Source organism: Athalia rosae, chromosome 4 (assembly GCF_917208135.1).
Source record: "Athalia rosae chromosome 4, iyAthRosa1.1, whole genome shotgun sequence".
In the NCBI taxonomy this organism is placed as follows: domain Eukaryota; kingdom Metazoa; phylum Arthropoda; class Insecta; order Hymenoptera; family Athaliidae; genus Athalia; species Athalia rosae.
In genome coordinates, this window is record NC_064029.1 from 6,700,240 (window position 1) to 7,187,811 (window position 487,572).

The window sequence follows — 487,572 nt, forward strand, 5'->3', positions numbered from 1 at the left end:
TATATACCACGTTTTGCCTATACCTGATTCGCGGTAACTAATTACGATATACACACCGACACACACGGGGGACATGTCCACATCATAATATACATCGGTGGTGTACACGTTATTTTAAACTTATCAAACGTTGATAACCTCTGTACGTGATATTCAGCCGCAGTGTTACATTATTTTCAATGTTCTTCTTTCATTTCATCCTTCGTCTTTCGATTCACATCGAGATTTCATTTTCGAATAATTCACGTTGAACAGTGCCCGCGAGATTACACGTCGTTTGGTTACCGCGTCGATGATTTCGAATTTCACTTCATTCCGTTTCATCTTTTGAATTTAACGATCTAAACTTTATAAAAGTGGTATCAAGTTGTATATGTAAAATGAAAATCAATCACATTCACTCGTACCTGTGCAATTTAACGTCATCGTTGGTTATTACACGGTCGAAATATCATTTTTAAACACCGAAAAGTGCGGTGGGATTAAAAAATTTGTCGCGGGTGTTTTTGGATTAACAGTGCAACGTTATTTTCAATTGATGTTTTAATCATCGTCATTCTATCGTTGTTGTAGGAGTGCGGTCAGAAAACAGTTTTTTTTTTTTTTTTTCTACAAAAATTGAACGAAAACTGGAATAAGTTTTAACGAGTTTTTTGAATACAATATAAATGAGAAAAGTGCCATTGTAATGATGGAAGAAACTTTTAATTCTGCAGTCGAACGAAAACAATAATCATCATATCAATCGACTGCAACGCCGTATTCGTACGTTGAAATACGGGTACAGACGGGACGCTTAAACATTGTATAGTTTACGCGGTTAAATTTTTTATCTTCTTCACGAACTCGGTATAAAAGTATTGCGTGTTTTATGTGTTATTGCTGGATATAATTTGCGGGTCCGCACGATACGCGGTTACCTAAAGTGACAATAAGCGCTACGGAGAGCGTATCAAGAACAACCGCGGAGATGTGATCCAGGAAATAAAAAATTATCGGTAGTTTGTAGTTGTTTGATATCATAATATCATCGATTCGATTAATCTTCTCTGAAAACCTCTAATGCGACCCAAACGAGTAAGTAGATTACCATTGACTCAAAATCGATTATAGATTCAATATGTGCTACATATTTGCGCGAAAGATTGCGATTATCGCAACCCTCTTAATTTCCATCGTCGTATATTTTAATCAGACTGCAATAACGCGCAGATATGTAAATTGAATGTGTGTTTGTATGTGGTGGTCGGTACATAGACAGCCGTGTTCCTATATACGTATATAATACGCTTTGCACGAACATCGAATCACCGGGAATAAGAGAGGGGGATGTAATCCCAAAGACGACTCACGGTCGCTCATATACCCCCGCGCGTTCGTATATATATTTATATTCGGAACTTATGCGGCCGTTGAAGTCTCCGGTTTTTCATATTTTTTTATTTCATCGCGAACACCGATTATCAAATTATTGTCGAGCTGCATTTTTTTTTTTTTCTTTAAAATTATTTAACGAACAAATTAAACAATTGTTAACTTTTTTTTTTTCTTCATTTTCGATCCTTCGGAATATAAATCGAACACGTGTACCGAACGCTTTGCACAATGTTTTCTTTCGTTGTAATTCTTCTACAATGTACGACGGTTTTTATCAACGCATGAAAATAAAACAATTATATCGTAATTGCATAGCAGTAGGTAATTATGTATGCGCATTTATCGCACGTGTATACGATTGTCTTGTGTACCTGTGATCTTTGTTGGAACGTATATTTTGTTTACATATACCGCGATCCTACACCGTGATAAAATTGTAATCTCAACGAGTTCGAATACATGAATACCTATGTATAGAAATTAGGCACGTATGCGATAAAGTGTAATGTACGATGAAAGTATATATATATGGATATTCATAAACAGCGTGGTAATGAATGAGGTATAATTAACGATCAATCACACTTTTACTCGCGAGTATTGTACACACGGTAATTGAATTGCGTGTATCGATAGAATGAATCGTCATCGTATAAGTCGTAGCGACGACGACGATAATGTCTTCCGCACTTGTCGATCGGTTTATCTCTCCTTATCGTTCCGATTATTTTTCCAAACTCTGCGTGAATTCGCCTGAGAGACTGCGGGTAGGCGACGACGACGACTCGATCTCTTGGGTTCGCGATCGCGGTTACTGCAGCAGCAACAGCGACAGCGGCAGCGAGCGAGGGCGTACCACCTCCGGTACCTATACTTGAAATACAAACAGGCGCAAGGCGCAGGTGAACTGGTGGGCCCACAACCAGACGCAGGGTTCCTTTCGGAATCAGGTTAGACCGGCCTAACCTGCTCGGCTTGCTTCCACGCGGCTTTGTATTGCACCTATATACGGTGCAACGCCACCCGCCCCTCGATCTCCTTTTCTTTTTCTTTTTCTTTTTCTTTCATTTTACTTTTCCTTTTTTATTCCGCTTCTTCATCATCCTTCTCAACTTCCTCAATCCCCTTCCGTCCAACGTATATATATATATCTATACAACACACCTTACACTTTGCGAGGATCCTCAAAGATCACCAGGGTATTATGTGTTGTAGGTATACACGTTCCGGAATATCGTTGTCACGCCTTTCGGTTGCAACATCATCCTCCTCCTCGTGTGCAGAATTCGGTTCTCCGCTTGTTTTTTCTTTTTTTTTTTTTTTCTGTCTTCTCTCTGCCCTACATCCATTTCACCATGTATGTATATCGCGAAGTACAGACAGATGAAATTTCGGAGCTTCGACGATCCGTCGGATTGATCGGTTTCGCTTCTCCGCCTCCGCCGTGCGAGATGTATGTTGACCGAGGTGTACATTGGATGAATAAACCTGAAAAACCTGCGGGGGATAAACCTGTTGATTCGAAAAACCTGTGCAGTTGTTTATAGACCAGTTTAGGCGTGTTATATACATATATGGGTTATTAAAAATAAAATCGGAGGTCAATGTTCCTCACTTTTCTATGTATGTGTGTGTACGTTCTTTTATTTACTTATCGATTCGCTAAATTTGACAAAGTTCTTTCTATTTTTTTTGTTGCAGATTTCTTCCTTTTACGTGCCATATATTCAGCAGCCTGTGATACAAGAACCACCAACGCCACCTCCGCTTCACTTCGATAAAGATATAGAAGAGAAAAACCGAAAAATAATCGTCGTACAAGATATCTAATTATCGAAATTCATCACATCCGATACTCGATGATATTTGAAAATCAAAAACGGGGGAGTTATTGATACCGATGCAGCGGATAGTTTTTTTTTTTTTTACAACCTAACAATCATTATACTTAAATATATACAAACCTCTCGTACCTGAAGGAGGAGTCAAGGAGAAAAGAAGACTTTTGAGAATAATAAAAGAAAAGAATAAAAAAAAGGAAAGAAAATTAACAAAAAAAGAAAGGAAATGTCGACGTGCGCCGACGAAACCGATCCGGGATCGATCCACATGCAGGAGGCTTTGTCTCCGGTCAGTTTCTCATCTTGTTTTGAACCTCGCGTACACGCAATTGTTAACGTACTACCCATATTTTCCCGCGGAACAAAAGCCGTAATCACTTGTTTTCGATTTGAATTTTTTTCCTGAAAAGAAATAAAAAGGTTAAATCAGCATCTGCGGAGGCGGAATCCTCAAGTGCACCGGGATGATTCGATTTGCCTTTTCTTAGATCTATACGATTATACGATATCTGCGTGAATATGTAATCTCTCATGATTGATCGACGATAATCGTTGAGGAATTTTAAGTTTTTGATAAACAAATTGCGTACATATATATGCAGAACGTAGTTGTAATTTTTGCATGCATATAATATCGAACGTATATATGCTACATGCATATCATTACGCGACGGGTATCACAAGACGCCTGAAAAGATCAAAGTTCGATAATATATTTTTATCGTGATCTATCTATCATAATATTACCCTCGGCTGCAGATGATGCACATAACGCAATTAACATTTAACGCGGAAATTATCATCGTTAAAGTTTTCATCATATACGTGTACATTGCGCGCGTATACACCTACATTTAATTAAATAGTATGAATATAATAAGTACGCGTACAAATATCAATTATATGTCACGTTTTAGAAAATATAATTACGAAGGAAATAACCGCTGAACGCCTGCACCGTCTGTTGTCTGCAGTCGAGGATTATCGTTGAACTTATCGTAAAGAGAAATAAATGAAAAAAAAATGGAACGATCCGATGATATTTTGTTCGTATTTCTTCCAACAGGTCGAGGGTCCCGTTTCACCGGCATCCTCATCTCTGAGCAATCACAATCAAAACGATAACGAGCAAGTTTTGCTCGCTACAATGCAGCCCGTGAACGTTCTCGATCTCCACGAACCTTCGCAGCACACACTTCACCATAAATTTCACCGCCATCATCACCATCACCAACAGCAACACCACCCACATCACACGCATCACACCCATCACTCCCATCACTCTCATCATCACAACCATCACCATCATCAGGATCAGGAGCAGGACCATTCGCACGCCGACGAGGACGACGATCGCGTCACACCGGAAGCTTCCGGAACAGTCGTTACCACGCCTTCGAATCTCGGGGAGCACAAGATGATCGATTTGATTTACAACGACGGACAAAAGACCGTGATGTACACCCACGACAAGGAGATTATTTACGAGAACGAAGCGGACAGGGTTCAAGTAGTCGAATATCCGCCACCCCCGCCCTCGCCACCGGCGAATTCAAGGTCGAGATCGAGCGCTCTTCACCTCCATCATTACCCGCAACTTCAACTGCAGCAACACGAAGACGCCATCATGTCCCGCGGTACACCTTGCACCTCCGCGACGGCACCGAATTGCGCCACGACGACCACCGTCCTCGTTCTCTCCGAACTCGTTGCCGCCGACCCCGGAGCCACCCAACTTGCCCTAGGCGCCGCGGCATCCCTCAGAGCAGGGTGAGTGAACAATCGTTATCTCCGTTCTATTGTCGTCGTATCGAATGGCATTCTTCTTATTCTTTGCGATCATGCGATGCAGAGCTAGCGACCGAATGCGTACATGCGACGTACGGAATTAACACGTTGCCAAACGCAAATATGTAAAGAGACATTTATAATCCGCTGCAAAATTAATGATGTTTCTTTTTCTACCTCTTTGTTTCTCTCGACCAAACCTTTGTCCGTGGGTGTGTGTGTGTGTTTTTTTTTCCATCTTTTTTGGCATTACACATGTTTCCTTTTATTTTTATTTTTTTTTAGTCTCTCTTTTTCCTTCGTAATTCTCGCACGTCTCCTCGCCTCTGAGAGAGTGTGAGTGAGAGTAAACGGTTTAGTGACTTTGAAATGGCTTGAGATTAATTGGGTGCAAATTAAATTCGGACAGGCACCAAGGTCGCTTGGGGGATTTTGAAAGCAAAAAGTATCGCTCATGTTGGCGTTGGGCATATTCTCGCGGCATATAACTATGATAAAATATAAAGCATATACGTATCACATACGCATTGTCGCGATTATCGATGTTCATTGATTCTATTGCTATGATTTTCTGCGCTCGGTAGGCTGCCCGGTGGTCTCCTTATTCTGAATTTCGTTATAGGACAACTACGTGATTTTTCACTGCTAACCAAGATAATGGGAATCTGGATATCAGTTGGTAGACAAACTTTGAATTCGTGGGCCCGATTCGACGCGGCAACCTCGCTTTTATTTATAAATATAAATAGTTATACATGTGCCGCTGATGCGAATGATATTTTACAATATATTATAATATACATTATAAAATTAACTGCGCTGCGCAATCTTTCGAAATAACTTAGGTATATTATGTATTTTCAGATATATACGTATATATGTATAACGTACGTTATAGACGTGTCCAATCAATCTGACAATATCACACGATCGGACTTCGTCTAACATTTTTGCAAAGGAAAAAAAAAACAAAAGACAAAGAGAAAAAAACCAAGAAAATTGAATCCGTATACCGTAAGAATCTCAGGAAAGTGAACAACATAGGGAACGCATGAGCGCGAGAGAGAGCTTATGGAAGTTCCGTGAGTGCGAGACAGACAGACTGCCTGCCCCTCCGTTGCCTTCGAGTCCCCACCCCGCCAAATTGTAAACAGACCATCGCTAGAGCTGTGATCTAAGTAAGCGCGTTCGGGTTGAGAGTGTTTTTCTCTCACAATTGATAAAACAAAAACCATTAGCATAAATATGATTGACTTTGTTCCTTTAAATATTAAAAAATTTTCAAAGAAGTTCCCAATTCAAAATGAAGGTTTTCTCATGAAAATATAATTTTTTTTTTGTCAATGTAAATGTATTTAAATCTTTGATGATTCTAATTACAATTATTAATACTTATTATTCTTGATATCACAGACTTTTTTTATTGATTTTCTTCAAACAGGCTATCACAGCTCTAGCGATGGTCTGTTTACAATTTGGCGGAGTGGGGACTCAAAGGCAACGGAGGGGCAGGCAGTCTGTCTGTCTCGTACTCACGGAACTTCCATAAGCTCTCTCTCGCGCTCATGCGTTCCCTATGTTGTTCACTTTCCTGAGATTCTTACGGTATATCTACGTATGGTTACATTTTATCTGCGGTAACGATCGATGAACGTTTTATATCATATTTGCTCATAAATTGACAAAGCTGTTCGATCAACCGGAGCAGCTGAGAGTTGCTAAGAATTACGATACATTATACACTCGTATAAGCTTTATAATACACGGTACAAGTACGGCGATAATCATAGGCGGAAAATAGAAAGAAAAAAAAAAAAAAAAACACTTTCAACGCGCGATCAAATTGGGTAGATAAATCTGTCGTATTCTTTCGCACACCCGTTCTAAGTTTCAAAAGTTGAATAACACATTCGATTTACTTAATCGAACGCGGAAATTCTATACGACGTTTGATATAAATGAAAATTTTCTAATTGTTTAATCATTAGTACACGTATGTATGTAAGTACGTACATTGCGGTAGAGGTGAAAAGTAATGGTATGCATACGTACAACCGTTATGAAGATATTTAACGTGATTTACGCAGATGCGGCGTACTACCTTGCTCTTTACATATTTATATTTTATTTCGCATTACATAAAAAATTATGTACCGATAATAATTAATCGGCTTTTAAATGTACGCACGTGTCCCGCGTGTGTAACGTCATGCGATGGTATTCGGATCCGTTGACGTGTTGGTGCGTGTATTTTACTTCGTCTGCTACGTGCGTACACCGATGTATCCGCACGGTGTGCGTTAAAAGTGCCGATGTTTGTATATATCGGTGTAGGGTATAAGCCACGAATGACGAGCAACGTTGTAGTCAACCGCGATTGCCGATTATTGCCGATTGCCGATTATACACCGATCTTCTCGACGAGTCGCGAACGCTACGTTGTGCGACTTCGCTCTCTTGTCACAGTACAAGAGGCCTTGAAGTCTCGAAAACAACTGCATTTTATATCCCTTGTACACCTAGTTGTTGTTTATTCGATCCGTCGTCGTCATAATCATCGTCTTAGCTGCGTTATCGGTTACACTCCGTCATAAATCGCGAAGATCTTCGTCGTCGTCGCCGTTCGTAGATCAAAAAATGAATCGAGACGCGCGTATAATTGTATACCTACCGGTCGTCTTCCGAAGAGGTAAGACACACGTAACACGATCGACTCGCCGCAGCGGCGGATACGAGATCGGGTGCACGGCAAAAGTTTCGTTGAAATGAAAGTGGCGACGAAAAGTTATAATGCAAGGGACGTGTATCTGCTTCTCTCTCGCGCACGCACTCGTATACGTACGCGAAATTCCGTGTAGGTACGTATCGCGTATACGGGTACGAGATTTTTTGCGATTGCTAAATTTGATTTATTTCGTACGCCTCGATCGTTCGATCGTCTCTCGTTTCGGCACGGGGATCGTAACGGGTGGCATAAAATATGAGAAAGAAAAAAAGAGAAAAAAAATAAGAAAAATCGTTACAGTCGAGAACGTAATTCGCGATTAAAAATTTTTGATTCTAGATTCTGTCTTTTTACGCGCAATTCACATATGTTCATGGCGAAGGAATGAAGAGAAATACCGATCCTGGAACCCTTATTTCGCACAGGATATATAGAGTACGAACGCATCGAGCACGTATTGCCTACCTTTGTACCTATATGTCACTCCGGTATATAAGTACGTCTAAAATACATAGGTATATATGCTTCGTGTAGGCCACATCTGCGGCGCGTATATATATATATGTGTTTTTCTTTCCGTCGTCGTCGTCGTCGTCGTCGTCGTCGTCGTAGTCGTCGTGGCAGCTCGGTATGTATTATAAAGCGGGGCAAAGCTGGATGATAAAAACCAGGAGAGCCGTGAATTCATTGGAACGCGGTGCAGTAATGTCGCTGGTACAGGTTGCGATCGTTGAAGAGTCGGCGGTGCCCCGCGCGCGTTATAAGACAACGCGCGACGTTGAAGAGGAGGACGTTGATCAACGTGACATGGGGTAGAGGGGGCGAGAGGGGTGAAGAGGGCGAGAGAGAGAAGAAGAAGAAGAGATATACGAAGATGTCTATACGGATAGATGGAAAGAGATATATATGTGAAGAAAAAAAAAAAAAAAAAAAAAGGAGGCAATGAAAAAGAGATGGAAAATGCGATGAAACGTGTGAGGAGAAATGAGGAAGAAACTATAGCGGTGCTCGCGGGTTATATGGGGTACGTGTGTTGGACCGTGCGCTCGGTTATCGAGGGGTAGGGAGAAGTAGAGGAAGCGGATAATCAATTTGTATTTACCGGGGTATTGGGAAGGCGATCGTCAATTAGACACGTGCGTCGTGAGCCTTTACCTTATATACACCAAGGTCTAGGGCGTACGAAGGCTAGAAAACTCCGCGGCATAGCGCTTCGACGTCGCGGGAAACGGATGCTGCTGCTCTCAGTTAGTCGTTGTACTGCTCCTGGCTACGGTTATAATATAAACGTGTATATATATATATCTGCACACCTATACACCTGTATACATATACGTGCCCATTATGTAACCCGATGTCCCGCGTATATTTTCATATTATATTTATTATCGTCGGGGTACAGCTCCCGCGACACACCTACCCATACACGTGTATACGTTCACCAATTTTCGGTACTTGTGCGCCATCATCGTCGTAACGTACCCGTGTATACCCCGCGTGCATCGCGTACACGCTTAAGAAACGACGACCGATTTTCAACCTCGCATGTACACACGGGTGATACAGATAAACCTGCGCCAGTGTGTTACACGCTTATCACGGTAATCACGCTTTGTAAATTACAAACCAGTAGATATTATCTTCGTAAAACGGACGGATTAAACCCTGACGTCATTACGGAACAATACATGCCTCTGGTATTTCATTCCGTGTATATTTACTCACGCATACCTTTCGATTCGAAATTCTTAACGTGTACATACATATATCTACAGTCCTTGCAACGCGCGCGCTATACCTTCGTGAGATTCAATATATAATAATACCTATAACGTTGTATACGCGAGCGAAGCGAAATTCCGCGATCATATATACATGTGCCGTCTTCAAAAGTTACCTGCCTACGTATTCGCGCGTGTGCGTGGATTTTATTTATAAGCGTAATTTTCGGGGGGGGGGGGGGGGGGGTTGTGTATTCGCGCGCGGAGATACGTGTACGAAAAATTTTTATATATCGCCCGCTGCAGAATCAATGGCGAATATCGTACACGTACAGCCCGTAGGATCGATCGGTCAAGACATCGCGCTGAACGCGAGGCGCGTCGGGCGGAAGGCAAGACAAGATGGCCGTCGAGGATGCTGCACGCTGGACCACGATGGGACGCCCCGTGCGCGTGTACGTGTGTGTCTCCGTATACATAGCTCAGTATATGCGTACATATATAACATATATATATATATACGATCCCACCCGTTCCACACGTCGACGGTGTGTGCGGTGGCCGAGCTGCCATCGGACTCTCCCGTTTCGTAATTTCTATATACCTACTCACGCGTCGACTTTGTACATATACACGTCCTCCTCTACCGATTCTCTTTTATTCTGATTTCTTTATATTATTTCTATATGAAGACGCATGTATATGCGGTATGCTTGGACGATTAGCGGCCAGAAAGGGCGTAATCCAAAAATAAAGGATATCCGACGTTGTACGCTGTCGCGAAGCAGGGCGTACAACGGACCTCCCAAGAAATCGGAGGAATGGAAAGAAAGAAAGAAAGAAAAAAATTATACGAATTATGACAGTCGGGTTGGAAGAGGTTCGGTTTTTTAATTTCGAAAAATTTAAGCCTACCGTTTCGCGCTGGCAGGGGGGTGTGTACGAAAAAAAAACTTAAATAATGTGGAGTACGTTTTTCTGGAATTCGGCGAAGCTGCAGATTATTTTCGGCGAAGCTGAAGAGACGCGTTTCGCTCTTTCTAATTAGCTTCCATATCGTACGTAATATCTGTAGCTGTATACATATAGTTGCAATCCTTTGATTCTGCGGGAACCGGCGGCTACCGCGGTATATAAATTATAGCATAAATTTCCTCGCGGCAAATTTTCTTTATTTTCTCAGCGGGATATTACAGTCATTTATTAGCAAAAGTAGCAACGGGCATCAGCAGCCGTATCGTCCGCACAATATAATCTGCCTTCACCGCATGCGTTCTCCTCTCCTGCATTTCTATACATAAATACATACAACGTACGTACATACCCCATATGTATTTAGTAACTAAAAAACAAATTTACCGTATTATCAGAATACTATATGTACACATCCATATTCTCCCGTCTTATAATAAAAATACTGCACACTGCATCGTGTAAAAATTATTTAAACATGTCAGGGCTTCGCGGATCGATGTGACGATCATTCGTCTAATTATACACGCGAGTTTTTGCCGGTACAAATTAATTCCATTCATACCTAACCAGACGATATACATACCCATATATTAAAACTTGGAGGAATTTCCGCGGCGCGTAATTTTTTTTTTTTTCTCTTTTTTTTTTTCTCCTCTTTTATTCCCATGAACTTTTTTCCCGCCTTCTCTCAACAAGAGGTATACATACGTATATATATATATATATTCGTATGTATCGCGGGATAAGTACATAAAGTTGCTGCTGTCGCTTGGCTGTCGATCGATCGATCCATCGATCAGCTAATACCTACACCATTTCTATATGATACCTTAAAGAATATTTAACCGTATAAATCGAAGTCGCGCGCCTATATACCTATTTGGAAAAAGAAAGTTGATTGCAAATTCCGTTCCGATTTTACAAACCACACAATATTATACAGCACTGATTTTCACTCGATATAATGTGTGCGCGCGCGTGTGTGCGTGTGCGTGTGTGTGTCTACTGAAAATGTACGTATGATCTGTAGAAGAAAAAAAAAGAATTATGATCTTTAGAACACGATCACTCGCGACGTCGCATTGGTATGTGGCTATAATACGAGTATATAACTACGTACAGGTGGATGTATAGGTATGGCACTATGCTGCCCGGGGGTGATGCCTTAATTTATATATACCTAACTCGTCTCATTTAGTAGCGTGTAAACTGCCACGCCTGGTTATCGTCGTTAAATAGAGTATGGAATGAAGAAAGAAAAAAAAACAAAATTTGAATAAAATAAACGAATGTATATGAATTAGAAGAAAAAAAAAAAAAGTCGTGAAATTAGAATTTTATATGCACTCGATGTATAAGTCAACGAATATGTACGATGTGAGCTTGCATAAATTATAGCCGTATATGTGGAGACATTGTACAGAAAATACATAGAAGTATAACCAGATTAAAAATGCGGAAACAGGAAAGCTTGATCCTGGATTTCGCCCTGACTACGTGTGCATCGTGCGCGTATATTAGTTATATATGTATATGTATATACGGTTTTACAGAACTCTAGACGGAAACCAGCTCCGAGAGAAGTTGACCTTGAACTTGAACTTGAATTTGAATTCCGATTTCAATGACACAACAATTGTTGTATTATATGTCGCGCATTTCTTTTTTATGAGGCATATACAGTGGGATTTATTCGTATGCGGGTTCGCCTTGCTAAAATTATTATGCGAGCAAATATATAAATATATACAATATGAAAAGCTGGCACACCCGGTTATACCGGTACAACAATTTCGCACATGGCCAAAAATAAATATAATGACTCCGCAAAATGTAGATTCAGAGCAAACTCCGGAGTCGTGAGAATACCAGCCCCGTATATGGACTGAAAATTCCTGTATACGATCGCCTAACGTTTCGTACTTGTATGCGAATTGAACCGCGAGAACGTTGAAAAAAATCTCTACAAAATTAAAGCTCACTTGTTCGATGCGCGGTTCTTTCATTTTCTCTTTTTGTCATGTCGAAGATAAGAACAAAAAAGAAGAACATTTCATTCATTCAAGTGCGAGCGACGTTCTTTTTTACCCAACGAAAAACTAGTTCCGTTCGTACGATTATGGCAACGATAATTTACAACGTCTCGTTACCTCGGACGAATCATTTGAATGGCTCGCGACGACGATCGTGGTTTTTTCATTTCGGGTATTCCTGCACCGCGTTGTACGACGATATCTACTACAAGTTACGCAAGTCGGTATGAAGTAAAAAAATGAATAAAAGTACAGTTGCGGTGTGTACGGTAGGCTTACGGACGTTATATATACCGTCTGAATCTGTGAAAAGCGCTGTGTCACCTGGAAGTTGTACTCCACTACCTACCCGATGATCGCGTTGGTCTCGCCCGGTCGTCGGTGTTACGCGGTCCGCAGGTATTATATACACGGATATTGTGTACAGTACAGACAGGTCTGGGAAGAGACTTCTTCTTGACGTTTGGACCTGCCTCAACACGTGGCTAAGCCAACTCAACTCGAGTCAACTGAAGCTGAGGAGAGCCGGTATACGTAGTATATAACCAGCCTAACCTACGGTAACTCGGCTACCAGAATTTCGTGTACAAGTCCAACTTATAATATAAGATACTACCCGCATACACGTACAGCCACGTTACATTATACCGCACGTCGGTGATCGCAACTGCCTACACCTTTGGACCTAAAATACACGTTATACATGTCGACCGCTTTTTATTTGTTCGTATTGGTGTACGGACATCGTCCGTGCATTTATATGTATTTATATACATATACCCGTTATATACGTACGCCTATAAAATGATACGATGATGTTCGTGTATGACTTGAAATATACACGTCGAAGATATGACTGTTATGAGACTGGGTCATTCGAGCGTGTTACCCACGCTACTTTTTGTCCCTATAATGTACCTATGTACGTACCGCCTTTCATTAAAGATCCTTATGCACGTTCGGCACGCGGTGTGTTAACTCGATCGCTAATTTATCACCGCGTATAGTGAGCCATTTTTTTTCACTCCGACTTCTTTTTTCATTATATTTTTTATTTCTATTGAAATTTTCATGCTTACCTCGTGACGAATTTCAAACAGTTTATATTCGGACGCTCGGATATATTTTCCTCATCGTTCTGGTAAAGGAAAATATTAACTCATACGTGATGAAAAACAGAAATAATCTTACGGTCGTCAGATTACGAATGCTATAATCTGCATTATGTGTTTGAATCGAATTTTTTTGTTTTTTATTGTACGTGCTAAATGTATGTCTATCTCTGCATGTGTACGTAATGTCAGTTTGTGGGTATAAGTGATTTTTATATTCGGTGATCAGTTGAGTTTATTTTTTATTTTATTTTTTTATAATTAACCATAACGAGAATATAATTCATGGTCACAACTTATGTTTAATGTATACCTATATGAAACGCGTGCGATTAGATCTATCAGGAAGTATATAGGTATTCAACTAGGTGCCCATATTTAAAGGTCAATTATACATGTATTATTTGATTCATCATGTTATAGCCCTACGTCGAATGGTCACATTTTGACCTTCGGACAACCCTGACCCTTCGAATCCTACAAATATGATTAGTCGTTATTTTATATATAGGTAAATTTGAACATTTATAATACGTACCTTTGAATATTTTTGTACGAATTTTAATAACAGTCATTTCGCGTCTCTAAGATACCTGAATCTAATTTCGAATACCTATATTATATACCTACCTACCCTATTTATCAGACGCGTGATTGATAGTTAGAATATTTTTATTTCTTCGTGTAACATGCAAGCGCACCTGCCGTGCAGGCATGATTAGGAGCGTACATCATACGTCCAATTGCGCTCGAGTTCGTGGTCGCCGCGGGTTCAAAATACCCCCTACTATTCAAACAAGGCATATACGTATGTATGGCGAACTTTTGCAGGAGCGCATAACAGTCGAGGTCGAGAATGCTGCAGCGACCGCCTCGACTTCCCAGACTGCACAGGTTGCCCAGATTCCACGGAAGGTCGTTCAAGTAGCTCCCATATTGATATACATGTATATAGTACGTATCGCGGCGCCTGGCTGCAGCATCTAAACCGGGAGACTTCAACGCCCGAATGATCGTCGCGCGCCTAGACACTGCGCGTTTCTTATTCGGGTGTTGAAGTCTCCTCGCCCAGGCGTTGAAATCTCCGCGCTCCGGCGTTGAAGTCTCCTCGCTCAGGCGTTGAAATCTCCGAAATTCGATGAATCGATGAAAAATTTATTCGGTAATAGATGGACGATTATAATGCTTTGCAAATGATATTTCGTACGTATACGTATAATTAGCCAAATTTATAATACTAATTATATGTCAGGTTAAATACTAATGCATATGTATGTGTATTAAGTATGTGTAAATATGTTTATTTTATTAATTCTGCGTAAACGCTAGACTCAGGAATCTGTATATATTATATTGATAGATATATTCCGTCTTATACGTTTTATATATATATCTATTAAATATATGTATGTGCACACAGGCGTGTATAAATGTACGTAGACATAATATACGGTGTAAAGAAAAGAGGAGGCACCTCTGCAGGGCGATCGGGGCGACTATATCCGACTGGTTATCCGCGCGACCCGCGTCTGTAATGCAGAGAAAGCAGCGCCTTCGAATCGTCTCGTCGTCCCATATGTGTTACATATATCTATACATATTTATGTATATTGAACTATCTATATGTACATATGTATCTATGTGTATCTATATACAGGGTGTTCCACGTGATTTGCGTCGCGTACATTATGACGAATTAGTGCCAAATTTATCGCTCTTTCAAATTGAAAGAATGAAAAAAAACCGTTCGACAAACAAAAAATAGTGAAACAATTTTTGTCGGGTGTGAAATGTGCTAATTAGTTATGCGTAATGTTCTTACGATTTGTTAACTGATTCTTTTTTCTTTGAATTTAGGTAGCTTCTATAAATTTGTTAAGATCAAATCAATTTTGAAAATCGTATAAAAATCTTCCCACCGAAAATCCGTATTATAATGAATTTTATAGCGCAGAGTGACCTCAATGCCTGGGGATCAGTATAAATGAAAGTTAAAAAAAGGAAAAGGGAGAAAAAAAATGTATCGAACTTGCGGTTCGTCACGTGCTTATAAATACTACACTTTCGATGCACGAATATAACCGTACGTAATCCGTACAGTTTCTTATTTTATTTATTTCATTCACATGATTTTCGGATGTGCCGATCGCATAACGCGAGACACCCGATAAACATATTGATGTAAGTAAATATCTACCTGTAAAATCCATACAGGTAGGTGTAGACTTATAAATTTCCAGTTGGACTGCACATACGGATAATCGAAGTCTCGACGATGCGCGTTTATTATACGGACACACTGTAGACGAGCTAATGGGACAACTTCGATCTTAAATATATCTTTAATTAATTTAGTCTCCGTTAAAAGAACGAAATAGAAAAAAAATTAAATTTATAATACGTTCGACATGTGTATATAGTTAGCCACCTATACTGGCATACATTATACACATGTTTGCTTAATTCCGATAATCTATGTGCTCGTCAAACATTACAAGACAAACCAACAAAAGAGAGATAAAAAAATAATCGCATAAAAAATCCGTTGCGGCGCCGCGTCGACTACGTAAATTTTTGAAGACTGTATAACGCAGCGCGTACTTGATATACCCGGTGTGTTTCGCATACCCACACTGTGCGAATTACGATTACAGGTGGAAAAAATTACTGCAGGAAAATGATTCAACCTATTACGTGTATACGTAATGGGAAAAGTGATGCCAAAGAGAAAAAAGATACTGGAGGAAAAAGGTGTAACTTATGTGCGAGCGTAACAATATGATATACAGCTAGGTATATAGCGTTGCACTGCGATGCGTGATTCGATTTAAAAATAACACTTAACATGCTTTAAATATTTTTCCTATACGCGATGAATTCATTGAATTGATTAGCTGTATTGGTTATTTACTCGGAAATTTTTTATTCGATCGATTATTGATTTTTTTCATTTTTTCGTTCGGAAATTATCCTTGCCTCTTGCTTATGGTCGAATGAATTATTATTTTGTTGTTCTTTGTTTACTCAATTTACTGCATCGTTATTATCGTTTTTTTTTTTTTATCGTTCGTTTTTTCGTTTTCTCTTATTCGATTTTTTTTCTCATTATTTCTCTCAATTTTTAGTTCGATCGTCTGGAATCACGTCAGGCCCCGAGTGTGTCCTCCAGCGATTGGGTGACGGCGATATAAAAAGAGAGGGAGAAGTTTGCCAGGCACAGCTCTTTGGCCTTTCCTATATCGTATACTCATACACATAAATACCTGTGTACATTATGTACATATGTGCAAGTGGATATTATCATAATACATACAGTCAAAAAGTAGAATCGTTATTTTTAATCGTATATACTAAATTTAATCGTATATTTTGCAATCAAATTTAGGAAAAAAAAAAATACGCTCGACTTTTATCATTGGATAGATACATATGTATAGATATAGTAACGTGTACACAAGAGCAAATATTCGGCACACGTGTCCTAATATTATTTCAAAGCGTAATTTTTTCTAAAATTTGCAAATCAGTCGGAAGGTTGTTAGTCTTCGTTTTTTAATTAATTTCCTTTTTTTTTATTTATTTTTTCGAGACCATGTAGCGTATATGGGCCAATTATTCCGTCGCACCCCGGTATATATGTTTAACATCGATCGCACATACCCACGTATACAACCAACATGTGAAATATGTAAAAAAAACGCAGGATAACGCGAGAAACGGAGCGTAGGTAATACGTATACCTGTGTGTATATAACCCTACGAGAGTGGAACTCGGGAGACAAGAAAGAGAGAGAAATGGAGATAGATACAGATAGAAGAAAAAGGAGAAAAGCAAAAGCAACAGCGACTATTAGATAAAATGAGAAAGAGAACTCCGCAGACGCAGGGCGTGGTCCAGCCTTGCTCTCGGTTGAGTGCCGGTGGCTGCTACGCCTGTTCCTCTTTCTCTCTGTCCCCTACTGCCGCCCGTACTCTCTGTACTCATACATCTGCAGTATATACACACATGTACCGAGCGATACTCCTTTTCCCCGTCTGACTCTCTCTGAATGTGTAGGAGCTCGGAGAGACAGAAGTCCCGAGGTATATAGGTGTAAATATACAGTATATGCACTCGTGTTTTTTGAGTGCATATAAGTATAAACGCGTTTTATATGTATGTATGTTGCATTTACTGTCGTGTGGCTATCGAATATACTTGCGAATTTATATACGTGTCTGCGGTACAGAGGTTTATGTACGACGTACGTACGTACGTACGTATGATTATAAAGGCGAGTGAAATCTGCAGCGCAACATCTGAGTTCATCCGTGCAGACGTTTTCTGTCGTTCGAGATTTCCCGTGGTGAAAAAAAAAAAAAGGAAAAACGCACGAATAAGCGTGAAAGATTATTGGGATTCGAGAATGTTTCACCTCAGAAACGAGTCAGGCCGCTGAATGAAACTATGCGCATAAAATCAATCTAGATATCTGAATTTTTTTCGCTTTCTGAAGCAGAAAATTGGCGATAACTCGATCAATTCGATAGATAGGTCAATTTGACTTCCGGTTTCGGATTCTTGAGGTCGAAATACATAAGAATAGCATGAAAAATAAAATTTTTTTTTTTGGTCCGAAATCGATAAAATTCCAAGGGGTACCCCTTTGGATTTTTTGGATTTTTGGGCCAAAAATGAAGTATTTTTGAAATAGATTGTAGGGCACTTTTCTTACGTATTTTGACCTCAGGAACACGAATCCATCAATTAAATTGGGCTACGAATCTTTCCCATCCAGATATTCTTGATTTTTTACTTTTTGCAGCGAAAAAATTTACGATAACTCGATCAATCTCATGGATAGAGCAATTCAGCTCATGAATTCCGATTTTTCAAATCAAAACACGTAAGAATAGCACAGAAAACTCGATTTTGAACTTGAAGGAACTCTTTCGATGACTCGAGAGGTCTCAGAAACCATAGATAGACCACTTATTAACGCCAAGAATCAAAACTTCCAAAAGCTACGGTTTATAAACAAAATCCATGACCACAAAAACGTCTTGAAAATTTGAGATTTCATCTTCCAGCGGTCTACGCACGAGCGCTCTCGATCTCGTTCGTACTCCTACCGCCGCGCGGCGTAACGCCTCACGCCCTGTGCTCGCCCCACGCTTCGGTTTCTCGCACCAAACGAAGTATCTAAAAAATATTAGGCAAATGCACTCCAAGCGTAAGTCGGTGGTGAGCTCCGGCTCACCAATAAAAGGGAAAACCACGTCACTACTCCCACTACCCAATTTTTGCAAGTGCGTCAGGTATTGTGACGGCCGGCACGCGCAGGTGTTTAAACTTAATTAATTTATGGCTTTTTAATAGATGATGAGGTGTGAAATCACAGTCCTTGTTTATATTTTGCTCCCATTGTGAGCAGGTGTCAGACGTGCTGTCAACACCTGATAAACGTCTTGTTCACACCTCATCAATTACCCTTTTGATCCACCTAGTTGGCGGCATCTCTTTGCAGTGATTTTTCCGCGGATATCGATATAACCGTTTGAGGAGGTAAATATGTACAATTTCAGTACATATTTTGAATGGTTCAGAGTACACCGGGGGAGTTCAATTCTGTCGTATCTCGCCATACGACAGCATAAGCTTTTAGTTAAAAATCAGAGGAACCGAGTGTACAAAAAAAAAAAAGAAAATCCATATAAATGTTGTGTTCCACGCATTGCGTTATTATACATCATAAAAAGGAGTCGACAATTTAATAATTAATTTTCGAGCTCTTGATAATTAACACAATCTTCTTGTCCGACCTGACATTATAGTAATTTAAATTATGTATAAATTATATCAAAACGGTCAGGTTATGGCCAGCTTTTATTTTTCAGAACGAATACCTCAATCCCTAAAATCGTACCCCTTTGGATTTTTTTGATTTCCCGGGCTAATGATCAACATCTCCTTTCGGTTAAGTTTCATATGGGATTCTCACGTATTTTGAGCTCAGAAATCCCCCGCGAATCCGTCAATTCAATTAAGCTACAACGTCAACTCGGACAAAAAATGAAAAACCGAATGATTCCAATGGGTGGGCCAATATTAGTTTCCAGACTCGATAAATTCCTGAGAACATTGTCACTGTCCACATGAATGCTTTTTGGGCGTTCGTGCACTTTGTTATCCCACTGTATGTGGGATGAATTATTTGAATGAAAAATTTTCGCTCGACGTATCGCCACACGGAGGATTCATCATGTGCTATTTGTACGCGCGTACATAGTAGTATGTAAAAGTTTAAACGACGGACGATTATATGCGGTGGAAATTAGCCGCGTTAATACCCCAGGGCTAAGCGCTGTCTTCGACCGGCGCGTGATGCAGGAGATGATGCGTCAAATGTCAAACTCGCGTCGGCGTTCGGATATATATCTTATACTCCGCGTGGGCAGACGTAGGCAGATGAAACTCTTGCACAAGCCCGTCGTATCCGAACGCAATTCTCTATGTGTATGTAAATTATTTTCTACGCGGCGTATATTATACGATAGATAATATTTTACATCAAGCTAAAACATTTTGCAACTCCTGTCTACGATAACTACTTTTCTTGTTCTTTCCTTTTTACTTATTTATTTATTTATTTTTTTTTTGCAAATTTTTGGAAGGGCTTTGCTTTTTTGACAAAAAAAAAAAAAACAAACAAAAGGAATGAGAAGGAAGAGAAAACGTACACAGGCGAGAGCGTCTTCCCATAAAGCTTAGGGGGTCAGACTCACGGCTGCAAAAGAGGGGGCAATCGGTTACGCACATACGTATATATATATTATACGTTCGGCCAAGTGGTCGTCCGATGGCCAAGGGTCAGGGGTTACGGGTCATCCCGGTATATACCCACGACTGCCGCGGGGTCATCTCATCGTCATCATCGTTCTCTTCGTGTGCATTACGTGTACACGGTATACACGTATACATACATACATATATACAGGTTGCAGAGTTTCTCGTCTCGGATGCTCGCGCCCCCCTTTCCTTTTCTTCTCCTCATTTTATCCCCTCTCATTCCACCCTTCTTTTCCTTTTCATCCCCTTTCTCTTTTCGCGCCCGCTCCTCGACGCTCCTTTAGCTTTCTTCAAAATTCTTACCCCCCTATCTCTTTCTCTCTAATAACTTTTAACGAGGGTCAAAAATCTCGGACGTCTTGAACTGACCAAAAAATGTATAGGTATAGGACTACAGTTGGGGAAGGGGTATTGGAAAGGGCCGAAACCCCTCAGAATAAGGGAGCCAAAAGACTGAGACTGACCCCGCGCAATATACCTACCTACCCTAGGTATATTTGTATACACACATGTATGTCCTATGTATATATATATTCAATGAAAAGCATGTACTTGTCGCTTCCAGGTGGTACACAGCCTATACCTATACCTCCTCGCACATATTATAATGCTCACGTAAATTATGCTAATCCTCTCGAATCCTTCGGACCTCGATATTCTCTCGTTGCTCGGACGCTGACGGACAGACAAATGAGAGACAGATATATATTATATCACGTACGATCAGTTCACGTATATCTATACATCATGATAGATACGGTCGATTGCATTATCCCATGCCCGAAGCGACGTTACAACCATTGCATGTTGATAGTATAATCCACCGCGAATTATTGTCTTTTTTCAACTTCCCGTGGTCACGCGGGTTGTGTGTAATACCATTTTTTTTTCTTTCATTTAATATTCTTTTGGTGGGCGCGTCATAATTTTTCTACCGCAATTGGTTCAATCTGATTTTTCCTCACGTAACGTACGAGAGAAGGATAAATTTAGGATAAGGATATAAGGATACGCACAATATTGTAGGATAAAAAAATTATTGTTAGAGGAATACATCGGCGCGACCGCAATCTTCGCAATTATAATATGAGCAGATTCTTCCTTTTTTTAATATCAACGCGCAATAGGTTAGGCAGACGGCGAATAACGACGATGATCATCGAGAGAAGGGATGATGGGCCATGGGATGCGTCTATCTCACAATCGGTCTTACAATCAGCTCCGCTACACACCGCGCGGTGCGCTCTTGCGAGTCTGCTGAGAAGTGAACTGCCACAGAAATCTGTTGGAGGATAGACGGAAATGAATAAAAAAAAAAAAAAGAGAGAGGATGACAGAGAATTCAGGGGGAAGGAGGTTACTGGCAAAGATGTAAAGGGCAAGGTCGTCCGATTGACCTGCCCAGTTATATACGTACGGACGACCAACTGTTATAATATGCCCGGCGTATACATATATACATTCAGCAGCATCTGAGATTTGTATACATGGATATCATTAACGAGATGCTTATTATCTAGCTATAATAGTTGGATCCGTACGATTGCAATTCGAACTAAGGAGAGGAAGTATGAAGAATAAAATAGCAATTCGGGTTCTCAAAAAAACTCTAGAGAATTTTGACTGACTGTACGGTTGAGAGCCAAAAATTCTACATCGATTGAGTGGCGTATTATACATCGATTGGAAACATATGGAGGATTTGAATATGCGATCAGAATAATTTGTAATTAATGAGCAATTATAATTAATCAGCGAATCTCTTTCGCCAATATTCGGAATCTAATATGCGTTCATAGATTTTTTATACCAATATAATATGTGGTACAAAATTAAGTCTATCTCTATATCTCGCAATCACCTGTGTCCCCTTTTCTAAAATTGCGGACTTCAAACCGCGTCCGAACACAGCCATACTACCGAATTTGCCGCTGATTCTGCCGCTGCTGGGTCACGATCGACGTTCGTGATATATCTAGGCGTATGGAATATAATATAAAAAAAAAAAAAAAGAACACCACGTCGAATAAATGATATTTCGAAATTCTCGATTTTTTCGAATATCGTTACACAATTAGCATGCGCGTATATTTAGGTGTATACATGTAACGTATAATTCTATCGGTATTAGATTCACATGTCGTTCACCAGATAAGGACACGCGTATGTAATTACAGCGATAATGAACAAGGGGAAAAAATAGTGGGTAAGAAAGAAAGAAAAAAAAAAAAAACAGAGAGAAAAATGAAAAAATCGTAGAGTCGGGAAGAAAAAACGAACTACCATCTTAACCAACACTTGCCCCAGGCGATATCGAATGCTTAACATATTATACATTACAGATATGTGTAATGGTATTGGTCAGGTGTATATGGCGTACCAAAAACGATTCTTATGCTATACGTAGTACAATGTTTTTATATATTTAAAATATGTACCCGATTACATACACGGACGGGCTTCGACACGTATTTCACATTACGACGAATTATTCATGCACATATTGGTACACGGTGTGCACGTACGATATGAATTATTTCCTTATATATATAATCGATTCGCGCAGTCCACGTGTGCAGATTCGCGTACACACTCACGTAGAGTCGGATAGAGACAAAAGAAAGAAGAAAAAAGCATTAATCATATCGTTTTACGCTAATCGAGGCGCTCCGGCGAGTTCTCGCTTGTGCAGAGACTTCAACGGGCGCGGTGACTTCAACGCGCGCATAAGAGACTACGTCGTCGTATCGTTAAAGTCGCAATTACGCGCGAACGACGGAGGATCATGTGGATCGGACTGAGGACTAATGTGATCGATGAAAGATGGGAGAATGATCGGAATGGATCATAATTGGAGCACCGCGAGGAGGAATCTAAGGGGAGGGGCGAAGGGAGGGGAAAAAGGACCGGACAAGATATCATCGCGCGCTAAAAGCATCGCGTCCGGTTCCCAGGTTGGGAACGGCAATTATAGATAGGCAGGCTTCGTTCGCTACCTATAGTTAATGGGTGTATAACTATTGCACAATCATGAGATATATGCAGCGGCGGTAGCCGCGGCAGCAGCAGCAGCAGCAGCAGCAGCTCCGCGAAGTGACACCCCGCCTAGACTGCGGTGCACTGCAGCGGTCAGGATATAATATGATCTCTATGCGATGCGCCCTCTATCAAAGTACATAGCGCAACGTATCGCACATATGTGTATTCATGCGTTGCACATATGTGCATATGGAGAGGAGATATGTGTACACATGTCAGGTATCCGTACATACGTACACCTCGGATGTATGCGTACAATAGTCGTACAGAAGCAGGGTATATCGTATCGTATATAAGGCACACGTATGTGTACAGGTATATGTACCTTTATGTAGTATATAGAGAGCGCAGGCGCGCGCGCTGACACGTACGGGCGAAAATGTTTGGAGTGGGATATCGTTACCTGTAGGAAACGAAGGGGGGTTGAATGGGGGGGAAAAATGGGCGTGTCCCAGGTGACCGTATGTGGTCTGTACACGCACTTATACACGGGGGCATGTCTCTAATAGGAGCACACGCACCAACACGGTAGGGGGAGTACGAGGGGGGGATAAGCGACGCGACGTCGACGAGTGCGACGACGACTACGACGAAGAGGAACGACGACGAAGAGAACGACGACTACGCGACGACCGACGACCACGAAGCGGCGTATGATGCTCACACTCTTACCTGTGCGTGGACAAGATGTAAGTTCAGAAACTGGAAGGTGCCACTTCTGCACAGTCCAATACAAGACACCGAACCGGAAAGTTCGTCCAAAATTAACTTTGGATATTACATTGAATTTAATAACCGGTGCGCGATATCGTGCGGTGTTATATATTATTATTTTTCTTCGTTACATGTGTTAATATATATATATGTACACTGTTTCAAGGTCTTGTTTTCATATACCTGTATATATGACAAAATACTACGTCATTTGTCATCGACTGTATTTGCAAAACCAACTTTGAATCATACCGATTATTCAAACAATTTTGCACAAACTTTCGTGACAGCTCGAACAATCGATCCAAAGTTGAAAGTTTTTTTTTTCTCTCGATAAATTTTTTTTTCATCGAAGAAAAAAGCCAATCATTATGGAAATATAAAAGAAAAACTAAATCACTAAACAAATAAGTGCTGCTGCAAACGGATCACTTGACATTGGACTTGCTCTGGAAATATACGTATCGCATACTTCTGTGTATATGATGAACACGTGATGTATAAATGAGTTATATATACTCGGTGCACTGACAACGTTTAACAAGTGTGTTAAGTTTCCTCCTTTTCCTTTTTTTTTTTTTCTCATACTTTTTTTCGTTTCCTTTTTTTTTGTCTCGTTGAACAATTTTTCTCCGCTCATATTTACGCGGGAAATAAATCAGCGCTTCACGGCTACCGCGAGTGTGAGACTTGGTGATTATAAATTATTTCTTCCATCGTTTGTTCGTATGAATATAAACGTGTTACGAATATTTAAGAACAAAAAAAAAATGATTTAAACGGACGATCGGAGCAAAAAAAAGGACTAATTACATCGGTGCGTCGATGCTTAATTATTGTTTTACCAATTGAATCGTGCGACGAATAAAAAAGAAAATTTCCAACTACAGTGTGAAATCAAATTTTCCGCCATCGATACGTATCCCGCTGCGTCGATACTCCTCGACAAGTTTAACAAGTTCCTTGTCAAAAGAGGAGAAATCAACGGAAGTTCACATGCATCGAAAAGTGGATCCACATCAAGAAGGAACTTAGGTAAATTTTTCACACATCGATGAACCGAATTATGATAACGAAAAAGGGGAACGAGCCAACGAAATCTAAACTGCGGGAAACTGCGCGTGAGATTCATTCGTGACTTGGAAAATTTTACTCGTTCAATTTTTGGCGCAATTTTCTATCCGTGGTCTCCGTCGTCGTCGTCGTTTCACATATTTCTATAGCATCGCACGGAGTTCTATAGTTCTCGTCGCAGGACAGCGGCGTATTACGAAGTGACCTGAAAAGCGGCGCAAATATTTAACGGGGGTCAAAAAATTCCCATGGGCAGCCCTAATTATAGCCAAAGGGACATTTCGTTCTTTCGTTCTATTATACTGGACTATCTTAGCCGAACAACTACCCTTTATGCTAAGTGAGACTTTGCAGGATGACCCCTTCGGCCACTCAAAATAAAGACTCGCCGGCCGGCCGGCCAGCCGGACGACAGGGGACGACGCAGTCCGATGCGGAAGGTTCCACGACGGACGAACGGACGGACGAAAACTCGCCTAATTCTATCACTGCACCGATTCTCATTCGACCAACCGTTACGACACACGTGAGAATTCGGAAAGAATTTTTTAAAAATCGCTTACGCTAAAAAAACGACGACTCTGATTTTATGCCCCTAACGATAGAAATTTTCAGTCCAAAGTATATTGGAAATGACTGTCAGACTATGAGAAAATTGAACGTATCGCAGGGGGAAAAAATTGTCTCCTTTTTTTTCTAATTGGCCACCGATTAATTGTGTCCTCACATTCGTGACGAATATAACAATGCGCAATTATTCCGAACTTATATAAGGTGTATCGATCGTTTTTAGGGACGTTTTGCACACACTGTGTATATTATTTTCACCGATTGTAAGGGCGTGCATACCTCTGCACGTGTATACATCGTATTTGTAGACGTGTGTTCGAAAGCGGTGTACGTACACCGCGGGGGTTTATTAATTGCGCAAAGTCAAGTATATAATGGAACGTCCAACTGTGCATTGTTCTCATTACACGCACATACGTATGTATCGTACATACCGTGCAGCCACTGCACCGCGCGTTGCACGTGTAAAAAATTTGTGCCCTCCATTCGCCCTCTGATATCATGCACGTAGTTATGTATACGTATTTAATTAAATTGACTTCGCATCGGCTATATAATATGTGTAATATAATAATACATAAAAATTCCTCACGTCTGCAATTCTTAGATTATTATATACGTGTATATAAATGGTACGGCCGTTCGATTCGCCCTGGCATTTACATAGACATAATACCGTACGTATCATGATTATACGAGCAATATCGCTGTTTAAATAATCGAAAAGAAAAAGAAAGAACGAAAAAAAAAACAAAAAATGCAATAAAAATGAAATCCGTATATTATAGTTGCAATTATAAAACCGCGTGCATAGACTGCAACGAATCAATAAATTTGGTAAACACGTTTCAGCGTATTTTATATACAGATAAGGTACAGATGTGTGTAGATGTATGCATATCGGCGAGTCCCGATAATTTTTTACTCTATCATTACAGAATTTCATTATACGTACGTATATACATAAGTTTTGATTCAATGTTAAAAAACTGAGGTTGTCAGCGGTGACGCGATGGCTTTTATATATCAATAAATATATAGTTATTATGTACGTATACCTATGTACCAGTATGCATATGTATGGATACCTATGTATAAATATCTACGAGATTTAATCACGAGCTCTATACGTTTTTTCTTTCTGATTTTTTATCTTTATTTTATTTTTATTTTTTTTTTTTTACCTGTTTTGTTTATTGATTTATGTTATTTATTCCTATTTATTGACCGAAAGATCTATAGCTTTGTACGTATGGGTATACGGCGTATGGGCAGATATACAATATTTTCTTTATAATATTATACGCTCGACGCCGCATGGGTATTAGTCCTCTATAATACGTATACGTTAACCATTCATTTATTAATTATTACCTAAAGTAAAAGGCTAGCTCGGACTGTCACACGGTAAGAAGGCCCCGCGGAATTCGTGAGCACGCTCACCTCTGTCTGTGTCTGTGGTATAGATTTGATAAATAATAAATCCGTACAAGACGCGAAACAGGAAGGAGTACGAATGAAAAAAGGAGGGAAGAAAAAAAATTAAACGAAATACGAAAATCGTAGGAGAAAAAAATAAATAAATAAATAATCGGGCCCCCAATTATATGGTGGTGGTGATAATAATAATTGTTATAGTTTTATTCATGCCCGTAAAAACACTACCGGAAATTATCTAAACGAGTTTTAACGCCGGTTATAACTATCAGGTTGTTATAATATATCCCGTGCGAGGCATGTGTGCGTATGGCGTGTATTCTGATCGTGAGACGATCGACCGCGACGAGAAGAGGGCTCGAAAGATCGGTCCTGTGTGTTGTATCCGTATAGAAACTATCGATCGGTATAAATCGGTGCTGCCGTGGGCGCCTCGAACTTGAAAGTTTAAAAGCAAAGTTAAAATCGAAACGATCGTAGACGATGATCCCCGTTTTATACGTAGAGATGTATTATACATATGATGCCCGTGAGCATACCTGAAATACCTGTGCGAATAACGTGAAACTTCTCTGATATTATAGAATCGGTCATTTCGTGGACACGACTATACACGCTTATAATTTTAAAAAACCGTACGATCGTCAGGGATTGGACAGCCCTAAAATTATGCGCGTGAAATTCGACCGTTTTCACCATCCCGTATATGTATATATATTTATTTTTTATTTTATACTTTTTTTCTGGTCGATTTAAAATTCATATCACCGCCGATTATGCGTCGGAATACCTATCTCTAGTCTGTGGAGATTTTGGAACGGTCGTCGTTTAATTATGACGTAGCTTTTATTTTTTTATCGGAGAAAATCGAAAACGTTCAACTGCGATAGGAGAAGTGTGAAAAAAGGGGTAAAGAAAATGCGATAAAAATGTCATCGAGTTCAGGGGCGAGTCGCGTGATTAGTTCTCGCGATATTGACGATCTGATCGTAGTGTGGAAGAACTAATTACATGCATATATATATATATATATATATATATGTGCGGAAGACGCGTCGCGACGCTCGCGCGTCGTCGTCGAGAGGTGAATTTGCAGGGATCTTGAATCTCGGTATCAGCGTGGATCGTCGTCCGGTCGCGCGGCGGCTACCGGTTTTGAGGCGGCCCCTTGCAGCACACGACTATCGCGCGATTCGAGCTATAAGGTTATAATGTACACGGTATATAACGTACGTGTCCCGTGAGGATATGCCGTTGCAACAGCAAAAGTAGAAGCTCGGAGATACGTACGAGACATCCATGGAAAACCATCATCGCGACGCTTTTATATGTATTATGTATACAGAAATGAGAATCGCAGCGCTAACCGTCGTTCTCCGCCGCCGATATGTCCTGCGGAATACGAGAGAAGCGAGCTGTTAATTTATCCGCTGCATCCAACCGACGTATTTGCTAGGTATATATCGCTTTTATATATATATCCGCGTCTCGATGTCTCGCCGTCCAACAAATCATCGTTGATTTTTTTCTATTTTTTCTTTTTCAATCATTTATTTATTTATTTCTCTCTCCTTTCCTCCTTTCCTCCTTTTCTCCTTTTTCCTTTTTTCTTCTTCTTCTTCTCTTCTGACGCGATATCCTCGTTATCCGTTGCTAACTCATGCAAAATTATGAATTTCTACACATTCCTCGGCGCGCTGTATATGCCGCGGCAACTTTTCTTTTTCATCTCCTTCTCCTCCTACTTCGACTTTTTATTCTTCTTCTTCTTCTTCTTCTTCTTCTTCTTCTTCTTCTGCTTCGTCTTCGTCTTCGACGTCGCGGTCTTCTGCAGCGAAGGTATCACCCGCGGCCTCCGCGATAACCCCTCCGCTCAAAACCCACCGGGCCACCTACACTCCGCGTTTATAACGGCGGGAAAATTTTTTCATTATTCACGCGTGCAAGCTCCGCAGTTTATCCCATTAAAAAAATGTCCCATGCTCGTGTGGTGGTGGTACGCTACGTGTTGGTCGATGCATGTGAAATTACACGTACACCGCGTCCACGGAGAACCGGGAAAATCTCTCGTCATCAATTCCCGTATGGTGATTCGTTATATATATAATTTATATACCGACTCGTTTCACGCTTTTCTGACGCACTCGAGACTTTGTTATTAATAGTGTGTATATTTTTAACATTCTTCTCGATTAAATATTTCTCTACATCATCGCGCATCGTCGAACGATATACATATATACACCAATCGAACCATTATTATACTCGTATCTTTTACGCAGTTGCGGAAAATTCATACGATTCTTTTATTTATCACGTATTCCCACCGCGTCTGAGGAAATATTCTGACGTCGAGCCTCGAGAATTTCGGGGCAACTTCCTCGAATATCCTCGACTCGTGGACGCTTTTTTTTTTTTTCAACGACGGGAAATAAAAATCTGAAAAAATACATCTCGATAAAAAGAGTTTCTCGAAATTTGGTTCGACGTTATCCCGGCCACTCGTTGAGCATAAATCTCAGAAATATCTTGAAAAAACCTACAATCTAGCCACATGTGATAGCCAGAGTTTCGGTAGATACATGGGTGTATAAAACTGTGTATAAATGTACAATAGGTGCGGCGGCGGCGGCGGCGTTGCACAGGTATGAGACTCGCGTTATAAGGTCTGTTTCTATAATGGGTATGCAGTATGTATAAGCAACGAAGCAGGTTCCATTCATTCATGCCGTAGAGTCGCTGGACCGTCTCTCCCGCGTCTCCGCCTGCGGAATAAGCCGAGCCAGTTGAACGAACATAAGTGTGGACGGGGGCCTCTATACCATTTACCACATATTTATACCAGCTGCACCATAGCTGCTGTACGTACCGTACACACGTATAGCTGTGCACCAGCCAACTTCGAACGCACGTGGTTCTTATTCCGTCTCTCCGACTGCTCCGCCACCGACTGAAACTTCTTAATCTCGCGACCTTGCGGAGCCGATCGTTCCTTCGCTCGGGATCGAGATCCGTTCGATTTCATTGAATTTTAGAGGAAAAAATCAAATTATGATTCAGGATTCTTCGACGGCTGAGAAAGTTGGTTAATTAGTCGTGCCGCACCGTTGGTCCGTTCATTGAATTTCAATTTGTATAAAATTGTTTTTGTCGCAAACGCGAATGTGCCTGTACAATAATACAATGGGCGTAGTCGCAGCGCGGCGCGATAATGGGTTTAAATGAAGTTGGGCGTCGGTGAATGAGAGTAGATTGGTTATTATACATATTATATATGGCGCGTTTGTGCACGTTGCGCATGTGGAGTAAGTTCCGTCGTATTAACGGGAACACCGACTGCGCGTTGGAGCAACCAGCAGCCAAAGGGTTACAATGAGACAATGGAGTTTTGTTTATTGTACCAAGGTTTGCGAGGCGTACGATGCTGCATAGAGATGCAAGGAGGTGTGAAAAAGGATAATAATATAGAGTTACTGCGCGCGTCGTCCCGACTACGGAGAGAAGAGTTTATCCTCGTACCGGGGTAGCGCACTCCGCGCACACAACGAACATTTTCATGTATATCGTCGCAAGGGATGCAGGGGAATCCGAGCGTCCTCGTACCCCGTACGTACCCTACGGAAAAGGAGGCTGCGCGGCCAGCATCCCCATCATAGGTACCGCACTGCACCGCAGCAGACGACGACGTCGTCGCATTCTCTCTCCAGCACCCCTTTAACAATTCGACGCTCTGTATGAAACGTTTTTATCGCTTCGGCACCTCCCAATTTTTCTCCCCCTCTCTCTCTTTCTCTCTTTTTTTTCTCGATGGAAAATCTCGGCAGCAACCGTACGCTCCACGGGGGGCAGCCACCTATTGGCTATTATAACCATTGTCGGGGATGGAAACAGTGGAAAAGTCAAAGCAGGTCGATATCATTTGCCAGTCTGATGGGGGGTAGCTATTTTTTCATTTTTTTTTCACAACTTGTACCGTCGAAGTCCGAGAAATGTTGAATGGAGAGGATGAAAGAACAAGTATCGTTAAATAGTTGAATAATATTTCATCACCGGAGATATCAAACATTTCAAGTTAATCATTCGCGAACCGTTATCCATATTTAACGGAGAATATTTTTCTTCACAAATCAATCGGAGAGCGTTTTTGTGATTTCCGTTGAATTAAAAATATTATTTTCATAGTTTAAGTGATTATTTATCTCCAATCAGAAATGCAATCAATCGATAAAAAATTAAGGAACCATTTATCTTGAGAATTCAAGCTGCATAAACAGTATATCTGGGCAACTGGAACACTAAATCATTCCCGATTATATTCCCAATTCAGAAAAATGTTTTTTCATACTCCTCTGTGAGTGAAATTAATTTATTTTTGAACCGTATATCGCAGCTGCGTGAACATTAAAAATCTCCGTGGGTTGAATTACCACGTATCAGTTCGAGTATAACGTACCATACGTCAAATTCAACGACTTATTCAACCGGGTATTCAATAAACTCGAATAAATGACGAGTAAATCTGTCTTGACGCGAACAAAAAAAAAAGAAGAAAAAAAAAAAAGGAAAAGAAAAAAGGGAAACGAAATTTTGAAAGGAGGAAAGTACCGTGTACCTACACTTATTCGTTTTGTGCAGCGTTCCGACAAAGCGATCGTCGAGGATCGTAAACCACGAATAAGTAGCCGTTTAGCATTCGGTCCGAGTATTGTCCACGCGACAAAGCATAAGTTCCTCGCGTTGCCCTACGTGCATACAAATCATAAAGCTGCATATATCTATCTACCGATATCTGCAGTCTGCGACGTTAGTCGCGGCGCGTGTGGCCAGGATATTGTATCCGATGAAATTAATCGGTCGAAAAATTAACGCGAATAAAAAAAATTCCTAAGCTTTTAGCATATTTTATTAGAAACAAAAAAAAAAAAAAAGAGGGGGGAAAACTAACGCATGCACGAACAATAATTACGTAAATATAATTTTCTCGATATGCAGGTGTGATTCGTTCGGTTATTGATTATACGCCTAGTTATAATAATTATTTAACTATACTTGTACACGAAGCGTACACGAGCTGCGCTACGATTTTTCTATCAAGTCGTAAAATACATATTCATCGTGTGTTTGCGCGCGGGTGATATATCTTTATGAAATATACGATATACGTATAATTGTTCTTCGCATTTAATAAAACTTCGATGTACGTACGTTATACGTACGTACGTACGTATAGCTGTACATCGCATGCACCTCGTATTAATTCTACCTCCACGTCGTCGTCGTCGTCATCGCGATGATCGTCGCGGCGATTTCATGCAACTCGAAGATCAAGTTTAATTAATCGGCTCAACCTTAGCGATGATCGTTTCTCGAATAATCAACTTCGCACATATAGAAAATAGTTATTTAATCGAACAATTTTTCACACGCTCGAATATAATTATTCAGTCATCGGATAACGATTCTCGTATACCGCACCGCTCGGATTCGTAATACCTCTTCATTGTAATTTTTCAAACGTTCGAAAGTGCGGAGAAAAATATACATCACCCGGCGTACGAACGTGTATAGCGAGAATAAGAGAAGAGGAAAAAGAAGAAAAGAAAAAATGGGCTCATCTTTCCAACCGGAGGCTCGAGAGCCGCCGCACGTTGCGCGAACTACGTCGATAGGATAATATTCGAGAAAAAAGGGGGGTTGCAATGCGAAAACCGGATGCGCAGGTGAAGTCTCAAAAAGTCTCAAACTCGAAAGCGCTTGGCGCGGCTCAAGTGATCTGGGGAAAAGGGGGGAGGGGGGAAGAAAATGAGGAGAGAAAAAATAACGAAAAAAGAGACCCCCGGTATTTCCTTGGATTTGCATATCTATGGCTTCGCTCGGGCAAAATATACACCCAACTGACGAGCAGGTAACTCCTAGACGCATGAGTCACGTGCAAAAAGAGAAAAAAAGAAGAAAAAAAAAAAAACAGAGAAATTTTATGACGCGAAATAAATAAATTCCGCGACCAATAAAACAGAAATTTTAATTGGAACTTTATCGGGAGATCGCTTATCTCGGTTATACGCGTTCGCGTTGGCGAAGTGGAAAAAAATAGGTGGGTAAGGTCGGCAAATAACTTCCGCCAACTTCTTCTGGTTCTGGTCTCGTTTTAATGGCTGTTGCATGGGTATGGGAAATGCGCGCTGCGCGTAACGTGGATGATCTCGAGCGGGGAATCCCCGGACTATGGTCGGACCTATGCAAACAGGATTGAAGAGAAATATTTGCACGGGGATAACTTTGAAACTCATTATCGAGTTCTCCGCGTTCCCGAGGCACGTTGATGCGGATCGGTGCGACGTATACGCAGAGTCGAGGGCTATGGGCTATCCCGTGGGACGGTTTTATCCCGATTTTGGGGGAGAGGCTATTATACACACACGCCGGGGAAAAGCATACGTAACTAAACTATAAAACGAAAGGAAAATTCGGCGCAGGTAGACAATCCCCGCTCTCGTACACATGCGTAAGCACGTCCCGTGTACACACACGCACACACACACGCACACCGGTAGGCTTACAGACGAAACTCCGAAGGAAGAAGAGATTGATTTGAAATGCATAAATTATCTTGGGACGCGGCTCGATGCACCAAGGACGAGTAACGCGTACGCGTACGTGTGCGTGAACGAGCCAGAGGCGAACAAGAGTATTGATGATTGTAGGCACAAGGGAGGGTCTATAATAATTAATCTTAGCCCGTGGATATATATACCGTGAACGGTATATGCAAACGTACGCGGAATCGTTCTTCTCCACGTACATTTATCCTGAACCCGAACGATGAGCCAACAAAAGTTACCCGCATCTGCCTTAGATATCCAAATAATAAAGGTCTTAAAAAATTCCTCTCGTATGCACCGCGATGTTTACACAGAACGGAGTTATATACGCGGCGACGACGTGTTACTCTCCCAACGTTCATGAATGTCATTAACTTTTTACATCTGTATAATATTATATCGTCACATCCCGATCGGAAAAGAAACAAAAACGAAAAAAAACCTTCGTCGATTTAAAAGTTTCGAACGACTCGTAAGATGTCCGAAACTTTATTCAGAAAAATTGAAATTTGTCCTCTCCGATAATTTTATAGCGTCGTTCAGATTTTGACCTTGGGAATTTTTTTTTCTTCTCTGATTTCATGACGATCGCCGTACATCAGGCGGCGAAGTCGCGCCGAGGAGGATAATTCCGGAGGCGCGGAAGAGGTCCAAGGCCAAGATCAGAGTTTCACAGCTGCCGGAGGACCGGGTAGTCGCGAGGAGGAGGAAGATCTGCAGGGCGAAGAGGAGTCGCAGTCACTTCAGACTGGAGAGGGAGATTCGTCGGAGTCGGACGTCCACAAGAGGGTCGCGGCGGTTCAGGTGCAGGTGCAGGCGATGGAGGGCGACTGGAGAGCCTACTGCGAACATCCCCTGTCCGTAGCGACTGCGGCAATGCTCAACCTGCAGCAGCAACATCAGGTGTCCGCTGTTTCCGGTCATCCCGATGACCCCAGCGCCTCGTACGTTTACGAGTACTACAAAATACCCGACAAAACACAAGACGTCAAACTGCCGCCGACCCACGAACTCTGGTCAACGTGAGTATCATATGATCGTCGTTCTTGTTTTTTTTGTCAAAAAATTTTTGAGGGAAAATTAATTTCTCTGCGGAATTTCCGAATGGCTCCCGGAAAGCTCGGTGGCGTCGACTGTTTCGGTCCGCAGCCGAATGTGCTCTATATATTTTCCTATTTTTTTTTCTCCTCGTCTGGCGAAATTCGTTTCAATGTGTACGCTGTGAATCTTCCGAACGATTTGTCCCGTTTACAAACTTTCGCAGGCGTCGCGAAGATATCCTTTTCTAGGAGCGTACGTGTACGTGCTGCACGTATAATTCGATGCCTTCTTATTTTGGGCCGAAGCCCTTGTATGCCCCCCCCTAAGAAGATACCGAGCGAACTACCCTTATCCCCTATAGGTGGGTCCCACTTTTTGATTTATATCTATCGCTTAGCATATTTTGTAATTTACTGTTGAGAACCTCCAACGTACCGATCCCGGTCGTAATGTAACGTCCCGTCGGTATTGCTCACGATATTTTTCATGCCCGGTAATAAAAAATCGAGGAGGAAAGAAGCGACCTTTCTCCCTCTCTCGACCACCTCCCGATGCAGCTACAGCGGCAGCGGCAGCGGCAGCTACGGACATAATCGAGTAAAATCTACAGCGATAAGATCTCGGTAATTTGTCGCGCGCATAATGCGGCCTAGAATATCGCGTACGTACGTACGCCGTCGTGCATCGGTGCGTAAACGTTACCGTAATCCAATTTCGAGGTTACGACCCTTGTACAGTCGATCCCCGCATCTGGTGCGCGGAGAGATTTTAACAATAACAAAAAAAAAGTACTGTATATCTAGTCCCGGTACCGTGTATAATTCAATTCCACATGGAAACTTAGGCTTCCGAAAGAATCCGAGAGAGAAATAGAAGGAGAGGAAAGAAGTTTGAAAAAAAAGTCGCGTAACCGGTGTCGTTATACATCCCCGCGTCATTGCGCGTCTTTTCTTTTTTTTTTTTCGTATAAAAACCACGCGATTAAACGCGGCCGCTGCGGCTGACCCGACAATTTAGAGTTGTACCGAGGTCATCCTCGAATTAAACGTAACGCGATACAAGTCTCGTTTTTTATTATAACAACCGCATCGCGCGGCACGCCGGCTAAAAACGACATAATTATTCTCCTTTGATTCGGTCTCACGATTAAATCGCGCGGCGGCTGCGGATGGTTACTTGCGGATCCGGAAGCGCGAAATATCGCGCTATTAAGCATCGACGATGAGAAAACGTACCTCGGACCGTTATGGAAAAAGAAGAAGAGAAAAAAACAAAACAACCGTCGTATATTTTCTCTCAATCGCGTCACTTCGTGGCCGGTATATCCGGTCTTTCGCAGATAGATATTTTCACGCGGTACGTGCCACCCCGTTGGTAAGAATTGAGGATAAAACGAAGACGCGGATATAACAATAAGAACGACGATAATGACAATGGTAATCGTAACGTAGGAACGCAGCAGGTAGCAACGTGGATCGTAAGTCGGTCTCGTTGTTTTCCGGTTATCATTGCGCGATGATCTCGTGTGTATACGGTTAGGTAAAAGAGCAGGAGAATTTAACTGCCTACTCCGGTACCCTATGACCTCTAACCGGCGCGCGTTGTTCTTAACGTTATTGTATGTATACATTATATCGCGTCATAAACCTGCGACGAGCACGTATATTCACGACACGTAGTTAAGCCGAGCGAGCCGACGGTCTGGTTTCTTCAAAATTTACGATTACAATAATAACGAGACCGCATACATGGCCCCCCTATCGTAACCCCGCCGACGATGACCCGCGCGCGTCGTTCTCTTCGACTGCGGACGGGAGAAGACAAAAAAAATGAAAAAAACAAAAACAAAAATAACATCATTTTCAAGAGTCACTGGAGGGGTCAAAACCGAAACCCCCCTCATCGTTCCGCGACGGTTTCCGTCGACCGCACTCGACGTACACGAGCGCACACGGGGCGTTATTATGTTATCACGTAACCGCGAACTGCTGTGCAACTTGCCGACGAGCACGTGCTACACAGGTGGTACCTTTTTTTTTCTCTTCCAATTTAGTTGGCGCGTAAAAATAACCATACACGTATCCGCGGTATAGGTAAGTGAATAAAAGAGGGAAAAAAAACCAAAATGGTAAAGAAAAAAAAAAAAAAATAATAGCAGAAGAACGCACATAGTGTGGAGAAGATATGTATTATAATAAAAGAATTGGCCCGCGCGAGCGGCAAACTGCACGTAGTTATTGCGACCGGACCAGTATTTCGAGTTTTACTCAAGTATATTATATACTTTTAAGGACGATGTTGCAGGCGTGGGTATGTACTTCGTATCATACATGCAGGCATATTATGTATATAATACACTTGTTTTAAATATACGCGACGGTAGCTATAGCGTGTGGATGTAACATATTTATGTACACAACCGTATGTGTTCGTACACACGACGAGGTATACGCGTACATACTTATGTATCCGCGGAGTTATATACCTGCAACAATTTCCGGTTTAAGAAATGCCGATTCCGGTTGTGCGAACGGGTCGAGTCGCTGTTTAAGTATACGTATATATTTTCTCGATGTACCGCAAGCCCTATAGCTGGAAAGTCTTGACCTTTAAGAAACTGAGATATGACCTTCGCTTCTCCCCCGCATTAATCCTGCCCGATACGCTGCACCTTCTTCGTCTTCGTCATCCGGTTCGAATCGTGCAACGTCGGAGATTATTAAACGCACGGTTGGAAAACCATCGCGCCACATGAATTCGAAGAGTTCAAGTTCGCGGGCAAAATTACGAGGCAGGGATTAGCATGAAATTAAGAGAAAAAAAAAAAAAAAACATATATATGTAGATCATAAATTTATACGTACACATGCGCGCCAAAAAAGGCCACCCTTTTTCGGAGGATCAATTTCATCTAAGCCGAATTCATGGGACGACACGTTCTTCTACACGCCGCAGGGTGGAGGAGAGGTGCAGGAGGTCCTTGTACTCCAGGATATTTTATACCCCCCTGAAAATTTTCTGTAGCTTCCTGTTGCCGTTTCGTTAAAAGAAAATAAAAAAGAACGAATGAAAAGCAAAAAAGAACAGAAAGAATGAAAATGAAAAAAATTCCCCCCGCATTTCTACCTGCAATGAGGAGATCTCTGTAGGATATACGTACGTATCTGTCTACTCGCTCTCCAGAAGCTTATGCGATGGGCTTTACTCGCGCGTACGTATTCATATGTATATATGTAGATGTGCGTACGAGTGCTCGAGAGAGGCGAAGCACCGTGCTCCTCGCACCGATGTGAGGAAAGGGATAGATCGGGTATCACGAGGTGGAAGAAAAAAAAAAGGTTCCATTGTACGTGAGCATCTGACCGTAGGTAGCACTGCAGCAAAACAGGGGCGCCCATAGCCCGGGTTACGAACGCGTATAGTAAAATACGGCGTAGCTTATAGGTGGAGAAAAGAGTGCGCGCAGCGAAACACGGTGTGTACGTAATACAACGTGTAGAAAGGCTCGCCGGTTCTGCTATATAGGCTGAGGAGAATGAGAGTAGAAAAGAATAGAAAAGAATTGGATATCCAGGCGAAAAGAGCGAGAAATAGACAAGGAGAGAGAGATGGGTAATAGCGGTGGAAACTTACTCGTCTTGTCATGGTAAGAGGGTCTCGTTTTATGAACGCTTTATCATGCTAAATATAACACGTTAACTACATCGAGTACGTTCCGAATTGAAACGACGGGATCGACCCCCCGAACGTACGAACGTATATATCGGAAGGATCGCTCGATGACGTATAAAATTCGTTCCGCTTATTTATCCGGGATCTATTCTATCCTATTACTTTACGTATGAATACAATTACAGATAATCCGAACGGTGTCTTCGGGGGGTTCCGCAAAATTATACATTTTTCACATATACGCGTACGCGCGTTGTACTTTTCTGACCGTATATATAAATTTTCTTTTTTTCTTTCACATACGCTTTCGAACAACCAAGTGGTGTGATGGGCCAGAAGCTGTTGGTTCAGGAACCTCAGGGGTCCGGTTCGTCGAATCGGATGCAAGAGGGTGGCCCAGAGTCGTCGGGTAGCGGCGAACTTCATCATTTCCTTCATCAGTACAATCAGCAGGCCCACAGTCCCGGGGTACAGGGTCTCCAGAGTGGCCTGCCGTTGAGCCCTCAGTCCTTGCAACGCCACGAAGGAGGTTCGAGCGGTGTTTCCGGTGTGAAACGAGAGCCGGAAGATCTCAGTTCGTCCAGGGGACAGCAATCGAGCAAACGTCACAAGTCACAGGAAAGTCCTACACCGCCCGGGGACCACGCCAGCATGTACCACCACCATCAGCATCAGCATCAGTTGCAAGTACAGCAATACGGAAGCCCCTACGATCCCTACTCGTCGTGCAGTCCTCGACTGCAATCGGCCGCTTACTCTTCGGCTTCTTCGGGGGGCGCGACGCTCCAGCAGGAAGGAACCGCCGTTTACGTAACGGGGGACACTCTTCCGCCCTTACCTTCGTCGGGGTCCTCGTCACTTCCCACGACGACCGCATCTTACACGAGATACGAAGTTGTGCCGAGTTCTTACGCCGTGACGCACGCCATAAGATCGTCGTCGAGCAGCAGCAAAGCTCTAACCGTCGATCTTCCGAGTCCGGATTCGGGAATCGGCGCCGACGCCGTTACTCCGAGACAAGATCATCACCCTCCGCCTACCGCGTTGCATCAGGTCAGTCAGTCAGTCGAATGATTTCTGAGTTTTTTTTTTCATTTCATTTCATTTCATTTCATTTCTGCCCTGAACTCTTCAACGGCAGACGAAGCTCGCGTTTATTTACCGCGTAGAAATTTATACGGGACGATGATAATTACGCCGGTAGCGAAGACGCGTTACGCCGTGAAATGGTAATGACGATGGCATAAAATGGCGTCAAGGATCGAGCGGGAGAAAATTGGCTGCTAAAGGTCTCGAGAGCGATCGTAAAGTATTAATGGAGACGCGCAGCGTACGATCCTTTCATGAACAGAAACGTGGCGAGAATTGTCGCCAACTGGAAACCGTGTGTAACGATCGTGCGGTTCCACTTTACGAGACCGCAACGGCCCTATCCTTTACTAACCGCGCTTCTAGCCCTGCGTACATACATATATATATACTGCAACTAAAGACGTCGTCTGTCTGCGCTCGTTTCAATTTATTATTTACGGTCTCGCGTTTTTTTCCCCTCCTTATTTTTTATTTTTTTTTTTTGCCGGTTTCCTCTTCGCGATACATCCTACCCACTAAGGGAATAATATATCCTCCATATTATTTATTCCATTCGTTTTACGAGACTACGTTTCACGAAGCGATCTGACCAAGGAATATACGAGGAACGGGATCGTTGAGAAATAAATTCGACGTTCCCGTAAATTAAACCATGTTCAAAACGGACTCGGTATTGTTTCTCATCTGCGTACAATCTAACGATGAGCTCTTTTTTTATCTGTTCTTGGCAGTCGTCTTTCGATTACACGGAATTGTGTCCCGGAGGTCCGGCGGCAGGGGCGGCGGTCGTTTTAGAAAGTGGTGCGGTCGTACATCATCAACCTCTTCAACTTCAGCTTCAACAGGGACACGGACAGGTGCAAGTTCAACGGGGTGGAAGTGCCGGTTTGGTCGGATCTGGAACGAATAACCAAAACGCAAATCAAAATCCACCAAGATCCAGACCCTGGCACGATTTCGGAAGACAAAATGACGCCGACAAGATCCAGATACCAAAGATGTGAGTTCGTCCCTTCGATCCGAACTATTTTATTTTCCATACTACCCTGTACGGAAAAAGAAGTGTTTCATTCGGAAATTCATTTATTTGTCTAGTTTTTTTTGTTTTTTTTTCACCTACCGGTAATAGGTGCATAGAAATATTCTATGCAATATGTTCCACGATCGGAGTGCAACGGCAGATAATGTATATTATTATATACATTTGAGGGCGTTCAACCCGGTGTGGTTATCGCTTACCGCGCGGTCCCATTAAATATTGAATACGAAAGTGTTCCATTTATACATGTATACATGTAAGCCGTGTATATAAAGGATAGCTGCTATGCAGTATATTATTTACATTATAACCTACGCACATATATACATATACCTACATATATCGGTAACGCGAAGTAACGCGTTATTAAATGTTGGCAGCAGGCTAGACGCGGTACCGATAAGCTAAGTAGAAGCGGTGTTGTGTGTATGCATATATATATGTATATATATATATATATATATATGTGAACTCTACGGTTAAATACGCTTCTTTATACATGGTTTCACTCGGTGACCAGCAGATATCGACTTCCTTTGGATAACAAACGCCCAACACTCCGCGTACCGGCCGCTTTGACTTTCGCTGTTAATTCTTACTCTGCATTTATTCTATCTCTGTATAGTTAAACATTTTTCTAAACGCGTGCTTTTCCTCCAATACCAATACATACTTCGGTATTTTTCATTATTTTATTCCAATATATTTTGAACTACGAAAAGCCATGATCGCTCGATCGATCGATTGATTCGATGAGCTTCGAAGGAACGTTAAATTTTTCGATAAACTCCTCTGTCTCCTCCACTTTCACGAATTCGTCTTATTTATTCCCCGGGTATAATAAATGAAGTCCGCGTAACATACATGTACATGATTCTGAAACTTCCGAAGCATTATTGTAATCGTGAAATTAATTCTCATTTAAGTTTCTTCAAGAACGGTATAATACGTAGCTGCAGATATAATACAGGCAAACAATTTTTTGTACTCGGATCTTCCTTGAAAACCGTTTTTTGCGTCTTCCTTTTTTTTCTAAATCAGCATTGATTGAACCGTCGGAACTTTCTCGAATCGGGCTGCATGTAGCGCGCGGTGCATATTAAAATAATTTAGCGACATTATATACCTGGAGATGTACGTCAGTTTTTTTGTTTTTTTTTCTGATGCCTGTCATTTGTAAAAGTCCGATGCGAGCGAGAGAGAGAGAGAAGCAGAGAAGAATAAGTTGGTTTTAGTTTTGATCGATGGTTCTTTTGTTGCAGCTACTCGTCGTACGGTTTCAAATACCACCTGGAGGCACCGATCAGCACATCGCAACGTCGCGAAGACGACCGCATCACGTATATAAATAAGGGTCAGTTTTACGGCATCGCTTTGGACTACATACCCGACCCGGACAAACCGTTGCTCAAGTCCGGACAGACTGTTAAGGTAGGTGAAAAATTAATAACAATTTACGTACAAAAACTATTGCGCGGACACCGGTGTCCGGTGGTGGTGCGTTTGGTATAGAAAAATTGTGAAACGGCGACGAAATTATATTCGAGCGAAACACACGTACGTCCAAAAGAAAAAGAAACCTACGAATACGCCAGACGGTTTTGATTAAAATTGTTTAACCGAATTCGAATTCTCTCATTAGCGTATACAATATGTATGAATATGGTGGATTTAATATACTTTATATATGTATATATAGTTTAATATAGTGGAATTATACGACACAGTAAAGGCTACGAGGTGAAACGCATAAAAGCGGAGGATCCGAAGATGGACGAGGAAATCAGCCTCGTAATATAACCGCGGGGAATAAATTTGGAAGTTTGAGTAGAAAAAAGAACTCGAAACGAAAAAGAAACGGCGGAATAGTAAAAAAAAAAAAATATTATATTCACAAGAGACGAAAATCGCTGATAATTAATAAAACGCATACGATTAGACCATCTTGGGGTATTCGAACAGCGCGTTGACATTCGAATTTGTTTCAATGTATGAAAATATTCAAGCTTTAACGCAGTAATATAGTCCGTATGTTGTATGATTTATTTATATAGCCACGTAAACTCATGGGAAGATAGTCCATCTTGGCTTGGTCACACATCTCCTCGTGTGTGTGTGTGTGTTTATACGAACGTATAAATGTTCGTTTGTATAAATCGATAAATTATTGAAACAATTTCCATACGCGTCGCATAGAACCGTTGCAAATGGATTCCAACGATATAAGAGAACTGTTAGAACGCTATGTGTCGCGCTGGCTGCTATAAGAATCAACCGTCCGAAGAAATGGGCTTCTCCGTACAGTCGTTGAAGTCTCCGGACGAAAAAATCCTTGAAACAGCCGCGCGCGGTTCCTTCCCTAATCAAGTTAATTTCTACACGCATATCTAAACTCGGCTCAGATTGTATTTGAGTCACGACGTTGAACGCGGCTGTACCTACGCTATACATATACACTGCGTGTCTGTGAGGCGTTATAATGATATTAGTACACGTATATAAAAGGTGTACGAGGTAAAATTTAAAGACAAAGTTAAAGTTGGGTCAGATGCGGTTGGGTTCTCGGTTCATTTTTTTTTTTCCTTCGATTCTTTTTTTTTTCTTCTCTCTTTTAAAAAACCTTCTGGATCACGCATAACTCGGCTCTCCCGACTCTATACGTCGATCGTAAAGCTACAAGGAGAGAAATGCCGCTGCAGCCGCACGCGTTCGTGGATCAGGCACAACGTGCAGTGTCCGTTCGCCCATTCACCCGAATCACGAAAAATCACACCATATATACCCAGCCCATAACCTCCGCGCACATATATATATATACCCGCATATGTACATATTTAAGAGCGTTACACATTCACGAATTATGTGTATCGCATGTATACTCCGTACGTACACGTTACAGCTCTTGCGTGCGTCTCGATATAATATTGAAATCACTGCTCCTGCAGTTCCAGGTACATAATGTGTACATAATACCTATATATCTGTACGTACATGTATGCAGGCGGTACAGACAAGCGTTTCCAATAAATGTGGGGCGTGACCGATTATTTTATTTTTTTTTATTTTCAACCGTATATACGTAAGTTTGTATATTCCGCCGTGTGTATACATATATATCTGTATATGTGTACCTGTACATCGTTTCGTCACTATATAATAATTAGTAGCATGTATCGGGAAGAAAATTTATAAATAATTTTACGCCGCGATACAGCGGAGATAATGATTTTAAAAATTTTTTTTCATCCGCCGCACACGGACGACGGATGGAAAAAACGAAATAATATGTATAACAAAAAATAAGTAAAAGAAGAGCGCGATATTCTCAACGACGTGATGCACGCACGAGATGAAACTCGAACTTCGTTGCAGCTACTTGCAACTCGACGCTTATATTAAAGTTTAAGTTATATATATATATACGTACGTATTACGTGCACATATATGTATCTACTCATCGCACTCTCTTCGGTTTACCTCTCACGCAGACTTGAGCTTCTCATTCCGCGCCCCTCGCGGTCCCGATTCTACCGGGTGTCTTGGAATTTTTTTTTTTTTTTTGTTTGTTTTTTTTTTAATTACAAACACACGTACGCGGTGTCCTTAGTTACCCCAAAAATTGACGGGGTCCCCCGGTCCTTGGTTTTACGAGGGGAATAAAAAATAATATTTAGAGGATGTGAGAATAAGAGAAAAGAAAAGAAAGAGCGAGATGAGAAGAAAAAAAGCCAACGCCTCTCCCGTCAGATCACTTATAATCCGTCATTCCGATGTCTATCATATTCCAAAAAGAGAAATTCCGAAAGCGCTCGATGTAGGCATATATGTATATATAGATATATATATACATAAAATGTAAAGAACGTTTCCACTTTTTATACCAACGCCATACGTACAGACCTACATAATCCGAAATTTATTCTTTTCCCTTCCGCGGGACGGCCCAAGTTTTCCCGCGTTATTTGCAAAATCAAGTATTTATACCCGATATATATTCCTATCCGTCGATCGGATGAAACGCCCTATAAATTACATAGAATCTTGTATCATGTATCTCGGTTCCCCACCGACACAAACTAATACCCGGTGTTATGTACGCCGCCGCGTGTACCAACACAATCGCAAAATCGCGCCACGGGTCTCTTTTGCTGCACTCCAGTTCAACCGACGGCTGTTGTTACATATGTTACCTTTTCACATACCTATTCGATGCATACAATGTAGTGTAATGGAATATAATATAAGGTGATACGCCGGCAAGGATACGTAGGTATATGCAAGCGGGTATACATACGCTAGCTATAAGTATATATTAACCGTGTGTATACAATATCCGCGAGGCGGGATAACATGCATGCGATGAAACTTGAGGTGTTTCGTTACATCGTGTCTCGCGTTTTATATTTTGCACGAATATATCTCGCAGCGGAATTTTCGTTCAAAGTATTACACGGTACGCGACGCTGAATTATCCTCGAAACAGTAGTAAGAATATAAATTCGATTTCCCTTCATTGAAAAGTATCGAAATTCGCTCTACAGAGAATCGTTGATTTATTTTTTAAATAATCACCGTACGTGATATTGAATTACAGAGCGTGGTAATGCTGATGTTCAGAGAGGAGAAAAGCCCCGAGGATGAGATAAAGGCGTGGCAGTTTTGGCACGGGAGGCAGCACTCCGTGAAGCAACGTATACTCGATGCCGGTAAGTGTGTTTGCTCGTTCAAATATACTGTTTACTCAGACTGTGAACTGCACAAAGTACCTATACTCTAAGCGCAGATGAAAGACAGACTATCACGTTCATTGAAAATCCCATGGTGTACATCGATAATATCTATCGGTGCGGTAGCTGCAACTTCCAAAAAATTTTGTACGATTCTATATCATGTTTGTAATATTTGCTCTGCGCAAGCTTTCCGGATCACCGAAACTGTATAGCGATACAAATAGGTGGGTATTCAGGAGACGGTTTTTGAGGAATGAGAAATGATCATTCCTCGTTCTTGCATGGTCTTATTTAGAACACCGTGAAACTCGTTAGTTTTATACGTGTATTAGAAATTCTCTGTTCACAATTTTCAGACACGAAAAACAGCGTTGGTTTGGTAGGGTGCATCGAGGAGGTGGCTCACAACGCGATTGCCGTCTACTGGAATCCCGTCGAGTCATCGGCAAAGGTATATAAAACAGTGAAGAGCAGTATTCCAAGATTATAGACGTCTAATTTTTTTTTTCTCTTCTTTCAATGAATAATTTCACCCGTAGAGCCAGATGTAGTGAATTACCAATGACGTGTTTTTTTCTCTCTCAACAGATAAACGTTGCGGTCCAGTGTCTCAGTACCGATTTTTCGAGCCAAAAGGGCGTGAAAGGTCTTCCTCTTCATATCCAGGTGGATACGTACGAAGAACCACCGCCGCATCCTCACACGCATACACATACGCCTCCTTCGCATCGGGGCTACTGCCAGATCAAAGTATTCTGCGATAAGGTGAGTTCGTGTTCGGAATTTATCTCGGGGGTTGGCCTCGGCGTTGAACAAAAAGAGGAGGAGATTTCATTTTTCTTGTATCGTTGAAACAGGGAGCTGAGAGGAAAACAAGAGACGAAGAGAGGAGAGCAGCCAAACGAAAGATAACGGCAACCGGAAGAAAGAAGCTCGACGAACTTTATCACTCCGTAACCGAACGCAGCGAATTCTACTCAATGGCGGATCTTCACAAACCTCCCGTCCTGTTTTCTCCACCCGCCGAACACACCATCGACAAGGTAATAAGCGTTCACGTTGGAGAATTTTTTTTTTGTCAATACCAGGCAATCTATGCAACAAAAATCTTTAGCCAGAATTGAGCTCGAACGATTATTTATGTCTCGCCAGTTTTCAACGATGGAGCTTTCCGGTTTTTACGGGGGCGGCGGAGGCGGAACGACGGGTGGCGACACGGATACCTCGTCGTTGAGCAACGGTGAAGGTGGTGGAGTGAAAGCCGGGGCGAGTAGCCCTTACCCTACGTGTGGAAGGCCGAGTTTACCGGCGCTGAAATTCCACAATCATTTTCCACCGGACAACCTGGCGTCTTTGCACGACAAAAAGGACTCCCTACTGATGCAAGTTCAAGAGCTCCAGGGATCCGTTCTTCAGGGCGTTCAACAGAGCGGACTGAGCCCGGGCGTCGCGGTCGGAAATCGACTTCATCTCCAACAGCAGCACCTTCGGGGCTCCGAATCCGAGGAAAGAGTGATGCTCTACGTCCGTCAGGAGTCCGAGGACGTCTACACACCTCTTCACGTAGCACCACCGTCCGTACAAGGACTCCTCAATGCTGTAAGAACCCTCCCACCCTTGAGTCCTTGTCTTGCGATATCGTCGCATCACTTTTACTAACAGTTTTTAACCGTTTAACCCGCATAATATTCTAACCGTCGTTGCTGCTGTTGTTGCTGCCGCTGCTGTTGCTGACTTTATCGTTGTTCTTGTTGTTGTTGTTGTTGTTGTTGAAGTGGCTGGTGTTTATTGTTGATGCAGTGTTTCGTGTCTCGTCGTCGTATAAATTCGATAAATCTTACACGCGATCAGCGCTACAAGATTGTTACAAAAAGTATATATATACTACGAGCTCAATCGTCGTCAAAAACTGGGCACAGTACACTCAACTTTTTGAGAAGAAAAAATAACATACATATGTATACCGCTATACTGTCATGAAAAAATCAAAAGTCCTTGTGAACCTAATGAAACGGCGGAGAGTCGCATAAAAATAATCTGACTGGAGGAATCTCAATAAAATCTCTGTTTTATGTTACGTTTCGCTGATTACTGAATAAAGAACAGTGTACACTAGATCATAATTATGAAACAAGAGGAATTTATTAATGAGGGTATAAATAATTATTGTAAATTTGAAGACAATTATTTCTATAGTTGAATAAAAACTTGACAAATATTTGCTCTCTCGCATTATTATTATCATTATTAATATTATTATCAGTACCGTTTCATTGGGTTCAACAATTACGGATCTTTCTTTCCTGTTTTTGTTTATTTTTATTTTTTTTTTTTTTGTTCTCATTCCTTCCATCTTTAATCTTGAAGAACGATGTCAACCGACATACGACGTCGAGCTGGAAGTTATTGTGGAATTCTTGAATGTCTCCATTCTTTTTTTTTTTCTTTTGCTTCACACAAATTTTATACTTGTTTCAGTTACAATTTATATTTATACGTACATTCGCGTATAATTATTCAAATCTCACTGTAAATTATTGTTACGTAGAATAATATTTATACGCGCAAAAACTCACATTTAAGCATCGCTGATTGTCACATTTACTATATATACGCTAATTAATATAAATATTAAGTTTTTTTTAACTACTATGCATGTGTGCCCTGCCAAAGCCTCGAATGTGTGCAATACTATATCCGAATAACCAGCTACATCAGCATTATTTAACACTGCGCCGAAATCATTTTGGGAAACCTATTCGGCCATTATCGTTGTTACATCATTTATTTATTCATTTATTTATTTATTTCTCGCTTACATAATATCGGCGTTGAATACCTCCCTTTGTAGATACACTAGAAAGGGGGATATTCAGAATTCAGTTTCCAAAGAAAAAAGTGGAAGTTATTGAAAAGTTTTTTGAGAATTTTGAGTCCGGCATACCTACGTCTATCTCTTTCTTTCTTTCTTTACATCTATTTCTCTATTTCCTAGATTACTTTACTTTTTATTTTATCTTTGAACGAATAATTAGTCTTCTTCGGCGTGCATTTATTGTAACAGACACAGCTGGTAGATTGTTACCTTCACGATGCATTTATATACACATGTTTTTACACTTACCGATCAGACTTGTAATTAAAAAGAAAAAAAAACAAAAAAAAAAAAAATTAAGAACAGAAGCAAGAAAAAGAATAAGCAAAATAACAAACGTAAAAAGAAAAAGAAAAAAAGAAAGATGAAAACCACTGTCAAAATTCTAATATTCTACTTTTTTCTATTTTGCAGATTGAGTCAAAGTACAAAATTGCATCCTCGAGTATTAATAACCTCTATCGCAAAAACACAAAGGGGTAAGTTTAGTAGAGTGTCATCTTTACTTGCATGTTCAAGTACAACATTTGCATCCACCATGCACGTTTGCACGTATGCACGCACCCTATTTTTTCTCGCTCTAATGACTAACTAAAATTTCCTGAAATAATAAAAAATTGAATGATGTAACACCTGCACGTCTCTCCCTCTGTCTTCACCGACTCTGTCGCTTCGCATTTCCTATCGCTACACTACAGTGATTCGATGATTCCTATTTGTTGTCTATTACGGTTCTGGCAATGGCTTGTGCACGGTTACGCGGTTGTGGTCGTGGTTCACCACTCGTTGCGATTGGAATGCACGCACGCAATTCATACTGCATGTGCAGAAAAAAATTATGTTTACACACGCCCCAAAATACACGGTCACACATTTCGATTCGACCTTTGATTTCTACGTTCTCAGATTTTCACTCCTCCGATTCTTCGTTTTTTTGTATATACCATTTGTCTTTAGGTCACGATGAAATGACGTGCAAAGCAGTCACCCTCCATATATATTTATATACCTTCTATCATCCTGATCCTTGGTGAAAATATTCCGTTCAAATAATTCAACCGAATCAATCGGTATTCTCTATTCTTCCGTTATCGAAGTAATTCTATTCGAAATCTGCTATAGCCATCCCACCTTCCCTTTTTGGTAAAAATAATTCACATTTACCAGGTTGAGACACCCCATTCTTTTTTTTTTTTTTTTTACAACGTTCCCTTACGAAATTCCAGGATCGCATTTCCAGGTGTTCGAGTGCCTCGATCGCTTCGCTGATCTGAAAAAAAAAAAAATTTCTCCTCTCTTTGGTTTCAGAATTACGGCGAAAATTGACGACGATATGATTCGATATTACGTGGACGAGGACCTATTTCTCCTGGAGGTGAGCCATACGCCCGTAACGAATTCGTCCGATCCAAATTCAGAACACGGTCCGCCGTCACCGAGTGACGATCGAAACGGTGCTGGCGGGGGTTACGACGTTACCCTTATCGAGCTTTCGACTCCAGGGGGACAACCACCTATTCCAGTTTCCGTTTCGGGACCACTTTCGCCCCATAATTCCCATTCCCACCAACATCAGCATGGCCATCCGCACGAGAACAACAACACGTGAACAGGAGCCATGAAGAAATTTCCGATTCACAAAATAAAAGAGAGGATATAATCGAATTATATCGCGCATGGATCAGCTAAGGGATCATTTCGTTCAACGCTGCTGAGGAAAAACGGGAGAAAGAGGTATTCGTGCATCAAATTTATACGACATGAGATCTAGAGCATGATTATTTTTTCTTTCTGTATCGTGTCTCGTTCTTTCGTCATCACGCGTTGAAGTCTCCCACGAACGAACGTAATATAATATTGTAAATATATAAGTCACGTTGTTGTTATTATTATTATTATTAATATTATTATTGCTGTACGGTAAATACGTTTAATGAATACTTGTACTAGATTTCCTCTATAAAAACTAATAGGGGAAAATACCCAACGATTTGAAAAGAAAAGGAAGAAAAAAATTGAAATAAAAAAAAAAAAGAAGAAGTACAGTTATACATAGGTGCGGAGAACGACGACGCTTCTACAGATCATGAGAAGAAAGTCAGAGTCATTGATCAAAATAAGGAGTTAAAATTGTATTCCATATAAATATAGTGTATACTTATATAACTATATACATATACGTACACCAATTTACTATAAGTGATTACATTCGTATATAGAAATTCGGAGAACACAATTTGAGCCTTTCAAATAAATGCTTTAAGTGATTCACCGTTTTCCGCATGCAAAGCGTAATTTCGCGCTCCTCTGATGATTATTAATAATATTATCTTTATCATCATATTCGTATATACACGTAGAAGTGACCTTTACGCGGCATGCAGAACACACCCGCGAGCTACCGCGATAAAGTCTGATCAAAAAAGAAAAAAGGTCAGTGAGACGACGGACAAAAGTAAAAGAACAAAATTCTGCAGACACAGTCATGATCAAATGAATATCTTAATGAATTAAAAATATGGAAAAAAGAAGCGGAGCGCGCGTATTCAGGTATACGAGGCGTTATGGATGTACACCAACGAATGAATCACTTTCGCGATTGTACATAAATGATATTGATAATCATAATCACACTAATCTAATATATTACTTTTATCCTGTACACATACACACACGTATATAATGTATTTATAAATTCTATTTCACGGCCACTCGTTCAGTCGCGCATTAAAGTTATTATAAAATTGACGATTCATTTGATCGCGAGCAATTACATTTAGATCTATTACTGATTCGAAAATCAATCTACGAAACTTTAATTTTCCATAGTCTGACGATGTTATTCGATAGTATCGTAGCTCGTGATTTTTTATTTATTTATTTTTATTTTTGGCGCCGAAGATATTTCATCAGCTTGTTAATTTATGTATTCAGATATAATAATGATTATACATCTACATCGGATTGTATCTCATTATGAGAAAGGAAGAAAAAATTTATTTTTGTGGCGCGATAAACGAGTGGTAAATTTTTCGGCATATGATGCTCGAATACGTTGAATGAAAAAAGTTTAAAATAAGAAGAAAGAGACAAAATAATAAAATCGGAATAAAGATTCCTCGTTATATTGGATAAAATATGAAACCATGATGCGACGAAGTTGAAAAGTAAAGAAAAATATATATATTTTTTTTTACTCGTTTTTGTTTCTAGTGTTTAATGGTTATTGGTTAATTATATTGCGGTCGTATAATCATTATATTCGCCGTCGGCTTCAAGCCTAATTTTCTTGTTATTACGAAAACTGCGTAACTTCATATATAATTTTCTGTTATTTAGAACATTAGGTCATAGCCGTATATATCAATATACATATATATTATATTTAGGTTGTGTTATGTAAATTTAATAAGGATATAATTAAATTTTAATCACTAATCTTAAGGTTCAAATATAAATCATAGATATGCGTTACATTATATACTTCTCATTATGGGTATAACAAATATACACGGAGACGATTTTATATAAATGTATAATAATGTATGAATGTTACGTACGTACCTACAATTATATACATATCGTCACCATCGAATACGTATACCTATCACATCAAAGCAACGATCAAAATACGCTTGTAAAATGAATGCTATTAAATAATGCCACTATATTTTGTTACATTATTATTGAAGACAAAGCAAAAATGAAAGAGACAAAAAGAGAATAGATATTATTATTAAATGTATGATCACGAGATGTAATGTGCATGTTTAATTACACCGACATTGTTATTATTATTATTATTATTATTATTATTATTACTATTCGTATGATTAATTTTATAAAATTATATAAATATCGTGTCATTTGATCTTCGGAATACGTACGTATATGATAATAATATCTATTATTAATTTTAAGAGAAATATTTTACACATCAAAGATAATTGGTTAATTAATGACTGTATATTAGATCAATTATCAAATTATTATATAATCACCTTCGTAATTTGGACCATGACATATAAATGTAATGTTACTGCAAGACGTATATACCATGTAACTGAGAAAGTTGACAAGGCGAAGAAACAGAAAAAGAAAAGGAAGTAAACGACTAAATGTAATAATATAGTACAGCCAGCCAGCCGTAGTGACTTGCCGTATTCTATGATATTTTCTACTAGTTTTTTTTGTTAATTTTTGTTTTAAACTTTAGGGTCACAAGACCAAAAAAGAAAAAAAAAGTATAATTAAGTTACAAAATAAATAGATCCATGTTATTTTGTTAAGATATAAGGAGGAAAAAATTCGACCGAGATATATATACCTCTTCCTTTTTTGCAAGGAATATAAAGTATATGAATTTATATTTATGTATATGAACAAGGAATATCGATGATCATATTTGATTGAATGATATTTAAATAATACAGCTACAAAAATGAAAAAAAAAATAAATAAATTGCAAGGAAATATATAAGCTTCGTTGTAGAAAGCGCCGTTATAATATCACGTGTGCTTTTTTCTTTTTGTTATTATTGAAATTGCAAATACGTACTTAAATATCTATGAAATATAGATCTATGAATATATCATGTGTACTTTAAGATTTAAGAACGGGTAGAAAGAAAAAAAGAGAGAAAAAGAAAGAAGGAAAAGGAGAAGGTAAAGAATACAGTAGTTTGACGTTAATATTAGTAAGTGGATTAGATTTTCATTAGATTTGGTTTTTTGATTTTGATTTTGATTTTAATTTAAGTCGAGTGTTCGATTGTCGCGCGACATATTCTTGCCATCGTGAGATTGTGCCAGAGGTGATATTATATATTATTATCATTTATTAGATATAACGTTATAAATATTATATATTAGTACATAACTATATATACATTTTATAAGAAAAGAAAAAACAAAACAGATAAAAAAAATTAATTACCATAATTATTATTGTTATTGACATTTGTTATGTTATATATTACAGGCCTATCTGATCCTATATATTATATATATAATGTATACGTCTATACTCATTTTTTATTCACAATTCCAATACGAAAATTCTTCGATTATAATCTTTATAAGATAAGAAAAAAATATTGATAATGACGATAGTAATAATACAGAAAATATGAACGAATATATAGTAATTAATTCGCTGATAATTTTTTTTTTTTTGATCATTGAAAATTAATCTTTGCGAATTAAAACCATATGTACGAATCATAATTACGATAACATAATTGCAGATTATAAGTCTAGCGTTTTGTGGACCGTTGGATTTTTGCATCAAAATTTTGGCAAACGAAATGATTGTAAATTTAAAATAGGGGACAATCCAACTCACAATCCAAGCGGCTCATTTAACGCATATTACCAGCCATAGAATGCTGGTCTTATCATTGCCTACTCTATGCATACCCTACCTATCTGCTTGCGCCGTGGATATTAACTTAATTAATTAATTAATAATATCTATGGGATTCTGTCTCTGCGAAATTTTTGCAGATTCTCATCTTATTTTTCCTTGGAAGCGCAGCAGACCCTGTAACACGAACAAATTATCAGAATCAGTTTGAATGAACAGACGTTCATTTGAATGAACGGACAACCCAATTGATGGGTGATAAAAATATTCTTTCTGTATAACGAATTGATCTAATACTCGTAAGAATTTTAGGTTTAAGATTTCAATTTTTTTTAACTTTTATACTCCCAAACAAATCTCAAGAGTTATTATCGTGAATCGCATAGATTCACGTACTAAATTTTATTCCCCTCGGTTTCTCTTCATTTGATGAAGTTTTTTTTTCTTTTTAGTTCGTTGATTGAAATTTTTTTCGGACTAACCAACGTACGCCATTGTTGATATTTTTATTTTTCTACATTTACGGATCGTATGAACGGATATATAATAATTTTGGTAGATTATATAGTTGTATGCACGTATATGTGCTGCTTAGTATCGGTAAACGTGGGGGAAATTTGGAATACAAGAAAGAAAAGTTAAAAAATATATGAATGAATAAAAAGATGTGGGCAACCGATTATTCAAAGAAGATAATGATGATTATAATATGTCAGAATAAATAATAGTAGGTAATGTTAAGGGGAGAGCGAAGAATGTTATATCTTATGATATTATATTGTTGATTTGGTTTGTTTCTATGCAAATAAGTACCTGAAATAATCGCTTTATGATAAGTAAGCAAGGATAGGTAGGCACAATGTTAATAGGTATTAAGTGATATTGATATGTAATATACATGGAAATTTCTATACAATAATATTATCTACCTACCTACATACATCACGTCTATTACCTATTATACTTATCAATTATAGCTATAGATAACTAATTGTTCAATTTGGGGAATAGCATAACTTGGCTCATTTTTCACACCCCGGAATCGCAAAAAAACGCTCGGAGAATTCGTGAAGACTATAGTCTGTTGTCTTTCCGCACCCTAAAAACTCGAAGGATCGCTCAGAAATAGTCAATCTGCAAGACTTTTATTTTATTTTTATACGAATCCTTCGTCGAAAAACCCACCTCTGGCATTATCTTGGAAGAATAAATATATCAATGAATTATATGCTCTGGCCGGCGCGGAAGCGATTCTCTTCCAATGAGAAATCAGTCTTATTTGTCTTACAATTGAGTCCGATAGCTCTTGATACTCAACTCAAATTACGATGATTCTCCGAGCTCTATCAGATAAATTGTGGAAATCATATTCCGAAAAATTATATGGATGAGAATTATTACAAAATTTTTGGCAAAGAATCTGAAAAAAAAACTATAATCGATCAAAATTGAAATGATCAACGAATTTTGTTTTCTTCATGAATTGCTCTTGACTATCCATCATTCTCAAAACGAGCCGCTTCAAACATCAGAGTCTCGACCAAAAGTCAATAGAAAATATCACGACTAGGAGCAATCTCAAAACAGTCAATTGCGAAGTGCAATTCGGTATTCGGTCATATCGGAGCATCTCGTACGTAGATCCTTCTTTTCCGAGGCAACGGCAGTATGGCCGCAACAGTCGAAGCGACGGGGTCATCGGGAGCGACATCGATGGTAGCGCCTACAAACTTGGACAGGACAAAAAAGGAGAAAGAGAGGGGAGAGAAAGAAAGAGAAATATCGGGGTAAGGATTAGTACGCACATAGATATAATGGCACGCAGTTACTACTGCGCCATAGTTTTCTTTTTTGTTAAAGTTTTTCCGGTCGCGTTTCGAGCGTACCTGAAAGGCAAATCGCACGAACTATACTTAGTGTTAGTTCATGATACGTTTCTATATTCCTATACTCATATACTAGCTATTGATTAACAATATTCTGATTGATTCCGGAATATTTTTGACGAGTGTTCAAATACTATGAATTCTTTTGTCTAATATTACGGGAGGCATCATTGTGTAGTTTCCAAACAGAATCACCGATATCAGTATACTGTGTTTACGTGACCGGATTAGACTAAGTCCTTTTCCTGGTAGGTGGCGAAGAGTTAGTCTTTGATCCGCGGCCGAGAGGTGTTGACCGATTTAAAACTGTGGTACATAAAATGAATTATCGTTAATGTGTGTGTGGTTTAATTAACTAAAACCCTTACGATTGGGATTTTGATTTGAAATTATGCTCCGTTGCCATTTCATGAGCGAATCTATTATTTATATTTGGGGGTCGGTTTTACAATTTCACTTGGTTTCTGACATAATATTTTCGCATTTCGGATTTATACTTGACAGACGTCCAAGTTGCTTAGTTCTCCGCAATACCCTTCGACTTCCAAATTCTATACCCACGTTGTGCTGAAAAACTCGTATCAAGGTAAGAAATGATTTTTATTGCGTATTCGTTGACTTGTGATGAGACTAGAGACGATTTTTTAAATGTTTCCCACGCTATCTCTCAACGTGAAGCAATCGTCGCGTTTATGATTGCAGACGGTTCTAGTGATCGAACAATTAATATCTATGAATAGTATTTTAAACTGTTTGATATTTCATCCATATTTCTGAAGCATTCATTCATTAATTCGTTCATTCATCCATATATTCAGTCATTGAGTCTTTCATCTATTTATTTATTCATTCATTCATCTATTTATTCAATTATCGAGTCTTTCATTCATTCATTCATTCATCCATTAATTCATTCAATCATTTATTCATTCATTTATGTATTCATTTATTCATTTGATTATTCATTAATTTATTTATTTAGTGAGTCAACTATTGATTTATTTATTGAATTATAAATTCACACATGATGCCTGTATGTATATACTCTCATCGTGAAGCAATCGTCGCGTTTATGATTGCAGACGGTTCTAGTGATCGAACAATTAATTTCTATGATTAGTATTTTGAACTGTTCGATAATTCATCCATATTTCTGGAGCTTTCATTCATTAATTCGTCCATTTATCATTGGGCTTTTCATCTATTTTTGTATTCATTCGTTCATTTATTCAGTCACCGAGTCTCCCATTCATTTATTCAATCGTTAGTTCATTCAGTCATTCATTCATTTATTTAACAACTCATTCATTTATCTATTTATTCAGTCGTTGAAACTTTCATTCATTTATTCACTAATTCATTTATTTATTCATTTATTTATTCATTAATTTATTCATTTATTCTCTTATACATTTATTTATTTGTTTATTGATTCTCTTATCCATTTATCCATTTTTATATTCACCCATTCATTCATTTTCTTCCTACCCTGCTCGAAAGTGCGTGTTTTGTCCCTGCTTCTGGGGACGTAAAGTGCTACTTGTTCTCCCTACTATCGCACCATCACTTAGCAGGGAGCAACTATTAATTTGCCGGGTCGTGTTTTTTAATCTCGCGAAGATAAAAACTCTTTTTCGACCCGGGCTCGAACCTCGGACGTCTGAGTAGAATTCTGCAACGCTACTCGCCAGGCTAGCCGACGCTTATAACCCTTTCAAACAATTTTTTAACATTTCGGGCAACCATAGGAGGAATAACCCATGCGGCTACCTCCTCCAAATCCAATCAATCAAATTCAATATTGCAATGCGATGATTTTGATGATAATTTGGATGAAAACCAAAAAGAGGATTTTGGAAATTCAGAGCCATCTACTTCCAGTAATCGAATCCATTCTCTAAACTTTGTAACGGCCGGTGAAATTGCTCTGAATCGGAAACGGAGTTTCATGGACAAGCTTCCAGTAAAAGTTTTTCAAAATCTGGAAAATTCTGAAACACTAGCGAAGAAAACGAAGACCTTATTGTTAGACCATGACCGACGATCTGAGACTATAACCTCAGAGATTTTCGATAATCTACATTCCAATATTGATCGGATTTCATCTTTTGTAAATTGTACTTTCAGTAATTGTGTTTTTAATATTACACCTTGCTCGTGTAATTAAAATGACCGTTCCTAAATAAAAAAATATAGATTAAAATATCCTGTATTTTCTTGATGATCTGGGAATGCCCGTCATCGGCCAGCAAGACTCGCTTCGCTCGGGTCGCAAATGCCGACGCGCATTCCCGATAGACATGAACATGCGATGACAATAATAACGTGCGAACGCACTTTCGAGCAGGGTAGGAAAAAAAATAGTACATTACACAACTAGGGACGTAAGTCTCACTCACGTCCCTGCTGCTTACGACCCTTCGCTTCGCTCGGGGCAAACACGTAGGGACATAAGTGAGACTTACGTCCCTAGTTGTGTAATGTGCTATCATTCATTCATGAATTTATTTATTCATTCATTCAATTAGTGAGTTAACTATTGATTCATTCGCATTAATTCAGAAACAAAGGGGTGTAATTATAGTAATCGAATGAATTGCAGCCAATCACTATACATCCGATCGGGGGTTTGTAATTTGGTATATGGTTAACAGAGTACATTCATGTCGCAGGTTTTCCGTCTTGGATTCCATGGCAGTTCAGCTTCGGCGACAGAAGCAGCGACATCAGTAGCAAGGCAGGTCCTTCAGAGCGACGATGGAGAGAGAGAACGGTGAGCAATCTTTCTTACAGAATTTAGTTGAATATTGTTTCAATCAGTTGCGCGTCCGTTTCTATATGTATTCTGATTACGCGCTCCCGACTATTCATACTAAAAATAGTCGTCATAAATATATTCGCCCTGGTTCTGAACAATCCTTGATAACTCTGAGATAATTAATTAATCTTTCTGACTGATACAAATTAGATGTAGCTATTATTCTTAATCAACTTTCTGATTTGTTTCGGCTGTGAATGAAATACTTTTAAAATCATTCGAACGTCTGTTTTCCATTGTAGTTTGATTATACGTTTTCTATTATGAACTTCGCTGAAGAACGTATTGCAAATGCACTCAATGCAGCTCCTGAAAAATTCCTCAGGATTCTCGGGATGATTTGACAATGATTCACTCAATTTCTTTTCTTGATGAAATATAAAAAGATTTATTGATCTCATTCGTGAATACAAAAAGAATATAAATATAAGTGATTGTTATATCGTGATTTTGATTGTACATGTGATATCTTTATTTCTTTCTGGTAGATGAGCATTGGGCCATGGAACCAAATCAGGACATCAACGAGTCACTCCGAAGATCGACTCCTCTTCTTATTGTTCCGGTAGAGACATGGATCTGCAACACATGAGACGTACAACTCCTTTTTTTTGCAGAGGTATGTTTCATTTAATCTATCCCTTTCGAGAGTCCCTGGTATAATCTAACATTCAGAGTCTCAGTACATGAATTGCACCCCCTTAGAAAAGATTTTCATTATCCTCCTCATAGAATCAGATCACCCAGTATTACCCCATGGACTTGGTAAATTCATGCGTCCCCTTAAAATAATTCATCAGACACGCCAATAAGGCAAGACATTAATTTATTATCACATACTTGGTACAGTTTATTATAATTCAAACGTCTTATATACTTATATACTGAGTCATAAAATCATTAATCATTAGGTTACATGATAGGTCATACATTAAGTCATGTATTGCGTTAACTAATTATTTATTTGTTATTTGTGTTACAGGTCGCAGTTCCCTCCAACGTCATTGACCGGACTCCCCCTGTTCATCAGGGGGAGTCCAGGGACCCGTCCCCTGGGACTGCGCGGCCTCCCACCGCCCCCGGGGTCCCAGGGGACCCAGTCCCCGAGGACATGTCTTCGGGGATGCGGTATCCCCGCTGGAGGGGATGCCATATCCCGAGGGACATGTCCTCGGGAACTGGTCTTCGGGGACACGTGTCCCCCCAGGGACACGTCCCCGGGGATGCGGTATCCCCGCTGGAGGGGATGCCGTGTCCTTGGGGGCGTGGCCTTGGGGGAATACGAGTCCTCGAAAATCCCGGGAAAAGGAGGTCCCAAGCGGACACTTTGTTTTTCGTTTCTCTAGAGAAATCAAGAAAACGAGTGACCGCTTGGGACCTCCTTTTCCCGGGATTTTCGAGGACTCGTATTCCCCCAAGGCCACGCCCCCAAGGACACGGCATCCCCTCCAGCGGGGATACCGCATCCCCGGGGACGTGTCCCTGGGGGGACACGTGTCCCCGAAGACCAGTTCCCGAGGACATGTCCCTCGGGATATGGCATCCCCTCCAGCGGGGATACCGCATCCCCGAAGACATATCCTCGGGGACTGGGTCCCCTGGGACCCCGGGGGCGGTGGGAGGCCGCGCAGTCCCAGGGGACGGGTCCCTGGACTCCCCCTGATGAACAGGGGAAGTCCAGGGGGTCATAACTGCGGCGACAGCATCTCAGAGTACCTGAAATATACAAAAAGTGCATTAATAATGACGTTATATAAGACTACGTTATCGCCAATATTATATTCCATGTCAATATATTAATTATATGTTATATTATATTATATGTTAATATATTTATACTGCCAATGTGATGTTATAATGTATTGCATTGAATATATTTTCATTTTACACTAACTTATATTATGTCGACTGATGCTTATTGCATACCTGTAAACGAATTGTGCGATGCCATGTAACCTCTGCCTTTCGTGGTTGGAAGTTGTATAAGTACTACGACGAATTAGCGACCATGATGACCAATTGAAAGCCTGAAAAAGATGTCCCGTAAGAAATAAAGTGAAATTGTATATCTGAATCTGAAATATATGAATAAATTTGTTCAAAATATAACAGCGGAGATTATTTCTAAACCTATGATGACTTCCCGAATTCGATAGATAGACGAATTATAGTCGTTGAACACGAGTGTCACCATCCCGCAGTCAACAACGTTACCACTGATGAAGTACTGATGAAAGAGTTCATGAATGTGTAATTGATTATACCTAAATGTTCGAAATTTCAACGAAAAAAGATATCTTTAGCACAAAATTACGGCGTTAACTGTCTCTACTCTGTATATGATTGAATTCGGACACCAGATCCAGATTCCTGAGACGGGAATCTATGAGTCTATGAATATGATTTGAAGGCAGCGTAATCATACCAATTGATTGATCAGTCGACTGAATAATTAATTAATTATTTATCAAATGAACGAGTGAATAGATAAATGACCACTTGAATTTAGAAGCATCGGAATTATACCCATTAATTAATGTTACTATTAACACACGCGACGATTGTTTACAATATGAGACTGGTATAGAAATCGTGTATGAATTTATGATTCAATTAATGGATGAATACATAACTAACTTAATGAATAAATGAACCAATGAATGATCACCTGAATTCGAAAGGATCGAAATTATACCCATTAATTATTATTGATATCAATCGACGCGATAATAGCTTCACATGTGATTTCATAGAAATCATGTATAAATTAATAATTCGATGAATGAATAAATAGATGAAAGACTCAATGACTGAATATATGGATGAATGAACGAATTAATGAATGAATGCTTCAGAAATATGGATGAATTATCAAACAGTTTGAAATACTAGTCATATAAATTAATTGTTCGATCACTAGAACCGTCTGCAATCATAAACGCGACGATTGCTTCACGTTGAGAGTATATACATACAGGCATCATGTGTGAATTTATAATTCAATAAATAAATCAATAGTTAACTCACTAAATAAATAAATTAATGAATAATCAAATGAATAAATGAATACATAAATGAATGAATGAATGACTGAATGAATTAATGGATGAATGAATGAATGAATGAAAGACTCGATAATTGAATAAATAGATGAATGAATAAATAAATAAATAGATGAAAGACTCAATGACTGAATATATGGATGAATGAACGAATTAATGAATGAATGCTTCAGAAATATGGATGAATTATCAAACAGTTAGAAATACTAGTCATATAAATTAATTGTTCGATCACTAGAACCGTCTGCAATCATAAACGCGACGATTGCTTCACGATGAGAGTATATACATACAGGCATGATGTGTGAATTTATAATTCAATAAATAAATCAATAGTTGACTCACTGAATGAATAAATGAATGAATAATCGAATGAATAAATGAATACATAAATGAATGAATGAATGACTGAATGAATTAATGGATGAATGAATGAATGAATGAAAGACTCGATAATTGAATAAATAGATGAATGAATGAATAAATAAATAGATGAAAGACTCAATGACTGAATATATGGATGAATGAACGAATTAATGAATGAATGCTTCAGAAATATGGATGAATTATCAAACAGTTTGAAATACTAGTCATATAAATTAATTGTTCGATCACTAGAACCGTCTGCAATCATAAACGCGACGATTGCTTCACGATGAGAGTATATACATACAGGCATGATGTGTGAATTTATAATTCAATAAATAAATCAATAGTTGACTCACTGAATGAATAAATGAATGAATAATCAAATGAATAAATGAATACATAAATGAATGAATAAATGATTGAATGAATTAATGGATGAATGAATGAATGAATGAAAGACTCGATAATTGAATAAATAGATGAATGAATGAATAAATAAATAGATGAAAGACTCAATGACTGAATATATGGATGAATGAACGAATTAATGAATGAATGCTTCAGAAATATGGATGAAATATCAAACAGTTTAAAATACTATTCATAGATATTAATTGTTCGATCACTAGAACCGTCTGCAATCATAAACGCGACGATTGCTTCACGTTGAGAGATAGCGTGGGAAACATTTAAAAAATCGTCTCTAGTCTCATCACAAGTCAACGAATACGCAATAAAAATCATTTCTTACCTTGATACGAGTTTTTCAGCACAACGTGGGTATAGAATTTGGAAGTCGAAGGGTATTGCGGAGAACTAAGCAACTTGGACGTCTGTCAAGTATAAATCCGAAATGCGAAAATATTATGTCAGAAACCAAGTGAAATTGTAAAACCGACCCCCAAATATAAATAATAGATTCGCTTATGAAATGGCAACGGAGCATAATTTCAAATCAAAATCCCAATTGTAAGGGTTTTAGTTAATTAAACCACACACACATTAACGATAATTCATTTTATGTACCACAGTTTTAAATCGGTCAACACCTCTCGGCCGCGGATCAAAGACTGACTCTTCGTCACCTACCAGGAAAAGGACTTAGTCTAATCCGGTCACGTAAACACAGTATACTGATATCGGTGATTCTGTTTGGAAACTACACAATGATGCCTCCCGTAATATTAGACAAAAGAATTCATAGTATTTGAACACTTGTCACAAATATTCCGGAATCAATCAGAATATTGTTAATCAATAGCTAGTATATGAGTATAGGAATATAGAAACGTATCATGAACTAACACTAAGTATAGTTCGTGCGATTTGCCTTTCAGGTACGCTTGAAACGCGACCGGAAAAACTTTAACAAAAAAGAAAACTATGGCGCAGTAGTAACTGCGTGCCATTATATCTATGTGCGTACTAATCCTTACCCCGATATTTCTCTTTCTTTCTCTCCCCTCTCTTTCTCCTTTTTTGTCCTGTCCAAGTTTGTAGGCGCTACCATCGATGTCGCTCCCGATGACCCCGTCGCTTCGACTGTTGCGGCCATACTGCTGTTGCCTCGGAAAAGAAGGATCTACGTACGAGATGCTCCGGTATGTCCGAATACCGAATTGCACATTCGCAATTCACTGTTTTGAGATTGCTCCTAGTCGTGATATTTTCTATTGACTTTTGGTCGAGACTCTGAAGTTTGAAGCGGCTCGTTTTGAGAATGATGGATAGTCAAGAGCGATTTATCAAGAAAACAAAATTCGTTCATCATTTCAATTTTGATCGATTATAGTTTCTTTTTCAGATTTTTTGCCTGTAAAATTTTGTTACTAAAATTATTCGGCTTATCGTGCGCATGCATTAAATCCTGTGTATTTATTACTACTTCTCCGCCCTATGATCGAGATATTACCTAGTTGATTTCAGGCCTAATCATGCACGATTGAAACATGCTCCATCATAAACTGGAAGTGATAATAAAGCCATAGAATACCTGCACTGAAAATGCAAAGGCAAATTTTAGCCGAAAATGATTTTATTATGAGGAGAACACGACAGGTCAGTAAGTGTTCTGAGACATGATGTGCTTGATCAGGTGCATACATGCATATTTGTGTATCGTATATTATTTTCCCGTTATTGCACCCCGATGTCTTGATGCGTTGCTTATGAGATACGTGAATGAGTGTAGAGGTGCAGGAGTTTGATCAATGTTAATCAGACAATAAATATTGAAAGTGCGTTTTTTTTGTATAAGTTTTTGACTTGGAAAACATATACGTACAATCTTCACTTATTGTTTTACGAAACAATTATTGCCATAATAAAACCGTTACAATATGATTTACAAGTTATGCACGTACGTACCTATCTCAATGTTACAACGGTGCCTCAGTTATTCTTGTAATCTTACGATGTGTTATACAAGTTAATAATCATTTGTTTTACATGTATCATCAATTTTTTTTAAATGGCAAACAACCTGCCGTGGACATACTTTCTGTCGAAGGTAAGGAGATGCTTGACAGCGCGGTGCAGCATCGTATCATTTCAGCACTTGTGGCGGTTGTCGAGTACATGTGGCTGCTGAAACTTTGTGAAAACGTCAGATTCGCCGAGGGTACTAACAATAATGAAATACTTTGATGAACCCTCGTGATAATTCAATTTAATTGACGGATATAAGAAAAGTCTTTCCCAGGTGAAAATACATCAGAAAACACTCGTTTAAACGATATCGCGGAGATTTCCGGCTATTTCGATGAACAAATCTTTGAACATCCAAAGACCATAGGCTCTGACGAATCACTCATGGCTTTAAAATAATTACCGACATAATTAAATAGCATGGGGATTCGAGAATTGGAAAAATCATTTAATGATTCTCCGGTTGGAATTCGCTGACAAAATATTGTCCGTTTCAATTTTGGGCATGTGTTAAAGTGCGCACTTAAAATTAGCTGAGGATTCACTGACCGTTCAATTCCTCTAAAGTTGAATACGAATCGCACCGATGCGACGATTACAAATGTTTATTGGCCACAGCACGTCTCTAAGAAGGAGCATAAAACTACGATTATAATGTCTACGTTATGCGAATAATTGGAGAGGAGAGTATCCAGCTATTATATATCGAGCTACCGGTACACACTGAGCTGATGTAATTATCGCGATAGAATTGAAATCTTTTCTTATCCGATCCTCAAGAGTTCACCGTCAGTCATCATTGAACAAACATGAAACGTTACTTACACCGTTGCTCGTGACACAAATACACCATTCGAAGAATCTGCTCAAATCTAAATAGCGATGTGAAAAACAAACATCGATTCGCGGAATTAATTTAACGCATAGAAAATTTTGTAGACTGTAAGTCTTCTTATGCCGATCCGGAGTTAATATCGAATGCAACAGGCGTACAAGTCGCTACCGATCGATCCTCCGATCGGAGTGACTAATCAAGAAAGGTGTGTATAGCGGGCATGTAATACCTGTTAAAATAAACGTGGAAGGAAGGAGTGCGTGCGTGTTGCAGTATAGTAGCAACGTAGAAAAGAAGACACGCATGTGTTCAACGTCCGTTCTTGGTGGGTGTATCGGCCTTGGGGGGGCCGATGGCCCTACCATAATGTTATGTTATGTTATGTGTTTTAATGTAGTCCGCGTGTTTCGGAGGTGCGTAACATCTCGAAGAGCCGATCGACGTCCTCTGCGACGACGAATTCATACGGGGATCATTGAAAATCGTGCAACTCATCGACTCCGGAGGGAGGGACGCTTAGCACTTAAATGGAATCTATTATTTTTCGAGACAGTAAGATTATCGGAGGCTCGATAAAGAAATGACATGTGTGCAAAAGGTCAGACAGTTACGGATGACTTTGCTTTCAAGATGTAAGAGAATTAAAGATTTATGACATGTTTTAATGGCGTAACGGAGTCTCGAATGTCGTAGATCTTATATCTTACATTAGTCTTTTCGCGTGGGCATTGAGTCGTTCTAATAAATTCGCGATCCTTACTACTGCAAAATTCATCAGTATAGTAATGTCATTTGCTCGAGTTATCGGATTAACTCCGGTTCGAACGGGACTTTAAAAGACGTTCGTGTCTCGCTTTGTTGTCCTCTTCTTTCGACGTATTCCGATCGATGATCCGGTTGATATTACGTATCCTATAATCCATTCGCTCTCGGCTCGTAAAATCTCCCCACATGTCGATCGTTCGACTACCTCTTGGTATAGTTGATTCGAAGATCGCTGATTAAAGAAGAATTGTAAAAGACGAATTATGAATTTTTGCATCGACCTCAGGGTCAACGAACCCGCGAGCTTCGAGATGGGAATCCATCGGCTCCACCGCTCGAGGTCCCTTGGCCCTCGGCTCCCTGGAATCTTATTTCGGGGTTCATTTGCTTACACTGGGCAATTTCGGACGCCCCAGGGTCCGGTTTGACGGGTTGCAGCAGCTCTCCTCTTCACAATTATTATCAAGATATCCCTTCGTCAAGATTTCACGATGCAACCGTAAAGCCGACAATTTGACCGTCCGCAAAATTCCTCCGGATGATGCATCGCGCGCACTTAAATCGCAATTACGAACCACAATACAAGCCTAAGGGTCAAGTTCAGATTTCTGTAAAGACTGTACACGGTGCAATGGAAACGAACAGAGTCCGAGGTGAACGTGCCATCGCCGATCGTCCAGCTCAGTTAAACATGTCAGGCTGTTGTACCCTGGCGATCCAGTTCGCAGGCAACACGAAGGCTAATTGGTGCACCACCGAGTAGAGCTCGGGAACCCGCCCAACGTAGTTGATGGCGTGCGGTATACAAGTTCATGGCCGCTTCAAGGACAGCCGATCAACTCGCGTTCTTTATGCTAATGGAAGAAAGCCTCGTGTTGGGAGCACAACGATCGCCGAATTAAACAGTCCGCGGAATCGACCGTATCCATATACTAAATGGGCTTATTATATTTTAAGTACTGCGGCAACAAAATTTGCATATTATCATCCTCTCCGGTGTCGACTTTTCGTCTAATCCCCGAAGATCGACGGTCATCGGGAGGCCCGCTCTCGCGAAAAGCCCGGACGAAACCGCATCACGATGGAGATTCGGAGGAACCAAAGTTGTTCCGCAGATGTGGGCCGGGAAGCAACTCGCCCCGAGGCCCCCGGGTCCCGTCCTTCGGAGGGAGAAGAGGAGGGCGCGCCTCTTATAAACTCGAGTGTTGGCTCGTTCCCCAGCTTAGTGACCGCTCGCGCATCACCCCGGCCCTAATATTCGCGTCGCGCAATTACTTATCTCAGGTTTAGATGGTACCGAGGACAGCGGCGGTAATCCTGCTGAGTGACCCGGTCGTGCTCCTGCATTGATTTTTTAACGTACACAGAAGTTTTTTCATTCACTTTCCGAGTAATCGAAACTGTCGGCTCAGTTGCGCATAATATAATCCCGGCGAAAAAATGCGGCGGTACGGATTAAACGTGGCATTTGGAACCGTAGGGTGTATTTTCTTTGCCGTTCTTTGTCTGGCTGATATTTCCCCGATCGAGGAAGCCCAGGAGGACGACTCCGTCGTAGTTGAAGGTGAGTTTTAACTCAGGACGGTTCACCGAACTCCTTTTGCCCGCTTGATCCCGTATGCAATCAGCGTACGCGTACGGCTCGCAGAATTTCATATTAGCAAGTCCGAGGCGTGAAACTAAGAATCAACAATAGTTTCCCCTCGAGTATTCGTAGGACTTCAGATTCTTTCGACGATCGTTGTGGACAGTTGACTAGTTTTGTTTTCGTCTTTTGCATTTTCGGAACGAAACAGCCGCCGATATATCAAAATCGCAGGATCGCTTGGGTCGTAATATAGCCTGGCAGACTCCGGGAACCGCGGTGGACTTGAGAAATGGTAGCCCTTGTCTCACGTCAAGAGGCGAAGTCGGCAGATGCGCAACTTTCAGGGAATGTTATCCGTACTTCAAAGTTCCCGATCTCAGCGCGTTCGAGGGATGGATCCTCGGAGTTTACGATACGTGCAGCTACGTCGACGGCAACGGCCACATGACCTTCGGTGTCTGCTGTTCGAATCCACCGATAATTCCCGGATTTCCAGGCGTTACGGATCCCGGAAACATACCCATACCCGAAGAACCCCAGGTACGATATCCCTGCGTGTTCTCGAGTATTCAAATGAGATTCTCTTCGTAAAATACCGCTTTTTTGTTCAGGGGGAGTTGGAGGACGTAGACAAGGAGCATTCTCGCCCGCAAAGGCCCTCCTGGCCTCCTCCACTTCCGACACATTCGCCGGACAACACAATTCCACCGCTTCCGACGCATCCTCCGTCCGTGGGATATCCACCGATCACGCCTAAACCACCATTTTCAACGACAAAGAAACCATCGGGAACAACCTGGCCGACAAAGCAACCGGGCTGGTGGCCCACTACATCGGCACCAGCCAAGCCACCTTCCACCCCGGCGCCTGTCACACAGATCCCTCAAGGAGGTGGAGGTGCTGGAAGTCATGCGGTTTGCGGGGCTAAAAACGGCCCTCAGGATCAGAAACGCATCGTTGGAGGACACAGTACGGAAGTGGGAGAATGGCCATGGATGGCCGCACTTTTTAATAAGGGCCAACAATTCTGCGGTGGTTCGCTTATAGACGATACGCACATTTTGACTGCCGCCCACTGCGTCGCTCAGTGAGTTAACTCTGCCTTAATTAGAGCAATGTTTTTCGTCGCCTGCTCTGAATCATTAACTGAATATTTTCTTCATTCAGAATGAGTTCATGGGACGTTGCGGGACTTACGGTGCGGCTCGGTGATTACAACATAAGAACGAGCACCGAGGTCCGTCATTTGGAAAGACGCGTTCGCCGCATCGTGCGACACAGAGGATTCGACACTCGAACCCTTTACAACGACGTAGCAATATTAACTCTCGACAAGCCAGTACCGTTTACGGAACAAATAAGACCCGTCTGCTTGCCCACCGGATCGCAATTGTACACCGGAAAAACGGCGACGGTAATCGGATGGGGTTCACTGCGAGAAAGTAAGTGAGATTGCCCTCTCTTATTTTTGAGTTCCTCTATTCACCCCTTTCTCTTTTTGCTCGGATCAAAAATTACAGGCGGACCTCAGCCGGCGGTTTTACAGGAAGTCTCGATTCCCGTTTGGACCAATTCCGAATGCAGATCGAAGTATGGAGCAGCGGCACCCGGAGGAATCATTGAAAGTTTCTTATGCGCGGGTCGCGCGGCAATGGATTCGTGTTCGGTAAGTTTAGACAAGAAAAGCGTATCTTTTTTTACTCTTAGTGTTAAGAATGAGAACGAACGCATGAAACGCTGTTTATTATTTGCATAGGGTGATAGCGGGGGACCGCTGATGGTGAACGATGGAAGGTGGACGCAAGTTGGAATAGTTAGCTGGGGAATCGGATGTGGCAAGGGTCAATATCCGGGAGTCTACACCAGAGTGACGCACTTCCTCCCATGGATCAACAAAAATCTCAAACAATAGGAAGACGCGGAGATCGTGGATGTAATAGAAAATTAGTTCGTAGTTTGTCATGAGGTACGGAGGCGACTAATATATTTGAAAATGACAACTCCGTACCAAGTAGAGACAGGCCACACGTGGCTCAGAGGCTTCCTTCTTCTCGATGAATATAACAACTTTGCCTTAATTGTAACAGTGGAAAGAATATAACAACCCTTTCAAGTCGTAACAAAATACTTTATATCATTATCCATACTCACGTACGAAAATAGAAAAAAATAAAATTGTACATCTCAGCTATTATGATTGATCAGAGCAATCCTCTGATATAATTTTTCTCCCTATATTCCCGAGCTGCGACAATCCACACCTCCTATACGTCACAGTTGCTCACATTCAAGTGCTGTAGTATATTCCGAGCTGTAATCGAAAAACTAAATAACTTAAAAAAAAATCCAATAAATAAAATAAAGCAAAATCTTATTGTATGAAAAAACAACCCCACCTTGAAAATAACAAGTATCGTAGTTATCGTCTGGCTGCGGTATGAACGGCGGTGTTGCACTGAGCGGAACGTCCCAAGGAAATTCATTGAAAAGTGTCATGGATCGTACTTCAGTGGCGGTTGGCCTCGCTGAAGGATCGAGGTTCAGAAGAGCATCAACAGCTTCGACAGCTGCGGCTGAGAGAACTTCGGATTCCGTGGGCCACGGAATATCGCGAGCGAGAATATTGGCGAACACTGCCTGCGGTGTCTCATCGTTAAACGGAGGAAGACCCGTACAAAATTCGAAAAGACAAACTCCCAGAGCCCACCAATCAACGGCGGAGCCGTGCCCTTTTTTAAGGAGTAATTCGGGAGCTAAATAATCTGGGGTGCCCAGAATTCGATCGTCAGATCGCGAAATTGATTTACCCCCCCGTCGTACGGACTTCGGTGTTCTATAGGGTGTATGACTTCCTGCGGAACTAGCCCCCGGCGTTTTTATCGGAGATATACCCGGCGGTGATCCATGCTGGTCCTCGGTCCCCATATGGATGTTAGGGGCTGATTTGGACGTAGATTGCGGCAACTCAAACCTGGTTGCCTTGACTAGAATTGGCTTATCGCTTTCACTCGCCTGATGCCGGTCTTCCATCAGGTGATTTCGATTACGATTTTGAAGTGGATGGTGGCTGTGATTTTCACGACTCACATCGTTATCTTCAGGGGTACCGTCTCCGCGACTCCTTCTTTGCTTCATCGATGACACTGGGGTGCTGAATGCGACTCCCCCGCTGCTACCACCACCTTCTTCTCCATTGATCGCCTTAACATCAGCGATCGCGGGGTGGGTGGGACTTGTACACGAGAATGATGTTCCCCTATTCTTCCTTTTCGGAGTCGAATCGACGTCCAATTCCAAAGCGAGGATTTCTGTCGTCAGACCAGATGGGGCGGGCGCCGCATTCCTCTTTCGTTTTGTTCCTCTTGTAAAAGATATTCCACTACTGCTCAAGGGACTGGTGTGATCTAATCGCCGATTCGGCCATTCAGCTTCCAGCGTCGACTCATCTTCGGTCTCCCCTTTGCTGCTGTCAACCCGTGTGACCAAGCTCGAAGCTTCGCAAGTATGAAAACTGCTGCCTGTACTATCCTCCTCGCCATCATCAACGAGTTTTCCGTTAATACCCTTGCTCACTGTATCATTTTCGTCACCGAGTCGTAAGTCCTCTGCAGATTGGAAGGGACTAATTCCGGAAACTTGAGAGTAATCAGCCGATGCTGCATTGGAAGAAACAAATGACGCACCAGAAAGTCCAATGCTTTTTCTGGAGCCCTGACTTAAGATCGACATAAGATTCGTTGGGGCATTATTCCTTGGGCTACCGCATGAAATATTTAAATCCAATGTGGATTTTTGCCCAGATCCAAAAGACAAGTGAGAGGTGAGAGAGAGGAGCTGACCAGGGGTTCTGGAGAGTAGACTTGGAGTGCAATTCACCAGATCGGATATCTCCAAGTCTCTTTGCATTGCAGGTATCCTACTTAGTCCAAAGTCTGTTAGTTTTACATGACCCTGCCGGGAAAGCAGCATATTGTCTGGCTTTAGATCTCTATGGACAATGCCATGAGAATGTAGGTACTCCAGGGCGAGGCAAACTTCAGCTGTGTAAAATGCAGCCATTGATTCTTCCATGTAGCCACAATTGCCTAGGAGACTCTTAAGATCGCCGCCAACCATATATTCCATAACAAGATAAACGCTACTGATAGATTGCAAGGAGTAGAAGAGCTGAACACAGTAAGGGCTGCGGGTCAAAGCTAAGGCATTTCTTTCGATCACTACCTGTGATGCCATATTCTTATTTATCATCTCGTTTTTTTTCATTACTTTAATCGCATACATCTGCTCTGGGTTTGTCTTTTTGTAGCCAAGAAAGACCTTACCAAATGCACCCCTGCTTATTGGTTTCACTATTTTGAAATCCTGTATCTCTGGAACCTGTAGCAAGAGTTTAAATTACTAAATGTGATTTATTCTATGAAATAGAAGGCTTCATTACCAAGATTTCACTCACTTTAGCTGTCCGATTAACGATTTTTCCAATGGTATTAAAAATTGAATTATCTATTTGCTTGAGGTCCGATTGTGGTGTACACCCTCCAACTGGAATTCCCGAATCTTCCAGGATCCCAGAGTTAGAAATTTTAATTTCCTCATTGGACGGTTTATCTGGCATCTCCAGCCTGCTGTTATCCATTCGTTGACTAACCAAATTTCGCCTGGACTGTCTCTTAGGCGTTACTGATTCATACGCGGAATCCTCCAAAGAGATACACTCCACATTTCTATCGGAGGTCATGGACTAATCATAATGGGAATCACGTTATCAAACTATCTAATTTTTCTCTAATAACTTATCTACACCGGACCACGGTGGTTGCAATATACACACACATGTATTACTAACACGTATGAAGGATTTAAAAAGCCTACCACGAAGTAATCTGTCGCGCACAGATGGGACAAATATATTAGTAAAGAAGAAAGTACGTTCTGATACAAACGCGTACCACTAGCTGCCACTACTTTTATCTTCTTAAACTCTACACTTATTCCTTGGGCTGTAATCCGTGTGTACTGCGTGTCAGGCACACCAAGAAGGAATTGTTTGTGTAGTGTTAAAAATTTTCTGCAGCCAGGTTATGAAGTATGAACCGTGATAAAATCGTGTCAAGACGCTGGGTTGACGCTGGGGCTTGACAAAATTCACGGATAATGTGATACATCTTAAATCACAGTTAAGAATTTAAAGACTGTTACAAATTACCGCGGAGGTTAGGGCGTGGTAGTTTGTTAATATTTTTGTAATTAATATGACTACCCTACAACAATTTTCTTGTTACGCTTTGGCGGCTATCATTAGACTACTGTTAATTCACTCTGAATATCAAAAGATTATCGCTGATAGGGTCGAGGTATCTACTGCATTGAATTCCTGGAAAAAAGGTAAACCACTCTTCCAATCATTTCAAAAAGTCCACTTGTCAAATCCTGACTTGGCGCAGTCTGACTTTTTTTCTGTTGTCAACAGTTACAGAAGGCGTATATCTACGTGAAGCTGGCATCGACCCTTACACTGGAGATTTATTCCATGAAAGCCCTATTGGTCTTTATGTCTTTAGTTTCATGCAAAAGTACCTGTCATCATGGGTATTGAGCTGCATATTTGTCCTGACAGATCTGGTAACTGCCTGGATCCTTGGGGCTACTGCTCATCGCTACACGACTGAACTGGTAAGTAGACTAAATGAAGATTGAAACAAGACAAGTTGAATTTTCGTTGAATTATAAATTAACTTTCTTCAGATAGCCAAAGAGAAAAGAGAAGTGGCGACATACCAAGAGGAAACACGGGGTAAAGAAGTATCAGCTTCTTTGCCAGTGCCCATTACTCCAGGCTCCACTGTCAGCACTTCTGCACTTTTGGTTCCTGCAGCTTACTTGATTAACCCATACATAGTCTTCAATTGCGTGGGATTCACTACTACAGTGTTCACGAATTTCCTATTATCAGTAGCGCTCTACTCAATGATAACAAAGTCGAGACTATGGAGCTGCTTGACTATAGCATTGCTAACGTTGCAAGGGCTTTATCCTGTCACCCTTATGGTGCCTGCGATTATTTACTTAGCACGGAACAGTGATGGTGTGACTAAACCCATTCCCTATGGGAACATCGCGAAAACGATTGCAACGTTTATCAGCATTCTTTCAGCGTTGTACTTCGTTTCTTACAAAGTTACTGGGAGCTGGTCATTCCTGCAGAGTACGATAGGATTCATTTTAACAGTACCAGATTTACGACCAAACATTGGTCTCTACTGGTACTTCTTTACCGAAATGTTTGAACACTTCAGATGGCTATTTGTCGCCTCTTTCCAAATAAACGTAGGGCTCCTATATGTTGCCCCCCTTGCACTGAGATTCCGCCGAGATCCGATGCTTCTAGCTTTTTCATATCTGGCGATTGCAGCTATTTTCAAATCATATCCTTGTCTTGGAGAAGTCGGATTTTACATGGCATTGCTACCGATGTGGAAGCACCTATTCCCACGTAAGTAAAGATTTATGTGTTGTTCGATTTTTGAAACGACCGCATCCGACAACTCGTTACTGTACCGAGACATCTTTATGTTTTCAGATATGCAGCAAGGATTCATCGTTAGTTGTTTTCTCCTCTCCTGCACAGTGTTTGCGCCAACGGTTTGGCACCTTTGGATCTACTCGCGATCTGCAAACGCAAATTTCTACTTCGGGGTCACTCTGGCCTTTGCCATTGCTCAAATTTTCTTGGTGACGGACGTTCTATTTGCTAGCGTAAAACGGGAATTTTCACTGCACCACGGTCTCTCGAGGGTAATTCACGGAAACACGGCAAAACTTTTGCTCGAGTAATATCAACAGACTATGAAATACATTCCCATGTCAGATTATAAGAATCTACCGATGTCACAATATAGTTAACAGTTATTGAGCATTCGATGGATTCGCTCGAAAAACCAGCTATCTCACATTTGAAATGCGTCGCGATAGCCAATTTTTCAGGTGAATCCGAAATAGCCGATTTTTTTAGGCGGCCGTCGAAGTTGTTGAAACTTAGGATAGGATAGAATAAATTACAATAACGTAAGACGATGGGCACGTGCCACAGTATCCGTTAGGCTGTTCATATTTTGTAACTATTGAACTTGCTCTTTAATTCTGAGTCTAATTTATTTAGAATAAAACATCCTGCCCGCCTGGATAAAAACGAATTACTATAACTTTATTACTACCATTCCCAACTCCTCAAAGTTTATCTTAGAACATTATTTTATTGGAGCAACTGCGGGCCACTAAATTGCATGGAAGAGGAAGGACAATTAAAATTTGTCTCGTTACCCGCGCAAGGATATAAAAAACAGTATCAATAAATAAGATATTCTGGTCACGCTTTCACGGCGTATCGATCACTCTATACCATGAATATAAAAACTTAGCAGACTCATAATAAATCAAACGCGAATCCTGAAACACGTACGCGTATCACGCGTGAATAAGTTAGGTCTTTATAACTCACCTGCAGCGGGGTGCCGGCCTTTCTGCAGCCTATAGATAGGCAGCAGATTCTTCGGAATCACTTTCTCCAGTCGCATGGTTATACCCAGTATTCGTTTCTTCATCTTGTAAAAGCCATAAAATTTAATTCCTATATGACAAAAATTACCTGTTCAAATCCGAATTACCATGAAGTTTTTTTTCAAAACAATTTCCTTGTCGCTAGCCGAGCAAATGATATCATATCGGGCTGCTTTATAATTGCTGATCTCTGTTTCATTTTTACGTAATATGTTGTCTTTATAATACGTCCTGTATTTTTCACGCGATGCGGCAGATTTCTGATGGCGCAACCAATATGTTGGCGCTAAAGTGTGTCAAAGTAGTCATTCAAATCGCATGCTTTAATTAATTATTAGTTACAATTAGATTTACGTATTTTTACAGTCATATCAATGGGACGATAACCGTTATAGCATAATAATAACTGTAGAATTTGCCATTACGTGACAAGATAGAAAAAAAGGAGAGCGGAAATGATCGAATCGGAAAAAGAAATTTCACTCCTGAGGAATAAGGGACCCGCATTTATTCGCGCGTGCATTGCGTAGAACAAGAAGTAATAATAAGCAGAATAAGTCGGAAGTTTCACGCGATACTAAATCCCTACTAGAATGCAGTTATCTCACGAGAGTTCAGCTGCCGTCTCTACAGCCTCCGAAATAAAGAAAAGGAGAAATACAGGTAAAAACTTTGTTCTGAGAATACAGTACACGAACGGAACTCCGCCGCAACACCTCCTTCTTCGCCTTCGCCGGGGCGTCATTTTATATCGCCGATGCCGGTCTCTTCGTAATATAAAAGGGGGCCCCCGCTAAGGTGTCGCACTCAAGTGCGTTAATTTTGACCGGAACCAGTACAGCGCGCCCACCTCAGGATTTAATGAGTCTTTATTTCATCGAAATTATTTATTCTCAATCGTGATCGGTTTGAGGAAGTGTGAGAAGATTTGCATTTAAAAAAAAAATTACCAAAGCACTGCTATTCCCACGATGAAGGGGTCGCTGATTTTTTTAACTCTACTAGCGGTAGTTCTCGCTGCAAAAATCCCGAATAAATACGACAACGTGGACGTCGACAAGATCCTAGGAAATGATCGCATTCTGAATAATTATATACGATGCTTGATGGACGAGGGGTCTTGTACCGCGGAAGGGCGAGAATTGAAAAGTAAGTATCCAGTGAATAGGATTTTTCTAATAATTCATCATTGATATATAATTTGGAATACCGATAGAAGACGAGAATGCAACAGAGTTCAATATACTCTCACCATTGCGTAAGACTTACTATCAACTTTCACGATTGCCATTGCACTCTCAGCTAACGACTACAACCCACTTGTGCGTATACGCGCTGAAAATTAATATTCACACAAAAAATATCTAATATTATAACTGAAAATTAAATTAATTGCGAAAACTGACTGCAAATACTAAAAATTATGATAATTCAACTGATCGATAATTGAATTAATACTAATATCCAGTTGACCGTAAAATGTTTAACTTTAAATTCAAGTTTCGTTCTGTGTGGTCTCCATATTTAATTGCGACCACCGTATATGATACACAGACAGGATATTTTTGGATTTAAAAATGATCACTGATATATGGATAGACTCGAAATGGTCGGTAATCATTAATGAGAGACTTAGAAGGCTTAGTTAATTGCCACAATACGCGGGGATATGTCGATCGAAAATATCTGCACGCGTACGAGTGCGTAATAATAATCGCGTGCTTGAAATTATAATGATCATTATTGCGAGCTAGCCGTACGTGTTTGAGTTGCAAGGATGTTAAATTTGATTCTCGGGACTTAATTTTCTCGTTATACTTTTAGCTTATCAATTTTTTTAAATGACCCAATGCAACAAATCAAATGCAGAAGAGCCACCAATGACCCGTAAAATTTTATTTTATTCATTACAGAAACCCTGCCTAACGCTCTCTCTTCGGGATGTGACGAGTGCAATGATATACAGAGAAGCACAGCAATAAAAGTAATCGATCATCTGAGAACTAAGAGACCCAGGGACTGGGAAAGACTAACTGCTAAGTACGACGCTCGCGGAGAATATAAAAAACGTTACGAGACGCTACTCGCAACAAAGAGGAGCTAGATTTTTTACTCTACTCAAAATGATCAATTGAACGATGTTATCGTTAATTGTAAATCAATATTGTGATCTAAGGTTTGATAAGTATTCATCGACAATAAAGTATAAGTCCCATAAAAATTAATTCGTCTAAAGGAAGTAAGAATTCTCCGGTCAGATATTATTTGCATTTATTACAAAGTCCAAAAAAATCGGTGCATGATGAAACTGAGACATTGTCAAATCTATTTTACGTACCATGGTCTGCGAAGTGTCAGAAATTTTGGCAGGATCCCGAGTAATGGGTTCACTGACTCCTGTCGAACAGACGTCATGGAAAATCATTGGATTAATCCTGCTTGCTGTTTATTCAACACGTCTTTTTTTAACGAGGGACCCAAGCTGAAACATGAAAGGCAACGACGATATTGTATGAATAATATCCTAATCTTTTGACGGCATTTATTTTTTTCCGAATTATCTTTCATCTGATACTTACAAGGTCTGAAATAGCAGGCAAATTGTTGGTTTGATCGGTAACCGGATTTTCTGGTTCACGGATTTCTTTGGCCGGATTAGACTTTTTCATATTTCTGTGTTGTGGGAATGTGGGCATCAACTTTGGATCACAGGCTATAAGTAAAAATTGAACTACCATGAGTATCCCATACATAGACCAAATTGCTCTCAAACACCACAATCAGTTATTTAAGCAAGAGTAACTAACGTAAGGGAGCTTCTTTGAAATAACTACTCTGCAGACATTCCTCCGCCGTAGCTCTCTTCTTTGGGTCGTACATGAACAAGAAGTTGAGCAGTCTCAGGCCAGCTGCGCTTAGCCACGGAAATCTTTGTTTCAGGTTATTGTATGGTTGCTGCTTCAATGAAAAATTTTGCAAAGCCGGTAGTGAATTAAATTCAGGCCAAATTGCCTCGCTGGGTGTTCCCAACAAGTCTACAATCAATTCCAATTGAGCGATTTCTGACCTCCCAGGCAAGAGCGGCCTATGACCAAGTAGTTCACCTAAATCAAATAAAACGGGATATAGATTACCAGACTTCAGTTAGATTAAACAGTCTTTGATGCCTTTGACGTACCTAGAATACATCCAGCGGCCCACATATCCACCGAGGTTGTCTGGGTTTTGGCTTGAAGAAGTAATTCGGGAGCTCTGTACCATAAAGTTACTACTCTAGGGGTCATTGGAGTTAAAGGTAATCCAAACCATCTAGCCAATCCAAAGTCAGCAATCTTAACACAGCCTTTATCAGTCATTAGGAGATTTGAAACCTTGAGATCTCTATGAACGACGAAATTATGATGAAGATACCTCAGGCCTTTAAGAACTTGCAGCACAATGCATTTCACTTGACTTTCAGAGAATGGGGCTTGCATGTTGTCTAACAAACTGGCCAAATCTTGTTCACAGTATTCCATTGCTAGGAATATACTTTCTAGGCTTCTTCCAACCACAACTTCTTTCAAGTGAACTATATTTTCATGTCTGCAGGATAATAGAACACTGATTTCTCGCAAGCCGCTCACAGGCAGCCCATCTTTCTCATGTTCCATACGCACTTTTTTTAAGGCAACAACTTTATCAGTTTTTGTGTCTCGTGCGCGATATACTATCCCATAAGTTCCTTCGCCAATTCTGTTCACCTTCTCAAATTCAGATACAAATCTGCATTTGCCAAGCTGTGATACAAAACGAAATTTAATCAGTATAGGAGTACATGGAACGATTTGCTGATTTCTATTAAATAGCGCAAAAGTGAAAAATCTTACAATATCTTGCTCAGGAATTTCCATAGGTTTTCCAGTTAAAAATGAAGTTAGCACACCCTTGCGAGTTATCGGTGCTGTGGGATCTGGTCCAGCCTCAGCGGATGACTTTTTATCAGTGTCATTATTCTCTGCAGATTTTTTATCCACACTTTCTTCTATAATCAATCGAATAGGATTATCAGGGTTATTAGAGTATAACCTCTAGTGCCGGCAGAGACGGCATCGTTGCTTATAAAATTACCTTTCGTCATTTTCGATGAATATTTTTCGCGAATCGGCTTGAGAGAGTAATGATACGGTAGTCTTATTCACACTACGTTAAAAATCATCAGGTTTCACAACTTATTGCCACAATCAGTTACTCTTTTTCCTGTACATACAATCAATAAAATCAATGTTTACAATAGTACCATGGGATCGCACGAGGATCGTTTCCATCCACGCATTGAACTCTCGGAAATATCACTGTGCGCCATCTGACAGCTCTGCTGGTGAAGAACGAAGCTAAAGTGCACCAAAATATCGCCTTATTCAAAGGCAATAAACTTTTCTTTAATGAAACACTAATAACATTTAATCAGGCTCTACGAAGCACTATACAATATAATTTTATAAGAAACCTGCTGCTGGATTTGCGATAAAGATCGGATCAGAAGTTGAAATAAATAAATGATTGTGGGCGATGATGGAGATTTTATTATAATAAATAATAGATTTACGCTGATTCAAATCGCCTCCTTATGTTACAGCTAATTTAAAATTCATAAGGATTACAAAATATCGGATTGTATAATAGGAAAATCGGTTCATTCTCACTTTGGGATATTTATGATGTATGACGAACAATAAAGTTCTTCTTTTTCATTTGAATCACATCCAATTTGAATTCAACCCAAGGCAAAACACCCACACACCTATATTTTCAGTTTTAATCAATAAATCGATTTCTTCAACAATTATTCGGGTGACTTGTAGAATCAGATATTGAGATACTCGTAAAAGTAACTGGACATTTCAATCCATTTGCGGTGATATTTGTAATGACAATAATATTTTTACCCCCTCAGAAGCGCCGCGAGCTTAATTCGCAATGAAAATGTCAAGGTTTCTCGCTTGTAGAGCACCGCGGAAACGCTATATATACTAAATTACAGGTATAATAATGGAAAAATTTAACTGAAATAAGGGCATGACTTTTCAGCGTCAGACATTCCCTGGCGTACCGGATCGCATGCACCTGGATGGATATGATATGGACAGGTATTTATGACGGAGACTAGGATGGGCCTAACGTCAGTATAAATATATGATGGAACATGCGAATCATGCCTCAGAATAATCTTTTCAGTGTGTAGGAAGTTGTCGACATTTCTCATATCTGCTTCACACTTCGCGCTAGTATAACTCGACATTCCTTTATTATATTTTATCATGATCTATTGATATCTATTAATCATATTCTCAATAGAATTGAAAATTTCAAACTTGCTGGAATATACCAAAGACCATTATAGATGGATCCGGCATTAGAATTTATATGTTATACTGCATAGCACACTTATTATGAGCATACGTATGCAAATAAGCAAGTGTGAAATTCATACGCGATGCACGCTGACAGTTGTTGAAGTATATAAGTTTCGCAACGAATTATGATTGTCCATTGTTATTCGTTGGTGGATCAGACTCGCCTACTCCTACAATTTCATATCCAATATCTATGTATCTATCATGTATCAAAAGTTTTATCAGAATCTTTAGGCCACTTTTGTTGTAACGTTCAAATATTATAGAACCGCCTTTCGAGGGCCCCCATTATGCCGGTATAAATACACTATATGCCTACAATTCGTGACTCACGAATTCATTTATATTTGAGTTTATTATTTCTAGTTGAAAAAAAATCTTCAAAAAAACTCCAATACGATTATTATCTTACAACCACAAAAAACTACGAGGTATATAATAATGAAACAAAGGGGTGAACAAAAAAAAAACCCAATTGTACATCTTCCGCGTTGTTATAACAGGTACTGTTATAATGGCTCTGTTTTTTTATTTTGTAAAACTAGTCCTCTCCCAACATTGATCTTTTGAAATTTTTCGGCCTAGCTGAGATCATCTAAGATTGATGATCTTCCAAGAGTTGTGATGTAACAATTTTATAACGCGATGGCTGTTTCATGCGTTCGAGAATATTACTTAAAAATATTATTTTGACAGAACTTTAATTCAAGATTTTTTATCAACGAACAATTACTATTCTATGATACGCCTTTCCAAACCAACGAGACACGCACGCATTGTAATTGAAATTTGGAAAGAGAAAAAAATTGCACACCTATTGAATCGATCATATTCAATTAATCCGTAACATGGTATAAAAATGTTACAGCAGACCACGAAACATGATGACGATTATAATAATTTTTTACTTGTTATTTTTAGTTTTATCGCAATATCATCCGATCCTTGAGGCGCGGCCGGCGTAGGTATTCGTTTATAACTTTGAATATTCCCAAAATTATCTATTCGGTAATATAATAATACAAAGAGGTGGAATATAGTCGTATGCTCATGCAAACGGTGGAACCTGATGTAATTTTAACAACTGTCATACATAGTAATGTAATTATTATACAAAAGACGAACATTCGTTTAACCGGAGAACAATCCATCATACGCGCATGTTACTCTAGGTAGTTATGAGTTCACTGAGCTTGATAAAATACCTTGGTCAAGATATAACGCGTAAAAGGAATTATGAGATGTATTTTTTACACGGATGTATAATTTTTCATGCACGCTTCAAAGGTTACGCTTTTCGACCATACTCCGGTACTGGATGAATAGTTATAAATAACTTGGGCATATTCTCCCAGTTTTACTTCACCGCAGATTTCTGGGATCCAGATCCTAATGCTTCGGGTCAACTCGTGGGTTATTCAAGAAACGGGGGAGACATACGTAATAGAAGAAAAGAAAAAGTACCTGCCTATAACCATTGCCATTGAGAATAGATAGGCTGTAACTGCGATCCGAAATCCTCCTTTTTTTTTTATTATTGCATCGGTCAATTTTCAGATCGTCAATTTTCTAAGACTACACAGTTGAAAAGAATACATTCTCGCAAGGTTGAAGGCTATACCCCGAAACTTTTTTACGTGAAGTGCATGTTTTGGGTCAAGACATAGTGGAGATCAAGTACGTACAGAAATATGTAATTAGTCGTAAAATTTTACGGGCAAGAAAGACGCCGAAAAATTTTATGTACAAAAAAAAGAGAGAAGAGTGTTGAGGTAATCGTTTTAATACCACAGGGGTATTTAAAACGAAATGTTGACTAACGCCATGGGGCAAATAGAAGGAATAACTTTGATGCGCGGCTATTGTCGTTTTAACGTGGTCCTAAATATAAGCGTATTGATTTGAAAAAAAAAATTTTCACTACCTTGTGTGTTATACAATTTTTTTCTATCAATTCTAATAAGAAGATAAAGAAGATGGAGAAGAAGAAGAACCGAACCGCATATACATATGTATCTGTCACTAAATCTTTAATTGGCAGGAAACCAGTACAGCTTATTCAAAATAGTTTGTTTCGTAAGATACCGAAGAATGGTATAATTTAATCGTAAAAATCAAAGACCATCACGAACCAAATCACCTCGCGCTCATTGACTCTGATATCGAAGGTATATAGAAAATTATATACCAATATACTTAGCGAAATATGTGTTGTATCGAAGATAATTAAATGCCGAAAAATGAAAAAAGATAACGTGTCCAAATTAAATTAAGCGCAAAATTACATTGTGAGTAAGCACGTACTGCACGCTCCGATGTGTTAAAAAAAAAAAAGCACAGTCACCCACCGCGTGCGGATCGCTCGTATAAAAGGAATTTTGTAAAAACTTCACTTTCGTTCTCATGCTAGTTAAGATAAGAATCAAGGACGCTCGTTATTAAACGCTCATTCCTGATACATACCTACTTGTTCAATATACTCTACACACTTGGATTCATTCTTTTTTTTTGTCTATTTAATAGATAAAGATGTGGAACCGCAGCGCGAAGCATGAAGCATGAACGGGTCCTAGGATCTGCTCATCCCACGGTTGGAATTCCGAGCGAAACGGATTAGTATTGGAACAAAAAAAGGAAGAGAAAAAAAAAAGGAATGAACATTCTGGATACCAACCAATATTCAACTGCTGATATTTGTAGAAGAATCAGGTTTTCTTGATATATTAGTCCTTCTCGCCGATGATCGAGGTCCTCTTTGACCAACGCGTGCCTCGAGGTCGAAGGATTTTAAATAATAATTACGCGTATATATATATTTATTGACCTGTCCATGGGACATCCTATTTCTCCCAAAGGGTAATAAAAACGTTGCTGGATCGACCGATGTGACCGTAGAAGCTGCATGCGAATTTGGTGCGATGTTGGATAATTTCTATCAATATGATGCAATGAGAGGATGCTGCAGATGATGGGCATCACGTGAGAGAACCTGCGCTGCCCACCCTTGCACCTGAAATTTGCAAAACACTTTTTTTTATCAATGTTCGCAAACACGTATTCGTGCGATCGTTAATTTTCTCAATACACCTAGATCAACGCCGACGTTCGAATGGCGAAAAATTGGCAAGTATAGATGCCGATAATCGTCCACCGAATGTTCGAAATCTGTGGCTCGTTGCGATACATATAAATTGGCATCCTAAATTGGCGATCGCTGCCATATAAAATATAATATTGATCGAAAAGGCTGTACGATCATGTAGTCTCACACCTCACAGCGATGCGAGTGACTTGTGCACGTATGGGTAAATAATGACATAGAAGAAATATGTACGCACACACACACACAAACAAACACACACATGGAATTCTGTGGTCATTTTTTTCCCTTTTTTCTTTTTCATATTGCGTGATCAGCGTCCTCTCGTATTACGAATTCATTATCAAAGTATATAAATTAATTAGCTTCAAAAAATATTTGACTTTTAACTAATGCCATGGAGCATCTGTGTATATGTATATTGTATATATGCATATACCTGAAATACATCCGGTTTGATAATTTAAGACATGTATTACATACCAAAAAATCTTACGTGGTATATAAAATATACGCGTGAAAAATAAAATTGTTTTGGCGTTACCGGTTCTTCTTTGTTTCCCGCATGGCATCAGCGTTTTCAATATTTGAACAAAATAGGGAACACTGTGCCATACATAGAGAAATACATGATCAACATATTGCAAAATAATATAAAACTGATGGTAATACAATAAGAACAATTATTGAGGACCTTCCCACCTCCGACGCTTTATTCCGTTTGATTAATTTTGGTTTATTTCTCACGCTATTTAAAAATTTATAACTATAAATAATATCTATCTATGTATGTAATATTACGGTGAAGAGGTTTGCCTTGCAATTTGAAAACTTCACCGGATACATACGGTCACTGTATATATACATACGCCATTTACATAATATATTATCCATAAATAATAAATATTCCATGAATCTTCTGGAATACGTCTTTACGCTACGATTACACTATTACTACAGTTTTCGTCTTCACGTGACCATCTATTTTGAAAAATTAAAAGTGACCAAACAAAACGAGAATTAAATTTATTAAACAACAAAAGAAAAAGATTCAATGAACAACATCGTTTTTCTACGACGTTAAAACGCAATTCCAGATATATTACCACAAGCCATATACTATGCTAAAATCATGTATACCATACATAAACCATCCATGCAGCGGCAACGTGAAAAATGATCAAGTATAAATCCGACCTACATACACGCGAAATATTCACCAACACTTGTCGAATATAAATACACGCCTCCGAATGAAAATAATATAGTGGTAATAATAATAAGGATAATGATAATAATCATGTATACGATATAATTAAACTCGCGAATTATTTTACCCTTCTAACATATAAATTAACGCGGTGGTACTGGTACGGAAAAATTTTTGTCTTATGGTGCAGCTCGGCATGAAAAGCTGACAGGATAAACTCTCGCAGCAAATAACTCCTCAGCAGGCGGTTCTCCGGCTGCAAGTTATCTAGTAATTTTGCATGTAGTCCGGGACATTCGAATATTATAAACGTTTCAAAGTTTTATGAAAGATCGCGGTTGGCACGTGCTCATCAATTTATAATGTTATACACCCATGTAGCTAAATCTCGACTTAATTATGTAATAATCCTAACACGCGGTCCAGTCATCTTAACTGCGGCCACATGAATATCATAAATTATATTACATACGTGCCTACAGAGAGACATGTACCCGTATGCTAATTCAGGCGTATCCACAGAAAAAAGGAAATTATTTATGCAAATAAAGATTCAATAACGCAAAGGTGAGAAGCTTCCTAATTTCACACGAAGGGTCGTCGCGTACGGATTCAATACAATTATTTATAGCTGGGTAAAACCGCACCCTTCTGTTATTCACTCGAGCAATTAAGTTTTTGGAAATTATCATCAAAGTTATCATTGTTACAACGACAATCGTATAAACGAAACCGAAAAAGTGGATTCTCTGGTTTAATATCGCGAGAACTTACGGATTTAAATAATTTATAACTCGATGGATTTCGTAGTAGGTATGGATCCTAGCTAGCACTATGTCTTCTGGGCGTATGCGGTGTGTATGTGTTTCATAAATCGATTTCAGTTTCATGGATTAAAAACGAAAGTGACGCTGCGACGGTGCTGATCTCAGAAGGACGTAACACTTAAAAAGAGAAGATTTTTCTCCTCTTGCTATTTTTACATCGGGTTTTTTCTTTTCGATATCTCGAATACCTAAGTCGGAATTTTGATGGGCGGAGAAATATCCGGTTGGGAAAATTGTGATCAGACATCACGAGGAAACGTAGGCATCGGGTGACGGAATATTCCGGAGAGAAAAAAAAGAATCTTTCTCTCTTAGGCTCGTCGAAAATTTTCAAATAATTTCGGACACGTATATTTCACTTGATTATTATACGGGTTATGATGTTAGGTGCTCCTTACTTTATATTTATATCGAGTTATATAAAGTCACGCGCACTCTACTTTTACACGAGAGAGATGGAAAAAAATGAAAATGAGAGTCTTTTTTGAAACCTTCTGTGTAACGGCTGAAGATATCTATTATGCAATGTATGAAATTTTTTTGAATATAAATATCAGTTATAAATCGTATTCTTTCTTTTTTTTTTTTAAATATATGAACCGAGTACCTTACGTTTTGGCCTCTTTAATCATGAATATTTCATTCGATTCTTGGTCAATTAGCTGCAGATGTTTCATTTTCGATATGATATTACGCATGTGACCTCTTCGAATTTTTCGAACAGTGGCCGTTTCATGAGTAACTTCGTATAGGAATATATGTGTTTGTATGAAAAATTAGCATTTTCACGAGACCCGCACCTTTTCGATGGTTTTTTTCCCTTCGTTTCGTGTTTTTTTTTTTTTTTTCATCATTCACACTTTGCGTAATAAAGAAATTTCGATTCGGCAATTTCCATCTTTCAACGGATCGATCGGATTACATCGACCCGGTGTGCAGAAGCAGTATTTTTACATAAAATGACAATTTGACGATGCGGATCCTGCGTTAATTAGACAAGTGTGTGATGAAAATGTTATTACGGGTCAAAGACAATAAATGTACACTCGTCATTTTAAAGTGATTTAGGCGTTAATTATATGTTTATTGACAAGACTGACATTATCGTCACTTACGAGCCGCGCGTTGTTCATTAATTCTTTTCATAAATTACAAACAGACAACGCGGTTGAATCACGAATGACTGCAACTCCAAGTGTACACGATAATTGATAATTTCCTATACAATTAAATTTCCCAATGATCGCACGCTGTCGTTTTTCATAAATAAAAAAAAAAAACAACAACGTACAACGAGTGAAAAAAGAGAAAATAAGTCTGCAGTTTTCGTGTTATCAGTGTATGTTTCTTTTTGTTTTTTTAATATGTACATATATATATTCAATATGTAATTTATCCAAACATCGTCGTCATCCTGTTATCGTCGCGTGATTCTAATTTTTCATGTTGCTTTCATAGTAAGATCGTCTATTGCACGGGGCCTACGGGATAATATAAATGCGGCTGTTGTTTGGCGTATACGGCATCCCAATACGCTTCTTCTTCCGGATGAGCCGCGTTCCATTCCAAACTACGAAGAACGCTCTCTGGGGTTGGGTGAATGTGCGTACCCTCTGGACGGAATCCATTTTCGTCGGAGACGTAAGTCGTCTTGACTACTTCGCCATTGGGAGCTGTGTATTCCCATCCTCCTTGGACGGCCGGCGCTGGTTCTCCATGGGGGCCAGCTGGCACGGGGATGCTTCTTTCATTGACAGCGATTCCATTTTCGCTCACGTAATTCCAATTGTACGAACCGTCGATATTTTGTTCGTTGACTTGGCTGTGGATACGCGCTAATCCATCCCTGGTCAGTGGGACAACTGGAACTGCGGAGGCGGCGGCCACGAGGGCGAGGGTACAAATCTGCGAGGAGAAGAATTATAGAATTATGGACAACGTTTCAAAAAAATAAAATCCGCTTTTTTATTTCGAATATAAGTTCGGTTTTCTAGTTTTATAACTCCGGATTGGATAACAATCCAATCCAGATCCAATCGTAAGTATGTAGGAGTGAAAATCTTGACTTACGATGAATTTCATTGCTCCAGCTTCCACTGATCTGGTGGAGGATTTGAAAGGAATTGACAAAACTCGGTGACGATGGGGGATATTTATACAAGATCGGTAGCCATCCGTTCATTCCCCACTTGTATATATTTGGATTATAATATATGTATCTTTTAAATTTTCTCTCTATCTTTCTCTTTATGTCCCTCCGCGATCAGATATACCAGAAGTTTCCTATAACGAATTTATCACTTGTCGCCTAGCGTCGCTGACCTTTCACGTCGTCGGCTTTAAATCGATCGATTGGATAATCGAAAAAATATATTCGACTATATTTATGATATAATCCAAAAGTGCAGAATGCCTTATGACACATTACATTCAATGGGTGTTCGACGTTCCGACCAAAGGAATTAGCACCATTGATAGATAATGTCCCGTAGAAATTATGGGTTTTCATTATACTAGAGGTTCGAGGTCTCCCGCGCGGACGTTTTTGTTCTTTTCATTAGATGGACAAGACGTACTCGCGTCTTCATAAAATATATTGGGGGAAAAAAAAATAGCCGGCGCGTTATAATGCGAGAAATAAGAAAAATAAAGAGAAAAAAAAAAAAAAAGGACACCGCGTAAACCGGTACGCCGATTTCATGCAGCAGGCGGTCTTTTTTAATGTCATCGGTTTACCCGTATGGTATGTATAGACGAAGATGGGTGTGTATGATTTCGTGTATAAAGACGATTTGAGGTACCCTATTGAGTTGTCCTTTACGTACAGTAGTTCTGTACACGGTGGTCCAGGACATCACGTCATCGGCTAGAAAGTTTTTGTATAAATAGCCGGAGATGCGCTACAGTCGTTACACAGTGAATCAATCTGTACTTGGATCAACATGAAATTTCTGGTAAGACCCATTGAGTAACACCAGTGAAAAGTTGGGAGAAAAATCTACCGGACGTAACGAACATCGGAAACGTGAACGATAACGCTCAGATATGACCGAGGGATTTACCGAATCAGGATTATACCGCACCACCGTTAGAAATTAGACCGTTTCGACATATGGAGTTCGGACGCTATAATTCGATCATATTTTAACTACCGGATCGTCCTCGGACGTCACGGCGGACCTACGCGTGTTCTTGCGCCGTGAGATCGGGTGTCTAATTTACCGCGTTCCCTTTCATAAATTGCAAAATGAAAATGAGTTAATGAAATTAAAATCGAATTCGGTGCTCCGGCGTGGATCGTTAGCGATGAATTAGAGTCTAATCTCGGTTCGCATGATCTTCGCGATGGCAAATATCTCATTGTGTGCACGGGTTCACGGAGAGTCGCATAATTTTTCATTGAGGATTTTTGTAACCGTGACCTGAAAACTGAAATTATCCCGTGTCTATTGTACGATCATTTTTTTTTCTCATCAAATCCACAATCTAATCAGGATCTTTTCGGCTAATTTTCACAGATCGTATCGTTCGCCCTCGCGGCAATCGCGTCTGCCCAGTACCAGCCTGGTTACACCGAACCCTTGCCAGGAAAGCCACAGATTGCCATCCTGCGTCAACTCAACGACCAGTCCGCCGAAGGGAATTACCAATGGCATTTCGAAACTGAAAACGGTATCAAGGCCGGTGAAACCGGAACCCGAAGCGCCGCCGTAGGTCCGGACGGTGAAGGTGGTTTGGACATTCAGGGAGAATATTCCTACACCTCTCCCGAAGGAGTCGTTATTCATACGACCTACAGGTCCGGTCCATTCGGATACGTTGCCGAAGGAGATCACATCCCTAAAACCCCCGACTACATCCTTCGATCTCTCGAATGGAACGCGGCTCACCCCGAAGAATCCAAGGGCGATTACAACCCCGATTACAACAGGAAAACCAACCCGTACTACCCCGGACAGCCAGGAGTCCACCCTGTTCCCGTCTACAAGCCGGTACAACCCGTGAAACCGATCGCCAAGGATGCGGCAAAGGAAGAAAAGAAGGAAGAAGCTGGAACATCCGGTGCCGTGCCATCGAAGCCATCGGTCCTCCCCGCGAAACCATTCTACCCCGGCGGTTTCGTACCCGGAGTCAACCCAGGATTCCCAGGCCCAGCGCCAGGATACTACGGACCACAACCTGGATTCCCAGGAGCACCTGGATACCCCCAACCCGCCGGATATTACCCGGGACAACCCGGATACCCGCAACCCTTGGCTTACCAACAACCTGGTTTCTATCAACGTCGCCCATAAGTGATGTTATCACGCGTGGGGATTCGATCAAATCCATATAAGATGAACAATTATTATATGTGTGTCCGTTTGCTCAATTTCCAAATTTTAACAATCAATAAATATATATAACCGTTCAAAGTTGATGTATCACGTGTGTCACTGATTCTCTCATTACCCTCGTGTCGTACAATTAATTCAAGCATAAACGATTGCAGAATAATTTGATCCGATTTTTGTTTCAATGATGAAAAATCGTCGGCTATTTTCTCCCAATCGGCGCAAGACCTCTGCCTACATAATACCGCGACGAGTTACAATCGTCGACTGAATTGAATTTTTCTCATCCAAAAAGCGAAAGGTTAAAAAGTAATTTTGGTTTATGGTTAGCCGGTTGGTCGCCAGGTTTAGGTCTTCCCTGACGTCAAATTGACATTACCTTGACCTCCGCCGGTGCTGCAAGTCGCCGGTTTCTTCCGCGCTCTTCGTAGAATTTGTTCAGAGCAATACGTACAGGTATACCACATATTCACTGCATTGTGGATCCTCCAATTAATCTTCTTCCTTGTCTCGCTATCGCGATAGTATCTCTTTCACGTAGACTTAATTCATATACTTACATACCTGTACACGGTTACCCGTACAGGTACAGCGTTATGATCATATGCGCGCGGTTACATCAAGCGATTCGGTTCTCCGGTGCGTGGCGTGTAGAGTTCCATCGTCTGATGACCTTTCTTTTACCACAAATGCCCTGAGGTGACTCGCATACGGTAGCGACCCCCAGAACACTCTGTGAGCTATTCAGAGTCGAATCGGACTGAGGAGTATCCAATTACTTGTTGAAAAAAAAAAAAAAAAAAAACTATGTACACATACTTATATTTTTTTTTAAATGATACTGATCAATCAAACAAGCAAGCGTGTCAAAATTATGTGAAGATGTTACCGTCAACTGACAGCCGACCGTGTCTCATTTATTTGTAACCCGAGGTAATGATCCGCAGGCATGAGGAAAGAATAGTTTTCATCCTCATTTTAATGTCAAGGTGCATCTTTTTTTTTTGTCCGAATCTAGAACGAAGTTAAAAAATTTCTTCTGGAATTGCAGATGTAGGTATTCGATGTGAACTTACGTATGCAGGGAAGGTGGATTTCATTCACGAAACGTCTTGAAATCGGGTCACCATTTTCCCCTCAGAATTTCCTCTGCAAACAACGATGAACGCTTTCATGAATGTGTAATTTTTATGTTTTTTTGGTGATATGGAATAAAAATTTGGATTTATTATTTTGATAATATTTGTGAAAACTTGTGAGCCTTATTTTAAATCTGCGGAATTATTTTCGATGACGCAAAAGTTTCTTATTGACATTTCAAACTGAATATCATACCTAATATATAAAAATAGATTTACCTAATATATATTTGACTTATGTATCGATCGATGCTGGCAATATCTAATAGAATTTTCATTCCAATTGGCCGTAAATTTCGGATGTTCGATTGATTAAAATTGTAATGGTAAGACTTTGAATTAAATAATTCTATGGATAAATTATTCGATGCTGTTTAATTAGGTTCGACCTTTTACTATGCTTGTGTTATACGTGAAATAAAAGTAGACGAAGGAAAGAAAATATATCGGTATAGATATTATCGGAGAGGAGTAAAAGAAAACGATAGGAAGAAGACAGAAATAAAACAAGGTTAATAATTTTAACGATCTTCCGAACAAAGGAATTCTTAGACGACGGTATGTACGAGGGACGTCATTATTATTGCGTGTAGATGTTACATTGGATCCTAAAATAATTGAGTATCTAAAATTGGAAAATGTATAATTAGACGAGTGAATTCGAATTTTGAAAGTGAGGAGTGTACGAAATGATTGAAGAAGATTCCTCACGGATCAATCCGGATAACATAAATCATTAGGTGGATACGAAAAGATATAAATTACCCGAATCCTGCAATTAAGTTTGTAATCCGAGTAACGCAATTTGGTAGATCATAAGCACCCAATCTTATGTAGGTTTAACATCGAACAGTAAATGATTGCGAAACCTGTACGCATATTCATTTCGATATTCAAAATATCGACCGCTGGAGATTATATATATATTAAATTATATGTATATTAATATTTGCACAACAGAATCAACGTTCGACCGTCAATTCAACCTCCGATATGTCATCGATATAAAATACCACCGAATGTGCTCATCATCGTCATTTTTGGAAGAGCCAACTTTCTTTGAATTTCAATTCTATCCTTCACCCGTATTCATCTATTCTATTATATATATTCGTGTGTAATAAAATCCGCAGGATCTGCGAAATTGATCGATTCGACAGAATTGGAAATCCATCAGGATAAAGACGTCGGTTCGAATTACACGCATTTACCGCACACTCCACGTGCACAAACATTTGCAGTTTTCAATCGTGTTCTATCGACTGATCGCTGACGTTTACATATACTATGGGTAATTACTTATGGCTGATAAATGAGCTCACAAGAGTCGTCTGACAGTTACCAACTCCCTGCGTACAATTTATCGCCAATTCCATCGGCAAATCGTATCTATATATATATATATATATTATATGCAGGTGTAACAGTGACAAGATATGCCATTCATCTGTTCGTATTATGTGTGTATATATCTATATAATGTAATAATTAGTAGCTACCTGCAGCACGTGCAGCTATTATATACAAATAGTCACAAATATACGATATTTTATGTGCTTCAGAAACACGCACGACGAATATATCGATACGTATCCTTGTACACATTTAATTATCCCGTGCATATGTATCCGCATTGATTCATATGTTTCCAGCGAAAATATAATACTCCAGCGAGATAAGTATAAGGAGCCGCGACTAAATTGCGGAAACGTATTGTGTGTCGCGTACAGGGTTCCCTATAAATATCCCATTTTATGGACTCAATTATCGCGTTCGATGACGCGATTAATTCAAATATCCGCGGTTCTTCTTCTTTTTTTGGATTTGTTATTTTTTTTTCACTCCGCCGTTGTTATTGAACTCGATAAAAATTATAGCCGAATTATATTTTCGACGAGGTCCAATCAGCAGATTGACCTCATTAAAAGTATCAACTTTGGAATTTTGGCACGTGTCACCATTTTGAAGTTTCTTTTTCGAATTTTTGGTTTGTACATATATTTGACGTACAAAACGTTGCGCTCCTTGAATTTCTGATATTTAAAAAAAGCTTTAGCGTTGTTACATATATAGCCGCGATTATCACGTACGGTTACAACCACACAGAGCGATTGAAAGATCTCGCGAAACTCCGCAGCGCGGGGCGGTGATATGGTGCTTGTGCCGCGGTTATACGCGCGTGCCTTTAGCATAGTTTTATGGCGATCGGGGCAAACGCTTTTAGTTGCATCATCGGGTCAGAGATGAGGGAATGATACATTGCGCGGAGTTCATGCAGTCGTTTAACCAGATTTTACGTTTTTTTACCCGCCTCCTCTACTCTCTCTCGCTCCTTCCTTCGTCCCATTCGTTCCTTTTCTCCTGGCATTAGATAATCAGCGCAGCTCCGTGAATCAGGTCGGCGATTACGCACGTGCTTCAAAAAAATCGCCACGAATTTTTGACACGGTCAACCCCGCGCAGATCACCCGTTTCAGCTCTGCGCCCCGAAAAAAATCAGGGAAGAATATCCCCGTTTCAGAAATTTCTTTTGTCTCGCGGATCACCGCGTTTCGTCACAAGACGATCGATATACTCCAGCTGACAATCGGCGATGGAAAAAAACTTAAAAATTCAACTCCCAGTCCATCCGCGGCAAGGTTCATCCTGCAGGTTGCGGCGGGAGGGCAGAACATACGGTGTTGCAGTGAAAGGAATACGCCCTGCGATGATGATCCGTGTCGGATCAGAATCTGAATCTTCAGGTATGAGTGAATGCCACCACGGATAAACCCATCCGCATGTATATGGATGTATATGCTGTAGATATACCAAGGTATACATGTGTACAGGTGTTTCCAAGTATCGCGAGTATAGGTGAACGCAGACACACAGGTACCGCGAAGTGTGTTGGTGGAGGTTTACCTTTGTGCCTCCCATTGTGCGGAGTTCGCGCGCCGGAGACTTCGATGCTCTTCAAATGATTCTCTTCCCCTTCTCCGAGACCCGGACGGGGCGCGTTACCCACGATACCCCCTTATGATGCCCGGTCTCTGTGGTCCTCAAGTAAGTATAAATTCCCATCGGACTCATCCTTACTTGCATCAGTACCAACGATCGCTTGAACCGAGCTAAGCGAATATCCACATCAGGGACGATTATTCTCCGACGATAATTACACCTCAAATTTTCAACATGAAGATCTTTGTGAGTGATCCGCGACTTGTAACGCTGAATTTACATTTTTTCTCAATTTTTCACCATCCGATTCGTAAATGCTGTAAAATATAATTATCTTTCCAAGTGATCTACCCGTATATGAGGGAGGAAATTTTCATTGCGATTATAATTTTTCGAAAAAGAAAAACAAACATTTTTTTCTTCATCCTCAGATCACGGTACTTGCCTTGGCTACGATAGCCCAAGCACAGTACAACAGATACAACCCTCAGGTGTATCACAGCAACGGAGGGAATTGGGCGATTCTTAGACAAGCTCAGGACAGTTCACCTGACGGTTCCTACGCGTACAGGTATGTGATTGTTCACGAAAAACAAATATCATTTATAGTCGTATAGTTCTATGTACCGGATCGAAAAGACGTCTCTTACGTATCGATGATGATGGCGCGTCGTCTGGACGAAGGCTATATTCTTGCCATAAGGTCCGAAAGACCATATAATATTTCGTCGCGAAGGTCAACCGAACGGTCATAAACTTACTTTATATATACGTGGATACGCTCGTGTCATCCGATATTTATTAATTGACGTTTTCAACGATCGAGCCGGGGGTAAATTATTGTTATTATAGTTTGTATTCAAACATCCGCTTCGCAATGATCGGCATAATTTTATGCACAGATATTATTGAAACATACTTGTACAGCGTTTCAAATTTTTGTTTCATCTTTTTGCCGCTTCAATAATTGATCCTGCGAATAATCGGTATCCTTGCTGGACGTGAAAAAACGAAACGGAATAGACAAAAAAACAAAATTGATGAATAAAAAATAACGACCGCACGCAAGGACGATATTCCTCGGAGATGTTATATATTTTTTGTTCTTCGCAAAATTCACCGATGAATTGAATATATATCGGGTAGCGACGATTCATTAACGAAGTCGTACATCCTTATTCGCGTTATGATTGCCGTTGGTGCGTTATTATTAACAATGGAATACTTGGGAGGGAAACAAGATATAATTAGTTTTGATTATAATCGTAGGCATTATACGCCGCGCGCCCATCAGTTCGCAATTGTTACGTAATTTGACATAATTAACTGCGTGTATAAAAAATATATACATATATATACACAGATATATCGTCGTCTATAAGACAACCGCGCTGCACCTTCCCAATTACTAAGTACTGGGACGTTTCGTGTCCATCTGTCCATCTTATGAACACGAGCCCAAAAACCTTGACCAACGGCAACTCGATCGACTCCGCGTCAAAGACAACGGAGAAGTTTTTTCTTCTCTTTTGATTCAGGATATACGATCTCAATTATTCTGCAACCGTCTTCTCGCCTCCGATTTCCCGTCAACTCGAGAGATAAATGTGATGACTGTAAAATTCATTGACTTTTATTGGTCCCTCAATTAACTATTCGGCGTAAAAGTGTATTCGCGTGATAATTACGAATGGATATTTTATTCGGCGCCGGGAAATGATCGTCAAATTATCAGGCTGTGTAGTAGAAACTTCTCACGAGGGAAAAAAATGAAAATTCGAACGTTGTTCCTAAATTTATTTCAATCAGGGTACAATTCTTGTAGGCAAATGGACGAAAAATTAAATGAATGCAGTTATGTTGCCGCTCCTGCAAACGAGACGCGCAAGGTGCACTACCACCACGCCTCGTGACTTTTTAACATTTCAACCGCAATTCGTCATTGTAATAATAATTCTTCAGCGCGAATTGTATTGCGTCAATCTTTTGTCGGATCCTTGTGCCACATGTAATGCGTGCCTCCTCATCGAATTATCGCATTTTCATCAGCACGATTTTCCGATGTCTTTAATCATAACGTTGTTGTCGTTCGAAACAGCTACGACACGGAGAACGGAATTTCGGTCAAGGAGCAAGGTCAGCCAAAATTGCTTGCAGCGGGTGTCCCGGCTCAGGTTGTTACAGGAGAGTACAGCTACCCGGCACCGGACGGTCGTCAAATAGTCGTGAGATATTACGCCGATGAAACTGGATTCCACGCAACCGGAGATCATCTTCCAGTTCCACCCCCAATTCCAGTAGCGATCCAAAAGTCTTTGGCTTACAACGCAGCGAATCCCCTGCCCCAGAACCCCTACAACAGGAGATATTAGAGACGATCCGTACCTCGCCCGGTGATAACGATATCTTCATTATCAAGGACTACGATTACGATTATCCGATTGAAGAAAACCGCAACGATTACTTCCGGCTTATTACATATCAAAACTGATTCATTCGAAGGTTTTCGATGTACATTTTTTTCTTTTTTTTTTTTATTATCTTTTCTCTTCTATTTTTACCTCTATACGCGTTTTGTGATCTTCATATTATATATACATTTAACAAGACTATATATTGTACCCCAATTGTACTCCGTATCAAATCACCTCTGTAACTGTTTGTAAGAGATTAATATAATAGTTATATAATATTACGTATGATTAATTATATTGTTATATTATACACGAATAAAACGGCATATCATGTGTAATTGAAATATATAATTGTATCTAATCAATTCCTTCTTTATTCGAAACAATTCATGAACGAAAATATCAAGTTTTCATAAAATATCTGAACTCGAAATCCGTGAGGCGGATGAACACGTATTCCGACATTTTATAATAGCACTTTCGATCGGCTGAACGAGCTTTTCTCTGAGCGGCAGCAGGTGTGAAAGGCCGACACAGATTTCAGAAAAAACTGGATCTAGAAAATTCACATTTGGTCGGATGAACGCGACTATTCGACAGACGGTTTGGATTCGATAAAAACTTTTTTCTTCATTTTTCAAGAAGCAACATCTTGTTGAATTATTTCGTAACTAATTTCTGATATCTACCGAACGATCGATCGAAATACACTGTGAAATATTTTGAAGAAATCGATAACGGCGAATCAATTTATACGTGATATCGTTATATCTACTAATTAGGCGTGCGTGTAATAATTTTGCAAGATACAGGCGTTAATACTTATCTATTTCAAAATTGGAATAGAAAAAAATCTTTGAATTTCGATCCGTACGATTAGAGACTCGTATATCTACAGTGTATTATTCAAATTTATATACATATATATTCATATTGTCCAGATGCAGTTTTACGAGGGCAATATAATAAACGAAGTACGATAATTACTTGCGAGCACGCGAATAATTTTTTATATCACATACGTACACACTTTATAAAAATATGTATATATGTATATGATGCGAAATAGGATTCATCGGCAAATTAATATTATACTAATCGTAATACCGCGGTAAAGGTGAGCCAGTGAAAGCAAAACATCATATCTTACAACGGCCATTTATTGCACAACAATGTGTCTAGGACTAAACCAGCTTTTGATAAATTAAAAAGAAAAAAAAAAAAAACGAAATGGATCTAAAAAATGGGTTGGGAATCGCGCCCACTTCGAAATATGTCGATGAGGACGAGCGGTTGCACTATCCTCAGGAATTCATTGATACGTTCGGATTGCAGAAATCAAAATGGAAAATCGCACGCGAATATACATGGGGTGAAACACGATTGTTTTTTCTCTTTATTCACATCGCACGATCGGATAGCGATGATTTTATATCGATGAAAGAAAAAAAAAAAAAAAATGTGAATTGGATCTGCACTGAAAGATCGGCATACCTTGTAGGATTATTTCTAGCATTACGTGTGAATAATGACCGTGGGAATTTACATTTAAAGTTTAGCGAGCGTGCAATGTATTCCGCGCACATCATCTCATATAATATACAGGTATACATACCATGGTTAAAAGATGTAATACAGACTATGGAAAATAGGATACGAGCAAATCATAAAATAAATCAATTTTTTTTTTTTCTCTAGTCTCATCCTCCGAAATTCCCTCTCGAGTATCTGTACGTTGCGAAATTGAAATTTCGGCGATATATCAATCGCACGATCGAGACGATGCATAATTTTCTTAAGTGCTGCAGATAATTCAGATTCCATAGCGTCCGTACGCGTATAATGAGCGTGATTAAAATGCGTCTTCCACCCACGGTAAGGTGTGCAGTAGACGATCCTTACGCAATTTCGAAATATCAGCGAATTTTCGAATAGTGAGAAAAGATAAGAGAAAAAATAAAATAAAATTATGAGATAAAAATGCATTTACATGAGTAGACGGGCGTGCGGCTACTGATTGTGACAACTTGATTTAGAAGCACTATATATCAAGGTATATCCCTGGTCAAGTTGAGTGGGTATTACATAAACTTATGTATGACTTGAAACGGACTTTCGTCGTAGACTCGTCATCGAGATGGAGAAATTGCAAAGTGCAATTGATTTTTCTTCTCCTTTCTTTTCATGTGTTCAGCATTTATTCCTCCGATCAAATTTACTGTGCGGCATGAACAGAGGGTTGAATAAATTAATAATTATAAATTCTCATTAACACTTCGATAAAATTGAATATTTATCAGCGAAGCGTTCGATTCCAGTATCACAATCTTTTAATCCCGATGTATACGATGATCGGATTGCGATATCTACGCGAGTTTAAATTTGTTCGTTTCTGTTTTTTTTCTCTCTTTTCAGTACATACGTACCTTCATTATTTATTTTTTTTTGTTTCGCGTGCGTATGATGATTTGAATCGCGATACTTGTGAAAATTAAAGGATCCGCCTTTCTCAGTTATAAATTCTATTATAATAGGGATCATATTGTATTATATCTGGCCATATATAGTATATAAATACAAAGTTATATACACGAAATGTATATTTTGCATACAATCGGGAAACTGTGCATCACTGTACGTTCGTTCCACTAGAAATATTTCGGCCAAGGTGTTGTTGTATATGATCGTGGTAAGATCATCGTTCGATCTTCACTCCTTACCTGTATGTAACGCCCCGGATTAAGATATAACTAGTTTTTTTTTTTTTTCCTTCTTTATTATCCATCTTGCGCCAGAAATTCAATTTTCTAATCGCGGTGGCTATTAATGCGATCCTTTCGGACGATAATACCATCATCACAATACTCTTCACTTCCGACAATCCTGTAAGCAGTCGTTTGATATTCTTATTATTCTATTAGTTCAACTATTTAGACAGGTAAGTACAATTATACTTGAAAATTATGGCCGCTGCTCATCCGCACGCTATCATGTTATACGTATACGTATACAGTCGTCATGCACGATATGAGAAAAAAAAAAGAACCCGGATAATGTAACAGAAAAAAAGAGGAAGAGTATGAGTAGAAGGTAATTAGACGAATAAGAAATGGAAGACATCTGTGGGCAGCTGATCAAATTTAAGGTTGTAAATGTTAAATAGTGTATAATTTGAATAGTAAAAAAATGATTTACGATATCATAAAATTTACGCGAAACGCTCATCTTTATGACGACCCTCGATGAGAAATATCAAGATCGCGGACGCGGTGCCATTTACAAGTCTGGAACGCTGTGCGGTGATGGCCTTTTTCGTTATACATCGAGTCGAGAGACAAAAAAAAAAATCATTAAACAAAAATAAGTATTTCAGTTCAAATATTTCGCCAATATTAGATATTCGGTAATTAATGTCCGTATGCAAAAGACCGCAAATCAACTTATCGCCCCGAGCTACCTGAGCTGACAGATCTTATGATTTGTGTTTCGGATGTTCTGCTACAGAAGAAAAATGAAGAGAGGAATCCGATAAACTTGGCGGCGCCATGGCGAATTGGAAAGGATCCTTCGATTCCTTGCGCGCATTGATCTCACGTAATTCACCGAGACTCTGCCCTCAACCCCGCTGAATATATATTTGAAATACTGTAGAAGGAGACGGATAAATGGAGAAAAATAAAATGGCTAATTTAGCGTAACCAAGTGATTAGGTAAATGGATAATTTCAACATGCGGAGATCAAACATTTCTATAAAGATGTCGATTGAAACGATTCATACAAAGTAATACATTTGAAAAATGAATACCTACATACCATTTCGTGTACATTTACATGTGTACATATCCATGTAAATACCTATCCACTTGTACTCACCATTTAAATATAATCGGATAAGTCGTAAACTGTGGCAGTGTAGAAGAGCTGCGGTATGGCACGATAATTGGCGGTTACGGCAGGGCGTACTTTTTATATGTACACGGATGACGCGTAATTATACGCACACAACTTTATCGAACGTCGTTCTCCTTGATATATTCCTCCTAGCTCTAGTTACCGCTCGGAATACAGATCTATGTACACCTCCTAATATACCCATGTACTGGTAGACGTACACGTATAGCCTGCGGTTCTGCACCCTGCAAAAGATCCGTATGCACGTAATAAAAATTGACTATATAGGTACAAAATGCAACAGCTTGATCCCCGGATGACCTTTGCAACTTCGTTGGCTCATCACCTCCATCGGTAGGATCAAATAAGCGATGATATTCAGAAAATGCATTGCCATAAATCGTATGAAAAGATCTTGGGATAAAGCATAATATATTCAGCGGTGTTTTAATCGGGGCAGAATGGTTATTGAATCGATACATAATCGATAAGGGATCCTATTATAGGTCCAAGGTCAATAGTCTTCTTTATTGGTGGAATAAAATACTCGTAAACTGGATTTCGGACCAAGACCTTTACGCATCTGATGTAAATTAAATATAAATTACTGATCGAAGACGATAGCGTTCCGCAAATGGTAACACCCACCGAATTTGAATGTCCTATTCAACGATAGACTGGACTACTCGTTCGTAAACTGCGACATCCGTATCTATTTCTCTGTCTGGGTGACGCCCATTAAATACAACTCCAGTATTACGACTTACATGTACATTACTGAATGTGTCCCCATAAATATTTTGACACCTATTAATGTATCCGTAGACAAGTTTTTGGTTTAATTTTTTTTCAGTATGCGTAGATATTAGCACACACCTATATACTGAAAAGGGATGAGCTGGTTGGCAAAGGTGGCCAGGGGATTGGAGGGAACGATTAGTTTGTCCTGATCAGTTTCGTATAAATGGGGCTGGTCCGGACTCCGAAAAGCAGATTCATCTGGAGCTTCATCTCTTCAACGTGTCTACCGTTTAACCATGCAATTAATAGTGAGTGACAATTAATTAAATGGAGTAAAAATCATCTATTAACTTTTTGAGCCCCTTTCGGGAAAGTGATACTCGAATAATATACCTTCGACATAGCAAAGCGAACCAACCGCACTTACTGGCACTCGTCTGAAACGGTGCAAGTGGTTCGGGGGAACATTATTACATCGAATTTACCGAGTGTTTCTGCAATTACAGATTGTGGCTTGTGCTCTCTTGGGCGTGGCTCTCGGCCAATACGGTGCATACCCAGGTTACGCCGGTTGGGGAGGATACAACAGGGCTTACCCCGGATACGCTGGATACAATGGATACCAAGGATACGCTGGATACCCAGGATACGCCGGATACCCAGGATACGCCGGATACACAGGATACCCCGGATACCGTGGCTACCCACAACTCGTTACTCCAGTCAAACCCGCTGAACCCAAAGACAAAGATGTACCCGCGGTCATCAAGGCTGTCGAAGCACCAGTCGTTGCTCCAGTACTCCCAGTTCTCGAACCCGGCGTAGTCCCTCCCGGAGTCTATGGGTACGAATTTTTTTTCCCATAATTACCTTACCAATCGTTCATGCCAGTCTGAAATCTTCGGGCACCAGAAAACCATTCCAATCATCTCGTCGTCGTGAGACTTCCCACGGGAAAAGTCTGCAACGATAGTCTCTTTTTGTATCAATACACTTTGTGAATCGCAATCACGGATTTGTAGATATATTTCGTTGTATCGATGATTTCTATTATTTGATATTTTTATCCCATTTGCAGAGGCCCAGGAATTGCGATCCGTAGCCAAGTCCAACAAGACAGTGCTCCCGATGGCTCCTACAGCTTCGCCTACGAAACTGAGAATGGTATCTCACACGCCGAGAGTGGTGGTTCCAGAATCGGACCAGAAGGCCCCGAAGAGGTTTGTGTTTTAAACTTGTTACACAACCACCCACAGACCAATCGGTGTATTCTGATCTGAATGCGATTTCGAACCCGATCTTTCACGGTCGATTGATAGAACCACTTCGATTTGGATACGAAACTTGTCTCGCATCTGACTGAAAGAATCGTGTCACCCAAAAATGTTGAGATTTACGATGCGGAGAAGAAATTTCTACTCGTCGAAAATTTCGCAAATTTTGGGTGTGGCGAGTCGCGCATCGATTTTAAAATGAAAATTAATGCCATTGAACATGATAACATATCATCTAATTTTCAGGTCAAAGTTGGACAGTACTCTTACACCGCTCCCGATGGAACTCCAATCCTGGTACGATACACCGCCGACAAGAACGGTTTCCACCCCGAAGGATACAACTTCGCACGACTTGGATACGGATACGGGCGTGTTCTTCCCAACGGTCTTCCAGTTCCAGTCCCAGTAGCAGCAGCTATCGCTAAGCGCGAGGACAAACCTGAGGAATCTGAGAAGAAGGAAGAATAGAGACATTTCGTACAATTATTAATAGCTAAAATCACCGTGATATATATTCACCGGGCTTAAAGCTGGTTGAATATATTTCACATACAGACCAAGGCGTTTTAATTCATGTCGAGCAATGCGGTTAACCTGTGATTAATGTCTGATATGCAGTTGACGATGAAAAAATAACGAAAAACGAAAAAAAATTTATATATATGTATTTGCAAAATATAACATTATCTGTAAAAATTTACGACTCATGGTTTTCATATTTTTCCTTTTTTATGGCTCCTATAGTTTTAACCGACAATAATTATGGATCGTTTATAAATTTATTACCGAGGACCAACTTCCGCATTGGTGTATATCGCCGTATACTTGGAATCTAAAATCGTTTAGGCAAATTCCAAGGTCGCGGTGTAGTCAAGACATTTTTTGAGCAATTCCATTAGCTTAGAAAAGTCATAATCGACGGTAGAGGGAAAAAAAAATTCAAGTTTTAAAATTGGCAACATACTATTCACATTAGTCAGTATACAATAATTTAACGAGATTCACGAGGCATGAGTTGCGTACCAAGTGACGAGCGTGGAAAATTCTTTTTTTATTTATTTAATTTCAATTTTTTATTTATCGACACCGAACAACACCCAGTATAGGGCGAGGCAGCGGAGCAAGGTGAAAGTGCTCTACGCATCCAAGTATCTTCTACGATTTTGCATTTTTTAACTCAATACTGGTCAAGGACCATCTAATATATCCGTTCCATAGTGTGGGCGGACGTATCTCCAAAGGTTGAGTAAGAGAAAATAATATTTTAGAACTGAACGCGCGCTCCATTATGAGTTATAAAAATCTCATTACGCCAACGATTTACCAGTTAATTGGGATAATCATGTACAAGTGGACAGTGAGGATATCTACCATTAGAGTGTTACGTTGAATACTTTTATAATATCAAGAATCATTCTACTTCAAATAATCAATTACCAGTGCATTTATAAATGCAATGTGACCTCTTTGTCTTTTTATGTTCAAATTCTGATTTGGAAGATGATTCGAAAATGCAACAATGAGTCTCTAGTTCTTGCCGGGTCCGTAGTAGCGTACCATTGCAAAGCTCAGTCTGTTCAGTAAAGTCAGTAAAGGTCACGAGAGACACCGATTGCAGTGCCGAGGTGCCACCTAGAAATTTTTTCTGACAACTCCACAGATTTTTGCTTGTAATAGCAGTTGCACATAACCTCAGCCTTTAGTGCTTGTCAGTGTTAAGACTTTTAGAAGGTTTTGATATTTGGCTGTTTAAGAACAAAGTATCAACATGCCGGACCACTTAGGAGATGATATGCGAAAAGTGAAACCCGAAAAAGAGAAGGAAGAAAAGGAAATAAAATGTAAGAATTACCTATTTAATAATCAGTAGCTTTTTTTAATTACCGTATGCATTTCGGCACTCCTGCCGCACTTTATGAATCCTAAAATATTTTATCATTTCAGCTCTCGATGAAGGAGATATTGCCCTTCTAAAAACCTATGTAAGTCTATAAAATAAAAGCAAGAGCTCTTACTTGTACTGCTGAATAAGTTCACCCAACTAACACAATGCTTCTGCAATTTCAGGGCCAGGGCCAGTACACAAAGAGCATAAAGGTTGTTGAAGAAGACATCCAGACAATTATTAAACGTGTCAATGAATTGACCGGAATCAAAGAGTCTGATACGGGTCTTGCGCCACCTGCACTATGGGATTTAGCGGCAGATAAACAAACTTTGCAGAATGAGCAGCCCCTTCAAGTAGCACGGTGTACTAAAATCATAAATGCAGATTCCGATGACCCAAAGTACATAATAAATGTCAAGCAGTTTGCTAAGTTCGTCGTAGACCTGGCTGACTCTGTGGCTCCCACTGATATAGAAGAGGGAATGAGAGTCGGGGTCGATCGTAACAAATATCAAATCCACATACCATTACCACCAAAAATTGATCCAACTGTGACTATGATGCAAGTTGAAGAAAAACCTGATGTCACATATAGCGATGTTGGAGGATGCAAAGAGCAGATTGAAAAACTCAGAGAAGTCGTAGAAACTCCCCTTTTACATGTATGATTTCAAGCATTTTTAATCCGTTTTTTTTTCCCTTATTATCATATTTCCCTAAAAATTTTTTAACTATTGTGCACTCACCAGTTTTTGTTCTTCTTATTTCTAGCCGGAAAAATTTGTCAACCTAGGAATCGAGCCCCCAAAAGGTGTCCTTTTATTCGGGCCACCTGGTACAGGAAAAACTCTCTGTGCTCGAGCTGTAGCCAACAGAACAGATGCATGCTTCATCCGTGTTATCGGCTCTGAATTAGTCCAAAAATACGTAGGAGAGGTAAGTTGTCCCAGATGAAAAATAAGAGCCGAGTTGCTTTCATTTCCTAACTAATATCCTATGACAGGGTGCCAGGATGGTCAGAGAGCTATTTGAAATGGCTCGAAGTAAGAAGGCATGCCTTATTTTCTTTGACGAGATTGACGCCATTGGTGGTGCACGGTTTGACGATGGGGCTGGTGGTGATAACGAAGTACAGCGTACTATGTTGGAGTTGATCAATCAGCTTGACGGGTAAATACTTGGATACAATTATCTCTGAAGTGAAAACAGATCGAAATTAACGGAATTCTGACGTTCAATAAAATATTTTCAATTTTTTAGCTTTGACCCACGAGGTAACATCAAAGTTTTGATGGCAACTAACAGGCCTGATACCTTGGACCCAGCTCTGATGCGTCCCGGACGTCTGGATCGTAAAGTGGAATTCGGTTTACCGGATTTGGAGGGCCGAACCCATATATTTAAAATTCACGCGCGATCCATGAGCGTGGAACGGAATATTCGATTTGAATTACTAGCTCGCTTGTGCCCGAATAGTACAGGAGCGGAAATTCGTTCAGTTTGTACAGAGGCAGGCATGTTCGCCATTAGAGCTCGTCGTAAAGTCGCAACTGAAAAGGACTTCCTCGAAGCTATCCATAAAGTAATTAAGTCTTACGCTAAATTCTCAGCTACCCCAAGGTACATGACTTACAACTAAAGTCGATTAGACTAAAAAATGTTTCTACGATATCAACATTTATAAATAATTTTCATTCTCTGTCGTTTGATATTATGAATAACTTCTTTTTAAGTTCACAATTTCATCTGATACGAGTTTGTATTGTGACAGCTTGTCAAATATAGAATTGTATTGAAATAAGAATGTCTAAACTGTGAATCACCCCATTCCCCATAACAAACTAATGCTCAGGCAGTTTCATTCATCGCTTCAAACCCGTACCGTTTCACTCTATTTCTGATAGCTTCCCTTTTCTGAATTTCCATCTGCATGCGCTTGTTATCGAGCAAACATATGTGGGCACAAGGTTTTCGCGCTTTGTAGCGTAGCTCACGTCTCGGATTAAATAGCCGTCGGGCCTTATTGAGTTCTTCGTCTGGACAGCCCCAAAGTCTCGTCGGATGAAACAGCATCGCTACTGTCTGATTTGTTAAGATAATGAGTATGAGCTTTAAAAAAATCAGGGTAATGAAAAGTTTTTGGATACGCACGTGTGTTCGTACATGTATCCCGTATAAAATAACGCTGGTCAAGAGAAGAGGGGTCACAAGGGCGACGCAGGATATTATCAAGAAAGGCTGTAGATTTCTGAGTCCATCATAAAGGGTACTTATTTCGTCCGATAATGACAGGATGTCCGCCAAGTTAGAGAGTGTGTAATACTGCAAATTTACTTAAAATTTACAATCAGGAATTGTCAGATAATATTCGGAATGAATTTTGTACTTCTTGCAATTAAATAATCAAGCAAACTTACTGTCGTAACCAATGGCGTCAAGTAATAAACTGCTTTCATCACGACCGTAGGTTCAAATTTATGCAGGAATTGAATATCATCACAGAGTCGGGTGATGGAATAAGAAAAAAGAATAAGGGATGACATAATTGCCAGAATAAGCAGGGCGACGAAGGTCGCGACAAAATCGAGAAAATGATGAGTGAATATCTCTCCCACCTATGTTTAAATAAAAGTTACATACCTTGAGTCTACGTTTTAATTTCTAATTTTGAAAATATTAACTTCTATCTATACCTTCGTTGTGAAGATGAGGCTCACTGAGAAGCAGCTAACAGTAACCACGCTGACTAAATACGATCTGTACGCTTTCGCCGATGGAAATGCTTCCAGAAATGAGTTCACTGTTGCCGTGAAAATTATAGTCTAAATTGAAAAGATTAATAATCACATAAACATTGTCAAAAAAAAATCATTCGTGTTTTACCATTTCCATGATGCCTTTTACAACAAGCATCAGAAAAACCCCAAGGATCCAGATCCTGGCCATGGGGAAGGGGGAAAATTGGGTCGGAATCAAAGCCATTATAACGATTTCATCTGTAAATAAAAATTGAGCTTTCATATGATTAAATCGCATATGAAATCTATTGACGTTAAAGAATTCACGAACATGGCCAGATGAAACAGCTAATGTCAACGGCATAGTAATCGGACATTGATCCGTACGACGAGTAAACGTAGTAGACTCCCAAAAACTGCAGTGTACTTGCTAAAGAGCCAACCAGAAATGCATCAGTATCAGGCATGGTGTTTTCTGGGCCATAACTTCCTAATTGAATGATAGTTCCTTCGCAAATATGAGACATCAGAATCGCGTGAGTCAGGGCTTTGACCCAAATCTACATGGATGAAATAATCAGTGAAGTTGAAACAAGAATGGTAGAAAAGAAAAAGAAGGAATTAACACATACTTTGTAGTTGAACAATCCACTGAAATCCAACATGAGTAAGGACCCTTTTTGCGAGTGACCTTGGATCGTCCATTGCAAAATTACCACCAGAAAAGACACTAACGTTAGGAAGTACATCATTTTCGCAAACACCTGAGTCAAAAAATATAGATTTGCCGTTTAATCAAATTCTTCCGCAGATGTTCATAAAAAAGAATATTCAACATACTCCTTTGAACGACTTGAAATCGCGGTTGGTCAAGATACAGACGACTATCCATACGATTGCTGAAAGGGCGATCCACTTTTCGTTAATGGGCCCGATTCTATCCGGTTTTTCTTCTGGACGCCAAAGATTCGAGAGGCTGCAGACCAAAGTATCGAAGCTAATTTCTTTATCACCCTCATACTAGGGAGACACGGAATAGATTTAGGAATGTAACAAAAACTGTGGGTAGATTCTTCAGGTTTCTCAACCGGTTTTGCTATTCAATGATAAATTTATCCCAGTCACTCTATCAGAAATGCAGATCATCAAATGCTATCATTTTGTTAATGACTTACCGATAATACTGTGCAGCTCCCGGGTAGTAAGTCTTATTGCAATCTATGGTTCCATGTTTAGAGTTCAGTTCGAAACACGGTGGTAGGTTCTTAGATTCGTAGCTGCAATCTGTCCAGTAATTATCTGGCATGAAGGGCAAATAGCACAACTGAAGAAGCAGCTGACCGATCAACGTACTCGAGATAATGCATGTGTAGAGAGAAAATGCCATCATACTGGCACCGATACCTGCAGAACATGGAAATGCTAATCATTCCAATTTAAATTCAGACGATGTAATCTCACCGATTTTTAGTTCTTTGCTGTAGTTAAAAAACACATTTTGAACCTACCGTATCCGATCGGAAAAATGTTCCATACTTTTATGTATCCAAATTTTGAGTAGTATCCAAGAAAAAGATGCTGGCATTGAAGAGGCACTATTACAAGGTGGTGGATGCTGATGTAGAGTATCAAGAAGGAGACTGGCAAAAATAAAAAGGGAATGATGACGTGCAACAATTTTTTCTTTCTAATTCAGGATTCTAATTACACAACCTACTTCCTTTGTACTGAGCGCAATTAGTGGCTGTCATTATGAAGTTCATATTTCCCGATTGTAGAGTGAGAAAAATTATCAGGTATTCCATACGGCTTTGGAACACAAATTCATCTCCACGTTGACTTTGCTGCTGCGGATCAAAAAAATCAGGGGGACATCACAAGGGTCAAGATTAAAAAGTTAATTCTAGACCATCGAAGTAAATTGTAATATTAACATGAGCTTTTTCTTCGAAGGGTTCCCCGACATTTTTTGTATCCTGTTGGAGATATTCACCAGCTTCCTGACCTCGCTGATTATCCTCAGCAGATCTTGAGGCCATTTATAATCATTAGGTTATTATTACTGGACACTATTTGACAGCAACTTATATTCGCTTTTGTTTATATCACGATTCGAACAACAATATTATCAGAATTTTTATCAACAGCTATTCTCCTGCTTATTTCTGGAACGAAAATTTATTTTTATCGGCGCATCGGGTACGTTGATCAGCAGCGAAACACAATCCAGATCTTTTTCCTTCCAGGTGAATTTCAGATCTCGGCAGATCTGCAGATCAAATATTCGCGATTAATTACTTCCTTTTTGGGAGCTGGGAATTTTATTTGGGGGAAAATTTGTGCTCACTCTTAGCATGACTATCTGCATATTTTGTTCGGCTAAACGTCTCGCGATACAAGATCTCGCGCCGTGACCAAACGGAAGTACCAAAAAAGGATTGTAAGGTGTGGTCGGAGCGGCGTCGCTTCCTCTAATCCACCTTTCAGGTTTAAATTCATTCGGGTCATCGAAATGTTCATCGCGTCTACATATCACTTGGTTCTGCGTTACAATTACAGTCTGAAACAATAAGGGCATTCATCCGCTCTAAAGATTATGCTTCTCGGGTTTTGTGAATAAGCAATGATATTTTAAGCAAACTTACACCCTTGGGAATATGATACCCACTCAAAATTGCATCTGTTTGTAAAATTCTTCCAACTCCAACGGAAATTGGGTTCAACCTGAAAGTTTCTTTGAGCACGGCTTTGGTGTACGACGCTTTATTTAAAATGGCATCCGTAATTTTATCATCACTCGATGACAGTAAGGAAAGAGCTTCTCTGTGTAATTTTTCCTGAGCATCGACAGATTTTCCAAGATGATAGAGAGCGAATGAGGTGCTATTCGTCGTCTGAAATTTTTGTAAACGAGATACAAAACACTGTTAAACTAATTTCAGAGTAATTAATAATAATTATACATTTAATTACGGTATCTATCCCGGCCAGGAGCATGTCACAGGCCATTCCCATTACGTCTTTTTCATTCAACATCGGATTGCTTAAGTACATTTCTAACAGAGAACCTGGATTACTTATCCCCTTCGTTCTCATGGAGTGAATTTTTTGGGTCACCAAGTCTACTGCAACTCTGAAAAGAAAATTGTGTACAGAAAAATTTTGCGATCTCATGACCACGAAGTTGCAAAGACAAAACCTACTCTTCCATGTAGCTCTGCGCGTTGCAGAATTTTTTATACAGAGGTGTGTCGAAATATCTCCATATTCTTGGTCCATTATCAAGTTTCAAAATTGCGCTGTTCGTCGTCTTCGCCGCCTTTATCAATTTTGAGCTTCTCGAATCGCTCCGCATTTCATCCGGGGAAAGACTGTTCAATCTAACGTCAAAGGCTACCAGACAGGTCACTGAAATTCAGGGGAGAAAATCGAACGTGATCAAAAACGAGGCTTCGAATCGACTAATACTCTTGTGTGACGATCGAAAATAAATTGGATTCGTTACACTCTAGATACAATCTTGCCAGTAGAGGAAGAAAGTCGTCGTGATCGGCTTGGACACTAAGTTTGATGAATTCTTTGACCACGTTATCCGTTTCTTCCAAGTAACAACGAACGCTCTGAGGTCGGCTCAAACCTTTTTGAAATTCCTTTCGGATTCGCCACCAGTCTGGTCCGTTCCTAAATATTCAGAGCTCGTTAGCTGACGGGGATATCGAATTAAAATTTGCAATTACTATGAACGTACGTGGGCAGAAGACCACCGGTATTATAAACAGCCGATCTGTCGAGTCTGTACTTTTGTAGAGCGAGGTGACTCCTTCTTTCTGGATGTGACCCTCGCTCCCGACTTTCCATACGGAAAATCTCGGCTATATCCTCGGGGCGAAATACCCATAGTACGTTGACCCCTGGTACGACCTCTTCGCGAACCAAGGAACCGTAACGGGCCATTTTCATTGCCCCATTTACATGGAGTTTCTCGTATTTGTATCTCCCTGAAAAGAAAACAATATATAAAACGAGGTAGTCTTCGAATATGAAACATCGGATATTACGATCGGATATTATGTGTTAATCAGATCGAGTATGACTTGACGATTGCATAAATGTCGTTGAGGCACTTGACTAACTCCGGATACTTATAAATATAACACCGTTCGTTGAAGTAACGAGTGTGTTTACCTTGTACAGCAATCACTCACTTTATAACTATATTTAGACAAGGTCGTGTACAATTTCTATAGCCAACGTCCGATTATAGTTATTCGCTAATAAAATTGTGTATACGGTTTACTCAACTCTCCGCATATTACTTATGTTGCATGTGCATCATTATTCACGTTCACGGTCACAATTTATGGTCAAGGAAAACGCACTACCATTTATGTACACACGTATATCGTAATCGCTAATTGCTGAACAATTAAAACTCCCAACTATGAATAGATTATACATTCATAGTTTCGTCGGATATATCAGCTTGCGGTGATTCGATATAATTACATAACTATTCAAAGTCCACTGACCGATATAAGGTAAGTACTGATACAGAGTCCCGATCACCGGCAATGATTTTGGCCCAGGAATTTCATCGAAGGGTTTTAAATTCCGCAAATCGCTGCTGAAGAATCGTTTCATCTGTCGCACGAGCAGCATCGCAGCGAAAGTTTTATCCGTCGGAGGTTCACTTTCGACGTGCGGGCGGTTGAGTATGGGAGAATGACTGTGAAAACTCTGAGAAAAATAGGATATATTATTTGGATCGAGATCCTTAGTGGCCCAGAATCTGAAGAAAACTAAACGCTTTTGTGTCGTGAGGCGTCCGTTTGCGACCACTTCTTGTAACTATTAAGTATATATCTCGTCTCCTCATCTTCCTTGTTCAACGTATTCAACGATTCTCCTCATAGCTTCACGATAGAATTTCAAATGACGCGCATTAATTTGATCCGAATTCAGATTAGTTGGTGCACCTCGAAGAAAACGAATCTACGAACCAAGATAGCTGCGGTTTAGATTTATCAAAAAATACTCTCGCGCATCTCGCCGTTTATTCACTACAATAAAGCACTCGTCGAGTAGCTAAACCGGTTTTCAAGTCCCGGGCATATCGATTCGAACGATAAAAATCACGAAAAAATCATACAGTAATTCGAAAAATTGGAACTACAATTCGCGGTAACTGGATCATTTCGACAGATAGTTCAATTGAGCTCGCAGATTCGAATTCCTCAGCTCAGAATACATAAGAATAGCGTATTGAATCCAATTAAAAAAATGATGTATTTTTTGCTCAAGAATCGAATTTTTTTTTTGTTGGTTTTTCAAGAGTAATTTCACGTATCATCAGCTCCGAAATCCAAATCTAAAAGCCAAAATCATCTACTGATGCAATCGATCGAGTAATCATCAATTATTCGCTGTTGGGAGCAGAAAAATTATAAGACATATCGAGTGGTTTTAGTCGTAGACCCACTTTGCTTCGTCGCATTTATGCATGGAGCGAAATATTCGAATTTCTCAATTCACCAGCGAGCCCGAGCTTATTGTTAGCTGGAGTCAGGTAGCCACGGGCGCGCGGTTTGTTTTGAGGCGTCACCTTCAGGGCTGAGCAGAGGTGACGTCTCACAACAAAGCGCTACGCTGCTGGCTACGCTGACTCCAGCAAAGCTCGGGTTTGCTGGTAAATCGAGAAATTCGAATATTTCGCTCCATGCATAGATGCGACGAAGCAAAGTGGGTCTACGACTAAAACCACTCTATGTGTCTTATAATTTTTCTGCTATCAACAGCGAATAATTGATGATTACTCGATCGATTGCATGAGAAGATGATTTTGGCTTTCAGATTTGGATTCCTGAGCTGATTGTATGTGAGATTACTCTTAAAGAACCAAAAAAAAATTCGATTTTTGAGCAAAAAATAAATCATTTTTTTGATTGGGTTTAATATGCTTTTTTGACGTATTTTGATCTCAGGAATCCGAATCTAAAAGAAAAATTGATCTATCTCTGGAATTGACCGAGTTATCGCCAATTTTCAGCTTTTTGGGGTCAAAAATAAAAAATTGATTTTTTGGTCTATCTTCATGAAATTTGAGCTTAGGAATCTGAATCCGAAAGAAAAATTAATCCATCTTCGAAAAGGACCGAGTTATCCCCATTTTTTCGCGTTTTTTGGCGTAAATTTGAGGATATCTCAAAGGGAAAAAATCGTAGCTCAATTTTACCAACGGATTCGTGTTCCTGAGGTCAAAATACTTCAGAAAAGTGCCATACGATCAATATTCAAAAATAAAAATTTTTGGCCAAAATTTGGAAAAATCGTAAGGGGTACCCCTTGGAAAAATCTCAAATTTTGGCGAAAAATTTTTATTTTTTAAAATTGATCGTATGGCACTTTTCTTTTGTATTTTGACCTCAGGAACACGAATCCGTTAGCCAAATTGAGCCACGAATTTTTCCTATCGAGATATCTCCATTTTTCGGCTCCAAAAAGTGCAAAATTGGCGATAACTCGATCAATTTGATTGATGCATCAATCTAACTTGTGAATTCGGATTTCTGGGGTCAAAATACATAAGAATGGCATATAAAATGAAATATCTTTTTTCGACCCAAAATCGACAAAATTCCAAGGGGTACCCCTTTGGATTTTTTCGATTTTTAAGCCAAAAATGAAGAATTTTTAAAATCGGTTGTAAGACACTTTTCTTACGTATTTTGACCTCAGAAACACGAATCCGTTGAGTAACTTGAGCCACAAATTAATCGAGTTGTATCAGCATCGAAGTAAATCAGTGGAGAAACAATAAATGTAAGAAAATTCAACTCATACATTTGAACAGCTTAAAAATACATTCTTATAATTCTAATGTGGTAATCATAACGTTATCAATTTGTGGGATGATTGTTCAGTTAATTTTTTTTTTTTGTTAAATCAAATATTTACAGCAATAAAGCCTTGCAGCCTGATGAGTATTTTCAAGAATTGAGATCATCGCGCCATTAAAATTTTTAAGGCGAGTGAAGGGATGATCATTACACATATCATGAGGTTTAAAGGAAACGGCGAATCCAATCAATGTAATGAGATGTTCTCGTATAAATTGTTGGGAATATTTTCGACCCGCACCCCAAGCCTGAGGACACAATTCCTATAACTATGCGCCTCCTTCCTTCCTTCAGTACGATCGGTCCTCCGGAATCTCCCTGAAAATTATCGTTGGTATTTATCACCATATTTCCCAAATATCAATCGAATCGCCGAAATCATATGTATTCCGGTGTATTTCCATAAAAAAATCTCCTCCAATTAAAAGAAGAAGAAGAAGAAGAAGAAGAAGAAGAAGAAGAAAAAAATTAATTCTGTTTTACGACGATGTGTAATACTTTGTGAAAACACGAAAACAGGAATTATTCAAATATATGCGGGTTGACTAATCGTGTTGTGAGCAGTTTTTTTCGTTCAAACTCGTTAAGACAGCTAGCTCGATTGATTTTTATCTGCGTCTCTGCATGCGCAGCTGGTTCATAAAATTTGTGAATAATTTGCATACGTATAATTCCGAAGTGATGTGACCATTGTTCCCTGAATAATGTAAACTTCGCCACATTCATCGCTACAATTTAATACCTGACAAGCATCTCTTCCTCCGTATGCATCTCCGGCGCACAACTGGGAGGAAATTATTCCCTCGGGTAAAGCAGCCACGTTGCTCCTTACGGTTTCAGGATCACCGTACCTCCGATTGCACTCCGCGTTGCTCATAGTTTGTATCTGCACTTCCTGCAGAACGGGACTTCTCTCGCCTCCTGTACATCGACGATGAAATTAGAGCCGTTGAAAATTTGGTGAGAATCGCACTCGCAAGGATATGCAAATGTTGCGCAGAAAACGCTCAAAATAAAGAAAAAAGTTCGTACCGAATTCGACGACACCCCATCCGGTAAGTGTGACTCGGGAGTTCGCGTAGAGATTTCTTTTATTCGAAGGAAGACAAATCGGCCTCACGAACTCTGAATATCTTACCGGAGTCCTCAACCTCACTATAGCTATGTCATGATAATGACGAGGGCTTTCGTAATTCGGGTGAACAACCGATGATTCAATCTCGTAATCCTGTGGCTCTGCCGCATCCATGTCTGAATTTAAATCAAGCTCGCCGACCCTAGCGAAGTCCGCTTTCCTTCAAAGCCGTTCAAAAAATAATTAGTAATGGTAACGATGATGAGAAATAACGAGGAATAAAAGGTATTCGATTACCTTCTTGTAACGCAATGTGCCGCCGTAAGCACGATTTCCCGGCTTATCAAAGAACCACCGCAAAACCATAAGATTTCGTTTTCCTTTTTTTCACCAATGGCGACCTAAGAAAGCCATAAAAATTGTTTGACATGGCGAGTCATTTTTTTCCATCGATATTTCAGCTTCGAATGGGGAAATAATGCTTACCATCCAAGGACTGGACGCTGCTGTTTTCGCGGGTGAACCTCCGACGGCGTGAGCTACTATCCGTCCGCTCGATTCCGTTGCTAAAACCCCGCACTCTGGTTCTGAAGAAAGAGAAATTGACGCGTGAAGACTTTTTTTATCGATAATTCTAATTACTCATTATCATGGTTTCAATCGTCCGTCTCATTAACTTCCGGGTGCCAGTCGACCGGACTTGATCTTCTCACTGGTATTAACAAAGGACTTTTACCGCAATCCATGATAACGTACATTGTTGACGTATGAAAGGTTTCAGAATCTTCATTATCAATCGGATGAATAAGGAAACGGCTTGGTTTTCCTACTTGTTATTTTTCTTTTCAGTCTCAGTTTAAAATTGAAATCATTGAACATTTTTGCTCACCATTCCTTTCCGGAGAGTAGTCGAAATCGTCGTTCGCGTTGAAGGTTTCTACGTCGTCTTTGTAATCGTGGTAATGATGATAATGACGATGATCGCGACGATCGTGATAGTTGTGACCGAATCGGCTCCGGTAACTTTTAGGTTTCGTCCAGGGCTCCTCGTAATCTTCGTTCTCGAACGCCCAGTCGTCGTTCACGCGAATGTATCTTGAAGGAGTATCACAGTCATCATCAAAATATGAACCCCATCTTTTGTATCTTCGTGGGGCAGATTTTTCAGCAGATTTATCTCTACGAGGAGATGAACCGCGACAATGAGATGAATTTAACTAATTCACACGAGCTTTTGCAAGGCCAAGACTTAAATGATATTGCTATAGTCTGCTTACCCCGTTTGCGAACAACACATGTGAGTTGCTTTTCCTGACCATTTGCAAAATTTTCTGCTGCTTCGACGACCCTTCGTTTTACAATCTTCAATTTTTACGCACTGATAATCCAAATCTGGAGCGACGCTGCTACAGTTCACCAAATTGATGGGTGTAATTTCCGACGATTTTTGTGCGAGGGAATTATCCTGACGCGATTCTCCAAGCGAATTCCCAAGGATGACGCTGGCAAGGGCTATCAGGATCATCCCGGTGAATATACAGGAATGATAATCCATCGTGATTAAATTTATGTCCGAAAATTTCGTCGTGGACACTCCGACGTACAATGCGTACTGTAGTTTCTGAGATTCACTCTTTTTGATGTTCGATGATTTTGACCGATGATCTGATCCAACCGATCGTTAAACAAGTTTTTAATTGAAATTCAAGCAACTTCTGTTATCTTACGAGTGAAATACTTTGGTAAATACGTTTTTAAAAAATTCCAGAGTATCCTCAATGACGGGTGAACTACGATAGTTACGATCACGGAATGACTTAGGAAGCGATGGTTTGCTGGTCTTTAAGTAAATTGCTGATGAGGGCGCAGAAGAGTGGAGGATGGATTTTTGCCCGTCAGATGTGTCATCTACCCGACCGTTCCGGGGGTTTCCCGGGTGCCCGCACCACAATCCCGATCCGGCTGCAGGGCAATCCAGATTCGGGATTTTTACCTCAAACTTTCACGACCCCCCCGGAAATTTAATTCCCATAAAAGAACAAAATTACGTCGGATTTTCGAGTCATTATCGAGATGCGAATTTCCACACATGAAATCATGCAGGTGATTTCCGTACGTTTCTATCTTGTATTTTTTTTTAACGTTGGAGTAGAAAGAAAGAGGAAAATTTTGATGAAATCGGCAGAAATCCATTCGATGAACTTAGTTACCAATTTCTTTTCCTTTTTACTTTTTTTTTCCTCTTGATATCTGATCGCGGAATTTGATTTACGTATTCGTACGCGTTTATGTAACGAAGGAAACGCCGATAACAATAAAATTTTGTCGGTCCAATTAATCCGTTCGATTTTCATACCATATCAGGAATCTATTATTAGCATGGACATTATTTGCGTTCCTTTAGAAAGAAAGTGCGGTCTTCAATTTTCCCCAATAACATCAGTCTCGGAACGGTAACTTTTGACGTCACGGAAAGTTGGGCCGAATTTACGAGTTGCCCCGTGCGAAGACCGGCGTGAATGAAATACCACACGAGGAAATGGCAAATTTATAAATAGTTTGGAGATTTTTATCTGGTTCTCGATGCGCCTCGCAGACGTCATCGATTTTCCTCTCTCCAGGTCATGACGTCGCGTCCCGTAATTCAGTATACCTATACAGACGTGTCGGATTCGCCACGTTCAACGCACGCAGGTGCATGTTGACTCGTATTCGAAGGAATCCCATCTCTGATTTTTGACCTTTTGCAGACTCCCCGGTTAAAACTATTGCGCGACACAATAGGGATAAATTCATCCTTTGTATTTATAAACGTATTCATCGTGCTGTAAAACTGACCGCACGATTGCTAAGGAATCTGTAACGAATCGTTGTAGCCAAAATCCCCGATTACAAACGTCAAAGTCGCTAGGACTGACGCTTGTCCTCGTGGTTTCGTCGATTACTAATACATCCGTAGTGTTTTCATTGTCTTTAAAAACCACCGAGTAAACGACGATGATCGTATCATCTACTGTCATCAACGACCGCACCGGGGAGACGTCCAATTACATGACATGTGTCAATCTCACAACTAATCCCTTCACCTCACTACGCGATGTGTGTACGCGCGTACACGCGTTTCGTGTGAAAAAATAAACCAGTGCGTAAGATTCTTTCGAGATTTTATTGACGCAGGTTCTTTAGAAATTCATATTACTTATCCGCCACGGAGTTCCGTTCTTCCGTTATGACTTTCAATTAATTCAACGCGGAATTAATTACTCGACGCATCGGTGCAGTTATAATTACACGATACGTGTATAGATATATCCACTTCTCTACGATAGTATTATGGTTCCACGAATTATAGATAAAACAGTTATTTCTAACTGCGCGTTGTGCATGCTGAATCATTTGCAGATGATAATCGTATCTGTAGTATTTCCCTGATCGACGCGTTATTTGGAATCTTTTGAAAATCAATTTAACGCGAATTCACGAATTCCAGTCCCATTAATCGGAAGAGAATCGAAGATTTTTTTACGGATGATGGAGTATCCGCGTGTTAAGCGACAAGTTTTATACTCGATTCGATCAATTTCAGCTGTGTAGGTCGGTGGCTCGTACAATATCGATAACGACGCCTAAGTAATTAAAAAAAAAAAAAAAAAAAGAACCAAACTTTTTTAGGTCATTTTATTTTTTCTATCTGGTCCAATGCTACCGTGGGCATAGATAAAATTATCTGTCTATATTTATCTCTCCGACAAAACTTCCAGAGTGCAATGACTGCTGAGAATTCGAAATTCGAACGCCGCGAGTTTGGGGATTGACGTTTTACTCTTCGACCACTCGCATTTACATTTGTGTAAATAAATGTGGTCGCACACAAGCCGACCGGTTTTTCTGGCCGGCTCGATCGAAACTTCTATCAAGGTTACTCGGACTCGTGTGCGCGTTCGCGTATCACGTGGTGGTATCTCATAGATATGTGTGCGATAACACACTACGTCGTTTCGTTTGTGGTTTGGTAGTTAACACTGATTGTGAGACAACCGAGCTGCAGACGGTGAAGATTATTGGCCCTTGCTGCTTAAAATCGTCTTGTGATTCGTTCGAAGAAGTAGTAGCTGGGTTCCGCGTTTCGTTATGACGTAGAGAATCCAACGTTTTGAAAGCGAGTTGCCATGGTAGTAGTGGAAGTCGAGTTTTAAGGTACTATACTTGTAACCAACAGTGCTTTGGAGAGAGTCGCGTCTGACGGCGGTCAAATTTGTACCTTGGAAGACGACCTGAATTTTTCGTCTTCAAAATTAAGAAAAAAAAGACCCACAAAGAATCCAGTTATATTCCTCATCGTTCGTCGAAGGCTTCAGAAGCTCCCCACAACAAAAGTTCGTAACGTGCTTTACTCTACTTTTACTCGGTCACAGTAAATGACGCTGGGCTGTAATTTAATAAAGAATAATTATTAGCCGTATCCGGAGTGAAAAATGTGGCCGTTCAGTCGATCCTGTCAAAGCAAAGCCAGACTCGTTGGAAGAACAATTGTTATAACGGGTGCCAATACAGGAATTGGTAAAGAAACTGCGCGGGATTTGTACAGAAGGGGTGAGTGGTTTTTTTGTAAACTTCGATTCAATAAATTCACGAAATAGTTTAACCAGCTTGGCCATGAAACGAATAATCACGATGTTCGATCATTATTTTGCTTGAAATATTTCTAGACGAGTAAAAAATTGTTGACTTTGAATTCGTTAACTAAATTATACTCCTATAGTCGGGCAACAATCTCATCGAACAGGTAGTTTCGTAATAATTATTGTGCAAAGCCGCTGACATCGAGACGGATGCGGTTTCTCGAAGAGATTGAAATACAACAGCAACAGACGCAAAACTCTATACGTTGTGAGTTATTATGGGCACCGTTCAATTTTTAACTCCGAACATGTTTTTCAAAGTAAATAATACGAATCTTTGAAATGATTACACTGATCAGTTTTTCATCTTTGAAAGAAACAACAGTTATATTGGGTACCGAAAGTATCCCCTTCTCTGCAAGTTCGTTCGACCTTGAATCGAAGAAACCGCTAAAACTACTTTCATATCGAATTGTTTTCATGAGATGGAAGCTACGTGTAAAAATACAACGATACCGAAGAGGCGACGCTTCCGGAAGTAGATATTCTTCTCTCGTAATCGTAGTTCCACTGGATTTTAAATGTCACTCTCAAGGTCGCGGTAAAAGAATACGCGGATGTGGTAACGGTTCTATCCTTTGATGGAGTAATTATTGTATATCCAAGATCGATTATGAAATGACACAAATCACCGAATTTTCGTGTTTACCGTCAAGATGATCAGCGAGCATGCATAGCGAGAGTCTTCGAAAGAAAAGCCTTGATTTTCAAATCTCATGAGAAAAGATATCTGGCCACAGTATTTTTGAAATCAGTACACAAAATCGAGTACTGACCTTCCTCAGTTTGAAATCTTTGAAGAACTTAGGGATTCGATGAGCGTTATCTTGGTATTCACACGTTATTTACCTATTTACAGGAGCCAGAGTGGTGTTGGCATGCAGAGATCTTGCCAAGGCGAACGCGGCAGCTGAAGATTTGAAAAAAGTTCCACCATCAAAGTACGCCGCGTATACCTATAATTAGTATTACTGTAATATACATTCGCATAACACACGAATATATTGGAATGCGCTCGTTATACTGACAATGAGCATCGATCGCCGCGAGCCACCCACCGTTTTTATTGTTATTATATTATTTCACTCGGTTGATTATTTTTCACCAGAATTGTAACTGGTTTTTCACGAAAGTATTGAATGCCCAATGACACGGTGCACGCGGTTACCTTGATAACATTGATCCCGGATTCGAGAGTCTGAAAATTTTCAAGCACTCCGTGTAATTTCTATGCTCTTCTGTTTTCTTCATTCTCAGGCCTGACAGAGAACAGTTTATCGGAGAACCCGGTGAAGTCGTTGTCTGCAAATTGGATTTAAACAGCTTAGCTAGTGTTAAAGAATGCGCTAAGCACATATCGACCACTGAATCAGCTGTTCATATCCTGATAAACAATGCAGGGATAATGATGTGCCCCAAAGGCACTACGGAAGATGGATTCGAGACGCAACTTGGAACTAATCACCTCGGTCATTTTCTCTTCACGATGCTTCTCCTTCCGAAAATAATTCAAACACAAAAGGCATCCGAATTTTGTTGTAGAATCGTGAATGTCTCGTCCATGGCTCACGAAGGTGAGAATATGAAACCAAATAAAGAATACGTACGAAATTTGAAACGCAATGACGATTATTCGATCACGTGACAAATTCAGTCCATCATCCAGAGTATACATTAGAACAAATTAGGATGAATTAAAGACGGACGTCGTTGGGATGATTGGATTAATTTGTGACGTAAGTCAAAACTAATTAAAAATGATTAATGATTAAAATTCATTCATGCACAATAGGGGGAGACATACGCTTCGACGATCTTATGGGTGAAAAATCGTACAACGCGATCAGCGCCTACACTCAGAGCAAACTGGCGAACGTTCTGTTCACTCGGGAACTGGCACGCCGATTAAAAGGTGATTATCGTGAAATAGTCGCTGTTGAATCTGTGTGTAAAAAAATATTATGACGATACTAATCATTTTGTCATTTTCAGATGATAATATCGGTGGAATAAATGTCTATTCGCTCCACCCTGGCGTGATAAAATCTGAACTGGGACGTCATTTGAACGAAGGTCTTTTCCGAGGTGCCAGATTCTTCTTCTCGATATTGTCTCCTTTTATAAAAAATGTGGAGCAAGGAGCACAGACGACGTTACATTGCGCGGTTGATGAAGGAGCTGCCAAGGAAACTGGACTTTACTACAGGTGCGTGATAAAATCAAATCTGAAATCGACTAAAATCGCGTGATAATTCACTTTTAACTACAATTCAAATATAACCGATGTAAATTTTAATAATTTCAGAGAGTGTTCGCCTACCAAACCGTCGTCGAATGCGCAGGATGATGCAAAGGCCGCGAGACTTTGGGACGAAAGTGTAAAGCTCGTCGGTCTTCCATCGAATAATTTATCCGAAATTGTTGAAAAAGTTTCGAAGGAATATCTCAAGTGATTGGCGGGGATAGGGGTGAAAAGCTTCGGCTGCTATTGAAATGTTGGAAGATTGGATATGTACACAGTCTTGTCTTGAAAAAGAAAAAAAGTAAACTTCATGGGACTTGAGTGGTATTCAAGTTTCTAAAAAAAAACTCAGAAGTAATTTAATTTAAGAATAATTTAGACAATCGTTAAGTTGGAATTGTAAAAAAAAATTTTGTACCGTATATTTTTCAATCATTTGTCATTGTTCGATATAATAAAAAATTTCATTGATATATATATATACTGTGTCTTAGAAATTAGCGGCATTTATGATTCCACGATGAGATTCCAATCTTTTGTAGCCAAATTCCATGTTTTACTGATAGTATTTATTTTACAAATGTTACTGCATGTCTTGGCAACACGTGAGGTGAGATCGTTCAAACGTACACTACGTACATTCGTGTTGTTACACATATTCGATTAGTCTTTCGAAATTCAGTACAGCTCCTGGGTTTCTAACATCCACATCAACTCTCTCACTACAGTAAAGTTGTCTGGGCTTGCGGGAAGCCAAAGATCAGACAAGTATTATTTAAGTTTTTGGCGATGTACTGATCGTTATTGCAGTTATTTTTGCTTGTCTTCTCATATCGTAGAGTTATAAAATGTTACGAATTATATTTCATAGATGCCTTCCGAAGTTGCAGATCTGTACATATTTACTATGGAGTAATGGTTCTAAGCGTTCCTCTTTTTTAATAAGGACCTCGAGGTAGTGCTGGCGGCAGGGGAAGACGTGCCAAAAAATTTTGGACAGGAACATATTCTTGAATCCTCTTGACCGGCTTGTACGAGGGCTGAATTGCAGGAGCGTAGTGCTGTTTAGGTAGAGATGGAGGTGCCGGTATCAATGGGAGCGTTGGTTTGTAGATTGGCGCAGGTTCTGGTGCCTCAATAATCTCTGGTGCGTAAAAAGGTTCAGGTTCTATGATTTCCTGTACCTGGGCTGGATATAGAGCCTCACGTTCCGGAGTTGGAGTTGGAATAGAGGGAATGTATGGAAGCTTGGGTAGAGAAGGTGGTGGTGGAATAGAGGGTAATATTATTTCATCGACAGGTTCAGGAATCGCAGGTGGATAATAAGCAATCGGAAGTTCATAGATGGGGGCTTGTACTGGTGGGGGAGGGGGTGGTGGTGGTGGTGGCGGTGGTGGCGGTGGTGGCGGTGGTGGCGGGGGTGGAGGAGGAGGTTCATACTTTACAATCGGAGCACTATACACTGGAGGTGGTGGTGGTGGTGGTGGTGGCGGCGGTGGTGGTGGCGGAGGGGGTGGAGGAGGAGGTGGTGGTCCATATACTGGCACTGGGGGTGGGGGTGGTGGTGGTGGTGGTGGCGGCGGCGGAGGTGGCGGAGGTGGCGGAGGAGGTGGGGGAGGTGGAGGAGGAGGTGGCGGTCCATAGACTGGTACTGGAGGAGGTGGGGGAGGAGGTGGTGGTGGTGGAGGAGGTGGTGGCGGTGGTGGAGGTGGAGGTGCTTCATACTTCACAATCGGAGCACTATACACTGGAGGTGGTGGTGGTGGCGGTGGTGGCGGTGGTGGCGGCGGTGGAGGGGGTGGAGGAGGAGGTGGCGGTCCATAGACTGGTACTGGAGCAGGTGGGGGAGGAGGTGGTGGCGGAGGAGGCGGGGGTGGGGGTGGGGGTGGAGGCGGAGGTGGAGGTGGGGGCGGAGGTGCTTCATACTTCACAATCGGAGCACTATACACTGGTGGTGGTGGTGGAGGTGGTGGTGGTGGCGGCGGTGGTGGCGGAGGGGGTGGAGGAGGAGGTGGCGGTCCGTAGACTGGTACTGGAGGAGGTGGTGGTGGTGGTGGTGGAGGAGGTGGAGGAGGTGGTGGTGGCGGCGGTGGTGGTGGCGGTGGAGGTGCTTCATACTTCACAATCGGAGCACTGTACACTGGTGGTGGTGGTGGAGGTGGCGGTGGTGGCGGCGGAGGCGGTGGAGGGGGTGGAGGAGGAGGTGGCGGTCCATAGACTGGTACTGGAGGAGGTGGGGGAGGAGGTGGTGGCGGAGGAGGCGGGGGTGGGGGTGGTGGCGGCGGTGGTGGCGGTGGAGGCGGTGGAGGTGCTTCATACTTCACAATCGGAGCACTATATACTGGTGGTGGAGGTGGTGGCGGGGGTGGTGGGGGTGGCGGCGGTGGCGGGGGTGGAGGAGGAGGTGGCGGTCCATAGACTGGTACTGGAGGAGGTGGGGGAGGAGGTGGTGGCGGAGGAGGCGGGGGTGGGGGTGGTGGCGGCGGTGGTGGCGGTGGAGGCGGTGGAGGTGCTTCATACTTCACAATCGGAGCACTATATACTGGTGGTGGAGGTGGTGGCGGGGGTGGTGGGGGTGGCGGCGGTGGCGGGGGTGGAGGAGGAGGTGGCGGTCCATAGACCGGTACTGGAGCAGGTGGGGGAGGAGGTGGTGGCGGAGGAGGCGGCGGCGGAGGTGGCTGCGGCGGCGGGGGTGGAGGTGGTGCAAATTTCTCAACTGATGCAGGTGGAGTTTGGAGCGGCACACCATATCGAGCGTGAGGAATTACTACCGGTCGTTCAACTCGCTTCTGCGGCGCAGGTGGCGGATACGGATAATTCAATGGACCGTTGGTATTGCGCGTAAGGGTTGAGAAATGAGATTCTGAAGACAGGCGGTCCTGAATATTCGATCGAAAACTTATGTGCGGAGGCGGTGAGGGTGGCGCATTCGGCTTAGGAAATTTTGCAAATCTGACGTCAGCGCTGGCTAAGGCCACTAAGGCCAACAGCAGCAAAAACTTCTGCAATAATAATAAATCTTTTAATCCAGAGCTGATTTGCAGATCAGAAACATGAATGATTTAAAATTTCACTCTCGTTCTAGCTGATTAATAAGTCTCTTGATATATCTCAATGGTCATATACTCACCATGATTGAAGTTTTCGTCAGCTCACGCTGAACAACAACAACTATACTACGATCCCCTTGTCATGGGGTATATATACCGAACGTCGAATCGGAAAATCGCCTAAAGGAAAAATGTGTTTTTCATTTTGGACGAAGGATTTCTCAACCCAAAAGGTGTTATGCCCGAAAACCATTCGAATTCCTATCCATTCGCCGTTTAGGATTACATGATGCACTTTCTGCGTATTTCCCGACACATTTACTGACTTGAAATACGTCAGCACATCACTAAACATGGTAAACACTCATTACCGGATGACAACCGCTTTCCATTTTACTACTGTGAAGTTTTCATCGTCATTCCACATGTTTTCATTCGATAAAATCACCTGCCACTTTTCAAAATTATTCGAAGTGGAAGGGCATCTCAATTCTGGTAATTTGTGAAAAAATCCTCACATCTTCTAAAATAATACCTCGCTACACGGTCAACAATTACTGGGGAACAATAGAATCTTTGTCGAAGGTCGAATGATGTTCGTCCTGCATTTTTATACATTCGAAAAACTAATTACCCAAACAATGAATAACCACACAGGCATATTACAGAAGGTAGTTATTTTAAATAATTCATGTGTCAATTGTTCTCCGGATTATTTTCATTGCCAATGTCGTTTAGTGAATTGCTCAGTGATTCTCAGCCAGAAATCATGTCCTGAAAAATTCCGATTCATTCAAATAACAATCATGACGTTAATGAAGCATTTTCCAAATCCGGGTGCAGTGAAGACTTCTTCAATGGAATTCCGATGATTTTCTTCGCCGCCAGTCTGATTGGCGACACATCGGTGATCGGTTCTACTGGTCGGAAAAAGAACAATCACCAACCCTCTCGCTATGCCTGTATACGAATCATTACCGACACGTAAGTTCAGACCACGTTTAAGATCAACATTTTATATCACATTTATACAATTATGGCTGCGAATTTCTTAACTACTGATTTAACAATTGTTGAAATGAGAGTATCGATGTACGTGGGCTGATGTTCTAATAGTAAAAAATGATCTATGCGGGTCTTAATTGTGCACAATATTTATTTGATTCAATATAAACGATTTGAAATCCGTTAGATCGATAAAAAAAAAAGGACGAATTTTTTGCGAACGACTTCGAAGCAACATACTTAAGTTCAACGCACGCGGAGATTTGCATAGAAGTTTTAAGAACGTTACGAACTCGCCGTAGGAACATAATTGAATATGTAACTGAACTGCGCTTATTTTCTCAGAGTGAACTAGGTGCGTTGTACGTCTCTTCCTTATTTGGATCTTACGTGGGCTACCAGGAAGACAGTTTGTTCTTAAGACTCCGTTGTTCAAATGTTCCGGGGACAAAAACGATGACACGACGGTCTCAAAAATTATCCTAGCGTAGGCCTAAACGTCTGCAAACCAGACGCATCGGAGAGGCTGCCAACCGATCGGTATTTTTAGTAGCTGCGTAAAATTAATTGCTAAATCTATTTCGATAATGAGGTAAGAATTTCAATGATTGACCAGTGGGCGGCCTTGGCGATCCGAGAACAAATTCAACCGTTTTTGGTTCCCTTTTTTTTCTTCCCTCACGATTTGAAAGTCGTTTTTGGAATAGTTTCATATCACGTAGCGAGATGACAGCTACTTTGGCAAATGAGAAAAAATAATTGACAAAAAAAACACAGTTGCATAATCAGACTTATCATAATAAATGTCAACAGGATTGTACTTTTCTTCGAGCTCCACGTCTCGTGAGATCATCGCCGAAAGTCTTCATTTTTTCCCCCGTAACTTTGGCCTGGAATTTTTATGATCAAACGCATCATTTTCGAGTAGATCTTCGAGCCTGAATATGGTGTCCCTAGAAGAAAAAGAAAAAAAAAAAAAAAGAACGGGCAATCTTCCGTTACTTTGAGTAATTTTTCTATACAGGGATTACGGCCAGCGATTATTCGCAATCACCGAGCAATACTGTGAAAAGTGCGTATAAGAATTACGTGGGGGCAACCCGGGGCGAACCGCGGAGGCGTGTGTGGCCTGTTTGCTCGCCCCTCTGCACAGCCTCCGTGGTCCAGCGTCTCTCGTACAGATAATTCCGCGAGTCGCGATCTCCGTTTCGCCGATTCAGAGTCACGCCTCAGTAGCCAAGGGTCCTTACGTCCGTCTCGACGTTCCGTGTCATTGCGATTCCGTTATTACATACGAACTCCTCAATTAAAGTCGGTCATTATCATCGTCACCATCATCACCGCCATCGTCATCTACGACTATAAATCACAACCCGCAGCTTAACTCTACGCGGGTGTCAGGATGACTCGCCACTGGATTTTTCTGGTATTGGTGAGTTTTAAAGACACTTTTTTTAATTATAAGTTATCATTTTTTATTGTTCGATGAATAAGATTAAGAAACTCGTGATTGAAATCAGGTTGCTCTCGTCGCTGTATTACCAGGTAGCAAGTGAGCAGAAAATTAATCTGAATTCGATTCATTCGATCTAATAAAATAGACCACTGTCAATTAAAAGACTTACACAATTGATCTGGGCAAATTCTTCCGTCCTAATTATATTTTTTTCCATGACCCACAGACATTCTATTTTCAAAACGAGCAAGATTAAATATTTTTCATCGGATTAAAGAAAACTGAATAATGCAGAATACAAACAATTACATATTTATCTTTTTTTTCTCTTTGTTACTCGGTGAGGATGGCAATAATTCCCTACCACGATTGTATACTCAAAGACTGTGATTACGATGTTGTCATCTTTCGCATTGTTAGTTAAGAGTCGACTGTAATAATCGCAGTTAAAATTCTCACAACTTTTTTTGTCATTCTACACGCAATTCGTAATTGATAAACGTTATCCTCGTATCGAATGAATGAATGAACGAATGCCGGGTGCAATTACAATACCTATAAGTACAGAGTACGTGACTAACGTTCTCGATTTCAAATAATGCGCTTGATACAAATGACATCAGCGTGCGGCATGTGTATACGTGCATAATACGTATAATCAACAATCAGCTGCTTTATACTGGTGCAAATCAGGTTTTCCCTCTAACTTCTGAATGCTGCGGTTCTTTACACACATCCCCTCCCCCCCCCAGTGATTTAAACATAGGTAGAGGTACGCTCTAAGACAACGTCTCGTAAGAAGAGACAAAGAGAAGTGCAACGGACATTTGATCGTCACAAGGGATAAGAGCTACACGATGTCGGAGGTCAGGACGCGCCGGATACGGCCAATGTCGAACTGTTCCTGCGTTGCGACATACCCCAACTGTACACAAGTACCGAAATATTTCCCAAGGGAAGAAACGAAAGAAATTCATAGGTGCGGTACACCTAAATTCTATGCATTATACCGAGAGACATCAACGAATGTCATCCGCGACTTACTTGACTGTAATTAGCGCCGTGACACTCCGACGTTATCGTTATAATTAACCGTTAAATTATTGAAGTGTTAACAATTAAGCTCCGACGGAGCCGTCCTATGCCCTAGAGGTAAAATTTCAGTCGAGATTACAGGTGCCTCGGTAGAGAGAGAAAAAAAACAAAAAAAAATCCGTGCGACGATGTACAGACGGATCGCACGTATGTTTCAGATGCTTTTCTTCACTCCTAATTATGTGTGAACAACTAATAGTTTACTATTTGTGCGCATGGAATAAATTATAGAAACTATATTGGAAATTGAAATTACAATCACGATGAACATCGTAATAACAACCTCGTACGGTACAAATTATACGTATCTTGCTTTTACACACGCCACACAGTTATGATTGTTTAACGCTGCATTATTTGTTAAGCTCTATAAATAAAGATTGAAAAATATGAAAAATGTGTTCGTCTGTCATAGTGTACAGAGGCATAGGTGTAAAATGTGAATTTTCTAACGCTACACGTACACTTACAATTAGGAGAAAAAAAAGAATTGAAAAAGAAAAAAGAGAAAAAAGAAAAAAAAAAAAAAAGTACGTGGCGCTGAACGAGAAGTGTACGATATTATAGGAGTAACCGCGTGCGGCGGCGGCGTTCCGCCGGTAGTAAAAGTGAAAGTAATTTGGTGTAAGCGTAGTAAACGAACACGTAAATTGACGTACACCTTATACATATAACGCGTTCATTTATAATATAAAATTTTTCAAGTACACAGCCGAGAGTTATTCTTCGGTAGGGAGAATGAGATCCGCGCTTTCTGCATTGCAGCCACAGTAGTAGTGGTGGTGGTTCTTCGGAGCAACGTCTTTTGTATTGTTAAACCTAAAGACAACGCGGGAAAACCGCGACGAAGCGAATTGCGTATTTTTATGTATAGTATACTCGGTTAAATATATAATACGCCCGCCTATATCCCACGCGTATATTATGTAGAAAAGAACGAACTCTTCTCCGCAAACGGGCGTATATTTTATCTTCAGCGCATCAGAAAACTTCACCACTCCGCACAACAAGCTTCGTGCTATAAATTCATCAACCGTATACACGCTGCTACTCAACGAAATACAAAAAATGAGAAACGGATAAATCGAATTTTTCGTTAAAAATGGAAATACACTTGGTCTCAATTCACCTACATGCGGGTAAAACCGTTCTACTCCCACGGGATATTTTATTATGGAAAATTTACGACTCCGTTTGTACCAAAAATTGAACGGTACATCAAACCCAGATTTCTCGGTGACGTTACCAAAGTTCGGGCTATTCGAATGCCTTCCATGGCCGCCCTAAATTCCGCGTCCAATAACGTTTGTTCTTTTTGACATCGAACGCTTCGCGCATTACCTGTTGCACTTTGTGTTAGAAAAAAATACTGGCTTTGAATTCCTGATGACGGTTTGTGCACGATGGCGTCTGTTCGATTTTTTTTTGGGTTACCTCAGTTACCGTTTTCCACCTCAATATCACACCGTGTTTCCGCGTATACCGAGTACATGTCGCGCTCTTCATCTGCAACGTGACAAAAGAAAAAAAAAAAATGAAACAGTCCGAGGATGGATTTTCTGTGGTCGCAAATAAAATATTTACCCAAAGTCATTATCGTCTCCGGAAAATCCTTCTTAGCGACGGATGATTGTTAATTTAGCTCCGGAAAGACCGATGTTTTGTTATCCGATTAATCATATCCTTTGCGACGACTCATTTGGGTACGTACGTAACGCCGAAGACATGATTTTGAAGGTGACCATAATGAGGAGACGAAGCGCGGCTGGGACCGAGGAAAGAAAAAAATGGTAAAAATGGAAAAAAAAAAAAAAGGAAGTTGTGCAGAGAAGAGGAGAGAAGGGTATTCGCTACACCCTGTAATAGACTACACGCCGGAGTCTGCGGCGTCGGAGGAAGTGGCAATATAACCGGGCCCGGAGCCACCAGAAGTGGAGGTAAAGAAGTCAGGAATAAGTATACTTGACGCCTCGCTCGAGGTACGACATCAGTGCGCGATATAGAAGAAGTGGTGCGCGCAGTAGTAGTTCACTAGCTCATTGTCAGTGCCGTCGTCTTCTTGCCTAGTTGATAAAATAACACGTCTTATTTATTGCAGTGTTGCGAAAACTAGTTTATATATCTCATCTACGAGAACAAACAGAGAAAACAAATCAACGATGATTACCCTAAGGATTATTATAGCGCTAAATTGCCTGACGGTACGTAGAAACCGAGTGCGATTGTCATTTGCAATTTTTTGGTAGGGAAAAATTGATTTTTTGTACGACGTTGGGTGGCTGATTTTGCACGAGTCTTTTTGGACGATTTTCACAATTTCCAGAATCGACGAAAAACTGAGTTGCTCAGCTACTCCCGACTTTTGGTTCGTTAGCGAGGGATTTAATTGATCGGTTAATTTGGCAAAAAATCTGCTCATTATCGTCGGTCGAAGAAAAATTGTGCGCCAGATCGTTAGGTGCACAGCGTTTAGGGATATCAAATTCAGAGAATCCTTAAATGAGCAGAGGTTGAGTAGTTTTTAGATTTTAGTTGGCAAAAATGTGGTTGTAAATTTAACGGGCATTGAATACCGTGAATTTTGACGACGTCTCGGACACGCCAATTCTTCAAAGAGACCCGCGCATCGCGGTTTGACAAAGTTGATTTTACACCCTTTATTGTCCTGCTAAAATCTCATTAAAAACTAGCGGATTCCTACCGATCTCTTGGGAGCGAACAAAAGGCATTTCGAATTGATTTTTGACGTGACCATTATTGTTGGGCTATACACCCGCCGAGAGTATCGGTAGGCGAAAATTTATACCGTAAATTAAACAAAGCCTTCAAATACCGTTAGTTTTTAATAACTTCCCTATAGAACCTTCGAAAAACCGTGACCGATCGATCGCTCGATCTCATTTTAATATCAATAACATTTCTCAACTTCATTATCCGAATCAATCAACCTACGTGAATAATGCATCGTAATACAGATTCCGATCTACCGATCCACGATGATGATGATCGGACAAAAATAGATTGATAAAGTGTACGATGAATATCCTGCAGAACGTACACCGTAAACTCGCAGAAAATGTAGAGGATATTCTTGGTCTCGGTATACAACGCGTAATCGCGATAATTAATTAAAATTTAACCACATACCATATACCCGCGCGAACTCCGCAAGGTCGAATTCAACTCTACGTACGATTCAATTTAGCGGAGACGAAAAGAAACGTGTACACATGTCATCGGATCTCGTAGTAACCTTAACATTGGATCGAATTCCTTTTTCGAAATTACAAAGCAGGCCGTACGCATATTTTTCATCAGGTGTACACCGCAGCAATATAGCTGTGCCGAGTAAGATCGTTGGATAAATATAGAAGGTGCACATTTGCATGTCCATTCTATCGTTTCGATTTTTTTTTTTTCATTTCGTACCGTCGTGTTGTTATTTTTTTTTTTTAATTTCATTTAACCAGAAATAACGCGGTATGCTCACGCCTTTCCTATTATGGTCACATCGCGTGTTGCATTGCGGGCGGGCGGACAGACGGGCGCCTATTGCGGATGGCAGAGTAAGTGTTGCCGATGTCGTTCGTGTGTAATAACCGCGATCGGGTCTTCGGGTCCTTCGTCGTTGATATCGGGAGTTACGGTAAATCTCGCGAAACCCACTCCTATTGACAAAAAAAAAAATAAAATAAAATAAAATAAAACCCACTTCACCTTTACCCGCAGAACAGATTACGTTATACATATACGCGTCCTACAAAGCGAACCAATTAACGATCGAATGTAAAAAAAATATACGCCGGTTCCACTACGTCTTATTCAATATAGAGTAGGTTGTGAATAAAATTCAGGTATAATCGATTATAAAACAAATATTAGGTACATATACGCGTGGGAATAAACGACCCGCATGCGTTTAGATCGTGTTCGTCAATTTGTTTGCCCCGCGAAAGACGTTTCTCTCTTCTTCACATATTAGTATAGATCTCTGACGTTGTATGTACGATGAATGGGGAATATCGCTGCGATCGAAATCGATATTCAATAATTAAAAATATACACCACGTAGAAAGTGATTTTACACGTGCAAGTGCAACTGATGGATACGTGAATATAATTGAGAGGTTGAAAAGTTTTTTTTTTTTTTTTCTTCAAAGAATTTATAACCGAGTGTGTAAATGAATGGTATACGCGGTACAGCTACGAGATCGATATGTATCGTGATGAATACATACTATGCAGGAAGTAGGTAAATCTTGGAACCATGACGAAGATGCCGTAAAGAATATAATTATATGCTTTTTCTGTATCCGCTCGTTGATCGTGTCTCACTAGAGCAGACGGTACACATATACACAACATTCGAGTGCGGTACGTATGGTATATGCACGTTTGATAAATCTCAATATTTTATTAATAATGGAAACCTATAGTTCATTAATTATTATGCGAACGCGCGCAATTAAAATATGAAATGATTATTCCCGTTTGCTATACAAACGTCTGCATAAATATGGCGAAGGATTTTCATTTTTGCACGCTTCAATATCATAACCTGACGTCATTGATCGAATACCTGTGATACACATTTGAACGCACCGAGGATATCGTATTGTCGTTGTTACAAATATCGTCAAGGTCAACAGGAGCAACGGACTCGATAGATACACGACCGAAACGGTCAATTATCTAATCGAAATGATGCGGCGGAACCACAATGCATCGTATCAGTGTATATACGGGTGTATACGTATAGGATGGGTGTATAATGATCCATAGGAGGACGTGATGTATTCGAATGCTAATTATCGTCGATGCAGCGCCAACTCTCGCCTTCGAAATTACGACGTGAAAGAACGCCGTGTGCCGACTGCATAAATTTATGTTATATTATATTAGTACATACGACCATATATCGACTATAATAGAATACACAAGCTCGTGCAGAAAACAGAAGCTTATGGTGAACTTGCGCCCGCTGCTCTTGCTGCACGATGCGATGAACTTACGGGTGCGCGTGCTGCACGTATATATGTATAACATGTACTCGTATAGGTATTCTTGTTACCAGAGTGCAACGAGACATGAACAAGTAGGAGATAGCTTCGGAAAAGAAAATCGAGAGGCTAGTACAGCTGCTGCTACGCTATGCACTCTGGTGCTCCATATAGAAGATTTTATGTACAGCGTTTATCGCTCGCCATCGATTTATAAAGTGTAATTTATTGTAGAAATGGGCGCGTATATCATTTACCGGAGAACACACGTGCGGCTTTTCTATCGATTTTGAACTTGTTCTTCGATCTAACAGCGGAACATTCGTTCCACGGATTACTTTGATTCAAGTGATCGAACTCTGATCTGAATTCTTGCAGGACTAAAATTTCACTCTTTGCGGTTAGATAATTGTCGCGGTTTTTCGATTAGTCTAATGAGTCACACTTTTTTTTTTTTCAGTGTGAAAAGTGCGTGACTGGAACCAAAGATAACTAATGAAATTTTCACCAAATAAATCTAAGGAGAAACCCCGATATACCGGCAAGAATTTAAACAAAATTCGATCAAGAGCAAATACTGTAATTCGCCGATCCCTTGTTGAAAATTATTAACCTATAATCGAAGGACAGATATATCAATGCCAGTGGGTCAAAACCGCGCGTTATAAAAGCGCCGTCATTACAAACATTGCTAGTTATAAACCGCGCGTATGTATTAGGGCGAGCGATAAACCACGTGCGACGTATAGCATAGGTGAGCGTGTGTCTTGATCTAGCGTTGAAGTCTCCGCAGGCATTGAAGTCTACGCGTTGCAGGCGTTGAAGTCTCCGCGAGGTATAGAGACTTATGCACCGTGCCACAGTATGTGTAATTCGTTTGAAGCCGCGCGCGCCGATAAAACGATCATCATCGTGATCGTCAAGTGGTAATATAGTGTTAATATATCCCCATATAGTTGATGTATAATATTACATGGTGTATGAGGTAAAAGTTAACGATAAAAAAATCATACAAATAGCGTCACTCGTTAAAAGATTTAATGTTCAGACACCATGTCGCCTGTTAGCTATGGCCAGCTAGCTAGCTGGCTTTTAATCTATAACACCATTTACAGACGCGATATATGTAGGAAGTAATTAACAATTTACATTGATATGGGTATATACCTTAGATAATTAAATGACGCAATCGAAGATAACTTCGTGCCCTGTTCAAGAGGAGAGGTTCCGATATTGCCGCGTCAAAATTATTGTGATTATATCCATGGACAAACAGAAACGTTACTATAAAAAAATAACGCAGCTTCGATAGATGAAATAGAAAAAAGAAATTGTTATTACGCCCGTACGGTTATTGTAACATATTCAAGTATTGTACGCACATGTCCTTATTAGTCCGCTTGATTCGTAAGAATTCATGATTATGTAAAAAATCAGTTGGACAGAAAATGAGAAAGATGAAACATGAGGACGAGGTGATAATACGCGGTGACAGCAATTAGTGGTTACTATTGAAATATATGCACATTGTAAACGTGTCTATACACCTATATTTTATGGACACGTGAATGGAAAGTACAGACGTTAATACGTTCGGCGTTAGAATTGATTTTATTTCTTTTTCTTCCTTCTTTTTTTGTCTTGAAATTTCAGCCCCAGGCAATTTTCGCAGGTTAACGTGGATTATATATAGTGCAAATATAAATATGAAGGTGACCTGCATCGCTCACTGCTGCAGTAATCAAGAGAGAATTATTCGACGATTGGCAATTTCTGTTTGTCGACTTTTAGTTCGTCTGGGCAATTGATTAACCAGCTACTGTTACTGCACAACAGTAATAGTTTTGAGTCATATGTACAAGCGTTGACCACTTTCGGAATAGCAAATATAGCGGTAGGTATAAAAAAATCAAATAAAAAGATAAATCGCATTTCCAAGTTTGGTTAGGATCCCATATTTCAGTAACAAGTATTCGCAACTTTCTTCCTCTTGATAATTCACGAGTACGTGACTTGTGTAATCTCACAATTGAATTGCAAATATTTTTTTTATTTAAGTTCTCAAAAAACAGAATTATTTCTTTTCCCTCTTCTTTCTATATTCAGTTTTCGTTCCCCCAGAGCTTCAATGATTCGAAATTCCTCAAATTTGTTGCATTGTCCTTTTTTTTTTAGTCCAATGAAAGAGAAAAAGCCGTTCATAGGGATGAAAAGAAACAAAGGAATTGAGTTTCCGTTTCTCCGAAAGTGAAAATTTTTGATGACGTATTGTTTAGCATGATTTGAAACAATGAGAAAAAGGCATCAGTCTGCCTACACGTTAAAATAGTTGTTACATGGCTAGCCTAGGTGATATTACATCGCAATTCAGCGCGCTAATTGGAAAAAAGCGTCATCCTGTGTACACACGTATGTATATAAAAATGTCCGGGAATTTTATTTCGCCTCAAGGGCTTAAAAACTCATTGCGGGATTGGGATTAATGCCTCTCTGTAGCAGAGCACGTTCACCTTGTAGTCTTATTTTATACTTTCGCTCGCTAATGCGCCCGGGAGATCCGAGTCTCGATCTTTTCCCAACCACGGCGTGGTCCCAGACTCGAATTAACAAATGACTCGCTCCGCAGAATGAAAAAAAAAACGAACGAACAAATAATGATATAAGGAGGAATAACTTTCTTCCCAAACTTGTCGCAAAACTATCACAACCGATACGATACAATTCCGATGTAACAATTGCGACGCGAACCTTTGACCAGAAAATTCCGGTAGTCGAAAACCGTTTGAACGAATCGTTCCACAACTGCAGATCCGTCGGTCAGAGAGCAAAGATCAAAGAAAGATCACGAATCTTGAATTGTGAAAGTTACTATATACACGTCACGCATCCGATAATTTCGACGAATTCGAAATGCTCACGTCAACCGGTACGATCTATAGCTAAAATCACCGACACACGTCCACGTGTATCCTCAAACGATATCTACACACATAAATCCAGCACGATTCAAACGAACGTTATTACGTAAAATCCAATCGATTTAATTAACCATCTTCAGAAGCATCTCCGCGTTCCTTGCACATAAATTATTATGCCATTGCGGTGCGTCAACTAAATTGCCTGCGCAATCTTATATTTCAAAGTGCAGTGGTACATAGGATGTGGAGGTATACACGTATGACCCAGAATGAGATAATGTATCAACCCGTAATGTATAACAGGAATTGTAGAGTGATATTTAATGGTCGCGGAAATTATAGAACGGTTGTAATGACGACGAGGATGAATCTTCTGATTCATAAATTCCAAAATTGGAATTCGCCAATTTCGTACATTCCTTCTATACGAAGTAAGTCGTGTACTTTTCTTTTCTCTTCAACGGTACCTGCACATACCTCGGTTTTCAACAAAGATTAGATGCTCAATTCCGAAGGCATATATACATTTACAACCCATAAACCACGAGGGCGGCCATATAATATAAAGCTTGAAGTTTACACCTTTCTTTTTGACTTGTTCCCGCCGTTTATTTATAGCGGCTATGTAACGTACAGCTCGGGGTTTCGCGTTGTTGCGAATATAATGCTACATAATACAGCTTTATATATATTATTATATACAGGTATATACCTTTACTTTTACACACCCATGAGATTCTGTCCGCTGCTGAGAGTCCAGACCAGCGGTGATATGGGATCTCTTAATATGGACTGGGGCCGGCTTAAGGCTTTCCCAATCCCACGCACCTACTTCAACCGCCTGTTACTCAACCAGATTCGAAGTGGTCGGAGCTTACTCGATGCCGATATATTTATTGTACGCGTAGTTATAGCTGCCATTTCTTCCCTTTATGAAACGGTGCGTCGAACTATCCCGTTGACATCTATAGATGTGGACGGAGAGATTCGTGATACTCCATTCACTCTGAATTCATGTTATTCTTCTGGACTGGGCTGTATAAGTGCGTTAGAAAAATACGCCTCAACATTTCCATGCGCTGACGTCATTATAAACGTCACAATATCATTTGATGTCATGCAGAACTACGACTATAAATTCAGCTACGATTAAAACCCATGGTATGCCAATGATTTTTTCATTTCTCAGAATGATAAATTGACGATAACTCACAGTTGTTTTAAAAGATAGTATAATTGAGCTTGCAGATTCAGATTCCCCGACTAAAAATACATCAGAATAGCCCCTAGGACCCAATTGAATGAAATCTTGATTTCTGACCTCAAAATCACAACAAAAAAAAACAAGGCGTACCCCTTTGGATTTTTTCGATTTTTGGACCAAAAATGAAGTATTTTAAAAATCAATCGTATGACGTTTTTTTCATGTATTTTGACCTCAGGAACACGAATTCGTTGGTCAAATTGAGCTACGAATTTTTGCCATCGAGATATCTCAATTATTCTGCTCCAAAAAGTAAAAAAAATTAGCAATAGCTCGATCAATTTGAGAGATAGATCAATTTAACTTGTGAATTCGGATTCCTGGGGTCAAAATACATTAGAATACCATAAAAAACTCAATATAGAAAAATGTTCATTTTTGACTCCAAAATCAAAAAAACTCCAAGGGGTACCCCTTTGCATTTTTTCAAATTTTGGGCCAAAAATGAAGTATTTTTAAAATCGATCGTAGGGCACTTTTCTTACGTATTTTGACCCCAGAAACACGAATCCGTTGGCCAAATTGAGCTACGAATTTTTCCCATCTAGATATTCTTGATTTTTTACTTTCTGCACCGAAAAATTTACGATAACTCGATCAATCTTATAGATAGAGCAATATAGCTTATGAATCGGAATTCATGAGATTAAACTACGTAAGATTAGCACAGAAAACTCAATTTTGAACTTGAAGAAACTCTTCTGGTGACTCGAGGGGTCTCAGAAACTCACTCATTAACGCCAAGAATCAAAACTTTCAAAAGCTACGGTTTATAAACAAAATTCATGACCACAAAAACGTCTTGAAAAGTCGAGATTTCATATTCCAGTGCGCCGCGCTCGAGCGCTCTCTATCTCGTTCGTACTCCTACCGCTCCGCGGCGTATCGCCGCACGCCCTGTGCTCGCCCCACGCTCGGCTTTCTCGCACCGAAATCCAGATTTAAAAAACATTAGGCTAATACACTCCGCGCGGAGTTTGGTGGCAAGCTCAGGCTCAACCAATCAAAAGGGATTACAAGTCGCATATTGCAACGCCCTATTTTAACACGTGCGTCGGACATCTCGACCGTCGGCACGTGCCAGAATTCAAACATAATTTATAGCTTTTTAATAGATGATGAGGTGTGAAATCACAGTCCTTAGTTTTTTCTTGCTCCCATTGTGAGCAGGTGTCAGACGAGCTGTCAACACCTGATAAACGTCTTGTTCACACCTCGTAAATCACCCCTCTGATCCACCTAATCGGCGGCATCTCTTTGCAGTGATTTTTCTGCGAAATTCTATATAACCATTTAAGGAAGTAAATATGTTAAAACCCAGTACATGCTTGAATGGTTCAGAGTACACTGGAGGAGTTCAATTCTGTCGTGTTTTGCTATACTAAAGCATAGGCCCAGACTTTCAGAATCAAAGGAACGTACTGTACAAAAAAAAAAAAAAAAAAATTTCCGTGCATTGCGGTATCATACACCATGAAAGGAAGACTGAAAATCTATTAATCAATTTTCGAGCTCTCAATAATTAACACAATATCCCCATCCAACCTGAATTTATAATAATCTAAACCATGTCTTGGCATTAAAATAATCAGGTTACGGCAAACTTTTATTTTGCAGAACGAATACCTGAATCGAGATATCCGGATTGGTTCTAATCCTAGCTTCATTTAGTCGACTGATTCGTGTTTTTGAGATCAAACTACGTGAGACTAGCCGGTAAACCCCTGTGACAAAAAATGTTGATTTTCGACCCCAAAATCGAAGTATTTTTAAAACCGATCGTATGAGGTTTTTCTAACGTACGTCGACCTCAGAAATCCGAATCTGTAAACTGGAATTGATCCATTCATAACATCGATCGAGTCATCGTCAATTTATACAATTCTGCAGGGATTTGCATGACTTCAAATGTATAAAATATAACTCCTAAGAGTAAAATTCCTATATAACTTACATTGAATGAAGTCAAATTAATAGTACAACGCAGCGTAGTTCCCACAAACTGCGTACGTACACTGCTGACACAGAAAAAAAATGATCGAACCGAGAAATCTGATTCCCATGATCGTGTAAATTTTTTACACACGATCATCGGATGAAAAATTGGTCAATTTATTATTGTCAGTTGATTGATTATTCAGTCGATAAATCAAGAAAATTTATAGATGTATCTTCATTACCTCGTCGTAATTGATATAATCCGCGATGATAAAAATTACTGGATCATGATGAGACGCCCACGTCAATTGGATAACAATAACACGCAAGAAATTAAATATCCTGATCTTTTTTTATACTCACGAAACTGGAACCCTGCAAATGGACGACCAGCGTCTCGCACGCACACGCTAATTGCGCAGGAAACTAGGTCCAATTAGGCAGCCAGAAATATCTTCGTTGGGAGAGGATGGCAAATTTTATTAGGCTCACAAAAAACATATACCTGAATAATAACTGCGCTCCAAATATGCGTTCAAGGTCCGATTCCATTGCCTCCAGTCCTCTTCGACACCCTCCCCATCCACGGAACAAAAATCGACGAATTCTTATTCACTATGATCCACCACACAACCAGCACCTTCTAATTCTCACCGAAAACTGAAGAATCGTTTCCGAGTCATGTTTACATTTACGCGAGGAACAAGGGGATCGACCGGAACAATACCGTGTAAACATTAGCTATCTGGATCACCGACGCTCACCTATGCCCAAAGTGTTTACTTGTGCGGCGTATGCCTTATTGCGCCGCCGTATACGATTGAAATTGTCGTTACATTTTCCGCCTCGAAATTAAATCCGACCTGTAAACAGCAGATGAAAACATGATTCCGCGCCTATTGATAAACGACGTAGAGCGAACAATGAATGCTGCATAATATGATTCTTTTCATCTGAGGAAATTTTCCGATTCAATTTTACCAGAAATCGTGTGGTTTTTTTAGCCATTGATCTTCGTGATCCTAATGTTATATCATAGTATATATGTATCGCAAAGTCACCGGCGCTCAGATTTGCAATTTGCATATAAGCTAGTCAACTTCGATCAAGGTTAATCCAAGAAATTCGAGGCTACACAACGCCTACCCGAATGCCATACTGCCCACACTACCTCGCGTATTGTATTGAATATATTGCGAAACGGTCGCATTTTTATGTCATCGATAATATCGCGCATACGTTACAATAATCAATCACATAATCGAATCGGACGCGACACTTTTTTCTCCCGACGCTAAACATTTTTAACGCCTCGATCGGACCATCTCACCATGGATTTTTCATGGCGTAGGTGAAAGTGGCCTTTGAAGTATATTGTTTGTCCGATGTATATTTGCATACCTGTGTTTGTCCGTAAAATATTTACTCAGGCATAATTTGTGGATATAAATGATGCCACAAATATGACGTGAGAAACTAACGACTACCGATTTTTCGTTCACGATCTTCGACCCCCGATCGTGACCAACGATCCGCGTAAGAAGAATGAAAAAAAAATTGATCGTTTTTATTTCGAGCGATTGTTTCTCCGCGATGAATCGCCTCTGGGATTTTTTAACAGTACAGAAATGTTTCTGACGTAATGAAATGTACTTGGGTAACGTACGCTATACTATACGTTTGCGATTGCATGATGCATGAATCGTGAGTCGCGAGTTGATCGCCTCGCCCTAGGAATGAGAGAACTGACTCAATACTAATAATAAGTGTCGCATTGTTTACGAGTCATTAGCAATTGACGACCAAGTTGCATGTCAATGAGATCGGACGTTCCTTAGTTGGCCTCTTGGCATTGAGACTGAATGCGATGAGTCTCTTTGTTTGCTTTAATATTTTTATATTGTACAATAAAAAAAAAATGTCTCGTCCGGATCTCCTTTTACGCGCGGTTGACAGCTGCTGTTATAACCATACGTATACCGCAACTTATCTCTGGATTATTAGCATATTCAAAGCGTCCGCGGATTTGAGTGACGCATTTTTAGTTTTTTTACTTTTTATTTTTATTTTGTTGTTATTCTCTTTTCTCACATCGTTTGTACATCTCATCGTTGTTACGTATCTATTATAATCTATTAAAACGTTTCAGCGAAAATTAGTCCCTGAAGTCAGCAAATGACTTCATTTTTCAAACTGATATACGCGACGTACGCATGGGTGATCGGTTTTTAGTTAAATTTTTTTACGTAACGATAAATCTGTAATTTTTAAATATTTCAAGGCTGCTGCATTATAAAGATTATTCGATTTTAACGAACGCTGCCCTCGAGATATTATTCAATATTTTATTAACTACCTCTAATGACCGTAGTCGAATTTTATTTCCAATTTTGAAATGTTATCCACGCAGAGAATTTCAGAGCGTTTAATTAAACTATCATCAATTATTGAATTTTGTTACATTTTTCCTCTTGTACGCTTAATTTACAATCTCTCTTGAATGTTATTTTAGAAACATCGCCCGCGGCTGTACTATCTTACGGCCATCCCATTCGTTACATTGAATGAAAAAATTCTGACTATGAAAAAGAATGGACTTTTTTTTATCAAATGACGTATATATGTTCAATTTCAGTTTCACCGACATCGAAATACTCAGATTATTATAAATATTCCTCGAGTGTAATCCTGTATACTTTCCTTCCGGTTATAATTCCGTCATCGGGTTGTGTAATATGTTTTTTCGATCAATGAATTTTTTTCCCTCTTACAATTTCTCTCATATCTCAAGTCGATGCAACGTGAATAAATCCCGAGCGCGTAATAACCCGAAAATGATTAAAAAGACGCGCTTTTATTTTTATATTTACAGGTTTCGGTCTTCTGCTTAACCGCAGGGGAAATTGAAGCACAAAAAAGCGGTTGGAATTTAACCCCGAACACCCAGTACCACATCCAAACCGACGAAGGGCCTGAACGTTATTTCCGGTTCCAAACTCTCAATGGACAATACCGGAAGGAAAAAAGACTCGCCGATGGAACCGTCATCGGCACAGAGGGATGGTTGGATCCCTTGGGATACTTACGCATCAAGGACTACATAGCGGACTCCCAAGGATACAGAATATTGCGGTATGAAAAATACCCAATCAATCGTAATTTATGAATTCGTTGCGCGGCATAACAGTGAGCCCGCATAAATCCATGTGCGAATATTATTTAACGGCGCGATAATTGCTTCCACGATGCCATTTAATTCTTCTCCATCTCTAAGTAAGTCAGTTGACCGAGTGATTTATAATTGTTCGTGAATTGAATTACCTTTACGGTTAGGTTTGGAATTTTTTGAGAGTATGTTTCCTTATGGTTCTCATCTGCGTCATTGCACAGGTCCAAAATGGTCTACGTCGGTAAGGAAAGACCGATTCAGGATGCGGTCGCGATTTCCAAGAAGGTACCAGCCCAGAGTGGAGTCCTAGCGAAACCTAGAAGACCGGTCAATCCATTCAGGTAAAAAAAACTATTTCCGAGAAATCTAAAAGGAAAAAGAACCAACCAGATCACCCACGCTAATCACCGTTTTTCTCTTCCTACTTTTTCTCTCCACGCAGGCAACCCGCACTCGCTGATTTGCCGGGCAACAGCATCGTCGAGGCGAATACGGTAGCGCCTTTGAGACCAACCGCTTCATCGGCTGTTCGTAATCCCGTAGGTTTTCAATACCTGCATCCCTCGACACCGTCGCCGGAAATATCTCCGCCGTTGCGCGCTCCAATTGCAGCGACCCCTTCGCCCTTCAGAGAACGAACACCTCTGCAAAATTTGGAAGACGGTTATTCGCAGCCGAACACGAATCACCTACCGAATTACCAGTTCCAAAGCCCCTACCAAAGTCCCTACCAAAGTCCTTATCCTTACCACATACCAGAACCTTCCGTCGTTTACCAAGCCCCTTTGTACGGCGAAAAATATCCCCGACCCGGTGACAGTGTGATTTATCAATCGCCGAGTAATTCAGTTTCCCAGCACTACCAGACGTCGGAGTCGCAAGCTTATCCTCAAGCATCCCAGCCGGGTTACGGTTCAAGTTTGAACAAAAGCTACCCCGAGTCCGGTAGTCGAACCGGAAATATCATCCGGGGCAGTGTTAATTATCCCGCGGGAGAGAAGGGGAAAGTTAATCCAGAATTCCCGGAATACGACGGCACTCATACCGTCAAGGACGGATTTCAGTATTACTTGAAGACACATTACCACGAAGAGGAACAGAAACAGCCTAACGAGGATGAAAAAATTGGATCCTTCGGGTACATCGACCCCTTCGGTATCCGTAGAGTTATTTATTACAAGGCCGATGCACAGCACGGATTTATTCATAAGAAAAATAACCGATACGTCGGGTTTCAGGCGACTCCATACGACCCCCAACTACCGACTCGATCCTAAAATTTTCGATCCGAACGATCGCCGAGCGAATTTCATACTCTCCTTTTCCTTGTTATAATTATTAATCACGTCCGTCACTTTTTGATGGAGAGAGTCGCTGACGCGAATATTCCATTTCATCTCATTCGATCCTTTTTCTTTCCAGTCTTCGAAAGCTCGCGACGATCAGATCAAGGGTTTTTTTTTTTTCATTACGAAATGGTCTGGTTGATTATGCGCAAACTTTTAACGTATAGTTTATGAGCGAATGCTAGCATGTCGAAAAGCGGATTAGCTCTGGTCGATTTTTATACCGAAATAGCGTGGGCATATAAGTCAGCCGGACCTATACCGACTCCCACGCGTCTCCTCATTATTTAATTAGTTCGTTTTTTCGTTTCTTTTTTCTCCCTCTTTTTCTCATACCTCGAGATATTATTATAGTTTATCTATAGTCCTGCCATAAACTAGGGTACATATTTGCCATTCAGTCCAACTACATAGGTATACGTTGAACGTACAATTCACCTTCAGGCCTATGATCGCGTCTTTGATTAGTATAATATACTTTAGTTTATAGAACTCTTGGTATACGTTGAGCTTGAACTAGATTCGCATGATAAAGTGACCACGACGCACCGTATTAACGTTCAACCGGACGATTAGTCACGAAATAAAAGTTACGCAATTACATGGGTGTAATGCGTAATCGTATACAAGTGCGACTGTGTAACGAACGTCGCAAAATTAACGATCGTTGAAATTATTGTTCGTTTCAAACGATAAAACGATCGATTTTCGCGATCTGCAATATTAGATTCTTCCTTTTTAATTTTTACGTTTAATTTAATGACGATATTTAGGGTAGATCGACATAATCTTAGATCTTATGTATAATTTAACGATAGGTATTGTTGCTAATATTATTAATTATTTTTGAACTGTGTCTGCCCTGTAGGTCACTGTGCATTTATATTTATCGAAATTTTTTCTATGTAACGCGAGTATACCGGTTTTAAATTTATAAGTACTAGTTATTTTTCATTTTCTTTTTTTTAAATAAATGCACGCTGGTCACAGGGCTGCCTATAAAAAGTTTGCCTGTAAATACACGAATAAAAATCATTGTCCTAATAATTTGTGTCATTTCTAGTTATTTTTTCCATATTGTCTTCAAAAAATTTGGAGCAAAGAAATCTACGCATCTTAATCAATTGTCAGACGAAAATTTCGATGATCGACCATAGAGATTTTTTTCTTTCTCATCCACACAACGATCATTTCATTTTTCTATTCTCAGGAATCATCATAAGGATCATAGGGATACACATTGGGAATTATTATCTTGTATCATCGGAACGGGTAAAAAAGTAAACGTAATAATGTATATTGAAAAATATATTCAGTAATATGATTATTGTGAAAAATTCAAAAGAAAATGCAAAATGAATTTGAGAGTAAAATTATACCATGTATATTGATAAGGGAACAGGGAACCGGGCGTGTAGTAAAAAAATAGTGGCAGGAGTGCGCGGGGAGTAAAGGAAATGTTACAAGGAAAATAAGGGAGGGGTCAAGGTACCTGAAACTTTTTACTGTCTCTGGTTGTAAAATCTCTCTTTATCATCTCGTCGATCGAGTGCTTGAGCTGGAGCTGGAGGTCCTTGCTTTCCAGAGGCTGCTTCGCGGGCTGCTTCCTCCTGAGAAAGAAACGAGAGGAGACATAAATAACCAACTTCGCGGCTGACTCATGCGAGGAACTACTACTTGGCTACTAGTACTGCCGTTGATCAGGCGCAAAATACTTCTGCCATTTATTTCGTTCGACGGTTTGACTTTACCTCCTGAAGGCGAATTCCTGCGTAGATCAGATCCAAACCCTTTTGAATTTCCTCGCTCACCGGGGGTGGGGTGGGAAGGTGATCTCCGAATACTTGGAATCCGAATTCATTAGCGATGTAACGAGTGTTTATCACCTGACCGTCTGGGCTGTTGTAAGAATAACTTCCTTCCTGGACCAAAGATGGAACAGCCTCTCCATCTTTTCCTTGAAGTGTTTTAATGTAACCACTTTCTTCGGCGATTATGTTGTTGCCCGTTTCGTAGCTGCAATTCGATAAAATCATCGCAATAAAGAATACCATTCAATTTGTCTCGCACTTCCTGTCTAGAAATTTTCATGATTATAATACTTCGTTTTGTAGGTTCCATCGGTATCCTGTTGTTTGTTCCACTGGATTATGGGGATGGGGGTCGTGTAATTTCTCCTGTCATCTGGAGCATATTGCTGTTCCCTTTGCCGAACATCGTCGGAATAAGCGTCGCGTTGGGGCCTCGCAGATGCGACCGCTAAAACCGTTGCTAGTGCCTGAAAAACAATGACGTACAATCGTTCATTAGGACATTTCGTTGATCATAATCGTCTAAGGTTTGTTTGCAACAAAGTATGGTCAATTCATCGATTCCTATTCACGTCGGTTACCCAATACGTGACTCAACAATGGACAATAAAATAGACGAAGTCAGAACCGAGGATAAAATTCAACCTAAGCTGGTTAAGTCAATTTAATTCACCGCAAGCCAACGATTTGTGATCACGTGGATCTATAATCAGAGATGATCGGGCCCGAACGTCGTTATTAGATCGTAACAATAGAATGACACAACTCGCGGGAGGTTTCATTGAATTAGAGTGACTAAAAAAAAATCATTTGAGATGACTCGCTGTGGGAAAATATGAAAATTGAATACTGATATTGTCTCGTGTCTAATTCAGTTACACCGTTATGTAAATAATGTAGTGACGTCGGGCTAGGCCGAGGATATAAATAAAGCGACCGCTGCATCTCTCAGATATCGCGCAATCCGTGGAATGAGACGAACGTTATACGTTACGTATAAAATGTTGTATACGAGCGGAGATGAGCCCTTCCCGTATTCCCAGGGGCCTCGACGTCGATGGCAGATGAGTGAAAGTGTGGTCGAAATGTCAGATACGGTCATTTAACTCCTGACCCATAGCATCGCGTCGCATCTTGCGTTATGCATTACCGCATCTCCAATGCTAATATTAACTCAATTCCCTCCCCTTCTAAGCCTACATGGATATGTCACGTTGTTATTTACGGTACACGAACACCGTAAAATCTCGCCAATTTCAGATACATTAGAAAGAAAGTCCTTAGAAGGATGACATGACCAACTCCCGCACACCCTCCGGCATTCCTTTCACAGAATCCATCTTTCAAACGCTTGAACGACACTTAGAATAATCGTATTCAAATGCTGCCGTTATACGCGAAGATTTTTTTTCCTTTCATCCGATCTTTTCTTTACTCTTTTTGGTCACGAAATTAGAGAGGGGTTCGGTAACTTTTGGCGACGGTATGAGAAAAAAATAAAATGATATTCGCATCATGGTAGCTTTGAAGATGGAAAATTTTTTGGTTTCACAAAAAGCGAAAGTGCATTCTGTAACGTTACTTTTTTTAACTAGGAAAAAATGATGAAATTGAAATTTTGAGAGTGCGAAAAAACGAAAAATCGAAAAACAGGCAAAACGGGACCAAAAATTTTTATAGCTTGTGAAACTTATTTAAATCAGCTCTATAATTTTTTGTTCTTTGCTCTCAATGGAAAATGAATGTGTAAAAATATAAGCACTTACCAGAAGTTTCATTGTGTGTGGGCTTGTAAGAGATATTTTCTTATAAATTGTAAAACGAACAGTTATGGTGATTACTACTAACTCTGATCTCAGGAGAGTAAAGAATCCCCTTTATATAGCGACTCTCACTTTACCCCTCCTCGCAAAAAGAAGATAGTCTGCCGTTGCAAGATGTATGTATACACCGAGAATCCCCCATCTCAAAGATTTGGACTCCTTCTCTGTGTGTCGAGTAATAAATTCATTACGTTACGTTTGGCCGGTGTATAGGTCCGTAAAAAGATGAAAAGATTCATTTTTGACGCCCGCCGAGCCGCCGGTTCTGCCCTCAAGTTTCGCCGCGCCTATAGCTCCAGAATCTCGAGTCGCCCGCTGCGAGAAAGAAATGGAGATCAGATCGCGTAACTGTATCATCTCACTTTCGACTGGCTTACAACCCACGAATTTTAAAGGTCGCTTGTTCTTGGATATTCATTCGTTTCGTTTTTTGGTTTTTCTTCTCTTTTTCTGTTCGAACAACGAAGCCGTAACTCGCGCTGACATATTCAATTAGATACTACATGAACTTTTAGCACGAGCGACGGAATTTTCGTCTCTACCGGACGACTGACACGTATTAATATACGACTTCCGGGATTTTCTGGAAGCTTTTATACTCGCTCTATCGTGTATAATAAATATATCTGTTACGTGTTTTACGTGCTTCTAATTAACCGTGATTTGTTTGAGGTATAGAAAGTTCTCGACGACGAGTTATCTGCATCGGAATTCCAAAATGTATTATAACAAGAATATGCATTCCAAAAATTTCGATATCTCCTATGATGTTACAGAAATGTTCGAGTATGAAATACATTCGAACTGTAAAAGGATGTTCAAGGTTCACCTTTTTTTTGCCTTTAAACAGTATTTCAGAGATATATCTGTATTCCATCAAGTATGGCAGATTTCAAACCGTCTATACGGGAATAACTTCGCAATTATTTTATTACGCAATTGTAATTGCCGACCAGCTGTCGTGTAATGCAGTTTCACAATAATGAGGAGCATATTCAGTTTTTGAATTTCTTATTACAAACTCTGTTGCATGCGACACGGTGTATCCACCCCGATAATATAATTCTTCATTCTCTCTTTTATATCTGGTGCGATAAAACCGATCCTCGTCGAAACGATGTCATAAAAATAATTTTATGTAAAAATTTACTCAACAACTTAACGAGATATATAAGTTGCTGCAAGTCGGCTAATAGTTCGCGAGTAAACGTTACTCAAAATTTCTAAACTTTTAGACAATAATTTTTGCGTATAAAAATAAATGTTCTATCCGATCGTTTTACCGAACGCATTGCGTACAGTTATTCAATCGTTGTGCGTGAAATTCAATTCCTAGATCTTTTTTTTTGCGGCACCGCCCTGTGACTAAAGAAGTTGCACAGCCACTTTCCGTGGGACACGCAAATCGCGGTATGTATAATCACCCACACGAACTTTCACACGGCCTCGTGAAGTGTTCGAGGAATTAGTGTATGAGGATGATGGACCGTTTTGGTGCACATCAGGTACCATCGGCGCTTCGAGGGATTCGTTGAATTATAACAGGACGACAGCGATTTTTAAAAAAAATAAACGGGACGTATTATCAAACAACACTCGGTACAGAACATATACAAAAAAAACGGACAGGACCAACAAATAAAAGACGACGTAAAATTCAAATAACTAAAGACATATAAAAATGATCGGGTATTCTTCTTTCGCTGGAATCACGCAGATCTAATAACTGCAACATTTTCCACAGGCTGCAACAAACGAAAGAAAAAGAAAGAAAAAAAAAATGGAAAACACGTTTAGTTGAGTTTTAATGTTGCGATGACAAACTCCTTATTCGTATTTACTGTGGGCAGAATATCTGGAAAAATTCAAGAAACTCACGAGTACAGGGATTCGAAGGGGGACAAGGTGGAGCGTCTGAAGGCAGAGGTTCCAAAGTACCCGGTGGAATGTAGCTGCAACCACGCAAAATATAAAAGTCAATTATTAACAGATAAAGTAATTAAATGAATTTTTTCTTTATAAATTTCATTAGCTATCCCGACACCTCCCTTAAAACACCGCTACTTATATAATCCGCAGGCGTAAAGTTCGTAGAAATAATAATTATAGAAAGTGAAGGACGCGATCTCTTCGAGGGATAAAATATAATGATCAAGGTCCAAGGCAAGGAGCTGTAAATCGGGAATCGTGACACGAAAGTATGTACGACATACGTATACCTACTGCATGTGGGGTTTGATCTTCAGAGAATCGCACCTCACCAAATACCGATGGGGTAATAATCTTGCGGCGAATAAATACCGTTATACGGGTACACCGATATATCATATGCAAATGGACGCTCTTAACTTAACCGCAGATAAATACAGATGAAAACTTTTTCAATCACCTGAGGTTGTAAGTGGTATTATCTTCCATCGGGGTGGTTGGAGGATGGAAAGATTGTCTAGCACCCCAAGGTTTTTCGACTTTATCAGCAACTTCAACGGGCTGATAGCTGAGTTTCATTACAGTTTCTCCCTCTAATGGGACATCCGATTTCCAGTACCTTCGCTCAGGTGCATATGATTTTATGGGAACCAGAGATTTCTCATTGATCGGCATATAGGATAGCCGGTTAGTTGTGCAGCCTGAAATTATTTCAGTACAGGTTAATAATTAATTCATTCTCCATCTCATAGTTTTGCCTACTTTTACTATTTTACTCCGCGATTACGCGCCTCTGATTATAATCACGCGATCTGCAGCGGCGGTAGCAAATAATCTTTTAATTTATTCGTTGACTAAAAAAAAAAAAAAAATAATCGCTATCAGAGATAGAAACTCACATTCTAATGGGAGTGGTGAAAACTCGAGATTATCAATTGGTCGGAATTTATCTCCGTCTCCACGATTTGAACATTTCCAAGTGTAATCGTGCTTCTGAGTAGTCACTTCTTGCATGGGTCCTTTTCCGAGCAGCTGTCTTCGACACGGGGTTATTGGCTTCTCTGGTTTCACGCACCAATTGCCTAGATAGCTCAACTGCGGGAAGAAGTCTACATTATAGTAAAAGCTTACGTGATTTGCAGATATTACAATATGCTTGAATGAAATATGGATCTAAAAGAACAGGGGAAATATAATATTTACTCGGTTAGTCGTGTAATGAGAAACAGGGCAAGTAGATAAGCTGATATTCTCCGACTGTTTGATGGGCGTTCTCCTAGCGTCGTTTTCACACCCGAAATAGCTTAGTCTATAAGTCGTGTTATCGTCGAAGCAACATTTTGCGTTTAATATATTCTCCGTATCCGGAATTTGGAATGGTTTCCTTGGTTCATTGTCGCAATTTGGCCAGTAACTGAGTTTGTAAGTCGTACATGCGTCCATCGGATCCACTGGGGGGTGGTACTCTAATTTTTTACACCAAGGATATTCCTCCTACAATAAGAATACGCAAGGTAGACTTTTTGGGTTTTTCAATACCACAAATGACAAAAAAAAAGGAAAAGAAAACCACCTTTGCTGGTGGTTCAGTGGGCCAATAGCTGAGCCTATAAGTGGTACACCCTTCCATGGGCACGTCGGATTTAGAATATTCTCTAATTGGGGCGTAAGATTTTATCGGTGACAAACAATTGTAGTTGTAATAGCTTAAACGGTAAGTTGTGTCGTCTGGAAAATTGAAATGTTTGCATAAATGACCGAAGGAAAAAAACATTAGTATAGGCATTAGTGGCCGCAGGTACCAGCCATCGTTGCACAAGGAGAATAGATGTTTGGAACCGCCTTGAAGGGTTCGGCTCTTGGAATTTGTTTCCATGTGTAATCGTGCTTTTGCGTTGTCACATCTTGCATGGGACCTTGCCCAAGAAGTTGACGTTTACAAGGTGTCAGAGGAGCTTCCGGTTTAACGCACCAATTCCCCGGGTAGCTTAACTACAGATTTCAATATTTCATTCTTTCTAGTAATGGAATGGGATAGATATGTGATATTAATTCATATGATGAACAAACTCTGTGCGTTGTATCGTCGGATATTTTTCCACCTCCAACGGTCAAGTTATCCTCTGGATGAAAAGGATCCACCGGGGAATTCGGACCTTCCCAATAAGAAAGACGATACGTTGTGTTGTCCTCCATGGGAACATCCGGTTTATAATAGTACTGAGAAGTTGAATAAAAATTGATAAGAAAAAGGCCGTACACAATTTATTGCGCAAATCTTACCCTGATCGGAGCACAAGATTTTGTCCTCTCTGGTTGAACGTATTTCTGAAATTGAGGCAATTTTACTTTTCACAAACGTTCTCGATTAATCAGAGCAATTGGAAGGAGCAAAGATAAAGAAATTCAGCTTACGAGACATTTTGGCTGCGGTGTACAGCAACAACAGCAATTACAGCATTCGTCATGACCGAGCTAAACGAAGACGAAATGCAATGTTAAACTTTGGCTTGAATATTCATTTGTATATTGGTATACGTATAATAGTATTCGTATTATATTTATATTACTCGTATTTTATTCTTCGCCTCTATGATGGACAGTGGTGGGTTGATGGGTGTTCTAATAAATTAAATATGAATGGAAAATTATTTGTTTTCGGTGAATGTCTATCGCTATTGCACTGTGACTTACGGCTCGGCTGGGCAGATCTGCATGATTCCAGTGATTGAAATTAGTAGAACGTGAGTCGCTGGTGATTTGAAATCTGATTTATAAGAGGAAAAAAAATCTTCACGATTGAAGATCCTAAAAATTTAGTACGTCATGAGGGGAAGCTGTGACAGGACAATCGAATTGAACTATAAACAAAATTGGATGAAAAAAATACGTGCCAATTTACATGGCCTATTGATTTTCGGAATGAAAAAAATATACCTGTAGATGATTGATCTTAATGGAAGGTAGAAGGGAATTAGAAAAAAATTACAGTTATTTATTACATTAAATAATTACACATAATAATAGACCTATCATGTAATACATTGTGACGTAAAGAAGAAAATAAACGATAAATATTTATATCGTCGGTATATCAGGCGTATTAAATTATTATTACAATTATTTTCATCTTTATCATACTTGGCTCTCGGGTATCGGGGTTTGAAACTATATACAGGTGTGGGTGAAATATACAAATTACAATATGACGGAAAGAAAGGTACTGGTCGAGCATAGCGATGGAATATATCGAGGGGACTTTCCTCATCACACGACTAAGCCAAACTTAGCCCAAATCGCCGGGCAACAATCGGAGAATGAGTAGCAGCCACAGCTAAGAGTACAGGTATGTCAGCTGCGTCAAGATCGAGAGCATCAGTCAAGGAATCGACGCTAACGTCCTCCAACTCTGCACCCATCAGCATCTCTGCCAGCGCCTCACTTCGAAGCCACATTTCTCTGAGTTTTCCCTCCAAAACTCCGATGCACTTAAAAAGGAAAAAAAAAAAATTGCACGTAGATTAAAGTCATTCATACGGTTATTAGAAACCTGGGAAACTTATTCCAAGAGACTCACATGCACAGGCGAGTGATATTTCCGCCAAACATACGCAAAGGCCTCAAGCATGTTTGCAACGAGACGAGACATGCCGACCGCTAGAGGAGCTTTAGAGAGCGGCGTATTATTGGAGAGAACGCCAACTTGCCAACTATCTACATCCGCTACGATGCAAAGTGCCTCAGCAATGGGCTGATCAACTACAGAGGAATGAACAGCGGCTTCAACTTCGTCACGAACGCAGCTCAACCATTCATCTTCACTCTCCTTTCCATCATCTGCGCTTTTTTTCCTCCGTTTCTTCTTTTTTCTCTTGGCTAATCCTTGCGCCACGACACCCCACGTATACCCTGTACTACTTGGATCACTTTTTTTCATGGTATCGATGCAACAAACTTCTCCAAATTGAAGGGAGCCGGAAAATCCTGCTCGTGGATCGACTTCTTTACTACTGTTAGGAACGATTTTTTTTGACCTGTGCAAATGAAATGTGTGATTAGAAAAAAAAAAAATTGGCAGAGCAAACGATGGAGATAAAAATAATAGATTTTTCCATTAACCTGGGCATGGGAAGTTCCACAACCCCATTCGCTTCCATCAAATACTCTAAACTATTCCGTCGATTCATTCTGACTCCGCGATTATTGACAGCACTGGCACTACTGCATATTCGAAGAACCTCAGTAGCGTTAGTTGGAGTCTCAAGAAGAAGGCTGTTATTGTCATATGTATGCGGAGAGGTAAAACTCTCACCAAAACAATTTGGACAGAAGCTGGTAGATCTTTCTTTAGCAGAAGAAGTATTTGCTTTGATGCTTTTCGATGACTCAGGAAAGTTTCTTTGAATAATTTTCCGTAAAACTCCTTCTGAAAGTTGTGCAGAAGTGCTGGGTACTCTCGTAAACGAAAACGCGCACTGGCAGTAACACTTTTCTTGGGAACGCAGCTTGGATTCAATTGATTTTTCTTCACCTCCAAGAACGAATGACACATTCTGTTCCTTTTGGCAGTTTTCCTGTTTCACTTCCAATACAGTTGAATCAACACTGTCAATTCCATTGGAACACAATTTGTTTGCATCAAAGTCATTTTTTCGATATCTCTCCAACGACTCCAATTTGGCATCAAGATATGCTTCCTCAAAATCTCCGTAATTAATTTTATTCTCCAATTCTTGAAGAGGTGCGCTTCTCTGCAGATATTCTCTCCTCTTTTGAGGCTCCAGGGGCAAGGTTTCGCTCACAACTATTTTGACTGAATTTGAATTCTGATCCTTCTCCATACAGTCTGCATCTAGAGCAGCCGACTTTTCACACTCGTTATCATAAAAAGATTTGTACTTCACGCTAGAGTCAACACACGTTTTATCAGAACCTAGTGTTATAGCACTAAGATTTTGTAAAGTCGTATCACTTCTTTTTAGTTTTGATGCTTTTGTCTCAATATTTCGACTGAAGTCTGCCATCCGTGGGGTCCGACTAAGAGAGTCATGGCTTGGGGATTCGAATCGTTCTTTAGCAACATTTCGGTACATCGAAGAAGCTGCATTCATTTGCCGTGTGAAATTGGGCTCAGCCGAGTCATTCACATTGTGAATTGATCCACGTTTGCTTCTCAAACTAGCAGGACGCCTTGCTTCTGCTTCTTTTAACAATGTCACAGCCTGCTGCAATTCTCGTTCAGGTGAACTCCGTCGTTCTCTTCTCCGCTCGATATTACTACTGCGTATGAAGTAGGACAAAAATGTCAACACTGTATTTATTAAGTCTGTCTTTTCTGTCTCACCAACAATCACTGTATGAGCAACTCGTAAGGGTGTACCCAGAGCTCCATATAAGTCGCAAAGTTGAGCCCAAAGAGGATTGTACGAATATCGTTTGGCCAATGACTCGACCTGCAAGTCAATATCACAAGAATATTTCTCAATCAACAATGAGACAGTTATAGGAATTAACTTTTCCAGCATATCCATGAATAATAACATTTATAAGTGCTATAAATTACCAATTGACGATCACTAGAGGATAACACAGTGTGTACCCAACCTAGGTGGTGAGTCAACACGGCTGTGACTAGGGTGCTAAGGAAACTGAAAACCGTAAAAACACAGTTGTTTGTATACTTTGTGGAATTGCCCCAACTTGAATAAATAATAGAAACTCACAAATTCGTTGATTTGGTGTCAACGTCATCCAGTAGCCTGCACATCAATTGAAGGCTACGTTGTAACGTATGAACTTTAAGCTCTCCTGAGGTATTGGGTGTCAATAGAATGTTATGCCATAACAGCGGAGTCGGCAGATTTGCAGTATCCATAAATAGCCGCAGTAACCATAGAGTACAATGCAATGATGCTTGGTGCATTCGTACAACAAATCCTCTGCTTTTATTATGACTACCTTTGCTACAGGAACGCCGTAAACGATCTAGCATACCCTCCAGTAATGCTACATGCTCCAACAACCGAGCCTCCATTCGGCTGTGGAGAAATTTTCACTGTAGCTTCGTTGTTATAGTTAATGGATAAGATAGAAAAAAAAAAGTATGATATGGATAAACAGAGATTCATTAATCAGGGAATTTTCTCGCTTTTGACATACCGCTCATGGCCTTCTGTCAATTCCAATAAAACTGCTAGGCCTATTCTAGTTTTTTGTCGCCGTGTCTGATGTTCAGAACTATCATGAGAACCGTCGGTGGAAAAGTATTGAGCCCCATAGAGATCTTCAGATTCGGAACGGTTCAAGGATGTAGAGAGGGTGCGAAGCCATCTCCGTCGGAGACTGGATAAGCTGCCAACCCCTGATGAGCTACTACTACTTTCTAGCAATTGTAAGCCTATTAACAGAGCTTCATGAAATTTGCTGAAAGTTAATGGACCATGATTAATGAGTAAAAGACCCTTATGCTTACTGTCGCGAGCTGGTGGTGCGAATGGAATATCAAGATCCCAGCTACTACCGGTACTGGAACTGGTAGAATTTTTCCTAAGCTCCGGACTTAGCCGATTGCCATAAGAATTCGCAAGATTTGTATGGGATACTGGAATACAGTTATTAAATGTTGACTACAATTCGTACTCAAATAAAATGAATATGAACGAAACAACAATAGACCGTGATTAATCTGAATCTGAGGAACAATCATTGGTTTACCGACGGCCAGCATGCTCCCATTACTGGAATTGCCATCCATCGTCATAGAATTTACCAGTGCCTCCGATGAATGCCTTTCACTGAAAGGTGATAAACTAGTTCAGAATGAGAATTAATTCAAAAGCAGTTGTGCATCGCTATCATAAATTTCATAGCTGACCTATGTTGACGCAAAGATTGCTCTGAGGCAGGGAACACCTTCGTACACATTATACGTCGTGGAGCATCCATTACATGTATCTATAAAAATTGGTGTAATCAACAGGTGTAATGTGAAATGTAATGTGCAACATCTGCCTTAAACAGCAGATGCAGCTATCAGAATATATCTGGATTCAAGTTCATTTTGACAACTTAAACAGGGTACCAGATGTAATTGCATAAATACACATGTCACCTTCAAAACCAAATGTATGAGTACATAGAAAAATACATGCATGTATACTCAGGTGCACACAAACGTTTAATAAGAACGCAGTAAATATTTTCCACAATTTTTGTTTATCTAAAATATTCCTCCCAACTCGGACTTTTTTTTTCTAGACTCAGTAATGATGGCCACTTGATAAATGATATTTAATTTTAGTTTATTTCAAGCTCTGACCGGTCTCACCTTGAAAGAAGGTCCTCTGTAAGTCATGGCAACATTTCCAAATACCATGTCTTTCAACAGTTTTACATCATCTCGTTCAACTCGTTTGTACTGTAATAATTAAACTGGCATATTACATTATATTTGAACTACCGAATGAAAAGTAAATTCACTGCAAAAAAAACCATACAGATATTGAAATAACAGAATAGAGCAATACCAGGGCTGCATAGTTACCTCGTAAATAAATTCGTTATCGATCTCGATGTAAACATCATCTTTCTGCTCTACTACACCCTTCAAATCTTCACATCTAGTTTTGACTGGAAACTTTTCAACAGCTATTGAATCAAACAGGAGTTTACACTCACCTCTGCGTTCACATTCATGAAACAATAATACCCTGATCTGATCAGATTGAAAAGCAACAGCCTTTCTGTAACAATAAATCAATGAACGAAGCATTAATAGCTTGTCGACGCAAGAGTCCTTCATCCCTTGCTCTGAACAGATGATGAAATTCACTTTAAATAATAAAACTCGTCTACCATTTCGCAATAATTGACTGCAACAATATGCGCTTGTGGTATTTTGTTGCCAATTGGCGTACAGGTTAAGACTCTGTTGAATTACACTTGACATTTAGTTGGAATTCACGCTTCATTACTACTCATAAACGTCTAAGGTTGAGGATAATTTAACGAAGCAATACGTCATGTTGTGTAGTCATGAGATAGATGATCGCTGTCAGAGACACCAAAATTTGCATATTATTAAATAAATAACATTGTTATTACCTATCGTTGGCTCCGTTGTTGGGTAGTAGACTAGTTTCCACAGATTTATTAGGTTCGTTTCTAGTAAAAAACAGTTTCTTGAACAAAGGCATTATAGACTAAGGAATGACTAGAGTTCCCACATTGCTCGCAAAATGGAAATTCACGGCTTATCGTCGCACGAAAAACTGCACCATACATATTCGCGAGATCCTAAGCCAACTGTAAATAAAGTCACGTGCTGGAAAGTCATGTGATTGCGTTAGATAATTGACAGGGAATAATCTCAAGATAATTTGTGACATTATCTTGAACTGTCAGTGACGCAGATTAGTGGCGTTACCTGACGGTGCATCTAAAAAACCAATGTTTAAAAAAATAATTTTATAACTTAATAATTGAACAGGATGACCGATGTCGCCACTTGCATTATCTTCTCCAATATCCTCTTAATAAAAAAAGGCATTTTCAAACGGGGTGAAAAACAAGCGTTATGTGAACGCTGTACTTGCTAGGTATCAGATCGATAATTAAAGTTAGAGTTTGAATAATAACTTATCTGCAACACTGAAAAATCGTTATTCTGTAGAGCAATGTTCTCTTTTGCATTCATTCAATCCGTTTCATTAAAAAAAATTTAAATAGATTAATTTAACCCGCGCGATTATCGACATTGGAATTTAAGCCCACGCAAATGGGTGTCCTTCATTTAGTTTTTCATTTTCTATACACCTAATTAAACAAATAATCAAAATGTAATTTCTTATCCAGAACAAATAGTGCACATTCGTGTTCTGTATCAATGTTTCTCTAATTAATCTCGTTCACTTGCTTTGCACTGATCAATGTGCGAGATTATATGCTACGAGTAATGCCGTATAAATATACGACTAGCAGACACACTTAAATTGATTAGAGATTACCCAAAGCATGTTGAATCTACCCAACGAATCTCTCCGCTTATCAAACTTCAACAAAACCCATAAACTTTGCACAGAGAATGATTAATTCTTCCAACATGTATATCCAAAGAATCAAATGAATATAGTCCTTCCACAGAACTAAACGTCATTTATTCAAAAAATTCATTAGGTATGTATTGATTTTTCAGGAAAATGACCCTGAAAATACTTCTTGTTCGGTAAAAATCTATCGAACAGCAAAATTTAGGACACGCGCATGTGGGCGCGGCAGTATTCGAACAGTTCCTTGATATTTTGAACAGGGTGACGGCTGATTGTGCGGGGAGATTATAATCTGCACATAGATTTCAATTGATTTTCTTACTCCCCCGGTTCCCTGCGCATCGGAATATCCGAATCGATATTCCTTCGAATTTTATCCTCCAGAATAAGCCGGTGAATGTATTCAGCGTCGCCCTTTTCACCAGTCGACGATACCCTGAAGGCTTTCTTGATGTAATTTTTACTGGTGTTGGGTAAGTAGGTAGGAAACTCGATTTTGAAACGTATAACCAGGTCGCCTCTTTCCTTCGGATTATCCACCAGCGGCATTCCCTCGTCGATCACGATTTTTTCATAATCCGGCCTTGCTATCAATTAATGCGTCTTACACCCAAAGCCTTTCAGAACCCCCGTGGTTACGCGAAGATATATTTTTTTTCACAATAAAACCGCTCGTAATCTTTTGCTAACGTCGTAATTATATCCGTATAGAAGAGAAAAAGTATGTTGCGGTTCTCTCTTGGGAAGCAGTTTTGTTAGAATATATATTTTTTTTGTTCTCTTTATCATTGACCAACGCGAATATATGTATAGCTCGATTGCAAACAGAAAAGTAGAAAAAAATCAATGTGGACGAAAATAAGGCAAGGCGATAAAAAGGTGTGGCCAAGGCTTACGAGACAACGGAAGTGATGGGGATCCGCAGAATTCTATCGTCTATGGTGTTCACCACGACGTGAAAACCCGTCAGAGCTTCTCGAAGAAATACATTGGCAATCATCACGAGATTTGTACCGTCTCTAACAAATGTTTCGTGCGGCCGATCTTCCGTTACGAAGATGATGTCAGCTGGACGGAAGGGTAAAAAAATGATTGAAATTTTATACAGATTGAGGCAAAATATCCTGAGATAACTGTTACGTGGTAATTGAAAGTGGAAATACGAGGCGTCTGCAGCGAAACGTCGATGAATCGCTGATTAGCCCCCTGCAACCGCAGGCATCGCGCGGGCGGGCATGAGATACGTAACGAATCGATATCACCAATCTACCGGGTATTTTCGTAGGACCTTGGTCACCCTCTTCAGGAAACAGGATCTCGGTTCCCGAGGGAAGTCCCGGCTTTATGGGGATTGTGAGAATTTTTTCTCTCAGTACCGTCGTCGATCCCTCCCCGTCTCCACATAATACAGATCTTTGGATTTTTATTTTTTTCTCGCCCCCGAAAAATACCTTCACAGGATCAAAAAATTATACTGGCTGAGAATAACGGAGAGAAAAACTTGATGGAACAGCGCACTTCGGTTTCACGCTGGTATAATATAAAAAAAAAAAAAAAGGGATTAGAGAAAACCTCGTTCAAAGTTAATAGGAGTGGCTTGATAAGCGGTTCCTCTTTCCTTTTAATTCCTCGTCCTTCCGGTAATTCGTACAACGGCAAAGGCTTTGCCAGGACATCGATAAGATCCGCGTACGGACTAGAAGTCCCGAAAAAATCTCTGCTCGCGCAAAAAAAAAAAAAATACAAATAATATTGGGTGTAAAAAAATCAATACACCGCGGAAGCGAAATGTCCGTCGGTAGTACAAAGGGGATGAGACGGAGGGAAGAAAACAGTAAAAATCTGAGAAAAAAAAAATATCAAACCACGCTTATAATGCGGCGAGAAATTCTACCTGTAAGTCCGTAAAGGTTCTCCGTGAAATACGTAGGGTTCGATGTACAATTCCTCTGGACCAGGAACCCCCCTTTTCAATCCCTCCTCCCCGTACTGATCGTAGATTGCTCTCTTGAGCGGATCCGAAAGTACATCGTAAGCCTCGGCGATCAGACTAAAGACGAATTGAACGCTCTCGTCTTTTTGTCTCTCGGGATTATAATGAATTGCCAATTTTCGAAACCTTCAGATCAATATGATAATTACCATCAGAGAAGGTTGAAAGGAAGTAAGAATGATTCAACTCCGCGTCATGGCTTACGCTTTCTTTATCTCTAAATCGTGAGCATTCTTCCTCACAGACAATACTCCGTAGTAATCTATTCCCTTTTTCGAACATTCGCATTCTCCGGGACAAGCCTGCATTTTTAGGTTTTGATGTTAACTAGACAAACGGTTGGTGAATTTCAAATTATGCATGGACGGAGGAATCAAACCCAATGCATTTCATTGATGCATTCATCGACTGATCGCGGCGTGAGAATCGTTTTTCATAGCCTTCTCAGATTTGATCAATAATGCTTGACAACGAAAATTTGCGACCAAGAAACACATTCAATTATTTTCAACAACTGCCGGGCTCTCCAACAACGAAAATAGTACCGTATAGTTGTACCGCAACATTTTTAATTAATAATAAGGTCGTCGGTTTTATAACGGCACAATTGTTAAACATTTTTTCAACAATATATAACTGAGACGCGATTTTCAATCAGCTTATACAAGTAATTATTCGGTGGCGAAATTTCGGAGCTCCTCAAAAATTGTACGATGGAGAGATACGGCCTCATTACCAGCATCATGGGAAAAGGTGAGTTAGCCAATCCTTACAGCCATCGGTTTTTTTTCTTTCGGAATATTATTTTAGTGGCGTCTCGATCCCCAAATTAAACTTGCTGAGACCTAAAATTGAAAAATGAAAAAACGGGTTGGAAATAGTAGGATCTTGAATTGAGCGACTCGAGAATTTTTTCCACAGCGTCAGACGCCCCGGATTTGCTTGAGGAGGGCGAGGGGGAATTGAGAAGAGCGTCGGTCGAAGTATCGCCTGTTCAACAGAAATGCATTCCAATAATACCAGCGTCTGCGAATCAGTTGATAGAAATTTTGGACGAAAATGTAGCGCCGGAAGGATCAGGATCTAGGAAGTCGATATGCATAGAACCTAAGCCACCGCGTCGTAGACATGGCGGACCCTTGTCGAATATTCTTCAGGTGAATCTGCAACGAGGTAGTTGCGGAGTGAACGTCTCTGGATCAAACGTTGGAAATATCATCGGTACGAAATATGCCGGCAATGGAAGTTCCGCGGGTAAACAGAAAATTCCTAGACCAGCTAACGCTTTCATGCTGTTCGCAAACGAGTGGCGTAAAAAATTAGCCATACAAAATCCGAGGGAATCGAACAAGGACATCAGTGTCAGGTATATTGCAATGTTTCTTTTTTTTTTTTATTTCGTTATAAATTAAAATCCGACCAATAATCGTATCGTCGCTTCATGGCGAATTGAAAAATCGAAATCAGAGGTCAGTCACCCCTTTTGAAATTCAATTGCTCAGACAGATTAGATCGTTTACCCAGCCACTCTGCGAGCTACCGTATACCTGAAAACTTGAGGAGCCCCGTTATACACCTCGAAGCGAATTACAAAATGATCCTGAAAGTCAGTAAACGTTCTTTGTTCCCTTCTTGAAAGGAGAGAAGAAAAGAAATTTCAATTCAACTCCGAATAATTGCTCTCAATTCTTTTATGGAACTTTTGTACACTTTTTATTTTTCATTTTTCATTCGCCACTCATTACAGTTTCTGAGGGAGATTTTTGAAGGAATGTGAATTTGCAATTGTCGGACTTTAAAAGAGTGGAAATGAAGTTCGGTAATTTGGGTAATTTCGATTAGAAACCGAACACGTAATTGCACCCCCTGTATTCGATAATTGCGGTAAATCGGTGACAGATATAACGATACAGTTGTACAGGTCGGTGTCTGCGCGACTGTAATAAAAATCTGGAATACCGGAGAATAAAGAGATGAAAAAAAATTGATCTCTCGCACGCCCTTCTTGCAAAATACACGTGGCTCCTTAATCATTCGCGGTTTCTTGCAAGGGTGGCTGTAGGTGTTCCCGCACACTATAGCAGCAGCAGACCGGGATGAAGTCGTTCACCCGATTCCTGACTCGCAATATAAAGAATCCCAAATTTATCATCTCAGGGATTTCTTTGACCGGTCAAAAAATCTCTTTCTCATTCTCCCCCGAACACGGAGGGCAAATTTTCCCATAATCCCGCAGGGTTACCGTACAAAGGAAGCGGGAAAGAAATAATGACGAAAAATAATACTTTTTTTTTTTTCTTCAACAATTAACACGTGTTACTCTCCCTGTATTAATTCTAGGCTGGGTGTCTTATGGAAGAACATGGCAAAGGGAATAAAAGAGAAGTATTTCGCCCTAGCGAGAGAAGTCGATGCTGAGCACAAGCGGAAGTATCCCGGTGAGAAAATAGCGCCATGCGCATTATAGAAATATATACATACTACATAGGTATACATATGTATATACCTCTATACGTATGTGCGAACGTATAGATATAGAAACTCCTGGTATTTCGTCGTTGCTGCTGCAACGATCGTCAAGCTTTCGCGGCTTGGTCCACACGGTCCGTCTGTCCGTCAATTTTACCTCCGCCCCCCCGACTCGCGGACGGGGGGGATGCTATGGGGATGTTAGCGCGTACATACATGTACCTACACGTGTGTGCACATACCACGTCCGCACATAATCTCACACCACGCGTGTCCTATTCCTATCGATGTGCGACGTCTCGCCTAACGTAACGATGCGATCGGGTCGCGCGCCGCGCCGGAGAGATTTCGGAAGGGTAAAAAGGGATGAGAACGAGCGGCGAGGACGAAGAAGAAGAAGAAGACGACGACGACGACGACGACGAAGACGAAGACGAAGAGGAGGTGGTGAAGGGTGTCGGATCGAAGTGCATGACGGCAGAAAGTAACATAGAGACGTCAGGTCCTCAAATCTCCCCCCGTCGACGTCGTAGGGGTGCAGATTGGGTGGATACCACGTAGCCGCCTTACACCGCGAGTGCGTGTTGAGCGTACGGACACAAAATCCGGATACGTATACTCGCAAAAGTACACGGACACGTTCAAACGATAGGGCGAGAGGACTGCGGCCCGAGGGTCTGGAGGGTCGCGTTGAGCTGCATAGAGGGCAGGTGTATACACGGGTTGTAACGCACACGGAGAAAATTTATGTAAAAGTGTCCCTCCCTCGTCTATGTACGTGTGCGTGTGTGTGTGTGTGTGTGTATATGTGCGAGCGGAACCTCGGAGTAAAGAGAGGTTGAAGAGCGAGAAGGGAAATACGGTCGAAGGTATTGATTACGTCGCGGCGTCCCGGCGTCGCGCGGTTTAAGGCCGCACCATACGTATACCACCAGCGCTGCAGAGCTACGCCGACGGCATCGTCCGACATACATATACAGGGTGGATCCTTAGCCTGATAAAAAAAAAAAAAAAAAAAGAGAAAGACGAACAAAAAAATTACGAAACGTGGGAAAATCGTTACGCGCTTTATCTTTCGCGATTACCGTTAGGTACGACGATCGGAGGGATGAATTTTCGTGGGTGCGAAGAGGAACAACGTCGCGTATACCGTGCATGCAGTTGGAATCAGCTGATATGCACTTGGACCGAGGAAAGCGTTCTTGTTACGGAACACATGCGCACCAGCTTTTGCGGAATATAATCGCGGGGCGGTGTGGGTGGAAGTTATAGATTGTTCAGGTGTATACGTAGATATATGCGCTCGTGATATATATATATATATGTATATATCGTCGAAAGGACAGTCGCGGAGAGAAGCTAGAGGAAAGGCCGCCGGCGCAGTAGTAATCAGTCCTCGCGTCGGTGGTAGCAACGCGGAGTCTCGGGGCCATCCTGGTGCGCGCACCGTCGCCGCTATAATCGGCGGACGACGCAGTCCTAACCGTCATCCCGCACCCCAAACAATATAGTATAAGTCGGAGTCCTCTGACATAGCGGAGGTATATAATATAATACCGCGAAAATGAATCCGCGTGGTACGCAGCTTGATAAACTGCACCGATATTCGAATAACGATTGTAAAGAAATTTACAAAAACGTGACGGTAAACTACTGCTTCCGTTTATCAACCATATCCCCGGTCGTTGTCGCTGATATCTGAAACCTTTTTGTTTGTTTTTTTTTTTTTTTTCTAAGAAATAAGTACAATAGAGAATATAGAGAAAAGAGGGAAATAACGGGACGTCCGACACCCTCCCCGTCAGAATCCAACCGGTCAACGACCAACCTTCGAAAGTACATGTATAAACTCACCCAGTTTGATACACACAAACAAACAATTAACAGGGGGTGATTTGATTCGGTTCGCCGATAGAAGAGGAACCATTCAAGAATATTGAAATACGAGGACACGTTATTTCACCTTAGAATCCAGCTGGGCTGGAATAATAATTTAAAAGAATCGGCGGCGTGCAGTGTGTTTATTGATAAATCCAGGCGGGAAGAGAGAGCAGGTCGGGGAAAATTCTTCTTCCGCATAGTTGCTGCTGCTACTGCTGCCGATCCTATAGACGGAACAGGGTGTACCGGAGCCATCAAGGACGAATGATTTTTTATTTGATTTCTTTTTTTTTTTTTTCATCCCCGAACTCCGTTTTGACGGGACGATAAACACGTAGTGATCATACGAACTGATAATTCAAACGATATATACAATATTATCTTTAGTAAAAAACTGACCAATTTTTGTCAAAAAACAATTAAAAAAAATTAGTATACATATACACCGATGTTATATCGACTCTATAGCGATCTGCGATGACGGGAATATTTGTCAAGTATGAATTTTGTGCTGAACATTTATTATACGGCCAACACCCTGCAGCATTGCTGCCCCTCATTAAAAATATTTTATTTTTAACGTTTGGTCCACGTTTGTACGCCGGTTTACGGTGCTACATTTAATTTCACATATGACCCATGCACGGGCAAATCGCGAGTGAAATTTGGGCTAAAATTATATTTTACCGCCTAAAATCTGTCGTTATATACACGTACGATGTACTCGCGAATGATAGAACAGTCGGTGAATTGACCGGTCTTTTATTTTGGTCTTCCTAATTCGTATAATTTTATCAATCGTAATTTAATATATATATGTACACGTGATAATGAACAACGTGTAATAAAACGGGAAAATAACTTGAAACCAGAAGAGGAGCTTAAAGCCAAAAGATAAAAAGAGAAATTGATCAAAAATTTGCATCGCCTGCAGCCTGTTGTTATACCCTATATACATGATGGATCGTTCAAGATGTAATTAGCTAAAAAAGAGAAAAGGAAAAAACGAGAGCTCGAGAGAAAGATAGAGGAAAAATACACTTTGGTCTTCCCTTACTAAATTACAAAATATACACGACCGATGTAAAAAATAAGAAATTACATAAAAAAAAATATTAAACACGGCTGCAACGAATTGAAAAAAAAAAAAAAAAATTATTAAATAAGTGAGGAAAGTGGCCAACATTATAATTCTTCCATGATTAAAACTTCATATATATCTAAATTAAACCAAAGTAAATCAAAGATAAATATATATATATATATACACACACACATATATATAATAAAAAAAAATTAACAAATGTTTAAAATTAAAAAACAAAACAAGTATATTATAAAGAAATATAAAATCACTTGATTTTCATCGGTTGAAAATTGATTATAAATCGTTAAAATAAAATAAAAAACAAATTAATCAAACGAATAACTATCTATGAATATTAAAACTATGCCATGTTCAAGACTCTGAATGCTAATTAATAAAAGAATACACGAATGAAATGAACTATCAATAAATCGAAGTATACCAATACTTAATAAATATTTGTAAAAATAAATAGATAAATTGCGAAGCAAAGATGGATTGCTGCAACTACGTACAGCCGTACAGCGGGACCGGACACTTCTATCATCAACAGAATTTTTATTATGAAAATATGAACGCCTACGCAGCTTACAGCATGACTCCGTCATCGAATGCAATCGAAAGTAACGTACGATACAATCGGCTGCCACCTGCATATCCGACAGGTAGACGAGCCATTTGTTAAACTTTTATATTATACGCATACGTATAGCATATTATGTACACCTTACTCCACGTTATTCCCGTCACTTTTTCCATGTGTATAAATATTCAGTTAAACGCATACCCCCGCGTATAAGTATACGGTGGATGTTTGTACGTTACATTCACGCATGTAAGTCCACGTGCAACTTCGTGTACGTGTACGACGACGATGTACACATACCCGTGTACGTGTGTCACCACCACCTGTATGTATGTGGCGAACACGGCTTTAAACTGCTCGCGAGTACGTTGCCATACACGATCTATATGCCTTCGATCCATACCCGGACTCCATCCTGACGCCCACAAACCCTTATCTTTGCGGTTGACCTGCAGACGTTCGGAATATATTCTCTCCCGAACGTGGATATCTAATAAAAATAATTTACCGCACTTCATTCAAAATTTTCCGGGGGTGGTTCGAATCACGCGGACAATACTGCGGGGGTTGACGAATTTTTTGGAAAAGAAACGATTGAAATTTTTGAAAAATAATTTGGGAAACTAGTCGAAGGGTGGAAAAATTCGGGGGATGAATTTTCCGAAGAATCGTTGGTAATATTTTTTAGAAGTTGATACACGTCAGACGAAAATACGAACAAGTTTGAAAAATGTTAGAAAACGTGATCACCCCTGACATAGCACGGGTATCCAATTATCGTAATATATCCATTATTGACCCACAGCTGCAGCAATGTCCGACGCGCAAGTAGATATATAACTTGTGTGTATGTGGAGGGAAATAATCGTTCAGGATTCGCACAGCTGATGTTGTTATGCAGAGTATAATACAAGCTGCTTTTTGCGCTAAGTAATTTCCATAAAAAGTAACGCATATCGCGAATTCCCGACATGCCATGCATTCCGATAGTTCCTATACCCGCCTATACCTTATTATTTCTTTCCATGTTATTATAATATCACGTGTTCGCCGGAGAAAATGCCCTCGCGCTGATAAAAATGGACGAAAGGAAAAAAGCAACGAACAAAAATCGTTGAACCCGGAAAAGCTCGAGCTTATTTTGAATTCATTTAGTTTGCGTGCGCGCGGTGACGGTTTTTTTTTTTTTTTCCTTTCTTTTTTCTCTTCTCTATTGAAGATTTATTGTCCGCAATATATACAGGTATACAAAAGCCCGAGATTCCAGATTCGAGCTTCTACACGGTAAATCCCTTTAATTTATTATCAAAGTTTTCCGATAATCTTGTGTATAAATTGTAAGTGTCCTTCCAGATCTTGATATATTACGAAATACCGTGACGTTGAAATCCTTACAACGAAAAGATCTATACGATCAATAAATTCTGCAAAAGAATATTTGGAATATTGCAAATTACGTAATCAGCTAATTATCATTTCAACCCTGCGCCGTATTTTCGCGCCTCTTCTTCAACGGCACGTGCAACTTTCGTTGCTTTGTGATAATATAATAACGAAATATTCTTGCATTATAGGATTCTGATTCTGATTCTCAATAACTTAATGTCTATATATCGAATAGTCCAATAAATTTCGTTACAGACATTCGATATATAACACTTACACGCACAGAAGTTCCCTTACGCCGAAGGACACCGCAAGGTCATCGGAAACTATTTTAGCCCGAAGCCCTAGCCGACGTTCGCCTTTACCATCTTCACTTTTGTACAAACGTTCTCGGATGTGTATAAATATATGTACGGAAATTTTTTCGGCGCGATTTCGTTGCCGATCCACGTCCCTGATCACGTTTGAAATTACCAGAAGAAATGGAAAGATTTTCTCTCGTTTTTTTTTTCAGATTACGTTTACAATCCGAAAGAAGCGAGGCTCCGAAAAGCGATGAGAGAACAAAGCAGGGAATTATCACGTCAGACGATTCTTCAAACGGCGATAGCGTCGGCTGCAGGGTCCCCTGGAAACATATCCGGTGGCGGAGTTGTGACGTCATCGAATTTTCTGAGCCATCCTTTGACGTGTTCTTCTTCGGCGTCTGCCGCACCATCTGGTAATGGGGGAATTTCATCCCTACCGAACAGCCCGTCGATTGTTAATTCGGGCCGGATTATCAACCCCTGGTTCCCCGTCGGTCCTACGTCATCGTCGGCGCATTTAAAACCCATTATCTCACCGAGGGTACGTCATCGATAAAATTATCTGTACGACAACCACCCCCCCGAAATATCCTTTTTTTTTCTTTCATTTTCGATTTTTCTCTCGTCGAATCGTACGGAGAATTGTTTTACAACATCGCATTAGTAGCTCTTCAAATACCGCGGTGAGTATGACAGGGGCATTATAATACCGTGTTGACTTTCACTTGAATTCGATCCTTAAACAACCCCCGTCCTTTCACCCCCTATCGGTGAACCCCTCCGCGCTTACAATCTCTTCGCCTTCTTTTTTTTTTTCTTTTCTTTTTTTTTTTTCGATCGAGTCCTCTTCTTTGTTTTTACATTCTGCAGTAAAACGGTATTCGCAGAACATACATTTCAATTAACTCAATCAAACCCGATGAAATATATTAATTTCCTTTCACCTTTGTACCCGTCCTCCGTCGTATATTAAGATTATATTACTAGCTATTGAAATGAGGATAAATGACAGCTCGAGTCTCGGCGGAGGAGGTGAAAGTTTCGTAACAAAATTACGTGAAGACATCTGTTTGTACAATTTTCATCAATATATCAAGTCTTCGTCTCACCGTCTCGTAATTGTTATGACGTCCATTAATTCAAGCCCATCGGATTCCTCTGCGATATAATATAACAAATTTCTATGTAGGTGATACCCGTAATACGGGGTATCAACTTATAAGATTAATAGCGTACCTTTATCTTCCTATTTTTTTTTTTTTTTAATCCATGGTTTTTTTCTCCCCTCATCAGATAATGGCCGCGCATCAACGGACGATAGAAAAAACTAAAGAAGCCATGAGGAAACAGGTTGAATGTGCAGCGGCTGGTGTATTTTCGTCTAATGCAGGATCTGCACCAAATCCTTCGAGAACAGGCTCATACGCCGGTGATTTTGGTAACCACAATGCTGCCGCCGCTGCTGCTGCAGCTGCGAGTGCAAACGATTATTGCATCATCACCGAATTCGGAGAGGGACAAAAATGGCATCCTTATCAGGTAAGTTTTTTGGAAAATCAAAAAAATATCTACAGATCAAAAAATCCGAACCTCCTTTCCGCTTCGCCCAAACAATGTGGTAATTTTCAACGTCCATCCAGTCATCGAAGAACCTAAATATAAAAAATAATGACGCGAATCGAGGCGATTGGAATTTTTTTTCCACTTTAAATTTTCGCATGAGAATTTTCGTTCGAATCTCCGTACAGTGGAATGATACGAGAAGAGTTATTCGAAGTCCGCTTATGTATACCGTGGCCGTCGGATGTTATTGGTATATAGAATCCGTATAGTTGACTGCACCGCAATAATCCACATTAATTCCAGTGTCATAAATACTACGTGATATTGCCGACAGAAGGAGAGATCGTTCGGTGGATTTTTTATGATGATAGGTGTGTAAACGGTGTGGGTTTATTTCAGAAGCTAATGCCGCGCTTCTTATGGTATAGTTGCGGTAACTAAATTGAATTAGCCGCATATGGTGCACCTCGTGAACTTCAAGAGCAAAAAAAAAAACAAACCAACTGTACATTTAGTTCGCAACGATAATAATATTCCTAAACGTATTCCCACCTTTGGTCTGATGAACTATATACGATGTACATGGATACGAGATGATTCAGCCGCACGTAACGAACGACTCGCTTGGTCAATCGGTTGCATAGCCGTCTGAGGTGTTAATAGCCACCGATAATTTTAGCACGCCTTCCCCCCGTCCTCGTATTTGTGCCAAAGAACGTTTCAAAACATCGGAGATAACTCAAGGCGACGATGAAATATGCGTAATCGGTTGAAAACCGAGTCACAGATTCGTGCGGATGGTTACTGTCGTCGTTATCACGATGATCTGATGAAATTCATCTCTTTTTTTTCTCGAAGAACGGCGGTAATCCTTACCACGGGAGAGGAGCGGCCATGTCCAAAGTCGGCCTTCAGCATCCAAATGCAAACGTTCACGGACCCTGGGCTCAATTCTGCGGACTTCCCCTGCGTGAGTATAGCACAAGAAAACGTTAAATATAAAATAGAGGAACATGAAGGATGTTCATTTTATCAGAACGCAGCTGCGTCCGCTTTGCTGAATCAATGTGAACATTGTGCATTGTAGAATGTTCGTGATGTTTGAATCCCACTTTTTAAACTTTCAGAGAGTCCTGCATCGGCTCAGAACCAAGTGATGCATCAACCGAGGCAGATGCAAGTTTTTCTACAGGAGCAGCAAAGTCAGCATTGCGGTTATTCGGATGAAATGCGAATGTCCTACGTCCAGAACAAAATGGAAGTCAACCCCAGACTCCATCCCGCTTATTCCGGTCAAGGAGATCCTCAGGTAAGCGCGCTGTGATTTTTATTTTCCATCAAAATCGCTGCGAATTTTCAACTCAAGTAAATGAGATCAACGATTGTGTGCCGTTCAAATTTTCCAGGTAAAATCGTCCGTCTCGCCACCCCAAATGCAGCAGCTTCAGGACGATGTAAAATGTAACGGTGGAGGTGTGGAGGTATCCCAAAATTGGGATTCAGGAGGTTCGAACGGAGGAGGAACTGGAAACGGTGTGAGCGCCAGATCGCTTTTGCAGCAGGATCAGCAGGTCCACGAGCAGCAGGATAACGACGAGGAATTACAGGGCGATCGGCAGGATCTCCAGGAGTCTATGAGACAGAAGCCAAATTGCAAGCAGCCTCTTCCAGGTTTCCACCAAGCTTTCGGTTCAACGGAAATCGGTCGTTTCTCCAGATCCGAATTCTTCGCAAACATGGTCGGTGAAAGCAGTAACGTAAGTAGTATATTAAACGAAGGTTCTCAGGGTGAATTAAAAAACAACTGTTCAGCTATAAACAATTCGCGTACATCGGCTGCATCGGAAACCTCAGGATTTTCAAATTTACAACATGTTAGTTCAACTGTGGGTACAACGGGTTCAGGAAACTTTGGTAATTTTAATAATAACGTCGCTCTGGCCGCTTATTACAACGATATCCGAAGTCCCGTTAACAACCCCGTAACAAACGCTCGCAATTGGCACAGTCCATACGTAGGCGTTATAGGTAGCGAAATTTGATTAAATATATTAAATATAGTAAATTATTTCAATTGTTATATGAATATATTATTATTATTATTATTATTATTATCATTATCATTATTATAGGCAACAATTAACAAGTATATTGACGTGATTTATTTCAAACATGTGATCTCCTACTTAAAATTGCTGAATTTATACATATAAACGCGATGACACGATTCTCGCTGTTACATACTTCAGTGATAGACATACAAATGATTTATTTAATAAATATATATATGAATATATATGTATACATATATGGCCACATACAAACACGGACTCACACCCAAACATGCACATATACAATATACATATCATATATGTATACATATATGAAGAAATTATATATGAGAAAATATATATAATCGATAAATTTCAATTAGTTATCAAAATTGTGCCTTTGGATGGACTGGATATATTAAGTATTATTATTGTTACATTAATTAAGATAACAAAGTTAACCATTATCTATGATTATCGCCATCGCTATTATTATAATTACTTGATTACTTTTATTTCGAATTATTCTGATCCCTCGAATCGTCTTCACAAACTCGTTCACGAATCTATATAGGTATCGGCTGAACAATATCTATATACCTATATAAATCTAAAATTTGTATGAATTATTATTGTTAATTATACATTCAAATATAATTAAGTCTACTCCAGTACTTCTTCCGTAGCACGGATTCCATATTTATGATAATTTCATCAGGTGAATCGTCATAGCTGTCGTCTATTAATTATATAGAATATTATTTTTTTCTGGTATTCCAATACCAGAAGAAATGAATAAAACAATTAGGGATATACAAATCAAATCCAACTCGATATCCAATTATAATATCTGATCGTCGATTTATCGAACGTGGACATTGATACATGCATTATTAACAGAAAAAAAAAAAAAGAAAACATGTTCGTAACAATTACTTATACGTTGTTATCACGTAATTATGATTACTCGATTATTTTTTGATTAATATTATTACTATTTCTTCAATTCCTATTATTGTTACTGAATGTTATTATTTACTTATTATTACTCATAAGAAAACCGCGCATAATGCGATATCCGTATCGGTAGGTAGATAGAAAAAAGTACCTATATCTCAACAATTATACACACAATTATACTAGCAGGAATATCGAATCAATTAAATATTATACTGAAAAAATGAAAACTAAAAAAAAAAAAGTAAAATAAAAAATAATGATAATAATAATTCTAATAATAATAATAATAATAATAACAATAATAATAAGTATAACACTAATAATCTTCAAATCAAATTTCAACAGTGCATGTATCTCGTAAATACAGTATAAGATAATCAAAAGTGAAGCATTCTACTAATATATATACATATATATTATATAGATATATATGTGTTAACAATTTATCATTGTTAATGTATAGTGAATACTATTATATGATACTTAATTATAATTATTGAAGAATTAAATATGTGATATTTAGTAGATCTAGGTCCATATGTTACGTAAATGTTATATAGGCAAATACAGGATGATAGATAGATACCCTGTAAAATGAAAAGAAAAGAAAACCAAAAACCAAAAACAAAACCAACAAAATAATAATAATAATAATAATAATAATAATAATAATAATAACAATAACAATAAGAATATCTTTATGAAAGTCCTACCTATATCATAGGAAAATACTTTGAAGAAAATTAAGGAAAAAAAAAACGATAAGACAAAAAATAATCCAAAAGAAAGGAACAAATTACCATTTCATTTGTCACTAACATACATATTATACATATATATATATTATTAACTAAAAAAAATTCACGCTAGATGACCCATCTTGTACCTATAATGGGACCAAAAATTTCATTTACCCCTGCATTATTCCAATACCAGAAAAAAACAACCAAAAAATCGCCACCTCATCATAATTGTATCTTATATTTATTATAGATTGTATAGATGAAAAAAAATGATCGATTAAACAAAAAGAAGTGAAATTCTTATGGCTATCAAAATCAAAAATAAGGAGAAACGAAAATTCGCTCGCTTACTTGCTTCTTCCATACAACCTCGTTTTTTGATTTCTCTTGTGAACAAGATTTCGAACATACAAATCGCTGAAAAAGAGTTTCGTTCATTGTACGTACGAGTGGCGAGTTCTTTATTAATTTTTTCTCATGATTTCCATACGATTTTTGGTTTTTGAATGAATAATTAACATGATCTCTTAGTTTGATCTGAATAAAATGGTATGTGAGTTATATTATTAATTTTAATCATGGGGGTCTTTCGAATACATAGGTCAGATAAATTAAGCAAAAAAAAAAGAGAATAAAGAATAAAAAACCGCGTGGATTCCCTATATGATAATAAGAAAAATCATCCTGGCATGAAAAATGAATTCAAGAGTATAATGTAATAATATAAAGAAAGGCAGAATGAAATAAAACCCCGAGTACCTGTAGATACCAATCCATAATCACATATCTGCTCTATCATCATATTATATTATAATAACTGCTGAGCCTCAGGTGGTTATTGAAATAAATCTTTGTTTGTAAACTTTACCGTTATCAATCCATGTGCATCAGCACATTATGAGAAACACTCGTATAAGTAATTGTTAGGCGAGAAGAATATGAAATGAAAAAAATAAGCTCCGTGTAATTTAGATTACACTCATATCCATATCGGTTGGTATTACTATACATACAACACTGAATAAAACACACTATATAATGCTATCGAACTACTACTACTACTACTACTATTACTACTACTACACTACTACTACTACTATTACTACTATTACTATATTACTACTATTTGTTTTAGAAAATAAGTTTGATTCCGTCTGCCAATTTTTTTATCGGCTTAAAAAAATATTATTGGTGCGAACGATTTATAACGCATTTTACGTATACCTATACTTGTATTTATGTGGTACTCGGGGTTACAGATGATGTAAATGCATAAACATATTAACGCATATAATATGTATATGACAATTTATCTATTTCCCGAAATATGTAATTTATGATAGAATCAAATAGTACAGATTGATATAGAGAGGATGATTACAACTAAAAATAAAAAGGAGAAAATCGAGAAAAACGAATAGAAACTAATTTGAAGAAAAAGAATACCAAAGAACATTAGGAAAACAGCACTTCCAATCAATTATTATTATTATTATTAAATCATCGTTATGTTTCTAAACGATTAAAATATTTCGCATCCGCGCTACGAAATATTATACATCTAAATAATGAATGTTTTATAATATCGCATTGAATCTATTGAATATTATCGTTTTAAAAGGTATAAATTCATATGTCGCGCCGCGTGAAATATTATAATTTTATGCGAGAACAAATCTATCGAACACTAGCTAATTGAAGTATTTTAAAAAATTTAAAGAAAAAAAAAAAAAATTTGGAGAATAATTAAAATTATTGAGGACGTTGGAATGAACATATGTTGAATAAAGCGATGGATTTGTTTTTGCTTAAAAAAGAAAAAGAAAAAGGAAAAGAATAAGGAAAAATCCTGCAATCAACTGAAACTTATACCTACATACATATAATATTAATTACAACTGTGTCGTCGAATCTTCTCCTACATATTATATAAATATATATATATACATATATTATATAATGTTGATGATAAATTCCAATAGAAAAATTATTATTGGGAGATATGCAGGAAATAAACGTTTATATATAGAAGAAAACCAAAGGAAACGAAAGATACCATTTCAATTGAATATTTTCTGCTTACCAGACGACGATCCCAGAAGCCTATCTTCCTGGTCCAGTCTTTCCATTTTCCCCGACCACTCAAAGTATCCTTGGAACTCCTACGATGTCTTCCGCACCTGATGAAGACCTCCTACAAATTATGCCCGAAGAATGCTACTGGCTAGGAGCCACTCCGAGTCAATTCAGCCACAGTCAGAGCATCGAAAGCGCCACGGTATAAACATCGGAAAAAGTTGTTTACCAGTTTTAAAATCCCTCGAACACGGTCCAACGTACAAATAATTTTCACTAACCTTTTGAACGATTGATTCCCAGCAGAACTACGCGGCGTTCTTGGATTACTCCCATCGTTTGAGTCAGGAGTGGCTGCATCCGATCCCGACACCTCAAGAGCTTCAAGCAGCTTTTATCGAGCAACCGAGTCTCTTTTATGACAGTAATGCACTCCTCGGACACGAACATCTGACCTACGGAGGATATCCCTGTCCCGCATATGATCAGAATCGTAGTCAAACCCCGAATACTTGTCCTATCGGCGAAGGGAGCTTGAACCAATTAATGGAAGCTAACGAACAGAAGCAAGCGAACGCGAAACAACAATCGGTTGTCAAACGGAATGATAAAAGCTGCGTCCCGATCGATGAATGTCAGGCGCAGCAGCTAGAAAAAAAGTCATGAAGTCATTTCAGATATAGTTGCGTGTAATTAGAATCTATGAATGCAATTATTTTTATGTTTACTCATCTAGTTTTTTTTCTCTTTCAATTCAACCGCAGCTTCTATCGCATATTCTCATAATGTTGCAGATTAATAATTAAAACGATTTCATAAATATATACGTGAATGTTGTGTACATCGTGACGCGAGTTACTTATCGAACTAGAAATTTTCAAAGATGATGGAGGATATGACCTCAGATAAATACACCTGCAAGAATAGCGGATACATTTAGCGAGCATCTGGTAGGAAAATTTCAAGAAATGCAAAATGAATCGACAACCTGTTGCTTTTTAGATATGTCCGGAAGCAGGTAGGCATGAGAATGAGGACCACCAGAGTGCATAAATTCGTGAGTTGTATAGAACCATCGGTATTAGAGTTATGATTATTACGTTGCATCTCTGCGCGGTCGTACAGGTATAGCTGTAACGTTACTTTGACGGCAAACAAGTGGCGGTATCCCTCAAACATAATAAAATGGAATAAAGAAAAGGTAGAAAAAAAAAAAAAAAAAATTAGTAGAAGAGGGAAAAGGCCGGTGCAGAAGAAACCATCTTACGTACATATAAAATGCTGCTGAAGCTGCAGTCGCCGCCGTCGCCATCGCCCACGCGTTATCCAAGGGTTGCCCCTTGTGCCGCTGGACTTCCAAGAGTTGTAAAATGCTAAAGCGCACCACTAAACAATAAAGATTGATTAACCCAAGAATTTTTATAACACTACCATTATAATATTTTTCAAATAGTAGCTACCATGCAGGACTCTTCTTATTACGCTTTGCGCGGCTGTTTCAAAAGATTCGTTTTATCTTATAAAAATCTTCAACCGAATTTATTACGTCGAAGATTCTCGAAATTTTGAATATTATTTGCATTAAAACAGACTTTTGGAAGTTTCGAATTTTAGTCAGAACCGAACGAACTTCGAATCCTCGTGTTCTACCGCCGTGGAATTTTAAAAACTAAAATAGAAATTCGGTAAAGAAACGCGAGAGAAAAAAAAAAAAAAAGATGTTCAGGATGGCTAGAGCTGGATATACCGTGTAATATAAAGTCGTAGACATTTGGAAATTCTTGTGAATTACTTGAGTAAACTCTAAGGAGCAAACAAGAACCGAACTTAAGGCCGATTGCAAACAAACGATCAAACGAACTCCTCAAATATCGAAGTCCACGGCTTTATAGTTAAAACCTTAGCTCGTACTTATGGGGATTATACCTGCGACTTTATGCACCATGGGATACATACACCCGTACATTATACGTTTACTTTCTAAACCATTAAAAGCTCATTCCCACAAGCGTATACCTCCGTGCAAATGATGCAGTTTGTTGATTTTTCTCATTAGCCGTATCTTTTTTTTTTTTTGGGTCAGCATATATTCCAACGTCTAATTAAAGTTTTTACACATATATGTTACAGTTATGAATTAATAAAACAGAGCAAAATAATTAATATCATTTATTTACCTTTCCCTGAGAATGTGTATCTGATCCCTCTGAATATGTGCGATGAGTGAATTATAAATCTTTAAAGAGCTGGCTGGGAATCTTGAAAAAGGACGTCGAGCCGCACCCGGTTGATCATAAAACGCGTTGCTACCGCAATTCTTATATCCAAGGTGTATACAGGAGCTGATGTACGAATACATTCCGCCATCCTCACGTAAATTTCTCAGCGTTCGGATCTCAGCTACCTGTAATATAATTTAAGCTCCGCCTTCTCGAGTTATATGAGACGAAATTCGCACCATGGGATCAGAGGTGAAATATAAAGTTAATAATTATAGTCGATCCGTATAACGCGTGTACAGTTAAACTAGAAAAACGAAAAATTGAAAAAAATGATACAGCTCCCGTGGATCGAGCTTTGAACGTGGATATAAATATAAAACGACTGCACACGTAATTCTGCTGATGAGATTGAAATAAAATGTGAACGACGTGTGTAATGGGCAGGTAAAAAGCGTCATGCAGGCCATCAACCGCGGTGTGGTGCATTTTAAAATCCAAAGAGAGGCGTCGCTTGGACAGGTATGGAAAAAAAGAGCTGGTAACAGGTAGCTGCATGATGTATGGAGGCGTATACTAAATTTTCAAGAGTCAGGTAGCGGCTTTGAAGTTGGAAAAAGGCCACAGGTAGATCAACATCAGTTTAGCCAATGATCGAGCACCACGAGAAAACGAAGGGCTGGAGAAACGGACGGGAGGAAGGTGTGCCCAGGACACGCTAAACGATCCAACCGGCCAATGGTGGTTCTCGAATAGGTGTTATACGAGGGAAAGAAGAGGAAAAGAGAAGTAATAACGAAGTGGAATAGAAGGGGGGAACGATTTAGAGAGAGGGTACGAGGTAAGGAAAAAACGATAGGAGGGCAGCCATCGCGGATACCCTCGAATAATAATTCTAATTAACTCTAATTAGACGAAGAGGAAGAAGAGGAAGAAGAGGAAGAAGAAGAAGAAAAGGAAGAGAAAAAATGAGGAGGGGTGGGAGAAGGAACGGGACATAGCGGAGATCGGATCGGTAGGCCGGAGGCGAGGAGCTACCGCAAGAAGCAAGACACATAACCAGAGTCCTGGAGCTGTAGCCAGGTTCGCCGAGTAGTGTGAAATATCGCAGTCAAGTGTGACAACCAGGTTCACCCACGAGTCGACGACGTACACGACCCTGCAGCCGTCCCCGCGCGAGCTTAGTAGGACCATCGTAATAATTACTTTGTTTAGTCAAGTGTTAGTGAGGTGGCGTCGGTGATTAAATCGTCTCTAATTGATAAATTCATCAAAAACCTGGAACCAAGTACTCCCGGGTATATATAGATAAATTAATGTCAATGATGCATTCGAGTAGCCTACAGGAGCACCGAACGAATCCTGCCACCGCTTCTGCTGCACCGAACGACAGTCCGCCGAGATCATCCTGCTGCGAAAGAGACTGCGAACTGGTTGACGAAGTCAACAGAAATGACCCGAACGGACAAAATAATTCCGGAGGACAACAATGCTCCACCGGACAACCACTTTCCTTGGCTCTCGAAGACAGGGATCTGTGGACCAGGTTTCAATGCATCACCAACGAGATGATCGTCACCAAAAATGGAAGGTGCTTGGCAATTTTTGGATTACAACTACCCTCGATTTATGTGTTGTTAAGAGTAAAAAGTGCCCAGTGAATTCAATGCTTCGAAGAAACCACTAAGTTTTGTCTTTCTCCATATCCCTTTTTTGCAAATATCGTCTTCCTTCTTAGATGAGTTTCTGATAAAATTTCAGTGATTTTTGTGGTCTTCGAAATACACGCGAGTGCGTTACGTACCTCAAAGCAAAAATTTCATTCGGATAAAAGATCGTGTTCGGAAGATTTTGTGATTTGAAAATTTGATTACCGTTCATTCACTTCCAGGCGGATGTTTCCTGTGGTCAAAGTCGTTGCACGAGGGCTGGAGCCGGCGGCCATGTACACTTTACTTCTGGAGTTCGTCCAGGTCGATCCTCACAGGTAATTATATTCCATCGATATCATTTGAATTCGTGGATTTTTATTTTCTCAAACAATAAAAAAAAAAACTCCGTTATAATTGGGCTACAATAACTCAATTTGTCGCGATTCTCTCTCGCGTTTAAGAGCAATTCAATATACAGCCGTCGGCATGACCATGTTCAACTTATGCAACGCGAATTTCGTTAGAATTGCTACCGAAAGAAAAAAGAAATAAATAACAACATCAACATTAAATAGGATGTTACGAAACCGCCCAAGGCACTAAAATGTTAATCATTGCGCATAAGTAATTTTCGCTGTTGTAAATAGCGACAAGGACGAAAACGCTGAAGGGATTCCCACCATATCTATACACCGTCGTAATATTTTTTTCCGTTGAATTAAGATGTCGGAAATATATTCGTTATTTTTGTTTTTTCTTACTTTTATTTTTTCTTTACTGACTATATGGTCGAAGGTAATATAGTCGTATCTTCCGAATGATCTAAAGCTGCAGGATTGGGACTGCTGCAGCAGTAAGAAATTATCTCTACCCTCGTATTTTACTCCGACACCTCGGTGTGTGTATACAGGCTTATACCTTTTATTGGCACCCCGGAATATAGACAGATAGGTACGCTGCAGTTTTTACAACACGAATTTTTAGTAACGTATAATAATATTTGAATTCAGAACCTGTATACACTGCATGTATATTTTTACAAGACGCTGCATGACGAAAAATAGAATCGCAGGATAGACTGCACCTGCCTTACAAATAATTTTTTCCCCCATAGGATTTTGTCGATAAATTAAGGACAGAAAGTTAGAACCATGTAAAAAGGTGTTCATTTCTGTTCAGATTTTGACAAATTCAGCCTCTGGATTTTTATTAAATTACCACCCCGCGATATACGTCGGCTGTGGGATACTTGTAATATAATACAGTCTCGCGTTTTATCCTATCTTCAATAAATAGAAAACCGTCGGAGAAAGTTCCTCTGGTATGATATGTATCTTTCAAATGCTACGGCATAAGGCAGTGTTCGGTGAAACATAGAAAAGATGGATACTATCGCCCACGCAAAACATCGTTAAAAAACTTAATGGCTCCGCTTTCGTTCGGGATATGAATATGATGTCAGCTTTTCGATTTGGGGAAAAAAAAAAATGTGAATGAGGTAAACTACTTGAGAAAAACGTGCAATATTTGACCACCGTCTAATGAGATTCAATCGTGAAATTCATCAAGTACACGTCAATCGTGCGATTTGTAACGTTTTTATACAACCGTTGTAATATTAAACGCATCAGCGATAAAGGAGATATCATCCGGTGCTCTGGAGTAGAACATGTCGTTTCTAAAATTTGGAAACCAAAGAGAAATCGCAAAATATTGATACACAGGTGGAAATACGTAAACGGGGAATGGGTACCTGGAGGAAAAGCGGAAGTAGCTCCTCCCAATCCGATCTACATTCACCCAGAGAGTCCGAATTTTGGTGCTCACTGGATGAAAGAGGCGGTGTCATTTGCTAAGGTCAAATTAACGAACAAATCGAACGGTAACGGACAGATAATGCTCAACTCTCTTCATAAATATGAGCCCAGGGTTCATTTGGTGAGGGTCGGCGCCGAAGAGCAAAGAACGGTGGGTTTTAAGATGTTTGAATAAAATAATCAGATATGAGAATCGGTCGCGCGAAGGATCGTACAGAAATCGAATGAAAATTATTTTGCCATCCGTCGCAGGTCCTGACCTACAGATTTCCCGAGACACAATTCATCGCGGTAACGGCTTACCAAAATGAGGAAGTAACGAGTCTGAAAATAAAGTACAATCCGTTCGCAAAAGCATTCTTGGACGCAAAAGAGAGACCAAGTGACACGCAATCGTATCCGCAATGTAAGATAAATGGTCTAATCACGGCTATCTATAGAAATAATTATTCATCTAATCATTCGCAACTCGCATCGGCTTACCATTAATTTTTATAGACACTGGTCCTTGGTTTTTACCACAGCCGACAATGGGCTACGAATACAATCCTGCGTCCGCTATTGCCGTAGCTCAAAGTCAGCCTCAGGGAGGGTCACCAAGTCTGTCTACCTCGATGTCGGTCAATCATAAGAACGCCTGCAGACCTGGGCCCTACACTCTCAGGCCAAAGTACATTCAAGATGGTGAGAATGAAATTTCGGAAAATAAAAATAAGAGAACAAACAAGAATGAAACAAACAGCTCTTTATATTCCATCGAGGGTAGTTTCAAGAATCCAACTGTTTTAGCTGATTCTCTACCTCAATTCGGTCATGGTAATTAATTTCGCAGAGCAACACGTCGATCCCTACGGTCCAGTTCTGCTTCATTCAAGCGCAGCCTACGCTGGCTGGGCACCGCGAAGTCCTGAAACATTGTCTGCAGGTCCTCTTCAGGACTGGCCCCCGGCTTCGCCGTCACCCTCGTCGTCGACATCGTCGCCCTATGGTCATTCCTCCTCGGCAACGACGACTACTACGACTTCGTGCACGTTATATGTTCCATCTGCCGCCCCCTGCAGCACTCCGACCCACGGTCACACGCACTGCAGTGAACCGACAGGCTGGTTGCATTCTGCGGCCTCTCCAAGTGACCAGATGCAGCAGCAGTACCTGAATCTCAATCTACATCTTCATCATCAAATCTCACCTTACCCGCCAACCAGTCCTAGTCTCCATCAATCTCTTCATACAACTAATGAAACTGGCCCAGAAAATGACGAATCTCCGCATGATTATCATTCCGAATTTCATCATCCCGCACCCCCTCTGCACCCGCATCAACATCATCATCCTCAACTACATTTACAACATCCACAGGGAACCCCATCCCCTTCTTCAGTTGCCGAGTATGATGCACCGAAGGAGCTTCATAGCAATATCAACTGTGCTGAACAAAATAATCCTGAGGATGATGCGTCGAACGGTGTGGATGCCGGTCGACGATTTTCCAGCATCGTTGATCATCACCATCGACAACATCATCATCAACAACAGCTACAATTACAGCAACAACAACAGCGGCAACAGGACGTACAGGCGACTGCGGAACATCAATCGAGTTGGTCACCCTTGACGCCCACACCACCCCCGCAAACTACCGCTATCTGACCATATGTGCCGTAGGAAAAATACTAGCACAAGACTCGAAATAGATTTTTCAATCTATTCTTTATTCGAGTATGGAAGGATGTAGGAAATTTTGATTTTCCGGTGATATGGGACCCCGTACTTTGTAATAGAAGGCCGAAATTTTTACAAAAGACAATGGCGCGAAACTGAACTCTAACATTATTGTAGTACTACGATTGATCTGTTTAGCTTTATTACGCGTTACATCATTGATAACGTCAATGGAAATCCGTCCAGTTCGATGAGAAAATTTAGTGATGCTAGATCTGATCGTCGTGTCACCTGTAAATAAATTATAGCTGAAAGTAGAATAGGGATTTATAACGATAATAGGAATTAAAAGTCCGCCTCCTAGAACAGCATAATATTTAGCTGTCGTATTGACCTGAAAATGTGTGTGAAAATTGGGTACATTTTTATCAAATTCAAGGAAGAGAATGGTGAGAATATTATCTTGGAAGATAACGTTTCGATGTTACGTTTTCACTCTACATTTGCTATTAATAAAACGATAAGTGTTCCTTGTTGATAATTTTGATTAACATGTAAATACTGTAAAGCCTATTGGCGACTGGAAAGTTCCGGGTGTAGAAGCATAAGGGGTGTATCTAATGATAAAAATAAAGAGAGAATTAAACGAATAACAATTTATTCAACCAATTACTACCTACCGCGATTTTGATTGGCATGAAACAGCCTTTTGGTATGATATCATATGTACATTTATTGAACGCTGTGTGTGGTTTAAAGATATTATCCAAACCAATGACTTCCCATGCAGTCTCTCGTCCACTGAGTCTGACAAACCCAACACCACTGGAAACCGCAGCCTGCTCTTGTACAAACCATATGCATACAGCCGCCTAGTAATGATAGTAATAAATAAACCAATAACGTTATTACTGAATATTTTCAGCAGATGTGTGAGTATACATAATTACCATCTCGTTCGGTCGGCGTTCTACACTTTGGGCAGGGTTTGGTAGATATTTGAATCGTCTTTTTACTTGCTTCATCCCACTTGGCCTGAAAGACATGAGAATGTAGTTGAGCAAAATTGAGAATGACATCAGCAACGGAATAATATCACGCACTTCGCTAGCTCGTAGAGGATCCACAGCGTAACCAGAAGGGCAAGAAGCAGAGGAAGAAGTAGAATAAGATGCTGGCTGCTGTGATTCGCAAGCACCAACGTGAAATCCCTGCAAACATCTTCTGCAGAAGACATACTGTAGAACAGAATTACATTTGTTTAGTGATAAAAAATGAAAACCGATTGAAAATGAATAAAAAATTGACGTGGGCCCACCCCACAGCCGCCGATGCATTGAATTCTACGACAGTCATCATCATCTGGATCTCCCGATAGTTTCTCCTCTGTCTGCGTGGGCGGGATTATACCCATACCACAATCAGGTCTTGGACACAGAAGACCTCCAGCTTTGAGCACATACTCTTCTGCACCAAAACGTTGATACTGCTCATACTAAAATTGAGATCACAGGTACACGTCTCGTAATTTCAGGGTCGTTGAAACTCTGATAATAATTCTAATATTTCATACTTGTGGGGCAGAGAGAAGTCTGAAATGATGGACTTCGTAGATGTGTGAGTTTTGACACCCTGCAGGGCATGGGAGAGTATAGTATCCATGATTATCGTCAAACTCAAATTGGCGCTCTCGCAAACGAGCAACACAATAATCTCGGAAACAATCCAGGCATGTTACATGACCAGCTTCGCATGGGAAAACTAGTACTGTTTCCCTGAAGTAGAGAATGACGTCCTCAGTAAGTAATTGGCGAATTTATTTATATATGTAAAGGAGAGGAGGAGGAAAGGAAATAAAAGGAGGTAAGAGACTTTATTACCTTGTATCAGTACAAGCAAGACAAGGAATGTTTCTCAGATTTGGTTTTATCAAGTATAAGGGTACAGCCTCGTCGTTTTCTCCCAGACTTGCATGACTGGCACATTTGAAGTAAAATTGAGCATATCGTACTTGCGAGCCTTCGTCTTGCTCAGCTGAAGAAGAAAGTAACTTCTGACATTCGTCATTCTCACAATGTACAGTTATTCTACTTGGCTGTTGAACGTCAGGCCAGCATTGAGGGTCTCTATCTACAGTAACAGCCCCACTTCCACAAGTTGCGCACCTCACTCGCAGCTTCCCAGCCTCCACAGATTTACATGGTAGTGAACAGTACACATAAAAATGTGCTTTATTTTTTTGTTGAGCTGCAGCAACAAAGACATTATTGCGTGATAGCAGCTATTAACAATTTTCTTGTTTGGTAAATCAGATGGGAATTTCTGGTAAAGAAGCAAATAGCATTTTCACCTAGATCGTTGGAAACTTCCTGAGGATCGGATTCATCCAATGATAAATCGACTAGAGTTTCATTCATGGGCTTACTCCCACTATCATTAGCCTCGGATCCTTCATCATTAGATTCTTCAATGAGATCACTAGGCTTTCGGTTTCTATAAGGCCGATTTTTGTTAGGGGGCAACTTTATGGCGTGCAATACACTTTGCTGACCAAGATCACACTCCTAGGAAAAAAAAACCATGGTATTATTGTTAGGTTAGCTTCAAAGGTTATGTTTGTGAGAACAAACAATGTAAATTGATGATTCTCTTTTGTGACATCAACAGAATGTACCTCTAGTATCGTAGAATTGTGTAGTTCTTTCCCTGCAAATATGATTTTGATATCTTCGGGTGAAATACCCAGTTGTGGTCCAACAATTTCCTTTACGTTTCTGATGTCCCATTTTGGATCCAAATCTACAGACAGCGTATTCCCTGTATTAGTTTTTACGTATATACTCAGCGAGTTTGATATCTTTTTTTTGCTAAACCATATCAACTGTAACATCCTCACAAAGGCACTTCTTAATAGATCATACAGGAAACTCATAATCAACTTTGAAATGGTATCACCATTGTATCACTTCGTCGGAAAGTCCGAACGAAAGCGAACGTGACCGAATAGAGTGCCTACATTGCGGGCATTGAAATCTCCGGTATTGACCATTTTTCAATAACAGAATTCTCGCAAACTGGCAAGGAATATTACAAATGTTCTTCTGCCATGAAATTGTTTTTAGCATTGTATAATAGTTTTATTTATTGGGTATAATAATGTGATCATGTATATATGTGCATTTATATGGATATATGAAGGTGGAATATATAGGTAATATAAATACAAATACATACATATACACAGACAGATATATACACAATTTGTGATTCGTAGTGTTACAAATGCTTGAGCCTGCCTATGCATATCGCATTGTTTCCATATTGCATATAATGTATATAATAATAATAATAATAATCTGGTATTTTTAATACTTCTTTTATTACTTTTAAAATATATCCTACGACAGATATTATTCAACATCATTCTCTCTTTGTCAGTGAATGAACATTGGTAGTATATTTATATTTATATTTTTATTTATATTTATAATAATAACTCTTCATCATCAGCGTTATCATAATCATCGCGACATTATCATCATCCTCATCATCATCGTCGTCATAAACATAAAAATTTCTTAAAATTATTTACAGTTTGTCCGTAACTAGGGTATGTAATTCCTTTTCATCTGAATTTAATTGTTTGCGTATGTATGTAATAATTACATATTCGTTATATTTCATTTGCTTTAAACTTTTTTTCTTTGTATGTATTTATACGCTTGAGGAACAAGTTTACGTCGTCAACTTTAATTACACTAAATTTAGTTGCAAATTAACTGCACAATTAACAATGGTTACTCTCGACGGCGGTATTAATTAGAGCGTAAAATCATTTCACCCGTGATGTCATTTTTTGTAAGATTGCAGTAGTTAACAAGCTATCTTGTATATAAACAGTTTTCTTGCCTTTTGTTTCACATGTTTTAATGTTCATTTCTCTTTAGAATTTTCACAGAATTCAGCAAAACTTGTCTTGAAAAGATTTCGGTGCTTCTTTCAAAGTCGAAATTCAAGAAGGGTAATAACGTAATACATATTCAGAATACTTTTTTTTTGTTAGTAGAGTAGAGGCAGAAATACTCGTGGTGTATCTTCTTTTTTTCCAACTCGACGAAGTTCAGTTTAAATGCGTCGATAATAGTTCAAGGATAATACGGGTTCAATAAATTCAATTTGAATGATTGAAGATGTATGTACTATTTCATTCTAGTGTAATCATCTATCAATATAAGATCTCTAGAATAATCATCATAATAAACGATTGAAACATAAATTAGACTTTATAAAAATACTATAAACGGCCGTATGTAACGTTTCAATACAATTCCGGGTACATAATCATTAATCAATAATAATCAGGCCATTAGTAGTATATATTAATTATCTTATAATTATGTCCGGATTGCATGGCAAATCCTACGAGTTAAGCGTTTATTTTATATCTGATATTTTATTATGTAATACAATAACAATAAAGTGCAATTATTCAGTTCTAGATTTCATACTTCTTCCAATTCATTTTATATCTCTTTTTTCTATTACTATATATATATTTTTATTCTTCTTCAATACATTTTTTGTTTAGACTTCCGTAGCGCGCCAATCTACGCTGGATTATGTTTATTCTTTGAAAAGCAGCGTTGTTTTATTTTGTACGATTAAGAAAAATTGATTTCTTATATTTCATATGCGAGTTAACAAGCTATCTATAAACAGTTTTCATGTCTTCTTTTTGTTGTCTTTTATACTTACATTATAAATTACGTCTATTTCTCTTCATTATTCTTACAATATTTCAGCTAAACTTATCTTGGAATGATTTGAAAGCCCTCGTTCAAATACCGAGCTCAAGAGCAGTAATTACGTAATAGATATTCAGGTAATAATACTTTTTAGCAGAATAGAGGCAGAAATATACGTCGGTTTTTTCGTTAATTCAATGAAGTTCAATATAACATAGCGAGACTATCGACAATGGTATCGGTGAATGCCTACACAAAGTATATTGATTAACCGATGATAATACGATTTCAACAGATTTAATTGGAATTCAATAACCAAATTTGTATATTTTTCAGAAATATTCTGACTCGAATGGATTTTTATCGATCTTTCAATCATTGCATTTATAATAAACTTGAATCTTTGATTAACGATCCCTCATGTTCTCGATAAACTTCAATACTCACCGAATATCCAGTTCGCATCAGTCCAATCTTAGCGAACCCTATCAATTCCAATTTGAAAATAGACAAGATATACCTAGCTAACGAGTCGCTGAAGTCACGACGAAGAACAGGTTATTGATAGTAGCTGTAATTTATGGAGGAATAAGTATTAGTTGATTAGTTTAACGGAAGGCAAAACATTTGTTGCAAAAGTCCTTTCCTGGGACTTTCGTCGTCCACGTCGTCGTAATCATTTTCATCATAATTGTCGATCGCATTATTATTGCTACTATTTTTGTTATAAGTAATTTCAGCAATACTTCGTCGACGTGTGAATACTGGGTCGTCATACTGAAACGGAAATGGCGGTTCCACCCGATGCTCATAAAAGTTATTGTCGTTATTGGTGTTCTCTTGGGAAAATGGCATCATTATCATATCGTTCTGATTACGATAACGATGACGACAGTCAGAAGTCATGTGAGGGAGGGTTTGGAGCTGAAGCGTTGCCGATCTATCCTGCAGGTCATGTATAAATCGCGGTTGCTGCGGTTCTGTTTGCAGGAAGAAAAGTGGCTCTTGTCACACGCAGTCTTCCAGGGACATCAGTAGCGGGTTCACATACTCAAATCCTTCGAACTCACTTTGATCGATCTTATCGATCACCCTCCTGGAAATGAACAACAAATATGCGCGAACGTGAATATCCTCCATCGCCAAATGCACGAGATCCTTCGCTAGATTTTATAATATGAAAAAATAGACTTACGCGTCATCGGGCGTAAGATGGACGGGTTCGTCGGTAAATTCTGGTGGGAAGTTTGCTAAATCTCTGTCGGAATCTAATCTTGGTTTGTAAGGCGGAGTTACTTGTTTTTGTTCCAACTGTAAATGGGATAGAGTCGTATGAGAATAAAAACCATTAGGCGCGATAGGAATGTATCGCTTTTTTCTTATAATTATCAAGAATTTATGTACCATATCCCAATCGATCGCCTTGAAGAATGAGTGACCAGCTATGTCAAAGAATCCGGAAGAACCGCATCCCAATCGTTCCGCGGGGTCTTTACTTAGGAATCCTTTAAGAACGGAAGCTGCCTTGACAGAGAGTGATCTCGGTATGCGGATCGTTTTTTGTAAAATTACTTGGAAGAGGTAATCTTCTGTATTCTGATCTGGATTTTCGGAAGCCCCAGCTATATCGAACGGACTACGACCGGCCAACATTTCGTAAAGCAATACTCCAAGCGCCCACCAATCGACAGAGAAACTATAATCTTCTCCTCTCAAAATCTCCGGTGCTATGTAATTTGGCGTACCACAGAACGTAGCTGTTGTATCACCTTCCCTCACCCCTTCCTTGCACATTCCATAATCAGTTAATTTTACGTGACCCTCGTGGTCTAACAGCACGTTATCCAGTTTCAGATCTCGGTAAATAATTCCTGATTTAGAATTGGGAATGAAAAAATAATTATTTCACGCCTCACGATCGTTGAAGATGTCTGTAAGTTTGGAACGGCGTTAAATTTAGATTTTCAAAAGCGCTCACCTTTTTGATGCAGAAAATTGAGAGCCAGGCTAATCTCGGCGGCATAAAATCGAGCGTGTTCTTCGGGTAGACGTCGTTGCCTTTGCATGTGGAACATGAGATCACCACCGCGAACAAATTCAATGACGAAAAATAGGCGAGACGGTGTTTGGAAGCAAGAATGAAGACCAACGAGGAACGGGTGATTCGAAGCAGTCTCAAAAACGTGTTTTTCCGTCTGTACCCAGTCGATATCTTCGTCGTCCGTTACCAGTGCTTTTTTAATAACTTTCATCGCGTAAATTCGCCGCGTGCGTTTCAATTCGACCATCAATACTTTCGCGTAAGAACCACGACCGATAACTCGAATCAATTCGAAGTCACTCAACGAATACTGCCTTTGCAATTCGTGCATGTTGTCCGAACCCGTTCCAGCTTCCAGGGGCAATTCTTCGCCTTCATCACCGGGAGCTCCTGGTATTTGAAGATTTTTAGAATTAATGTTATTCGACCAATTGGATCGATCGGCTAAGTAAAACGACAAGCTGACAAAAAGATCTTACGGTTGCGAGAATGGTCATCAACCGTTGCCAATTCCGAAGATTCGTCATCTGGTGGTACCACAGTAGGGCAATGGATTGAATCCGACTGTTGTTGGTCACCGTTTCTATCCGATGCGAGCGGTTCTGCTATTTGCAACGAGTGTAGGCTGAAGCACGGCTTGCCAACTACCTTATGACACTTCTTGTGAACAAGAAGTTTGCACTGAATGCATTTGAAACCTTGCCTTCCCAATCCCCAGATCCGATCTTGGCAGAACGCGCAAAACGCTCGCTAAACCATTAATAAAATATTCAAACTCGAGATTCCCCACATTCGCAACCGATTAATTTCATTGATCCTTGTCTGGAAACAATTTCACTCACCCGGTTAAAACGTTTCGCCTGAAATATATGACCATTGACACGATAGAGTTTTCTCCATCTGCGTGCTCCGCGTCTGTAGATACTCCCTTTAGAAATTGAGGTCGCATTAAAAAATCATTAAAACTAAAAACTTGAAACTAACAAAAAAAAAAATACCCATTAGACTACAGGATACTTACTGTCCTCTCCCTGACATGGCATTCCTGGTGCGGCAGGTACATTTGGAAAAACTGTTAACAGAGAGAGAGAAAAAAAAAGAATTTGATTATTTATTTGCAAGATTAAAGTACGGGTGCGTATAACAGGATGTGGGTGTGAGTCATGTCCATTAGAGGTACCTTCGTACGTGTGTTTAAATCAGCGAAGAGGTGTTTTTACAAAATGAAGGTAAAGAGAGAAGGCAACAACAAATGAACTTGAAAAAAAGTAGATGCATATTTAAAAATATGCGCGAGGAGGTACGAAACTCTGTTGTAAAATTAAAAAAAAGCGAAGTAGAAAAAATTAAACAAGTGTCACAGAGGTAGGTGAAACGAGAGACGGAGAGGGAAAAAACATGGTGAGGTTGATTACAGTTGAACAGAGATAAATAAAAGTAAAAATCATTCGAGGCGACTATTAATAACGTTAGATCGAATAAAAGATTATTCTTCATTTATACGATATCTAACAGCGGTGATATAATACACGGGTATATACAGAAGATTAATCTGCAACATTTTCGGATTTATAAGAGGTCGAGATAAATTCCCTTTTCATTTTAACAGAATTTGAATAACATGGTGACGATCGAGTGAAAGGGTTGAACGATAAAAAGTGATAAATAAAATGTCAGATACGTCAAGTTAAGATCGGAGTAAATCTGTAAATAAAACTTTCATATAAAATTTGGGGTGTGGTCGAGGATGCCGGGTATTACGTGTACACCTATGTGGGTAAGTGTTTAGTTTTAGGAGTATAATCGGGGAGCTGTACAAGAGATGTAACTATGTAATCTATAGAGTAATAAAATCATCGATCCGTAACCCTGACCATACAGCATCCCATTCATCCATCCCTGACCTCTTCGCTAGTTCTCGTTACATTTATTTTGGCTTCATTCCCATTTCCACCCCCATTGCGTCGTTTCTCCACCTAGATGCCAACTCTGTCTGCACTCAACTGCGGCATTTTCTCTCCCCCATGTGAAAAGGTGAGCGTATAATATGTATGTATATGGGTTCACCTTATATATACACAAGCATCACTTATCCAGGGCTTGACCTTTAGCGGGAGCCACGTAAGATTTCGCTTGAAATTACATCGCGAATCTGGTCAGCAGCCTCGTTGGCAATTTGGGAAAGAAGAAAGTAAAAAAAAAAGAAACTAAAAAAAAAAGAAAAGAACACGTTCAACGGGAAGAATATTCCGTCTCCTCTTTTTTTCATATCATCATCGTCAAGATGGTTCTGTGCTTCGCAGTTATTATACCCTGCATAATACATACCGCAAAGCACTGTGAGTATGAGCACTATAGCATATATATATGCGCATCTAATTAGGTCGGTCCTTGGTCATTCTATTAAAAAAACAAAGGAGGCAAACGTAAAAGAGGAAGAGAGGTGCAGCTGGAATTCTTATAGTATAAAAATGAATGAGTGTCGGTATAATAATGAAAGGTATGTTAACCACCGCGGTTCAGCTCCTATCCCGTATATTATAATCACCATTTCGAGAATAACCTTTAACTATACGATCAATTTTTCAACTTTATAAAACAGATGGCAGACGCGGGATTATAATTTATTCGAATTCCGTATGGAAGGACTCGAGGAAACGTGGAACATACGTCCGTACACAAATATTTTTTTAACCCCTCCCAATTTTCCAATATTTCTTTTTCGTTTTTCTCCCCCCCCTCATATACGCATACGTAGCACTGCCGGAAGTCAAACTCGTAACTGTGCTTGAGATAGGAGAAAATATATCTATATTTATTTATCGCATACGTTTTGTTACCTTTGTACCGTTACACCACATTATACCGTACGGATTTCATTTTTATTATTTTATTTATTCCTCTTCAGTCCCATCGATATTTTATATTCCTTTATTTCCAATATATTGGTTATCTTCTAAGTGAAAAGTTTTTTTCTCGCCTCGATACAGGTATGTAGATGAATATGGGTGTGTGTGAGGCGGAGGCTGCGGAAAGGGTAGAACCAAACTTTTATATTCGAGAACGTGAAAACTGCGCAAACTTTTTCACCCTCGTACCTATACTCTCGACGTATATACGGTGTGAATGTAAGTATACAGATCTTCCTTATAAGTGCACCATATCCGACTGCGGATCTTTTTTATTCTTTCTCCTTTTTTCTCTGTGTGCTATACACTGTTCCAAACAAAATCTATATACGAAAATAATAAAAAACGAATGAAAATGGGAGGGTCAGCCTCGAGGGATGCGTGAGATAATTTATATGAACAACCCTTTCACGACTGTTTCTGATCCTATGTCATCTGTGACGTAGCTAGTAACGTGTACCCACCTACCGAAAAAAACGAAGAAAAAAAAAAAAAATGGTTAAGGGTAAAAAATAAAAAAATGCGTACACCGACAGCAGTTGGTCCGTGACATGTGGTTGCAGCGGACACGTGTAATATGTGACAAAGTTCGAGTACGTTGTACCGAAGGTGATATGATGAACGATGTTGTTCGCCACAAATCGACACCGAGCAAAACTCCATATTATAGTATATGATAGATGAAGTTCGAAAACCACAAAACCGCATTCGAAGCGCCGATTAGCGAATGGTTAATTTACACTTTGTAATTATCGCTGATTCCTTTTTCATTATTTTTCCAATCCCGCAATAGGTGTGTACCGCGTGTATCTACCTCGCCGCATAACTCTGCGAAATACGTCGAGTCACCAACACATACGCGCGACCTTTTGAAACGCTTTAATAACTAATTTATCATTCATAATTAATTAACAGCATTATAGTGCAGACACACATGACCGAATGAATGGACGAATGAATGACGCGTTGAAATGAATTGGATCGAAATTGCGTGGCATGTATTCTGAAAATGCTGCTTTAATGTACTACAGGATTCGTTGATATAGGTGTGTTGGTTTCCCGTCTCAAAATTTTCGTAGGTAAATAATATAATTAACCAAATGACCGGCGGAATTGTGACGTATATAAAAAATGATTTGCCAAATCGAATATACCTAGGGGTGTTCGCTTCAAACGTTCATTATGAAATTCTTTCACATCTTCTTCCTCGTTATAATTATACGTCTACATATTTTGCTAATCAATATGTAATTGGCCCGTACAATGAATTTACGAAAACAAATATGTACGGTAAAGCTTCGATAACAAACGACCAGGTATAATTTGAGAGACGAATTTTCCTCTTTCTCTACGTAAATAATTATATTACTTGTAATTGGAGGCTGCGTATGTAATTTCCGATCCTTGTTTCAACCGTGCACACAATTACGATATGGTTATTATTGATGCTATCATCGTTATTATACAGGTGTACATTATACCCGTAGACCCCGACAATTGCAGACAAACTCTCTCGACGCGATAAAACACTTGTTATACAATTGTTAAACAATAATTGTTGGAACAGACTAAGACCCAAAAGTTAAACGGCAAACTTCTCTTCCTTGTTTTTTATTTCCTGGTGTGTAAAAAAAACAAAAATAGATGAAAGAAATGAGAAGGAAAAAAATTAATAAATGAATAAAAATGGACGGAAGTCGGGGGTGTTCAAATTCGCGAGACTCGACACGGTACCTGTATTATTTTATACGTAGATAAGCCGTGTAGTTACAATCACTGTAGCACTCGTACTAAATTTTTATGATTTCATGGGCTCAGGTGTTTTATTCAAATCGACGAGATAAAATATATGAGATACATACTACAGATAATATACCTGAAGTGTTGATGGTAAAGCTGTAGGCGAGTATATCCTGACATAGCATAGGAAAACCGTACATGGCTGTAATTTTGAAGGCGGTATTGAAAATGTTGCGATTCACGGCGGACATGTTGTTTTTTCGTATTACTATTTTTTTGTTTTTTTTTTCGTTGGACAAACTAGACGACGGCGATAATGATAAAATAAATAACGAGAACAGCACCACCGACGAAAACGATGCGAGGTATAATACTGATTGTGAGATAATCACTCTTCACAAAATGGACACGGCTCGGCGGATGGTGTAGTACTTTATAGTGAGATCGGTAAGAACAAAGTGAATCACTATTTTCACATTTTATAACGTCGACGATGTTGTGTCGTTAGTTAAAACCAGTTGAAACCGACGATGTCTCACGTGCTACGGCTACGGCGATTCTTTATTAAACTTAATAAACTCAACTTGACTGATCGAAATTGTTTCATTGACGTTCGGATAATACGATCTAATATACCGCGAAGGATGATGATTCATTTAGTTTTTCTTGTATATACGTATATCGACACTTCTATCATTAATCTTCGACGGATCTTTGAAATTTCGATAGCAAACATGGATTAATAAATAAACGAACAAACGAGTAACAATTAAATAGAAATAATAATTTGTGTATAATAAAAAGGAAAATCTATGAATTCTAATACGTGCGAACGGTATCATATATAATTTCTACTAACTAACGCCACATGCACGTTCATACCTCTACAGATATGCAGACGAATCGTAATATTTTTTTTTTGCAGATAACAAAGCGCGTTATCAACATCGATGTATATATGAGAACGACTATACCTATAGCTCTATCTGTACCGTATACATTTTACTCGCCGCACCTTATCAGTTATCGTTTCTCACCCAAAGAATGATGAGGGTATATATGTGTAAAAGAGATTTCGTTGGACGCGGCTATGTCTCCTAAACAAAATATCGGTTCAGATATCGCGTTCCGGCATCTGTGCGATCATTAGATATAATCGAGGCCTTTCTACATCCATCCAATAGGGGGTACGAGAAGTTGGATTAAAAAAATCGAAATATATCTCCGAAACGAATTCAACTTTAATGATTCGGCTATTTGATGAATTCTAATTTGAACAATCCAGCACTGTACGCGTTCACTGCACCACATGTAGACTTTGAGTTGCATCGATGCAGAGGCCAGGAAATTGAAATAGTTTGTTCTCGCAGATTCTTAGGTACTTTGAAACTAGGAATCTGGATTCGTAAGCTGAATCTATCGGAATGATCGAGTTATCGCCAATTTTATGCTATTCGGAGCAGAAAAATTGAGATATCTCGATGAGTTGTGCTCCCAGCCCAAATTAGTCGACGGATTCGTGTTTCTGAGATCAAAATAGTAGGAATACCCCATGAAACCCGAGAAAAAAAACTTGACTTTTGGGCCAAAAATTAAGTATTTTTAAAATCGATCGTGATTCGAATTTCTCAACTCACCAGCAAACCCGAGCTTAGCTGAAGTCAGGTAGCCACGGGCGCGCGGTTTGTTGTGGTGCGTCACCTCTGCTCAGCCCCGAAGGTGACGACTCACAACAAAGCGCTACGCTGCTGGCTACGCTGACTCCAGCAAAGCTCGGGTTCGCTGGTGAGTTGAGAAATTCGAATATTTCGACCCACGCATAGATTGCGACGAATCCAAGTGGGTCTACGACTAAAACCAATCGATATGTCATAATTTTTCTGCTTCCAACAGCGAATAATTGATGATTACTCGATCGATTGCACGAGTAGATGATTTTGGCTTTCAGATTTGGATACCTGAGTTGATCATATGTGAGATTACTCTTGAAAAACCAAAAAAAAATTCGATTTTTGATCAAAAAATAAATCATTTTTTTAATTGGGTTTAATATGCTTTTCTTACGTATTTCGATCTCAGGAATCCGAATCTGAAAGAAAAATTGATCTATCTCTGAAATTGATCGAGTTATCGCCAATTTTCAGCTTTTGGGGGTCAAAAATAAAAAATTGATTTTTTGGTCTATTTTAATGAAATTTGAGCTCAGGAACCCGAATCCGGAAGAAAAATAGATCTATCTTTAAAAATGACCGAGTTATCCTCATTTTTTCGCATTTTTTGGCATAAATTTGAGGATATCTCGAAAGGAAAAAATCGCAGCTCAATTTGGACAACGGATTCGTGTTCCTGAGGTCAAAATACATAAGAAAAGTTCCATACGATCAATTCTAAAAAATAAAAATTTTCGGCCAAAATTTGAGATTTTTCCAAGGGGTACCCCTTACGATTTTTTCAAATTTTGACCAAAAATTTTTATTTTTTAAAATTGATCGTATGGCACTTTTCCAATGTATTTTGACCTCAGGAACACGAATCTAAAAGCTAAATTGAGCTACGAATTTTTCTCATCGAGATATCTCAATTTTTCTGCTCCGAAAAGTGGAAAATTGGCGAAAACTTGGCTATTTTAATAAATAGATTAATCTGGCTTCCAGATTCGGATTTCTGAAAGCAAAATCGACATGCGAATATGTCATGGAACTCGATAAAGTAAAATGTTGATTTTCTGGCTAAAATCGAGATATTTCAAAGGCTGGGCTTTTCCGCGAGTTTCGAGCAAACACCTTTTTTTTAGGATAGGATATAAGATGAGGAAATAGTCAATGGTCCCACAAAGAAAAATAAAAAGAAATGATAAAACCAACAAGCCAGGGGCTCTAGGTCGTGCAGAAACATCCAATATTCCCATAGGGTAAAACGGCCGGGATAGGTAGTACGGTATGTATGTGTACCTAAGGTCTTTGTATAAACGAAACAAACCGCGACGTGCGGAGGAAGGCAGCACAACGGTAGCGGCAGCAGCAGCAGCAGCGAAGAAGATGGCTCTGTGCCAAATTAAAACGACAGAATGCTTTTGTCAAGGTAAAACTTCCAAACGAACCACCACCGCTATGACAACTACGACCTGGTGACAGTGGCAATGCTGCATATGTGCAGAGAGAAATAGAGAGAAGAGAAGATAAAAAAAACAAAAAGACCAAATTAAAGTAAACATGGGGGTATTTTGTTTCGCTGATAAACTATCAAATTGTCACGTACACATACAACGTCCGTGGAGACTAATTCTCCTAGAATTGCACTTTGAATTAACGCCCGGAATTAATCATTGAATAATTAAACGAGACGAAATGAAGTTAGGACCTACCGCCGCTGCTGATGCAGGCCATTGATTAGGAGGAAAGGAGGAGATAATACACCAGATATAGGAAGCTACCTAGTCCCGAGAGACTAACCCCTTGAAATTTACTATAATAATAGAACAAGGAAGTTAGGAATTCTTGGGAACAAAAAAAGGGATCCACGTCGTCGAACTTCTACATCTGAATTTGGAATATTCGTGAAAAACGTTGTTCGGTTTTCCGGACTTTATAGAAAAACAAAAATATATCGTATGTACTCTGCTTTTTTGTTTGCCTTTCGCTTCTTAATTTCTCGCAATTTTTGTACACCGCAATTAATATTACAGTATATACTTTCGAGAGGGTTATGAATCAATTCGAGTGCAAAAAAGCTGCGGACTTTTTCCGATGTAGAGAGAAAAAGAAAAAGAGAGAGAGAAGAGTCATTACCGTATAAGGGCGATAAAATTGTTTCCCCCCTACCCGTTCTTTGATTTAACCGCGGTATTATACCTGTAAGGTATCCGCGTACTTTACGTGGATATATAGGTATACGAATAATACACGACGGATGAAAAACGCGTTGAAAAGATGTTGAGAATCGTTGAAAATATAAATCAAAGAACTGCAATCAGCACACGATAAATCAAAACCGAGTTTCGTTATACCGCTACGAAAAGCTGATGTGGCCCAAGACCAGACGTTTTTAAGCCCCACAGCAGACGATTTGAGATTGGAAATAAATGACGGGAGGCTTCTGTCACCTTTTGTTGAAATATTCTCATCCCTCAAATACCTCTCAAAGGGAACGTACGTCGTTTTTTTCCCCTCTTCGCTCACTCATTTACTCATATACTGCACGATCATCGTCTACACGGGTGCCCGAAAAGGATTCAATTTAATAATCAAAAACGATTAAATAAAAACTATTTGCACACGCGGTATTCCGCCCAAAAATGTAAGGGTAGGTATATAATGTAATATAAATGGCGAAAACGCGACCAAGTTAAAAAATAAATTAAAAAGAATTACGTTCCTCGTGTAATATATCAGGTATGTACCCTGCTACTAAAAATAGCTGTTGGTAGAGATCTACTTGCAGAGCAACGGAAGTGGAGCTTTTGGGAGTAAAGTTTTCAAAGTTCAGTTCCGCCCCCGTTCCACTATAAAATACATACCCCGTCTCACAGTGACGCATTATTATGAAACAACAATCATCTTTTATGCCTCACAATCAACGTGCGTTAATAATTGAGCAACGAAAAAAAAAAAAGAAACAGATAATTTAAAAATGAGAAAAAAGAAGGAGAGACCGAGATAAATGAAAAAGTTTAAAACTTCAGCGAGTCAGGCTATATTAATCGCGAGACAAATTAAACGATTAAAAAAATAGAAAAAAGAAAAAGAAAACCATCGAGGTCAAGAAGATTTTGATTAACCACATTTAAAATATATGTATACCTTGTACGATACGCCGCACAAATCTATTAATATACATTCACCTTTTCTTAATTGGATTATAATTTACTGAACAGAAGTTTTTCGAGGATTGAATTTCATTCGTTTTCGATTCGATGCGCAAGGGGGGGTGGTTTCTATGCGGCGAGTGAAAAAAAATTCTCCAAATATTTCACATATTTAGAGCTTGAAATATAAAAAGAAGACGACTGTAATAATAAAAAAAAAACGAGAGAAAATGAATAAATAAAATAACGGGGGAACGATAAATTCTGAACGACTGTACAACGTTATGTGTGTAGGTACATAAATTCTTCCGGAGTACAAGATACCTGCGCGATAAAAGAAAAAAAGAATAAAAGAGTAAAAAAGCACATTTTTTAAAAGCCAAAAAAAAAAAAGAAAAAAAAAGAAAAACCGCTCGACAACGAGACGATCGCAAATACACGCGTTGAATACATCCTGAAACTGGACTTTGGAAATAGGCCACGAACCAAACACCACTGCAGTAGTTTGAGTTTGACGCAGAATTAGCCCCAACGGAATCGCCCCCCGATGTATATTTTGTTTTGTATGATCCACGCGCGATTGAAGCTGTTGGCAAAATGTACAAATTATATAGATATACAGGTTGTATAATATCGCTCCGCGTGATTGCCAAATTCAATTTTCAATATTGTATGTACATAAGTTGAATTAAATATTAACACACGATATGCATACTGAAAAAAGGTTGTAAAAATGAATAAATAAAAATACGCTCTGCGGTTAGTTCCCTCGTATATCTCAAGGGATGCGGCGGCAGTCTCTCGTTGTATGTACAGGAAGTATAACTCCCGGAAAATAAGATAATTCATGAATCGCGCCAAAGATAACAAAAATTTTCTTTTCAACTTTTTACATCTTTCTTTTTTTTTTTTTTTGTTAGTAGACCAAGAAAAATGTTTGCTCTGCAGTCTGCGCTTGCAGGTTGCAGCAGCAGCAGCCAGTCTATGGCCGTATAATTGGCCCGATGTTCCCGCGTAGTGCATACATACCGTGTATATGCACATAGGTATGTTACGTTACATACACACACGTAACTACATGTGGACAGATAGATGTTTCACATATGTAACCAGCATCTATAGATTTATGTACGTATACGAACTGGTTTTGCTTGCAGTGGGGCGCGTGGGGTCATATATACATGCTCGAATCGTACTATAGTCGAGATGTAACTATGTATATATGTGTATATACGCGACTTCTCCCGCGGGAGAAAACCGAATAGAAACTAAAATTTTAACCCCGCATTCCATTTTTCCACATACCTATATCAATTTTCCGATACACCGTGCGCTCTCGCAAAAAATGGAAAAAAAAACTACAGCGCGTAATAATCAAAATATACAAAAATAATAATGATCATAATAAACTGAACAAATATATACATCAAATAACGACCATCGCAATCACGGAACTATCTTTTTTTCACCCTCATGATTTTTTTTTTTTTTTTTTTTTTGTCGTCACACGTACTCCGAATTAATCGAATACATTTCCCGGGCACCGAAAGTGCGACCCTTATACGAAAAATGGGCAGAGAGTTGTGATTTTTTCGGATAATCTGACCATATTACTAATAAGGGAAGAGGACTCTTCACGGCCCAGGTGTGCAAATTCAGAAATTCGAATGGGACCATTCGGTATAAGATGCGTATAGCGACCAACCGTGTAGAGGGTGCCAAAATATGAGATACGTTATATTTTTTATGCGAGCCGAGATTGGGTTTTACTAGCAGCCCTCAGCTCCAGAAAAATTCACTTCTTTTTTTGGATTTCCTTTTTTCTTTGTTAAAGCATTTTATATTCTCCATACTTCGCAGGCATTAGAGCTACACGGTTGAATATGACGGCGTGAGAATGAGATACGGTTTTAGAAATCAGAGCAGGGGGGGGAGGGGGGAAAAAAAAATTTTTAATGAATAAATATCAATACGCTACATCTGCTGGTATCCCGATCGATCATCTGTGGCGAAACTGTTGCGAACAAACTTGTATGTTTTAATGAAAAACTCGCGGTGTGTTGTTGCAAAATTGTGAATAATCCAGATTCGCTGTTTGAAATATTCTACCCCAAGGAATTCCGACGATTCTGTGCATTCGTGTTGGGGGAGCGTATTTAGAAATGAAAAAAGGTAGAAGAAGAAAAATCCGAAAATTTTTTTTGATATTCGAGCGCGGCCGTGCAAAGCTACGTTCGTTTCTGAACATGTTGCGACAAAAAAGGTCATCTCGTTTTATTCCAGTCTCTGGTTCGTACAACTGCAGATGGGGAAAAACAAGACTCATATTTCGTCTGGAAAACTGTGTTAAAAACCTTCGCGACCGAGTTCCAATTGTCCTTTGATTAAATACGAAGATTAATGATATCGGGGAAAATGGTCTCCCAGTTTTTTGTCCTATTTTATTTTATTTTTTTTATTATTTTATTGTCTTCTAAAGTCTGCGGGATATCGGAGGAGGAGCGCGTGGTTCCGAGTCTCTGACTTTTCCAATTACTTCAAAAACACCCCTCTTAACTTTTTTCCCCCTCGGCACACGCTCTTGACTTCGATAAGTTCTGAGTTTATTCGAAAATTCGAATACCATCCACAGGGTTAGATTTTTTTCTTTCAGATTTCAAAGTTTATATCAGTTCGATCTAGATCTTATGTAAAAATTTATGTAGTACCATTGTATAACTTGCATTGTGAGTTCTTTCTCGGGTGGAAATTCGGCTGCACGTAAGGCTATGTAAATGTGTGGCGATGATAAATTTTTTAGCCGAAAATTGAATTCGCGGTTCAACACCTTGACCTGATTTTGAGGGTACGGCGTTGACCGGTGGTCAGCGGCAGTAAATGTGGCCAACAATTGATCCGGTAGCTAGTATTACAACTGGGTAGGTTCCAATCACGGTGAATTAACCGGAAACCTAACAGATTTCAAGTCCCGGAGAATTCGAAATCCCTAATTGACTACACGCGAAGATAACAAGGATAGGAATTTTCATTCTCCCCATCTCCCTCTGTCGCTTTCTCTCTTTATAATCACCCCACGCCAGTGACGTCATCGCAATCCACATACAAACATCATTTCCGCTGCACAGCAACACGTGCGACGTATGAAAAAAAAAAAATCAAATCAAATGAGTGGGAAAAAAATAAAATATCAAAGTAACAAAACGCAAAGAAAATAAATAAAATCACAACGCGTGCAGCGTTTGCGGTTCACCGCAATTGACGGAAGTATATAATATCATAATTTATATATATGAATATATTGTATGTATACGTGTGTATATGCATTTCACGATCCGTGTGTATACATAGAAAATCTGTGATTACCGTAGTTCTTGGAGTATTAATAATATATATATTCACGGATGTGTATTTATGAACGTGGTTGAATTTGTGAAGTATGAACTGCAGTGTAATTTGCCGCATTCTCCCAATATATAAAGCAGATATAACTGCAGCAACGGCAGCAGATTTTCACTGGTACAAAACTCTAGAAAAGTAGTAGTTATAGTATATCGGAAGTTGAACGTGTATGTACTTTGAATGTATGTAGCTATTATACCTAGTTTTGTGCATATGTATGTACAGTATATTTCTTTCAGAATTTCGAATGCAGTGCAGACCTATAAGTACCTAACACTGCAGATTGCAGCGAATAGGATGTAGGTATGCGATACTGGATAGTTTTGACTGTGCGATACTATAATTGGAATAATTGCTATTGCAGGATCTGGGTGTAGAAAAGAACGACTTGAGCCGCGGGTCAAGATCAATGTTACAGCGACAAACGTACGAGTAGAAAAAAAAAGAAAAAAAAAAAAATATCAGCGAGTCAATGGGTATTGTAGGAATATAAAATGAGGCCTGACTCAACGCCTCTCGAATTTTGGTAACCAGATTTCAGCGTATCATGTATTTTCAAAAATTCACGGAATCGAAAGTCCCAGCTTTTTTTTTTCTCTCGGTTTCGTTGAGATATTCAAAAGCTGAATTCCAACGAAACCGAAAGGGTCGCATCAGAATTCCGAGCTGACGAGCAAAATAGGAAAGTATAGAAAAAGAAAACAATGCCAATTATTTATAACAGCTGCTCGAAGTTTCTCTGAGAAAGATCTATAACGTTCGCGCGTTCAAGGGGGAAACAAAAAAAATTGGTAGCGCGCTCTTTCGCGACTGATACTACGGCATATACCGTGACACAAAACAATGGTAAACGTGTACGAATAATAAAAATTTTGACTCGAGGCTCATAATAATTGTCGATCGTAAGTTGTATGAACCTACTCCGTGTACCGTTAGACTCTGTCGAGTCTCTGCCTGCAGGCCACGACCTACCCCAGGTGATGTTATTGAACCTGCCGAATTGAGCGGTGCCAGCAGCAACGGCAGCAGCTGAATAATCCCCGATGTGCATAGCGGATCCCGTGCTGGATTGAAGACCGTCCTGGCCAAGAACGGCAGCAGCAGCGCCGCTCGGATTGCAAGGTCCGTGAAGAAGGCAGCCAGCCGCCAGAGCGTTAGACGCGTAAATGAGTTCGACGTCATCCTGATCAGGATCGTCGGATTCGTCGTCGCCTCTCAACGCCGCATTGGCACGTCTTATCTGAACTGTTGACGGATCTTGATGTACGTAAACACCGTGATGTTCGTCTTCGGCCGAATCGCTGCAGGGGGAAGGTGGAAAATTTCCACTGGGTCCTGGGCCGAAACCTCGCTGCTGATGGTGCTGCGAATCTCTCGGTAAGACCGCAGCTTGTAGGGCTGCACCTTCGGCCGCCGATGCCCTTCTTCCAGCAGCTGCCGCAGCGGCGGCGGCAGCCGCTGCGGAATACGAATAAAACGAACCACCCTGTATCATGAACGTGCAGGGTGGGTCTTCCCCGGCGACAACACCTGCGCTCCCGATTACGCCAGGGGCTGATATATCCCCCTGCATTTGCTGTAGCGTCGAAGAACCCTGCAATAATTCTGCTGTCGTTGATGAGGTAGTTTGTTGTTGTTGTTGTTGTGTTTGTTGAGAATTTTGTATAGTTTGTTTATCCTTTTCACGCCTAGGAGACCGTCCCCGGTCACCGACGGAAGTTGCGCTCCAGTAGCCCCACGCCATAATAATACGCACGCACTTCCTGTACCGATTTGATTTTAAAGCATATAAGTTACTGGATTTTATTACAACACGTGTGCTGCAGTATCTCTGATGCCAACTCGGTTCGGTTTCAAATTTTATGCGACCGTTAGCTGTGCGACCGTAGGTATGTTACGTTAGTTTGTTGACGGCGACGTACGGCGCGGAGTTCCGTATGTACAGCTTCGAGCTTACTTCTTCTTATTCTTTGTTTCTTTTTTACAACTGCACTGCGTGTAACGTGTCGATGTGCAGGTGATGTTGAGCCGTTCTCCGCCTTCTCTCTCCGGTACACCTTCTCTCGTTTATATCGGCGAACACGGCGAATCAACGATACGACACACCTAGATTTTCTAATGTATATTTTTCGCCTTCACAGTTATAAACACAGGGTATACCAGGGGATAGACTCGCCCCCAGATCGTATATGCTTTTTCGACTTTTTCCTTTATACTTTGCGTACTTCTTACGTGTGGATAGATATTTATATTTCTTCGGGGTTGGAAATATCGCCCCTCCGAAAAGGCTAGTGTCTATTTTTCACCGCGTATTTTGCGGGGGGTTCTTCGCTCAGCACGCGAAATGGGTAATCAGGGCGAGTAAGATATCGACTGCAGCAGAAGCTCTACTGCCGCCTCCGCCGCCTCCGCCGCCCGGCGTTCCTCTCACCGCGCAAACGCGCACGCAGCTCTCTTCTCATACCTTCGGTACCTACATACCTACACCCACCAAAGTACACCCTATATACATGATCACCATATAAAGCTATACATAAGGGGATTTGCCATGGCGGTTCGAAGCATGCTAAAATTCTTCGAAAGGATCATCGAATGCTTCCACCTATACTCTGTACGAGATCATTTTTACCCCCAAACCCTTGCGATCCTCGGTAAGGACGTGTTCGGAAAAAGAAGACCACGTTGATCGCGAACGTTATCTAAATTAAACCGCGATACGGCTGAACCGGGGATGAATTTTTCAGCGGGTTCGATAAATAATTGTTTTGTTGAGAAACGAATAGCATTGAAGAATGGCGTACGGATATAGGTATACAGGTTCCACGTCGGAGTAATGAGAAATGATTTGCGAATCGATAAAGCGAACCGGGGTCATCGGTTAAATAATTTGAATGAACAATAATCAATATCGTTTCATAGAAATTCTCGAACGAATAAGGATCTCTCGCTTATATTTCCTAATGCATAAATGTATGTACATTATTTGCAGAGATATATATTTTACATAACAGATATATACGTACGATAGTAAGAAAAAAAAAAAAAAAAAAAAAGGAGGCAGATAAGAAATGAATACCGTGATGGTGATCGGTAACGATATTCAATCCGTGCAACTCGACAACAAGAGCTGTTCTATACGAGCACAATAGAACGTCTAATTTTCACACACGATATAATACAAGAACGTATAGAACGTCAACCTCCTCCTCCTCCTCCACTTCCATAGCATAAGTATGCGACTGTCTCGTGTCTATAATCTGTTACACGCCGTCAACTACACCACACGTTTGCTTATTGTTATAGAGAAGAAGCAGACGAAGAAGGAGAAGAAGAAGAAGAAGAAGAAGAAGAACGTTTAGCGAGTGATTTGAATGCTCGCGTCGAATACTTTGCCCCCTCATGTATGATGTATGTACACATATAATCTACGAGCTATTTTTACTTACACTAATCTACATCTAGTGCAAATTTTACTTTCAAACAATTATCACACCGTGCGTCGGTGGGCATGTTGAAAACGGTTTCTCAATCGAAAACACTCGTACCGTTATCCTAAGATGAAAATGAAATCCAAAGCGATATCAATTTGTGGGATAACGAAAAACAAATTAACACTTTGACGACAAATATGATTCACGATATCAACAGATGCTGACTGGAAGAGGATCTGGAATTTTATTTGCATCGTGACGTAATATAAGGTCAACTTCGAGGTACTGTTACAAATATAAAGATGTGAAAATAAAAAAAATACGTATCTTTTCTAGCCCCGCGTTATTTGAGACGGTTAAACAGCAAATTTGAGACAGAGTCTTGCGTAATTCTCCACCAAAATTTAATCCCATGACAATCCGCTTAATTAAATACAAACGAGAACGGGTTTCTGTATACAGTATCTGCATTGTCGGAGACATTTTATAACACTTCAACAAGTACGATGACTATAGTTCACGCGAATTCGAATCCTAAAAGTACGGGAAAATTTTTTTTTTTTTCGAGCTAACAAGTGAAACGAGATAAAAAGAAAGAAAGCAATTTCCGTTGTGTAAAATGTGGTGTATAAGGCAAAGTTAAATAGAAAGGAAATCTGCATGAGGGTGAAGGTGAAGAAAGCATATGCGCAGTACTTCGTTAGATAAAGTGGTTGGGGGTTACCGACAAAAATCTCTAGGGTGTCAAGGCCAATTATACAAGCGTCAAGAAACACGAACCTTTGAGTAGCCCCCCCCCCCCGGAACTTCTCAACCTATTTTACTTTCGAGAAATTTTTTACATTTTTCACTCTGCGTATATCAAGTTTGTTTGTTTTTTTTTTTTTTTTTCACTTCCAACCAGTGATTGCGGTTTTGGTATATTTTTATACCGAGACAACGTATTATCACGCGTCAGATTAGTCTACACTTTACCGCAGAATCATTATAAGCGTGCGTTCGCGCCAACGAAAAATGATACGACAGCACGCAAAAAAAGAGACATAATAAAGTGTAAAAATAATCGTAATCAATGCGACGAGGTTGATTATAATCTGCATGGATCACAGATGTTTGGTCTAAGTCGTTTTTTTTTTTCTTTTAAATAATTTTTTCCCCTTTCATTCTTCAATTAGAAAACATACCGTACTCACAATTTTTATGTTTGTAATTTTTTTTATTCACAACATCCCGCAGCGTAGTCTGCGTAGTCTGCGTAGTCCGAATTAAAACGCGAGTGTATATAGCATACATGTTAGATAAATTAAATTAGCGAAATTGAAGCGCAAGTGAATCGATAATTGATCCATCCGTCAGCAAGAAACTGTCCTAACTGCTGTACACGACGAACGCGATATCGCTAAGAAAACATACCTAGACCTCAAGAAATTAGTTCGAAAAATTGGAAGTTGTACATTTTAAAGAGTACACGTGTAGTTAATAAACACTATGCGTGTGTACGTGTACCCAAGTATACATACATATTCAAAATACGTACGTGCCTACACATATCCATACAGATATATCCGTAAATAAGATCAGCTGCACAAAATGTATACACATGCGTGAAGAGATAACGTTAGGCATACAACGTGTGCAATGGTCCCTCGGCGTAACGTAACGTAAGGAAGCTCGTATTTGACGCGTGTAAAGCTGGGGCGAAGTAGAGAATGAAGATAAGAAGAAAAATGTAAGAAATAGAAGACAGAGCGTTGGAAAGAATGACAGAAATTCCCTTCTCACGCAAGCATACGTTATTACAGTGGCAACGTTATTGGTATTATTCAAAGTTCACGCTAGCGTTTCACAACGGCGGTATCTGCACGTCTGTAAATGTAGATAGATAAATATTACAGATGTACTTTAGTTACACGGTATATCATGAATTCCCATACAGCATTCTCTTCTCTGCTTAATCCCGATTGAAAATTTAAAGCAAAAAGCAAATCAAGGGAGCGAGCGAAAGAGAATGATCTTCACGGTTTCCATTATACAGCAGCAGCAGCAGCAGCAGCAGCAGCAGCAGCAGCTTTGCCTCGCGTTGTACATTAGGTAGGGGTACCGAGAAATATCAAGGTGGGTATAGGTTTACCTATCTATCTATGTATCTAGAACCACAATGCAGGTGATGGCAAATGAGATCCAGACCTTTGTGTATTTACGTGTAAGTCGAATGGTGGTGTAGGTGGTATTATATTCTGCGCATAAATGACGACGAGAATGAAAATCGAATGGTAGAATTGGAGCAACGGATGCGACAAAGGAAGAATCTACATTTCTCTCTCCGGCTCTCACTCTTTTTCTCTACCTCTGACTAATCCTTAACCATTATAATTGACCTATATTATTAATATCATATCTATACGAAACTCCTTGCGTAACTCATAATATATTTCTCCTACATTATGATAACACACGAGCATCTACGCGTCATTGGAACAGATTGTAAAATAAATACTCTGCGCAATTGTTACTAATGAAATTTTCGTTATGATAACACCGCTCGCCGAACGCGAAACAACGGCGTGCCATATAACATTTTTCGATCATTTTCTCCTTCGAAAAATCGCGATGCAGGTTTTCCTCATCTCAGAAATCGGTCTGTAATTACTCCTCCCTTCGGACCTTCGAAATGATTATCCCTGTTCATACAATCCTTTTAACTTCCCTCGGTAATCGTTTTCTATTATCCATTTTGTCAATAAATTTACCGAAGAATTTTATTTTTCACAAAGCGAGGCATCACATAATATAAAGAGATTTGATTCTCTTTATGCACAACCAGCCCATTCATCGTTCAAGCCAAGGTGCGCACTGCCGTATTCTATCCTTGTTTTTTTATTTTCTTTCTTCTCCTTTTTTTTTTTACCACGGAAGGAAAGGCATCAAAAGTAAAAAGGACGAAAAAAACGAACAGGCGCTCCACATTTTGTTTGCTTGAAAATCGATTCTCGCCAACTTAATACTCATATATACATATATACATACCTATTTACCAATGTAGGATATGTAATGGATGTATGCGAAGAGAGTATAAGTTCGAATGAAAACTTATACCGATATAAAAGACGTTGGGTATTCGTTTAAGAGAAATATTTATACAATAGTCAAGCACACTACCACGAGTTCGAACTTTAAAACATTCCGCCACCGCTTTTCGCTATGCGGCACGCGTGCACGCAAGTTGCGTGAATAACGGTTAGAAAAAAAAATGGGGGGAAAAAAACAATTTATGAAACATCCGTACACGTAGAGATACGTCGGGTTTACATCCAATCATACGATTATAGCCCAAAAGATCTTGTCTAAATATTTATTCAGTCGACTATTTGCTTTATATAGAAGTATAGTGTATAATATGTATGTATGCATTAAATACGTAATCGCAATCGCAATCACGTCCCTAGAATCTACATGTGCCTTACCTGCTTCAGCTTAGGTTTATAGTGTGTACGTACTTACGGAGGTCCTATAAACTCGTTGCAATCTTCTCAACGCCATTACGTCAAGAGGGGATCTAAGATCACGTGGTATGAATGACCCGAATCCAATTAACGCCTTCCGTTTGATTACATTTGTTTAACGAAGTACGGTGTTTTTTTTTTTGTGGTAATTATAGTTTTTGCGAAACATTTTTCACATAACGGCGGAGTTTCCTTAGATTTGTCGCGATACGGACAATAATAGATATAGGAAACAATTGATTCGAAGAAAGTTTTATATCGCATAAAATTCTATAGAAATGTAATATAAAACTTTAATAAAAGATTTGATGGGAAATCTATCCCTCGGCTTTGAAGCGATAGTTTGCTCCAATGGGCAGAGTGATTGACCCCTGGGGGTAATCAATGTTGAATAAAATAAGAGCTTGATATACGAAGGAGTGGGACAAAGCACATAGTAGGGGGAACACGAGAAGAAGAAAAACGAACAACGGAGATGAAGATAAAAAATGCGAACGCTGACGCGTGTATACCACTAACCGTGTATCGTAATTTCCGTGTCCTTGTTGAGCTCGTACAAACGTAGGGCCTCATCCAGTTCCGGTTGCGACCCTATAGTACAAGGATCACCTTCCTCGTCTACCCATTTCATTGTAAATTGATCCTGCTGGAGTTGATCTGATCCAGATCCGGTTCCAAATCCGCAAATTCCACGCATTTCTTCGCGAAGAGCATCCACTGACATTCCGGAGCCCGCGGCAACGTACGTAATTTGTACCTCCCTGAAAATGATTAATAATGTCATCCGTTGTTAACCACTTTCTCAAACCATTAATCATTTTACAGCGGACCTAATACACAGGTGAAAAAAGTTATTCAATGTCGTAGAATTTTGTTTATAAAACTCACTATAAGCCAGTATGTTGAAAACAGATTGTATTGTGTTAGGTGTAGAAGGAAAAGGGCTGTGTTAAGTTAATTCGTGTTTTGAAAAAAAAAGTTACCCATTGTAAACAATTTTCACCCGTATCTCGTTGTCGGCGTCGCTTGTCTGCGTTGGCATTCTTGCTATTTTTTGGTCTATGAGGAAGGGCCGAGTTCCGTATTCCTATCTCGCTCTCCTCCCCTCGATTTTTCTTTATCTGAAATATTACAACAGTTCACACGTACCGCACAATTATTAATGATAAAGTTAACGAACATTCCTTGAATCGCTTGGAATCTTACTGTAAATTCAGTAACAAGAAGTAATAATATCTGGTTCAAAGTAAAGCGCGCGCAGCGTGTTTACGAATTTTTGTTGAGACACGCGTTGTGAAGCAGAACGAGGCGTTCTTGACTACCGACAGCGGAGATATGCGAATTTTTGAGGAAGCGTAACTGACGGCAACGACTCCGATGAAGTTATGGTTAATACTGAATAAAATAGGCCAGGAACGGTCTTACACGGTTAGCATTAGAAACACCGCATTCCTAGCTGTTCGTACCGGGGACACGGGCTTTAATTTTCCCCTCTTAATACCAATTAACCTTATTCATTTATATGTGACACCGTGGTGCCTGACTCACCGTATTCGTAAAACAATCCTACAAAACTTGTATATTTACTACTATACTACGAATAAATCTGTTGTATATCGTTCGCCGGATCTTCAATGAAATTGCTGAAAGTTAATTGAAATTTTTCAAACTAAATATAACGGCATCAAACAAAAATTAAAACACTTTATCCGTAAGCGGACGCACTGTCACTTGCCAGTCGCCATTATTGCGAGAAACAATATGGCCGACAAAGCGATCATGACAACCACCGACCAGATGGCGCCTCGATATTCGACTTCTAATTTCTAAGCTCATTGTCAGATCGCGGCGCTATCAGATGGAGCCGTCTTGTCTTTAAAATTTCTACCGCCCCCGCTGGAGTGGAGAACTGGAGGCAGGAATTTCAGCGGCTCTGACCCAGGCGAACGAATGGACGGATATGTGACATAATTTTTATCGCACTGTCCAAATAAAAGCTTATTTTAGTTTTTACAAATATGCATGGACGCGAAATTTTCGTATGCAATTGATCTGACGTACGGACGTACAAATTTCGTCTCAACTTCGAAGGTATAAAGAGACGTTATATTTTATCATTATGTATTAGATAGATATACGATATCGCGGTGTACGTTTATACCATATCGGACAAAGGCAACAGCGTTCTATCAATTTTATAGCAAACGACAGCTGCTATGAACCGAACGATTTATAGGATCGTATCGCGGATAAAGTTTAGAAACATTTTAATGTAATAGCCCCTCGGTTATAACAAAGGTGTTCCTCAGAGTTCAGTCGGACGTTGACTGAAATATTGCCCAGGTGTTGAAAGAAGCGAAAAACGATCGTTTCGCTAAAAATAATATTGTTACATCGTTACACCATCTTTATTGATTTTTATATCGGATACAAGGTTTTGGTATTTCCGAAGCCAATTTTTTCAGATTTACTGCTCGAAGATCTCAATGCTGGTGAACTTCTGAGTTTTGCTTTATTCTATTCAACTGAATGAAACGGCGTGCATACATTACCAGTACATAATAATACACGTGGACGACGTATAAACGCAAATGAAATACGTGTGCGCTAGGCGATATTACATTCACACGAATGCAAAACTTATCTAGTCTCACTTACATGTATTACGTTATCATAAATATGTTGTTTGTCAAAGCTCATATCTTCCCTCGGCTAAATACGTATCCGCGTATTACGTGCACGGTGTGCGTATACATATATACCTACGAAATACCTTGATGTGTACGTACGGCGTCGAAGAAATTTGCACGTCTTACAAAAATATATTTTTTCGAATTTCTTTCGAGTTTTTATTTTTTTTTTTCTAGGTCATCTCGAGCAGAATGAACGAGATTCCAAGTAGCATGTTATAGCTCAGCGGCGTGTCTCATAGCAAAAGGAATTCAGATTTTTAGAACTAAAGAAAACCGCGCTCCAATGTATGTATACACGTATAGTTCCCCTCTGTATAACATCGCATAAATATTAATATCCTGACACTAATTTACAGGAAAATTCGGTAACGGAAACGGGCGACGCACGTCGCACGCGTTATAATAAATCCCATTCGAACTCGCTACGACCACAACGACGCTATACATAACGAAGATATGTGTATATGTATGCATGTATTATGTGCAGAACGTGAGTATTAGAGTATAGAACTCATACCTATATAAACCTAGGCATGTACACCCGTTAAACAGGATACGCGCGATTTTCGATCAATGCGTTCCTCGGTAGTTTTTTGTATTCGTTGTTTTATCTTCGCCTCCTCACACATCTCGGAACTCGCGTTCTTCTGGGTGAAAAAAAAATTTCGTGTACACGTATTACGTACACAGAGAGCGCGATTCTTCGTCGTAGAGACAAAAACCCTAGAGAAGGATAATAAGGTATAAATAAGTATGTGCGTATTTAATACGCGTTCGGCGATGGTGTTGGTATAGGAGGCATAGGACGTTGCATATAGGAGGAGGTGTATAAGGTTGAACGAGTCATGAGAATACGAGAGAAGTGTCGAAAGAGCTCCGGGGCAAGAAGTAAGGAGGCAGAAGAGCTGAACTGAGGGACTGAGGGACCAAGGCAGGGAGGAGGCATGTTGGTCGGTAGCGGTACCGTTGGCGAACGAACTATAGCAAAGCTCGAGGGCCGAAGGCGGGCGAACGGCGAGCGTCGAGGGAACGCGAGGTAAGCCAAGCGAGCGAGCGAGTGAGCAAAAATATGAATCTATATCGCAGACTCCTTCCTGGCTTGGGCTCGGCCAAGTCCGATATGCGACTCGTGGTAACTCGTGAGTCGTGGGTACGCAGGCTATTTTGACGGGAAGGTCACATGACTAGACGCTCCGCCGACTGCCGCCGACTCCCCGATACCAAACCAACCCATTACCAACACATTGACACCGATACCCCAGCGGGACTCTCTGCGCGACAGGGACACCGAGAGGAGTAAAGAAAAAAATATATATATATGTATAAAAAAAAAAAGGATAAAGATGGAAGAACAAAAAGCACGAGAGATGCGCGCGCGCGCGCTCGTTCAGCGGATCGTCGACCACCCCCGACCGTGCGAACCGTCCTATCTTTCTCTCACCTTGCGTACGTATACGCGACGCCCGTAATACCTTTCCATGTGAGAGTACGTGCAGAAGCGAGAGACGCTCTAGACGGTATGTATACGTATAGATTTTCACACAGAGATTTGCGGTGTGCACGTTTATACAGAGCCTAGCCTTTAGAGATCTCAACGCCTGTGTATTCGTTGTTCTAGGTGTAGGTGAAAAGTAAGAAGAAAAGTACGGTACGATATCGTTGTGGAAGATACGGGCGGGCAGGAAAGGGGATGGAGAGACAGACACAAGAGTTTACCGAGATTCCTCTTTTACCGCATACGACTTTCCATCGTTGAGAACTTGGTGTATGCGTCGGGAACGCTGCTCACATACACGCGAAACCGCGACGACGACGGAACCGACACACGTACAAACATTGCGGAGGGACACACGGATGTGCACCAGACGACCTACACATATTTATATTCCTGTAAAAGAGAGGAGTTTCGTTTCGAACGAGGAGCGGGAGGCGCAGACTCACACATCGGCAGACAGGGCCAGTGAGGCTGGTTAACACACGGCGCACACCTAGGCGCGGCGCACAGACGGGGACGCGCGACGGTTCTGTCTGCGTAGCATTCTAGCATTGTATCGTGCGTCAGGCTGGATAGTTCACTTCACTTAACTTTACGCAGAAATATGCGTAGCCCGCGTAGCAGCCCTACGAGCCTGACGAGTCTAGTGTACCGTGCGTGCTCGATCGATACGCCATTGCGGCGTATAAAGTAACCGAGTCGATAAGCGTACCCCGAAGCCGATGGGGACCGCGTGTATTTGTTAATAAATATTGCACGGGTACGTCGACGGTATCGCGTGAATTGTTGGTTAAGTGAAGTACGATATATAGCTAAAATAAACTCACTAAAACATGTTTTTAACCATGGTATCGTCCTCGACGAAAACTACTAACGCCGCTACTACCACGACGAGGAAGACGAGAACGAATACGGTCGCCAGCTATCATCAACTATCGTAACGTACATTATAAAACGTCTTCTACCGCTGCCGTTGCTGCGGCTGGTGCTTCTGTAAAAAGAAAAAAGAAAATCAAGACACGTTAATTTATAGTAAAAATAATCGTCGTCGGTCGTTTACCGATTTAACACAATCACTATAACAATCGACAACAAACGGAGGCAGTCGTTCGTCACCGATGTGTTGCTGCTCTAAAGCCAAAATAATCCCAACGATATAATAAAATACCATGATTATTGTGATGTGTGAACTGTAGGGGAGTTGGTAGACTTAAGACAGACGGAGGAATAGACATATAGACATGTTGTTGTTTCGCCGATGCTGCTACTGCTGGTGGCCCCTGATAACACTCGGACTTGAGCGGCCCGAGGGCCAGGCTAGGCCAGGCCCAGGCCACCGACCCGTAGCCATCTGAATCTGAAGCTGAATCTGAAGCTAGAGCTGAACCGTTGAAGCTGTTCCTCGGTTTGCTCTCGTTGGTTTTGCTGCTGGCTGGTGCGTTGTTGTACGTACGTGCATCTAAGCTGTGCGACAAGAAGGGCTTTGTCGTCGAGAGGAGAACGGAACGTGGTCGTCGTCGTGGAGTGCGAGGATCGTTGTCATCGTCATTGAGCTTGAAAATAAAAGAAAAAGAGGAACGGAGAAAGGAGACGATTGGATAGGATTGGAGAAAAAGAGAAAGACAGCGTGTAAACGAAGGGTGGCTGAGTGTGGTACAACCTTCGTTTTGTCGTCTCTCGTTCTTCGCTGTTCTAATAATTATTCAGAGTTTCAAGTTCTCCTTACTTCTCCATGTTATGCTGTGCTAGAGTGTGTGTTGTGTATTATCGTCGTTATTTTTCTTTTTCCTCTCGGTCGAGAGTTTAGCGAGGACTGAACAGCATCGCGTGTTTGTGTGTTGTGTGCCAGTGTCGTCGTACCGTTGTGTCGTGTCGGTCTAGCTCTGTCGACGTCTTCGTCGTTGTCGCCGTTTCGACGCCTTGCGTCGTCTCGCTTTCCGTCTCTGTGTACGCGCCACTGCGTTATTATTATGTATAGTCACATACCGATCATTTTACGGTGGATGATGGATCATAATAGTAAGTCGGCGCGAACGGTAAGCAGTACCATCATCGTACATAGGGACTACTTCGGATTGTGATTGGTGAATATTTATTGTGTTCGATAAATTTGAGAACTCGGTATTTTAAACGACACCTGATGTGATAGATACTTACAAGTTTATTTAACCTGCCTCTTCGTTCGCTGGAATGCAATAACACAACCATCCTTTGCATCAGAAATACCACTACCCTGCATGTAGTTCTGTCACTCATTATCTGCTGCTGATGCTCACCGTTGTAATATGATCAAAACATCAACGTGATTATTAATAAATACATGAAGAATAATGTCAACGAAGAGAAAACAGATGATAAATTGACGCATAATAAGTGTATGAGATGTGGGTGATTAATTAAAGCTCTAAGCAGTTAACAACAAAAGTGAAAAAAGAAACGTGAAATGTATTAGTTAACCACGTAGATACCTACATAAATTGCAATTGCTAGTGATAAAATTCTGTGTATGCACAATTACAAAAAATTGGACAAGGTTTTTCAATATCTTATGACTTATTGTAATAATATAATGGAGACATTATTGTCTACAAATGCGAGCAGTCAGTCGTACAGTCCGCAATTGAAAAGTGTATTGAAAACGTATCAGCTATCAGCCGTAAAAAGCCTCCAGGGTCCGAGCTCGGCCCTGTTGGGCATGGACTGTAAAGGGCTGTTACAAGAACCCGCCGCTTTTCATTTTTCCTCTCTAAATCGTTCCAGCAATGGGATCTCAGATTCTGAGCCGGAATGCTTGATATCTGTGAAAGAAATTGACAAGATAGAAAAAGATGATGATGTCATATCCTGTAAAGATCCTCAGAGATCCAGTGATACCTTAGAAGACTCTGATTCTGATCCTCAGCCAGAGCGAGTCAAAGTAATCACCGATACAAAACGGGAGCAGGAATTCCAGATACCAATTTTAACTGCACCCGATCAGAATTGCTCAGAGAGATGCGAGACTTCTCTAGAAGGCGAAAGAATATCGTGCTTTGTTGTTGGAGGAGAAAGACGTCTTTGTTTGCCACAAATACTAAACACAGTCTTACAGGATTTTTCGCTCCAACAAATAAATCAAGTATGCGACGAGCTGCAAATATACTGTTCAAGATGCACACGAGATCAGTTAGAGGAGTTAAAGTTGTCTGGTATTCTCCCAAGAAATGCTCCATCTTGCGGTCTTATAACACAGACAGATGCAGAGCGATTAGTTAGCGCTCTTCTACTGAGAACAGAGCCTTGTGATCCACAGGAGATAATAGAGAGCCGGAAGATTATATTAGATGACTCCAAGGATGAGGGAGAGGAAAGTTTGTCCCCAAATAGGTTCAAGGTCTATCACGAATGCTTTGGAAAATGTAAGGGGATTCTTGAGGCTGAGCTCTTCATAACTGAAGATTCTGCCTGCATCGAATGCCTGGAATGCACAGGGAGATTTTCTCCACAACGTTTTGTCAGGCATGCTCATAGATCATTAGAAAATCGTACCTGCCATTGGGGATTTGATTCTGCAAATTGGAGATCTTATCTTCTTCTTGCTAGGGATCAACCCCACTATCATCAAATCGCATCTCTATTTCGAGATCTGAAGCAACGTCACCTACCAAATTCCAAACGAAAGCCTCAGGTAATTATTAAGCCACTCAAAAATGGTTGGATTATGAAATTGATGGTCTGTACATGTATACTGATTGAAAATCCATTTAACTTTGTTACAGGTGCGACATGAGGCAGATAAGTTGACAAAGAGAATTAAAAAAGATTCAAACCAAGAGTGTTCGCCTGGTTTTTACAAAGGAAACGGTATGGGAATATACCATCCTGCATCCCAAGCTGGTGGCGTCAGTGATCCATACCTACAGATGCAATGGGCAGTATTCGAGCTTGCTGCAAGAGGTGCTTCAGCGTTTCGCCCATGGAATGCTGCTGGATCTTGTAAACATAGGGACGGGTATGTATCTCTGAGAAGATTTATGTGTCTTATGTTTTCCTGAATTTTCACCTGTATCATCCGACTGTGTTTTTCTTGACTCTTAATGAATAAATTCAGTTCGTTTCCATACTTGGTCAAGCATATCAGTAATGCTATCTCAATGTTATCAAACTAATTACTACATATTGAATTGAGTGATACCCCAGACCGTTATTGGTAATTTTAAAACTCTCTCGAGCTAGACTGATGATAAGGGCACCTTTTTAAGAGATTGGATTATTAACTGTGATAAGAAAATATATGTTCAATCTTTATCGAGTGTTGTTTCTTATAACAACACTTTGGAGTACCATTTTTTAAAAACTCAATTAATTATTGTCAATATTAATTTTTGTTTCAGTACCTCTCTTGTGCCTGCGTACCTGAGCCGGGGACCTCCAGTACTGCAGCATCCGGAAAGAGTAGTTCCACATTCAGAATGTGAACGTTTTGAGCCCCACTTTCAGCCCAATGTAGCTTTGGCTCCACTGCCTCCACTAAACTTACCACCTGTAGTTCCACCTGGTTCGCATCATCATCATCCAAAACGCCGTCATCATCATCGTCAGCCCAGTCCTGAAGGTAAACAAGAAACACTACCGGTTACCGTAAAATTAGAAAAGCCTTCCTCGCCGAGCCCAGGACCTGGGCCTGGTCAAGCGTCACTTTCTTCGCCCCCTACGTTGTCCTGCACAACAGAAGGAGATGAAGATAGCAGTCGAGGCGTAATATTAAAAGAAAATGAAGAAGAAGAAGAGAGCAGTACAGCTGTTACATCCTCGACGGTAACGGTCGATCCCCCACCTGTGGAAATCGCCACTTCTTCACCAGAGACTGATTCCGACTCAGATACAACGGTGGCAACTGATTTGGAGTCTAGATTAGCGGCACTTGACGTCCCAAAAGAAGTAAGAGAACTTGCGAGGCGTTTGGTCTCCCAAAATGCTAGTTTGAGGCGGAACCGTCGTAGAGATGCCAGAGAGATTTTGAGGCTACGGAGCCAACTTGAACTGCAGCAATTACAGTTTGCAAGTAAAGACAATGGCAAAAATCACACTGGACATCGGAACGGAAACGCTAATGCTGCTGATAGCACTGAAGGTAGTGAAGAAGTAGATGCTGTTCCTCCTTCTAACGATAAGGACATAGATGATCCGAATAATCCTGCAGCTAGTAACGATTAGGTTTAGTAGATCGAGGGTTAGAAAAAAATAGAAAAGAAAACTGCTCACCAATCACTGCGCCGCTTGTATTTTGGCCAAGCAAGCGCGCACTGAAATTATTGTTCAAATTAATAACAATCTAATGATTATTCTAAACTCTAAAGGAATGAAAAATGTCTGGGTTATGTGATATATAAAGAGCCTTTAACGTTATTTCTATTGATTAGAAGTTCTTATTGTAAGTATAAACTTTATGAACGGCTTAACCATACGCGTTTTGACCGAATGTAGATATTGTATGATATGGAAGAAAGTAATTAGGTTTAAAAGAAAAGGTAAAAAAAACGAAAAAAATACAAATCTTATCATGCCAATAACGATTACGTTTAACGATTTATTTAATTGTAATAAAATATAAGGTGAAGAAAAAAAATAGCAAGAAGTAAGCATTTGGGTATATTAAATATACATCATTTGCAAGAAATGATTTTTTATTGATCATATATTGTTTTATCGTTTAGGTAGAACGAAGAATAGGCTGCTTTCCGTTAACTCCTCCTCGTAACCATAAATCATAATCGCATAATGTAAATACATTCTCTTGTCATAGATTTACATGCATATAAATATAGTACATATAAATATATATATTATACATAAATATATATATTATTATATGTTAATCATATTAGTTAATATTATGCGAATTAATTGTGAAAGTACAAAAAACCCTAGGTGCTATGTTGTTACGTTAGCTACGTTTCGAGCAAACGCGGCTCGTTGCAATACTAAAAAAAAAAGAAAAAAAAAACGAAAAAGTAAAACACATTAAAACACGTTCGGTTCCGCATTGTCTTCATTACTATAGTCTCTACTCCTTAGTCTCGATTATATCACCGCGTTTTTCACTCTGTATAGCTAAACCACGGACATTACATTGTTATTCATGTATTTAAAATAAAGAAGCGCAACATCATCTAACTACAAAATTATACACACACACACTCTACTCACACGTACATACATACTTAAAACCAAACAAAGAACGAAAAAAAACATACATGCATATATTCTGACCCAAAAGCGAATTTATAAAAATTATAAGTTTTCTTCGTCAAGTCAAAAACCCGTACTATTCTATTATAATAAATAATATAAATATTAGTAATATAAACTATTACAGTTCGTAAATCGTATGAATATTTCAATTATGTAATAAAATTGACAATTAATAATGCTCGTTTGTACTTGGGGTACATTTATATAAGCGCATATGGACTGCTTTGAAGAATCCAATTTCATAATTCACATTCGGTACTCACCTCGATTACACATATTATAATATTATAAAAACATATACCGAAAATTAAAACGTGATATACGTGACAAACGTTTCCCGTTCTAACATTTCCCGAGTTGATGATTTTTCTGCTTTCGGTTACGTTTTACCGAAAGTGTCGAGAAATCTAATCTGGAAATGTTATGGCCGATTATTTTTTTTTTTCATTTTGGATAACGATAATATATCTAACTGTTTACCGGTGATATTAATAAATAAATAATCATCAACGAAATTATGATGCTACAATAAGAAATAAACGAAAACTCACGTTGTATTAAAGAAAAATATTTGTCCATCTGCAACAAAGGATAACGGGTGAAAAAAAGTGAATAAATTTTCAAAGCTATCCTGTGTCGGCACAGGACATGATATACATATAATATATTATAGGTACCTACATACAATCATTACTCTGTTCTGTATAATGAACATTCATATATGAAGTACGATACTTGATAATATTACGATGTAAGAGTCCCACCTAAACTAAAGAATGTATAATCTACGTTTTTCATACACACTCAGTTATTATACTTACCTGTAATAATATGTATCTTATCTACTACTCAGCTTAGAATGCATTTGAAGCATAGCAGCAGATACCTATATACCTATATAATTATGTACCGATACAGTTCGAACAGAGCCGTAGGAGATCTATGATGCTTTTAATTAAATTATTATCTATCAACGCCCAACCCGACCACTTTATACATAGGCTCGGATCCACAAATTAATAGGTACAAATTTACGCCATAATCTTACAGTCGAATTACCTGAAAGATATATTATTTAAAAGAAAAGAAAAAAAAATAAAGAAAAGAACGAAGTAAAACGTGAAAAATTATGTATTATACGAAGAAACGCGAATTATTAAGTATACTGTAAATTGAAACAACGTTGGAAAAGGCAATATAAAAATCCGGAACTGTTGTATAAAATTGTTAAAATTGATTAAAATATGAAGATTCAGAATGTACTTACTTCAGGGTTCTTTTTTTTCTCTATAGTCATTTACTATTGTATATTAATATTCCGTAATTAAAACGAATTAGCAACATTTACTGTAGCATTTCAGAATAATATATACATGTCGTACTTTTTTTTTTATTCGTTTATTTCCGATGTTCAATTCCCGCAGAGAAAGAATCATCCCTGGCCTGAGCTTATTCTGAAAATTCACCCAAATTCAGTCAATTCTTTGTAAAATATTTCGCGACGTAAATACGGTAGTTTATTTTATGGGTACAATATGTAAATTGATTGTATTTCATTCAATACATTGAACAAATGATATTATTGAGTTCTTCTAAATTTTCTTTACGTTTACAGCTTTATTCAACGCGACTGTTATGGCTTGAAATGTATTTTAAACCCGAATACGAATGTATTACAAATAAATACAATATTTGTGATGTCTGATTTACAAAGTTTATTTTTTGTTTTATTTATTAGTTTTTTCTCGTCAATATTGTAGTATGCACACCTACTATCGTAAATATGGTTTCTAAAATTGCAAATCGAAAGAGCACATATATGTATAGACTAGCATGGCATTATTCAGTGATAAGTTAAGTAGAGCAAAGTCGCAAACACTAGACAGCCGGCACCTTTGACCCCTGGAAATGATTCCGTCATCGCCTAGGGGCCACGGCTAACAAATTCGGATTAGACTGCGTGAAGTATTCGTATACTGAAGTAAATTCTGAATCAAATTTGTTGATGAAAGGTTGGTTGACTTTCATGACTACAGTAGGTGTATCCATCTTGTGTATATTGAGAGATCTTTCAATTTAAATAATTGGATCATTTTGTCCATTTCGTTCATTGAATATTTCCATTATCATGATCATTGCGTATGCAATACATTATACGTTACAGGGTGATCAACAATATTTGCTTTTTTTTCGTAAATCTAAATATAGATTTATGTGGGCAAATCCAATTCCAGTATCTAGGTCTCAACTTTATGTCTTCCTTCATAATTTTGCTATCGCATGAAATGAAAATCGCTCCAAGTGCATACGCATGTATAATATCAACGTTTATTATCTGGAAAGTTGCCTTATACATTATACTCGAGATAATTATGACGCTGGCTGCTGGAGATTCACGATTATGTGAAGATTGCAAAATTTTGGAGCAAGCGTTATCGCTTCGTTTTGTAAGCGGAGGCTTGAAATCGCGGGCACCAGCTCCTGACTTATCTAAGAAAATTCGAGATGTCTTTGCAGAATGGAAACGAAAGGGATCGCCACTGTACAAGGCCCATCCCCCACTCCATAAATAATTCTGGGCCCAAGTATTGGGTCCGTTGCGCCAACTTCCCATTTGGGGACTCAATGCACAACAGGTGTGTGAACTCCATCGCGTCCGAATACATCCTCCGACGTCTGATCGACGATTTCGGGGGGACTTACTGATTTATTCGCGGTTTTGTCTTTTCGTTATCTCAATTTTGGGGTAACGAAGCAAATTTTTTGAGTTTGGATTAAATTTCAAATCGATTATCATCTCATCGTCCAAGAAGACAGTGCAACAAAATGTTCCCAGGCAGTATCTATCGGTAATTAAAGAAAATGTGATCTCGAACCTGGAGGCTGCTCAGGATGGCTTTTTTGTGCCCAGTTCGTATACGTCGAGGAAAAAAAAAGAAACGTAAGTATGTACACCAAAATGTAGGAAGAACGACCGTGTGACCATATTGATAATACTCTGCAATATCACAATATCAAACTTGATTTGCTAAATAGCAGCTGACAATTTAAGAATAACATTTTTATCACCGTTTCCTTCCATCGATTTATTGGGACTTATGCTGATTATTTCTTCAAATATTCTTTAGCTGGAGCCCATAATTTTAGCTTGGAAAAAGATGGGGGTGGCGGTGGTGCTGGGGGTGTTGGATTGGGATCTAGAGTCCCTCTGCCCCCAGGACGCATCACAGGAAGTGCCAGTATCGAGACGTTAGTAAGAGTTGGTATCGAAAAAGAGAACGGATTATCACCGGACAGCAAGATGGTTATCGTCCATGATTTTACACCCTGTGTAGATGACGAATTGCAAGTAAAGAGGGGGCAGGTTAGCGATATCTTGGATTAATCAATTTTTCCTAATGCCTCGAATTTTCGCTCTAGAAAAAGCTCAACATTTGCCATTTTACAGGTGGTGAATATATTGTACAGAGAGAATGATTGGGTTTACGTCATAGCGGCGGATACTCGTATGGAAGGGTTCGTTCCGCACTCGTACTGCGCCCCATACGCATCACAATTGGCTGAGTCGACACTCGCAACTCTGATGAATAATGTTAAAAAAAAGCTTCCACGTTCGAACGAGAACGATCTTGATACATCGAACGTTTCTCGCTCCCAAACGTTGCAGGACATGCAACAGACCGATGCTGGCTCTGCTTCGGATTGCGAGAGCTATGTCAGGCATAATATAACTACAACGGATGCTACCATCAATCGTTCGAACGTTGCCCAATCCCAAAATTCTCTGCAGAGCACATCCTCGCAACCCGATGTGCATCCCTTCTTCAAGGTAAATGAGAAAAAGAAAAATTGGACCGGGTGTCGATGGGCGAACTTTCGTATCGTTATTACATAAATATGTATATAAAACTTAGGATCCGTCAGCAGGAAGATATATAGTGCTATACACATTTGTCGCAAGAGATGAAAACGACGTGAGTGTTGATCGGGGAGAGTTTGTCACCGTTCTGAACAGAGATGATCCTGACTGGTTTTGGGTCCTTCGACATTGCGATGGCAACGAGGGTTTCGTACCGTCTGGTTTCGTTTATCCGGGACACATACTCCATTCCCATACCGCCACGGACCCCCATAGCTTAGGTCTGCTTCATTTTCATTAATTCGCTACAGTATATTTTTACATCGATCGATTTCAGATTAATTTAATCTCTTTCGTTGAAAACTAGGAACAGGAAACGGGAATGTAACAGGAAGCGAATCACTTCAGCAGAAGGATCTTCGGGATTTCCGGGACGAGACTAGCGGAACAGAGCTAGTGGTTCTTTACGATTATAAAGCGCAAGCCCCGGATGATCTCTCGGTGAGAAGAGCTGATTGGATTTACGCAGATCTCGCGAATCAAACAGTAGACGGATGGCTGTGGGCGTATGCCCCGAAGACTCGGAAATACGGTTTTATTCCGAAGGCATACGCTCGCCCCCCAGCAATGACTAGCCTATAACGCTCCGGTAATTAATATAATTAATAATTATCAAATGACTAAAAATATTTAGTGAGAGATTTAATTGGATCAGACCTCACTGAATTAATTATATTACTGTTATGTACTCTTATACTTTTTTTATCAATACCCATACCTACCTATTTCGCTACTATTGTAACGCAAAAATTATTATTATATTATCGATTATTCACAGGATTATTTTCCAAGGCAATCAAGTCTTTTATATTTTCGTATCCGTCCAATCTGTAGCGTGGTGATAACATTACAATCGTAAGGTTAATAATAATGATAAAAATAATATTAATAATAATTATACGAAATGTTTACGTTTTTATCAAACAATTTTAGTATGCCTACGTTGATATTGTTACGATTTCTTACCCTTCGAATTATATGATAATCGTTCGTTGTATGCGGTTCTAGAAATAATTAATCCAGCGCCGTGTGTAAAGATCTACAGATTTTTTTTTATCGCATATATTAATGTACAATTACGTTCACATTCAAGCTCGTAAAACCGGAAGTGATATGATCGATCAGTCCCTGATGTAAAATAACGCAATCACCGGTCATGAAGACTTCGCGAGGGCGTTGCGCCGTTCGTAAAGAATTAACAGGTCCTGTGTACATCAGCGATCGAATTGCCCCGTTCTCATTTCCGTCGGCTGCCTTAAAAAAATAATCAAGTCTTGATTCGTTTATCAAGCGCTCCGATGCACGTAAAAAAAAGAAGGAAAGAATGATAGAAAAGTTTTATTACTTCGATGCTGCAGCGCAGAGCTCCTGTTGTCGCTCCGCCTACGTCAAGTCCAGCAACCCACACAATTACGACGTCCTCTTGACTCTGACCTTGACCTGGGCCATGAGAGTGGTCCTTGTCGTTACAAGGATTTTGACTCGAACAGTGCAGTCGAGCAGCTAGAACTGGAAGTGGTAGCCTATTTCGGTATCTCGGTTTTATCTGACTTCCGTTGAACAGTCTCGCTGCAGCACCCCTTATAATATCAGAGAACAGCTGTGTCACGCATAAATAAATCGGCTAACGAAGTGACGAAATTTTTCGGAAATTTTAGTAACAACTTACGTAAGTTTACCAGAAACTAGAAGCAGGGCGAGACATCGGCTAGAATTGCAGGAAAGAGCTGCGAAGCTAACGATCAAAGTACTTTTCATTCCGGGTTCGACGCTCAGAATTGGAACTTCCGGATGATCGAAGAGGAAGTGATGAGTCAACGCGGAAAATGCGACGTTAACTGCACAATCTAATCTAGGACAGCGTATCGGCCGCCTCGAACATTCGGCCTGCACAAGAGCCGCACTTCCGGATCTATCAGATCTTCCGTAACTGTAAGCAACTTCCGTACCCTCTGGATCAGCGTCGTCGCCTCTCATCATGCTGCAATAACTCGGCCGTCTTTGATGATTATCTCTCATAGAATTAGAACTCGCCTGAATCACGTCTCCGGAATCTCCATCCCATCCCGCTGAACATTGGCTATTGTATCCCGTGGGATAATTGGAATATCCCCCGAAAAATGGCTGTGCAAAATTGTCTCCCCCTTGATTGTAATTTCTGGTTTTATAATTATTCGATATTTGCTGAGTCGCTCTCTGCACATTGCAACGCATTTCCGATTGAACGCCACGAGGAGGGACTTCTGCGGGGGGTGAATTATTTTCACGAGGATGATTCGCGCCCATGCAGTTCGTTACTTGGTAGCAAGTCCTCGACGTTGATGTGTAAAGATCTGCACCACAAACGACGCAACCTTTGTCTGACGATGAAACGAAAATGGTATCAATTGGTCACGCTGAAGCTCGCTTTTATGAAAAAAAGGAGATGAAATTGGAAGGAAATATTTTCTCTACGAACCTGAACAAACAGTATAACGGTGAACGCACTGTTGACAAAGAAGATGCCCTTGAGTACACGTGAGCATTGGTCCAGGGCTAGTCGAGACTCCGGCTACTCCAGTAACGCCCGGTGGTAAGTGGCACATACCGCATACCATTTGTCTACGTGCAGGTTGAGGGCAGGTTGAATCTTTTAATTTAATCGATTCTTCGTCGTTGCATTCGTCCTCATCTTCAGGATCTTCGTCGTCAATATCTGTGGATTCTGCGGTCGTTGGAGAGCCGTTACTCTCAGTATCTTGTTTTTTTCTGTGACAGGGTATTCCGTGTCTTAGCTGAAGACTGAGCCGATTGTGTAAATCACTTTGGATAACATCGGAAGAGGGATTTTCTGGTCTCTGCAGCGTCTCCATAGTTATTTCAACCGCTTATTTGAGTTTCTGGCCTTTTTTCTGATCACGTTTTGCTGAGGGGATATGAAAAATTTCGCGAAGGTTTTCTTCGACCCCAAATCGAATGTCCTTGTAAAAGTAACTCGCTGTATCCGTTCCCAATGGACGTAGTTCGTCAAGCCTCGAACAATGCAGCGGTAGTTCCAAATAAAACATTGTACACTTAATTTCGGGGGTTTTTACGATCGTGCAATTCTCCACGAGTCAGATGGGGTTTTGTGGCGTTGCTTAGTGTAATTAATTCATGAACCTTCGATAGGCTGCCGCGATTAAGCGACTGGGAAAAAATTTATATATCAAAATTTAAGAACAACAAATGTGCTGGGGAACGACCTAATGGTGCAGTTAACCATAGCATTGACATTGCTAGAACTCCATCTTGGTTTCGTACAAAAAAATCAAACAAACACGGGCTTAGTTTAACGACTTTCAAATTTATTCGAATAGTATTCAAATGTATGCGAAAGATTCAGCGGCAACTATCTAACAATAAAGTCAATACCCTCATTCAGATCCGCATTTAATTCAAATCGGCCACAACGATTCTGTTCATCGCCTCTGGGCTACGTATATCTGCATTTCTATCATCCGAAGCGCCTTGCGAATAATATAGCGACAGACAATTTTCTATTTCTAGGAGTTAGAATACAGGATACAAAAAGAAAGTAATTAATTATTCGATAATCTAGGTAGGTCTAAATTCGACCCCTAAAATACTCTTCATATTCCGGTATATTTCCTGAAAAAACACATCATCATCTACAGATTTCAACGTGCTATGCATCGTGTATTTATGTCAATGCGATGTGCGTATATTTCATTGATACAAAATCATGCTTGACACGATACCATTGGAATCGCGTGTTGAACTGACTGAATTTGAGCGCGGAAGCGAAATATATTCGTGTCGCGCGCTTGTCCATAAGTCACACGCAAGCGCGTTAATATCTCCCCCTACACTCGGTGGGGTGAGCTTCGCGTCCGGCGTCCCCAACGATGCAGTAGTTGCTAGGCAGCAGTAATAAGAGTACGTTAGTAGCGTAATTTTTTCATTAGTTTAATCGTTTGCTGTATTTTATCGTATTATTATATTTATTTTTGGAATCTCTGAATTTCCAATTTTCTGAAAAGTGGTTTTTCGGGTGACAGTGGTGACTCAGAATTTGTAGTGGGGAATGGAGAATCTCTTAGAGGTTATGTGCAGCCCACAAAAGTGACCCGGCTTTCAATCATTCCATTACCTTACAGCCGGTTAATTTTTTAGGAATTAATACGAGTGAAGAGTGTGTACATTTTTTCATTCAGAAGTGTATATATTTTTTAAGTTTTTGGTTTGAGAGTGGCCCTGCTGATACAATTACTGACGGATTGTCTAAACACTTTTGGAGCGAACAACCAACAAAGTCCAGGTAATAGAAAGTAGTTGAGTTTTCTTTCAGCCAGCGCATTATATTCATTCTTCCATCTACTAGTAAATTTAAATACCATATCTGTCCTTGATCCAGTCACTCTGTTTGAATCATTGCAATGAACGATTTTTTCAAATTTGATGATAAATAATTATCAAAAGTTCTTAAGTTTGAGCATTTTTCATATTGGTCAATGATAATTATCTTCAGGAATGACGAGCGATGATTCAGATTCAAATGGACGTAGAGATATGTCAAAAGAAGAGTCAAGAAAAAGAAAGAGAAGAATTGAGCGCAAGTGGCTGGAAGAACAGAAATTCTATAGAGAACATGAGGCGAGGAAACAAAGAATTATCGAAAAGTATGATAGAAAAAAAAGACAATTTGAAGAAGGATTGCTAGCCCTTACACGTTCCTTAGTAGACGCATTTGGAGTGTAAGTTATGGATGTCAACTGATGATTTTAATTCACTGATTTACAAATTTATTGACAAGTGTCATAAATTTACATCGATCAAAAACAACACAATCTTACAATCAGGATACCATTTTCTAGGCCTCAGTTAGATGCACAATCATCAGATTTCTCGAGTCATCACCCAGTTTTATCAGCAATGAATCATGTGAGGGATAAGTTGAGATTTGAGAAAGGTAATGACTGTAGCTTTATTATTTTAATTTACTTCATGCAAATTGTAATAAGAAGGTGATCTCTTTGGATAAAGCTGACAGAAAAAGATAGCTGACGTACAGCTGGTTTATTTTTTACAATTCATTGTTGACTTGAATTAATTATTGATATTGCCACATGGCAATGTAATTTTACCACTTGTTCGACACTACAACCGTCAACTGAAGAATTAGTACATCAGCAGCTGGAAGAAACATCTGGGAAGAAGCCACAGGATTACTTTCAACTTAAGTTCCTTTAATAATTTCAGAATATAGGTGCAATAATTTAATTTTCAATTCTTAGGGATAATCTTCTTTTGAAGAGCCATCGTTGGATGAAGAATTTCATCTGATCACGAAAATATGTAAGAGCATTTTTCTTATTGTATGGTGAAATTTGCAACTAACCATTCTTTATGCTTTCTGCTCATTTGATAGTTAAGGCCATTTTCTTAAATGAAATGAAATCTACATTATCTAGAAATTATTTATATAACGCATGAATATTTAGTGTTGTAAATCACATTTTGCTCCAGTTGAGGATCACTGCATAATCCATTAGTCAGTTGTTACAAACAGTTACAACAGTCTATTGGATTCTCATTTTTGTGCTTGTATTATTTGTATGCTTTTATGATCGTAATTTGATATTTTATATATTTAATTCGGAATCAAGTTGCAATTGTAACCACGACCGAAGATTTAAACCTCACATCATCAATTGAAGTGAATAACGCCCAAAGATATTAAAATGAAGACATCATCAGGAAGATTATAAGTCCCTAAACGATAAATTAAAATTTCCACATCGATAAATTATGTGTGGTACCATTCATTCGCGAAAATCACTTTCGTATTCTATTGAAAATAATAAAATCGATAAGCTTAGGTTTTATCATCTGTATCGGTCTTAATATTTTTTTTTATTAAAACCGGGAAATTATTTACGTTACTGTGACATTCAATCAGACATTCGCTCTTGGCTACTGAGAAAACTACACCATCAGCGAGATTGATAAGATTTCGATTCCAAACTCACGTACGTTGATTCAGAATTGACAATTCAGAAAAAACTTCATTTGGGTAGATTTCGTATTTTGAGTACATGTATCCGTCAATACAAAAAATTTGCTGCGATATCGTTGATCTGCTCAATTTTAATCGCGCGCTGGATCATAAATTCCGGGATTCTTACCCCACTTCAAAATCTCAGAATAACTGATCTCTTAAGAAAAAATATACGGGAAAACTAAACATCAGGAAGATTTTGAAAAATTATTCCGCCGAAGAAAAAAGGTCATCATCTCAAGGGGTCAACGGTTCAAGATTTTGTAACGCCCACATCAACAGGAAGATTAAAAATTTGTGATCTAATTTAACACCAAAATCCGCGATTATATCAAGACGTGACTTGAGCTATAAAATAAAATCTGTTTCCGAAAAAAATGTCTTGTCTTATTCTACATAACAATCGTTTTGTAAAATATACGACTAGACAAACTAAATTGAGTGCATGTTTATTCTAGTACAACTAGTTTAGAAAATAATTTTATTCTTTCGCAGGAATTTATTTATTCTGTATTTCTGGTTTTCGATTATTCTCATCAAAAAATTACTGTGAAAATCGATAGGACACATATCTTTTTGGCTCTCGTTTTACGTTGTGTATTTTAGGCCCCTAGTCTCGTAATACCTCCCAATTATTTAACGAACAATTAATAATACTTTTAAAGAACCATTGAAAAAATATTCGGCACAAATAGTTTGTTGTCAGATAGATCTTTTCAGAACAATCACCCGTACTACCCAATAATCATAAATGAAATTTTCATAAATTTTCAAATCGATAACTTTACGTTATCTCCTTTCCTCCTTGAATTAATTGTGATTCGGGTATTCGCCAAGCTCCATAATTATTTAAATACCGGAAATCTAAAAAAAAGTTTCATAAAACTACTACGAATATATATCTAACTAATTTCACGGCCTTATTCTATGAATGGTTTCTGCTTTTTGGCTTAAATATTCCAGTTGGGTTAATTTAAACAATCCCACGATAATAATTAATTTGAATCAATCATCACGTTAGGACGGGAAAGACGGGAATCAGCTGGTCCATCCCACTCCTACGAGTCGTCGCGCCAGGTGTCTTCTACTAGTCGTAGAATAGGTATGCAAATGATCGTTTTGTTTTATCTTTTTAATTATCCTTTCGAAAATGTATGCAATTCTATGAGATTAAATAAATTAAAGAGTCGCATTCAGTGTACATAGACATTGAATGGATTCTATTTTATTGGATTGGCAAATTGAATTATCATATAGGCTGTTTATCTTTTCCGCAATTGGGTATTCGTCACGTAATTTTCACAGAATCAAGAAGGCCAAGAACTCCGACACCACCCTACGCTCGTTTGCACGTCTCGCGAAGAGAAAGAAGTTATGATATCGACAGCAAAAGAAGAGGTATGCAAATCATTTCTTTTCTTCTTTTTTTCTGTATTTGAACGCAGATACATGTGCGTAAAATTTTATGGATTGAAATGAAGTTGAAATGCGTGCATATGATGTGGCTATTTGTACGTCGATTCAAGGGATTGCTTTATTGGAAAATTTCAACAATTATTTACAGACATCATTTTTTTTTTTTTGCGATTCGGTATTTTTTACGTAATTTTATAGATCATCGGCAAGAGACTTCGCCATCATCCTACCGAAGACATTCTAGAATAGAAGGTCGGAGTCGGAGTGGTAGTCGCAGTCATAGATCACATCGTGATTCACCCCCGAGGTGAGTGACTGATTTTTACCATGATTGGTGTATTATTTTTCTTTAGCTAAAAGTATTAAGGAATTAGAAAACACAATTCGTTTGGTAATTGTTAAGTTTGTCGGTTGAATTTCGCACCATAGATTGTGGAGTAGTTATTGAAATTTTTAGAACGGCGAGGGCAAGTTCCGCCTTATAAGGAAATTGCGATTCACAATTATTGTCCCACTCTGATAACAGTTGGTTAAAAATCGTGAAGATTATTATTTTTTTCATCTTGTAAATTGAGAACTTCCCTGCGAAATCCCCATATTAATGCTTAAAACACTAATGCTTCGTTCATTTTATACATTTACTTTAACATGACTAGCGCAAAAGAAAAAAAATCCGCTGGCGGGAAAACTGCCAGCGTAATATAATTCCGGTTGAGGATTAATACAGATAATTATTACTGATATTTTAACGCAATAAATGTTACTTATAGATACACTTGGCAAGTGAAATATTTTGGTCATAATATATAATTTATTTATTTGTTTATTACTACATTCTGTCTTGTTCTAGCTTTATTAACGCTTCACCTGGATGATACGATGATGTGCTTTTACTCTGGAATATGCTATAGCTTGTCGTGAGCATTTCATGTCCCTGCTTACAGTTATTTAGTTGACTGTTACGCTTTGATGGATTTGTCCAATGCTTATTGTACACGCGATTTAGCAACAAAAGACGGATTACGGAACTCTGGTAAATTATTTGCATGTATTAAAACGCACTTTGCAATTCTGCAAAGGGTTCAGGTAAATCATTCCAAGTATAATGGATTCAATTTTTGTCTATGGAATCGAAAGGTATAACAATTTAATAAATATATATGTTCATATACACGTAAGTATGATCACATGTTTGGTTACTTCTAGATTACACCAGAAAACATTTTTTGACCGTACATTAATGCACATTTTTAATTTCCGCCTATTAATGCTTGTACAATTGATCGATTAATTTTCAGCATTGCTTGAGCGGTTTATTTTATGTACGCACATTAGCGGGCATTCGCGTATAAATCCGCGCAAATGCGTGTACAACAATAAGCCGTTCTCGTTTAACGAGCCTGGACTGTGTCGCCTCCTTTTAAAATTATTGCCCCTTGTTAAACGGGGGGCAAACAGCTCGTCGCGATATATCTGTTTGACCCGTGACCTCACAAAAATTTTCCTTCATCTCGATATTACCCGCGGTCACCAGTGCGTGCACGCGCGTACAATATCGAGATGAAGAAATAAATAAAAATTCACCAGCGTACTTATTACACGGTCATCTCGACGGAACGTACTTGTGCGTAATTTTGAAACGTACTATACAACTCGTATTTAATATCACTCAATATTACCCCAGCAAGGTAACTTGTGTTGTATTTTGATACTCTGTTTAACACCAATGAACAAATAAAATATGCGCGCACACCTATTCGTAAGGCGCCCCGGAGTAGTCCCTGGGCGTGATTATAAATAATTTTAGAGACATGTTTAGGCTGAATCCTGTATCACAGTTCTTTCATTCACAGAATACATGCGCATATGTGTATGATTATGTATCTTACAGGTCCATCCACGCTGGTTTTTGCCCCATGTATTCTGTTAGGTAACACAAGACGCTCGTCTTGACTTTGTTTCAGCCCTGAATCCGAACATTTGCGGTGCATACCTGTGTATGTGTATCAGTAATATATGCAACATGAATTTAATTCTCGATCCTCTGCGATGTAAGCATCGCGGGGGTCGAGAACTTTTGGTTGCATATAAAATTGGTCATTTCATTTCAGGCAGCAAAGTATGTGTACATATATGTGTGTAATAAATTGATGCCTATGTTACGAATTTTCTCTTGTAATGGGCTATAATGCTTAACGCCGATTTCTTTACAGCTTGTCTTCGAATTATATCATGAATTCGTTTCGACGAAAAACTGATATGTCTATACCTGCATATTCATCACTATATTGCATGTCATAATGATTATCAAAAAATTAAAATGGTTTAATTTGTAAATCTTAGGAATCGTGATGTGTTGTGTAGGTATAATCGAAATATAGGCCTAGGTAGTTGAATTAAAATCTCCTTAGTAAACCTGATTATTTTCGAATCGCTCATGTCCTTGTTATATGTCGATGATTATATCAAATATTTTCTCTTCGATCCAAAAGAGCGCTTCATGCGCGTACCTGTGCTAGAATAATTGTGTCTGATAGGAATGCTGAACTATTTTAGGTATCGCATATTAATAACATGGATAATGGTATCGCATTTATTAAAATACGAGCAATAAAAAATAGATCGAATATGGATAAAAGTATTGCTATTATTAAATATGGATAATAATATTGCAATTATTAAATGTGGATAAAAATACCGCAAATATTAAATATGGACGATATTAATGGTATTATGAATTACGGATAATGGTATTGCAGACGTGATAAATGTGGATAAAGGTATTGCAAACGTCAAATATGGGTAATGGTATCACGGTATGCAATGCGCGAGCTGAAGTTCGTACACACTGCGAATACCTAAAATGTTGGCATAAATTTAGGAATTCGAAGTAGATCGTGGCAGGTTTATTTTTTCTGATTTTCTAATATTTTTAATCAATTATTCCAGGGTATTTTTTATCAATTGTGAGACTTTGATATCGAAATAGATGTTCCAATCACTATCGCGAAATACGTTTCACTCATTCCTTAAATATTTTTAGAAGAACCAGTTCGACAAGAATTGAAGAAGCTCGTTATCCGCGCCCGACTGATACGAGGTGAGTCGTATGTTAAAATTCATTAAAAAATTCTATACTCGGATGAAAGTTATAAATTGATAAAAGTAAAGCGAGTGGTGTAAAAAAATCTACATTATGTATTGCAAACTTTAGATACAGACCTAGTACTCGTGATAAAGACGCGGCTGATCATGAGAAAAAAAGTCGTCGATCTCATCACAGTTCAGCGCATTATTTGTCACCCGAAAGACCTTCCACGTCCAGACGCCATGATTCTCAAAGGTGCGGTGATATTTTTGTCTTCGAGTTTTATTGAATAATTTTTTAACTTGCTTTTTCTGTTGAATTTGTTTCTCAATGATATTTCTATCGCTAGCCCTGGACCTTCCAGACGTGATCCCGAATATCGGAGACCTCGTTCTAGGGATAGGTGAGCTGTTTTTCGACTTTAGTTATGAATATTTCTTTTCTTCTTCACAATTTGGATTTTCTGCGTGTAAATTCTGTTAGGTGAAGAACTATTCTAAAAATTAAAGGATGTTTCAAACATTTCAGGAGCAGATATCGTGACCCAGAGCCAAGACCGCCGACCAGGTAAGAAACATTTTCTGAAACTTTTGTCATTTTTATCACTTGTTTCGCAAAGCAGATATTTCAGTATTTATGATAAACTTTCGTCCAACATTCTCACTTCTTCTTTCAGACCAGATTCGAGACGTGAATCGGAACATCGACGCCCTTCATCGAGTGATAGGTGACATATTTTACGATTTTTTATCATCTTATCAATTACATTTCAGAATTCTGTCTCAATTATTTTTTGCGGAAATGAGGTGTATTTAAAAATTCAAACATGGGGTAGCGGAGAATCAAACTATGTTTGTTTTCCTAAATTTCAGGTTTGATTTAGTCCCATCGCGGCCTCCCTTCAGAGACAGTGTGCCGTATTATGAGGCTGCAGGAGGCGTTCCCTATCAAGGGTCAGATTTTATTTTTCATATATAGTCTCCAGAAGATTCAGTATTACTAGTTTTCTGACTAACAAATTTTTTTTTATCTTCTAACAGATATTATGCGCCCGCAGGAGCGCCTGGACCTCCGCCTCCATTTATGATGCCCGTGGGTCAGGTTGCTCCATACATATTTCCTCCCGGATGGGTAATGATTCTATCATCACTTTTGGGTTTCAATAACTCCAAAAAGTTAACAATGACGGCAAGCATGACTTGAATTATTTTTTTGTTCCAGCAAAGACCCCCTTTTGTGCCGTTTCCTCCGCACGGTTTTCAACCTCGGCCGTTCATAGGTCAGCCTCCGTATCCCCGATGGCCAAATCCAGGTAATCCAAAGCTGCAATACGAAATTTACTGCTCAATCTATAATGATCTTTCCGTGATTCGTTTCGGGATTTCGCGTATACCAAATAAATTTCTACCTCCCAGGAAACTATTCCGATGATCCATACCATCAAAGTCAAGGCAATCGTTCCTGGCGGAAGAACAATCCGCCGTCTCGTATCAGAAACCAATCGAAGAAGACAACCGTTGCATCGAGTACGATAACTAGCTCACAGGCTGCAAATCCGGACCCACCAGTCACTGAGACAACAACATCAGCCGCTGAGACGACAACATCGCCCGCTGAGATGAATCCAAGTACCGCTGCGGACAAGTCTGCTGATCGAAGATCCTCGCCCGAAAGTTGATCTCGTACATAGTCGATGATTTTCTATTATGCGATTAATAGATCGCATATGTATGAACAATTTTATTTTCATTAGGTAGGGAATGCCAAAATTTTTTTAATTTAGGTAACAAATAATTGGTTTGTTATGAAACCATTAAACGTGTGATACAATTAACTAGGTATGATTTGTATATTCTAGTTAGGATTTGTAATATTTTATTGAAGTAAAAATGAAATGTAGGATGATACATTTGTAAATTTGATATGTTAAACGTAGATGTTTTGTATAATTGATATGTATTTAATACTTCATGAACATCGCATAGTTTAATAACGCCGAATTGTATTGTTAAATAATGATTTTCATCCCTAAACAGTAATTTGATAAATCGAATAAAAAATCAACATGAATATTTTTTCTTTTTTGGTTTTGTTCCCGATCGTTACGTTTTTCACTAATAACTCGGAACAAATTACAGATATAAGACGGTGTGCTGTTACTCGATCGAGGGAAACCCGAGAACCGCCACCGCACCTTTATTTATAACGAGAAATGTACTCGCCAATGAAAACAAGAGAACTTAGAACCATCCCAACGGAATGAAGAACCAAAATTCCTCGTATATGTTCTACAGTAATTTTTGAAAAATTTTCATGGTCGAGTCCCGAAGAACCTGGCTTACGAGTGTAATGTCTCATCCAGTAATTTACAAAACCACTTTGTACCGCCTGCAAAGTGTAACGATGAACTCCTGGTACGAACGGCGAGCCTCGTCGTAGTGAAATTGGCACGTAAAAGGTAAACGTTTTATCTTTCAGTGTTCGAATTTGGTACTCGATGTTACCTGAAAAATGTTTTCATCGTTAGATCAGTCGAGAGTGAGATGGACGTGCATAATTGGCCGCTTAACGCGCTCAATTTTTACCGTACTGATGACTGTTGTACATGTAGGCAGTCGATGACATGATACCGGTGGCACAAGTCGGCGTCCATAGACAAGGTTCGCTCTTGGCTCTGGACCAGATTTGAAAATTATCGTAAATTTTCATCATCAGGGGGTCCGAGGGATCGTAATAATAATCTTTATGGTTTTGGTTGCCACCGAACTCTATACCGTCATCGAGCAACTGTTCAAAGGTGTCGATAACACGCTTCGGTCTTGAAGTGGTTAAGAAGCTGAACAGTTTGGTGTTGTACGCCGCGTTTATCAGGTAAGAATAAATTATCCACATCCCGAACAAATATCTCCTGAAACAGCTCTTTGGCATGGCACGAGAAGTGCCGAGGAAAATGCCGAAGCCATCGAGAAGTCGGGTTTTATCGCGTTGATTTTTTGAGGGGAGAAATCGGTTCGCCAAAATAATCAAACCAAAAAATAACAAGCAAGATACGCCGGTATATGCCCACGATTCGTTAGACAATGGCCACAGTAAATTCTTCCAAGAAATTTCTAAGCCTTTTGTGCTGTAGCCGATACCGAATGATACTTCGTTGTAGGTCGAGCTAAGATCAAAGTGTTCCAAGTAATAAGCTTCTGGCATCATTCCACCCACCATGGCAAACGTCTTGCCTCGTTTGACCTGTAAGGGATAAGAATATCTTTAACTGTTTGTCGTTGGCCAATGTAGAAATCGGGTTTTACATTCGAAAAACAATTCAAATTTAGTCAATGCCTGGTCTATCATCTCCTTCCACGTTTTCGTCGGTCTTGGATCCAACTGCAAAGTTGTATTCATTTTTTCGGCGATAATTGTCAGGAGTCTACCACCGATACCTCCTAGAAAAGCTTCGCCTGTTTCCGAAAATTCTCGTCGCGCTTCCAGTACCATGCCTTCTTCGGTGGTGAACGCGGTGTATCGAACGCACCCTTGACCGTCGAACATCTTTTTGGGGAATAATTTTATTTGTTTTTCGAAGCCTGACTCCTTTCTCCAGGTATCGACGGTTTGCAATTCGCTTACACCGCAGTTGTTGACGAACGGAAAATACGTCATCGCGAAAATATCTGCTCTGCAAGGTACTAGAAAAATAACGCGTACTTTATCCAACTTCCACAATATCGTTGGAATGTCCATAGAAGCTCCGTGGATCGCGTCCAAACTTGCAAAATTTTCGGTCAAGATAACGACGTATTTCGTTCGACTATCCATCGGCTTGACGTTGATCACGTTGATAGTTTCCTTGAAGCTATCGAAGTTGTCTGTGAATAAAATCACGTTGGAAGTTCCTTGCAAGTTCAGCTTCTTCACGGAATATAACTTCCACGCGAAGTACGGATATTTTTCGATTAAATCGTAATCGAAAAAAATATTTTTGCTGCCATAAATAACGACGAAATCTTTGATCCTCCAATCGTTGCCGTTGATTAAATCCACCAAACATTCCAGAACACCGGGATCGTCATTTTCACTAATTTTTCCGAACTGCGGAATTGAACAACCGGAAAACTGAATTGATTGTAAAAAAATTACGGTTCGAATCAAGATTCGCGGCAGCGAATTGCCGCCAAGTATCCTTTGGCTCAACATTTTCTCGGCTGGAAGTAGCCGGAAAGCGCGAAGAGTACCAATGAATGTTATGAGCAAAATCCGACTGAAATTTGAATGTGTAATTAATTGGACGTAAGCCATTCCCCGGATACTTCATTTGTCGAACTATGCGCCATTAATATAATCAGGTAGACCTATAACCCGCTCGTGCCGCCAATAACTATAATGGAGTAAATATACGTATTTAGCACTAGTGTCGATGTTATCTGGCATTGATGGATTTGATTATACGGCGAAACGTAACTTTGTGAAAGTGCATCGCTTCATTACCATCAATTATCTTAATTTCAACCCTTCAAAGAATTCGGTAAAGGATTCATATCTTAATAAGACCATTGTCGTGCTGCACACACAGCGAATGCAAAAATAAAAAATATGCTCCATCCCAACAAAATCCGGTGTATTATCCCATATCTCGTTGTTAAAATTTTCATAACATTTTATGGATAACAAGTTCCCCGATAAATACAACGGAGGCTAACAAATTCCCGATGACATTGAGGCAGAAAATTCCTCGGAGATGTCGTAACGTCATCGCGGATGGAGTTTTCTTGATCAATCTCGTCGGAATCGGTTTTCGGAGGTAATAATTTAACCAGTAATCGTGAAAGCCACTCTGCACGGCTAAAAAAACGTAATGATGTACTCCGACTACGAACGGCGAGCCTCGTCTCAGGGCTATAGCCGCTTGGAAAGTCAGTGCGTTATCATTCAACATTCGAAGTTGTTTCCCGGCCTCTCCTAGAAGGGAATAAAATTTTCTGGCAAAGGCAAGAAAGTATAAATAATTCGTATGAAATAATTTTCAACGTACCAGCGTATTTTGCATTATGTAGAACGAGGGTTGAATACAGAATCCCGGCAGCACCTTTTCCGTTGTACAGAATACAGTTCGTTTCATCGACGGTCCAAAATTTGTAGTTGTCGTAAATTTTCATCATAACGGAATCCGACGGGTCGTAGTAAAAGGATCGATGGAAATCGTTATCACCAAACTGCATACCGTCCTCGCTCAACTCCTCGAGTGTCCGGATAATGTGATTTTCGTTCGGAGTGGTCAAGAAACTGACCAAACCGCTGGTGTACGTAGTATCGATTAAAATCGAGTAGATGATCCACATCCCGCACAAATATCTTCCGATATTATTTTTCGGCATTGTTCTAGACATGCCGAGTAACATGCCGACGGCGTCGAGGACCCGCAATCGATCGATCTTCGCGTTTGACCAGCCGTATCTTCTGGCCAGAATAATCAGACCGCAAAATAGAAGCAAAGAATATCCGACGTACGTCCAAACTTTTTGAGACAACGGCGACGCCAGGTTTTTCCAAGGTATGTCAAAGCCCTGGATCCTGTAAGCGAAACCGAAGGCATCCTGCATATACGTGGATGTCAAGTCGAAATTTTTTAACCGTGCAGCCGATGGAATGATTCCTGAAACTGTGAGTATCGCCTCGCTGCGTTGAACCTGCATCAGGTAAAAGTAATTATGGAATGATTCGTCATTGAAAATAGAATTGTTTAATATTTATATTCACTTTCTCCAATAATTCTCCCCAAGTCGCCGCATCTTCTGGTAGCAATTTGAGAGGCATGTTCATTTTTTCGGAGACAATCGCCAGTAGATGACCAGCGACACCTCCGAGGACCATTTCCCCGTTCTCCTTGACTTCTTTTCTAGCTTCCAGCCTTAGAACTGCCTCAGTTACGACGGTGTGATACTGAACGCAACCTTGACCATCTAGCATTTTCTTCGGGAATAATTTAGCTCCTTTTTCGAAGTTTCTATTCTTCCAGACATCCAGGATTTCCAGGTCGCCCGGTTGACAGTTTTTCGCGAACGGGAAGTAGGTCATTATAAGGACGTCTTGTTTGCAAGGGACCACATAAATCACATCTGTTTTGTCCAACTTCCACATTATTACGGAAGACCCGTTCGAAGCTTTTCGCACGTCGTTCAAATCAGCGAAGTTTTCCCTCAGGATTATAACGAGCTTCGATCTACCGTCCATTGACAGGATGTCGATGACGTTCAAAGTTTCATTCAAGGTAGCGAAGTTTTTAGCGAATAGAATGATATTCGAAAAATTCGTCACGCTGTTATGTTCCCCAGCAATTATCGTCCAGGTAAACTTTGTGTGGTGTTTAAAAAATTCATCGTCCAAATCTGCCATTTTCTCGTCAAGCAACATCAAAAAATCATGAGACGCCCAGGTCGAGGCGTCGAGCAGGGAGTCCAAGAATTCGAGAGAACGATGGTTGCGGTGCTCCATGAGTTTTTTCAGATGTGCCGTCGATGATTCGATCGCGATTAAAACTAAGAAAGCGCAACACACCAGCGACTGCATGTCTGTCGCGTTGTGAATTCGTGAAACAAAGAATACGTCATTCACTTCTGACTCTGCGGTGACTGAAATGTGGACGAGAACGAGGGACGGTAAGGATATTGACTTTTTTTTTAACATTAACCGTCCCTCGAGACGTGATCAATGTCAGTTATCAACATATCGTTAGAGCCAATCTCGTTGTTATCCAATTTCTAATTGATGTATCCCACGGTATGTAGCTGGGAAATAACTGGGTGTAGTTACTACATGTATGTGTGCTTTTCGGCTAGATAGAAGTCCTCTTGTATCGTTGTTACATTTATGTAAACTTACCTATACGGGAATTTTTAAGCGCACACGTTAAAACATATGTTAATATTCATACTGGTGATTGCGACTATCTCGAAAGTAGGATCGTCCTCTGTGCACGTGTACTTATATTACTCCGATAACGTTAATTCCCAGGAGTGCAGGCATTATCGAATTAAAAAATCGCGTGTCTCGCGACGCCTGTGTCATGTATACGTCGGTATAATACATTTTCAAAATCACTGATGAACCTGGCATTTTCTATGAATGAATGAATGCACGCCTGCATAAATAAGGTCGTCGTGCACGAAGCATAAAGCGGATTGCAATGAGATATTATCTGTGCACTCTACAAATCTGGATGGGATTGAATTTTGGATTCGAGAGGGCAATGGGCTTCTCTGAGCTACATATTACCCAGATACCGAATCCGAAAAATGTTTCTTGTGAATGATTTCTCCGAGAAAAACGAAACTACTGAAAATCAGCCCAGCAGCGTGAAGATACGCAAGCCCTCGGTAGTGTTCAACCGTGAGAACGGACGGAGTTTTACGTCGAGTCTTAGGAGGACTTATCTTCGGAGAGTAATGATTGATCCAATAGTCGACTAGTCCGCTCTGGATTCCTAACGAAGCATAATGACGGACCCCAGCTGCCAAGGGTGATCCTCGCCTCATGGTAATGGGAGCATGGTACGTGAAGGCTCTGTCGTTTAGCATGCGAAGTTGATTAGAGATGTTATCTATAATAAAGAATATGATGGATAACATCGATAATTTGATCGATTTGAATTGGAATCCCAAGAAACCGAGAAAAATCAGGAGTTATAGTCGGATATTTTTTTCGATTTTGGGTCAGAAACAATATTTTTCTAGTGGGGTTTGATATGCTGGTACCATGTATTTTAATCTCAGATATCCAAATCTGAATGCCAAACGAATCTGTCTATAAAATTGATCGAGTTATCGCCAATCTTTCACTTTTCGAAGCGGAAAAATGGAGATATCTCGATGAAAAAAATTCGTAGCTCAATTTGGACAACGGATTCGTGTTCCTGAGGTCAAAATACACAAGAAAAGTGCCATACGATCAATTCTAAAAAATAAAATTTTTTGGCCAAAATTTGAGATTTTTCCAAGGGGTACCCCTTACGATTTTTTCAAATTTTGGCCAAATTTTTTTATTTTTTAAAATTGATTGTATGGCACTTTTCTCATGTATTTTGACCCCAGGAATTCGAATCCGTCCATTAAATTAATCTATCTCTTTATTTAGAGAAGTTATCGCTGATTTTCCACTTTTCAGAATTCAGAAATCGAAATTCCTGGGCGTGAAAAATTTGTGGCTCAATGTGCTTAACGGATTTGTGTTACAGGGGTTTACAAGCTAATCTCATGTACTTTGATTTCAGAAACACGACTCAGTAGACCAAGTTAAGCTAGGATTAGAACCGATTCGGATATCTCGATTCAAGTATTCGTTCTGAAAAATAAAAGTTGGTCATAACTTGATCGTTTTAATACAAAGATATAATTTCAGGTTGGACGGAGAAACTGTGATGATTATCGTAAGCTCGAAAATTAATTAACAAATTGTCAGTTTTCCTTTCATGGTGCATGATACCGCAATGCATGAAAAAAAAATTTTTTTTTTTTGTACATTCGGTTCCTCTGATTCTGAACTGAAGCATATATGCTTTAGTATAGCCCAACACGACAGAATTGAACTCGCCTAGTGTACTCTGAACCCTGATGAACTCTGATCTTAGTATGTACTGAATTTCTACATATTTACTTCTATAGACGGTTATGTAGAAATTCGCAGAAAAATCACTGCAAAGGAATGTCGCCGACTAGATGGATCAAAGGGGTGATTTATGAGGTGTGAACAAGATGTTTATGAGGTGCTGACATCTCGTCTGTCACCTGCTCACAAAAGGAGCAGATAAAAATATAGGAGCTGTGATTTCACACTTCATCACCTATTAAAAAGCCATAAATTACGTTGAAATTCTGGCACGTGCCGACGGTCGAAATTTCCGACGCACGTGGTCAAATTGGGTAGTGGGAGAAGTGAATAAACTTCATCCTTTATAATTGGGTGAGCTCGAGCTCAACACCGAACTCCGCGCGGAGTGCATTCGCCTAATGTTTTATAGATGTGGATTTTGGTGCGAGAAAGCTGAGCGCGGTGCGAGCGCAGGGCGTGAGGCGTTACGCCGCGCGGCGGTAGGAGTACGAACGAGATAGAGAGCGCTCGAGCGCGGCGCGCTGGAATATGAAATCTCGACTTTTCAAGACGTTTTTGTGGCCATGGACTTTGTTTAAAAAACGTAGCTTTTGTAAGTTTTGATTCTTGGCGTTAATAAGTGGTCTATCTATGGTTTCTGAGACCCTTCGAGTCTTTGGAAGAGTTTCTTCATGTTAAGAATTAAGTTTTCTATGCTCTTCTTACGTATTTTGATCTCAGGAATCGGAATTCATAAGCCAAATTGCTCTATCTATGAGATTAATCGAGTTATGGCCAATTTATCGATCCAAAATGTGAAAAATCAGAGATATTTAGATGGGAAAAATTCGGAGCTCAATTCAGTTAACGGATTGCTGTTGCTGGAGTCAAAATGAGTTAGAAAAGTGTTCTATGATCGAGATTTCAAGAATACTTCATTTTTGGCCCCAAACTGTAAAATGTTAGCTCAATTCAGTAATCAGATTTGTGTTCCTGTAGCGAAAATACTCGAGGAAATCGTTGTTCAATCGATTTCAATAATACTTAATTGAAAAAATGATAGCAATTCGCACCAGCGTTAAGAGCGTTATGATAGTTCACGGTCGTCGTAAAAAGACCAGTGGCGCAAGGTCCACGTGAGCCATCAATGAGCTTTTTGTATTCCAGAAATGGCCATACTTCGAACTTGTTATAAATTTTCATCATCGTCGGGTCCGATGGGTCGTTATAAAATTCTCTATGGAATGCGTTGCCTCCAAACGGCATGCCATCCTCGAGCAACTCTCCGAAAGTTTTTATGACTTGCTTTTCCATCGGAGTGGTCAGAAAACTGACCAATCCAGTATCGTACGTTACGCTCATCAAGTAGGAATAAATTGCCCACATTCCAATAACGTATCTGCCGAAGAAGCTCGTCGGCAGGACTCTGGCGTTGCCCAAAAAAATACCGATAGCATCGAAAATCCGCAGTCTGTCGGATTTTCCTCGCACCCAATCGAATCGATTCAGCAACATTATCAATCCGCAGAATATCAGCAGAGAGCAGCCGGTCAACGTCCAAACAATCTTTGAAAGTGGCCACAATAAATTTTTCCAAGAAACTTCGTAACCTCTGGTTCTGTAACCAAGACCGAATGAAACTTCCATGAATCCGGATTCCATGGTGAGTGATTCCAGATAACTGGCGATGGGAATTACCCCGGCCACAGCGCAGAATGTTTCGCCCTTAGCAATCTGAGTGATAAATAATGGCGGTTGTAGTCGCGAAAAAAGTTTTTATGTATCAAATTATTACCTGTTCCGCGTGGACGGTCCAGTTTATCGTTTGTTCGGGCAGTAAATTCAATGTAATGTTCATTTTTTCAGCGATAATTTGTATCAGGTTGCCACCGACCCCACCCATCGTAGCCTTTCCCGATGCAGTTTTCGTCAAGTGAGCCTCGAGTCTCATTTCATTAACGAAACTGAGTGAATGATTTTGGACGCAGCCGTTTAGGTTGAACATCTTTTCCGGATACGAATCAACCCCTTTTTCAAAATGATCTCCCCGACAGATGTCCATAATTTCAAGTTCGCTCACGCGGCAATTATCGAAAAATGGATAATACGTCATTGCAAGAACGTCTTTTTTACAAGGTACTAGAAACACAACGTGGACTTTGTCCAAATCCCACATTTTTGCGGGAAATCCTTTCGAAGCTGTCCTGATTTCATTCACACTTGCATAGTTACGTCTAATGCTGATTACGTATTTTCCCCGCGTATCCATCTGCTTGATGTTGACCAATTGCAAAGTTTCATTCAAACTATCAAAATCTTTGGAAAATATTACTCCATTTGAATACTCATTCAGATTTCGCTCTCTTACAGAATACACTCTCCATACGTGATTTGAAAATCGCTCGAACAAATAGCCCTCCAACATGTCCATATCATCGAAAATCACCGTCAATTCATCTATCACCCAATCGGCAGAGCTGATGAAAGTTTCCAAACATTTGAGTTCGTTGGAAATGTCGTTCTGGATCCATTTTCCAATCGACTGATCGGAGAATCGAATCGCGAGTAACAAGAATAATGCGTAACGCGCAAACAATCGCATCTCAAAATCCACATGAAACGACGAGTTATATTTGACTCCGCATACTAATGGCAGAAAAGGTAAGGCAATACTAGTGCGAGTTGACAAATAGATGCAAAAATGTATGCCAACAAAACGCTCCCAGGGGCTTCAATTTAATAACTCATCCAATCAGTCGGTACAAAGTTGACATCCATCATGTTGTATATATTTTCTTTTACCGACGATTCGCCATTTACAAAGTTATTCCATAATGGAAATCAACTAGTCAGGGAAATATTTTTCATACACACTTTATTATTTCCCTACAAATGCCTTTGCTGCATTTTTTCTATCACATCGAAAAATAATTTACACGGACAAACAATTCATCTTATTCGATAAACTGTTTGTGGAAATAAATTTCCCCGAGGAATATCACACCGCTAAGAATCAGCCCGGTGAAATGAATGTAGAGGAGGCCCCGGATGTGACGCGTCGTTAGTACAGACGGCCTTTTACTCCGGGTCCCTACGATCCTTGCGGTAGGACTGTAGAAATTGACCCAATAATCAACCAAACCACTTTGGACCGCTCGCGAAGCGTATCGTTGTATCCCTAATGAGAAAGGCATGCCTCGTCTCAATGCTAGTGGAACTGGAAAAGTGAACGCCCTTTCTTCCAACATGCGAATTTGGTTGCTGGCGTTGTCTGTGGACAATTGATACGTGCACTGCAGGTGAAACGATATTGTATTCATGCTAAACGTAATTCCCTACCGATATTCAGAGCGTTGTGAATTTTGACGTTCGACGAAAAGACACCGGTCGCACCCTCTTTGTCGTCCAGGATACGCTGGGATTCTTCGGTCGGTATGATCTTGAAATTTTCGTAAATTTTCATCATCACTGGGTCCGATGGATCGTAGTAGAAGTTCCTGTGGTCGATACTTCCGCCAAACTTCATTCCGTCGGCCAGTAACTCCTCGAAGGTGGTTATCGGTTCCTTCTCATTCGGAGTGGTCAAGAAACTGACCAGCCCGGAGGTGTAGGCAACGCTCATCAAGTAGGAAAATAGAATCCACATGCCGAATAAATATCGGCCGAACAAGCCGGTCGGCATGACCCGAGAACTGGCTACCAGGACGCCAAATATGTCTAGGATTTTCAATTTGTTAAGCGCATGACTTTCCCGGGTGTAAGGACTATTCGACAACCAGAGCAGCCCGAGATATGTCAGGAATGTACATGCCATGAAAATCCGTACCAATTTCGACAGTGGACACATCAAACTGAGCCACGAGATATCGAAATTTCTGACCTTGTAACCAAGGCCGTAGCTGACTTGCAGGTATCCGGTTTCCAGAGTTAGGTCTTCGAGGTAAGCGGACAAAGGAAATACGCCGGCTACAGCGCAGAACGTTTCACCCCGAATCACCTGAATTTTTGGAAGTAACGAGTTGGGTAGACAAAAATATTTTTCCTGACGATAGATTTTTTGGATAAGTTCTCGCGATTACCTGATCGATATATGCAGGCCAATCCAATGACGGTTTGACCAGTATATTGAGGGTGACGTTCAATTTATCGGCGATCAAACTTATCAGTTTACCCCCGACGCCTCCCATCTTTAAGTTTCCCGACTCAGTCTGCTCCCAGTGCGATTCAAATCTGGTATCGTTGGCTAAAATTTGTGAAATATTTTGAACGCAACCCTTTGCGTCGAGCATCTTTGCCGGAAACAATTCAACGCCCTTAACGAAGCCGTAATTATTTTTCCAAACGTCAAGGATCTCCAGTTCACCGAGTTGGCAGTTATTAACGAAGGGAAAATAAGTCATTACGAGAACATCTTCTTTGCGAGGTAATAAAAAGATGATATTAACTTTATCGAGGCCCCACATTTTCGCGGGAAATCCTAGCGAAGCTTCTCTGATTTCCGTTACGTCTACGAAATAACGTCTCATGACGATTATGTACTTTCCTCTGGGATCCATTTGCTTGATGTTGATTACGTCCAAAGTTTCATTCAAGCTGTCAAAGTCATCGGAAAATATTATTCCGTTGGAATACTCCACCAATTTTATCTCGTTTCTGATGGAATACACTTTCCACACGTAATTTGAAACTCGTTCGAACATATGACCCTTCAACACGTCCATATCGTTGGAAATCACTATCAGATCATCTATCACCCAATCGATTGTTCCTATAATCGTGTCCAAACATTTGAGAGTGTTGAGATTGTCATTCTCAATCAATTTCCCTAACTGTCTTGACTCCGTTGGACCAAAAATTCCAATTGCAAATAATGCGAACATCGTGCAGCAAAGAAATAATCGCATCTCTTCGGTTTCGAAGCGCGCTTAAAACGAACTGAATTGTGATCCCAAACTCCGCTCAGCATAAGAAGTTGTAGCGTAAATGAAAAACTACTGAAATTAAATAAAAAAAAGTATAACAATAATAAATTATGCGTATGCAGGGTACTCGGTCGTAAGAACTCGATTGATCGAGTAATTCAATCAGTCACAATGATATTGAAATTGACCATTCGATATTTTCTCTGTAAGCAATTCGCTATAAGATAAAAATGAAAAATGAAAAATGAAAACGACCATATCGATTCTAGAAATATTTTTTCACTCACGTTATTACTCTACTGCGAAAGCTCACCATACTTTCATATTGGGACTATAAATTTTTAAGCACAGATATTTCAATGTTGCCCAACCGATCGCTTGTGATAAATAATCTCACCGAGAAAAACTATGGAGCTGAAAACTAGCCCGGCAGAATGAAGGACTAAAATGCCTCTTATATGATTTACAGTCAGTACAGAAGGAGTCTTAGTCGTAAAAGTGCTGGCAGGGCGGTAGTAATGTCTCATCCAATAGTCAACGAAACCGCTCTGGATTGCGTGGGAAGCATAGCGATGAATCCCGTGAGTCAGAGGTGATCCTCTTCGCATGTAGATCGGGACATGAAAGGTGAACGCTGTTTCTTCCAGCATACGGAGTTGATTCGAGGCGTTGTCTGTAGAGGGAAAAATTCTGTTTCAGAATAAACGGAGGACTCTAACAGTTTTTAAAGTAGTTAAAAAAAAAAATGATCATTGTTCAAAATGGCCATCAGGATTCTACGGGACTTACGGACCAGAGAAGATAAAAATATCGGTCTCAGAAGAGGTGGGAAACTTTCGGATTCGTGTCAAATTTTCACAAAATTTCTGACTAAACTAAGTTAGCGTGAGTGATTAAACTCCTTACCTCTGTGATCGGTATTGTACACTCTCACAGTCGAGGTGAGCACTCCGGTAGCAATCTTGTGAATTGTCGGGAGACGCAAAGCCTGGTTAATTGGAAAAACCTTGAATCTGTCGTAAATTCTTTTCATATCGGGGTCCGAAGGATCGTTGTAGAACTCTCGATGAAACGTTCCACCGCCGAACTCTAAGCCACCGTCGAGTAAATCCTTGAAGGTCCTCAATATACGTTTCTCGTATGGAGTTGTCAGAAAACTGACCAATCCGCTGTTGTACGCGGTGACTGTCAAGTACGAGTGAAAAATCCACATTCCGAACACATATCTTCCGAAAGAATTTCGCGGCAAGGCTACGGCAATACCAAGGAAGATAGCGAAGCCGTCGAGAAAACTGAGATTGTCCCGAATTATTCCACGCCTGCGGAAATGATGGGCCGCGAAAAGTAGCCCCGAAAATAACAATCCGATGATACCAAGCTGTACCCACACGGTGCTGGACAATGGCCATACCAAGTTTTTCCATGACACTTCAAAATCACCAACCAGGTATCCGAATGCAAGAGACTCTTGCATGTATGTGAGATCCATGTTGAGGACTTCCAATCTTTTAGCCATTGGGATGTTTCCGGAAATCGAGATGAGGGTTTTTCCTTCCGCGAGCTAAAGATGAAGAACGAATGGTATGAAATTTTTCTCGCGATTGCTTTTTTGTACATAAATTAAATGATTACCTCATTATTGACCAACTCCCAGCGAGTAGCTATAGATGTATGTTCTGCCAGTATCCGCAAATCGATATTCATCTTTTCGGCAACAATTGACATCAGTTTGCCTCCGACGCCTCCGACGATTATTTCTCCTTTTTCCGAAAACTCCTTACGCACGTGAAACGTCATACCTTCGTCAAAAATGACGGATTGGTATTGAGGGCAACCGTTGAGGTTCAGTAACTTTTCCGGAAATAATTCGGCATTTTTCTGGAAGTTTCCTTCTCTCCAGATATCCAGGATTTCAAGATCGCCCACTTGACAGTTTTTGGAAAATGCAAAGTAGGTCATCGCGAGGATTTCCGAGCCCCGGGGTACCAGGTAAAGAACTGAAGATTTGTCCAGTTTCCACATTCCTTCCGAACTGCCCATTGAAGATTTTTTTATCGCTTGTAAATCAACGAAATTTTCTGCCACGTTGATCACGAACTTGGTTCGACTGGGCATTAGCTTGACGTTGATCACGCTCAAAGTTTCATTTAAACTATCGAAGTTTTGCGTAAAAATAATAACGTTCGATGGACTTGTTAAGTTTATAGGCCTCGTATTGGAATGCAACTTCCAACTGAAGTCTGGATGACACTTGAAAAAATCAATCTCCACAGCATCGTAGTTTTCAAAGATGACCAAAAACTTGGACGGATCCCAACGGTTTTTTTCGATTACATGTTCTACGACTTTTAGAGCAATTTGCTTCTCACTTTCGTTGCCCTTAGCCAATTGCCGCGACATGAAATTGATCGAACATGATTCAAGTGATAAAGATAAAAGTAAAATGCAGTATGCGAATGAGTGCATATTTTTGTTCGCGTTGCTTTCGAAAGACCGACGAGGACTCGTGCCCTGTAACTCGAAAATAGAAGTGAAACAAATTTGCTACACGGCTTTTGAGTGATTGCATGTTGTCAGAACTCCAAGATCGTTTGAGATTCCACAAATGATCTGAATTTTTGACAGTGAAATTGTTGACTTAATTTTTCCACTTGTCACACGGAATTGTGTATAATATCGAAGCACACGCCACTCACTGCTGCAATTTTTGCAACATCACCTCTTGGAATCGTCGGTTTATTGTTGGGAATAATAAAGAGTCTCGCAAGTTTGACGAGAATCATTGAAAATCGATAGGGACAACCTATATTTATTGACTTGTTATTTAACGCATTGAAACATCGTTTTTTTTTATTCATTCGATACTTATCAGCTATACAATCTTCTCGTCGGACTATTCGCTCAATGCGAAACCTTCGAAATATCTTGGTAAAATTAATTCTAACATAAAAACGATGAAGCTAAGAAGTAGCCCGATGGAATGGAATAAAAATATTCCACGGGTGTGTCGTAGAGCGAGCGACGATGGACGTTTTGGGCCGGTATTCGTCAGGTTTCGCTGGTAGTAATTCACCCAGTAGGTGTTTAAACCACCCTGGATAGCTCGCGAAGCGTAGCGCTGTATTCCAACCGCAATGGGTAATCCTCGTCTCAAGGCCATCGGCGCCAGGTAACTGAACGTCTTGTCTTGTATCATATGAAGACGTTTCTCTACGTTGAGATCTGGAAAAATCAGCGAATTGATCCAGGTGACGAAATTCAGATGGGAACGAACACGGTTCGTTATGACGAGAGTATAGTGACTGAACAACTTTGTACCTGATCGCAAAAAATTGAAAAAGAACACGGCCGTGCTCGTCAAACCAAAGACCTGTTGCTCGTCGAAAAGTTTAGACAAGCCCTTCTCATAGTCCCATAACTGGAAACTATCGTGAATTTTCATCATCACGGGGTCCGAAGGATCGTTGTAGAAATCACGCTGGAAATCGTCGCCGCCGAATTCTAGACCGGAATCAAGTAATTCTCCGAGGGTATTTATCACCCGATTTCCGTTCTGGGTTGTCAAGAAACTAATGAGACTGCAGGTGTACGCAGCCGTGATCCAGAAAGAGAATAGGATCCAAATCCCGAATAGATATCTTTCGAATACATGGCGTGGCATTGGTCGGGTATTGCCCAAAAGAACTCCGAAGATATCGAAACCTCCGTGTCTGTCGAGCACTTGGTTTTGCCGGCGGTACCGAGACGTCAGAAATATAAAACCGCTGAATATCAAAAAAGTGACAGCCGTCAAAGTCCATAATCTGAAGGATAATGGTCGCGTCAAATTCGTCCAAGGTATCACCGCTTCGTTGGATGTGTAGGCAAAACCAAACGATTGTTCCATGTATCCACATTCCACAGTCATAATTGTAAGGATCCCAGTTATAGGAATCATTCCGGCAACTATGACGTCAAAATCCCTGCTGGAAATCTGGAAAAGGAATAGGAGAATTTTTAGCGAGGATGGCTTTGTAATATTCGTAACGAGTGAAAATGATCATCACTAATCACCACATTCCGAAATGCAGATATCGACCAAGTTTGCTTCAACGATGAACGGACATCCATGTTCATTTTTTCAGCTATGATTGCCCAAAGTTTACCTCCAACGCCACCCGGCATCACCTTTCCTGATTCGGACAATTCTTTCTGATAGAGAAGATACAGATGTTCTGTGGGTACTGCCGCATACTTGTGACGACAGCCTTTTACGTCCAACGCTTTTTCTGGGAATAGGATAACGTTATTTTCGAATCTATTTTGTCTCCAGATATCGAGGACTTCGAGTTTCCCCGGTTGACAGTGATCGGAAAATGGGAAATACGTCATTGCCAAAATATCCTCTTCGCAAGGCACCAGGAATACAACGTTCATTTTATCCAACTTCCACATCAATCTGGGAATGACTTCGGAAGCGAATTTGACTTCTTCCAAATCAGCGAAATTATTTCCAACGCTGATAACGTACGTTGCTCGACTATCCATTTTCTTAATGTCTACCACGCTGAGAATGTTTTCCAGATCATCGAAGCTCTTTGTAAAAATGATTACGTTGAAGAGGCCTGTAAGATCATTCGGCGTCCCAGAGTTCAATTCCCATCTGAAGTTTGGGTGTAGACTCACAAGCTGCTCATACCCCGCACTGATATCTTCAGAAATCAGTAAAAAGTCCGACGAAATCCAAGTCGTATTTTTCATCAAATTCTCCAAGCAATTCATGGCATTGCTATTGCTAACGTTATATTGTTTCCATTTCGATGGGACACTCGAATCGCAGGAATAAGTTGTTACCAGTGATAAAAATACCACACAATTCACATGCAATTGCATCTTTGAATGCTCGTACGAACTTACGAGACTGACTCGAATGTTCATTTTCACGAATCAATTAGAGAACATAATTTTCTGTTTTGCGGTCGATAGTTATTTAATTTTATGGCTAACACTCGGATGATTGGTTTTCTGCCAAGGCACGACGTGTATTCGTGATTAGTCTATTATCGCGCAAGATCCGCTCGTGGATAAGAATTTACTTGAGTTCGAATACAGCGATATTGTTCAGTATCCAAGCTTTCCTGACTACTTAGCTTAAAAGCGATTGCCAACTCGATATCGAATATCCTAGAAGAGTCGTGAAAATTATGCGATTGACCAAATAGAAAAAGGAAAAAAAACTAAATTCTGAAAATAGGTGACCCCAGTCCGAAGTATTCAAAGTAACCTCTACTTCGGTGCTCTTGGAAAATTTGGATTCCTTTGGATTTGGAAAGATTCTGAATCATGAGCACAGCTTATAAATTTATTGATTCGTTACTTATGTGAAAAAAATGATGGATCCTCAATTATCCTATTCTTCGTAAAACCCTTGAATATATTCTATCCAAGCAATTCTGGAGAGCAAAATTTTTCAAATACTTCGAAAAAACTATTTCGAGCACGAAAACGACGGAGCTAAATATCAGTCCAATTGAATGAAAAACTAAAATTCCCCGTATATGTCGCAAGGCCAGTGGTGATGGGCCTTTTTGCTCGATCTTCGTTAGATTTCGCTGGTAGTACTCCGACCAGTAGGTGTTGAAACCACCCTGAATGGCTCGAGCCGCGTATCGACGTACTCCGAACGTGAGGGGTGATCCTCGTCTCAGAGCGATGGGGAGGAGAAAATTGAAGGCCCTTTCTTGCAACATCTGTAGTTTGTTCTCACCCGCATCTAAAACCAACGTGGATCAACTTGGCGTCTAGAGTCGCATAAAATCGGAAGTTAGGAGTTCGACAGTCCTGTACCTTTTCGCAGGACGTTCACACCGTTCAGAGTCGACGTTAACGCACCGGTAACCTGTTGTTCGTAAAGTGCTTTGTGCGCAGATTTTTGCCACGTCCATAACTGGAACTTATTGTAGATTTCCATCATCACCGGGTCCGAAGGATCGTTGTAGAACTCATGGTGAAAACTACCACCGCCGAATTCCAGACCAGAATCGAGTAATTCTTGAAGGGTGTTTATCACTCGATTTTGTTTCGGAGTCGTTAAAAAACTTATCAAGCTGCAGGTGTACGTTGCCGTTATCAGGAAAGAGTACAGGATCCATACGGCGAATACGTATCTTCCGAATACACCGCGTGGCATGTTTGTACCGTGGCCCAAAAAGAAACCGAGTACGTCAAGAGCTCCTAATCTGTCGAGCACTTCAGTTTGACGGCGATATCGACGTCTCAATAGATTAAAACCATTGAATATCAGGAATGTTACCACCGTCAGAGCCCACGATTCCATGGACAATGGCCGTGCTAAATTTGTCCAAGATATCTCCGCTTCACTGGCTAAGTAGCACATCCCGTATGATTCTTCCATGTATCCGGAATCTAAGGTGACGTATTTCAGGAATACGGGAACAGGGAACATTCCGGCTACCGCGAAAGTGACCTCACCGGTGATTATCTGTAAAATTGAATGTCATTGCGGTGTGATGTTATTCTAGAACAACTCTGAAGGCGGTATAATTACCCTAGGCAAAAGATCGTTCAACGGCAGCGGTTCTACGATTTTGCAATGTACATCCATGTTCATTTTTTCGGCAAGAATTGTCAACATCTTGCCACCGACGCCACCCGGTATCAGCTTTCCTGATTCGGAGATTTCTGTTTTATATTGAGGAGCGAAGCTATCTGAACCTATTATATCATGTTTTTGAGGGCAGCCGTTGATGTCCAATAACTTCTCTGGAAATAATACAGAATTATTCTCGAATCTATTTTGTCTCCAGATATCGAGGACTTCGAGTTTCCCCGGTTGACAGTGATCGGAAAATGGGAAATACGTCATTGAAAAAATATCCTCTTCGCAGGGCACCAGGAATACAACGTTCATTTTATCCAACTTCCACATCGTTCTGGGAATGACTTCGGAAGCGAATTTGATTTCTTCCAAATCAGCGAAATTATTTCCAACGCTGATAACGTACTTTGCTCGACCATCCATCTTCTTAATGTCTACCACGCTGAGAATGTTTTCCAGATCAATGAAGCTTTTTGTAAAAATGATCACGTTGAAAAGGCCTGTAAGATCACTCGGCGTCCCGGAGTTCAATTCCCATCTGAAGTTTGGGTGTCGACTCACAAGCTGCTCATACCCCGCACTGATATCTTCGGAAATCAGTAAAAAGTCCGACGAAATCCAAGTCGTATTTTTCATCATATTCTCCAAGCAATTCATGGCATTGCTATTGGTATCATTATACTGTTCCCATTCCATTGAAATACTCGACTTGCAGGAATTAGATGTTACCAGTGATAGAATCACCGCGCAATTCACATGCAATCGCATCTTTGAATGCTCGTACGAACTTAAAAGACTGACTCTAATGTTCAATTTCACAAATCAATTAGAGAATATAATTTTCCGTTATGCGATCGATACTTATTCAATTTTATGGCTAACACTTGGATGATTGGTTTTCTGCCAAGGTACGACATGTATTTGTGATTAGTCTATTATTGTGCAAGATCCGTTCGCGGATAAGAATTTACTTGACTTCGAATACAGCGATATTGTTCAGTATCCAAGCTTTCCTGACTACTTAGCTTAAAAGCGATTGCCAACTCGATATCGCATATCCCAGAAGAGTCGTGAAAATTATGCGATTGACCAAATAGAAAAAGAAAAGAAATTTAAATTCTGAAAATAGGCGACCCACTATGTCACTACTCAAATCATCGAAACCCTTCGTAAAAGTAATCATGTTGAAGAGGCCTATCAGATCATTCGGCGTCCCGGAATTTAATTCCCATCTGAAGTTTAAATGCCTACCCAAAAAATCGTCATGGGCCGTACTCATATCTGCAGAAATCATCGAGAAATCCGGCGTCATCCATGTCGTGTTTCTCAATCAACTCTCCAAGCAATCCATGGCATTAATATCATCGATATCGTCATGTTCTTCCCACTTTATCGATGCACTCGAATCACATGAATAAGACATGGCTAGCGACAAAAAAAAAACGCACAGTTCACACGTAGCACAGTTCAGGACTCGCTCCAACGTTCATCCTCACCAATTATATAGCGGAAAAAATGCGTCCTTCGTTGTCCGGTCGATGTCAATTTCATTTAATGAACATTTTTCGGACAATTAACTGTTCACAGAGGTACGAGTGTTCAAAAAGTCGACGGCGAACATCGTTGGAATTATCTGTGAAAATTTACACGTTTAATAAAATGATGATACGAAGTTGGATGATCGTTATCTTGCGATGCTAATATGAACGTGTTTCCTTTTTAAATATAGGTGTCGGAATTCATGTAATTGCCTCGTACATTCAACCACGCAAGTTTTGGCAGCTGATCTACGGCGGGCGATAACGACAACGAGTTGTTGTCCACATTCAATTCCTTTAAATTTTTCAGATCTCTAATCACTGTCGCCGGTAGATCCCGAAGGTTGTTACTGCTCAGTGAAAGTTTTTCCAATTTCGGAAGCGCAGCGAATGTTTCTGGTTCTATCGAGTTTATACGGTTGTCGGACAGGTGGAGGACTTTTAAATTCACCATCCCGTTGAACGTACCACGTTTCAACGAAGTGATTCGATTTTTTTCCAGGTACAACGTCCGCAGAGCGGGTAATCGATCGAAAGCGTTTTCGGAGATCAAAGTGATCTCGTTCTCCTCGAGATGCAAGAATTTCAAGCGAGTCAATCTGGAAAAAGTAGCTTCAGGAATCGCTGGGATTTTATTACCCTCGAGATGAATCGTTTCGAGTTTGGTCAGAGCGTGAAAAGTGCCTCCAGGAAAATTTCGTAAGTTATTGTAACTGAATAACAAAATTTTCAGATTCGGAAGAACGCTGAGAACACCTAAGGGGATTTCATCGAGTCGGTTGTGCTCTAAATTTAGATTTTTCAACGCGCCTAATCCGTCGAACGTTCCGGGGGGTAATCTCTTGATACGGTTCGCGAACAATTCGAGTTCTTCAAGATTACTCAATCCGTTGAATATCCCGGGCGGTAATTCGCTCAGAAGATTGTCGGCCATGGAAAGGTTTCTCAGATTCGTTAAGCCGACGAAAGTACCCTCGGGTAATTCCGGAATTTTATTCCCCCCGAAGTCGAGCACCCTCAAATTTGTCAACCCGTTGAAAAGTCCCGGTTTCAATTGCGCCAGCTCGTTATCCCTCAGGTTGATGCTGCGCACGCTGACCAGGTGATTGAATATTCCGTCGGGCAGCTGGGAAATTTCGTTCCCGTGCAAATCGAGCTCGCGCAATTTCGCGAGTCCGTCAAAAGTACCGGGCAAAATTTGCGATACGCGGTTATCCGCGACCCCGAGATTTCCCAGGTCTTCGAGACCGTTGAAAGCTCCCGCGGGAAACGCGGTTAAATTATTTCCTTTCAAATCCAGTACCACCAACTTCGAGAGTCCCAGAAAAGTCCCGGGAGGAATCTCACCGATCGAATTCGACGACATATCTAGTACACTTATGCTCTTCAGGGGGTTAAAAATACCCGGAGGTAGCTCGGCGATCGCGTTTCCCTGGAGATAGACCTCCGCGAGTTTTTCCATCCCGGAAAAGGAACCAGGTGCGATATTTCTGAGGCCGGTTTGTCTCGCATCTAATTTCTTCAAATTTCTGAGCGCGGCAAACTGCGCGGAATCCAGGGCTAAAATGTTGTTCCATCTCAAAGAAAGTTCGGTCACATCGGGAACGGAATCGAAAGCATGTTCGTCCAGAAAAGTGATATCCATCAACGAGATATCCAGAGAATGACCGGATTCAGCTCTATTTTGAACGGGTTGTACGGACTGTAAAATTCCCGCATCGTCGGAAATACCGACGGAATATTCGCCGCGACGGAATACCATTATCGATTCGCAGTTTGAAAATTCCACAAGAAGAACAATAGCGGCGATAAGAAAGCGCGAAATCATCGTGCGTTGCTAATAAATTAAAACGTATCGGTGCGATAATACGTGGAACGGAAATGTCTATAATACGGTATACGAAGATCAGATCTCCTCGTTCATAATTTTCACGTCACGAAGGCACTTCACTCCTATAATTCCAGTCTCATTGATATCAACTACCGACGATCGATGACAGTTGGTCGTTGTTATGATACAACCAGCTTTGTTGTTATTATTGTTCGTACGATCCGAAAGCTGTTGGATCCACCGCACGAGATTGAATGTCTTTTGTAAAACGGCTCGCGAGTGCGACGTTCAGACAATAATATACTGGTAGGGGATATTCACCATCGGTCCGATGCTGCTGCATGGCATGGGAATAACATCACGACTCGTTTTCTCACACTTGCACGCGACGCTACGTAAATTGTAAGTTGGTGTACATCGGTGTGCGCCATTCAAGAAAATACGTCGCCTCCAGAGTTAAATCTGCTACTTTCCTCCTTTACAGTCGCTCTCAAAAGTTGATACGAGATAACGTTAAATTATCCGCAATCTCGCGTCGCGAACTTTGGGGGGGGGGGGGGATTCAAAGACGTATTCGTCCAATTCGTTACGAGACGATGAATCGAAGAAGGTACAAGCAAAATTTCAACTTCTACGAAACGCGATCGCGATGACCGACTTTTTTCATTATTTCGGACCAACCGCCATTTTCGTTCATCCGTTTTCCCAGCAGCGTTACGATCGTAACGCAATATAACGTGATCCCACGAGCTGACCTTGGCTCCGTTATCAAGTTTATTCAACTGGAGTGATATTCGTGTGTTGAGAAATTTTTCCTTTTTTTTTTCTCACGACCGTGTGACAGTAACGGGTAGAATTTATCGCGGAGTCAAGATTGAAGTACATTTTAATCTCATTACTCCTTATCAATTAATAATAACGCGACGTATGTATACCTCGCAAAGAAATTGCGGACTCTCCCGAGTTCGCTTTTTCGTTCGTGTAATAAATTATGACTCGGCTTTTCTCTTCGATATCATATCGGTGCAGACGTGAGGCGGTATTGACATTTTCGTGGCAAACTTCGTTCCCTCTTTCTCTCTCCCTCTCTCTCTCTCTGGAAATGGAGATCATATACGTGCGGGAAAATCTGTACTCCGTTATTTATAGAAATGTATTTGCGACGTGTAATTATTCGTATGCGCTCTCGGCAACGGTGCAACACGCATTGCCACATCGATATTCGCATATTTCAATTACACGCTGCACGTGCGGAACGACTGATCCTTGAATAAATGAAATTCTCCCCATGCACTTTCCAGGGACACCGTCAGCAGCATCGGATAATCGTATTCATCGCGACTGAAAAATTCAAAGAAATTTCACGTCTCGCTTGTATTACGTTTCGACGTAAATGGATTTTCAGATCACCCCACACTTGTGTCAAGACGCCATTCAGCGTCTCTTCGTTTCACATCGCGGGACGTGGAGGTCCGACTCTAAACTTCGAACCGATTCAACGTCGCCACGTATCGCTGAAATTAAGAATAACGCCCTACGCGCAGAATTCCAATAAAAATTTCTATCTCCGTCGTAAGCATCCAACGAATCGCACCCCTCGAGGACCTACAACCGCGCGCTACCACCTCATCCTACGTCGTAAGATCCGGCGCAACAAAAGGAAAAAGAGGTAAGGAGATCATCGCAGGAGGTGACGGTTTCGAATTCGATTCATCGGTGACCCTTGCGGGTGTAAATCTGAGGAAAAAAAGGGAGCGTCTCGCCGACGTCTGAGGAACAATGGGAAGGATACGGAGCCGGTCGGGTCTCGCGTACAGCAAAGTGTGCTACAGGTAGGCGTGCCATCCCAGCATCCAGGTTGCGGGTCCGCGTCTGGATCTAAGTCTACGGGAGGACGAGGAGCTTGCCTCTTAGGTGCGTGGAAAGCAGGGTAGGGACATCAAAGCCCGGTGTGCCCGTTGGCAAATGAAATACACGCCGGTCTCTCTACGGCACATCTGTGTGTCATGGTAGTAGCAGCCTAGCAGCACCGGTATACTGATGCGTGCTGCCTCTCGCCAGTCGACGCCGTACAGTTGACGGTTCCCTCAAACAAATCGAAGCCTCGAGCCGCTTTGGCTCCGCTTCTGCCTCGTTGTTCGGTTCGGCTCGACGGAAACGTTTATTCTGTGCGGAAAAAAGTGTCCCTTTTCGAATTGTGAATTTGTGTATCGCCGCTCCGCTCCGCTCCACACCTCCTGTCAGTCGGTGGTCGACCCTCTCAGGATTTGGAAGTGAAAATTCTCCCGCCGCCAATTTTCATTCGCTCGTCATCTATATCCTATACCCGGTAAAGACGAAGAAGAACAAGAACAAGAACAAGGAACTAGACGACACCCGAGGGTCACGAGCCTGTTGAATGAGCCAGTTTTTCAAGACAGTGTGGCAACCACGTGAGTCGTCTCCTCGTTATACAAACACACTCGTGCATTTCATTCTCTATGTAGATGTATTCGTACGTACGTACACCGCCCATGCATGACACACAAGTACGCCGAACTTTCGAGGGATTAACGACCGCCCGCAGGACTAACGTCCCCCTCGATCCGAGAGTGCGCCGTCGGCCGTCTCCGCAGTTTCCACGATACGGCTACCAAATTGAATCACCTCTTTAGGTATAAAATACATCCAATAATTTATCGTTATTATTTTCATGATTATTGGTTTATTTTATTCCTTGGTTTCCACAAAGTTTTTATGCTTTCGCTCGAACTCGCGCTAACAAGAGAACGGTTGATTCGATGAATTCAGGATTGAAAGCGAATATTGCCGTACAGTCAAAAAGAATATTCGTTCTTAATTGAACTAATTTGGTGAACGACTTTGAAAAAAGTTGATAAAAATTTTTTACTTTCGGACTCGAGAAACGATACGATTCGATTGGCAAATTTCAACACCGCTTTGTTCGACGATTCAATTTCGAATCAACCTACTTGTGATCTTCGCTTTTTCTAAAATTAAACTTTGACAAGGAAGTTTTTGAGCTTTGTTGACTCTATTATAAGAGAGAAACACGTCTACGGCAGAACGAGTGTAGGTGTTACAGCGATCCGTGTAGCGGATGATCGCGTGTGTGATTTTCTTTGCACATATGTTTCCGAAGAGAGATCCATTATTCGTTTAATTTAAATATTAACACTTATGGGCCCGTGTGATATACCGTAGCTGTACGGTTCGTTGGTCGAAACACATTCGGTTCGCGAGAGTTTTTGTTTGAAAATATAACGCGAACGTTAGTCGCGGTTGTTTATATTTCCACATACTGTGGGGAGAATACGATCAAAGTAAAAACGATCAATCTTCATAAACGCGGTAGTTGCCCGCTCGAAATACTTTGAATTGAAACTGTCCATCGTGCGGTTAACCTTACGGACGATATAATCACAATCATTTCTTCATATATCCTGGTCGCAAACGACAGTTCCTATTGGAAAATGTTTTTATAAAGACCTATATCAAGGCCAATTTCGTGTAACTTGATCGCCGTATTACCGTAACCGTCTGGCTTTCAGTTCAAGTGCCAGTTTACTAAACTCAACTTATAGTGGCCACGTAGGTACCCGATATTATTATCATCATCCTCGTTATCATTATCATTATCATTATCATCTGCCCAAAACTACTTGTGTGTAAAATTAGAATTGTATCGAAAAGACGATTGAAACGAACCATAAGATAATTATACGGTGGTTCAATTCATTCGACAGTATTATTTCGTTCACAAGAATTGACGTAGATATTGTATTATCTCATCGGAATTTTATTCATATTTTAATGGTATGGACGTCATTGCACCCGTGTGCACGGCGTATTGTAGAGGAACCTTGGATAAATTATTCGTGATATTGAAAAGTAAATAAAAAAAAAAGAAAGAAAGAGAGAAATTGACACGTGAGGATTACGTCTGCTGGCGTGTTGTTCACCACGTGAGTAGGCGAACGTCGATGAGAATTTTCGTCCCAGAATTTTCCGGAGCTTTTTCTCCTAAATCTTCTTCGATTTCCGGTTAACAAATCTGAAGAGAGTAACTAACATGGCCGTAAATTGTAACCCAGAATTTATATCCAGGTATAGAGATATCTTCGGAAGGACGAGGTGTTGGAGGGTCATTCTATTCTCTTGTTTTTCCTCTCCGGTCCTTCGAATGGAGGTTCCTTTTATCTATCGTGTGAAGTTAGGCGTGCGAAGAACATATTCGTATACCTACCTGTGGACATAAAAATTTATAGAAAAAGATATATGCCGGATGCCGAAGGTAATTCTTTTTTCGTAAATTGGGTTTATATTGTCCACTTTCTCGAAGTATACAATCCGCCCCGAATTGTATATAGAATTCATACTTACATACAATGAGAATGGAAAGTCCATCGAGTATTCATTTACAGTTTTGTAAAATTATACCAAGGTGGTATTATAAATTGCAGGAATTTTACGACAGCTTATTCGACCTTCTCCAGATCCTTTTCTTTCTCTATACATTCTCACCACTGTTATACCGTCACTCCGCATTACGAGTACAATAGATTATGGTATGTTATAAAATTAGAATTCCGTAGGGAGAAATTCACCGTGAAATAAATTCTCCTCTTGAAAATGCGATCCGCATTTGAAAGTAAATTTTGATTTTCGGTAATTCCAGCACCGAACGCGTATTACCCGTACAGTTAACACACTCCGTTGGTAATAACATAGCTGTATTTAATTACGACGACGACGATTCTGAATCGAAGGGAGTGCCGCCGACCTCGTGCTATAGTCTCTGTCTCTTTCTGATTATATTCATAGTACACGCATGTATGCGATATCTCCATATATCGCTGCATTCATGAATGCATAATTGTCATCGATTTAGTTACATTCATGGCTCCGCAGACGCGACGCAACGCCGTTATACGTGCATGCGAGAGGGACGTGGACGGACGCGTAGCTTATTACAATGGGGTGAAAATACAGGCACGTTAATGCACCCGTGTGTTGACATGTTCACGCGGCTCTGTGTTCCTATTTCGTTTTATATTACATGCTCGATTTAGCGAGTCATTCTCGCTAGTCAAGGTTCAACAAAATGTACATAAATTTCTCACTCGTATAATTTATCTGGAGTCTGAACACACACCGGGGGACTTCAAGGGCCTCAAAAATGTATATTCACCATACGCGAGCGCCGGCATAGACGTCGTATACATTTCTCGTCTATTTACGTTATGAATAGATCACTAAAAAGGCTCATAGAAAATCGGGACCATTTCTTCATATAGTCTGGGACTGATAAAAATCACATCGTAGCTTTCTATTCGTATGGAAGCGTATAATAGGCGGAAAGACCCATTTAAATGTATAATACATATTTTGAATCTGTTCTACTTTTTTCTTTTTTTCTTTTTTTTTTTTTTTCTCTGCCAAAATTCAATTGGCTGCCTCTAAACGGGTGTAAAAAAACTCATACGCTATTCCGCGCCGCGGCGCCCCGATTCCTACCGCGGGCGCCGGATCCGATCGAAAGCATAATTAATTCGTGTGTATCTAAACGCAATTAGGTATTCCGGCCCAATGGCAATGATTGAACCGAATTTTTCGACGCCGTACGTCGGGAGAGAGTGCAAAGAAAAAGTATATTGGGACACGTACATCGACTACCGTATAGAAAGTGAACAACCGCTTCATTTCTTTTGGACCCTCGATCGAAAAGGAGAAAACTGCAGTTACGTTCGGTATTTTAATCTCTTTGATTTTTCCTCAAAGATTTTACTCGCGAACTCTGCTCGTATAATACAGCGTATTAAGCGTGAGTTAGATTAATTTCAATTATTCTTTTTTTGCGATACATGAGACTCCGTTCAACGTTTTGCGGATCTGTATGAAATTCAGTAAATCCTAGTCCCTCTTTCGAGTAGTCCGTCTGCCGTATCTGCAAAGTGCGTCGTTTAATGACAAGCGAATCGTCGTTCCGTCGACTAGAACCGGACGTAGGTAGTCGTCACTCAGTCTGGCATTGGTAGACGGCATGCAGACTAGACTCTCGAAATGCCTGTATTATTTTCACGTATACGTATAATAACTTTTATACTTTATCACCATTCCACCTCCACGTAACGTTGACACGTTACGTCCTCGTCTCCGGCGATTTTGTTCGCTCGCAATATTCTCTCTAGCTCCCCTTTTTTTTTTTTTCTTTTTTAATGTAGTTAATTTTTTTTCCTCTTGTCTTTCGCTTTGTAACATGAGTTGATTGTTCTGGATTACAGATAATCTCGAGCAGCGCGTGATTATACGTCCAGGAACACCCCTTCCGATAAACAAAAGCGACCACTGATTATTCAGCGTCAGAAATCAGAGAACCGTTCCAACGCAGAAGTTGATAAAGAACAAAAAAAAATGACGGCGATAAACGGAGAAATGACCGAATTCGAAGAGAGCGTTTCATTCGACTTGGATGACCCAGACTTTCCCAGCGTCGGTGACCGTGGACTCACTCTCAGCATCACAGCCGGTGAGTTTGATAATTCTCTCTCTCTCTCCCCTGTTCTTGACGCAATGATGCAGTCGCACCTTTATCGAAACATCCGATTTGAATTTTTATTGGAATTTCATACGTGGCGTGTGACGCGAGTCGCCAATGCTGTTAGTTTATTTGATATTTTGATATTAGCGAAGGTGATTTTATCTGTAAGAAAATTTAGTTGCTGCCCGATGAAATGTTCGAAGGCTCCCCAGTGGTCATCGATATCCATATACATACACCTACCTTGAAGATTTCTTGTAATCCGACGAAAGCGTACAACATTTTCCGGCTTGGCTTTCAGGCCATTATGAGGAATAACGAGCGAGCCCTGCGGGGTGCAAATGCGGATCCTCCGAACATTTGTAATATTCGAAAGGCTTTCTTCCCTCCCTCTAGGTATACGGTTAACTATTCATTGTACGCTACGGGTTCATGTTTTGTGCGAAACGGACACAATAAGGGTGCCCATATATCCTAGCTTTTCCCATGTCCCTCGCAAATGTCGCTGTACACCTATATCTGCATGCGGGTTACCGGGAATATTATTTTCCCGGATTTTCGATTCAACTGGGATTACCACCCCCCTGTTACCGTGAAACGTGTTTTTGCCGCCCCCTCTGAGTAAGGGCTCGTGGAAACGTCGACCTGAAAATATATTTGTGAGTCCGAAACTCACCGCAGCTGTCACAATTTCTCGAGAGCTTTTTTTTGTTTCTGTCTTTCTTCCTTTTTCAATTGCGGCGTTTTGTCTCTCCTCCGAAAATTTGGTTATAGTTTCTCAAAGAAGTGAATTTCTTACTTTTTTTTTTCTTTAAACTCTTTCTTCGTAGGTCGCAGAAGAGATTTTGTTTTATCAATTCATCTTCGCGTACGGGTGTAGATTTATATTTAGCCGAACTTGGTTTGAAACTGAATCTCCAGCCGGGCAGAGTGCAGAAGAAAAGAAAAAAAAAAAAAAGAAATGAGAGTAAAACGAGTAAAGGATAAATAGAGTTTGTGCTGATGTAGCGTCTGGAGAAGTAAAGACGATTTTACAATACAAACGAGCTTCGCATTTACGGTTGTGTGTCATATGTGAATAATACATACACACGTGCGGCGCAAGCTCTGGTTTTAGATACACGTACGTACGTAACTACCTCCCCGTGATAACGAAACTCTCGTCGACTAATTGCGGCAGATCGGATCAAATGTCAATCACTCGAACCTTCTTAATAATTCCCTGAAATCCGATTGGGTGGTCGGTGCCGGGTTGACTGGTTTTACCTACCGCACAAATTATTTGTTCTATAGTTCTCGCTATTTTCGAAAATCGTACCGGAAAATTTCAGTTCGGTAGAGAAATTTATCAATCACAATTAGGTGGATCGGTGGATCCCAAATAGTCACAATCAGTTACAGCGGCTTAGATAAATGCCTTCGTAATGTTCGAACTCCTGATTTAATGCCCGTAATTAAAAGGGACAGTAATTTCGGGGATATTTAGCTGATAATGAGTAGAATCTAATTATCGCAATCGTTACGATCGAGTCGAAAGCCTTCTGGTTGCGGGATTAGCTGGCTATCAAGATATTAGAGTAATGATGGACGACTTCCTGGATCACGAGGTGTCTTCTTCTTTTTTCGTAGATGTCGATGATCGTCGGAGCATGTGCCGATGAATTACTCAGTCGTCTTAATTAAACGTCCCGATGAATAATTATCTTGAGTTTTAGAATCTTATTATTCACGTGACTGAAAACCAGTCAACGATCAGACCATAAAACGTTCAATACGTGGACGCTGAAGTTGAATAGAATGATAAAATTCTGGTCGCCAGCCTTTTTTTCTTTTTCTTGTTCTTATTTTGTTTAGATTCGATGTAATAAATAATAGCGGACGTATATGAAGTAGAATATGTGAGATAGCGTGTAATGGGCGGATTCTAAAAATATATTCTAGATTCTAGAGGGTGTGTATACCAACTGTATTGCAAAGTTACACGGTAGATGTGGTGAAAAAAACGTGAACAAAATCGACCTTGGCGGTGTGTTCGATATAAAGCATCAAGATTCGTGGGCGCGGAGATGAGGGATTTATACTTTGTGATTCATCGATAGCTGTGGTGTATCGATTTAGAGTCTATATAGTCCATGTAGCACATAGGAACATAGGTATATAACAACGTATCTGGAAATCGTTGATACCAAAGTAAGACCTTGGAAAAAATCGTTACGCCTTCCGCGATACATTATACATTATACACACGTGGTATTATTACGTAATCTTCTGGATCTTTACTGCCTCATGACCGCGGATTTTCAGACATCCTTCGGATGTGGGAATTGCGAACGAGGGAGAATGAATTAAAGTGGGGAAAAAAAGAGGGAAACGAATACACACAGGTGATATATAGGTGTGGGTGTGCCACGTGTGCGCTTGCACGCATGGTATAAAAATCGTGTGCATGATTTTTTTTAAGTACGAGTGAACCAGGAGTTCCCAGAGCGAGCGAATCCGATCCGTTAACGAACTAAAGAGTCATATATATAATGGGATCAAATCGCTCACCTACGAGATCGTCTTACTTCCAGGCAAATAAAAACGCCTTGGCAAATTTATTCAAGTTTTATTTCATTTCTGTACACATTCACACTCGCTACTGCAGCTGTCCTTATTACCTGTTCGATGAACAATTAGCGGGCGCATATTTGCTCGAATTTCTCTTTTTTCTCGGGGCATATTTTATTCTGTGTAAAAATCAAACTTTACGCGTCTGATTTAAAATTTAAGCGCATCGTAGAGAGATCAACTCGAGTTGAGCTTCGCTGTCTCTGCTTTACCGACTTTTGCGCGAGCTTTTGTGCATTCTTTTTATTGTTTATCGGCTCTTTGTTGTCTCTGCTTTATCGACGGACAAAGCAATGGTTTCAAGTTGAGCAACAATAAGATAGATGTCGGGTAGGTCCGGAAGCGCGGATATCATTCTTTAAAAATTGTTGGTGTATTTCCACACCGCCTGGTCAAATATTCCCGCATTATTTGAATAATGTACGGCTACTTTATACGCTCAACGTAACATAAAATACGTAGAAAATTTGAATTATTCTTATGGGAATCCTTTGCCGATTGCTATAGAATTTACGTCATCATGATTAGCCTTTTTTCTCGTCATTGATTTATTTCGTCGTCAGCATCGCCTAAATATTTCTACACCTATTTCGCAATCAGAAGAGTGGCGCACACGCCGTGTATTATACTTGCGTATTTTATCTTCGTCACAATTATCATATATTCATGCACATTTTTTACGTATACTCGTCGACAAGTATGTACATAATATCGATATGTCACCATTGTTTGTGAACACGGAAGTGGAAAAAATTAAACTCATTCCCGATCATATTGTTTATATGCATACAATATATTATTGCTACGTCATTCCACCATACAATGATATAAATAAATACATAGTGTATACAGTGAGGAAATAAATGACGAGATATGCAATTCGGAGCCACGCGCGCGCTTCTTTCTCTTCTTCCTTTTATTTATTTTTTTTTCCTTTATGCACTTTTGTCGCGTGCGCTTTTTTTATTTGCCAATATTAACGAGGAAAATTTACGTGCAGTAACATTCGCCGTATAAAGTGGTGAAGTACCCTAGGAATTCACAGTAAAGTAAAAAAAAAAAAAAAAAATAACGATGGAATTGCCCGCTTCGTTGTAAAATTATTCAACAGTTGAGGAATTTCCGATTTGAAAATATTCTCAGGTTTCTAAATAAGGTGGAGATAAATTTCAAAATATTTGTAGAACAAATTGTATCACGTAATGCACACGGACAGATACCTGCATTATTACACGTACCGACATCGCGTTGATTAGGGAAACACGAATCTTAATTGAAAGGCGGTAACGCGTTTCGCGTGTTCGGGGTATAATTATATACCCGACTTTATAAATCATCCCGTTTTATAATTAACTGCAACTATTGCCACAGATATTCTATGTATACATCTCGCAAATGTTTACTCGCGTTATATTATTCGCGAAATTTTCCGCGAATAACATAAAATCATAAGGTTATCAGAGACCCCCAGCAGCACGGAATGCGAAACAGTGTCATGATCCCAAAACTCACCATTGATAGGACTGTACGTAATGCGAAAATTGTATATGTATACACATCGACGACGCGATCTTTTAATTACGTACCTTTTAATTATCGTGTACTTTAGTCTAATTATCGCGTTGCGTGCGAAGTGCATGTGTACCGTATCATTAATTGGAACGATATACGTTAATTGCGGTAATCATTTTTAGCAAAAATTTTTTCACACCTCGACATCGTCGGTTGTATATAATTTCAATAGATTCGTGCGAAATTTTCCTTCGCTCCTTTTTTTTTTTTTTTCGGATCCGTCGATTGCTCATACGTAATACATGGAAAAGATGGGAGATAAAAACCTATGAGTTCATCCTTTCTAGTTATGGACCGCTATTCAAATCGAGATTGGTTTTCGTTCGGAAATATATTTAGTATACACCAGACGTAAGGTGGTCGATATAAATTTCCATCTGATTCATCCGAATTAACGAGAAATAGCCGCGTTCATCATGTCCTAGCGAAACGAGGTCAGAACCACATAGATTACATCTTTTATTAGGTATGCAAATTGCAATCTATATGCACACGTTTCACAGCGTATGTAACGCATCCACGAATGCGTCATCGCGTTAATGTGAGGTTCTCAATTCAGCTGTAATTACGATGAAAACCGAAAAAACGTAGTACGTAATTATTACAAAATCAGAGTTCGCTTTTGTGTGTACATCCTCGCGCGTGTATATTTGTTTATTTATTGTTACAATAATCGCGTGAAAATAACTCTCGTTACTCAACGATATTTATTTGTCTGTATACACACCGCGACGAATCGCGGCTGCGAGTGAGGCTCGACTTCGTATGCGTTTGAATAAAGTCTATGTAAATTTTTATCCCCCGCAAAGCCGGATGATTCGATTTGCGGTGATCCCGAAACGACCTCATCTTTCTCAGATAACGTGATTTACAAATATCATTGAATTGTATCGAACGACATGTAGCGGTTCGTATTATTTATTGCGATCTTAAACGTCGCCATGAATATGATTTCTTTCTTCTTCTTCTTCTTCAGTTTTTTTTTTTTCTTTCTTTCTTTCTTTTTTGTTTATAAGAACGTTGCGCCGACGATGCGTGTGTACCATGTATTTGCATATATTCCGAGTTTTGTGATAATAAATAAAGATTATTGACGCCTGGCAAGGGTCGCCGTTGCTGCAGCGGTTAGGAACAGCGTGGGGTTTAAACAGCTGGTTTTATAGGATTTTTCCACATTTAAGTGACGAGCTGTTTCCATGTGTGGTAGATGGAATGTGGGTGTGTTATATTCGCGAATATATGCGGCTGTATAGGTAGATAACTGAAAAAGTCATTTGGTGATGCGACGCGATGCTGGTTGAATTAATTTCGTCACTCCTTCTTTTTTTTTCCCCCATTTTTCTCCGCGCTCTTATCGCGATTTACGGATGGTAAAAAAAGGGTTATTTTAGTTCTCGCTTATCACGGTATCTTAAAATATATAAATTCATATAAATGCAAGTAACGCATCTCTGCGGTTTGCACAAGCGAAACGTTTTGCGAACTCAAACGTACCTCACAGCTATTCTCGTTCTCTCAGAAACTTGGGTTTCTTTTTTTGTCTCATAGTTGAAGTCTGAGTAACGGAAATAGAAATCCCTTTGAACACTTTGCTACCCCCCTAATGCGACGTATTCGCGTCTACATGCGTGCAGGCAAAAACCGCGACTCTCTCGTCGCAAACGTCGCGGATGAAATTTTCGACTTTTGAAGTAGATTCCGGTGAGTAAAGCGGATTAGAAAACCGGGATTCGTTCCCCTCATGGAAATTTTGGTCCTCGAACATGGGACATCGGTGATTACTGTACCCTGAACACACGTACATAGCTGTAATATACTCCTTCGACATTTTTAGCCCGCATTTAAAATAGCGGCGACCTTACCCTTTTGATGTGTGACTGTCAGTTATTTTCGAAGTCTCAAAAACGTTGGATTCTATACACACGCGAGACGACCTCGACAATTATTTCGCGTGTATTACAAAACGTGTGTGTGTGTGTGTATATACGCGACATAATACGAGCATTTCTATGTATTCGTAACGTAACGTACGTAATGCAATTTTTCCGCCTTGAAGCGGAAATATATATACACGGAGACGACGACGAAGAAGATTGGCAAACTTTTAACGCTCCAACGCCGCTGAAAGACAATAAGAAAAAAAGAAAAAAAAAAAAAGAAAAAATGATAAAAGAGTCGAGTGGGTGGATCTGCCGCGGAAAGAAAACAGAACGAGAGCAAATTAAATTACCGGAGAAACAATGAGACGGGTATTTTCGAGTTTAATATCGCGCGGAACACCGTCTGCACCGGAACGAATATTTTTATCAAATAATGGAAATAAAGAATAGAAACAATCGCGAACACGTACATCCATTCCGTACGCGTTATCTGCTAGCTTGCATCTCGCGTAAACAGGCTAAACATCGGCAACAACCGACTGCGTATACGTCGGAGATATTTGCAATGTAATTATACGTATACGGTATGTATCTATATCGTGTCAGGGTTGTCGCAAACCTACGACAACTTTCCTCGGGGAAAGTTAGCGACTTTTTTCCTCCTCTGGTTCGAAACTCGGAAACTCTCTGATGGGGTTACTACAACAACATCGTGGCGCGGCAAAATTTCCTTCAATTTCGTGTAAAAATTTTACTTCCCACCGTATACATCATATTTTGTCATCTCGTTATCTCGGATATCGAGATACCGCGACAATTTTGTGCTCCGCGGTACACATGAATGGATAAATTGAATCCGCGATATCGAATCGCGAGCGGCGTATCGTCGATCTTCGTCCTTTTTTCTAATTCCTATTTCGCAACTTCATTGTTTTTATATTTAGGGTTAACAACAGCGCGTACATTTAATTTATGCGAACTTTAATCGAATCGACATACGAGATCGAGTTTCGTGTGCGTCACGACACATAGATCCGTACAACATACTCGGGTAATCATAATATTATTTATTTAAACAAGACGACAAACTACCGTACACGTCAAACGGACGTCGAATCGACGTATCTGCTTTACAGCGAGTATATCGGGCCTCGTTCGATTTTCAAAAATCTACTCACGATTAGACTCAAGATTATCTTCTTACATGCGTGTGCCGTTGCGTCGATAAAAAATCTTTCTCCTTTTCATGTAATACAAGAACTGCGAAACAAGCGCACTATCTAATGACGCATATCGCGTATTACACGGTGTACGTAAATTGCTGTAAGATAAAATAGGCACCCCTTTCCCTTTCTTCGTTCGCGCTCATCAGCGCCGAGCCCGATAAAGTAAACGATATTTATCAAGTTTCATTCCAATCGATTTCACTTTGCATACAGCAACCGGTGCAGCTATATGCACAGCTGTGTTTCCATTTTGTTTTTTCGCACTACCGAAAAACAAATAAAATAATAATATACTTGTACATTTTATGTAAAATCACGCCGGATGATCGATCGAACGATTAGGTGTACACCTAATCGCTCCATATCTCGGAGATACCGCCGCGGATCTTGTGACAATATGAATTGCACAATTTTCGCGTATCGGGGAACGTAAAAACCCGCGCCGTCTCACGAACGGTACACGTGCAAAATTATTCCGAAATTTATCGACGATCCGTCGTGTTCTTTTTATTTTTTTTTTGATTTCCGTTTTTGATGAACGATACAATAATCCGTAACGTGCGATTATCTTTTCGGAGGCCCGTAGGAATATCGGGAGGTCCGTTGCACATAAAGTTGTACGTATGTTATAATTATACTTACGCAAGTGTGACGTCGGAAGAAAATATTGACGATAAGAAAACAAACTACGTCCAAGTTTAACTTGACGTTCTTTTAACGACGACGCCAGACCAGTGGACTCGAAATAGATTACGCGTATCGATACGTTTTTCGGATTCACGTGATGCAAGGAATCTTATTTTCCTCCAATTTCTTCAAATTTCATCAAATCCCTTGCAGTTTCGGAAAATCATCTCCATTAATTTTTTTATATCGACCGATTTCATCCCACGATTAATTTATCTTTCGGATCTTTTAATCACCTCCAAGTAGCGAAATGTAAACGGAAAATTCCAAAAAAGCATAAACCTCACTGCAAACGGTATAGGCGTATCTAGGAACTCGTTTTCGACCATCGCAATTGCTAGAAGAAAATAGAATAAAATATGGTAAAAACTTTTTGCATGTTTATTCGCACGCCTATAGTGTATTCGCAGAAGACCTTACGGCATCGTTTGATCGAGTACAAATATTTGCTTCGTGCAAGGGGCAAAATTTACCTTCGAGCAGTTCTTCGATTCCGTAATTATAAATGACGAGCTTTTCAACGTACGCGGTAGCTAATTTACGGGCAGGTAATCTACGAAACCAGTTGTATGAACCGCTGCAACGAGCTAATTTATATACATATATATACATTATACACGTGGTATTGAAAAAAAATTTGAGTTTCTTAACCTCTTCGAGCATCTGATATCCTTGGGGAACCTAGAAGAACCAAAAAGAAGTTACGTCTCGAAAGTTTTTACCTGCTCGGCGAACTCGTGTTCTGTTATAACGGGATGGCTAGACGGTCGATATAAAATTTTTTCATTTTTTCTTTCTTAACTAATTTGTATATAAGTTTTCAACAAGTACGATGCACTTGAACAACAACAACAACAACAAAAAAAAGAGGAAAGAAATAGGTGAATAAAAAAGATCGTGAATGATCGAGAGACTGACGTAGAGGAGTGATGTATAAGTATTTCGTTTGAATATCGTATGAAGCCCTCGCGTATGTGGTACAGAAAAATATTTTTGTCCCGAATGCGAAATTCAAATTTGTGTTAAAAAAGCGGAGGTGGGTTAGTATCCTGTTCTATTTTTCCATCGGGCATAATATTAGCATTTCACTCTATACACAAATATACGCGACATGTAAATGCGCATAAATATATATAAATGGTTCCTTTGCGTACATATACATATATATATATATACGTGCAGGAGAATGTAAATTTATATATGTGTACACATGGGAATGATGAACGACGAAAATTTCCCGATTTTTTTTGTTGTACAAAAAATAATTTACAAAATTTATATGTACAAAAAATGTGAAAAAATAAGGAAGGGGGAGAAAAGCGGGAGAAAAAATTTGACGACACCGATAATAATTTTAATTTATGCAGTTATACGACGCGTCTACGTCAACGATTTTTGCAAAGATTCATCCATAACCAATATCGCAGACTTCTTGTCGCTCCCCGAGTTCGGTATACACAACTAATTAAAAATTCTTTAAATTCGGTACGCGTGTAGAATTTTTGTTTCATCTGCTCATCGTAAAAAAAAAACGTTTTTGCTTTTTATTTTTCCGTTTACATAGGCATGTAATAACCCGTGGGTCTTGCAATTTACTCTATTTGTCGCGGGTAATAAACTCGATGACAAAAAAAAATAGTACGAGTTGTGAACTTGAGAACTTTACGCGCATATATAACTGGTATACGATAGCTTTTGATATGAAATACTATAAATTATTCATTGCATATAAATATATGTTTATATATATATATATATATTTTTTTTTTTCCACTGGATTAAGATCGAACTTCGATGAATTATGCATGATAAAATTCACGCCGAATTTTTGTTTTTTTCTATTTAGTTTTTTTCTCACACATTACGATGCGCGTATGCATTACAGACGTAAGAATATAGTATGTACGTACATACATAACACCTACGCGTGTACGAAATTATGGAGATATTATAACTAAATTATAATGCAATGTGTGTAGATGTGTAGAGGCGGTGACATGATATTACGCACCGTGAACACGTGAACATGGATTATTATCCGCGGGGTTCACACCGTTAGCGCGTTTAATTCGATCTCAGTTCGTATCTAAAGTTTTACGTCACGTGAGAATATGTTATAATCGGTTTAACGGGCGCGATTATACCTATACTCTCTATGCTGTGTGTGGCGGCCAGTCGCGACGTCGGGCTGAATATACGAAATATAAATGTGTGTAATAGGCGTACGTACCTACCTACCTATGTACAAGGCTTCTTCAAGAAGCAACAAACAATTTGGGTCGAAGGTCATAGACGCGAAAATTACAATTTCAACGCCCCTGATACTTGTTATGCGTAAAACAAGCGACAACGCCGGCCGCATTATGTGGCTACGTGGACATTAATTTTTCGGATAATTGTAACGGACCGCGATGATGAGATTTCAGAATTTCTTAAGCGTTTAATCGCGTGCGAACGCAGAATTAGGATCGTTATAAAATTGTTCATATTTTCAACAACTGCCGCTGACACGGTCGTTATTTCAGCCCTCGTACCCTTCATTACCAAAAAAAGAAGGACGACAGAAACAGAAATGCAATTCTATTTTCTGGCGAAACTGAATTTCTCAATTATCTACCTTGAATTATCATCCAAGGCGTGGAAGAGTTTTTGATTTTCCTACGCGAAACGGATTGCAATTACACCTATTTTTATTGCACGAGCAAATATTTTTCATTTCCAAAGGTGTATTAACTGATGGAGAAACGCTCGCGATGTTACGGAGAGTGTTCGATGACTCGAAAATTTGTTCTACTTCGAAGGATAACTAATTGAATAATTATGAGGAGCGAGTTTCAACTATAAAATTGAAATCGATGCACTGCATATGGTGGTATGTAATTGAAATGGGTTATTTGCTGAGGCAGAAGACGAACTTGGATGTTTTCTACAAACTTCTAATTAGTCAGGAATTAAAAATGTCTCGCAAACGAGATTAATTACCTGCTCAATAGTACTAATTGAGGCCGATATTCTAAAACTTGATAACTAGCTCAAGCTCATGTGAAGGAAAATTTTGATCAGATAATTATCTGAGATTAGATTAGAGAGAAAATTGTAAATTAGAAATTCGAGACAAAAATCGATTACTGATAAAGCTAAACTGACCGTACACAATGATGAGCAAAATTATAACGAACTCGTAGTATACATTAGCTGCGATTAAATTGCAATTTTATGTCCAGCGAAAATATCTCATGTGTATAATTACGGCAATTCTTCCGTCATCAAATTTCATTTAAATTCAAGAGTTTCCGTGACGTGAAATTGAGCAAAAACGCAAAACCGAAGAAAAAAAAAAAAAAAATGGACAAACGCCTGAATAATTTATATATTGTTGAAATTTTCGCTAGTCAATCAGGCGCGGAAATTATACGATACATTGAGGGAACCCGGATACAACTTTTAGCATTCTAATTTCATCGTCGGACAAAATAATTTGGAAAATTAGATATGCGATAGACGAAACTCTGATCTTCTTAATTTGCGAGAGTCATTATTCATGCCCTCTCCCTTGAGACGTGGATTAAAATTGAAAGAATGTGGGCGCAGGTAAACGACGGAGGGAGTTGGATCGAAGGTGGGGTGAAAATATGCGCGATTAATTATTCTGTATATTTATAACATGCCAGTTTGACATCTGGTAATACCAGAAACGGGATGAAAATTATCTCAACATATTTATTAATCGAACTTTGGACTGATTTTTATCAGATTATACTTTTAATATCTGAATGATTCTCCGTTTGGTTGAGAAAAAAAAAAATTCCAAAGAAGATACGAGATCGTTTCAATTGGTGGCGGCGAAAATTCAGGCCGTAATTAATCAATGAAACAATTCTTATCTGTATGATACCATCAATTATTGATTATAGTAGTGATACAGTATAGTCTATTGAAAAATTACCAATATCACGTTCGTTGTGAAGTTTATTGTAGTCGATAGCGAGATTGACATTGATACCACTATTTTATCGTAGCAGTACTTGCAGATTTTTCAAAGCCGATGGCCATGATTTCTCTCAATTTAAAGGGCAAAAATTAAAAAATGTTTTGCGGAGTTTGATGAGCGGATTCACACGGATTTTTACCGCAGCAACATCAATCCGTAAACTAAATTGAGCTCCGAATTTTTCCCATCTAAATATCTCTGATTTTTGACATTTTGGATCGATAAATTGGCCATAACTCGATCAATCTCATAGATAGAGCAATTTGGCTTATGAATTCCGATTCCTGAGATCAAAATACGTAAGAAGAGCATAGAAAACTTAATTTTTAACATGAAGAAACTCTTCCAAAGACTCGAGGGGTCTCAGAAACCATAGATAGACCACTTATTAACGCCGAGAATCAAAACTTGCGAAAGCTACGTTTTTTAAACAAAATCCATGACTACAAAAACGTCTTGAAAAGTCGAGATTTCATATTCCAGCGCGCCGCGCTCGAGCGCTCTCTACCTCGTTCGTACTCCTACCGCCGCGCGGCGAAACGCCTCGCGCCCTGTGCTCGCCCCACGCTCAGCTTTCTCGCACCAAAATCCACATCTAAAAAACATTAGGCGAATGCACTCCGCGCGGACTTCGGTGGCAAGCGTTGGCTCACCCAATCATGAGAATTTGATCCGCATAATGTTGCGCCCCATTTTTACACATGCGTCGAACATTATATATCTCGGCGCGTGCCAGAGTTTAAACACCATTTATGGCTTTTAAATAGACGATGAGGTGTGAAATCACGGTCCTTATTTATATTTTGCTCTCATTGTATGCAGGTGTCGGACGAGCTGTCAACACCTGATAAACATCTTGTTCACACCTCGTAAATCACCCCTTTGATCCACCCGATCGGCGGCATCTCTCTGCAGTGATTTTTCTGCGAATTTCTATATAACCGTTTAAGGAAGTAAATATATAGAAACTTAGTACATACATAAATCAGGGTTCAGAGTACACTAGGCGAGTTCAATTCTGTCGTGCTCTGCCATACTGAAGCATGGACCTGCAGTTCAGAAGCAGAGGAACCGAGTGTACAAAAAAAAAAAAAAAAAAAAATTTTTTCTGTGCATTGCGGTATCATACAGTATTAAAAGAATCAAAATTAATATTCCAGCTCTCGATAATTAACAAAATTTTTTCGTCTGACCAAATCAACTGTGCAGAATACAAGAAATATTTTCCTTTAATAATCGTTCATCAAAAAAGTTAATTTCGCTTTCGCTTTACGTGAAGGCTCGTAATAATGAAATTAGTATAAGAGTAAAGAAAAAGTCTTAGAGTTTCAAGTCAAAGATGAACCTTGGAATTATCGCGATATGAGTTTATCGCAGATTTAAAACTTGATTTCCGAATCAAAAATGAGGGTTTCCTCTCCTCCAGGTTATTTTGAAAATCAATTCAGTGACCTTTTGCCGAACCTTTTTTTAGTACAGCGATATTTGTCAATCGTCACAATGTACATTAAACTTTGAACCGTTGCTGATATTGTTATTATCATTGCGGCACGAAACTCACGTGTTAATTATCTTTAAGAGTCGACCAATAAGTCACCCAAGTCACCACGTGCTGCTGCTGCTGCTGCTGCATTGTGGCGATGATTTTTTTATCTTCATTTTTTGACGAGTCGCGCATCGTCGTTGCTGGCCCGCTACACTGAGGACCAAGGTTTCTATTTCTAGCATAGTTTGGTTTATTTCGAGCACCTTTCTACCACTGCGCCAACAAAATTCACGCTCGCTAAATGTATTTCTTCGCTGGGTATCGCTTCGATCCTGATTAACACCGGCAGCTGCCTCGGTTCGTTGGGTTTATAAAATGATTAAGATCTATTAACACCGAATAACTCGTTCAACATCTATTCGATAATTTGATTCGTCACGCCCATATTTTCTACACCGTAATTCGTCATCTCCTGTACCGGGTACAACGCAGACTCCCGGCATGCATGCATAGCCGTCTTATTTCTGCTCTGATTTCTTTCAGTTCTTCTTGACTTTTAATCATTTGAGGTCGGAAAAATTTCAACTGGAGAAATTTGTGCGTAGAAAAGCTTCGCTATTTTTTCGATGATTTACGAACAATTTTTGGGGCTGAAAATCTTACTGTTCTTCGAATAATCTGTAGGGTGTAAAGTAAAAGCTCGCTATTACAATTCACTTTCTCGATATTAGTCATGGAAAATGTTATTGTTATCCTACCGGTGATTATTGTTAACTTTATTTTATCATTGCAGACCAAACTCTGGACTAAAAATAGCAGGGTTGTACGAAATTCGCGGATTGGCGATACCTGAATATCTTATTGGTAACGATATTTGATTAACAATCTTTCGTGAAATGTTATTAATAATTAATCGTTTCCCAACGATCGTTCGGTGACGAGCTTCCATGCCCCCTTCCCGCGCTTACGCGAAATTAAAGATAAATATTTCGCTTACGAGTTGCTGTATATGTTGTAAAAACTTTAATTATTATCGCAAAAATTATCGCTAATTCAATCTGCTCTGCTGCGTACGCGTGCAACTGATACCACACCGATCTTTATTATAAAGAAGAAAAAAAAAAACGCACATGAATTATTCTCGGAATACAAATAAAATATCTGCAACTTTTTTATTTTCTTTTGCGTACATCGGCATATTTTCACGTAGTACGATATGTGTAATGTGCCATTCATCCGATCGTCGAACGCACAATTCCGCACCTCCGCCGTCTCATGAATGGGGAAATAAATGGAGTTGAAAAGAATGATTTTTCTTTCTCACCTCAGTCTGGTCGTGGATGAAAATCCCACGTGGGATACGTTCGAATAAAATAACCCTAAATCGTCATTAGATGAATACAGGATGAGTAACAATTACGACCAGTAGTGTATAATATGTTTAAGAATATATGCTGTAAATTATAATCGTCAGTCGAGCGTGTCCGCGAGCTCGCGCCCGCGGATATAGATAAGAAAAACGCACGTGATTTTAGCGTGTTTACTAAATATTGCGCATAATGAAAACGTGATTCATTCATGTCCTCAACATAGTTAGCATATTCTATCGACAATAATGAATCTTTATGGTAATACGAAATGTTGCGGGTACGTAACGTCAGACTGCACTTGAAAAAAAAAAAAAAAAACAAATCAAAATAAAAGTACGAAGCGAAAGAACGGCGAAAAAAGAACGAAGAACTGAAGATCGAAAATCCAAAAGTATCGAGATAATGGCAGCCGACGTAATGATCCCCTAATTATACGTATGCCCGATATAATGAGGGTAAGAGATCGAAAAACAAAATGGAATCCTCGGTCACATGAGACCCGAGTCTCGAGGCTCAAGGACCATTTTTCCAAAGGTCAGGCGACCTCCCCAAGGGCTTTCCGGTGCGGGTCATTGCCACGGTCTTCCACTACGATTCGAAATCTGCGCATCAAGAAATATAAAATACGACTGGAAGATGTTAGGACCAAACGATGCATACGTCCGACACGTGCAGGAATTTTCTTCTCCTTTTTTTTCGTTGTGATGATGATGGGGAGGGGAAATTTTTTCGAGGCTCTTTCCGTCACGCGTGAAATAACCTCTGGCTGCAGAAATGACGAGAGAGAGAGAGAAAGGAATAAAAATGGAACAACTTTACGGTACAAGGAGCCGAGCGAGGCGGGAATTTTCCTGCTGAACTCTGCGATGACACGTTATCGATTGAATTACGAGTGTTTAATATCGAGTACATTGCGACCTTCTCGCGGATCGCTGACCTAATCCACGGTTGGTCAAAGCTGGTGAACTACGCGTGCACAAATGCGATACGTACGTACGTTTCATTTATCGGACAATCGTACGCTCGAACTGGAAATGTTTAGTAGAACTTTTTCCGTTTTTTTTTTTTTTTTTTTTTTGCCACAGTTGCCATTCATATGGAAAATATCGCGCACACATCGTCGCCATCTTTTTGTACCACGTCTCGAATTCCGGATCACACACAGACACATACGTCTGTTATAAGGTATTCTTTTGGCGTGCAAAGTTGAAGAACATCTCTGCGATGCATGTGCTGAAATAAAAAAAAAAAAGGATGAAAGAGAGAAAAAACGGCCTTGACCTCGTCCATCCGAAACGCGAATGGCTCTAAAAACACATTGATCGGCGACGTATCGGCTCATTGCTAATAAATGACGAGAACGCTGTATATACGAAAATTGTTTGAGCAGCTGATATCGAGCCCTGTGTTTTAATTATTTGGTGAAATTTTTTGCGTATAGACTTTTTCTGCATCGATGAATGTTATCGACGCATAAAACGGCGTGAAATGGGCGGTGGTCAGAATCGACGGACGAAAGTTTCACGCAGGTCGTGGGAAAGTTTCGCTGAATTGTATCGTACAGGTAATTGCCAAACGATCAAATGATAATGATGATGATATCGCGAGGTAGAGGTTGGTACCAGGCAAACCAAATATGACAACCCGTCATGGATTTTACGTATATTGTATATTATATATTATGTACATATATACATAGGAGCCATTTACTTCTCTTCAATTTCGTACCAGTCTCGACCCTGGTGTTTTATGATTATGGATATATATATTTGTGCACAAGCTCTATACACATACCCACTTAATATGCTCGGTAATTAATTATTATTAGCAAATTACTGCCGTAAAGGGCGAGTGTACCCGTGCGTCTATTTTAATTCGACCTTTGCCCTATCAAATTTTTCAGAAACTATAATAATACGTATCTGATATAAAATAATTCATTATAACTACCCATATAAGTTTCGTATAACATTTCCATATAAATATCGGTGAAACACAATCTATAACCGATCGTCTCAAAATTATTCATCATCTTTTTTCACCTATTCATAACTTAGGTTTTATCTCCTTTCTTTTTGTCGCTCTTTTTTACCTCGGAATGAATAAAAATTTATTAGTCTCGCTAGCGATATATATCGAGTATACGTCAAATTATTATCTTTCGCGACATTTATTTTCTACGATTTAGATACGAATCGATTTCGAACCGAATTCGAATATATACGCTCTTCTCGATTCGCTCGCCCGATCAATCGCCGAACGAACGGATTATTAATTACCATTATCGTAATTTTTCGCCGCGGTTTTTTTTTTACAGCGACTCGCCATACATAACACACCGTCGTTCCACCCGTTGAATATACTTCACGCCTAATCGCGGTCTCCGTAAACATTTCATGGCCACCACCTGGTTTGCTTGGACGAAAATTATACAGATACCAGCCTCGCACTGTGTAACGAACGAGCTTATTACGGATCTTTGTTTAACCGGCGTGAAGAAGCAGCCTAAACGTTGCCGCAGGTCGTGGTCTTTGTTCGATTTTTTCGTTCTTCTTGATCTTTTTTTTGTTTTTTTTATCTCTCAGAGAATTAACCACCTTCGAGACGGGGACGCGACCGTGTCGGTGACTGACTTCGATTCTTTTTATAAACCGTGCTGGCCACTTTACCGCAGGTCTTCGATCGTTGTCGATATTTCCTTCGATTTTCCGAAGACCTAAAATGTTCGAATAATTTGTTTATTTTATTTTTTTTTTTTCGGTGTACTTTACAATGTGCGAGACATTCAATTTTATTGGCAAAAACAATGAAGATTTGCATTATGTATATCGGTAGACGAAGCATTTTTTTTTTTTTTTCTTTCCACTCTTTCGAAACCTTGAAAAGTTGAAATGTTTTTTTGAAATCGCTACAGTTACTGCACTCTGTTTAACGGAGAAACGTGTATAAATTTGAAAAATGTGCAGCCAGAAGTACGCCGCGTCATGTACCTACCTACTGCATATGTGTACGCAAACGAAAAGTGCAGCACAATTTAGTTGTAAATAACTGAACAGCTGAAGGTAATTTATTCGAAATTTTTTCGAAAATATTTTTGTCTCTGCCATATAGGTATTTTAATAATGGTCCAAATTAACACCTGCGTGATATCACGGGCTCGCGGTTCAGAGTACAAGATTTTTATCTTGATTAAATTTTCGTCGTCAATTATGCACAGCGGGTCTGTGAACTTTATGTTTATATGGATATTTTTTACATCAGGATTGCGGGAATCCCAAAATTAGGCGCCTCAATTATCAATGCGAAATTTCGTGCGTGTGTGCAACGTGATTTTTTGAATTCTTTTCGCGGTGCACGCTTTACGAATACCCAAATTTTGATGTCTGCGACGTTCGCCTGACCTCAAGGGCACTTTACCCCGAATTTAGAAAGTTTCAAATATCTCTCCACAATTTCCGTGACCTCCTCCCTTTCCCGAAGAGTTGAAATGACAAACGACGTAGATGAAACGTTCCAATACGACGCCGCGATTCAGTGTAAGTAATAAACCAGATGTACGCGTAACGTCAATGTAAACCTGCGGATCGATGTGTAATAAAATACATTTGAAAGCGATATCGGAGTAAATATTCATGATTCATGAATCACCATGATCGTCTTAACCCTATATATAGGTGTTTGCGATCTCTTCATCGCGTGACCGTATACGACTTCGATCCGATGGCTTGTAAATCGGGATGAACAGCGTCGTAACTTCCCGCGCAGTATCTTCAATTTTTTTCCCGTTTCGTTTTTTCGAAAGACCACATTTTTCCCGACGTTGAAACGCCGATACGTACGTGTAGCGCGGGGTACGTATTATACATACCTAATTGTTTTCGATGCGATAATTATGCGGTGCACGTGCTCGAGCTGACCTGGGAAAAGAATGACACAAAATAACCTTGTTTCACCGGAGCAGCAGCTCCGCAATCGCGTTACCAAAGCAAAAGAAGTCAAAGTCTCTCTCTTCGCGGCTGCAGTCGCACACCGTGCGCATTCTTCTTCGGGGGGCTACGACCTTCAAAGGTCGCAAAAGCTCGCTCGCTCGCTCGCTCACTTTTATCCGCTCCTCTGTGCTGCGCCGGAGACTAAGAGTCGCGCTCTGTTTCTGGTGCAACGATTCTTTGCCGCTGATATCTTGTTGTTGGCAACGCGGAGAGAAATGAATATATATATTATAAGATGATCCTTACGAAAACTTCGCAATCCTTTGTTACGGTACACCTACTTTTATTTATACTAATTTTATCGCACGCGTATATATGTCCTGCTGCTGCGGTCCGAAAACAGAGGAGACCGAGATGAAACGAAACGGCAAGAGGGGAAGAAAAAAAAATGTCATAACAAGGGGTTAATGGAAATACGAAACCGACGACGGTCGCTATTCGATTCTTGGGAAACCGTTCGAGCTTTATTTTTTAAAGTGAAATCAGACCCTTCTAATCGCGGTTTCTCCAGGTATACAGATCGTTGATTTTTAATTACACTGAATCTCATGACCAATTGCTCTTCCGACGTTGTACTTGAGAATCGGCAATTTTTCACGAGTAAAAAAGTGTAGAAAAAGGAAGATGAAAATATGTGCAACGATCGGGAACGGCGGAGATCGATTGGTTCTGATTATGCAACAGATTGACCGATGTTGATCGCGAGTCGGTATGAATAATAATTAACCAAATATCCCCAAGTGCAGCGAAACTAACAAACAAACAGTTAAACGGTCTCGCAGTTTTGTCAACATCTATTTTTGGGTCATTACAAAAATTTTAGCTTACTGTCCAAACGTGAATTAAAGATTCTAGGAAAGATCTATGAACTCAGTTGTTGTTGACTTATCACTACGATCGACTTTTTTGTTCTCTATTCCTCATTATCTCACGTCTAGCAAAACATTTGTGTAAATTTTTCAACGACGAGTTTCAGTTTCTTCCATTCATGGAATCCTCGGCGAAGTGCGGAATTTTTTCAAAAACCGTTGACGGTGAACTCGACCTCGTGCAACGGCAATCTCAATTCATGGCCATGCAGCGGCGTGCTTTTTTCATTTTTTCGGTCGACATTGCTTCATTTTATTTGCCTTACTGGAAAGAGACGACCAAGAATAAAAAAATAAACGCGCGAGTCTTTCTCTCTCTCGTTTATTTACGGGTATATTGTGTATAAAAGGTAACCTGAAACCCTCGTTTGCCAGAGATTTTCTTTCGTCTGAAAGGATCCTCGATGTTCTCGTTTTCTTTTTGTTTTCTAGATCTAGATCTCATGGGGACGCGAGAGCCACCCAAGTCCTAATTTTTCTCCATACCCCAACTTCGGGATCGCAAGTTCGTTGTCTCGGTGATTTTCAGCTTCGAATCCGCGCTCGTGGTACAACTTGAAATGTATGTGTGTAGCGACGCAAGAGAGATTTCTCCAGCGGATGCTCCTTCTTCTATTTCTTTTTTTCTTCTTTATTTGGCTGCGCTTCGGCAGCAACGAACTCTCGAAGAGGTATATGTATAGTTATAAACTGCACGTTGAGAGGAATGCAGCCGGGAGACTTGCAAAAACTCGCAAAACGACGACTGTGGTCGTAGTCAATCCTCTTCTCTTCCTCCTGCATTCACCTCTAGCTCTCCTTTTTTCCTCCTCTCTCTCGCTTCTTCGTCTTCCTTCTCCCTTCTCCCTTCTTTCCTTCTTTTGGTTTTTTTGGTTTTATCCTCTCTCTGCATCCCTTCTGTTGCTAAGTGTACACCGCGTCTTATTCGCATCTAACGTGGCTTGAAATCTTTTGCGGATCGCCGACGAAACGTTTCGTTGAAAATAATCCTCCCATTATATCGAAAAAAAAAAAAAAGAAACGACGGAATAAAATCCGGACGCAACTAAAAAGGACTAACAAGACGCGCGAGCATTCGATCTTTTTCGACCCCTAAAATACGGTCCCCTTGTGTTTAGGACGAGATAAGTACCAGCTTTATTTTCGGACAGGATACCGGTGGGTTCGTTGCTTTCTGAAAAAATAAAAGATAGTCAGAAATAAAAGTGGGGAAAAAAACGTCCGCAGATTTCAAACGTATCAATTTCTACGCGTGCTATTAAGTGTGCTCCAAGGAATGAAAACTATGGACGTGCTTATTTAGAAAATACATTTTCGTCTATGAATAGAACTATCGTTTCCCTACGTCTTTTCTTCTTGTTTTTTTTTTTAATTTTATCTCCGAGGCAGACGCTTTTAGCGAAACAAAAGGTCATCTTAAACAAAGTAGAGGCGTCGCAGTTTGGGTTGAAATAACGATTGGGAGGATGAAAATTGTCGGAGATGTATTTATAGGTACATCATTTATTTATATGAGATAGAAGCGTATTTTCCGAAACCGCCATATCCTCCTACGTCGCAAGATGGGACTCTGCGATTTGAATAATGTAGTAACTTCGTACTACTTTCTGCGTGTTGTTCTCGTGGAGGTAGATTACAACGCGAGACTGTAATGTGCGTTATCTTCTCTTTTTTTGTTTCTTCCTGCCCAACGAAAGTCCGACAAAACTTTCACTGATTAGCGGCTAATGTTTAATCTATATGCATCCCTCAACTTCCGCGGCGCGTGAATGATAACGCGAATCGTGGTTGCTCGCAATACGCGGTTCTCTCAAAAAAAAAAAGAAAAAAGTTCCTCACGATTCGAAAACCGCATTTCCTTCTCGTTTTCCCTCCGATGTTTTCGTTCAGGAAACAGACCCCGCAAAATTGGCCTATCCACTCAATGAAATGTAAATTTATACGATTACTCATGTGCACGCAGCTTTTCAAATAAATAAAGAAATTTTCGTTCCGCAAATACATCCAGACAGTCTTTCGGAGCACGGCTTCGCCAAAAGTCCAAACGCGAATCCGTCTCCTCCTCGACCCAATGATCATCGGCTTCGTGCACAAATGTGTATTCTATTTTATTTCATAGCCACTTGGCACTCGGTTCAGACTTTGAACTTTTTGTTTAACGTCTATAGAGCAATCCTGAGTTACCGATTAAATTCTTTTGACTCTATATTTTAAAGCTTTGTGGACGTATAGTATACGAAAATAAATTTATCTCTTTCTTCAAATCTCACTCACTATAACTGAAGACGAAACATTTTGTCAGGAGACAAAAGTCCACGACGATCGTCTCGCTTCTTTTTTTGGGTTCAGCCGAGATCGCCGATCGTCGGAGATTTATAACTTATTTAGAACTTATTAATTGTCCGGAGTCATTCACCTACGTAGTATGTGAAAGAAATTGAACTCCTCGAGCCCATTAAGATCAAACGATCTTGATTATCATTCAATCGACTTAAATTACCGATTAAAATTAATCGATTAAAATAGCGCAAACGAAACGTGTCTTAAGAATAAAAAATTGAGGGCTCTGATTCTCACCGCCAAATCTCAGCGGCGAGAAGCTAGTTCCATTTTTTTATACGACAAGTATGTGCGTATTCGTATTATACATTGTACATACGTAAAGTGTGTCAATGTCAGTCATTACCCGCGACACTATACGCGTATGTAATCTACGATGCTATGTATATAAAATAATCATGTTTATACATGCTACATATATACCTATGTAACTAGCATATATATGTATACATCCACAGTAGAACAAACAAGGAAAGTAAATCGCGGAATTGGTCGCGCGTCCACGTGCAACGTATTTTTGCGCAAATCATGCATGCCGGAGATCGGTATGAGCGAATAATACGTCTCGTGCACTTTGAATATATAATGGCGAATAAATAAAACGTCCTTCCTGATGCTATAATTTTTTTTCTTTTTCATATCGCGAACAATAAAAGTCCTGCGCACTTCGTTCAACCTTTAGATTAGAACTTGGATGACCGTCAAGGCCTCCGAGGTCGGATTATCGTCGCGTTTATTCGCGCGAAAAATTCGCGGATCTGCGCGTAAAATTTTTAGACTTCTTTTAAATGAAAAAAAAACTGACTGTTGGCTTGTAAGGTGTCGTGATGTTATACGCCGATTTATAGTTATTTACCTACAATTAGCATGCACAATGTCTCATTTGGATCATTAAACAAACGAATATTTGGATAGAATTGTGCGAATTTTGTCGCCAATTTGTTGATCAAATACGTGAGAAATTTTTATACACCTCACCAGGTATGTAGTATATCGCTGAGAACGAGGAAAATGTTCTCAAGAGATTGTTGCTTCTCAGAAGAAAATTGTCTTCAACCTTCAACCGATTCTGTTGCGACTCTCTTTCCTTACTTTCGAAAGAAATAAAATAAGAAAAAATGAAATATCAGATAGAACAATATGCGTAGTATTTCCGACGTTGTTACCCAATACGTACCTGACTAGAAGGCAGGTGAAACTTATATCATATCGTATTATCATGATCGTGATCTTCAATTTCTGCCGAATATAAGATGAAATTCGAGAGTTTTTCTTTTTCTTTCGACGCAAAAAATGCTTCACTATACGTTACAGAAATATAAAATATCGTACGGCGCATTTCGCATGAATTTAATCAGGTTTTTTGAACCTCGCCGTTCGTAATGTCGTAACGAAATAAAAGAAAAAAATTGTACCGGCCGTGATCCGATCGGATAATTATAAATGTTTCAGGTACGGAGAAAAACTTGAGGAAAATCTTTTCGTGGTTGAGCGGTTGATCCTTTTTTTTTCTTATTTTATAAAAAAAAAATATCAGAATCTGGCACACAGAATTAATTTCTTTCGGAGTTATCTCCACCTCGTTGAATATTAAAAAGTGTATTTTTAAACACTCTTCAAGATTTGAGATTATTTTATAAGAAAATGAAAACTAAAAATTCGGTATTTTCGAAGTCCTGCCCAATAAAACGATTTATAAAAAAATGAAACGCAGAATCGTAACTTCGATGCCATAAATAATACAAGACTCGTAGTTCACTTCGCATGAACTCGAAGGTTTTCAATCAGCGAATCGCGGCCGTCTGCGTGTCTGATTTGGATAAATAATTATTTATTGTTTCTAATCTAAAATTAGAACACCTTCGATTCTCGCTCTTTCAATGAAAGGAACCTTTGATCGGAAAGAAAAAAAAACATTGTACACCAGGTACGCTTTCAATGCGGAAATTGAACAAACTGCCCGGAGGAAGATGAAGAAGACATTTGTCATTCTCAGTTTCGGTTCAGGTTTCAGTTTTTCGTCGTGAATATATTGACGTAAAAATTGCGTTTATGTTGCCCAGGGGTATAATTAACGAGAGGTTTTTGGGGTGGCGCGTAGAACATTTAGAATAAGAAGCCTACCACGTTTATTTTTAACCCAACCTTGGTGTTACAATTATAGAAAGAACAATTGTTGAACTTTTCAGTAAGGATTGAGAGATAAAGAAAGAGCAAAAAAAGAAAGAGAAGAAAAGAAGAAGCTGCAATCAGGATTATAATTGAATATTCTATCGTATACAGCTGCGATAAAACGATCGCATAATTTGAGGAAGAGAAAAAGTCATCAACGCTGCAGAAACTTCCTTGCGAAAAAATCCTTACATTTGCATCATAATCCGTCACGTGCAACTGTTAAATGATAAACCATTTTCAAATTTGCAATGTACATTCGATACACTCTTGACAAATTTTAACATTAATTTATTTGCGATTAAATTACCCGGGCGTAATGATTTTTCGTAAATAAAATTCTCGCATGATTGAACTGAAATGTGAACTGTGACATTCGTTAGTCGCCGTGCAACAAGAAAAGCACACTTTGTAGATAAATTATATGTATACGAGCAAATCACGCGGTCGTACGATGAGCGGACGATCGACGACGAAAAATTTCACGTACCATCTAGTTATCGCCGTGATTATTATTATTTTATTATTGTAAGCTCATTTCGCTAACACTCGTTGATTTTTAAGCAGACTTCCTGACCCCCCTGTGCTAAATATTGTAATTATACGTTATCAAAATTTCTTCTTCTTTTTCTTTTCGTAGTTTTTTACCGGATATCGCCCGGACCTCCACCGTCCGTGACATACTTAGACGATGTGTTACACATATTTGAGTAATTGTAAATTGTTGGTAGTGTATGATCGTGTTTTTGAGAAATTTTTGTTTCTCTTCGTAAAAATAATAATTGCTATTCCGCGGTCCGGTAAAGTTCCGTTGATGGAATAATTGTGGTCAGATGCGCGAATGTCGTCGTTCGCGTTGGAGATGTATCATTTGATTCAACTTATCGATAAATTTTCGCTCTTGGTAAATTCCCTGTTTTTCAAATACGTCGCGGTCGGTTCGAACTTACGCGAGCAATAAAAATTGCTTGACGTCCGATTTTATTGTTATGATAATCGTTTTTTTGACAGATAGTACAACTGCGGGAGGAATATGATAAAGTTCGAGCGAAATTATGTCAATTTTTTATTCAATATTCCGTCAAACTTAATTAACCTTCAGAGTTGAAAGATTCTCACGTTATCCGTAGACGTCGTATACCAGCATATGTAATTACAGGTTAATTCGACGTAAGACTGACCTCGACTATCTTTTTTTATTCGACGTTTACTCAGGTGACAAGTAGTATTAGCACTATGATAAATTTTTTTCATCATGTGCTGAGAATCATTTTGAGATAAGTTTCACGATCGAATATCTTTTTTTTTCTTTTGCTAAGACTGCTTCAACTTAGGATAATTAAAGAAGAAAAAAAAAAAAGATAGCGTCTTTCCGCATCGCATATTTGAATGAGAAAATGGTCCTGCAGAATTCGTAACGACACACGTGCTAAAATCACGTGAATACGCCTATTCTCTTATTCTGAAAAAAAAAGTATTCCATTATTTTCAAAGCTTTTTAAGAAACACTAATTAGACAGAGTGGCTTGGATATTTATAATTGTAAATTTTCATGGTCGAGTTGACGTGGAATGCCCCATATAGATAATATATGTATATTGCACGAAACTCATCAACCGTCGTAATTACATGGGTATACACGTACGAGTTTCTGCAACGAAGATTATTATTGCGGTAGATTAACAAGCGCGTAATACGAACGGTATAAGGTTCGTACCTGTGTGCGTCGAGGTGTTCGAACGTCGAGGTTAATTAGAGAAATCAATCTCAGAATTTAATCATCGTCTCATCGATCAAAATGTAAACGTGATATAATCAAGACTGGACGGATTCTTATTAATTTACCTCCTCTCTGCACCGGCGCGAAATTTTCACCATAAGTTGCACGTTCGTTTTGCATATTCATCGCAGGTATTAAGGGGGCCGTCCGAATTCGATGCTTCGAAAATTAAGTGGAATAGAAAAACGATTTTTGAGGCAAAGTGTTCCTCGCTTTATTCGACGACGTTTAGCTTTTCGAATGGGATCCATTTCGCGAAAATTCTCGTTATTGTTATCGGGACACCCTGTACGTGGCGAGAGACGACCGTTGTCCTGTTTTATTTTCTCGTATAATTATGCTAATACTATAGCCTGCGGACACGGGTAATCCCGATTTCCTCGCTTTTCGACCATTCTTAGAAACCTGCACTCCCGATTCGATCGGTGTCCAGGTACATAACTATAACAAGCACTACCGAGAATACGATTGTCCTTATTATTTAAAACTTTAATGACAAAAGGAACTTGTATTGAATACGCGGCCTCCCGCTGGCCAGGAAATAACGATTGAATTAATTAGAATTCAAACCTCTTACCGCGTAGGCTTAGATTTGCCTATTAAGTACATGCACACGTACACGAACTACAAACTTGACTTCTTAGCATAGGTAAACTATCATCGCTATTTTAAATAGGTATACCTGGGTATATACACAGATATGTACAAGATATTGTATATTTTTCACTATAGATTCAGCGCTCGGTTTCATATTCTTAAAATTGTTGTTCAGAGGAGAAAGACTTATTACCGTACGTTCATTTTTCTATGAATTCGTAGATGTGTCCGAAACGATTACCGAGTACCAATATTTATATGTATTTATAAATCAAACATATCTCAGGTTCCATTTGTCGGTCTGACGTTGGTTTAATATATCCTAGAAATTATCTGTTATTCATGATTCATTATGTACCTCAAGTATAATGTACTTTATTTACTATATTACATTATTCTAGTTTCGCGGAACTGCCAATAAGCATGCCACGTCCAAACGATTATCAACGAACAATTCAATATGCAAATTACGATTTTAGAAAAACAAAAAAAAAGGAATAAATTCTTCAAATAAGCATGCTGGATTACGTCTCCGTACTAATGCCATAGTTTCACATTTTATGGGTGAAATAATTTTCGCACCGTAAATTCCCTGGAAAAAATTGTTTCTGTTAAACGCTTTTACCTAGTGGGTATTACAATATTAATGTACCTACATTACTCGATGTACTCGGTGGTAAACTTAATCTCTCATACCCCAGACGTTCATTTATTTAAAAAGCAATTAACGTGGATAAGCGACCCTGGGTTCAGGGCTATCTAGATAAGCCCGGTTTTTCTATTGTGCAGTAAATGAAAATTGTGGAAAACTGGGCAACAAAAAAAGTATATAATATTCATTATACAGGCCCCTCTTAACGTAGATAGGGAACCTCCACAAATTAATTAACTTTCTTATAATATCCGATCGATCGCGTTTCCGAATTTTCCTCAAACCGCATGCATAAAAATTTGCACATAATTTAATTTTTCTTCGCGAGCCGGGTCGTTAAATTAACATCAATTTCGTTCAGAGATATACCACTACTGTAGTAATACGTATATCAACCCAGCTACATCCGTTTGAAGTGATTGTAAACAGGAAAGTTTTGAGAAATCATTTTTTTATTTCATTCGATTGGTTATTTATTTATTTTTTCATTTCTCGGCTAGCCTGTAATTGGGTAACGGTGCATCGCAAACCGACTAGCATTCTGCGGTTTTTTTTTAAATCATATTCACTAGGATATGACTTTTGTCTCACGGGTTGGATGATCGATAATGAAATGTCCTAATCACTCTTTAATTATAGTTGGCAAGAGCGCGATAATGTTGTGTAATATATTCCAGCTCATAGTTTACAGCGTGAATATAGACGGAATTGAGAAAAAAAGGAAGAAGCGACGATATTCCGATGTATAATTTTCCTATGGATGTTCAAAAGTCTCGTCAGAAATGGCGCTTGAATTGGTGATATCAATTAGCGAGTGACAAAGACGCTCGTCATCGAACTGCCCGGATCAAACTGGAATCATTTAATTCTCGAGGCACGCGGTATGAAAACGGGCGGCGGTCATAAAATGTGCCCGTAATCCCGCCATCCCGACGGCACAAGCGCGACGATTTCTGTTCTTATCTTTTTTTTTTTCCCCACTTTTGTAAGCACAACCAATCGCACGGAAATTTCATTCGCCCCTAACCCGTAATAAAATTATTCCGCGAAAAATTACACGCGGAATAACGATGATCGCTGATTAAATTACAGACTATTTCACAATATATTTATTGTGTAATCTTGATGGTGAAAAAAAAGGAATAAGAGCGCCGAAAGGAAGGGAAAAAAATGTCTGCATGCTGATCGGGAGACGCTTGACGAGCCATTCAAATTTATCGTATACATTTTTGACGAGGGAGAGAAGAAAAAAGTAATTGAAAAATAGAATCGAATCTTCGTATAGCTCATTCGTATCTATAAATAGAAAGATAGATGAGATTTCTGTATTTTTTTTCATCCTTAACAAAATTAGGAATCAATTATTATGCTCTTCGGAATTATACAGTTGGCACGAAAAAAAGGAGCAACAAAGTTTGACGACTTGTTAAAATGAGCAAACGAAATTATCTGGTCGCTCAGGTACACCTAGCCGTACGTATATTCTGAAAAGTTCAACATTCATGTCATCGTTCTAATTGCGTCTGTTTGAGTATGAGGAATGGCGGCCTGTGCAACGAATTGATTAACGCCAAAAACCAAAGCCTCGTTTTTCCCACCCCCTGGAGCGAGGGTGTCGCCATTTTGAACGCCAGATGGAAGTAGAAACTCCTGAGCACGTTGTGCGTGTTCAGATACCTATGATTTAAAAAACAAACATTCGAACGACAGCTGATCACAGCACACGCGGGTGCAATAATACCAATAACAATCACAACGCGACCATCTCAAGTGTCAATTTTGAATCATCGCGTAGGAATTTGTACGCAATTAACGGTGCCCCCCGATCGCAATCACTTATAATTAGCGCTTGTCAATGGAGAATAGTTTGCGAACTTACCGGAAGAATAGCCGTCGAGGAAAGATAACAAAAAAAGAGAAGAAAGAAAAATTTATTCTTAAAAAAAACGTTCATCCTCTCGAAGTCACGAGACTCGCATCAATTGCCTTCTCATGTGACTCCTGTACGTCTACGCGGTTCGCATTAGAAATTTACAAAATTTATGGACATTTAATTGTACCGCATAAATATTACACTTTTATAATTCTTCGTGGACAAGTTTTTTTTTTTTCTTTTTTTCCTCTTCTTCTCTTTATTCCGCTTTTTCTCATACAGACACACCAGACATTCGGCGCGATTTACACCCACGCCGTTTTATAGTTATATACCGTGAGTATTTATGTTGGACTTACTTTTTGTTTGTCACATTCTTACCTATAAATCGTTGGCAACGTACCTCGTGCTCGGCGCTGTAACATCGTCACAGATATCAGCAGCTGGTGTACTCCTTGTCACGTGTAAATCGTGCAAAGTGGTTTTCGAAAGAGCGAAAAAAAGAGAGGGAATTTATTTTTTCCTCCTTTTTGTTTCGAGATTATATGCTTTATTGGCTAGGTGACTGGGTTTGTATGACTGCTCCAATTACATCAAAAAGAGAATAAGACTAGCTAGCCAAATAGCGGGAGCTTCGTATCTCTCATTTTTTTTTTTTTTTTTCTTATTTAATGACGAATCGAGATAAGAACCACATGACTCGTGCACAGATATGATATCGGATCATTAATTTTTTTTTTCTTCTCACAAAGTTTTTCTCGATGATCAATGAACGTGGGCACGATTATCCTCGCTGATTACGGCCGTCGAATTTCGAATAGCAAAGAAATTGCGAATTATCGTGGGATAAAAATTATTGAAGATTTACAATAATTGCGCAGCTTGTATACGTACGATGCTCGTCGATCTGTATATATGTATATGCAACGATTATTATACGGAGGGGCAAAGTTTCGGATTGAAAGTAATCGCGGACGCAGTGGAACGAAGAAACGTTCAGCTGATTCGTGCCTGGTACTGAAATGTGCAGCTGATTGCAGCTCATCGCGAGAACACGCGAACTTCTATCTCCAATTTTCCTGCGTCCTTGCTGCTGCTGCTGCTGCTGCTGCCGCTGCACTTCTGCTCCGTGTGCTTCGATATCACATAATTGAGTCAATTAAATGATACGCTGTAATACACCTAATCGAATTTCGTTATACGACTTCAGAGATTAATCTTCAAAACGAACACGTACGGACACACACGTGATACCGGATATTGTATGTTCAGGTGTACGTCAGACCGAACTCTGCTTTGAGCAGAAACGTCCTAACCAACCAAAAAAAATTAATTTTTCTAACAGACTAGCGTGAGAAAATTTGGTATTCCTTCGGCGATCCACAAAACTGAGCAAGGGAGGAAAAATATAAAAAGCAGAAAAAAGTTAACGCCTGAAATTTTTTTTTATACGCACAGTGATTAATATCAAACATATATACACAATAATATGTAATTATTCTGACTCAATTTAATCTACATATGATGATTGTATGCACCGATGAGGTGGGCGTCGTCGCGACTTTCGACGCATCGTCATCGCGTCTGCAAAATTAACTCGTATCAATCTCTTGTACATTTGAAGAAGAAAAAAAATATATCCTCTTATGGGGTAGGGGAAGGAGAGAATAATTGACGACCACCTAACAGCATATTCTTGGCGGAACAATCCCGATCTCCGAGGTCACGTGCATGACGATAGATCATTATTTTTCGCGGAAAAACGTGACTGATCACGTTATTTCTTTCTTTTTTTTTAGTATTAGATTATGCGGCACACAGGGTGTATATGTATGTAAAAGAAGCCCCTCGCTATCGCGACGCGTTATACGCGACGATTAAACGAACTCTGGATTATACCAGTTTCAGAGTAGAATTGCTACGCTTCCAGCTTCGAAACAATGTTGGTGAACACGTACGTACGTACGTTACGTACAAATATTCTTGTACAATTATTTCGTGTGTAGTATATCATAGTCGGTTGAAACGTTTGCTGAATAATTGTGATATCGTAGAGAGGATGAAAAAGCGCAATTCACGCTCCGTGACATACGGCGCCGGCGATCAATTGGCTTCACATGTAAACGGTGTGAATTACCTAATCAAATCAAATTAAACTGAGGAGGAAAAAAAGGAACTGAACAATGTTGGAATAACTAGGGGGGCGTTTAATGTAGAAAAATGACGGACGTACGTTATACGTCTTGTACTTAACAAATTCGGTGTTCTTTGAACGCGTTAAACTTTTCGTTTCGAGTAAATTTTTATACCACTTCGCTGACGTGTGACGAACATAAGTCCGTTACACGATATCATGGTAAATTTAGAATCCCTCTAACGTCCTGGCGAGAAAAAAAAAAACCTCTCATTTTATGATCCCTAGATATATCGTGTTCGCAAAGTTTGTTAAAAACGGTTGAAAATACTGAGGAATTACAGCTGTTAACGCTAGCTTATATTTTACGACACAGGCGTCAATGGCTGCCTGACAATATCAATGGCAAATGCAAATTTACAACCGACACTCAACACCTGTTTTAGTCATAAGCGAGAGCACAACGATCTCATTTTACTTTTGCACTTCGACGCTGATCCGGTGAGATGTAATATCAATAACAAGTTGTTTTCTGACCGGAGAAAATGCTCCACACCCAACAGATTTGAAAAATGTTCGGCATTCTATCTCAATTTGTTTCGTGGCCGACGCGAATAAATGAAATTATAATCAGAGCGCAGGACTTTGTGATGGAAATTATTAGCATATGGGGCATTCATTTTCAGGAAAAACCCAAAACCACTTTCCAATATAGTTTTCCTTGTTTTGAATCCTGATTCTTTCCATATTTTCAATTTATATAATTCCACACGGCGCGAGCCTTCACACGAAGCTCGATACTCGTTTTCTTCTCTTTATTACGTGCTCACGCTGCATCTACGTTTTGGAACACGCGACTTTTCGTAAAAGTAAGTGGGTAAGATTGATAATTATGAATGTCGGTTTCGCGGGGTCAAGATCAGAATAATATCCGCGTCTCATGAATCGGATTGAAAGAAATAAAAAAGAAGAATGAATGACACGCACACATTTAACCGCTCTTATCCGGGATGAAAATTCGATTCCAGTTATGACGAGTTGTAATCGGAAGAAATAACATCGTACGACCATTATCATATTCTCAACTGCTTTTAATTAAATTGCGCATCTACTGGCGACGTGGGAGGGAGAAATAACGCGACGAATTAGGATCGTATCGTGTAATTAGTTTGACTTATCATTCTATAGTCATGTGTAGGAGATATCTCGTTAATTTGTGTCACAATTATCTGCATGTGATCAGGTGTGGATTATTGATAAAAAAATATACCTGTAGTTCACGGTGCTGGGTATGCGAGTGTATATATTCTATTTTTACAAAATTGAATAACTATCGCTGTGAATTCTTCTCGTTTTGTTCCTCTGGTTTATTGTTAGTTCTATTTTTAAAAGCGTGAATGTACGTTTATTACTTTGATCCACATGCCACACGTCGACGGTTTAATACATGTATATCTATTACATATACCCCGCATAGCACCTCCTATACGAAATTGCGATGATGATTTAATTCTTTTATAATCTTCGCCATATATAGTAACCTTATTAAGTTAAATAGCTCGTGTAAGAAAATTTTTCATCAACAATTTATTACACCTCGAAAGATACTTATTGTTAGGCATTCCACGCGCCATGATTCATTGTGTGGTCACTTGACTTGATTTATTTTTAGTGATTTTACAATGCTTCATTCGCATGTATCGACGAATTTCCTGAATCTGTTCATATAATTGATCCATCTATAAAATTGGTCGAGTTATCCATAATTTTTCACTTTTTGGAGCAGAAAAATGGAGATATTTCGTAGGGAAAAAATCGTAGCTCAATTTGGACAACGGATTCGTGTTCCTGAGGTCAAATTACGTAAGAAAAGTGCCGTACAATCAATTTTGAAAAATAAAAATTTTTGGCCAAAATTTGAGATTTTCCCAAGGGGTACCCCTTACGATTTTTTCAAATTTTGGTCAAAAATTTTTATTTTTCAAAATTGATCGTATGGCACTTTTCTTATGTATTTTGACCTCAGGAACACGAATCCGTTGTCCAAATTGAGCTACGATTTTTTCCCTTCGAGATATCCTCAAATTTGTACCAAAAAATGCGAAAAAATGAGGATAACTCGGTCATTCTTGAAGATAAATCAATTTTTCTTTCGGATTCGGATTTCTGATCTCAAATTACATTAAGATAGACTGAAAAATCAATTTTTCATTTTTGACCCCAAAAAGCTGAAAATTGGCGATAACTCGGTCCATTTTAGAGATAGATCAATTTTTCTTTCAGATTCGGATTCCTGAGGTCAAAATACGTAAGAAAAGTATATTAAATCCAACTGAACCAATGATTTAATTTTTGCTGAAAAATCGAATTTTTTTTTGGTTATTCAAGAGTAATCTAACATGTAATCAGCTCAGCAATCCAAATCTGAAACCCAAAATCATCTACTCATGCAATCGATCGAGTAATCGTCAATTATTCGCTGTTGGGAGCAGAAAAATTAGGACACATCAATTGGTTTTAGTCGTAGACCCACTTTGATTCGTCGCAATCCATGCATGGGTCGAAATATTCGAATTTCTCAATTCACCAGCGAACTTGAGCTTTGCTGGAGTCAGCGTAGCCAGCAGCGTAGCGCTTTGTTGTGAGTCGTCACCTTCAGGGCTGAGCAGAGGTGACGTCCCACAACAAACCGCGCGCCCGTGGCTACCTGACTCCAGCTAAGCTCGGGTTCGCTGGTGAATTGAGAAACTCGAATATTTCGACCCATGCATGGATTGCCAAAAAATGCGAAAAAATAGGGATAACTCGGTCATTCTTGGAGATAGATCAATTTTTCTTTCGGATTCGGATTTCTGAGATCAAAATACGTAAGAAAAGCATATTAAACCCAATTAAAAAAATGATTCATTTTTTATGATTAAAATTGATCGAGTTATCGCCAAATTTTCGCCTTTTGGAACAGAAAAATTGAGATGTCTCGATGGGAAAAAAATTGTAGCTCAATTAGAAAAGTGCCCTCCGATCGATTTTAAAAATACTTAATTTTTGGCCCAAAATTTGAAAAAATTCAAAGGGATACCCCTTGGAGTTCTCTCGATTTTGGGGTCGAAAATGAACATTTTTTTAAATCGAGTCTCTTACGGTATTCATATGTATTTTGAGCTCAGGTATCCAAATCTGTAAGTCAAATTGATTTCCTTCCAAAATTCAACGAGTACAGAGCACCTTCTTTCCGGACAAGATGAAATCCGTCCGAGTACCTCGTATGTTAAAAATGTTATTCAGTCTTCACTCATCGTCTCGTACATGTGCTCCTCGTGTTCTATCGACAATATTGAAAAGCAAGCAACAGACTGTATATTGCTTAGATAACCAACTTTTCACAGCAACACCAGCTGCAGGGTATTGGCAGCTAATAATCGTTTTTGTACACAACATATGAAATTCTGCATGTCGTCTCAACGGACATACCTCCACGGTGATCCGCGCGGTTGCTGCACCGTGAAATTATCTCGACGGTACACGTCTGTCTATCTGAATAATCGTTATTATACGACCATGAAGACTCGTAGCTCAAGAATGTAATATCGTTCAGATTAGGATACGCATATAACCATAATTCTACCTATCAATCTCCGACAAAACAAGAACGACACTCTTGTACATAATATATTACGAAATGCAAAATATTTGCCTCCTTTCCTCGACCGTGACGCAGGCGTGGCGCCTTCAACTTTCAGGGACGTCGTTGCCATGGTCTCCTTCTCCATTTCGTTTCTTAATTTTCTTCTTCGTTTTTTTTTTTTCATCTCGATTTCTTCGAGATTATGATCTGAAAGTACATCTCGATACTTTTGCTCCTCGGGCGAAACGTATGCTGCAATTGATTCCTGGAAACAAGAATCACGGTATTCATTTTCATCGATGAAAGAATTTTTAATTTCGATTTCGAGAGTCGATGAAAAAAAAGTGAAGAATTTACGATTCCTTTCTTTTTCGCGTCTATTTTTGCACGTACCATTATCGCGGCTTCATATCGCTTATCATAATCGCGCGTACCACTTCCGAAAAGCAATTTATATTCGCATACATATATTATCATCATTATCGACCAAGTTTAATGACTTTTTCGTTTCCTCTATTTTTTCGATAAAATTAAAGCAAACCCATAGTGATTCGAATAATTGCTGGTAAATTTTATCCCGCAGATTACGGGGGACGTTTCATTACAGGGTACATATTGGTAAAAGCGGTGATTATTTATAATAAACATTCATTTGACGATTACACATTTTGTAATGAAATCGTAATGATTTTAATTGAATTTACAATCCCACAGTTTGAGCAATAGAACTCTCTCGATTCGTTACCTTTTCTTCGAGTTGCATTATTCTTTGGAAAGTTGAACCCGGAAACTCTGAAATTACAATCCTACATATTCCAGCGTAATTATGAAAGCTCTCGAAATCACTCGAGAATTTTCATTTCGAACGGATGGCTGTCCTCTCGTTACGCGAACTTTTAAAACGCTCGATTTATAATGTCATCCGTATCCCGCGCCATCGTTATCTCGGTTATACGTGTAATTACAAGTATTTTTAAATCTCTGAAACATTCGCGACGCGAATCGGTCGAAAGAACGTAAACGATCATTACCGACTCGTTAATTTTTTCACTTCATATATTCGCCCACACAATTTTACAGCGAATCGTTTTTCGTTACACGTGGAATTTATTCGCGGTGCAGAGCGACGACGCGTTTCCGCGTCGCGTCTTCATTTTGTCGATGGAACGGGTGATTTGAGTGGATAAAAGAAAAACAAGCAATACCGAGGCAAAAATATACAAGACTCCCTCTACTCGTAAGAAAATGACACGTGCAGTGCAGTCTATAATCTATTCATACCGGATATACCTAGGGTACCGGCTGCGAGGGATGGAGTAATAGCAGGGCGTTTTTTTCGTACCGTTTTCCGTTTTTTTCTTTTTCTGCTTTTCACCTTTTTTTCCTCCATTATCTCAACGGAATTCTAATAACACTTCCCTTGACATTCCGACCCCACTCGCTCCGAGGAGGTTCGTGGGAATATCCAAACAAGGGAGAAAATCGTCGACTCATGGGGTAACCTTTTCCACTGTATGTTTTCAACCTTGATAGCTAACACGGAAAATCACTGCCCCAAAAAATATAACCGCACCTACACACATCCGCGGTGCTTTATATGCGTGTGAGGTATATAAAAAAATTTGCGTCGTTTATTATAACGCCATCAAAATATTTCCACACGTTTCCATGGAATTATGATAAAACCGAAAAAAAATATATCGAGGAGCGCGACGACGACGGACGCGGAGAATACCTGATAAAGAACCAGCTACGGATCGATACCGGTATTGATTCTCTCCTCAAGCTGGACTAACTACGTCGAAACGAGATATTCAAGCGTGCGTTGAATGTGTTTTATTGCAAATTAAATCGAATCGGGCTCAACAGCTGAAGAGCGAAGCCTGTTCCGAAATCTAGTTTATCACGCGGACTTCCGTGATCTGGAATCTTGTGATGAACGTTCGACGTGACGATTACGCGATCGTACAGACCGCGGCATGTGATCCAGATTTTTATTCACGCGACACGGATTACAGTGAAATATTACACGTGTGTCATCGAACGGGAAATGAAGTTTTCCACAGATCATCGTACACGTTTATAGGATAATGGGCACCTAATTTCAAATTTAAATTATGAATGGATAAATGAAAAAAAAAAAAAAAAAAAAATGCACTCGGCTGATTTCCGCTCAACGAAATTCCGTCGATGAATAATTCATCGGTGAACAAAAAATTCCTCGTCGATGCGTACGATGTATGGTAAATCAATTTTGGTGCGCGATCGTTAGAACGAAGAAGTGTAACGCGGAGCGTTGATTGATCGATAGTCACACGATTTATTTTCGGTTGAAAATCAATAATATTGGAATAATTAGCCCAGAGTTAATTGACGAAACACTGCAAGGGACTGCGATAACACCGCGTCAATTACCGGTGTAATTACGGAGAGAAAAAATGGTTAAAAAGCGATGAATCGAGCTCAAAACACTGCGTGATATCGACGTACGTAATTCCTGGTATTCGACCACCGCACGAAATGGCCAGACGAAATGCGAAATTAATTTGCCCGGTTGACCCCAACGGTTTCAACGTAAATTCGACCGAAGAACAAAATATTTTTTCGATCCTTATTTTCGATGGAAAATAATTGTAGTCTACGCGGCCGTATTTCTCGCGTGAAAAATTATGAGCTCGCGATACAGACCGCTTCTCCAGTTATTCGCCTATGTACCTCATTCCTGAGCAGAAAATTTTCACAAATTTTGAATCATCTAAATTTGAACGCGATGTGTCATCGGTTATATCAAACGTGAAACACTCCTTGATATAGGTGACTCTGAATAAGTGAGTTGTAAGAGAGATACAATTGCCTTGTAACGCGTTCACGTGACGATATGATTGTTTAATGTTTTCCGGCAACGAAATTCCAAAGCTTCAAACGAACTAGCAACAATGAACAGGATGGCGTTCGTATTCGTTCGACACTTTATGTGTATCGCGTTGTGAAATGTAGAGTATTCCGAGCGATGCAGGCTGGGAATTCGGTGAATGGAATTCACGGGCGATCGGCTATTATCTCTTATCCGGATCGCGCCGATGCCAATCAATCCGATAACCGATGCTCTCACAGGGATCGTATCGATAACTCGCGGCGCGTATGACGAACCGTTTCGAAATTCTTCAATCAAGCGTCTTAATTCGATTTTTCAAGCTCACCTCACCGCGCCTGAGTATCCGCTGATCGAAATTTTTTTCCAAAATACCGGTACACATGTTATTCCGAATTCTCGAAGAGGGGATATTTTCAACGTCTGTCATTCAATAAACTAATCGTGTTTTTTCACTCAAACAACAAGGATCACTCGCAGCTCAACCGCATTACAAGCGTATGAATATTGATGCATTCGACGCCTTCTTTGTCGTGATTGTTGAATGAACAGAAAAAAAAAAGGAATCAGAGTATTTGCAGTAATAAATACAATTGGATATAAAAAAGAAAAAAAATCTTGTTTCCATCGAGCCTTTTTTATTTCTCGAACGGGAAACCGCGGCTCCATTACAGGCAAAGGAGAACTGCAGACGGCTATATAATTTCCCCATGCTGCACGTTACGTGACGTAATTACGCAATCAACGACATGCAGGAGAGCTGATTCATTTTTCTTCATTTTTGTTAATCCCGTGAATCGTCCGGGCAAAACGATAAGGCGATGTTTGTACAGATATGAATTCAAACGTACGTTGGATAAAAATGAAGATACATCCGAAACACGACCGGTTGCTTAGTCATTTGGTTCTCCGAGAAATTAATCATTGTCCTTTTTTTGGGGGCTTGTTTTTGGCTCGATCTTGTACGTCTTTTTCAAATTTCCTGTACACGGCAAATAAATATCAACGGAGGAACGATCGGCTACCTCAACTGCAACTTCGGATGATTTCGACGCAGCAAAGAGACGAATTTTTCGAAAATATGTGCACGTGAAACACACGTATACGTCGTACGCAAAAAAATTGAAAAAAAAAATTGCAAAACGAAGTACGTTTCGAAGCTTCCTTCGGGTTTATCTGTTCGGAAACCGTTCATCGGGAGTTCCCTATCACTTGATCAAGACGCCATCTATGCTCGCGGTTATTTAAGTGCCGCGCCTATCGTCGGAGCGCCAGTCCAGCTCGAAGTTCCGTTGCGTTAGCATCGAATTTTTGTTCAAAGCTGATCAAATTTGAAAACCAATAACAGACGTTCAGTCGCTCTTGTCATACAGAGTAAAAAATTTACTTACGCAGTAAACGCACATTGAAGAGGGATTTAAAAATCCGCTCCCGCAAATTGTTTGAAACGTTCAGACCCAGTGTTTGCCGAAAGTGCGTTTATTTTCTGTTGTGCCCTTGAGGATTACTTCCATGTAAGTAATTACCGATGGTTTTTCCTCTTGTGGAATGGCACACACCATGTCATGCTCATATCTCATGTGATAATGCCCATTTATTTTCCCCACAGTTCCCATTTTCATTTTTTTATCCCCCCCCTCGTTAGAACGAAGAACGATCCTGCGCCTCCTTCCTCAAATCGAAAACCAGGTCGCAGTGTTTTTTTTGGAATTGGAAAATTTTCGACGGTATTCGACGTTCAACGTGGCTATGATAATCCCTCCTCACGTTTTCAAATTCTCAACGGACCGCCGTTGTACACGCTCTGACGTCATAAAATCAATACCGCGTTGTAACGGTGGTGATAAAACACACGGATCTTCCCACCGTCAACGTAGCGTCATTCTCGAATATTGAAAATCGTTTGGAGAAGTGACGTAGGTTTCGGAAAATTATCGTTAGCTACCTTGGAAGTTGCAAATTAGCAGCGCGCTACTTATTGTTAGTCCGAATTATCTGTTAGAAATTTGGAAATTGTTTTATCAAAATTTTTGCTACGCGTCTGGGGCGATAACTTTCGAAATTGTACGCTCTTTTACGTCAGAAATACGCACGTTATTACGACCAGCGTAACTATAAATATAATCGATGAATTGAGAGTGGGGCAGTCGAATAGTATCGGCGAGCGAGTAGCTAGCCGTTCTATCATAACACAAATAATGAGGCCTGCTCGTAACGAGACAGTTCAGAGAAAGATCAATACTCAACCTCATTCCTCGCTATCTGTCGTAAAAAATCGATATTTTATCACAGTACACATCCTCCTCGAAACTAGATCGCAAAGCTCCCAACTTATCCCGAATTTGTTTCGAGCGAAGTAGGCGAAATTTGAAAATTTTTCGAAATTTTCTATCTCCTGCGACGCACAAGATATGCTGACATTCCCGGTTGGAAATTCCCGCTCTCCATTTTTTTCTTACCGACTATAAAAAATCTAGACACCGATGAAAAAACGCCTCTATATCATGTCATCGGTTATCTTTTGTCACTCGAGCTAATTGTAAACTTCAAACTGATAGCGGCGGGTTAATAAAATCTCATTTCTTCTCGCTCCGAATGTCACAACAGGCTTTGCTGTTTCGTTTCATATCTCCAGCATAACGTGATCAAAAGATCTCGACAAACGCCCTTTAACATCCGTCTCACGCGCGATGCGGATGATTCGCGTGTAAAATTTTTGCATATAATAGTTGTATATCATCTAGTCATTTTCACCGTTTCGAGCTTATCTGCAAACTTTGGACGCGTTTTTGCGTCTCTGTTTTTTTTTTTTTGTTTTTTTCGCGAACCTGATCTCAGTTCGGCCTGGACTGCGTTCGCGATACACATACGCTACGAACAAAATTAATTCGGTACGTGTTTAGAAATTTTTTACCCCTCGACCTTTGAATATTGAAAACCTCACCCATTGACGCAATCCAGGTTTTTTTTTCGCTCTTTCTTTTTGTCAGATGTTAAGCGTGTCTGGTTTAAATACCAGCCGACTCGTTCGTCTGTTCAACAAACTTTACCGGTTTATGCAACGGAACTCGATTTTCCTTGTTATTTTAGCGTAGCGTAACTTACTATTTCCAACGACGTAGTTTTCTCCCTCGTATATACACAAAACTAACAGAATTGTAATGGGGTCTTCGCTCTCTCTGTCTCTCTCTCTCTCTCCTCGTCATATAATGCCCGATCAATATCTGGTGCAACGCGTACCTACATATAATCTACGAGCAAAGGAACCGGGTTGTTGACCTGAAAATGCACCGGGTCACCACCCTCCTCCTCTTTCGTCTGCACCAACTTCGTCGTCCGAACGCCAACTGCATCTCAGAACTAGAATTCTCAATCCATGGCTGCTGCTGCTGCTGCTGCTGCTGCTGTTGCTCCTGGGGCCTGCGCCCCCGGGGCTTACGACCCCATTCCGAGGGTAGCTCACAATTGCATCCTGCGTTATATCCAGACTAATACCACCCTGCCACGTCCTCCTTTTTCCCCAGGACCGGGACGGGAGGAACGCCGCTGCAGGCGCCGTTAAAATAGGTCAGATCGTTAGCCCCGCACAGTCTTCTTCTGCATGGCGGAAACTACACTACGGGCTCGCTTATTCGCGGTCTGCCGGATATCGATTTTAGTTTCTTATGGTCGACGACGCCTTTTTTACGGTGGAATAATTCGGACGCTGCACTCGTCGAGATTTAATTTAGGAAAGTTTATTATTCCTTCGGTCGAAAGTTAATCAACGAGAGAAATTTCATTGCCGACTCGAAAAGCTATAAAACTCGTAAGGCGCCTCACCGTTGCCGCGCCAGGTTGATATTTCCCCCGGGCTGAAGTAGAACGGTTTTTGCTTTTCAATTTTCAATTCATTTTACTCCTCCGTGTTTCCGGATTTAGGTACTTCGTACGCAAGTACCTCCCCACACCGTGTTTTGATGATTGAGCACATTCTTTAATTTTACACCACGAGGAACAAAGTGCCCGAAATTATTAACCGAGCGCTTCGGTAATGACCGACGTGAACCGGGTCGTTTAACTCGCGCTTAGTTAAATTTCAATATCACTTACCTGTTAGAAATCTAGATCGTAAAACGACTCCGGACGTTTGCAGCGCCTCGAGTCCTACCTACGTGGGTTTCTTTTACATTATTTTTTTATCTCATTCCCTAAGTGTATTAATTTGAGACTAATCTCTGGTCGCAGACCTTCCGTTCCACATTCGACGATCATCGTATCCTCGAGTTAATTGCAGCTCGGAAGAAGCGCGTCGGTTTTTTTTTTTTTAACTTTTTCATTTCGTAGAGAGAAAAGAAAAAGAAACTGAAGATTACAGTCGACTTAACGGTTTTAAACCAACCATCGTACCATCGACGTTTATCATCGAAAACATGATTTCTGTTCGAAGAGTTGTATATCATTAGTTCGGGTTTTGGCATAGAACCTTGCTCTCGGAATTATGGTGAAATTGGTGACGATGCGGGATTTCTTTTTTTTAGAACTAATGCATCGCGTATACCTCGCTTCTGGATCGTAAAACTGCGTCATTGGTACAAACCGCTACTGATTATACATTTTCCTCGATCCTTGTTCCGATTTTATCGAGGTGAGACGCGCGTTCGGTGTTGCTTAACCAGCATAACCATGTTGAGCAATATACATACATATATACTGTATCGCTACGTGGTTATTTTTAAAGCAACAATCTCGCATAAATATTTATGTTTGTGTGTATGTTTTTATTTATACATAAATATACATGTTAACCCGCATAGGAGGAAACTCTCGAACTTGCACGTTTTCAAATTTCTCCTAACAACCTTGCCTCCTACTCCTGCACCACCAATTCATTCAAAGTTTCCCATTTGCTCACGAACGCTTTCTCGGCGACAACGATAAACAAAATCAATAAAACAAACAAATAATTGAAATGAATCACTGCCTCGAATACGTCATTCATTTTTCCTTCTGTTTTTGTAAGACGAAACTGGCGGCGATTCCGAATCGGTATGTCTGCGCGCCAAAATAGCCCAGATCCTCTCTCGTCACTGATTCGTCGTCATCAACCTGCCGGGCGAATGTATATAAAACGTAGTAGGAAAAAAAAAAAAAAAAAAAAAAAAAAACAGAGGAAAGAAAAAAGTAAAAGAGAATTTACTACCGCGCTTCTAGCTTATACTCCGGTATCGTTTTTGTGTTACGTAAGTTAATGTCACACCCCCGTTTCACATTTGACAGTGTCTAAAAACGTAGTTAGCTTCTCGGTGTGCATGCGCACACGGAGAAGGTCCACGTATATCCCTTGCCACGGGAGCAGCTTGTGACTTTTAGGCTATTTATAAATTATCAGAGTGCAGAACTGACGTCCGCCTATTTCTAATGCAGACTTATAATAGCGGCGAAGCTCTAACAAAAGATTTCGAGGTTGGATTCTCGGGTGATTATGTGAAATCGACTTCGCTATAGTCGCTGATTTTGATGAAAAAAAGCCCCGTCAAATCCTTGGTAGTAAATGAGAACCTTTTTCGAGGGGGGGGGGGGTGGGGCGCATCGGCTTCCGCGATGCAACTTTTAACTGCGTGTGGTGCGTTTCAAAAATAAATGAAACGAGGTTGCTATACTTTTGCCGCTGCCCCACATGTTGACCCACATTTGTATTAAACGAGTCTCCGTACTATCGAGTAAAGTACCTTTCGAGAGAAGGAGAGAGAAAATAATTATTGTCAAAAGAAAGAGCTGAAAGACTTTTGTAGTTGAAATTCTCGCGTCACGTGATATACACCGATAAAGACACCTACGTGTTACCTACGTGTTGGTATGCGTCGGTTGCATTCACTTCGCTCGTGTAATATGAGTTTATTTTACGATATTATATGATGCGATTTTACTTGACGGGGACCCTCCGCCCGACGCGATAAAGAGATCAAAAAATCTGAAATGTTGAGCCGCTATAACTTTCACCTTCGTAATAATTACATGTCATTTTATGTAGAGATTCGATACGAGTACACTCGTGTACGTATCACATGTGTATTTTATTGCATACATACACTAGAGAGTTGAGCAGAGTCTTGGAAAGTTTCTTCAACGATATCTATGATGTAGCTAATATTTTTAAATATATTTCTTCCTTTTTTTTTTTAATAATTTTTTCTGGTAAAAACCCAATACATAGTTAAAAAATTTCAACTAATTTATTTATGCCCAATTATTACTTTTGTTTTCTCTTCGCGCAACTTGGCGCGTGTCAATAATTTATGTAGCCTTAAACCCATTTTTTCTTTTTATTTTTTTTTGTTAATGTTGCATTTGTGGGGGAGAACTTTTCTATATCATTTTATTGTATATATAGCGAGCGAGGTGACGATAAGAAAACTTAACGCGCCTCGTATAATAAGATAAAGTTTCCCCGCGAACACTTCGTACACCGGATATTATACTCGGGTCACTTTTTATACCAAAATGGCGCCATATACTTTGCGCCATTTATAGTCTGCGCATTTGAAATTGACGAGAAGAGATCGTTGAATCGCTTCGTCAGACGTTCGAGTTTTTGAAAAATAGGAGGAAATTTGAAAATTGAAAAATACAAATCCCTGAAGATCGCTAAATATATATCATTGAGCGGATTGCGCAGTTCGCAAACGGCTGCATTTTACGTACAGGATGTATAATGAGAACCGGGCGAAGTAGTTTCACTTCTTGTTTCTAAATTTGCCATACTTTATACCGTCTACCTACCTACGCTATACCGCGATGCATATAGTTCGCCGAAGAGACAGTGCTGACCTATTCAACAGGTTGACCTCGTTTCTAAACACCGGTGCTGCAATTGCACCCCGCGCGCCCACCGTTCGTCGTGCTGCAGACGTTGTAAAAAAGACGAGAATATTGATTGATTTTTTTCTCTCTCTCTCCTTTTTTTTTTCTTCTTCAATCAATTATTATTGCTGTTACCCATTTAATTGTCGGATCGGTACCGTGTGTACGGCGAGCGATAACTGGGCTACGATTCCGCGTACCAATCGATATTAAAGTCGAGTGCACGTACAGGTATAATGGAATAAAAAGAAGAGGATATAAAAAAATGGAGAACGCCCGACACTTTTTTTTTTTGCTTTTTTCTTTTAATCGCGAGGCTATCGAGTTATGTGTGTGAAGAATTTTCAAGAACTCGCGTCGAATGGAAATCAGTTTCAATCGCGAGGTGGAATAAATTTACATCGAAAGAAAAAGGAAAGAGGAAAAAGAAAACCCCTTCTCGATTGGAAGAGAATTTCGTATGCGCCGAAAATTTCGTTTCAAAAGTCGGACATTCCACTTACATGACTCTGGTTTAAATACCCGTTACGCTACTGAATGCGGAGTCCATTTCACCGTTATTTATAAAGTGTCTTATTAATACTCGGGAGTAGACTGTTACGATAATTATAACGATGATTATTAATTCTCATACGAACCTTTACTCGAGACTAAATTAACTCGATCACAACGTGTTTTATAACATACCGTACACACGTGTTCACTATTATACAACGTTTTACCCACACGCATAATAATCCAGTGATAATAATAGTGGAGATTATTATGACGACCGACCGTCTTTACGTCCGACAATTTATTTATCGTATCCAGATTTATCTCATCAATCTCATTTAACGTCCCTCTGGTCGCGCGCTAAAAAAAAAAAATTCATCCACGTCTCGTGTGCTTGGAGCTTTTTTCATCGCCTAAGGAGAAAGCAATTTTCTTCGATTGACAAAGTTGAATGAAAAATGCCAAAATTAGCGAAAAGGAATGACACACGAGATAGGAATTTTACGTCCCCTCCTCAACGTATCCCCCTTCGGCATAAATTTCCTTCTGCTTTTGTCCTCTCGTGGAAAAATACGTATCGATACAGTGATTTGGAGAGACTATTAATGGATCGGAATTTTGGTGAAATTATTTCGACTAATTAGTTGAATTTATTTTTGTTTCAGTACCCAGATCCAAGATGTCTATCACCTCAGTTCAGACTGCCCCAGAAAGTCTTTCTCGCCACGGGTAAGCATCGTTATCTTTGCGTACATACCCTACCCAATTGAGTCGCATAAGATATCGTTGAATTTGAATAACGCACACGGAATTTCGTTCAATTACCACTTGACCCGTTTCACAAAAGATGAAAGGTCTTCCGTATGTGTGGTAATAACCCAACTATAAAACATATACCTATGGGTATACATATAGGTACGGTAAACTCTGTAGTTCGAAGGCAGAGAGCTTTTCCTTTTTTTTTTTCTTCAATGTTAAATGTCACTTCAAAGTCAACGTGGTAAATGGGCTTTCAACTCTTTAGAATTATTATTAGCTCTTTTACAAGATCTGCTTATTACAACAGTGAATGGCATTTGCACATTCGTACATCTGTGCGGACGAAAGGAAAAAAAAAAAAAATTTCGCTGTACACACGAAGTACAATAAGATAATTTATATAATACACACATTGGCACACGCTATCGAATATCATGCACTATATCCGAATGACCTGATCGATTTATTTTAATAACGTGTTCAAATTAATAACAAAGAGAGATGAAAATGATACGAGTTTCCTTTATGCGTCACCCATGGCGTTCAAGTACGCGATGAATAAGACTTCTCTCTTCCATCTTCTCATTGCATATACGCACTTAATAGCTATCGAATGCGGAACGTATTTCTTCTCGGTAAGAGAAAAAAAGAATCCAACAATGGAACAGAAGGTGGCGACATGTCGGCATCCCCCGGTTGTCCGCATGAACGATTTTTATCGCGTACAACGTCGTCGTGTCCCAGGAAAAAGGCGCGTTCGATTCTATTCCGGGGTTCTGCTACGTACCAACGTTATTTCACCGATCGAAAATTTATACATATACACGAATACTTGCACGTTACGTATTACCTGTTTTTATAAATAAAATATAAGCAAGAAAAAGAAGAAAAAACTTGAGAAATATGATTTCAAACTCGCGCGTGAGTCACTTACTTTGCGGTATACATGTATATGCTGTGGAAAGGTTGCATGTGAAACTTTTTCACACTGTGGATGATAAATAAATAAATATATTTGCGAAGTTAATGTGGAATCGCAATATTTATCCGCAGTCAACGATGTTAAATTGTTTGCCTTTTATTTTCCAATTTAAGTAAAGTTTCAACCGTTCTCGTTATACATTTTTCGGTACGGTGAACGCGCGAAGGAAAAAGATTGTTCATCGAAAAACGAAGAACACAAAACAGAATGAAAGATGAGAAAAAAGAATGAACGGGATGTTTCGAACGAGTTTGAAGTCTTAATGACGTATACGCGTATTGACTGAGGTGTTTTATCTTGCGTAACTTTTGAACGGCCTCGTGTGAGGAATTGACGTTTATACACTTCTGATGAATCCAGCTGAACAGAGTCCGAGATAATTCTTTGCCGTGCTCTTAGAATCCGTAGTCCGTCTTTATCTTCCTTTTCTTTTTCTCTCATGCGCACGCGAATGTATACGAACGCACCCGCAACCTACACAGTTTGTGGGGGAGATACGGGTACATGGAATCGTCATCGCGGATGTGGATTCTTTTTCTCCTTTTCAGTAATCATTGGAATACATAACAGTATACGATTTGGACGGTAAAATTATGTACCGAAATTTTTGTAGCCTTTTTTTTTCATCCTAATTTTGCGCATACGAACGTTGCAATTCGTCGAACTTGATGAATTCGCGTACGGTTGATGTGAGAGACGGTGGTAGAAAAATTTTCCAGACGCGGAATTTTTTCTACTTTTTTTTTTTTTCTGTGTTCACGTTACGTACGTACGTGTACCTTATTTTATTATATAAATGATGTATAACTACGCATTCGAGTAACCTTTGCACGCAGATGAAGAGTAATCCCATGTGATGGAGACACGAGATGATCGCGTGCTCTTGACAACTTATTACATACCTGTATGATTAGTATACCTATATTTGCCCAATTTTTGTAACGCGTGACATTTCAACATCGCGTCTACTCAAGAAAAGTAGCGAGGAAAAAAAATTGAGGAAAGGGAAGGAAAAGTAGATCGACAAAAGATAATGAATTAAAACTGAAGTATGTTATACGATGATGAAGGTAATTAATTTTTTTTTATCTTATCATTATTTCAGAAGCAACATTTCGCTGTCCTGTCATAGTTTATGCGGCAGCTTAGACGACGGTCTTCAAGATTCTCATCCGCAATATCAAGACACTATCTTGACCATTGAGGAACTTCGGGCTCAACTCAATTCCTGTTTTACGTAAGTATCGCATTTTCTAAACTCGTTAAAGAGGAAGAAAAAGAGAAAAAAAAAAAAATTAATAACGATAATTATATAACAGACGACAGACGACTCGTGATCATCTCGCGCTACACTTGCTGTATATTTCCACGTTCTAAATTGATACGGTAAATTTCACACAAAAAATTCTTCATCCTGGCTCGATGAGGTCATCGTGTAATATACGTTGTGTCAAATTTTTCACCGCGAAAAATTGAAACGAGCCCAGACACAAAGCGACTCGCACTTTACGAAGTTATGCTCGTTCTACCTTCTAACATTTCTATGACGGTGTGGAATTCGAAAGACCATAAATCAATATACGTATTCGGATAGTATGTGATCCTCATTATAAGTCAGACAATCTTTTATAACGGGACGCGTTTCTTGAATAAAGATGAAAATTTGATTCGCGATGCAAGGCGTTTTTGATTTATCGAAGATCTCCATCTCATTCTGTACAGCTGAAAAGTAATTTCACGTTTTTTAATTTACTTGTACAATAGTAACAGTAAATCGTATATCTTTTTTCCACGTTGCTTTTTCTTTATTACGTTCTATACGACTGTGCCTCGTGTCGAGTAACGGAATTTCGTAGCGGTCGTTGGAATTTGCGCGTGCGAGATCGCGGCTCTACCTATCTGAAAACTGTTTGGATTCAATTGATTCAACGTGAGGTTCGCGATCGACGAGGTAGAAAAGTGGCACTTTTAGAGTCATACCGTAATTTGTTGTACGTACGTACGTATACGTAGTCACATGGGTCAACGACGATGCAAGGAACAGCATCGATGCGAACCATCGAATTACACAACAAGACTGACAATAGAATCCGGTCCGATCCAGACAAACGTAATTGAAAGAATTGCAACAGCTGAAACTACGTATTATACGGATATATTTGTACGACTACGTTGAACTGTAAAAAAATTTGAAATTGCGCAGCGATATGACGTGTGCGGTTCAAGAAATCGGTACTACGCCTCAACATCCTTAGAGCTTTGTTCCCTCTTTTTTTCTCCATTATTATTACGCTCATTCAAAGACCTCGGGCCAAAACAGTGTAATGACGTACGTTCGGCAATCGAATTGATTTTCTATTGGCTTGGTTGTGATTTGAAAGAAAAAAAAACTGTTTCCGTTCCTCCCCACCTCGGAGAGTCTGCAATTAAAACGAATGCTCGTATAGAGCCGATGATGATCGCGGTTGATGATTATTATAAATTCACACCTATCTAATAGCCGTCGTTATTTTCTCCATTGCAGATGCGGTGTTTCATGGAGCGCCCAACACGTTTCTCTCGATTGCAGTGAATGCGGTGGTTATTCGTTGGAGCGTCCATGCCCATTATGCGATGGACGTTGCCACGCCGTTTGGAAACGCGACCTCACAATGGTAATTGAAATTTAATACTTATTCAATTCACTTGTGCACTTGAAAAGAAAAGGAATAAGAAAAATTGAAAGACATGATGATGAATAAATAACATTTAACGTACTTGACCTACTCTATGAGTATTTAGAAATTATTTCACCAGAAAGTGTACAATATATTGAATAAATTATACGCATGTACGTGTTTTATGTATATCGTTCCACGTTAAAACATATAATCATACCGTATATATTTTCAAAGCAAATCGCCATATAGTTGCGCGTCCGCCACGCGCGCGGGCGTTTCGTATATGATAACAATATAGTGAACAGTCGTAAATTATTATTCGCCATTAAAAGTCTATGTATGTATATCATGGTATAGTTATACATACATCGCATTGATTGACGCACGTAGGTGGTTTTGTGTTCTGTGTTCGTTGACATATTTAAGTTTATTCAAACATTTGAACAAAGTCTGCAATATACGCAAGTAACACAGCGTATATGTATATGTATGTGTTCTAATTTGGTCAATATTGATTTTCCACGATGCGTGATCGATCGATGTAAAATTAATTAATTCATTTCTTTATCCAATAATAAATTTTTTTTTCTTCAATTTTGTTGTTACAGTCCCATGCCAGTGGAAAGGCAAGGTGGAGTGGAGAGTGCGCGTTGAGTTGCGGACCATCCCTAGAAGAGTCTTTGGTCCCGGCGTTAGAAAAGCTCAGAGCTACTTCCTGAACGGAAAGTTCTGACGAGGCTGTTAAAGAGCCCTAAAATTTGCACAAGACTTAACCACCACCATTCATATTATAGTGTCATCATTCACAAACCATCGAGAGAATAATTAAGGACGAATGAATGTATGGCTGAAGTTGTCTACGAGTGGTCTAAAAAACTCCACCACCAAACAACCTTCCTCCCTCATCGTGCACAATTATGGTAAAAAAAAAAAAATACTTATTATTGTGTCCGTTATAACAAAAACGAACGCGATGAAAAGAAAATATATAAGAAGATATGGATATTTTTTTTTCTCTGTGCACGATTCACGAAACGCAAACTTTTTCTATTCGTCTCTGTTTTCTGCCTCGTAGAATGTGCGCTATCGGATGAAAATAATAATAACAACAATTATCGTTATTATTGTTAAGAACAATACGTTACCATCGTAAAAACGATATGTTTGAGAAATTGAATCCATGGATATATGGCTCTTTAATATCGGCTGATTAGAAAAATTCAATTTTATTTCTGTTCCATTCATTTTGTAAATTTTTTTTTCTTTTTGGTAACAAAAATTTGGTAGTAAAATTGTGTGTATATGCGTTGAGAGCCGGAAGAAAAATCTACTTTTGAAGCATTTATACACGTACATATGGTAGGAAATACGTTCATGTCCAGATTAATGAGATCTACAATTACAAAGACATTTCTTTTTTTCTTGAGAAACAAGAGAAAAAAGCATAAATGACTGAATCGACGTAATGATAGACATACGTGCGCGAAAGGAGAGAAAAAAAAAAATTTCAATTGACAATGTGCGCTAGGCGTAATTCATATATACCTATCCACTATGTGTGCATACGCGTGTGTGCCAGATAATATGTATTTGTATATTTTCACATAGAAAAAAAGCAAAAAAAGAAAGGAATTATAAAAATATTAAATAAAATGAAATAACGATCAAGATGACAAAGGCGAATCGAGTATTATTATTGAAATCTCATGATTGGAGATGTTGGATTGGAAAATGAAAGGAAATCTATTTCAATCAGAAAAAAAAAGAATGAGCTTAGTGAAAAAGAATTTAAAAGAGAAAATGATCGGAGAAAAATATATATTATATATAAATCGTACGTGATCTTATCTTCTCTTTCGTCTTCTTCCTTGATTGGCTATAAACCCCTTCGTATATTGGAATACGGGGAAAATGCCGCCATGATCTTATCCTAATATAGAAAGTAACGTAAGACACGTTCGTCTGACTGATCGAGAAAGTGCAAGAAAGGTAGATCCTGTCGGTCTGTTAATTATGCAATCATCGTGTCCGTAGTCCTAACAGCTGATGTAAACGAAAAAAAATAATCTAAACCCTGAAAAGGTATGGATATATATGCCTATATATGTATACGTGTATGCATCTACACCACCTTATGGGATTGCCAAATGTATTGAAAATGGCCCCCGTTCACCCTATTCCCCCCAGAAGTCTGGTTGTGTTTGTAATATATGTTACGTGATCATTAGATAAATAGTTAAAATTACTAGGCTGTAAGTGATTAGGACGTAAATTTAGTGAAATTTAACTCCGTTCGGTTGCAGTATAGCTAAATAATAGCCGAAAATTAAAATTGACTGTTTGTGAAAAAAAAATTACTTTGAAGAAAAAAAATGGAAAAAATCAGTTATCATTCGTTAGGAACATCACAACTGTGCGCGGGTTCGAAATTTATTTGATTTTAATTTCGATTTTTTTTCGTTTACGATCATCACCTGCACCTTCGACTTGAGAGGAAAAAAAAAAATTCTTTTCTCGGAATAAATTGCGTTATAATTGTAAACACGGACAAGATATGTATTTGACATTTTGTAAATCGCAAATTATTCATTTCTGTATAAATCCATGCCCATTTTATTTTTCATCTCCATTAGATTAGTAATAATATTAATATGTTAAGAGAATAAGAATTTTCTAAGGTATTGAAATAATAAAAAAAAAACGAGATAACTAAAATGAGTGAATAAAAATCAATCGATCGATCACATCACCTGACGCTAATAACGTCGGTAGAATTGATTCGCTTTAGAAAATGCGTTCGGATTTACTTTCTCATTTAATTATAAAATTATTATTTATGACCATAATGTTAAAAAGTATGGGATTATTGAATAAAAAATGTCAAATCTTATTTACCCTGCTCAAATTATTCCAATACCAATAATCCCCTGAATTGAATGAAAAAAGTAGAACAAAATGCTCCACAGAGAGTTATCGCATGATGGATATTGGACGAATTTTTGCATACTAATTTGGGGCACTAATAAGCTTTAACTAGTTAATTTGTAGTCGGCAAATTTATATACTCGAGTTTCAACTGTGAAATTTATGAGCTCAATAATGAAAACGAAGGTTACATTAAATTGACAGTCGGCGTCTGTCAGTTTAGCGTACGATCATTTCGGTGGATTGATAAGAAGGGACAGCGCTGTATAGTGTAACAATAATTGATAATTTTTTTTTTTTGATAACACATCGCGGAAACTCATGGAGTATTTCTTTGGATAGCATTATAGGAAAGAAACATAATTTCGGCATGTGTAAAATGAGTGGTAACACTTTATTCACAACTTTTATTATGTACAGTATCTATCATCAGGCTTCATAGCACTAACCCTGCATGAATAATATCACGATTGGGTTACTCGGTGAGTTTGTGCCGTAATTTCTTCACACGACTAATGATTAATAGTAAGGACAGTAGTAGAACAATGGTACTGTTATAAATTGCCAATATATCATCCGTTTGAAACGTGTTCTCATACATTTCAATATTCAATCAAACTTGGGACACAAGAAAAAATTCTAGAAATAGGTTGAAAAGAAAATTACTAGATGATTTTGCTAACTGTTAACCAATTCGAATTACCTGTAGATTGGCTGGGTCGTTGTTGGGAAAAAAAAACATAAGTAAAAGCCGCATCTTCCACTAAGATTACCTGTTCGTATTACGTACTCACAAAAATATTTACTCGGTATTGTGACAGGTCACGTCTTGCATTATAAAATTAATAATCATTTACTCTGATTGTTTCGTTGATCTGCGTAAATTTTCATGATGCATTCGAATTCACGACCGTAGGATTTATAAAATATTAATCTCGAAAGGTGTTGGATGGAACCAAAAGAGGGTTGACAGATAATCTTCATTTTAGTTTTTACGTAGATAAAAAAAAAAAATAATCAATAATTTGAACGATTACAGTTACTACGAATACTTCATCGCCGGTATCTTACTTTACTATATATTATTACAAATAATTATAATAAACGTATAGCTTCTGGAAAGAGAATATTATGTCTCTTTCGCTGTAATGTTGAGATTAATAATCTCAGCACCAGCATCCAAGATGGATGCCAAATAATGCTTGTGAAGCGCATAAGCAGTGACAAGATTCGACTTTGGTGCACGATAGGGTTGACGGTAATAAATTAATTCAATGTTACATTATACTGACAATGAGAGAGTGAGACATCAATACTCTGTGAACAATGAATACGTCGGGATGACGTTCAGATATCCGCATTGATTTCGGATATCTCACAAAACAAAGATTCATCTAGTAGAAATGAGTCTCGAGACGGAAAATTAAAATAATTTCTACAGGTAATTTAGTAGGAACGAATTGCAGGTGGTACAGTTGCACATTCCTGAGCATCTAAAGTTTCGTCTATTACTGGTCTATAATCAATTTTTACCTAGAAAAAATATCAAGCCACAATTAGATATCTACCTCAGATTAATTCATAACTAACACAGTTTGTTGCATTATAGTGTACTCACCGCTCCTGAGCTAATGTCAACATTGGTGAGTGTGTGCTTTCTCCAATGCTGTTCGATGGGCTTTGCCTTTTGTCCATCCAAGGGCTTGCTGTAATCATATTCATCAATCCTATCTTTGAAGTCTTCACGAGCGTGTGCTCCTCGGCTTTCCTTTCGATTTTCAGCAGCAACAATGGTTTGCATCGCATTAACCATCAGGTTTTGGAGCTCTAGTGTTTCTACCAAATCTGAGTTCCAGATCAGCGACTTATCCAAAACTTTGAGATCACTCATCTGTTTGTAGAGGCTAGCCATCTTGTTACATCCTAGAAAATGATAAATCAGGCAAGTTATTGAAATTATCTTCAACAAGTGTCCAACTTTGAAACATTTGGTTTCAAAAGGAGTATTATTCTTACCTTCCTGCAAAGTGTCTGCTGTCCTGAACACAGCCGCGTGTGTCTGCATAGTCTTCTGCATGCTCAATCTCAATTCTGCAGTCTTAGTTGAACCATTCGCATTTCTCACCCAGTCTAAATTAGCTACAGATCCTTCCCCAGCATTCTGTGAAACGAGGATTGTAGGAACTGAATATCACCTATCTCAATTATATTTACTATATTTAAAAGTAGAAAAAAAATACTAACGGGACTGAGACTTCCTATTTTTTCACCAGGTTTGTTCTCCTCTGCAATAGTCTTAGCACACGCACGTCCAAAGACGACCAAGTCCAGCAAAGAATTAGCACCAAGTCGATTTGCTCCATGAACTGAGCTGGAAGCTGCTTCACCACAAGCGTAGAGACCTCTTACAACGTGATCTTCATTATTTACCGTTGTCAAAACCTGACCCTTATAATTTGTTGGAATGCCACCTAAATATCAGGAAAGTTCATCATCGCTAATCAATCTCTATTCTATAGAATTTGTTCTAATATGACAACAATTTCACAAGTTTTAGCGTACCCATGTTATAATGCACCGTCGGCAATACAGGGATAGGCTCGCTGTTCACATCAACTCCTGCAAATATCATAGCAGTCTCAGAAATTCCAGGTAGACGAGTAGCCAACTGTTCTGGAGGCAAGTGATGAAGCTGCAGGTAAACATGATCTTTTTCTGGTCCACATCCCCTATTTGACATGATAAATTTTATACACATGATCACTTTCATCACAGATTGAATGCGGAATATTGGGCAGATTATTGTGAGCAAGTTATTCTTACCTGCCCTCTCTGATCTCAATGGTCATAGACCTAGATACTACATCTCGTGAAGCAAGATCTTTTGCAACTGGAGCATAACGTTCCATGAATCTTTCACCCTCACTATTAATCAAGTAACCACCCTCCCCACGGCAACCCTCAGTGATCAAACATCCAGCACCATAAATTCCTAAATTATAATAATGAATTAGGAATTGATTGTTGCAGTTTCAACTACAATGAATCTGATATTTTAATTCGTGGTGTACCTGTTGGATGGAATTGGACGAACTCGAGATCCTGGTTAGGCAGATTTGCTCTAGAAATCATAGCTGTTCCATCACCTGTACATGTATGCGCAGATGTACAAGAGAAATATGCTCTACCATAGCCTCCTGTGGCTAAGACTGTATTTTTGGAGTGAAATCTGTGGAGTGTCCCATCCTCTAGACAGAGGGCAATAACTCCTCGACATTCACCATCTTCCATTAGCAGATCCAAAGCAAAGTATTCGATGAAGTAGTTACAATCATAACTGAGGGATTGACCGTAGAGAGTGTGGAGCAATGAATGTCCTGTACGATCAGCTACGCAGCAGCATCGATGTGCTTGACCCCCTTTCCCAAATTTCAGCGATTGACCTCCGAATGCACGCTGATAGATTTTACCTTAAGAAATAATTGCATCTGGTTTAGATCCTGAAGTTGATTGTGAATCATGAGTTGTGTAGTGATCTAATGGAGAATTGGAGGATGCTGCTAATTTCAAACCATTGAGAATTGACAATAGCAAATCACGTAGCAACGCTGCAATGTTATTTGTCAAATGTCTTTCTAAAATTCAAATTGCTGTTTCAGGTATTTATTTACTCTTGGACAAGCACATTGGTATTTTTTTAGTTGATGCCAATCTGATTAACATTCAACAGAAGGATATTCAGGTTTTAGCAACAACTGTAAATCATGGATTTGAATCAAAGTCATCGACGAGACAATCGATCTGGTGAAGAAAAGGATGAGTCTAATGACAGGCAGAATCAAGAATGTCTTGAATCTCAACACCCTTCAAAAAGACCGGAATCGAGTCATAAAAATTCTTCTAGGTGAGCAGTGACAATCGAAAAAGGCTCTATTAAACCTATGAAAATGTTTAAAATTCAAATATCTTCTGGTCATTAGACCAAACTCAAGAGCAGCATCGACAGGTCAGCAATTGAGGTCCCAATCTAGTCCTCAAATCATCAAGTCATGGAATAGCATTAATCCCTTCATCAATTTCATGTCTGATTTTCGTAAGGTATATTTAATTTTTAACTGCATTATATTCTATGCATAGTTTAATTGCATCAATGACTATTCTGTACACTATACAATCTTAACTCATAGACGCGTCAAAATGGGGAGAAAGGTTCAACTCTTATGCGGCTGGGTGGAGAAGAATGGCGACGTATGACGTCGGATCAAAAGCAGCCGTACATGGATGCAGCAAACCGAAATAAGAAATTAGATAATAATCGTCCAGCCCAAAGGTCTAGGCGAAAACGCCCAGGGCACAATAGCGCGGATCAAGAACAACCAAGAACAAGCACCGACAAGGATAATGTCCCTAACAAAAGTGGTTCTACACGAAAAATGAGAAGCCCGACAAAACGCAAGGTAAAACTAAGAGTCTTCAAATAGCCACGAATGAAATTATTATGTATTTACAGAGGAGTCAACAAAAGAACGAACGACAGTATAAGAAAACTCGTCCTAAGAGTGACAGTGAATCAGATACAGGTACATCTGTATCAATACACACTGCTACAACAGAATGTGCTTCTGAAGATCCAGACTCAAGTTCTTAGAAACCGATAAAACTTGATAAAAATCGAGCCTTGAAACTTCAAGATACAGAAGACACTTGCAGAGGAGCTGTTGCTGTTTGTTGGAACTTACTTGTTCAAAATTCTATTTGTGTTTCACACAGTTGTTTATATATTATATTTGAATTGCGTTGCATGATTCAATAATAGCTTTGTTTTAGTTTTTTGGCATCATTATTAATTATTATATAAGCTTTTTTCTCATGCAATTCATAGCGAACTCACCATCAGTAGTACGACTGAATGGCATGCCGTAATTTTCTAGCTCGATCACAGCTTTAGGAGCTTCTCGGGTCATGTAATGAATAGCATCCTGGTCACCCAACCAATCTGAGCCTTTAACTGTGTCATACATATGCCATTGCCAGTTGTCAGATTCCATGTTACCCAGTGCAGCATTGATGCCACCCTGAGCAGCGACAGTATGTGACCTTGTGGGGAATAGTTTTGTAATGACAGCGGTCTTAAAACCTTCAGCAACCAGACCAAAGGCAGCACGGAGACCAGCACCACCAGCACCCACCACAACAGCATCGTAAGTATGGTCCACTATTGGATACTGCTTGGAAATGGCATCAGATACTTTGGCCGCTTTACCATCAGGTGTATAATGGAATTTGCGGGTCGAAAGCAAAGGCAGGCCAAGCTTATTCTGAAATTATTCTATTCTCAATGACTCTGTAGGGTGAAATATTTACAGAGCTACTATTTTCCAAGACTGAAAATTTGCATTCATCAGACATCTGTTCTAGATATCAATTTTGTTGAAATGTCAAGGAAATCATAACAGTTGAAAGAGAAATGTAATATGAATAAGCAATAAGACAGGAACTTAATTAAATAATATTAAAAGTCTTGGAGACTACAATCATTGGTGGATTGATCGATTGAGTTATAAAACGAGAAAATCAACTTTTGCACATCTCAAGCATCACTACCATAATAATGTGATATGTTGAGATAGTGGCAACAATCACAATTGATTTATTCACGCTTGGCTTGTGATTAGTTTCACAGTTTTATCTCAAGAAATGAAATGATTAATCGTTAATCTACAAATACTTTCACGCAATCCATTAGCATCACGTTTATATAATACTCGAGAGATATTGACGTACAGTTATGTAAATCATGCAAAATAATAAATTTTATAATTGGCTATCCGCCTCATTATCAATTATAGGTGCAATATCAACCACCCACTGTAGTGTGAACTTAAATTGTGTTAGTCAATCGGGGCAACAAAATATTTGCATGCATTTTTAAATGTAACAGATAACAAGTCTAATTCTCTACTAACTAAAGCTCGTAAAAAAAATTAAATAATTAATAACTCAGTAAAATAATTTCCTCTACCTCTAAAGTTTAATTTTCGAATAGGTTATGATTTATTGTAAAAATACACAATTACGAAAATTGACCACATCCTTATACTCTGTTTAACGATCACGAGGTAGCTCATGTCAGAACTGACTATATGAATACGAAAATAACTCTCCTACCAAATTGTTGTTCACATTCTAACGATAATTTGTGAATTCTCCGTTGTTTAAAACTGCACGCTGAGAATCAATCTCATGACTCGAATAATATCGAAGTTAATTAAATGGGTTGGTAAAAAAATTCGAAACTGCTAATGAATAGTAGCCGCATGTTAGAATACGGATTCGAGTTTCATCTAGCAGCTGTCAGGCATTCATGTGTGAGAGTTATCTCATTTTTTGTAATGGGAGTACTGAAGAACCGAAGCTAGAGATAGGAGTAGAATTATCGCGTTATTTTTAAGTATAAATGGGAAAACGACATGGATCGATGGGGTGGTATACAAAGGCCAACACAAAGTGATATAATAATTGATAGATTGCTAAGGAATAATTTTGAGAATTCGTGAAGCTGCAAACTGCAACAGCTGTACCCTTGAAAAAGCTCGATTTTTGGTAAAAACAAATTACGACAGGGTGGTGAACTTACGTAATGGAAAAGTAGATCTCATCGTACGGTAGAGGTGTGATAATGAATTAGCGGTACAGTTTCAAGAAAACTTATATAACTTAAATGAATACTTACAACCGTTTTAGAGGATAAATTCTTTGCCAGAATACCCGGTATTTTCAACATGATGCTCATCTTGGACTTGCCAAGGGATATCAATCACAAATTCGATCAATTTTTCGGTTACAAGGGGAATATTTCAGCACACCAACAGTGCATTCGCGCACTTCTCGTACGGCGACGTGAACACTGAACCTGAGTGGCAGACGTCGCTACGCCCAGTGGGGCCAACCTTACAGGAAAAAAATGCGCATTGGGAGATGGATGTTTGACTAAAATTTTGTAGAATGAAAACGGCGGCCAGAAATCTCTAATCCATTTTAATCTGCTGACTAAGATGGATTAAAACTATTTTTAATGGTCTTCATCCCTTCATTTGAATCCATTTAAGCTGCATGCTCTGTCCACGTATGAAAGATGCGCTAAGCGCTCCGTTGTAGAATTTTTACATTTGAGCTGAAGACTTTCGAAATTTTAGGAGGCGATTGCTTTACATATCATCTTAATCAAAGAATTGTCACCTCCTCTTTCTGACGTCCATTTACATTTGCGCCATTGCGCGTACACCTGACTCAAATCAAGAACAAATATATACTATAAAAGCGTCGACTAAAAAGTCAACACTAGCTATCATGTAACTGGATGCACACGTTTATATTTTGAGGCGAGAGCTCGCTTCGTTACTTGAAATTTTGTTACACAACAGATTGCTATTGCGACTGCTTCTGCATTGAGGAAAGCTTTCATGAGTTTTAAAAATTCGACGAGGCACCGAAGCAAGTATTAAAAATAGCCCATCGCAATCAAACTTGCTGCAACGATTCGGATAAAAAAGAAAGAATAAAAAGACATGCCACGTTATATCATTCCGCTATTATCGCGTCATTTATATTTTTTACACGAGTCATAGAGTGCCCCTGAATATCATTATCGAATTCGAATAAGGATCGGACGAGTATCGAAAACGAAGAAGACTTTACAGTTACCACATTTATATTTATAAACTTTTCGCACAGGATCCGATGCGGTTTAGAAAAAGAATGTATACGCAGCTGAACTATTATGAAAGTAGAACCTGAAGATTTACATCCAAAGTAGACCGACGAAGTCTTATCTTCTAGTATTTACTGACCTTTCAAACTACCAGATTACAATGTAGACATAAATTCATATCGCTGCCTGTATGAATAATTGCATTCAACGCGATCGCCTGTATTTTATACCTTTCAGATAAAGCGATATATCGGTTGACTTACAATTAGATAAATCATGTCGATTCGTTCTGCACCGAGGCATGATCGAACAATGCGCGGACAAACGGGGGGCACATGACTCGTCAAGGAAAATTATTTTATTTTACATTACACCGCGAATTACCTGAAACGTGAACACGATCGAGGAAAAAGTCGTACAGTTGAGTACATCGAGGATAAAGCAACCGACGCTGATAGCTATATAAGTATAACCGGTAATTATGTTCGGTGTATTCTTATACCAGCCATCTGCTATTCCACATTCGTTATCCGAACGATTGTTGTACCTATTTGTTGCTCTTGACGTTTTGTCGGTATCACGATAATTGAACTCGTAACATACTTTAAAGCTACATTCTATATGTTAATAATTGCGTATCGCTGGGGGCACATGTTCAGCTTCGCCCTCGTCAAGCGTTGTGTCGATTACTGGCCGATAAGTAATGCATATCTAAAAAAAAAAGGCAGACAGAATAACATGGTAATTATATAATTTTTGTCGCGTAGATTCCGCGCTGCTCAATCACACTCACGGATCCGTCGTCGTGGGCCCAAGTCAGCGTGTGCTTTCGCCAATGTTGCTCTATCGGAAGCTTTTTCTGGCCATCCAACGGTTTTGAATAATCGTACTCGTCGATTCTTTGCTAAAATCAATCAAATATTTCACAATCAAAATCAATATCGACGGCTGCATATGTTTTCCGATGTCGATATTCATCCTGCACTTTATAAAAATGTCTAACAATAATTTTACCGTTATCGTACAAGCTCGAGCGAGCTGCAATTTTGTTTCGGAACTTATCTGCTGATAAGAAATTATCAAATCAAACGACGAAGGATTCGTATGTACGTTTTAAAAAATATGCAGCCAGGAGCGTTCGGCTTAAGAAAAATTTTCCAAGGGACCGGATGGGCCTACACTAACTCGACTTCGTCACGTTCTGGAACATTCTTACGTAAGAACCGTTTGGAAATCCGAAACACTTTAGATCTCCCAAGATAATAACAGACATTTTGGTACAGTCCGACTAAGAAATCTCGTCGGTTACTACTTCGCATAGCTGAGAGACAAAAATGTTTTGTTCGTCTTTCCCGGAATCTTTTAACCATTCAGTACTAGCAAAGTTATTCAATTTATCGAAGATTTATATTATTTCAACCTTGAAGTCATCTCTCGCGTGAGCACCACGCGATTCTTTTCGGTTTTCCGCGGCGTATATTATGTGCATGCAATTAAGCATCATATTTTGTAATTCCAAGGCCTCTATCAACTCCGTATTCCATATCAACGAAGAGTCTTGTACCTGAATAAGAAAGTAACAAACGTTGGGAAATTTTAAATTCTAATTATTTCCAAATTAACGGTCTCTCGCCTAGGGGTCAATCAATTTTGGTCCACCCGAGAGATCTACGCGTCAAAGCTTTTTTCTACGACTTACACACAAATTGGGTAGATTGCAAGTGTATAGTCTCGTTAATTCCCGACAACCGCGCTGAAGAATATCGCAGGTACGAAAAACCGATGCGTATTTGTGCATAGTCCTTTGCATTTCGTCCCGAAGAACAGCCACCGGGATATCGCCCTGAGCATAACGGGTTGCGTCGAATCTGCATATAGATTGTTGTCCGATATCCTGAAATTTCAAGACTAGAATTCATCCCAAGTAACGCCAAGAAGCAACACGGCTCAAGTTCAGAACAAGCTACTCTGGCGTCACTCCGCCTCTAATTGAGACAATTTGTCGCCCGAGTTAGCTTCAATATATTTTTCTATGCCTAATTTCGGTTTTCAAACCACTCACGGGACTTAGTTTGCCGTGACGTTCGCCGGGACGCATCACGCAGTCTATATTGTCGGCAATGGCCTTTCCAAAAACGAGTGTTTCTATGAGACTGTTGGCCCCCAAACGATTCGCACCGTGAACCGATACGCACGATGTTTCACCTGCGGTCCAAAGCCGGTCCAATATTCTGTCGGTCTCGTTCTCACGGGTAATCACCTCGAATGATTACAATCAAAAAATTCATCAGGTCCGTAGAGCGACCGCAAAAATTATGTCTCGAAACAGCGAGACGAAAATATTCCTAGGTATCCCTACGAGCGAATTTTTCGCGAATCATTGATACTCAATTCAACGTTACGTAACTACGTTACGTCACGCAACACACGGCTATAATTTTCAGTAATCAATGGCCTAATAAAATTGAATGAAAAAAAAGATAATGACGAACACCATTCCGTATTATTCCAGCTATTGAACTCCTCGCATGTTTTGTCTCGATCTTTCCCCCCTTCTCTTTGTCTGTTTAGGGACCATTGGATCAATACCTGTGCCCGGTAGTTACCCGGAATTCCTCCCATGTTGTAGTGTACGGTGGGTATAACGGGTATGGGGTCCTTCGTGACGTCGACACCGGCAAAAACCCATGACAGATGTGAAATACCGGGCAGCTGTTTTTCTATCACGTCGCGCGGGAGATGCGAGAGTTGTAGATGCAGATGATCTTTATTCGGTCCCACGCCTCTGCGGATGGAAGTCATGATAGCCGTGAATTCGAATAATCGGGCGTTCGCCTATTGGCTGAGGTGAGAGGAAAATGTGCGTACACAAAGGATTTCTCTGGTCATGGTACATAACGTGTTTTCGTTGACCGCACTTAAGCTGAAATGATTTTCCTGATTCGATATAACCAGTTTCCGTTACGCTTGACCCGATTCAAATCTTAGACTATACGTATACCTATGTCTACCGGTCTCCGAAGAACCGAGGAACCCGTTCTAAATTGGCCAAGAGAAAACTACACACAAAGTCCGGTCGGCCCGTTAGCTACGCCTAATAGTGAGCCTTATTCAAAGCTTTCATTAAATTTACCTTCCGTCCAGTATCTCCAGCGTCATTGCCCTGGCAACAACATCCCTCGAAGCGAGATCCTTGGCCACCGGAGCATAGTCCGCCATGAAACGACTGCCGGTAGAGTTTATCAGGTATCCACCCTCGCCCCTTACTCCTTCGGTAACCAGGACTCCGCTTCCATAAATTCCTAGATAATCGGAACGCTGTTGAAGATCAATTTTTTTTTTTTCGATAGTATAGAAATTAGGAATGTTGCAGACGCTTAGCGAAGGACAGGATCACGCCCTGAATCCTAAATCATCTTGGCGAGGTCGATCTCGTACTCTTAAAACCATTCAAGGTTGCATCTCAACGGCATTCTACGAGCATGCAATGACCTACCACACGGCAATTTTAAAGCGCAACTAACCGGTTGGATGAAACTGTATAAACTCCATATCTTGGAGAGGTATTCCAGCGCGGGAAACCATCGCCATACCATCACCGGTGCAAGCGTGCGCAGCGGTACAAGAAAAGTAACAACGTTCCGTACCACCGGTAGCGATTATCTGCATTATTGAGGTGTGGGAGAAAAGAACCATTAAGCAAATCATCGAACAGAATCTATCGCCGACGTACTAATTCAACTATTTTCTTTTCACGCACCGTTTGATGACCTCTGAATCGATGCATCTGACCCGTCTCAAGTTCGAAGGCTAAAACTCCCTTGCAGCAGTCGCCGTGCATGAGCAAATCAAGGGCGAAATATTCCACGAAATAGTGGACATCGTAGCGTAGGCTCTGACCGTACAATGTATGAAGGACCGCGTGTCCGGTACGGTCAGCCACAGCACACGTACGACGGGCTTGACCGCCCTTACCAAATTTCAACGACTGACCACCGAAAGCGCGTTGGTAAATCTTACCCTCTTCCGATCGACTAAAAGCACATCCTGTAAGATTCGCGGGAGAAGAAACCAGATGGGGATTTATCGATGACGTTGGTTAGCGATATTCGGTGGAGACGAGCGGAAAATTACCGTAATTCTCAAGCTCGAATACCGCTTTGGGTGCTTCTCGAGCTAGGAAGTGGATGGCATCTTGATCCCCGAGCCAGTCAGAACCTTTGACAGTGTCGTACATGTGCCAGAGCCAGTCGTCTGGTCCGTAATTTCCTAGAGCTGCGTTTATACCACCCTGTGCAGCTACCGTGTGGGAACGCGTGGGAAACAATTTAGTTATTACAGCTACCCGATAACCCTTCGAACCCAGACCGAATGCCGCTCGCAGACCGGCACCCCCCGCACCGATTACGACGCAGTCGTAGCAGTGGTCCACCGTGGGATAACTCTGTTGAAATTTTAGAAATTTGAAGGGTTCGTAGGAGTGGACATTTTGGAAAAAAGGATTATTCTGCTCACGCTGTCTCTTTGGGATACTTCACATTTTCCTTTTTCACCGGGACTCACGTTGACGTGCAGAGAACGGAGATTCCGATTAACTGGCGGACGTCCCTGCGCGATCCAAGGTTAGTCGGTAGAGGTAAAATTCGTTATTAACAGGGTCAGGATCTCACCAAGCTTTTACGAAGATGTTTCAAACCCTGAGCTATGTATCTGCTCATCTCGATCGTGCGATCCGATCGAAAAAAGTCTTATTTTCTCTAATCCAACGTCAGCGAAGTGTAGAAGTTTCGAAAAGCGTCATTTCCTAATCGCATTTTGGACAGAAAAAAATGAAACTGAAGGTCGGAAACCTTGATGATCGCGTCGTGTTTTCAACGAACAAACGAACGTTCTTTTTTCAAAAATGCGGTTCGGGAAACGGAAATTCGAATGGGATTGAAAATTTTGGCGGGCCGCATTCGAGCGCTCTGTAACATCAGACAGAGTTCGTTCAACATTTATGAGTTCTGCATCCCATGAAATTTTTTTCATGCCAATATAATTGTTTCGATAACAATTGTCTGACCAATAAATCGCGTTTTTCTGTATCTTTATCTCGTTATATTTTTAGAATACGTACACTATCTCTTTACAGTGAGTAGTTTTAAGTTGTTATTCTTACGGTTCACTTACTTTGCTTTTTCTATAGGGCCAAAAATAGTTGTAGAATAGCTATCCGTATCACGAGCGTTAACGTACAAACGACGCGAGAATGAAACGCTCTTGAAATGTCTCAAGTAAAATTGAAAAGGTAAACTTATCGTTACAAACGTGGGTGTGGGGCGTATCACATAAACGTATATGTTATAAGCATAATTTTATTGCACTTGCAAAAATACAATTCAAAAGATACGTATTATATGTTATATCTAGAGATAAAATATTAATGTGATCCTTGTCATTTTTGATATCCGAGTTGCTAGGATTCGGACGATCATAGCCCAAAAATTGTTGATTTCTACCTATCGCTTTGCTCGAAATTTTTTTTGAATATTGTACCGCAGGCGCAATCTGATTTTGATATTAATTAATCGGTTTGTTTTACGATGAATTCTATGATATCAGGTATATTATGTGCAGAGTCAGTCTTGTTACGAACTAGGAATGATATAACCAATAATTGCTATGATTCTCGTAAGTCAATTACACGCGATGGCAATGATGAAAATTCCTCTCAATAAATGCATGAAAATATTTTCCCGACGCTAGATCATGGCGTCGTCGATGACGATGATAATAATAGTTAAACGATTAGGGTGATTAGATTTGTGCAAACGAATTACGTATCCATTATTCGTGCTTGATTTCCGCGTCTGGATTCTCAACCCGCAGCGAAATTCTAGTTTACCATCTACAGTAATGACGACAGTGATGCGATTAATTTATTATTAAATGATTATGACGATGATATATGATAGATTAATTTGTACAAGCTATACGCACGGTTATAAATTGTATCGAAGTACAGATGCTAGAAGAAAAAAAAAACAAATAAAACAAAATCAACTATCGAAAATCACACGATTAATTTCAACGAGTCTCACAACGGACGCTTTTTATTTTTTTTTATTAATAGCTAAATAATAAATTACGTATAAAATTTGTGAAAGAAAAAAATTTACATAAAACACGAGACAACGGTAACGACACACATTTTCAACAAAAACCAAAATTGGTTATTACTGTATACATAACAAACTGGTGATCATGAAACGATCCGTATTATCGATCTACTTTAATCGGTCGTATAAAAATACAAATAGAGATTGCGGCGCAACTATGACAAATGTTATAAAATGACACGATGCGTTATGTTGCGCGTTTCACCAGCGTATACGTAGAGCGATGTCCTCTGCATGGAGGCGACGGAGTCCGATGAGAAACCGTTCGAGAGATCTGCGAGTCTTCTCGCGAAGAGAAGAGGATTTCAAAAAATTGCCTCTTGATTTTTCGGAGTGTAGAAGCCGCGCTTAAAGAACGAGTCTTTTTACTCCACATTCGCAGCAGAATTTAGCTGGCTCAGGAAATTTGGATCCGCACTCGTGACAGAACCTCGACATCTTCATCTTCCCCGATCCTAATTCAGCGTCGCGACGCTTCGGCGATGTTTCCTGATCGATGCGGGATCCCACGTCGTTTGTGCTGCGTCCATGGTTTGAACATTTGCGATTTAAACTAAGGGGATAAAGTTTATAGGAATTGTAGACAAACGCAAGATAGTTGCAAAAATTCCGAAGAGTTTGCATGGTCATAGAAAACGGGGCTGGATAAAAATGGAGTAGAGAGAAAATATAACAATCATCAAAAAGTAACCTGCTGTAGGCGGAATCGGCGCTGAGTTTGCTGTGATTCTGTCGCTTGTAGCTGTCCGGTGACGAAAGTTCCTCGTCGCTGATCATCCCGTTGCGTAATCTGCCGTCTGGTACCTGACTGGACATTGAAGTGGACACGGAATCACTTTTTAGGAAGGATTTTAGGGAGGGAAAGGAGGAACCGTCGTCCTCGAAGGAGCTTAGGAGTTCGTCGAATACCGAATTCGATCTTTTGATGTCTGCCTCCGAGGACAGCATGGAACTGAGACTCAAATTGCTGCCGGACAGAGCGGCGTAATTGTTGTTATTCGAAGTGTTTTGCGAAACACCGTAATCGCTTTTCGAGGAGACTGTTTTTTTCAATGAACTTTTTCGTTCCGGTGCCCTAGGCGCGGACGTGGCGCGCACAGAACGAACCGAATGTGACCTGTTCACTGCGGGTCGCGTTACTTTCGGTGAAATTTTTTCTAGAATTTTTCGCGACTTTTCTACGGAGCTAACGAACGTTTTCCCGCGACAGGAGTTCGCGTTAACGTCGTTGCCGGAAACGGCCTTTGACTTGTCAATTACTACACGTCTGGTGCAGTCCTCGGTTGGAATTTTACCGGTGTCGTTCACCTCTCGAGTTTGAGCGTTTAAATTGTTGATGAAAAAATCTTGCGCGGTTGAATTTGTCTCGGTGGAATCGCTCGAGAAATCCGATGTGAAATCGTCGAATTCCGACGGCGGTGCGATAACGGAAGCTCGTTTATTGGACCGCGATGCAGATGGATATTGAACGAAAGCCGAGGAATGGGAAAGCGGAAATTGGGAAACAATTTTGGTATCGCCGGACGGAGAGCGATCGCCGTTCGACGCCGGACTTTCCGTCAAAAATTGATCGCTCGTATCAGCTGCGAACAACTCGTTCATCTGCCTTTCAGCTGCCAGAAACGGATCGTAGTCGTCGTTCGCTCCGCTGAAAACATCAGTCCCTCTCTGTACTCTACAATCCAACGCCCCTTCGTTTGATAAATATTGTTTAACTGTGCGACAAACCATCAATCAAAAGGTGTTGAGGATTAGATTGCACGTTTGCGGGAGCCAAGGTTCAATAATAATTTGCATAACCATTCAAGCGACCTATTCGTGTCACACATGCATGCATTTGCACCGGTGAAATGCAGAAATATATTTCTATACAGAATTAATTAAGGTGCGTCTGTGTAACTTGATTCTAAATTAATAGTGCCAACGACGCTGCGAACCAGGTTACAACTTACATTCTACGTCTAAGCATGAGATTAAAGTTTGGCGGACTTCTCGAATAACTACGATGGACCACCCGAAACGACAGTTCATTCCTATAAATTCGAAGCAGGGTTAGTCGACGCGCGGAAACGGTCAGTCCTACCTTGAGCGTTCCACAAAAACGGGAGGATTTCCGGGAGCCATAGGCGAAAGGAATTGGGTGTTGGGATTTCTTCTCGTCAGTCGAAAATTACTACTAGGAGGATCCAGATTTATCAGTCTGCTCCTGAATACCACCGCAGCCTTTTCCCAGAACGATGACGATTCCGATGCTTTCATTTTTGTCTCACAAATTTTCACGTCACCGGCTGAATTTTTCAAGCTTATTTCCGGTAAAAATTTTACCGAACTTTCCGGCTTAGCGGCTGTCGAAGCGATCGATTCTATCGTGCAAATCTCTTTGTCGTAGCATCCCGTGTTGCCGATCACTTGAACACTTCTCGATCCGGTGTCTGCCATCGATACCAAACTGTCCGTGCTGCCTCTCAAAATATTCATACTCCTGCGAATTCGTCTCTGCATATCAGTAGCGCTCCGTCGACTCGATAGCGAGGTTCGTGATCCTGAAGAAACGACGTCGGGATGCAAAGTGTCTCTCGAGTGGTCAGCAGGGTTCGGAATTTCCTCGGACGTGTTCTTTCCAGTCAGCGAAATTTTTTCATCGCCTAGTTTAAGCTCATTCGAATAGCTACCCGCCACGGTGTTCTCGCTATCGTAGTCAAAATTTTTATTAACGTATTGCTCGTATATTTTTTTCATCTCATCGTCCACGGTGACGTCTTCGACCGTCGTCGTCTCTTTGCGGAAGTCGCGATCCTCGCTCGGAGTTTCGGCTGTATTTTCCGAATCCTGGTGACGAACTGTTTCGGTTTTTCGGTGTTTCTTCATCGGTTTATCGTCGAGCGACTCGTCGGACATGGGATTGTATCCTCTGAGAATATTTGGAACGGATCTTTTCTGTATCACGTAAGTACCGCATCTTCTTCTGTCGCTGAAATCTGGCTTGAGAATACTAGACTGTAAGGACGAGTCGGGACGCGGCGTCATTTTGGAAACGTTCTTTTGATGCAGCTCGCTCTCCTTGGTCGTTGACAAATTTTCAGCGTCGATCGCTTCCGCTTTAAAAGCCGCAACGTCCAATGGTTTGTAGCGGTGTTTATTAGTTTTGTTATCACCGGTGAAATTATTCGAACGTTTCGATCGTTTTCCTTTGATGCCAATTTTTCGCCTACGTCCGGCAAACTTGAACACTCTATTATCGTTCCCACTGGTATTTTCTTGGTGGGAATTCTTTACTGACTTCGGGCTGACATCGTCGATATCAATTTTCGAATCTACGGTACCTTCGAATCCCTTTTCTGATTTCGATGAGTTTTTTATAAGGTCGCTGTCTTCACGAGGAGACTTAATTGTGGGGATCTTAGGGGATTGGATAGAGAGAGGTTTGGGATCAAGCGAAGAATCAACAACAGAAATTTCATCGATAGGTCTATTGTTTCTTCTACGAACAGTTTCAGGTGATCTGACTTTCGGAGATTGCACATTTGAAAGGGATAAATTTCTTGCAACTTCCGGCGAATGATGTTCAATTTTGTTCTTTGGCGAATCCATCTCTTTTCCGAACCGCTGAGAAACTCGTTCTATTTCACCCGGAGATTCGATGAATCCCAACTCCAATCGCATCGAGTTTTCGATAATTTTCATTCCGCCAGACCATCCGGAGTCATCTAAATCTGTACTCCGGATATCCTCACTTATATTCACGCTAGCAGCGTCTGCAACGGGCGAGCTAGTTAAGTTTTCGTAGACCCCAAGGTTCGCAGGTGCGAAGTAGTTCGCAGGCTGCCTTCGAGCGTTACAGGAGTTCTGTTCCAACCCCGAACCCGTCAAGTTCAGGACATCCTTCGTGCAGAACTCGACTCTCGGGCTGTTTTTGACGGGTTTCCATTTTCGGGAGGGGATTGCAGAGTCCGAAGACTCGTCGTCCGAGTGACGTGACTCTGTAATGAGATAAGTCTTATCGAGTTTCTTAATATTCTCAGCCCAAGAGAGTCCATCGGGTGGTTTAGATTCTTCGATTTCTTGAGACGCTAATACTCTTTGACGATGACGTTCGACGGCTTTCTCGTACTCGTCGTCCGATTCGCGATTTTTATCAGAAAAATTCTGAGCTACATCGGCACCGCGTTCCTCTTGGTAGTGTGCTTTCGCCGTAGTCTCGTGATCCTCCATTCTACTTGAATGCGGAGTGGTGAATTCAGCCGATTGCAAATCGCTCTTTTCTTTACTAATTTGTTTCCAACTCGTCATCGAGTGAACGTGGCAAGGTTCAACGGACATGCCTATTACTTCCTGATTAACGTCGGTATCATTTAATTTCGGGTTATCGTATCCTCTGGCAGAAATTAAATTGACTCTGGATTTTCTGATTTCGCTATTCGACGGCTCGCGCGTTCCGAACGAACGTGGAGTCGCACCGGATCTCGTTTCCGACCTTCTGTCTGACTTGGGAGTGGGCGATGTGCTTTTATCGTTAATTTTCACGGGTTTCGAAGAGGAAGCGTTAGACAACAGGGAGCGACGAGGATTCGAGGAAGAGGTTCGGGTGGAAGTTGTTCCTCCGGACTCGCAATCTTCATCAAGCCTGAGGAGGAGGAAATAGGGACAAGGTCATCAGGAGAAGGCAGCAAGCTTTTTTCGTACGGTAACAACTAAATTCTGTACAATTTACACGTGTACGGAAAACAATGTCTCGATCCGCGAAAAGAAAATCGGAACCTCGGAAAGATACCGATTTTCTTTTATTTCGGTGACAAATTAGTACCTCGGCCCTTTCCCTTCTCCTCATGCACCCTTCTACTTCAAGTACCATTCTTTACACTCTACGGTCTTGTTACTTTTTTCTCCATTTTACCACTAATAGTCAATTACACCCGCAAAAAAATTTCTAGACGTAACTATAATTCAAGTTCACTTTAAAGAGATTCAGTCCCTAAATCAGCTCACCTGTTATCTCGATCCGAAAGACGTGACTTCATAGGCCCAGGTATGCTCGACGGTTCTCCTCTGTTTTGTGTCAATCGTCTACTGCAAAAAAAAAGACGTCAATAAAATAGCTGTCGGATGAAACGATCAGCAGCGGAAAATTTGGGAATACTGACACGACCGCAGGTTTCAGTTTTCCAAGGCTATCGTTGGCCTTCGAGCAGATCGGTGCCGAGGCGCTCTCCTTGGGTTTCGGTCCCGGTGGCGACATTTTTCCCGCTGTAAAGACGTTTATCGCCGATCCCGGTGAATATTTTTCCCTGTTCGTTAGACGTCGATTTCTGAGCGCAGGTGCTCGGTAATTAATGCGAGCCTCTAGACGTTCCTTGGCGATATTCGTAGCCGGGCTAACCGGAAGACGAGTAGCCCTTTCTTTGCACCATGCCACATGGCGTTCGTACGCTTTTATACCGAACTGTCGGTTACAAGTTGGGCACGTGCCCTTTTCGTTCGCACGAGTCGGCGCCGCCGTAGGGGCTACGGATGTCGTATATCTGGTCGTCGGTGCATCGTCCTTTTTTTGACAAAACGAAAAAAAAGAAAATCAAAAAAGATGAAAATACAAACGTGTGGCGTTAAAAAATTTTCTGATGGATTTACGGATCGCCGCTCATATGCTACGATTATGTTTGTAGTGAATCGTGACGTTGCGTTTTACACGTGGGCGGTTCTCGAGTGGGCATGGGAAACTGGTTTCTCATAATTTTATACGTGATTTACAAACGTACGAAGCATTGCGTAGGTGATTTCGATCTCAAAACTGCACTCGAGGCCATCTGGACATGAACGGGGTGCAAGGAAGTGGAAGAGCAATAAACAAGCGGATGTAATAAGATGAAAAGTGATCCAGTAATCGCGTTTACGTTGCATAACTCGCGCGCACACAGTTGTTTACCTCGGAGGGTTATATTTTCCCTCCGAGGTCGAACGGAAAGTAATTCAACACGATGAGTCTTTGGGCGAAGGATATTTGAAAAATGGGGCACAACACGTTCTTTCTCCGATCGGTTGTGACGTGGGTGAAACCAGTTTTCAAATTTTGGTGCGAGAAGGCGTAAACGCAAGTTCGCAAAATCCGTGTAATTATATAGCCAACCGAACCCACGACGAACTTCCCGCTAGATGAAACCGTCGAGTTTCTAAAGGTCAGAAGAAAAATAATGCTTCTCGGTGATCGTTGCCCACTCGGAAATGCGGTGAACACAGTTGGTGATCGTGAGTGATAAAAAATGTTTGATTATAGCTAATTAATGAAATTGTAGGTCTTACAACGTCGCCGCGCGCCACTCGAATAGCTCGAAGAAATTCATCGTGCGTTTGTTTCCATGATGTCTTTGGTTTCGATGATCTGTCCTCGTGATGGACTCGCCTCTTTCCCTGCTTCGGCAGAAACTCGGCTAGGTCTGTACCCTGGATACGTTGCTTCGCCGAATCGAATGGTTTCCGTTTTTTCGCTGCCGATTTCTCGCAGATGATCTTGTGCTTTTCCAACGACTGTGGCTTGAATGTCCGCGAGCATATCGCGCACGGTAGAAGGATGGGCGGCACATCTGTTGCCATTTATCAATTAAGTTTTTGTTGTTTTTTTTTTCTGTCTCTTTTTTACTTCTCTAATATATGCGCTTATCCTTACTGATGTCTTACGCTAGAATTACAATTATCACTGGAGATTTAGTGCACCGATATCTTGGGAAAATAATCTACACAAAAATACCACGTGGAGCAACAAATGTAACGAATGTTTCCCGTTTGTTGGACAGATCTGTACTGCCGGGATTTCCAAGCGTTTCTTAAAACCACTGCCCTATGACTTAATTAGAATTGCAAAGGCTCCGCCGGTTTTATTGATCAATAATTCCGTTCATTTGCTATGAGAAGAAAAAAAAAAAAAACGAAATAAAACGCGGAGAGGTGTGTTTTATTCGGTCAGCTGGAAAGTTCACCGTCCGCGGTGTATTAATCTGTGACCATTTATCAATTTTTCATAAGTTTTTTTTCTTCCATCACGCGAAAGGGTTATCGTTGGCTTAGATCTAAGCGGTCTATAGAAACCTCGAGCCCTGCGGTAACAACCTGAACACCTGGAAGAGAGGCGTTCCCGCCTTTAGTTAAACGCCGCGAAATTTTTGCGATACGAACGTCCGATCGATAGCCGTTTTATCTGGAACGGAGTCCAGAGGGGTAGCCGATCAAAGTCGTTCGCGTCGGCTGTATTCGGACGCGACATGATCACGAATGACGAATTTTTACGATCTCACAATCAAAACACCGTAAATGGAACCCGAGGGGAACGCTGAAACGTACAAGAATCGCGTGTGACTAAGCTGAATTCTTTCCGACAATGGTCATGAAAAAGAGCGATCCGCGAGGAGGACAATTTCGAGCGAGCTAATGGGATGGAAGGAAAAAAATAATTCGCACCGAGAAATAAGTATCGTTGCGCGATCTACGAGTTTCAGTTAAGGATTCTGATCGGCCTGTACGTAAGACCGATGCTAAAAATGGAGACACTGGTTAACGTTATTAGCGCGAGCTAATTGTTCGCGTTCAAAAGAAGCGGATAATTACACATAGGTCTTCGATGATAACGGGTGATCGAAGACGCAAAAACTTCACTGTTATATCTTGCTGCGGGATGACTGTAATTTGAAAAGGAGCGAGAGGGTGACACGCGGGTGAATCATCATCGACTAAACAATGAAATTTCGGCTTTAACGGCAGCCGTACGACACTAAGCTGCGTCGCTCCTCCCCAATAATTTTTAACGACGTATCGACGAATACTTGTAAATCACGATCACTTTTAATGACGACGAAAAATTCACTGATTTTTTTTTTTGTTCGATTTTCAGTTAGGATATCGCGTGAGGTATAACGTCGGCTACAAACTGTACAATGCGAAGAACTGCCTGACACCTGTGCAACAGAAATTTTTCAGAGCGCGCGGCGCGTTTCTTGATGCGGAGTATAGTCGCGGCGGCCGCAGATTCATCGGACTCGCGCCGCCCCCGCACCCAGATCGCCTACGCGAACCAACTTTCCATTCAGAGAAGCTATGAGATCCTTGCGGCATAACGCGTTCACGAAGAATAACTATCGCCGAGTTTACGCTATTTCTTTTTGTTTTTTTTTTATTTTCTCATAACTCGAGGTCCCACTTTTCTTAGCTGCACCTGCACGCGAGTAGCTTTCGCTTTCCTTCGGCGCCCTTTGATCGCGTGCCAGTTTCACCCGAGTAGATTTGAAACGTAAGAAAAAAGCGACACGCGTAATGGGATAGAAACACCAGATGCCTATCCGAATACAAACACTTTTGATATCTGTTAGTTTCATACCTTCGTCGCGTGAGATTCGCCGGGGAAAAGTTTCGCTCGAATCTTGGATCTCCGAAGTGGGACTTTGACCCCTCGTTGGCGGCCTACCCTCGTGTTCACGATCGGATTGCGAGTCGACCGTCGGTACGGACTGTTTTGACACGCAGCACAGCATGGAGTAACAATAACTAAAATTTACACAACTGGCTGCCACTTTTTTGAGAGAACTGCGGCAAGCGAGAGATCTAAAGAGTGTCTGGAGTGACTGTAAGAAGTGCGTCCGCCCCACGCTACGATATTGCCCACCGCCTTTCTTTCGGTCTTAAGAGATACGCTCGCGTTAATTCATAAAGCAGTTTATTTTCGGCAACGGGAAGAGACCGCCGTAGGATTTTAACTTTTTATTTAGTTCCACGAGTGTGTCCCGAGCCTACGGAACATCTGCATATATAATTAGAAAATGCTACCGGTGCAGTAACAACAAAAATAAAAGCTAGCTCTTACGCGCGGCAGGTTTGTGCAGAGGGGACTCGCGACTCGAGGGTTTCAAAAAATTTATTAAAAACAAACGTCTAGCCTTCTACGCGGAAATACATTTGGGAAATATGCTATTTGACGTTTATAAACTTACCCTCGATGTCTGCCATGTTAGTTGTTACGGGAAAATAAATGTTTCCATGACAACCCACGTAATGCCAAAGAGAATCACACGGGCATTTTATCATCGGAGTTTTGATAAGGGTTGGCTCTTTTTAGTACACGATACATAGCGCACGGTGCTCGAGCAAAGAACTTGAATGCCCCTCCAAATTCCCTGCTCACAAACTGCTGGTCGGTCTTTCGTTGTCAGTTATCAAACGTCGGTTGTTCAGACCAGACATTGTTCCAGTCTGTTAAAATGTCGGTGGCGTTAAGGCAGCGAATGAAATTGGGCCTTACGGTAGGAAAAACTCCGACGAGTTATCGCCTATTTAATTGGATTTATTTCCACATTTTTTTTTCTAATTTTTCCTCAACGAAATCGATCGCTTTTCGATTCGGTGTTGTGGATAATTTGGTTGACCTTGAAATTGACCCCGAGGTTCCCACGATGAGTCGGCGAGCGCATGCGCCGCGATGTTCGAATGTTATCGAACTCGAATGAAAGAGGAGCGGGATTATTTCAAACGCGTTCCATATTTGAAATCGCTGTTACGTTTTACAGGTGGGACGATCCGTTACAAGGACATTTTCGACGACAAACGAACAACAGAAATACTTGGAAACAACCTACGGCAATGGCGTCAGAACGATAACGCTCAACCACTTGCCGACTAGAAACTCTCTCTCTCTTAATATGATGAAGAGTTTAATAGACAACATTACCAAGGATCAAAATGACTCAACATTGAGATCGATTGTCATTCGAGCTGCACCTGGCAAGGTTTTCTCGGCCGGTTACAATCTCAAAGAACTGGTTAGTATGGATATGAATTATTCTCCTTCTACTCCTCCATGCTAGTTATACAATAGCACAGTAGTAATAGTCTTATCGTTGAAAACACGACTCGAAATGATTCTGCGGAACCCAACCGGAGGCGAAACAATGAACAGCCCACACTCGAATGAATAAATTAGAATACTTTATCATCGTTTTATTCAATGATCATTCTCATTGAAATTTAATCGTCAAGTATGTTACAACGGGTAGAACATTCGTTTCTTTTATTACAGATGTCGAACAATGATGTGAATTACCACAAAGAATTTTTCGCCATTGCTGAGAACCTCATGCAGGCATTGATGCGAAGTCCTGTACCAATAATCGCTGCAGTTGACGGACTGGCAGCTGCTTCTGGATGTCAATTGGTTGCTGCGTGTGACATTGCGGTCTGCACAGAGAACAGCAGCTTCTCTACGTCCGGGTTGGTAGTGGGATAATTATGTAAAGTTAAATATAGGAAACGTCCATATTCCAGACGGATGAAAATGATTTTCTTAGAAGTCTAAAAACGTACGAGAAAACAATCTGAAAATACTGGCGCGAGTGGATCATCAGAGGATAAGTGTTGCAGTAAAATTTTATTTATTTTCTCAGGGTAAACTTTGGGATATTCTGTCACACCCCTGGAGTAGCCGTGGCCCGAAACGTACCCAGGAAAGTTGCTGCCCATATGCTGTTCACTGGAATACCGATTTCCGCTCAGGAAGCACTCCGGGTCGGTCTGGTTAGCAAAGTATTACCTGATGCCGAAAAACTAGGTAATTATGAAATCCTGTCGACTTCTTTCTGGCATATAGTCCTCGCATATTTGAACCAGAATCTATCGTGAACATTGTCTGAATATTTTGGGCCTCATAGAATTTTGTCGAAATTTGTCATTTCAAATTTGATTCGTCATCGAAAAGACCATATTTCATGCGATACTCGTACAAAAAGCTGAATTACATTTAATAAAAATCTAATTTAGAGCACACCGCATTCGCTGTTATCTCAGAAATTATTATCAATGTCCAAGTGCGGTGCGCGTAATACACCGTTATCAAATGTCTGTAGATCTCTTGGCACTGTAAACATTCGTGATTTATTTTAATTGTAGACGCCGAAGTGGAAACAATTGTCGGCGCAGTCAACGCTAAGAGTCACTCGGTAGTAAGTCTCGGAAAAAGCTTCTTCTATCGGCAAATCGACGTCGACACAACGACGGCTTATTCTTTGGGAACAGATGTAATGCTGAAGAATTCGCAGATGAAGGACGGTCAAGAAGGCATGCGAAGTTTTGTGGAAAAACGGAAACCGATATGGTCGCACAGCGACGATAAGAACGACTGAATAATATCATCACCTTGAAAACCCCTACCGCTGTGATAAAATGTAATTTTATAACCATAATTCCTATCGAATTCCAATCTTCAGTCGCGTTCCTATCTACGTCGCACCGAATTACATTAATTAAATATACGCTAATTCAATTTTGAAAACGGTACGATAGAATAGTGGGTATAAAATTATTTTTTACGGTTCGTAATTCAGTTTCAAATTCCAATAATCGAAGCAAAAAAGGCAAATCGAACAAAAATTTTCAATTATCCTGCAATCCTTCATCGTGCCATGTTCGTTGACCCAAACGCAGGTGCCTCGCAAATTGCAATAAATTAGTAACGAGTAAAATTTTCATTGTGTGTGATGCAGGGAAACATTCGTGATTGACCGTTAAAAAATTTCTCGTTTTTACGGTACCGCTCACTAATCTGATTGAATCTTTTTTGATCAGATGAACAAATCACGTCGTTGCAGTGCAGTTTGACACGTGCCAACAAAATTCGTATGACATATCATACAATGATCGGAGATTCGATCAAGTATTTGCGTATCCATTCGGTCGTCTACCGACCATAAGCCGTGCTGATTACATGAAGTTATACAAAAATTGAAAACAACGATATCAGCGATATGTGTATTCGACGCATTCGGGTTCGTGTCATTCATATTGGATGCTATATGATCCCCACAGGTCACGATAACGCTGTACGACCAATTACTTCTCAAATGACTGGCGACGTACTGTGCGATTCACTACTGGACTTTGTTTAAATTGAATAATACATCTTTTACTAATTTTCAGGACATCGATTGCGTCCGTGTATTCGAATCGCGATTCGCGCCGCGCCGCAGGTCTACGCGATTCTTGAGTAATTCCAGCGATGCGACGTAATAATTTTGTGAAACTGCGATAAATTCGATCAAACGCATGTTTTCTTTCCTTTCCCGCGTACGTGACATTCCCGTTATGCTCGTAATATGTAAATCGATATCGTCGAGGTTCCTTAGTGTAAACAGTATGTTTACGAGATTAACACTAATTATTATTCCACCACTTTGATAAGTCTTACTTGAGCGAACTTATCAATATCTCGTCGCTATACTATATTAATTATAAGCTCCCAGTGGGGTATTTCAAACAAAAATATTTCATTTCGCATTCTACACGCGCGTGATTCATTACGGAGATTACAAACATGATAAAATTTAGGAATCACCCTGAACCGGCGAATAATAATTTCGAGAGGCTCTTCACCTCGGCTGTGCGTGCACCAAAACACGTTCACTTATTTGTCACTGCTCGTCACAGCGGCGATAACGATTTTAATTAGAAAAAAAAAACTCCTAATTATTATCTCCCGAGAATAACAGAATCTTAAAAATAGTTTGTGCTGTATCTATTATGGAATCGAACCGGTCAAATCCTCCTTACCTACCCCCGGTCCGGTAGGGGTTGATAAAAACTTCAAACCTGTGGAAAAAGAAATTTCAATTTCGATTGTGATAATATCTTACCGATTCAATTCTGGGATGAGTCAATACGTCCCGCGAATCCAGCTAAGAATTTGGGAAGATTATTCAATACCGTAGAGCGAGTGAGTCGAAATTATATAATTGTAAGACACAAACAACTTCCCGTATAATCAATTTTAATTTCAATTTTAAAAATAGAGCAATTTAACGGCAAAACTTATTTACTACATTCAGATTCAGAGCATACGAAATGACATCGCAGTACTCGTTATATAGTATCTGGTCCTGAAGATAACAGATTTATTGACTTGACTTTCCGTGAACTCCACTGTACGAGTGGTCCAAAAACGAGTTCGACTTTGCTTTTAAATCATAAAGATAAAGAGAGACGTGCGTTGCTGTGACTATTGAAGTTGCTACTAAGTATCCCGCGATCCCAGCTAAATTCAAAAAAAGAAATCCAATATAATATCGATTACGTGTGCTTCGTGCGCTGTAATTACGCGCATTTTATTTATCGATTGCTCCTCGGATTTATATCTCATTTTTTTGCAACAAACTCCCCTGCACTGCAAAAGCTCACTGTCAGTATCGACGTCATGACATATTTTTTTTTTCGAATACTCTCCGATATTTTTGCATTTGAGTATTTTATTTTATTTTTCTAAGTTTTTTATGTTGCAAAAATTCCGCGCTTCTCGTAAATCGATAACGACGGACTGTTGATCCATCGACGTCACGGTCGTATTTCTCCCTCTCCATTTGGATCGCACTTCGGCAAACTTATATAAATCGGTTAGCAACGGCTTGAAAAGCTTCAGTTTGTTTTGTAAAAGCTTCTACAGAGCCAAGGAACCGAGAGTGATAATTTTGCACAGTATTCAATACAGTGACTGTGGAATAAAGAAGATCGTCGTCTGCTTTCATTAAATTTTCATTAACAATACTTTTATCAGCCGGTCGATGCCACGATCGACGCAAGACAAGACATCATTCTGTATGAGTTTAAAAACGATCAAAAAACTAGCCAAAGAATCTGAAAAGATTAAGACTGAAAATATAACAAAAGAAAACAAGATCGCAGAACTGCTTTTCGATTACTGTAACGGTTAGTATAATAATGTTATAGTCAATGTTAATTCATGCGGGGTTCTTGTCCTCTTCCGTTGTTCACTCGAGTTATATACCAATGGCGGAAAATCGAGCACGCTTTCTCGTCGTGAAAAATATTCGCAGACAACGCTCGCAGCGATAGGCCGTTCGAGATAAATCGAGAGAATTATTTCATGTAAATTTGGAAACGTTATATGTTATTGACATTAAATAAGTAGAGTTGATCGATAGGTCGAGTCGCTCGTGGGGAAGACATGCGGTTGCCTTTCGACCTTCTCGTGGGGTCCGGGTCATCCTGATAAATGATTATTACGAACGGCACGCTGCTATCTTTTATATGTACTTATTCATTCGGAGCCTAACATGTTCAGTTTCTGTTGAGTTGAACGAATATTTTTCGTTCCCCTTTCCTTGGGTCTGAATTGAACGAGGATGAGGGATGATATGTGAAATAGGGTTGAAAAAACTGTATTTCATTCGTCATTTAAAATTGTACTTATAATGTTTCAGATTGCAAGACAATGGCAGCTGTACCACAAGGAGTATTCGCCGTGCGAAAAGTGCGGGAAAATCAGAATCGTACCTATCTCATCGCGGAAATGGAGGCCAGAAATGGTGGAAGTTCGAAAAAGGGACATCAGCATTTTTACAACGGCAATAAGCCGATCATGCAAAGTGAGTTTGACGGAAATGTTTTCCCCATTTTTTTTTTTATCCTCAAACTGTTCGCTAGCTAAATTTATTCACACGGGAATTCGTTTTCTCTTTTAGATACGGAGCTTACGCCGCTGAAGTACAACAGCAAGTTGATGAACAGCATCTGGGGACTGTATAATCGATATTCCGTGCATAATTTCAAAAAAAATACCGACTCGAAGGACAGCGGCCTTGTGGCGGGATGGGGAGCATTATTTGCCCCTTCAGCTTCCCAGATTTCCGCCACGGCCGCGCATCTGACAAGCCGCGTGTCCTAATGCCCTAGGACTTCATTACAATTCAGTAGATGTACAGTTAGATTTGGCTCATTGTTAAATTTGCACAGGATTGATGAAAGTCGCGACCTTGGATAGCTACTGAGTTTTACAGTTCTGTATGTAGAAATTTATGAGATGAATATCTGCGCGCGTAAATACTTTGAAGATTTGACGTAAGATCAGAGGTACGATCGTAATCGAGCCTGTGCATTTTGCAACCCATAGTTATATTTCATTAGATTTTTAGAGGGGCTTTGAGTAGAATTTCATTTTCCTGCAGTGCGTGAACAAACAATGTATTTTGAGATTATACCAAATGTGATGATTATTATCCTTATTGAATTAATATATGTACTCCGATATGACACGAAAGATTGTATTCGAAAACACGATAAGAATTAGATGTATGTATTTATTACAAGTTTTTGTACAAAATAAATAAGGAAAATCAAATTTGCGACTGTCTCAATTTCTCGATTTCTCCCCCCTGGACCTGATCCCGCGATCATCGTCAGAGAGTCTTTCCGCACAGTCGGGGTAACTGTTATGTGAAATTAAAAGGAATGAGGTCACAAACATCATTGAGAGATTATTCGTCATGAACGCCTTGTCAGACTGCGTGAAACTCTTATCCTTCGATATTGGTTGAAAACTTTGACGTATCCCATTGACGATTCTGGAACAAAATCTTGTAAAACGAAATCGAGGCGAATCAGGAACTGGAGGCTTTTGGATTTTCATAATTTCTTAGTCAAAGAAGAAGTGTTGTTGAAATCGATTGCACTGAACTTTTCTAACGTATTTCAATCTAAGAAACACGGATCCGCCAAGTGAACAAAGCTGAGCATGAAACAAATCACGGAGTTTCGATTATTCGGTAGCTCTGATTTGGTATTTTCATGCTTTCTCATTTGTCTTCTATTTCTACTTTGCAGATAAAAGATATAGAGCCTGTGAAGCAAGTCGTTCCACAACATAAAAAAACAGGAATCTCTATGGTACATTGGCGTTATGAGTTGTTATGTGAGGTGAACAAATAATTATGCGTGCGTGAATTACATGTATAGATTTTTACTTTTATGGATGAGTATGATTATGATGATAACTAAGTGTAGATTAATTGAAACATAGAAGTATTGTCAAAGATATAATGAAGCACCATTTATGAAAATGTACAGCATTGTATGATCAAATGAGAATGAAATTCATAATGTATGACCATGGATTATTTTATCAATAAAAATTACTATAGCATAAAAAGCTGATTGTAGAATGATAATTAATTATATCCTTGCACCTATCGATCAATTGCGTAGCGTATCATACTGTGTCAGGACCAGGAGCGATGATATGTAGCCCTCGAATACTGGCACTGAAGATGCAGAGGCAGACGTGGACTGAAAATCAATTTTAATATCGGGAGAACAAAAAAACCGAGAAGGTATTCCTAGACCTGGTGCCTTGTTCTATGCATGCCTGCAATCCTGTGTATTCAATCCTAGTATGATAGACAGAGCAAGCAACCGTTTGTTTGCAACACTCAGCATATGCATGCCTGTGCATTCAATCATTCATTCATGCATTCACTCAATCGAGAGGCGATAATGTAGATCTCTAGAATACCGGCCCTGGAAATTGAAAGTTTGCCGAAAAGTAGGTATTTGTATCAGGAGAACAGGAAACCCGAGGAGGTGTTCCGAGTCCGGGTGCCTCATCATGTGCATGCATTCAATCATGTATATTCATTCGTAGTATGATAGTTAGAGCGACTGGTTCCTAGCAGGACTAATTATATGCGTTCCTGTTTATTCTACCATTCAATAATTCTTCGATATAAGTAGGAATAATTAATGACAAGCGCTAGAACGTGGGTCTTAGAAAATAAAAAAGTCCGGCCAAAAATTCATTTTTCTATCAGAAGAACAAAAAAACCGAGAGGGTATTTCCAGACCTGGTGCCTCGTTCTATGCATGCCTGCAATCCTGTGTATTCAACCCTAGTATGATAGACAGAGCAAGCAACCGTTTGTTTGCAACACTCAGCATATGCATGCCTGTGCATTCAATCATTCATTCATGCATTTACTTAATCGAGAGGCGATAATGTAGATCTCTAGAATACCGGCCCTGGAAATTGAAAGTTTGCCGAAAAGTAGGTATTTGTATCAGGAGAACAGGAAACCCGAGGAGGTGTTCCGAGTCCGGGTGCCTCATCATGTGCATGCATTCAATCATGTATATTCATTCGTAGTATGATAGTTAGAGCGACTGGTTCCTAGCAGGACTAGTTATATGCGTTCCTGTTTATTCTACCATTCAATAATTCTTCGATACAAGAAGGAATAAATAATTACAAGCGCTAGAACGTGGGTCTTAGAAAATAAAAAAGTCCGGCCAAAAATTCTTTTTTCTATCAGAAGAACAAAAAAACCGAGAAGGTATTCCCAGACCTGGTGCCTCGTTCTATGCATGCCTGCAATCCTGTGTATTCAATCCTAGTATGATAGACAGAGCAAGCAACCGTTTGTTTGCAACACTCAGCATATGCATGCCTGTGCATTCAATCATTCATTCATGCATTCACTCAATCGAGAGGCGATAATGTAGATCTCTAGAATACCGGCCCTGGAAATTGAAAGTTTGCCGAAAAGTAGGTATTTGTATCAGGAGAACAGGAAACCCGAGGAGGTGTTCCGAGTCCGGGTGCCTCATCATGTGCATGCATTCAATCATGTATATTCATTCGTAGTATGATAGTTAGAGCGACTGGTTCCTAGCAGGACTAATTATATGCGTTCCTGTTTATTCTACCATTCAATAATTCTTCGATACAAGAAGGAATAATTAATTACAAGCGCTAGAACGTAGGTCTTAGAAAATAAAAAAGTCTGGCCAAAAATTCATTTTTCTGTCAGAAGCACAAAAAAACCGAGAAGGTATTCCCAGACCTGGTGCCTCGTTCTATGCATGCCTGCAATCCTGTGTATTCAATCCTAGTATGATAGACAGAGCAAGCAACCGTTTGTTTGCAACACTCAGCATATGCATGCCTGTGCATTCAATCATTCATTCATGCATTCACTCAATCGAGAGGCGATAATGTAGATCTCTAGAATACCGGCCCTGGAAATTAAAAGTTTGCCGAAAAGTAGGTATTTGTATCAGGAGAACAGGAAACCCGAGGAGGTGTTCCAAGTCCGGGTGCCCCATCATGTGCATGCATTCAATCATGTATATTCATTCGTAGTATGATAGTTAGAGCGACTGGTTCCTAGCAGGACTAATTATATGCGTTCCTGTTTATTCTACCATTCAATAATTCTTCGATACAAGAAGGAATAATTAATTACAAGCGCTAGAACGTAGGTCTTAGAAAATCAAAAAGTCCGGCCAAAGATTCATTTTTCTATCAGAAGAACAAAAAAACCGAGAGGGTATTTCCAGACCTGGTGCCTCGTTCTATGCATGCCTGCAATCCTGTGTATTCAACCCTAGTATGATAGACAGAGCAAGCAACCGTTTGTTTGCAACACTCAGCATATGCATGCCTGTGCATTCAATCATTCATTCATGCATTCACTCAATCGAGAGGCGATAATGTAGATCTCTAGAATACCGGCCCTGGAAATTGAAAGTTTGCCGAAAAGTAGGTATTTGTATCAGGAGAACAGGAAACCCGAGGAGGTGTTCCGAGTCCGGGTGCCTCATCATGTGCATGCATTCAATCATGTATATTCATTCGTAGTATGATAGTTAGAGCGACTGGTACCTAGCAGGACTAATTATATGCGTTCCTATTTATTCTACCATTCAATAATTCTTCGATACAAAAAGGAATAATTAATTACAAGCGCTAGAACGTAGGTCTTAGAAAATAAAAAAGTCTGGCCAAAAATTCATTTTTCTGTCAAAAGCACAAAAAAACCGAGAAGGTATTCCCAGACCTGGTGCCTCGTTCTATGCATGCTTGCAATCCTGTGTATTCAACCCTAGTATGATAGACAGAGCAAGCAACCGTTTGTTTGCAACACTCAGCATATGCATGCCTGTGCATTCAATCATTCATTCATGCATTCACTTAATCGAGAGGCGATAATGTAGATCTCTAGAATACCGGCCCTGGAAATTGAAAGTTTGCCGAAAAGTAGGTATTTGTATCAGGAGAACAGGAAACCCGAGGAGGTGTTTCGAGTCCGGGTGCCTCATCATGTGCATGCATTCAATCATGTATATTCATTCGTAGTATGATAGTTAGAGCGACTGGTTCCTAGCAGGACTAGTTATATGCGTTCCTGTTTATTCTACCATTCAATAATTCTTCGATACAAGAAGGAATAAATAATTACAAGCGCTAGAACGTGGGTCTTAGAAAATAAAAAAGTCCGGCCAAAAATTCTTTTTTCTATCAGAAGAACAAAAAAACCGAGAAGGTATTCCCAGACCTGGTGCCTCGTTCTATGCATGCCTGCAATCCTGTGTATTCAATCCTAGTATGATAGACAGAGCAAGCAACCGTTTGTTTGCAACACTCAGCATATGCATGCCTGTGCATTCAATCATTCATTCATGCATTCACTCAATCGAGAGGCGATAATGTAGATCTCTAGAATACCGGCCCTGGAAATTGAAAGTTTGCCGAAAAGTAGGTATTTGTATCAGGAGAACAGGAAACCCGAGGAGGTGTTCCGAGTCCGGGTGCCTCATCATGTGCATGCATTCAATCATGTATATTCATTCGTAGTATGATAGTTAGAGCGACTGGTTCCTAGCAGGACTAATTATATGCGTTCCTGTTTATTCTACCATTCAATAATTCTTCGATACAAGAAGGAATAATTAATTACAAGCGCTAGAACGTAGGTCTTAGAAAATAAAAAAGTCTGGCCAAAAATTCATTTTTCTGTCAGAAGCACAAAAAAACCGAGAAGGTATTCCCAGACCTGGTGCCTCGTTCTATGCATGCCTGCAATCCTGTGTATTCAATCCTAGTATGATAGACAGAGCAAGCAACCGTTTGTTTGCAACACTCAGCATATGCATGCCTGTGCATTCAATCATTCATTCATGCATTCACTCAATCGAGAGGCGATAATGTAGATCTCTAGAATACCGGCCCTGGAAATTGAAAGTTTGCCGAAAAGTAGGTATTTGTATCAGGAGAACAGGAAACCCGAGGAGGTGTTCCAAGTCCGGGTGCCCCATCATGTGCATGCATTCAATCATGTATATTCATTCGTAGTATGATAGTTAGAGCGACTGGTTCCTAGCAGGACTAATTATATGCGTTCCTGTTTATTCTACCATTCAATAATTCTTCGATACAAGAAGGAATAATTAATTACAAGCGCTAGAACGTAGGTCTTAGAAAATCAAAAAGTCCGGCCAAAGATTCATTTTTCTATCAGAAGAACAAAAAAACCGAGAGGGTATTTCCAGACCTGGTGCCTCGTTCTATGCATGCCTGCAATCCTGTGTATTCAACCCTAGTATGATAGACAGAGCAAGCAACCGTTTGTTTGCAACACTCAGCATATGCATGCCTGTGCATTCAATCATTCATTCATGCATTCACTCAATCGAGAGGCGATAATGTAGATCTCTAGAATACCGGCCCTGGAAATTGAAAGTTTGCCGAAAAGTAGGTATTTGTATCAGGAGAACAGGAAACCCGAGGAGGTGTTCCGAGTCCGGGTGCCTCATCATGTGCATGCATTCAATCATGTATATTCATTCGTAGTATGATAGTTAGAGCGACTGGTTCCTAGCAGGACTAATTATATGCGTTCCTATTTATTCTACCATTCAATAATTCTTCGATACAAGAAGGAATAATTAATTACAAGCGCTAGAACGTAGGTCTTAGAAAATAAAAAAGTCTGGCCAAAAATTCATTTTTCTGTCAAAAGCACAAAAAAACCGAGAAGGTATTCCCAGACCTGGTGCCTCGTTCTATGCATGCTTGCAATCCTGTGTATTCAACCCTAGTATGATAGACAGAGCAAGCAACCGTTTGTTTGCAACACTCAGCATATGCATGCCTGTGCATTCAATCATTCATTCATGCATTCACTTAATCGAGAGGCGATAATGTAGATCTCTAGAATACCGGCCCTGGAAATTGAAAGTTTGCCGAAAAGTAGGTATTTGTATCAGGAGAACAGGAAACCCGAGGAGGTGTTTCGAGTCCGGGTGCCTCATCATGTGCATGCATTCAATCATGTATATTTATTCGTAGTATGATAGTTAGAGCGACTGGTTCCTAGCAGGACTAATTATATGCGTTCCTGTTTATTCTACCATTCAATAATTCTTCGATACAAGAAGGAATAGTTAATTACAAGCGCTAGAACGTAGGTCTTAGAAAATAAAAAAGTCTGGCCAAAAATTCATTTCTCTGTCAGAAGCACAAAAAAACCGAGAAGGTATTCCCAGACCTGGTGCCTCGTTCTATGCATGCCTGCAATCCTGTGTATTCAATCCTAGTATGATAGACAGAGCAAGCAACCGTTTGTTTGCAACACTCAGCATATGCATGCCTGTGCATTCAATCATTCATTCATGCATTCACTCAATCGAGAGGCGATAATGTAGATCTCTAGAATACCGGCCCTGGAAATTGAAAGTTTGCCGAAAAGTAGGTATTTGTATCAGGAGAACAGGAAACCCGAGGAGGTGTTCCAAGTCCGGGTGCCCCATCATGTGCATGCATTCAATCATGTATATTCATTCGTAGTATGATAGTTAGAGCGACTGCTTCCTAGCAGGACTAATTATATGCGTTCCTGTTTATTCTACCATTCAATAATTCTTCGATACAAGAAGGAATAATTAATTACAAGCGCTAGAACGTGGGTCTTAGAAAATAAAAAAGTCCGGCCAAAAATTCTTTTTTCTATCAGAAGAACAAAAAAACCGAGGGGGTATTCCTAGACCTGGTGCCTCGTTCTATGCATGCCTGCAATCCTGTGTATTTAATCCTAGTATAATAGACAGAGCAAGCAACCGTTCGTTTGCAACACTCAGCATATGCATGCCTGTGCATTCAATCATTCATTCATGCATTCACTCAATCGAGAGGCGATAATGTAGATCTCTAGAATACCGGCCCTGGAAATTGAAAGTTTGCCGAAAAGTAGGTATTTGTATCAGGAGAACAGGAAACCCGAGGAGGTGTTCCGAGTCCGGGTGCCTCATCATGTGCATGCATTCAATCATGTATATTCATTCGTAGTATGATAGTTAGAGCGACTGGTTCCTAGCAGGACTAGTTATATGCGTTCCTGTTTATTCTACCATTCAATAATTCTTCGATACAAGAAGGAATAAATAATTACAAGCGCTAGAACGTGGGTCTTAGAAAATAAAAAAGTCCGGCCAAAAATTCTTTTTTCTATCAGAAGAACAAAAAAACCGAGAAGGTATTCCCAGACCTGGTGCCTCGTTCTATGCATGCCTGCAATCCTGTGTATTCAATCCTAGTATGATAGACAGAGCAAGCAACCGTTTGTTTGCAACACTCAGCATATGCATGCCTGTGCATTCAATCATTCATTTATGCATTCACTCAATCGAGAGGCGATAATGTAGATCTCTAGAATACCGGCCCTGGAAATTGAAAGTTTGCCGAAAAGTAGGTATTTGTATCAGGAGAACAGGAAACCCGAGGAGGTGTTCCGAGTCCGGGTGCCTCATCATGTGCATGCATTCAATCATGTATATTTATTCGTAGTATGATAGTTAGAGCGACTGGTTCCTAGCAGGACTAATTATATGCGTTTCTGTTTATTCTACCATTCAATAATTCTTCGATACAAGAAGAAATAGTTAATTACAAGCGCTAGAACGTAGGTCTTAGAGAATAAAGAAGTCCGGCCGAAAATTAATTTTTCTATCAGAAGAACAAAAAAACCGAGAGGGTATTCCTAGACCTGGTGCCTCGTTCTATGCATGCCTGCAATCCTGTGTATTCAATCCTAGTATGATAGACAGAGCAAGCAACCGTTTGTTTGCAACACTCAGCATATGCATGCCTGTGCATTCAATCATTCATTCATGCATTCACTCAATCGAGAGGCGATAATGTAGATCTCTAGAATACCGGCCCTGGAAATTGAAAGTTTGCCGAAAAGTAGGTATTTGTATCAGGAGAACAGGAAACCCGAGGAGGTGTTCCGAGTCCGGGTGCCTCATCATGTGCATGCATTCAATCATGTATATTCATTCGTAGTATGATAGTTAGAGCGACTGGTTCCTAGCAGGACTAATTATATGCGTTCCTGTTTATTCTACCATTCAATAATTCTTCGATACAAGAAGGAATAATCAATTACAAGCGCTAGAACGTAGGTCTTAGAAAATAAAAAAGTCCGGCCAAAAATTAATTTTTCTATTAGAAGAACAAAAAAACCGAGAGGGTATTCCTAGACCTGGTGCCTCGTTCTATGCATGCCTGCAATCCTGTGTATTCAATCCCAGTATGATAGACAGAGCAAGCAACCGTTTGTTTGCAACACTCAGCATATGCATGCCTGTGCATTCAATCATTCATTCATGCATTCACTCAATCGAGAGGCGATAATGTAGATCTCTAGAATACCGGCCCTGGAAATTGAAAGTTTGCCGAAAAGTAGGTATTTGTATCAGGAGAACAGGAAACCCGAGGAGGTGTTCCGAGTCCGGGTGCCTCATCATGTGCATGCATTCAATCATGTATATTTATTCGTAGTATGATAGTTAGAGCGACTGGTTCCTAGCAGGACTAATTATATGCGTTCCTGTTTATTCTACCATTCAATAATTCTTCGATACAAGAAGGAATAGTTAATTACAAGCGCTAGAACGTAGGTCTTAGGAAATAAAAAAGTCTGGCCAAAAATTCATTTCTCTGTCAGAAGCACAAAAAAACCGAGAAGGTATTCCCAGACCTGGTGCCTCGTTCTATGCATGCCTGCAATCCTGTGTATTCAATCCTAGTATGATAGACAGAGCAAGCAACCGTTTGTTTGCAACACTCAGCATATGCATGCCTGTGCATTCAATCATTCATTCATGCATTCACTCAATCGAGAGGCGATAATGTAGATCTCTAGAATACCGGCCCTGGAAATTGAAAGTTTGCCGAAAAGTAGGTATTTGTATCAGGAGAACAGGAAACCCGAGGAGGTGTTCCAAGTCCGGGTGCCCCATCATGTGCATGCATTCAATCATGTATATTCATTCGTAGTATGATAGTTAGAGCGACTGCTTCCTAGCAGGACTAATTATATGCGTTCCTGTTTATTCTACCATTCAATAATTCTTCGATACAAGAAGGAATAATTAATTACAAGCGCTAGAACGTGGGTCTTAGAAAATAAAAAAGTCCGGCCAAAAATTCTTTTTTCTATCAGAAGAACAAAAAAACCGAGGGGGTATTCCTAGACCTGGTGCCTCGTTCTATGCATGCCTGCAATCCTGTGTATTTAATCCTAGTATAATAGACAGAGCAAGCAACCGTTCGTTTGCAACACTCAGCATATGCATGCCTGTGCATTCAATCATTCATTCATGCATTCACTCAATCGAGAGGCGATAATGTAGATCTCTAGAATACCGGCCCTGGAAATTGAAAGTTTGCCGAAAAGTAGGTATTTGTATCAGGAGAACAGGAAACCCGAGGAGGTGTTCCGAGTCTGGGTGCCTCATCATGTGCATGCATTCAATCATGTATATTCATTCGTAGTATGATAGTTAGAGCGACTGGTTCCTAGCAGGACTAGTTATATGCGTTCCTGTTTATTCTACCATTCAATAATTCTTCGATACAAGAAGGAATAAATAATTACAAGCGCTAGAACGTGGGTCTTAGAAAATAAAAAAGTCCGGCCAAAAATTCTTTTTTCTATCAGAAGAACAAAAAAACCGAGAAGGTATTCCCAGACCTGGTGCCTCGTTCTATGCATGCCTGCAATCCTGTGTATTCAATCCTAGTATGATAGACAGAGCAAGCAACCGTTTGTTTGCAACACTCAGCATATGCATGCCTGTGCATTCAATCATTCATTCATGCATTCACTCAATCGAGAGGCGATAATGTAGATCTCTAGAATACCGGCCCTGGAAATTGAAAGTTTGCCGAAAAGTAGGTATTTGTATCAGGAGAACAGGAAACCCGAGGAGGTGTTCCGAGTCCGGGTGCCTCATCATGTGCATGCATTCAATCATGTATATTTATTCGTAGTATGATAGTTAGAGCGACTGGTTCCTAGCAGGACTAATTATATGCGTTTCTGTTTATTCTACCATTCAATAATTCTTCGATACAAGAAGAAATAGTTAATTACAAGCGCTAGAACGTAGGTCTCAGAGAATAAAGAAGTCCGGCCGAAAATTAATTTTTCTATCAGAAGAACAAAAAAACCGAGAGGGTATTCCTAGACCTGGTGCCTCGTTCTATGCATGCCTGCAATCCTGTGTATTCAATCCTAGTATGATAGACAGAGCAAGCAACCGTTTGTTTGCAACACTCAGCATATGCATGCCTGTGCATTCAATCATTCATTCATGCATTCACTCAATCGAGAGGCGATAATGTAGATCTCTAGAATACCGGCCCTAGAAATTGAAAGTTTGCCGAAAAGTAGGTATTTGTATCAGGAGAACAGGAAACCCGAGGAGGTGTTCCGAGTCCGGGTGCCTCATCATGTGCATGCATTCAATCATGTATATTCATTCGTAGTATGATAGTTAGAGCGACTGGTTCCTAGCAGGACTAATTATATGCGTTCCTGTTTATTCTACCATTCAATAATCCTTCGATACAAGAAGGAATAATTAATTACAAGCGCTAGAACGTAGGTCTTAGAAAATAAAAAAGTCCGGCTAAAAATTAATTTTTCTATCAGAAGAACAAAAAAACCGAGAGGGTATTCCTAGACCTGGTGCCTCGTTCTATGCATGCCTGCAATCCTGTGTATTCAATCCCAGTATGATAGACAGAGCAAGCAACCGTTTGTTTGCAACACTCAGCATATGCATGCCTGTGCATTCAATCATTCATTCATGCATTCACTCAATCGAGAGGCGATAATGTAGATCTCTAGAATACCGGCCCTGGAAATTGAAAGTTTGCCGAAAAGTAGGTATTTGTATCAGGAGAACAGGAAACCCGAGGAGGTGTTCCGAGTCCGGGTGCCTCATCATGTGCATGCATTCAATCATGTATATTCATTCGTAGTATGATAGTTAGAGCGACTGGTTCCTAGCAGGACTAATTATATGCGTTCCTGTTTATTCTACCATTCAATAATTCTTCGATACAAGAAGGAATAATTAATTACAAGCGCTAGAACGTAGGTCTTAGAAAATAAAAAAGTCCGGCTAAAAATTAATTTTTCTATTAGAAGAACAAAAAAACCGAGAGGGTATTCCTAGACCTGGTGCCTCGTTCTATGCATGCCTGCAATCCTGTGTATTCAATCCCAGTATGATAGACAGAGCAAGCAACCGTTTGTTTGCAACACTCAGCATATGCATGCCTGTGCATTCAATCATTCATTCATGCATTCACTCAATCGAGAGGCGATAATGTAGATCTCTAGAATACCGGCCCTGGAAATTGAAAGTTTGCCGAAAAGTAGGTATTTGTATCAGGAGAACAGGAAACCCGAGGAGGTGTTCCGAGTCCGGGTGCCTCATCATGTGCATGCATTCAATCATGTATATTCATTCGTAGTATGATAGTTAGAGCGACTGGTTCCTAGCAGGACTAATTATATGCGTTCCTGTTTATTCTACCATTCAATAATTCTTCGATACAAGAAGGAATAATCAATTACAAGCGCTAGAACGTAGGTCTTAGAAAATAAAAAAGTCCGGCCAAAAATTAATTTTTCTATTAGAAGAACAAAAAAACCGAGAGGGTATTCCTAGACCTGGTGCCTCGTTCTATGCATGCCTGCAATCCTGTGTATTCAATCCCAGTATGATAGACAGAGCAAGCAACCGTTTGTTTGCAACACTCAGCATATGCATGCCTGTGCATTCAATCATTCATTCATGCATTCACTCAATCGAGAGGCGATAATGTAGATCTCTAGAATACCGGCCCTGGAAATTGAAAGTTTGCCGAAAAGTAGGTATTTGTATCAGGAGAACAGGAAACCCGAGGAGGTGTTCCGAGTCCGGGTGCCTCATCATGTGCATGCATTCAATCATGTATATTCATTCGTAGTATGATAGTTAGAGCGACTGGTTCCTAGCAGGACTAATTATATGCGTTCCTGTTTATTCTACCATTCAATAATTCTTCGATACAAGAAGGAATAATCAATTACAAGCGCTAGAACGTAGGTCTTAGAAAATAAAAAAGTCCGGCCAAAAATTAATTTTTCTATTAGAAGAACAAAAAAACCGAGAGGGTATTCCTAGACCTGGTGCCTCGTTCTATGCATGCCTGCAATCCTGTGTATTCAATCCCAGTATGATAGACAGAGCAAGCAACCGTTTGTTTGCAACACTCAGCATATGCATGCCTGTGCATTCAATCATTCATTCATGCATTCACTCAATCGAGAGGCGATAATGTAGATCTCTAGAATACCGGCCCTGGAAATTGAAAGTTTGCCGAAAAGTAGGTATTTGTATCAGGAGAACAGGAAACCCGAGGAGGTGTTCCGAGTCCGGGTGCCTCATCATGTGCATGCATTCAATCATGTATATTCATTCGTAGTATGATAGTTAGAGCGACTGGTTCCTAGCAGGACTAATTATATGCGTTCCTGTTTATTCTACCATTCAATAATTCTTCGATACAAGAAGGAATAATTAATTACAAGCGCTAGAACGTAGGTCTTAGAAAATAAAAAAGTCCGGCTAAAAATTAATTTTTCTATTAGAAGAACAAAAAAACCGAGAGGGTATTCCTAGACCTGGTGCCTCGTTCTATGCATGCCTGCAATCCTGTGTATTCAATCCCAGTATGATAGACAGAGCAAGCAACCGTTTGTTTGCAACACTCAGCATATGCATGCCTGTGCATTCAATCATTCATTCATGCATTTACTCAATCGAGAGGCGATAATGTAGATCTCTAGAATACCGGCCCTGGAAATTGAAAGTTTGCCGAAAAGTAGGTATTTGTATCAGGAGAACAGGAAACCCGAGGAGGTGTTCCGAGTCCGGGTGCCTCATCATGTGCATGCATTCAATCATGTATATTCATTCGTAGTATGATAGTTAGAGCGACTGGTTCCTAGCAGGACTAATTATATGCGTTCCTGTTTATTCTACCATTCAATAATTCTTCGATACAAGAAGGAATAAATAATTACAAGCGCTAGAACGTAGGTCTTAGAAAATAAAAAAGTTCGGCCAAAATCTATTTTTCTATCACGAGGACAGAAAACCTGAGGAGGTATCTCTAGACCTGGTGCATCTCCGTGGGCATTCTTCCAATCCTGTGTTGTTCATCGTAGTATGATAGTAAGAGCAACTGATGCTTTGCAGGACTCAGTATACGTTTGTCTGTGTATCCAATCAAGCTTTGACACCAACCGGAACTTGTCATGTAGATTTCTAGAATACCGGTCCTGAGAATGCAAACTTTGGCCTAAAATCGATTTTGGTATCAGGAGAACAGGATACCCGAGGAGGTGGTCCGAGATCTCACATGCATGTGTAGTATGATACTGCATCGCATTATCTGTATCGTTGGACTTGCCATTATAGGCTCTCCAGAATTTTCACGGCGTCGGGAGTATTCATTCGTCGCTTGTAAAGGATGCTAACGTGTGACGTTTAGAGGGGTTCAGTTATCATTAATGAAATAATTTGCTCAAGGTAGTTTCTTTTTATTGATAAATCAACGATACAAATTGAATATCAGTCGACCATTGTTTGTTATATTGATGTACTTAGATAGAGAAATGTACTTCCGAATTAATAAGTTACAAGAATATTGACAAAAGTCGTCAATGAATTGAACATTATAATTAGTTAGATTATAACATGTCTTATTGCTCCATAATGAACAACTTATCATGGTACGTTATGTCATTCGATCGATAAGTGTGATGAACAAGTTTCTAGATGCACTGCAGTCATGCAGAACTAGATGCAGTCTGGCGTTCCGAACGCGGGTAGGTGTTGCTTGCCCAATGGACATTCTGTAACAGAAGCAAAAAGAATGAAAAATCATGCACAAATTGATCAGCGATATCATTGAATCAGCTGAATTTCGTGATCAATTCACTCGACAGTTATTCATTTTTGAATTGAAATTACGTTAATAAAGTATGTAACAATCAATTTCAAAGAAACTCGCATTCCTACCCCCAAATTACAAAAATTTCAATTTCATAACATTTGATTTCGCTCAACATTTGGGCTTTTTGGCACCAACTTTTTCATGGGGTAATCCCATGTTACTCTGTTATCCAATGCGAAGTGAATATCATGTTCCCCGTCAAATTCTACACTCTGTCGCAGCGAATGATGCTGCACGAGTGTGATATGTGAATACGCGACGTCGAAGAAAAAGAGGGAGTGCAGGAGAAATGCGTGGGGGAATGTTCACCTAGTTCGCGGAGTATCTTCCGGGTTAGTGGGAGACCTTGAGAGTCGTGGAATCGTTCCGAGTGTTACAATCTGTAAAGCGAACGAAGAGTCCGACTCAAGGCTCTGCAACAGGTGAAAAAAAAATATATTTTACTGTGGTGTCGTCCCTGGATTTTCCATGATATTATACATGAAACTTCGTCGACGTTGTATTCCCCAATAAACTATGAACATCTGGTTTAAAATTTTATTTCTATCGATACTCGATAAAGAAATTAGATCATCCCTCGCCTGGCCAGCTCTTAACTTTTGGCCTCTTGCTCCCAGCCGACAACCTCACGACACATTCGATCTGTCTGACGGAGGCGGTCGCGATCCACGTGGTGAGTACATCATACCTCGTACTTCTAATGGTCACGGTCATCCAGTAGCGCGGCGGGTCGATTAACGGATAAATTTTTTTCCTCTACGTAAACGCTTTAATTCGAACATCACCGTGTACCATACACGTTCCATCGTATCAAACTGGCTCGAATGAATTTTTCCTGATCTGCTTCATTACCTTATCCCATTAACTATGAATTAATTTTTGTTTCAGTTTTAAATTTTTTCCCCGTACCCGTGGAAGAGGAATGTCTGTCGGAAGACAAGCGCAGAGTCGGAATCTGCATGAACACCTACGAATGTCGGATTCAGCAAGGAAAATCTCACGGCCCCTGCGCCCTCGGTTTTGGCGTTTGTTGCATATGTGAGTATGGGCTGAAAAGTGGACGAATTTTCACCGTGTATCGTTCAACCCGAAATCGGCAAGGCCTCGCGAGTCTTCGCTAATTTTAATTCAGAATTAGACCCACTTGAAACGGCGAGAATCAAATGTTGAAAATTAAATCTCAAACAACGGTACAGGTCAATCAAAGGCGAAAGTCACCAAACTTGTTCCGTAAATGAGTCCCGAAACGCAAGTCATCTCATACATGTATAATAACTCGTGTTATTGACCGTTGTTACAAGTGTACAGTTACCTCAGTTGTCCTGTATCTCTCGCCATCGGTTCGTTCGACTTTCCTCATTTCGTTGCTCCGCGAATTCCCGTAATTTTTTATTAGAATAATTTTTATACGAGAGATTCTTTTCGCCGGCGCAAAAATTCACAGACAATACGATGTTGATCCAAGTTCGCGGATACTTCAGCTTTGAATAGACCTGGCCCTCATTTTTGTCTTCCAAAAAGAGCGTAAGAGGAAACTCCTTCATTCGAGGATCGCGGCCTTTTAAAGTGTCATCGATTTTTATTATACTAAACACACTTCGTACGCACCGTATAAATTGCCTCTTTTGTCGAAAGCCTTTTTTCCTATCCTCTTTTTTATTGTTTCAGTTACAACGAGCTGCGGGGAAGAAGTCCAAAATAATTTGACCTACGTCACGAACCCGGGATTTCCCAACTTGGTTGATCAGTCAATGAACTGCTCGTTGACCGTGAAAAAAATCGATCCTCAAGTCAGTCAGCTACGAATAGACTTTCTACACTTCAATATCGTAAGTACAGAAAATGTTTTTTTTCCAAATAAAAGCTCTTGTGTTTCAGAAAACGTAACAAAACCTTGATATTCATTATTTCATTCGTCGAAACGCCTGAAAATCCACAGGGTCAACCGAACAGGAGAACCGGTATCTGTGACACTGACTTAATGGAAATTCGAACCGGAGTTAGGAGTCTAAATCTGTGCGGTTGGAACAGCGGGCAACACGGTTAGCATTTTTTATTACGTCACGCTTTGTGAATTTTTGAATAACGTGTACCATAGATTGCGTAACATGTAAATTTTTTTCTTTTGTCAACAACCTGACAATCGTGCGGAGTGCGTTTCATGAATGAGTCAAAAATATTCTTTCATTTTCATCTTTCAACGGCACGATATCCGAAAGAAAATATTCATCGCTACGGAATTCAGTTGAAGTTGTACGGAGTCCGGTTTCGACTCGGTCACGAAACGAACTCGAATCAAAATTCAATAATATCTCGGTAGCGGTCCGCGAGATGCATTTAGATAAAATCACAAATAATGGGAGTTTTAATAGGACCGGTTTTAATGGTTGATTTTTTCACAGTAAATAAAAAAACAAGGAATTGAAACCTCGGGATTTCCGTAGCGCTACTATGTTTTTTTTTTTTTTATTTTTTATTCACATGCAAAAAAGAGATTTATTCGCGTGAAAATCTCCGAGGAATCTTCATGCCAGGGGATATAAATAAAACTTAGTTTGCGCGGGTTGTATGCAAATTTCCCAGTGGTCTGAAGTTGAATACTAATCAGAAGTGAAATAATACACGACGTATCGGAATATCGGGTGGTGATTTTGAATTTCCGATTCAACGTTCAAATGCATATACCGGAGTTGATCAAGAATTGAAAGCATTGAAATTAGCTCGGGCTCGGATGAAAATTAATGGAGTATGTTCGCATGCAGTAAATTTACTTGTATACATTTAACAAAGGGGGGTTAAATTTAGAGTGAAACGTGTGCCGAGCTCCACCGCCGTACCCGTACTGCCATAACAGCGTTAAATTGAACTTCCGATATTTCCCTTTATTCGATATTGTTACCCGCGTATTGCGTGATGCAGTTGAAACTAGTACCCTAAAGTGCACGTTGACTAACATGCATCTCCACCCGAACCGACGGAGTTCCGGGTTGTGAAAGATTATTAGCTCGCTAATCGAATTCATCGTCGTTAATTATTGACAGCAAATCCGATAGATCCATTCAACCTCTTTCTCATCAGATATTCCGCTGATTGAATAATAGCGCCGCTAATAACGACACTTTTCATGCTGACGAATTATGCGGAAATCGATACTCACCGCAAAATTTTTCTCCGAAGTATACGTCGACGTGGACGACGGTCCGATAACTTTGGATTTCCGGCTCCCGTCATCCCTGGAATCAAAAATGTGGGAAATGCGAATAACTCAAGTCGGCTTCGAGCAAAGGGCACCGGCAGGTTGTCTGCAGTACCACGATAGTCCGAAAGGATTTTTACGTACTTTGAACTACTTGCCGAACGGACGTTACCTCGCCGACCAAGATCATCTACTTTGCGTTCGTCAGGAGCGTGGAATGTGCAGCATCGCTTACGCCCCGTGCTCACCGGAATCATTCCGCATCGGTCCCCCTCGGTTAATCAGACCCACATCAAACGCCGCAGCAGGAAGTCAATCGGCGGGAGAAGACCAACTCCAGGGCGTTCATCAAGAGGGTTCCGGGACGGGTGATCCAATATTCTACGGAACCGCACCCCGCTGCAGAGACAGGGTGCTGATCCCGTGCGATTTTGAAGAATTTATCACGGTTAGATTACTCGATTACCGTCACCGGACACCTACGTGTGTCTCTGTCCCGTTCTCGTTTGAAATAACAATTCACTTTGACCTCTGTTATTTTAGCCCGGAAATGACGGGGCGGGTATATGCGACTTGGAACACTGCGGTAACTCTCTATGCAACCCTGGGGAATTGGATGCCGATGGGAATTGCAGAGTTGAAACGTCGGCGACGCCGTTTCATATTCGTGTAGCTTTCGGTCCGGGCGAAGACAACGGATCGTCGTCAGAAGACAACGTCGGCATGTGTCTCAGCTACGAACAATTGCCTTGCGGACCTTGACTTTATATTATAATTTGTAAATACATTTATTTATTTATTTATTCATCAGCCTATTTATTTATGTACATCGTTTGCGACGAATCGATGAGGAGTGTATTCCCGAATTTTCGCTGTACAAAATCAGAAGTGACGAGATTGTACAGATTCGTTAAAATTATTTCAATATCCGAGTAAAAGCTCGAAGCCGCGTGAAGTGAATCGATAAAAAAATGAGAAAGTAGTCGTCGACATTCGTGACCCGACAGCTTTCGACGATATTTGTTTCTTATTTCAGTCTCGTATTATAACGATTTCGTCGTTGAGAAGCTTGTGATATTTTTCACAGACGCCATAGAACTTTGATAACGTTCGTTACACTGTATGTATGTACAATAATACCAACAAGTTTTCAAGGATATCAACATGCAATAAAATTGAAACACATTATAACATTTTCAAAGAGTCAAATTATTTATTTACAAACCAGCTATAGTTATATTAATAAACGCAGCACGATATGCTGACGGGCGTATAATATAATATATAATTCATTTTATTTATTATATTATTATTATTATTATATATACCTATATAATAATCTTCAATATTATTATTCATTATTTGCATCGTTTTAATTATTTATTTAATTTCATTTGATTTATTTATTTATTTTTGTTTTTCTTCTTTTTTTTTTTTTCAAATTTCTTAATAGATCCGAGACTTAGCAATAAAATAATAATAATGATAATATTAACAACAATATCGGAATGATAATATACTAATGATAATTAGAATCACCAGCACATTAGGTAAATGACGGTCAATGGTGTGTGTGTATAAGAAAGTGAATAACGTGAAGGATTTTTCTTTTTTAAATTTGTTGCTTCTTTTTCTCTTCCTTCTCATGTAAAGGTAATAAGGTATTTTATAATATTTTACAACGTATTTAACTGCACATCGTCGTGTACATTTTATAGAATTTTTTTTTTTTTTTGTTCACGTGTGTTTCGTTTCTATAGCTGCGGTAATAATGATGTACAATTGAGGTTTTTTTTTTTTTTTATACCTGATATCATATATAATTTATGTAATAGATGATTGCGGAATGGGGGACGGCGGGCGAGGAGGGGGGGGGGGGGAAGTTGTGCGATGCATATTATTTTTATATATTTATATAGGTGGGTATCATAGGTTTTTTGGAATTTATATTCGGTGCACGCGTGCAGCCGTATTTTGCTATAGCTATATGATGTATTCATGTAGATTTATATATATACGTATTTATATATGGATATACATAGCTCACCGCGGATATGGTTTTTCAGAAAAATAAGAATCGAGGTACAAGATCGAGAGAAAAGAAAATTAACGATTTTCATCATTGTGCTTGGAAATAGTCGTGTGATTCGTATCGTGTATAGATTAACGATACGTACAAGATGTATATTCGTGCGAACGTGTAATAGGTATGTATTCAATGACGGAAGTAATGAGTCAAAAAATTAACGGAGGTGGTGATGGCGAGCGAATCACGGTTGTGTGCGATGTGCACTCGGAAATCGTGCAGCGCGCAATGGCGTCGTAGGGGTTGTATGAGTTTGAATCTTTCGTTGCGGGGTTGCGGGGAGGAAATCCTATGGAAGAACGGAGTCCTGGCACCGATTGTGTTCTCTGTGAGGAGGTAATAGCGATCGGGGGAGGGGGGAAAAAGAAACGAAACAAAGGAAACATATAGACGCGCGGGAAGGGTTGATTCCTCGTCGATACGTACGTCGTATATTTATCATAGTCATCGCGACGATGCGACGTATAGAAATTTTATACGTTATACACATGCCGTATACACACATACACGGGAATATAACCTCTATATAATACACATATGTACGAGCGTATGATGTGTGTATATATATTATTTTATACACAACAGGCTGTGTTTGTTTATCATCGTTTTTAAAATTGTTATTTACTTCGATCATGGTTTAATTTTACTTTTAATTTTATCTCCTTTCGTGTTCGTTTATCACATGTATTATTTAACATACATATATAGATGTACACATAACGGAGGATATGTTTGATTGGGCGGCAGCTTCGCGTCGCAAATTTAATTTATTATATTTTAACAGGTAATGTCCGCCGATTTTATCGAGGCTCAACACGTATATTATTTAGATATCTCTTTTTTTCTCGTCGTTTATGAACGCTGCACGTGTCACGCGTTCCGTATACTTATTTATTTATCTATGTTTGTATTGCATAATTTCATTCATTTGTTTATTCATTCTTTATTATTTTCTCACGTACGGTAATTCCAGCGAAAACCCCCGCATCGCAGGGCCATCGGATATGACACGTGACCGCGTGATGTTTTTCTCAACGATCAGCCAATATTGAGGTGATCAAAAATTAGTAACGTGATTTTCAATTATTCGCCTGGTACACGGCGTTTATTTTTCACCCCCTTTTCGTCTTCATACAAATATAATTTTTACCTCGATCGAACCTCTCGTGAATAATTAATCACATCGTACATATTCATAAGGCTCGACGGATGTGTTCTAAAAATTTTTTAATTCATTTTTAGTATTAGTTTCAGTTTCCTTTTTCTGGATTTTTTTTTTCTCTTCTTTTTTGTTGATAAAACTTGATAAAAATTTCAAAGTACAACAGATATTATTATATGTATATATTATATTGTATACCCTACATACGTGGCTATAACCATATAGAATCCAATCGGTGCACAGCGCGATTTCTTATCGTTTTATTATTTAACTTTTCGCCATTCTCATATTTTATTCATTCTCGTCTATACGTACACCCGAATTGTTCCCTTTGTTTTTACTTTTTTTTTTTTTTTGTTACATATATTCATTGTTCCCTTATAGTATTTTATTATTATTTATTTATTTTTTTTTTTCATTTTAACGCGCATTCTACCGAGCGATTATTCAATATTTTAATTAATAGTGTAAATACAAATATATAAAAAAAGATCGGTATATACCTACTTATCAGTGCGTCGGTTTATTTCGTCTGCGATATATACAAATTATATACGATTGAACGATACTATAAATTCATTCGCGACAGTTGTATAATATATCAGATAAAACGTCTACCTCCTTTTTGTGCTTTTCTTTCATTCTATCTTCAGATTTTTCGATTTCGATTTCAATATCGTCTCCGAATCGTCTGCGCGATAATATACGTCAGGCACCGAAAGCTACCCTCCGGCGTATCGTCGTAATACGTCATTTATCGTAACATATACCATTGAAAACGATCACGGGAATCCCCGTTCTTCCATAGTGATTTAATTTATGTACCAATTATGGCTACGGCTGAAAAGCTATTGTACCCGAGGTTCGTGTAACATGTAATGAAAATTTTTAATTGCAGGGGACGAGGGTGGGGAGTAGGATTCGAAGATCGTCAGCTGATTGGTCCCGGCGGCATCAGGGTGCGCAAAGTGATATATAAACGCGGCTCCGCTGCAAAAATCGCCCAATAGATTTTACGTTACATACACAATACCTAATTACAGATCGATTGATCGAGTCTCTCTACCTCTGTTAACAAGTCCGACAAAAATTCAATCGATTTTTTGGAACGTAGCCGCTGATAAAAGGCGTTAAAAAAGGGTGATTGCGGGGGAGGGGGGTAGCCAAGTTCAAGGTGGGGGGTGGGGGTCAAGAGGGTGCTACAAACTACGTGGTCGTGATTGATTGATTGATTGGATTTATTGATCGATCGATCGTACGATCGAGTGATTGATATAGATTCATTTATCGATCGAATCATTCGTTATACACAATTGTAACTATCTTTTAAGTACGTCGTGACGTGATAGGCCGCGTGCATCGGAGACGAAAAAGATTGTGATTCTTTTTTTTATTGTTAAGATCGTCCCTCGCCATTTTTTCGCCCCTCACGACGGCTCGTTCTTACTTCTATCTCTTTTACTCCGTTTCCTTTTTTTCCCTCTCATGCGTACGCACAGACGCTCACAGATATACGCAATAAAACGCACGTTCTTTTCCTGTTTTTTTTTTTTCTTGGTTCACGTATGATTTATCATTTTTATTACTCTGCAGAGTCCCATCTTTAAGTAGAAAACTCGCGTTCGAAGTTGCAGCAGCTAGTAGAAGCGACTCGACGAATGTCAACGTTAACCCAAATCTCCTGATGTCTTGGTCCCGTTGGTTCGCAGATTCGAGTTCCTCCGGCCTTCGTCTAAAACCCATCAGATAAATGGGAAAAATGTCTGGAGCAACCCCCTTTCGCCCCTACCCCCACAACCCTTTCCGCAACACCCTCCTCAACGCCATGTACAGATTGGTATAATTGAAGATTAACTTTTTCTCGAACGAATTAAAGTTAAACCGCGGTAGAAATTTTTTCCCGATTAACGTACGCGGAATTTTCGAGTGACGCTCGCGGATTTGACGATATCCTTCGAGCGACCCGATGATTATATAAATTGTAAACCGAGACGACGGAGATTTATTAATTTGCGATCCGGAAAGGGGAAGAGCTGGGATCACTTTAATAATTAATGTGGATCCCGGGTTCGTTTCCTGCGCCCGGTGACAAGGCTAGTCCCGTTTACCTGCTTGACCTTTAATCAGGAATATTTAAATGGGTTCGCTACAACCCATACGGGTGACCTTAGTCAGCTTTGGCTAAACTTTGTGTAAATTTGAGCAAGCGTGTCAAAGTCAACCGGTGAAATCCAACTAATTTTCCTCACTGTCACGCTTTGTCTGCTGCTAATTGTCCCGGGGGATCGGGAATCCCTGATTTTATTACGCCAAGGATACAGGCGAACCAGACTATTCATTTTCGGGGGTTGATCGGTAGGGTAACTGATTTTACCTGCGATTCTTTTTCTTCGCCATCGAAAGAATGAAAATTATCTCATCCTACGGGCTATCATACAAAATTACTTCGATACAATCGGCGACGTCCAAGTAGGACCGCCTCTGATTCACCCCGTGGTAAAATATCATCGAAAAATTCAAGGTACATCGCTCGACGTTCGCGAACGCCGCGAACTCGACGTTATCACCTATTCCTCGAGCATGCTCTTACCTGCTTTGGAGGCGAACGGGTCCTTGGGGTGATTGGTCTTGATGGCGTTCATTCGCCTGTTTTGTGCCCCGGGCGGACCACCGCCCCCGCAACCTCCCGGAGGAAGCAAGGCTACCTGTTGACCGCATCCGGGTACGCCACCCCCTCCAGGACCTCCGGTAGTGGGGACTCCGGGTATCCTGACTCGGGGTTGTTCCACGGGTAGTACGCGACGTCGTTTCTTAGGGAGCTTCGCGCGTGCTTGCGTGTGGCTGTAGTACATGGCGAAGTTACTCACGATTACGGGAACCGGGAGAGCGATCGTCAGTACGCCGGCCAATGCGCATAGCGCGCCGACGAACATCCCGACGTATGTCTTTGGTACCATATCCCCGTAACCTACGGTGGTCATGGTTACCAGGGCCCACCACAACCCGAGCGGTATGCTTTTAAAGTCATTCTTCGGGTTGTACTGAATCCGTTCCGCGTAATAGACGAGACTGGCGAATATCACGATACCGAGAACGAGGAAAAATACGAGTAGAGTGAGTTCCTTGGCGGACGCGCGGAACGTCTGAATTAGGATTTTCAGTCCCGAGGAGTGCCTCGTTAATTTGAACAGTCTCATTATTCTGATAATACTGAAAAACTCCAATATGTCCGCGTTCTCCAAGTGCGAGGCGAACTTCTGCAGGAACAAATCTATGTAGAAGCTCAGCGTCGCTATCATGTCGATCAGATTTACCGAGCTCTTTATGAATTCGCATCGATTCGGACTCGCGACGATCCGTATGACGAACTCCAGTGTGAACCACGCGTTGCATACGCACTCGATGTAAAAAAACGCGTCGTGAGCGTTCGTGTGAGTCTTGTCCAACGCCCATGACGTCGTGTTGTCTCCGTAAACTGTTTTATTTATAATCACAGGCACACGCATGTCCGGGTGCGTCTTCAGGCAGAACGACAGTATCGAGACGCATATGAAGAAGACCGATATCACGCCGATTATCTGCAACACGGGAGACTTCAATTGTATTTCGTTATTACCTCGACAACGGACGTTCTCGATCACTCGACATAAAAAATCAACGAAACAAAACACACACACATAAAACCTCTCCCAAAATCATCGATTCTCGTGCCGAGAGTCGCAAAGCAGCGACATCCCTTGAGCGCAGGGTGCAGAGTCGAAAAAAATTCAAAAGTATCGTTTTCACGCGATTCAAATCCTCGAACGTGACGTGGTTATTTGTTTTCCTCCAGGGGTGCGACGAACCGCGAGATACGCCTCGAACCGTTCGCATCTTTGCCATCGAGTCACAAACGATAAACGTAATCTTTTTTGAGAGATTTTTATTCAAATCACGTATTTTTACATGCAAAGCAGGAGCGACGAGAACGCGAGTCACGAAATATTGGGGTGCAGAAAGTTCTTCGCGAGTGCGCTTTTTTGCGCTCTCTCTCCCGAATCTCCTTTTTTTTTTCGCGCTTTTGTTTCCAAGCCGACAATCGTCAAGGAATATTCGCGAGATTAAGATTCCGCCGTTCGGCAGAAAGAATCGTCTCGAAAAATTATCGGCGATCTTAATCACAAAATGGCGGTAATGACTGGGGTGAACTATGAAGCGAGAAGTTTTGAAAGCGCCCGAGTTCTATTAACAAAGTTTCGAATGTTGTAACAAGAGAGAGAGAGAGAGAGAGTTATTCCGTTCGAATGTGCTTTCATCCGACCCCTTGCTACTCACCTTCGCAGCGTTCGAGGAATACGGCTCGTCAAACAACGACCACATTTTAGGTTTTAGCCTCTGCCACCACGAAAGTGTACCCTCGTAATAATCCTCTTCGAAACCAAATTTCCTCGCGAGTTCTTCGTCGCTCGGTTTGTCCGTGTCGAGGTCCAGTCTGTCCAGGACGGCGAGAGTCTCCTGCGTATCCCGATGCTGAAACCAAAGAAGTAGAAGAATCGTTACCCAAAAGAATATCATTTTCTTCGAATCCGAAAAGTCAGGGATCGAAATCCGACGTAAAAATATTCCACGGAGTCAAAGATGACCCTGAAGTTGGACGGGTTTTGAGAGAAAAATTTCGAACATTGATTCGCCGGGCGCTTTTTTTACACCGTGACGGATTCACCTCCTCGACGGTATGTAAAAATGAGGGGGGGGGGGGGGGGGAGTAAAAATAAAAGCGGAGTATTTTGACGCTGCGAATCGAATGCGCGTTGAGGACGGGGTGGTGTATCCGAATCGAATGTAAAATGGATACGGATATTCGGGACGTGTGCGGAGTTAAAATATACCTATTTGTTGTTAACAACTACTTTGCGTGGTTGTACGGAATAACTTTTTTCTGGTCCCTGATCTATTTTCTTTCTAGCGCGGTCAATCGATACCTGCGACGTTACCAGCCACGCTGCCTATACCTATACCTGTACATATTGCGGTGGTGTGTGCGCCACTGGTGCGGAGGAATAATAATATATAATGTATCTATGTGTAAAATACTTTCGAGTGGATACCTACACGTTGTAATACGTATATTTTTCCCTCTATTTTCAGATGTTTATTGAAAGCGCACCTTGTCTCGGTCGAGATTAGCCGCGCTTTAAAAGAAATAGAACCGTTAAATATATGTACGTGAGAATGTGTAACGGTACACCACACACCGTTGGAAAACCGGACAATTTGTAGATACTATAGTCGTACGTACAACTTCCACTCTTTTTAGCGAACGCGATCGAAGACCTCCCGCAGTAAATCTGCACCTCCGAATACGTGAGTGGACTGAACGGGGGGAAAAAGCAGCAATTCTTCGAGCCCAATAATTACGCGGTTACGAAGGCGTCGAATTGAATTCATTTTTTGCTCCTATCAAAATTGAACTCGGTAAAAGAAACACGTGACTCCGTAGCGTATGTGTCGCGATAAAAGAGAGAAAGAAAGAGAGAGACGCTTAACTACGTATTTTACGTACACTGTGCTGTGAGAAGTTTTTGTTTTTTTTTTCATTTTGTTTGATATGAAAGACACGCGCGCGGTATCGCGGTGGTTGAAATTTTTTTCATTCTTCCTCGCTACTTTGCTCCTTTTTTTTTTTTTTTTTTGTTCGTTTCTCTCTCATTTTTTCGCGCTGTTTTTTTCGTGCGTCAGCAAAATGTAATCGCTAGCTGATGTAGTTAAAAACTTTATAACACGGTGTTCGTTTCACGGTATAGATATAACATATAGCAGGGGAAAAATCGAGTAGGAAAATCGAGAGCTTAGCTGTATCTGGAAATGCGATATTGTCGTACGATCAGATGATACGTGGGACGTGCAATTTATACGGGGTGAAAAAAATTCAACTGTTTTGACGGCGTCGGGTTGAGGAGGAGAATCGTCTTAACGGTGATACAGGCGTCGGGTGTGCGAAAATCGAAGGAAAATTAACCCCTTTGCTGCGTTTTGAGAAAACAATAGGAGAGGGCTCGAATAACACGTAGGAAGCAATTCGGTTAAACGTGTATACTTTACTTTGTTGAAGTTCACTCGAGATTCCGTATTCTCCTTTCCCGGTTCGGTAAAACGTGCGATTAAAATTTCATCGGCAAAGCTTGGAACAATGAGATCGCGGAACTCGTGGTGTTCGCGAAATTGAGCGCGCCTATCGTCGAGTAAGGAAATTTGAATAATTCACCTGGGTGTACGTCATCCAACAACACGGTTCGACCTGGTTGGAATCGAGGCCCCAAAACTCCAACTCCTCTTCGAAAAGAGGACCGCACACGTCGGTAGGGTAGTGCAATTTTCCCGTCCTGTAGTAGTTGAGGACCTGGGCGAAGACACCGGGATGTCGATCGAAGAAGTACTCGTTCAGGATGGGGTCGTAGTTGGCGAGCGCCTCCGTCAACCTCGAGAGTCTCGTTGCTGGTATTTTTTTTAGGGTCGCCTTGTAAGTCTCGTGACGTATACCCCCAACGTTGAGTACCACGCGGTTTTCCGCGTCCATGTTGATCAGATTCATGCTGATCGCGGCTCTGATGGCGCCGATCCCACCTGAAATATTTAATTGCCATTTTTCAATAAATCGCACCCCCCCCCTCCCCCCTCCCCGGCAGACGAAACTTCCGCGCTAACTTCGATTAATATTCACCCGAATCGTCGCCCTAATAACCCCCCCCACACCTCGGACGTTTTATTATACGCGACAGCCATTACCTGTATTTAACTATAATAATGACTTTCGCCACGTTCTCCTGCAACCCTAGCGTTTAAGAACCTCTACGTATATAAGTGCTCGGATACGTGCTGAATAAATTGCAGACTTGTTAAAGCCCTGGGCTCCCGTTGATTGGGCGTGAAATCCGATTGATATTAAGCGACGCACGGAGGCGGAACTTCATCAGCGAAACTTGATGTATAACGACGATAAGCGGGATCGCCGTGCGATAAAGAGACGCGTTGCTCAGGTACCTCATTTTTTCATCTGTTTTTCTTCACCCCTTCGCCGCTTCCATTGTTTCCCTACAGAGGATATCACTTCGCGCAGGGAAATGCGAATCAAAGGATCCGGTAGATGTAAGGGTTACTCGGCGTCGAAAGGGTTACGATTATTGCGGGAGTCTGAGGGTCCCGGATTCAGTTGACTGGAAGGAATATATAATGATCAGGGTTAGCGGAAGCATCACATTTTTCCTTTTTCCTAGGGGCAGCCGAGAGGCGGGAGGGAAAAAAGAAATAATTTGGAAGCGGAAAGGGATTTCGAGGAACCAAATTAATTATATACACCCGAAAGGGGGAAGGGGGGAAGGCGGAGGGAGAGGGAAGCTGGGGTGCTCCGGTTTCCGACTGCACATATATCTCGCTCGAACAGACGCCCAATTCCCGTAGAAGGTCCACCACGTTCCCCATGCGCGCGATTTTCCCTACCCCGCGCGCGTTTCACATCCCCCTATCCCCCGATGCGAGGCCTCGCGCGCCTGACAGCGCGCGATCGAAACCTCCTCCACCCGTGACGTCACTCGTCGTCGTAGAAAGAGAGAGAGAGAGAGAGAGAGGGAGAGAGAGAGAGAAGCCGAGAGAGAGCAGGAGAGAAGGAGAGAGAAGAAATATAGAAGCGCGCGGGGAATCGATATCGTGCGTGCAAAAGCACGCGAGCTAACCGATAACCCCTAATCTCCCTTGGTCGCCCTAATCGCCCCGAGTTGCACGACTCGTCGGCATCAGGTAGGTCAAACTATTCGACGTTCGAGGATACGTTAAACATGGTAAAATGGCGGGCGAAGCCCCGATTACGACAATCCCTTGAAAAAAATACGCTTCTCCTTACGCTCTATTTTCCATCCTCACCCTCGTCTTTCCTCGTTGAAAATAGATAACTTCCGATTCGTACGCACCCTTAGCTTTTTCATGACCAGCATATCCTCCACAACATCTCAGCGGCCCGTCCTTTTCTCATCATTTGCACCTGGCGCCGGTTCGGCACCGGTGCGGTACCGGCAGGGCACTTAGCTCCTGTCGTACCCGATGTCCTGCGATCACAGGAAGCCGTCTGACCGCGTCACTTTTACCTGATTCTCGAAATTTGTCTTTTCCTTATTTTTTGTTTTTTTGTTTCAAATTTTTTCGGACGTTTCAAATTTTTTAGTTCCGTCGCACTGAAAAAAAAAGAAACTCTCGAGACACCTGTACTTCGAGTCTGGTGAGGCGTATCGTCTTCGAGATAGCGGATGAAAAAAAAAAAAAACAACGGAGCGACGTGATTAACCGCGTCCGATTATCACCGCGGATCAAACCGTTCCAGCAACGAGAACGACGCGAGGTTATGCATAGTCGGTATTATCCGACGAACAGCCTCCGCTTGAGCGCAGACTAAACTGACCCCGACGTCGAACGACGGCACTGCGGGGGACAGAGGGTGCGACAGAGGGTGTCTCGACGCGCAAACTCGACGTCGACGACGTTCCCGTTCCCGTTTTCGTTCTCGTTCCCGTTTTACCGTTCCCGTTCCCGTTCCCGTTCCCGTCATCGCTCATACCTCCGCCACTTCCGCCGACGACCGTTTCGCTGACCCACTGTCCCCTGCCACCCCCTTCAACGTCGTTTCTTCACCCTCGCCCGCCCTCCCTCGCCGATTCATGCCGCCATTATGGTCACACACACCCTGCGTATTATAATTTGCATCGTGGAGAATCTGAAACGCACAATAGCGGGGAGGGCTACTGTGTATACGCTACACCGTGTCTGCAACTCGTACCGTGGATATATAATATTGAACGATATATATCTATATTCGTATACCTCATTTGTCCTTTGTCCTTTCGTCGTACATCCCTCGTACAAGTTTAACCAGAACGGAACGCAATGCGGTTTGAAAAAAATGTACGTTCCATTGAAAGTTACATTACATTTATACATGAATAGTTGACGAGAACTTCAGTAGGTACAGCTACATAGTTACAAAGGTGTTACGTGGGATATTAGCTATTTAACGTCAAAAAGAAAAAGAAAAAGAAAAAAAAAAACAAAGAAGCGAAAAAACCACTTGACTTTTTCCGATATATATTCCCTGAACCGTTAAATTACTACGCGCGGTTATTTTCTATTCGGTTTTGAAAATAGTTGAGAGCAATTCCTCGATAGCTTTTTCTCGCGTGTATATATATATATATATATAGCGGTACTGCACGTGGTATATCTGTGTCCGTACGGTATAGGCGGGTGTGTACACATAGCATCCCCGTGGTGGTTCAAGTGGGCAAGCTTTCGACATGAAGATAAATGGGTCGTAACAGCGGGGAGTTTGTTAGGAAAACAACAAACGAGTCCTGCAGCCGTTATTGTACACGGATGTTGCGGGTTTTACGTTTTCACGTGTACAACGGTAACTTCGAAAATGTCGGTACGAAATGACCGAGGTGAAGGGGGTAGTTTTGTATCCCCTTCGTTTCCATACGGAAGAATGGGGCGACGGGGACGAGCCTCGACGCTTGACCCATTTTATAAGATTTTTTACACCCGGCCCTCGTTTTTTTTCAATCTTCTTTTTGCCCCCCCCCCCCCCCCCCCGCAGCCCTTTTTTTATTTATTTTTTTTTTTCGTTTCAGCGGGTTTCCGAACCTCGCCGATTCTAGAAACCTCGCCACAATCGGAACCATATTTATCTGGAACAGGTTTGATTCCGCATACACTTTCGAGGGGCACCCCGGCAATACTTTCCGAGGGTCGGATTCAATCCCTATAAGTATATATAGGGGAGGCTCCTATCTACGCGCCTCGTAGCCGCTGCAGCTTTATCGACTACGGGCTGAGTGTCCTCGCTAAATATTACAGCGATGCTTGATTTCGGTCGCTGCATAAAATATGAATGCGGAATATTCCCACCCCCTGTACGTATAGATGGTTAGACACGTCAGATATCTGCCAGTCAGTGTCTTGCGAATCAGAATCTATTTTATTATGATGCTGATGCTGCCACTAAAACTTTCAGCCGAATACGTCGAGGTATCTCCGTGCAGGGTGTTATCCGCATGTGACGCCGAATTACATCGTTCCTTTCGAGTGGCACCGAAATCTATTTCGATGTTCCTCGTCAAGCGATAATTCCGAATAGCGGCTCGATTCTTTTCCATTTTACCAACGGTCGTGCGTCGCATGAAAATGATAATTGCACACAGAGCGACACGGATAGGAAATCTCTTCGACGTCAAAGCGTGCAAAGTATAGTGAAACATCTGAGATTTCCGAGGTATGTATAGTGGGCAAAGGCGAGAAAAAAACGTTGAAAAAGAAGGAACAAATTCCGTCCAATTGAAGCAAAGTAGCATGAGGAGTGTGTATACGTACGTTAAGGCGAGGAGAAAGGGGGATGAAAGTAAAGGCGATATGAATATACATGAATATACATGATGCCGCTGTACATATGTACATAAATATATACCTATGTATACACACGGAGCGGTGTTGACATATGCCGACTTCGCGGGGGCAGGGGGGCGGGGGTGCTCTTCACGCGTTTCCCGAGTACGGGTACCCGGGTTCGCGTCCTCTCGCGATTTCCCCCCCTCCGCCCTTCGAATTCCACATACTCGGGGATGCCACGCGCCTCGTGACGTCACGGGGACCGTTTCAAAGAAAATTTTGCAAGGCAAGGGTGAGGTCGTCGCTGGATAATGCGGGGTGTAGGCGGCGGTGTGAGTCGGATAGAACGTCGGGGGATGGTCGCCTCGAGCAAATGTTCACCCGGTCGATTCCACGCTTGCGCCTTCGTCCCACCTGGAACCGACTCTGCGTGGCACATATAGGTAGGTACATACGACGCTATGTACCCACCACCACCACCCCCTCCCCCCCTCCGCCCCCCCCACACGGTGTGTGTTACATACTTACGTAGCTTTCAACCGTAGACACGTAGCTATAGATGCAACGAAAAACTCGCGCGCGGTGTATACGTACGTACGTACCTTCGTACTCTACGTATTTTAACAAACTTGCGTCGCATGTACGTCGTACATCGTACATTGTACGTACGTGTTCGTGCGAGTACTCCCAGCGGTTTAATTCCACATATTGCAGCTAATCGAATCCGTTGAATTTCACCGAACTAAACGATTCCAACTTCGTCTATTCCCTCCGTCCCATCTGTCTATCCGAATGTAATTTGTTTTACACATTACCCTGTAATCCTTCAACGATTCGACGCTAGCTGCGGGCTATTACGATATGGAAACGTAACGTCAATTGTACGCAGGTGAATTGATTTGTATTAACGTAGCTGACGTGTGCCCCAGATGTACAGGTGTATACGTATAAATACACAGCGCTCCTCCTACTTTGTGGGACCTTTAATTGATTTGTATTAATTAATAATTTAGTTACTTCGTTTATTTTTGTTTTTTTTTTGTTTTTCAAATCATCGAGAGGCTGCACTGTTTTAATCTCCGTTTAATCATAGTTCATTTCGATCGCACAACAAACACCTAGATTCTCTATGACACGTATAACACCAACCAGCGCGTGTACCGTGTTGATCACTCCGCAACGTGTACGAGGTAGTCGTAAAAGCGATCGAATATTAACGAGTTATAAAGCAATTAATCATTCCGCACGATATATCGCCATTGAACGGCTGATGCTGACATGTAGCCAGATATATATACGTACGCGCATGCAGGGAAATGAGCACCTTTTTCTTTTTTTGTTTTTTTTTGTTGCTTCCGCTCTTTTTTCTTTTTTTTTCAACAAAGTTAATGTAATTTTATTCCCGGCGCAATGACCTGATCGCGAGACTGTTGTTCACGTATTGATGTTAAAGAAGCTAAAAAAAAAAACAGAAAAAACTCGATCATCGGTCCGGAAAGGTACCCCGTGCGGTGTGCGGGTGAAAAAAATGCTTTGAAGCCGAGGAAAATGTTCAGAATTTCGAAATTTATTGATCTATTGGAGCCCCATACGTTTGTACGCATGATAATATCGAAGCAAACTAATTTGCCGCGCTACGAAACGGATGTTTATAGATAGAATCTCGGGCGCGCGCGATTAATTTCTGAGACGTTGATAAAGTAACAAAAGACGTAAATACAGGAGAACGATTTCGGGTGTAAGGTCAAATTGCCGCGTAGAATATGATCGTATAATGTATATATATCTATAGACGAGTCGCGTAAATCATTCGTAATTAGCCTTTGTTGCGAAGTTTCTATACGACGATCGAGCATTTGATTCGTTATAAAGTCGATGGCGATGAATTAGGGTTACAAGGATTGTTCGGGCGCGTGCACCGTAGGTTTACGCAGAACGATAAAACAACAATTTATATCGGCTTCTGGCGGGCCGTGAAACGTCCACGAAAATTTGAACGATCTTCGAAATTGCTTTTGGGAACAGTCAGCTCCCCGATAACGAAGGCTTCCGCCTAGATTAATTGTCTCAAGCGAATATAACGACGGAGTATTTAACAACAATTAGTATCGACTACCGGCTCCCTGATACCTCCTCTTTATACGCACAAATGTAATTACGCATCGTATCACCGCCACCTGCGGGCACCACGACTCTTTGAATATTCATAAGATACGTAATATCATCTATTTGCATATAATCAGTAGGTTGAATTAAAATTGCCCTGATAATCTCGTCGATTATATTCATAACGTAGGATTGCAAGCATCCGAAAACGCGAGGGACGTTAAGGGGTGGGATTTTTGGGGTTCGCCGTCACGTCCCTCGATCGGAATTTGATTTTTTATCGTTTCCAAAACTACTTCAGCCGAGTCTGCTGGGGCAGGAGGAGTGCTTCCGCAATTATTATTCGTAATCTGCCTCGCCTCGCGCTTCTTCTCCTCGGATGTGGGCATGGAATTCGCTCTCGGACGGCGAGGAATCTCCGGCTGAGTGACGAAAATCTGCGGCAGTCAGTTTGAAAAAAAAAAAAGAAGCAAATCATTATTCATTCGCCCTATCGAATTTTCAACGGATCGAGAAATCGGAAGGGAGAAATTTGAGGCATCGCGTTGCGCACCTTTATCTGGGCGACGGTGTCGGTTCCTATTGTGGCAGGACGAGGCGTCAGGGGTGCCGTAAACCTCGGCAACGTACTGACTAAACGTTGATTCTGGAGATGTGTAGTATTTAGTTGGGGCTTATGGTGTCTGTTTCTGTGCGGCACCTCCGCGGGAAGCACCCTGCGTCGTTGCTTGGGTAATTTGCTCCTGGCCTAGAGCGTCAATCGCGCGACGTGGCATAGGATTAAGAGGAGGTGATGATCGTGAGAGAAATCGTTCAATTATTAAGAGTATTCTCAAGGTCGTTGACAATTATTTACCTGCGTGTGGGAATAGAACATCGAAAAATTACTGACGATAACCGGCACGGGCAACGCGATCGTCAACACTCCCGCCAACGCGCAAAGTGCGCCGACAAATTTACCCGGAAACGTTTTTGGCGCCATGTCCCCGTAACCGACCGTGGTCATCGTTACCAAAGCCCACCACAGTCCTTCGGGGATGCTCTCGAAGTTGTTGCCAGGATTGTTCTGCAAATTCAAGTTGAGTAGGTAATTCGGCTTCTCAATTGGTTGCATCCTCGAGGGACAAAAAATTCGGAGAGGGAGTCGATCGATTGGGAATTTTTGCTAGGAAAGATGACGCTCGAAAAATTCGATCGAGGGGTAGGATGAAATGACGAGGAGCTAGTCATGACTTTGAGCAGACGTCGTCTACAGAGTTTCGTCTCGTTTCGTTAAGTTTACGGAGTCAAGGAACGACGCATTGCGGTCTTTACGCACTGTTGAACGTGTGGGCGACCAAGATGTCGGACCGTAGATACGGCGCTAGGTAGAAACAGTTGTCTGCTTGTTCCGTAGGAAAGCTGCAAGCAACTTTTCGACTATTCAGGGCGTAACACAACTCCAAGAGTAAAATGCTCGGATCACACGCGGAATGTAGAGGTAGTTGAATGAAAAGAAGAACGCGGTAGACTGGAAGTTGAAACTAGCACAAGTGGACTCGCAGGAATTACTCTCGGTTAGAATAGCTGGGGAGGTGGCGCACCGTCGGAAAATGAAAAAAAAAAATAAATAAATAACCGAATAAAAGAGAAAAACGATTAGTTTTTGCTTTCAAACTTTCGGCTGAAAACTTCTGTCTTCCGAAACTCCTGCGGGGTGATGAACTTTGATCTAATAATAGCGAGTGAAAGAAGAAGAAAAAAAAAAAAGAAACTCCGAAAATCTCGTTATTTTACTTCACCCAAAAAAAACGAGAACATGCGCGTTTACCGAAGCTCCGTAAATTTTCCAAAACCCCTAACAAACTGGACAAATTGTTTACGTGTACAGCTCCGAACCTCGAACGTCGGGAAAATTTATCTCTCTCGAACGTTCGATTCACGTGACACGATTAGAGGAAAAAAAAAATTTTTCCACGTTATCCGCGCGGAGCTTCGAACGAAAGTTCGTGAGAAATTTTAATCCGTACCGCTCGTCCCGAATCGATTTTCGAACGGATCTTCGACGAACGAACGCTCTGCTCGACTAGTAATAAGGTTGGAACGATGTAAAGGAGCTGAAAATATCGACAGATTTGGCGACGTTATATCCCGATCATATTCCGTGACTCGATTTCGTATCCATTAGCGCTTAATTCTTTTCAAATCTCTTTATCCCCGGCTGAATCTGGTTAAATTTTTCGCTCACAATCGGTTTTTTTTTTTCTTACCTGAAGACGTTCGGCGTAGTACACGAGACTGGCGAACAGTACGATACCTAATAAAAGGAAGAATACCAGGAGGCCGAGTTCTTTCGCGGATGCCTTGAAGGTGTGAATGAGGATGCGAAGACCGGGCGAGTGTCGAGTGAGTTTAAACAGACGGAGAACTCGCACGATGGAGAGTGCTTCCAAAAAGGCGACATGGTGCACTACGAATTCCGTGTAAAAACTCAGAGTAGCTGCCAGGTCGATGAGGTTCACCGGCGACATCGCGAAATGTCTGAGACTCGGACTCACCTGAAATAGAGGCGTGAAAATTACGGAAGATTTCGGGAACGGAGACGAATTTGCCCCGCGGCGAGTGTCGGAAGTGGCGACATCGTAAGACAATTAAGATACAAAAGATCTTCGGGTTCGGGGCCGGGGGGACGGGGGGGACGAGGAGGATTTACACACCAGACAACGCAGCATCATCTCGACCGTGAACCATCCGTTGCAAGCCAACTCGACGTAGAGAAAAGCCCAGTGTGGTTTCGTCGTACCCTCGCCGTCGTCCGTTTCCGCGGGGACACGCGATACTCTCATGTTTTCGTGGGTTTTCAAGCAGAAGGAGATGACGGAGAGGCAGATGAACAGAACGGAGACGCAAGCGATGCCTTTGGCTAACGGGGAGGAATAGGGTTCGTCGAAGATTGCCCAGATACGTGGTCGTAGACATTGCCACTTGGTTAAATTTCCCGAGTAGTAAGCTTCTTCGTAGCCAAATAAACGCGCCACTTCTTCGTCGTTCAAACGATCCGCGTCGATGTCCAGTTTGTCGAGAATGGCCAGCGTGGCTTGCGTGTCCCTGTGGATGCTGTAGGTGCTCCAGCAGCAGGGTTCCACCTGAAAAACGACAGTTTCGTCGAAAAAACGCGGTGATTTATTTGACTTGTCGAGCTTTTTTCTTCCGGTACAAAGTGCTTTTTTGAAACAAAAAAAAAAAAAAAAAAAAAGACTCGAACTCAGACCCCCCGCATCAATGGGATATAAATTTCCCCTGTACGTTTTATCGAGAGCTTTCTCGTGTAACGTAAGTCGCTGAGAAGGTTTCCCGGCGATAGAAATAATTACTCGAAATTGGAACCCTCGCAACTTTGAGGAGGTGTTTCACTGCTGGCCGATGATAGTCCGTAATTAATTGTAACACGAGATTTGAAAGTAAATCGAGCTTAATGGTTTCTGAGAGCGTGTCATCGACCGACTGCTGGAAAGTGGAAAGCTTATCGGACCGGAATAACCTGGATCGGTGAATTCGGGATGATTTTTACACTTTTACAACTTCGGAAAAAAAGGTCTACGTTCAAAAGTTCAGTAATTCACTCTTCTCCACGATCTATTTCTATTCGCGATAAGTGAATCTCGAGGTGATCGGAAACAATCGAGACATGATATACGGTACGATTGTGCGGTACTACGAAAATATTTATCATTCAAACGCCAAACGGGGTATAACGAGGCTTCGGCCTCCGCTTCTCGTTGCACGTCGTAAAACAGAACATGAAAATCCGCGAGTGAAAAACACGCATCGACGACAACCCAACCCGATCCTAGCAAACGCTCGCCATTTACACAAGAATATTTTTTCGGTTTTCGAAAAAGGCAGCGGGTAATGGTCGTACAAATGGCATGTCGACTGACTCTGCAGTATTTATGCAGCATGGGAACAGTGCAGTGGGATTTATGCCAGTTTAAAATACATCTGCGGAGGTACACCGTCACTTTATGATGGCATTAAAATTCGAACCAAGGATTTTAATGGTCTCCATGCTATTGTGCGGTTAAAGTTAGCTTGTGCAAATCTAAATAGACAACGCGCCGTCGCCACGTGCTCCGCAGATCTCGTTATTGTTCTTAAAAGAGAAAAAAAATAATAATGGAGTCGAGAACCTCGAATGATGAAAAATGAATCCAAGAAGGGTTGGACTTTTTCCGAAAAACTTGAAAATCATACGTATCCTCGACGAACCTGGTTCGAATCGAGGCCCCAAAATTCAAGTTCCTCCTCAAAAAGCGGTCCGCAGACGTCGGTGGGGTAGTGAAGTTTTCCAGTTCGATAATAATTGAGAACTTGAGCGAAGACGCCTGGGTGACGGTCGAAAAAATATTCGTTAAGTAGGGGGTCGTAGTTCGCCAGAGCTTCGGTTAACCTGGACAACCGAGTCGCCGGGATTTTCTTTAACGTTGTTTTATAAGTTTCGTGTCGGATTCCCCCGACGTTGAGCACCACTCGGTTCAGCGCATCCATCGCCTCAAATTTGTCCACCGACCATTTAACGGAAAGTTCGCTCCTTTTCGATTTTCAAAAGCCCCGTCCCGACCGCTCGAGCAAAAAATCATCAAAATCTGATTCACATTTTCTCTCACAAACTTAAGAGGGGAACACGGTAATTCTGGTAACACTGATTATCTAACGAACTTGTTTGAATAGAGAAAAAAAGAAGAACCCTGAAGACAAAAATGAACATCGATTGGGAAATACTTTGATAAATAATTCAATCGTTTCGTTACTGTTTATAGAACCGACCGATGTATTATGTTCCGACGTTACATCTGTTCTTGGATAAATAATTCTTTTGCTAGGGATCTGCGGCGAATGCACGGCATAACAGATGCAGGTGGAGTCGCATGTGGTCGTACACGAACACGGAAACCTACCAGCTACTGATTTTTAGAAATTTATTTCTCCTAGAGCGAATGGAAAAAGTTTTTCACTTGTTTACCGTTCCACGGAATGCTGGCAATAAATTTAATACCATTCACTCAAAAACTTGAAGAAAGTTCACAAGCTACTCGCGACGACGACGGAATGAAAAGCACGGGGAGAATCGGGTATCCATATTTTTTTGTCTACTCTGAACGTCGTTTCTTTTTTTCCGCAACTTTCGAACAAATTTTTCCATGCGGTAGGAGCATGCAATCTTTCCGTAAAGTTTATACGGTGGTGGTATCTTTAAAAAAGGGTATAAGATTGCAATAAAAATGATGTTATCGCAGATTAATAAATCTGACGTCTTTCTTTCGCTCAACTCCTAATTGCGAGTCCTCTTTTCGCTTGGATAGTCGTCGGCGATTCGTCGCACGTAATTTTTTCACTCGTACCCGAAATCCACCGTGTTTCTTATAAAATTCGAGGAAGGTGGTGTCTTTTCCACCGTTTTTCGAACGGGTGTTCGATACCACTTGCGTTTGAAAACCGCACTAACAGCGGCTAAGGTGCCGCAAGTGCGGTGAATCTTCATCCCCACCGTCCCAAACTTCTGGCATCTTCTTATTTCAGTTCTATAAATTCGGCCATGTTTATTTGGCCAGCTAAAGCAGATGCTCCGCACGCCGATGGTTTAAGATTAATAATTTTCACAACTAGTGGTCTAATGGGTGATTTTTGAGTTCGCCTTATCGCCAGAGCTTCTGCGAAACCCACCGGTTGCGGTACCTATACCTCGCGATCACGGACGTCATACCTCCTCCGCCGAGACGAGTCCGGACGTCAGACGTCGGAAGCACGTCCCGCCACGAGTTGGATAATATCAAAGAATTTTCAGGCGGATATATCGCGGGTGGTAGAAAAAAATCTGCTCTGTTTAAAAATTCCACCTTACCGTAATCGGATTTCGAAGTTACGATTTCCAACGACTGAACGAGAAAAAAATGAATCACGCTGTCAATCGAACACCGCGTCATCGCGGGATTGACTTTACGCCATTGTCCGCGGAGGGATGTTCTTTCAGGGTACGGTTTACGGCGATACGCGGACGAGGGGAACGAACGGCGACACAACAATTTTAAATCGAATAGACTCGTCGAGTTTGCGAGAAAATTGATGGGAACGGCGGCACCGGAAAACGTCTGTGTCACGTAAAACCGATCATCCGCGTGCGGAACGGTGTTTGGAAGCTTTGTTCTCCGGTCGACGTGGTATTGAAAAGCAGATCGCGTAGGGGAATGTAGGTACACAAAACGTGGCTAGATAAAATATAGGAAAGCAAACATAGAAAACTTTTCCTCGTAAGCGTTATAGGTGTAGGAGCCGATCCCGCTTGTTTGCTGTAAAATTTTTCAAGAACGTTCGAAAAGCGCGGAGTCGAATCAAGATAGCTGAGGCGAGTTCGGTTTGTTTTTTGCGCCGTACGACGTACGGGAAAAAAAAGTCCCGAGGGGTTGTTTCTACGACGGATGTTTTTTTTCGTTTTTCTAATTTTCTTCGGCACCGGTCCACACGACTCGCTGGTAAACTCAACTATTCAAGATAAATAGCGATCTGTTCGGAGGGATTTGCGCTGGTCGCAGTTAGGGGATGATGATTCGATATCCGTCATTATACCATCGCTCGGTGTCGCCTTGGGTGGTAAGTATTAATCCCGTGTGAAAATTTTCCGAGCGTCGAGATAAGGGTGGCAGTCTGCATTGCCGGCTCCGGCGGCGTCGCGACGCCCCAACACAGGTATAGAGCGTCGCGGCCAGGCGCGGTTATCACCTACGATCGCGGCGTACGAGGGGAGGGGTTGCCATGACGACGACTTTGTCCGTCTACCGTCGACAAATTTTTGGTCCAGAGACGCACGCGCCGCGACAGTGGCGCTTTCGGGGTGTTCCGCAGAGCTAAAGACCGCGGCGAGGACGCCGCCCGTCCTCATCGTCATCGCCGTAGCCCGGTGCTCCCGGTGGTCATCTCTCGCGTCGTGGTGTCGCGTGCAGTCCGTCTTTCCGTTATCTCGGGAAAGGAGTGCTCGCGAGTGCTGAGATGCAGGGGAATTTCGCGGGACAGGTAGTAGTGGACCGCGCGACGGGTCGTCGGTGGTGCTGACGCGACGTGCGGATCCTCTTTGGCCGAGGGCTCCACGTAAACTCGATCGATATCATCCCACGGGGCGAGGCAACCACGCGGCATGGCAGGGGCCCCGAGGTCCGGGCCCTACGGGACGCGGGGATACCCTGGTCACCCGGGGCCCGGGACCCGCCACCAGGAGATCGCGATGAACCCCCGCGCCCTGGCTGTCGCGGGGAACGCCGCGGCCCTGCCTCCGACGCTCCAACCGTCCGCGGTACGCTACGGTGATATCCTCCTACCGAGGGCGACTCGTCCCGCTGCCCTTCGTCCCCGGGTCAGCCACCTCGCCGTCCTCCCCCCCGTCCCCCCCGTCTCCCCCGTTACCCGGTTCCCCTTTACTCACTTTTTGCCCACCCCCGCACCCCCGCACCCCCGCACCCCCGCCGCCCCCCGTCTTCCGGTCCTCCGCCCCTCGACGAGCCCTACTTTAATTACGGTCAATTACCCGAGTCACTCGTCTCTGCCGTTCCCCCCGTCTTCACGGTTTTCCCTTCTCTCTCTCCGCTTTCTCATCTCCGGCGAGATCCTCTTGCACACGTACTACACGCGAGAGAACGCTAAAACGAAACTTGCAGCAGCGGCGTAGTAGCTTCCAGCTAAGTTAGTTTGTTAGCGGGAGAAACTGGTTGAGAAAATATCGTTGGACCCGGCTTAATAGAAGACCGTAAACGTTAAGTTACCGCGCCGGTGACGCTCGCTGGATTCGACCCACCGCCAACCCCTAGAAGCAACCGTACTTATTTAAATAATTCCACGCAAATATATTATCTCGTATCCTGAAGGATTTCGCTGCAGCGGTAGGGTGCCTCGGCGGCACGCATTTGTGCGGCTAAAAGCGGGGCAAAACGAAATAGGAAATAAAAATATTAAAAAAAAAACAAGTAAAATAAATAACACCGGAACATTATGATTATAATCTGTATTTTTTTTTTTGTTTTTTCACTTGTTTCCAGCAAAAAACGCTCGAGGGTGACTCGCGAGGTCCGTACAGTGTACCTAGTACTACCCCGCGGGATAGATTTGTTTTTTCCCCGTGAAAAGTGGAGTAAAATAAAGTACGAAGTAAAGTACGCGCTCTTTTCTCGTCAAGTCGGTTGCCTACGGCGCGTACCTTTCATTCGTCTATTATACGGTTGACGGGTTAGCCGCGGGGGCGTTTGCTGATTACTTTAATCCGTAACGCGTGCATCTTCGCGTAATTTCTGAACTGAAAACCTTGGTGGATAATCCCCGCCCGGTTGACGGGCTCTGCGATATTTCCGAAGGATCTTTTTTGTCTCTGTTTTTTTTTTTTTTTTGTTTTTTGTTTTTTCACGTACACGCATAAAAAGAGAATCTCAAGCCATTTTTACCGCAAACGTCAAACCAGATCCTCCCGACACCCTTCAACCTGGAAGTTCTTTTGATTAATACATTTCAATAGAAACGCTCCCACCTCCTCCCCGAGGAATCCGGGACGCCCGATACGGCCGACAATGAAAACAAGATACCTTTGGCTAAAAGCATACTCATGAATTATTGGTTGCTATCATTTGTCCCCCCCATAATACCTCAATAGCTTTTCACTCGAATGCGCTAAGATGAAGGAATTACGGGGCACAATCGACGGGGTAACTTGTCGTCAAAACCTGACTCCTCCAATTTCCTTGAATCATCGTCATTGTAAATTCCTCCACCCCCCCCTCCCGAGCGTGATAAAAATTGGCGCAATACGTCGGGTGAAAAATGGGAGTATAATAAAAATTGTGGTGACGGTATGCTCGTTCGTCAGGTGGACGTCTCGACGCAGGCCGATCTCCACGGTGGTGGAAGTCTCCACGGTGATTTCAGCGACCGTCGGACAACGCCGCTCTATTCGCGCGAGGATTTCAAGGAGCAGTATTGCATAACGAATCGTCAGTTGGACGCCGCCGAGAGATCGGGGGGTGGTATATTCGGTTGTTTGTCCTCGCGTGGTCCCTCGCCGTGCACGTCGGCCAGGGCATCGATACTGTCGGCTTGCGTGCGTGGCGCACCGAGCGAGGAGAATCTATTCGACGCACCTTACCCGAGGACTCTTCACCAACAGCCTTATCCCAGCAACGCCAGAAATCAGGGGAGGTACGACGCCGACGAATATTATTCCAACGATTCCTACGTACGACGTAGACCGACTTCGTTTTGCACCACTCCCGATCCGAAAAGGTAAGCCCGACAGATCGGTAGTCACGAAAGCCCCCCCCCCGGAATTTAACGAGGAGATAAATTCGCCGGACGATCGCCCTGTCGCTCTCGCGGTAATCCGCGACAAAGATGGAAAAAAATTAGGCGTCGCGACCCACGCGGGGTAGCTAAATATCCGCGCGGTTCGGAGAACCCAGACGTCGTGAGTTTAACGTACGTTTGAGTCGGTGCCAAATGGCGATTGAAACGGTCATTATATTGTCTGCAGAACCCCGACGCTTCGTGACTCGGTAAACAACTCGGGAGTCGCATTAGACTCTCCGTGTCTTCCGTTCGTCGATCGATGATCTCTCGCCGTCAAATCTGACGAGTTTGATTGCAGGCGAGGGGGTGGGGGGAGGGGGAGGGGGAGGGGGGAGGAATAAAACATCCCCCGAATTTACCGTAGGAAGTTGTGCGGGATAACTCGGGGCATTTTCTTCGGCGGCGCAGCGAAATAGTTGGTGGGTAATCGTTTTAGAAATACCGCATATCCGATTTTTCATTCAGCAGCTGCACCGGGCCACAGACGTGGTTCGGAATAAACCGCCTCATGAATACGTAATGGGGCAAAGTCGATGTACACGTAAGAAGATCAGAAATAATACTTTATTCTCGCAAACTTTTGGAGAGGGGAAGGCACAATATGCACGAGCTGCGCGAAGTTGGCACGGTACGCGCGTGTAACGTTGCAATTACAACCCAAAGTTGGCAAGCCAGAGCGCGCGGACTTTCGTAGTCCTCGATCCGCGGTATTCGAACGGCCAACGAATGCCCCGTTCTTTTCCATTTACTTTTTCTTCTCTTCTCTTCTCTTCTAGTCTTTTTTTTCTTCTTCTTCGTCTTTTTTTCTCATTGTACGCCCATATTTACGCCGGTTCATATCGCTTCGGGCTCGAACAACTTGTGGCTCGAGAAAAATTATTTGGCTACCGCGACCGGAGCGTTGTCTCCGCTAATTTCGCGGAGTGGAGAATTTATGGGTTTTCTTCTCGGTGTGCCACGGAGGCCCTCGTTTCCCGCCTGCATACCGGATGCTACGAGCGAATGAATTTCGTACGCGCCGTTCATCGAGGCGATCTGGTTCGATAAAGAGGAAAAAGATAGCTCGTCGGAAATTGTCCGAGTAATGCCGAGGTATCCGGACATGCCCGCGAGTCCCCGAAATCGGGGTCACGTAGCGGGTTTGAGAACGGACCGAATCGCGGGCGACGATAGCGAGGAGGAGAAGAGAATGTCCTGGGCGACGCGCGATCACACCGAATCGCTTCGCACGTACCACGCGGCGGTTCTTCGTGTATCAAAAGAGCCCCGCTCTCGTCCACGCACACTCGTCAAATCGCTACGAGTATCACACGCGCACGTGTGTGTGTGTTGGAAGCGATGGGGTTCAAAAGTTGCTCGATACGGCTATTTAATCTAGCCAAGATGTTGTTTACTCTTCCGTGCTTTTGTATATACATCGACGTCGGTGTATAAAAAAGGTTCTCGAGAGAAGAACAGATCAAATTAGACGAAAGCTCGAAGTCTAGTTATCTTCCTTGAAATGAAACTCGTACACGGTAGAGTTCGCATTCTTACAGTACTCGTGGTATATCCCTAACTGCAATTTAACGCCTGCTATACTCCGGGCGTACCTAGCATTGCGCGGAAGGTGGGGGCCGGGTTTCAATAAACTTAACTGAAACGTATCGCTGCCATGTATAGGGATTGGAGTATCGGATGAACCCGAGACGTTACGAGGTCGGGGTAGGATCGTAACCCCTTACAACGGTTGCGAAATGTGTTAATATTAGCGCGCCTAAGTGCGCGCGGACCTTAATACAACCTGTTGGACGAATTGCAGTTCAGCTTTCATTATTAATTACCCCGGGCTCAGGGGGCTCCCTCGTGGGCCCGCGTCGCCTATTTTCCACACTCGGCGGTAGCGGGGGGATATGTAAAAAAAAAAAAAAAAAAATCTGTGGATCAGACGAACCGAATCCTTGTCCATTTATTGAAGGTACACGTGGTTACCGGAGGACGAGGAGTCGACGCGACTGGAGGGTCCTCGACCCGTCTTACCCCCGACTTTTTCTACGCCAAATCCGATCAACCCCGTAAGGCCCGCGCTTCAGCAGCAGCCGCCGCGACCGAAACACGTCAGTTTCGCAAGGTCGCACACCTTGACCTCCTTCGAGGTGCCACGCGCCAGGAGCCCCCCCAGGTCCCACGAGCGACTCATCGACTCTCAACCCACTATGCAAGGATCCCTTTCCGCGGTTCTACCTTCGACGCACGCCTACGTTAACCCTGGAGATCCCCGTGTTCTGGTACTCGGTGAGTTCGACCGGTCAACGGGCTTTTTACAGTCAGTTTTACAACGTGGAAAAAAGGGCCGCGTGTTCGCCTCTCTTTTCTTTCACGTTTCTTTCGGCTCTCCTCTTTTTTTCTATAACTTTTTTTTTTTTTTTTTCTCTTACTCTCTTATCACGAGGGGCTCCACCCCTCGAGTTCCCGAATTGTCTCGAGGCTAATGGTTCAAGAGTGATCTTAATCTGACCGCTTTTGTTGTACACTCAAAGAGAAACCTTTGAAACGCGGAGTGATGAAGACGCAGGCTACCCAGACGGAAGTTCCTCAAGGTCCCCGAGGGCGTGCGGCGCCCATAACACTTAGCCCAAGGACGATCCACCGGGTGAAGATGGTCTCCCAAGGTGCTCAGACTAACGGTATTTTGAATGGTCGTAAATTGACAAAGAGCTACTCGGAAGCCGGACAACTGGGTACACCCTTGGGAGCCACCTCACCGGGAGGGACTCCCGTCAACGGGAACACCGAAAGTGAACACGAACCTCTTCAGAGGACGCAATCCGAAGAACCACCGAGGTCGCCATTTTTGGTAAACACTCCGCCCGATTCGCCGACGTTTACCGCACCTCAACCTCCGATCAACGATCGGGTGAACGGGGAGCCGGATAACGTCGTTGATCAGGTGAGGAACGTCGAAAGATCCCCGCGCGACGCTCGTGCTATTAAAAAAAAAAACAATTTCCATCCCAGGCTGACGACAAGCCGGTCGATTCGGACAACGAAGAGATTTTGATCGACTTCAAACCCGCTCCGGTTTCCCCTTGCGCCCGAACGAATCTCGGTCAGAATTCGCGACCGCACAGACGGATAGTGCCGCTGCAGAAGACCCTGTCGGACGGCGAGATTCAGGTGGAGAGACGGGAATTGATAGGGGAGGCCAGCGAACCGAGTTATCCTCACACGTGCAGGAGAAATCATCACGATCCGTGGAGCAGATCGAGCAGAGCTCCGGTTATTTTTTCCTCGACACCCGACGATCTCGCGCTTCTCAGAGCTACACCGCCGGGAGAAGAGCACAACGAAGAGGTACGTGGGGGCGACCCGAGCGATCCGAAAGCCCCCCTCGGTTCTAGTCGGATCGGATTAATGGGATAATGAAATTTTCAGGAGTTTCACGAAAACTTAGTCCGACGGGGTTTGTTCCGTAAGAGAAGCGTCTCTCTCGAGGACGGTGTCCAGAATCAGGGATGTCCCATGATCGTCGGTGAAACCTTGCTTCACAGATCTCTGCCCACTTCCCCGACCGCACCCACGTCGATATCAGGTATTACGAATGCGGCTATTTTTTGTAGCCCCCGAATTACGAATGTATGTGAAAATTGTTTAAAACCGGAAATCGCATACAAAGCCTATATATAGATTTCCAGAATATTCACGCTATTAGGTAAAACAAACAGAGCTCATGTTCCAGTCCGATGATGAATGGGATTTCGAGTACCACCCACCCCGTACGCAGGGACGTTGAATCGTCCCGAAATTGTAGACGTTTGATTTCGCTTTGTGCATGAATTCTGAATGGTTGTATCAGCGTGTCATTTAATACCCCTGTCGCCCGCGCCCTTCAATTTCACCGGCGAATCGGTATCAGGTTCCCAAAAGGCGGCACCGCAGAGTCCCCAGAGCGTGTCATCGAATCGACATTTACTTCATGCGAAACTATCGGTCGGCGTTACGGGTTCCCCGTTCGCCTCCAGCGATTCTTTGGCGAACGATGTGACGAGAGACCACAGCGACGGTATATGGAACGAGTCCCAGGCTACCGTTCTCCAAGCTGATTCGCTGGCCCTTCTAACGCCTTCCTCGAGAAGAAGGCACCTCCTATTGCTTCAGCATCAGCAACGATCTTCCATGGACACCGAGGCGCTGGACGCCGAAGACGAAATGGAAATCGGTCCTCCGAGTCCGAGGATTCGCCTCGAACCGGCCACCCCGATCAGTCCAGTACCAAGGTGAGTCAAGACCCTCGATTCGAGATGAAGTGGCGGGTAGGGGCTCGAGTCGGAGGAGATGTTGAGTTATTTTTTCATTTCGCCCGCCAGCATCGAAACTCTTCCGTTTTCAATGCGGAACGGCAGACCGCGAAGTGGCCTTCGAAGACGTAGCCCTGTCCCACCGCCTCTGTCGCAGCCACCGTCTCAGTCGTCGAGCGAATTCGGCTTGAGCCTGGTCAGAACTGATTCGGGCCGTACGAACACCGACGTCTCGGAGACCTCGACTACCGAGGATTACGTGACCGCGAATACTTCCACGGGTACGGGTACGACCACAGGGAATTCCGGGACCACTAGTTCTAGATCTCGTCATCCTCACCTTCATAGTTCAAACGCGGTACCATCGGCTCCAGCATCCGCGACGGCGACCGCGGCTGATGGGAGTTCCTTTGAAAGTGCGAGTTCAATTTACAGTCTGGCGCGAAGTGAGGTAAGAGAAACTCTGATAAACTATTCCATCAGGTGTCGAGGTAGTTTTCATGGCGAACGGTAGTCGGTGGAGCGAACCCCCCCACCCCCCCTCCCGATTTTATGGACATTTTATAGGAGTTTTTACTCTACTCATCTGTACGGTGGAGATAGCGATGAGCTAAGATACTTCGCTCGTAAAATCTTAAACCTTATTTACGAACACGTGAGACCAACGGGTGTAGGTTCTTCTTCTTTTAAACATTTTTCATCGATTCTATGATCTTTTTTCTTAAAAAAAGTCGCGTACGATGTTCTTCGTTCTCTTACTAGTTTGGCTTTATTTTTCGTCAGTTATGCGACAATATTTTTGCTGAAATATGTTGAGAAATTTTCCAAAACTGTCAACCAAATTGATTTATCTGTATCAGAACGATCGATTTGACGTCAATTTTTCGCTTTTTAGAGCAGAAAAATTGAGATATCTCGATAGGAAAAATTCGTAGCTTAATTTAGCTTTCAGATTCGTGTTCCTGGGGTCAAAATACATAAGAATAGAGTCATACGATCAATTTTTTAAAATAAAAATTTTTTGCCAAAATTTGAGATTTTTCCAAGGGGTACCCCTTGCGATTTTTTCAAATTTTGGCCAAAAATTTTTATTTTTCAAAATTGATCGTATGGCACATTTCTTATGTATTTTGACCTTAGGAACACGAATCCGTTGTCCAAATTGAGCTACGATTTTTTCCCTTCGAGATATCCTCAAATTTGTACCGAAAAATGCGAAAAAATGAGGATAACTCGGTCATTTTTGCAGATAGATCAATTTTTCTTTCGGATTCGGATTCCTGATCTCAAATTACATTAAGATAGACTGAAAAATCAATTTTTTATTTTTGACCCCAAAAAGCTGAAAATTGGCGATAACTCGGTCAATTTCAGAGATAGAGCAATTTTACTTTCAGATTCGGATTCCTGAAATCAAAATACGTTAGAAAAGCATATTAAACCCAATTAAAAAAATGATTTATCTTTTGCTCAAAAATCGAATTTTTTTCTGGTTCTTCAAGAGTAAGCTCACATATAATTAGCTCAGGAATCCAAATCTGAAAGCCAAAATCATCTACTCATGCAATCGATCGAGTAATCATCTATTATTCGCTGTTGGCAGCAGAAAAATTATGAGACGTATCGATCGGTTTTTAGTCGTAGACCCGCTTTGAGTCGTCTCAATCCATGCATGGGTCGAAATATTCGAATTTTTTCAATTCACCAGCGAACTTGAGCTTTGCTGGAGTCAGCGTAGCCAGCAGCGTAGCGCTTTGTTGTGAGTCGTCACCTTCGGGGCTGAGCAGAGGTGACGCACCAAAACAAACCGCGCGCCCGTGGCTACCTGACTCCAGCTAACAATAAGTTCGGGCTCCCTCGTAGAGATCGAAAAGAATTTTCCAAGGGGTACCGCTCAGAGTTTTTGCAATTCTCAGCTCGAAAATCAACAATGTTTTTCAATAGAGTTTCTACGGTAATCCTATGTATTTTGACTTCAGAAATCCGAATCTGAAAACCAAATTGATCTATCTATAAAACAAAAAAAATTATCGCCAATTTATCACTTCTTGGAGCCGAAAAATTGCGATAACTCGATGGTAACAATTCGTAGTCCCATTTAGTCAACGGGTATTATCTTGTGAATAAAATACTGTAAAAACCGGCAGCTCTAACGTTTCAGAAAATATGAATTCCTCGGCCTCAGAGATCGTAAAATATCAAAGACTACAGCCTTTGATTTTTTTGTACTCCAACCCTCCGTCGTAGGAAGAGAATTTTTCTCGGGGTAAAATCTGTCATTCTGTCGCACACGACGCTGGGGCGACACACGGTAAACTTTTTTCATAAAAAAAAACGTTAACATCACAAAGGATTACTCACCGTTTCACAGGCTGTGATCGAAGAACCTTGTAGTCCACCCGCCATAATCGAAGAGTCAGAAATTTCACCAGGAGTAGAACCGCCCCCATCCCCGGCAAGATCGACGTCGAGCAGTAGCTCCGGTAGTTACGACCTCGAAGACGCTATGCCGGAACCTCTTCAGGATTCCTACCCCACCGCGCCCCTCAGCGGAGCCGCTTCTGAAACCGAACCGGACCACGACGTGAGTTCTCAATGAGGAAAAGACAAAAAAAATTGTTTCAGCGTTCGACCTTGTGACTTTATTTTTTCAGGAGGAGCGCCGTTCGAGTTCGGGGGGCTACGCGGAATCGCCGCCGGATCCGCACCTCTGGTCCGAAGAAGAGAGACGCAGACGCCGGAAAACCATCACCTTAGACTTTCAGCCAGGTACTGAGGTGGAAAACGGACGGATCGAAGTTCACTCGGACAATCGCGAGATCAGTCCGACCCCGAGTCACAGATACAGATCTCGAGTGAAACCGCTGAACGTTCGAAGTCCTCATCGTAACAATAAGAGGAGAGATTCGGCTCAGCAGCAATCGCAGCAGCAGCAACAGCAACAGCTGATAAGAAGCCCGCAGAAAGACGACTGGCGAGAACCGTTCGAAGATGCTACCCACATTCCGACGTCGGACGATTCGAGCTGCAGTCATCACCGGCATTTCCATCATACCAGAGAAAGCGGGGAGGGGGGAAGACACAGGAGAACGCGAGAGAGTCCGAGAAAGAAAATCGGCGGTTACATGACGTCGAGGCGGAAAAGCAACGAGGTAATTTTTCAGCTCGTTTCATCGAGGTGTGCGGGACTTCGACGATTCGAAAGATTTTTTTTTTCCTGTCAAATTTCTGCGATTTCTGCGTTTTACTTGCGCAGGACAAAAACGCAGCTTTGACCGGTAGTTTACCGAGGCGGAGATCGCGACCCGTGGAAATATCCTCGAGTCGACTGAGTCCGGGTGGACATTATCAGCGGAGTCCCGGTCACAACGGGCACACGACGATAATTGTGAAATCACCGAGTCCGGAAGCTCGTTTGAAAGCTTTATCCGCGGAATCGTTGAGGTCCGTAAGCCCGGGGAGTGACAGCGTATTCTACAGCGAAGGGGCGGACCATTCGTCGTGGATCGCCCAGGACGCTCCCCACTGCCACAACTGCGGCAGAGAGGTAATTTTGTATAAAAATATTAAAAAAAAAAAAAAAAACCCGTCAATTTTATTAATTTACGACGCGGAGCGCGCGCTCGCGAGTCTCGACGAGATCGCGACTCACCGCTACCGAGCGAAAGGGAAGGCGGAAAGAAAAAAAAATAAAAAATGAATGAAAAAATATGCGCCAATGGAAGGTTATTCCCTTAATATAACTCGCGATCCCTGGCGCATAACACTTTCGAAATGACTAAACTTTTTCGAAGAAAAATAGCGGCGAACTCTCCGTCACCGTCGTTCCATTATCGACTTCCGCCTTTTTCCCGTAGAGATGAAAGCCCTTTCAAATAATATGTTACATAAACACGAACGGGTCTTTCATATATTTTTTTTTTGCGCCCACGATATACAAGTTTTGTACCTCGCATCCACGTACGTCGTGTATGGGTTAGCAGTGTTATATTGAAATAAATATAATGAATGAATACAAAGCGGGGCCCGAAGCGGTTGCGATGCATCGCGAAAGCTCGGTACGGAGTGAATTAGATTTATAATGAGATTTTCTGGAATCTCTGACGAATAAAAGCGATATAGTAAAATAAAAGGGGTAAAGTGGCTTATTCAAAAATCGTGTATTCACCCATCCCCGGCGCTTCTTTTCTTCTCCTCCGATTCTGAAGAGAGAGAGAGAGAGAGAGAGTTTGGAGCAGCGGAGCGTTTTGTGGTACGTCGACAATTAGAATAGTAAGTTGAGAACGCCAATTAGTCGGTTCGAGTCACCGGGCCGAGCTTGTATACTGCAAAGAGATTTTTTTTAATGAAAACGTATACCGACCTCCTGAATTATTCAAACGGTAACTAGACGCGGTATAAGGTTTCGGCGGTGGTAGCCGCGCATTCCCGCTTTCTTAGGCCTCGCTCGCCGTACCTCAGTCGGAACGAAACTGCAGCTTAATTTATTCGGTCTGTAGTCTCGAATAACTAAACACCATGCCAAGAATAATTTATCGAACTGTTTCCACGCGCGTACGGGGTCTGCGGGTAGCTAGCCGCATATACGATAAACTCACGCCGCCGTACGACGCAACGTGGTCGGGGCTTTGGGGATTTCGTGTAAATCCGCCGGCAAATTATATCGAACTCGAAAAACCAATCTACGATTCTCTACCTCCCGATACCCCCGCCAACGTCCGCTGACGTATACCTATACGCGTACACCAACTGCCGAATTTATTTATTCACCTGTACCCCGATCCCGATCCGCTGCTCCTGCAGGTCCAGGAGGAAATCGTCCAGCCTCCGGCGGGGTTCGCGGATTCCCCCGAGGGCTGCAGGACGACGACGAAGTACTCGGGTCCTCGACTGTACAAAAAGTTCGACAAGAGCGAGAGGAGGCACCTCTGGAGCAACGGTAGCCGTTCGGACGTGAGGGCGAAATCCGAGGAGAGAAACGCGAGGTCCAGCAGCCCCCGCGAAGACTACAGTCGGCGAAGACTTCAGGCACGCAGTACGGACGCCAGTATGGAGGTCCTTTCGGGTAAATTGTAATTTTAGAACTGTCCTGCAGAAGCAAAGGGAAACAAAATCTCCGGAGTAACGGAAAGCTCGATCTTTTTTATCCGCCGGCTTTTTTCTCCGCAACGTGTGTATTTCAGGTAGAGAAAACGACGGGCAAAACCTGGAGGCTTATCCGATCAGCGATTGGATACGAATAGAAGATTCGCGGGGAAACGACGTGTGGCGAAAACCGGAGAGTCGGGGTGACGAGGACGAATGCGTTACAGACGGTGCGACTAGGGAACGTCGCGATTCCCAAGGTTCGACGGAGAGCGAGAAATGCTTCGCTAGGAAATATCACGGCGCCAGACGCAGGATGATACACGCGAAAATTAGCGGGGAGATGTTGAAAAGGATACACATGAAGAGTCTGAGTGAGTAGAGTGCCCCACGTTTATCGCCCTCGCGTTTTATCCGCCTCTCACCCGTACCCGTCCGCAGGGGGTGGAATTTCGCGCCAAGAATCTTGACGCGTTCGAGCTTTGATTCCTGCCTCAATTTTCCTCCCTCCCCCCACCCGCCCCCGATTGTTTGTGTATACATCGCGCGGGACGTCTATTTTTACATGTTGCTAACTCGCGTGTAGATATACCTATACATGTACGTGCAGAGATCGCGTTGGCGCCTCACGGTATCCTGACCACGCCACTTGAACGTAATCGCGTCAACGTCTCGAGAGACAGGCCGAAACGACGCCCGGCGTCGCTTCGGACAGTTGCGTAATACGTCAACCCCCCCAGAGTACGTAAAAAGAAAGAGACCGTCAGAATGGAGCGAGCGAGCGAGCGAGCGAACGGCTTCAACCTGCCATAAACAAAAACGTTGAACGTTAAAAAGATATATACGAAACGGCGGGCTAAACGGCGAACTCGGAAAGACGAAAGTGTCGATGGCGTATTTTATAAATAGCTCATGGTCCAAGAACGTGACATTCCTTCGTTTCATTAGATTTATTTTTTTCTCCTACCTCCGGCACCCCTTGAACCGGCCTCGGTTCTCTCCAGCTCCGTTCATCTCGTTAGTTTCCCCCCCTTGTCTCCAGGTTCATTCTCCTTTTTTCACTCTACCTCCGCAATGCAGCAGCAGCTGTGTTAGGTGTACGAAGCGAGTTCCGTTTTCACCGTCGAGAGTTTATAAGCCAAGCTTTGTATCAAGAGACGCGCGCGGCACACGGCCGGCCCAATGCTCCATTTTTACTTGGCTTTGGAACATCCGACGTTTCACCACGAGATACTCGCTTTACTTTCCGGCGCTGGCTTTATACACACGTTTATACACCGGACGTCCCGCAACTCCCGAGGGAACCATATGGTCACGCCGCCCGTTATATCTTCTTTACCAGTCGAACTCGTTACTCGCCGACCATTTGTCTAATAGATACGTCCGTCGCGGCTTTTGACTACCTCCGTATATACATACCTATGTATAATATAATATTTCTCGCACTCGACATTCCCCCATGGCACATTGTTACCCCACCGGCGAGATACGCGCCACTCGAGTTTACACGTGAAACCGTTCGAAACTTCCCTTCTAATTTCCAATCGGCGATGGTTTACGGGCAAAGCCATAAATTCTGGTAAATTTGTTGCAAATGGAATTTCAAGACGGGATCAAAATAGACAGGATGCGGGCCCGTGGGTTCGACCGGCTATTTTCGGACGTAAAGATGTTCCAAATAATCGCATAAGAAAATAACCGCGAGTGTGAAATTGGTCGGAGGTGTTTTTTTTTTATTTTTTTTTCTCTCCGTTTCGTTCTCCCTCTACGCCCGGAGCGGACGAGCTTGCAGCAGTCGATGCGTGGCAACGTAGAGCGTACAGTTTCGTCATCGATCGTATTCGCATTAGTTCGTCGCAAATTATGAGAACGATCGAAATTACTTACGGATGGGATTGTCATCCGGTTCTTCACAATTCTTTAAATAAGCGTACGCGTAATACACCGAGTGGCTAAATATACACCGGGGCGTCGCGGCGCTGCGGCCGAGCAAAATCTTCGGTAGATGAGCTTGCGACTGTAGCTAGAGAAGGAAAGAGGGAAAAGAAAGAGAGAGACGGGAGCGAGAGAGAGTAGGGGAGATCCGAGAAGAAGAACTTTTGGCTACAGTCAGTGGGTCAGGGCGTCAAGTCGCATTCCACCGGGGTACTACCTAAAATCTCCATCGAACCAAGTAACGTCGCTGCCGGGGCGACCCGTCATTTCGCAATAATTAATCGCGGCGAAGATCGACGCCACCCGATCGCCAACCTTCGAAGGATACCTCGTCGCCCTCGATCGTTCGTTTCACCCAACGATCTTGGTTCGCCAATATTTTTTTTTTTTTTGTTGGACTTTGTTTTTTTTTCCCCTCATGTTTCACGTCGTCGAAGTGGTGCGCGATAAGTAACAACGCTGAGTGAAGGTGTCTTTGGAAGGGGGTAAAGCGGTGTCCGTACAGAAGATGGTGTGCGACGCCGCGGGTTCCGGTTGCCCGTCCGAGATCGTCGAAGAAGACGTCTCTCTGAGACGTGCCCTTGAAGATCTTTTGAAATGCATGCTCAGGGTCTGGTGCAAGGAAGGCCAAGCATTGACCAAGCTAGGCGTCTCGCCACCCGGTATTTCCATATTTTCATCTATCCGCGATAACACGTCGAACCCTACGCGATTCACCGCGTGATTGTTTCATCCACCCCCCCCCCCCCCCCTCCTCTCACCTGCGCTGCTGCAATCCGCCGTCTACGCGACGGTTTTCAAATTATCTGAAACGTCGTTCCTTTTATTTCACACCGATAAAAATAATTACCATGGAAACTTTTGTTTATCGTCAAGAAGCTCGCCGTAAAACTGATGTGTACACATACCTATGTACGGTACGTTTACGATCGTCGCGTCGAGTCGGGTGGCCTTTTATTTTTTTTTTCTTTGATTAATTTTTTTTTTCACCTACACGTTATTAAATCGGCGACACGTATTACGCGGAATATCGCCACCGTATTTTTATATCCGCACGTTTTTAACTGCGTAGCCCGCGTACATCGAAATAGCACAGCGGATAGAGGAAGTCGGTTGAAAATAATCCCGAAGAAATTTTTTTTTATCGCCGCCGTTGACCTAATTGTTAATAACGCGAACAAGCGAATAAAAATTCCTCACCTCGGAGAAATATTGCTACGGCGAGGCTACGACGACGTACGTACGTACCCAATAGTATCCGCTCGTTAAAGATGTAATGTACAACGTATGTATACGTACGTGGAGAACTTGTCATTTTTCAGAACAGCTGAACGTATTTCAGGTATATACGATCTAGCGTAAAAACTGATACCGATCTAAAAATATTTTTACGATCCTCCCGCGACGTCGCGGGTACGGTTGCGAGAGATGCGAACATTAATTTCTAGCCTCTGTTTTTTTTTTTTTTGGCTTCTTTTCATTTTTTACCACCACGATTGCACGAAAACGATACCGTACGGTATCGCGAATGGCGAGATCGGGATGAAAAAAAAATCATTAATATTACAGACGCACGCCGCGGGGTGGTTAATTTGTGATTTTAACGCATGAATGAAAGTTTCGCTCGCGCAAAATGTGGGCCGGTATCAACCGCCAGAGAAAAAACAATCGGGGAAATTATGATTCGGGTGAGATCAATGCCAAGGTTATATTGAACACGCCGAAGGGTAACGTAGCTGCCGTTGATAACGCGATGGAAAATATTCGAGAAATTTTAATCACGCGGCCGTAGCGTGGGAACCGCGAAAAGGGCTGACCCTTCCGAATAAGTTAATTAACCCCGGTCCTCGGGCGCGTACACCCAGAATTCGGTGGAAGGGTCCCGTGGTGCGAATAAGAAGAAGCTCAGCAATTCAGTTCACATCGCACGATAATGCGCTCCGCATAAAACTCGGAGTCCGCTTTTTTTCACAAAACTCTGTGTGGGAAACTTTTCCGTGGGATTCGCCTTCTGGAAACCTCACCCCCGAATTTTATATACCGCGTTGGTCTCTTTGGTGGAAAATTGATCGATGCGCCTTTTTTTCGTTTCAAGTTTCCAAAACGTCGGATGACGTTGGCGGGGATGAAAAATTTTCTCTCGGCTTTTCGCGTCGGGAATGAAGCAAACAAATGTCGGAGGTAGAAAAAAAATAATTCGTTACGTCGCAGCATCCTTTAAAACCTCAAACGTCAAGTGGCACGTATCATTAGATGAATGACCGCGGGGGGTCCTTTTAAAAATAAACGAGCAAAGTTGTGACCTGACGTAACATGGCCGCGCGCTACTTAGTCACAGTTTCTGTATGTACCTGTAACGCGTCTACCGGACTGACGTAACAGCCTGCCATTTCCTTTTTTATTTTCCTTTCTCAATTTCTATTTACAATATGATCTGTTCTCGCGTCTCGCGAAACAAATGTATCCGTCGAAAAGATGACGTAAAAAAAATTTTAAACCTCTCAACGAATCGCCCTCCGTTATGCCACCCTTCGTTACACCATATTTGGGACCACGGCGTGAACACATTTTCAAATACGATTAGGTCTACGGGCGTCGCGTGTCATCCTTCGTCATCGAATCGCGCGAAGTGTCCGTCCGGGTGTCCTTCGGTAACCGGCATCGCGTAGCTTCCGAGCGCATCGGTTTGAAGGGGGGTGGCGGGGGGGAGAAAAGGGGTCGCGCGGATACAGCGACGCGGGGGCCACCAAAAGATCCATCGCAAAGCTAAACGTGACTTATGAATGAGCGCACCACCCGGCCAAGTAATTCGTTTGATAACATCGGTTTTCTCGAATTTAGGTCAAAGCGAGGCTTATTCCATCCCCACGTTGTAGGTATACACGCCGCGTATATCCGGCGTACTTAACCCGTTAACCCCGCGCGATTGACGATCGAAAAAAAGAATGAAACGGCGAACGGAGCGCTTGATTTATTGGCGAATGTGTTTTTTTCTTGTTTTTTTTCCAGAAAGCGACAAGAGGGTGATAGTGAAACGGGAACCGGGTGGCGAATTCGGTTTTCGAATTCACGGATCGAAACCGGTCGTTGTGTCGGTGATCGAGCCGGACAAGCCCGCCGAAAGCTCGGGCCTCGAGGTAGGAGACATCATAATATCGGTGAACGGAAGAAGCGTGGTGGACGCCGTTCATTCGGAGGTCGTGAGACTCGCCCATTCGGGAAGTGACGTACTGGAACTGGAGGTTGTCAGGACGTGCACGATCCTACAGGCACCCCAAGCGTCGAGGGGCGGTTCGAAGGAAGGTTCGGTGGAGCCACCGCTGTACTCGGGTTACCTTTGGAGGAGAGCTACGTCCTCGAATTCCTCGACATCGGATAAATGGGTCAGAAGATGGTTCGCGTTGCGCCGCGACAACTGCCTTTATTGCTACAAGACTGATGCGGTGAGCTGTAAATACATACGTACAAAAGCGAATGTACATATATAATATCTACATATCCTATGTACGCGTACACGTACGCGCATAGTTTCGTTTTACACTCGATTTGCCGCGGACAGTCTGTACCGTCCGTGTATGCGCCGAGGAGGTTGTGAAAAATTCATGAGAACGTATGGTAACGAGTGTGAGGATGAGTACGACCATTTATGCGCAGCCTCTACGAGTTTTGCGGTATTTCGTAGAGAATATATAAATATTATGTATATTAAGATCCTCGTGCCGCTGCCGCTGCAGGGTGTAAAACGACCGCATGACGAACGTGTATAGTTATACAGGTGTGTACGCCGACTGTATGAAAGTAAAAAAAAAGATCAAATAAGAATGAGAAAGAAAGAAAAGAGAAAAAAAAAATCAGCGGCGAGTGAATGTCCTGCGAGTATTACGCGCGCGTGGTGTGCAGCTTCTTCGCGCGTGACATAAATGCTGAAATAGAAAATCGAAAAATAAGCACGTGAAAATGTGGGGAATTTTTATTATCTTCTTGTCTTGACAGTTTTTTTTTTTCTGTTTTTTTTTTTTTCTCTACCCTTTTCCATGGGAACGGTTGAATTCAATTTACTGCAACGTTATAAGGATCGGAGGGTCGTTGATACTTGTGAACGTATACGTTGTAGGTATGTCTGACATTCCACTGATGGCCAATCTTAATTAGTATATGGCCGCAAATTATACGTTGTCGATCGTTACACAGACAGCAAAAAAAAAAGAAAAAACGAAAGAAACCGTAAAAAGAAGAATCAACTATTGATGGAAACGACATTCGTGTGTATTACGCGTACATTTAAATTCACGCGAGAAACGGACACCGAATTTTACGATTTCTTTTTTATTCCCGAAGAAACGCGATCTGCTTTAATTGAGACGCGTTGTCGCGAAAAATGAGAAAAAAATTCATAGACTCTACGGATCTTCGATCGTCCGATTTCGACGAACTGTAATCGGACAGTTTTAGAAATTTCTTTGAACCAAAAATGGAATACAAGATTTTTTTGGCTGATTCTATCCAACTGCGCATTAAAGTGCCAATAAATGAGCGTCCTTGAAATAAATTCAACTGGCAATATTCCACTTTCAGAAACTAGAAAAAAAAATGAAAGAAATTCTGCCAAATATACTAAGAAGAATGAATTCGAATAACCTCGCCATTTCTGTCAAGGGTATTGAGCATTAAAAAAAAATTCTTTGACTATATACCGAAAAGTTGATCGATCCAGACGAATCGAGTGGCAATGATCGGAGGATCGGAAACCTGTCTTAACTTTAACGAGTCTCATGACCGATTCGAACGTATTTAACGATCATTTTTTCGGGTACGTTTTTATGATCCGCAGGATTCACAGCCAGTGGGAGCAGTTATGCTACTAAAATACGCGGTAATGTTAACGCCCGACGTCAGACCCCACAGCTTCGCCATATCAAAACCCGGAGCGCCAACGTTGCACTTGGGAGCGGATACCGAGGACGCTGCCAACCGGTGGGCAACGGTCATAAAAGAAGCTGTCGAAAAGAACAACCAGGTAAGTATCTTCGTGGACTGGTCCCTGGCAAACGGATCGACCAAACGGACTTTGCTTTAATTGGTGATCCTAATCTCGAGACGCATCCTTATATCGGGTTACCGACGTACCTTATCGGAGAGTTGCCCGCAGCACGCCCAGAGTCTCACTGATCCCCCCTTCGGCTATTAGCGTTCGGCGATTCGAAACGCAACGAAATCGGACCAGGAGAATCAATAAATAAACGAATTAACCCCAAACTATGTACATACGCAATGACTTAGAGTGAAAAATATACGAAATCAGATCTCTAAGTAATGCTTCTCGCACGATTCCCCCCAATTTGCGCTTTCTTTTTCTCTTTGAAATTCGAACGTCGAGCGACGGAGATATCGATAAAAACCGCACGAATATGCCCCTGGCTGTACACGACGAAAATGTATACGGCGTCCGATCGGACGTTGGCTGTCGATTATTTTCCAGTGGCGAAGTGTTCATTCGTCCGTGGAACGAGTTTGAATGTTCGTTTCGGAGTGGATGTTTGTCAGGTCGGACGTAGGAGCCGCTGTCAACTGAGATTATATTTGACGTCGATTCCCGCAGGGTGACACCTGGGTGAACGCGTCATTAAGATTGCAGCAGATGCCTCCCTGCACGATCCAGAGACCGGACTGTTTCGGCTACCTCAGTAAACAACAGCAGGCTTTTCAAAGCAGAGAATTCGGGTCCAGTTGGTCCCGCAGATACTGCGTATTGAAGGACGCCGTTCTATATTTCTACGACGACGCTAACGCGGAACGTGCCTTCGGTATCGCCTGCGTTCGCGGTTATTCCGTTCACTGGGGAGCCTCGGGATCCGACGGTAGAAAACACGCCTTCGAACTACAACCGCCGGACTCCGCGCAAAAGAGTCATATTTTCGCCACAGAATCTGAAATGGACAAAAAAAGGTTTGTTCATAAGTATGAAAACAAAAAAAAAAAAAAATCGAAAAAAAAACATATTATACTTATATCTCTACCCGCTTCGTTAAACTCGGTTAATAATATATTCCGTACATTGCCTCATTAAGAGTTTCCAACTAGCGGGATAAAGTAGCAGCTGGTTTGTTAACATCATCGGTATCTTCGATCGCATTGGTAATTGGAAAAAAAAAAAAAAAGATGAATAAAAATAAAAAAAACTGAATAAAAATAAGATTATTAGTCTCATCGCGTACGAAGATTGAAGCAGGATCGGTATGTAAATAATAATTATTAGCGGGTATGTGTGTACACGGTTCGATATCTGTGACAACGAACGTTCATTGCAATTGGTTAATGACTAATGACCTTTTCTCGAATCACCGCAGTGGTAAATAACGGACGTTGAGTTGAGTCGAGTAGTGGGACACCGGTCAAGATGCCTCTCCGTATCTCGGTCCACGAAGAGAGTCGATTTGACTCTAATTAGATTCCAACGATCGAGGTACCACCGCGTCGAAACACGATAATTCTAAAAACCGGGCGACTTTAATTTTTTACTCGACCGTATAATTCCCACCGTCGGTTATCCGAACTAGTATTACAAGTTCACGTGTAGGAAATCAATTTCAAATAGCCAAACGATCGCGTGTTCATCACGCGGTCACGTGGTCATTAGATACCGATGAGGTACCGACCAACTCCGAAAATTTCACCGCGATAAAATAGGAATAATAATAATAATAATAATAATATTCCATTACAATGTCCATTTGTCTGTTGCAGGTGGATAGCGGCGCTCGAATACTCGATTGACCGGTGGATAAAAATAGGTTGACGATACGACTAGTCTGTAATATCCTGGTTCGACTTTATCCTAGCGAGCTGCAGTCGGGCCGATAAAACGATTTAACGAAATCATTGTGATTTTCGTCGCTAATCCCACGGTGCAGAGTTCAATTTTATAACCCACGAAATACCAACTGCAACGATTATCGTCGTCATTATATGCCGAATATGATTTTCATCATTGTTAAAAAATATCATTAATCCCTTTTTTTTCATCAACGCGTTATCACCCATTGACCGTACGACTACCGTTACGTTTGTAATTATTTTTTATCATCACCGGCATTGATTTTTATCAATATTATAATTTTTATTTATTTATAATTTATCACAATTATTATTACGAAAGCGTATAAACATAAATACGATATATTGTATAGAATCCCCCGCGTGTGTAGAAAAAGAGAAAAAAAAGAGATACTTAAAGAAAAAAACCAAAAAGCGCACTCGCCGCGTGTGGGCGAATATTTTATGACGTCAGTATGAAAGCGTGCGCGTGTACCGACATAATTGTGTGAGTCTGATGTCGAAAAGAAAGTGTAAAGAAAGAAAAAAAAAAATACAATACATACATATGCGAGAGAGGTAATTAAATCAAAGAAAGATTGGAAAGAAAAAGACGAAAATGAGTGACGAAACCTGCAGAATATTGTATGTACGATACGCACACCTCTGGAATTGTTTAAATTATCGCAGCATAGGTATACGTACATGCATGGGAATGAATGAGAAGATTGATTTTCTATTTCCGTTTTTTGTCTTGCTTTTTTTTGTTTTTCGTTCTTTTCTTTCAACGTTACGAGAAAATTGAATACACACGAGAATTTGTATACCTCGCGCGCACGCCTACCCCAAACCAATGAGGGCCGCATTTAAAACTAACGTTTATAAAACTTTACCTATAAAAGAGAACACTATAACCACGACAGTTATAAACATATTTACGTATTAAATAGCAAAAAAAATGCAAAAAAAAAACCAAAAAAAAAAATTATATAATACGAAATGAATGCGTCTTTATATAGCCAGGCGTGATATATATATATACATATATATATATACATAAAAATAAAACAATATATATATACCGTTCTGGAAAAGAATTTAAAGAAAAAATAAAAAAATAACAAAAAAAAAAAAAAATGCCAAAAGAAACCTAAGTCACCCGCTCAAATATTGAGATAATAATAAAGACTTTAATACCAGTTATATAACGGCAGATGCCAAAATCACTTTAATCCCCTTACCCACCCCCCCCCCCCCCCCCCCCCCTTCATTCGTATGTTGTAAATTATATTATATATATAACATAGTGTTACCATCGTATGTATAAATATCCTAATCGAGTACCAAACGCACATCCCATTCGTTTGATAGTTGCGGATTCCCGATATAATATTTGCGATTATATTCCTTAATATTCATCTCTCCACCTCTGCAACTAAGATGTATCGATGTCATTGATAGTCTTTCTACTTATACATATGCTTGTGAATTATTCGAAGCTTTATATACCATATATGTACATGGAAAAAGCGCGGCTTAGATTACCTCGCAGAATTTGCTTTACAATTCTTTGTAAATTTTCTAATAAGCGGAAAAGGATATCGGGGAGGAAGGACGCCGGCGGAAGAGAGACGGAGGGTAGAAAAATCGGGAGATCTGATCTCGGGGTTGTGATCAGCGAGGCGTTTTGAACGGAATATTTTGTCCAACCTTACGGGCGTTTGTAGAAACTAGTGGAAGAGGACTGGTAGAGAGGAGGATGTTTTGTGTCCATTTAATGTTCGGATTTGTTCGACGGATTTCGGTTGTCGGATGGCTCAGGGGTCCCCTCGGTCACTGTTTGCTCCGCGGTACCAGTTTCTTCCCGCCCCTCGAAAGTCCTCGGGGTAAAAAAGGATAAAAAAAAAAAAAAAAAAAAAACTTCACGCGCGTAGGCTCGAGGGGATGGAAATTCGTTTTCTTTGCCGAAAGAAGAGCCGATTGTAGATACACGAAAAAAAATTCTTAGAACAAAGATACCCGTGCAAACAATGACCGATTGCGAGATCCTGCCTGGCCAAAAAATTATAAGAACCAATGCAGACAATAAGTTGTTGAAAATTTCAAACTCGAAATTCAGAAATTCCATAATTCATCTCAACCTATACGAAAAGAATGAAATAACAAATAGCGCACGTGTATAATAAATATCAGCGGTCATTATGTCTGTAAATTCAATCACTCGGTATCATGAATTGATTAAAATGAGAGAAAAAGAAACGAACAAAAAAGTAATAATAATAGTATTAAGAGTAACGATAAAACACGTCTAACATATAGATATGTATGATATACGCAGCGAAAACTGAGCTGTCACTATTTGTATCGTTGTTACCGATTTTGAGAAAAAAAAAAAAAAAAAAAAAACTTAATGGATATAGATAAGTTGAATATTGAGCTTTAAATAATAACGTTGTGCACGGTGATCATCGGGCGAGCGTGGATACGCATGAAAAGTAATATCATCAGGTACATACATATATGATATTCATATGAATTCGCAAGATGTGCAAAAACTTAACTATATAATATATCATCTTAGTTCCGAGGCTGAGGTACATAGCGACCAACATTCCTATACATATACATAGATATCCGTGCGTGCATATATACTCATATATACACGTACGGTCCACGATGTTATCATTCCCACAAAAATCCCTTCGACGTATTTTTAGATTGCCAATAGATATTTTGACGCTTATATTGTTCGGTTGCCGTAAAGATTAAACGTCAACTCTGTCGCACCGATAGCGACGTCGACCGAAAAAAGAATAGTAAAAAAAAAAAAAAAAAAAAAAAAGAATCAGAAATAAAAAGACAGCGGGTAAAGAAGTGACCGGTGAGAAATGGCGTAATATACATATGTGTCCGAGAGGGAGAAGATGATTCACGTTTCATTAAAACCGAACTACGAGTTTGCTAATGTTGTACGATTAATTTTACACACCAAGAGTTATTCGACGCCATAAATGAGCGAAAACAACGATCCTCAGATCGGACTTAACGCATTAAAATAGCAAACTCGCGCACGTACAGCTACGAAGTAAGATGCAAATTCAACACACTGCACAGCTTTGATAAATAACTTCGTTTTTTTTTTTTCCTTCGATTCGTTTACGAGTAAAATTCCAAACGGAAACCTCCCTAAAACAAAAGTGACGGTAATCTTTACGGCGAACCGACGATATTCGAGATAATATGGATCTATGTATTCGGTGTAAGCAGAAGTCACTCTATATTGTGTATCGTAATTCGTAAAATTATAGTTAAAGAGAAAAAGCAAACAAAAAAAAAAAAAAAAAAACAACAAAAAACAAAAAAAAAAAAAAGGAAATGGTCCGGAGACTTTAATCTCCGTAAAGATATCTGCGGTACGAAACTATACGTAACTGTATACGTCAGCGAATGGCCAATGGTTCCCGCCTCTTCGTGACTGCTGCTCAGCTCCAAAATTACAAGAGAATCTTCTTCGGTCTACGAGAGGCTGAGAGCCAATGACAAAAAAAAAAACAAAAAAACAAAATCAAACTTCTGTGTTTAGAATAAAAAAAGATGCACAAAAGTTAATGCATCCATTTACTATACACGCCTACAAATATTCAAAAAAGATAGAACAAAAAAAAAACGATAGAAAAATAACCCTTAGACGATCGAACGATCGAAGGCTGACGCGTTATATTCATGAACTGTGTAGAGGGCGACGGACGTGGGGTGAAATATTTTTCGATTCCAAAAGAAGGGGGAGAAAAATTCGCGTGGCTCGCAATGTTCGGTGAACTTTTTGAGGGTTTTCGAAAATTGATTTGATACCCGCAATGTTGTACGCGCGTTATCCGCGCATACTCCTATAGAATAGGCGTCGATTTTTTTATTCCGATAAAATAGAAGAAGAAAAAAAAAAGGAAAAATCGTAGGTTGTCTCGCCTCTGCCGATATCTAGATTTAAAATCGATCGAGGTTGAACATTGTGCGGTGCACTGTAATCTGATTAAAAGTAACAACATTTCTGCAAGTTAATTCGGTGACGGTGGTTCGAGGCTTGGGGCGACTCGTTTCTACTCGCCGTGGAGATAAAACAAATTGAAAAAGAAAACTGGCGAATCTAAACGAAAACGATTACGGTCTACGGAAGACCGGAGTATGGTTATACGCGTACGGGAATAAGCAAGGGACGACGATGCGCCGCATCGCTCTGATATACCAAACTGCAAAAAGCAAAGGCAGAAAGGCAGAAGCGGAGGATTGCTGCTGCCGATGCCGATGCTGATGCTGCTGCCGCTGCTGCCGCTGCTGCTGCTGCTGCCGCTGCAACGGCTGGTCATAATCTCACATACATATTATACACTTGAAGGCGGGCGGTACGGTCAGTTGCGAAGAGCAGCGCTTCTTTGATACGGCAGAGATAGCCGGTACGTTCTCATTACGCGTTGGATGGTATGCGCCTGAAGAGCGGAGAGCGCGTTCTCCGTCTATTCCTCCCGTGTTTTATACACCTATGTATGTTTATACACTACGTGCATGTACGCGACAACGACGACGTACACAGGTAACCGCGGGTAGGTGTGTGTGTACCCAGGGGATAAGAGGCACGTCCATCTGCCCGTCCGTCCAGCCGTCTGTCGGCGGAGCGGAGAGGACGGAGGAAAGGGAACTAGTTCAGTGAACAAAACGACCTCAGAGAGTCGGTTGTACGCCCGGACAGAAATTCCGACGAGATATTCAATAAAATTTACTCACCACTAACCAGAACCGAAACGACCGAGAATCGAGCACGTCGCACTTGTCGCATAGCGTGAAATTTCCTTTCCATCTTCCGCGGAGAATCTTGGTCCACTTTTTCGGGAGATTAGGTCAATTTTTGAAGATCGACTCCGCCAATCCATGGGCTTTTTCAGGGCTGCGAAAAATGCGAAAGTCTTTCGGTTGATTTTTTTTCTTTTCTTTCATCCCATATGACGAGAAGAGGTTGTGGAATGGACCGCGGTGTGAGGGTATCAGGGCGGGTACGCAGACGGTAGGATTTGTCTCTTCCTGGTAAGTTTAGGGGGATATCGGGTTTTCCTGTGTGAGTCTGGCTGGGCGTCGGCGATCGCAGCGAAGACGCGGGGTGCAGCGACCGTCCCCCACTTTCTTGGTGTAGTCATCGTCGTCGTCGTCGTCGTCGTCGTCGTCGTCGTCGTCGTCGTTGTCGAGGGGCCCCCGCCATACATGCAATCTTTACCGAACCTCAGTGCCGGGCCCAAAACAAGCTTCCTACAGGTGCATTTTACAACCTGTCTTTGTATATTTTTGCCACCGGATCTATTGCGCCACGTCACTTGCGAGCCGCGGCAAAGTTATAACAACTCGCGCCGCGGGGAACTCTACTCGTGCGGATAATATTCAAACCGGGCAGAAAGGGTTCCCCTTGTAAGGCGGGCGAACAAAAATTTGACAGCGAAAAAGGCCCGTACGTTATAATGTTGCTTGGAAAAGAATAATGGGAAGCTGTATAACTCAATTTCCGCTACCGCTCGACAATAATTCTTTCACGCATGCGATGCGTATCGTATTGTAAGCGAGCTTCCGCGTACAGGTGCATGGTTTTTACGTGTTACGTTTCCGAGGATTTTTTAGTACCTCGTATACATACACACGGATGGGGTGAATTTTTTTTCCACTCCCCTTTATATCACCTACGGCGATTCGTCGAGGGTTGGAAACGCGCGGGGACTGCGGTTATAGTTCCTTTGTGACGGGAATGGAAATTAAATTAGTGGAACTACATCTGCCACCGTATACACGAGACCGAGTAACTCATCCCCGCCGTTATGTATAGGGATATCGAAAGGACCGTTAAACTTTGAAAAAAATACTGGCGAGATTAAACGAGTTCTTCTAGGTCCGAGCGGTCCGAGCTCCCCGTCTATAATAAATGCTCCCGGTCTAAAATCCCTCCGGTCTCCCAAAAAAACCAAACCCCCGCGAACGCGTTCGAGATCGCAATAATTTCCCGTGGGAAAATTCGTTCGTTCCCGATCGAAATTCGTCATCGGATCGGCTTCGAAACGAAGGACAAATAGACTCGGCTGATCGTAAGAAGCGAACGAGTTCTGCAGGGCGACGACGCGGGGCCCGCGAAGACAATGTTGCGCACCTGTATACCATCCCATACCTTACCTACCAGCTTATAATATACCTCCTGCGTTCAACCTGCGCGGCATCGCTTGTGTTATACCTGAAGCCCCCGCTCCCCCCCTTTACGCCCCCCGACCTCCCCCTGGCTACTCTGCCCCTGCCTGGCCACTTCTACCGTACACCGACGGTGCAGGGCAACTTCATCTCTGTTGCTCCGCCGATCGCGAGAGAAAGGTCAGAGAGAGGTGGAAAGACGCCACAGCATCCAGCAGCAGCGCTACTAGCGGTCGCTGAACGACTCCCCGTACCTTAATTCGTGTCCAATGCGTGAGACCGTGCATGAGAGTTACCTGCGTGGGTGTGCGTAGATGAGCCTACCTGACGGCGTCCGACACGCAGTTGGAGCTCTTCTATCTTCACCGATATATCGGCGCGGCGCGTTAATTTTTTTGTACAGTTTTTAAAGTTGTTGTTGTTTTTTTTTTTTTACGTTTTTGATAAATTTTTCATATTTGAAAAATCTATCGAAGAAAGTTAATCGTCGATAGAACGTTCGTTGATTAAAATTTCGCGGATCCGCGGTGTCTGATATGCGCCAAGTGATAAGGTGTGCGAGCCTCCGTAATATCGGTATAAGAAGTGAATGTGGATTATAGATAGATAGAATGTGCCAGACCGAAAGTCTTGGTGCATTGCTCTTAGCCTGGACCAGTGAACCGATCTTGTGTGAGTGATCTTGATACAGTGGTTTTCGGTAGTGCGTGTTCCGCGTTCTACTGTTTCTTGTAGAATAAGGCGCACCTTGAAACGCCTCGAGAAGAAGAGGAACACGGTGAATTTTTTTCCTAACTTCCGACTGGAAATGTGATCGAACTATAGCGGATAATTAAAAAAAAAAAATCCGCCGAAAAGGTGAGTCCGATTTTATCTGCAACCCTTTTTTGTTTTTTTTACACGGAATTTTTCTCCAAACACTCCGAATTCTACGGGTATATATCGAATCCAATATGGCTGACCAGACCAGCCATGATGTCTGCGGAAGCCATGTTGGCAGGTGTGTTTGTTGAGATAACCGTAGCTAACGTTCTCGGAAATTTCATACCAGATAGACAAACAGAAATTTCCGGTAAACTCTGAACGTGATTACTAAATCACCGCGGATTTGACTAGCTAATTAGCGAGAATTTTCATTCGACGGATATCGGCGTTTCGATCGCGGTGTCCGACACCGAAACATCGTTGAATTATAATTCCAAAAAAAAACTGAACAACGGTATATGTAACCAGAATTACAGACATATTTTCGAAACGATTCACCGTTCGGTCGCGATAAGCCACAGCGGGGGAGGGGGGGGGAGAAGAACGCGGATAACTAATTTTCGGGATCGTAAAACGTTCGGAATATTATTCGAATCGTTATCATAATCCCCCTGAAAGAAATTTCAAACAAGCCGAAAACCGGCGCGCTTTAACGGAGTCTTAAAACCGATCTTTAAAACTCAAAAGGTTCACGCTCGATTAGCGTTTCGCTCGAGGTATATAGCTTATAAGAGATACCGATCTCTGATCCTCGGTAAATATTGTCATTGGATTTCATAAGCCGTACCTGTATACAATCTCCCTTTTGTATATTCGGTGAATCGAATTCACCATTATTTTCTTTGCTTACCTCATTTCAGGAACCTCCAGAATGCCGACTGACCTTGTGGTTACGTCGGTGTCCGAGGACGTCGGTCGGGGTCGCGAGCATCTGGGACCTTCGTCCAGATCGGGCCCGACGTCATCCGGTTCGTCGTCGGGTGCCGGACCTTCGTCCTCCAGAAATTTCGATCCGTCGGGTGCGCTCGCCGCCTATCATCACCATCATCACAACCTGGTAGCGGGTCTGGGTCATCCTCATCATCGAGAGTCGTCAGCCTTCGTACCCGTGGTTCCGTCGCGTCTTCACCTGGCCCCGTATCCCGGCGAGATGCATTCGCATCTCTCCGGCGCCGGTTCCTCGTCGACGACGTCGAGCGGCGACCGCGAAGGTCCCGAAAACACCGCCAGAAAATCATCGTCGAGTTACGAAATAATGGCGATGATGGCCGATAAGAGAAAAGAGTTAGCCGCCAGGGCGCTGCTCCTCCCCCCACCTCCGCTCCTGGAACCACCCCCTGGATACCCCGTTTTCGCTGGTCCTTTTCCGGGAGGATCGACTCTTTATCCGCCCGGAGGACCCCTAGCTCATCAGCACCTGGACAGACGACTCCTCAGGGCTCCGGGACGAGCTTCGAGACCGAAAAAACAATTCATATGCAAGTTTTGTAACCGACAGTTTACCAAATCTTACAATTTACTGATCCACGAAAGGACTCATACGGACGAACGACCGTACTCGTGCGATATATGCGGAAAGGCGTTTCGCCGACAAGATCATCTCAGAGATCATCGGTGAGTTGTAATGATAACCGTTCGCTTTGTTTTTTGCCAATTAACATAGCTCGTTGTACATTCGTTGTAACGCGTAGCTTCTCGCTATAGAATTACTCGGTATAGAAATTAGGACCGATGGCGTTGCGCAACTCGCAACCGGGTTCACTTCGAGTGTCGTTTTACACCAAGACTATATAACATACACACGATACACGTACCTAGTAGCTCACTTCGTATCCTCGTGTAAGATTACCAGATAGAAAAACAAAAAAAAAAAAGAAAAGAAGAAAATCAATACGTGCCTACTGTCTACCGAAATTCACCTGACTCCAAAACGCGTCGCATGCGATCGACGCGATCCCAATACAAAAATGATAAAAATTTCTCTTTACTTTTTACTCGCAGGTATATCCACAGTAAGGAAAAACCCTTCAAGTGCGGGGAGTGCGGCAAGGGCTTCTGCCAGAGTCGGACATTGGCGGTTCACAAGATCCTCCACATGGAAGAGTCGCCCCACAAATGTCCGGTTTGCGCCCGAAGTTTCAACCAGAGAAGCAACCTGAAAACTCACCTACTCACGCACACGGATCACAAGCCATACGAGTGCACGTCGTGCGGGAAGGTCTTCCGCAGGAACTGCGATCTCAGAAGACACGCGCTGACGCACGCCGTGGGCGACGTTCCGCCCGAGGCCCTCGAGGAAGCTATGAGGGACGACGACAGCCCCGAAGAAGATTGCGGCCCCGAATCCGGTCCCTCGTCTTCTTCGAACGCTCCCTCTCTACCCGGACCGTCCTCTTCGACGTCCGCGTCTTCCTCGACGACCGGGAACAACGGCAGCAATAACCCTTCGTCGAGCTACCCCCCTCCACCGCCCCAACCCCCCATGCAAAACAGACCTCAGTTGCAAATAAGACGGGATTTGCTTCAAGTGAAACCCTCGTCAACGATGACGAGCGGGGGTGGACTTTCCTCCCTGCAAAATCCACCTCCTCCGCTTCCCCCTCCGCCACCTTTAATCCTCACTTCTTATCGGCGGCGACTCGGCTCCCCGGGACCTTCCAGAGTCCTTTTGGAACTTCAGGAGCGCGAGCGGGAACGGGAACGCGGAATCGAGAGGGAACTCGAGAGAGACAGACAGAGAGAGCGCGAACGAGAACGGGAACGCGAAAGAGAAAAGGAAAGAGAAAGAGAAAGAGAACGGGAACGGGAACGGGAGAGAGAAAGGGAGAGAGAACGCGACAGGGAGAGAGAGCGAGAAAGGGAACGCGAAGAAGAAAATCGACCTCCCAGAGCTCCGACTCCGCAACCACCTCCGCCACCTCCTAGACCTGCCCCGGCGAGGCAGGGCTTCACTATCGCCGACATAATGCGTCGGTAGGATTTCCCGAAGGATATAATGATAGAGAAGAATCGGTATAAAACCAATCTTCGGAGCAATCGAATCGAAGGAACGGAAAAAAAAAATAAAAAATAAAAACGCTCTGTCGCTTCTCCTACCTGCAGCAACAATACGGCGCGTCGTGAGAGCGTTGAAGAGAAAAAAGTCTTCGGATGCCGATGACCCTGCAAGAAGAGAAAAATGATTTTCAGTTTCGTAGAAAAATTTGCAGCATCTTTTTTACATCGCCGTCGTCGTGAATGATTCTTTGGGGGGACGGGGGAAAAAGAAGAAGAAAAAGAAAAAACGATCACAGAATAGATTTTTCGGTATTGAAAACGTGTCTTCCGCAAACTGGCAGTGTGCTAATTTAGTGTTGAAATTGACGAACAGTCCTGAATTACGGCGAACTAAAAATCGGCACCTGCACATCTAATTTCGGCAGTCCGTCCACGCCACGGGTAAAGTGCTTTATTGTAATTAACGTGTAGCGCAGTATGAACTGCCTAATAGAGACATTTTATATAGACGAAACGAAAAAGAAGAAGAAATTGCGTGTATAATTTTTACATCCCCTCATTTTTTTGGGAGGACGTATACGAGGTGTATTAACATGCGATGTTTCATCGAGAAACGTACTCAAACGCGCAGCTTAAGCTCAACGAAACAACGTATACATAAGAGGAGAAGTATAGAAAAAAGAAAGAATTAATTACACAAATACGTACATACGACCAAGAATAAATCAGAAACCAGCCATTTCTGTGTCATAAAGTTAGAAGTAGAAAAAGAAGAAGAAGAAGAAGAAAAAAAAAACTATTTACACACCTATTTTTGTGTACGAAAACTTAATGAATAATTCCGACGAACCGCGGACGAAATAAGCGTTCGACGGTTCGATATATAAACGCGTTTTTAGTGCTCAAGTAAGTTTGAGGAGGCAATGAATCAGAGATACGGTAATAATAATTCATCGTTTTCGCCAAAGTTAGTACGATACACGTACTGAAATTACGTCGCGACACCTACCCATCGCGCGTCTAGGTAACATTTTTCCTCATCCTCTCGCCGCTTCCAGCTCTCCAGTCTCTTTGTTACATCGTTCCAACCGGAATCGGGAATACATGTATACGTATAAGCGACTTTTTTCGTTTCTGTATTGTGTTTGATGCAAATTTAACGGTCACGTGGTGGAACTACCTGTGCCACCGTAACGGTGGCAACCGGCAGGTGCAATACGTTTGGGTTTTCGGATATACACTCCGCGGTTATATTTTTACCTGCTTCTCCCCGCAGCTTCCCTGGTACCCCGATCCCGCAGCGCTCTTTTTTCCATCGTCTAAAAATAGGTACATCCCGACCCTTTCCGACGATGCCAAAACTTTTTCGGTTTTCAATAATTTTTTTTTTTTCTCCGCTTTTTTTCTATTTTCTTTTTTTTTCTATCCCGATCTACTTCTACGTGAAAAAAAGGGGCGGCTTTCCGTGTTCTTTGTCCGTCGGATACACGTGTTTTATGTCGAGAACGAGGCCGTCTCGAAGCTCCGAATCGAACTATAACTTCCATCTATCGAACTGACGTTAACAATTTATGTGTGCGATCGCGTTAGGCCGGCTATCCTGCCCCCAGGACACAGCTGGTGTGGTGTATCGACTAATAATATTCTCGAACCCGTCGTTATATTCATAAGGGATTCGATCTAGAAAACACATTTCTTCTGCCTCTAAGACGAGAAAGTTTTAGTTTTTATTGCGATCGATTTTTGAAAAAAATTTTGAGCTGCGGTGCAGAGGGACCAGATAATATTTATGAATAAAATTTTTGCGTTGCCATCACAACGCGTCGTGTGATATCTGATGATAGTGTTCGATAGGAATTATCCCTGACCTGGGCAATCGTGCACAAGGAGGCGGGGAAAAGAAAAATTGTAACTACTGTAGGTGACTGAGAATGTTGGAAAAAAAAAGAAAAGAAGAGAACCGAATGAATGAAAAATTGTGAAAATGAAAGAGCAGTGAACGTCATCGAAAATATAGGGACTTTAGAAGCGTATAATATGAATACCTATAGTGATATCTACGTACAAGGGGATAAGGCTGATGAGAAATTGAAAAATTTTCAACCGATTCCCCGATTTCCTGTTATTTCTTAAATCCTAAGTTTTACACTACACTATATATAAGATGATTATGTTATATTTTTAGATTTATCGTTAAGCATAAAATAGATGAATAAAAGAAAAAAAATTGAAATAAATTGAAAATGAATTATAAAATAAAAAAAACAACACAAAATACAAACAAAAAAAAAAAAAAATTACAAAAAAAAACCTTAATCGATTAAGAGAACAAAAAAAAAATAAAAATTTGTAAATTATATTAAGGATAAAGATAAAATAATAAAATAAAATAATTGAATGAGTATAAAATAATATATCTCTACACCAATTTCCCCGTTCTACAGGCGATCGTCTCCGTTGTAGCTGGATCGACACGTCGCAGTATATTGACAAAATCATTTCTCTCCCTTGTAATTAATTTCAGCCGACGGAGACGCCCTCCTCTCGCTTACATAGGAACTTTCTTTTTCAAACCCGTTTCGTGTCTCTTAGTAGATCGGTTGGGCTCGGCTTCGCCGGTTGTGCCTTTACAGATGCCACAGGTTACCGAGGGCTTCTAGATCGGTACTCCTTCTTCAAGGTCCGTAACTATTCGTCCGAAACAGATGAATTATCGAGATTGCGGAGGGTGCGTTTATCCTTTGAAAGAAGAACAGGATCGATGCACCGCTATTACAGCCGCGACCACGATCGCATAACGTTCTATTTGGCCGATCTAATAAAGATCAGATATCTTTCGATACCGCACCTTCTCGTTTTTCCCTTCCCGAAGGGCTCACGATATTCCGCCGAACCGAGCGAAGTGTAACAACGACTTCGCAGAAGCTTGCGTTCATTTCCATCATTTTTCCCCCGAGCAATAATCGCCTTTTCGAAATTCTTAATCACCCTCGTCCCTAAATTGTTTCGAATCCGTTTTTTCGTTCGGGATCGGTATTCTCGTCTACTTTCCAGGGGACCATGAAAAATCCGAGAGACGCGAATCTAATTTAGATTAATTGCAAAAGATCGTTAGACTCTACGATGATAGCCAACTACCGGACTGCTCCTAGGGACTTATGGCAATAGCGTTAGCTCACGATCCGGAGCGCGGCAGGGCGGACCGAAGACCCTTCGGCGTTTCAAATGTCTTCGAAAACAGTCGGACCGACCGATATTTACCTGCCCTTGTTCTCTGCACCGCACCGCTGCATCTCAGGGGTCCGAGGAAGCTGGAGCGCTCTGTATCCTCTACTACCGCATCTATAGTCGACCCTTCGAGTATTTTCCGGACGGTACAGTCCTGCGTTATTTCTCTCCGGAGGTCCGGACTATTCGAAATTTACTAATACCGATAAAAATCGACTGCTATTCCGTAAAATCGTGCGACTCAAAAAATCAAAAGTTATCACCGAATCAGCCGGAACTCGTTCGACAAAATTTTCATACTCGCGTCGACGTTCTCATCGCGCAATTGATCGATCGATCGATTTTATAATTAATTTTTTGCTCTCGATTCGCGGAAAGTAAGGTGACACCGTGATGTACAGAGTGCAAGGATTTCGTGTCTCTCGAACATCGGCATTGAGATATCGATGTGCTGTACGTACGCGTATCGTCTGTACGTACGTACGTAATAAAAATTTTCATATCCTTTTAGAAATGTTGCGGCGCAGGCGACCGATTAAAAATTATAGGTCCGTCACGTACCCGCGGGTGGTGTGGCAAAACGCTATATTACACACTACTGCGCAATGTCGAACACCTTCTCGACGTGTAATTTCAACTCTGATGTAACTGGTCAGTTATTTTCGACACGATTTTTGGTATCCGTTCCCACAAGTGCTCCCGCATTGTTTCTAACCGTTGTCATCGATTTCAAATCAATTACCGATCGGCCCGATCGTTCAACCTGGTTGCCAGATACATTTTGCCGGTCGGAGGCGTGTAACGGAATCGCGTATGCGGATCATGCGAATGACTTTGCAAATCTGATACGGGCCGACTGATTTCTTTTTTTTTTTTTTTTTCCTTTTACTTGGATAGATTTCATTAGAAGCGCAAGATCGGAGGAAGTTGATTAGCAATTCTACGAAGACTAGCGTGAGAATGAGAATAATGAAGATCAAAAATCAGCCGATGCTAGATTTTTAGCTGCACTGAATGGGGAATCAAAAATCACTTGATTGGGCAATGAATGTTTTCGGATGTTCGAATCTTCAGGTCACACCTGGTTTGAATCGAGTGGACTTTTCACTATCATTCACTGGTATTCGGAAGTCAAAATATCGCAGGTGCCTTCGACTTACCCATTGTCAGTCTCGGAGTGGTGATCATCGGTAGAAAACCCGACACTTTTTTCAGCATGCTTGTCGATCGCTGGTACATTCTTCGGATCTGTACCGACCGACGTTAACAACCGCTGAACTCGAGCTTGCACCGCGGTACGATCGAACTTGGAGCGAGTCGAACCTTTCACCAGCCACTGCGAAGAAAACATTTCAATCAACGATTTCAGAATTTTTTTTCCATCCTTCATAAATTCGAACATTTTTTAATAATTTTAGGAGGGACACGAGATCGGTAACAAAAAATTTGAGAACATTGTACACGACTGTTGTTTGATTAAGATTTTTGTGGCGAATGGATTATAGAATTGTGTTCCGATTTTTCAGCTCGCCAAATTCACGATGGCGCAGAATTGACGTTGAATATTTTCTTCGCTGTGCGAAAAAAAATATTCATGAGCGTTAAGGAAGGGTCTTCGGAGAAAGTATGTGTTTACAAAAACTGTAACGACGTCATTTGGATTTTAGTTAAACATCGGCATTTCGTGCATTACGGCCTTTCCCGCGTCGGTCCTTTGGCCGGCATAATATTCGACCCAAATTTGTTATATTGTGCGTGACGGACACGTCAAGGTACTTAACTTTCAGGTAAACAACCCCTAAATCACCAACGCTCGACTTCTCCCGTCACAGTCATTGTCCCCGTCAGTTCGGAGCATTCGGTCAAACTGCCGAGCAAACCATTTGTTTGCAATTCTGGGTCAGTCCAAACCTTCGACTACCGAAGTGCACCCGCAGTAAAATCTGTTTTATTAGATTACCGGGGCTTAATATTGCCACCCCGACTTACGATTTACAGTTAGGTGCATGTTGTGACGCGACTCATAGCTCCGGCTCACCGCCTGCTGCACGATCCCCGGAATACGAGATACGATCTGAAACTCGACTAGAGCGGCTATTTGCATGTACACGTTGCAGGTCGCAGATTGAAATCTCCAGTTTTTTTTTTTTTTTTTTTTCTCGCCATACGCTACCGCGCCGATTACATCTGAACTTGGAGAAAGAAATGAATAAAATAGGCTTCTCTTTTCCTCGATCTCGAAGATCCCTCGCTCATCTCGGGATGCTTTGTCTGTCCGTTTTTTTTTTCTCACACGCTTTTTCCGTTCTTAATTTCCATTTTTCGAGGCTCTGGAATCACAGGCACGTGATCCCGACAGATCGGATAACCGCATCCGTGTCGGGAAAGTGCTGCGAGATTTTTATCGACAACATAAAATAAATCACCGCCCGTAATCAAGTAGAATCCCATATTGCGAAAACTCACCCTATTCTTACCCGGGGGGAGGGGTACGACGCGTCGCTGAGTGGACGTCGAAGTTCAGGTACGATAAACGGTTTCAGCGGGCCCCAAGTTTTCCGCGAATTTTCTTTCGCAGTTCTTCGTTGCGGTGATAGAAAATTTAGTCGTGTCGAACGAGTGAACATCTCCCTGGTATTCGAGAAAAATTTCTGGAAAATGTTATTCTCCTAAATGGGAAAAAAAATTTGAAAAATTTGTCGACGCGGTTCCAGACCGAAGCCGCCCCCGAACGACGCGGGTTGTTTCGCCCCTGAAGTGGATACTGAGCAAACACGGGTCAGTCCTTAATAAGGGCTGATTAAGAAGCGCGCAGTTTACAGTGTTTGCCGAACATGACACCCTCCGCTTCTCAACCCGCGCGCGTCGATCCAACGGGAAACAAGCGTCCCCGCGCCGTATCCAGGATCACGCTTTAGGGGCGGCGCGGCGTCGCGACGCTTAACCCTCGCTGGGCGGGGGCACGTTATCGGAGATCAGAAGTCGGTGATCCGCAGCAGACTTGGACGCGATCTCGATTACCTTTTGCATCGAGACAAATTGGATCAATCGCCAGATGTGCGTTTATCGTTGTACGACAATAGATCGCATCGACTTCCGATCCCCCTGATTACGATCTATGAAGCGAAGATATTTTTTCGACAAACAGCGTCTTCGTCGAGACTTTGAAAAAAGTCGAATCGCGGAGGTTGATGAATAAAGTTTCTCCGGATCTTCGGAGAGACGTGAAACAGAGTAGTATATAAACGAGCGTTGTCGAAGGAGCGTGAATTTGCGTCGAATTTGAGGTAAGTCGAGTCGACGTTGGCTGGTGTATATTGATTGTGTATAAATTGTTGTGAACGTAAAGGTATCTTCCTACCATGAGCGGAAGATAGAAGCGAAGCTTGAGAGAATCGCGGGGGTTTTGGAATGGCCCATCCCCGAAGTACTCCTCCTCCTCCGATGGAGCCATTACCGGCACAAAGCTGCCACCAGATTGCCTTTGGCGTTTCCAGCACCGCCTCGCCCGCGCTCTTCGTTTGTATTCATGATTTAAATTCAATTGGCTTTTATCCGTTCGTCCGTCCCGGTCCTGTCGGCGTATAGTACTCCCGTCTTTCTCGTATCCATCGTCTTTCCCGCGGGTATATCTTCGTCGAACCGTTTGCGTTGCTGATGATGAAATCGCCGAGATCACAGGGACTCTGTTGGGAAAGCAAACTACGCGGAGAGAGAGAGAGATACGGGGCTCTAACGTATATAGAGTAAAAAGGAGAGGCGGAGCGAGGCGTTATTTAAGGATCGATCGAACCTTACTTTACCTCCGAAACTCTTCCACCCCTCCTCTGTATTCCGCGCGTACATCTTCCACGATCAAATCCATCATCTTTCGCTGAAAACTCGCAGGTACACCTCTCCCGGAATCCACCTTACCGGAGAGACGAGGAAAAAACCGCCCTGCCGTGCACGGTAATTTATCGAGGAAAACAAAATGGCGGGAGTAACGTCAACCGAATCCCCAAGGTCACTCGCAGATCATTAAGCCTCGAAGAGATCTTTGAAATTCTATGCCTTGCGACCCTGAAATCCAGAGTGGCGCGTGGCGATGACGGATGCGTTTAGTGCCGTCGTATAATCGCTACCAAGGATGAAGGTACCCCTGCAGAGGAATCGCTTTGTTTCCCCTTGACTTTGTGCGGTCCTTTCGGCTCGCCCGGAATATATGTATAAGCTGATCTTCATTTCGCCAACCCCCGAGCACCGAAGACTCGTCTCCTCACCGGCGCACCAGACTCCGCAGCTCTTTGGCCTCGTTCGATCGCTCTCGAGACTACCGGGCAAGTAGTCGGACGTCTATTACATGCCCTTGAATACCGACTTCGCTGCTGGTGCTGGCACGATGCCAGCAGTTTACGAGGTACCGAGGCTTCTACTATACGCGCGCCACGCGCAACGTTTTACGACCAAATTTACTTTTATTTCCCTCTCTGCGGATCGGTATAGGTTGACTTTTCATCCGAGTATACATACAATTTTTCAAGCGACCGGCTCCCTGCAGGTGAACAACCCGATTCGACGAAGTTTTCGTACCGATTTCACAATTTTTTTTTTTCACCGCGAATCAGGGAAATTCAATAGTCATGTGCAGATATCGCGAGGATAATTTGGCGAAATTTAATTAAACTCGTTAATGATTTTGAAGTAGATTAAAACGATTCTTGAAAGTATACTGCCTGCCTCATACTTGTTTGATTGATTGTTCAGCAATCGAACAAACGATCTGCGGTCGATGGCCTGTAACGATATGTGGGCGATGAGTCAATTATTAATTCTTGAGAAACGCGGTATTACGCTGTACGATGTGTCTTTTAGTTTTCGGTATTGTATAACCGCATGCGTTTGACTGATTCATATTTTTTCATTTCCACCATGCAGCGTTAGTTTTAATCACTTTTCTCGGTAAGTTTCCAACTTTATTACGTAGATTACACCGTACGAGCACACAAGTTTTATACGTCCGTATAGGTACATTATGTACATCAATTATCCTACCTATCTAATCCTTGCAGGATTTTTCAGTAACGTTACTACAAACTTGTTCGTCAAATACAATGTACACATTAACATGTGAGCAAACGAAGAAAAAGTCGACATTTACGTCAACCGGGGATTCCTGTTCACATACACGTGCGTACGTTTTGTAATTTCTCAGGAATCGCAATTCGCACTGAGTTCGCGCTAACGCCGCCATTTTGTGTGCGAGCAATTAGCAAGTGCGAAAATTTGCCACCTGCAAATATTAGCCAATGATTATTGAAGTACACGTAATACCGAGCAATACGTATGACATCAGTGGCTCGTGTATTTTTGGTCATCGGAACAGCGTTCGTTACTGGAATTTAGATAAGATCACCGGTTTATAAGCCCATCGGGGGCAGCTCAATAAATTTCGCCGCGTGACCGATTATTTAATCGTACCTGACCGAATCGTAGGGAAAAATTTTCCCGGTAATCGATGAAACTTAAAAATGTCGCACACGCGACGAAAATTATAAATCGAATTACGAGGGGGCGAAGATAGCCAGGGATTTGGAAAAGGAGAGGCGAAAATTACTCGTCCTTGGGGCCACGCGCCTCGAGCAATGGGAGGTGTTTTATGGGCCCCGTAATGGGGCAGCGATGCCGTTTCCTTGGTACTCCCGTAGGTTATAGCCCGTACCCTCCGCCTATCCGGGTTAAAGGTACGAGGTATGCGTTCGTTAGGTATACGTACGTACTTCATAAATACATGTATATATAATGTTATGTACACTCGGCTATTGCAGTATTCTAAACTGTCGGGGCCCCTCGTGATCTATAGGCTTGAACTTTCATATTTATGACCGCATTGTACGACCGTTTACGATGGTACAATTCCTGTTTTCAAAATTACTTATTTTTAATTAAAACGGTCAGCAGCGGGTGGCTTACGTTCGGCCTTCAAGGAGCGTGCCGTCAAAATACTTGGGACTCGAAGACCCTATCTGCTCATAAGGCCCAAGGACCGCTGCATTCACCCTGTACAATTACTTTTACTTGCGACTAAGCGTAGCGATCACAATTCTGATGCAACTCGCAGAAATTTTGCGATATCAAATCATCTTCATAATACAATTTTCAAAGAAGAAATCCCGTTGTAGAAAAATACAAAATCGAGTCTCGAAGTGTCAAAATTTTCGTGCGAGAAGGTGGCTGCGTTATTTAAACGGTGGAATTTAGAAACGCATATAAAAACCGATCCGATCTGAACGCGTGTAGATAAATAACTGCGGGGACGTCGGCAGCAACTGCACAGCGGTAGAGAAAAGTTTTGGCATTAATTAGTGAAGTCGGGTGTCGTCGTGAGTCGGCTAAAGCGACCAGGTTATTTATTTCCCTATGGCAAAACTGGGAAGATTTTCAACGTGCGGGTGACGGTTGAGGTCTGCGGTACGTCAATCGTCGGTCGGCAACCACATGCGATACGGTTCGTTCTCTCCGTTACGGCAGCGTGTGTAACGCAACGACGTGTATAAACGCCCTGCAGCCCGTCGCTGCTGCGACCGCGGTGACAAATTTTATGCGATTTCAAAGAACGACGAGAAAAAAAAAAATAAAGAAAGAAAATGGGAATTAGAAGGTGGAGTAAAAGCCTTCGAGAAATATACGATGGAAATACAATTATAATTATGCAGAGCCCGGGTACTTCGCGGTGCTCTAAATTATATTCCGCATCAGCTTTTACGATCGTCGCATCTATTTTTAATTCAATGTCCTTATAATACCGCCGTTATTATCAGGCGAACAAAATTGCCGATCGGATCGTCAAACAGAAGCCAGAGATTATATGGGAGTGATGATCGAGCCGTTGGAATTTCGATTATTATACGGTTATCGGAAATCGGATCTTTGAAATGTAGGTACACAACGAACGCGTGTATCGCGCGTTATGCTACAGATAATATACAGAGGTAACCACGTGACTTACCGGATTCCGAGAACCAGGTAGACGTCGTGTATACGCGTCTCTACCTAGTCACGTATTATATTCGCAAACCTTCAAAGCCAGGGGACCGTGCTTTGCACAACGATAAGATTTCCTCAGATCTTTTTCTTTTTCCCTCTCTCTTCGTTCCCTCTTTATTTATTTATTTCTTTCGTTCTTCCTCTTATACATGTATGTACTCCACGGTACCCGTATACCTATATACCCATACAAGTAATATAAATGTTACTGCAGTATATTTCCCCCCCGCGTGTGTCTCCTTCTTGTCAATAGGGCTTAACTTGTGGCTTTCTGCTGCCTGAGCTGGGTCGCGGCGTACGGCGGTCCGACTGATGTGTAGTCTAAAGTCTCACTATCGTTTACTGCCCAAGCCTCTCCAGGTTAAACACGTACTACATTTCTATATTTATACGGACAGAAAATTCTCTACACCATCGGCAATATCGCGTACAATCCCTCTGTTCCCTCGCTGCTTCGTTTCTTTCTCGATCTTACCGCAAACCCGATTTCACCCTCCTGCCCTCCCGCGGATTGACCACCGATTTTTCGCTCTGCGACTCTCGAAATGTGGAAAAAAACCAGATCGTGTAATTTCGAAAATTCTGCCGATCGAGATCGACGGAGGAAATTAATTAGCAAGTAATTAGCGTGATTGGAAATCGAACGCCACGAACAAACACAAATGCGTGACACCTAATCATTGGTGAAAAAAAAATATCGTACGACGTTGTTGTTGTCGTTTTTTTTTTATCTCGTAACGCTAATAAAGTTAATCTATTTTTCAACGATTCGGAATCGCAGCCTTTTTTTTTTTTATTTCGTATAGCGCGGTGCCGAAGGGCATGATTTCTGCCGATGAATATATCTACATAGGTAGAGAAATATACACGTAACAGCGCGACACACGTCAAGGTGTCATCGCGGTGCCTGGAATGGTTCGGCCGTTCGTGCTACCAGGGCAAGTGACGGGGGTCGAGGGGTCGAGGGAAAAAGGAGATCAAAAGCGCCGCTATCACTCGCTTCGTAAGCCGTTTTATATACGCTTCCCATCCTATATGCTCGACTTCTATATGATATATAATGTCGCTTGATATTGGATCGTATAAAACGTGTGAAATACGGAGGATTTTTTGGTGGAAAAGAAAAAAAAAAGAGGAAACGAATCCGCCGAAACCGTGTATACCGGTCGCGCGTGCGATTCCTTCGCTGAAAAATTTAGCGCAGAGACAGTGAGAACTTTGAGGAAATTTTCAGGATCAGATCGACGTCGTCTGGAGTCCACGATTAATCCCTCTCGTACGTTTTCGTCACGGAGAAGAAGAAAGATCGTTATCGGTGTCTACCTATTTATATTGCGAGAATCGCATGCCGATCTGATACGAGACTCGCGATTATAATTTATTTTATTATACCCTCACGTGACTGTACATATCGGGCATTATCGATATTATACACACCTACGTATATGCTTATATACTTAATTAGTTGAAGAAAGTCTGCGGTACCCCACTGAATTTGTTTTGGGAACCTTCACGCGTGCGACTCGACTGGGTCCAGTGGCTGCTCGTGTTTATCGATAATTCACACACGAGTCCCTTGATCGATAAACATATTTCAACGTGCGGTTCATAACCGGTGCGTCGATACCCATGAGAACGAAAAGGAAACAAACTCCTTCGAATGGTTACCGAGCGGTGATTGGTCCTGCCGATGTCGAGCGTTACGAAATAATGTGCATAAAATAAACAGGATCGCATATCTTCGAGAACGACTTTTCGAATATTCCGAGAGGCCGGAGATCGCGTTCTATATACCCGGTATCGTATGCTATAAGAGCTGGTAAAAAGCTTCCAACGCAGGCGACGACACTTTTGGATTCCGGACCTGTTCGGCCCGCAGGAGATTGGACATCTGTTAGAGAGTTGAGAAAAAGCAGAAGTTTAGCCTTCGACGGCGCACGAAGATCCTGGGCTCTACAATACGAATACACTTAGCTCCAAAACTCGCAATAATCTCGACTCGGGTGTTACGCTCCGTACATAGGACTTCGACAACCTCTGAGAGGGATCTTTCAACATTTTTTTTTTTTTCAGGGTATTTGGAAGAGGCGGACCTGACGCAAAATAGCTCTACGCTGTAGGTCGCGCGGTCGCTGCTGTTGCTTCTGCTGCTGTTTCTGCTGCTGCGGGGTGGAGAGAGAAAAAAAAAAAAATAAGAAAGGGAACATCTGTGTAGCGTATAATATTTGGGATGCTCGTCGATAACCTTTTGTAAAAACTGTCTAGGTACGATGTTTGAATCCAGACTGATCTGTGCGAAACTGATTTAGTCCGGGGGACCGTTACCTCGATCTTCTGCGAGGGTGAAGTTCGGAGAAATAAGAAAAACTAAATTGTGCATTCAATCGGTTGAACACAAAAAAATATCCACGAACAAGTGGGGCTCGGATTGTCCCGAAGCAGTAGTGGATTGCGAAGTAGCTTCTGTGGTTCAGTACGGCTCCGAAAATTTATGATCCAGTTTAAACGGATTCAAATTTTGTGCGGATCGGAAAAATCTGACCGTGTCAGAAAAAAAAAATTCTATCGAAATTCGGCCCGATTGTATCGGGCATTGAAATATTTCCCGGTAACCGTGGTTGATCAAGTTTACAATTTTAACTGCACAATGGTTGGGATCGGCTTTATAACTTAATAACCCCCTTATAAAAGAAATTTTGACCGGTTGACCCAATTTCCGTAACTCAGGTACGAGGTGTGTACCGTACCTACGTATAGCTGTTTAAAAGGGAGAGGATTATTTTTCGAAAAATTGAGAAAGTGTGCCAGTAGTACACGTCGCTTTTGAACCATCGGGGGTAGAATTTTAAGGGGACCTCCACAACGCTACCAAAAGTCATATATACTTCGGAGAATTTTCAACCCTTTGACCGTTCCGCGAACATTTTATTGAATGCACATATTTATTCGTCGAGTTATAATTGCCGTTGAATTGTAATTGTTTATAATTTGAATCAGAGCGGCGCGGCGATCGAAAGAAATTGATTTTTAAAAACTGCAGCAACGGTGTGAAGAATCCTCTGCGACGCGAGGGTGGTACCTATAATAATATAAACTAGGCACACCGAAGTTATATTTGCGACACAGTCGACCAGCTATATACAAAAACGTACGGAAGGGGCACTTCGTTCCCCTGCACAATTCGGCCGAGTAAAACGGTGGGACTTAAGGGTCAGTAGGATGGGTTTTTACATCTTAATCCGTGCGACAATACTTTTATGTTTATGCTTTTATGTTTATTGTTTTTACGAGTGTGCAGTAGCGGCTCGACGCGAAATTATATATATTAGGTATATTCGTGCGCCGGACTCAAATTTGGTATCCAACTTTCCACCTTTCCGACATTACGTTCCTAAAAATTTCACACGGATTTAATTCATCCTCCAAAAAACGCGTGAGTTCCAATCCTATTTTACCGCAATGTTGGAATTAAGATTCCACGATTTACGAAAAAAAATCGAGGAAGATGATATGGAGAGTCCTGTGGAACCAGGTAGTAACTCCCGATTTGTGAATCTTCATGCAATTTACCTACTTTTGAAATGGCACACTTTTTGACGATCTGCCGGGTCGTAAAGAAGGTAGATTTAAATTCCTAGTTCGCGTGTAGAGCCCTTCAGCTTTATGGATAATATAAATATACCCTTTGAGCCTGGTATCCTGCAACTACAATGTGTATATATTACCTTTTTCTGCAGGCTAAATAAGGCAGCAACTTCTGCAGGCTAATAAAGAAATAAAATGTCAAAATTTTCGACGCAAGGCTCGTGGCAGTTTGTTACCTGAGAGAAAATATATAAATTTTCCGCCGCCGCGCAACGCTATAATTCTCCGATAACTTCGAAGGAAAATTTGTCTCTCTTTCTATTCGGAATCGGAAAAAAAAAAAACCCTTCGCCATCTCGTCGGAGCGCAATTGCAGGACACCAGGACGTCCGCGATGCGCGGCGTACAGCTTAAAACAAATTCAAACAAATGCGGGGAAGCGTTTCCTGTGGTTTCTCGACACGTACTTTACATTATCGTACGACTCGAGTCCGGCGAACTATGATAATATTTAAACGTTTAATATTGAACGCGCAAATAATCTCGTCGCTATTCGTCGCCCGTATAACCCGAAGTCAGGAAATCCCGCTGAGCCCACCTGACCTGAAAAACGACCCGCGGTCGAATGTGCGTATAGGTACGTGGCCCGGATTTGAAAATCTGTAAGTTTGACTAAAACTGAATAATTATTTTGACAGTGAAATTTTTTTTTTCTTTCCCTTCGCCGCGTAAAATTTCCTCCGAAAACAGACGCGCCTAGTTCGCGTTGCATCTCTTCAGGACGGACCCGCGCCCTCGAAGTTGTGTGTTTTAAAGGAATAAAAACTTCCCACCATCCGCGCGAAACACTTAAGGGATGGTATACGACGATTTTCACGTTTCGACGAAGCCTCGAACGGTGAAACGGGGTGGTCGCACATAGCACCCCGTCAGGTCTCGAGAGTTAGAAATCTTTCGAGTGGTTCTCGTAAGTTATACACCAGATATATAAAGTGCTCGGCCGCAGCTCGATCCGTGTAGGAGTAAATTGGTAGTCTGTTTTTCCGGCGTCTCACACCAGCCTTCAATAAACGTCTCGATATTCACCCTGGCAGGCACTTCCATGTCGTGACAAATTTACAAACAAATGTCATACTTGAAGGCCCCCATAGCGATAAACTATATACCCACTCCGGGCTTGTCGGGAGGAGAGAAAAAATATTGTTTTTTTCCAATGAGATTAGAAACGTAATAATATTCAAAGGAATCCCGCTAGGATATTTTTGCGGACGACGAATCCTTTCAGGAATTTCAAGTCGATCGCGCGCGACGAGAACACGTCGTATTACGCCGTAGCGAGGTTTATGTAAAGACGTATTTTGCTAGGGGGTGTAACCAGCCGCTGATGGAGGATGAAACTGAATTATCCTGCCTCCGCCTCCGCCGCGGGCGATCCGGGACGATCCGGGATCCGCGACCCGGCTTATCGCGTAGCATCTATAATCACCCGCGCTCGTTTTTCAAACGCTAAATATTTCATCATTTTTTTTTTTTTTTTTTACAAAGTACATTAAAAGGTCCACTTGCACTTAAAACTTCGTATACGTGCGATACACCGAGCGAACTTTGTACATCGCGACCGAAAAACATTCGCGTTGTATAGGTATATGTAAAATCTGTTTCATTTTTCAACCCCGCGGCGGTTTCACTCCATCGTCTCTTTCTCTCTCGTAGAGATTATCGCAATTTTTGTTTTCTTTCGTTTTCATTACTTCGTGGAGTGTATCTGATAACTGCGCGCGGTGATCGAAATCATATCGATTTTCAAAAGACGATCAACGCGCGATGTAAAGTTTCAGGAGAAATATACGGAGGATCTAAAAACGCGTTACAATTTCACCGGAGAAAATCGTCCTCGAAATACAAGTGAAACGTACGGACGATACAAATATTATTGAGAAGTAGGTAACGTGCTGTCTGCCGAGTTATATAAATTGATAAAACTATATAGGGCCGGGCTGATAATCGCACTACGCGTAACTTCATACACAGATATATCTACATTTGATTATCGATATGATTAATTATTTGATTCTCAACGTAAATTCCAGTAATTCTGACCCGGAGTAAAACTTTTTCCCATCAATACCGATCTGCACTCCGTGATTTGATTGTAATTTAAAAATTTGTCCTTTAATTGTTTTCAAAAATGAAAAAATTAAACAGTTCTAAGTAAAAAGAATCAAATGGACAAACGGGATCATGAGTTACGATGTACGGTAGCGTGAGATGAGAAGGATACAAATACATGAAATCAAAAGAGAAGAATGAGATGCACCGGTTGGTAGCCGGCTAAGCTTTCATAATGTACATCACGCTGTGCAAGGTCGTTAGCGGTATAATAAGATTACAGATCCAACGTCAGCGGGAGTCTCGAAGAGGAGAAGTAAAAAAAGAGAAAAAAAAAAAAACGTGAAGGTAACTCTTCGAGAACAAATAAAAAATCGTACCTATATAACCATGTTCCAATTAATGCTCGACAAAATATTGTTCACACCCCGCGTTATATACACGTATACATGTAAACGGCGCTGAATTTTCCACCGTCGACTGCGATATCGGCGCTGGTATTCAAATCCGATCTCGCGTCGCATCAATTACGACGTACCGGAATATGTAATGCGCGGCTAATTTCATGCGGAGCAAGAACGTGCAAGCCCGCTCGTACAAGTTATGTATATTTTACACCGCGTCCGATACGCTCGCTAATTTATCCGCACTGCATATAATCGCTCCGAAAGATTTTCGTGCAAGATTTAATGCTCTGTACGAATCAATGTAGAATTTAATTAATATATATATATACCTATACCTAATCGCTTCCGATGACGGATCTGATTTGTATCGATTGGATTGAAAGCGGCTGATGTATAAGGCGCAAGTCACCCCACGGTATCGTTATTCGTTTTGATATAAACTGTTTTTGCTACTGTCAAAAATTACGCGTCATCTGACGATCGATCGATCGATCAATACCGTGCAGACCGACAAAGAATCAAAGCACGCGATCGAAGTCGTGATTTGGTTTTTTCATTACAAAAAAAAAAAGGTCCTCGGTAGTAGTCGGTGATTTGCGTCGATATTTGGATACCAAGTCGCAGAGTTCAGACAAGAGGGAGCCGAGTTTAGATTCGAGATCGAATCTGAGAGAAATCTTAGATTGAAAAATTGAATTTCAACAAAATTGTTAATCGGCTGCTGCAGGGAAATAAAATTCTCGGTGCATGCCGGGACGGATACTTGAGCGTAAAAAGTGCACGTGCTGTACATGCAGGATAACAAAACCAGACTCACAATCATCGGCGTGTGACAAAAAATAAAATAAAACGAATGGAAAAAAAAAAGAGTAAAAAAAAACCCAAGCGAGGGAGTTTCTGTGATTACAAAGTGCTACCAACAGGCCACTCCTTGAGTGACTTACACACGTAATACCGCGCGCTTATCTGCTATTATAGCGGCTAGCTTTCTAGGAGTTGAAGAAGAATAAAAAATTGTTCGGCAAAAAAGAGATGAGTCGAGAAGAAAAAAAAAAGGAAAAGAAAAAAAACTTTCAGAAACCAGAACCTGCCGCAGCGCAAGCGCTTCTGCAGCCACGACGATTTAGTTATCAATGTTTATGAGTATCATATAGGTATGTACAATATGCGCTCTTTGTAATAATAAGAGTGCACATGAGTGCAGCCCAACGGATTCTCGTCGTCTACCTACTTATCGGTCTGTCGCGCTGTCTGTCGAGCTTTGGGGACCTGCAGTCACGCTCTTAATCAACGATTTTTTGTTCTCCTCGCTACTCTAAAAATTCTCAGCCCACCTATCGACTAATAGAGCCCCGGAGATTCGTAATTTTCTCAATCGGATCGACGGACAAAACGATGTCCGTATCAGCGAACACTTCGCTTTTGGCCGTCAACGTCATTGCCCGCACCTATTCGCTATTATGCCGTTGTAGATTTCAACGATAGACGAAACACGCCCATATTTATAACATGTATGAAAAAATTTTTATCGCCGTTGCACGAACGATAAATGGATTATATATTACTTTGAATATATATATATAGATACGACATGGCATTGGCTTCGATTAGATACTTATCGGTAACTGGTCAATAAACTAGGCGAAAATCTAAACCTGAAATCAAGTAGAGCTTACACCGAATCGTGCGTCAGGCTCACAAAAAAATGAAGCATGAGAATTGCAAAGCGATATCGACAATGTTTCAATGAAATTCATGCAGAATGTATCGTGTAGCTTTTCGGTCGTGAGATAAGATTGAATTCTCGCAGAGCGCTGTTGGGAAATAGAAAATTCGCGATGTCGATTCGCGGTACGATACGCGCGGTAGCTCGCGGTTCGCCATATTGCTTTTATCGGCATGGCTAAGGTTTCGACGCGCGTCGACGACCTCTTCATCCGTGCCTCGGCTGTAGCTAGCTATACATACATATATATCGTGACAAAGTTTTGTTTGTAGATGTATAGCTAGGCGATCCTAACTCACCGGGGTCTACGAGTCTCTCTTGAAATCCTGAGGGGTAGCGGCGTCGCGGTACCCTCGGGCGCTGATCGGAAGCCCCGCCCCTGTAGAAGTCACTCTCCAACCGGGAGGTAAACTTCTACAACAGGAGGTACCGCCTACCGGAGGTCGTGAGGTACCTGAGGAAACTTAACACAACTGAGTCAGTATCACTCGAAGACTCGAACGTGCCGCAAGTCATTTCAGTGAGTTTCATTTCAAACGATAGAAAAACAACGCATCGTCCCTCACGATCGTTTTTTTTTTTTCGATACATTCAAAACAGTGTTCGACGTTCGACATTCGAATTTCGGTTAGTGGTTCCGTTTGCGAAAAAAAATTGCCGAATTACTTCGCATGAAAAAGTGAAAAAGTGTCCGAACGGATCGATAGACAAATCGGTGAAATTAACGGCGTTCGCATTCGGCGGGGAGGTTGGAGAGAATATTGCAAATTTGGCGGACCAGAGTTTCCAGCAATTTTCACCGGTTAAGCGCGTGTCGCGCTTAAACCGCAAGAAAACCAAACCGATGAAGCTGATGGACGCCAAGATGGAACCTCTGACGCCACCCCACACGCCTCCTTCGTCCGCAGGGGGGGCCGATCAATTGATCCACCCTCACCGAACGTCGGCCGGTGCACCTCCGCAGTGGATTCGCTCGCCCCCGCAGCATCTTACGCCGCAGCAGCATCCGAACGGGTCGTCTCACGCCGCCCTTTTGGACCACTGGCTAAGAGGTGCCGCCCTTTTGGCGGCCAGAGGATGTTGTCCTCAACCCGCACCCCACGCGCATCCCCATTCTCACCTTCATCCGGGTGGGCATCATCCGTATTCGCATCCGGCACACCGTCATCAGCATCCCCATCAACATCAGCATCCTCATGCGCATCCCGCCGCCGGACATCCCGGACATCCCGCGCATATTTCCAATTCAACGGGACACGGAATGCATCCGGGACTACCGGTTCCTCCGCCGGCGTCCTTCATGACCCGAAGAGTGCCCGGGCAACGACCGAAAAAACAATTCATATGCAAGTTTTGCAATCGACAATTCACCAAGAGTTACAATCTTCTGATTCACGAAAGAACTCACACGGACGAACGACCCTACAGCTGTGATATTTGCGGCAAGGCCTTCCGGAGGCAGGATCATCTCAGGGATCATCGGTAAGTTCATTTCGTCGTCGTTGTTAAAAAATAAAAAGAGAAAACACAGATTCATTATCGATCCGACATTGTCTGCAACGTGATGCAATCGAAGGTTCGTCGACGATACCTTAAAAAACGCGGGTAGTTGCGTGAACATTCTAACAAAAACAAAAGAAAGATGTTACTTGATATATTTCGGTGCGTTTGATGAAATTTGAGAGCATTACGTTGGACCGATTTATCGGCAAGGACAACATGAGACCACGAGCGTTAAATATTCTCTTCTTTCGTCGCAGGTACATCCACAGTAAGGAGAAGCCGTTTAAATGCGGTGAATGCGGCAAAGGATTCTGCCAGAGCAGAACCCTGGCGGTCCACAAGATACTTCACATGGAAGAATCGCCCCACAAATGTCCAGTTTGTGCGAGAAGTTTCAACCAGAGAAGCAACCTGAAAACTCATTTACTGACTCACACGGACGTACCTCAAGATCTCAGGGTGGATCAGGCGCAAAGCGTAACGACGACAACGGTTCCTCCCGTTGTTTCAAACGCGGTTCCGAGCGTCAGGCATAACAATAATAACGTTAACATCAACAACAACAACAACGTCAACAACAACAACAACAACAACAACGTTGTTCGACAACTGGAGAGAAATATTACCAGCAGTTCACTGCACGCCAATCAGAAAACCTCAAAAACGCCAAAGTTGGGATTTAGTATAGAAGATATCATGAAACGCTAGATTGTAGGATCCACAAAATTTTCACAGTATTACGTAATTTTAGTATAATTTTCGAGTATATACCGTAAGAATCTCAGGAAAGTGAACAACATAGGGAACGCATGAGCGCGAGAGAGAGCTTATGGAAGTTCCGTGAGTACGAGACAGACAGACTGCCTGCCCCTCCGTTGCCTTTGAGTCCCCACTCCGCCAAATTGTAAACAGACCATCGCTAGAGCTGTGATAGCCTGTTTGGAGAAAATCAATAAAAAAAGTCTGTGATATCAAGAATAATAAGTATTAATAATTGTAATTAGAATCATCAAAGATTTAAATACATTTACATTGACAAAAAAAAATTATATTTTCATGAGAAAACCTTCATTTTGAATTGGGAACTTCTTTGAAAATTTTTTAATATTTAAAGGAACAAAGTCAATCATATTTATGCTAATGGTTTTTGTTTTATCAATTGTGAGAGAAAAACACTCTCAACCCGAACGCGCTTACTTAGATCACAGCTCTAGCGATGGTCTGTTTACAATTTGGCGGAGTGGGGACTCGAAGGCAACGGAGGGGCAGGCAGTCTGTCTGTCTCGCACTCACGGAACTTCCATAAGCTCTCTCTCGCGCTCATGCGTTCCCTATGTTGTTCACTTTCCTGAGATTCTTACGGTATATATACGCATATAATATATAATATATTATGTATAGTTAGATGGACAGGTACGTTTAATTTCCTATTTTTTGTTTTCTTTTCTCACGTTATATACTAGTTGCGGACGCATCCCAATTTTGTTGTTAAAAAAAAAAAAAATCGGTAATTCTGATATCGCAGTTTTCTTCTCTCTTTTTCTTTTTTTTTTTCGTTGAACATTGAAAAAATTCGTATAATTCAAATTTGATGACATTCACGACAGATGAAGATTCGAAGCAAATTATCCATTTGTAAAACTTTGATAACCGATCGAAATTTTGAATTTTGTAGAGATGTATCCTGAATGGTCTGCTTATATCAATTCGTAATATAGTCTCTCTCTCGTCATTGTCGTAAATAATTGTATACATACAATATGCTAGGACTCATACACTATTGTTTGTATATAGAAGGCAGATTTGAGCCGTGCGGGAAAGAGAGAAAAACTCGAGAATATTCGCGAGAAGAAGAAACAACAACGGGATGATATTACAATGACGTATGCGTGTAAAGAAAAACGTATAGTTCAAGCGCACGACTTTCGTATTCCAAGCAAATAATTATTATGATTATTTTTTCTTTTGGTTTTTAGTTGGTTTTTGTTAGCTTTTTTTTTTTTTTGCGTTACCTTTAAATCTAGATGAAGCTGGCCTTCGCGTTTTTGTCATCCTCGTCGTCGTCGCCGTTGTTGTATAGATATATGTTGTTCCTTTTTTTTCCTCCGTATCTTCGGTCGAGAAAAGTGTGAAAATAGAGGACCGCATCGTATCTAGATGAAATAGAAAACATGTAAAAAGAGAGGAAGAAAAAAAAAAATTAAGATAAGAATCTCGCGCGAGTAAAGGAGGGACGGAAGCGTCGAATTTTGGGGTGCGATCCCACCCCGCCGCCCTACCGTATATAGTTTTCAAACTAGAAATCTCGAGTCCTCCCGAAAAGCTAGGATAGTATATATGCATCATCCTGTAAATAGTTATTCCCTACGTCCACGTACTTATTTATCGCTGTCCCTTATTCTTTTTCTTCTCCTTTTCGTCCAAGCGAACGAACGAACGAACGAACGAACCATCTCGGGGATCCGGACCACCCGCACACCAGTTCTTCTTTATTTCCTTTCTTTCTTTATTTCTGTACATAAGACCAATTTTTACGTGAGCCGTTCAGCACTACGCACCGTGTCGTCTGTCCCTCGACTAAAGTTACCTCTAATTTAAGATGAATGTACCATAGACTTTTTCCTATATATATAGGTATACAAATATATAGATAGGTAGATATAAATCGTCCCTTAGCTGTTACCACCTTATCTGAATGTTAGTAAAGTTAAGTTAACTTATACATATGCAGCTATAATACACTTTCTTCTTTTTCTTTTTTTTTTTTTTTTCTCTTCGAGCTCCAAGTATTATACCTTGCACATACCCCAGTCTCTATAAACCGATATCGCGCGTAGACTCGAGGCACGAAAACAAAGAGGAGAAAAAAAAAAAGGATAAAAGAAAAAAGTTTAATGTTACCATCCTATACAACTTAGATACCAAAACATCGCCCTAGTCGACTGTATTAAAGATTTATTGTTATTACTAGAATATATAGACAGAAAATGAGATCAATAAAATTTTGGTTTTTTTCTTTCTTTAAATATTTCTTTTGTGCTTGAAATAATTCTTTCGAATTCTTTCTCTTTTCCCCCGTTTCCCTCCGAGCCGATCCTGCAGGGATATAACCCATTTAGACGCATGTGTGTAAACATTTTCATTCAGCCAAGATCACCGTGGATAATTATTTTTCAATAGCACAACGTATACGTTGAATAGATTTAAACGGAGCTGTTGGTATAACGCGTGGTCCGTGTGAAGGAGAAATTATATTTGGTTCGGTAAGTAATTCTTTCACTTTCTTTTTTTCTTTTTTTTTTTCCTTTCGTTGTATACCGTTGCCGCTGTATTCTCCGAGGCTGCCACGGCGGAGCGCAGCGTTTTCTTCTTCTACCATATTGTTCGGGCAATGGATCATCTATAGATATACACACGCGATATCCTTACCGACAATGGGCAGCAGTTAACCTGTTTGTGGGGCAGTTCGCACTGTTTGACTTTAATTAATCCCCCTACCCCCGCTAACGAAGGAATCCTCGCCCCCTCCCCCCCTGACGCCGATAATGAAAAAGCGAACAAACATCGGGGCCGAGCGCAGACATACCCGCGGACACTTGGCCGCTTTTATTGTTGTGCAAACTGAACCTTTTCTCAACGTTATTGTTGAGCGAGTAGCTCTGCTACGGGTCCCTGCAGGATACCTCGAAAATACCCACAATATCCTACTGCGGACGTTCTTCGTAGCTATTATTATACTCGTCTGAGACGGTTAACCGTTCCGATGATTAATTCATCGCGGCGCACCGATCACTGGAAAGTGAGAAACAATCGGTGGCCGATGAAAAAAAAAAGATCGAAAGTTTGTCCGTCTCGTAACCGGGTGTTTTACTTTCGAACAATTTTCAATTCTTACGACCAGCGAACAGGCTGAGGAATCCGGGGCGTCATTTTTTTACATCTGTGGTGATCCCGTTCTCGAATTGATTGGTGGAAAAATTGGATTTTGAAAAGCGAACGATTCGCTCGCGTGAATATGGCGTTAATTTATTTGACGTTGATATCGGGACATCGGCTGTGTCGCGTTTCCTTTGATAAAGATCGGTGTTACTTACGCCTAGAGCTTTAGGGTTAATTGGAACGTAGGGAGCGAGGGCTGCACCGGGTTTCTCCTGCTTTATTTTTTTTCCGTCTTCGCTTTGTTTTTGTGTTTTTTTGTTTCAAAGGATAGCTATTTCGGGGGCCCGAAAAAGCCCCCCGCTGGGCACCAGGTAGCCAAGTCTCTGGAGCTACGTCGGGTCTCTGAGCTGCAGCAGCCTGGAGGAACGATTTAATTACAATAATCAGCACAACTCGGTTCCTGGTATACTATAAGGCCTGTAAGCCTGTTGCTCCGCTGATGACTCGCTCTTCAGAATTGGTCAGGCCGTGGTAATCGCTTCCTAAATCAGCGCGCGAGAGCGCCGAGCGAGTTCGAGTTTCACGTTCACGGGATCATTGGGACAATAAAAATGAACTACGAAAATAATTTAGAAGCAACGGAAACAATGAACGAGCTTCGAATGAAGCCGGCGTATAATTTGTATCAGTTTTCGAATCTCGCGAAATACCTTCCACCAACCCTTGGGAATGATTTCTCTTCTTTTCTTTGGTAATGGCATTGTACGTGAGCGCTTCGCAATGACAAAGCTTCAATTCTTCCTCGATTGTGGATCAAGAATCGATTTTTTTCGTACGTTTTTATACGTATTTTGGAGTCAGAAATCCAAACCTGCGGGTCAAATTAATCCATCTCAGAAACTAATCGAGTTGTAGCAATTTGTTTGCGTTTTTGGGCGAAAAAATTGAGATATCTCGATGGGAAAAAATCGTGGGTCAATTTGCTCGACGGATTCGTGTTCCTGAGGTCAAAATACGCTAAAAAAGCATCATACAATCAATTTTAGAAGTACTTTATTTTTGGCCGAAAAATCGAAAAAATCCAAAGGGGTACCCCTTGGAATTTTGTCGATTTTGGACCAAAAAAATATATTTCATTTTATATGCTATTCTTATGTATTTTGACCCCAGGAACCCAAATTCACAAGTTAAATTGATCTATCTATAAAATTAAAAAAGTTATCGCTGATTTTTCACTTTTTGAAGCAGAAAAATTGAGATATCTTGATGGGAAAAATTCATAGCTCAATTTGACTTCCGAATTCGGATTCCTGAGATCAAAATACGTAAGGAAAGCATCATTTAATCGATTTTAAAAATACTTTATTTTTGGCCTAAAAATCAATAATTTTTTTCAATGAGTTTTCTATGATATTTCTATGTATTTTGACCCCAGGAATCCGAATCCGCAAGCTAAATCGATCTATTCAATCAAATGATCGAGTTATCGCCAGTTTTTCACCTAGGATAGCAAATACACGAAGATATCTTGAGCGTTTTTTCTCGCATCGGGAATTTTCAAGGAGCACTTCTTTTTGCGAAATAGAACGTCCGAACATATCTATTCGCTCTCGCTGGAACGAATTAATATCGCGGGTGTTTCTTCCTTTCTGTGATCGCGATTATCATTTTATTTATCCGGTATATTTGTGTTTTATTTTTTGTTCCAGTCTGCGGAATGATTCACGAGACGAGGAACACTTAAGGCCACCGTAGGTTCCATGTAAGAGGCGGTATATTATAAGATATTTTATTTTCTCCGAGTGAGAAGAAAAAGTTACCCACATTAATTACGGGTAGAGCGAAGAGCGATCATCACTATACAATCTTATTCTTTCGCGAAGATAGAATTAAGAGAGCCAAAGAGAACAAAAGGAGATGAAGAGAAACGGGAGGAAATTCAAGGGTTACTCATTCGGCCCCCGCATTTAATAATCCCGATTTATAACGATCAAAGGATATGGGGATGTATAAAAATATTATAATTCGTGGAAAAGGTTTTAAACAAAACTGCGCGAGGATTCGAATCGAAAAAAAATATCCGTTTCAGCTGCGTCGCCCGATCCAAGATCGTTGCGGGTTTTGTTCTACCACGGATGATAATTGCCCGGTCGTACAAGGGAGTGAGAAAAAGGTCGCGGTGATTTTCTCGTGCCATGCGTGTTGCGGGGGTACAAGTGGTATACCTACCGGCCCCGGGGCAACGACCAGAACATAATGCGTCGGCATTCCCGACGCTGACGAGTGTGAAATATGGATTAATGAGCTATACGTTGAGAATCCCCAAGAACAATGCAGTGCCGCGGAAAGATAGGTTGCGCATTTTTAAGATTAAGAAACGGAGAGCAAAAAAAACAACAAAGTCAAGAACACAAAAAGAGTACGGAAAAATAAAGAAACGAGAGAATCGAGAAAATATCTGCGTTGTTACCCCGCCCGAGGACCACCTCGAGTCCCTTTGCACCGCGCAGCTAATTGCGGTCGAAAGCCAGGAAGCGTGCGACGATCCCCGTAGGAAACGATCAATTAAGCTCATCCGAGCCTCCGAGCCTCATCTCAGCGCGTGCACGAGACGCGCATACCGGATTATTATTAGGTACCGAGGATCAACACCTACGCGAACGTATCGCCGACGCTCGTCTCCAGGCTAAGCGCACCGCACATCGAATCGAGGATATCCCCGACGAAATTGTTCCTCGAAGGACTCGCCAACTTTTCCTCACCATCCTCTCTTCATTAAATTTCGGACCCGCGCAAGGTCGGAGGAGGTTTACGTATACATGTGTTCAAGTATATACCTATTGATACATAATATCGCGTGTATAGGCTGCGAACGGAATGTCGTGAACCCTTTCGTCCTGCGCGGTCCGAGTAGCAGCAGCGCGTATGAGCAAAGTTTCTCGCTCCCCCTGACCCTCGGCGTTAACCACATAGGAGGTATTTATACACACACACACGAGACGGGTTTCACCGGTACGAGAAGGTCCTGGAAGAGCATCGACGGGTCTATGCGGTTCTACCCTCTTATTAGGGCGTGCGTTTTATCTAAGGGTCACCGGGCTAGGGCGACCTCGAGTTCGTGTCCCTCAGGATCCGTGCGGTGTAACGGCGGTGGAGGAGGGGCCCTAGGGGGGAGGAGGTCGAATTCCAGGAGTTGGTGGGCATCGGGGCCGACGTTGTTGTTCGAAATACACGTCCTATACGGACGCGGTGTGTTCACCTTAAAAATGGTGTACGAGATGAACCTTCCGAATACTCGCGAGAACCAAGTGGCGGCGCCAATCCACGTCAAAATTCTGTCCGCCCCCCAAAAAACAAGCCCCACCGCGTACCTACGTGTGTTGCCGTTATTAACTCGACTTATACTCCGCCACCGCCACCATTTCTTCATCCACTGCTTTCGTCCCGCTCCACGGCTCCCCCGGGGGAAAGTGGAGCGATTATATTACCGTCCACAACGAAATCGGGATCCGGGACAACGGGAGTCCTCTTCACGTCTCCCCGGATACACGGGGATGACCGCTAATTATTTAATCAACCAAAATATACCGAGTCTCCTTTATCGCTTTTCAGACTACCGCGCGGCCCGCCCTCGTTTTGGCAGCTCGCCATTATTATTTCACGTGTATTCGGCCACACGTAGTATTCAGATCACTCACGTACACCTTGTAAGGTGGTGCGAGAAAGACTAGGATTCGCAACGTACGGACGAATGGCGCATTAATTATCGTGTGAGACGGTAGCAGCTGAGACGCGAATTAATTCGATCTGCACCGGAGTCCGGAATCGAAGATCGGAAAAAATTCGATTGAGTATGCGCAGGTTTTTTTTTTCTCAACCTCTTCGTTCGAGGGCTGATTAATTCTTTCGAAGCGTGCTTCGTCCGAGATAAAAATTGTACCTAGTAGGTGGTAAGCTTACATGGTCGATACGCGAGCGGGAGTAATAATTGCGGGGAGGCCCTAATTATCCGGTTACAAATGTTCGCGATATTTTCGAATCGTTGAAGAGTCATGGGCAGGTATAGTTGTACAGGTATCCGTATATATCGGTTTCGGAGTGTAACGGATAACCAATTATTGCAGATTGATGTTACCGCGCGGCGTATTATTGTGTAATGGGTTCACATTCTTTGGTCGGTCGGTTCGTTCTCTCGATTGCGGTTGGCTCCCATGAGGGCCGGTTGCCAAAGACTAGTCCTTCTTCGTTCCCTAATGATAATAGCGGGTATATCATTGTCGGTATGAGGATATAAAAATTTTTTCAAATCTTTCGGTTAACCCCGTGGGACGGGACGAGATTCTATCTCACGTTACTCACGAGCGTAATATGTATAAAATTATTATCATTATACACGAACCGCAATTTTTACGAAATTATACACGCTCATTCACAACACTTACGGGGTATATACGCACACGTCTTACGCGAGGTGGATAGAAGCGGCGGAGTCTGAAAAACGTCTTGTGTCAAAATCAATCAAACCGCTCACTTTGTTAGTTTAGCGTGAAGGATTACACGTGCATCTGTGGTACGGTGTACAGGGATTTAAAAATCGATTTTGTTGAGACAAAATAAAAAAAAAAAAAGAAAACACACACAACGGAACCATCGAACGTTCGAATGATTATAATTCATGTAATTCGACGTGTATGCCGAGACGTTAGAAATAATTCTATACGCGCATTCTTCACTAATTGAAATATATTACGCCTATCACTTCTAAATCAACAATCCGAACCCGTACGGAGGAAAAAAAAGGTCAGATAATATAATTGCGAAGAGGAAGAAGAGACGCGAGTATAATTTCTCCATACATTACCGCGGCGCGTTTAACAATTTACGATTTTCTTGCGCGTTACGGAGATGAAAGAAGAGAAAGAAAAAAAAAGAGAAAAAAAGAAATGATCAAAAATCGAAAATGGAAAATAAAAATGTGAGCGGGAATCGCCGACGTGTGGATACGGTGGTACTGCACGTGTGTAATGTACGTGTATACTTGTATGATATTTCCAAAGGCCCGCAGGATTCAAGGATCGGGGGGGCCCCACGGGGACTTGGGACTGGCCCTGCGGCTCATGGCCTGTGGTTAAGGCGGCGCGCGGTTTTTTGTGGCCAGCAATTAGGTAAACGTCTGCTGGCTCTGTTCACATTGTAGACACATTCTAGACCTGCTATTAGTTAGTAGTATAGTTTAAACTCCGTATATATAGGAACCGAAGAGTTGAGTTTCAGAATCGAGTTAGCTTTCGAATACACGAAATCCTTGGCGTTAAGTTATAGGTGTGGGTATATAGGGCGCGACGCAGAGCCTCTCCTAAAGTCTTTTTGAAACACCGATAATTCGTGGTTAACCCGGGAGCGAGCGGCGCCAGGCCACCCCCATTTTTTTTTTCGGACTCGGTCTCGGGCAATAATTCCAATTTTCATTTTTTAGTTTTATTTATTAATTCCTCTTTTCCTCCTATCGCGGCGTTAAATTAGTAACCCACCCGGCTCTTGATTAGCTCGTCGCATTGCGGGGGAGTTTCTTTCGCGTCCAGCTATACCGACGGAGGTAAACCACCTGCGTTCGAAAATCTTTCCCACGGACGGTTCTCGCGGTCTTTCGTCCCGCAGGTCGATGTCGTCCGCGTTGTCACCGTTCACCATTTCAACCAACTCGCTCTCGCCTAGGCACCCTCCGCACCTGATCTGACACCTGCTGCCCTCTCCCGTCAGGTTTTTTAACCCGTCCTCGACGAAATTAGCATAAAATTCAGGGGGAAAACCACCCCTCGTCGTACCCCTGAAAAGGGAACGCGGATACCTCTTCATTTTTTCGGTTGAAATTTAAGGGGAAATTTTTCTCCCGAAACGAAGCGTTGCAGCAAGTGTGACCTGATGATTTTTCTTTCCTGTTCGATTTCGATTGGTATTGGATTCGACGAATATCGTGTGGGGTTTTGGTGAAATTCGAACGCGCACTCGATCGCTTTGTAGTTTCTAATTGAGAAAATATTTCGACAGACGTGTATATTTGAAATATTTAAATGCCATTTACGTCTGTACAATATAATAAATGCCTGCCGGAATCCGGATAATTTCTAGTCTTCCTATATAAAGGTCACCTGAGCTAGAGACGTTGCGAAGGTAGGTAGGTGGGTATAGGTGCCTGTGGAATTAACTTCTTCCATTCATGCAGAAGTATAATTTCGCTATATTTTCCCTTTCACAATTTAGCGAGTTGATGAATGCTTAAAACGGCTACGCGCGTACCACCATGCGGTGTGCTTTATTCGTACGTTACACACCAACACCGCGTATACCCGAGTCCGTATTAGCGACTGACTTCGGAACCCACCCACTGCACTTCGAATATTATAGGATCATAATTCATCGGAACCGAGACAGTGATTGTCAGTCGTCTGTCATTATCTATGCACGCGCTTGCCAATTGGTAAAATGAATCGTTAAAAATCGGTTATAATCAATTATTTCGAAACGATTTCTAAAGAACCGGTACCCAAAATCCACCTCCAATTCCCCCCCCCCCCCCCCACTCCATCTTCCCACCGTTCTCGATTATATCCTCCCTATCCGCTCCACGTATTTCATTTTCAAAATTCACTCCGTATCGCGATTTATTCTCTTCGGTCTAATTTTCGAAATAATTAAACGGGACGTTTATACATTTGCGATCTAGTTGCAAATTACACTACAAGTTCAAATGAAAAAATTTAGGAGACACGCGAGCCCGGAGCGGATGAGGCGCGCGGGACTGCAGTTTATACCGCGGTCTGCGGAGGACGAAGACAAATGACAACCTGCGGGAAAGAAGAGAAATTGGCGAAGATCTCGCGTGCGAGTGCAGGGTATATTGTAGGGTATACGTCGTTCTAACAATGTGAGACATTTCTGCCCTCCCCCCCCCCCCTTATTTTATTCCACATATTTTTTTGCTCCGCTTTTTACCTTCTCCTTTTCTTTTATTATTCCCCTTCTCTACGAACACGGGATGCCCCAAGGCACGCGCTCGCTGACCACGGGGGTTCTACTCATTTTCAACCGAGGCGCGTACCTCTTTTTGTAGGTATATAAGGTACAGGCTACGCACTGCAACGGCTCAACATCTTTCGCGCCAATACGCGCACACCGAGGTGTTTCTTTGCTTGCAGGTATACGTATACCCCTTTATTTATATATGCACGTCCCACAGGTCCAATAAGACCTCCGCGTAAATTTAGACGTAGGAGATACCGGAGGATTATTGCTTCGGACAAGTCGCGTGAAATGAAAAAATCAAGTACACTCATCAATCTGGATTTCTTTCATCGAATGAAAAATCTGACGGACGTTTTCGGGATTTTTTCATTCATCCGTTTTATTCCTTGAATTTTTTGATCCTTGGGTCGAGTTTGGATTTGCTTGAAGAGAAATCGAGTCATTGTCGACCTATCGCGGTTATAGTTAATTTTTTTTTCGTTGCCGACGTTATGACACAGGTGCTTTCGCCGCATCTGGTATACAAAGATCACGATGACATAATTCGAACTCGGTGCGACGTACTCTATACCGCGCAAATTAAAAGAAGGGATTTTCTGAGCAGGGAAAAATTCTGGCATAGGTATAATAAAGCGATGCCTACCGAAATGGAGGAATTCTCCGGGCTTCGTATATATCAGTCCCAAATCTGAAATGAAATTTTTTTTCCTCGACTTATGTTAGATTCCTGACCGTACCCTATAAACGATCTACACGTGGTTGCAGTCTGACCAGAAGAAAAAAAACAGAAACAGACTCGGGGCCCCGAATGGAATCTCGCGCGAGCCATCTCGAGCCAAGTTGTGAGGGGATGAGAAATCACGGACCGCATTTTGCGTGGAGATTTTTGAAAAAAATTCCGCAAATTCTTGCGTAAAGTTGTAACGTTGCATTACGACCGTGATAACGGTGGTAACTCGGTCGGTAGTATAAAATGGTCGCTTTCGCATCCTTAGGAAGACGGGGGGGGGGGGGGGGGGGGGGGGGGGAACGAAAACGGTCCGATGTAAAACTCTCCACACCTAGCGCACAAGCCACCTTTCTTTCGTTGAGGTATATTAATACGTTAGCGAGCGCGTTAACGTTCTCGCGAGGGGTTGGGCCCAGAAATCTAATAAAAGCCTTGAACGGGGTCCGGGCGCGACGCGAACCCGCGGGTAGGAGTCGGTAAACGCGCGTCCGGGGGACGACTTCTTCTTCTTCTTCTTCTTTTACATCTTTCCCCCGACCGGGGGCCCCTCCTGCGGCCCGCAGTGGTCCTCCTCATCGGGACGGGGTTCGTCGGGCGCGTGCAGGTTCCTCTCGCCGCGCGTTCCCACGGTTTCAACGAGTATCGCACTGCCTTATTTCTATACAGCCCTCCCCCCTCCCCCCACCCCTCTCGCTTCTTCTTCGTCTTCCTCTTGGCTCCCTCCCCGTACCGCGAAGCACAAGAAGACCGCTACATGTAGGTAAGGTATGTAGGCATCCGCGCACACCTACAAATCCTTTGACTACGCATACGAATCCGAGCGCACCTACACCGATATTACTACTATATATATCCCCTATACACGTGGGTACTCGAAATGTCTGCGCGGATCGAGCGTACGCGCTCGTATTGGTTCGTCTCTAGCGTTGGCGGCGCGGTGACCTCTGACCCCCCATTACCCGGTACCGGGACTCGACTGACGCTCACCACTCCTACAGATTCGTTGCACGTGTATATAGTAACCCATTCGCGCGTGTGTCGGTGCGCACATAAATACAACGGTGCGGACCGCAGCCGGGCGGTTTCCGAGCGTATGTGGGGTATATACGGCGGGGTTCGCGCCCCGAGGGTACCAACCGAGATTTTCTACGGGTTCCGATCGAAAGCCAGCCCTTCGCGGTCTGCGCCTCTCGCGGCTGACGGTGCCCTACCTACGTTTTCAAGTGCCGGCGCGGCGCTCTCCGATTGCGGCGAACTCGCGGAGAGTGATCGGAGGAATAGGGGGAGGGGGAGGGGGACGGCGGAACGCCGCGACGGGGAGGGAGCAGCGGATGATCGAGACCGCGAGATCAACCCTCTCGCGACCCTAAAGTTCGACGACGGCGTGCGACCCGATTCCAAATGGCGCGTGAATTTCGCTGACGGGGAAATAAATAATTGCGTTCGTATAATTATTGGCGCATCTGTTGCCGCGCTTATCGTTAGCTATACAGCGGGTCGTGGTTCGAAGTGCCGAGGAGCGGATAGATTTTCTCATTTACCGCGGGTATACCGTTTCACCCACCTACTCGAGCGGTTCAATTTCGTACGGAGGAGAAATTTTTCGTTTACCGAGTTTTCGTTGACTGACGTTTCTGACGGATGAATGAGTTGATCTTCCCAGGTTGGAAAAAAAAAAAACCCCGGAGTTTCGGGTGTTTCGAGGATACACGTACAATAACCCGAAGCATTCGTATGCGCGTTCGGACGGTAAAATTCGGTACGTTATATCCGCACCGCGTCAGTTAATTCTTCCTCGTATCGCCTGCCTACCTTTTTTTTCGAACCTCTTACCTCGCGCTGCGTACAGCTATTTGATTTTTTTTTTTTCTTTTTTCGTTTTTTCAATTTTTTTTTTTTCGTCTCTTCTCGAATTTTATTATTTTTATTTTTCTGCCGCTGCTGCCGTTGTACCGCTGCTGCCGGATGGCGCCCCGGGCCTAAACTTTCTGCCCCACCTCGGGCACCCGCGTGCCACGGACTTTTAAGATCGCGCGGCAAGGGCACCATATAGAGGATTCCCAAGAGTAAACCTAACTATAAGGTCACTCCTCCTCATGGGAGGGCCCCCAGGCGCCGCAACCTCCGCCCCGACTTCCTCGTCCGACTTAAAAACGTGATTTTACGGAGTTATATTGGTACCCGACAACAAATGCCACGGAACCGGCCGCGCCACCACAAGAAGATATTTATCCGCACCGCGCGATCCAACGCGGACGTCCGTTGATTCCTCTTTCGTTTCTTTTTTTTTATTTTGTTTTTCTGTGTTTTTTTTTTCCTTCAATTTTATTGTAATTTTATTCAACACAAAGACCAAGACTTAATTATGTAGGAGAAAAAGTTAGTGGGAGACGCGAAGAAAAAAAAAAAAAGGAAAAACAACGCCAATAATAAAAAATAATGATTATTCCATCATTGAGGATAAAATAATTGAAACGATTATCGTTAAATGCGGAATCGTATAGGACGCGGGGGATTGAAATTCGTTTGTTTTTTGCAGCGTCTCGGATCTCGGTGTGCATAAAATGTCAACTTATATTCCCATCCCGGGGAGCAGAAGCTAATAATTATAAACTGTGGCGGGGTAAATGCGACAAGTACGTACCGCCGCTACGTCGTTCGGGGGGGTACTTCGCCTTTTCTTTATGCAGGCTATCCGGTCGGGCATATTGAGACAGGTATAGCCTGGCTACCAGTGCGTACTGATGACTTTAGTTTACAACCATTTCGCGCTTGACCAAGTCGCGCAAGAGCTCCGAGCTTCTTCTTCCATGAATGTTGTAGGTATATAGTTTGCTTGTAATATACCGCGCGCGGTGAGCACTCGTAAGTTCCTAACGACTACGGTAATACCGCAGTATTTCTTAATTATTACTAATTATTACTCTCCGCGAACGTCTTTCGCGGGACTCGAAATGCTCTGCACTGTAAGTATCAAGGGGGGGAGAGGGGGCAATGAAAAATGGAGGAAAAAATAAATTAAATAAAATGAGAACGAGTATATCTCTCTCTCTCGCAACGACTCGCACCGGCTCTATAAGTGAACTCGGACTGCACATGCAACAGCGAAGCTTGAGATCGCCGATTTTCAAACGAAAGTCACGTTCTAAATCTAGCATTCGTTGATAACGTCGATGTTACATGCGTTTTTCTCTGACGATAAAATCTACTCGTCGCTACCGCTACGGTCGTAAACTCTTATAGCTGAAACAGAAGTCGCAAGCTCATGCACACGCATCTCCGTCGCGATCGTACAACCATTATTATAATTAATAAGTACAGGAGAAATAATCAACGCGTTCTACCTGCTTAGGTATCAACAATCGCTTTCGACCCTCGTTAATTTCCAAACTTTCGGTATAAAAAATATTTTCCGAGGGGTGGATTTATTAATTGGTACCCGCAGCTTCGGAGCTTGCGTCGGTGTTTTCGAGCATCGGGTAACGCGTTGGATTCTATTGGGAATTGTTTTTTTTTTTTTTTTTTTCTCGCGTTCGTTTCATCTCTCGATATACCGAAGAAGAATTTACGATAGCGGGCACGCGTCGTAAATTATTTAATTCAGGGAAACTACCGGATGAGCTCGTGCAGCGAACGCGGCGAGACGAGGCCCGCTCGCCCCTAGAGTTTACAAGGCGGCGATAAGTATTAGTAAATATATTATTAGCCGCATTACACGGTGATGTAATAACCGAGGGAGTTGTCTTGTTTTACCCATGCCGTACAGCCGTGTGTACGAGCGGGGTGTTAACGACGCGCGGGCTCTGACCCCGTGGGTCACACGGTGAAATTCATCAAATTTTACTCAATTATTAGGGTGGCAACATTTCGTAGATCTTTCTTCCTTTCTATTTCCATTTCTAATCTCTCGAGTTTTTCTCCTCCACAGCTATTAACGCTTGACAAAGATACCTCGCCAAACTCACGTTATACTCGGACACGAAAATAACATTCATTAAACGGAGATGATCATTACTCAAGGTGTTCGAAAGTTTCGTCTTACCCCGAAAAGAATAACTCCTCAAGTTTTCGCTTTCCGAAAGTGTTTCATATCCAGGGGGGGGGGAAAGGGGGAAGGGGGCGAATGAGAATAACGCGATAGTTTCGAAACATTGAACGGAGAACGACTGAATCCCCAGAGATTTTCGAGACTCGAATCATAATGGAAAATGATGTGCTAGCTGTCACCGCGTTCGGCAAAGTATAATACCAATAATAGCGGGATTCCCCACGAGTATTGGGCGGATAGGGTAACAATGGGCCCCACTTCTGTTCGGGACGTCTGCACCGAAGTCACACCCATACCGTGGCCACAGGTACACGGCTGAGGGGTAGTAACGGGGAGCAACAGGTGGTCAAAGCTACCGCAGCAAAGCTCCATTGTCACTGAATAACGAAGGGCGTCACCATCGCGCCCAGTTTTTTTCATTTCGCCAAGGGGATCCCATGCATTACAGAGGGTAGAAGCCCGAAAAGATCCTCCACGAGTATATATCATATTATGCGTGTAAATGTACGCGGAGCGTCGGAGAGAGAAAAAAAAACAAACCAAAAACGACGGAGAGAAGAAAAAAAAAAACGGCGGGTCGAAGGGAAGCTGAAAGACACAGGAGTGGAGAAAATATAAGAATGCCAAAGAAAATAGGGTGGAGAGGGAGGAGAAAGGGAGCGCCGATATTTCAACAAAAAAGAAAAGGAGAGGAAAACTTTCCAAATGGTAGATTCTAGGCGGTGTCGCTCCGCGGTGGCGGACCATTCCATCAAGTCACCCTCTCACAGGTCGGCGAACATGGAAGAAAAATTCACAACAGCAGCTTGCGTATGCCGCATCTACATGTATAATATATACTCGAAGAGTGGAGAGAAACGTTCGTAGGGAAGGAGAAGGAGGAGGCGTCTTGAATATTCTCTGGCTCATCGAGCATCGCCTGGTTTTCGGATATATGGGGGCCGGTGAGCGGGTGGGTCGATCGAGGCTGATCGCGCCGCGATAAAGATCCTCCGGGCATCAGAAGAAACGAGGGGAAGAGGAGGGGGTGGGGCGCGACGCGACGGAGATTCCGAGGACCTCGAGGAGTTCGTCGGAGAGCGAGAGCGCATGCATATATATGTATACATCGGAACGGTTCGAGTCCCATGCAGAGACGATGATTAAAATTGTAAATATCTTCGTCGACCCCCGGTGTTACGACCTTTCGCGCCATCGGCTCCCCATTGACTCCCCATTTCGTTCGCCGATATATCAAAACGATATTAGATTATCGTAAGAGGTCCCCATTAATATAAAACCTCCGTACCCGCAAAGGACAAAATGATCGTTCTCGACTTAACATCTCCGACCTTTTTTTTTTTTTTTTTCGACATTCGCAAAACCGGATTTTCATCCACATCTCGTAATGATTCTCCTACGCTACGTTCGCAACCGCGACTCCTCCGTTTCGCGAATTTCCAAAGCGAATCTCGCGCTTTTTTTCACGATTCTTCAAAATTGCCACGACGATCGGATACGCTTCCGAAAACCTGATCATATTTTTCCGGTTCGCTTTTGAGATACTCGCGCGTATCGCGAGTACTTTGAGAAATTTTATCCGCGCTCGATAGCGCACAGTTCGCGTACAGAGTCTTTCGATAAAGCGATCGTTCGCAATGAAAAGGGACCGCGCGCGCGGAGCTCACGGTTACCCGTTGAAGCGTGGGTGTATCAACGCCGGAGACATGGGCCACGTTACAACATGGACCGCGCGCGCGCGCGCTCATGATCGCTACAACTGCAGCAGGTTCGACGAAGTTTTTTCTGTACGGTGCGGTCCCGTCGCGGCGGGCGGCGCACTTTGTATCCATGCGGCTTTTGGCTCGATTAATCTTATCGATATATTATTCGCCGCACGCTGCGAGATCCAATATACGGAGAATAAAATGTCATGCTGAGCTAGACGTTGCAGCGGGAGCAGCGGCAAACGTTGCAGAACCCCGAGCGCGCCACGTACGAATCCCTCCGTATCGCCGTATCATGAAAATACGCGTTACTCGAAATTTTTTCACATCCGCTTTTCCATCGGGTTCGATCGAGTCGCGCGCGATATTCGGCCTTGATCAGAGCGCGGGTAGTAGCCGATGATCGGCAAGTAGCTCTTGTCGACGGGGTTCGGGAGGTCGAGTAGATCGAGACGGGGGCAGAGTATCTAATCGTGAACGTCCGCGTCTTACGTCACTCAATTTTATTAATGGCTTCTTCGGGTATTCGAAGGTCTTCCGACGATCCGATACCTGCGATACCTCGCCGAGATTTCCAAGACTTTCTTAGGACTCTCGAAGTAGGAAAAAAAATAAAGGAACAGAAAGACGCGAAACGACGTCCTTTTCCAGATTCCTTAGAAGGACGAATATCGCCTCGCTTTGCGACTAAACGGTGGTAAAAACACTGGATATTCCGGGGTGCAAATTCAAGGGCAAAGGTTTTCGGGGTCTTCGGTGTGCGTCGGTGGAACGAGGGGGACGAAGAGGTGGAGGCTCATTACCGGCAATTGTGGATCGCGCCCTCCTGCCGCGAGCGGAACGCCAGAACCCACCCGCGCGTTCGGGGGGAGGGGGACCGGAGCTAGCAACGTCCTGCGTCCTCGACAACGGAGTTTAATTGCTCGATCAATCATTATTTTCGGCAGTTCGTGATGTATTTCCTACCAGTAAAGTAATGGATATCCGCCACCTATACCGTTTATTCGAACCGACGTTTAAACGGGAGAGGCGATCGGAGATCGGAATTCGCGTTCGATTTTTTTTTTTTAAACCAAGGACCAGTTTTCATTTTGCAAAATCTTTGACTTTGAGTCTTCCGATCGCGATTTCTTCGAAAAAAATATCGCGGGCAAATTGCAAAAAATTTATAAACAATAAACGAAGGTAAAATCAATCGGAAAGGCGATAATAATCGTAGGGCGCGTCCATTACGCGAACACCGTAATACTCGGACGAATATATATAATGAATGTGAATTTGGCGGGGCGTGCGCGAAACTTGCACGTGGAATATACCGGTATACGTAATAAATTGATGAAAGAGGGATTATAATGTACGGTAGATGCGGCAGTTTCGAAGGGAATATGCTCGGGTATACGAAGTCGCGATTTTAAAATAATTGACCACCCAGGGTAATTTCTCAGGAGAGCTTATATATATGCTAGAAGGTATATCGGGTAGAGGGTAGAATCGGATCTTAAATACTTTATACCTATGTACGAGAGATAAAAAGAGCACATACTGTACACACAGTTATTGTACGTGTACATATCCCATCGACTTGTGCCTCTTATTCATTTTCCCGATACCGCGGTATCCGTCCGCACACACACACAGCGCTCTAGTGTACGAGAGAGAGAGAGAGAGAGAGAGGGGCGGAGGAGGAGGAGAACCGGACGAAAACGTGCGAGAGAAAGAGAGACAAAGATAGAGAGAGAGAGAGAGAGAGAAAAAGTAAAAAGTCGAAGTAAAAAAAGGGGAACAAAAATGGGCAAGGGAGAAGGAATGAGACCAGAAGAGGTTGGCGTTGTGTTGTGCCGCGGAGGTCATCGGGCTTCAAAGAGACAATTAATGTGCCGCGGACACAATGGCGGACCAATGGGCCCAATGGACCCAATGGCCCATTGTCAGCCGGCACAAGAGAGTGTCCCTGCAGTGTCTCTGTATAGTGGCGTGCATAAAGCGTAAAGAAGGTTTGTAGCTGCTCGAATCTATTGGTGTGCCGTGGACGTCCAGCGTAGGGACCATATCCTAAGAACCATGGGGGGCGGGGTGGAATGCATATCGTTAACTTTGGAGCCTCATCACGACGGTTCGTTCGAACGGTGCCCTCTCAAAGACAACGCGTATAGGAATCACCGCTATACGCGACGCCGGACAATGCCGTCGACAATGTCCTTACAACGGAACGCGGCCTCGTAATAATCCCTCTACGATGATACGGGCGAACGAATCTGTTGTGTAACGAAACGTCGTCGCCCGAATATTCGGCAAAAACGATAACGACGATTTTACAGTCCGGCGATTATACTCAGATTCGATGATCCCCGTCCGTCCGTCCGTCCGTCCGACCACCGTTCGACTCGAAATTTTCATGGAACCCCGAGGGAACCGTGTGCCACGGCACTAAACGACGGCTCGTAAAGTTTCTTTTGTCGTCGGGTAATAGCAGTTTGAGAAAAGGGTTGAAATAATAAAAAGATAAAATAAAATAAATAAGAGAATAAAATAGCGTGTAAAAGGCGAGGGGAAAGAGGTGGCCGTCCGTCGTTAGGTGTTCCGACATTCGGGATCACGGACTCTCGTAAAATAAGGCCCATTACGGGAATTGTATTAAAGAGCAGTTTGATGCCCCGAAGAGCGGCAGTCGAGTGACGGTGGTGCGTTTTAGGAGGATAAGAATGGCATTTCGTAATGGTTCCTTGCAGTTCTATTTTGCATTCACTTCAGCGTCCTTTGTGTATTTCGTTCGTTATAACACCCGCGGGGTTCACGGGGTGTTCGTGGGCCACCAGAGGGAGTAGGAGGACCCGGGTGGGTCGCGTCTAATAATTGGCTCCGTTGAAAACCGCGACGCGCGACGAATCCTTTCCTCTTCTTATTCTCTCTCGTCTCTTTCGGAGCCAAACTGCGGCCAAGTTGGAATCGCGCGGTAAACCGTATTCCTTCTGGTACCGCTGAAACCTTCGGATCATCGCGACTACCCCCGTACCTGTGCAACCGCTACGATTCCCCGATACGTTTTATACGTCCTCCCATTGACTTCGCCACGTGGGAACTCGAAACCATTTTTACGTTCGCCATTCACGTGAAAGAAAGCGGCGATGGGTGAGGAGAGAGAGAGAGAGAGAGAGAAATAAGGGGAAAAAAGAAAGGTAGGAAAAAAATGAGATAAAAGGAAAGGTGTACAGGCCGGCCAGGACTTGTATAACGGATTGTTTCTGGGAAGAAGTGAGACGCTAAGAATTGTGACTCCGGTTAACTTAGAGAGCGCGGCTCACGCGTCCTCACCGCAAGGAATAAAGGTGGTGACTCGCGGAGGTGACCGACGATATATAATAACAATAATATCGAGGTGAGAGCGTGGAGAATCCTCATAAAAGTTCTATAAGTGGTCCGTTTTGTCTCCACATTGTCTCTGCGTGGCAGCCAGCGGCTTTCATCTCTCCAGAGGAGCTAGAACAAATCAGAAACGGCGCTGCGAGACCTTGGGAATTACTTCGCTCCTCGAAACCGAGACGATGTCCCTCTTCGTCCTCTTATTTTCCACGTTGCCCGAATCGCAGCGACTCCGATGATCCCTATCCCTTTTCTATACCTGCGGTACGCGAGTCCGGGGGATAATAACGCCCTTGGAAGTCGTCGAACGAAATTTTACGTTGCCTTCCGAATCTCACGGGACGGCCGCAAATTTTGAAAATTTTCTTTTTTACGGCGTATAGCCTCCGTGAAACCGTAACGATCGCTCCTAGACGGAGGCAGTTTGTTAGCCCCGCGGGTAAGACGACTTTAACGATTCCAACTTCGATGGGGGCTAGGGGGGGTGGGGCCGAAGCGTACACGGATACACCTCACCCTATCGCCGCTGTTCCCTTCGCAGAAATGCGTGGAGAGTTTCGCGAGGAAAGTTTTTTAACAATAAAGAATAATGAGGAATTAACGAAAGCGAGCGGTTGATTCTGATTCGGAGCTTTGCTCGGGTTGTATAAATCCTCACTTTCGGGTACGTATAAACTTAAGAGTACTGTCACGGCAATAATTAACACGAACCACATCCACCGGTCCCGAAGGATGGAATCTGAATTTAATGCCAGCGCCATAAAACGCATGACGGCTTATGAATTAGGATGGTAATATAGGAAGGTGGGCTACGTATACACCGATACCTGCGCGAGTAAACGCCAAGAGTCAAAAGTAGGTGAGTAATATGGGTCCTTGGGGCTCGGGTCGTGGAAGGAGACGAGGCTGTCGCGATTCCCCGCTGTGCGTTGATGGTCTCATCTAGGCTAGGCCGGTACCGAAAGAAGGGCTCGGCTCCGAAATTCAGTAATTAGCTTTTTCGTTTGGTGCCAATTACGTCCCTGATTTACATAGCGGACCCCGTTACCCGGCTCAGCCCGTGGTTAATGGATCTTTCGGACCGTCGCGCGTCTGACGGATGCTCTGGCTGTCAATTTTCGAGGTAAGGAATAAAGAGAAAAAAAAGAAAAAAAAAGAAAACAAAAAAAGGAAGTAAAGCAACAAAAAAAAAAAGACAACAACAACGCCAAGTTCTTAAAATAAAAAGGATGAAACCGAAAAGCGGGCCAAAGCCACCGTGGGCATCCCGCTGCGTAAAATTGTCTTTTGCCTCCGCCAACCGCAAACTGCTTTATGCCCACATAGAGGTATACCTACACACCCGTATTATAGGTATAAATATACCGGATTCGGCTTCTCCGCACAGTGATTATTCCAGGAGAACCATCATTTATCTAGGTTGGGCAAAAGTTTGGGTCACAAAGGGTCAGACCGAGTCCAGCCACTGCAATCATACCGCGGGACCCCCTCATCTTTCCACCTTGACAAAAATAATAATTAAATATCAAACCGCGCGCGGTCATTTCACGCCGATAATAACTTCGACTGTACATCGGGCATTCCACGTCAAAACGAAGACGTTTGAATCTACTGGTCTCCGATTGTATTTGAAAATTTTTTCGAACATTGTTCTTCTCAACTAGAACCCACAGCCAAAAGCAAAAAATCATTGAACATAAAATGTTCAGTTTGAGACAAACTTTCCAGAAAAAATGTGATTGCATTTTTGGCGTAACTGATGAAGAATACCAAAAATCGATTTTTGGAAAAAGTACACCTCCGATGTTGGATTTTTTTCTCAAGAAAACGATGAAATGTCCAACAAATTTTTAGAGAAAATTGGAGATCACTACGTTCAAACGTCTTCGTTTTGACGTGGAATGACCCATATTCAATGTTCGAGCTTTTATATAAAGTCCCAAAAGTATACGACGCGCTCAGCTCTTATTCAATCTTCTTCACGTCTCTTGACTCGTAGGATGAAATCTAATCACAATGACATTTCGCGAATTGGGACATCACGATTGTACGCGAAATAGCGATTATTAGCCAATCGATTGCGAGGACGACGGCATTAAACGAATCCTACAAGTTTCGTCGACGTCTAACACAATCGACTCTAACTCAGCGGCAATAATATCCTACCGCGTTGCATTACGAATATACGTATACACACACGTATACACCGTATATCGTGCGGGAGTGATCCTTGCGCAAGGAGCCGCTACATAAACGAGGAGCGGTCCTGTCTCCTCGGGTGCTCCGCCCCTCGAGATCCTTCGCCCCGATCGGCGGGGGGTCCCCGATACACGGGCATAAGGCCCGTAGCTCCGGGGCCCCGAACCACATTCTGTATCGAATTTGACGACCGTACCTTATAACCACCTTACCAGGACTAGGAAATTTGTGGTTTTCTCCGAGAGCCATCGCTACCCTACAAATTATTAATCGTCTGAGGACGCCCGACGACGAGGACCCGGACACGAACGAAAATGGGTCCGTCCGTCCGTCCGTCCGTCCGTCCGCAGCAGCGAGCGTATCCATCGGTAGATGAAATGGAAGCTCCTCCTCAGGTAGCGCGCGATCCTTTGACCTCCGCGCGTTCTCTCCCTCTTCGAAGCCGACTGTGATCCGCCTGTCCGCCCTCCCTACTGTCTCTCACCAAAAAATTCCTAGAGACCGAACCGCTGGTCGCTATTCATTTGCTCGTTCCGAGAGAGAATGAAAGAATTAATAAGTGACAACTTGAAAAGACGCACGGAGGATGCCGCGCGTGGTGCGTCAGCCACCTAGCGCTCGTACAGGTATAATATACGCGTCGCATCTCTCGTCGAAGCCAAAGACAGTACTGGAGGCTCCGGCCTTTTCTCGAGGTGCGACCCCCGTTAACCCCAACGGATGAGCCGGAGTCCCGACCGTTCGGCGGATATTATACTTTTTGTTGGATTACGAAGGTGACGGTGTAGACTACCGTTTCCAACAAAAGCTCTGCGGTCGGGATATATTTTAAGACCTTAACCCCTGACCGCGCGCGCTACTTCGTCAACGAATCAATGACCATCGCGAGGATCGGGCGACTCACTTCAACCTCCTCACCGATATAAAATACCATTCATACATACGTATATACGCACGCCGGTATTTATCACACGCTGGTCGAGTACTCCGCTACCCACTCACTTTCGTATAAACGTCACTAACGTTAAACGCGCGACTCGATGCACCGGATATCCGATGGAAAAAAAAAAAAAAATCATCTTTGGCATCCGTACAGGCACGAGATGTGGATATAGCCGTAGACCGTAGCGGTAATAATTACCTCGTCGGCGTCGTGATCGGTTACATGACACGTAAAAAAATTGTTAATGAATAAAGTACCGCGGGTGACGGGCAAGCTGGTAGCCGGATGATGATAATGATAATAATAAGGCGTCGGTCGGTTCAATACAGGGCCTAGCTGTTGTTGAAGGTGATTATCGTCGGGAGGAATCAGGAGTGAAGGAATCTCGCGAGTAAGTATAAGAGCTGTCAATTGATACGTTGGATGTTTTAAGGCAGAGATGAAAGAAAAAAAAAAAACGAAAAAAAAACAAAGAAGAAAAGGGAAAAAAGATCGAGGCGTCCGTATCGGCGCAATCTCTCGTATATTCCTACGTCGACTTTCTGGGTGGCGGGTTTTTTATAATTACTACAAGCGAGTCGGTGATTGGCCAGCGTTTGGGGAGAGCGTCGCGGACTTCTGACGAGCAGCCACTCATGGCGTCTTCATTATAAATCATGAGAATCACGCAAATTGATAACGGCGTCGAAGCGTGCTGCTCGGGGCCCGAGGATCCTCGGAGGGTCACGGTGGACCCGAATCAAGAAACTAGAAGGGGTTCACCTCCACCCCGGCGCAGCGGGGGTCGCGCTTCGCCGCGCGGAGTGGAGCGGAGAGCGAAGTGGAAAATAAAAAAGGACGGTTAAAAATCAAAAGTTAAAAAACTAATAAATAAAAAATATAGAAAAAGAAAAAGGAAGAGGAAAGAAAAAAGAAAGAAAAAGGAGGAACGAGTATAAGAAATCTCAGGGAGGCTTTCCGTACGAGGAGTGGCGCTCGGGGGCCGCGCGGCTGCACTATACGGTACCGGAGATTCATAAATTATTTCAGGAAAAAAGGAGGAAAAGTATTTCCAATTACAGTTTTTTGTGAAGAGCTGCCGCAGGCGACACAGCAGGGGGTCTGCTTAATGGCAACCCGTACCCGTCGCTCCTCCGCACCATCGTCCACCGTGCCGACGCCCGCGCCCGATTCTCCAGCCCTACGAACCCTTCGGTATCCCTCCGATCGCCCTCCCGAAAATATCAAAGCTTCGATAAACCGGGCGCACACTCGATCCTGCCAACGAGACGTCGTCGCGTCAACTCCGACCGCGACGCTTCCAGAACAACGAGACGCGGTCTCGATGTTCCAAAAATGCGGCTCGATCCTTCGACGTTTTCCAAAAATTTGCACGTAGTCCGATATCGAGGTGCAGTTTGTTCTCGCTGGCCGGTGTGAAATATTAAATATCTCTTCGGCAGTAAGTCACGGTTAATCCTCGACTCTACGGACTTTGGAAGAATTTATTATGGTTTACGGACTGGCGAATTAGTAGCCAATATCCCGAAGGCAAAGGAGCAAGAAGCTCGATCGTTTCCCACCGCGTGTCAACCGTTGATTGCCCATTCTTCAATTTTCTCCTCGGGCGTCGCTGTCAGACCAGAATAGTACGCCGAGGTGCTTATAAGAAGGAGTCCTTCGGCCCACCGCGAGATCGTGGGTATACGTATATGTATGTATAACCCGGTATCGACCCTGTTACCGTTGCCGCTGCCGCATCGCATCGACAGATACTTCTTTCAGCTTCTTACCTTGAGGTACAAGCGACGACCCCCTTTACGATCGACTCGTGTACGTATATACATATATATGTATATGTATAAGAGCGACTTGACTTACGAGCAATGTCTAGCGTTGACCCCGCGGTGCGACCTCGCGGTTGACTTTCGACTAACAGGATCGGAAAACAATATGGCGACCGTAATCGCGTGTTATTCCGTCGATTCATTTCTTGTTTTTTTCACTTTTTCATATTTTCAACTCATCGAGCGGCGTCGCCAGACTTACCGGGTAACGCGACGAATTTCAGCGCAATTTTTATTTCTACGCGTTCCATCTAGTTTTATGGGTCAAACGGAGAGACTCGTCGGGAATGAATATATTTTACGCATACTTTATAGGTAGATTGGTAGCCCGCACCGCATTCCCCCACGAGCCGGCTATATAATACCAAAGTCCCTTCTATTCGTCTCACGACGCAAGCTCATCTGACAATGTTTCTTGTACCCAAAGTGGTCACGCGAAGCATCTAAACTACACGGTGTATAAATATTATCTTTTTTGGGGAACGTAGTGGGTCGGGCGTGTACCGCCACGAGCTCTCGTATCCGAACATATTCCGTGGTATTCCCAACATATTCATAACTAATAGATCGGCGAGCGGTGGGTGACAGAGCAATACGTCCCGTGACTCAATGTTCAAACGACTATCCTAACTGAGACCCCGTCCTATCTCTGTATATTTCATACGTACACCGAACATATTCATTTTTATTTATTTATTTATTTATTTATACAAAACACAAACCGCCACAAAAATCGAGAACCGACTCGAGTGACCGATACCCGTGCTCGGTGGAAATCTTTTAAGACCGTCTCGTACGGCGGACGTGTGGATCGCCGTTCGTTTTTATTGCGAAAGAAAATAAGAGGAGTCCTCAGTCCCTTCGAGAGTCAATATAATAACGCTCGCATATCTTACCGAAGAAAGACTCAAAAACGAGAGTCCCGGCTTCGGTCAATTATCGAACGCGTCGTTCCAACTGCTGCCGTTGCCGCGCGTTCCTCTCTATTTCACGTACGGCGTAAACTTTCATCCGAATATCCCATCCGTACAGCTGCTATACCGTGACACCAGCCACTTAACGAGTCCAAAGAAATGGACGTTCGTGTTACTAATATTGCCATTTCGATGTACATACCTTACGACGTTACCCAACCAAATTAACCGGGTAAACGGTAACTGTACCATTTCTGTTTTTTTTCTCTCTTTTCTTCTCTCTCTTTTTTTCTTCTTTTCGTCCGGTGATTATCGACGGTCCACCCACGCGAACAGAAATTTTCCCAAACCAAAACGAATGAGATAATATTATTATTTGATCCCGTTAAACGATGACCGTTGGAAACGGGCTTTATATGGAGTAAGAGGAACGTCGGGTCTTAGATACAGAGGGACGGGTGGTTCGTCGTTCGTCGAAGACGCAGAGAGACCCTAGCGACACGCAGCGGGTGTCCGCGCCGCAACGTTGAACTTTGACCCGTTGGGTCCTCCCGCGACAGGGTGCGGCCCTGTACAAGATTTTCAAGACGCTCCGTTTCCACCGAAGGGGTTAGCGGTGCGGGGGAGGGGTGAGGGGTGAGGGGACTTCACGACAATGGGCCCAGTCATACGATAATAATGATCAATTATCGATCTGTCATTCAACGGACTCGCCGCGTAGGAATGCACGACGAATCGAACTCCTTCTTCTTCGTCTGCTTCGTCCGCTTCTTCTGATTCTTCTTCGCGTCTTCGTCTTCGTCGGGTCCGCCTCCTGCAGTTCGGACTACCATCGCCTGGCTCATCCCTAACTACCACCCTGTTCCCGATCGTCCTTTTCCAGCTATGTACGTCGCCGTCGTATTCGCTTCCTCGGCACCACGAGGATCGCGAGGAGTCAACGTTTCATTATCGGATACGATGCGAGCCGTCCGACTGTTCCGATAAGAGCGAAAGGTCGGGACCGAGAGCCACCAACGATCGTAGCGATATTCGACCGCGAATAAGAGAGGCGCGATGAAGGTGAATATATGTAAAAGAGAAAAGCCGAGCTGTCCGCACGGGAGGAGAACAGTATAGAAGATTGTAAAAGGAAGAAAAGATCGGGAGATCGTAAAAGTATTTTCACGATTAGATATTCTTTTCAAAAGTCACTGCGTAGTGGTACCTGTTAAACCGAGAACACAACAGTTTGTATTTAAATATTTCCTAAATAACAAGTCTCGCGGATTGATATACGGCCGAATTGGTTCCTCGTTCTTACGTTTCTTTTTCCCTCGAATTTTTTCGTTCCTTTTATACCGCTTCGGGAATTGGTAGCCCTCGCAGCTTCGTGAATGGTTTCTCTGTTTTATAAAACGGACAAATGAAATATCGGGGATATTCAAATTGAGATTTGACTGTTATAACAGTCCCCCATCCGCACGGCTGTACGGCTAGCTCGTGCGCTCGTAAAGTTTTCGAGTATCTCGCGGTGGCTGTTGTGCCCAATGACAAGGCACATTTCACGACTGGCGCTTTTATAGCATCGGACATGTGGGTCTATAGGTTCCACCCATATGATCATTTATGATACATACCGTATATATACATATATACCTTACCACACTTTGTCTCGTTAGCACCGAGCCCAACGGACAACAAACGGCGATATACGCCCGCTGCAGGTGGGTAACTCTTGTATAAACGATCTAACGACCGATCGATCGATCGCGATGATCGTGCGCGCTTTGTCACCGATTTACATGTTTATAAAATATGCAATTTACCCGGACGATCGGAGGGATCGTTTCGGTCTAGCGATTCCGAGCGCATCTATATTAATTACTACGGTAAAAGGTGCGGTGAAACGCGAACCGACCACCGCACGATATATTTATTGTTTCCCAAAGGAGAAAAAAGCCAAAGAAGAGGGAAGAAGAAGTCATCGTGGCAGTAATTCGAATATTCCATGGCTGCAGCGGAGCCTCCGGGCAACGTTTCGCATCCTCCGTAGCCGACTGCCGCGTAAATACGTTTTCGAGTTTATACATATATAAGTGTGTATATATACACATAAAGTACGTACATACAGATATTATACAGCTAGTGAGTATTTCTGCTCAACTCTCTACCGTATAGCCGTATTTATCCGCGAGTCCGCTTCCAGGTTTCTCACAGCAGTAAAAGCTCGGAATAACTACCGGTGCTGGTATGAGAAAAAAAAAGTCTAAAATTAATAATAATAAGAATAATAACAGAGAAGAGCGGCGAAGAAGTAGGTAGAACGGTGGTAAGCGGTGTTGCTAACTGGAGCCACCCGGGGCCAGAGCGTCATCGGGTAAAGGTACCTTATATACCGCGTATACCGCGCCGTGGTATATGGGAGTCTCCGAGGTACGGAACGAAGGGGGCCAGCGGAGCCGGGAGTCAGGCGAGGAACCGAGGAGCGACGCGCGTTTCCGAGAGGAGAAAGAGCGAGACGGAGAAGACGCCCCCCGTCGCGACGCTGCCGCCTAATCATTCTTTAAACGCGCATAAACAAGGCCCCGACGGTCTACCGCCAGCACCATCAACCGTAAGAACTATCACAATCGTCGGTCGCCGCGGCAAACGACGGGCGCGCAACCGACGTCGCCGTGGCCGGCCGGCCGGCCATCAGCGTCATCGCCGCGCGCCCGTTCGCCACCAGAAAACCATGAAAGTATAACCAACGTCGGCGTAGGGAATGCGATATGAATAATGTCATTCCTTCGTGGTCTTCCGAGCTCCGAACTCCCCCGCAACTGGTTCCCCCCCCCGTACGCCCGGTTATCGTGCGATACCAGCCCGTAGGGTTTTCGGGGAGAGGGAGTGGGGAAGAAAAAAAAAGGAGGGAAGAGAAAAAAGGAAAAGCAGAAATCGAAGGAGCGCGCGGGGTGGAGACGCCCCAAGACGCCCGAAGACGCCTCAAAGATGCCTTGAGACGCCCCGGCCGCGCGGCAGTCCAAATCTAAAATGCAAATATACTCTACAAATCACTATCGGTGACAGGCGTCCTTACTTTAAAAAGAGGAAGGAGAACCCGGTGGGACCCCCCGCCAGCTTTCTTGCCTCTTAAAGATGGGTTTATACTTCTTTTTGCGCCTTCGTATATATCGCCGGTTAACTGTGCTTCGGGAGCTTACGAACGCCGTACCTCCGATGCAAACGGTGACACCTCGGTTTACCTTTACGTACGATTTCCGATCGTACGATACGATTTATTACCGTAAACACGGAAACTGATATCAACAAAAAAAAAACTGTTAACACCGTCCGTAAAAGTTTCTTTCCCCTGCGCACGTCGATTCGTCCCACCGCGTGTAAGAAGAAAGAAGAAAAAAAAAATAGAAGAAATGAATCCGCGTCGTTTTATTCCACAAAATAAACACATGTAATATTCGCTGAATTTCATTACCGGGTTAAAACTCCTACAGGAAGTTTCTCACGTATATCCGCGGGGTTAGAATATTTTTCCGCAATGTAGGTATGTGAAAAAATTATTAACAACTTACTTCAGCTTCGAATCCGCGTCAAACAGGTGTACAAATTGGCTACTAGAAGTTCCGTCGTATTTTTTTTTTTTACTTACTTTTTCTTTTTTATCAAGCGCAAGACAGCGTTAACGGCCGAGTGAATGATATTAATTTTTTTGCAAGCGTGTAAAAAATTTAGATAAATTACCCCGACGGTCGGAGCTTCTCGAACTCGGTACCTCGTACAGAAATTTAATATTCAATTTTCTCGTGTTCGATGTGATCCCACCGTTACGACGCTTCGTCCTTTTTTCTCTTTCTCGCAATTAGTTTTAAAAATTATCACATTCGTATCCACGCAGCGTTCCGAGGTACGTGGGGCTTTCTACTTCTCATTAGAAAATTTTCTACTAATTTCTAACCACGGATGGAAGAAAAGTAAAATGAGATAAAATAAAAACGAAACACTCTACACTCACCGCGGGCTCGCGCTGACACCTTACGACCGGATGCTCGAAATTATCGGTCGTCATTTCGGTCCTCTAATCATCCTAGATCACCGTAAATCGTTACAGCTCATTTAACTCTCGGTTAAAATAATGGTATACATGCGTTGTTACCCTCGAGCAAAAAATGCGGTAGCAACTTTCATCTCGTTTTTAGATTTCCTCTCGCCAGTCTACATGCATTTTCGCGCAAAAAAGGACGTGTACCATATTCGCCTCAAGTACGAACGATCGCCATCTTTTTTTTTTTTTTTTTTTTTTTCTCTCTACTACGGAGAAAGAAAGAAGAGAGAAAATCGAAGGCGTGAACGGGACTTGAGTTTATCTCGTCAGGTCGGTGGTGACGGGGGAGGCAGCGCGTAACTGACTAATGGAATCACGCGTCGCCTCCCGTTGTTACATTTTCTTTTATACGGGCCCCGGAAGATCCTCTAGGCGAAGATCTCCTTGTAGACTATTTTACAACGGTATACCTCTCAGCCACCATCGTCACGGAGGGGCTCCAGTTACACTCGTAGGTAAAATAGAAAAGGTATAAAAGAAAAAAAAAAAAAAACGTCATGCATTATTTACAAGGACGAGGAGCCCCGTCTTTCGTGTTTTCTACGCGGTGCTGAAAGTATCACATTTATATCGTATATAAGATTGTTGTACGCGGAGTACGCCTACTGCGGGGTTGACCGATGAATAAAACAAGACTTTTTGACCGTCGTCACGGTCGGAAAAAACAGAGGGAACGGTGTCGGTTCAAAACTAGAGAAAAAAAAAAAAAAAAAAAAAAACAATTCAACGAAAAAAGGCCTATATTTTATCGGGGGATAAAAATATACGCGTACGGTCCGTGGCGCCCGGGGGTTCGCCTCTGCGCCGCTTCACTTTGTCTTTTACGAAACACTGAGAAAACTTCTCATCATTTTCTAAAACAGACACCGAGGATATTCGCACGTCAGGGGTGTGTCGCGAAATGCCAAAGTTAGAAAACGGATTTCGGATGCCAAAGAAAAGATTTTTTTGTTCGATCGGAATGCGTGGCGCCAGTTTCTGGAATAAATTCCAAATCCATTATAAATTCGATCGGTAGTGTAGACGGTACGCAGCGGTTTGATCGGTGGTTATAAATGATCCGAACGATCCGGAATTGGCGTTGAAACAAATAATCGTTGGTTACACGGCGTGTGTTTCTCGCGGTGGTAAAAGGGGGGAAGGAAGGCGCAGGGGGGGTGAGGCAATGTGAGAAACCACGGGGGGTGATCGCTCGCCTTTTGCAGCATCAACAGCGGGAGCAACGGCGGCGGGAGCATCGGGAGCAACGGCGAGCGCGTCTCGGATCGGATGCACCGTACCGTATACAGCATCTCCTCTCTTCTCTTTGGTACGGTATAACGCGTTGTAATGGGATTAACCGGGCGCACGTCATTTGTTATCGGGCTCGTTGTAATCCAACACGTCATAGAATTCCCAGTGGTTGGCATATCAAAGCCTATCGCGCGCCACTTCGCCAGATTTCGAATCGTGCCCCACGTGACCCACAGCGAGATCATATAATTGCCCACCTGATCACCAGATATACCAATTATAGAAGTGACCGATTCGCGATACGACGGGCATATTTTTTGCCCCCTCTCTCTCGTTCCTCCGTATTCGTGACGACGAGATCGCGGGACACGATCGGATCGTTTCTGATAGCCTACGTGTAGTACATATGTATATCATGTGTTTGCGTACAAGGTGCGTGAATTTATTTCAATATGTATTCTAGCGTCGATACGATAGAAGCGACGATTGAATTACCTCTGAGATTGCTTAGTGTAATTGGACGAATCAATCTCGGCATCGCTGTGCCCCAGGGGTCCGTTATATATTCGGCGGAGCCTGATTATTCTTTTATACGTGTATATCTATGTGTATATATACTCGTGTATCTAGCGTGGATACGTACCCATGTATACTACACGTGTAGGTACATCGTTGCATCTCTCAGCAGCGGCAAAAGGTATACATATATACCCATATATATGTATACCCGCCCTTGTACGAAGGAGCTCGAAGTTGCACCGCTCGATTCGGAGGCGAAGACGCTCTTAAGCGGATCTTAGTAGCGACCTAATTATCCACCCCGCGGGACGCACTCTGGCGGGGGGTCTCATCCCCCGCGTTTAACACCCCCGACTCCGCACCACTTCGCCTCGCGCAATAAAATTCAAAGGAACGAAAAAAAAATAAAAAATAAATAAATAAACTCGAAATAAAATACAATCGATCAAAGCTTCGCCAATTTATAACTTCGCTCATTAAATCCGTACACACCACGTTATATGACGGAGTATCCGGTACGCCGTTGAATGACGTCATATGCGCTCGGATCGTTACAGTATTTTACGAATGAAGTTTTATTTTTTTTTTTTTTGTTTAATCTACGAGTCAGTTTTTACGGAAATCTTTGAGCAGGTGCGAATCGGGAGTTTGTTTTATCCGCGTTATAATTCACCGTCGCTCGTCGCGACGATCAGAAGCGAGTATTCTGCTCGCACACATTCGTGACTTTACACGTTTTTGTCTTACGGTTGTAAACAGTGTCATTATAGTTATTTTTCTCTACACGGCTACCACTTTGCGAGGCGATGCGCGCGAAAGCTAGAGGTGACTAACGGGATTAAAGTTCAAGGGCAGCTGGTCGTACGTATTTACGTACGTACGTACGTACGTGTCACGTGTGCGTACGTATACCGGTGTTGTAACATATGTACGTATAAATACGTGGTGCCGGAAGCGAGCGAAATAATAGAGATAACGATGACCTATGCACCCGGTCTATGAATCGCCTGGTAATTACCACCGAGTAAAAGATGGAGAGTACAAAAAGAGGAAAAAGAAGAGTACGAGTCGTACGTACTCACGTACGTACATACCTATGGTGGCACTAAACGTATACCGAGAGTGAAAATTTAATCCTTTGGCACGATAAATTTTCCCGCGAACCGAGCTTCTTCCTTTTCGAGAGATCTATATTCCGAGTAGACGTGAGGAAACTTGGGCTTTTATTTCGTCCGCACCGGCTCGTCGTCGTCCTCGTCAAACCGTGAAGCTCGGATAAAGACTTTAAACTGAATATGAGATAAAACGGGCGCTCGAATTTCCTCTTCGGCGAGGATTTACTACACCGTGAAGTCCCGACACGGCGACCTCTCACCTCGACTTTTATACATCTGGGTGATACGTCTTCTTTCCGCGGAGATCGACTGCTCACTTATCAAGCATATCCTAGTCCGAAAGTAAAGCGTTTCAATTCGATTCTTCTCCGGTTTCGGAATCTTATCGGTCTTCTTCCTCCTCCGTAACTTTTTCAACGCGTCAATATCGTTCAATCAGCCTAGGTATCGATGACGATCGCTCACAATCGGTACGTACGCGGCGTCGGATCGTACGGTCGTTACAAAGAGGAGCGCGGGTTGGTCGGTCGGTCGATCGGTCGGTTGGTCGAGCGGCGGCGGACATGTTTACGGTAAACATATTTGGATTACGACAGACGTACGCAGAGAAGAGAGCGTCGAGCGGGCAAGGAGCGAAGGAACGCGAAGGATAAGGAAAGGATGAACGGACGTACGGACGTACGGACGGACGGACGTATACCGGACGGTCCCGGCATAAATCGCTCCTCACGGTTGGGTCGGAGCTGGAGCTGGACTCGCGGGGTCCCGCAGACCGGGCCCAGTCAGTGGGTGATTAAGCGCGCAGAAGAGGAACGAGAAGAAACCGTCCCCGGTGACGGTCAGCGAGCGCAAGCGTGACCCCTGACCCCCGGGTGTCTCTCTCTCTTACCGGGGTATAAACCGCGGTGGGCTCAAAGCCGGTCGCGCTGCTCGGTGAGCGCCGTGCGCCGTTCGGGCAGCGTGGGCGAGTCGCGGGAGGGACGCGCATTTGGCCCGCAGGCATCTTGGACCGTGAGAACACCAACTATAATATTATTTAGTCTGACCGAGGCCTGGCCGGGCAGAGAGTTGCCCGAAGTATAGAGAGAGGAGAGCCGAAGAGTTGAAAATAAAAAAAGGGAGGAGAGCGGGAGAGCGGGAGAGCTCCTCTCTCCTCGTATACCTACGTGTACGTACACCCTCCCTTTTTTTTCTCTCTTTCCTCGGCACCACCCTCGCGGTTTAACTCTCTCTCGCGCGCTCCCTCCTGTATTCTTCGACGGACTCGGGGAACTCGACGATATACATACATTCGAGTTCCCGCGTTGTACGCGCGGTGTACATTCGCGCATTAATTGCCGTCGTAAATTGTTGCGGCTTTACTCCACGAACCACCACCGCCACCACCACCACCACCGCGCGGAGGAACCGGGGCTCCGGGTGTATCCGAGGGGACGGCAGCGACCGAAGGCGGAGGCTCATTTTTCGGAAGGTTCTTGAGAAATTTTGGGGACGATCGAACGCGAGCGAGGATTTTTCATTTCTCTTGATATCCGGTCGGGGGTGTCGGTCTCTCTCGTTATTTCCTCGTGGCGATTATTTCTGGTCGGACCGGATTTCAAAATTTCACTCGGTCATCCGAGATCCGTTGGTAGTTCGATGCCTCGTATATTAAATTAGCGTACCAGTTCCGCGTGTCGTTAACCGCTACCTCATCGCGATTACCGAAAAGCTGGCTGAGGTGTAACTACTCGCGGTTTCGATTCGACTCGGTACGCGTGTGTAAGATCGAAAGATTCGCTTTCGCAATAAATGGCAGCTCCTTTACACCGTCCTCGGGAAGCTTCAATTACTACGATCATAAATCTGCCACCTGGACACGAATAACAAATGGCGGGTGCCCCTCGCGGATACCGTCCATCAATAGTTTCGGAGGTAAGAGTACTAGCCGGGGCATCTACAAGACTTACGTACCCATACACGCGGGTATATATATATTCATCCGCCTGCCTACCTTCCTCTCCACCCAACCTTTGATGGAGGCTCGCGTGATAGCGACCGCTTATGAATATGCCAGTGGGTCTCCCCCGCGCCGGGTACCCTGTACCCACGGGACCGAAGTGCAGCAGGAGAGCCGAGAAGCACGCGCGTGTTGCCAAGCCGTGAAACGGGAGACAAGATGTTGGGGGCCCCGTAGCCGGGCTAAGATCGCGCTTACCTTCGCAGCAGCTGTCGGGTCGCAGGGGGCCACGATCTCAGCCGGAGAGTGGCGGCTATAGCTGAATCCAACATCCCGATTCCCTGGATCGACACGGGCGCAGGCGAACCAACGGGGCCCACTTGGACCCCGATCTCAGGGGGCCTTACGCAGAGCTGAGATACCTGCCACCAGGTGGCTCCACGAACACTGCCCCTGCCGATGATGCCCAACCAGTCGCCCGAGTGCCTCTGCCCGGCAAGCATCTCCCGTTTGTTTGTATTCCGCTTGGAACCGCGCCGTTGAAATGTGTTGACAGTGTGTGTCACCTCTTTGTGATAATACCGCACCGGTGAGATAACGGGGCTCGCCCATTGTGCGAGGCTGTTGATTTATGTGATCGCTGATACCAAATATACGACGTTGTTCACCCACGCGGCTCGAAATTATACCCCGGCACTATGCAGCAGCAGCAGCAGCAGCAGCAACAGCCGCCTCAACCGCAGCAGCATTCGGATCCGGAGAGTTCGGTATCGGAACTCCAGGATCCTCCGCTGATTCCGGATGTCACCGAAGACGATATCTCGAGCAACGGAATCACCAATCTCACCCTCCAGAGCGTCGCACTGAGTCTTCAGGGCGCTTTGCTCGCCGCTCTTCAACGAGCGGCTCTTCTTCCGCCGGGTCACGCCGCCGCTGCCGCTTTGAATCTCCAAGCACTCGAGACCTACCTTACTCTTCATCGTCTTCACGTTACCAGTACTTCCGTAAACGCGTCGTCGTCGACGACCTCCTCCTCATCCACCGCAACGATCACGTCGTCCAACATCAACAACAACGTCAACAACAACAACAACAACAACAACAACACCATCGATACCTCCTTAAGAAATTCAACGTCCGTGCAGACCACATGCGCTTCACCTTCCTCATCGTCGACTATAGCAAAGACTGAACAATTGGGGCAAGTTTTATCGTCGGGATTGGACGAGGACGACGCCTCCCACCTAGATTTTGTCACCGATCCCGAGGAGGACCTCGCTCTTCTCGAGGAGGAAGATGTCCTGATGCAAGAAAGCTCATCCGCCAATTCTTCCGTCCAACATCACGACGCTCTGCTGCAAAGAATATCCGAAGAAGCTCCAGCTACTTTGATTGCTCCGGCCAACAACTTGGTGCAAACTACCCTGCAACCTACGACCGTCAATCCAGCGGACCAAGGGCTGACTCGCCCCTGCAGAGCGTCCAGACCGAAGAAACAATTCATCTGTAAATTCTGCAACCGACAGTTCACCAAGAGCTACAATCTTCTGATTCACGAAAGAACTCACACGGACGAACGTCCCTACAGCTGTGACATTTGCGGCAAGGCTTTTCGCAGACAGGATCACCTCAGAGATCACAGGTAAGAAGAAATTCTCCCTATTATATACATACATATTTCATTCGTCGGAAACAAGGGGATATCTTCCCCTCCTCCCCTTATCGGGGATTTAATATCCAACCCTATTTTTTTTTTTTTCTCTTCTATCGTTCGCAGGTACATCCACAGCAAAGAGAAACCGTTCAAATGCGGCGAATGCGGCAAAGGTTTTTGCCAGAGTCGAACGCTCGCCGTTCACCGAATTCTGCATATGGAAGAATCGCCGCACAAATGCCCGGTATGCGCACGTAGCTTCAATCAGCGAAGCAACCTGAAGACTCATCTGTTGACTCACACGGACATAAAACCCTACCACTGTGCCTCCTGCGGGAAGGTATTTCGCCGAAATTGCGACCTCAGACGTCATTCTCTGACCCACAATTTGGGGGTCGCTTCCTCCCCACCACCGCCGAGTATCCCCGTACCGGGAACGAGCGCGGCCGTTCTCCAGGAAACATCGTCCTAGCCCCTCTCTCTCTCTCATACTTGTCCGATGTAATGATTAGTATTATAAAAAAATTTTAAGCTACGCCGTGCTCATTAGATCTGTAATTATGTCTATAATATAGATTGTATAATGTACTAAAATTAAATCCGACTACTATTATGTGTTCCGTGTTTGCTGCATGTGTAAAATAAATTTCTATTATTATTATTTTTTACTAACCCGACTATTTAATTTTTTTTTTCATTTTTTTCTCTATCTTCCCCCTTCCGAGTTTTCCTCTTTGTTTTTTTTTTTTTGTTTTTTTTTTTTGTTTTTTTCTTTCTTTATACCTTCTATTCGTTATATTGCATCTAATTGCCCCGCTATTTAAATACAATCCATCCGTATGAGATCGTAATAATCTACGCGTATAATAATTACGGGTCTTCTTAATTGGTGCAAATGGAGTCCTAATCGCTCTTAAAATACGGCTACCAAAAGCTTACGGGTCCCGTCTTTTATTACTCTTTGTTTCAACTCGTTCGATGAAAAAAAAAACTCCAAGACTGCACACGTCGACGTGAAATTACCTCGTTCGTCCCCGTCGACGACACGGATAAGAATCGATCGATAAAAGGCGTGAAAATCGTGAACATCGCAAAGATAATTGTTATTATCCCGTCTACGGTACATCTATTTTCTGTATTCGGAACGCCCGTGGTGACGAGCACTTCCTGATACACATAAGCGCGAGTATATACGTATACTTTCTGTCGGCAAATTTAAAACGCGTTTTACCTGTAAAATTATATTTCTCCTTGGTTTTCGTCTCTCTTTTGTTAAGTTGACAGTAAACGTTTCGTCTCGAGCTTAACCATTATAACCGTTTAATTTTACGACAGCGTATATGTCTCGCGTGGCTCTAATTCTACACGGTTCTGGTCACACACCAATTCGTTTATTTCATCTCGTTTCTATTTTTCCTTCTTCGTTTTTTTTTGTACCTTCTCCTCGAGTCTCAACTTTATTTTATGTTGTTCCTTTTTGTTTTTTTTTTTTTCTGTTCATATTTTCTTCACTTTTTCTTTTCTTCTTATTTTTAATGTTTTTTCCGAGTACACAAATTAAGTCACGAGTTCAGACCCGTATCTTCCGGAGAGGAGTCGTGATCGTCGACGGTTAAGTACAAAGAAAAGAAACCTTTCTCCACGTTGGAAATGAAGAGACAAAAAATAAAGTGGGGAAAAACCTTTTCTTTTTCTTCTTTTTTTACTTTTTCTTTTTCAAAGCAGCGTTTATCTCCAGTCGAACGTTACCCCTTTCGAACGTATATACGCGCGTATACATACGTATAGAAAACGGACGAGAACAATAATATACAGGTAATCTTGTGGGTAGCCAATTAATTAGATTCTCTCCTATCCCGCGCATAGATTCTCGGTTATAAATAACCGAATGAAAAAGTTGTATCGTGTTACAAAGACGAAACCCGCGCCTGCAGTTGCGCCAGGTGCGCGCGTGACATCACGTCTTGATACGTCTGCGGTATAGGGTTACTTGTCTTTCTCCGTTGATCCGAACGCTCGAATTTTTTGACACCGAAATTCACTGTGGGACCTCAGATATAACCCTATCCAGCTACAATTTCGATCTTCGACCCGCGCCAACCTGCTCCTACGCCTGGATTCTTTCTTCTTCTCTTTTTTTCTCCTCGTTTTTTTTTCTTATTTTTTTATTTTTTTTTTTTATTTCGAATCGCCACGGGGGGCCGTCGTCGCTACATAATAATTTCGACATCTATAAATAAAATATCCTAATATTCGGCAGCTTCACGAAGAGCGGAAAAATTTCCATTACATCATTTTTATATGGTACATACATACACGCGTACGTAGGTACGGTACAATAAACTAATCGCTGGGAATAATTGTCTTGTGAAAAATACCGAGCAGGAGACAGGTGCGATTATCTGCGTAGATAAAAGTTGGCCACGATTATCAGAGTCTACGAAATTGATGAACTTTTCGCAATTCACCGTCGTTTACAACGAAGCTAGTTATACGTAGAACTCGGTTCTCGAAACGCCACCACTTTTGCAGCGTAGCAGTACGGGCTTCGTCGTAACCCTTTTTCTTCGGCGAGAAAATAAAAATCCTACGAGCAAAACGTGTGAAACCGGTTGTAGGTGTATATGCAGTTTTAAAAAAATTTCCGACGCTTATGACACGTAGCATTGTGACACGTGAATCGAATTTCACACGTTCCCATAGAATCACGTAGTCCAGATTTCGAGGCGCGGGCGACGCGTAGAATATAGAAAATCGTCCGAAAACGATGTTCGAAAATAATTCGTTACATTGGAAGAGAGAGAAAAAGGAAAAAAATTATAGGTACGAATAAAAGGTTTCATCAAGAGTATAGGGTGGCGATGATCCTGCGCTGGCCCTAGCTGTGACTACGGACTACCATGGACCACATGGATGCTCTCGGAAAGAGAAAGGAGAAAAAGGAAACAGAGAGAGAGAGAAAGAGAGATAAGAAAACGAAAAAGAAGAAAGAGGTACAGATACAGGGGTTATAGAGAATCCTGTAGCACGGCGGAAAGTGTGGACGCGCTCACATTACCAGGAATAGTTTTCAACGGCTGCAGCTCGCGAAGCGTTGCAGACTTTTTAACGAAGTTTCGTTGTTTTTTTTTTTTTTTTTTTTTTCAAATCTTATTTTTCACTTTCCGCCGATACACACGCGCAGGTATAGGTGTACTCGGGGTATAAACGGGGAGATCCGTGGTAAACCATACGGAGAGTGCGGAGACAACGAAAATAAGAGCCGTTCGTACAAAACGCGATGCGAGATGGAATCACACGTTATGTATATTTAAGAGACAGAGGGGTCGGAGGGGTGAAAGGAGGACCGCTGTAAGTCGGTTAAGAGAAACGGAAAGAGATAAAATTGAGGGGCGAGCGTCGCATCGAAGGTGGCGGGTGGAACGATGGGACGGGAGGGCGGACAGAGAGGACACGAAGGACCACACGTACGTACCGCCCACAGATACGCTATCAACGCGCGACTATACCAACGACGTGATCTGCATGCGCACGTCCTGTTTTTCTGGGATAAAATAAAACAAAGATACGAACGAAAAATAAAAATAAAAAAAAAAGAAAGAGCAAGGGAAAGAAATAAATTTCGAAAAAAAATCGAGACGCCTCCTGCTCTCCCTGTATAGGGACCACCGTCTGATTTAGGGGGTTGATGTGCGGCCGCTCGCGCGCGTACATAAGATACGCGGTGTTGGGTTTACGAATGCGTTGAATATTTCACTGACGTTTTTCGGTCAGATTCGGAAAGACCGATCTCGATCGAACGTGGTTTTCGCTAATTTTTTTTCCCTTCGGTACGAAAATTGTGCCTCCCTGATTTCTGCATTTTTGAATTGACTCTTATTTTGCATTTGGGTGAAAATATAAGGCCACGGTTGATTTCTTCGGTTGACATTTTCATAATAATTTTTTGTTCGGTCGCGCCGAAAAGCTAGCGTTTTACGTACCCGGTGTTGGAGTAAAAATCAAGCGAGACGAACTTGCTCGGACAGCTCTGAAAATCGCCCCGGGTGAACCAATACCATAAGGTCAGCCTCGGCTCAAACGATGCCCTGCTATGTCTGTCAGTCGGACAGTCGCTATGATTGATACGTTCTTCTCCCGTAGACGTCGTAAAATCTCCAGGTACCTCCGCGAAGTTGAGAAATATATATATATATACGTATGAATACGCGTACATATGTACATATTGTACAGCTGATATATTTACGATTCGGATGTAGGAAGCGCTGGAATACATCTTTCAATCGGTCCAGTCGTATTGCATTTGTGTAAACGGGGTTATGAAATTAAATCGAATATGAATAATGCAAACGGCGATCCGTTGGAGATCCTGACGAAAATTAGTGGATCGATTGGATGAAGATTTTTTGTACCGATACGAATTAAAATTTCAACATCGAATTAATTTCATGAAGATTTTGAACCGCAATGTTCAAACCAGAGTGATCTGTCTAACGAAATGATAGACTTGTGGAGCCAATTTTTTGCATTTCGAAGCGAAAAAATTGAGATATCTGGATGGGAAAGATTCGTACCTCAATTTTCTCAACGGATTCGTCTTCCTGGGCTCAAAATACATGAGAAAAGCGTCATACGATCGACTTTTAAAATACTTTATTTTTGGCCGAAAAATCGAAAAAATCCAAAGGGGTACCCCTTGGAATTTTGTCGATTTTGGACCAAAAAAAAAAATTTCATTTTATATACTATTCTTGTGTATTTTGACCACAGGAACCCAAATTCACAAGTTAAATTGATCTATCTATAAAATTAAAAAAGTTATCGCTGATTTTCCACTTTTTGAAGCAGAAAAATTGAGATATCTCAATGGGAAAAATTCGTAGCTTGATTTTACTTCCGGATTCGGATTCCTGAGATCAAAATACGTAAGGAAAGTGTCATTCAATCGATTTTAAAAATACTTCATTTTTGGCCCAAAAATCGAAAAAATCCAAAGGGGTACCCCTTGGATTTTTTTCGATTTTGGGGTCGAAAAAAAAGAATTTCTTTTAATGAGTTTTCCATGATATCTCTATGTATTTTGACCTCAGGAATCCGAATCCGCAAGCTAAATCGATCTATTTATAAAAATGATCGAGTTATCGGCAGTTTTTTGCATTTTAAAGCCAAAAGTATAAGAAATTTTTGTCGGTTTCATTCTTAGCTCAATTCCGTCGTTGGATTCGTCATTCTTAGGGGCTTTTCAATGATGGATTTTACAACCCTATTTCCGCTGTTCTACGCAATGCGTGTGGTACAACGTCATGCTCGGGTTCGAACTGAAAGACTGTTCATTAAAGCTTACGGAATGTCGCATCGACCTACGCCTTCAAAAATCGACATGAGCTGCCGCCCGGCTCAGTCAGAGCGCTTCATACGGGGAAACGGGCTTAAGAATTTACGATGATCAGCGTGCATCAACGCGTGAACGGTGTAATATAAATTTCTTTTCATTCATCCGAACAGTCGTTCCTTTTTTTCTAATTTCCCTGACCAGCAGTCATTTGCATAAATCGACGTTATTAGATTTCGATTAGACAGTTTTTCGTGGGTCGACGGAAGCGCTTCCAGGCCGTTGAAGGGTCGACCGACCGATACGCGATACGAGCGATCGACGACTTTACAACCGGAAATTTATTTATGAAATCCAATGAAAAAAGAAACAACAAGATAAAAATGTAAAAGAGTCAACGCCCTACCTATTCGTTTCAAGCTAATTCCTACGCGGCTTGACGAGACAACGACTTTCCGTTTCGCCCGAGACGAGTCTTAAATCGTTCAACTGGATTTGATGGAATCAACGTAAGTGAGTCTTAATTCGCTTTCGACCGACTCGACTAGGTTTGTAATCTAGTTACGACACGGTCCACAAGAATTGGTTTTTCATCGGGGAAAGTGTATCGAAATTCTCATCCAAGCTTTAGCAAAATCTCACGTACCGCACGTGTGATATAATCCAACTGTATCCGCGTGTGTGCTTGAAAATATTTCGAGCGAGGCGCGGTTGATCCGCGGTGATTAAAAACATTTACAATTTAACTACCAGAAGAAAAAGTTGTTATAATAATAACAACGCGGACGATGATAATTTCGGCAACAACTGAAGTGCGTAATATAATTGTAGATGGCTCGATGTATGGTATATTTTAATTACCCGTTCGGTTTTACTGCCGAAGAAATATTCGGGGTCCACGCAAGCCGAGCAATAAAACGCTCTGATATTATGAAAACGTAACAACGCTTTTAATTTTACAGTTGCAGATATCAAATTCCAGTGGTAGACGTACGTCATGTTGTTGAGTGAAAAAAAATAATAATGAGCGACGAAATTTCCTCTGGATACGCCCGGGCGCGCCCGGACAATTTTCGAACTTTCGCAACTTTTTGACAAACGCACCATGCGTACCCACGCCGATCAAACGCTCGTAGCTTTGTCAAAAAACGCACCGTACGACCGACCTACCCCAAACGAAACTGACCTAGTACAACTCGCCGTATGTAGTCGTAGGTACACACGTAGCGGTAGAGGTGTTCGTAGTAAACGCTGATTGGCTGCCGCTACTCATTCATCAATGCATTCATAAGGGTGCGCGAGTGATGCATGACCACCTCGCGAAAATGGTCGATTTTCAAACGCTCGTAACTTTTGGAAAAATGCAGACAGATGTGTGAAATTTTGATGAAAATAAAGTTCAATCTTTCCACTTTTGGACACATTCAAGTAAAATATTTGTACCAATTTTTTTTCTTCGGCGCAACGCTCCAAAACGATCGATGTGTAAATCAAGTTCTTGAGCAAAAGCTTCGGAGCAATGCAATCATTTCAGAGCTTTCCGCTGGACAAATAAATGTGAAAAAAATTCTGGTTCACGTGTGTCCGACCGCGGATATCCCAATTTACTCGAGGCGAGTACGCGGTCAAGAAGATCTACACCCTATCAACTATCGCGCATTTTCTCTACATCTCTCGAGCTTTTCATCCTAATTTCAGTATCATATTTCATTCGGACCTCGATGACGTTCGGAAAGGAGTCGACAATCGGCGCGATAATCTCCCCCGTTCACACAGCTCGGTGAAATTCGTTCGACCCAAGAAGGTGCGACAGTTTCTCCCTGAGAGGAATAAGACGGAGGTGAGGGGCCCCCCCGATATACCGCATCAGCGCATCAGCATCAGCATCAGCGGCGGCAGCGGCAGCGGCGGCGGCGGCGGTTCAGCCCGAAGCTCAGCGCGACTTCTTTCGTTCGAGAGGGAGTGCATATTGCATCCCGTGGCTTGTCGCGGTCTCCCTCTCCCCCATGGTCGAACTCGTGTTCGGTATGACTACGAAATAGGAACAGGCGGACAGGATGACGAACGGCAGGATGCCTGGGGCACCGAAGTGGTGACTCGTGCGACACGTACCTATACCTCCGCCCACGCATGAACCGTTCGCCGCTGCGGCACGGCGGTCGGTCGTCGGATATAACCTGCAGTAAGGCCCCCAACACGCTAAAATATCGGTTGGCCCTACCGCGAAAGAGGCAAATTTTATTTATAGGGTTGTCTCTTCACTTCTTGCGGCGTACCGGCACAGACGATCGCACCGCGCTTTCGAAACCGTACTACTACTATAAGGTATACATATGTATATGAAAACCCCGGCGCACGTATACGTATGCGCTCGATGCCTATCCGAATGAACCGCGAAAAAAAGCCCCCGAGGTGAATCGGGGGGGGAACTTTTGCCCGATCCTCGCACCGACCGCTTTCGTAGCGCGCGCGGTACGTTGACGGAAAAAAAAGAAAACAAAAAACAAAAAACGCGGCGAAGAAATAAAAAGAGCGACTATTCGCGGTCGCAGTTTAGCGCAATGTGTTTTTTGTCGAGGGGAGTGGAAGGTCTTATCCGTACACGCGCGTAGGTCCGGCTATGAGGTGAAATAAGGAAAGCCTTGTATCGTAGGCGATATCGCGAACAGAATTAGGTACCGCTGAATATTTTCAACTCGCACCATCGAAGCTCGATTAAATCGGATTACAGGTTCGAATAGGTCAGATTCTGATTAGTGCGACGCTGCGCCTGTACCCCCGTGAGGCTCGCTCGTTCTCTCACATGCGTCGTATGAAGATACGCGTTTAACGTGTTCGAAGTTACACGCTGCTCGAGAGAAAACGAGAAAAAGACAAAGAGGAGCAGAGAGAAAAAAAATAAATAAATAAAAATAAAAATAAAAGTAAAAGAAAATAAATGAAGTGCGCGATGCTTTTAGGTTTTTACTACGTCTCTCGTGGCCCTTCGGGCCTCGGGGATCTCGATTCAGGACCCGGAGAGAGATCTACCGTCCGGTGTATATTATCTCGACTGCGCGATGTAATCCTAGTTGTTTTGTAAATAGCTGAAATCTCCGTTGACAGGTGGACGCGCTTTGAGGCACGCGAGGCATCCGCTACGGGTATACGTTGGCGCGCATCGCGGCACAACCGAAGCGACGGTCGCGTAGCGGTCAGCGTGCGCATTCGTATGGAGAGACGGAAGAAGAGTGAGTCCACGTCCCATGGGACAGCGTCAACTCTCGAGGGAAAAAAGGAGGAGAGGGGGGACCCCATGAACCGCGGAAGAGAACAACTATATTAATGCGGGAATGTCGGCATACCTAAGCCAAGGATGAGGGCCCTATCCATTTTATTGCGCTCGTGCCCTCTGGCCTTATACCGGGTGGTTGGTATTTTCGGCCCCGATCCCGCCGCGCCGGTACCGCGCGACGGTGTCCAGGTTCCGCGCCGAGAGTCGCGGAATTTTTCCGCTCCTCGGAAGAGCGACGGCGGATGAAAATTGGCTCGGAAAACCGAGCGAACGGTATCGAACGGTCGTCAGGCTTTATTTCAGGTTGATCACCCCGTACGGGTTATTTTCAGACGTGGTGCGGTTATGGGGGCCAGAAAAGAACCACACCGGGCCCTACCTGGTCCCGACTCATACCTCCTTCTTCTCCACAAGCGAGTGACCAGATAACGCAATCTAATGTATGAATGCTCAGAGCGTAGAAACGGAGACGTTACCTGTGCTCAATAAGGATGAGATAGTGGCCCCCCGATAATCTACGATCCCCAGGTCCTCCGTTTTTTTTATATAAATATATACGTACGCGTGTACGTGTGCGTACGGCGCACGGGCATGTGTATCTACCTATGCGTGGATTCGAGAGTGATTCATGTCGTATCGTTCTGGAATTTCAAAATTAATTAAATGCGAGTATGCCACGTTTTAATTGCGTCATTGTACGATTTTAAGGTAAGAGTCAGTAAGGAAAACGTCCGCGCGTCAGAATACCAGGTGCTATTTATTGCTCCAAAAATCTACGTTACATGTTAATAACGGCGACGTGAAAACAGTCCCAGAAAATAGACGAAATAGAAAAAAACTCGGCCTGCACAAAGGATATAATATACGCGTGATAATAAGATGGATATACAAACGAAGTTTCATCTCGCGTAAAATGTTGCGGACGCGAAGAGATCGCAATATATATTTACGCAATTAAGCGTATAAAGTTCTTCAGTGTGTTTGCATACGATCGCGCTGAGTATATAAATGAGAGAAAAAAAAAAAAAAAAACGGTTAAGATAAATAGAAGAAGACAAACTTTCCATAAAGCGAATAACGCTAAAGTATCGCGTCCCGCATATAGAGACGTCGTCAATATTTTTGACGAGCGTTCACCCGTCCCCGAAGAGAATTCGGTCCCCGGCGGTACCGTATAATCCCGCGAGAAAACCGCCCTCCGCCGGGTCCGCGCGCGAACGATCCTGAAAGTCAGGTATTAATATTCCATAAAGTATCCGGACCGCGAAAGAATAAGTTGTCCCCTCGGAGCCCCGGTACGATCGTCATCGTCGGCGGGAGCAACGGCAGCGGGAACAGCAGCCAGCCCACTCTCCTCCGTATACAATATACATAAGATTTTAGTTGAACGGCAAAATTTTATATTCACTTTGTCGAGGATTAGTGAAATTAATAAACGTAAACCTTTTAACCTAACGCTCGTAAGGCTGAGATAAATTTCTATTTATATTGTAATCGCCGTTGTCGACTTCGTAGCGTTGTATACAGGGGGGGGGGGGGGGGGGGGGGGGGGGGGGGAACCCTGGAACGGAGTAAAGGACGAACGCGACGAAACCAAAGAACGAAGGAACCGAACGCGACGAAACCACCGAGCCGCCACGAGCCACCTCCGAGTATAGGGGATAGGTGTGTTTCTCTCCGTCGTCACTTCGTAAACCTGTTGAATAAATTTCCTCACACATATCAGTTCCTCGTAGTAACGTTCGACCAAGACTAAGGTACTACCGTACACGGGGACCCCTCTTGTTAAGAAGGACGCACGCCCGACTCGCGGAAGAACTGGCCCCGTAAGTGCACCGAGCTGCACATTTACACGCTATATATGTATACATTCGCAAATGAACGCGGGATATCGTCGCTGCAGCTGCGACGAGAGAAAAAAAAAACAAAAAACAAAGAACAAAAATCCTCAACGAAGCAAATCGCGAAATAATTTCCGAGCTATACGGAAAACGAAGACGTGAAAAAATCGAGAAAAAAAAGTCGAGATCGGACGAAACGGGGGCGTATTACTCGGGGGATGTAGAGAACTCGAAACTGGAGTCCGTCATCCACAATGCGCGTAGTTATATAGATTTCGTTCGTCCGTGGTATTCGTGTTGTGACGACGGAGCCCGCACCAATATGGTAATAATGTGACATGGTTGTCGGTGGCGCGTCGTCGGCTCTCAACGGGAGGGCTTATCTTACGGTGAAGTTGGTCCGTGGGGCCCCCTGTGACGAGGCGAAGGGCCCCGGAGTCTGGCACGCGGCACACCCCCAGTGCACGCCGTAGCCGTCGTATACCTTTACCTCGGACGCACCGTATACCCGCGAGAGAGATTCCTGCGGGAACCGGGATGACAAGTCACCAGTCATACCTCTCGAGTTCAAACAGATACGATCCTCGGCCTTTGTACCCGACCCGGGTCCCGGTTATTCGGGAAGTTTTTCTCGGGCACCGCGATGTCCTACTCTCGTACGCTATTACGGAATGGGAGAATACAGTATACGTATACACCGACCGCTAATAACAGCCGCTAGGAACACATATTTCATACGCGCAGTCATCGCATTTTCGGTTTTCCCTTTACGGTTTGTCATCCTAACGACCCGCCCCGCTCGCGCCACCGCGCCTCGGAAGACCGCATTTTTTCACCGTTTTATACAACGAGGACCGACCAACGTGTCCGAAACGCCACAAATCTTCTCGCCGAGAGGATTCAAATCCACTCCAATTTTCGGGAAATAAATTTCGCCCAATTTTCCTAACCCAAGTCGTTTTTCTAACGGGTCCGTACGGGGTCCCCGTTCACGGCGGAGAGTGGGGTGTATACCTGTACACATATTGTACGTATATATCCGAGTCGAATAAAAACATGCTCGAGGTATGGTGTACGGATACATACCTAGGCGCGAGGGACACGAACGCAACAGGTAAAGGGAAATAAAGGTTGCGGGTGAAAACTGGAAAGGAGCGAGAGATAAGGAGAAAAGAAAAGAAATGAGAAGAGCTGTGAGAGCGAGAGGTAAAAAGAAAAAAAAAAAGAAGGAATACGAGAGTTTGTCGGAGTTGAAGCTCGACGCGGGAGGCCAACGGCTATAATCACATCGATGATCTGTGACATTTAAACAAACCCCCATAAGAGGGGTCCTGTTCCAGATAAGAGGCGACACCTTCCTTAGGTATATACAAGGCTATTTTACCTCCGCGCGAGACGCGATCCCGGGGGACGAATATAAGAAACACAAGGCGAGGCAAGGTGGTCGATACCACCGATATATAGGTGGTATTATATATATATACACACGAGCTGCGGGTCCCGGGTTAAGGCTCCACCGGCACCGGTATAGATAGAGACACGGGGCCCCGAATGGCCCAATGGTGTACGCCGGAGACGAATCCATTAGCCGAGAGCGCGGATTGAGCAATAAACCAACTGGGAGGTAAGTTTTCTCTCCCTACCCTCTGCATGGTCCTTCCTTTAAGATCTCTCGGTTATTCCTTTGGGTCTTATTCCTGTTGGGCCCGCATTCCCGTACAAGATGTCGCGCCGATAAAAACCCCCCCCCCTCCCCCCCTCCCCTCCGTCCCTCTCCGTACTCCCCCCCGACTTCGGAACCCCCTCCCGAGCAATTCATTTAAACATTCCCAAAGGTGGTCGCGCGACAAATTACTCCCCAAACCCCCGAACGCCGGCCAAAATTTCCGATCCCGGCTTCTCTAGGGCCCCTCGTCCGCATACGCTCGTCGCAAGCACGCACACCAGCCAACGCACTCCGCGTGTATATTATACGTATATTTAGGTGACCGTTTTACACCAAGACGTCTCCGTATCTCGGTTCAGAGATCTTTCGTCCCTCTGTCGGAGAGGACCTACTCATAAGAGCGGCGGTGACATTTCTCACCCTTCTTAAGAGGCCCACTCGCTTCGATCTCCGCCACGGTCCTCACGGGTACGGATGCTGTCGCTCCGCACAGCGAGAGTCTTCACGTATACGACTATTTTACGTGTACGTGTACGCTTGTATTGGTGAGACAGACAGCTTCCGGAAGCATATATACAGCTCTGGAACCACCCTCTAGCTGTTTTCAGCATCACAGATATCTCGTGTTAGATTATTCCGCGAGGCGACAAATTATTTTAAAAGTCGTGTTACCTTTTTTTTTTCTTCTTTCTCTCTACCGTCGTAAAATACTTCCTTCTAATTGGGGGTGGCGGAAAACTTTTCTTTTTTTTTTTTTTTACAATTTGTCCTCAGATGGTTTTAAAATTGCGGATAATTGTATCGCGTCGGGTAATACGATCCAAGTTTTATCGAAGGGTAGATTATGAGTGAAATTATACGGACGGTGGAACGACAAAGAATCGGAGACAAGAAGTCGGAGATCGTAGGAGAATGAAAAGAGATCTTAGGTCAGAAGTGGGCTGGCAAGAATGATCGTTTTGCGGTATCGATAAATCTCTTCTCTTTCCCCCAGCTACGTCGTGTCCGGCGTGGAAAGGATCCGTTTCTGAAAATCTACTCGGTTATCGCAGTCGGGTCTTAAAGGTTTCAAATTTCACGGTCAATTGATACGCGGCAGCGTTCAATTATTTGTCATCCCTTTTTGTTTTTCTTTTTTTTTCCTGTTCTCCGCCGCAGCTTCGTAACCCCTCGTCTCGTTCCCTTCGAACGTACAGATGAAATAAAGAAAAGTAAGCGAGCCAACCGTACCGAACGACATTCGTATCTCTTTCGCCTTCTTCTCCTATACTTTTTCTCTTCTACGCCTTTTCTCTATTCTTATTTCCTACTTCTGAAGCACAAAGTGGTCATATCTTCGCGGGGTTACTCGATAACCAATAAATAGTTTACGGACCATTAACCACGCGTCTTGGGAAAGGTGTGTGTACATTGGTGTAAACGCGGTACGGGAAGAAACGGACGTCGCCCATACGGTACGAGTTGGCTTACTATCTGCCATTTGGACAAGTGTCGCTGACACTCTCCGCACGAGCTACAACAAACCAAGCGGAGCGTCTCACAGACGGAGTTTCCGACGGATGGATGGAGGAACGCGCCGCTATTAATTATAGGGGGACCGAGAGGGCGTCCCCCTCACAAAGAGGAACTGAGGTCCGCCTCTCGCGCGGCACGAGTTTGTCGTTCTGTCGCGATGCCTGGGACTGCTCGGGCCCCCCCCCCTCCTCTACGTTCACATTAAATCTTACCCACCGTCCGACGCAATAGCATTTAAAAGACATCTGTGCAGGCATACGGGGTGCTAACATTTTATGCGACACGTTTCACAACTCCACCCCCTTACGTCCCGATCAAAAATAACCCCTAAAAAAATTTGAGGGATTAAAAAAAAAAAAAAAAATTATCAGGAGCAGTGGAAAACAAAACCACTTGGACGATTTTACGACGAGGATGGTATCCCCGAATCGAAAGCGCCCTGGGGGTAAAAAATGAGAAGGAAAATGAAAAGATGAGAACAAAAAGGAAGACGAGTGTACTCCGTAAGGGAGGAGGACGGGTGGGGAATTACGCGGTGGGGAAAGCTCGCCCACGCAGGCGTAGGATAATTGCAAGCGCGCGATTCTTCCTCGGTCGCGTATACACGTTGACGGTTGGGTATATCCGCGCGGATAGGAGGTACGAGAGGGATGGGGTGGGGCGGGGTGGGGTGGGATACGGCTGAGAGGGATGAGGAGAGGAAGGTGGACGAAGAGACGACGAGGTCAGAGGTCAGACGAGACGCCCACCTAGCGACACCCACGCAACGTACTCTCCGCTCGCTCCTCTCGGTCTCTGGGATTTCTACGCCTCCTCTTCCTCGGCTCGCGTGGGTCCCGCACACACCACGAGTTCACGCACACACACACGCACGCGCGCTAAGATATCGAGAAGTTCCTCGCGTACTCGAAGCTTCGTACCCCGCGCTGGAACCGCAGCCGCACCCTTCGGCCCTTATACTCCTTACGGCGCAGCGCCGGATGGAAGCGCGCGCGCGACGGTGTACACGGGAAGAGGATGATCCCCTTCGTCGCTCGTCCAACCTGGACGCGGAGATAATCGTCCCCTT

The 487,572-nt window shown here is 41.4% G+C and overlaps 52 protein-coding genes and 7 long non-coding RNA genes across 105 annotated transcripts; 27 read left to right on the forward strand and 32 right to left on the reverse strand.

Annotated features, from left to right (window-relative positions):
• Window positions 1–3,298: 3,298 nt before the first annotated feature.
• Window positions 3,299–54,591, forward strand: LOC105692603 (protein grainyhead). Of its 3 annotated transcripts, XM_020856211.3 has the most exons (13): window positions 3,299–3,507; window positions 4,285–4,988; window positions 34,440–34,859; window positions 38,871–39,603; window positions 40,374–40,642; window positions 41,944–42,112; window positions 45,276–45,387; window positions 45,768–45,862; window positions 46,000–46,176; window positions 46,269–46,454; window positions 46,564–47,010; window positions 48,701–48,765; window positions 49,595–54,591. In XM_020856211.3, exons 1-13 carry the CDS (start codon window positions 3,445–3,447, stop codon window positions 49,893–49,895), a joined length of 3,741 nt encoding a protein of 1,246 aa, XP_020711870.1. In that variant the 5' UTR covers window positions 3,299–3,444; the 3' UTR covers window positions 49,896–54,591. The 3 variants fall into 3 exon arrangements, with proteins under 3 accessions (XP_020711870.1, XP_048510375.1, XP_048510376.1); XM_048654418.1 differs by lacking the exon at window positions 48,701–48,765 and having other exon boundaries at window positions 3,300–3,507; window positions 49,595–49,756; XM_048654419.1 differs by lacking the exons at window positions 3,299–3,507; window positions 4,285–4,988 and adding an exon at window positions 24,010–24,129.
• A 5,344-nt stretch (window positions 54,592–59,935) lies between these two features.
• Window positions 59,936–66,895, reverse strand: LOC125500711. Of its 3 annotated transcripts, XR_007278155.1 has the most exons (5): window positions 65,039–66,895; window positions 63,223–64,378; window positions 62,538–62,619; window positions 60,282–60,382; window positions 59,936–60,071 (listed from the first exon to the last, which is right to left on the reverse strand). It is a non-coding gene; the product is annotated as an uncharacterized LOC125500711 (long non-coding RNA). The 3 variants fall into 3 exon arrangements; XR_007278153.1 differs by having other exon boundaries at window positions 63,223–66,895; XR_007278154.1 differs by lacking the exon at window positions 62,538–62,619 and having other exon boundaries at window positions 63,223–66,895.
• A 157-nt stretch (window positions 66,896–67,052) lies between these two features.
• LOC105692567 (proclotting enzyme-like) lies at window positions 67,053–69,588 on the forward strand. Its single transcript, XM_025747212.2, has 6 exons — window positions 67,053–67,377; window positions 67,610–67,941; window positions 68,013–68,488; window positions 68,569–68,843; window positions 68,922–69,067; window positions 69,158–69,588. The coding sequence occupies exons 1-6, from the start codon at window positions 67,254–67,256 to the stop codon at window positions 69,311–69,313; spliced, it is 1,509 nt and encodes a 502-aa protein (XP_025602997.2). The 5' UTR covers window positions 67,053–67,253; the 3' UTR covers window positions 69,314–69,588.
• LOC105692699 (serine/threonine-protein kinase greatwall) lies at window positions 69,509–72,274 on the reverse strand. Its single transcript, XM_012412075.3, has 3 exons — window positions 71,855–72,274; window positions 69,798–71,778; window positions 69,509–69,712 (listed from the first exon to the last, which is right to left on the reverse strand). The coding sequence occupies exons 1-3, from the start codon at window positions 72,137–72,139 to the stop codon at window positions 69,666–69,668; spliced, it is 2,313 nt and encodes a 770-aa protein (XP_012267498.2). The 5' UTR covers window positions 72,140–72,274; the 3' UTR covers window positions 69,509–69,665.
• Window positions 72,275–72,435: 161 nt separating this feature from the next.
• On the forward strand, window positions 72,436–74,594 carry LOC105692701 (phosphatidylinositol glycan anchor biosynthesis class U protein). Its single transcript, XM_012412076.3, has 4 exons — window positions 72,436–72,786; window positions 72,872–73,074; window positions 73,147–73,894; window positions 73,982–74,594. The coding sequence occupies exons 1-4, from the start codon at window positions 72,654–72,656 to the stop codon at window positions 74,233–74,235; spliced, it is 1,338 nt and encodes a 445-aa protein (XP_012267499.2). The 5' UTR covers window positions 72,436–72,653; the 3' UTR covers window positions 74,236–74,594.
• A 1,161-nt stretch (window positions 74,595–75,755) lies between these two features.
• On the forward strand, window positions 75,756–77,183 carry LOC105692703 (ejaculatory bulb-specific protein 3-like). The gene is made up of 2 exons (XM_012412078.3): window positions 75,756–76,107; window positions 76,872–77,183. The coding sequence occupies exons 1-2, from the start codon at window positions 75,930–75,932 to the stop codon at window positions 77,060–77,062; spliced, it is 369 nt and encodes a 122-aa protein (XP_012267501.2). The 5' UTR covers window positions 75,756–75,929; the 3' UTR covers window positions 77,063–77,183.
• Window positions 77,184–77,212: 29 nt separating this feature from the next.
• Window positions 77,213–79,225, reverse strand: LOC105692702 (cyclin-dependent kinase 10). Of its 2 annotated transcripts, none has more exons than XM_012412077.3 (6): window positions 79,069–79,225; window positions 78,828–78,982; window positions 78,137–78,737; window positions 77,766–78,062; window positions 77,538–77,671; window positions 77,213–77,440 (listed from the first exon to the last, which is right to left on the reverse strand). In XM_012412077.3, exons 1-6 carry the CDS (start codon window positions 79,076–79,078, stop codon window positions 77,405–77,407), a joined length of 1,233 nt encoding a protein of 410 aa, XP_012267500.2. In that variant the 5' UTR covers window positions 79,079–79,225; the 3' UTR covers window positions 77,213–77,404. The 2 variants fall into 2 exon arrangements, with proteins under 2 accessions (XP_012267500.2, XP_020711807.2); XM_020856148.2 differs by having other exon boundaries at window positions 78,828–78,979; window positions 79,069–79,217.
• Window positions 79,226–79,424: 199 nt separating this feature from the next.
• Window positions 79,425–87,061, forward strand: LOC125500712. The gene is made up of 2 exons (XR_007278156.1): window positions 79,425–82,031; window positions 82,878–87,061. It is a non-coding gene; the product is annotated as an uncharacterized LOC125500712 (long non-coding RNA).
• Window positions 86,815–87,719, reverse strand: LOC105692568 (endocuticle structural glycoprotein SgAbd-1-like). The gene is made up of 2 exons (XM_012411859.2): window positions 87,562–87,719; window positions 86,815–87,396 (listed from the first exon to the last, which is right to left on the reverse strand). The coding sequence occupies exons 1-2, from the start codon at window positions 87,571–87,573 to the stop codon at window positions 86,959–86,961; spliced, it is 450 nt and encodes a 149-aa protein (XP_012267282.2). The 5' UTR covers window positions 87,574–87,719; the 3' UTR covers window positions 86,815–86,958.
• Window positions 87,720–88,287: 568 nt separating this feature from the next.
• LOC105692569 (vacuolar protein sorting-associated protein 37C-like) lies at window positions 88,288–89,911 on the forward strand. The gene is made up of 2 exons (XM_012411860.2): window positions 88,288–88,445; window positions 89,010–89,911. Exons 1-2 carry the CDS (start codon window positions 88,434–88,436, stop codon window positions 89,784–89,786), a joined length of 789 nt encoding a protein of 262 aa, XP_012267283.2. The 5' UTR covers window positions 88,288–88,433; the 3' UTR covers window positions 89,787–89,911.
• Window positions 89,912–93,990: 4,079 nt separating this feature from the next.
• Window positions 93,991–96,662, forward strand: LOC105692648 (endocuticle structural glycoprotein SgAbd-1-like). The gene is made up of 3 exons (XM_012411973.3): window positions 93,991–94,150; window positions 94,336–94,475; window positions 96,003–96,662. Exons 1-3 carry the CDS (start codon window positions 94,139–94,141, stop codon window positions 96,274–96,276), a joined length of 426 nt encoding a protein of 141 aa, XP_012267396.2. The 5' UTR covers window positions 93,991–94,138; the 3' UTR covers window positions 96,277–96,662.
• Window positions 96,663–101,105: 4,443 nt separating this feature from the next.
• Window positions 101,106–102,928, forward strand: LOC105692570 (endocuticle structural glycoprotein SgAbd-1-like). The gene is made up of 4 exons (XM_025747213.2): window positions 101,106–101,259; window positions 101,458–101,795; window positions 102,030–102,171; window positions 102,472–102,928. Exons 1-4 carry the CDS (start codon window positions 101,248–101,250, stop codon window positions 102,694–102,696), a joined length of 717 nt encoding a protein of 238 aa, XP_025602998.2. The 5' UTR covers window positions 101,106–101,247; the 3' UTR covers window positions 102,697–102,928.
• Window positions 102,929–103,880: 952 nt separating this feature from the next.
• Window positions 103,881–105,917, forward strand: LOC105692710 (26S proteasome regulatory subunit 7). The gene is made up of 6 exons (XM_012412090.3): window positions 103,881–104,069; window positions 104,173–104,210; window positions 104,296–104,778; window positions 104,888–105,052; window positions 105,120–105,286; window positions 105,377–105,917. Exons 1-6 carry the CDS (start codon window positions 103,997–103,999, stop codon window positions 105,753–105,755), a joined length of 1,305 nt encoding a protein of 434 aa, XP_012267513.1. The 5' UTR covers window positions 103,881–103,996; the 3' UTR covers window positions 105,756–105,917.
• Window positions 105,918–105,964: 47 nt separating this feature from the next.
• On the reverse strand, window positions 105,965–108,929 carry LOC105692571 (sodium- and chloride-dependent glycine transporter 2-like). The gene is made up of 12 exons (XM_048653758.1): window positions 108,789–108,929; window positions 108,572–108,701; window positions 108,363–108,494; window positions 108,030–108,258; window positions 107,695–107,830; window positions 107,487–107,618; window positions 107,186–107,414; window positions 107,000–107,112; window positions 106,810–106,938; window positions 106,534–106,731; window positions 106,268–106,438; window positions 105,965–106,198 (listed from the first exon to the last, which is right to left on the reverse strand). Exons 1-12 carry the CDS (start codon window positions 108,891–108,893, stop codon window positions 105,965–105,967), a joined length of 1,938 nt encoding a protein of 645 aa, XP_048509715.1. The 5' UTR covers window positions 108,894–108,929.
• A 55-nt stretch (window positions 108,930–108,984) lies between these two features.
• Window positions 108,985–111,518, reverse strand: LOC105692708 (cytochrome P450 302a1, mitochondrial). 2 transcript variants are annotated; one of them, XM_012412087.3, is made up of 8 exons: window positions 111,384–111,518; window positions 110,603–110,852; window positions 110,360–110,535; window positions 110,058–110,262; window positions 109,828–109,987; window positions 109,500–109,748; window positions 109,202–109,414; window positions 108,985–109,123 (listed from the first exon to the last, which is right to left on the reverse strand). In XM_012412087.3, the coding sequence occupies exons 1-8, from the start codon at window positions 111,511–111,513 to the stop codon at window positions 108,995–108,997; spliced, it is 1,512 nt and encodes a 503-aa protein (XP_012267510.2). In that variant the 5' UTR covers window positions 111,514–111,518; the 3' UTR covers window positions 108,985–108,994. The 2 variants fall into 2 exon arrangements, with proteins under 2 accessions (XP_012267510.2, XP_048510668.1); XM_048654711.1 differs by lacking the exon at window positions 108,985–109,123 and having other exon boundaries at window positions 109,247–109,414; window positions 109,523–109,748.
• Window positions 111,477–118,762, reverse strand: LOC105692572 (venom protease-like). Of its 3 annotated transcripts, XR_007278217.1 has the most exons (8): window positions 116,103–118,762; window positions 115,715–116,004; window positions 115,312–115,412; window positions 115,123–115,226; window positions 114,783–115,045; window positions 114,493–114,671; window positions 113,809–114,068; window positions 111,477–111,589 (listed from the first exon to the last, which is right to left on the reverse strand). XR_007278217.1 is itself a non-coding variant. In XM_012411864.3 (7 exons), exons 1-7 carry the CDS (start codon window positions 116,378–116,380, stop codon window positions 113,916–113,918), a joined length of 1,284 nt encoding a protein of 427 aa, XP_012267287.2. In that variant the 5' UTR covers window positions 116,381–118,762; the 3' UTR covers window positions 113,675–113,915. The 3 variants fall into 3 exon arrangements, 2 of the variants coding, with proteins under 2 accessions (XP_012267287.2, XP_020711810.2); XM_012411864.3 differs by lacking the exon at window positions 111,477–111,589 and having other exon boundaries at window positions 113,675–114,068; window positions 115,715–115,920; XM_020856151.2 differs by lacking the exon at window positions 111,477–111,589 and having other exon boundaries at window positions 113,675–114,068.
• Window positions 118,763–119,031: 269 nt separating this feature from the next.
• Window positions 119,032–122,228, forward strand: LOC105692711 (retinol dehydrogenase 12). Its single transcript, XM_012412091.3, has 7 exons — window positions 119,032–119,201; window positions 119,283–119,418; window positions 120,367–120,448; window positions 120,765–121,081; window positions 121,300–121,419; window positions 121,500–121,713; window positions 121,813–122,228. The coding sequence occupies exons 2-7, from the start codon at window positions 119,301–119,303 to the stop codon at window positions 121,958–121,960; spliced, it is 999 nt and encodes a 332-aa protein (XP_012267514.1). The 5' UTR covers window positions 119,032–119,201; window positions 119,283–119,300; the 3' UTR covers window positions 121,961–122,228.
• Window positions 122,016–140,920, reverse strand: LOC105692573 (basic proline-rich protein-like). Of its 3 annotated transcripts, none has more exons than XM_048654709.1 (3): window positions 139,981–140,920; window positions 124,880–126,757; window positions 122,016–124,751 (listed from the first exon to the last, which is right to left on the reverse strand). In XM_048654709.1, exons 2-3 carry the CDS (start codon window positions 124,880–124,882, stop codon window positions 122,688–122,690), a joined length of 2,067 nt encoding a protein of 688 aa, XP_048510666.1. In that variant the 5' UTR covers window positions 124,883–126,757; window positions 139,981–140,920; the 3' UTR covers window positions 122,016–122,687. The 3 variants fall into 3 exon arrangements, with proteins under 3 accessions (XP_048510666.1, XP_048510667.1, XP_048510665.1); XM_048654710.1 differs by lacking the exon at window positions 139,981–140,920 and adding an exon at window positions 136,986–137,708; XM_048654708.1 differs by lacking the exon at window positions 139,981–140,920 and having other exon boundaries at window positions 124,880–126,537; window positions 126,626–126,830.
• LOC105692714 lies at window positions 127,050–145,037 on the forward strand. Of its 4 annotated transcripts, none has more exons than XM_048654713.1 (4): window positions 127,050–127,230; window positions 142,348–142,607; window positions 142,866–142,985; window positions 143,087–145,037. In XM_048654713.1, exons 1-4 carry the CDS (start codon window positions 127,207–127,209, stop codon window positions 143,919–143,921), a joined length of 1,239 nt encoding a protein of 412 aa, XP_048510670.1. In that variant the 5' UTR covers window positions 127,050–127,206; the 3' UTR covers window positions 143,922–145,037. The 4 variants fall into 4 exon arrangements, with proteins under 4 accessions (XP_048510670.1, XP_012267526.2, XP_012267525.2 ...); XM_012412103.3 differs by having other exon boundaries at window positions 127,051–127,236; XM_012412102.3 differs by lacking the exon at window positions 127,050–127,230 and adding an exon at window positions 130,311–130,556.
• A 243-nt stretch (window positions 145,038–145,280) lies between these two features.
• Window positions 145,281–147,720, reverse strand: LOC105692716 (endocuticle structural glycoprotein SgAbd-8-like). The gene is made up of 4 exons (XM_012412104.3): window positions 147,568–147,720; window positions 146,093–146,268; window positions 145,742–146,006; window positions 145,281–145,600 (listed from the first exon to the last, which is right to left on the reverse strand). The coding sequence occupies exons 1-4, from the start codon at window positions 147,577–147,579 to the stop codon at window positions 145,493–145,495; spliced, it is 561 nt and encodes a 186-aa protein (XP_012267527.2). The 5' UTR covers window positions 147,580–147,720; the 3' UTR covers window positions 145,281–145,492.
• Window positions 147,721–147,876: 156 nt separating this feature from the next.
• Window positions 147,877–152,270, reverse strand: LOC105692574. Its single transcript, XM_048653759.1, has 11 exons — window positions 152,248–152,270; window positions 152,124–152,175; window positions 151,969–152,028; window positions 151,837–151,881; window positions 151,624–151,794; window positions 151,356–151,545; window positions 151,127–151,281; window positions 150,757–151,047; window positions 150,453–150,648; window positions 150,014–150,254; window positions 147,877–149,576 (listed from the first exon to the last, which is right to left on the reverse strand). The coding sequence occupies exons 1-11, from the start codon at window positions 152,268–152,270 to the stop codon at window positions 149,462–149,464; spliced, it is 1,539 nt and encodes a 512-aa protein (XP_048509716.1). The 3' UTR covers window positions 147,877–149,461.
• A 252-nt stretch (window positions 152,271–152,522) lies between these two features.
• Window positions 152,523–157,871, reverse strand: LOC105692713 (folliculin-interacting protein 2). Of its 3 annotated transcripts, none has more exons than XM_012412101.4 (12): window positions 157,657–157,871; window positions 157,097–157,295; window positions 156,881–156,970; window positions 156,428–156,507; window positions 156,268–156,347; window positions 156,026–156,154; window positions 155,713–155,950; window positions 155,277–155,591; window positions 155,117–155,201; window positions 153,673–155,006; window positions 153,131–153,587; window positions 152,523–153,041 (listed from the first exon to the last, which is right to left on the reverse strand). In XM_012412101.4, exons 1-12 carry the CDS (start codon window positions 157,746–157,748, stop codon window positions 152,829–152,831), a joined length of 3,312 nt encoding a protein of 1,103 aa, XP_012267524.2. In that variant the 5' UTR covers window positions 157,749–157,871; the 3' UTR covers window positions 152,523–152,828. The 3 variants fall into 3 exon arrangements, with proteins under 3 accessions (XP_012267524.2, XP_012267523.2, XP_048510664.1); XM_012412100.4 differs by having other exon boundaries at window positions 156,229–156,347; XM_048654707.1 differs by lacking the exon at window positions 157,657–157,871 and having other exon boundaries at window positions 156,229–156,347; window positions 156,881–156,984; window positions 157,097–157,215.
• Window positions 157,872–158,832: 961 nt separating this feature from the next.
• On the reverse strand, window positions 158,833–160,901 carry LOC105692575 (dnaJ homolog subfamily B member 13-like). The gene is made up of 6 exons (XM_012411867.2): window positions 160,798–160,901; window positions 160,495–160,719; window positions 160,173–160,317; window positions 159,871–160,051; window positions 159,497–159,668; window positions 158,833–159,183 (listed from the first exon to the last, which is right to left on the reverse strand). The coding sequence occupies exons 1-6, from the start codon at window positions 160,899–160,901 to the stop codon at window positions 158,919–158,921; spliced, it is 1,092 nt and encodes a 363-aa protein (XP_012267290.2). The 3' UTR covers window positions 158,833–158,918.
• Window positions 160,902–161,124: 223 nt separating this feature from the next.
• On the forward strand, window positions 161,125–174,669 carry LOC105692576. Of its 2 annotated transcripts, XM_048654500.1 has the most exons (8): window positions 161,125–161,346; window positions 161,515–161,959; window positions 162,934–163,031; window positions 168,517–168,851; window positions 169,604–169,849; window positions 170,732–170,843; window positions 171,001–171,182; window positions 171,280–174,669. In XM_048654500.1, exons 1-8 carry the CDS (start codon window positions 161,307–161,309, stop codon window positions 171,913–171,915), a joined length of 2,094 nt encoding a protein of 697 aa, XP_048510457.1. In that variant the 5' UTR covers window positions 161,125–161,306; the 3' UTR covers window positions 171,916–174,669. The 2 variants fall into 2 exon arrangements, with proteins under 2 accessions (XP_048510457.1, XP_025602993.2); XM_025747208.2 differs by lacking the exons at window positions 161,125–161,346; window positions 161,515–161,959; window positions 162,934–163,031 and adding an exon at window positions 163,119–166,695.
• A 1,105-nt stretch (window positions 174,670–175,774) lies between these two features.
• On the forward strand, window positions 175,775–176,370 carry LOC125500718. Of its 2 annotated transcripts, none has more exons than XM_048654502.1 (2): window positions 175,775–175,905; window positions 176,007–176,370. In XM_048654502.1, the coding sequence occupies exons 1-2, from the start codon at window positions 175,795–175,797 to the stop codon at window positions 176,367–176,369; spliced, it is 474 nt and encodes a 157-aa protein (XP_048510459.1). In that variant the 5' UTR covers window positions 175,775–175,794; the 3' UTR covers window position 176,370. The 2 variants fall into 2 exon arrangements, with proteins under 2 accessions (XP_048510459.1, XP_048510460.1); XM_048654503.1 differs by having other exon boundaries at window positions 175,776–175,905; window positions 176,010–176,370.
• A 78-nt stretch (window positions 176,371–176,448) lies between these two features.
• LOC125500720 lies at window positions 176,449–178,878 on the reverse strand. The gene is made up of 2 exons (XR_007278159.1): window positions 177,881–178,878; window positions 176,449–177,089 (listed from the first exon to the last, which is right to left on the reverse strand). It is a non-coding gene; the product is annotated as an uncharacterized LOC125500720 (long non-coding RNA).
• Window positions 178,879–179,092: 214 nt separating this feature from the next.
• LOC105692577 (T-box transcription factor T) lies at window positions 179,093–183,703 on the forward strand. Its single transcript, XM_012411869.3, has 6 exons — window positions 179,093–179,513; window positions 179,814–179,909; window positions 181,299–181,542; window positions 181,644–181,797; window positions 181,890–182,075; window positions 182,224–183,703. Exons 1-6 carry the CDS (start codon window positions 179,239–179,241, stop codon window positions 183,039–183,041), a joined length of 1,773 nt encoding a protein of 590 aa, XP_012267292.2. The 5' UTR covers window positions 179,093–179,238; the 3' UTR covers window positions 183,042–183,703.
• LOC105692630 (E3 ubiquitin-protein ligase parkin) lies at window positions 183,695–186,042 on the reverse strand. Its single transcript, XM_012411950.3, has 8 exons — window positions 185,728–186,042; window positions 185,404–185,617; window positions 184,934–185,300; window positions 184,627–184,828; window positions 184,372–184,548; window positions 184,157–184,291; window positions 184,004–184,088; window positions 183,695–183,925 (listed from the first exon to the last, which is right to left on the reverse strand). Exons 1-8 carry the CDS (start codon window positions 185,983–185,985, stop codon window positions 183,816–183,818), a joined length of 1,548 nt encoding a protein of 515 aa, XP_012267373.2. The 5' UTR covers window positions 185,986–186,042; the 3' UTR covers window positions 183,695–183,815.
• A 1,192-nt stretch (window positions 186,043–187,234) lies between these two features.
• LOC125500719 lies at window positions 187,235–188,704 on the reverse strand. Its single transcript, XM_048654504.1, has one exon. It carries the CDS (start codon window positions 188,702–188,704, stop codon window positions 188,402–188,404), a length of 303 nt encoding a protein of 100 aa, XP_048510461.1. The 3' UTR covers window positions 187,235–188,401.
• On the reverse strand, window positions 188,673–211,384 carry LOC105692725 (atypical protein kinase C-like). Of its 8 annotated transcripts, XM_012412123.4 has the most exons (10): window positions 211,174–211,383; window positions 210,609–210,746; window positions 210,145–210,386; window positions 190,861–190,911; window positions 190,682–190,767; window positions 190,319–190,589; window positions 189,777–190,229; window positions 189,203–189,669; window positions 188,994–189,109; window positions 188,673–188,894 (listed from the first exon to the last, which is right to left on the reverse strand). In XM_012412123.4, the coding sequence occupies exons 2-10, from the start codon at window positions 210,665–210,667 to the stop codon at window positions 188,807–188,809; spliced, it is 1,833 nt and encodes a 610-aa protein (XP_012267546.3). In that variant the 5' UTR covers window positions 210,668–210,746; window positions 211,174–211,383; the 3' UTR covers window positions 188,673–188,806. The 8 variants fall into 8 exon arrangements, with proteins under 8 accessions (XP_012267546.3, XP_048510454.1, XP_048510455.1 ...); XM_048654497.1 differs by having other exon boundaries at window positions 188,994–189,669; window positions 211,174–211,384; XM_048654498.1 differs by lacking the exon at window positions 211,174–211,383 and adding an exon at window positions 210,832–211,016 and having other exon boundaries at window positions 188,994–189,669.
• LOC125500721 lies at window positions 194,871–203,603 on the forward strand. The gene is made up of 3 exons (XR_007278160.1): window positions 194,871–194,935; window positions 202,931–202,990; window positions 203,056–203,603. It is a non-coding gene; the product is annotated as an uncharacterized LOC125500721 (long non-coding RNA).
• Window positions 211,385–214,778: 3,394 nt separating the features above from the next.
• Window positions 214,779–221,752, forward strand: LOC125500717 (ski oncogene). Its single transcript, XM_048654499.1, has 3 exons — window positions 214,779–217,480; window positions 217,572–217,804; window positions 218,187–221,752. Exons 1-3 carry the CDS (start codon window positions 216,320–216,322, stop codon window positions 219,007–219,009), a joined length of 2,217 nt encoding a protein of 738 aa, XP_048510456.1. The 5' UTR covers window positions 214,779–216,319; the 3' UTR covers window positions 219,010–221,752.
• An 897-nt stretch (window positions 221,753–222,649) lies between these two features.
• On the forward strand, window positions 222,650–224,660 carry LOC105692656 (SH3 domain-containing protein Dlish). The gene is made up of 5 exons (XM_048654501.1): window positions 222,650–222,988; window positions 223,176–223,411; window positions 223,496–223,876; window positions 223,962–224,187; window positions 224,274–224,660. The coding sequence occupies exons 1-5, from the start codon at window positions 222,940–222,942 to the stop codon at window positions 224,546–224,548; spliced, it is 1,167 nt and encodes a 388-aa protein (XP_048510458.1). The 5' UTR covers window positions 222,650–222,939; the 3' UTR covers window positions 224,549–224,660.
• A 202-nt stretch (window positions 224,661–224,862) lies between these two features.
• Window positions 224,863–227,702, reverse strand: LOC105692662. The gene is made up of 4 exons (XM_012411989.3): window positions 226,425–227,702; window positions 225,636–226,326; window positions 225,312–225,546; window positions 224,863–225,220 (listed from the first exon to the last, which is right to left on the reverse strand). Exons 1-4 carry the CDS (start codon window positions 226,816–226,818, stop codon window positions 225,032–225,034), a joined length of 1,509 nt encoding a protein of 502 aa, XP_012267412.2. The 5' UTR covers window positions 226,819–227,702; the 3' UTR covers window positions 224,863–225,031.
• Window positions 227,703–227,851: 149 nt separating this feature from the next.
• LOC105692644 lies at window positions 227,852–229,295 on the forward strand. Of its 2 annotated transcripts, XM_048653541.1 has the most exons (4): window positions 227,852–228,266; window positions 228,477–228,702; window positions 228,823–228,917; window positions 229,243–229,295. In XM_048653541.1, the coding sequence occupies exons 2-4, from the start codon at window positions 228,479–228,481 to the stop codon at window positions 229,257–229,259; spliced, it is 336 nt and encodes a 111-aa protein (XP_048509498.1). In that variant the 5' UTR covers window positions 227,852–228,266; window positions 228,477–228,478; the 3' UTR covers window positions 229,260–229,295. The 2 variants fall into 2 exon arrangements, with proteins under 2 accessions (XP_048509498.1, XP_048509497.1); XM_048653540.1 differs by having other exon boundaries at window positions 228,823–229,295.
• Window positions 229,296–236,703: 7,408 nt separating this feature from the next.
• On the reverse strand, window positions 236,704–238,932 carry LOC110117405. The gene is made up of 4 exons (XM_020856227.2): window positions 238,900–238,932; window positions 237,844–238,593; window positions 237,096–237,750; window positions 236,704–237,014 (listed from the first exon to the last, which is right to left on the reverse strand). Exons 1-4 carry the CDS (start codon window positions 238,930–238,932, stop codon window positions 236,707–236,709), a joined length of 1,746 nt encoding a protein of 581 aa, XP_020711886.2. The 3' UTR covers window positions 236,704–236,706.
• A 214-nt stretch (window positions 238,933–239,146) lies between these two features.
• LOC110117399 lies at window positions 239,147–242,074 on the reverse strand. The gene is made up of 3 exons (XM_020856194.2): window positions 240,259–242,074; window positions 239,534–240,188; window positions 239,147–239,460 (listed from the first exon to the last, which is right to left on the reverse strand). Exons 1-3 carry the CDS (start codon window positions 241,183–241,185, stop codon window positions 239,150–239,152), a joined length of 1,893 nt encoding a protein of 630 aa, XP_020711853.2. The 5' UTR covers window positions 241,186–242,074; the 3' UTR covers window positions 239,147–239,149.
• A 3,888-nt stretch (window positions 242,075–245,962) lies between these two features.
• LOC125500700 (probable glutamate receptor) lies at window positions 245,963–247,988 on the reverse strand. Its single transcript, XM_048654374.1, has 3 exons — window positions 247,164–247,988; window positions 246,424–247,081; window positions 245,963–246,355 (listed from the first exon to the last, which is right to left on the reverse strand). Exons 1-3 carry the CDS (start codon window positions 247,986–247,988, stop codon window positions 246,039–246,041), a joined length of 1,800 nt encoding a protein of 599 aa, XP_048510331.1. The 3' UTR covers window positions 245,963–246,038.
• A 366-nt stretch (window positions 247,989–248,354) lies between these two features.
• LOC125500701 lies at window positions 248,355–249,655 on the reverse strand. Its single transcript, XM_048654375.1, has 2 exons — window positions 248,913–249,655; window positions 248,355–248,679 (listed from the first exon to the last, which is right to left on the reverse strand). The coding sequence occupies exons 1-2, from the start codon at window positions 249,520–249,522 to the stop codon at window positions 248,363–248,365; spliced, it is 927 nt and encodes a 308-aa protein (XP_048510332.1). The 5' UTR covers window positions 249,523–249,655; the 3' UTR covers window positions 248,355–248,362.
• A 1,133-nt stretch (window positions 249,656–250,788) lies between these two features.
• Window positions 250,789–253,243, reverse strand: LOC105692578. Its single transcript, XM_012411870.4, has 3 exons — window positions 252,060–253,243; window positions 251,325–251,979; window positions 250,789–251,228 (listed from the first exon to the last, which is right to left on the reverse strand). The coding sequence occupies exons 1-3, from the start codon at window positions 252,921–252,923 to the stop codon at window positions 250,900–250,902; spliced, it is 1,848 nt and encodes a 615-aa protein (XP_012267293.3). The 5' UTR covers window positions 252,924–253,243; the 3' UTR covers window positions 250,789–250,899.
• A 136-nt stretch (window positions 253,244–253,379) lies between these two features.
• On the reverse strand, window positions 253,380–255,747 carry LOC105692767. The gene is made up of 3 exons (XM_012412204.3): window positions 254,554–255,747; window positions 253,833–254,487; window positions 253,380–253,758 (listed from the first exon to the last, which is right to left on the reverse strand). The coding sequence occupies exons 1-3, from the start codon at window positions 255,370–255,372 to the stop codon at window positions 253,391–253,393; spliced, it is 1,842 nt and encodes a 613-aa protein (XP_012267627.3). The 5' UTR covers window positions 255,373–255,747; the 3' UTR covers window positions 253,380–253,390.
• A 197-nt stretch (window positions 255,748–255,944) lies between these two features.
• Window positions 255,945–259,427, reverse strand: LOC105692580 (insulin-like growth factor-binding protein complex acid labile subunit). The gene has a single exon (XM_012411871.3). The coding sequence runs from the start codon at window positions 257,968–257,970 to the stop codon at window positions 256,324–256,326; it is 1,647 nt and encodes a 548-aa protein (XP_012267294.2). The 5' UTR covers window positions 257,971–259,427; the 3' UTR covers window positions 255,945–256,323.
• Window positions 259,428–260,002: 575 nt separating this feature from the next.
• Window positions 260,003–316,868, forward strand: LOC105692724 (protein pinocchio). Of its 2 annotated transcripts, none has more exons than XM_012412117.3 (6): window positions 260,003–260,627; window positions 264,258–264,502; window positions 310,243–310,306; window positions 312,424–312,555; window positions 313,843–313,972; window positions 314,587–316,868. In XM_012412117.3, the coding sequence occupies exons 2-6, from the start codon at window positions 264,388–264,390 to the stop codon at window positions 314,695–314,697; spliced, it is 552 nt and encodes a 183-aa protein (XP_012267540.1). In that variant the 5' UTR covers window positions 260,003–260,627; window positions 264,258–264,387; the 3' UTR covers window positions 314,698–316,868. The 2 variants fall into 2 exon arrangements, with proteins under 2 accessions (XP_012267540.1, XP_012267541.1); XM_012412118.3 differs by having other exon boundaries at window positions 260,003–260,405.
• On the reverse strand, window positions 262,141–264,135 carry LOC125500703. Its single transcript, XR_007278145.1, has 2 exons — window positions 262,357–264,135; window positions 262,141–262,219 (listed from the first exon to the last, which is right to left on the reverse strand). It is a non-coding gene; the product is annotated as an uncharacterized LOC125500703 (long non-coding RNA).
• Window positions 306,985–307,551, reverse strand: LOC125500704. Its single transcript, XR_007278146.1, has 2 exons — window positions 307,422–307,551; window positions 306,985–307,327 (listed from the first exon to the last, which is right to left on the reverse strand). It is a non-coding gene; the product is annotated as an uncharacterized LOC125500704 (long non-coding RNA).
• Window positions 316,869–317,276: 408 nt separating the features above from the next.
• On the reverse strand, window positions 317,277–323,778 carry LOC105692729 (succinate dehydrogenase [ubiquinone] flavoprotein subunit, mitochondrial). Its single transcript, XM_012412136.3, has 9 exons — window positions 323,637–323,778; window positions 321,795–322,221; window positions 319,975–320,373; window positions 319,727–319,895; window positions 319,466–319,632; window positions 319,148–319,374; window positions 318,920–319,064; window positions 318,522–318,826; window positions 317,277–318,436 (listed from the first exon to the last, which is right to left on the reverse strand). Exons 1-9 carry the CDS (start codon window positions 323,694–323,696, stop codon window positions 318,350–318,352), a joined length of 1,986 nt encoding a protein of 661 aa, XP_012267559.1. The 5' UTR covers window positions 323,697–323,778; the 3' UTR covers window positions 317,277–318,349.
• On the forward strand, window positions 320,368–321,938 carry LOC105692730 (high mobility group B protein 7-like). Of its 2 annotated transcripts, none has more exons than XM_048654378.1 (5): window positions 320,368–320,562; window positions 320,634–320,807; window positions 320,884–321,001; window positions 321,091–321,360; window positions 321,414–321,938. In XM_048654378.1, the coding sequence occupies exons 2-5, from the start codon at window positions 320,668–320,670 to the stop codon at window positions 321,549–321,551; spliced, it is 666 nt and encodes a 221-aa protein (XP_048510335.1). In that variant the 5' UTR covers window positions 320,368–320,562; window positions 320,634–320,667; the 3' UTR covers window positions 321,552–321,938. The 2 variants fall into 2 exon arrangements, with proteins under 2 accessions (XP_048510335.1, XP_048510334.1); XM_048654377.1 differs by having other exon boundaries at window positions 320,646–320,807.
• On the reverse strand, window positions 323,637–339,877 carry LOC105692717. Of its 15 annotated transcripts, none has more exons than XR_007278144.1 (13): window positions 339,135–339,715; window positions 337,070–337,350; window positions 335,917–336,314; window positions 335,762–335,842; window positions 332,728–332,808; window positions 331,467–332,423; window positions 327,748–327,916; window positions 326,677–326,874; window positions 326,314–326,508; window positions 326,035–326,178; window positions 325,408–325,518; window positions 325,162–325,325; window positions 323,637–323,853 (listed from the first exon to the last, which is right to left on the reverse strand). XR_007278144.1 is itself a non-coding variant. In XM_048654365.1 (12 exons), the coding sequence occupies exons 1-12, from the start codon at window positions 339,836–339,838 to the stop codon at window positions 325,239–325,241; spliced, it is 2,796 nt and encodes a 931-aa protein (XP_048510322.1). In that variant the 5' UTR covers window positions 339,839–339,877; the 3' UTR covers window positions 323,637–325,238. The 15 variants fall into 15 exon arrangements, 11 of the variants coding, with proteins under 11 accessions (XP_048510322.1, XP_048510321.1, XP_048510320.1 ...); XR_007278143.1 differs by having other exon boundaries at window positions 324,999–325,325; XR_007278142.1 differs by having other exon boundaries at window positions 324,754–325,325.
• Window positions 336,650–341,952, forward strand: LOC105692718 (enoyl-CoA hydratase domain-containing protein 3, mitochondrial). 2 transcript variants are annotated; one of them, XM_048654376.1, is made up of 5 exons: window positions 336,650–337,015; window positions 340,318–340,569; window positions 340,827–341,017; window positions 341,191–341,354; window positions 341,693–341,952. In XM_048654376.1, the coding sequence occupies exons 2-5, from the start codon at window positions 340,450–340,452 to the stop codon at window positions 341,923–341,925; spliced, it is 708 nt and encodes a 235-aa protein (XP_048510333.1). In that variant the 5' UTR covers window positions 336,650–337,015; window positions 340,318–340,449; the 3' UTR covers window positions 341,926–341,952. The 2 variants fall into 2 exon arrangements, with proteins under 2 accessions (XP_048510333.1, XP_012267536.2); XM_012412113.3 differs by lacking the exon at window positions 336,650–337,015 and adding an exon at window positions 339,900–340,053.
• Window positions 341,953–342,104: 152 nt separating this feature from the next.
• On the forward strand, window positions 342,105–345,929 carry LOC125500702. Its single transcript, XM_048654379.1, has 3 exons — window positions 342,105–344,497; window positions 345,013–345,177; window positions 345,274–345,929. The coding sequence occupies exons 1-3, from the start codon at window positions 344,353–344,355 to the stop codon at window positions 345,474–345,476; spliced, it is 513 nt and encodes a 170-aa protein (XP_048510336.1). The 5' UTR covers window positions 342,105–344,352; the 3' UTR covers window positions 345,477–345,929.
• A 14,114-nt stretch (window positions 345,930–360,043) lies between these two features.
• On the forward strand, window positions 360,044–363,719 carry LOC105692582. The gene is made up of 6 exons (XM_048654384.1): window positions 360,044–360,393; window positions 360,609–360,758; window positions 361,389–361,549; window positions 361,660–361,762; window positions 362,898–363,364; window positions 363,460–363,719. Exons 1-6 carry the CDS (start codon window positions 360,237–360,239, stop codon window positions 363,676–363,678), a joined length of 1,257 nt encoding a protein of 418 aa, XP_048510341.1. The 5' UTR covers window positions 360,044–360,236; the 3' UTR covers window positions 363,679–363,719.
• A 1,044-nt stretch (window positions 363,720–364,763) lies between these two features.
• On the reverse strand, window positions 364,764–394,692 carry LOC105692639 (potassium voltage-gated channel protein Shaw). Of its 3 annotated transcripts, none has more exons than XM_048654383.1 (5): window positions 394,673–394,692; window positions 372,409–372,767; window positions 370,479–370,673; window positions 368,755–369,757; window positions 364,764–367,896 (listed from the first exon to the last, which is right to left on the reverse strand). In XM_048654383.1, the coding sequence occupies exons 2-5, from the start codon at window positions 372,733–372,735 to the stop codon at window positions 367,832–367,834; spliced, it is 1,590 nt and encodes a 529-aa protein (XP_048510340.1). In that variant the 5' UTR covers window positions 372,736–372,767; window positions 394,673–394,692; the 3' UTR covers window positions 364,764–367,831. The 3 variants fall into 3 exon arrangements, with proteins under 3 accessions (XP_048510340.1, XP_020711855.1, XP_012267385.1); XM_020856196.2 differs by lacking the exon at window positions 394,673–394,692 and adding an exon at window positions 374,108–377,444; XM_012411962.3 differs by lacking the exon at window positions 394,673–394,692 and adding an exon at window positions 374,108–377,059 and having other exon boundaries at window positions 368,755–369,742.
• LOC105692681 (potassium voltage-gated channel protein Shaw-like) lies at window positions 377,593–383,460 on the reverse strand. Its single transcript, XM_048654381.1, has 6 exons — window positions 382,926–383,460; window positions 381,374–381,802; window positions 380,927–381,214; window positions 379,534–379,743; window positions 379,231–379,425; window positions 377,593–379,114 (listed from the first exon to the last, which is right to left on the reverse strand). Exons 1-6 carry the CDS (start codon window positions 383,202–383,204, stop codon window positions 378,857–378,859), a joined length of 1,659 nt encoding a protein of 552 aa, XP_048510338.1. The 5' UTR covers window positions 383,205–383,460; the 3' UTR covers window positions 377,593–378,856.
• LOC105692678 (beta-1-syntrophin) lies at window positions 385,540–407,347 on the forward strand. 2 transcript variants are annotated; one of them, XM_048654380.1, is made up of 17 exons: window positions 385,540–386,001; window positions 387,559–387,971; window positions 389,992–390,308; window positions 390,554–390,963; window positions 391,032–391,367; window positions 391,449–391,605; window positions 391,930–392,290; window positions 392,381–392,762; window positions 394,683–394,895; window positions 394,966–395,463; window positions 395,568–395,858; window positions 397,115–397,376; window positions 397,495–397,770; window positions 402,341–402,774; window positions 404,163–404,348; window positions 404,931–405,277; window positions 406,076–407,347. In XM_048654380.1, the coding sequence occupies exons 1-17, from the start codon at window positions 385,846–385,848 to the stop codon at window positions 406,125–406,127; spliced, it is 5,091 nt and encodes a 1,696-aa protein (XP_048510337.1). In that variant the 5' UTR covers window positions 385,540–385,845; the 3' UTR covers window positions 406,128–407,347. The 2 variants fall into 2 exon arrangements, with proteins under 2 accessions (XP_048510337.1, XP_012267447.2); XM_012412024.3 differs by lacking the exons at window positions 385,540–386,001; window positions 387,559–387,971; window positions 389,992–390,308; ... (8 more) ...; window positions 397,115–397,376; window positions 397,495–397,770 and adding an exon at window positions 399,494–399,993.
• Window positions 407,348–412,597: 5,250 nt separating this feature from the next.
• LOC105692680 (zinc finger protein 628) lies at window positions 412,598–418,337 on the forward strand. The gene is made up of 3 exons (XM_025747228.2): window positions 412,598–413,215; window positions 413,983–414,736; window positions 415,124–418,337. Exons 2-3 carry the CDS (start codon window positions 413,994–413,996, stop codon window positions 416,097–416,099), a joined length of 1,719 nt encoding a protein of 572 aa, XP_025603013.2. The 5' UTR covers window positions 412,598–413,215; window positions 413,983–413,993; the 3' UTR covers window positions 416,100–418,337.
• Window positions 418,338–420,512: 2,175 nt separating this feature from the next.
• On the reverse strand, window positions 420,513–436,104 carry LOC125500705. Of its 2 annotated transcripts, XR_007278148.1 has the most exons (4): window positions 435,609–436,104; window positions 435,321–435,496; window positions 434,500–434,663; window positions 420,513–420,683 (listed from the first exon to the last, which is right to left on the reverse strand). It is a non-coding gene; the product is annotated as an uncharacterized LOC125500705 (long non-coding RNA). The 2 variants fall into 2 exon arrangements; XR_007278147.1 differs by lacking the exon at window positions 434,500–434,663.
• LOC105692679 (protein odd-skipped) lies at window positions 434,663–438,729 on the forward strand. The gene is made up of 3 exons (XM_012412027.2): window positions 434,663–435,682; window positions 435,961–436,471; window positions 437,067–438,729. Exons 1-2 carry the CDS (start codon window positions 435,045–435,047, stop codon window positions 436,409–436,411), a joined length of 1,089 nt encoding a protein of 362 aa, XP_012267450.2. The 5' UTR covers window positions 434,663–435,044; the 3' UTR covers window positions 436,412–436,471; window positions 437,067–438,729.
• LOC125500585 lies at window positions 437,724–471,724 on the reverse strand. Its single transcript, XM_048653761.1, has 2 exons — window positions 471,480–471,724; window positions 437,724–437,856 (listed from the first exon to the last, which is right to left on the reverse strand). Exons 1-2 carry the CDS (start codon window positions 471,722–471,724, stop codon window positions 437,724–437,726), a joined length of 378 nt encoding a protein of 125 aa, XP_048509718.1.
• Window positions 471,570–473,506, forward strand: LOC105692584 (protein sister of odd and bowel). Its single transcript, XM_020856239.2, has 2 exons — window positions 471,570–472,863; window positions 472,999–473,506. The coding sequence occupies exons 1-2, from the start codon at window positions 471,920–471,922 to the stop codon at window positions 473,345–473,347; spliced, it is 1,293 nt and encodes a 430-aa protein (XP_020711898.2). The 5' UTR covers window positions 471,570–471,919; the 3' UTR covers window positions 473,348–473,506.
• Window positions 473,507–487,572: the final 14,066 nt, after the last annotated feature.

Coding starts and splice junctions, on each gene's coding strand:
- LOC105692603 (XM_020856211.3), top strand. CDS start 3,445: ATGTCGACGTGCGCCGACGAAACCGATCCGGGATCGATCCACATGCAG. Junction 45,388..45,767: donor GCAACGTATACTCGATGCCG/GTAAGTGTGTTT, acceptor CACAATTTTCAG/ACACGAAAAACAGCGTTGGT. Junction 45,863..45,999: donor CCGTCGAGTCATCGGCAAAG/GTATATAAAACA, acceptor CTCTCTCAACAG/ATAAACGTTGCGGTCCAGTG.
- LOC105692567 (XM_025747212.2), top strand. CDS start 67,254: ATGCGGCGGTACGGATTAAACGTGGCATTTGGAACCGTAGGGTGTATT. Junction 67,378..67,609: donor CGACTCCGTCGTAGTTGAAG/GTGAGTTTTAAC, acceptor GGAACGAAACAG/CCGCCGATATATCAAAATCG. Junction 68,489..68,568: donor GCCGCCCACTGCGTCGCTCA/GTGAGTTAACTC, acceptor TTCTTCATTCAG/AATGAGTTCATGGGACGTTG.
- LOC105692699 (XM_012412075.3), bottom strand. CDS start 72,139: ATGACCTCCGATAGAAATGTGGAGTGTATCTCTTTGGAGGATTCCGCG. Junction 71,779..71,854: donor TCGTTAATCGGACAGCTAAA/GTGAGTGAAATC, acceptor CTCTTGCTACAG/GTTCCAGAGATACAGGATTT. Junction 69,713..69,797: donor CGATACTTGTTATTTTCAAG/GTGGGGTTGTTT, acceptor TTTCGATTACAG/CTCGGAATATACTACAGCAC.
- LOC105692701 (XM_012412076.3), top strand. CDS start 72,654: ATGACTACCCTACAACAATTTTCTTGTTACGCTTTGGCGGCTATCATT. Junction 73,075..73,146: donor ATCGCTACACGACTGAACTG/GTAAGTAGACTA, acceptor AACTTTCTTCAG/ATAGCCAAAGAGAAAAGAGA. Junction 73,895..73,981: donor GTGGAAGCACCTATTCCCAC/GTAAGTAAAGAT, acceptor TTATGTTTTCAG/ATATGCAGCAAGGATTCATC.
- LOC105692703 (XM_012412078.3), top strand. CDS start 75,930: ATGAAGGGGTCGCTGATTTTTTTAACTCTACTAGCGGTAGTTCTCGCT. Junction 76,108..76,871: donor GGAAGGGCGAGAATTGAAAA/GTAAGTATCCAG, acceptor TATTCATTACAG/AAACCCTGCCTAACGCTCTC.
- LOC105692702 (XM_012412077.3), bottom strand. Junction 78,063..78,136: donor GGCCGCTGGATGTATTCTAG/GTACGTCAAAGG, acceptor TATTTGATTTAG/GTGAACTACTTGGTCATAGG. Junction 77,672..77,765: donor TTTCAAAGAAGCTCCCTTAC/GTTAGTTACTCT, acceptor TTTTACTTATAG/CCTGTGATCCAAAGTTGATG.
- LOC105692648 (XM_012411973.3), top strand. Junction 94,476..96,002: donor GACGGTTCCTACGCGTACAG/GTATGTGATTGT, acceptor CGTTCGAAACAG/CTACGACACGGAGAACGGAA.
- LOC105692570 (XM_025747213.2), top strand. Junction 101,796..102,029: donor GTCCCTCCCGGAGTCTATGG/GTACGAATTTTT, acceptor TCCCATTTGCAG/AGGCCCAGGAATTGCGATCC. Junction 102,172..102,471: donor GACCAGAAGGCCCCGAAGAG/GTTTGTGTTTTA, acceptor TCTAATTTTCAG/GTCAAAGTTGGACAGTACTC.
- LOC105692710 (XM_012412090.3), top strand. CDS start 103,997: ATGCCGGACCACTTAGGAGATGATATGCGAAAAGTGAAACCCGAAAAA. Junction 105,053..105,119: donor TCCAAAAATACGTAGGAGAG/GTAAGTTGTCCC, acceptor ATCCTATGACAG/GGTGCCAGGATGGTCAGAGA. Junction 105,287..105,376: donor TTGATCAATCAGCTTGACGG/GTAAATACTTGG, acceptor TCAATTTTTTAG/CTTTGACCCACGAGGTAACA.
- LOC105692571 (XM_048653758.1), bottom strand. CDS start 108,893: ATGGCCTCAAGATCTGCTGAGGATAATCAGCGAGGTCAGGAAGCTGGT. Junction 107,831..108,029: donor GGAGCTGCACAGTATTATCG/GTAAGTCATTAA, acceptor TTTGGTCTGCAG/CCTCTCGAATCTTTGGCGTC. Junction 106,939..106,999: donor TAAAAGGCATCATGGAAATG/GTAAAACACGAA, acceptor TTTTCAATTTAG/ACTATAATTTTCACGGCAAC.
- LOC105692708 (XM_012412087.3), bottom strand. CDS start 111,513: ATGCTGCTCGTGCGACAGATGAAACGATTCTTCAGCAGCGATTTGCGG. Junction 110,536..110,602: donor ACCGGTGGTCTTCTGCCCAC/GTACGTTCATAG, acceptor CTGAATATTTAG/GAACGGACCAGACTGGTGGC. Junction 109,988..110,057: donor GCGCAGAGCTACATGGAAGA/GTAGGTTTTGTC, acceptor TTTTCTTTTCAG/AGTTGCAGTAGACTTGGTGA.
- LOC105692572 (XM_020856151.2), bottom strand. CDS start 116,380: ATGGATTATCATTCCTGTATATTCACCGGGATGATCCTGATAGCCCTT. Junction 115,413..115,714: donor CTACTCTCCGGAAAGGAATG/GTGAGCAAAAAT, acceptor CTCTTTCTTCAG/AACCAGAGTGCGGGGTTTTA. Junction 114,672..114,782: donor ATGGGGTGTCGTCGAATTCG/GTACGAACTTTT, acceptor GTCGATGTACAG/GAGGCGAGAGAAGTCCCGTT.
- LOC105692711 (XM_012412091.3), top strand. CDS start 119,301: ATGTGGCCGTTCAGTCGATCCTGTCAAAGCAAAGCCAGACTCGTTGGA. Junction 121,082..121,299: donor CTCGTCCATGGCTCACGAAG/GTGAGAATATGA, acceptor CATGCACAATAG/GGGGAGACATACGCTTCGAC. Junction 121,420..121,499: donor ACTGGCACGCCGATTAAAAG/GTGATTATCGTG, acceptor TGTCATTTTCAG/ATGATAATATCGGTGGAATA.
- LOC105692714 (XM_048654712.1), top strand. CDS start 131,858: ATGGTCACATCGCGTGTTGCATTGCGGGCGGGCGGACAGACGGGCGCC. Junction 132,002..142,347: donor CGTTGATATCGGGAGTTACG/GTAAATCTCGCG, acceptor TTATATTTACAG/GTTTCGGTCTTCTGCTTAAC. Junction 142,608..142,865: donor CAAGGATACAGAATATTGCG/GTATGAAAAATA, acceptor GTCATTGCACAG/GTCCAAAATGGTCTACGTCG.
- LOC105692716 (XM_012412104.3), bottom strand. Junction 146,007..146,092: donor GATGGAACCTACAAAACGAA/GTATTATAATCA, acceptor ATCGAATTGCAG/CTACGAAACGGGCAACAACA. Junction 145,601..145,741: donor CAGGAATTCGCCTTCAGGAG/GTAAAGTCAAAC, acceptor TTTCTTTCTCAG/GAGGAAGCAGCCCGCGAAGC.
- LOC105692574 (XM_048653759.1), bottom strand. CDS start 152,270: ATGCAGATCTGCCCAGCCGAGCC. Junction 152,029..152,123: donor AGGCGAAGAATAAAATACGA/GTAATATAAATA, acceptor GTCTTCGTTTAG/CTCGGTCATGACGAATGCTG. Junction 149,577..150,013: donor AATACCACTTACAACCTCAG/GTGATTGAAAAA, acceptor GCGTGGTTGCAG/CTACATTCCACCGGGTACTT.
- LOC105692713 (XM_012412100.4), bottom strand. CDS start 157,748: ATGCCTTTGTTCAAGAAACTGTTTTTTACTAGAAACGAACCTAATAAA. Junction 156,348..156,427: donor CAATCTTTGCGTCAACATAG/GTCAGCTATGAA, acceptor ATCACCTTTCAG/TGAAAGGCATTCATCGGAGG. Junction 153,588..153,672: donor GTGGAACTTCCCATGCCCAG/GTTAATGGAAAA, acceptor TCATTTGCACAG/GTCAAAAAAAATCGTTCCTA.
- LOC105692575 (XM_012411867.2), bottom strand. CDS start 160,901: ATGCAGGCTTGTCCCGGAGAATGCGAATGTTCGAAAAAGGGAATAGAT. Junction 160,318..160,494: donor GAACCTTTACGGACTTACAG/GTAGAATTTCTC, acceptor TTGCGCGAGCAG/AGATTTTTTCGGGACTTCTA. Junction 159,669..159,870: donor AGGTCCTACGAAAATACCCG/GTAGATTGGTGA, acceptor CCTTCCGTCCAG/CTGACATCATCTTCGTAACG.
- LOC105692576 (XM_048654500.1), top strand. CDS start 161,307: ATGGAGAGATACGGCCTCATTACCAGCATCATGGGAAAAG. Junction 161,347..161,514: donor TACCAGCATCATGGGAAAAG/GTGAGTTAGCCA, acceptor TTTTTTCCACAG/CGTCAGACGCCCCGGATTTG. Junction 169,850..170,731: donor AAAAATGGCATCCTTATCAG/GTAAGTTTTTTG, acceptor TTTTTCTCGAAG/AACGGCGGTAATCCTTACCA.
- LOC125500718 (XM_048654502.1), top strand. CDS start 175,795: ATGTCTTCCGCACCTGATGAAGACCTCCTACAAATTATGCCCGAAGAA. Junction 175,906..176,006: donor AGAGCATCGAAAGCGCCACG/GTATAAACATCG, acceptor ATTGATTCCCAG/CAGAACTACGCGGCGTTCTT.
- LOC105692577 (XM_012411869.3), top strand. CDS start 179,239: ATGTCAATGATGCATTCGAGTAGCCTACAGGAGCACCGAACGAATCCT. Junction 179,514..179,813: donor ATCGTCACCAAAAATGGAAG/GTGCTTGGCAAT, acceptor ATTCACTTCCAG/GCGGATGTTTCCTGTGGTCA. Junction 182,076..182,223: donor GCCAAAGTACATTCAAGATG/GTGAGAATGAAA, acceptor TTAATTTCGCAG/AGCAACACGTCGATCCCTAC.
- LOC105692630 (XM_012411950.3), bottom strand. CDS start 185,985: ATGAGTTTCCTGTATGATCTATTAAGAAGTGCCTTTGTGAGGATGTTA. Junction 185,618..185,727: donor ACAATTCTACGATACTAGAG/GTACATTCTGTT, acceptor TTTTTTTCCTAG/GAGTGTGATCTTGGTCAGCA. Junction 184,292..184,371: donor AATGCATCGGCGGCTGTGGG/GTGGGCCCACGT, acceptor TCTGTTCTACAG/TATGTCTTCTGCAGAAGATG.
- LOC125500719 (XM_048654504.1), bottom strand. CDS start 188,704: ATGACTTCTGACTGTCGTCATCGTTATCGTAATCAGAACGATATGATA.
- LOC105692725 (XM_048654494.1), bottom strand. CDS start 204,435: ATGGCGTGGGGCTACTGGAGCGCAACTTCCGTCGGTGACCGGGGACGG. Junction 190,912..203,612: donor AGAGTCTAACGGTACACGGA/GTAGGTTCATAC, acceptor CTCTGTTAACAG/TTTTTCCAAATGTACCTGCC. Junction 188,895..188,993: donor CATCTTACGCCCGATGACGC/GTAAGTCTATTT, acceptor GTTCATTTCCAG/GAGGGTGATCGATAAGATCG.
- LOC125500717 (XM_048654499.1), top strand. CDS start 216,320: ATGCACAATTACAAAAAATTGGACAAGGTTTTTCAATATCTTATGACT. Junction 217,481..217,571: donor ATTCCAAACGAAAGCCTCAG/GTAATTATTAAG, acceptor ACTTTGTTACAG/GTGCGACATGAGGCAGATAA. Junction 217,805..218,186: donor TCTTGTAAACATAGGGACGG/GTATGTATCTCT, acceptor TTTTTGTTTCAG/TACCTCTCTTGTGCCTGCGT.
- LOC105692656 (XM_048654501.1), top strand. CDS start 222,940: ATGGCTTTTTTGTGCCCAGTTCGTATACGTCGAGGAAAAAAAAAGAAA. Junction 222,989..223,175: donor TCGAGGAAAAAAAAAGAAAC/GTAAGTATGTAC, acceptor AATATTCTTTAG/CTGGAGCCCATAATTTTAGC. Junction 224,188..224,273: donor CACGGACCCCCATAGCTTAG/GTCTGCTTCATT, acceptor GTTGAAAACTAG/GAACAGGAAACGGGAATGTA.
- LOC105692662 (XM_012411989.3), bottom strand. CDS start 226,818: ATGGAGACGCTGCAGAGACCAGAAAATCCCTCTTCCGATGTTATCCAA. Junction 225,547..225,635: donor CTAGTTTCTGGTAAACTTAC/GTAAGTTGTTAC, acceptor TGATATTATAAG/GGGTGCTGCAGCGAGACTGT. Junction 225,221..225,311: donor CTCTGCGCTGCAGCATCGAA/GTAATAAAACTT, acceptor TATTTTTTTAAG/GCAGCCGACGGAAATGAGAA.
- LOC105692644 (XM_048653540.1), top strand. CDS start 228,479: ATGACGAGCGATGATTCAGATTCAAATGGACGTAGAGATATGTCAAAA. Junction 228,703..228,822: donor TTAGTAGACGCATTTGGAGT/GTAAGTTATGGA, acceptor ACCATTTTCTAG/GCCTCAGTTAGATGCACAAT.
- LOC110117405 (XM_020856227.2), bottom strand. CDS start 238,932: ATGCCAGATAACATCGACACTAGTGCTAAATAC. Junction 237,751..237,843: donor GGAAGGAGATGATAGACCAG/GCATTGACTAAA, acceptor TATCCCTTACAG/GTCAAACGAGGCAAGACGTT. Junction 237,015..237,095: donor GTACAACAGTCATCAGTACG/GTAAAAATTGAG, acceptor AACATTTTTCAG/GTAACATCGAGTACCAAATT.
- LOC110117399 (XM_020856194.2), bottom strand. CDS start 241,185: ATGTTAAAAAAAAAGTCAATATCCTTACCGTCCCTCGTTCTCGTCCAC. Junction 240,189..240,258: donor GGGGAGAATTATTGGAGAAA/GTGAATATAAAT, acceptor TACCTGATGCAG/GTTCAACGCAGCGAGGCGAT. Junction 239,461..239,533: donor ACATAATGCAAAATACGCTG/GTACGTTGAAAA, acceptor ATTCCCTTCTAG/GAGAGGCCGGGAAACAACTT.
- LOC125500700 (XM_048654374.1), bottom strand. CDS start 247,988: ATGCGATTATTTCTTTGCTGCACGATGTTCGCATTATTTGCAATTGGA. Junction 247,082..247,163: donor GGCCTGCATATATCGATCAG/GTAATCGCGAGA, acceptor CCAAAAATTCAG/GTGATTCGGGGTGAAACGTT. Junction 246,356..246,423: donor TCACAACGCTCTGAATATCG/GTAGGGAATTAC, acceptor AATTGTCCACAG/ACAACGCCAGCAACCAAATT.
- LOC125500701 (XM_048654375.1), bottom strand. CDS start 249,522: ATGGCTAAAAGATTGGAAGTCCTCAACATGGATCTCACATACATGCAA. Junction 248,680..248,912: donor GTACAATACCGATCACAGAG/GTAAGGAGTTTA, acceptor TTCCCTCTACAG/ACAACGCCTCGAATCAACTC.
- LOC105692578 (XM_012411870.4), bottom strand. CDS start 252,923: ATGAACATTCGAGTCAGTCTCGTAAGTTCGTACGAGCATTCAAAGATG. Junction 251,980..252,059: donor TATCTGCATTTCGGAATGTG/GTGATTAGTGAT, acceptor TTCCTTTTCCAG/ATTTCCAGCAGGGATTTTGA. Junction 251,229..251,324: donor TTTCAATTTTTTGCGATCAG/GTACAAAGTTGT, acceptor TGATTTTTCCAG/ATCTCAACGTAGAGAAACGT.
- LOC105692767 (XM_012412204.3), bottom strand. CDS start 255,372: ATGCGATTGCATGTGAATTGCGCGGTGATTCTATCACTGGTAACATCT. Junction 254,488..254,553: donor TGAACGATCTTTTGCCTAGG/GTAATTATACCG, acceptor TCAATTTTACAG/ATAATCACCGGTGAGGTCAC. Junction 253,759..253,832: donor TGTGAACGTCCTGCGAAAAG/GTACAGGACTGT, acceptor CGTTGGTTTTAG/ATGCGGGTGAGAACAAACTA.
- LOC105692580 (XM_012411871.3), bottom strand. CDS start 257,970: ATGATTTCGCGCTTTCTTATCGCCGCTATTGTTCTTCTTGTGGAATTT.
- LOC105692724 (XM_012412117.3), top strand. CDS start 264,388: ATGACGGCGATAAACGGAGAAATGACCGAATTCGAAGAGAGCGTTTCA. Junction 264,503..310,242: donor CACTCTCAGCATCACAGCCG/GTGAGTTTGATA, acceptor TTTTTGTTTCAG/TACCCAGATCCAAGATGTCT. Junction 310,307..312,423: donor GAAAGTCTTTCTCGCCACGG/GTAAGCATCGTT, acceptor TCATTATTTCAG/AAGCAACATTTCGCTGTCCT.
- LOC105692730 (XM_048654378.1), top strand. CDS start 320,668: ATGGATTTGAATCAAAGTCATCGACGAGACAATCGATCTGGTGAAGAA. Junction 320,808..320,883: donor AGTCATAAAAATTCTTCTAG/GTGAGCAGTGAC, acceptor TCTGGTCATTAG/ACCAAACTCAAGAGCAGCAT. Junction 321,002..321,090: donor TCATGTCTGATTTTCGTAAG/GTATATTTAATT, acceptor CTTAACTCATAG/ACGCGTCAAAATGGGGAGAA.
- LOC105692729 (XM_012412136.3), bottom strand. CDS start 323,696: ATGAGCATCATGTTGAAAATACCGGGTATTCTGGCAAAGAATTTATCC. Junction 319,896..319,974: donor CGTCCAATTCCATCCAACAG/GTACACCACGAA, acceptor ATTATAATTTAG/GAATTTATGGTGCTGGATGT. Junction 319,065..319,147: donor AAATAGGAAGTCTCAGTCCC/GTTAGTATTTTT, acceptor CTCGTTTCACAG/AATGCTGGGGAAGGATCTGT.
- LOC105692717 (XM_048654363.1), bottom strand. CDS start 339,288: ATGCTGTGCTGCGTGTCAAAACAGTCCGTACCGACGGTCGACTCGCAA. Junction 332,424..332,727: donor CTCATGCTTAGACGTAGAAT/GTAAGTTGTAAC, acceptor TGATGTTTTCAG/CGGAGCGAACGACGACTACG. Junction 326,179..326,313: donor GCAATCTACCCAATTTGTGT/GTAAGTCGTAGA, acceptor TTTCTTATTCAG/GTACAAGACTCTTCGTTGAT.
- LOC105692718 (XM_012412113.3), top strand. CDS start 340,012: ATGTCGGTGGCGTTAAGGCAGCGAATGAAATTGGGCCTTACG. Junction 340,570..340,826: donor GTTACAATCTCAAAGAACTG/GTTAGTATGGAT, acceptor CTTTTATTACAG/ATGTCGAACAATGATGTGAA. Junction 341,018..341,190: donor AGCAGCTTCTCTACGTCCGG/GTTGGTAGTGGG, acceptor TTATTTTCTCAG/GGTAAACTTTGGGATATTCT.
- LOC125500702 (XM_048654379.1), top strand. CDS start 344,353: ATGCCACGATCGACGCAAGACAAGACATCATTCTGTATGAGTTTAAAA. Junction 344,498..345,012: donor GCTTTTCGATTACTGTAACG/GTTAGTATAATA, acceptor ATAATGTTTCAG/ATTGCAAGACAATGGCAGCT. Junction 345,178..345,273: donor CAATAAGCCGATCATGCAAA/GTGAGTTTGACG, acceptor TTTCTCTTTTAG/ATACGGAGCTTACGCCGCTG.
- LOC105692582 (XM_048654384.1), top strand. CDS start 360,237: ATGAACATCTGGTTTAAAATTTTATTTCTATCGATACTCGATAAAGAA. Junction 361,763..362,897: donor TTGGAACAGCGGGCAACACG/GTTAGCATTTTT, acceptor TTTTCTCCGAAG/TATACGTCGACGTGGACGAC. Junction 363,365..363,459: donor ATTTTGAAGAATTTATCACG/GTTAGATTACTC, acceptor CTGTTATTTTAG/CCCGGAAATGACGGGGCGGG.
- LOC105692639 (XM_048654383.1), bottom strand. CDS start 372,735: ATGAATCTGATCAACATGGACGCGGAAAACCGCGTGGTACTCAACGTT. Junction 370,674..372,408: donor GTTGGATGACGTACACCCAG/GTGAATTATTCA, acceptor CTTTGGTTTCAG/CATCGGGATACGCAGGAGAC. Junction 367,897..368,754: donor CCCGTTCGCCTCCAAAGCAG/GTAAGAGCATGC, acceptor GATGGGTTTTAG/ACGAAGGCCGGAGGAACTCG.
- LOC105692681 (XM_048654381.1), bottom strand. CDS start 383,204: ATGGATGCGCTGAACCGAGTGGTGCTCAACGTCGGGGGAATCCGACAC. Junction 381,215..381,373: donor AGATGATGCTGCGTTGTCTG/GTGTGTAAATCC, acceptor CCTCTATTTCAG/GTGAGTCCGAGTCTCAGACA. Junction 379,115..379,230: donor ACACCGTCGCCCAGATAAAG/GTGCGCAACGCG, acceptor TGACTGCCGCAG/ATTTTCGTCACTCAGCCGGA.
- LOC105692678 (XM_048654380.1), top strand. CDS start 385,846: ATGGCAGGGGCCCCGAGGTCCGGGCCCTACGGGACGCGGGGATACCCT. Junction 397,377..397,494: donor CAGTATGGAGGTCCTTTCGG/GTAAATTGTAAT, acceptor TGTGTATTTCAG/GTAGAGAAAACGACGGGCAA. Junction 405,278..406,075: donor TCTGAAATGGACAAAAAAAG/GTTTGTTCATAA, acceptor TGTCTGTTGCAG/GTGGATAGCGGCGCTCGAAT.
- LOC105692680 (XM_025747228.2), top strand. CDS start 413,994: ATGCCGACTGACCTTGTGGTTACGTCGGTGTCCGAGGACGTCGGTCGG. Junction 414,737..415,123: donor GATCATCTCAGAGATCATCG/GTGAGTTGTAAT, acceptor TTTTACTCGCAG/GTATATCCACAGTAAGGAAA.
- LOC105692679 (XM_012412027.2), top strand. CDS start 435,045: ATGAAGCTGATGGACGCCAAGATGGAACCTCTGACGCCACCCCACACG. Junction 435,683..435,960: donor GATCATCTCAGGGATCATCG/GTAAGTTCATTT, acceptor CTTTCGTCGCAG/GTACATCCACAGTAAGGAGA.
- LOC125500585 (XM_048653761.1), bottom strand. CDS start 471,724: ATGCTTGCCGGGCAGAGGCACTCGGGCGACTGGTTGGGCATCATCGGC. Junction 437,857..471,479: donor ACCCGACAGCTGCTGCGAAG/GTAAGCGCGATC, acceptor TATTTCATCTAG/ATACGATGCGGTCCTCTATT.
- LOC105692584 (XM_020856239.2), top strand. CDS start 471,920: ATGCAGCAGCAGCAGCAGCAGCAGCAACAGCCGCCTCAACCGCAGCAG. Junction 472,864..472,998: donor GATCACCTCAGAGATCACAG/GTAAGAAGAAAT, acceptor TATCGTTCGCAG/GTACATCCACAGCAAAGAGA.